Source organism: Stegodyphus dumicola, chromosome 6, assembly GCF_044657685.1.
Source record: "Stegodyphus dumicola isolate Sdum_Otavi_A_Nest chromosome 6, ASM4465768v1".
Taxonomy (NCBI): domain Eukaryota; kingdom Metazoa; phylum Arthropoda; class Arachnida; order Araneae; family Eresidae; genus Stegodyphus; species Stegodyphus dumicola.
This window is the reverse complement of record NC_140773.1, coordinates 69,619,756-70,196,471: the sequence shown is the minus strand read 5'-3', so window position 1 is coordinate 70,196,471 and position 576,716 is coordinate 69,619,756. Positions and strand designations below refer to the sequence as shown.

Genomic DNA, 576,716 nt, shown 5'->3' with positions numbered 1-576,716 from the left:
AAAAATTAACAAAAAGTTTTTTTTTTTTTTTTTTACATTTCAGAATTTTTTTCTGAGCTCTGAGAAATTTTTCCTAGCCGATCTCATTTCGTTTTTCGACTTTCACTTTCAACTCTTCACTTTTCTATAAAAGCATTCCACGTTTCTGTTCAGAACAGTGTCTCTCTCTACCCAAATCTGAAACCCTAGTCACGAGAGAATATGAGACTAGAAAAATAGTTTAGCTTATTGATCTAAAAAATGTCCCATGCTAGAACTCAGAATTATAATCAGAACGGGGCTTTCCAGTATCCACTTCCAAGACTTTAGATTTGTCATGGGTGACATGTTCCCAAATTCATAAATTCTTCAATTATAGTCCCCTTCTTTGACAAATGGCTAAGAAATTCTTAAAGAATATCATGATAAAGATTTAGCTATCTATATATAACATTATGTTTTCTTTTCAAAACCAAAATCCAGTCTTGATCGAAATGGACTTTACGCACAATTTATTGTCTCCCCACCTTTCCAAGATTGGTTTGAAGAAGTGATAAAAAAAAATGGGTCTGGAAGGAAAAGAGTGCATTTCGAGAAAAGAAAAGAGGACCCTCTTTTTCTCGCAATGCACCCGTTTCCTTCCAGACCCATTTCTTTTGCCTCCTCAGAACTCTCTTTCTTTTCTCCTCCCTCTCTCTCTTAAGAGGGATTGAAAGAAAGAGGCTAGATGGAAAAGTTTCTTTTTTTTCCTTTCGAGAAAATAAAAAAAATTTGGAGGAGGAGCAAATTTTTTTGGGTGGTGGTGGTTGTTTTTTTTAGAAGGTGATAACTTTAGTGACATTTAAAGAGACCACCAGAGGATCCGTTTGAGTCTCGACGACCTTTTCTTGACGGGGGTCTGTCTGGCAATAAGCGCTGGCATATTGTTTAGGGTAAGTAGAAGAATCCGTCATGCCTGGATGAGGCGGTATGTAGCGCACTCCCAGATTAAAGAGGGTGATGAAGGGAAATTTCTCCCCCGGATAGAGCAGTCGGTAAACGGGTTGATTGGGTACAACTCGAACCAGCGGCTGAGTTAAAATGCTATACACCCAGGCCAGAAACTGATTATTTTTAGGATTATTTTCGGCCAGATGTAACATTTCTTCGCTGGAGAGGACATATCCCTCTTGAGAACTGCCGAGACTCTCAAGATCTTTTATTTTCCTGAAGACGTGGTGTTCGTCGAAAAACACGGAGAGAATGTCCCAGGTTCTTTTACTAGAAGTATGAATCAGAGGCAAAATGTCCGTAGCGTTCCAAAACAATCTTCCGTCATCCACATAACAGCGAATGCTCACAAACTCATTATATAAGACGCGGATCATCATCTTGAGTAGAAATATGGATACGCACAGCAGACTCTCTCTCTGGGAAATAGAGTCTGTCTTCCACTCGCCTCTCTATATATACGAGAAGACCACGTGATGGGCGACGTGACGGTTGACTTCTAGAAAAAAAAAATCAACTTTGTCTATCTCTCTCTCTCTATGACCTTCTATTTTTTTTTCCTAAAGGACACCCCGTCACCTTCTCAAAGGTCATGGGATTGAGAGGAACGAAAGAAAAAAAACAACCATCCTTTGTATACTACCTATGACCTTCTCCTAGAGACCCCTGTCATTTTCTTCTCGAGAGCTACGTGATGAAAGCTTTTTTTTTTATTCTAAAGTTTATCAACTTTGTAGACACATGACCCCGTCACCTTCTCAAAGGCCATGTCGTATGGAATGGGACCATTTTGTTTTTTCTTTTGAGAAAATAAAAAATAAAACAACTCTATAATCATCTCTCTATGACCTTCACAAACACTCATGTTGTATCATTTTTTTTATTTTAGAATTCATCAACCTTGTTCCTCCTCCCCTCTCCCCCTCTCTCTCTCTCTGAGGAGTCTATATAAACGGATCGCCAGCGAGCTCTTGTTCATATCAGACGAGTGTTTTGCCTTGAGAACGAAAAAAAAATACAAAAGCCATGCTGCTCAAACTGGAATATAACGATGACTATTACGTGCACGCGTATGTGGATCTAGGATTCCTGTACTGGAATGCCAAAGATATCTTGACTCTCTTGCCTACGAACGTCTCGCATACGACGAGTGTTCTCCAAGTCTTTTTTCCTAATCGACACCATTTTCTTCGACTAGGCGATTTGGACAACTACTCCAAAGAATGGGGTCAACCGAACCAGATTGTCCTCACTTCGAATGAAGCGGCTTTCGTCGCTTCGAAATCCCTGCATAACAAGTTGCTCTTCCCTTGGATGTGTAAAATATTCATGAGACCTCTGACGAAAATTGAGGAGGACGGGGAAGCGTATATCACCCTCCGAGAGACTGTGCAAGACGAACAAGAAAGGAAAAAGAGTCCTCTCTTTTTTATCACTCAATTCGGGATCCATCATCTCCCCAAAATCACCCAGAGACATCAAGCCTTCGTTGAAAAGTATCAGAAAGAGGATGATGGTGATGATGATGATGATGATGCGATATGGTCTCCAGTCGCTTAAGGAAGGGGAAACGTTCTCCGCTTTCCCTATTCCATAGACTGGAGAGTTGAATCAGGAGACCAAAAAAATGGGTCTTGGAAGGAATGAGTGCATTTCAAAATGCATTCGATTCCTTCCAAGACCCATTTTTTTGGGCCACTCTCTCCTCCAATATTGGGAGAGAGAGAGAGAAAAGAAATTTATCATCTCCTGTCCACCCAAAAAGAAATTATGTATTTTTGTTTTTCTGGATGCGGCCGAATTTGTAGAGGAATCGTCCAGAAACCGCCCCTCAAGCCCATTTTCAGACTATTTCTATACATATTCGGTCATCAAGATGGTCCGGGGACGACTTTGTTTGGACATCATCTCTATATAGATGGTGAAATTTGTATAGCCATTTCTAAAGAATCTCAGAGAAAACTAAAAGCGAGATTGCAAAAAAAGAAATAGCCTCCAGTGAACACAATTCCAACGACAGTGGATAGGAAAAGTGAAGAGTTGAAAGTGGTGAAAGTCGAAAAACGAAATGGGATCGGCTAGGGAAAATTTTTCAGAGCTCAGAAAAAAAATTCTGAGATGTAAAAAAAAAAAAAAAAAAAAAAAAAAAAAAAAAACTTTTTGTTAATTTTTATCATGTCTTCTAGACATGATAAAAATTAACTCACCCCCCTTTTGTCTGGGAATGTTGTCTCCCACTTTCTAAAAATAGACCATGACTCATCCTTTTAAAGAATAGAATTCCAAGAAAAGACTGGGTTCTGGTCTATTTTTAGAAACGGTGAGACAACATACCCAGACAAAAGGGGGATGAGTTAATTTTTATCATGTCTAGAAGACATGATAAAAATTAACAAAAAGTTTTTTGTCCATCAAAAAGACATTCTTTTTGTTTCTGAATGCAACCGAATGTATATAGGAATATACTAGAAAGCGCCCTCCCCTCCAAGCCCATTTTAAGTATATCTCTATACAAATTCGGTATAAAATTGTCCGGTCACGACTTTGTCCGGAGACGACTCTGTCCGGGGACGACTCTGTTTGGACTCAACCATGACGTCATTTTAATATAGTGGAATGTGTGTAGAAATAGTCGGAAAAAGGACTCGAACGCCCGTTTTCAGTATATTCCAATACAAAATTGATTGTCCCCAACATAAAAAAAGACATCATTTTTTTCTTGGATCCAGCTCCATTTGTATTGTAATATACTGAAAACCGACGTGAACGCCCGTTTTCAGTATATTCCAATACAAAATAGGGCAGTCCACAACATAAAAAAAAGACATCATTTTTTTCTTGGATGGAGCTCCACTTGTATTAGAATATACTGAAAACCAACGTGAACGCCCGTTTTCAGTATATTCTAATACGTAATAGGGCAGTCCACAACATAAAAAAAAGACATCATTTTTTTTCTTGGATGGAGCTCCATTTGTATTGAAATATACTGAAAACCGACGTGAACGCCCGTTTTCAGTATATTCCAATACAAAATTGGCAGCCCACAAAATAAAAAAAAGACATCATTTTTTTCTTGGATCGAGCTACACTTGTATTGTAATATACTGAAAACCGACGTGAACGCCCGTTTTCAGTATATTCCAATACAAAATTGGCTGTCCACAACATAAAAAAAAGACATCATTTTTTTCTTGGATCCAGCTCCATTTGTATTGGAATATACTGAAAACCAACGTGAACGCCCGTTTTCAGTATATTCCAATACAAAATTGGCTGTCCACAACATAAAAAAAAGACATCATTTTTTTCTTTGATCCAGCTCCATTTGTATTGAAATATACTGAAAACCGACGTGAACGCCCGTTTTCAGTATATTCCAAGACAAAATTGGCTGTCCACAAAATAAAAAAAAGATATCATTTTTTTCTTGGATGGAGCTCCACTTGTATTGTAATATACTGAAAACCGACGTGAACGCCCGTTTTCAGTATATTCCAATACAAAATTGGCTGTCCACAAAATAAAAAAAAGACATCATTTTTTTCTTGGATCGAGCTCCACTTGTATTGTAATATAGTGAAAACCGACGTGAACGCCCGTTTTCAGTATATTCCAATACAAAATAGGGCAGTCCACAACATAAAAAAAAGACATCATTTTTTTCTTGGATCCAGCTCCATTTGTATTGGAATATACTGGAAACCAACGTGAACGCCCGTTTTCAGTATATTCCAATACAAAATTGGCTGTCCACAAAATAAAAAAAAGACATCATTTTTTTTCTTGGATCCAGCTCCACTTGTATTGTAATATACTGAAAACCAACGTGAACGCCCGTTTTCAGTATATTCCAATACAAAATTGGCTGTCCACAACATAAAAAAAGACATCATTTTTTTCTTGGATCCAGCTCCATTTGTATTGAAATATACTGAAAACCGACGTGAATGCCCGTTTTCAGTATATTCCAATACAAAATTGGTTGTCCACAAAATAAAAAAAGACATAATTTCATTCTTGGATCGAGCTCCATTTGTATTGAAATATACTGAAAACCGACGTGAATGCCCGTTTTCAGTATATTCCAATACAAATTGGCAGTCCACAAAATAAAAAAAAGACATCATTTCTTTCTTGGATCGAGCTCTATTTGTATTGAAATATACTAAAAACCGACTCAAACACCCGTTTTCAGTATATTCCAATACAAATTGGCAGTCTACAAAATAAAAAAAAAGACATCATTTCTTTCTTGGATCGAGCTCCATTTGTATAGAAATAGCCTAGAAATCAGTTCGAACGCCCGTTTTCAGTATATTGTAATACAAATGAAATGACATGAAAAATGCAAAAAGAGGAAAAGTAGCCTACCTTGACGGAAATTCTATTCCAAAAGGGGAAAACTTGTATCCAGGTTTGCCCACAGCACGGCCGGAACTCAAGCGAAACTCGATAGGTTGAAATCGATCCATTAAATAACATTCTTAAAAAACAGTAAAGTTTTATTCACATCTAAAACTCAAGCGAAACTCGATAGGTTGAAATCGATCCATTAAATAACATTCTTAAAAAACAGTAAAGTTTTATTCTATTCCAAAACGGGAAAACTTGTATCCAGGTGGGCCCACAGCACAGCCGGAACTCAAGCGAAACTCGATAGGTTGAAATCGATCCATTAAATAACATTCTTAACAAACAGTAAAGTTTTATTCACATCGAGTCGGCTGGGAAAAGTTTCTGAAAAATAAATTACCCCCCTTTATAGTCTGAAAATTTGAAAATTGATGTCTTCAATTTTTGAAAAATTGAAGACATCAATTTTCAGACTAAAAGGGGGGTATTTTTTTTTTTTTTTTTTTCCCAGCCAGAGAAATTTTTCTCCGGCTCTCAGAAATTTTTCCGCACTCGACTGGATGAATAAAACATCCCCGTTTCTTTAAGAATGGGCTCACTGTTAACTATTTCAGCATTCGACGTTTCGCGTCCAATAATAACTGCCGGGTGTTCAAGAATGCAGATGCACCTACTAGATTTTCTACAGAGAAGCTTGACTGGATGGAGAGAGTGGATAACTTTTTCCAAGATTCTCGACTTTGGACCGTCAAGAGGTAATGGATCTTTTTGTTTTTTTTCTTTTAAGAAAATTTATGGATAGATTCATTTCTTTTTGAATGGACCTAGAAAAATAGGACAAAGTTCTTTTCCAAGATTGGATGAGAGAGGGACCCAAAAAAATGGGTCTCGGAAGGAATCGAATGCATTTGCACTCATTCCTTCCAAGACCCATTTTTTTGGTCTCCTGATTCGTCTCTCTCTCTCTTCTCAGTCCATTTCCATAAATATAGGGAAAGCGGAGAACCTTTCCCTACTTATTTCTAAAAATCTTTTCTTTATTTTTTTTTCTCCTGAGTTTATGTATATATCAATTCAAATACTTTTGAGAACGGTCATCCCAATTCTCTGTCGTCTTTTCGGTTTCATCGTCCCAACACTCAGTGGACATAGTCTCAGTCGATTTTGAAGCATGGGTCGTCCGTTCATTGTCCCAACATTCAGTGGACATAGTCTCAATAGATTTTGGAGCATGAATCGTCTGTTCATTGTCCCAACACTCAGTGGACATAGTCTTAGTGGATTTTGGATCATGAGTCGTCCGTTCATTGTCCCAACACTCAGTGGATTTTGTCTTTGGATCCTCTGAAGATATTTTGGGGGTCTCATGAGATTCTTTGGAAGGTTTGTCCCAACAGGCTGCTGGATCGTAATGGGGAATATTTTCAGGTATGTCTCCCCAACCCTCCGTCTTCCTCGAGTTATTGGAGGAAGTTGACGAAGTAGAAGAGCCCATCAAGTGGAAAGGCGTATGCTCATCCGGATGTTCCATCACTTGGAAACAGGACAGATTATCCCATTTCTGGATGAGGTTATCGTACGCTTTTGGGGACGGATCCTTCTCTAACTGATCGTAGGCCTTATCAAAAGCTTGCAGAGGATTGTCTGCTTCCTCCTGAATCCTTTCCTCTTTCTCCGTTCCGTCTGGATAGACGTGATTGATATGAAAATCTCCTTCCGTAATATGCCATCGATAGTTGCGCACTTTGTTTTCGGCACAATGGAAATATTTCATCCTTTGATGATGTCGGGCACATTTTTCCCGATACTTCCAAATGATTCCATCTGGCACATAAATTTCCGTCACGGGTTTTTGATAATCCAAGGCTTTAGCAAAGAATTTAGCTTTCTGACATCCCACCACATAAATCGTGGAGAAGCTGTGAGTGAGCGATTGGAGAATGCGTCCTAAATGGTTGTAGGGAATATGACCCTCGTTCCAACGAAGTCCGTGCCGGTTTCTCGTCAGCCAGGCATTCGTCTTTTGGTTTTTTTCACTCAGTTGGTGGAAGGGGTGAGGAGGAGCAAACGTCAACGATCCCACGGTCAAAAACTCTTTTGTCGCATAGCCCAATTCTTTTAAAACGTAGGTAAATTCACCCTTCTTGTGGTTGTAGGACTGGAAACCCTCTAGATCGAGCACGATAAAGTTTTCTGAACACGCCATGGCGATGAATACGGTAATGTCTTCCACAAACAGGAGCAAAAAAGAGAATCGAAAAGGTATATATGTATAACAGGGAAGATCTAGAAAGGGGGGGGGGAAAAACAATAAAACGTTTTAGAGTCGTCGTCTTGAAAGAGACATTTTTCTTTTCAAAGGGTTAAGAAGTTTCAAAGTTTCAAAGGTCTTTTTAAATGAAGTTATGATTATTATGATTATTAAAAAAAACTAAGAATCAAATCGAGTTTATAGATAACCATATTCATAGGACCAAAGGGACTTACCAGCTCAGTTCACGTCTTCTTCTGTTCTCTGAAGAAATCTCGCGGAGGATACACACTTTTATACTCGCACGACATCTGTCGGGATCGCGACCCCATCTAAATGTCAGGGTCATTCCGACCTCTTAAAAGGATCGGAATGAAAGAAACACTTTGATAAAAAATATATTTATGAAAAGATATCTGAGGGTCGTGAGAACATTTTCTCTCCCCACCCCCCGCCTATTTCAAAAAAAAAATAAAAGTCTTTCTTGGATCGCGTCAAGATTACAAAACAACTCACAGGACTTGTTTATCTCTATCTCGTCAGGGTCACCGTTTCACATAAGAAGATGGATGGACCCTGAACATTAGACATGATAAAAATTAACTCTACCCCCCTTTTGTCTGGGAATAGGGTCTCACCGTTTCTAAAAATAGACCAGATCCCATTCTTGGAATTCTATTCTTTAGGAAAGGAGGAGTGATGGTCTATTTTTAGAAAGTGTGAGACAACATTCCCAGACAAAAGGGGGGTAGAGTTAATTTTTATCATGTCTAAGACATGATAAAAATTAACAAAAAGTTTTTTTTTTTTTAAGGCTGAAAAATTTTTTTTCCTGAGAGAGCTGAGAAAGATTTTTCCTCCCAATCTTTTTCGACGATGAAAAGGGAAAAACTACTGATCCGATCTCCCTACGCTTTAGGGAAAAAAACAAAAAAATACTTATGAAATATTCATGTGTTGAAATTGGCTATTCAAATAAGTGACATTTTGTTTCTCATTGGAACTGTTCAACGGCGAGTCCATTCATCTCATTCTTTGGGGTAGAGGATGAAAGTACAGCGGTTTGTTGAAATCGATGATAGTTTCCTCTTTAGTCGGCGGAACTGTAAATCTATCCCGTCTTAACTCTTCTAATCTCTTTGAAAGTCTTTCCACTTGCTCTGCTAAGGTTTCCTCGGTACTCATGGTCTCTCTTAGTTTAGGGAAGTCTTGACGTATTGGCTAGAGAACAGAGGGTCTTTTTCTCTCTATACATATATCATGTGGGAGCGTGTGATTTATAAATCCTTGTGAAATCTTTCTACGTCTTGTGTAAATTGGAAGATTCGTCTTGTGTAACTTGGAAAATTCTTCTTCTTCTCGTCGATTGGGGGTGGAGTTATGGAAAAGAAATGGGATTGGAAAGGAATCAACACATTACAAAAAAAAGGAACTTTTTTTTCTATTTTTTTCTCTAGGGATTTACATACCATTTCATTCATGAATATTCAAGGGTTCTCTCCAAGACCAAATTTTAGAAGAGGACCACAAAGAGTACACTTGAGGATCCTCTTTCAGGTCTAGGTGAGATAAGGGTTGAGACCAATATTCTTGGGTCTCTAAAGCATCCCAACTTAGACATTTATTATTATTATTATTATTAGAAAGTTCATCCTCCTCCTCCTCCTCATCGTCACACGAGTTCTCCTGGGGAGATTCTTCCGCCTCCTCTTCGTCTTCGACAGCTTTGCTTTCGGAGGGGTAACAATGTAATTTCCGGAAAACGTAACTACCCTCCATCAAATGGTATCGAAAATTTCTCACCTTGTTCTCGGCACAATGAATCATCTTTTGGAAATATTGGTGTCGCGAGCATTTCGACTTGTTCCGCCACTCGGTTTTCCCTGGGATGTAAAACTCGTAAACGGATCGCTGGCAGAGCTTGCTGAAAAATTCGGCTTTATCGTATCCATTGACGTAGATCACCTCCAGATTTTCGGTCAGCATTTTCAGGATTGTAGGAAGATGCTCGTAGGAAAGACGACCCTCGGTCCATAGCAGGCCGTGTCGGTTATTTGTAGTCTGGTTGACCACAGCTTGATTGCGGGACGATAAGTCATCGTAATGGACAGGAGGGAGAAAAATCATGGATCCGCATAAGGTTAAATCACAAGTGATGTAGCCCAGTTCTTTCAAGATGAAACATATATCTCCCGTCTTTGGATCATAACAATGAAAGTATTCCGTGTCCAGAACAATGTAGGAATCTTTGAGAGGTTTGGCACTCAAAATGTCCATCTTCTTCAATTGAGGAAAAAAAGAAAACAAAATTCTCTCTCTCTCTCTCGCTGTGTGTCCTGAAGGAAAAAATGGATAGCGTTCTCTCGCCGTCTCCTCTTTTATAGAGAGAGAGATAGAGGGTTGCACGTGACAGGTCGTATGAATTCTGGGAAAGGTCACATTCGTATATATATTTGTTTTTTGAATAATATCGTGCGTATCTCAATACACATCCATCATCATAATAATAAAGGTCACCTTGGAAAGAAAAAGAAATAAAAAACATGGAACTCGTGCTCGACTTTGAAGGTTTCTACGATTCTCAAGGAGCCTTTATTGTGAAAGAATTGGCTTACGTCACATTGGACGGTACTTCTCGAGGGGTATTTGTTTTTAAACCCCCGTTTCCATGGCAAATGCTCACTGAGAAAGAAAAACGAACCGCTGTGTGGGCAAGTGATTATTATCACGGCTTGTCGTGGTACGAAGGAGAAATTCCGTACAGTTATTTTCCATGGGTGTTAACGATGTTGACGGAACCTTTTTCCATGATTTGGGTGCGAGGAGAAATGAAACGGCGGTTTTTAGAGAAATGGTTGCAAAGATCCATTTATTGCATTTCGGGATCGACGCAAGAGATTCTCAAATACAATGGGATCGAACACATGAATTGTCCTAACCATACAAAAGGTTTTTTCCATTGCGCTCTACAAAAAGCAGTTCGGTATCATTATTATTTAAAGACACAGAGAAGAAATTCGCAAGGTCGATCCTGCACAATTCAATCTTGACAGAACTCATTAAAAAAAAATACATATATCATGTTACTTCTTCAACAGCATAGATGGTTCTGAAGCGAAACTTGGAATTTTGAAATAATAGATCAGGGAGAAATCATTCTTAAAAACAAATGGGTAAAGTCTCGAATCGGCTGGGAGAAAAAAAATTTCTCAGAGCTGAAAAAAAAAAAAACTTTTGGTTAATTTTTATCATGTCTTTAGACATGATAAAAATTAATGACCCTCCCTTTTTGTCTGGGAAGGATGTCTCACCCTTTCTAAAAATAGATCATGACTCATCCTTTCTCTAATGGCAATCATTCCATGAATGAATCACGATTTGTTTTTCAAAAGAGTGAGACAACATTCCCAGACGAAAAGGGAAGAGGGTCGTTAATTTTTATCATGTCTAAGACATGATAAAAATTAACAAAAAGTTTTTTTTTTGAGTTGGAGAATTTTTCTCAGCTCTGAAAATTTTTTTCCAGCCGACTCGAAACTTTACCATTTATATAGTCTTTGGATTATTTAATTATTTTCTTTTAAAAGAAAAATTCTGAGCTAGACCTATCTATTGGCTTAACATTCTGGTCATAGAAACAGTCTAGAATCTCATTTTTTTTCGAGGCTAATGCACGGGTTCTCCAATCAAAAGGCTTACTATAAAGCGATTGGTTTAAATGCATTTATCTGCAAATGTTGTAGGATTCTGTTGTTGAGAAGGGGGTATATTATTATTATTATTATGATGATGATGATTGTGGCAGATTCGTTTTCTACATGGAAGTCTAATCTCCTCCGAAGACCTTTTCTGGGGATCGTCGATAGATGGTTTTTCAATAGGAATCGTTTCCCTCGGATCCTCAAGAGATAGAGGGGGGTCCTGTCTTGAGACATGAAGCGGTCTCTCCTCCTCCTCCTCCTCGAGAAGTCTTGAGAAAGGGAGAGGATTTTCGGTTCCCTTATTCTCGAGGGGTCTTGACAAATTGAGAGGTCCCTCCTCTTCGAAAGAGAGAGAAGTTTTGGTTCCCTTATCCTCGAGGGGTTTTGACAAATCGAGAGGTTTCTCCTTTTCGAGGGGTCTTGATAAATGGAGAGGTTTTTCATCTTCGAGGGGTCTTGAGAAAGGGAGAGGTTTTTCATCTTCGAGGAGGTTTGACAATGGGAGAGATCTCTCCTTCTCGAGGGGTCTCTCTTCCTCAAGGGGTTTTGAGGAAGGGAGAGGTTTTTCATCCTCGACGGGTTTTGACAAACTGAGAGGAATCTGAACAGGCTTCTCCTCATCCCCATCATTATCGAGGAGGATGACGATAGGCTTTTGGAAAGGTTTTTTCTTTTTCTTCTGAACAGGCTCCTCTTGATGCTCGGGGAGAGGGATGGGGTAGTTGTTCCACCATTCTATTTTTTCTTGCTCGAGGATTTTTTCAAAAGTCGTGGCCTCTCTATGATGAGACGAAGAAGGAGAGTCCTCGAGAAGAATATAATAGGTATTCTTCCCAGTCTTCTCGATCTAGAGAGGTGCGCGCAAACATTTGTGCAACCATTCACTAAAATGAACGAGAATCCCTTTTGTCTTCTCAAGACGATCCATAATCCTATTCATTTGCGAGACGGTTAGAAAGTGGGACGTGTAAAAATATTTGGCTCGTTTCATTAACAAAATTTGTGCATCCAAAGGTGGAATGTCACGAGCCATCAACACGTTTTCGTCGGACAAAAATTCGTCCCGCATCTTTTGATAACTCCCCACGGTATAATAACCCGCACATTTTGAAAAATCGGAGGCTTTCAGGTAAACGACTCCTTGGATGATATAAAAGGAAAGATCAACATATTTATATTTGAAAGGAATACACGTAGTGAGCTGGGGATGCCTCCTCATGATCCACTTGGACAAAAATACGACTTTGGGGCACTCCCCTTTTATTTATAGAGAGAAAGAGAGTGTGACCTTCCCTTCCCTCCTCCTCCTCTCTCTCTGCTTCCTCTATCTCTGGACGTCCTTGGATTGGAAAGGTTGACTTTGAAAAAAAAAAGAAGGTCATGGTTGGATAATTTTTTGTTTATTAAATTATTACTTTCACTTCCTTATTCCCACACACATTCATCTTTTTAAGCAAAGAAAAAGAGGTCATGGAGATAAGATTTCTTGGAAAGAAGAGAGAGAAACAAAAAAAAACAAATAAAACGGACGTCATAGAGCCTCTATGTGTGTCTGTGTGTGTCTATATAGATATATAAAAAGACGAGAGTACTGGGCGAGATCATTTCTTTTCCATTGGGAGCCATGTCGCTATTAGACGTTTTTCCAACTCAACGGATTTCGAACGGGGAGGATTTGAAGACGCTAAAGCAAATCTCCAACTTGAAAATTTTTTTGGCGTGTCATTGTGCGACATTTATTCCGCATTTACCACCTCATCAAGCGATCGTTTCTTTCAACCAAGATGTCGAATCCTCCAACCTGCTCGTTCAGAATATATACAGAAATTTATTCGAATCGCAACAAACGAAAGAGGAATCTCCCTTCTCTTGGAATCGGATGGATCGAGCTTTGAGACGGCCCATTCAAACAGATCGGCGATATACAGATCCGCGCACGAGTTTTCGGTGGAAGAATATTTTTCTCACGAAACGATATTTTACGTTTGGAGTGAGAACGAGGGCTGAGGACGAAGTTCATATTGTTCAGACCACAGCCGCTCCTCTCGCCTATTACGAATCATCGTCCCCCAATCTGAAGGAAAGAAGTTTTAAAGTCAGCGACAGGATGAAATATAAGAAATATATTCTAAGACCTTTTCAAAACTATATCGTTCCCCCGAAAACGCAATATCTCATCGTCACAACCCAGAAGAGTCTCTTTCTCGTCGATCGGTGCTCGTACTCGCTTTGGAAACAATTGAAAGAGGAGATTTCTTTCCAATCGCCGATAATGTTTCAAGAAAAAGAAGCAGAAAACCCTCCGCCACCTTTACCCATCCCTTCCTTAGATGATAAGAGGAGCTGGACCAAACCGTTATTTCCCGAAACAAAATCGACCCGGCAACGGAATGAAATTGAAGTCATCACAATTGAAGATGAGGAGGAAGAAAAAAATTACCTCTTAAAAAACGGTCGACTTACCGGAACCTACCTGGCGTGCAAGATCCGCTTCAGAATCCAGAAGCTTCTTCTTCTTCTTCTTCTTCCCCGACTTGTTCCAACAGGCAGCCTCTTTCGGACTCCTCACAGACAGAACCTCTTCCAGTATCCTCTTCTTCTTCTTCTTCTCCTCCAACCTGTCCCGACATCGTAGAGGTAGAATGTCAGACGGGTCCACAAGCTTCAAAAAGTCCCGACATCGTAGAGGTAGAATGTCAGCCGGGTCCACAAGTTCCAACAGGTCCAGAAATCATGGAGGCAGAATCACAGCCGGGTTCACAAGTTCCAACGGGTCCAGAAATTATGGAGGTAGAATTTCAGCCGGGTAAACAAGTTCCAACGGGTCCAGAAATCATGGAGGTAGAATCGCAGCCGGGTACAGACATCCTAGATCCCTCCACCCATCCCAAAGAGACTCCAAGTGTTTCAAGACAGCCTTGTGAGGATCCAGCCCTTCCCGTATGGAATGATTATATGGACTTACAAAATTTGGTGCAACAGGAAGGAGAAGAAAATAATCATACGGATGGGTGGGTCAAAGACTGTTTAGATCATTTAACCTCGAATGAAATTGAACTGTTATGGAATTGCATTTCTGAAATCACATCGGAAATGGGATAAAAACCAAAACAAAAAAAAAAACAATTTTTTAATAACAAATGGGAGGAGGGTCATGATGTCAATTAAAAAAAATATTATATAGAGTCCAATCTTGGTGGTTCACTTCAGTTTTCCAGCATGAGGTGATCCACGTTTCCCGAAATATGGAGCCCATTCCAAGAGAGATTGTGTAGAGCCTTCACTTCAGTTCTTTTTCTTTATATACCAAGAGGAGAGGGTCCCCAAAGGGTTACCCATATCCAAAGAGAGAAAATGTAGAGCATGCATTTCAGTTTTTTTTTCAAGTTTAGGGGAGGGAGGTCTCAAAATGACACCCCCCCATTTTCAAAGAGAGATGGTGTAGAGCGTTCATTTCTGTTTTTTTCCAAAGTTAGGGAGTTTTCAAATGGCTACCCATTTCAGAGAAAGAGAGAGAGAGAGAGAGAGAAAGTGTAGAGCATTCATTTCAGTTTTTTTTTTCAAGTTTAGGGGAGGGAGGTCTCAAAATGACACCCCCCATTTTCAAAGAGAGATGGTGTAGAGCGTTCATTTCTGTTTTTTTCCAAAGTTAGGGAGTTTTCAAATGGCTACCCATTTCAGAGAAAGAGAGAGAAAGAGAAGGTGTAGAGCGTTCATTTCAGTTTTCCAACATTAGAACGTCCCAAAATACCTTCTGAATTCAAAGAGAGATCGTGTAGAGCGTTCATTTCCAGTTCTCCAAGATCAGAAGAAGAGGGTCCGCATTTCCCAAAAGGACTTTCCGCATTCAGAGACAGCGAAATGCAGACTTCAGTTTTCTCCCTCCCCAAGAATAGAGGGTCCCAAAATGGCTTCCAATTTCAAAGAGAGAGGGAGAGGCGTTCATTTCCATTCTCCAAGATAGGGTCGTCTGCTTTTTCCCAAAATGGCTTCCCAATTCAAAAAGAGAGAGAGAGAGAGAGTAAAAGGATGTGTAGAGCGGTCATGTTCATTCTCCAAGATAGGGTCGTCAGCTTTTTCTCAAAATGGCATCTCCCCATTCAAAAAGAGATCGTAACCAATTTTTTCCAGTTTTTTCTAAGATGGGGGGGGGGAGAAGAAAACCTAGGATGGAATAACACGACACACAGAGAGAAAGAGAAAAAAAACGCCATCTTGTCATTTTCTAATAGGGTACCGGTGTTCGAATACTTTTGTGACCGACTGTACATACAGGACACTTATAATGGCTACTAAGTAAACCTTCATTTACACACCAGTCAATTAAAGCTCTTTTCCCCTTTCGCTCCAAATCGTACAGAAACTTCAAATTAATCTTACTACATTTGGCCATTCTACCGTCTAAGCACACACCACAAAAACGCTTACAAAACATCCCATGATTAAAAATTTCCCAGAATCATGCATGCACCCGATTACGTCACAATAGGGTTTCCATAACATTCAACTATTCAGGCTACCATAAATGAAGCAACAACTTGGCGATAAATCATACAACAACTTCGCCATAATACAAGGGGTACCTTAAAGTCTACTCTACCCAAAATACGTTTCCCAACTGCTAATAAAGATATTCCACCTAATAAAAATATAATACCCAAAATATTCTCAAAATAAGGGTTTTGAACCTTTATCTCAGGTCCTCGTGATAGGCTGATATATTTTGTGATTAATGAATAAGTCTATTTTTGTTCATCCTCCTTGCATTACTGTTTTCCTCCCCCCCAAGTCCAACAATACCAAATATTGTCCATACAATCAATCATTCATTGACTTTTATACTGTTCAGTCAATAGATTGTTACCAAACATTTTAATGTAGATAAATATATTTTGGTGAAACTGAGTCAATCCTATATTTGAACAGTAAGCAATATTTTCTACTATTCAATACTTGCTATTTAATATTTGTCAAGTTTTTTATTTTCTAATTACAGTCAAAAGTCGTTAATCCGGACTCGTCGGGACTTCGGCGATTCCGGATTATCGATTTTTTCGGATTATAGATCGTCAGTTTAAATCTCGTAAGATCGCATGCAGAAATTCTAAAATTAAAAATATGAAACCGTAATTTTTGAAATAAAGAACAATTATGATCTAAAGGGTATCAAAATTTACAAAAAAAAGGCTTAATATTTATTTGTTTACTTTATTAAACATTTCTTTCAATGTAAGTTGTTTAAGTCGCTTCGTTTTATGTGATAATACTTTCTCTTTAATTCTCTAAACAGACGTAAATTCTTGTTCAGTTACAAAGTTCCGCTGTTCAAGTCCCGTTAATTGCTGTGCCGAGAATACCGACTAACTTGTCAATCGAAATTTTTTCGTTTTCACTAACCTCTCTGTCACATTCTTCATATCTTTATCCATTTTTTGCAGCAATTCCACTTTTTGTTTGTTGGACATCGAAACATACTTTCGTTTTGTAGATCCTTTGGAAGTTCCAGCATCGGAAATTCTATTTGACATAATCGAAAGTTCAAGTTTACTTTTATAAAATTGTTCTTACAGTCTGCAAAAAATAATAAGCGGGATCCAATTCGAAGATTAAGGAACAACGCAATCATTAACATTAACTGAAATAGATAATTAGATAATTTTAGCTTACACCGTCCGTTAACATTAAACGCACAGGCGAAAACGTATTCTGCACTTGCGCACACGCATATGCGCAGTAGTCAAGGTCTTACGCGCACGCGTAAAACGCCTGTGCGCATGTGCCAAAGCGGCGCATGCTCAGAAAGTTTTTAGCTTTGATGTCCGGATTATAGATCATTCCGGATTATGGGTGTCCGAATTAACGACTTTTGACTGTATTCAACATCATGTTCATTCACATGTTGTGCACTGGCCATTTTATTATGTGTAGAATTGTTTAAAACTAATTGAACATGGCAACAAACTCATAACAGTTTTGTGAATTGCCACATGCTGCTACATTTTTATTTTGGGGTTTTAATTATTAATAACATTAAATAATAGAAACCTTAAGTTTTTTTTAATACTAAATAGCTTTACATATCTGGTGTGCACCTTTAATAAGGCTTACTTGTACATTATGTAAACTTGTATTTTATGCCAATCAGTCCCCCTCCCCACACATGTTGATGTCAGCATTTATTTGTATTCCTTAGATTTTACAGCAATAATTCATAAGTGTGTCTTATGGATATCTGAGGTATGAAGGAATATGTGAAGAACACGTCCGCCCCCTTCGGGGCCGAATTTTGAAAACGTTTGAAATTGGTTTTTATGTATTCATATTCCATACATTTTAAAGCAAGAATTTTATGTACATCTGTTTCTTCCTTATATGAAAAACATAAAAACATGTTTTGCACGCCGAATCTTAAAAAATCGCTTCTTAAATGACATCTTCGATACAAAAGTAATAAGCTCCTAAGTTTTGATATCTGTATATCTAATAGCTTCGGGCGATGATCTGTAGGTGAATAAATGAATAAATTAGGAATTCTTCCTTTATGTATAGATTTATAATAAAACATCTGAACAAATAAATATATATACCAATTAAAAAGAAAACTATTTCAGAAAAACTAATAAAATTAATTAATTTACATTCAGTAATGCGCACCAAGTTCGTAACACTTTAAACGCCTGGCGTTTTAAAAAATCGTCTTTGACCACGCCCAGCTCCTTGGAGTAAACACGCTGCGCGTGAATCTGCGCAAACGATCAAGGAGGAATCAGGAGGAAACTAGCATCTGAGGGGCTAGACGCTTGTGTAATCCTGTGGGGTAAATCTAAAACAGAGATTCTTTGTCTAAAACACCCCGCTTTTGACGTCACATGTGACGTGGACCGTTGACCAATCAAATTTTCCTGCCGAGTTGAAATTTAGTCGCTCCCATATCTAGGTGCTTGTGAATATGTTGAATTGGTGTTTTCCAATTTTAGTTACACAATAAATTGTTATATTTACTGAGGTGTTTTAGCAGTAATATTGCAATTAAAATTTATTTCATAGTTAATATTATTAATATAAATATAATAATAACTGTTTATTTCTTTTTATTAAATTTTAATTTGTTCATAATTGATATTAAGAGTACAGAGAAATATATTTGTTGCAGGCATGAAACTTCTCAACTCAGAATTGTGTTTCATTTGACAGACAGCACTATGGATACTAATCGAAACAGAACTTGTAGCGAAAGCAATGCAGATGATACGGATTCTGTGGGTTTAGGATGTGCATTAGAATTTTTCAAAGAGTATGATGAGATTATTAGTTTAATCAATCAGTTAAAAGATGTGTATCATGATCAGTCGTTGTCTGAAAAAGTGTTGGAACGGTTTACATATATTTTGAATCAGTACCAAGAACAACCACACCTTCTCGATCGCTATTTAGATGAATTTTTGAATAATTTATTAAATGCTGCAAGAAATACATATAATGACATCAAACTGCAACATCTCGCTTTTAAGTTTTTATATATAATTACAAAAGTGCGAGGGTACAAAGTTGTTTTAAGACATTTGCCTCATGAAGTAAGTAAATAATTTTTATTTATTAAGTTGATAAATTTAATGTGTTTTACATTATGTAAGTAATTATTCTGATCCAATAAAAGTTTCAGTCTATATGTCAGAACTACAAAAGTGTAATAGTTTTGTGCCCTTATCTGCTGCAGATAGCAGTGCAAGAATCCTTATATTTGAGAATAAAATTCATTTATCAAGTGTGAATTGGTTGAAAATGGTAATTTTAAGAGTTGATATATAGTATATCTTCAAACTATTCTGTTAATTTAATGTTTGAATTTCTTATGTTCTGCAACCATGATCACACTTTGGTGAATTTTTCAACTATTTTTATAAAAAATAACATGAAATTTGTATAGGTGATAATTTTATTTGATAATCATTCGATATTAGTTTACAGCTTCTGATCTATAGATTCTTATACTAGCTATGGATGTCTTTCAACACAGATGGTGAAAGATCACCATAAGCAGAAGAAAAAGATAAGGAAATAATTACTTAGAATTGGTAAAATAGATCATTTTATTAAAAGAGTATTTTATTTAAGAAATATGTAAAATGTAGATTGTTATCTATGTAACTGGTAAAGTTTTGATTAATGTTTAAACTGAGCAGATGCCAAAAGATGCTCACATACTATCTCATAGATCATTTTCAACAAATGAAAACTGTCACCATATAGTTGAATTTGGCACCATTAATAGATGCGTATGATGTCACAGCACACTTGGTAGAAAATAGCCTTTGTGCTTTGTTTTGTCAAATAAACAACCCCAACACACTCATAAGATTTTCGCCTTGGGTTGTATGTATCTGCAATTTATCCTTTATTAACCCCTTTAGTTTTGCAAAGAAGGACAATAATTAGGTAAAATCCTAGTATATGGTGCAGCCTTGGCACGATTTTGAAAATTATCGCCAACACCAAAAATTACCAAAAGAACGTCTATGTATATATAGTGATGGTATACTATACACTATATATCATCACTATATACATAGTGTATACTATGTATAACTATATATATTCTTTGAATACCCGTTTACTACTCATCGAATATGTGCCGTTTTTACTGCTCATCATAAAAGTAGCCAAATCCCGTGTGCACCGGATACTAGGTTTAAACCCAATAATTAACTGCTATTTTCTGTTTTCCCTTGTATTTTGCAAAAACAATTAAAATATGGTATACACCTTTTGCAGAACAGCATATGATGGAGTACGGGATCTTGGCATGGAATAAAAAGTATTCATTAATATCCCCAATATGAGATTTTGTTTGAAAATAGATAAGAAACGGCAAAGCATTAAGACCATATTTTTTTTAACTTTCTACATGCTGTATACATAATTTGTATCTGTTGATTATCTAACTGAATAAAAAGTAATCTATTCCTGCTAACTTCTGTGGGAATGATTGGTTGCAGGGTTTCTGTATTTTTATTTATTTATTTATTGATGGGAAAAAGAGTAAGTGATGGCTAGAAATATAATATTGATCATAGCATTGCTAGAAGGAAATGGTGACACATTTTCTTCTAGCAATGCTATGATCTTCGACAGTATTGGAACTTACAAGTTAGAGCGTACTTTTCTCACAGCATAGTGGTCATTGTATCCATATGCTGAATGTACAAATTAACATTGCACTTTCAGTTGAGAGATATGATATTCAGTTTAAATTTATATTCATACTTTTAAATGTACATTATAAAGGCTTGTACTATATTCCAATTGAGCTTGTAGAAGTGTACAGAATAGATGAAATGCTACATGTTAAAATAAAACTTCATTTACACAAACACAGCGGTGAGGCTCATGAAAGTTGTGGTCTATTGGAAAAGAAATTTTAGCGTGACAATTTTTGGATTCTTCGAGACAGCTGGAATTGATTTGCTTTAAATATTTACTCTTTTCATCATGTGCTCTCATCGGTTAATCTTTGGATTATGTTAACTTAGCGATTTTTTAGCGAAAATTTGGCAACCAACCCTGCTACAGCAACCTGCTAGTTTTTGTTTGGACGCCATTTTGTTTTCACGAAGTAAAGGCATGGTTTTTTTTTTTTTACTCAACATTTTTTTCCAACAATCTGCTAGCCGAATTACGCTTATGCTAGAACTTTTATGAAACAAAAGTGCTTAATCATGACGAAGATTAGGTGCGAAATTGGGAGAAAGTGCAGAATCGCAAACTGCTTACCTCGTTTTTAAGAATTGCAAATACACGGTATCCATGTACACGTCGACCTATTTTCACTTAAAAAAACATCCCAGAATTGCACAAACATGGCATTGCGCACACTCTTGACTTTATCCATGTATACTGCTAAAGTCCTAGCTAGTAACCTTTATCGCCTTACCAAAATGTCGCCAAACTACCTGTTACCATATTCCAAAGATTAACCCTCTCACCCATATGGAGATCGAGCATGAAAGAATAGTCCCAATTAGCTCATGCATCTCATATGCAGCATTTAAAATAGGTACCCAGTATCCGGGGATATAGCCAGCCATCCTGCCCTTAGGAATTATATCAGGGGGCTGATCCTCCAGGTTGAGGTTGGACATTGGGGTAAAAACCTTACTTTAGAAAAAATTGCCTGTTTTGAACTAGAAACTGTCCTTCTCCTTCCCTTCTCATGGACAAGCTCAGAAAAGGATAAAGGACTTGAATTTTGGTTCAAGGAATGTTCATTCCCTCTATCATTCTAGAGCTGTACATGAGCCTATACAGCTACAGGTTTAAGGTAGATATTACACCAGTTTAAAAACTTAGGTGTACTGGGCAGGGTACAGTTAAAAAGAAATCCCATATATTGTTCTACAGCTCTCATGACAGGAAAGCATATGAAGGGAACTGCTTTCTTGGTAAATAAAAAAGCAAAACATCTTATGGATTTTAGACCTATAAAGCTATAAGTTACATATTAGCGGAATATTTTTTTAATTATAGCATTATTAACACACATGCTCCTACTGAGGACAAGGAAGATGAAGAGAAAGATATACTATTTTATGAAGAGCTCTCAGAATGTTTTAAGAGCTATCTCCTTAAAGACATTAAACTTGTACTTGATGATCTAAAGTTGGGTAAGGAGCAGGAGTTAAGACCATGCATAGACTCATGATAAATCTAATGAGAATGGAATCCACCTCGTAGGGTTTACTTTTGTTCATGACCTATTAATTTTTAGTACCTGCTTTGAGCATAAAAATATTTACAAATATACTTTGAAATCATCAGATGCCATAATGTTTAATCAGATTGATCATGTCCTTATTGATACTAGACATTTCATAAACTTGATTAAATGTAAGAACTTTTTAGAGAAGCTAATATGGATTCTGATCATTTTTTTTTAATTCTATGTAGAATGAGAAAATATCTCCAGTACTAATAAAGATTGACTAAAGAAACTGCAAAGGTGTGATTGTAGTAAACTTAAAGAGGAAGAAGTTTCCAGAACTTTGACACCCCTGATCTTGAAGCAGTGTGGTTTAGGTTTAGAACAACAGTATCTGATAATACAGCTGTAGTTTTGGGCCATACAGATTGATGGAAGACTAGAGTTTGGTTTGATGAAGAATGCATGTTTGCAAATAAACAAAAGATTGCTGCATACAAAAGAACATTACAACATTGTACTAGAAATATGGTGAGACATGGAAAAATGAAAAGAAGATTCTTAGGACTAAAGAGAAGAGCTTTTGAGAAAACTAGATTTAAAGATACCTGAAGAAGACCAATGAGTGCCATGCATTCTATCAAATGGTCAGCTACTGTCAAAGAGGCTTTAAACTCAGAATCAATTTTTTAGATATAAAACATGTGATATCCTATGGGAAAATTAACAGATTTTGGAAAGATGGACCAAGCATTTTAAGGACTTGTTGAAGGGTAATGAAAATTCTAATTCTTTTGACATTACCCAGGAAGAAATTTTGGCCAATTCCAGGGAATTGGCCAAAATTTGGCTGTGAAGTTTGCATGAAACAGTATCTGCTGTTAAGGAGCTTAAAATCTATAAGGCACCTGGAATGGATCTCATACAGGCAGCACATCTAAAATATGCAGGATCCAAGTACAGTTGAGTTTCCCCATGGAATCATTCAGAATCTTTAGTCAAATGAGAAGATTCCAGACTGTGAAGGAGGAAGGGATCTTTTGAATGCAAGGTCTTGTGAAGCATTTACAGAGAAATGCAGGAAAATGGTATCTGGTGTAGAAGATGCAATACTGAATATTCGGAGAGCCAGATGGTATTTATAACATTAAAATAAACTGCCTCAGTTGGGCTGGTCATGTTATCTCTATGGATCAACAATAACATACAAAAGGGGATTTTTTTTCACCTACACCAGGCAACGCAAGAGGGAGATTTCAATGGATAGATGCTGTAGAGAACAATTGTTTAGTCCTTAAAAGTAAGAATAGAAGAAATTTGGCTACCAGTAAAGGCGTTGAAAAAGTCTAGTTCAGAAGGTTTTGGACCACCCTGGCCTGCCATGATCCTCTGCTCTAAGCCTTTGCATAATTATGCAAAATAACTTTTGTAGCTTTGTTTAAACTGCTGATTACTGTTTTATTTAATAGTTTTTGTATTACATTCATCTAAATTTATTCAATAGCTTCTTAAAAGTAGATGCTGTATTTAACGTCTTTTTCTATTAGATCAGCAAAAAATGTTAGAAGCAACTAAATAGTTTAACAAACTTTATTTTACTTGATCTAAATAACCAAAGCACTTTGATGGAGTTTTAATTATTCTAATGTCTGATAACTGAAGTTTCGTATTAAACATAATAATATATGGTTGGACTGGTAGTTGGTTTAGAATATACGTAGCATGAGTTACAGTCTATGTGAGCACCATTGTCTATTAGTAACGTTCTTATTTTGGTTTGTGTACCGCCGATTTTTGACACACACACACACACACACAAAAAAAAAAAAAAAGCTACTCAAAGTAATTTTGTATAATTATGCAAGGCTTAGAGCTGAGGATCATGATCATCCATAGACATTTCCAACACCTTTACCGGTAGCCAAACTTCTTCAATTCTTAGTTTTAAGGACGAACAATTCTCCTCTATAGCATCTACCCATTGAAAATCTCCCTCTTCTTGTATTGCCTGGGGTAGCTGAAAAAATCTCTTTTAGTATGTTATTGTCGATCCATACAGATGCATGACCATGGGCTGGTCAGGAAATTCTTCACAGGTTCGAAAATGCTTCACAGGACCTTGCATTCAAAAGTACCCAAGATTCCTTCCTCCTTCACAGTCTGAAATCTTTTCACTTGAGCAAACATTCTGAATGATTCCACGAAAAAAATCGCCGCTACACAAAGCTAAAATAACAAGACAAAGAATTGCACAAATTCAGTATCTATGTACATAACAACCTATTTTCACTTAAAAAAAAAAAAAAAAAAAAAAAAAAATAGAGAATTGCACAAATTAGGCATTGTGCACTCCCTTGACTTTGTCCATGTACGCATCAAACTATACAGTCAAAAGTCTTTAATCCGGACTCGTTAGGACTTCGGCGATTTCGGATTATAGATCATCAATTTAAATCTGGTAAGATGGCATGCAGAAATTATAAATATGAAACCGTAATTTATGAAATAAAGAGCAATTATGATTTAAAAGGTATCAAAATTTACAAAAAAAAAGAGCTTAATATTTATTTGTTTACTTTATTAAACATTTCTTTCAACGCGCACATACGTAAAGCATACATTACGCATAGTCGAAACTGGAAAATCGCAACCAGAAAACTATTTGATGTGTATTCATGATATTTATAATGACGAGGAATTTGATTTAAATCATATCGAAGACCAAGTACATTGAAATGAAATACTGCAATTAGTAAGGAATTATAAGCCAAATAAAATAAAAAGATATTCCCTGAAGATAAGGATAGTGCTGACAGATCAACTTCCAGTTCATTGTGCGCCTTGACGTCCCCCCTCCCCCGCAGAGCAGCGCGGAATTGATGAACAGATTTCAGAATGGTTAGAGAAACAAAGGATATGCCTTTATCCACTTTTTGCAGCAATTCTACTTTTTGTTTGATGGACATCAAAACATGCTTTCACTTTGTAGATCCTTTGGCAGCTCCAGAATCAGAAATTCTTTTTGACATAATCGAAAGTTCAAGCTTACTTTTATAAAATTGCTCTAACAGTCTGCAAAAATTAATAAGCCAGATCCAATTAGAAGATTAAGGAACAACGCAATCTGCAGCATTAACTGAAACAGATAATTAGATCATTTTACCTTAGCTTATACCATCCGTTATACATTAAACACGCATGCGTAAACGTATTATGTGCATTTGTAAATGTATTATGCATTTACGCATGCACATTCACAAACTTTCTGCGCATGCCTAAACTCATTATGTGTTTACACATGCGCAGAAAGTTTGTAGCTGTGAGGTCCAGATAATAGATCATTCCGGATTATGGATGTCCGGATTAAAGACTTTTGACTGTATTCGCTTAAAAAGCCAAATGAGCATCCAACAAAAAAATTATAATCTCAAATGAAATAACATAAAACAGGAAATTCATCTTTGCACTACAAAAAGGAAATATCCACATACCGTATTTATGAAGTAACACGTCTTCAGTCAAACAAAAATTCTTAACAGCATCCAAAAACTTCCTAAAATTATCTGAACTAGAATCTGTATACTGTATCTGTATACCACATAAATTCACAAAATAAAAGTAAAAAATATCCTCTGTAGCAACATTCAACTGTATGCATTTCCAACGTTCGACCATACGCATTTCCTTTCTACAAACAGGACACCTAATAATGGCTACTAAGTAAAACTTCATTTACACACCTGTCAAGTAATGCTCTTTTTTCCTTTCTTTCTAAATTGTATAGAAACTTCAAATTAATCTTACCACAGTCAGCCATTTTACCGTCTACAAAACAAGCAATATACTTCCTATCCAACACACACACAAGCCCTTACAAATTTACTGCAATCATGCAACCGATTACGTCATAATAGGGTTTCCATAACATTCAACTACTCAGCCTATCATAAATGAAACAACAACTTCGCTATAATACGAGGGGTACCCTTCAATCTAACCTAAGTGTGCTATTTGTAGGAAGGAAATGTGTATGGTTGAACGTCAGAAGATATCAGCCCTACGGAGGATATTTTTTATTCTTATTTTTGTGAATTTATGTGTCGACAACAATATACGGATTCTAGTTCAGATAATTTTAGGAAGTTTTTGGATGCTGTTAAGGAATTTTGTGTGCCACACTTTGAAGGACTAAAAAATTTCTAAATAAGCTAAGTGGATATTTGCTTCTTAGATGCATAATATGAATTTCCTTTTTTAAGTTATTTTATTGTTTGATTTAAAATATAGTTTATTGATGTTATATATTTTGTTTGGCTCTACTGTAGAATTGGGTGCTCCTTTGACTTAAGTGAAAAAGTAGGGTGATGTGTACTTGGATAAAGTTAAGAGAGTGCGCAATGCCAAGTATGTGCAATGCTCTAATGTTTTTTCAAGTGAAAATAGGTCAATGTGTATATGGATACCGAGTTTGTGCAATTCTTTGACTTGTTATTTTTTCTTCACGTAGTGGTGATTTTCGGTGCAAAAATCACAAATAAATGTTAACCCAAAACCAAAATAACAAGTCAAAGAACTGCACAAACTCGGTACCGTCAAAAGTCGCCAAATTTTGCCAAGGGGCACCCATAAATATATTTTTACCCAAATATTAATTTAGTGTTAAAATCATAGGTAATACTCTTGATGTTTGTATACTGCTTTTATTAATTTAGAACTATGTTGATTATTGTTTGTATTAACTAGGTTAGTGATGTTGAACCAGTTCTTTCATTATTAAATGAACAAAATCCTCAAGACGTTAGCACATGGGAGACTCGGTATATGTTACTTTTATGGATGTCAATCATTGTCATGATCCCTTTCCATATGCATCGTCTGGATGATACAACTGATGAAAAATGTGAAAAGAAGCCTATAATGGAAAGGTTTGTTTAATTTTTTTCCTTGAATGCACGGACACTCTATTATTATTTCTTTAATATTTAAAATTATGTAAATCTCCCGGAGATGATTAGTTGCGCCAGATGATTTTGGTCTTCTGTGGATTTGTTTTTGAAACTAGCAGGTTTGTTTCTGAAATGGATTTTAGTTTTTAATTTTTAGTTATAGGTTTAGTTAGTTATACCTTAATTTTTTTTAGTTGTTCAAATTGCTTTACAATTCATCCAGAAAATAAGTGAATGTGAAGAATTGTGGTCTGCTCACTGATCAAGATCTACAGTTTTACATGATCCTTCTATATTTGTTTCTGCTCTTAATTAAATAGCTTTTGTTTTTCTTTTTGACCTTTGCCTTCATAGCTTGCCAACATTATTGATAAAAAAAATTTTCTTTCTTTATTATTATATATATATATAAATTCAAAATAAAGTAATTAAAAGTAAATTAAAAAGCCTATGACTTGTGCTAAAGCTGCAAAGTAATAAACCAATAATTCATAATAATTTATAATAAGAAAACTTTCCTTGACTGGTGTGTAAATGAAGGTTTAAATGGCCTTGTTGACCTTTCTCTAAATTACACAGTGAGATTTAAGGATTTGGAAACCGGAGCTCATATCAACACTATGGAAAATATGTGAGGTGTAATAAAAAGGGATTTTCGAAAGAAATGCCATCGAGACTCTGCCAATATAGAGAATATTTTTCATTTTTACTTTTGTGAATTTATGTGTTGATGGTTCTAGTTTAAATAATTTTAAATAGTTTTTGGATGCTGTTTAGGAATTCTGTGTGTCTCACATACCAAAGAAACAGAAATTTTTAAATAAGATATGTCGATATTTCCTTTTTGTATTTCGTAGATTACATAACATGTATTTCCATTATGTTATTTCCTTGTTTGATTTAAAATGCAGTTTATTAAGATTATATATAGATATATATATTTAATTATGTTTTATTGCATTATGTTTTGTACGCCATTTTACTGGGAAGGGCATTAAACGTAAAGAGGAATGACACCATAATATATTTTTACTTAATTCTTTTTTAATAATTAAAAATCTGTATTTTAAATTGCTAAACTATGTTTTCTTTTCATATTTTGATAATATTTGTTGATTTATGATAAATATTGATAGTTTGAGAATCATTTTTTAAAAAGTCTTAAAAACCCCCAACTTGGGACTATTAAGTAACTTTTTCCATTTCATCTCTAAAAGTTTCCGACATTGCACCAAGATCATTGCATTAATACATAAGTACTGAAATACTAACTGTAGGTAAAACTTGGAAAAATACTTCAGAGGAAAACTGCTTTTGGGTAAAGCCCAGAAGATAGCAATAAAAGAATATTACCAGTAAGACACTTTTAAATCTTTCATATTGATTCACGTCATCAAGTCTGTTCAGTTTTTATGTAGCATCCCAGAAAAGGATATTTTAGAATCATTCACATAGTGTACCTTGAGTTTTGATCAATCTTGTTCTTCTTCTGGTATGTCATAAGAAAATTAAAATCAATCACTGTTAAATCAATCAGGTTTCTGTATTTTGCAATTGATAATTCTGCTGTTTGAAAGGCATTGATCTGATTGATTACCATTTTTCTGTAAATTAAATTTTGTTGTTATTGTTATATGCACTATGTGATGGACATTTCTTTATATTGCAGAATAATAGATGTTATTAAATTGTACCTCAGTGTAAGTGACAAAGCAAGAGATGCAGCTGCATTTTTAGCTGCCCATTTTATTACAAGGCCTGATGTTAAAGATGTGTATTTAGGAGAATATTTGGAGTGGTGTTTAAAGGTAATAAAATTTGCTTTCCATAAATAACCAACCTAAAAATACTATATGTAATAATAATTTTATGCTTAACATTCTAAAAATATTAGCAGCACATTGAATACAGAGCTCATTTTATTTGGCTTAACACTTTTCTTCTTGTGTCCCCCCCTTTAATTTCAATCATTTAAAGCTATTATTATATATACATGTATATGTTAGATAAAAATATGTAAATCAAAATTCAAAATTTGCTATAGTCCTTTAATTCTACTATTTAATTTAGTTATTTCTCCATTCTATCTTAAAAATAATATAATTGCTTATAAAACATTTCTTTAAATGATATCATTTCAGAATTAATCACAGTCAATTGATTCTTACATAATACTATTGACACTTCATTTCAGCTAATTAATATTGTTAATTTCTGTAAACTTAAGTAACGAATGAAAATGTAATGAAAATCAGTCTTTGCTAAACTTTCACTTGAACATGTCTCATTATCTCTCTCTTTCATTTTACTGCTGCCAACTTGCTGATGCCTGCTGCACAGTCTTCAAATTTATTTCAGAAATCTAAAATGTGTGAATATAATATAGTTACAGTACAAGTCCAGAAATCCGCAAAGCTTGGGACCAGAGGTTGTGTGGAATTTAGGATTTTGCTGATTTCAGGACAGAAAAGATAAATCATAATATTCAGACTAAAAGTGCAAAATAAATAAGGCGTATTAGATACATTTAATTAAATTATTATGTACATTGCAATAACTTATTATATGCATTAAATTATTATTACATATATAAATTGATTATATTATTCATTGTATTATGTATACACAGCATCAAAGTTTGCCGATTTCGCCTCATGCAAAGATTTCCGGTTTCGGATTCCAGTGTTAGAATCACTGTTGCTATAAAATTTCAACAGCTTTTCTTTTTTTCTCCGTATGTCATACACAATCATATCGCAATTCCATACGATTCTGCTATAAACCGAGGAGTAGCACCTGTCTCCATCTTTTGCAGAATTTGCACTTTTTGCATTACCGTCAATGCAACGTGTTTATGTTTTTCAACGTAGCAAGCAGTAAAATCATGAGTGTGTTTCTTATCTATAAATGTATTAAAAAGGTTAAAATTAAAAATATTCTTAATTTATCTGTAAAATATACGGATAAAAAAAAGGCAGCACGAAATAATCTCGTGAAATAACAAAGCTCAGAAAATACAACAATGGGAATCATGAACTTGAAAGAAGAGTTGAGTGAATCATCTGCTTTTTTACCTCGATGCAGATTAGAGGGGGAAAAAACTTTTATCATGATATCAATACTTTTGTATTTCCGTTATGACTCATTATTATTCGATAATTATGACGTCGTTATTCGGTAAGTATTTTTTCTTCGATATTTCATACTCAATGTTGCGGTTTCTGGAACCTATAAACTGAATGTTTATATTTTGAGACGCAATGCAGATTTCAGGAGTTGGCGAATTTCAGGTCGGCGGATTTTCGATATTTGACTGTATTTAAAAACAGGCAGAGCAGGATGAACCATTAAGCAAATATTTAGGGCATCAAGGAAAGGGGCACCACGAAAAGGGACTTTGGGGCTCGAAAAAAGGGGCACCACAAAAATTTTCATGTCAGTTTTACCATGAAATGTATGATGCAGCTAAATAAGGCCAAGAGAACAAGTGAGAGAGAGAGAGAGAGAAAAGGGGGAAACTTCGTGTAAATGAATGTGGATGCACTAAAACCTTTAAAGTGTTTAGGGCCTCTTAATGTCTTAATCTGGCCCTGATAACAGGTGCACATTTTATACCAGGTTATTTGTGACAGCATATGTCAACAATAAAAGAAGTGTTCAACTGTTTCTATCTTTATGCCTCATCTTCTGAATTATTACATGTGTGTATGTGTGAAAGAGAAAGCGAGAGATGAAAAGTGTGTAAATTAAAATACTAAAACTTTAACTTGCAGTAGTCCCTTAACTCTCCATTTTAATTCCACTATTTCTCCTTTCTGTCTTAAAAATCGTAATTGTTTATAATAAGCTACCATATTGGATAATTATGCATTTTGCTTCTAGCTCTCTTGCCTTTAAGAGGATGTCGTGCTGCTTTTTTCTATTGCAATAATATCAGAAATGTAAATTTTCTGGAAATAGGTATCATAAGAATGCCAAATTATTTGTGGCCACAGATGTCAATCGAAATAAAAGAGAATATTTAATCTGCCTCTTCTGCCAAGTGGCTGTTCATTATGGCTCAGCACCTCATCTACACAATCAGTGTTTCTGCATCATTATGTCTATACCTATGAAATGCATTATTTCAGTACAGTACAAAGTCTTTAATTTGGATGTCCATAATCCGGACCTCAAAGCTACAAACTTTCTGTGTATGCATAATGTTTATGCAAGTGCATATGTATTTACACATGCGCATAATACCTTTACGCAGGCGCATACTATCTTTACACATGCGTGTTTAATGTATATAAACTATAACGGACGGTATAAGCTAGGCTAAAATTATCTAATTATCTATTTCAGTTAATGTTGCAGATTGCGTTGTTCCTTAATCTTCTAATTCAATCTGTCTTATTATTTTTTGCAGACTGTTAGAGCAATTTTATAAAAAATAAGCTTGAACTTTCAATTATGTCAAAAAGAGTTTCCGATTCTGGAGCTGCCAAAGGATCTACAAAGCGAAAGCATGTTTCGATGTCCATCAAACAAAAAGTGGAATTGCTGCAAAAAATGGATAAAGGCATGAAGAAAGTGAAAGAGAGGTTAGTGAAAATGAAAAAATGTTGATTGACAAGTTAGTCGGTATTCTCAGCACAGCAATTACAGGACTTGAACAGCGGAATTTTGTAACTGAGCAAGAAATTATGTCTGTTTGTAGAATTAAAGAGAAAGTATTAGCATATAAAACAAAGCAGCTTAAACAACTTACATTGAAAGAAATGTTTAATAAAGTAAACAAATAAATATTAAGCTTTTATTTCATAAATTACGGTTTCATATTTTTAATTTTATAATTTCTGTATGTCATCTTACCAGATTTAAATTGATGATCTATAATCCGGAAAAACTCCTAATCCGGAATCACTGAAGTCCCAATGAGTCCCAATGAGACTTTGTACTGTATCTGCTTTGCCATCAGTCTTCCTACAACATTACATATATATATGTAATATCTTCATGATTAGGCGGTAGTTGTAATGGATTTGTTTAGTTGGTTTACTATGTAGTTTGAATGATGCATAATGAAGGAGAGACTTGCAGATAGACATGGCTGTAAATTCATCACATAATTTTATTACTAGATAACTAATTGAGACATATATTCTTCTTCACACAGCATCATAGGCATAGTATGCACCCAGTCCGAAAATAAAGATAGCAAACTTTGCTTACCCTTTATTCATGTATCCAGCAGTGCCGGTTAAATCTCCGAAATAAGACTTGTTGTGAAGGGTGTTTCATCTTGTATCGATTAACAATAAAAATGTATATTAATACACAAATCACATTTATTCAGTTTTAAGTAAAATAATAAGGAACAACAGATACCTTAACGATACATACAAGCACACAAGATAGAGTAATAAATAAATAATGAAGAATAGAACAAAAGGATCATGGAATATCATTTTTGGCTGCAGTCATTGCTATAGCCCTTGCCATTGCTAGGGTTACTAGAAGAACTGAGTTACCAAAGATATTTTTTAAAAATGCTTGATTAATTTACAACAATCCCTCCTTTAATCATGCATTTGGGGAAAAGGTGGAAATGAGATTTAGCTCACCTCTTAATTTCAAAAATTTTGGTTTGGGAAATGGCTTGGTGAAAATATCTGCAATCATGGAATTTTTATTGCAGTATGTTATCTCGTTATTTTATTATCTTCCTCTCTCTAATTATTATTTGATTCAAGAATTGAAACTACCAAAAGTGTGGCTACATGCTGATTCAAAATGTTCTCACTGATAGCTTTCAGTCTTTTGACTAAGTCCATCATATGAATGATGTGTGTGATCATATCACCATTTTCAGGCATTTTTATTGAATATAATTTTCTCAGAAGATATAATTTGCTGCTCAAATTGGAGCGCTCATAAACTAACTTTAATTTTTACCATGTACCAGTAGTAGTCATCTCATCTCTAACCTGGATAATCTAAGAGTTGTTAATGCATAGATCTATTATAGCTCGTCCTTGTTCATCCCAGCCCATCGTGCATTAAAAACATTGCCCGTTGTGAATTAAAAGCAATTGAATCATGAATTTCCAAATAGCCTAATTTTCAGAATTCTGTTATGTTATTTGCATTGAATCTTTAAGACCTGACTGTGCCATTCTTAATTCTTGTTTGGCAGTTTCAGAAATTTTATATATTATATGCACAGTTCTTAATTTTACTTCTGGGATTTATGGACTTAAATCAGTCTCATAATCAATGAAGATAAAAATAGCAAATTTTGTTTCCTTTTATTCATGTGTCCAGCAGTACTCTTTAAATATCTGAAATAAAACTTTTGAGGAATGTTTCGTCGTGTATCCATTAAAATAGACATTCATATTCTTACACAAATTGCATTTATTCACTTTTAACTAAAACAATAAGAAGCGATGGATAGATTAATGATACATACAAGCATACAAGATAAAAAAATAATGAAGAACAGAACAAAAGGATCATGGGATATCGTTTTTGATTGTGTTTGGCACGTGCCTTGCCGTTGTTAGCATTAATAGAAGAAATGATATATTTTTTCAAAAACATAAAAATGATATAAAGCTATTTTTAAAAAATGCTTGATTGATTTGCAACACAATATTCATAACATTCTTTGAAATTTACATCTTAGACAATGGATGAAGCAGAATGGAAGAAGATGAATGCATGAAGTGGCACATGTTAGCAAGAACAATGGCAAAGTGAAAAAAGGACAACACATTTAGAATATGCATGAAATATTGAGTCAAAATTCAGTTCTCAAAGAAGTCATTGGCTATAGCATACTTGCCTTGCTGTGCAATAAACAAATAAATAATTGTAAGATGGCAATAAACAAATTAATTTTGAATTTGCAGTCCAGAAAATATTATAAGCAATTACAATTTTTAGAATAGAGAAAGGGAATATCCAAATTAAAATTAAGAATTAAGCCTGTTGCTACACATAATTTTAATTTATGTATTTTTATCTTGCATATATATGTGTGTGTGATAGATTAGATAAAGATATATAATTTTAATTTATGTATTTTTATCTTGCATATATATGTGTGTGTGATAGATTAGATAAAGATATACTGTAATGGATTGGAGAGATTTACTGCATAATGATGAAACTTATAGACAGACCAGCAATAGATTCATATAACTGGACAAATTAATTCTTGAGACATTCAAATTCACACATCATTATGAACATGCATCCCCATTCTTTAGACAATGGATGATAGACAGGTATTATCCACAACATCAATAGCAGTAGCCAAGCAGATGATAAAAATGACTACATATTCGGAAGAAACATGGGAAAGTCAGAAGATTTCAATTCCTTAATATAAATCTTGATTTTTGATTAGATAAAAGATATCTGCATTGTGCATTATGCAAGGTGGCATGATGCAAATTAATTTTGAAATGATGGAGTTTAGATTGAAGTGTTATAAATAGTTACTATTTTTAGGACAAAAAGGAGAATATATCTTGTATATCCTTTATATCTTGCATATCCTCCCTTTCAAAGAAAGAAAGAAAAAAAAAAAAAAAAAAAAGGCTTAATGATAGAGAAGCCTAATACTATATATATATATAGTATTTGAATTAAACAAATATTCTCTATCCGTATAAAGCAAATATAAAATTAAAATTTAAGAAAGAAATTTTAATTGCAAAGAAATAAAAATAATTATTATTGCAAACTAATTTACAATATCATTTAAATTCTAAGAGCATATGTAAATTAATTGCACTTATCTAAAACCATGAAAAAATATTATTCCAAAAAATTAAATTTATTATTCCTAAAAATATCATTAGTGAATAATTGTTGAGCAGGCAGGAGACAGAAATGACACACAGAGCATGGGGAAGTTGCCGCCTTCGCCACCTAACTCTTCAATTACTCATTTCATATTTTGTCATCCATATAGGCAAGGGTAAAAGGAAAATCAAATATTGTGAATTACAAAAAAAAAAAAAAAAAAAAAAATTAAACAGTGAAATTTTGAGAAAATAGCAAGTAAATGACTAAAGTTAATTAAATTCATTAAAAGTCATATAAGAGTAGAAAACCAAAGTAATTTAGAAACTCTTGCCTACAGGAAACTTCCCCTACACAAATTATGCATGTAAAAAAAAAAAAAAAAACTATATACGGGTTTTCATCCGCAGAGAACCTGTTGGCGCTTCGGGAAAGAACCCGTTGGCGCCGTTGCATTTTTACTCACCAAGCTCGCGGTTCAGCGACGATGATCCGACCCGTAAACGTGATATTTTGTAAACGTGATTTTTAGTGCATGTAAATTCAAGTTAGCAGATAAAACAATATATTAAGCATATTGTAGTAAAAATTCACAGATAATAAGCATGTAGATGTAAAACTAACCGGTTAAACGTGATATACGAAAATTGTATTAAATTCAAGTTAGCACAGAAAAGAATATATTAAGCGTAAGAGCATTTATAACGGAAATAAAAATTCATTTAAAAATATAAATTAGTATTAATATACTGAAATTAACCAGTTAAACGCGATACACAAAAAAAAAATTTGTCTTAAATTCCAGTTAACACAGAAAACAATATATTCCTTACTCCAGCAGTGGTTTGCTAATTTTGATGACCATGGTGATGCATCAAACTATTCTGTCATCCTAGATAATCAATAATATTTTTTTATTTCAATTTAATCATCTATTTATGTCACACCTGCCATCCTCTGAAAGGTTATTGTTAGAAAAGCATTAATATATTATCTTGTTCAAATTTTACGCCATAAAAATTGATTTATTCTCAGAATTTTAGATGACAGTAACCAATAATAAAAATAAAAGTATTACTTAATTATTATTATTTAAAATGCACGTTTTTGCGGTCTACGAAAACAAATTACTTTAGACGTTGGAAACCTCATGGTTCTTAGAGCTGTTCATAATTAAGAACACAACGTGAACAGCCGTGTTACAAATTAGCATTCACCTCTCCTTTCATCCCGAACCGAGAACCGGCATCTATCTATGAAAATATTTCTATTTATTCGTTGTTAAAAAATTTAGAAAAAATAATAATAAATAAGAGAAGAAGAATATAAATCTGCAAATGCGAACAAAGACAGTGATAATTCAACAAAATAAATGCAAGAGGAGTGTTTGCATACTTCGAACAAGGGAATAGGATATATCCGATGGGTTACCAGGTTTGAACTATTATCGCCAAAGTTGGCGATGTTTACATTTACCGGGTTCTCTGCGGAAGTGCCTATAGACAACAATTAAAATATAAAAATAATAAAAAGGCAAGTAAATAGCAAGTTTTAATTTAACTTACCTAGTTACATGTTTGAATTTCTGAGCTGTAGCAGCATTTGCTAAACAAGTTGAGTTGAGAAGTTTGTACTGCTAACTGTAAAAATAGAGGTCTTTAATACAATGTAAAGTTGAGTGTAAAGCTGCTACCTGTGAGCGCTATTGTAAAAACTATGTTGTAAATCCCAAATGTAAAAAGTAAAATGCTTATTATTGTGCAAAAATGTTGCCAACTATAAGTCATTGTAAAAAGTGTAAAAGCAAAAAAAAATGTAAAAAAATGCACTACTACTGTTTGTGAAAATAGATGTTGCAAACAACTAAAGAGTAAAATTTTTTAGTAAATAAAAAATTTTAATTGAATTCAAATAAATAATTTAATTTAATTAAATAAATTTAAATTGAATTAGAATGGAAAAGAAAATTACAAATTGGAATAGAGAATTATTGTAAGAAATTTTTTTACACTAGACTGCATTATTTAAAACTGAAGTTGCAAATTCAATCAAAACTTTAACTAAATACTGGCCAAAGGTAAGGAAATTAGAAAATTAGATAAAAATCTTCGCTCAATTCGGGCTATAATTGAGACTTTTGAAAAGAGTTGGCCCTTCATTAGTAAAAGGAAAGAATCCAGTATTAATAAAATATACATTTTTACAAAATCTTTACAAGTAATCCCTTAACTCTTCAAAATCATTCATTACCTCCAGTTAAGGTTTAAGGTAATATTATCATACCATAAAGAGTTAAAAAATTAAAAAGAAAAGTTAATGCCTGCCTTTTTAATATAGAATTTAATAAAAAAATTTTGGGTCCCTGGTTATTAACTTGAACATCAATTAGTTTTATTATTTCTTCTTTTAAATCTTCGAATTCAGTACATATATTTTTAATTCTAATTATTTGGCTATAAAAAGTGTAACCTATTACTTTTTTATAGATATTAGAGTTCCAATTAATTAGATTAATAGTTTCAAACTAAAATATCCTCCTCTTATCATATAATTTAATTTTATTGTGTTTAATTATGAGGAGGTGTAGGTATTCATTATTATCTTGATTCGTATTAGTTCTATTAAGTGTTGAACTATCTGGGTAAATTTTAAATTGTTCAAAAGCAGAATTATTATTCAGTTGTAATATCATCAAAGTATCTGAATGTATTTTTGCAAATAACTTTAATTCGTTCTTATTCAAACTAAGTTGGAATTTATATTCATTAGCAAAAAGAAATAGGTTGCATATTTGTGTAGAACTGTTTGCTCTCATTGGAATTTCTTTCACCTGCTGAAAGATCTTATTATTGAATTTAATGTAATTATTAAATAATGCACATTGCAGGTAAGTTTTCTGTCTTTCTATTCAGAGGATGCTTAGCATGTCAGGAAAAAGTTGTGGGAGTTGCATTAGTAAATTAGTAAAAATTTCGTCCATTGCTAGAGAAGGTTTTCAAAGTCATAGCCTTTAATGTTCTTGATTTCTAAATTTTTAAATTTGTTGAGAACTGGAGTGTTATTATAAATATTCCAACAATAGTTGTGCTGTTTGTTAACTAGTTGATGAATTAAAATACAGATTTTTTAAGTTTAATTGCAAATATGTAATCTATATTCTTTTTATAATTATTTGTACCATTTGCTATAAATCTAAATTTGAGTGGTGATTCATGGAATTTTGGAAGAGCATAAAGATTTGCTAATCTAATTATAGTTGGATGGTTGTTCAATTAGTAATTTTTTATGAATTGCTTTAAGCTTTTTTGCTATGACGTTTTCCTGTGTATTGGTAAGTTTGTAAGTAATGGCATTATTCAGTTCAGTATTAACTAGTGAGGCATAAAAATTTTTTTAAATAATGCTGAAATTATTACTGGCTTTGTCAATTCTGGTGATTGCGAATTTTTGCTTGAGAAAATTCCGTGGTAAATTGCTGTTAAATTCCATCCTTTGAATTCTTTGCCTCATTTCTTCTAACACTTCATGTTTCCAAGCCATAAAGGCAGAATTTAGAATATTTAACTTGCAACTAGTTTTAACTATGCACTTGTCAAGATTTTTTACGAAACTTCTAAAAACATTGATTTTTGCCAATTTTCAGTACAGGTCAAAATTTTGTGCCTTTTTTCACTAAATTTCTTAAAACCTGGTTTTTCACTATTGTTAAATAGCCAGTAACAATATGTTTATGAAAATCGTCTACATAGTCTTTATATTGAAGTTCTTTGCAGCATCAATGGGCTGTAGAAGTTAGATCATGGTGGTTAATTAGCAATTTGCTAAGAGGTTTTTGATACTTGAAAGCTGGTGAGATTTGTACTTTAGTAGCTGGAAACTGTTGTTGACATTTTCTGAAAATTTTGTATAACTGAATATTGTCATAGTTCAGATGTAGGAAGTTGATTGTGCAGTAATATTTATTGTACTTGTTAGTGGTAGCGAATTTAAAATTACAAAAATCTATAACAAGGTCTTTGATAATATTGGGTCCCATAAATTGCTGTTGAACAAAATTTACAAGTTTCTTTAAAATTTGTGTTTACAAATATGCAACCAAGTAATGATATTTTTTGGCGAAATTTTCAGTTAGAAAGTAATTATTAATATTATCATTTAACTTTACTGTATCTATAGTAGAAAAAAAAATTTTTTTTTGTTTATTACCTGCTCTCATAATGTGTTTTTACTCAATAATTTAAAATGGCTGTATGTTGGAATTTCAGAATTTAATTTAATGTGTTGGTTGAATGTAATTCAGCCCATATGGGTAAAGTGTTTTGAATTTAAGCATGTGGAGTGACTCTTGAAATAATCTTTCTTTGTATTCAGGCACGATATCCAAAATTTGAATACTAATTTTGCTGAAATCATGTATTTAAAAATTTTCTAATTCTGCTGTATTAGGCATGTTAAAATTGGTAGTAGCATATTTTTTAATATGTGCTCTGTAGTTGTCAATTCTAATATTAAGACTATTTTTGGTTTGTCCTTATTTAATGTTGCAAGTGTTACATGAGATAAGATATATGCAACTAAATGTTTTTCAAAATGGGGGTTGTTTTGTGGCTGTGATATTAAAAGGCATAGTGCTAACTTTACAAATAAGTCATTTGCTAGAATGACATTAATGGAAATTTATGTGATTGAGGCGAACCATTATAAAAATAAAGAGGGAGCTAACCTACAATACAGTGAATTTTTAAAGTAAAAATTCTTAATTTTTGGACAGGAAAATTTTAAAAAACTGGGAATCTAAATTGTATTGCTAATTTAATTCACTAAAGTTTGAAAATTTAAAATTGTTGTTATTAAAAAATACTGCAAGTTAAAATTTTAAATAAAGTTAAAAAAATTAGTTAAGCGTAAAAATATTTAAAAGGAAACTAAACTATTTGAACTAAGCTACATATGAAAAAAGGGAAATCAATACCGCTAAAAGCTGCTAAACACTAACAAAATTGTTTCACAAGAAAATAGTAAAGTTAAATTAAATTCAAACAATTTTCTTGCGCCATTGCTGCAAGGAATGAAATTTGAATTCAACAAATATTCTCTGTTCGTATAAAGCAAATATAAAGTTTAATTAAGAAATTTTAATTGCAAACAAATAAAAATAATTATTATTGCAGGAAACTAATTTACAATATCATTTAAATTCTAAGAGCATATGTAAATTAATTGCACTTATCTAAAACCATGAAAAAAATATATTATTCCAAAAAATTAAATTTATTATTCCTAAAAATTGCATAAGTGAATAATTGTTGAGCAAGCCGGAGACAGACTTATCAAAGGGAAGTTGCCCCCATACCTAACTCTTCAATTACTCAATTTGTGTTTTGTCATCCATATAGGCAAGTGTAAAAGTAAAATTCAAAACCAAAAGTAAAATCAAATGTGAATTACACACACACACACGCACACACACACACAAAAAAAAATAAATAAATAAATAAATAAAATAAAATAAAATAAAAAAAAAATAAACAGTGGAATCTTCTGCGCCTTATTTAAATTTTATTTAACTATTTTCTTATTAAACATATTTTTGCTGTATACGAATAGAGAATATTTGTTATATATATACACACACATATAATAACTGATTAATATTATATGTTGTGTAACTCCTTAATAGAAGTTTTGTGTTTAAAAAAGGGGATATGTATTCACTTAATTCACAGTACATCACAAAAATATGCTCTCTCTCTCACTAGCATGTTTGCTGATGATTCTTATGATAATATTTTTCTACCAGAGTGTTTTTTCTTTCTTTCACCAGGGCCCAGGTTAAGCCACAACCTGGTTAATCTGCTCCCGGTAAATCAGAAGTTGATTGTACACTCACGTTTGTGAAAATTGCAACACCAAGAAGGAATCGTCATAATTGAATGCAATTTAATACACAGTTGAGTGGTAGTGGTACAAATAAATGATTAAATGTTCAAAGCAAACAAACAAGAACAAGAGATCAGAATCAGTATTTTGTGTGGCCACCACGTGCCGCAATAAGTGCTGCTACACGACGTGGCATGGAGTCAAACAAAGTTTGAATGTCTGACTGAGGAAGAGCATTCCATATCGTTTGTACGCGTACCCAAAGTTCGTCTGCAGATGCAACAGGACGAGGATCACGAGCAAGACGCCGACCAATGACATCTCACACATGTTCAATTGGCGACATATCCGGGGAACATGCAGGCCAAGGAAGAAGCTGTACCTGCTGCGCTGCAAAGAAGGATTTAACAATCCGAGCAGTATGAGGGCGGGCATTGTCCTGTTGAAATACAGCGCCTGGCAAGCTTTGAAGGAAGGGAACAGCTTCGGGCTGTAGAACTTCACGGAAATACCGGTTGCTGTTCAGATTGCCCACAATTTGTAGCAATTGAGATCGTCTATGATATGCTATGGCGCCCCAGACCATAACTCCGGGTGTTCGTCCACTGTGGCGTTCGATAATGCACTCCGGAAGGTGGCGTTCACCGGCATAGCGTCTGACACGAATGCGGCCATCATGGTACCACAAATTAAAGCAGGATTCGTCAGAAAACACGACATGCTGCCAATCAGCACGCTAGTCTCTATGCTGATTGGCCCATCGTAGCCGCAGGCGGCGATGATCGTGCGTTAGGGGGATCCTGTATAAAGGAGTCCATGCGCACAGTCCACACTGCAGCAGACGTCTACGAATTGATGAAGCACACAATGAAACACCTGTAGCTATTGACCACAGTGCTGCCAATTGTCTAGAGGAAGCTGTACGGTCCGTCCGCGCCATGCGGACCAGGTGTCTATCATCGCGAGCTGACGCCACATTTCGGGGTCCACTCCCGGATTTCCGAGTTGTCCGACACTCGTCCGTCCACTGCTTCCAAACACGCATCACTGTGCTGCTGTTACGCTGCACACAAGAGGCTACTGCACAATACGACAATCCAGCTTCACGAAGGCTGGTGATTCTCCCTCGTTCAAACTCTGTAAGTTGTTCAAATCTCGCTCTCTTTCGTCGACAAGGCATAAGTACAGATTGAGTTAACGTTTACCACTAGCAGATAACCACCGATAACCATACACGCCTCGCTACAGCCGTCTATTTATTCGGATCCATCAGCCGTTCAGAGGGCGCTGCTCAGCATACGCATGCGCTACGGATTTGCAATTCTAATCATTTGCATATCATGCGCTACTTTGCATTTCCTGAAAATTTCAGCTCACTCGCGTAAGTCCTTCATGGTGTTGCAATTTTCACAAACGTGAGTGTATATTCTATAAGTTATTTCTCTGTAAATTTGAAGCAATATGTATGCTTTAGAATCTGGTTTGGGTGTCAAACTTCTTCCGAATGTATAATTGATAATTATTTTATAAAATAATATTTGTGCAGATTAAACAATTTTTCCATTTTATTAAAAATACAAATTTTGAATATTTTTTGTATATATTTTATATTTGTAAAATCTATTTTTTTCGCTTCCCTTCTGTATATTAGATGTTAATATCCAGTGAAAATGCAATTAGTTTACAAGCTGGAATACTATCTTCATTATCCTTACTGTTCAAACACGGCAAAAGAGATGATGTGAAAAGTTATGGGGCTCCAGTTCTTAATAAGATACTTGAATGTGGCTTCAAAGATAGTGGAAGCTCTGTTGTTAGAAAAATGGCATTGAAGTTAATTCAAAGGATTGGTAAGTCTTGTTTATTATATTTCTGTATGTTTTTCATAAATATGCATACATTCTTTCTTAAAAAAACATAATTTTAAAACTTAGCTATAACATGTGCTTCTGTATTCACCAAACTCGCAGTCACGCACTTAATAAGCATTATGTTTTGAAAATCCATTTTATAACATTACAGCAATCAACTTTTCCAATGCCATGTAGATATAGACAATATTTTTGGTCAGTCTCATATTATTATGAATCACATAAAATCATTACAGCCAGCAGTGTATCTGGATTTTTAATTTACGGTGGAAATCCTCATAGCAATGTGAGTGGCAACATTCATCTTTGCTGTGCGGTATGCATATATGCTCACCAAAGTGCAAGGATAAAGACGCCGACACTTACTACTTAAATCTCACTTCAACTTACTACTTTGCTTATTCATTGCTGATGTCTAACGTCAGCTCATATGTGTTAATGTTTAAATATTTAGCCTCTTGTGAGATGTGATTTACTTTTTTTAATGTTAAATAAAAATGGTTGTAGCTCTCAGCTGAAGTTTTGTGGTTCTTAGGCCTTTATGATGACTTTCTGATGGATTATAATGGCAATAAAATATTGTCGTAAACTGATAATATCACGCAGTTTTTTACAAACAAGTTAAATGAAGAAACTGGATGGCAAGAGACTGAGGAAAGTTTACCTTTTTGTATGAATTTTGTTTTCATTTATTTTGAGTAGGTGTTTGCCTGTTAAGTTAACTAAAAAAAGGGGGGCAACTTCGTTATAATCTGGGGCAGGGTAGACAGTAGTTAACTTTTAAGTTTAATATTATGTTAAAGATCCCTTTTATATACATAGGTATATGGAGGGTGGGAAGCAACTCAAAGTCAAGCTGGTACACATGCATTATCATGGAGCAGGAGGGCCACCTTAGACAGGAGCCCTTGTCTCTTTTGGAAAACTGCAGGTTTCAATTTGTCTTGTACGACTGCATGTGTGAATTGAAAAGCACCGAGATCAGACCCTTTACATCCTAAATCAGCATTAACATCACTTTCCTACATGGTGGCTGTTTGGATTCCTTGCATGCAGTATAAAATGAAGTTACTATTCCATGCTTCGTCACTCGCTTTCAAGTTCATGGTAGTGCACCCATGTCTTGTCAGCTGTCTAAGGAATTGTGATCAGCTTCATAGCATTGAAAAAACTGGGCAGCCTCTGCAACGCATTGCTGCTGCTCTTCTATTAGTTCTTCGGCACCTACCTCACATATACTTTATGGTACCCTTAATCATCATACTCTGTTTTGTACACTAATCCAAAACTAATGTTAAGAGTTCCACTACTTGTGCTATTATGATTCTTTGATTGTCTCTGATAGTGTTGTTAACCTGTTGGGAGTTTTTTAACCTGTTTGGTGCTTTCTCCTGTGCTGAAGGTTTTTGGGCATCCACTTCGACTTTCGTTCATTGCACGTATGTATCCAACTTTAAAGCAGTCCACCCACTCATACCCATTTGTTGAGTCATGATGCTTGATCCATACTGCACTTAAGAGTTGATGATGAACGTCTGCTCTCTTGACTCCTTCTGAGCACAGAAAGATCACTATACAATGTGCTGTCCACAGCACTGAAATCTAGCAGTGATGTAGGCATATGTAGCCCTTCTTTGCTCCACAACTGAATGGGACAGTCATGGATACTCCTACCTCTACAAAGTTATCTTTACTTTTTGATTTACCTTTGTATCTTTGATGCATTTGTAAAACTTATATGCATTTTAGCCCTTTGTGCTGACCATCTGCATATTTCATTGACATTCTGTAATCATATATAGCAAAATACTTTTCGATTTAGTAAGAAAGGAAACCTTACTGCCTGACTTCCTTATAATCGGTTGAGTTTTCTATAAAACTGATGCCACTCAAGATTGATTTTTGCGAATACTTTTCTGAACATTGCTTTACACAGATTGATAGTGACTAATATAATTTAAAAGATTTTTCTGTAGATTTTAATTGCCATATTAGTCTAAATGTAAAATATCATTTCCTTAAAATACCCTTTTGAAATCAATACTGTTTTGAATGTAAAGCCTAGTATTTAAACAGTACATTCAGTATAAACAGTAGAACCTAGTACATTCAGATTTATCACTTATCTCTCAACCCCTTAGTAGTTGTGCCTGTCTCTTGTATGGGCAGGCAGTTTGAATAAATTTTGTCATGACCGTATCTCACACAGGCTGTGCATTTGTAATAAAAACTCATGGGAGTTCCAATTTTTATCGCACCTGTATAAATTTTATTTACAAGGTATATTCACAGGTGGCAGCACAGTACTTCTACTTTGATATACAGGAGTAATATGCTGATTTAGAAAAAAAATTCTGTTGGAAAATATCTTGAAGGGATTTATTTTCACTACCCGTCACTATTTTCCCCCCTCTTTCTTTCATGTTTAACATTTGCAAAATGAATAGCTCAAGTGAACAAGAGGATTTAAGTCGTGAAGAATCAGGAATAGATTTAGAAGGCAGCTTTTTTTTTTTTTTTTTTTTTTTTTTTTTTTTTTTTTTATCCTCAGATGCTTTTGATTCTGAAGACAGTGATAATAGTGACGATCCTGTGCAACTTTTACCTGGGCACCAATGGAACAAAATTTTGCTGGATGCCCCAGATTTTCGTTCTTTTTTTCAGTTTAAATCATTGCCTAAAGTTAATATTTCCTTTCAAGGCAGTTCAGGCATTTTACAATATTATGAGCATCTTATAAATGATGAAATAGTAAATGTAATTAATTATAAAAGAGACTTATCGTTATGCTGAGCAATCAGGTTATAGTAAAGAAAATACTTTCTTCTAACTTTCAAACTTTGAAAGGCAGAACAGAATGAAAACTTGTATCTCCACATGAAATGCATTTGTTCCTTGCACTTTCAATTTTACTGAGTATAATAAAAAAACCTGAAGAAAGCATGTATTGGTCTAAGAAACATCATTGGAATCACCTTTTTTCTGTAAGATTATGTCATATAATATTAGTCATACTGTGAAATCAAAAAATACTTTCATTTTGTGAACAATGATTCTCATACTCCAGGAAATCATCCTAATCCAAAACGCTACAAAATTTGGCTCATATGTGAGCAACTAATGGATAAAATAAAAAGAAAGTGTTCATTACTACTTAAATTCCAAATTAAGCCAAGGTCACTGTAACATCACAGTATGCTGTGCAAAAATTTCTTTTTGCAGCATTTAGGTAGTGTGTTTTAAACAAGTATGAAAGTGATTTAACAGTGTCTTCAAAAGTGCTTATCTTATTTAGAAAGAGAAATATCAAAAGTGGTATTGAAGTGTGATTAAGTTCTTCGGTTCTAAATTAATTCTTCAAATTTGTTTCGATTGAGGAAATCCAAATGCTGATATTCAAAGCATAAATGTGTTTTTATGTATCATGATAAACAAGTTTTTTGAGTTTCTCTAAGTGCATCATTATACAAAAATTGCTCAATAATTGGTTATATTTTGAAATCTGAAAATGTAATGTGGCACTGTATTATGAAAATATCAAATTAAAATGTATAAGTAATCTAAGATTTTATTCAGGGGAGATTATTAAATTTTATTATTAGTAGTAAATGTAAGCTTGTCAAAAATTTTGAATTTATGTTAAAAGTTTTGGAATAATTTTGTTGACAAGATAAGAATTTTGCAATTATTTTGTAAATAAGATTATTGTTTAAAAATTTGAATTTTAAGAATTTTCTAATTACTTTGAGAATATTTCTATGAAATATAACTGAAATAATTATTAAATGGGAGAATATTAAATATTGTTAAAATTTATACAAATACCAATGATTTAAAACATTGAATAGTCGTAATAAAATTTATATCAGAATTTAATTAAGGGTAAAATGTGTTGAAATTTTTTTGGAATTATGGTAAATGAATGTTACAATTATCAATAATTTATGTTGAGCGAGTACTGGTTCTGAAACGGAGGCCTGTTTTACCTCTGTATAATTGTTCCGTTTACTCTCCTCATATGATATAAACTTTGAAGGCTTCCGCTTAATTAAATGTTTTTTTTTTTAATTTTTTTATGAAGTGTGATATTGTTTAGTATAAATGGAATGTTGTAATGCAGTTCACTAACCACTCATGAAAAGTTAATACATGAGTCAGTTTAAAGCGAATATGTGTGTACTAGGAGAAAACTGTGGGGTCTTCAATTTATGTAAAATAAAGAAAGTTGTAAAATGTAGTAATAAAAGTTAAAACCATAATTTCAACAGTACTATTACAAATGATGAAATATTACTTATAAATGTGAAAATTTGTATGGTGTAAAATTTTAAGATTTATGATTATTCGTAATAATTAATGGGTATATAATATTTTTATAATAGTGATCTTGTGTGTAAAAAGTTTTGGAAATCCTTTCCTGAAGTATCAAAATTGTGATGAGAATATGCCCCCAAAAAGAACTTTTTACATACTGAACTCAAATTTTAATATGACTTTAAAAATCTGTAATTATTTTAAAACAATATAGTGTTTAAAATTATTTTTGAACTCCAAATTTTACATATTATAATATTATGTTTTGTATGTTTCAAAATTATATATCTCATGTTTTGCTACCATAAGTTTTTTTTCCCCCTCTCAAAATGGCTTCTCTATTGCTCTGTCTTTTTCTCTTTGAAAGCTGGAATGTGTAAATTAAAAAATATGAAAGCAAACTTCTAAATTAATTCATTCTAACCTCTTTTATTTTTATTTCATTTGGGAACTTCATCTCCCTGTCTTAGAAATGGCACTGCAAGTCTAAACTGTGTTATTCAAATTTATCATGCGATCTTACGTAAATGCTTAATGCAGATGCCTCTTGACCAATCACCAAATTGTAAACCAAAACTTAAAACTGAAACTTTTGCCTCCCCCCCCCGTCTTCCTTTGTATTAGTACTGTGACTCTCTCTCTCTTCTGGCTTATGCTTTCATCCTGTTAAGACGCTGCAGCAATGCTCTAACGTTCTGGAAAAGGCAGGATTGGAGTGCAAAGTGAATTATGGCCACTAAAATGTGAATTTAAAAAGATAAGGAATCTAATTAGGCTCGACTGTTTGTTCTTCATCAAAATGAATAGGCACTCTAAGCATCAAGTATCTACGCCATCAATGGTTATCTTTTGAATGGGTTCATGAGTTATAATTTGTTTCTATTTCTAATATAAATGATGGGATACTTGAGTTTCTAAGCAAGAAGTGGAATAAACATTTCGAAATTCATTTTTTCTAATAAAGAGCTCTTAAACAACTTTTTGCTTTTGGGGATGTGAATTCTTTTATTAAACGGTTCCAAATTTGGCGTCTTTTCAACATTTTGGTGATTTTAAGCTTAGTTTCTATAGAAACTTTTTAATTCTGCAATCTGAGGATTTTTCGAAGATTTTTTTTTAAAACTTTGTAACATTGATAAATTTCATTAAAATAATGGTAATATATTGAAATTATATTTAAAAAATAACATTAAAATAAAACATTTTTATTTTTCGGTGTCATATTATAAAGTTTCGTTTTCACAACTTATTATACAATATTTTGGGTGTGAAAAATAAACAAGGTATAATGCTATAAAGCACAATTTACGAAACAGCTCTTAGCAAAAGCAAAATTAGCTAAGTAATTAATTAAAATGTCTTGTTTTTAATTTAGTAAGAGTTTTTCCCATGTAATTGTCTCACAATATTCAAAATTCTCAGAATGTGCATCAGTTTTTCTCTATAAAATTAATTTTAAACTTTTCCCTTCCTTTTTTTTATCCAAAATTATTTCTGACTTTTTGCTGTTATAGAAATGGTAGGGATAATTTTTCTTTAGGATTTTAGACTTTGCAGCTTAGAAAGTTTAGAAAGATTTGAAGGCAGGATTTATAGACCCACGATTCTAGAAGATTTGAGAAATATGTGACAAAATGAAAAATGTCTCCATGGTATCAACATGTAATGGATGTATTTTACAGAAAGTGTGCAATAAATTTCTTACTTTTTGGAGAACGTCTGTAGAACAATGAAAACATAATATTTGAATGTTTTACTTCTGATGCTAGAATCTTAATATGTTTATCTTCCCTTTATTTTCTCTACTTTTCGCTAGACACAAGCATGGAAAATTTCAAAAATGCTTCTAATCTTATCACATGGGCAGGCATTATAGAAAGGGATTTTTTTATTAATAAAGAAATTGAAAACTTATAATGACTTTACTTTGAAAGATTAATCTAATATGTCTTAATGTACCATACACATAGCTGGCACTAGGCATTTTCCCACTTGATGCAATCTTGTGGATCCTAAATTCTGTTGCCTAGTGCCTTTCTAAATGCTTCCAATGCCAGCTCTAAATTCTAAAAGTTTTGCCATTTCTAGATTTTGTTGTTGGGTGTGTCATTAAATTCTAAAAATTCTGCCACATCAGCTCTGTAACTGGCCTTTACCATATATATTTCATATTTCTTCTGAATATTCATATTACTAAAGAAATAAAATTAGTGGCTTTTTCTGTACATTCTAAATGCATTTAGTGTTTTTTAGAATAACAGAAATCCTTAATTAAATCCAAAAATTCTAAAATGAAAAGAAAACGTGTTGAAGAAAGAAACTGAATACATAAAGAAAATTATTCTTCAAAGATATGTGCAGTTATTATTATGTAAATTACCCAATTATTTATGATTTCAGACTTTACTGTAATTTTCCATTTCTATTTCTTCATATGGTAGAGTTACTGAGCCATATTAAATTAAAATTAAATTGTATAATCTTTGATCACTAGTTCACATTATTAGTTTGAATTTGATTGTTCTTAATTAAGACACAATAACACGCCGAATAAATACTAATTCAGAAGTCAAAGAACAAAAATCAGCGTTATACCTACAAAATTTTCACAGGACTAGTTTCGATGGTTTTACCGAACCATCACCTTCAGCTGCAAAACCGCAAATGAACAAGATAGGAAATAATGATTAGATAAGATAAGAAAGCCTGGACAAGAATAAGCAAGTGGCGCCATCTGTTGGCGAAACCAGAACTAAAACATAATTTCTCTAAAAGCCAAAGGCAAATTTGGATTGGAATTAGGATCGTTAACTAGAACAAGTATTTTGTAGGTAAAACGCTGATTTTTGTTGTTTGACTTCTGAATTGATTGTTCTTGTTTAATTGTGTCACCGTGAGCTATAATTGATTTTGTTAGCATCAGAACATGCCTTTATGTTTTAAGTTCTTTTTAAATAAGAGGCTGATTTAAACCTTTGTCTAATATTGTAGTTAATTTCAGACATAGCGATAATGAGCTTCACGTCTGTCGAGGGTTTTGGACTATTTAACTTTTACAAGATCAATTAAACCGTCATAGATGCATTGTGGGGAGGTTGACAAGTTAGGAGATAAAGCACACAGAAACTAGCGAGAGCATTGGTTTGCATATTGAGACAAATCTCTAATTGTTAGAAAAGATGCCTAAAGAGAAGGAAATTGATATAAACTAGCCAAAATGTCTGGGAAAGCTTCCAATTAAAATGACGGTTAAATATTTTGTCGAGTGTTGTTGTTACAAAGCATAAATGTTTTGTAGCTTTTAATGTCTAATTATCGTAATATTGCTTAAGAATCTGTGTCATAAATTACATATATTTTAAACTGAAATTTTATTAGATTTTAATTTTTATAAAGCTTTTTTTTTAACAAATATTGTTAAAAAATAAAATTTAATAGTTGTCATGTAAATTCATAATGACTAAGGTTAACAAACTACATAATATAATTATTTATAACTAACTGCTTACCCTTAAAAATTATATCTACATATTAGAGTATTAACACTACATATGAGTATTAATAAAAGGCAATGCCTTTCATTAATACTCATTGTGGTCACAAGATAAAATATAAAAATGTAAAAATTCAAGTTAAACTTATTCTTTGCATCTACTGAGACTTAAAATAATACAAAACAACTTATCACCTCTGTGCTTTAATGGCTTATTGGAACTTTAAAATATATTAACTGGGTTACAACCCCCGGAACTGTACACGAAGCTACGACACTAACTGCATCAAACAGAGCCTAAATAACTTTCAACACTTGCCAACCATGCCTACATCAGGCCTTTCAGGTTTGTTCTAATCAGCAGGTCTCTCTCTAGACAAGCAGTGACAGCATTCAGTCTTTTGTTATTAATGATGCTGATTATGATCTTATTTCTCATTTTAACGTATGCTATTTGACATAAAAATCTACCTGCTATTTACTAAACCAAGTAGACTGAGTAAGAATGTGACAAAATGAGATAAAAAAATTAACATAAAGCTAACTGTTAGTAAAACGTAAATGTCACTTACCTTCTTTCAAATATTACCAACTATTATAAGTGTAAAATATTTAAGGCTACTTGATAAATTGCATAAAGTTTATTTTATTCTCAATCTTATTAAAAAATTATGTTAATTAATTCATGTTTAGTAATAATGCATACTACTTAGGGATCTATTTTATTTTTAGGATGGTATTACAAAAGTGAAATTCAGGCATAGGTAATATTTTCAATTGAATTTATTCAGTTCTCATTTGCTCATAGGTCCTTAATTTTTTTCAGTAATGGTCCTTAAAAGTACTTAATTTCCATGTGCAGAAATGTGTACAAACCATGTATATGTGTGTTAGGTCATCTTATATATGAAGTCAACTGATTTTAGGGCTGGTATGGTATCATATTAAAATGGTTTGCATGTTCATTAGACAGGAACTGTATTTGGATTACTGTGGGAAGCAAGGATTCTACAATTGCAAATGTAGAGAATTATAAACAATAATGCAGCAAACCTAAGAATAAAATCTGTTTGATACTTTCATAGAAAGTGCAATTCAGTATTTCATTTAACTTATCATATCTAAATGAAAGGTGGGTGTTCCCACTATTGGATATCCTAACATTTTTTCCCACTGTATTTACAGCTAAAAAAAAAAAAAAAAAAAAAAAAAAAAAAAATGGCTGTTATAGAAAATAATATGCTTCTTTAATGTATTCCCAAACAAATAATTAAAACCTAATTTGAATAATATATTTTCTTGGTAGAACAGACAAAGTGGAATAAAAGTCTTGGGAATTTATTCATGCCTTTATGATATGAATGTAATTAAAATTATGTGTTATATGGAATACCATAATTTCACATTATTCATCTGTCCTTTGTTATCTTCTGTCTGTCTGAAATGGCCTAAAATGTAGACAGTGGTATCTTCTGCATGCAGAGTGCCTATTGCAGATCAGTTTCTAATGATCATAAAGTTTCTCACAAGAAACACTACAATTCTACAGTTACAAAGTACCTCCACATCTAACTTGTTCACTCAACACAACCATGTGTAATATTTATTTAATAAAACAAGATCTGTAGGCATGTTCATTGTGTCAGCAAATGAAGTAAAAAATGCATGTAAGATACATTGTGGAGGGTTGCAATAGCAGTACTTCCAAAAGCTATGGAAAAACTGGTAAAAGTGTACAGCTGCACAAGGAGATTATTTTGAAAGCACTTTGTCAATATTTTTAACCTATTTGTGATAAATAGCTACAAGCTTTAATGTTTAGATCCTATTTCATATGATGCTTTAAGTTAAAAAAATCTTATTTGATTACAACAAAATTATTGTTAAAAGAAATTTTTAAAATTATTTAATAGTTTTTGACATCACTTAACTATCAGAATAATACAAGGAAGCAAAATGGTAATTTAGTGCTTTGTTGCATCTTTAATTATGTATAACATCAGCTTTTAATTATGAACATAAGCCATTAAGCATAATATTTTACATTCCGTGGTCTTTTGATTAAAATATGCAAACTGAAAAGAAGTTTGTCTGTTATTGGTCACTTCAAGAGCTGGTTGTGGAAAACCAGTAAGTTACCATGAGAGGCTACTCTTAAAATATTTTTTTATTTCTCATGTAATTCTTAAATAAAAGTCATGGCTGCAGATAATTTTCATGGTATTTTAGCATTTATAAAAACCAATGTATGAAGATTATTTTGTGGAGCTAAGAATATTCAACAATATTCTTAACTCAAAATGTAAATCTTGAAACAGGAGTTTGCATTGTTTCACCTTTCATTCAAGACTGTTGCTATTTGGCAAAATGTAAGATACTTATCTTTCAAATTGAATTTGTCTGTGATTGATTAACAAAGAATATTATTTTATTTCTTTTTAATCTGTGTTTTGTGTGTTGTGACTTATCTTAATTGTCTAACAGTAACATCAGAATAAGCCCTCGAACTTCTCAGTTTTGCCCCCGATTTTGATGGAGAGCATTCCGGGGGACAGATGCGAGGGGGGATCTCCCACCCCTCTTCCTCTACCACCAACCTCTTGTGAGGACAGATATAGTGATATAGTCTCACAGATATACTCTTGTGAGGCTTGTACAATATTTAGAGTGCCCTCATGCCAAACAGATACTCTACATTTACAAACATTTATGGCTTCTCCGGGATCAGACCCTGATGGAGAGCTCCCCGGGATCAGACCCTGATTGAGAGCACCCCGGGGGACAGATGCAACAGATTTGGAGACGGATATGCCTTTATCCATTTTTTGCAGCAATTCCACTTTTTTTTTGATGGACATCGAAACATGCTTTTGCTTTGTAGATCCTTTGGCAGCTCTAGAATTGGAAATTTTTTTTGATGTAATCAAAAGTTCAAGCTTAATTTTTATAAAATTGCTCCAACAGTCTGCAAAAAATAATAAGCCAGATCCAATTAGACGATTAAGGAACAGCGCAATCTGCAACATTAAATGAAATGCCTTAATCAGTAAAGAAAATTTTAGCCTAGCTTATACCATCTGTTACACATTAAATGCGCATGCGTAAAGCATAAAAATTTAAAAAAAAAAAAAAGTTTTGGGCTTTGAGGTTTAGATTATAGATCATTCCAGATAATGGACATCCGGATTACGGACTTTATGCTGTATTTATGTATGTGATGATGTGGTTTTGGAGAAAAAGATGAAACCTAATTCATGCTTGAGTCTTGGCCGAGAAACTGTTTCGATGGCTGTCTGGTGCGACTGGCTTGCTGGTTAAAACATCACTTTTATTTTTTACACAATTTTATTTCTGAATAATTTTTAAACAATTATTCAGAAATATACTTCTGGTTAAAACTGATACAACACTAGCAATGCCTAAAATCCTCTTTAATTGATATATGTAGTTTACATTTTAGACAATGAAGGAGAAGGCAAACAAGCGATGTGGTTTATTCAGGCAACAGCAAACGAAAGAAAGCAATGCGTACTCTGTCTTTATGCATACATTATTGATAGCCAGAAAGTCGCTGCTTTAAACCTGAACAGCGATTGGCATGCAGATGTCACAGTACAAAGAAATTGCATAATGTGTGATGTAACATGCCGCCAAGTGATACAGCAAAGTATATTCTTTGAAGCAGAGATGCATTTAATTAAAATTATGAATTTAAATATCCAATTGATTCTAATTAAGTTTAATATTTTTGTTTTATATATATTTTGCATATCCCCCCCCCCTTCAAAGAGAAAGACTTGGTGAAAGGATAGCCTTTAGAGAAGATAACAGCAGTGTTAGCCTAAACAAGAGAAATTTTTTTAGAATATTTACAATATTTACAAATGCAGTGAGAAAGTAAATGAAGTGCTTCAAAGATATAGCATGTAAGGTTTTCACTATGCCCCATCATTTGTTTCATGAACTTTCTCATATTCGAATATATATATATATATATAAGAAAGAAAGAGAAAAATATAATTTAGGAATGTAATAACAAAAGGTTAATTTGCAAATGGAATGCAGAAATGGATTTAAACTAGAATTGGAAAGTTTCTAAGTGATAAGTTTGTAAAGTTCTTGAAATATTCTTGAAACATTATCTCCATATGTCCTGAATTTTGAGTATTGTTCAGTGAGATTTCAGGAGAATGTTTAAAGTGAATTTTATAGTCAGTTGAAAGTCTTGTAAAACCATGTGCTATAATGAATATAAATTCAAAATAAATTCAATATAATGAATATAAATTCAAACAAATTCAATATAATGAATATAAATTCAAAATATTTCTAAGATATAGTGATGAAATTATATGTTATGTAGTATAAAACAAATTCAGATTTTTTTATCATACAGCAATGTGAAAAGTCTTTAACCCTTTGAGGGGCGGTATATAAAATAATTTAAACTGTGGTAAAATTTTGCATGAACTATAACTTATGGACCCTAAGGACACAAAATTGAGACTTAAAAAAATTCTAGAGCGAAATCCTGAATTTTGAGAGCCAGTATATATTTTATACCGGCTCTCAAAATATATACCGGCTCCCCTCTAGGACATTTTTTTCCAGGTAGTTGCCAACTGTTAATCTTTGTTTTTTAAATTAATTTTGGGTACTTTTGATGTGCGCCTGTAGTGATGAGTGCTTGAATATAGTTATGTAAGTCTAAAGACAAAATTTTCTTAAATTTCGGCAGAAATTTAAAATTTTAAAAATAAAATTTATGTTTTTATGCACTTTGATGATGCAACCCAGCTGAACATACTTATGGGTAAAAAGCTCTTCAACTTGATTTAAATTCAATATTATTTTTTAAAAAAAATTTTGCAAATATAACACTGCTTGTGTAAATCGTATCATGCTGTAACTGAACTAGTATAATATTATAAGCAGATGTAACTCAGCCAAAAATTTTAAAAAAATTGAAAAATGAAGCACTACGACGACTCAGCTGAGAAAGTATGTTGCATTTTTGAAGTTGTATTTTATGCTTTAGATAATATGTGAAAAAAACCATGCTTCATACTATGATACGAAGAATTACCCCCCCCCTCCACGCACACACACTTTAGATTACGGAGGTCCGTAAGGGTCCCTTTTTTATTTTTTGTAAATATAGGTTGTAATATATCTTTTTGTTCAGGAAGAAACACCGTTAAACAATTTTATTATTTGATACACCTCAAAGCTCTTATTCTGATTTTCAACCCTTTTGGCTTCATAGGGGATCCTTTTCAACTTTTAGATAAATTTTAGTTTGCATCTAAAACGGGGCTTAGAAATATTTTTCCTCCTTTCACCAACTGTGAAAATTTATTTCCGAAACAACCTATTTGTATCAACCAGAGCGCAAATTTCTCTTGTGTTCTCTAGTCTTTCATCTGAAATTAACAAAGAATTAAAAAGAATTTCCCTAAAGAATAAAAGCAGGCTTTCAAATCAGCAGTTTTTGTGATTACACTATGAGACGGACCTTAAGTACATTTCCATTTTAAGTGAGCTTTCCCTTTGTGTGATCTTATCACACTTCGCAAAGGGAAGAAGGCCTGGCTCCCGAAAGACAAATTGGTTGTCAATCACCTCTTTTCATTTTCTTACATTCTAGGATTTTGAAAAACAGGAAGCATCAGGTGTCTTTTGGGCGCTAGCATGCCACGTTTAACCCCCACAATTGTGTGAAGTTTTGACCCCAGATGGCAATTTTGAAATCGATGAGATAAGTGCTGAAATAAAAATTTTAGCTAAACACAGACGAATGAAACTTGAGCTGAGTACACAAATAATAAATGAAACTAATATACTTGTATTCAGTTCTAGCGCAGGGTCAGAAAACTCCCCGTTTCTCCATGAACATAATATTTAATCCTAAACGATTTATAAGTTAATCATGAAATATTATTACATCATAAACTGTTATAATAATAAAGAAATTCTGTCACGTCACAGAGTAGAAAAGGAGAAGACTGGTGCTGCCATCTATTGGCGTGGTATCCTCAGCGTGGGCGCCGGTATATATTATATACCGGTTTTAAAATCGTATAAATAATCTGCTGTTAATTATCACTTCTGACTGAAATGAAGTAAATATATATGATTCAGCATGTATACGTCATATATTTGCAGATTTTGAATTTTTTCTTTCCCTCCAATAGAATTTATCAATCTTCCAACATGATACCTTGGAACGGCGTATATTAATTTCATAACTGTAAAACATTGAGCATTCATAGGGTGATGTTGCCATTTAGAATCGAAAGAAAATACTAGACACTTACGATTATAGCTTTTGGTGTAGAAAAATTAGCATTTTTTCGGAGGTTAAAAAATTGACAAACAACCGGTATATATTATATACCGGTGCCCTTCAAAGGGTTAATCAGGACTCGTCGAGACTGGCGATTCCAGATTATCGGTTTTTCCGGATTATAGATCATCAGTTTAAATCTGGTAAGATTGCAGAAATCATAAAATTAAAATTATGAAACCGTAATTTATGAAATAAAGAGCAATTATGATGTAAATGGTATCAAAATTTACAAAAAACAAAAAAGCCTAATATTTATTTGTTTACTTTATTAAACATTTCTTTCAACGCATGCATGTGTAAAGCATACATTACGCATAGTCAAAATTAGAAAATTGCAACCAGAAAACTATTTAATGTGTATTCGTGATATTTAGAATGACAAGGAATTTGATGTAAATCATATTGAAGACGGAGTACATTGAGATGAAATACTGCATTTAGTAAGGAATTATAAGCCGAATAAAATAAAAACATCTTCCCTGAAGATAAGGATAGTGCTGACAGATCAACTTCCAGTTGATTGTGCGCCCCCCCCCCCTCCGCAGAGCAGTATGGTGTTTTCCGGTTATGTTTTTACCACCAATCCTCGAATTCCATATCACAGATTAGCTTCTTACTGCATTAATATAATATTAACAAGACATAGTGCACAATAAAAATTAAGCTTTATTTAGGAACTTCGCGCGCACTCCCTGACAGCCTGCCTGTTTCGCTCTGCTCGCTACTCGTAAGAAACTTCTCCTCTAGGGTTGCCACACTTATCGGAGGGTGCAAGGCGCGCTCCTTATCGCCATCACCACAGAGTTTCCCCCCAGTTCCTTTAATGGCTATTCAAAGGAACGACATAGGTTATGAAATTATCTCAGAGTATCCGTGCTGTCGGGTATTTTTTTTATGATTACAAAATTAGAATATAAAATTAGAAAAGATCAAAATGCAATTCAATATATAACAAGGTATTGACACATATAATAAACATGAAATAACAAGAAATATGTTAAGATATGAATTTAAAAAAAATGTTTTAAATTGTTATGTAAGAAGCAAGTTTCTTAGGGAAGTGAACATGTCTTCCCGATCTGGTGACAGTTTGTGTCTTAGAGAGTTCGTTTGCAGATTTATTCTGCTGAACTGTCTTTAAGTCTTTATTTGTTTTCAGTTCAGGCAAATTAGAGTCCGAAAGCAAATAGGCTGGTTTCAGACGGTCTATAGACACAGTAGATTTCAGACCGTTAACATCAATTGTGAAAGTTTTGTCCGTTCTAGAAAGGACTTTATGCGGACCTGTGTATGGTTGGCACAGAGGTGGCTTTACTCGATCGACACGTAAGTATACATGCATACACGACTTTAAGGTAGCACTTACGTAACATTTTTCTTGGCAATGTGCAGATGTTGCTATTGGATTCAATTGTTGCATTCTATGCCTAAGATTCGTGATCAATTGTGTGTCATACGGAGATATCTTAGATGACATTATCATATCACTAGGCAGCTTGAGAGTTGTGCCGTACACCAGTTCAGCACAAGATGACTGTAGATCTTCCTTTACGGCTGTCCGAATACCAAGCATAACAACTGGTAGTGTTTCAGTCCAGGTATTGGTCTCGTGAGCCTTGAGAGAAGATTTTAAATGTCGATGAAATCGTTCAACAATGCCGTTGGACATTGGATGATAGGCTGTTGTTGTGATTCTGTTCGTACCTAAAATGCGCGTAAATTCTGCAAAAAGTGCGGATCTCATTTGAGAACCTTGGTCTGTTGTTATGATCGATGGGCAGCCAAAACGAGATATCCAACAGTTGAAGATGGCTCTGCAAATGGTTTCCGTTTTCATATCCGGGATGGGAATGGCTTCAGGCCATCTGGAGAATCTATCTATTAGAGTCAAAAGGTACACGTTGCCTTCTGATGGAGGTAACGGTCCGACGATATCCATATGGATTTCTGAAAAACGTGCATCAGGAAGAGAGAATGTGCCCAGTGGTGCTTTAGTATGCCTAGTAATTTTCGATTTTTGGCAAGATTCACAGGATTTCACCCAATTTTTGATATGACGTTTCATATCGGGCCATACATAACGAGAACAAATAAGCTTCGTAGTAGCTGCAATTCCTGGATGTGACAGATTATGCAGATGATTAAAGATGAGTCTGCGAAAGGAATTCGGAACAAATGGACGAGGAATGTCTGTTGATATGTCACAAAGAATATTACCATCAGAATATTGGCACGGTTTAAATTCCAGTTTCAAAGATGAAGTGTTGTTTTTGAGAAGGTCTTGTACCTCTGGATCATGCCGTTGAGCTTCCGAAAATTTTTTAAAATCCAAAAATGGAGATTTTGTTATGGAATCAATTTCGATTCTTGAAAGAGCGTCAGCAACGACGTTTTTTGAACCTTGCACATGCTTAATATCAGTAGAGTACTGAGAAATAAAATCTAAATGGCGGAATTGTCGAGGTGAACATTTATGAGGGTTCTGTTTAAAAGCGTATATTAACGGTTTTTAATCCGTATAAATTATAAAATTTCTGCCCTCTAACATGTGTCGGAATTTCTTAATTGCAGAATAAATAGAAAATAATTCCCTATCGTACGCGGACCATTTCTGTTGACTTTTACTGAGTTTCATAGAGAAAAATGCTATAGGTTCCCATGTTTGTTGAGACAACTGCATAAGTGTGCCGCCGATTGCGACGTCTGAGGCATCTACCCAGATGCTTAGCTGGGCTCCGGGAATAGGGTGTCTCAAAAGGGTAGCCTGAGCAATGGCATTTTTGGCAGCATTAAAGGCTTGTTCAGCATTCTCGTTCCAATTTAATTGTGGGGATGAATCCTGAACACGAGAACGAGATTTCTTTTTATTAATATAGCCTTCTAACAATTTTATTAAAGGAGAAAGAATATGTGCTGCTTTAGGTATGAAACATCTATAAAAGTTAAACATGCCTAAAAATCGGCGAAGCTGAGTGAGAGTGGTAGGTTGAGGAAAATCTAAAATACATTTGACTTTGTCAGGAAGAGGTTCAATTCCGTTTTCACTAAGGTGAAAACCTAAGAAATCAATAGATGTTTGACCAAAGGTGCATTTTGAAACATTTATGCAAAGTCCATATTCCTGAAGTTTGGAAAATAAAGCTTTCAAATGCCTGCAATGTTCCTCAGAATCTTTAGAGGCTACGAGCAAGTCATCGACAAAAGCGTAAACGCCTTCTAAATCCCGCGTGACTTCATCTATAAAACGTTGAAAATTCGCAGATGCATTGCATAAGCCGAATTGCATACGGATACTTTCGAATAAACCGAATGGTGTGCATATGGCGGTTTTGTGGATGTCGGCTGGGTTAATTGGTATTTGATGGTATGCCTTAATCAGGTCGACATGACTAAAAATTTTAGTACCGTGCAATGCAGCAGTAAAATCGGCTAAGCATGGAATAGGATATTTGTCTTTTATTGTTTGAGCGTTCAATGCTCGATAATCTCCTACAGGTCTCCATTCCAGACTTCCCTTTTTTGGAACCATGTGAAGTGGGGATGCATAATTGCTGCTCGAAGGTCTCAAATGCCCCAATTGCATCATAGTTTGAAATTCTTGTTTTGCTATTTTTAAGCGATCTGGAGCTAACCGATGAGGTTTTGCAACCACAGGTGGACTTTTAGTTATGATATAATGAACGGTGTTATGTTTAACAGGTTGGTTAGGATCTGGTAATCTAGTAACTGAAGGAAATTCTTTTAAAATTTTGTGATATGGTGTATCACTAAGTACAGTTTTTACTGAATAAATGCTTGCATTTTTCACGCAACCGACGGTTTTAAAATGCGTTTTTAAATCTTTGAGACATTTGTTTCTGAGATCAGGCACCAATTCAAAGAAATGGAGAAAATCTGCTCCAAGAATGGGTGTACTAACATTTGCTATAAGAAAAGTCCATGTAAACTGTCGTCTTAATTTGAAATCCAAAGAAAGTGTTTTTTGACCATAAACATGAATAGTAGAAGAATTAGCAGCGAAAAGTGTTTGTTGGGACGAATTCCGTTTTTGAGAATTATTTGCTGGAAGTAAGGACACGTCAGAGCCGGTATCGACCAAGAATGAAAGGTTTGTTCTACGGTCACGAACGAACAGGCGACGTGAAACTTGAGGCAAAGAATAAGTCGCCTCTATTCTTTGCTGGTTTCGTTTCCCTGCCATGAATAAGGTTTTGTACATTTTTCATCTCTACACTTTTTCCCAAAACGTCTATGATACCAGCAAACAGAATAATCTCTCCTTTTGGAATTGCTTCTTTCCTTATTGCGATCTCCGCAATTTGGCGAGCGACCACGAGAAAGAGAAATGCGATCAATACGTTTGTTTAATTTTTCTATTTGTTTAAATAATTTATCCTCAAGAGACTGATCGACTGTGCGAGAAACGGCACAAGTCCCTGGGGTTGGATTTACTTCTAAAATTCTGTCGGCAATTTCTGCAGCTTTATCTACAGTTAAATTGGAAACCGCTGCCAAAATAGACTGAACAGTCGAAGGCAAACGTTGAAGGAGTAATTCTAACATTAAGTTATCAGGAACATTTAAAGATTCTGCTCGACGTTTCATATTTCTAAGCAAATCAGAAGGTTTTCGAGAACCTAATTCTTCTCCAGATAATAATTGGCGAATTTCTTGCTGAGAAGATTCTCCTGAACGATTTATTAACTCAGTTTTAAGCTTTGCATATGGATCAATAGGGTCTGGTTTCATAAGTAAATCCCGTACTAGTGATGCGATATCTGGAGGAAGATGAGAAACTACATAATTATATTTAGTAATGAATTCTGTGATAGGTTTGGGGGTGGCAAGAGCAAAGGTACTTTCACACATAATAAACCATAAAGTTGGGTCTGATCGGTTATAAACCGGAATTTGGACGGCATGAACATCAGACATTGTGCAAGGTTTTTAAGCCAAAATAAAAGCAAAAATTTTACTAAAGAAAATGAAATTAAATGATAAGTAGAAAACAGAATTATAAAATGATCTATAATTACTACTCATCTGTGATCCGGAGGATGAAAACCGATGTAATCCATTACTTCTGGTTTGGAGATCTTGAGTGATGGCTTGTAGTCAAAACCGAAAGTGCTTGAGAACTGTTCATACGATTTAACACAGTCCAGGTTACCATTATGGAAATTTCCTGTTATGTTTTTACCACCAATCCTCGAATTCCATATCACAGATTAGGTTCTTACTGCATTAATATAATATTAACAATACATAGTGCACAATAAAAATTAAGCTTTATTTAGGAACTTCGCGCACACTCCCCGACAGCCTGCCTGTTTCGCTCTGCTCGCTACTCGTAAGAAACTTCTCCTCTAGGGTTGCCACACTTATCGGAGGGCGCAAGGCGCGCTCCTTATCGCCATCACCACAGCAGCGTGAAATTGATAAACAGATTTTGGAATGGTTAGAGAAACAAAGGATATACCTTTATCCATTTTTTGCAGCAATTCCACTTTTTGTTTGATGGACATTGAAACATGCTTTCGCTTTGTAGATTTGTTGGCTGCTCCAGAATCGGAAATTCTTTTTGACATAATTGAAAATTCAAGCTTACTTTTATAAAATTGCTCTAACAGTCTGCAAAAAATAATAAGCCGGATCCAATTAGAAGATTAAAGAACTACACAATCTGAAACATTAACTGAAATAGATAATTAGATAATTTCAGCTTAGATTATACCGTCCGTTATACATTAAACGCACATGCGTAAACATATTATGCGCATGCATAAACGCATTATACATTTATGCATGCGCAGAAAGTTTGTAGCTTTGAAGTCCGGATTATGGACGTCCGGATTAAAGACTTTTGACTGTACCGCATATGTAAAAACAAACAATGTGTAATAGAAACTATACAGTGTATCACATTTTGAAACAATGGACAAAGTCAACAAGTGATGTTTAATGAAGCAGGAATTAGAAACGAAAAAAGGGACAATGTTATAAGAGCCGGCCTATTTTTAGGGGTGCAAAGTCTTTATCAAGGATACAAGCAGGAATTGGTCAAGAATTTTCAATGTTGCAGATAAAAAATATTAAAAAAAAAAAAAAAAAATATCGTGGTGTTACTTTACAATATAGGATAAGCAAAATTAATTCCTTCCCTTTTTAAAACTAAAATCTTGTATTTGGGAGTTAACTTGCTCAGATTTGAATGTAACTGGAAATGGAATTTTAAGTAATAATGGTAGATTTCAATTCTGAATTTTTGCTTATAAATAAATGCAACTGTAACCTCTAGGTAAATCTTGTTGTGAAAAAAGCTATAATTTTAAGAAGTTTATATGTGTATAAAGAATTGTAAATTATCACTAAACAGAAATGCAATGTGTCTTATAACAGGGTTGAGCTTTTTACGTGTAAAAGTAGCAAGGTGGCGCTACAGTCGGGGAAAACGTTCTCTAGCTGATAACTTAGCGTATGGAGATGTTGCTCATTCTCTTTCTACTAATGAAGAGCCAGTGGAAGATGAAGATTATGACATTCCAGATGAAACAGAAGATATCATTGAACAATTATTGGTAGGCTTGAGAGATAAAGACACTATTATAAGGTATTTCCTTTTTCTTAGCACCCACATTCCGTTGTGATATATATATATATATATATTAATATTATTTTTAATTGAATATATATATATATACTTTTCCCCTTGAATATATAAGAAGTATTCTACTTTCCTCTCTGTGTACAGGTGGTCAGCTGCAAAAGGCATTGGAAGAGTAACTGGTCGACTTCCGAAAGAATTAGCGGATGATGTAGTCACATCAGTCCTTGAACTTTTCAGTTTAAGAGAAAGTGATTCAGCTTGGCATGGTGGTTGTTTGGCATTAGCAGAATTAGGTAATTTTTCTAAATTTTATGTTAATTTAATTAGTACTGTTCTTCATTTATAACTGGTTTCCTATTATTATTTTGCTTTCTCAATGAAAAGAGCATTCTACAAAATGATAACAATTCATGCAAGTAGATTGCTTTCAGGGTATTAAAAATTTATGAAAAACTTAAAAATTCTTGTCCATTTGTTCCCTGAAACTTGAATATATTAGTTTTCCAAATCTGAAATTATTTAAAACTGCATACTTATTTCATCTGTAAGTAATGACTTTTATTTATTTATTTATTTTTATTCTTGGATGTGACAGAAAATGCATTTCATCACTATTTTTGTAATTAAATAATGGATGTTTATTTAATTATATTTTCTCAAACATTTTGTAAAGATTAACATTGACAAGTTTTCTTGAAGAAGTGTAAATTAATATCAGAAACATATTAAAGAAATTCAGTTTAAATAAAAGAATGCCCTGTATTAAATATTATAATTCATTGTTTCTTTTCCATGCACCTTTCTGGATATCCAGTTTATTAGTCACTGGGAGCCAAGAGTAGTTTTGAATGATAATGATATATTTATAAATAAAGTTTGATAGCTTTCAGTTATCTCAACTCATATTTTCTTGATGACAAGACATCCTTATTGCCATGCTTGTTTGTTTCACTAGAAATACCATGAGCAATTCATTATTCTTGTAATAATCTTCCAAATTTTATTCCCTCTGTCTGTTTTGTCAGTTTCTTTCTTAACCACAAGAATGCAGATAGTTTTACAAAGATAATTATGTTACTCAGCTGTTATTTCTAATGGCATAATGAGTTCTCTTTTGCTATATATGATTAATATTTTAAAAGACAAACTAGAAATGAACAAAAGATATTCTACTGTTCTCAGGCTAGTTTTTAAACATGAAGATTAGATTTTCTTTTGGAAGCCCCCTTTCTGAACTGCTGTATGTTTTTCTTACTGAAACTTGATTTTGTTATGTGTCTTGAATTCTTGAATTCATCTACAGCAGTTTTATATATATATATAATTTTAATTACTTCTGGTTGTTACTATTAAATTCTTACTTGAAAAACTGCAGAAAAAATTGCAAATGAAAATGATATGCTAAAAAATTACAAACAAAAACGAATAAAGCCACTGAAAATAGCATAGAAAAGAGAAGTAAATGCAAATAGCAGTGAGAGGATGTTACTCTTTCCTCTAAGAGAATATAGCTAGAAATAACTGTGTAACAAAATATCTGAAATATTGATGTCTAAAATGTAAAGTGTATATTATGTTTATTGTATTTAGATTATACTTTTTTTTTTTTTTTAAATATAGGAAGAAGAGGGCTTATTCTTCCTCAGCACTTGGATAAAGTTGTAGGAGTTGTACTGAAAGCCTTAGTTTATGATGAACAGCGTGGTAACTTTTCAGTTGGCTCTCACATAAGAGATGCTGCATGTTATGTTTGTTGGTCTTTTGCTAGAGCTTATGATCCAAAAGTGCTGCAGCCATATGTAAATAGCATTGCTGGAGCTCTTTTAGTCACTACTGTATTTGATAGGTATCTTTCTGATATATATTATATTTCAAAGAATTTTTTTCTCTGAAAATATTATCAACATTACAGCTTATCTCTTCTAGTATAAACTCTAAGGACATTTTTTTAATAAATTTCATAATCTTTACCATGTGTTTATTTAAATTGGCATTTATTTCTAAATGTACCTCTTTACAGATTATCTTACTTAAATATTCATTTCTAAATGTATCTGTTTTTAAATTATTTTAATTAATTAAATTTAAACATTTAAAGAAGAATGTAATTTCTTTCACTATATTATATTTTCATGTCAAAATAGTAATATTCTTCCGGTACTGTATATTTTCAGGTATAAAATTGTAGTTTCTAAAAAAAAATTAAACAAAATTCTTTAAAAAAAATATTAATTCTTACTGCTCACATATACAAGTATATATGTGTAAGTTACTATTTAATTAATTGGTTTGAAAAGAGATTAAGGTTGTAAAATAGGTTCTGTCTATTAGTCTATCATAATTCTACTTAACCCAATTAATCAATTTGTGACACTCATAATTCTACCTAACCCAATCAATCAATTTGTCACAGTAATTGCTTATTGGCGTAAACTATAAAATAGTTGAAGGAAAACATTTGGGATTCATTTTGAAAATTATTTTGATTATTAAAAATGTATTTATTTGCATATGCTACCATTTGCCATGTATGAAAATGTTGTTTTTACGTTTACATGTATGAAAATGTTGTTTTTACGTTACATTGCCATGTATGAAAATGTTGTTTTTACGTTTAACGTAAATGATTACGTTTTCAGGAAGAAATATACTATCACACAATATTAATACTCTTATCACTCTAACTCTAGATGGAGGTAATGGTGCTATGACTTGTTGCATTGGTCGGGAGTTATAACGCTGACACAGTACACAGTTTCTTATAACACTTTTCACATTTTGTCTGGATCTAATTATCCAGTATTTTTTATGGAGGAACATGAGAGTACTAGCTATACCTGTATGAAGAACTCGTTCATGTGCATTACATACCAAGAAGATCTGTAAAATGAGTTTTTGAAGGAATAATTTTAAGATGCTGTTCATGAAAATTTGTTGATTTTTGTAGTCTTCCTCCTACTAATACAACTTCTTCCTCACTTAGAAAAGGATTCAGTTCATAAATTTTTGAGTTTTTACATTCTTTAAACTATTTCATCAGAAAAATGTTCATATTGAACTTCTTTTATCAAATATAATTCTGCAGCAAAGAGTTCTCCTGCAATCAAGAGTCCTGTTTTCTTGTCAATTTTATTTTTCAGATTGTGAATAAATCTAAATATCCATGCAGTCACTGTAATAACTCTAATTTTACTATAATTTTTAAGATTCAACAGAGGATTAGATTTTTCTGCAATAGACGGTAGTATTGTGGTGTCATTTATACACTTTTTCCGCTCTAATTCAGCATCAGAGAACTCCGTTGTCTCAATAAATTTACTAGGCCAAGCACTCGTTGATTCAAATAACCAGTCTTGTCCAGAGTGCCATAATTTTGAAGACAACAAATATTCAGCTGAACATCCTTGAGATAAAATGTCCGCTGGATTGGACTTCTCATTACGATATCTCCAGTTATTTGGGCAAGTTAATGATTGTATTTAAGATACTCAATTTTTTACAAAAATTGTCCATCGTTCAGGAGCACTATGAATCCACTGAACCACTATCATACTGTCAGTCCACAGATAGATATTTTCTTCATGAACTGAAAACAGCTCTTTTGAATTTTTAGCAAGTCTTGCCGATGTTAATGCTCCTAACAACTCTAGCGTTGGAAGTATGAGTTCTTGTTTTATTTGTACAATTCTAGATTTTGCCATAATGAATGCTACCTGCCCTTCTTCAACCGATCTAAAATATGCAACTGCACCGTATGCTTTAATAGATGCATCACAAAATAAATGCAGTTCAGTATCTGTATTTTGCTTCAATTTGCCAGAGAAATATTCTCGAGAAATTTCAAAGTTCTTTAATTTTTCGATTTCACCACTTCACTTTGACCACAACTGCTTACATTCAGTTGGAACTTCGTCGTCAAATTCTAAACTCAACTGCAAAAGGTCTTGCATTATCAATCTTGCATGTAATACAAATAGCGCTAGGAAACCTACTGGATCGAAAATAATTGCAGTCACCTTTAATATATTTCTTTTTGGGGTGTTTGTACAGCTATTTAATGTTTCATACAAGTTGTCTATGTTCAAGGAAATTACCTCTTTACTCGTACACCAGTTAAGCCCTAATATTTTTAAGGAGCTATTTAGTTCATTTCCTGACTTAATTATTCCACAATCATCCCAAAGTTTATTGAGTTCCTCTGAATTTGTACTAAACTGACGCAAATTCATTTTGGCATCTTAAAGTACGTAATAGGCTCCAGTACTTAACTTAAAAGCCTGTTCCACAGAATCTGCCCCATAGAAAACATCATCTACGTAAATCGAACAATTCAACATCTCAAAAATATCTGGATTTTCTAACTCTATTTTCTTTATATGTTTTTTATATATATATGCCATATATATGCCAAAAATGAAAGGGCTATATGACACACCGAAAGGAATGCGAGTCATTCTATAATTTTTAAATTGTTATTATTATTAAAGTATAAAAACCGTAAAACATCTCTATCAATTTCATAAATTCTAATCTGGAGAAAGGCCTTTTCACTGCTGAGAATGCATGTTTGTATTGTCTGAACCACAATATGAAGTCCCAAACAGAAGGATTCAAATTTGGGCAAGCCATCACACAATTGTTCAGAGATACCCCATTGTTACACTTCAAAGATGCGTCAAACATGATACGGACTTTAGTTTTTGATACATTTTTTCTTACCACAGGAGAATGTGGCATGTAATACATTTTACTACTGTCACAACTTTCAATTTTGCACTCTTTAATTATTTCATTTTTTAGTTGTTAGTTTATTATGCTATCATAATTTTCCCTAAGCCATTCATCATTTTTTAGTTTATTAACCAAAGATATTAGATGTCACTTGGCATTTTCTACATTATTACCCAAGTTTTCATGATGTAATTTCCATAACAAACAAGCTACATATCTACCATTAGTAAAATGCAGTTCTTTTTCAAATTTCTCAATGACTGATTTATCATCAGGATTCTCCTTCTCCTCTAAACCCAAGTGTCCAAAACCTCCACAAACAGTCATTAACTGAATTATTATCTTCCTTCAAGCTGTGAGAAGCACCAGTTGTAAACATACAGCTGCACTTTGCACCCTACAAAGATCCAACCAAGGACCAATCAGATATAAAAAGAAACTGCAAATAATGTGTTGCGTACTCTTTTCTTTTCTTCTGTTTGCACTTCCTAACATGAATCAGGTCCTAACAATATTTTTATTTCAGATGCTTCACCACTGTTGGCTAATTTTAAATTTTCTGATTTTAATATTTCTGAAATGTTTTTCGAGGGAATTTTTATGATCACTCCAGAAATAGTGTCTGTAACTAGAGCTTCAACAGTGATTGAGTCATTAGGGCAATGCATACTTTTCAGGGTAATTTGAATGACATTATATTCCATTAGTCTACCCTGGATGTACCCAAAAGAATAAATATATAACCTTTCTTTCCTTAAAGTCCTTAATTTTAGTTCTTTAGCTAAATCAGATCTAATAAATGACCTCTGTGATCCACCATCAATTAAGATTTTTACTATTTGGCTTCTAGTATTATCTGTATCTGAATCCTAAACAGTGCAAGTTTCTAAATATACACCTTTATCAGCAATTTCAGAAACAAACGTAGAGTTAAACGACAGGGATGCAACTACATTCTGCTTAGAATCTGATACTGTAACTACTTTCTGTTTAACATCTGAACTGGCTTCAGGAACAGTATTTTTACAAAATAACTTATTATGATTTGAACCATTACACAACTCACAAGGCTGAAGTTTCACTTTACATCTGGACGATACATGACTTTTCTTAAAACATCTGTAATAACGTCCATGGTTCTTTAATATTGCTCTTTTTTGCTCATTTTTCTCACATTTTCCTACATCATGTGTATTTTGATTACAATAGAAACAGTATGGCTTAGTCACTGTAGCTAACACCGAAGCAGTAGGAATGCTTACCCCTTATTCTGTAATTATTTTTATTCTGCTTAACACCATAATTTGTCCCTTTTCTTTGAGTTTATTATTAAATTAGAAGCTTCCTGACTCTCAACTTCCAGTCTAATGAATTCGAGAAGTTCTGTTAGGCTATATTTCTGTTTAGAGTTTCTTTTTCTATTAAACTCCAGATTCATATCATCTGGTAAAAGCTTCAAAATAACAGGTCCTAAAAGACTTCCATAAACTTCCGACGCAATACCCAATGAATTTAAACTTCTTATATTGATTTCACAGGAATTGTAAAGTGTTCTTAGTGCTTTCACATTGGACGAACTTCTAATTGGTTCAAGATTCAAGAGTTTGTTCATGTGCGACGATATAACTAAATCTGTTCGTTCAAATCTTTCTTTAATTAAACTTATAGAAGCATCATAATTCTCATTGGATAGTGCAAACCCAGGTACTGCTCTTAAAGCAGGTCCTGAGTAAGGATTTAAGATAGGTAAACTTCCCGACCTTTGTTAACTCATTATTATTACCAATAGCATTTTCAGATAAATGCTATTGGTAATAATAATGTTCTATAAAATTCTAAAAATAAATTAGGATCACAATAATATTTAGGAATTGAAATTTTAGGTAACCGAATGTTAAGTTTTGTTTTCAACCTTTACGGCAGCAGTATGTTTACCAGGCAATTCACTGTTCACTATCGGAGAATTTAATTAAGTTTGTTTTTAGCCCTAAAAATACATAAACTCATTTTTTCATCATACTTAATACAGTATTACGTTCTTTTTCAATTTTTAACTCATTCCCTTTAAAACAATCCAATATTTTTTAATTTCTTTCAATGCAGACTGTTTAGAAGTAAGTAAAAACACATTTTCTTCTACCATATTCTTATCCCAAATGTCTTTTTAATTTCAGGTTCTAAAACATTTATTATTTTAGAAATACCGTAATTTCCGGAAGAAAGGCCGCATCAGCGTAAACGCCGCAATAGATTAAACTGCGCGTTACATCGACGTGGGCCGTATAGATGCAAAAACTCAACCTAAGTCCTGATATATGGCATACCATCTCCCTTCGGAATAGTTTTTCGTTTAAAAATGATCATTGGCTTTAGCTTGTCACCGTTTGCGGCACAAGCTAACACGCATGTAAATGACGTTCTTTCACGCCCCGTCATAAACATAGATACAGTTTTTGCACCAGTTTCATCAACAGTTCTGTTTGCAGGAGAGTCGAAAGCTAACGGCGTTTCATCCATATTTATTATATGCGACCGAAGAAGTTTTTTTTTTGTCAATAATAGCTGTCACATATTTTAGAAAAGATGACTTTTTATACTGCCAGTCCATTGGTAATTGTTGCCCGACTGTTGTTCTAGTATGCACAGAAATATTTTTTCTTTTTATAAATCTGCTACACCTCCTTTCAAATCATTTATGTTCATTCGTTTTGCTATAAATTTTGCTTGTAAGTGAATTTTTACAGTCGAAATTGCCATTCCCTTTCCTCGTTGCTCCTTTATCCAGTTTGCAAGGTCGTCCTCTAGATTTGGCCACCTTACAATACCACTTCTTTTGGCTCGTTTCTGTTGTGGCATATTTTTAAGAAGTTCTTTTTCAGTTCTCCAACGTCGAATACATCTGTCGTCCACTTCAAACTCTCGAGCTGCTGCTCAATTTCCAATTTGTTCAGCATGTGAAATTACATCAAGCTTAAAACCAGCAGTATAGCTTCTGTGCTGTTTAAGGACATTTTCAAAAATCTTCCGCTCCCTTTTTGCTTAAAAACTATCCAACAAGTACTTGTACCCAAACTGATGGGATCTGTATCTGGCAGAATGCCAAGAAAAATCCATTCATGCTGAAGGGGAAATACGTCAGAGTTCGTTATTGTGAGGCAGGTGGAGTCGTGTCCGCCTTTGAAAAAAATTGCAGAAAAGGCAGGGGTGGGGAGAGAATGGATCCTGGAAGATTCATCGAATGGCAGAGGAGAGAGACTATTCGGACTGATGAGAATGTTGATTTGAAAGGGGGAAGAATGTTATTGTTCTGAGATCTCGTTTAGGGTGAAGAAGGCATGTAGGTCCGTTCAAGGGAAAGAATGAAACAAATTAACGTTCGCAAAAAGCAACTGAGTGGTCTTTTGTGTGGGAACAGCACCAGTCTATGCACAATGACAAGGCCATCCAAACTATGTATAATGACCATCATAGGAAATATTTTATTTTTAGTGCACCTAAACGCCGCATGGGTAGAAACGCCGCACCCACTGAAAATTTAAGTTTTAAACACGTAAACGTCGCGGCGTTTCTTCCGGAAATTACGGTAACTTGTTCGAAAGTTTTCCTAGCAGCTTTTAATTTAACAATATCGTCTGCCATAATAACAAAAATTCAATTCTTCTCTTACCTGGTCCAAGGGTTCAAATGGTTTAATTCTAATTTAGTAACTCACTATCCAAGGGAAAACCCATTCATAAACATTCTGAATGTTTATCCTGCCACGTTCAATGCAAAGGAATAATTTTTCAACAACACGAAAAAACACTGCATTCTTAAATCAAAAAACTGTTGGGCGCCATAATTGTAAAATAATATATAATATATAATATAAATATTAGAACCGAAAAGATTTCATGTTATCTTGGCACTCAAGAAACATTATTTAATTCAAATCACCAAGGTAAATGAACATTTGAGTCAGGTTTCAAACCTGAGGTTTTCAAGTTTATTCAAGTCTGACACACATTCAACTGGCACTGCCTGATCCAAGAACAAGAAGTATACATCATGAAAGATTTACGCCTTCTTTGGCAATTAAAATATATTTCCACATAAAATTTCTTACATGTAAGTTTAATTATTTGGAGAAGTTTAAGCAGTCTTGATGAATTTTTGAAAATGTTAAACAGGTGCATGTTTAGCACACTTTGATGTATATTTTAGTAATACAAGTTTTAAAGTCACCCAAGTCAGGTTCAAACATGAGAAAAATCTGTCAATTGCCAATGTTGGAATATCATTCGTTTGTAAATGCTGATAGGTTAATGATAGAAAATCATTATTATTATACCTCTCGAAATGCTTCATGATATTTGGTGAACAGAAATGCTTTCAGTATAAGTAAAGCAATCAAATGTGTGTGATATTAGTAATATATTACTATATGATATAAGCTGAATCTGTTTTTAATTCTGTCCAAGTAAGACAGGAATATTTGAAATGGATATAATTTATAATGTAATATAAAATAATCAGCAATCTAAAAGAAATACATTTTCTTATCTTTTTTTAATTGTCATAACTGAAAATATGAATAATTAATTGTGTGTAATTAATTAGTTGTAGCAAATTAATATATTTCTTCAAAATAAAATAAAATTTATTGCTTGATTAGAGATACTAAAAGCAATTTTTCATATTGTAGTGTAGTATTTCATTTTAAAATACATTACAAATTTGACATAAATCGCATTGCAGTTTTATTTTTATTTGCAATTTTATAATTACAGAGAAATTACATGTCGAAGAGCAGCTTCCGCTGCATTTCAAGAAAATGTAGGCAGGCAAGGAACATTTCCTCATGGCATTGAAATTCTTACTGAAACAGATTATTATGCTGTTGGTTCTCGTCAGAATTCTTTTTTAAATTTAAGGTGACTAAGTTTGTTATTATAATTATTGATATTTGTATGATTTGTATTTTTAATTTTGCATCTAATATGTGTGATGTTTATAATTTTTTAATCAAAAGATCATATATTGAATCACCCCAATCAGTTCAGTATTTGTTTCAGAGAAGTTAATTATAATATGAGTTTTATACTTACCTTAAACAATTATTTCTTAACAGTGAGAAATATTTTTTTAATTTCAATAATTGTTTAACTGAAATGAAACGTAACAAACATACTGGTTCTGGATAATTAGCTACTGATAAAACTAAGAAATAATGTTCATTATGTGTATAATAATGATAATAATAAAGACCAGTAAAGAACTGTTTATTAAGTAAGGTCCCTTGCTTTGAAAGGAAAGAAAATTTTAAAAATATATATATTTTTTTATTTATTTATTTGAATTTATTACATACAGTTCTCTATTTTTCTGCATAATTTCCGTATCGGTTTTATTTTTCATAACTAATAACAAGTTTTGGAATATTTTCCTCACAAAGCTCTTGCTGCTACCTGTTATGATAGCTAGTTATTCATGATTGTTTTCCCTTTTCAATCGGTGGTTTTTATTTCTCCATGTCATTTGCACAAAGTTTTTGTGAATTGAGTCTGAACTGCCTACACCAGATTGTTAGTGATTTCCTAAACTGTCTAAGTTTGTTTCATAATTTGCATTATACAAATTTAAGTGAAGTGGGATTCTCCTGTCATTATTTTTTAAGTAAGATATTAGATAACTTAATTTAAAAACTGATCAAATATGAGAGAGGAAATGTATATCTTTCATTTTTTTCTTCAATTATTTGCAATTAGAAAAAATGGATAATTTTGTATGGATAATTATGTAAGGATAATTATGTACAATGATTTTTAAAATATTGTGAAATGTTTCTCTAACATTATTTTCTCCTTTTTTATTTATAATTTCAAGATGATTGTACTTTTTTACTTTGAATTTTGTTTAGTTATGTTGCAGTGAAGTTTATATTACTGTTTTTACTATGATTGAGATTTTTTTTTTTTTTCATTTACAGTGTCTATATTGCTCAGTTTCCTGAATATACACTTACCCTAATACAGCATTTATTAGATTACAAAGTTAATCATTGGGATCCATCTGTTAGAGAGCTCACTGCTAAGGCTCTTCACAATCTGACTAATAGAGATCCTGAATTCATGTCGAAAGCAGCTGTTCCTAGGTTTCTTATCCAGGCCATAGGCATTGATCTTAATGCTCGACATGGAGCAATATTAGCTATTGGTGAAATTATCCATGCTTTGTCTGTTGAAAAAAGTGGCACACAAACAATTGCTGATATATTAGGTTTGTTTTTGTTTTCTAATTTGTTATATATGAATTTAATTACATTCTCTTTATAGATTTTATCATAAATAAACTACATAACCTTTAAAAAATATTTTACTAATTTATATGTGAACGAAAACTGAATAAGCCAAAGGAAAATATCAAATTTCTTTGATTCTGAATCACACTCTTTTTCCTTTGTGCAATATTAGAAAGTCTTTTTCAGATTTAAAAAAAAAAAAAAAAAAAAAACTTTCAATACAGGGAAGTCACTTTTTTCTTTAAAAAGGAAGTACATGCTACTGTTATTTATATGGGTAATAATTTATTTCATGAAATTTTCTTCCTTTTTCAGTAAAGCCACTGAAACAATTTATAAGAACATGATATAAATGCTGGAAGAAATTCTTTATTAATATATAAAAGCAAAAAATTGTGGATGTGTTTTTTATTGATTCATTGAAGTGCCATTTTATGGGTAGACTAAAAACATTTGGTAATTTTAGCATTTTGATGCCCAAGTTATTTATGTTTAATCATACTGCAATTCTAATGGCTTCTTTATGACAACAAAAGAAGACGCTTATGACGTTAAGGTCAGACTCCCAGATTCTTTATTTCGATTTTTGGTAACAAGGGGTAAATCATCCGTTACTGATACCTTAGTGGGCAGATTTATTGTCCTGCTTCTTTAAAAACCACTCTTGTCTCAAGTTTGTCTCAGTTTTCAAGAATTAAACATTCTTGTGCAAATTTTTTGTTTGATACTTGCAGTATATCTATTTCACTTTGAAATGTTAATGTTTGTCAAATCTTGACATTTTTCTATACTATATTGTTTTCATTTGATTGCTGTTCATGATTTTATTTATGGTTGTTTAGTGATCATTAGATTTAGCATTTAACATGTATTCATTTGATGGCCTTCGATCTGCCCATCTCTTCCCTATTTGCATTTTGTTTTCAACTTTAATTTCATCAAATTTCTTTCTATATGATGTGAAGCAGTCAGATGATGCACTTAATAAAAGGTAAAATTGAAATCCAGAATTGCTTTAAAATGCTTATTTTTAAAATGTTGATTGTAGTTTAAAAAAAAATTAATATTATGTGAATGCATAACATTTAAAAAAAATCTCTTTTACTTAGGCTAAAAATATAAAGCAATGTACCTCGTATATTAAATTCAAGCAGAAGAATTTAAAATTATTCAAATCATATGTGTATATGCTCTGAAAATTATATTACGCTTTGACTATAATTTGAGTAATCTGAATTGCATCATTATCATGTGCTTATTTACTGTGCTTTTGTAGAGAAACATGTATGTGTTTTTATGTTAATATATTTGACTAAAAATATGAATCATTATTTGACTATGATTTGTATAAATAGGTTCAGAGTGTCTTAAAAAAATCAGGCAACTTGCATTTATCTTGGATGAAAGGGGTTTATTCCGTGGCCTTGGGGGTATTCTTATGAGAAATGCAATGTGTCTTCTCATTGAAAAGTCATCTGTGGCTGCTTTGCCATATCACAATGATGAAGAACTAATTAGTGAGTTATAATGCACTTTATAATCTCTCTAAATATTGCTGTTGACTTTTTAATTAATTCTATGTTATTGATTTTTTTAAATTTGTGTATCTGTTAACTGAAATGTACATTACAGTACAAAATCCCAAATCAGACTCATCGGGACTTCGGCGATTCCGGATTTGGGATTATTCCGGATATTAGATCATTAGTTTAAATCTAGTAAAATGGCACATAGAAATTATAAAATTAAAAATATGAAATTGTGATTTATAAAATAATGAAGTATTTATGATCTAAAGGGTATCAAAATTTAGAAAAAAAAGCTTAATATTTATTTGTTTACCTTATTAAACATTTCTTCAATGTAAGATGTTTAAGTTGCTTCCATTTTTTGTGGTAATACTTTCTCTTTAATTCTGTAGACAGACTTAATCTGTTGTTTAATTACGTTGTTGAAGTCCCGTAACTGCTGTTTCGAGAATTCTAACTAACTTGTCAATCGAAATTTTCTCGTTTTCAGTAACTTCTCTGTCACTTTCTTCACTATCGGTAGCGGTATTTTCTGGATCTAGAACCATACTACAGATTTTGCCGCTCATTAGTTGATTGATGATTGAGAAGCACTAGCATCACAATGAAAAACTTCTTTTATATCATCTTTATTTATTGCCGCTTCTCCCCATTTCTTTACAAAATCCGTTAATTGGATTTGTTTTGCGATATCCAAAATCCTTTAAAATTAGCAGCTATCATCATCAAATTTAGCTATCTTCACTATACATATTTGGCTATGCATCATGTGCTTGGCAACTAACAGCAAGTTGTTCCATTAAATTTTATCTTGCTTCTATCGCACGCCGAGACAATTAAGCCTGAATTGTATTAGTTTAGTTATTTATTATACTCATGTCTATTTCTTGCACATGCTTAAGGCTTATCAGAGTTCTGAATAAATAAATTCCCACATATACTTAAGCTGAATTGAGCGCCGGCACTAGATATCTTATCGCCTGATGCATTCTACGACTCTGTGCGGCCATACAAGCCCTGGCACTGGTTCTGGGTTTATGTGAATAACAAATCAGTTATTCTTAATTCAAGTAACCCTAAATGTAATCGCTTTGGATCTATGAGTATCATAAACAAAATCTATTTTTAGCATATGGAGAAAATTTTTTGGTAAATTTTTTCTCGTCAACATTTTTTAGCACATTTAACTTAAATCTGTAATCATCGCCAAGCGTAATGTCAACATAAAAGGTTACCATACTCCTTTATTATTCAATTTCTAGCATAAACAAATTGTTTAGGCATTGCTACATGAGTCATTACTCAAGTTGTCATGTTTTGATAAACATGCGGTGATGAAAGTATAATAAATAATGATTCGCTAGGTTGGCGTCAGATCAACGATGTATCTATGTGGAATGTTTTGGTTTGAGAGGCATGCCAAGCAGATACGCAGCAACGGAGCCAAATTATTGATCATACAAATTTATGCTAAAAGGGTTGTTTCTTCAATAACAAGGTATTTAGTTTTGAAGTGAAATTAAGAATCGGAACTCTACAGATGTTTCATCTGGAGGGGGAAATCAAATGTGCATGCATAAAGCCTACAAAAGAAATGTTGTTGGTGGTTATGAGGTTCAGATTCGAGATAATTCTGGATAATGGACGTCTGGATTTCGGACATTGTACTGTATTAACCCCTTCCTTCTCGTTCCCGTCAAAATGACGGGTTGAGGTTTCGCCCTCTATTTCTTGTGCCCGTGATTTTTCCGGGCTGGAGAATTCAAAAGCAACATGCTAAAAGGATTAAAACCTATTCATTTCTTTTGCCCGGAAAAACAATTATTTCTCAGTTTACATACCAGGTGGCAGTACCAGAATAATATTTTATGCAATTTGTGATAGTTAGTTTATTTAGTTTATTTTAAACTATGTCAGCACTAATCAAATGTGCATTTATGCTATGTGTTTTGTAATTTTATCGTTAGCTCAGTCACTTAGTTATTATCATCGTGAATGCACATGGTTTCTGTTCTGTGATAAAATATACTTATATTTTTATTCTGTACATTATGGAGTCAGATAACGAATTGGATTCTGATTTTAATATAAATGGATCTGAAAGTCATTCTGAAGTAACTGATTTTTATGAAAGTTCAGTTAGTGAATCCGAGAACAGTGCCTGTAATTTGTTTATCTGTAATTTTGCCTGGATGAGCATGGACTAAAATTGTATTACTTCAGCAGATCATGCACCCCCACGTTTTAAATTTTGGGGAACACCAAAGGTAAATATAAATTTTGATCCAAGCTCTGGTGTCTTACAATATTTTAAGTATTTTGTGAATGACAATTTATTGGATCTCATCGTTTCTGAAACAAATAGATATGCCAAACAATGCAAAAATTCTCAAGGATTCCACCTATCTAAAAATAGAAAACCTTGGATACCTGTCACAAAGGAAGAAATTCTTAAATTTCTCAGTATAGGTTTTACAAGCTATTGTATTATAAAAAAAAAAAAAAAATGCGAAACTGTATTGGAGCAAAAAAACATTCAATTTCGACACCTTTTTTCAGAAGCATAATGCCTTGTAATAGATTTTACGAATTACACAAGTTTCTGCATTTTGTAGATAATGAAGCTTTTTATTGTAACACACATCCGAATCCCCAGCTGCATAAAATCTGGCCAGTATTACAACACCTGAATGAATTGCTTCAAAGAGCCATAACTCCTTAACATATTGTAATTGATGAAACCCTCATGCTTTTCAAAGGTCGTTTAGGATGTGACAATATATGCCGAAAAAGAGATCACGTTTTGTAAAATCATATTTGTTATGTGAATCAAGTTCAGGGTATATATGGTCACAAATTATATATACTGGAAAAGGCACAGTTTTTGATGCAAAATATAAAGGTCTGCCCCCAATCAATTCAAGTTGTGATGTCACTTATCAAGCCTGTGCTAAAATAAGGATATTTTCTGATAACAGACAATTTTTATGCCTCACCAGAATTCGCAGATATGCTTTTAAAATTTCAAACACACACTTATGGAACTGTAAAACTAAACTGAAAAGAAATGCCTCAAGAATTAGTAAAAAAGATAATCGCAAAAGATGAAAATATTGCTTTTCGTTGAGATAAAGTTGTTGCCATGAAGTGGAAAGATAAGAAAGATGTTACCATGCTATCTACAGTTCACACAAATGACATGGTAGATGTACAGTGCCATAACAAAGTTGTCAAAAAACCTATATTTGTCACAGATTACAATAAAAATACAGGAGCGGTAGATATTGTAGACCAGTATTTTGGAGATTACTCTATTGCTCGAAAAAAAGGAAAGAAATATTATAAGAAAATATTTTTTCATTTGTTAAACCAAAGTATTTAGAACTCGTATCTTATTTACAAAAAACAGGGCAGGAAAAAAATCCCATTTGATGTTTCGTTTATCTGTAATAGATGAATTTATTGAAATGTATCAATCATCAGACACCATTTCAAAAAGAGGCCGGACAAACTTGGAGAATAATCCAAATCGTTTGATTGAAAGGCATTGTATTAGACAGATACCCCAACTGATAAGAAAGGGCAACCATCAAAAGAATGCAATGTTTGTTGTTCCAGAAGAGATGCAAACAATAAGAGATGTAGGAAAGAAGCTCGGTACTACTGTCCAGATTGTGACATTGGCCTTTGCATCTCATCCTTTGAGATTTATCACGCAAGAAAAAATTACTAAGCTTTGTTTATATTATGCGTAAGTTTTATAAAATTCTCTTTTAATTTTTAAAACACATATTTCTGAATGAAATTTTCCTGCCTTACTGGAAAACCAACATTCAGTCAAAATACACCTGAATGTTGGCTTTTCCTAAAAATTTATATCTTAAAAATTTCAAGCTAAAAAAAATCTAAAAATTGAAAATGAATGCATATATTGTATATACATTTATTTCTATGCAATTTTCTTCAATTAAAAAAATAGGCACTTTTATGACCATTTTCTTGAAAATTATCTGATCGTTAAGGGGTTAAGGATCGTAAGTGAACATTTCGTTGATGCATAAAAGCAAGATTGTATATGTAATTGTTTTTAGATGATTTTGTTTTGCTGCCTAAAAACTGCAACTATATTTTTTAAAGTATAAATTATCGTCTGCTACTTGACAGTTTTGTTTTCATGCATAATGTTGGTTTTAAAGAAACATGGGTCTATGTTTGTGTTCTTCCCAAAGAAAATTATTCGTATCTAGTTATTAAAAAACAACATGGTAAAAGTCATGGTTTTTTTATATCTAAAGCTACGATAACATTGTCAACAACAAAGGGAAAAAAAGCATTAAAGTTTAGCTTCACATGGAAAAATTGTTCCAAATATGTATCCAAAGAAAAACTGGATTGTTGCAAAAGTAAGATGTTTATTGTTAAAAGAAAATCCACCAACTCAAAGGTCAGTTGCAAAATCATTAAAATGCTCTGTGTCAACTGTAAATAAAGTGATTAATGCTGATTTGAATCTTAAAAAGGTAAAAAAACCTAATGTGCATCGTCTTTCTCTACAACATATCACCAAACACAGAAAGCACTGCAGAATTCTGTATGAGAAATATTTATCTAGACAAAAATGGAAAAATGTTATCCCAGTAGATGATCTTGGGTACCTAAATGACTGCAATAAAAAGAGATGCATTTATTATCATCAAAGAGGGGGAAAAGATCTTAAAAAATGGTTTAAGGGGAATCTAAAGAAAGTTTTCCAGTGGGATTTATGATTGTTACTAGTTTTTCATATAATGGTAAATTAAAAATAAAGGGATAGAGAAACATGTTAAGATCAACTCTACATATTATCAAAAACATATTTTATATCCAGTGTTCAAGTATAATGTACCTGTTCTTTACGAACAGTGGAACTACGTCCAGACAAAGCAAGCAGTGATACGTCAAAATCTACTGTTTCCTGGTGTGTGTGTGGGGGGTGGGAATTAAAACAAAAAAAGTGATTCCTATTAAATCTTCTTATCTATCACCAATGTATTTTTGTGCTTGTGGACATTTTAAAAAGTGGATTGTCCAAACGTCAACCTGCAACCACCTTAGACTTTGAAAAGCTGTTCTAGAGCAATTGGATAAAATACCTTATACTATAAAAGGCTTTATTGTGTTGGAAATTATGATATATAAAGATAGTAGAGAATAAGGGTTATCAAATAGAACATTTAAAACATAAAACATTTTGGTAAAACATTTCTGTAATTACAATGAAAATTGTCTAAAAAATGTGCAAACAGCCTCTGTAAAATTTAGTTTTTTACATGTTTCTTAAGTACTACAGAAAGTTTAAAATAACCGAAAGAATCTTGAATCTTGGTAAACTTTTTATAGCATATTTATTACATATTTATTTAAATAACTGTCAAATGGAAATAAAAAAACATAATTATATCTTGAAACAAACTAAAAAGTGTTTATAAGCAAAGCAAAAGATATGTTGAAATGTGAAACCATAAAATTTTAGTAATGCATTTATCTGGTCATTATTACATGATAGGGTAATGAACACAGCTAATGATGTAACATTTAAGTTATATTGAAGGCCTGTTTATTTGTAATGGTTAAAAATCTAATTAACATAACTGCCAACTATGAGATAATTCATAGCGTGCATTCTTGTCCCGGGCATCAAACATGAAATAACTTGTAATCACTATAGGTGGTTAAGTCGAACTAGTTTTATAAACTGGAAACTTGCTGTGGTGGTCAACATGTTAACTTTGCATGTGAAAAGTGATGAGCCAAATCCAGAATGATAATGCTGTGTGTAAAGAAAAATTTTTTGTATCTTCATATAATAACATTTTTGGCATATTATTTGAATTCTAGTCAATTAAATAAAACAGGTTAAAGTTTGCCATGTAGTTTTTAACTAGTCTAAAATAATAGTAATGTTAATAATTAATGACTTAAAATGAGAAGCATTTTTGAAACTGTGTTTAGTTGCAATTGTGTTATCTTTTTTTAGTGATTACAATGCTTTTTCTTGGGGGGGGGGTACGATTCTGCACTACTCTAAATGCTTACTCCTAGAGCTTGTCCTATCATTTTAGCTAAAGCTAAAACTTTCTCTGTTATGCCTTCTGAGTCAGGAGTCCCCCTCCCAACCCTATACCCACTAGAACTATTACACCGGTGTGCCCACTAGCAGCCGAGTAGTAAAGGTCACTGAACACTGGATAGTTCAGTCCAAGGTTCAAATCCTATAACTGTGCTGGCTGCATGGGCATTTTCATGGTTTTCCTCATTTGTAACATGTATACCTTTACCTCCCCTTAGGCAGAAACCACATAAACCCAAAAAAAAAAAAAAAAAAAACTATTACACTAGCAGATGGTTTTTATATGTGCCCACTGCTGTATGAACATAATTAAAAAATTATTTAAATTTTTTATAAAATATGTAATTTTTTATAGTTAGTAATTAATGAGAGAAATATAATGATATTTATTTTTTAAAATTATGTCTTTATAATTATTATACATTTATCATTTAAATGGGCTTTCCACACTCAGTTGACCACCTAAACTGGGTCTGTGTTTGAAGGTATAATGGGAGCCAGTTTGTCATTTTGTCTTGGCTATTTGTTAAAGTGTTTTTTACAAATGTCAAATATACATACACTAAAAATATGGTACTATTCTGTTTTGAGGACCGTAAAAAAATTGTAGCAAAAATGTATGCGCAAAAGCGCCAAATCTAGCAAATGCGCCCATTTAACAGCGCTCCAAATCTAGCGTACGGGCTGATTTCAGATTGCGTAACTTTATATAATTCTATATTTCTTAAGACGCCAATGAAATATTAGTTTCATTTTTAAATCCTTTTTTGATATCCTATGGATTTCAATTTGGGAATTGCCCATGACGAAAAGTCTGCAATAGAATTTTGGGTAAAGTGCAGAATCACCCACTGCTTGATGCGTTTTTAAAAATTGCACATACTCGATACCCATGTACACATCGACCTATTTTCACTTAAAAAAAATCCTAGAATTGCACAGAAAGGGCACTGCGCACACCCTTTACTTTATCTATGTACACATCGACCTATTTTCACTTAAAAAGTAAAAGAAAATTGACAAAAATCCAGTTGTTTTTATTCTTGTAAAAAGCAGCAAACAAATAAGTGGGCGATTCTGCACTTTACCGATAATTTTTTCAAAGAAAAAGCATCATTCGTAGAATCATCATAGAAAATTATGTTTGAACAACCGAGATGAAATTATACTTTAGCGATAACTCGGTAGCGAAATAGCAATGCAGGTATCCATTCCGTTATGTTTAACAATTTTTATATAAATTATAATAATGATCTGTAATAGTTATTTATTCTTATGCTTCCATTCAGTCATGTTTAGCCTTTTTTATATAAATTAGAATAATAAAGAAATATTAAATGCTATTAACCTTTCATCTAAATTAAAACATCGATCTTAGATTGTTATTTATATTTCCTTTCTTGCATTAGGGTTGCCGCAATTATTTTTGGCAGCACTGGCATCAACAATAGTTTGGCGATTTTTTACGGCCCTCCAAACCGAATAGTACCAAAAATATTTTTTAATGTCTTCCTGTACTACTTTATTATATGATTCTGTTCGTTTATAGCTTCATAAACAAAGCATGATTATTTGTTCTGCATTGTAGTGCCATCTACAAAGGGGAATGCCCATTTAATGCATGTTCTATTTGCCATGCTTTATTACTAGTTGTATGCTCTTATATTTACTGAATGAATCTGTAACTTTATTATTGATGTCTTCATTATTTTTGTATACTTTGTTATTTTAATCCCAACATGAGCGACTTGATGACACAAAACCCATAATTTTAGTACTGGCTGGAAAGAATCTTATTATTTTATCAGTTTTAAAAACAAACGTGTTGTGATATGTGGCAGTAGATCTGCGGTTCTCAAAAAACAATGTTGAATATCATTTGCAGACAATTTATGCCACTTTTAATATGACCTTATCACTTATATCTGTAAGAACTAAGAAGAAAAATAAACTAAAATCTAACCTGTTTGCCCAACAGTCAGTTTTTACAAAGTCTGTGGTAAAATGTAACAATACCATTACTGCTTCTTTCAAATTTTCTCGGGTGATTTCAAAGTAAAAACAGCCTTTCCAGGATGGTGAATTGTTGAAACAGGCATTTTTAACTGGTTTCATTTGCTTATTTTAGGGATTTTATTATCAACATGAGTTTATCTGTGAGCAGTACAAGGCTTGCAGTTGTCAGATAGCCACTTCAAAACAAGAATACATGCCTACTGTGTTAAAGTGTGACTTGGAAATATGTTACTGGTTCATACTACAATTTTCCTGGAGATATATCAGACAGTGTATAGTTAGCTATTATGGTGAAAATTATATTTAATATTCTGTAAAAGAAGATCTACCAAAAATATCAACCTTAAAAGGAAAGAAGTGAGGATATCTGCAGCAATATTTATAGCATATGCAAAGTCAATAGATGTGCCTTTGCACAAGCTGTTGTTAGTAACCACTGTGAGACACTAGCAATGCTTAGTAATATTAATGGATTTATTGCCCTCTTTAAGAAAGATAAATTATTTCCAAACTTTATGTCGTATCACAGTATCATCCTTCAGGAAGCTTTGTTTGTTAGAATGCCCTTCGGATATTTCATGAAAATAATTTAAAAAATAATAAACTTTATTTGAGCAGCACTTTGCAACATGCCTTTTCAGTAACCTAGTAGAAAACCTTGAAGATCCTGATTTCATTTTGCATAAGTAAGCTGACTCAGCAAAGGCAAAGTTCTTGCAAAATTCATAAATTTAATTGTAAAAATAAAAAATTATCTGAAGACCAAAGATAAAAATGTCACTGGACTAACAAATGTCCTCTGGTTTGTGGATTTAGGTTTTGTCACAGACATAATTAAGAAATTGAATTATTTAAACTTGGAGCTGCAGGGAAAAGATAGCTTTAAAGATAGGGTCTGTTTCCTTGTTTGAAGCCAAACTGGTTTTGTGAATATTATATCAGCAGATGAAATCATGTGTGCATTTCCCAAATATGAATGAAAATGATACATAAAGCTGAAATTTACTTGTCCTCATTTGTTATAAACCTTCAATTACTTAAAACTAGTTTGAAAATTTTTAAGTTTTTTTTTTTTTTTTTTATTTATTTAAAAGTTTGTTAATATTATTCAGTCAATAATTGCCTTCAATCCTTTTACTTTCTAGGTAAATGTAACTAAAAGACCTGCATACATTGCACAGATTATTCAAACAAGAATGAAAGAGCTAGAGCTAGAAATTTAGGCTAATCAAAATAACATAATCCTAAAATCCAATGTACCAGATGAGAACTTCTAGAATATAGTTTATAGAAACAAATTACCATTTGAGAAAAGAACATCATACGAGACAAAAGCGTTTTTTGGTTCCACATACTTGTGTGAATCATTGTCCTGTCACCTCATCATATATCATCATAAACAAAATATAAGCCGAAGAATTTATGAATTTTTGTCTGTATTATTTTTTAATTATTTATTTTACTTAAGAATACTAGCAATAGTTTATATTTTTGAAATGATTATTAACTATGTCAACCTATAAGTTTTTATTGAAAAATAAATGTAGCCACCACCCTATTGGTTTTCTAGAATGTGCTCTAATTTGCAAAACATTTGGGGATTGCTGTTTTAAGTAAAATACCATAAACTCAAATGAAGGTTCAAAATAAACCTATTTGTTAACTTATAAGGTATTTCTCCCGCCTTCCTAGCATGCCTTCATGGTGTAGTGGTTCTGCACGCTGGGCCAGTATTCCAGAAGTCCGTGGTTCGATTCCCAGCGAAGGCGTTGCTCATTTTTCATCTCTCCGACTTTTTCAATTAACCTAATGTCTCTACAAACTTATCAGCTTGACAGTTATACAAGTTAACAAAAATGCAAAAGTGTCTACTTGCATGACATGAAAACATAGAACAAAACTACTAAAACTAGTCAAATTAAAAATAAATACTAAGTAATATGTGCTTAAATAAGCTTTGACTCATCCTAAATATTTCACGTAGCTAGTGAATGTAAAGTCATAAATTACTTCAGTAGCTGGAAGGTGCAATAGTGATAACTTTCAAACTTTAGTAGCTGGAGATGTAACAGTGATAACTGCAAAGGCTTTCTCTCAAACTCATGAATTCTGCCTTATATACATTGGTTAAATTGCATCCTACTGGAAGTGAGCAAAAGTAAAAATAATAGTGTTGGCTAACAATAAAATAACTAAGTAGTTAACATAAAATCCTCAAGGTATTTAAATTCTATCCACTTGAAAGAGCTTTTCTGCATATTCCAAATTACGTTTGTATGAATTTATTTAATTGTTAGTTAAATATATTTTAATCCTTCTTTTATTACTATTAAAGTGAACAGAATTTGTAGTGAATGGAAATCAGCAAAAATAATTACAAGGAATGATTTTATTTTAGGCAAATGGCAGTCAACTTTAGACAGTTGTCTTCAACATGTAGATGTATCTGTGCGTTCAGCAGCTGTATCTGCATTACCTGATTTTTGTTGTCAATATTATCCGCCTGAGAGTCCCAAGTGTTCAAATCTTCTGAAAAGTTATTTAGAACAACTAAATGCTAATCATATGGAAACAAGATGTGGATATGCTTTAGCAGTAGGTAAATAAATACTTTAATATATTACCTCCAAATCAGTGTAAAATAGTATATTTTAGAATTTATGTAAATTTGCTGCAGAATGTATTTTGAGTTAAGAAAAATGTATTGCAGAACATTTTTCTGTTTTTTAATTTTATTTTATTTAAATCTACTGATAATTTGAGATAAAAAATATTTCTCATTTATATTTTGCAGCATACCTGTAACATAGTACACTGTTATTTTTTTTCCTGTACTTTTCAACAGGTTCAGAAATATGTTAATAAATTTGCATTTATTTATTAAATGTATTATTCCCTTGGGGTTTACACACTGACTTAGTAGCCTAGGGGAACAACAACATAAACCTGGCAGTTCCAGAACTTAACGCTTATATGTTTGAACCGAGGAGGCTTGGCATAAGAACTAGAACCAGGAGCACTGGTAGCTTGGCTGGTCCAAGTATTCTGGGTTATGTCCTCCAATGATGGGCTGCCCATGTGGTACTCACTGGGGCATTATTGACGACCAGTCAGACTTCCAGGTTCATAAAGGTGTCCATAGTTTGCCTTTCCCTGGACTGCTGTCTGAGCCCTGTGGTTTGACAAGTGCCTGGTTGCCCATTTCAGCCCCAGGTGATTAAGAGAGAGTTCTTTAGAAAGTCTACACCATGGGATTGAGGCCCCTGTGGTGTAACAAGTAAGTTGTATAAATCTTTCTTTGAGGGATTTCTGTGGACAATGTGTAGCCCTCCCACCTAATGCAGAGCTTGATCATGGGTTGTCACCCTAGTTGCATTAAGTAGTAAGAAGGGGTAACAAAACTTGATTGATTATTACATGTATTATATTAAGGACATTTAAAAATCAGATGGTGATATATGTATGTTTTTCATTTATGAAATTTTATATCTTAAAAAGTGTTAATTATAAAAACTTTTTCTTCTATAATATGAATCCTATATTTGTTAAATTGAAGTTATTGATAGAATCTATAATTGGTATAAAAATACTAATAATATGCTTCAGAAGGAAATTTTATTCCATCATAAGTCATAAATTTCACATATCTAAGAAATAATTACTTTGCAGCATTCTACTAGTCTAAAGGGATGATTTGCAGTATTTCTAAAAAGATATTTTTGTTTGTCCTAACATATATAAATTATTAGTTGAGTATGCATGTTCAACTAATGATCTAGCATCGTACATGCTGTTTGATTAACTTAATTAAGCATTACTGCATTTCTTTATTTTTTCTACATGCATATATCATTATATCATATAATAATTTACCACTTAAGTCTTCGAGGGAGGCTTACATTCAGTATGCTGCATCTCTTTTAATTTTATGAACTAAGGCCTCTCTGCATCATTTCATGATGCATTTGTAAGATGGAAAAATATTCACGTATATAATGATCTGTTTTAGATTTTTAAGAAGATAGTATTCTTACAATGTATTTATTTAAATCAGGCACTATGTGTTTTATATTAGTGCATTCATCATCAGATTTATACTTGAAGTAACATGGATGTGGAAGTGACACATTTTCTTACATTATATTTACATGGCTTTTTTAAAAACATTTTAAACTGTTTCACTTTTTTAAAAAGCTTCTATTTTCTATGTTTAGAGACTAAAACTTCTTTAAAAGCATTAAGACTTACCTTAATCGTAACATCAAATGAAAAAGAAATGTGGCAGTGTGAAATTTAATACAAGACAAAACAAATAAAGCAATCATAATTCAGTATAGATTTTGATTTAAAATATTATCGATTTCTCTTACAAAACATTTTTTTGTTCCTGATGATTCTTACATCTGACTGCCTGCAAAATATATGCCAATTTAGGATTTCATTTTTTGCCTAATATTAAGTATAATTTTCATCATTAAAAAAATCAAAGAATAGATGGTTTTAACCATAATTTTTTTCATCCACTAATTAAAGTCATTGACACTCTGCTGGCAGTTGTGGTAACATCAGCAATGGGTATGGAGAATCTTCACCAGCAAAGTGTAACGATGAAAAAAAGATATAAAAGGCAATTAAGCATAATGATATTAGCTGATATTTTTGTATTATTAGGAATAGTGGGGCACAAGTTACCTACAAATAATAAGTTAAAAAGCACAGGCATTTTCAAATTGAGAGTATTGTGTTGAGATATTCATTATACTGTTATACATTGCATTTTTCTGTACAAGAGAATTACTTTACCAACAAAATTTTTGATTTTTAAATTTTGTTGTATTTTCTAATTAAGTGCCAAACTTAAAAAATAAAGAGTATAAAATTATTTCATTTCTTCGTTTGAATTATACAGAATTCTCAAAATGAATATTGGATTTGCTTATGTTTAAATCTGAATAATGTATTGCTTATAGATGTTTGAATCTAACATTAATTTTGCTTAACTTTTAAGCAAGAGCCAATTCTAGAAAGTACAGTGTATATTCATATTCAGCAGGTTGAATTTAGTAAGAAAAAGTTTATTTCATCTCTGACAGGGAAAAAATTAAAAATTTATAAAATAGTCTTATTTGTTTATTTTTATCAAAGAGGAAAATTTAATGTAGCATTGCACATTAATCATTTTAAAGCTGAGAACTGATCTATAACACAAGAAATATTTAATAGGATGTGAAATAACTGTCAAGTTTACATAGTGGAATTATAACTTTTTAATGAATGTCAGTAATAAACATTGAAAAATATGTTTCTTCATCTTTTTATTAAAATGAGATTACAGATTTATTTATAGATTTTGTAACTTCCGTTCTGAAACTAGCAGTTTTGATTTTAACAAACAAACAACATCATTGTTTAAAAATATTTTTGCAATTGATGTGCATGTATCATTTTATATAGAACATAAATACAGAGGCTGTTCGCACATTTTTTAGAAAATTTTGGTAAGCGGTAATAAAAAATTGTTCGCAGCGAAAGAAGTAATTGCAATTGTACTATGTTTTTAAAAGTCAAAATTATCGTCTGTGGCCTTAAAAGTTTTGTTTTTATTCAAAATGGCGAATTTAACAAAGCAGTGGTTTGAAGGCTACATTGACGCTCTTTCCGAAGAGAAATATGCATACTCCATTATCCAACAATGATGTGAGAGTCATGGTTTTGTGATATCAAAAGCGTCGATAGGTAATATCATCAACAAGAAAGGAAAAAACGTCAAATTGGAGCCTCAAGTGGGACAAAAATTCCAAACAAGTATCCAAGGAAAAAATGGACATCTTCGACTATTGCAAAGGTACGTTGTTTAATGTTAAAAGGAAATCCCTCTAGTCAAAGGACAGTTGCAAAATCGGTGTCCACTGTGAACAAAACAATAAACGTTGATTTAAATCTTAAGAAAGCGAAAAAACGCAATGTGCGTCATCTTCTTCCAAAGCTCAACGCAGGACACGCTGCAGAATTCTATATGAGAAACACTTATCCAAAGAAAAATGGAACACAATTGTCACAATAGATGAAGCATGGGTGTATTTAAATGATTTTAACAAAAAAAAAAAAAAAAAGCCATTTATTATCATAAAAGGGGAGAAAAAAATTTAAGTACATGGTTCAAAGAATTGAAAGAAAGTTTTTCTAAGGGATTCATGATTGTTGCTGGTTTTTCTTATAATGGCAAATTAAAAATAAAGAGAGTGCAAAAAAATGTCAAGATTAACTCCAAATAACATATTTTATCGCCAATGTTTCTGAATGAAATATCATCGCTTACCCACAGTGAGACCATCTGTGAGACTCCATCAGACAAAGCTAGCAGTCACACATCAAAATCGACAGTAAATTTTCTAAAAGAAATGGAACAAAAAATTGGCATCAAGGTCCTACTAATATCCCTACTAAATCTCCCAATGCGTCACCTATGGATTTTTTGTGCTTTCGGACTTTTAAAAACTGCATTACCCAAACATTGTCCCCAAACCCTAACAGGACTCTGGAAAGCTGTTCGGGAGGAATGGGATAGAATACCTCTTCTGCCACTTCCAAAGGCATTATTATCCTGGAAATTGTGGTGTCGAAAGATAGTTCAGAAAAAGGGATGTCAAATAGAACATTTAAAACACAAGAATTTTATGTAATTTAGTTTTGTGAATACAATATACATCGTCTAAAAAATGTGTGAACAGCCTCTGTATACTTCTATTATGTCTAATAAATATTCAAATACGGGAAACTGTTTTTATTTTAACAGGATCCTTTCCACAATATATTCTCAAGGGCTATGTACATGAGGCTATTCAGTGCCTCTCAAAATGTGCTGAAGTAACTGAAGAATATTCAAGCTGGGCAGAGGCAAGACGAGATGCTGTTAAAGCATTATCACAAGTTGCTGCTACGGTTGGAGTTGACCAAACTAGCGATGAGCAGAATGTTATATGTCAGAATAATTTGGATTTAATTTTCAGTACATTTTTAGCAGCTACCAATGACTACACACTAGACAGCAGAGGTGAAATAGGAGCAATTGTAAGGGAAGCAGCTATGATAGCTATACAGGTAATGAATGACCTCTTTGTATCTTTCTTCTTAAGTTTTCATAAGACTTTTATTATTTTGAAATGAATTTCAATCAGCATGGCATTTTCTTAGATATACTGAAGAATTTTTTTAAAATTATTTATTGGCTTTATTTCTGCCATTATAGTTGTTACATAAGGCGTTACGTTCGAACAATGGCTAGCTCAGAGGGGATTCATAAGTCATCTACCCGATGAATTAACAGCTATCTTGTCATAAATGGAGTACTTCATTTAAACTTAAGCAAAAAGATTTATTTACACATAAAGACAAGTTAAAAGAATAAAAAATATTTATCTAGCTACAATATCTAACAACATCATGCAAACATCATTCTTAGCTAACTAAATCGGAACTATTCGTTTTTCTCTGGCGTCCCATGACGTCAGTCTCTATCTGGCTTTTTATTCACTGGCATAGTGATGCCATTCCGAACATCCTCCCCTCTTTGAGTTGCTGGATAGCTACTCAAAACATTCAAGTCTATCAAGTTCAGTCTAAGTGGCATCTTAACAGTTCTACCAGCTCGTGTCTTTATAGTCTTAGAACTGTCACATACATCGGAAACATCAGTGGGGTCCGGAGATCGGGGTGACCCAGAAATTTCTGAATGATGAGAGGTACTCATGTCGTCTCCACGATGAGAATTGGAAGACTTTACAGCAGATTGATGTTTTTGAGGATCACTTGGATGACATGAACCTGACAAATCATCATCTTGGATTTCTAGGGGAAACAATCGTTGTATCGGACGTACTAAATTGTTAGTTTGCGTTCTTAATCTAACTGTTCTCACTTTACCGTCCTTTCCTGGAATCAGTTCCGTAACCCTGGCTAAAGGCCAATTCAATCTCTTTTTGATATCATCTCCTATCAACACAACGTCATTCACTCGAATATTTGGAAAGTGTGAATTTTGCTGTCGTTTCTGAATAAGTAGTCCTAAATATTCCTTTCGAAAACGTACTCGGAGATCTTCCATTAATTTTGCACAAAATCTGATTCTTTTCCTGAGATGATTGGTGTCTACTGTGTCTATATCAGTTACATCTAAATTGGATCTATCGGTCAAAAACCTGGCAGGTGTAAGTGGAACTAAGTCTTCTGTATCTTCTGATAAATATGTCAAGGGTCGCGAATTTACTACCCTTTCACATTCGCACATAACTGTTTCCAGTTCTTCATAGGTAAGAACAGCTCTGCCCAATGTTCTCCTAAGGAGTTCTTTGACTACTCGAACAAGTCTTTCCCACCATCCGCCCCACCAGGCAGCAGTGGGGGGGATGAATTTCCATTCGATCTTCTGTATTTCTGTTTGTCGAGTTATTTTACTCCAATCAATTTCTAACAAATTATTATAAGTTCCCCTAAAATTTGTACCGTTGTCTGTATAAACCACTCTAGGTCTTCCTCTTCTAGCAACAAAACATCTAAATGATAACAGAAAAGCATCAGAGGAAAGCGATGTTATTAACTCTAAATGAATTGCTCTATAAAGAGCACACGTGTAGAGAACCATCCATACTTTGTCCCCACGTTTTACAAATAGGGGACTTGTCAAGTCAATACCAACTACTTCGAAAGCTGCTGCATTTTCCATTCTATCAGCAGGTAAGGAAACTGGTTCAGTGATGAGAGGTTTAGTTTTGTATCTTCGACATTTAATACGGTACTTCAGAACACTACGTATCGCTCTTCTTCCTCTTGTAATCCAGTACTTTTCACGCAATATACTTAGCAATATCTGGGTTCCAGCATGGCAGTTTTCTCGGTGAAAATATTCAATCAGTCTTTGGGTAAAGATACATTTATCAGGAAGAAGAATAGGTGAAATGAAGAAAGGCTTATCTGTGCATTCAGTAATTCGAGTTTTAACTCTGATAATTCCGTTCACATCTTTGAAAACACACAAGTTCCGAATAGAGGTTTCACTAGGAAAAAATTGAGCTTGCACATTACAAATAAGCAGAATTTCAGCATTTTCAATCTCCTGCATTAGAAGTTCTTCCCCCCTTCTTTTAGTATCATGACTGACGCGATCTTACATTAGTGATAAATCTCAATATCCATGAAACCATTCTAATTATTGAATGGAAATTTGAGAATTTAATGGCATACCATTAGACTCTCTCTTCCGACAAATTAATATTACATAACCTAACCTTTCTCCTTTCAAGTGTTATTTTGGGTGTTTCCGTTATCAATATTTTGGTGTCAGGCCAGTTGTCTCTTGCTTGCAACAACCATGCCGGGCCTTTCCACCAGCAGGATTCTAACAATTTCTTAGGGGAACACCCTCGCGAAATCAGATCAGCGGGATTCATTTTCCCTGGCACATGTCGCCATTCATTATTAGGAAACAAATTATTTATTTCTTTTACTCTGTTCGAGACAAAAACTGTCCAATCACCACGTTCTTTTAACCAGTATAAAGCTACCCTAGAGTTGCTCCAAAATATTGTTTTAATCTCATGGGCATTTAAAGCCTGCTTCACTGAATATGCCAACCTGGCACCACTGCAACAAGCCATTAACTCTAACCTAAGGATCGTTACTTTCTTCAAAGGTGCAACTCTGGTTTTTGCTCTAACAAAGTAAATTTTTACCCCTTGAGAGGTTCTCGTTCTAAAAAAAATACAGGTGGCATATGCCTCTTTGCACGCGTCTATGAAAACATGCATCTCAGTGGAATCATTTATTTCAACATAACGTGAGATTTCGATATCTCTTAATGCATCTATTTCTCTAAACCATCTTTTAAAAGACATTTGAATACTATCTGGTAAGGGAGTATCCCACTTTAGATTTAAATTCCAGTTTCCTGCAGTAAAAGCTTAGGTGGTAAGATTGCAGGACGCAACAGACCTATTGGATCAAATATTTTGTGAACTGTAGCTAAAATGATTCTCTTAGTAAAATTCTGATCTTCACTTACAAGATTAAAGTTTAAATTACACTTAAGAGTGTCCTTATCAAGATCCCACAAAATTCCCAATACTTCCGTGACACCAGTACTATTAGAAACATACTTACATTTTACATTACTCTCCCAGTTTCTTAATTTAAAGCAACCCCGTGACAAAATATCTTTTGCATTTACAATAAAATTTTCCTCCTCCTCAATATTTGCAACGCCAGAAACACAGTTGTCTACGTAAAAGGAATGTTTCAGTTTTTGTGCTATAGCATCAAATTCAGATGGTACATTATCTAATAAATGTGTAATTGAGGCTGCTAATAAAAATGGACTTGACTTTAACTCAAATACTACTCTGCGATGTCGGTAAACAATCTGTTCACTCTTGGACGGATTAAAAAAAACGCAAGAAATCTCTATGTTGAGGGTCTATACTTAGCATCTGAAATGCTTTCTCTATATCTGAAGATAATCCTATTGGATGAATTCGAAACCTATCAAGTATGTCTGAATTATTTCTAGTAAGTTCGGACCCTTATACAAAAGGTCATTCAAAGAGTATTTACCACTTTCTCGGGCTGACGCGTCAAAGACAGGTCTGATTTTTGTAGTGGTACTGTCTTTAATTACTGGCCGATGAGGTAAAAAATGTCCCGTCTCAATATTATCAGTTACCTTTTCAATTATATTCAATTTTTCCCATTCCCGGAAAATCGTAGTATATTCTTCTAAAAATGCTTTATCTTGTGCTCACTGGCACATCCTTTTATGCCGCTTCCAAGTTAAATCTTTATTTGTTGGCAAATCGGCCGCATCAAATTTAAAAGGTAAACAAAGTTCATATCTTTTGCATCTTCTTTCGTCCGAAAGAATTTTCACATTATTTTTAAACTCTTCCAAAACTCTAGAATGTTCTAAATTCTTTCTATTATTCTCAATGGGATCTGAAATACCTATGGATTCTAAAGACCATAAATCTTTTATCGAATAATTACTAACATACAACGAAATTGCATTCAAAACAGTACCATCATTGCTATCTCCTAATGACTCATGCTTCCCAGTTAACACGTGTCCCAAACAAGTGTCAATCAAAAATAACCCTGACTCCAACCAAACAGATTTATTAGTAAATAAACCGCCCCTCCCAAAAGCAGACCGATCTCACGATCAGAAGAACCCAAATCAGACAAACTGACGCCTCTATCTTTCAGTTCATTAAGAACTTCACTAGCATTCACTTTTGGCACTGTGCCACAAATTTTGCTCTCGGAAAGTGCTTCGATTTGAAAGGAGAAAGTTTCATCTAATGCCGAAATCAACAAATTATAAACATCGTGAATCTGCGTTCGCGTTTCTCTTCCACCGAATAACGAATGCTTCAATTTAATTTGCCTTAATGGTTTTAAATTTAAATTCTCTACTAATTTTTTACTGACATACGAATGCTGAGAACCTGTATCCAGTAATGTGCATACTTTATGCTCAACATTCTTAAATTTAGTTTTAACTATTAGCAGACTTGCCAACTTTCCCGATTTAGGCGGGAGACTCCCGATTTTCGACCGCTCTCCCGCCAACCCGATTTACAGTATATTTCTTCCGACTTTTTCTTATTCTTAAAATTTCTCACGATTTTTATGGATCTTGGCTTAATACTTTGTTATATGAACAAAAAAAGTGATTTTGGACGTCCGAAGCAAATGAATTTTCTCTAGATTATATCTAAAACAAAACCTTGCGAATTAGATAACTTCTGCTTGAGTGAGAGCATATACGTATCCAGAAACGTCCTTCTCCAGTTCTCCAATGGGCATCGTGCTCCACTGCGTGTCATCTGGCATATATTAGCCAATGAGGACAAAACAAGCTGTTATTTGGATGTTCTTTATTTATTTCTGTCATTTTGTCCTGAGTTGTGTGAGTACACGTGCCTTCGGGAAATAGTTTTAGAAATTATCATCTTTTGTTATGTCTGCGAGAAAGGTGAAATACTCGTTTACGTTTCAAAAATCGTACACAGTTGACTTTCCTTCCATTATTTCCTCAAGGAAATGTAATAAATTTGCGGTGTGTACCGCCTGTCGTTGCGATTTTTCGATTTCGCATGGTGGAAGGGCGGATGGTCTCAAACATGTGCGTACACAAAAACACAAGGGCAACATGAGCTGTTTTTGGGAGGAAAAAAAAAAAAAAAAATTTTTTTTCTTCGGAAACAAAGAACCAGAAAGTTATTAATGCAGAATGTCTGTTCTCTGCCTTTTTACTGGAGCACAACTTGCCACTGAATGCATCGGATCACGCTGCAGCTTTATTTAGAAAAATGTTTCCTGATAGTGAAATCGCTAAGAAATACTTAAGTGCAAGAACCAAAAGAGGTGCAGTTGTTAAAGAAATGGATTTGAAAAATAAATCTTCAGTTATTGATCGCATTAAAACAGCTCCGTTCTGCCTCTCTACGGACGGAAGCAATAATACCGATTCAAAACTGTATCCAATTGTTGTTTCTTTTTTTTAATCCAGAGTCTTCAGAAATTGAGTGCAGTTTACTTTCTGTCCCCACTTTGGAAGGACATTTGACTGGCTTTAATATAGCACAGCTAATTATTAAAACTTTAAAAGAAAATGCAGTCCCTCTGGATAATTGCTTAGCACTAGGTGCCGATAATGCACCAGTATTCGTAGGCTTGAAGACTGGCGTTGCAGTCATCTTCAGAAAGAAAAATTCAGATTTGCAGATTATGAGGTGCACCTGCCACCTCTTAAATTTAGCAGCTGAAAAAGGAGTAGCTTCTTTACCAATAAATGTGGATGAACACATTGTTGATATTTATTATAATCTTGAAAGGATTCTAAAAAGGAGGAAAAATTGAAACAGGTCCAACAGCTGCATAATAGCAGTTTACAATTAGAAAACTTGGATGAAGTTATAAAATCAGCTAGGATTGTCACCCAGTGGAGTTTAATTGGAAAACTGAAAGATGCTGAAGGAATTTTAAAATATAGAGAACTGTCTAGAATTATGTTGGCCATCTTGACAGTTCCCTATAGCAATGCAGAGTGTGAGAGGATTTTCAGTGTTGTTGCGAAAACAAGGACTAAATTTAGATCTAATATTAGTGATGACACATTAGAAAACTTTTATTAGTGAAAGCAGGCCTACGTGGCAATTGCTATGAACAAAATTATGAAGTTTCTTTCTTAAAGAAAGCAAAATCTGCCACTGTTTATACCATTTGTACAAAAACTGATTAAAGGTTGTTTTTTTTTTTTTTTTTTTTTTTTTTTCCCCTTAAACGATGCAAGTAATAAAAATGTTTTTTATGTGTTAGGTATTTTTGTGTTGCTTGCATTTAAGAATTAGTTACTATTTAAAGTTAATTCATTATTAAAAACTATATTTTCCTCATTAAAAAAGTCTTTTTAACATTGTGAAAAATCTCCCGATTTCTTAAATAAATCTCCTGATTTTTGAGTGTCATAGGTTGGCAAGTATGTATTAGAGTCATTAAATAAACATTTTCTATTTTACAGTTATTAGTTAATGTACTGGTTTCAGTTACGTCCCTTTTAGATCTTTCATTTGCGCCTTTTTCTTGGCGATTGGGACACATTAAAGAATGGTGATTTTTATTACAGTACATGCAAGAATTTTTTACTCGACATGTTTCCAAATCTGAAACATCCAAAACAGGCCCCTTTTTTAATTAATATATTTTTCTTAGCTTCTAATGTCATATTTCTAGCAGAAAAACATTCTTTAGTTGGGTGCCGTTTTTCACAAAAGAGACAGTTAAAATTGCGCTTACCTGGGCTCTCAGAATTTGATGTACTTACTAACGCAGCTGCGGTGGCAGAATCTAAATTTTTATTTAGTGTATCCTTTTTCTTAGAAATATGATTAGAACCAAACCCAGTGCGGGCTAACATGACCATCTCTTCTCCTTTCACTTCTTGTTTCAGAAAATTCATCAAATTTTCAAGGCATCGGTCATCAGGCTGAGGTGTTTCTTTTAAATTTCTGTTTCTCTCCCAAGCAATTAATACTTCTTTGGGCAGGCAGGATTCAACTAAAGGTGTTAAGAAATCACCATACTTCTCTTGCATTCTTCCAAGACTTTCAAAACTCTAATCTTGGTTTCTAAATCATTGTAGAGAGTGGGAAGATCTGTCTTCACACGTCCACTGCTTGCATTACGCATAACCATGCTTAGAAGATCTCTGACGTATATCTGTACAAGTAAGTCTTCTCTTCCAAACCTCTCTCGAAGCTGGGCGATTGCTTTCGGATAATTTGACGCCGTTGCTGGAAAGCTCTCCACTACCCGTGCGGCTTTGGACCGAGGAACAACTGCTTGCAGGAGGTACTGGAATTTATCTTCATCTGGAATCGTCGGATCTTCATGGATCTTGGAAAACTGGCTCCAAAACATCAAAAATTCTTTTGCTTCACCGTTGAATTTCTTTAGTTCTATTTTCGGCAGTTTAAATTTGCACTTCTGGTAATTCAGTAGGTAAAGGATTCTTCAACAGCTTTTCGATTTGAGAACACAGTTCAAAATATTTATCTCTATAAGGCTCAGACGAAATAAAATCTTCTTCATATGGCTTTTCAGCTTCTTTAGATTGTAGAATTAGCGACGTTACTTCCTTTTGGCAAATTTCAAGTCGATTAAACTTGTCTCTAAGCTGTTGTTCCAGAATAGAAAGTAGCTTCAAATCAGGAATATCTGATTTCAGTTCTGCATCAGTTTTGTTTGCACATGTGGTAAAGGAAGTTCTTAGACATTTTCTTTCGGTTTTAAGCTGTGTAAGCTCCATTTTCAATTTATTTTAGCTGTTATCGCGCCTCACGTCTTGGCACCACAATGATATGTTACATAAGGCGTTACGTTCGAACAATGGCTAGCTCAGAAGGGATTCGTAAGTCATCTACCTGATGAATTAATAGCTATCTTGTCATAAATGGAGTACTTCATTTAAACTTAAGCAAAAAGATTTATTTACACATAAAGACAAGTTAAAAGAATAAAAAATATTTATCTAGCTACAATATCTAACAACATCATGCAAACATCGTTCTCAGCTAACTAAACCGGAACTATTCGTTTTTCTCTGGCGTCCCATGACGTCAGTCTCTATCTGGCTTTTTGTTCGCTGGCATAGTGATGCCATTCCCAACAATAGTTCTGGCAGTTATCGAGTAACATATTTTTAAACAAAGGTAAAAGGACAAAAGCTGCTGCCTTAAAACACTTACACTACTTGCACTTGTATTTAAAAATATTTGAACAAATATATTAACTCAGTAGTTTTAAAAATACTATAACATTTAAATGGAAGCTGAAATAGAGATATTTCTTTCTTAGTCTTTAAATATGTTAAAATTATTTAATGTATTTTTTTTTTTTTTTTCATTTTATGCGTAAGTCCTGATTTATACCATGCGTTCATCAACCAATTTATCACGTTCCTCTCAACACTATAGTTAAAATTTCTTATTTTTATGTAGCTTGGCATAATATTTCATGATATGAACCCAAAAACATTATTTCTGGCATTGGAAATTGCTCATTGTATCCATCTAAAATTTACCATCAAGTAAAGTAAGAAGATAAGGCTATTTCATTGTAAGGTACTATGACATGCTATGACTATGCATATCTGAAAATCACATGCTTCTGCCCAACCATCATCAAGTGGCACTGTTGGTTGTTCTGTGTATACACTGATGAGCCAAAACATTATGACTATTGCCACATTTTTCAATGAACTTGTCTGGATGACGTGAAGGTCACGTGATTAAGTAGCAATGGTACTTAGGTGCTGTTGGAGAAGGTAAGGAATCATTCTTTCATTTACTTTTGCAAGTGATGAGTAGATCAGCAGCCTTTCCTTAATGGTCTGGAGACTCGGAACAAGTATCTCTGAAACTGCACAAGTGGTAGGTTGTTCACAATCTGCTGTTAGTATTATGCAAAGTGGATAAATGACGGTGATTAGGTGCTAAGGTGTTGTATGTCAATGCACCATGAAAGAAAAAGGACATCAAAAACTGTCCCACTTTGGACATCAAAATTGGTACCAGACAGTGGCTCAGCTGACAGCTCGTTACAATGCATGTCTAAGTGCATGTGTTTTGGAACACACAGTTCAGCAGACATTATTGGATATGGACTGACATCCCCCTGGTGTTGACCAAGCATCATTTTTAATTACGCCTACAATGGGCCCTGGAACATCGAGGCTGGACCATGGATAAGTGGAAGATAATTGCCTGGTTGGATGAACCATGATTTCTTATTCATCATGTTAACGGTCATGTCCATTTTCTTTTGTGTGCTATTAATATTAAGTTGGAGAAAATTCACTGTCCGCGCAGAAAATTTTTCAACATGGTCCCGGACTACAGAACACAATGCATCGGCTGTCCCGTACGCAGTAGCATTAAGACTAGACTCCAATATTGCACTTTCCATGGAAAAGGAAGTTTACCAGAGCCTTCGAAGAGGTTGGACTTCATTCATGCTAATGGTGAATCTGAATCCCATAAAATACCTGCGATCAATTATTGCTCAAATTATACCTGCGAGCTCGTGGCCATCAAAAAGGCCTGTGATAAATGTTGGAATATCTCGACTTTGTGTGACTGCTGCTTAGACATTTCATACAACGCGTCTTCAGTCATCTATGTTGGAATATCTCGACTTTGTGTGACTGCTGCTTAGACATTTCATACAACGCGTCTTCAGTCATCTACTAAGAATTTGTGGCATCCATGTCAAAGTTAGTTGCAGCTGTTTTGCAGGCAAAAGGTCAAGCAATGCTTTATTGATTAGGTGATCATAATGTTTTGGCTCTTCAGCGTATATTAATCAATGAGCACTAAGTTTATATTTATGTTCTTGCATTGCTAAATGGTGTTATTTTCATGTTCTTTAAGAAATAGTTGAATAGTTTGCGAGATTTTATTTTAATTATATGTGTAAAAAAGTAAAAAGCTTATGTACATTTGAAAAAGATCTGTGGGATACCCTTAGGCCTGTTTTTGGGGGGATTGACATTAACAGTGGGACAAAATTAAACAGAATCATACTGACACCTGTATGATGCCCAAAGCTAGTGCCACAATAAATTTCAAGCCTGTTTTAATGTCCCTGTCAACCAAACAAGTGAGAAAAGTCACAGAACTTACAGGAATAAAAAATATCTTGTAAATAAAATATGCATAAAATTACGTATCCTTAAATCTGTGATTCACTTTTAAATTGAACACCCTGTAAAGGAAATCATTTCTTATTATTCTATGTGTACTTTTTACTTAGTCTCTACCTAACTTCTTCTTTTTCTTTTCTTTTTTTCCCCCTAACTATATGGGAAATCAACAATCATTATTATTTCAGTTGTGATGTCTCTTTATCAAAGTCTGTTTATTTTTCTTTCTTATTCAATCTAAAAAGAAGAAAGTGATTAAGTCAAATAGAGAAATGCATTTTGGTAATGTTTTTTCATTGTATCTTAATAAGATGTATAGTTGTGATTATAAGGGGGGACAACAAAGGTATCATAGCAGTTTATTCTGTCCGGATTATAAGTCTTACTAGTACTTAATTCATAGTACACTTCACTTACTTAATTTACTTTCTTTACTTACTTAATTCATTGTATAAATTTAATTTAGGGTCTTTTTATTTGCAGGATGTTATTTTTCTTGTTTTGAAAGCAAATCCAGAAATATTGTCAGAGGAACTAGTTTTGAAAATATTCTGTGTTATCTTGCAACAGTGTACCGAAAAGATTGATAGAACTCGTGCAGTAGCTGGTAGTGTTTTTGAAATGCTTTTACACAGGTAATTTTTATTATTCTTTAAGCCTAAAAAATATCTAATATTATTGCAATGCACCTTTTTCTATCAGATTTTCTCCCAACTACCTGAGATTCTTGCATACCACTTTCAGACTCCTCCTGGTAAGGAGTCACATAGTGATCAATAATATAGTACTTTGGTGATACACATTTTACGAATGATGCAAACACGAATAAAAAGTTTTTATATGGCTGTGGCAACAGCCTAAAGACTAAAATGTAGCAAATATTGGGATAAAAGTTTCTGTATATGTAACAAGGTGGGTTTAGGGTTGCCTTAAAACGACAAGGAAAGGCATGGTAGCCATATTTGGCAAGAAATCACCCATTTGGCGACAAAATGGGCAATATTCCATAGACAGATGGAGATCCTTCTAGAACGAGTTTGTTTTAGTTTGGATCAGAATGTTCTCGAAGGCAGCCCAAAAGCTATATAAAGCCTGCCTTTATTCTAGTGTAGTCAGTTGATTGCAAGTCTATCAAGTGTCTCATAGTCTAGCGAGTTGATCGTCAATCTAGTGTCGAGTTGGTGTATTGAGAGTTTGCATCATTGAGGCTATCCAGTGCATCACAAGTTGTAACATGGAAAGTCTTGAGAGTACGTTGAGTTCAGAGAACAATTGAACCGAGTCGGGAGCTGTATTCTAGTGCTTTGACATGAAGCTGTCTTCACTGTTATAGCCGGAACGCTTGTGTTGCTGATTGTTTCAGCATGTTTGTCATCGTTTTTCCATGACTGTAAACTTGTTTTTGAAGCTGTCCTGAATAAAACTGGCTTATAAATTGTGTTTTGATACTTTATCAAGTTTTGTCATCAATCACTTTAAATCTACAAACCCATAAGAATGCAACAACATCTATAAGTGTACCTTGACTGCCTGATTTAAAAAGCTGTCAAATCAAAAATATTATTTTCAATCATTATAGTCAAATTTTATTGTAAAACATTAAAATATCAAGCAACAAAAATGTCTGAAAGCTTTCAGATTTTATATTATTTCTAAAGGGGAGTTGTCCCCCCCCCCCATTTACACACACACAAGCATGCTTCAAGAGCATTTGAGCTAATGCCACTTCGGGCTTAAAATATTTAAAAACAGCATATATGTAGAATTTCTTATGGACTCACTTTGAAAACATTGTTTTTTTTTTTAATCAAAACTTTCTTAAAGTGTAACAAATAAAAATAAAAAAAAAACCAGATAATGAAACAAAATCAAAATTCAGGCTTCCAGGTGTTCATTTTTGGGCGGAGGACTATGTTACTCAAAATTTGATGGCTGTAGGTACCGTTGTTTTTGACAGTGTTAGAAACATACATACATTAATGCAGATTCTTCATTATTTAAATTTTTTAAAATATAATACAAAATAATAATATTTTGTGGCAACAGTTTGAAACATGATTCAATGCTTTTAGTGATGATTCGATGCAAAATGCCATTTTGAGACTAATAGCCTTTCTGGTTTAATGCTCATTTGCATTAAAAATTAACAAAAACTTCTTATCAGAATGGAAAAGTAACATTTTGGAGGCATTAATGAGTTTTAATGAAAAATGCTAAATAAAGGTTGGCAGATTAAAAATACTAAATAAAGGTTGGCAGATTAGTGAGATATATCTTTTTTTTTAATTTATCAATTTTAATCGTCGGGACTTCAGCGATTCCGGATTATCGGTGTTTCCAGATTATAGATCATCAGTTTAAATCTGGTAAGATGGCATGCAGAAATTATAAAATTAAAAATATGAAACCGCAATTATTGAAATAAAGAGCAATTTCGAAAGGGTATCAAAGGTTAAAAAAAAAAAAGCTTAATATTTATTTGTTTACTTTATAAAACATTTCTTTCAATGCGCACATGCGTAAAGCATACATTACGCATAGTCAAAATTAGAAAATTGCAACCAGAAAAGTATTTGATGTGTATTCGTGATATTTATAATGACGAGGAATTTGATTTAAATCATATCAAAAACGAATACATCGAGATGAAATACTACATTTAGTAAGGAATTATAAGCCAAATAAAATAAAAACATCTGCCCAGAAGATAAGGATAGTGCTGACAGATCAACTTCTAGTTCATTGTGCACCGCGACGTCCCCCTCCCGCAGAGCAGCGTGAAATTAATAAACAGATTTTGGAATGTTTAGAGAAACAAAGGGTATGCCTTTATCCATTTTTTGCAGCAATTCGACTTTTTGTTTGATGGGCATCGAAACATGCTTTCACTTTGTAGATCCTTTGGCAGCTCCAGAATCGGAAATTCTTTTTGACATAATCGAAAGCTTATATAAAATTGCTCTAACAGTCTGCAAAAAATAATAAGCCGGATCCAGTTAGAAGATTAAGGAACAACGCAATCTGCAACATTAACTGAAATAGATAATTAGATAATTTTAGCTTAGCTTATACCGTCCGTTATACATTAAACGCGCATGCATAAATGCATATGTGCATGCGTAAAGGTATTATGAGCATGGGTAAACGCATTATCTGTTTACGTATGCGCAGAAAGTTTGTAGCTTTGAGGTCTGGATTATGGACGTCTGGATTAAAGACTTTTGACTGTACAAATTTCCAATTTAATTAATTGTTTTTAATTCGAAAATTAAAATACTCTGTTCCCTTAGGTCAAATTTATGTATGTCATGTTCTGCACTTTTTAGATTACTGTACATAATTTGCTTTTGGTTTGTAATGTCAATCTAATAAAAATAAGCTTTGTATTTTGAAATGTGTTTTAAGTAGGACAAAATTTTCTATATTGTAGAAATGCATCTGAGCATGCCTAATGTGTGAGGACTTGTACTAAAATGATATAAATTACAATGAATTCATTCTGTTATATATGTATGTATACAGTGCACATGCAGTATATACATGCATACAAACACACACACATATATATATTAATAAATAAATAATATTGCAGAAAATAAAATTAGAAATAAGCTTTTGGTAATTTCATAAAATAATTAAAATAATATAGACTGACAATAAACAATGAAAAGTTCAAAACTGACAAAATTTAATATAGTGCAATAATAAAAAATATAATAAATTGTAAATATAATTAATATTGTAATACAATAGTAAAAAAATTTTAAAAACTTAAAACTGAAAGATACACAAAATCAATAGAAAGGATAAAATAAGAAAGAAATTATTGTTATAATAAAAAATATATAAGAAGTGTTTTTAAAAAGTAAGCTTTTATTTAAAACTCATGAAATCATTAATAAATTAAAATGAGAAAAATAATTTATCATATAGTTTAAAGGTAACACTAAATTAAATAATTCCCTTTAGTGATTTCATATGCAGTTTTATATTACAAATCATAAAATCTTGGAGCACTTTGGTGAGTTTATAAAGATAATGGCTTATACTTTTAAAAATGCAATTAAACTATTCAGTTTTGTAATTTAGGCAGTCATTGCTTTTAAAATTCATGTTATAAAACTATAGGTGAATTCTCTAAAGAGACTTTTATCTATTATTCCGTTAAATTATATGATCAGTTATTTTTCTTTTTTTAGTGCATTAATTATTGTAATTTTAAATAAAAGCTTATTTTTTAAAAACCCTTTTTTAATGTGTTTTTATTTTTATCTTTTTAATCTTAATGCCATGTTATCAGTCAAATATTCAATTGAAAAATCATTTTTCAGCATTAGCTACTCGCTTATTTACTTCTAACAATTCTGTTATTCAAATGTCTAAATATAACATCAGTTTTAAGAAAATCACAGAAATTATATTAAAAACTTTATTTAAAAGATTTTTCCACTCTGTCCGATGGGATAAATAATAAAATACTAAGAGTTATAGTTTGTTTATTGTTCTGAGGTCGCTGGTTAGACTGTATACTAAAGACAACTTTACAACAACAACAACCAATTTTATTTTGTTGGACTTAATATAGATAAAAATCTAAATCAAAATAATGAAATAATGAGACGTTAGAAGTCTGATTTTTTAACTAACTGAAGTTGCACAGAAATAATGCGCTGTACATAACTTTTATTGCCGCTTAGGAGGCAACATACCGCCCCACGTTACAATATCTATGATATGCAAACTAAATCTAAGCATACAATTCAATATCAAATGCTAACAATTCAGCTATTCATTTTTTTAAGCTTTAACGAAAGACTTAAAGTTAGTAAATCATTTACAGGCTGAAATAAACAATTCAAAAAATTTGATAAAGGTTGAACATTTGCAAATTTTTTCAATAATTATGGTTAGTATATCAATATTTGAAAGAATAAAAATTAAATTTTTTTCATCAAAATTACTAATATATAAGTATAATAAAGAACAATGTATATTTTTTATTAACAATAAAACTAAATCTTAGTAGTTATTCTCAATAGGCAATGAACAAATTTTTGATATTGGCTTTTTAATTGTACCAAATTTTTTGTTATTGACTGCTACTCATATCTTACCATCTTTACCAGGAATTTTCTGATCAATTCTTGCTAGTAACCATTTACATTTACGTAACTGATCATCTTAAATAATAACCATTGTATTTTTCTTTATATTGTCCTTTGAAAAATAATATTTCTTTCGTTGTTGCAAGTGATTAAGATAGTCAGTTATTTATCGTTTCCATATAATCTGTATTATTTTAGTTAATTTTTGCCATCTTGACAATCTGCTTTCTGACAGATCTAAAATTTGAGGTTCTACAATTGAGTTTATGGATCTACTTATTAAAAGTGACCTGGTGTTAAGGGTTCATAATCTAATGGTTCAGACGATAAAGGAGAAAGAGGTGCTGAATTTAGTATTCCTTCAATTTGCCAATTACGGTTAAAAAATTCTTCATAGGTTAGTTTAGCTTCGGAAATAGTTCTTTTAAGATGAAATTAAAAAGATTTGATTCTGGCCTCCCTAATTCCACCGAAATTGGGAGCACGAGGAGTGAATTTTCAAGAGATATTTTCAGATGCCAAATACTTACTCGAAACTTCATCAGGGACACTAACTAAAGAAGCTAGTTTCTTTAACTCCTTATGAGCTCCTACAAAATCAATTGCATTGTTGCTAAATAGACATGAGCTTTTACCTCTATGCAAGAAAAACCACTTTAAACATGCAATAAAAGCTTGATATGTCAAATACTATTTTTAAATGACTCTATTTTTTTGTAACTAAGCAAAGAAAGATTGCTATATAAACTTTATGCAAACTACGTTTTCTTTGATTTCTATATTTGATTAGAAAAGGGCCTGCAAAATCTATCCCTGTGTTATGAAACAGGGATCGTAGCAGTCCTTATAAGTCCTTATATTTGAAAATAAAATATAATAGCCCTTATAGGTGCTTATCTTTTCTCTAAAGCATTGATTTTTTTAAATGCCTTTTTTTTTTTTTACGAACGCACATTTTTTTCCCCATACCAAAGCCAAAACTAAATAAACAACTTTTTTTCCTTATATGGAACGTAAGATGTTGAATCATACTCCCAAAAATAGCTTTTTGCCCTTTTCTCTGCATTAGCATAACCTATAATATATTTGCAGTAGCTGCTGAAGTATTGTGTGTTTTAACGCAGATTAGTTTTCTAAAGAATAATATTCGGAATGGCATAAATAAAGTAATCAAATAGTCAAAATAATTCCCCCCCCCCTTTTTTTTTCTGTCCAATGCTTTGTATACAGTATGGAAGTTGGGGGTTCTCCCCTTTCTCCGCAAAATCTGGAATAGTGAAACAGTTACAGTTCGCAGCAAAACAAGTAACAGAGTTTCCCACCTCCCCCGTCACATTCCAACCTGGATTGAATACGATTAAAAGTTCTGTGGTCTGCCAACCCAAGCGGAGAATGAGTCTATTCCGGAAATTTAACACAGTTTGTTCAAAATTAGAATGAAAAACATCCCAGATTGGTAAATCTCACGCGGAGTGCAACATGACCTGCTCAATGATAAATATGTCACATGGGCCACATTACGGTGAAAACCAGATGAAGCAAAGGGGCATTTTCCTTTATTTAGTTAGTTATTCTCTGAATAATGGCAGCTGTTGATTCTGATTGCATAATATCAGGTGCGGAAGAAATAAGGTGCATGTATTGCACAATAACGTTTGCGATATTTCGTAGAAATAAAAGAGTCTTACTGTGCTTGCTAAGCAGATTATATTTCATTTCCATTGGGCTATTTTTTATATGATGCACATATACAAATGTCAAAAGCATTACTTAGCTGAAATCTAAAAAAATGGCTACAATCTACCCCTCCCTTCGTCTTTTACCAGTTATGCTCGACTACTCGGAATTTTCAGATATTCGGCAATTTCCAAGTTTGTCGGTTAGTTTAGCTTTTAAAGGATGCCTACATGAAGCAATTTCCCATTTTTTGATTTCAGAAAAGTTCCTTTTTTTGCGTACTTTTACTTAAATTACTTTGCTTGCAATATCTGTTAAGGGAAAACTGTTATACAATGAAAATTTAGAAAATGTTCAGAATTTTAATATAAGTTAAATTATTTAAATATTAATATGAGTGGAAAAATAAATTGTATTTATTTTTAGGTGCCAAGCAAATATAATAAATATGGTGTATTATTATTTATTATCTCTATTTTGAATTGAAATTTCATCATTAAATCTTGTAATATAATTTTGTTCTGCATAGTTTTTTTTCCCCTCTCATTGTAAACTAGTTCTGTAAATTGAACTGTTATTTAAATTTAAAAGAAAAAAAGAATGTAATTGTTTTCCATGGTTCAGTAATGTTCATTCTCTGAAAATAAATACTGAATTTTAAATTACAAATCTAATTTTTCTTTTAAGGTTATGCAGTTGTGTATAATGTAATTAGACAGTTGCTTATTTTTTTTAAACTAAAATGTGGCTACAAACCCTGTGAAAGGTTAGGTTTGGATTTACACATTCAGGAGGTAAATTGGCCATTAATTGATCTGAAGTAATAGGTTTATGACGAAAACATAATTAAGCATTCGTTAACTGTTTTTCTAGCTAAGTCCTTGCCACCAATGGGCCAAAACTTTTGTCTAACAAAATGTAACAATGCTTGAGGACCAGCAAGAAAATTTTTCAAATGATAGTGAATAAATATTAGCTTAGTGAAAGTGTAGAATCGCCCACTGCTTGGTGCGTTTTTAACATATTCGGTATCCATGTACACATCGACCTATTTTCACTTAAAAAGTCAAAGAAAATTGACAAAAAACCAATTCTTCTTACTCTTGTAAAAAGCGCCAAACAAATAAGTGGGCGATTCTGCACTTTAGCCATTAGTTTTAAGCTTATGATTTTTTGGCAATAAAATTTGGTGTTTAGAATAAAGTGACACTTTTTCATTGAGACAAAGCGGGACAAATGGAACGAAATGAGAATTATAGTTTAGTTATGAAAGCAGACCAATAATTCAAAAAAATATTTTTTATTATATACATTCATATACTTGTCTATAAAAATACAAAAAAATATTTATTTTTAACTATTTATTTTTAAAAAGCAATAATTTGAATATTATGTTTTTTAATTAATTTAATATTTTATTTTAAAAAATATGATTTTCTTTCATGGTTATATTTTTATCCAAGTGAATACTTTGCAATAGATTCGGATCATTTATTGAAATGTCGGGAAATTTCTCACATGAATTGGTCAAATTATATTTTAGGCTTAATACAGATTTTAAAGTTTTAATGTTCAACTGCGGTTTCCCCCTTCAATTATCCATATTTTATTGATACTAGAAAAAACACGTTCTATTGCTGCATTTGTTCCTGGAAGGGTAGAGTGTATTTTACAATTTTCAGAATATTTTCATAAGGAATATTATTCTGTTTAAAATGAAGGAATAACTCCATCCATTTTTTGTCTGTTTCCACATTTGCAGACAACCAACATTTAATTTTTTCATTAGTAACATAGCTTCTTACTAATGACACCTCATCAAAAAGATCATTTTTGCAAATATTATTTTTTGGAAAATTGTTATTAATATATTAAAAAAGATTTTTCTACATATTTCCGTAAAATCTCCTTTTTTAATGTCCGTTCTTCAAGATATTCCAAGCAGTTATTATAAAAATTTCTAACTTCTTTCAGATCAGGTCATTTAATATGGCACCTTGTTCTTCTAACCTAGTGATGTCTTTCCGAATAACTAAAGGAACGTAATCATTATCAATTCTTTCTCGCAATTTTGTTTTTAAATTATTGATTTCATTTGACACTTCCGTAATTGAAATTTTGTCCCCTTCAATAATTTTCGCAGCATTGTGAAATAATGTAGCTTGGTTGTGGATGAACTGAAAAGAAATTTGTTATGCATCATTTTTAAAAAACAGCTGCAATATACTGCAAATAATAAAAAGTATGATTTTTAATGGTTCGTATATTTTTAAAATATGTTCTACCACTGATAAAAGACCTAGCCATCATGTTTTGCTGTACCCAATAATTCTTTTATATTCGATTTTTGTGCTTTCACAAAAATCCTTCAAACTTTTGACATGCACAGTATTTATATAAAAATACGAATACGTTTTTGAAATAATATTTTCAACATCCACTGGAAGTGAGTCAGATGCTGTTCGAATAGTATTGTGTAGAATGTGTGCTGCACAACCTATTCGAATAAATTTTTGGTTCAAATGTTCGTTAAGTTTCGTAAAAACGCTATTGATGCTTTTTCTAACTTTCCCACCAAAATTTGCGTTAGTGTCTCGTGATAGGCAATAATTTTATAGTTCAAATTATTCTTTACTAGTACTTATTGAATAAAAAATTATTTATGAAGTTTCACCCGGCAGCCGCCCAGATGATGTAGTGGTTAGGGGAGCCTGACTGATACCAAAGAGCCTGGGTTCGAATCCCGGAGAAGGCAGGGTTGTAACCGTCTGTCCCTTCATAGGAGGCAATGGTGGCCCACCTGTTAGATGCCTCCATAATAAAGAGACTACCATGTCTGGCCTTAGTGTAGATTAATGGACTCTGTTACAAAACTGTAACTGTTCACAATCTGCCATTGGGGAAAAAAAAAGTTTCACCCAGCAATAAAACAAAATCTAATAGTCTAATTTTTTAATTCCTGTTTCTGAATCAAAAAATCTAACAATTGTGGGAAATAATTTTAAATCTTTGTGGTTGGAAGCATCATAATATATGGACATAAATGCGCATTTAATCTAATTCTTTCTGCAATTGTGAAAACGAATATGGTGAAAAAACATTACAAATAATTGCTTCGGTTTTTGTCCTTGCACATGCAAATTTTTTGTCGTACAATGTTTTGATCATTTCCGACGTACAATCAATTGATCTGAAGCTTTGATTGTAGTTTATGGTGTGGAAAGCAAATAGCCCTTCAGCTAATGCTAGCTGTTCCTCCGTTAACAATACATATTCCTTGATGAGACTTAACGACAATGATCAAACACCACCGAGTAAATCTAACTTGTTACATCGCCTAATTTATTTTACTCTGCATGCATTTTATGTGTTTTTTATTTCTTTATATTTACTATAATAATTAATAAATAATAGGTAATATATTTTTACAGTACATTTAAAATAAGAAATGCAGATGTTTTCTAAAAAGCGGGACATTTTAAAAATCTGGCAGGACAGTTCTCCAAAAATCAGGACGTGTGGTCATTTTAGTTTAGAATCATAATTAATTATGGCATGAGTTAACCTTCCAGCACGCGTGTATGTTCAAAATTTACGACAAATTCAGTTTTTTCGCATAACGAAGCTGAGACGTCTGAATGTCGTTTCTATTCCTCCTTTCTACCCTTCCTGACATCATGGAATGTGCCAACAGGAAGTCATTTGGTTTTTGTTTTTGTTTTTTTTTTTTTACTGGGCATTTGTGCTAAGTGACAGCTTTTTCATAAAAGTTACGACAAGCAGGTGTTCGTGGATGAAAATTTGGAAATTTTTTTTCTCAAATTTTTTGTAATTTTGTGTTATTAATTGCCGTGTATTATTTTAATTTGAATAAATTTGGATCTGTAAATTTTATATCAGTTTTCATGGCAAAAAAATATGTGCAACCAGCTGCTTTTGCTTGCATTCTTCAAGAATTATCTGATGAAGAAAAGGAAGGCAAAGGAGACCTTTGGATGGGAGAACAATAGTGATTTCCATTCCTTATTTTCTTTTATTTCTATTTTTTAGAAGTTTGTTTAAAGTGCATTTTTGTAACCAGTAAGAAGTAAATTTTCTTGCAGAAGTAAGTAATGCTAAACTTACTTTTTTTCTACCAAGGTTTTTCCTTTTCCTTTTTTTTTTTTTTTTTGTCTATATTTGCCTTTAATGAATATTAAAATGAGCTTCGATTTTAAAATATAATTATTAAATAATAAATTAAAAATGTTCTATAATGAAATACATCATTGCATTTCCATCTCACTAACATAAGAACTTAAAAAAAAAATTTACTTATATTTGAATGTGATATCATTTGTATTTTGCAATAATAAGATTAATATTTTATTTCTTAACAAATTTATTATCAATATTTACTCATTTCTGTCATTTTTTTGTGCCCAAAACGGTAAAATAATGGATGTCGTAAAAAATACGACATGCGCATGCTCATGTAAAATTGTCAAGCGCACATGCTGGAAGGTTAAGTGACTGCCCACACGTAATATACCTTTTCCATCTAAAAATGGATTTAAAGTTTTTACCTGACTTTTGATTACTCTCTGATCTTGAAGTGATTTAATCTCCTCTGAAAGTTCTATTACCTGAATCATATTTATCAAGTGCATATCTGCATCTTGAAACTCATTACTACTAATGGGGCCTGTTTTCTTCACTGGACCTTTCAGATTGGACAGAAACCTGAAAATAAGACTTAAGATTCTAATTAGTTTAACATAATTATTTGCTGACTCAAAAAAGGTATTCCAAAACAAGTTTAAATTTCAGTTCAAATTAATGTCTACAGGTTTTTTATGTTCATTTTGATAGGCAGGAGAATCTATGAGAGTCTTGTCAAGGTCAAATAAAGAAGCATCACTAAGTTCTATCTGCTTAAGACCATTTCACCACAAGGAAGACGTCACAAGTTCATGAGGATAAGCACCACAGGAAATCAGATCTGCTGGATTGTTTGCTGATGATATGTGCTTCCAGTGTCAAGGCTCTACTAGTCTTTGGATTTTGGAGATTTTATTTGCAAAGGTCTTCAAAAGACGAGGAGAAGTTGATGACAGTGCAATTGTTGAATCAGTGCACAGATTGATGAAGCAATAAATGCATCTTCAATGAGTTGCTAACTTTCGAAATCAGATGAGCCAATAACAAATATATGCAAAGTTCCAATCTTGGAATAGATAAGGTTTTTATTGGAGCCACATGAGATTTGCTGGCTAGTAGATGAGATGACGAGCTGTGATCTTCATCGGCACAATTCAAGTAGACAACTGCACCATAAGCAGCTTCCGAAGCATATCCATTGAGTGAAATCTTGCTTGGATGATTGGAGAGGATGCAACGATTCATTTTTATGTTTTCAACAGTCTTTAAATTTGAAACTATTTGTTGTAATTTGTGAGCAATAATTGCAAAAAGTGGTTCATCCCAACTCAGTTTGTGAAACCATAATTTCTGTAGAAATATCTTGGCTTTGGTGATTACCAGAGCCAGTCAGTCCTAAGGGATCATAAAGTCTGTCAATTGTCGATAAAATGTGTCTTTTGGTATAAGATGATATCTCCTTGATTGAGACTTTAAAGCTGAATTCATCCTTCTGAGAATTCCATGTAATACCTAAAGCTTTAATCACATTATCACTTTTGGAGGAGAATGAAAGCTCAGAGCTTGTAGAAGGGCTATCCAACAGTTAAGGAGGATTAGAGTTCCATTTATGCAAAGTCATTCCACAGCTATGAAAAAGCTGATTTTTCGATTTCCATACTAAGTTTGATGAACTAGAGATTACATCATCAACATAAGACAGCTTTGGCAGCTTCAGGATATTTATGCATTTCGTCATATGCAACTTGCTTTATGCATCTAATGGCTAAAAATGGAGCACTTTTAGTACCATAAGTCACTGTTTTGAGTCTATATGTCACAGGTGAGTCACTAAGGCTTCTCTTCCAAAGGATTCCATAAGTCTCATTGGGATTCATCAACCAAAATTTGCCAGTACATTTTTTGTATATCCACAATAACTGCAACTTGATGTTTTCTAAATCTCAGAAGAATATCAAAAGTATGTTCTTGGACTGCTCCCACTGAAAGTAAATCATTCAAACTTAAGCCATTTGACCTTAGGGTGAGTGAGTGAGTGCACTGCTATGATGGCTTCCGACCACGGACATGAACCAAATGGAATTATATACCATCATGGCGGGGAAGATTCCAAAGTAACAAGGTTGAATATTACATATTAATAACAGTTTTTACAGTTTGATAGCTGTAGGCACTAAGCATTATTCTGGTTATCTGCTTTAAGTTCTGAACATTTGAAACATAATATTATTCACGGTTGTTTCTTGGCAGTGTCTTGAGATTTTCTCTATTTTATCAAGTGCTACTCTGTTTTTGAATGTGTTAGACGTCCACATTGCCCAGGCACAGTCCGCTGGTTTCTTCAAGTGCCAGGTTCTTGTATGTACAGAATGGAAGTAATAATGGTCCTTGTCACCTTCCTCTCCGCATTCGCACAAAGGAGTATCCCTAAGTCTGAATCTGTTCAGGTATACTGGGAATGGTCCATGGCCTGTCAAGAACTGTGTTAGGTTAGCACAGTGAGTCTTTATTTCCATGTTAACTTTTGGCAGTAAGTGAAATGTCCTTCGTCCTACCTCTGCCTCTGCCCATCTACTTTGCCAATTTTGTAGCAGACTTGTCAAAGTTGTTCGCTTAATAATATGAGACCAAGGAAGTTTAGTTGGTCTTTCTAATATATCCGTGCAGTTTTCTGCCTGCTTGGCCAGTAGGTCAACGGCTTCATTGCCTTGAATCCCTGTTTGAGCGGGAACCCATTTTAAAGTGGATTTTTGCGAAATAGGCATTGTCAGAAGCTGTTTCTGAATTCGGTATACCAAAGGACTGTTCTGACTTGCGATAGCCGCCAGACTTGATGCTGAATCACTGAGTATGGAGAATTTCTCCTGTTGACACGTGATCGCATATCTAATTGGGGCACTGATAGCTAGAAACTCTGCTTGGTATACCGAGTTGTTCAAGCCCAGTTTCCTTTTCCACTTGAATGTTAAAACTCTGTTTTCCAGTGTACAGAAGGTGCTCCCCATGCTGTTCTCAGTTTTGGAGCCATCTGTGAAAAGGTTATTACTGTTCCTCTGAATTGATTGGTCATTTATGCTGATACCGTCGGAGAGATTAAAAGCTGCTGGATGAAAGTTATTGCAGTTGTTTTGCTCCTCGTATTCTGAGTGGTGATAACTATGAGCCCAGAGTGTGGAAGTTTGACCGAGCCTGGTAACCCTTACGATAGCTGCCTCCCTTTCTACTATCAAATCTAGAGGAGGAATTCCTACCAGTTGTTGTAGGGCTAGTTTTGACGTGCTACAGTACTGCTGTAACTACGCAGCTACTACATACTTGAAGTAGCTGCTGTCTCTGAATAGAGAGCAGGGATCTTCTCACATGAGAGGTAAGTTCACCACCCCAGATTGCTGCTCTGTAAGTTATTACTCTTTCTGTAACGGTTCTATGCCAAATTTTTAGTAGCATAGATGAGATACCCCATTTATGTGAAGTCATGCATCTCATGTTGATACTAGCATTAAACACAACTCTTAATTTTGTGGTTGATTTCTCTGATATATATACTCCATGATAGGGGAGGTAGTATTCAAGTTCTGGTTTTGAATTATCATTGAACTTTTCCATATGGTCCAAATTTTCATATTCTGTTATGAAATCTTGATACAAATGTTGCAATGTAGTGTTTTTGCTAAGATGTTTAACTAACTGATTGAGTGGTGCTTTAAATTTCCTAATTGTTCATCTTTCATAGGCATTTTTACGATAAATCTACCATCTTTATTTCGTCTGTAAGTGTCTCTGAAATTTTGTTCACAAAATTCTTCTTCTTGACTAAGAATTGACTTTTCTTCACCAATGTTTTCCACTGACCAAAAGTTTTCTACCAGTCTATCAATATTATCAAAATTACTGAGAAGTCTGCAATAATTTTTTACAATTTTCAAGGGAATTTTTCAAGGAACTTGTAGCTATATAACCAAACACAGAATTTCTGAAAACGAGTGATTTCGTAGAAGATTTAAATTGCCCATTAATAAAAATTTCATAAAATATTTCTGCTCCTAAAAGCAGATCTATGCTGTATGGAATTACAAATTCTGGATCAGCCAAACTTGATGTATCAGGAATATCTATATTTTCAATATTAAATTTTGTAGAAGGTACTAAATCTGTAATTTTATTTACAACTAAAAAATTTATTGAAGCAGAGAATGAATTATTTCCACTAAAAATAGAAGCAAAAGTACAAGATTTAATGTTTGAAATTTGCCCATCTAAACTGGAAACAGGAATATTTATTTTTTCCCTTTTTAAATTTGCAGGCTCACAGAAATCATTAGTAGCAAAATTTGACTGTGATCCTGAATCAAGAACAGCTCTTGCTTTAACGATTCCTCATAAATATTTCTAACCCAAACAACCACAGTTGAAAGGAGAGCAGTTTTATTTTTCAAAAAAAGACGCGCTGATAAGGCCTTTTTCTGTTGATTCATTGCTATTCAAAACAACTTTGGTTTTGTGGTTTTCTGGGGAGGGCGTGGCTTCACTTTGCTTTCCCCCACTTGTTGCAGACGACACGGAAGCTTCATTTCGATGAAGAAGTGAATTATCTTTCCATTTGCAAACCGAGCAAAAGTGTCTAAACTGACAGGAAGCTACTTTATGATTTGACTGTAAATAATTAATGCACAAAAAAAGCTTTTTAATCATTTTGTATCGTTACATTGAATTTAATGCTAGAAATGTTTCACATTTAAAAATTGGATGATTATCTATGCAAACTGGACACATAAATTTATTATTATTCGTTTTTGTCACTAATGATCAAACTTTATTCTGAGGAATGTTTTATTTTGGTTTTCCAAATAAAGTTTTGTTTTGCATATTTTCTAACATAGACATCGCTTTTGAAGAGAGGTCATGAAAGATTCCCATTCACATAAATCATTACTATTTAATGACATTTCAAATTTCACACGTGATTCTTTATCTATTTTATTAAGAATAATATTAATCAGCAAAGCTTCGCTTAATTTATCCATATTTAATTCCATAACTTTTATTGCTCTTAACCCATCAGCACATGCGCTGGGGTAAAATCACCTCACGTGTAGTGTTTTCTTAGAAAATAAGGAAGATCGTACGTGACCTTTCTAGTACTTCATGTACCTTTCAAGATCAAGGTTAGGAAGAGATCGTCCAGAGGAATTTTTCCCGTGTCTTTGGGATGTTGTGTTTTTGGGGAAGGAATGTGCAATGGGACTGTAGCTACCCCATGCGTGTACTAACATTTCACTTCTAGAGAGACATTCGAGATGAGTGCGTACGAGTGAGAACAGTAATGACTGCGAGTTCTTCTCGCTAGTGTTTGAAACTGATAGCGAAATTGAAGATTCCAATTCTGAGTGCGGTAATATTTCTTAAAGTGATCACGAAACAGATTCTGACCAGTAATATGATGATTCACATGATTTAGGAAGCATATCTTCTTTGACATCAGATGATTTTTATATTTGAAAAGATGGAACAATTTGAAGTAAAAAATTACCTTCGAAAAATGTTTGGACATGGCCACACAATATAGTGACACATTTACCTGGTGTCAAGAAAAGCTTTAGAAATTTGAAAAATCCAATTGAGGGCAACTACAACAATTGCAAATTTTTTATGAAGAAATAATGGAAGATTTAGTGAAATCAACAAACATTTACATTTCATCAATAAGAAACAAATCCTCTAGAGAACGTGATGCACAAGAGACAAACGTAGCTGAATTGAAGGTGTTGTTTTTCCTATTATATTACGCTGGAGTGCTGATAGCAGCACTTCTCAAGGTAAAGATTTGTGGTCAGCTGACGGAAGTGGAATAATTGTTTTAGAAACACCCTAAGAAATTGTTTGTAAAAAATATGTTGTCGCACTATGTGAGGATTGTTCAAAACGAGATTATTTGAATAATTAAACTCAGGTGGGGGGCAAAAAACCTATGTGTTATTTAAAGTTTTTTAATATTTGTATTTAGAATCTATTCTTTGATATGAATAATTGTATGATATTATATTGAGTTTTAAGGAAAAAAGCTAGTAAGAATGCAGCCTTTTCATATTCCTCTAGTGCTTTATCAAACCACTCTTTATAATGAACACTTACGTTTAAAAAATATGTACATATAAAAACTGATTTTTATAATATAAGAAATCATATATGTATCTTACATAGGTTAGTAATTTTGCATAAATTTCGATTTTTATGGCTTATTTTAGATAACCAGTATGGAAATGTTTGTATAACTTAAAGTAAGATTATCTTGAATTAAAACTAAAAAAAAAAGGTTTAGCAGAATTCACAAAGCTATTACTCATTTATACATTCATTTAAAGCAAAGAAAATGAATTTATTTATACTTTGGGGGTGATATCCGAAAAACAAACACTGGGGTAAAATTTGTCCCGCGCGTATACTAACGTAGCACAGTGATGCGCATGTGCTGAAGAGTTAAATGTTTCTGAACTTTATCGGTTAATGAGCGTAAATCTTTAGAATTTTCATAAACTATTTTTTCAATAGAAAGTAATTCATTGATATGTGAATTTACAACCAGTCTCTTATTATCATATCTTTCTTCAAGTGCCTAAATAAGAAAGAAAATGTACCCTCTATTCTTTGTATTTTCTTTAAATTACCAATTAAACAGGATTGTAAATAAAACAACTTCTGAAAATCTGTTAATTGTTTATTAAATGAAATTAAAGCTACAAATTGGTATTTAAATAAATTCCAGTTTTCAAAATTACCAGAAAATTTAGGCAATGGTATTTCAGGCAATTTATAATTCAATGAAGTAATTCTTGTTTTTGGAACACTATTATTTGCATATTCACAATTATTCTTACTACATACAGACATTTGAGGCTTACCTCAACGTTGGTAATATCTGTCTCGATTTCTTCAAAAATACCTTTGATGTCTGATATTTCTTCATCTTTGCACACTTTGTAATAACCCAGTTCATCAATTTGTTTATTTAACTTGTGCACTTTTTCTTGCAAAACTTCTATTTGGTCGAAACCAAAATCATCACTTTTTCCAATGATTGATGACTTTAATTTGGTTATTTGCGATTTAATACCGCCGCGTTTTCTGTGCAACGTGATAATGTCTTCATTAGCCATTTTTTAAAATTCTAATTAGCTGCGGTCGATCGTAACTGGATGTTCTGAGGGGGCTGGTTAGACTGTATACAGCAGAACAAAGTCACTTAAACACTGTCAGACAGACCGGGCCACCAATCTGGCTTGCTAACACTAGGTCATGGTTTTCAGGTGTTGGCTTTAGGCGCCTCCAGGGGGAAGGATATTAATATGCAATTTTGAGGCTCCAGGTGCTCACTGAAAACCTCAAGCAGTTTAAAGGCTTGCTGAATTTGCCAACTCCACTGATGGGGGTGTTTCCTCTGGACAAGCATGAATATCTGACTATATAGATCAACCACAACCAGACGAGAACACCATATAGTCCCAGCCGAGCCTGAAACAGCCATCGCTAGCGATGACTCCAGTCCTGGGGAAACTGATTTTAAACACCCGTGGCTGAGACTTCCTAGGTACAGATCCTAATCAGTAGCTTCCCAGGTTTTACCTGAGTCAACCCCCAGAGGGACGTTCAAATAAGACAAGAATTTTCCTGTTCAGACAGGCAGTAAGAAGAACTGCTTGTTTTAATGATTGCACGGCACCTTTTTAACTCTGTGCCGCACGACCTTGCACCTATTGTTGGCGATGCCCTGGTTGGACTGTAATATAGCTAAAAATTTTTTAACTAACTGAAGTTGCGCAGAAACAATGCACTGTACATAACTTTGATTGCCATCAAGGTGGCAACATTTATTAAAAGAAGCAAAAAATCATTTCAGTGTAAAATTTTGAAAAAATCTAAATCAAATATATCATTGTATCATATTAGTATGTATACAAAATTAGAGATGGATAGCTTATCAGGAAATAATTCAAAAAACAAATGGCAAACTTTTGACCGTAGCGACAAGCACCTGTGAAGAAGTTCAACAAAAGCTTATAAAAACTCAGCTAATTTTTATGAAATTTAAAAAGCCTCCTAATTAATACTTTTTCGTTATTCTCATTTTAAAAGTGGATGAAAAGTTTTTTTTTATAACCTTTGAAAATTTCAAATCTTTATAACATACAACTTTATATGTTAAAAGTTTAAAGTCACATGAAAAAGAATATAATATTCTGTACTCAATTTACCGTGCATATCTTTTGTTTTGAGCAAACTGATATTGGGTACTCAAATTTCAGCAGTCTTTGAAAGGTAGTTGATGCTTATCTAGGTATTGGTTCAGCATGCAGTGTGCAACAGTTGTTTTTGCCATACTAAAATAATGTACACATGTTCAACATTCTCCTCACCACCGACACTACAATCACAGATAGACTCTGGGCTGAATTTAAATCTGCTCTGATAACTTTTGAAATTTTCATGGCCAGTAAGAAATTGGTTAATTTATAGTTTGTGAAGAAGTGACGACATGACAATCTCATTTTGATGGAAGAGAAAAATCTCTTAGTTAAGCTCCCTTTATTTGAGCTAATGAATTCTTGGTTCCATGACTCCACAATACTTTCGTACATCATGACCTTGTTATTATGAAAGGAATTAGGGATATTGACAAAAATGTCTATCTCATGCTTAGTTGCAGTCTTAGCAAGGAAATCGGCTCGTTCGTTCCCAACGACACCTGTATGACCATGAACAAATGCAAATGCAACCGAAATATTTTTATCTTTTATGGTTTTAAGTTGCTTTTGAATCTCGATGATGATATTATTAGAGGAAGAAATACATCTTAGGATCTCCAAAGATGATAGGGAATCAGTACAAATGAGATAGTCTAAACAGCACTGTTTTGTTCAGATATCCATTTGATGGCAAAGTTTAAGAACAAAAATTCAGCTATGAAAACGTTAAATTCATCTCTAATTCTAAATTGAAAGTGCTCAAATTCAAGACCAGAAAACAAATGCGAGACCAACCTTGCCATCAGTATAACAAGTTACAGGTGAATCATCTACAATTTTATTGCTAAATTGAATAATATTAACAGCATTTCTTTCTGAAGGATGAGAGAGATCAGATGCAGGTAAACACAATCATATTGAGAGACAGCAGAAGCAGAAATATTTTCCTTATAGGCAATATAATAAAGAATGGCAATGTTGATTCAAGGAAAGCCAGAAATTGCATAAATATACTCATAGCTAATGGTACAATATCCACATATGACCCACAGAAGTATCCACCTTTGAATGCATCGTAGATATTTATAATTTATCTTCTTGTTAAGCAACATACCCCAGACTCTAGAGTCATACATAATGAAGGATGTAATTCCTTGTTTATGGATGAACGTTGTAATTAATACCGTACGTGTTGCATGCAATACGACTTAATCCATGCTGTAATTTATCACATTTCTCTGATACATAAGTTAAACGTCCTTTCCAAGAAAATTTACAGCCAAGAAAAACCCCAAGATATTTCATTTGCTTTACCACAGTCAAAGGGGTGCTATCGAGAAATAACTGAAATGCATCATAATCAGCTGGATGTGAGATTTAAAGTCTCTTGTGCCTGGAAAAAAATAGCAGGAAAGTCCCTACTCTGGAAGCAAAACAAGATATCATCCGCAAAGGCAATATTATCACAACAAGCAAGATTTTTCAACTTTGATAGTTAATCCAGCTTTGATTGAAACGTAGGTCCTGAAACTGAGCCTTTAGGACAATCCCTTTCAAGGTGATGGATTGCAGAAGCCGAGCCTAATACAGTTTGGCTGTCCGATCATTTAAAAAGTCAGCAGCAAGTGAAAAAATATTTATTGGAAGTTTCACTTTTTTGAGAAGATTGAGAATACAAGGCCACCACGCATTGTCGAAGGCGCCCTTAATATCCAAAAAGACCAAAATAATGTGTAAGTTTTTCTTTTTATTCTCTGAACTATTTCATTCAAGCATGAAAGAGCATCTTCAGAACTTCTTTGAGGTGTAAAACCATACTGATCACCAGAAAGAAGGTCACCATGGTGGAGATACCAGCAAATTATGTTAATAAATAGTTTTTCCAAGGACTTGCCTAAAGCAGGAAGTAAACTTATGCATTTAAGATTATCTAAGTGTGGAAGCCTAGACTCATTTCCTTTAGGGATAAGAATTACTTGAGCATGTTTCCAAACACGTGGGAAAATGCCAACATCTAGGGAGACATTAAAAAGTTTATGGAGAATATGAGGAAACGTTAAATGAAACTGTTTAATAATCTCATTTGAAATAGAATCAGGACCATGTGATTTATTTTGTTCCAGCATAGAAATAACTATATTAACTTCATCACGGGAAAACATACGATCAACAAAAGAAGAATAAGCAGTATGGGCAGATTGATCGTATTCCTTATGCAAATCATCATCATTGGATCTCAAGGTAAAGATTTCTGAAGCATAGCAATGTAAATCTTTTTCCATACATTGTGAACATTATACATTTTTCTATATTCGAGATATTTACCTTTATACGTTTCTCTAAGAGACGGATTTTTAAAATGCTGAAATCTACACCTAGAGGTATTAAACCTCTTTCTCATACAACCAATTTCGTTAGACCACCAAGGAACGTTGTGCTTGCCATGAGTCCTAATAGGTATGGAAATGAGAGATGCTGAAAGAACAGAACTAAGATACTCAGCAAGAGTATTTAGGCAGGAACCTTCAGTACAATCATTAAGAATATCAATGAAATTGGTGGCACGAGAAAAGCAAAAGTCCCGAAAACAATCCCAATTTGCTTTCTTTGTATTGAAAATTTTAAAAGGAACATTTGAGGTGTGTTGTAAGACCATAGAGAGGCAAAATTCGAATTCAATCGTCATGTTGATCAGAAAGGGATTCTTTTTCAGACAGCCGCCAGCTTGAAAAAGAGTGGAGAAGATCTGAGCCAGTAACAGTAACATCAATGTAGCTAGAACCTTGATTTTCCTGAAACATAGGTCCATAATCTTCATTAATAACAAATAGGTTATTGGCAGAAATAAATTCAGTATGTTTATCTCCCCGAGCATCTGAATAGGGACTAAACCATAATTCAGATTTGCCATTAGAGTCCATATACCAAACCAGTCGATTAAGACTTTTGTATATAAAGAATTTTGTGAAGATCTAAATCAATGTTTCTTGAGGTTTCAAAATAGTAAGAAAAAAGAGTGAGCGTAGTTGCGCCAACAGCAATGTTATCCAAGGTGATCATATTGTAATCCATATTTTAATAATCAAGAAAAGCTGAAAGATCACTTGATCAAATGGTGATTGTCACCTTTACATTGTCAGAATTGGGATCATAATAAAGTCTATAATTGCCAGGATAGCCTGGAAGAAAATTCTTGTGATAATGAGGCTCCTGAACCAAAGCACAGTCAATATTATCAGCTTCCATATTTAAACTGAGCTGTTGTATTGCAGATTTAGATTTATGAAGGTTCTGCACACACTTTAGAACATGTCTAGCCAATCTAGCCATAATCAATTTGAGATTGAATGTTCTTTCTCATAAAATCATGACTAGAACAGCACTCTAAGGGCTTATGATTAGCATTTACTTTTGTTATGGATTTTATTTGTTTAATGATTGAAACAGATACAATTTATATAAGCTACAGCATTCCTATTCGAACAGTCCTTTGCTTTGTGTTCACCAGAATGGTTAAAACAGGCTGTTTACTCACAACATTCATCAGCAGAATGGTTTACCCAAGACACTTGAAACATCAATTGATGATTCAATAAAATCATCAGTTTCATACACTCCAATTAATTTTCAACTTGGCTTGATTGAAAATACATTTATGAACCATGGGGTGCATTTCAATCACAATGTGCCTCATGAACTGGAAAACGAACTCTACACATATTCTTGTTTTCATCAGATTCAACAACTTTGAGATTTTGTTCAAAAATCACTTTCAGAAGATCTTCATCAGGTATTTCATTTGGCACATTTTTTACAAGTAAAACAGGATTCCTCTTTTTTGGCAAAGATGTGTTTAATTCCGGACCCTTTTTCTTAATCTCAGCTTGAAGTCGATTCTGATCATTTTCTATCATTTAACCAAGACTTTATTTTTTCCAATATTTTTTTTAATTACAGACACCTAACTCAGCTTCTAGTGGATTTATTTTTAGTTTAATGACTTTCCTAAACGTCGACAGAAGAGCAATTTTCAAAGTCTACAATTAAGCAATAATCCGAAGAAATCGAGACTTTTCATTAACCTTTGTAACATCAGATGGTGCCACACTAGCATTACTAGGTCTTGAAATGGCATCTTTCAAACTTTCCTTATATGCATCCATAAATTTAACAGCTTTGATGCATTCAAAATTCGTATAAATGGAAGATTTCAACTTACCCAGAACGTGTCTGGCCTTCTCATGCACCTTTTGATTCATATTGCATTTAGATTGAAGTGCTGATTTAATAATTTTGCAGTATTTTTCAAGAGCAATAGCTAAATTAAAGAGGTTAAGAATGATTAGTACTTTATTAATGCAACCACCTTGCTGCAGTTTGGTGACTTTTTACAGATGAAAAATTAAAAATTGCATATTAGGTGTAAATTGGCAATTTTTGCATTTTTTTCAACATTCCCAAACTTTATTCATATTTATCATAAGTCAGCCAATATTTAAAGTCAGTCAGTTATCGTTAATTTTATTTGTCTTAAGTCAGCAAACATTATCAACATATCAAATGAAACACACTTTAAAACTTTTAAATACAATCTTTAATCATTAAAGAATGACTATAAGATACATTAAAAAAATAAAATGCCTTCATTTTTCAGGAAATCCTTCTGTAATATTTTAATGCTGCTCTTCTCCCCATGTGCACAGCCATCTGTTTTCACTTAAAAAAATCAGAATTGCACTAACTTGGCATTGCACACTGGCTATTTACCAAACACATCTCATTGTTAATTCCTTTTAGCAATTTTTGACAAAATGCTGTATTCCTGCAGATATTTTAACTCGGTTTCTTTCACTGCTTTTAAATTCCTTAGTCATACAGAGGCTGTTCACACATTTTTTTTTTTTTTAAATGATTTGCATTGTAATTGCAAAAATATTTTTTATAAAATTTTTATGTTTTAAATGTTCTATTTGATAACCCTTATTCATCGTTATCTTTGTACATCATAATTTCCAAGACAATAAAGCCTTTTCTAGTATCAGAAGAGGTATTTTGCTCTTAAACAGCTTTCCAAAGTCCAGGGAGGTTGTAGGTTGACGTTTAGACAACCTGCTTTTTAAAAGTCCTAAAGCTCAAAAATATATTGATACGTCAGGAGATTTAGTAGGGATATGATTGAAGGATATTTCCTTGTTCCAGTTTTTCCAGAAAATTAATAGTAGATTTTGATGTGTGACAGCTTGCCGTATCTTGATACAGTTCTACTGATTGATCACACTGTGTGTAAAGAGAAGGTATTTCATATCTGAAAGTTTGGTGAAAAATTTGTTTTTGATAATGCGTGGAGTTGATCTTTACATTTTCTCCACTCTCTCTATTTTTAATTTGTTGTTAATTGAAAAACCAGCAACAATCATAAAGCTCTTATAAAAACTTTCTTAAGATTCCTTGAACCATGTTTTAAAATTTTTCTCCTCTTTGATAAATGGATCTCTTTTTATTGCAGTCATTTAAGTACATCCACAATTAGTCCATTGTGACAACGTTTTCCCATTTTTATCCAGATAAACATTCTCATAAAGAAGTCTGCATTCCGCAATATGTCGTAGAGAAAGACAATGCACATTATGTTTTTTCACCTTTTTAAGATTCAAATCAGCATTAATGTTTTTTTTTTTTTTACAGTTGACACTGAGCATTTTAATAATTTTGCAACTGTCTTTAGAGTTGGAGGATCTTCTTTTAACATTAAAGATCCTACGAACATTCGATATATTCTGTTTTTTTCCTTTGATATGTATTTGGAACAATTTTTCCACTTGAAGCTAAATCTTGAAGTTTTTTCCCTTTGTTAATAACAATACCTATCATAGCTTTAGCTATCGAAAAATCGTGGCTTTAACAATGTTTTTTAATAACTAGATACGAATGATTTTCTTCGGAAAGAATACAAACATAGCCTTCCATACATTGCTTCTTTAAAAGCAAGATTTTGCTTGAAACAAAACTGTCAAGTAGCAGACGATAATTTATACTTTCAGAAATATAGTTGCAGTTAAAAAAAAAGTTTCAAACAGAAGATTTCGTCCCCAGCAAAGCAAAATTTTCTAAAAAAAAACTTTTGTACTAAATTGACTACTTTGTCACTTCTATAAAAGTGATTGCTATAATATGTAAGAATCGAATAATCTCTGTGAGTGAAAGGTTAAAATTCATACTGTAAATTTTAAAAAATATACAGTGTTTTCAAATGTATTAAATGAAATGATGCTTCTATTTAACTTGTGAAAGTATTATTCATGTATTTTTAATTAATATAAAGAATATTTATCACAAGACAGAAAATAAAATTTTGTCTTGACATATTAGCTCAACAATTTCTGCATTTGAAAAATTAGCTGTTCTAGTGAATTGTGTCTCTTTTTCCCTTTTTATAGTGAACCAAGAGTTCCACATGTGCCATTTCATCAAGAATTATTAGAAGTTTTCAATTCTGAAGTTTGTGATGAAATAAAATGGGCCTCTCCAGGAGATACCTTTCATTACTTTGTTCAAGTCCTTCAGTTTCCGTGTTACACACATAATTTATTACTTGGATTTATTGTGAGTGTTGGAGGACTCACAGAGTCACTTGTAAGTTGAATTTTAAAACATTCTGCATTCTTCAGAAATGAGCTATTTTCATAGGAGAGAAGTAAAACTGGTTTAAAACATAATGACGAAATATTTATCTATAAACTCATAGGAAAATCTGTAATTAGAAAAATAGTTAGCATAGAATGATAATTGGGAATGTTACCTTACTAAATGTTTGCAATATAGATTTTTCTCATGCCTCTTTTCTGTAGTTACTGCTTTAAACTTTTCTCTAAAGCTGTAACTAAGGAAAATATTTTGAAAATTATACTATTTCTGACAATGATTTATAGTAAAGGGTAGCACATAAAAAACTTCACTTGTGTGTACAATTATTGTTAGCTCATATCATATGCTTTATTTTTATTTATCCAGCTGTTGTAGGCTATCCCTTTGCCCCCCCCTCAAAAAAAAAAAAACTTTCAAACATGGGGGCAGAAAAATGTGAAGGAACTGAATAACATGTATTCTCTTCAAAAAAGAATTGCAATAATGAATGGCAGATGGGCTGTTTTTCTGTGCTGCACCAGTAATATTATATTTTCTTTATTTGGTTGCCAGTAAATAATATTGTATATGATTCTGCATATTATCATCTGTTCATCAGTTTATTATGCATTTATATTTCTCTGTTTTTTCTGGAATCAAAAAGTTTTGAATATGATTCTTGACCCTTTGAACTGCTTGATCTGCATTTGTTTGTGAAATATATTGTTACTTGGTATATACTGCTTTATTACTTTAAATTTTTTTTCTCAAATATTCTGTAATGATCTTATATCACCATAATGAATGGAAGCTATGAAGAAAAAGAATAAAATAAATTATTGTATAAAATGTTATTTAAATGTATCTTCATGAGCTGATCCAAAAAGGCCATTCTGCAGAGCAGAAAGCAGCTATTTCCTAAGTGAGGATTTTTCTGTTTTTGCTGCAGCCTAAAATAAATAACAAAATTTTGTTTTAAATTTATCTCTCAGGCTTTCTTAAACTAAGCCTTTCATTGCAAAGCAGTATTAAGAAAAAAGGGTATTCTTTATAGCTATTTTTGTGACCAGTAAAATGTAATGTTATGAATTAACAATTAATTCAAACGAAATCTACGGGAGATTTTAAAAATATCTAATTTTCTGAGAAGGTCTATATTGGCTTAAAAAACTTCTGTTATGTATAGTTGCAATAATTTCAATTTTTCGAATTATATTCTTATTATTTTTATTAAATAGAAAGCTAATCTTAGTTTAACTAAATAATAATTGTTTAAAACACATGTTTATAAATTTCAAGAGAAATGTTCAGCTTACTTAATAATGATACGAACTTTCAAGTGAAATACAAGTCATCATTCAAAGGAGGAAAAAATTTTGAAGCCTTAAATGATGTAACAATTTCAAAGGATCAGTGAAAAGAAATAGTACTTCAGTATACATTAATGTAAATTTTTACATTATTGCAACCTTTATAACAGCAATATAGATCAATAAATTAGGTAAATAATACATCTTTTGAAATGTATATGAAGAATCTGAAGTTTCAGTTTTTTTGCTACACTTGAAAATTATGACATGGAGTGTTTGTTTAAACTTGTGTAATGAAAGTTTCATTATGATAAATGTTTCTTGCTCATGTATTTAATATTCTAATTACATTTGTCATTGCTAGGCAGTGAAAAAAAATTACTACCTTAATTGATACTTTTAATTACTTTAATAATTCATTTTCAATGTTTTTCATTGAATAGATTACATTGTTAAATCTTTTATGGTTACATGCTGATGTAATGCAATTATGTTATTGATATCTACATAGGCATTACGAAAGGAAAGAGCATAGCCTCTTTCATTTATGATTGACCAATAATGAATCTGAATCATAATCTTCAGCTAGTTTCTTTTTCTAAAACAATTTTTCATATTTTTATTTGAAATCAAGATTATTTGAATATGGCATGGCCGTAAGTGCATATCTAAGAGAAGCGATGCTTTCAAGGAGAACTCTCTTGGTGAAACTGGCTTGTATTCACATTACATATAAGGGAAACTATGAAAAGCAACCATGCAGCTTGTCCCTTTTCCTGGAATTAAACCTAAACCAGGAAGAACTATCAGTATTCAGCAGTCTTAACCATTTAGCCACTCGCTGGGCATTTGAAACCAAATCTCAGCATATATGAGTGTATTGGATCGCTTTCAAAATGGATGCTTCAAACATACTTCATCAAGAGATTTTTATCAAATATTTTTTAAGTTGTAATACTTCCTCGCAGCACGTGATTCACAAACAACTCACTGAGCAAGAGGTTTAATGTTTGGTGGCAGAAATAATCAATATCTTCTACATTTTCTAGATGATTGTGGTTAAGATAGTTGTTTTCAACAAAATCAGCTTTTCTTTTCTGTTTTAAAAATTGCATATCTAGTTTACAAATACATTTTTTAGAAATTATTTTCACTATCTATGCATTTCAGTTACCCTGGTAATCAAATGGGAAATATTGCTTCAGTTAGCTTGGTAATCAAATGGGAAATAACTTTTGAGCTTGCTTTTCCCAATTGCTAGTTTCTCAGTTTTATTCGTGTTGACCATACAAATGTATACCATGTGAAATTGTTATTATGTATACCATGTGAAATTGTCAGATGTTGTTTACTACACTTGTCATTAACATATGTTTAATATTTTGCTGCTTTAGAAAACTTTAAAACTTTTAATTTCTTAATTCTTAAGTTTTCAAATTCTAAGTTCTAAAATTAAGGAAAAAGGTTTCACTTACCTTTCTTCCTTCTAAAAATTCGATTCCAGGTGAGCTTACCTAAAGATAATTTTGAAGATCTATTCATGAAATCTACATCTCAAGAAAAAAAAAAAAAAAAAAAAAAAACTTTTCATTTTAAATAATTCAATATTTAAGATTACAGTAACACAGTAAAACGAAATTACATCTGACATCTTGCATCTCTTCTGTTCAAAACTGTGCATTCTCATAGCCAAAAATTAATAACAAAAAATAAAGTCATAACATTTCATCACGTGCCATCTAGTGAAAACATAATTGTCTGTTTATTAATTTATTTTATAGTTTTTCTTTATAGGCCGTTTTTGACACTCTCCCACTTTGAGTTTTAAACAACTTCTTGGTAAAACTCAAACAACTGTTAGGTATTCACTTCCACTGGTTTTATTAGTCTGCCATAACGTGAACACTGAGGCTCCGATGGTCGAGTAGGAGTTGGATCATGAGTTGATATTCTGAAGGCCTCAGTTCTCCTCTCCAACACAGCTCCATCATTGGAACAGGATTGGCATGAAGTGTGTCCCTCCTTTTGGCGTCCTTTTGTACCTGGGTCTAAATTAGTGGGTACAGAGTGTATTCCATAAGAATCTGAAAACGAAGGAAAGTTAGTAAGGCATAAAGATATTTTTTTTCCGTTTCCTGCAATTCCAAAGGTAACAATTTTTGCACAGGATGTAAAAAGCAACCATATGCTGTTTTTACAAGACTATTCAAACCCGATGGTCCTTTCCAGGATAGCGTTTCACTATTTGCCAAGTTCAGTCTTTTGGTATGATCATTTCCTAACAAAACTATTTCTCCTTCATTTAACACGTTGACTGCCGTGCACATTTTACGTGGTTTGCCCTTGCCCACGTGGTTTACGTGGATGCCAACTTAAAATTTTTATTATGCAAAGCATATTATGTTGAAATATTATCTACAGAAGATAATGTGATTTATATAATCATGCTTTATGCATTTTTCATGGTGGGGGCTCACCAGTGACCCCCAAGGCGCTGTAGTCCATTATTGTGATTTATAATTTAAATTTTTAAGATTTATTATTCTTCAAACCATTATAGTAACAATGGTACTATTTAAAAATCTATCGCTATCGATATTTACTCTAATTATGTATTTTACTATTGGTCGTGTCGTCAGTCACCGGTAACTCCCATGGCAATCAACATGTTAAGGTACTTTCTCTTTTTTACCTTTTGTGCTTCTCTCAGTTGCCCTAGATACTCAGTTCTAAAACACTTTCTTAAATCCCTTTTCACTCTAACACGATATGCAAATTTTGTTTTTAACTTATTTGCCTCAATACTCTCAAACTCAAGTACGCCGATTTTTTTAATGTCTTGTAAGAACATTGCAGAAGTCAGAGGTTCCAAATCTTTGGGATCTTCCAAAATATAAGTCAGCGGTCTTGAGTTAATAAAGCTTTCACAATCGCATAGAACAGTATTCATTTCTTCATGATTTAAAGATGTTTTGCCTACAGTTTTCCTTAAAATTCTCTTCATCAGTCCAATCAGCCTCTCCCAGAAGCCTCCCCACCAGGGGTCATTAGGAGGTATGAATTTCTATATGATTGGATTTAGCCCCTCTTTGTTCTTCAATTTCTCTAAATCCACTTTCTCTAAGAGCCTAGAAGTGCCTTTGAAATTAGAACCATTGTCTGAATAAATGACAGCTGGTCTTTTCTGGCATGCTATAAATCTCCTCAAACCAAGAATAAAATTTTCCTTGAGATTGAGGTTAACAGTTCAAGAAGTACTGCATGGTATACTTCACAAGTCAGGATCAAAATCCAAGCTGTTTTTCCTCCTTTGAGAAAAAGAGAATCTGCAAGATCCACTCCTATAATTTCGAAAATTGCGGCATCTCGTACATGATCTTGAAGTAAGTCTTCTTCTAGTTACTGGTTTTGTCTTAAACCTATTGCAGATAATACAAGACCTGATTACTTCTTTAATAGTTTTTCTAGTTTTCAGAATCCAATAATTCTCTCTAAGAGGGCTCATAAGCATTTGGACTCCGGCATGTCCTAAACTTTCATGCTTATAAATAATGAGAGCTTTTATAACTGGATGGAAGTATAATAGGCAAACAGAATACCTCATGATATTCTCTGAAACATATTGTTTTTAGTCTCAAAATGCCATCCATTAATTATTTGTAACTGTCTCATTACTGAACACATTCTTCTGTACGTGCTTCAGCAAAGTGCGTTCAGCCCTTTTGATTTCATCAGTCTTCAAATTCCCTGTTGTTCTGTGATCTTTTATTTTCTTCATGTTCGTTATAAATCTAGTTGTCCACACTGTAATTCTTACAAGGCTAACGTAGGATGAATAACGATAGTAATACTTTTCTTTGCATTGCACCGAAACTACCGTTACAATAATTTTTTTCTTTTCTGAATGAACTACCTCCATATTTGGAATGTGTTCCAATTTTGGCCATTCTTCTTTTTTTTTTATGAGCCAAGAAGGTCCTTTCCATCAACTTTCTTTGATAAGAGTTCTCACAGAATATCCTCATGAAGGGAGATCAGCAGAGTTCAGTATACCTGGTACATATCTCCAACTTTCATTAGAAGATAGTGTTCTTATTTCTTCCACTCTATTGGCTACAAAAACTGCCCATAGGCCTTCCTTTTTTATCCAGTAAGAAACATCCATCGAGTCTGTCCAAAAACCTGATGTTACATCTTCCATGCGCAAATCTTTCTTTATTGACATAGCCAACCTTACATCAATTGTGCAAGCTAGTAACTCTAACCTTGGAATTGAAGTTCCCTTTAACAGTGAGACTTTCAATCTTGCTTGAATCAAATGACACATTACTTCATCATCCTTTTCAGTTCGAAGAAAGACACAAGTAGCATAGGCCAATTTAGAGGCATCACAAAAAATTTGTAATGATAGGTTGGCATTTTTAAGGTCGAGGCTCGAGCTTGAGAGCCTTCGAAAGAATTTTGATGTTTTTTAGATCTACAAGCTGTTTTTTCAGCATTCCTGTAACAGTAATTTGGAAATTAAAGTAATAGGACAAGTGACTCCGATCGGGTCGAAAATTCAATGTGCTGATAGAAGCACTAATGAATTCTTCTTTTGTCTTTGTTTCTCTGTATGTGACAGACAGGGAATCCTCTTCTAAATTCTATGCAAGCCCCAGTACCTGCACTTCAGATAGATCTGATTTTTGATGGTCAATTTGTCTTTCAAAATTTAGCATGATCTAATTAATTCTGTGTTCCATGGTGAAAGCAACTTATGTATTATTTGCTGTATTAAAAAGAATATTTTTTTTAAACTTTTGATGATGCGAATTTTCATTTCTTGGACATTTCTGTGCGTAGATTAATGCTAAAATTTAAAACAATTCTGTAAAATAAAATAATATTTAAAAAGAGTATGATTAAAATGCCATCTTTCTGGCATTTTTTTAATTGCTGTTTCATGTAAGACTAGACAAGACAAGTGTTCAACAGTGATGAAATCAGTCACCTTTGAATATTCATCCATACTTTAATCTTGATAATGAAATCTTCTAAAGTTAAAAAGTTCTAGAGATTATTTGTAACATCTCATTATATAATCTGTTTCAAATTTGGTCATTTTTGAAAATATTTTGTTGCCTTGAATAAACATATCATTCGTTTAATGCTATTTATTTTTCTTGTTAAAATCTTACCATGCATTTTCAGTGCCATATTGGCATATTTTATTTTATTTCTTTTTACTACACCATGTTTTTCTCCAAAATGTTACTTTTTTCCAAGTTTTCTACTGCCTTGACTAAATTTTGTTTGTAATTTTTTTTTTTTTTTTTATTTTACTTAATTTTATCCCTGAAACACTCATAAAAAAATAGGGGAGGAAACAAAACAAAAATAAATAATATAAAAAAACAGTAATTTTGAATTTTTATTTTTTAGATATTTCTTAAGATCAGGCCTAAAAACAATTTAAGGAAATTTTTTAAAATGTGTTTTTAAACTTTCTGTAAGAGGTAATCCTCTTTTTCTGCTCCATAAATAATTAAATAAAATGCACAAAACTAAAAAAAAAAAAATAACATTAATGAAAGAAATCAAACCAAACTGGTGACACTTGGCAATAAAGAAATATGCCAAACAAAAAAAAAAAAAAAAACAGCAATGCTTTAATGTAAGCGAAGTCTTTCATCCATTTTTTATGTTTATTCTAAGTGAAATTTATTTTATCTAGTCCCCTTATGTAATAATTATAGTTTAACTATCATCTTTGAATTCCTCTCTCTTCCAAAACTTCATAATCATACATTTTAGAATTTAAATACAGTGAATTCCAATAATACATACACATTATGAGTTTGTGTTTCCGAGTTTTGCTTACATTCTTCTCACTATGTTTTTACATTAGATCTAGATTGTTTGCACATAAATAACTAATTAAAACATACTCATACCTTAAGAATAATTTAATCAAGATTCATTTAATAGGGTACTTAAAAATCAGCAAAGGAAGTAATATCAGTACACTAGAAAAATGCACAAGACAGAAGGCGTTTTGTTAAAATAAAAACTCTTGTAAAAACATATCAAAGAATTTTATATTAAAAAAATTTATATACACCATTGAAGTTATTTTCAAAGTAACTTTTCTGCTCTTGAACAAGAGAAAAAATGAACATGTACCTACCCTATTTACAAAATTCCCAACAGTCAGAACTTCCATCAGTTTACATCCTGTGCTAATTCAGCCATTATGTTCCCAGATGCACAATTCAATTACTAATACAAAAAATAAGTTAGAATTTGAAGTTGAATCAAAAAATAAGTTGATTTATTAAAAGAAAATGTCTTTGTTATTTAGCCTTCCCCCCCTCTTCCCTTTTAACCATATTTTTTATTTTGACTGTCAGAAAGTCTAAAAGTGTTATTTTCAAGAATTTATTTCTGTTCACAAGCAACGTAAATGTAAACAAATTGGCTACAATGTGTATTTAAATCTGAATGTAACATATGAACGTTGCAGAAAAAATAAATTATTGATACATGCATGCCACATAATTTTGAGATTAACACATAAATTCGAAATTAATATTAAAAGGAAATGGGATATGCACCAAAGAGTAGAGATTTATATAAAGCAAAATATTAGTTGAGATTCGTGATCCTTATTAATTATATGAAGTACTGATGCGGTTGCAAAAAATACCAAATAATTTCAATAATGAAATAAATTTGCTTCTTCAGTCAAAATATGTCATAAATTTAGTATATTTTTATTAAAAAGTTCATTTTATCCAAGAACAAATTGCAATAAAATTTATTATGCTAATTGTTTTTAATTTGAAATTTTGTTTGATTACGATCAAAATTTAACGTGGATTGCAGGTATTCGCATATTAAGCAGGTGCAAATTATTAGAATGCAACTGTATTTGAAAACTTCTATGTATCATGGTTGTTCAAGATTTGTAGGATAGAAATTCAACAGTTTTGTGTGATATAACTATGTAGAACTTTTTTTAATTTGTGATTTGAAAAATATGTTAAACTGGAAACTCTTATATTTTTAGTTAAATATTGTATCATTTTTCTCCTTTCAGGTTAAATATTCAAGTTCAGCTCTTGTCACATACTTGACTTCACATCAGTCTAACAGTGAATTCCTACAGCGCATCTGTGATGAATTAATTTCCATTTTAAAAGACAATATAAAAAATGACCGAATTGTTGTGCCTTTCCTCAAGATGGTGAATCATCTGCTGCTCTCTGGCATAGAATTTCCCACAGAAAGAGGAAAAATTCCTTTCCATGACCAACTGTCAAACTTGGTTTGGGAATGTTCTCATAAGTCTAGAGACTTACAAAAAGTCATTGCTGCTGTAGACTTATTCTGTAATTTACTTCAGTTTTCAGAATCATGCCAAAAGCAGTCTCTTAACAAGTTGGTAATTTTTCTGTGTCATCGCTTCCCAAGAGTTCGAAAAGTAACTGCTAATAAATTGTATGAGGCCTTCATTACTTATGATATTTTAGCAGATGATGTTATGGATGAAGTTTCTGAGATATTGAGTGATACAGACTGGAATAAACCTCTTGATGAGTTGCGCCCAATTCGAAATGAATTATGTGGTAAATTAGGCCTTGAACCTCCAAAAATAAAAGAAAAGTGATTTTTTTATAAAATATTATTTTTTACTTTTTGTAATAATTTATTTTTGCCTATAAACCTGAGAGTGCCTAGTACTAAGCATCTTCTGTTGGTGAAAGTATTACTCAGGAACTTATATATCTTTACGAATTCCATTTGCAAGAACCATCATGAAAAGAAATGTTTGTTTTTATTCTAATTTCCTCATCATCAACAATATCAAGCTTTCCATTTGCTAATATTCTTGTTTTTTTTTTTTTTTTTTTTTTTTTTTTTTTTTTTAAGTTTTAAATACATGAAATAATTCTAAAAGCATGCTTGTTATTAAAGTAATGCTTGCTAGTTTTTAATTAATACTGTGTTTACAAAGTTCAAACAGTTTTCTTGTTTTAAATGTTGCTTCTACCTGTTCTGCTTTTTAATTTATGTTACTTCTTAAAGAAATAAAGTGGAAAAGTGAGATATTTATCAAAAATATTTTATTTACACAGGAATTGTTGATGCAGAAAAACTTCCAATTCTAAAGTCATTAAATTGAAAAAAAAATACATACTCATTCCAAACTTTTTATCAAGAATGACATTATCAAAGAATAATAAAAGTTTAGATTTTAATTTAATTTTTTACATGATTTTTTAATTTAATTTTTTACATGATAGCTTTATGATAATAAGAAATAAATACATGCAAACTATTACTTGCTAAATAAAGTTGTCTGCAGGTTATAAATTAATGTGCATTTTCTTTTGTAATGAAGTTTTTAATAGTATTGTTCTACGCATATTTTGTTGGTTTTAATTTTGGTGTAACAGAAGAAGAGATGTGTGTTTATGTATTACAGTCTGACTATGTAAGGAGATACTGTTTAGCGTCTGGCAATGTAATAGTAACATGGCAATATTTGTGAAAATATGCACATTTGATATAATTAATGAAAGTCATTTTTATCAGGGGACATACGTACAATAATCCTTCCCATGCAAAGGGACAAAGCACAAAAAAAACACCATTAAAATATGAAAAGTTAGCTCACAAAGTGACCCTTTGTAGGGTAGCATACTCCAGTCCATTTACATTAGTGATTTTAATTTAGGTTAAAAATACAAATTCATGGGTCATGCATTTTATAAGTGGAGCTGGACATGGTATAAAAGCTATAATAGTTATGTCAGATTCTCAAAATACAAGCAAAACATTACTATTTTGGGTGTTAAAATGTAAAATAAATGTTGCTGTAATTTCTAAAGAGTCTATTTTAGAAAATAAAATGCATATTGTTCAGGATGTGAAATTTATAAAGAAAAAAAGTTATTACATCTCTATAAGGGGGGGGTTGTGAAATTTGTATAGCATCTGAAAGTGTTTCTTCTAAATACACTTTTATATTTATTAATTACATATATTTAAAAAAAAATAGCTAAATATCTTGTTTTATTATTATTTGATACTTTTCAAATTGTGGGAATTCTTTTATACATTAACCTTTATATACACCGGTATATAAAATATACTGGATGTTTCTCAAATTTTTAACCTCCTAATAAATGCTAATTTTTCTACACCAGAAGCTGTAATCATAAATTTCTGTTTCCTATTAATTCTAAATGGCAGCACTACCCTATGAATGCTCAATATTTTGCAGTTATGAAATTAATATACCTCCTTCCAAGGTATCTATCGTGTTTGAAGATTCATAAATTCTATTGGAGAAGAAAAAATTCAAAATCTGCAAATGTGTGCTGAAACTTATCTATTGCATTTCAGTCAGAACTGATAATTTAAAGATTATTTCTACAATTTTAAGACCGGTATACAAAATATACTGGTGCCCATACTGAGGGTACTATGCCAATAGATAGCAGCACCAGGCTTCTCCTTCTGTACTCTGTGAGATGACAGAATTCCTTTATATTATAATTGTTTATGATGTAATAATTTGTTTATGGTTAATTTACAAGCTGTTTAGAATTCAGTATTATGTTCATGAGGGGGATGGGAATGCTACCAACCCTATGCTAAGAATGAATAAAAGTATTTTAGTTTCTTTCTGTTCTTTGTTTATTCCGGTCCAGTTTCTCAAACATCTCTGTTTAGCTAAAATTTTAATTTCACCCTTTCCCCAGAGAAACATTCATTAATTTCAAAATTGTCATCTGGCATCAATACATTTTACAGTTTTAGGGGTGTTAAATATGGCATGTTAGCCCTAAAAGACACCCATTGCTTCATGTTCTCCAAAAATGATAAGAGGTGATTGACAGTTAATTTGTCATGTATCTCCACAAAGGTGCTGTGATAAGATCACACAAAAGGAAAGGTCACTTACAAACATTGGAAATAGAAATGCATTTTAGGTCCCTCTTTTTGTGGAATGAAAAAAACTGCTTTTATGCTTTAGGGCAGAGTTTCTTAAACTGTGGGTCAGGGGTCATGGGACCTGCAACAGGGGGTCTGGCCAAAATTTTAGCAGTTTGATATTTTTTTAACTTACTATAATAATTTTTCAATAACCAAATATTTTTACACAATGTATCTGAAAATAGATAAAGATAAGACAATACAGACTAAGAAAAAATGAAAATGTTTCTATGCATTCTTTTTATACTATAACTGTTCATTTTACTTTCTTTGCACATGACGCTGTCATTTTGTCTGTTACTTATTTAAAATGTTCACATTGTTCTATGTCTTAAAATTAGAAATTAGAGTTAATGACCTAAAACTGCATTAGTATATTAAAGTACAAGTGAAAAAATTGACGGTTTCACTCCCACGTATGTTGGATTTGCACAATGCTTATGTGGTCCCACAAAATTTTCATAAATATTATGGGTTGCAGGGGTCTTGAAACAAATCTCAGTGATAAAAAGGGGTCGCGACTGAAAAATGTTTAAGAAGCCCTGCTTTAGGGGTATCATCTTTGTTTATTTCAGATAAGAGACTAGGAAACACGAGAAATTTTTTCCGTGCGGTTAAGATGCAAGTAGCTGGTTTTTTAAATAAGTCTTCACAGTTGATGAAAAGGGAAAATATTTCTAATGGCCAGTTTTAGATGCAAAACATTTATCTTTGGAAGGGGCAAATATTTGAGTTTTTTAGAACTGTGAAGTTTTATAAGAAAATGCCTAAAAGAACTTTCTGTGGAAGAAGCACTTACTCTATTTAAAGAGCTTCCTTCTGATGGATCTGATATTGCCATATCTGATACTTCAGATGAACATTCAGCACAAAATAAAGAGGTGAATGTCTTAGTCAGACTCAGATGCGAATCAAAGTCGTTCTGACAATATGCCCTTCTCACGCATTAGAAATAGGTTGGAAAAAACAAACAAACAAACAAAAAAAAAAAAAAAAAAAAAAAAAAATGATAGTAAATCCGGAATTTTCAGAAAGGACAGGATCATCGAATGAAGCTTTTTTGTTCATGGAAGATAAATCCCCTATTACACTCTCTTTTTATTTGACATGGCGTTGATGGAAAATTTAGTTTTCCAGACAAATTTATATGCAACGCAAAAGGGAAAACCTTTAAACGGTTTAAATTCATCTGTACTGTTAAAATTCTTAGGAGTAATTTTATTGACAGGGATAAAGAGGACCCCTAGTTACAGGGATTATCGGTCTTCTGCACTAGGAATATATGATGCTTACCTTTCTAAACAAAAGTCCGTAAAACGAGTTGCGTGATTTTATCCCATCTTCACCGTAATGACAATACTTTTCAACCTAAGAGAGGAGCCCCAGAATTTGATAAACTATATAAAGAGTGTCTAATTTTGTCAAATTTGGCTGAAAAGTTTTTAAATGCATTGCATCCACACCAAAATCAAGCTGTAGATGAGTTTATGATCAAATTTAAAGGTCGTAGTTCGTTGAAACAATACATGCCAAAGAAACCGATCAAACGTGGCTACAAGGTATGGATGTGGTGTGATGAAAGTGGTTTTTTCTGCTAATTTGACTTTTATACTGGTTAATAATATGTAGCATGATTTTCTAAGTCTAAAGATTCCTTTATTGTACTGTAAATTTTCACAAGCATGTGAGTATAGAATATGCAATTATATTTTGCACCTTGATAATCATCTGGAATAGTCAATGCATTCCTCATAAGCAAACAAAAAAATAGTCACTATTTGAGAAAAATCATTCTTGACCATTGTTTCTGAAATAAATAATTATGCCGTTAAAGGATGCATTAAATAATATTCTGCAAGTGTAGTTGTTCTTATATGACCTTCATTATAAATAGTGTGAAAATTACTTTAGATTCTTGTAAAATGTGATTCCTTTCACTTTTAATGATGGATAATGTATATTGATTTTTTTCAGAAGTAATTTGAAATACATCATCACCCAGAAATAATAAAGCAACTTTCTCTGATTCACAAAAATGCTTCATACCAAAATCACCTACAATTAACTTTCAGAATGTCACTTTCTCAATTACCTGGGCTGTAATGCCTTCATCTCAATTACTAGATGGAAGAATTGTATTACATGCAATATCCTTGTGACAGAGATTTATCCCATTCTTAAAAAAGTCGACTTCCCGTGAAACCTTTAAACTTTAAAAAAAATAATAATTAAATTACGTATGAGAAGATTTTTGTATTCTTGGATTGTCAAAAGAAACCTATTTAATCATACAAATGTCGTCTTGTTAGAAACAGCTAACAAGTAATAACAGTATAAGTTTATTATTATACCTATTCCTCGATTTTACACAATTTTTGTTTTACACAGTTTAAAAATTAAGATATCAAAACTTGGTAAAAATGTATATTTGGCTGCATATACATATCTTTGAAGTCATTTTTTAATCTTATTCCTTTGATAACACTGGTAGCAACAGCAAGGATGGGGAATCACTATAGTATGTATATGTATTTCACAACAGTAAAGCTATTTGGTTCACATGAACTAGTGCAGTATCAGTATTTTAGCAGCAAAGCTTACATCATTTTTATCTGCATATTTGAATTGAATGTTTACTGATAAGTTTTCAACATTTATATTTTTGTTGCATTTTTATTTTATTTTTTGGCATATATTCTAGAGAAAATGGAGAATCGTGAATCTCTTACTCTTATGTATGTGTGATTATGCCAAAGCCTCGAGGGCTATCTGCCTAATGGGAGGGATGCCTTCATGGAGGACTTTCTAAGGGAAACTAGTTCGTATACACATTACACACGGGAAAAACCACGAAAACACCCATGCAGCCAGCCCGTTCGCAGGATTTGAACCTCGGACCGAACTAACAGTGTTCAGCGACTTTACCGCTCGGCCGCTCTTACTCTTACGAATGCTTGCAAGAAATTTTACTCTGATTACACAATCAACGCTCAATGCATGCTGGAAAGCAATATGGCCGGATGCTGCTAAAAATGAGAATGATAGATTATCATTAGAGCACGAATATTCTCGGATCACTATATTGGTCCAAACCAGTGGAGAAGGTTTTGAGCTCAGGCAGATATTGAAGAAATAATGGTGGATTAAGAACTAAATGAAGATGAGTTAGTTAACATGATTCATGAAACAAATAATGATGAAGACAATGATTCTGATGAAGAGCAATCTGAACCAGTTGCACTCACAACAAGAGTCATAAGCATAGGACTTGAATTCGGAAGATTAAGTAATCATTTTTCACAAAGCGACATGAATGTTGTATGAGCTTCCTGATTCCAACGGAAGCTTAATAAGTGCTTAAATCAATGTGAGGAGGTTTACAAAGATTTAGGGGAAAAAAAACCTAGGCAATTGTTAATATTGTCTTAACTAAGTCTTGTCGATCTGAGATCTTCCCTAATTCGTCAACCATTGAAGCAGAAGCTTATCAAGAATGCTGAAAGTGACATCATACCAAAGAAAAAAAGATTAATAGTTCATGAAAGTGATTAAACTTATATTTTTTTAATGATCTTATATTTTCCTAATGTAAAATAAATTAAATATGTATGTCTATTACCTACATATATTTGTTATTTTATGTATGACGTATAACTTTATTTTAAGATGTGTTGCTTTTGTTTTATGTAAATAAAAAAACTAAATTATACACATTTAGTGCATTTTTCATTTTACACAGCAAAATGCAAGATTTCAATTTACATGGTTTTGTACGGAACCTATCTTCCGTGTAAATCAAGGGATAGGGGTGTATTTATTAAGCATTAACTTTTCAACATCACTTCAAACAGTTGCTCTCTACTTGGTTTCTCAATAATTTAAAAAAATAACTACTAAGTTAAGCTTGCTTTTGGGGGAAGGGGGAAGGAGTGTACTTCCTGGGAACTGCAGCGTTTGTAATATTTTTCTTTGAGAACAATTGAACATTCAGTATAATGAGCAAGATATCTTGATGTAGACAATGCCTTTTCCCATAAGTATTAGATAAGGAACTGTTACAAAAAAAAAAAGAGCATGATTCATTAAATATGGAGTTTGGTACTGTCCAGTTATGCAATAAATTATCCCTAAAAATTTTACGTGCAATCAAGAGATCCAAAAACTTCATATCTAGTTTTGAGAGTTTGAAGAAATAACATTTTAATCTGTACAGCATCTAAGATATTGCTATTCAAGGAAGTTCTTCATTCTGACATAATTCATTCATATAATTAAATGAACATTTCACAGCAGGTGCAAAAAAGGAAGTTAAAAGAAAAAAAGATTTAATCAGTTTTTCTCAATATTTGGCATCTTCTTTTAGTCTGAAAACTTCAGTCCAAAACATTACAGTATCAACTTTTCCTACTTTTTCAAGACAAACTGCAAAAATAACTTTAGAATTAATATATTATAAATTACTTTATAATAGATAAGATTAATTTAGTTTGCTCAGATAAGAAGTTTGACTTCTTACTGAACTTTATCCAATCTAAAAATTTTAAATTTATGTCATCTCTGAATGATATATTTGTTCTAAAACAGAAGTTTTATTACAGAGTCAACATTTCACAAATCTGGTATTTTCAGATTTCAGAAAGCAACAAAAATCCATAATTCTGGGTATATATGGATTGTTGTCATCCCTGTTAATATATTTAATCACTTCCCCCCTTTTTTAAATAACTTTAATTATTTAATTAAATTATTAATTTTTAATAATGAAAACTTGAAAATTATGTGGTACACATCACTTCCAACACAAAAACAAAATGGAAAGCAAGGTACATATGAATACATGTACTAAGATCACTGCATGAATATGAGAAAGCTTTTATCAAAGTCTGCCACAAAGATATCCCCTTACACAAAGAGCCCCACTGTGCTTCATCATAATCAAACTCTAGTATTACCATTTTCTATACTTAGTTAGTTTAAGCTAATTTCAGTAATATTAAGTTACACAATATACTTTTCTATCTGTGCATGAATTAATGGGCCATAAATCAGAAGTTTCTAAACCATACAGCAAGGATTAGGAGATAGAAAGATTGATCCCATTCATCCTACTTTTCCCTTAAAAGAATTTACAGTAGTCACATTTAAAAGAATATTTTATTTGGAAAACAATTTCCATTACTTAAGCTCTGAATTTTGAAAAATGTAATGCATTCAAACTATTGGCACACTGCCAATATGAAAAAAAAAATTGTTTTGTCTAATTTGAATTCATCAAACTGTAATAGGTGTGTGAATAGATTTGAATAACCTGCATGTTGCATTTTTATTTATAACAGAAATTGCTAACAAAAGCATAATATCAACTTATTGTGAAATCATAAGGAAAATAAAATACAAATACTTCAAATTATTTATTATTATCTAGAAATCTGTAAAATAATTTTATTTCTAGTTAGTCAAAGTGTTATAATAATTTTTTATTGCACTCTGATTTTCAAGTCATTCATTGTATGGAATAAAATTTAAAGTAATTTCATTCTTTAAGTTGTACCCCTACCTTAATAAATCAAATTTCATAGTCTTAATCTAAAAAAAATTAGTAGTCAAACTTAAGTTTAATTGAATTGTGAAATCTATGAATTTTATTAATTCTTTTAATCCTATGAATGGCTACATTCATTAAACAATATCTATGTTCTTTGCCTATGGACATGTACTGGTACAGAAAAAAAAAAAAAAGAAAAAAAAATCTACTGGTTTCTTCTAAAAAATTCCATAGCCTATGATTAGTTAATAAGCACTTTTAAAAACCTGAATTTATTACGAGCACAAGAACTTCAAACAAATACACTTGACTTATAGCTTACTAAATAAGAAAAGTGTGTCCATCAAAGGTGCTTATTAATTCTTCATTGTATTTTTATTTTGGAGGGGGGGGGGTATCAAAAGGGTTAGTAAGAAAATTAATTACTATTTTATGCATTTAAAATATAAATTTATATTAAACACTGCAGCAATGTGCATAACTTCAAACCAGGTTGTTTGTTATTTTTTTATTAAAAACTGTCTATTAAGGAAAATTATATACATAGGAGAAACTCTGTTTTAAATTACATAATACAGAACTGTTACAAGTTTTAATTCTGGTAATAAATACCCAGCTGGCTTAAAATGGATTTTGAAAAAGTTACAGTTCTAATTGGCAAACAATTCTATAAAAACTAAATTACATTGGACTTATTTAACACTTTTTTTAACCACACTTCTAATTCCTGGTAAAATAACCCATTTTCACAGCATTTTAAATATATTCTTACAACTATTAGATAATTGGGATAAAGATAAATGATAAATTTACTGCAGCAAAATACTTATGTTCCAGTTTTACAGTTTAATGTTTATAATGTATATTAATAAAAAGAAATTTAATTTACTATAGCCAACAAATGCAATAAACACAAGATTTCTCATTAATGTGAAATCATAAAAATTAATGAGTCTTGTTTTATCATATACAATTTGTATTCAACCATTTAATTTATTTTGAATTTCCATCTACCTACCTTACTTATAGCAAACATGATTACCCACCAAATTCTTCTGAAACTATACATGAAAATATACGCTGAGGAATTTACACAGTTAAATAATCATATAGGCAGACATTTACTACAAGCTTTTTCATTAATAATTTATCCATCAAAATTAAAAAAATACTTCCACATTAAACAATTATTTGTTATAAAACTTCTCAAAGAAAGGACAACAAAATAATATGAATACCTGTAATTTTATTCAATTTACACCATATCTGTTATGATTGGCTAAGAAACAAATTCATACTTCAACTTGAATCAGCATAACTGCTGATTCAGTTGGCTGTACCTTTTTACATTTGCCACACAATGTGTGACACAGAGCAAAAAGCAAACTAGCTCTGTCCTTTAATGTACATGATAAATATTTAAACAACACTCTTGGAACAGAGAATTTTGACCCATGCATATCCCTATAACATACATTAACACACATAACTACAATGCTAAAATGTTCATAAATCATACCTAAAACATTACTTCCAATTAACTAAATTTAGCGCATATGAACAATTTTGTGTAAAATGCGTGCACTAGAAACACGTAGAAGGCAATAGAAATATTTACATATTATCCGGCAACTGTGGGCCAGCCACACAGCTAAATTAAAAGTGAATATTTTGATTACAATTATTAAATATACAAGCAGAGATTCTGTTGTCAATCAGGAAAAATTCTACTTTGTACTGGTTGCCTTAAAAGAACAATTATAAAAGAGAAATGATTTTCCTCCTTTTTCTCCACAGAAACATTCATCTCCTTTTCAGATTTCACAAATTAATTGTTGAATGACAAGCAATCTTTTTTTTTTAATGCTGAAAAAAATAATTCAAGCACATAAAGTTTAAAATAAACTAGAAAATATCACAAAAATACCCATTCATAAAATTTCTATAGGTATTATATACATTGTCAAACTATGATAAATTAACATCATTTCTACAAGCCAATCACATTTACATATTATTATTTATGAACCATTTTATCTGGTTATTTAAAACTGCTATTCTAATTTAACAGTCTTTAATCAAACAGTGACGAAGCACAAGTTGCCAGTTCAAGATGAGTAGGTGACAATTTGAACAGAGCCTTTTTATACAAGTATTCACAAATATGGAAAAGGAAGAGATTGATAATTGATGACAGTAGCACCTAAGTGTAAAAATGGACATTACTAAATGATGTGCTTTTTCAAAAAAATTGCACCTCACATGCTTCTACAGTTTATGTTTCATTCAAATTCATGAAATGCATACTGAAATATAGTAATTGGCAGCAAATATAAATTAATCAAAAGAGAATTCACATTTTACTAAAACTAAGAATTTCATCAAGATATTTTTGACATAAATATCAACACCCACAATCAGATATTGAGATGCAGAGATATACCAACTGCTGGGAAAATATCATTGCAATTTCCACAAGAAATTAGCAGCGACAAAAAAAAAGAAGAAAGCGTCAAAATATAGTAATTTAACTATTTTATAATAAAAGGGGTACATGGGCCAAGAGTATATAAAACTAACACCAATACATGATTATTAACCCAAAACAAATTAAATAATAATCTGCTTTACACTGAATGAATTATAAAAGTTCACTGCAGGTCATAATTCACAACAATTATGCAAAAACAATACATGAAAATTTTTGTCATTAGTCCAAAATTTGCAGAAATTTATGGAGCATAAGAGTGCAATGCAGGCTTCTAAATAATATAAGTCATATCCTAAACTGCATTTATATTAATTAATAAGATAGAAATATTAATTTAATGAGACAAATTGAGTGTGCAGTAGAAATTCCCAATGAGAACTTCCAGACCCATCCTGTGCTATAACACTGATATAAATAGCAAAAATTATTCTTTTTAAATCCAAATAAGAGCTCTGTTTTTTACCTAAGAAAAACATACTGCATGCATTGTTTGCTTCAAATGTTTTTTCTAAATACATTCCCTAAACAAAATTGCAACTTTAACTGAATTTTGGAAGTCTTTTGCATTCAAAAAATTTTTAATTAAATAATGTTTAGTTTAAATAAAATTAAATTTACTTTGCCACCAAAACAATATATTTGAAAGACTAAAAATGGTTTAAAAAACTGACTTATAGTTTGACTTTTAATAAGATCACACTTTGTGAGTAACAGTTACTTAAACTCGGAAAATAATTTTGGAATTTTCTAAATATTATTAAAAGCATTTAAGTTAGGAAATTTGAAGATTCAGGTAATTATTATTTATCACCGCAATTTAAAATGCACATAAAAGTACTCACATTTGTAAATTCCAACTTGTTTCATAAGAACAACAAAGCATAAAAAATATCAGTATAATGATTAATATTGCTTATAAAAGAGTTATTCAGAATAAAAAATCATGTTATTCACAAATATGAAGTTTCAAATTAAATCATAAATCTGTAAACTTTTATAGCATATTCAAATAAAATCATTTACAATTAAAGGTTTAGCTTATATCTGAAGTTTTTAAATGGACATATATTACATATGAGAGAATATACATCCATGAAAAATTAATTATATCATCATTTTCTGTGTCTAAGTAAATAAAACTGATTTTAATATGTCATACATTTAAATTAAATGGTTTGCAATATGGTTTACAGATGTGCTCACAGAAAATTCTGTTTGTAGCAAACACTTTGTTCAAAACTGTCACAAACAAAAAAAAAAAAAAAAATATATATATATATATATGGACAAGATGGACACACAAAATGTCCTGCATGTTCTAAGGCCTTTTAAAACTTTCCAAATTTTATTAGAAGAGCTCCTTTTCTTTTAATAGTTCAAAACTTTTATTCAGAGTTGCTACCTCGATCAAGATCTTCAACATCATTCAAGTGTGAAAATTTGTTTGCAGAAGTATAAACCTGAAATACAAAATATGACATTAGCAAATGATTAGATAAATTATAAATCTTGAGGAACTAAAGAAATAAGCAAAAATAGTATATAATTGCAATAATAATAATTTATTTCAAAATGTAATAGCATTTGAGCACAGTACTGCTAAACAAAAGCATCTATCACAATAAAATTTAAGTAAAAATGTAAGCTAATTCAAGAATTTAGAAAATTACACGAAATAACATTGATTTATCACATGACTACAATTTATGATACAGAGGATTTAACATGACTGCATTATTTTGATACAGAGGATTTAACAAGATTGTACTCTTTACATAAAAATCACACTATCAACAAGTATGAAGTTTCAAACTAAATCATAAAATCCGTTAACTTTTATAGCATATTTAAATAAAATAATTTACAATTAAAAGTTTAGCTTATATCTAGAGTTTTTAAATGGATATGACAAATTACCATGAATAATCAATTATATCATTATTTAATATAACAACACAATCTAACAAGACTGCAATATCTTGAATGGTTGCTTATCAAGAGTTGATTCCAACACATGAAATTAAAAAAAGCAAGATTTTTGAAACTATGATACTTTTAGTTATGTGTAACAACCCTTAAGTAAAAAAAACTTTTATATTTTAATTTTTTCAGTCCCTCTACAAAGACAGATTAAATCAGTCAAAGATAATTAGTAGAATAAGTCAGTTTTTCTTTACTTGATTATAGTTTAAAGGGGAAAAGTCTGTAATATGGGGGGAAAAAAGCTTTGAAAAAAATACTGTCAAAAATATGTAACACAAATCAGTTTTATCTAATGAAAAGAAACAAGAAATATCAATTTATCAAAAACTGTGAATTCCATTAAATAAAAATTTTGAATTTCAGTATTTTTGCCATCATTTCAAATTAATCTTTTCTTTAAAGCATTGAAAATACGCATATAAAAACTTAACATGTACTACTATTTTTTGTGATTGTGTTTTTTAGTACAGACCCTAAAATTTTATTTAATGATGATTCTGATCTGAAGTGATAAATGCTCTTTTTGTGATTAAACTGACCACAGAAAACATTTTAAATGCCTCCCCCCCATGGTGGACTCATAAAAAATTTATATTTTGTATATTTGTACCATACAATCGAAATGCTTTTATGAATAGATTAGAATAAGTACATTTAACAGAAGAACTCAAATTCAAAATTCTGATACCAAATGGACACAGTATATCACAGATGAAATTCAAATAGAAGGAGCAATCACGAGTGCAAGATAATGATGGGGTCCGCCCCCGGAAGTGATTTACTGCTAAAAAGGCACCAGATCTGGCATAGTTTACAGAAAAACATGTCAGAAAATGTATAATAAAATCCTTAATCATCATGGTGTAACAATAGGGCCCTTTACCTTATCAACTGTTTCACTTTAGCAGTCACTGAAAATTTTACTGCTATCAGTATTGAAGATTTTTATGTTATCAATCAAATATATCTATTGTTTATAGATATGCTTATTTTAATACAAAGCATAGCTATAATTTTGTAAAAACAACAAAAAGCAGTTGTTATGCTTCAGATCCTCATCACAAAGCAGATACTTCCATCACAATAAACACTTGTAGAATTTTTGCAGATCAAGAGCTCAACAAATCCAAAATTATATCAAAAGAACAAGTTCTAAGAAGAGTAGGTGCGATACATCTGGGAAGGGGGTGATTCTAAAAGAATCAGTATAAATAATTTTCTAAATGCAGGTATGTAGAAAACACAGGGTTTGTACACATTTCTGCACACAGAAATTAAGTACTTTTAAGGACCATTAATGAAAAAAAATAAGGACCTACGACCAAATGGGAAATGAATAAATTCAATTAAAAATATTATTCTATGCCTGAATTTCACTTTTGTAATACCATCCTAAAAATAAAATAAATCCCTAAGTAGTATGCATTATTCTAAACATGAATTAATAAACATAATTATTAATAAATTTGAGAATAAAATAAACTCCATGCAGTTTATCAAGTAGCATTAAATATTTTACACTTATAATGGGTTGGACATATTTGAAAGAAGATATGAGACATTTACGTTTTACTAATAGTTTAGCTATATGTTGATTTTTTTTATGTCTCATTTGTCACATACTTGGTCAGTCTAAAGCAGAGGTTCTCAACCGGTGGTATGCAAGAAAAAAATAGGTGGTACACAAACAAGCAAAGTATTTTGAAATATTTATATCGAAAATTAAAACCCCAACATCCTGATCGAGTTTTTTCTCTCACACTCATAAATTTATGCGACCTGATCTTTGTTCAAGAGTGGTGGTGGTAGCAGTACTTTGTAGTGGTGGTACTAAAGGTTTTCAATTTTTGCTTAGATAGTACACGTTAGTCAAAAGGCTGAGAACCACTAGTCTAGAGGTTTAGTATACAGCAGGTAGTTTTTATGCCAAACGGCATAGGTTAAAATGAGAAGCAAGATCATAATCGGCATGATTCATAACAAAAGACAATGTTATTACCACTGCTGCTTGTCTAGAGAGAGATCTACTGATTAGAACAAACCTGAAAGGCCCGATATAGGCATGGTTGGCAAGTGCTGAAAGTTAGCCAGGCTCTGTTTGATGCAGTTAGTGTCATAGCTTTGTGTAGGTTCCAGGGGTTGTAACTCAGTTAATAAATATACTTTCAGGTTCCAATAAGCCACTAAAGCACCAGAGGTGATAAGTTATTTTGTATTACTTTAAGTCTCACTACATGCAAAGAATAAGTTTTACTTGAATTTCTACATTTTTGTGTTTTATCTTGTGCAGTGAGTATTAATGAAAGGCAATAACTCACTTTGATATGTAGAGATGTAAGTGGTTAGTTATAAATAATTAAATTAGGTAAATAGGTAACCTTAGTCATTATGAATTTATATTACCACTATTAAATTTTATTTTTTAACAATATTTGTTAAAAAAGCCCTATTAAAATCAAAATATAATAAAATTTCACAGTTTAAAATATATGTAATTTATGACACTGATTCTTAAAGGATATTAGAATAATTGCACATTAAATGCTACAAAACATTTATGTTTTATAACAACAACACTCAACAAAATATTTATCCGTCATTTTAATTTGAAGCCTTTACGAACATTTTGGCTAGTTTATACCGATTTCCTTTTCTTTAAGCATCTTTTCTAACAACAATTAGAGATTTGTCTCAATATACAAACCAATGCTCTTTCTAGTTTCTGCCTACTTTATCTCCTAACTTGTCAACCTATCCACAATATACCTATGAGGGTTTACTTGATCTGGTAAAAGTTAAATAGTCCAAAACCTCCAACAGATATGAAGCAAATTATCACTATGTCTAAAAGTAACTACAACATCAGACAAAGGTTTAAATAAGCCTCTTATTTAAAAAAAAGAACAAACATAAAGTCATGTTCTGATGCTAACAAAGTCACTTACATCTCACGGTGAGGTAATTAAACAAGAACAGTCAGATTCAAACTAAAAATGTGGACTAGAGGTCAAAGATTATACAATTTAATTTTAATTTAATCTGGCTCAGTAACTCTATCATATGAGGAAACAGAAATGGAAAATTATAGTAAAGGCTGAAATCATAAACAATTGGGTAATTTCCATAATAATAACTGCACATATCTTTGAAGAATAATTTTCTTTATGTATTCAGTTTCTTTCTTCAGCATGTTTCCTTTTCATTTTAGAGTTTTTGGATTTAATTAAGGATTTCTGTTTTTCTAAAAAACACTAAATGCATTTAGAATGTATAGAAAAAGTGATTAATTTAATTTCTTTAGTAATATGGATTTCAGAAGAAATATGAAATATATATTGTAAAGGCCAGTTACAGAGTTGGTGTGGCAGAATTTTTAGAATTTAGTGACACACCAAACAACAAAATCTAGAAATAGCAAAACTTTTAGAATTTAGAGCAGGCATTGGAAGCAGAATTTAGAAAGGCACTATGCAGTCGAATTTAGGATCCGCAGAGATTGCATCAGATGGGAAAATGCCTAGTGCCAGGTCTGTGTATGATGCATTAAGACATATTAGAAGGATCTTTTAAATTGTAAGTTTTCAATTTCTTTATTAATAAAAAAAAAACCTTTTTTAAATGCCAGCCAAAGTGATAAGATTAGAAGCATTTTTGATACTTTCCACGATTTCCAAAGTGAATTCTCTCTTATATGTCTAGTGAAAAGAAGATAAAATACAGGGAAGATAAACATGTTAAGAAAAAGATTCTAGTACCAGGAGTAAAACATTAAAATATTATGTCTTCATTGTTCTTCCAAACGTTCTTCAAAAAGTAAGAAATTCATCGCAAACTTTCTGTAAAATACATCCATTACGCATTGATACCATGGAGACATTTTTTATTTTGTCACATATTTATAGAATCTTCTAGAACCGTGGGTATAAATCTTGCCTTCAAATCTTTTTTAATTTTCCAAGCTGCAATGTCAAAAATACTACAGAAAATTTATCCCAACCAATTCTGTAACACCAAAAGGCCAGAAATATTGGGGGGGGGGGGGAGAGGAAAAGTGTAAAATTAATTTTATAGAGAAAACTGATGCATATTCTGAGAATTTTGAATATTCTGAGACAATTACATGGGAAATACGCTTACTATGAAAAAATTAAAAACAAGATATTTTTAATTAATTACATAATTAATTTTGTTTTTTTTTTGTAAATTACGGTTTAAAGCATTACATCTTGTTTATTTTTCAGATTCAAAATATTGTATAATAAATTGCCAAAATGAAACTTTATAATATGACAGCAAAAAATAAAAATGTTTTATTTTAATGTTATTTTTAAATATAATTACAATATATTATTATTTTAATGAAATTTATGATGTTTTAAAAAAATCGTCAAAAAATTCTCAGATTTCAGAATTAAAAATTTTCTATAGAAATTGATCTTAAAATCAACAAAATGTTGACAAATTGCCAGATTTAGAACCGTTTAATAAAAGAATTCACATTTCCAAAAGTGAAAGTTGTTTAAGAGCTCTTTATTACAAAAAATGAATTTTGAAATGCTTAATGTTTCACTTCTTGCTTAGAAACTCGAGTATTTCATCATTTATATTAGAAATAAACCAAATTAATACCCATGAACCCATTCAAAAGATAACCATATACGTCAGTGAATAGCCAAAAATACTCCTCCAAAATGTTAATTCACACTCAAAATGGCAGTCGTAAAAACAGACAGAAATTTCAGATGATTAAAATTAAGGACCTTCTACTGATTTTGGCCAAAATTAAGGACTTTTAAGGACCAAAAATCGATTCAAAAAAATTTAAGAACTCTTAAGGACTGTACGAACCCTGAATACAACACCTTTCACTTCAGATAATAACAGCTGCTCTATTTTTTTATTATTATTTAGTTACTTCTTCACATCCTTAAAAGGTAACATATTTACAATTAATCTTCTTTCCATTTTAAATTAATGATTCCAGATCACTTAAATATAATGCTGCTGATGCTTAAACTGATGCACATTTTATAATAATATTACAGAAAAAATTATGTTAATATTTTATTCAAAAACATTAAAACTGATAATGTAATTTACTAATAATGCTTTCTGGTTAGAATATGTCATTTAATTTATGATTTCCAAAGTGAATGAAAGTCTCTTATATGAACTATCTTACACTTTAACTCCATTCTAAAGAAGGAATAAGAAACATTTGCTTAGTCTCTGCAGAGTGTACTATAGCTTGAAAAAGAAGATAAGCAAGTCTAAGACAGAAACTCAAAAGAAAAAACTTTCAAAACCCAAAGCATTTCTTGTTGAAGTAAATAATACCACATTTTACATTTTTTGATAAGTTTTACTCAGTAGTTTTGTAATTCATACTCTATATTTTCATGAACAAGTTACAACATAAGTTTTTGATTTGTTAGCATTTTAGAGCATATGAAAAATGTTTTTAATATGTATCTTAATGATATACTTCACAATTTCTCAAATCAATAAACTTTGTTTTTCTTAGTGTTACATTTTTTTAAAAAAAAATTGTTTTTGTATCTTATGGTTTATTCTTCTTGTGCTAGAAGAAAAGTCATCACATAAAAGCACATTTATCAAACCATGTGCAAGGGATTAAAAGGGCCTGAAACTTACTAATTGATCCCTATCATTTACAAAAATTTAATACTTTTTTATCTAATAAAATATGAAGATAAAAAAATTTATACATACAGGTGGCTTAGGCTCTTCATATGTTACTCCATGCAATGCTCTGTCCCTGGAGTTATCACGATGTGAATTATGTTTTGCACTTCTAAAACCGCCTTTTGTAGGTTCAGGGTACGAGCTATCATTATTATGTGGTCGAGGTGCAGCATTTTCTGAATTTTCGCTCCTTGCATAATAATTACTGTTGTAGTTTTCTAGGAAAAAAGACAAACTACAGTTGTCTAGTCATGAAAAAATTTTAATATTAATGTACAGAAATGATCACAAAAATGTTTACATATATTACATTAAACCATTCACTACTGAAAGCATACAGATATATCCAATAAAATGAATTTTTGGATTGCTGAACCCTTACATTTAAGGATTCAACACAATATATAAATGACAGATATTAACTAAAAACTGAACATTACAACAACATATTAATTAGCAATGTATGTTAAAATTATTATGCATTACTGATAACTGCACTTACAAACTGAAGTCATCAATGATGGATTAATAAAGATAACACTTGATAATTTCAGAATTTATTCAGCCAGCAGCATCTTGTCATAGGAATATATTCAACAGAGAAAAGATTAGATAATCTAATGAAAACCACATATTTTACCATGTCTTAAAAAGTTAGCAAATATAACACTATAAGATCAAATCTTTATCTTTTTTCCCCTTTACATTAAGGAAAATGTTACTTAAATGGAGAAGTATTATTTACAACAGGGAAAGAAATATTTTTAAAAAAGGATTTTATTAGCTGATATATTAAAAAAAATAAAAATTAAATAAATCTCTCATAAAATCCACAAAGAGATATTCTGATTTTCATATGTTTATCTTTAAGAATACTGTTTACTGAAACTTTAAAATTTTTTTCTGCAACTTCAAATGCAACAAGCAAAATTCTTTGAAATATTTTAAAATTTATGGAATAATTAGGAAGATATACTATCTTTATATGATTGTACAGCATAGAAAAAATTTTCATCAGACATTACATAGAAATTCACTTTTCCCCTAGGAAGAAGACGACATGATGCAATGTAGGATCTCATTTCTAGACCTTCTGTTTCTAATTATTATGCATTAATTCAAGCTTGCTTTTTGACAGATGACATTACATAATTCTAAAAAGAAATTTCTCAAGTCCTCTTTCGCATTTTAGATTGTGCAAAACAGGATTTCTTTTGGGTGTTGGATATTTCATTCAGAAAAGTTTAACTGAATAATTTATTATTAAATGCAATAACTAGAGATTTGCATTCTGTTTAATAAGTTTAAAAAGTTTTATAAATTCTGACCTTTACGCATGTAAAAAATTACTAAGTAAATAAGAAACTCTTCAGATTTTCATATAATTTCTGATGAAGAAGTTGTATTGGATAATGATAATAGCACAGTCAAATATTTAGTGAAACTGATGTAAAAAACTTGCTGCACCAAGATTTCCATTTCTTGGCACTCTTATTCATTTACAAGAACGTCAATAACATTTAAGTAAATTCTATGATTCTTGACGAATTCTTTTATGATGACATTATGAATTTAAAATGTTAAAAAATAACTGTTATGCACAGCTTTTTATTATTATTATTATTATTATTATTATTATCACACTAAGCATAAGCTGCATCCAGAGATTTTAGAATACATAATGCACATGAAGTGCCAATCTAAGTAAGAGATATTCATACTAGCACATGCATGAAAACAGCAATAATGGTATAATGATAGTTTAAAATTTCTCTATTTTATTTTTGACCTCTTATTGAGTCAAGAAGTGGGTACTCACTGCAATCAAAATATACAAAAATTAATTTACTTGAGATTAACTTTTAATTTCAAATACAGTCAAAAGTCTTTAATCCGGACTCGTCGGGACTTCGGCGATTCCGTATTATAGATCATCAGTTTAAATCTGGTAAGATGGCATGCAGAAATTATAAAATTAAAAATATGAAACCGTAATTTATAAAATAATGATCAATTATGATCTAAAGGGTATCAAAATTTACAAAAAAAGAAGCTTAATATTTATTTGTTTACTTTATTAAACATTTCTTTCAACACGTGCATGTGTAAAGCATACTTTACGCATAGCCGAAATTAGAAAATTGCAACCAGAAAACTATTTGATTTGTATTCGTGATATTTATAATAATGACGAGGAATTTGATTTAAATCATATCAAAGATGGAGTACATCAATATTAAATACTACATTTAGTAAGGAATTATAAGCCGAATAAAATAAAAACATCTGCCCTGAAGATAACGATAGTGCTGACAGATCAACTTCCAGTTCATTGCGCACCACAACGTCTCCCCCCCCCCACAGAGCAGCGTGAAATTGATAAACAGATTTCGGAACGGTTAGATAAACAAAGGATATGGCTTTATCCTTTTTATGTAGCAATTCGTTTTTTGTTTGATGGACATCGAAACATACTTTCGTTTTCTAGATCCTTTGAGAGCTCCAGCATCGGAAATTCTATTTGACATAATCGAAAGTTCAAGCTTACTTTTATAAAATTGCTCTTACAGTCTGCAAAAAATAATAAGCCGGATCCAATTTGAAGATTAAGGAACAATGCAATCATCAACATTAACTGAAATAGATAATTAGAGCTTATACCGTCCGTTATACATTAAACGCGCACGCGAAAACGTATTCTGTGTTGGCTTTAGTTTTCCACATGCAAATTTTGATCGGAGGTCGATCGGCGGTAAGCTAACGTGGTTGCCGCTGATTGGCTGATGACGTCAAGATCGGCGGGTTAGCCGAGTATAATATATATGTACGCCGGTATCGGCAAATGTTCTTGTTCTCTTGTGTGATTATGAGTTAGCATTATGCTAGTTTGCTTTCAATCAAATGATTTTAAATGTAAAGGCTACAGTGTTAGCTCTTTTATTTTTATTTACAGAATAAAGCATGAATTTTATTTAGTTTAGTCTTAGCTTTATTTAAGGAAAGCAAAATATGCTTTGCCTTTATCACCACTGCCAACAGGGTTATGGGCCCAGCGCCAACAGCTAATCAGTCATCCAGTTCAACTCAGCATTGAAGGAATGTAGGTGAGGAGGGCAGTTATCCACGAAAAGAAGCTGACCTGTCTTAGAAGTTTGTTCAAGTCATTGTGCTCACACTTAATTGAAGATGTCATTACTACCTGAAGGTTTTGAGTTGTTAAACCATGACAACTGGGATCGATGGAAAGTCGACATGAAAATGCTGTTACTGGATAGAAATTGTTGGAGCTTCATAGAGGACAAAGAAGAAGAATTAGATAAAAGTGCAACAAGGCAAGAAAAGCAGGAGTTCACACTAAGAGAGAACAGAGCCTTCACTACATTATAGTACGGAATTAAAGCTGAGTTCAGGCCGCTGATACAAGAATGTTCAAGTGGTAAAGAAGCGTGGGAAGTTCTACAGAAGCAACTCGAACTCAAAACAAGAGCAAGGATAATTCAGTTACTGGATGAATTTTTTAGTATTAGATATACGCCAAATGAAGAAATAGGATTATTCATCGCGAGGATAAGAATGACTGCAAAGAAGTTGGCTGAAGCTGGTCACAACTTGGCAGATCTTTTTAAAGGATTCCAGGCAATAAGGAGATTACCCCAGGAATACTCCGGCATTGTACAGTTGATATATAGGTGGAAGGACGAAGATTTTACGTTGGAAAGAATTGCTGAAGAGCTTGTAAGGGAAGAAAGCCGACTTCGCCAGGTAAACGCAGATTTAGAAGACAGCAAGGTAAGCGTGTTTAATACTATTAGTTTAAATGCAGGGAAAGATAAAGTTGAAAATAAAACTAAATGTAAGAAAAAAATGGGGAATATGAGAATAGGACCTTGTTTCAGATGTCATAAATTTGGGCACTTAATTGCTCAATGTAAAGAAAATGTAAGTAAAAATCAGAAGTTTAAAATAGACGATAAAAATGGACAGTTTAAAGATAAAGAATTAATGTTAGTAGAAAATTATGTAACAACTACAGATAAAGGAGGTAACGCAGATAAATTTAATTGGGTCGTATACTGCAGCTACAACTCATTTCTGTAATAATAGAAATTTAATGACAAATTTCGAAGAATTAAACGATATACGTATGTCTTTAGCTGTAGGAAATTGTGAAAGTAAAGTACTAGGAAAGGGTACTGTCAAATTTGCAGTAAAAGTAGGCAATCGAATAAATTGGATTGAGTTAGATAATGTGTTATATAATCCAAATCTAAGAAGAAATTTATTATTGTGTGCAAGGTTAGAAAAGGCTGGTGCTCATTTTCTGATTTCAAAAGGGAAGATGTGGATATACTTTAATAATTGGGATAGATTATGCTACGCTAAACGATATGACGGACTTTATCACGTAAAACCATTTAGATATGCAACAGGTAAAAGGGAAGCTGGTTACGGTACAGAAATTGGAAAGTTAAATAAAGTAGACAATGCAATGCTATGGCATCGAAGATTTAGCCACGTAAATTTTGATTATATTAAGAAAACTAGTCAGAATCAAAGCGTGAAAGGGTTACCAGAAATTGAAAAACCAATAGAGAGGTGTAAATCGTGTATTATTGCTAAATCTAGTAGAATAACTTTTAAATCTGTTCCGAAGAGATCGGATAAACCATTGCAGTTGGTTTATTTAGACGTTTGTGGCCCACTACCAGTTCCATCTAAGGGTGGGAGTAAATATTTTCTTGCTATTGTAGATGACTATAGTAGATTAGTAACAGTGTATTGTATGAAAAATAAAAACGAATCATTCTACAACTTTAAGAATTATCATAGGCAAATGGAAAGACTGACGAATAGCAAATTAATAAGTATACGCACCGATAATGGTGGGGAATTCTGTAACAGGCAATTCGAAGGGTACTTAGCCGAAAATGGAATTAGTGTTGAACACATGAACGCGTACACCCCAGAAGAGAACGGTGTGTGTGAACGTTTTAACCGAACGGCATTAGACGCAGTTAAAGCTATGCTTAATGATGGTAAAATGGGAAAAGAATGGTGGGCAGAAGCTTTTGCCTGTTTCGTACATACGTGGAACAGAGTATGTCATAAAAGCAACCGAACCCCTTATGAAATGTCCCTAAATAGAAAACCCAGTGTTGTTTATTTTAAAGTATTTGGTTGTAAAGCCTATGTTGGCGTGCCAAAACAGATTAGGAATAAATTAGAAATGAGGTGCAAAGAAGGAATAATGGTAGGATATGCGAAGAACACTAGGGGTTATAGGATATGGCTGCCAGAAGAACGCAAATTAATGGAAACCTGTAATGTGAAGTTCGATGAAAAACTGTATGCAGCAAATGGCATCCTGGAACAGAAATCAAAACCTAAATTTAAAAGACTAGAAGAATCTGAGCTATTAGCAGAATCAGATGAAGAACAGGAAATTTCTAGAGAAGAAATAAAGTTGTCAGATGACAAATCTACTCCGAAAGAAGTATCAAACTTAAACTGGCAAAGAAAAGCAGTTAAAAGGCCAGATGGAACACGTACAGACATATATTATTATGTAGAGGGAACAGACACCCATTTTAGATCCTACAATGATATTGAAAAGTATTGAGAGGCAAGAAATATTAAATATGAAAAAGATACGTTCGATTTTAGTGGAAAAAACAAATACTCGGGGAAAGTTAATTTCGTAAAACAGGAGACTAGCTCTGTGTCTGAAGAGGCAAATTCCGTAGAAATAATTATTCCACAAAATTTTAAAGAAGCACGAAAATCAGTAAATGCCGAAGAATGGGATAAGACAATGAAAGAAGAAATCGACACAATAAAGAAAAGAAAGGTTTGGGAATTAGTCGAAAAGCCAGAAAATAAAACTATAATAGGAAACAAATAGGTCTATACGCTAAAAAGAAATGAAAAGAATCAAGTGGTTAGATACAAAGCACGCTTAGTAGCACAGGGATTCAGGCAGAAAAGAGGTGAAGATTTTGATGACGTTTACAGTCCTGTAGTAAATTTTTCAATCATAAGAATATTTTTCACTATCCTGGTATGTTTATATGGATGGACTAATTGTCAGTTAGATGTAAAGAATGCATATTTATATGCAAACCTAAATGAGAATATATATATGACCCAACGAGAGGGATTTATCGAAGAGAAAAATAAAGTGTGTTTATTACACAAGGCCATTTACGGTCTATATCAAAGCGGCCGTAAATGGTTTTGTGAATTTGAAAGTACTTTAGAAAATCTACATTATAAGAAAATACAATGGTGTAATTGTGTTTATAAGGGTTCAAATGTAATTCTCTTGTTATATGTAGATGATATTGTGATTTTTAGTAAAGATCAATATAGTATAGATAAAGTAATTTCACAGCTGAGTAAGTTTTTTGATCTTAAAGTATTAGGCAAAACTAAAACGTTACTTGGAATTGAATTCTTAGAAAATGAGAATGGGGTTTTTATACATTAGCAAAAATATATCGAAGAAATTTTTGAAAAATTTAAACATTTCCAGATACCAATAACTTCACTTCCCATAGCTAAGGGCACTATTCTTACAAAATTAGATTGTCCATCTACAAGCGCAGAAATTGCAGAAATGCATACATTACCCTTTAGAAATCTGTTAGGATGTTTAGTTTTTGTAGCTAACAGGACAAGGCCTGATATTACATATGCAGTGAATATCATATCACAATTTCAGGAGAATCCTGGAATTAGGCATTGGGAAGCATTGTTGAAATTGCTTGGTTATCTCAATAGTACTAAATTATATAAGTTAAACTTATCGAAGATTAAACATCTAAATTTATATTGTTATTCAGATGCTGATTATGCAAGTAATAGAGATGACCGCGTGTCCATGGGAGGATTTATATTATATTTAGATGAAGTACCGGTAATCTGGAAAACTGTTAAACAAAAATGTGTAAGTTTATCAACTATGGAAGCGGAGTATATCGCCTTATCTGAAGCAGCGAAGGAATTAATGTGAACGAAAAATGTCTTACAAGATGAAATTTTAAAGTTTAATTTAAGAGAGTGTAAACTATTTTGTGATAACAAGTCTGCCATTGATTTCTCTAGATCGCCAATAGAAAATCGCCGAACTAAGCACATAGACGTAAAATATCACTTTGTTAGAAGACTAGTAAATGATGGAGTGTTTGACCTTGAATTTATCACCAGTAAATTAAATACTGCCGACTTATTTACAAAAGCAGCGACTGCTGTTAATTTAAGAAAGTTTTGTTTAGATGTTTTCAGTGTTTAAAGACAATAAGTGTTTTCGTATAATAGAATTGAACTATGAACTTCTGTGCAAGTTTTGTTTTTATCTTTGCATGAGGAAAAGAGGGCCGTTTGTTGGCTTTAGTTTTCCACATGCAAATTTTGATCGGAGGTCGATCGGCGGTAAGCTAACGTGGTTGCCGCTGATTGGCTGATGACGTCAAGATCGGCCGGTTGGCCGAGTATAATATATATGTACGCCGGTATCAGCGAATGTTCTTGTTCTCTTGTGTGATTATGAGTTAGCATTATGCTAGTTTGCTTTCAATCAAATGATTTTAAATGTAAAGGCTACAGTGTTAGCTCTTTTATTTTTATTTATGGAATAAAGCATGAATTTTATTTAGTTTAGTCTTAGCTTTATTTAAGGAAAGCAAAATATGCTTTGCCTTTATCACCACTGCCAACATTCTGCCCTTGCGCAAACGCATATGCGCAGTCGTGTCTTGCGCGCGCACGTAAAATGCCTATGCGCGTGCGTCAACGCAGCGCATGCGCAGAAAGATTTTAGCTTTGAGGTCCGGATTATAGATCATTCCGGATTATGGGTGTCCGAATTAACGACTTTTGACTGTATTTCTGTATTAATTTAAAACTTATTTGCATTTATTACATAACTTTAGTGAGATGCTGGCTAATGCTTTGATGCTAAATATCAAAATTTATGCTTATAAAGCAGTACTTTATTAGATATAAGTTCGATAATTTTTATAGCTAAAAGAAATGTATGATTAATTAGTTTATGAAAATTTTGGAAATACTGCAGTAGCAGACCCTTTTCGCACATTTCTTGCTTTAAAATATAGTAAGAATTGTAATATTCAAATAAAAAACTCCAGTGCTTAAAAATCTTCAAATCAATAATGAATAATTTCCTTTTTTGTAATTTAAAAGAAAATTAACAGATTACTAATCTTTATTATTACATTTAATAAAAAAGTACAATATATAAACGTAATTTAAATTATGCTTATTTTAAGAAGGAACTAGAATGATACAAAATAAAAGAGAGGGGCAGATCTATAATTTATATTCATTATACATATGACTATTGGAATTTGTAACAAAAACACTGCCAAGTATTCCGTAACACTTAAAAGCTTCAGACTTACTTCTACTTTTCCTTATTTCCTATTACTTTACTCGCAACTTTTCCTTTTAAATTTTGATTATTTCTGTTTTGCCTCATTTTAAATAAAATAGGCAATACTCTGTCACTTTCGAGCACAATCTGTTATTCCTCATAAATAATTTTCCAAACAGCTTACAAATAAATGAAAAAGAGTATATGCAACTTCGCATGAAAGTTACCTTTCCTATTTGTTGAAGCATTATTGACTTTGGAATTAACTTGATTTTCTCTTTCACTTCCAGTACTACTGTTACTACTGCATCTCTGCCGTGTCCTTGGTAGAGTATTATATTGCTGACTTTCTCGTTCCAGCTATAAAATATATTTTGAAATTAAATTATAATAAATTTTTAATAAACATATGAAACAGAAATTTCTAACTTATTTTTAATATAAAAAGCAAAAAAAAAAAAAAAAAAAAAAAAAAATTAGAGATTACATTATCTGTAAAATATTTGAATAATTTACTTGTCTTGGTATTGGTGGTTTATATTGTGGAACTGAGTCTTCCTCATCTCTCAAGGAACTAGGAGGACCAGAATCTGAGGAACGCCTTGAACGATTACTAATTCCAGACCCAGAGCTAAATTTGCGTGATCTTATGTCATCTCCTCTTCAAAAAAAAAAAAAAAAAAAAAAAAAAAAGTTAACACTACACATATACTGCTATTACCATAATAGCTCATAATGTGGGGGGAAACCACTTTTTTGGGAGGAAAGCATAAATTGCAAGAGTTACAGTTAAACAGAACTAAATAAACATACTGAATATACTTATATTCACCCCTGTGTCTTCCCAGACACATACCTTTACAGGGTATTCTACTATGACTTATTCACAGGGCACTTTAATTTTAAAATAGGCTTTGTACAGCATGTATTGAAGTATAACATAGCCAACAGCCAAAAAAACTTCAGGTTTTCTGTATTAGGTATAAAACAACATGGTTACTACTATGAAGTGATGGGCCTGCAAAATACTTGTTTGCAAAGAGCACTCCACAAAAGCTGTCATGTGCAAAAGCTGCTCTTTGTGAAATGGTGGAGAAACTAATATGGAATAAATAATTTAGTTGTAAATGGGTATGTATTTATTAATATGGAATTAAAGTTATTATTTCAAAAGATGTTTTCATTGCTTTTTGCTTCTTTTATTTCCTTTCCACTGTGTAAAATTTATAAACGATAAAATTAGTAGTTATAAATTTATATTGTTTGAAAATATTGACATGTATAACTATATTAAGAACTTCTTATAACATTATATTACATTGTAGTTGTATTTGATTTAATCTTACAAAACATTAATTTATTTTCTCAAAAATTAAAAAAAATATATGGTGTAAAAATACACTGCATGGGAAGTTTGCTGTGTGAATTTGTGCAAGTAATAAAGAGTTGATTTCTGAAACAATCAAATTTAATCAATCATATCAATTACAATATGTCTACTACTTTTAAGAATTAGTCTCTCAAAACTATTCAAAATTATTAACTATTAAAATGACTGATTCAAAATTATTAAAATTCAGAACTATTCAAAATGGCAATGCCAAACAGTAGACAACAATTGCTATAATATAATTTCATTAAAAATTACTGTCATATGAAGAATTATACGCTTATTTAATAAAGAAAAAAATTACTTAAGAAACGGCAAAGCATTTATTATACAAGATTGCTTGCACAAGAAGCTTGTACCGAATATTTCCCTCAAATGGGAATACTTTCTCTGCTGTCAGGACACAAAATAATCTAAGTCAAAAATAACTTAAAGGGGTTTCTTTCAAAGTGTTTAAAAAACTGATTATCAAGTATGTTATATATGTTATCAAGACACACATATATGAGAAATATTACCTATGAGAAATCATAGCAAAAGCTTAAAAAATAAAACAAACTAAATCCATTCAAATTATTAACATCAAGACCACTGATCCACAAAATTTACAGCGTGGTAATTAGGAATAACATTCTTTCTATCTGTGACAGTACTTTAAGTTATAAATGAGAACTGAAGATAATTAATAAGCAATAATTATGCATAATCAATACCTGTCATTCCTAATATATCTTGAAACTGACAGTAAAATTCAGATTATGGAATATGATGACAGCTGAGCCTTCTATAACACAAAAGCAATTACCAAAATCAAGAAAATTTTCTTCTAAGCATATCTAAACTATACTAAAAAGTTTTCTTCCATATTTTTGGGCAAGCTGTGCAAGTGCAGGAAGATATGCATCATGGCAGCACATACCAGGATGCTACTGGACTGCACTGTATATTAATTTTTAAGAAAACCAAAGCAACTTTTATGCTAACATTTATTTAAATTCCTATTGTCTAATTTAAAAGCTAGCTCAGTCTCCATCAAAAATAGTGCAAAATATGCAGGCCTAGTTACAGTACTTTTTTACTATCCAAAACCCTTAGTTTCAATATTATGGAGAATTATTGCATATTTTGAAGTTTTGATACAATAGCCAACGCATCCATGCGTGTATCACATAAGCATTTAATATACATGGATTTATATGCTTTATATTTAGCACCTATTTCGATGAATAGCTGGCTATAAAAATGTAAATAGTATATAGACCTTAATGTTTTCCCAAAAAACTTTGGTATATTCTTTCCATACACCCCTTTTTCACAACCACCAATAAATCATGAAAACATATTCATGAGGCAAAGCAATATATTCCCAAAATAATTATTAAATTTTGGGGTCACATATGCCCAAAAAGTATTTATATGGCAACTCCAAACATAAAAGTAGCGCATCTGTTTCGACTGGTGCACAATGCAAGTACTGTACGGAGCCGGGCCTAGTATTAAACCCCTTTATTTTTTTAAGCAAAAACAGATTGTCGTGTACATGGGGAGAACGGCACAAAAAGGCATTTTTTATTACTGATACTATTTTTTTTTTTTTTAAATTTACTCGATTGGTCTCGCATGGAATTCCTAGTGCGTTACCATTTTGAAAATGGCTGTTGCCTTTCACATAGTAGAATAACAAAAAAAAACTAATCATAACAAGTTTGCAAGTGCTCTCCAAAGTCTCCAACTAGTTCAAAAATTTTCCAAGAGAAGGGATAGATAATCAGAAAGTACCAAAAAATTTTTATTCCTTATAAAATGCTTCTTTTTATTATTATCAACGAACAAAACTGTATCTATTAATTTAGAAGTCGAACAACAAAAATCAGCATTATATTTGCAAATTTTCACAACAAAAATCAGCATTATATTTGCAAATTTTCACTGTGAAAATTTGCAAATATAATGATGATTTTTGTTGTTTAACTTCTAAATTAATAGTTGTTAGGTGTGTAATTTTATCTTAATTGAAACAGTATCTATGAGCTGTTGTAGCAAGAATCAAATGAACATATTTTGTTAGTTGAACAAAGTCACCAATGAGTTGGTGCAAAAAATCAAAAAGTACCCTGGCTAACTTATAAAGGATTTCCTTTCTTAGCTTCTAATTAAAATGTTACAGTACTTAAAAATTACACAATATGGCTATTCCCATTTAACTGACAATTTTCATATGGTGTCTATATTTAGCACAACAGTTCTGATTTATTAGTTCTGATAGTCTATATTTAGCACTAAGTCATTTACTTTGCAATTATTAAAAAGACCTGCACCCAGATGTCTCAGTAATTGAATAATGATATCAGAAAGATATGAAAATCTGATATTTGCATCAATTCGGTATGAAATTAGGAAAATAAATATCTGAAATATCTAGCTTTCCCCCCCATACAAGAACTTGAAGCTTGTGAACTCTTCAAAAGATGGGGAAAGAACAGTAAAGCACAACAGGATTGGAATATAAGTTAAACAAATTTATACCCTGTTAAAATGCAATATTTTCAATTTTAATCACTAAGAATTGAAACCAACCTCTCCTTGGAATCTCTAAGTATGCTTCCTTTCTCCCTGGCTAATCTTTCTTCTATTTCACGTTCCCTTGCAGCTGTATCAACAGGTTTAGCTCCACCAAATATTGAACTAGATCCAATAGCCTCAGATGGCGGTGGTACAGGTTCAATAGGCTTTGTTCTAGGAGCTAACTGTAACTTCCTTCTTTCCTTTGGTCCACTACCTATTATTCACACACAAACACATATATATATATATATACATATATAAATACACACATATGGAACAGAGAATTGAGACTAAGGTTTTTGACATAGTTTATTTAATTCATTAAAAAATTTTGCGTGCAAAGTTTAAATTGTCTGTTTCGGCGAAACGCGTAATGGAGTTAGCTTGGTTTGAAATTCATGTTAAAAATTTCCCTTGACAAGCCAAAATGAACTTCGAATTGGGCTAATTAACCATTTACCACTTCTTAATTTTAATATTTTTTTATATTTTACCTTGATCAATTGATTAGTATTTTACTGTGTTTTAAAATCTACTTTATTCATTTAGCATATAACTTACTCTTTTTATTTTACCTCATTCAATTGATTTGTTTTTTTACTGTGTTAAAAATTGTTTAATTCGTTTAGCATATAACTTTATTCGCTTTATTCGCTTAAAAAGCGAACTTTTTATTAATTTTACTTGTAAATATACAAATATTGTATTTTTCTCCTCTTTCACACATTTTATAGCAACTAAATATGCTTATGTTGAAGTTTTCACGGAGCCACAGTTTTTGGTAACTTTTTGGCATGCGTACTAAAATTTATCTTCTAATTTCCTTAATTTTGCAGCACAATGCGCAAAATTTTGACCAAAATTGGTCTTTTTTTGTTTGTTCTTACAACTTAACTTTAAATTATATATATATAAGTAAATATATAACTATACATACTTACATATATCTGAGATAATCAAGTATAATATTCAATAAAAATTGACATTAATGATGCATACACCTAAGACAGTAATTTATCAAGCAAAAGAAAGAACATTTTGCAGAATAATTCCAAACAAAATCATGCAATTTAATGGCTGACTTTAATCAACAATTTCCTGAAATCTGGTACGATGGCATGCAGAAATTATTAAATTAAAAATATGAAACCATAATTTATGAAATAAAAAGCAATTATGATCTAAAGGGTATCAAAATTTACAAACAAAAAAAAAAAAAAAAAAAAGCTTAATATTTATTTGTTTACTTTGTTAAACATTTCTTTCAATGCACGCATGCGTAAAGCATACATTACACATAGTCGAAATTAGAAAATTGCAACCAGAAAACTATTTTATGTGTATTCGTGATATTTACAATGACGAGGAATTTGATTTAAATCATATCAAAGACGGAGTACATCGAAATGAAATACTACATTTAGTAAGGAATTATTAGCCGAATAAAATGAAAACATCTGCCCTGAAGATAATGATAGTGCTGTCAAATCCATTTCCAGTTCATTGTGCGCCGCAGCGTCCAACTGGACTAAATAGCATTACCAAATAAAGCGAACTTTAAAGGTGGCACCCGAACAAGTTAAGGATCACATTACAAAAAAAAAGAAAAGAAAAGAAAAGAAAAAAAAAATTAGCATTTAGTCGACCTCCCCTTCGGAAGATTGCAGCCGGCACCAAGATATCTATTGAAAGGATTCCGGTTCATGGCAGATACGATGCGAGGGTCAATGAAACCAGCAAGTATTTTCGATGGCCGAAGTTCTGTAGTGACCTTTCTGGAACATTTAGAGACTCACTTTTTATTTTATCCAGTTGCAGAATTAAAGAAGATCAGCATAGCAACTGCCGCTCTTCGAGGACATATACTGAACTGATACAAAGGTGTCGGTAAATTTTTGTTCAGTGAACCAAACAGTGAGAATTATGTGACTGATTTTATAACGAATTTTTGATTAACAAACTAGATGATTTCAAAGTGAACAATGGCAACACTGTACTGGGGGGGGGAGCATTTTATCTCCAGAGTGCTAGACTGTGTATCCGGATATTCTAAAGATATGCTCATTTTAAAATTATTTTGTGTTACTGCTGTTGAACTGAATTTTATGGTTCAAATGTGAAGAATATGACATTTAATAAATAAAGGTAACATACAAATTGCTAAAAAAAAACGTGACTTTAAACGCAATTTAAAATCTGAAACCTTTCAGATTATTTTTAATAATGATTTTTGATTTCACTAATTAAAATCCTACTTTTAATAAACTCTCTTAATAAATCTTCTTACTTGTTTCTAACCCTTTGGCTTTCAGAACAACTTTTACTGCATTAAATATGCTAGTAGGCAAAACTTAAACAACAAACTTATTTTTCAACATATAACTATGCAATTCTTAAAAACAGCTTTTTAAAATCAGAACAATGGAAAAAAAAAAAACTCAGTAGAAAGATAATATGTATGCAAAATATCAGTAACATGGTACCAGAAGCATGAAAAATGTGAGAAGTCTTTTTAAGTGCAAGGCAACTTAAAAAGGAAGGAAGGAGCATCCAGGCATTCTTCTTCAAGTGAAAGTTAGATTATATGCGCAATATGAAAACATCAGGACATATTTACACATAATAAAATGATTAGCAAGCTCGAGGAGATGCTCGATTGACATCAGTCACCCTAAAGTTTAAAGCTGATAGAAGCGTAGTTTCATAAGCTTGGAAAGCTTTCCGAACTACAGGTGTAGTTGCATGGTGGTTGGCCAGGGAAACAATGACTGATGACTGATATATGACCCTGCAGGTGAAAAGAGTTCAAAATCAGATAGAGAGAAGCATTGCACAGCAGCCGCACATGGCAACCAGACTGGAGGTGTCCCAGTTTACTAGCGCTGAATGACTTCATTAAGGTGGCTGGCCTATTTACCTACTGTTCTGAATGCATACAACTGACAACAGCCCCATCAGCAGCACTGTTTACAGTGGTGTAAAGAACACAAAGATTGGATATCTCATCAATGGATTCATATTTTCTATAACAACAAGAGTCATTTCAGTCTGGCACATAATTCTCGGCACTAAATGATATGCAGACAGGTAAAGACATGCTTTCATCCCACATTAGTGGGATCATGGGAAAAGACAGATGAGGCGGTCCTTGCATGCTGGTATGGGGAGGTATTATGATGAACAGACGGATGGTGCTCTACAATTTTTGACAGAGGTTCACTCAGCAGAGATTGTGACAATGATGAAATTATCCTCACTACATCTTTTCCGGGGTGTCAATAAACCCTACTTTGTTTCCATGGATGACAATGCATAGCCACACAGAACTTAAACTATTTAAGAGGTCTTGGAAAGTAAAGATATCCACAGAATAGATTGGTCAGCATGTTCCCCTGATTTAAATCCCACTGAACATGTGTGGGATACTTTAGGAAGGTACCTGGTGGCATGATCTTGCAAATGAAACACATACTTCTTGAAGAACAGAAACTCTTATCCGAGGATCCTATTAGTATCAACTGATTAGTATCAACAGACAGTGAAATGCAACCACTGCAGTTAGGAGAAGGTCATATCTCTTAACTAAGGTTCTTTGGTTTGTTGCTTCCTCTTGGTCGCAGGGTTTTTTGTACCAAAGCCATTCTGCCAGTAAAGAATTTCTCTCCCCCTCTCCATAATATATGTATCCTATTCATCTTTTCTGCTACTATACTTTCCTCATCCTTTGCTCTACATTGTGCCTCAGTAGTATGAATTTCATAATTCCTATTTTAATTTTTTGCAGAATTACAGGTAAAATCATAAAAGTTGCTTAAGTTTTGCACACTAGTGTATAACATATCTCTTTCTTAGGTTAAATAATTTACTACAAATTTCTGAATCACTTTTAACTGACCATGGTTTAACAATGATTTAAAAAATATCAGTAAGACTTGACAGGAACAATTTTTTTTCAAAACTATGTACGTAAAGCTATCAAAATTTCTTAAAAATCTAATTCTTTGTGGAAGTCACAAATTTTATGATGGATTACTGCTTCCTAAGAACTCGAGAGAAGCTCAGTTTCTTTTAATAAAGATCTCTACTCCAAACTTTGCATTAGAAAACCACTGCTTTATTTTAAAACATCAGAACCAATATTTTAACCCAGAAAAAATATTTTTATATAAATATGGAACTATTTTAAATTATTTCTATTATTATAATATACAAATATGCTACATTTTATAATGCATCAAAATTTCATCTTTAATCTTGATTGAACTTTAATTTTAATGCATGGATAAAAGTTATAAAACTTTAATTTGAAATAAAATATATCCACTAAAATCTCCTAAGGCAATTAAGATTACTGGGCACATCATGAATACAATGCACAAAAAAGTATTATTTGCATAAACACACTTATATAACAAATTGGTCTCTTAAAATTCTATATAATGCTTTAATACTTGAATCGTATGATGGTCTGTCAGGTGGCCTCCTGTCATAACCATCACGGGGAGGAAGGTCTCGATCAGAAGAATCCCTGTACCTCATATCACGACCAGAATCTTCTCTTCTACCATAATTATCACGGGAATCTCTGCCATCCCTACGATCATTTCTACCAATTCCTCGATTTGAACCTTAAAAATTAAATTAAATGATTGCAGACAATACTTCAAGCATATCTCAATGCACAACAATTTAGACAATAACATGAAGCTGGACAAAAAAAAAAAAAAAAAAAAAAATCAAATGCAAATTCATTTAAGAAATATTCCATTCATGCCCAAGTTTTCCAAAATTCATGGAATGGTTCTACAAATTAGCATAAATAAAATGATCACAATAACATCTCTTGCAATTAATATAACTACCTACATAAAATAAACATGCCTACTTTTTGCTGCATAAACAGAAATTTGTTTAGCATGTTAAGTAAAAAGCTTAATATTTATTTGTTTACTTTACTAAACATTTCTTTCAATGTAAGTTGTTTGAGTTGCTTTGTTTTTTGTGGTAATACTTTCTCTTTAATTCCATAAACAGATATAATTTCTTGTTCAGTTACAAAGTTCCACTGTTCCAAGTCCTGTAATTGCTGTGTCAAGAATACCGACTAACTTGCCAATCGAAATTTTTTCAGTTTCAATAATCTAATTTTTTTAAGAATGAAATTTGTTCAACTATGAAAATACATTAGCTTGTCTGAAATGCATCAGAATCTTGCATAATCTTAAGCTTTTGATTACATATAAGATGATTATTTTTACAGTTTTAGACCAGACTTTTTATTATTTTTTACCATGAACTGCATTTATTATGATATAAATCCTCTTAAATTTTCTGATAATTCTTTTATGTATAGTACAAAGTCCGAAATCCACACTTGTTGGGACTTCGGCGATTCTGGATTTGGGAATTTTCTGGATTTTAGATCATCATTTTAAATCTGGTAAGATGGCATGCAGAAATTATACAATTAAAAATATGAAATCATAATTTATGAAATAAAGAGCAATTATGATCTAAAGCAGTGTTTCTTAACCTTTCTAGCGAGTCGCACTCCATTGAATCTGAAAATATATCTCCCGCACCCCATTGAAAAATGTTTTTAAATTTTTTTAGTCTAGAAAAATACATTTTTTGTAAAACTTATTGTTTATTGAAAAACATTGCACATTTTATATAAATATACAAAACAATATTATTTTTATTAACGACTAGTCTGTTGTTGTTTGTGCATTATTATACTGGCGAAGCGAGGTTCCTTTTTTGAAAGACATACGCGTAAATCATCACTTGCATTTAAGCGATTTCTCACTTTAGATTTTATATGCAAAAGCGATGAAAATCCCATTTCGCACAAGTATGTGGTCGCAAAGGGTAAGAGTAACTGCAGTACTCCGTTCGCCAACTCTGGATAACGTTGTAACTGTGAACACCAGAATTGTTGCAAATCTAATTGTTCGAATTCCATTTGAACATGTCCACTTGCTTGCATTTCAATAAGATGATCTTTTTTCAGATCACTATCATCCATCAAATTTAAGTCAAATAGAAATGGATCCAGCATCCATCTCTGAGTTTTGGTAATATTTCCGGTAGAAAAGTATCCATTGAATGCTTTGCTCAATCGTCTCAAATGTATTACAATGTCGGGTATAATTGTATTCTTTTCATTTTTCGCAATAACAGAATCAAGCAAGGGAAAGTTCGCAAAATTCCCCTTTTTCTACTCGACGTATCCAAATTTCTAATTTTGCGATAAATGAAGATAATTTTTCACTAGATATTATTATATTTATACCAAATTCTTGCATTGATAGATTCAGTTCATTTAAATGGCTAAATATGTCTGCTAAGTAGGCCAGCCTCAGCATTGCATCATTACTCTCAAAATCTTTTACTAAATAACAGTTTTGACTAGTTAGTAATTGAATAATTTCCTCATGCAATTCAAAAACTCTGTTAAGCATGCGACCCTTAGATAACCATCGTATTTCGGTGTGATATAGGAGCACGGTATGATCAGCACCGATTTCTTCACAAAATGCACGAAAAATGCGATGATTAAGCGCTCGCCCTCGGATGTATTTTACTACATTTACTGCTGTAGTTAGATGTTGTTTTAAACTTTCTAGCAATGCTTTCGACGCAAGTGCATGACGATGCAATATGCAATGCGTTATTATAACTTCCGGTAATTCTCTTTTCATGTGTGAAAAAAATCCTGAATTTTTGCCTAACATTGCTGGGACTCCATCAGTGCATATTGAGTTAATCACATTCATTGGTAATTGATATTTAGTAAAAACATCTTTGATGCGATTGAAAATATCAATTCCTCTCGTATTCACCTCCAGTGGCTCACAAAATAGAAATTCTTCTATCACCTCATTTTCCTTCACATACCTGACAAATACCAAAGGTTGGCTACAATTATCAACATCAGTTGACTTATCCAGTTGCATGCTTATTTTTAGTGGACTGATTTTTATGTCTTCAATTATGTCTGCATTAGAATATCTTCACTGAGATCTTGTATTCGTGATCGCATAATATCATTCGATAATGGAATCCATTGGATTTTTTTATGTGCTTCCGAATCTAAAACTGTTTTAGCAATAATTAAAGCAGAAGGTTTAATCAACTCTTCAGCAATCGTGTGAGGTTTCTTTTTTTTTTTTTTTTTTTTTTTTTTTTTTTTTTGCACATAAATATGCCATTTGATATGACGCTTCTAATAAAGGTTTTTGAATTGCTGGTCGGCACAATTTTAGGATAGTTCCACTGGTATCAAACCGAGCCTTCTTTGACTTCAAGCTGTTCATGCTATGTGCTTTTTCGCCACCATGCACATTGTTGAAATATTCTAATAACTTTGATGGTTTGAGATTGCTGTTTGAAAATATAACACACAATGCATTGCGGTCGTTGCATGCCATCTTTTTCGGTTGTGCAAGTAAATCCATAACCGGCATACTTATCGTTTCATTGTCGTTTTTTTTTTTTTACATAGTGGGGTTCACTATAATCGATTTAATTATTTAGAAATAATGTAATATAATATATATAATGTTCTTACATTTGTAATATCACTGAATTCTATTCGGCTTGAACGGGCAATTAAGAATGTATTAGTCCCAAGAAGTTTCTGGACAAGTCAGAATACACAATACACATGTCGCAGACACAATAGTTGACTCAACCTAACACAGGCGCAGTAGATGCAGATACAAATCTGTGAATCCGTAGATTTCATTGGAGTAGCACGTGTTGAACTCAGCGCATGCGCAAGCTCGGATAACGTTCTCTGCTTGTATCGTGGCTTCGTGGCTATCGAGGTTTCTTGAAGGTCACGCTTGTATTCTCTCAAAGTTTTTTTTCTTTTCTCCGTCACGTAGCTGCCTGTTCTCGTTCGTTTGTAGCGTTTCATGCCTTTTCGTAGAGTAGTGTATACGCCCATCGGCACTGGCTCTTTCCTGTGTCTTTCGCCCATAAGTGAGCTAGGTGCTACCAATTTTTATGAGCTTCAGTATTGGGGACACTAGTGCAGATTTCAAATATTTCATTATAAGAAATTTAATAAATGATATTTAATAATTTTTATCATTAGGTAGGGGCTTCTCCCGCACCCCCAAAAATACATTCCCGTACCCACAGGAGTGCGGGCACTCCTGGTTAAGAACCACTGATCTAAAGGGTATCAAAATTTACAAAAAAAGCTTAATATGTTTACTTTATTAAACATTAGAAGGGAACAGTGCCACAAAAATGCAAAGAAGAATTAGTGGAATATAGGGTGAAAACCATATCAATAATGGTGTTGTACATAAATAATGAAACATATTTGATTACACAGCAGATAGCCCATGTGATTTTCATCTCTTCATGAACTGAAAAACTGGATAGAAGTCTAAATATTCCAGACCAATGTCCAGGCCTATCTTTTGCCATTGGTAGCAATTTTGTCAAAGAGTAACCCATGTTTGCACATAACTCATTTTGTTCTTCACTCCTATTTTTTTCCCATGGTCCATCAAAAGCTGGAAAAAAATGGCATTCGTACATTCAACAAATATAACGAGTACTTTTAAAATTCATACATTTATGTAGTTTTCCATCGCATTTTCTATGAAATACTTTTGCTGCTTTCAGTGATTTAATGAATTTAGAGAGTAATTTAATGAATTTCCATTTGCATACAGACTGCTACCTTAATTCATTTATCCTACACCCCTATTTTTTACTAAAAAAACAATAGGTAAAAATGAAAAACTCCCTGAAATTACTGAAAAGCAAGAACAGGTGTTCTGAAATGTCAAATAAAAGCTTGCATACACTCTCTAAAGCTATAAAGTATAAGGTTCCCACCTGCAACAGGTGTTCCGCCATTCCCAGGTTAATATTTTAATTTTTTTATTTTATTTTGTTCCATTATTTTTTTAAGGTAATGTAACCTACTTCTGTTGCCAGCTGTGCATTTATATTAGAAAATAAAAATTCACTAAATCTGAAATATGATACAAAAATGTAAATATTGGGTGTGTGATATCTGAATCGCCATTTAATTCACTCTATGGCTGGGTGTACCTTATTAGACTTTTTAGATAGAATATTTAATTAGTATTTTTTATTGCCGCTAGATTTAGCTGTATGTCTGTTATGGTGAACTGTGTCATTTGATATTAACAAATGCGAGTGTTCTCCCTGCATTGAGGTACTTTTTACTTTTATGATATAGTGGGACAGATGTTCTATCATTAGAGATTTTTTTTAATTACTCTTAGATTTTTCCTTTTTTTTTTCCATTACTCTTAGATTTTTCCGGCATTGGGATGAATATTTTGTATGGTCAGTGAAACCTATTTTTTTTTTTTTAATGGCAAAAAAAAAAAAAGCAGTATCTGAACTCTGAACGTAGAATATACACAAATGCTAATTCGTTAGTGTTGAGTAATGCAATGGCTCTTACTGTGTCATTTTATATAAACTATTGAACATGTTCTTGATGCTCTGGAATACTTTTGAATTTAATTTATTAATTTTCCTTATTTTTAATTTAATTTTTTATCCCATTATAGTGGAGTAGATGTTCTATCATTAGAGAATTTTTTTATTTCTCTTTGAGTTTTCCGGCATTGAAAGAAATATTTTGTATCGCTTAAGGAAAGCACTAACTAACCCTAGAACAACATACACAAATGCTAAATGAGTCAAATTTGCTGAGTAAAATAGCAGCAAGTATTCTATTCTGTGACATATGCAAGGTTGGACTTTGCTTACGCCCATGTTTCAAAGAATATTATACACTCTTTTTTGAAAAATTGCTTCCTTTTCGTTGCTTGCACGTTGAATTTTTATGAAAGACAGTTTTAATATTTTTTTAATTTTAATTATGTGTTGTATTAAATAAAATCTGAGATTGTTGGATATTTTTCCATATATATTTATTTGTGGGATAAGGGGAAAATTATATTATTCTAGAATGAGTATTTTAAAAATTTTTTAAAGAAAATATAATAATAAAGCTTTAAAATTAATTCTAACAACTACCTGAATGTTCTTCTCATAATGTATAAAAAATTGGAACAATCGTATGAAAAATTTAAGTTATACGAATTATTTTCCAAAGTTAGGCTTAGCAGCACGAATTGCCCGTCCCCACAAGATGACGCATCCGGTTAACGCGCTGTCCCACGACAACGCTTGGGTAACAGAGAAGCTCGTCGTGAATGGGTTAGTCACAAAATTCTACCTTCTTTTAGAGTAAATTTATTTGCTACAGTTTTCATACATCAGTGAAATTTCTCTCCCACTCAAAAGAGGTAAACTGATAGTCATAAAAAGTAAAGCTTTAATCTAAATACATACCTCTATCTGAGAAACCATATCCTCGGTCATTACTTCGCCTGTCAAAACGATCTTGATCCTTGCCGAATTCTCTATCATTTTTGTAGCCATAATCATTGCGATCATATCTGTCGCCATTCCTCTCATAACGATCTTTAGAAAAACCGTTATCTTTATCATAGTTAGATCTTGGTCTGTAAAGTTCTCGATCCTGAAAACCACCTCTGCCGGACATATAGCCATCTATACAAAATACAAATTATTATAATAAGTACAAACAAACAACATAAATATTTAAATAAACAAAAAGCTCCCCCCCCAAAAAAAACCAGCATTAATGAAATCAGAATTTATAATATAAAATATATCATAAGCTTTTTTAAAGTTTTCGCAAGCACATTTAAAATTCAAATAATATTGTTAATATTTGTAGGTTCTTCACAAAAAGAAAACAAAGTTCAGAATTTTCGAAGATAAAATAATTTTTATACACAGTTTATAATTTAATTCCTTCTGACTCACTAATGTATTTTTCAAAAGCAATACAGTCAAAAGTCATTAATCCGGACTCGTCGGGACTTCGGAAATTCTGGATTATAGATCATCAGTTTAAATCTGGTAAGATGGCATGCAGAAATTATAAAATTAAAAATATGAAACCGTGATTTATGAAATAAAGAACAATTATCATCTAAAGGGTATCAAAATTTACAAAAAAAAAAAAAAAAGCTTAATATTTATTTGTTTACTTTATTAAACATTTCTTTTCAATGTAAGTTGTTTAAGTTGCTTCGTTTTTTATGTGATAATAAATTCTCTTTAATTTTATAAACAGACATAATTTCTTGTTCAGTTACAAAGTTCCGCTGTTCAAGTCCTATAATTGCTGTGTCAAGAATACCGACTAATTTGTCAATCGAAATTTTTTCGTTTTCAATAACCTCTGTTACTTTCTTCGCTGTCGGAAGCAAATTATAATGACGAAGAATTTGATTTAAATCATATCAAAAACAGAGTACATCGAGATAAAATACTACATTTAGTAAGGAATTATAAGCAAAATAAAATAAAAACATCTGCCCTGAAGATAAGGATAGTGCTTACAGATCAACTTCTAATTCATTGCGCGCCGCGGCGTTACAGATAAACAAAGTTTAGATAAAGAAACATTAAAGTTTAGATAAACAAAGGATATGCCTTTATCCATTTTTTGCAGCAATTCCACTTTTTGTTTAATGGACTTCGAAACGTACTTTCGCTTTGTAGATCCTTTACATATTAGTAAATATATATCAGAAATTCTATTTGACATAATCAAAAGTTCAAGCTTACTTTTATAAAATTGCTCTAACAGTCTGCAAAAAATAATAAGCCGAATCCAATTCGAAGATTAAGGAACAACGCAATCTGCAACATTAACTGAATTGGATAATTTTAGCTTAGCTTATACCATCTGTTATACATTAAACGCGCATTCGTAAACGTATTTTGCGCACACGCATATTCGCAGCCGTAAAGGTCTTACGTGCATGCGTCAACGTGACACATGCAGAAAGTTTGTAGCTTTGTGTTCCAGATTATAAATCATTCCGGATTATGGGTGTCCAAATTAACGACTTTTGACTGTATAATATTTTTAACCAATTACGTAAATAGCAAGTCCCAAGTTTCATAGCCAAAATTAGCATCTCTGAATAAATAAGATATATTTTCTACGTTTCTTTGATTTTATTTTCTAGTACTTTCAAATGGATTAACAACAAACATATGCCTCAGGAAACAAAACTCAAAAAGAGTGTTTAGTGATTTATACATGGCCAATGACATACCTCTAAACATATTATGCACATTGATGCATTCAAAGACTGCAACTTCATAGCGAAAACCATAACATCATATTGCAAACCTATACATTAACTATTTTTGTTTGTTGCTGCAATGTATCTCACCTGTCTGATAGTAATATCAGATTAATTCATGAATGTTATTCCAGCTAAGAGGTAGAGGTTTTGTCAGCCATTCATTTAAGCCATGGATTCTTATACATAACAGCATACATTTGTTTACCTAACTCCATCCTAATTTTGAGGAAAAATATTCGTTTAAGCTTCCTCTACCATAGTTTTCCTTTTATCAACCTCTTGAAAATCTTTTGGTTTAATAGTAGTTTAAGTGCCCCCATGCCCCAAAGGCATTAAGCCTTCTACAAACTTAGAATGTGAGCAGAAGGCTATAGCAGCTGGTTCCTCCCCCCTCTCTCTGCCAACATAGCAGCAGACTATTTTTTAAATTTAATTTGTAATAATGGAAAGAAAATTGAAAACTACCTCTGGATGAGTCATCTCTAGAAAACTGATCTCTCCGGTCTAACCGCCAGTCTCCCATAGTTCTATCACTTCCACCATCTCGTCGGTCCCGATCACCATCTATGAAATTAGAACATTTTATCAATCATAAGTAAAAATAAACAGCCACATATTTAACTTTTAATATATAATTACATTTAACACTTTAGCATTAACATTTTATATAAACATTTGGTTGACTATAAGCATGATTGATAAATATGCACACCTCTGTCAAACATTTGCTTAATGAGAACGTCCTGTTTTGTCCAGAGACTAGGTATTTCCGACAAGACATTTAACAAAACGAAAGAGAGAGCCTTTTGTATGAGCTTTTTGTGCAGTGAAAGACTTGGAAGAAGACGCAAACAGCGTCATGGCTGCACCCAGCGGCCATTGTTTGTATTATGGCTGTAATGGTTGATTATTTTATTTATTAGCAATCAAGAAATTCTTATTAAGTTTCTAAAATAAGTATTTAAAAGACAACTGTTCTTTCTTTTCACCCGACACAGGTGTTCAGACGTTACATATCAGATAAAAATTTAGGATACTTTGGTATTATCGCAAATACCTTGGTAGATATTGCCAAAGTATGACAGCCATACGCATAAAAATTCTTCAGGTAATGATATCAGTAACGTTAAGTTTGAATAAACCGCATCCCCATTTTCGTACATGCTGTTTCATTGCATTAAAAGCTCTAAAGACAAATTGTGATACTTAGTTTTCAGCTAAATTTTTAAATGTGCTTGGGGGAATCGCCTGCAAATGAAGAAAGTTCTTGTAAACTTTTAAAGGAATAAATATTTTTAACATTAAATTTCAAATAAAATTTTAAGGACAATTAATTATATGGAAATTTTTCCCTAAATGATGCATAATAAATATTTATTAATACTATATGAAAAGCTTTTTTTTTAAACTATAGATGATATTGTTCAAATTTTTAACATTTTTAAAAAAAATTCTTTCTTCCTTTTCTTTTAAATATTTGTATGAGTGAATTTTTACCTTCACCGTGTTATTGTCTGTTACATTAAACTTCATTTAAATCGAATTGTCTATCATATTCGTTTGATGTTTATTTTCACAATGTCTTTAAGCAAGCAGCGTGTTTGAAAAGTTCTGGGACATTTCGAATCTGGAAAATCTTTCAGGCAAATAGCCGAAATCACTGGCCATCCTAAAAGCAGAATTCATCGTTTGTTCAGCAACTAAGTATTTCTCATACTAATATATTACACATTCTTCTTCTTCTTTTTTTTTTTTTTTTTTTTTTTTTTTTTTTTTTTTCTGTTGTTTTGTGCTGCTTTACTTAACAACTATTAACAAATATAATAGCTGATTACTTCACTTAAAATATGCATTTTAACACATGCACAAGTTTGTTTGCCTAGTAAGCAAAAAAAAAAAAAAAAAAAGTTTAATAGTTATGCTTTCCTTCATCCATTGCAAGCGTAGCAATTACTAAAATTTGTGCATGCTCTAGAAATTAATAAACAGATGAAAACATAAATAATACTAATAACAATAATATCTGAAAGGATTCAAATGTTAACGATCGCCCAAAAGAACTCAAAGTTTAATATGGCTTAGTGGAATTGCAAAGCATTTTATAGGAAGTAAGATTTTACATAGAATGAATTAAAATTTTCAAAAAATTTTTTCTGCCTTCTTTCCAAAATATCGTTGCATTATCTTAAATTTAATATTCTGTTCGAATTTTTTTAGGAAAGCAGCAAAACTTTCTTGTTATACTTAAAAATAATTTTAAAACTTTAAAAAACTTAAGGTTTCTTCTGCAAAATAAAATATAGTATTTCTTTTTAACCATCTCATTGCGCATCCCATGATTTCCACGGGCAACGTAAATGTTGCAAAATTCGTGCAACCCGCTATTCCGCGAGGATGAATTTTTGATGTCTATTTAACTGTGAAGTTTAACTGTTTATTTAGATGTAGGCTAATAGATGGTGTTAGTTGTACGCATTTCTGCCAAATATACAAGAATACATAATGTAGCATTTTGCGCGCTCTTTTCAGAGCTCAAAGATGTCAGGCAGGAAGCATTTCACGAGTGATATAACCTATATTCCTGACGATACTTCCGACACTGATAGTAGTTCTGAGTCTGATTTCAAGTAGATTGCATATAGTTATAGCGAAACTGATGAAAATTTCTCGGATTCCTCTGCAGATAGTGATGAATCTGAAAATTCAGTTTCTATTGAAAATGTTCGACAGTGGTGCAAAACTGATATGCAAAACATTACATTATGCAAATATTTTCATTAGTACATATGTTTTACCTTTATATTTCATAAAATAAATCATAATTTAACATATTAATTTAATTAATTTTCAAAATTTTAATTTTATATCATTATTCTTCAATTTCAGTATTCTGATAACTTTTCTATGATCTAATTCTTTATTGAAAAAAAAACTCTTTTACAAAAATTTTTTGTATATTTTAACTCTAAAATATACGTAAATTTAAATTATGTAATAAAAAATAAGCAATTTTTGAACCTATTTTGATAAAAAAAAAGTATGCAGTGAGAGGGTTAAACCACACTTTAAAACTACATGTGACTCTTTTTAAATATTAAAATATGTGTAGTTATTCACAAACCTTAATATTATTTAAAAAGTGCATAATTTGCACTTTTTTTTAAACTTTATGTATTTGGTTAAATAAACCTTAAATGTAAAATGATTATTCGAATCAATTAAAAGGCCATTTCTAAGTATTTTTAAAAAGTTTAAAATTAACTTTGAGGAGTTTAAACTCCCCAAAAGTGTTTTTTTTTTTTTAAATTTATTATCACTCACACACACATATATATACATGTTTGACTGACTGCAATAAGAAAGAGAGGTGCACAACTAGATGTTATAGCAGTTATATATATATATATTTTCAACTTCTAGGAAATTTTTTGGAATGGTGAATCTACGAATCAATGACATAAAAATGAATAAAAATATCATTAAAATAAAAACAGTTTTGTTGAAATAAAGTGTGTTCCTGAAATTTTTTACGATTACAATATTTATTTTATACTTCGTACATGGAAGTAAAAAGGAAGTTATTATTATTATTATAACTGTGTAGAATTTATGAAATATTTCTACATAATTTGAGAATTTAACAAATGTATTTGCCTCTTTGCAGGTTTCCACTCAAGCAGTGCAAAACAGACTGCATGACAAAAATTTCCACTGCAAGCTTGCAGTTCATAAGCCTGCTTTGACTGGTCTTCATATTCAGGAGAGACTGAACTTTTGTAATCAGTTTTCTAGCTGGGTAGATTCTGAATGGGGTAATGTTTTGTTCAACAATGAAAGCTACATCCAGTCTGATTATTCTGGGCGAATACGGGTTTGGAGACCTCTGTGTCAACGTTCCAATTTTCATAATGTCAGAAAAAGTGGCTGATTTTTTATTTCTGCATGGGGCTGCATCTCTGCTAACAGACTTGAAACTTTACACAGAAATCTCAATGCAACTATCTATCATGACATTCCTGAGCATATCATGATGCCAGAAGTGTTAGACAACCATTTCTTTGACAGGCTATTTGATTTTCAACATGATAAAGCCCCAATTCATCGTGCAAGCCTCGTCAAAGAGTGGCTTGATTGGCAAACTTTTTTTGCCTCATGCCAAAGGAGCAGATCTGAACCCCTTTGAGACCGTATGGTCTCGTCTTAAAATGACTATCAGTTATAGAGGCATACGAAATGCAAACGAGCTGTGGGATGCCACAATGTCATCTTGGCAACTCATGCAATCCGATTCAAGATTATCTCACTCTTTAGTGTTGAATGAAATTCCATGACTTCTCCAGGTTTTCCAGGCGTGTTTTAAAAAAACTCCAGTCTATCCGCGTAGTGCGCTTAGGCTGTGCTGTGAGGTAACATACATATAACTTATATATATATATAATCCCCATAGCATTATTATTATTATTATTATAGTTGTTTTCTCCACTGAAGACTGAGATTACAATCTGCCCAATCTTGGATTTAAAAAAAAATGTCTTTTTTCGCAGACATTTTGCAGCTAAATAAAGGAAGGAATTTCATTTAACGATATTTTAAAATAAATTCAGGTATTTTTATATTTATTTAGCAGTATACATAAGCAAAAAATATTTGCATTAAATTTCATGATGGTCATCATACTGCTAGAATTAGTTTCAGGAGTATGCAGAGAAAACTGCCTGAAAATTGAAAGTATTGTTAAATAATAATAAATAAACTTAGATGAAAGAAGCAACATTAAATGATACAAATAATATTAAAATAAATTACTTTAAGATTAAAAACTGAATTACAATAATCAATGACATTTGGCAAATATAATTATATTAAATGGTTAGCTTAGATGACTGTTTATTATTTTTTTTTATTTTACTGCAAAATGACAAATAAGACATTTAATAAAAATTTAAAACAAAGGTTGAAGATTTTCTGGTAAAATCCTAGTATATGATGCGGCCTTGGCACGATTTTGAAAATTGTTGCCAACACCAAAATGACCCTTTACTGCTCATCATAATGTCGTTAAATCCTGTGTGTACTGTATACTAGGATTAAACCGATTTTGTTTTATACCAGAATGGGAAGGTATTTTCTTTAGTTCAACATGTGAATCTCTTGATTCTCAAGGTTACTGGAAACTTGATTTGCCTTTCTAAAAGACAATCTGATTGGAAGCTGTGAAAATTGGCTCTATGCCAGTTGTCGAATGAAGCTCATGAGATACATAATTTGCCAAGAAAGTGATTGCTTCCAACATTGGCGTAAAAATCACTTTTTATTTGGGGAGAGATCACCATATGAAATTAAATTTTCCAGATTTTGACTAAAGTACTTAAATTCCCTGATTTTTTTATTCAGCTTTTGAATTCCCTGATGGTTTTTCAGGTAGCCTGGCAACCCTGAGTCATGATGTCATAAATCGAAGAGGAAGAATGGCAATGTATTGAAGTTCGTTCAGGAAATTTAATTTATTGGACTGTTCTTCATTTCCCTTCTGGGCTTTATTGCAAGTAAAAAGAATCAGCAAATAACATAATGTCTATAAATAACAATTTCAAATTTCTGTAAATACTGCTTTTGATAGTAAAAAATAATTTAAATATAATAGTTATTATTCATGTCTTGTATTTTGTTTTGCATGTGTGTAAAAGCTCTTGAAATTTTCCAACCCTAAAGAAAGATTTCAGCCGATTACAGTGCAGAGTATTACGAAATATCATTACAATATTATTATGATGTTTAAAATAATGATAATAATGTAATATAATTGATACAAAAATTAATTCTACGAATACCAAAAAAACAAATACTTTTCCTAGAGAAAGCAGATTTGCCTGTTAGTAATATTAGATTGTTTTATTTGAAAAGATGAAAGAATAAAATCAATCAACTTTTATATTTAAAAGCTCTTAACTCATATAATTATATTATTTTCCACATGTTGAACGAAAGAACAAATATCATTATTATCTCACCTGAATTAGTAGTTTTTTTTATTGTGATAAGATGAACTCAGTTTTGAAATGTAGAATTTGAAATTAATGTTAGATTTTTGATTCATAGCTTTTTATAATCTCTTCACTTTCAGCTTATCAGAACTCTACTATTATATCTATTTTATAAAGTTTCCATTTCTTTACACGATTCAAACACTTTATAATATTTTTTATTTGCTTTGTGCACTTGTTTGTTCGTGATATACTCTTCAAAAGTTACCAAAAACTCCAAAGTGTGTGATAACTCCATTCAATTTGCAGTGCTTCTTTATGATATAATGTCGTTTATGTACGATATATATCCAAAGATTTATCTTCTGAATTGAAAATGATTTTTACTTCTGAATAACGTACAAATAACATGCCAAAATATTGCATTTTCATTTACTACAGAAATGTTTAACAAATGCAGAATTTATTAGAATGTAAGGTTTTACTTTTCTTTTATGTTTGTAGCAAATACAGCAATCAAAAATAATTCTGAAGATGTTTCATTTTCAAAAACGTTTTTGGCATTAACTGCATAATGTATTTCTAAACAAGCTGTTGCTTATATTTGAAAGAGCAGCTGATACTATCAACCATATTTTTAAAGCACAGTATATTTTTATAGAAACATAAGATTTATAATCATTTTTATAAAAGTCAAATTTTGATATAAACATACAACTCTCTAGAGACTGAATTAAAGGAAGTTCAATGGTTATGTAGAAATGATCCACACTACTTAATGGGCAGATAGGTCAGCAGGTTCTGTGAACAAGTAAGAACAATTACATCACCAACACCCAACATTTTGGATTCAATCACCAACCAGGGCATAATGTTTATTAAATACATTTAAGAGGGTTTTTTTTTTAATAAAAAGTCAAGTCAAGTCATTTTTTATACTGAAATGCATTTTTCTGTGTAGCGTTATTTCCATTATATCCTTAAAATTCTAATTTAGAATGTAATTGTCAAGAACTGAAGATTATTACGGTTATTAATAAATCCTTCAGAGTAAAGTAATTGCAAACATTTCAAAAGTTGTCCTTTTTATATATAAATGAAATTTTTGAATGAAATTTGGGCAAATGAATTGCACAATGTATCATTCATTTGCCCTTCAATTTTTTTATCAGCTCTAGTGGATGTTAAAAATCTATTATGTTTAATTAAGGAATGAACATCTAAGTTTAGAAACAGCATATTGGCACTGTAAAAGCAATTCAATTATTCACGCTGTATCTTTCATGTTCCTCCCGAGTGGCTAACTACATTACTTTTAATGAGTGTTTGGCAATTTGGGCAAATGAATTGCACAATGTATCATTCATTTGCCCTTCAATTTTTTTATCAGCTCTAGTGGATGTTAAAAATCTATTATGTTTAATTAAGGAATGAACATCTAAGTTTAGAAACAGCATATTGGCACTGTAAAAGCAATTCAATTATTCACGCTGTATCTTTCATGTTCCTCCCGAGTGGCTAACTACATTACTTTTAATGAGTGTTTGGCATTTGCTAGTAACTTCACTTGGAAATCGTACTTAGATTAGATGGCTATTTGAACGCAGAAAGAACATGGGAGTTATTTGCCTACTATGACTTCATAGAGGACCTTTGTAAAGAATTCACACCCTAGAAAACTATGAAAACCAACTACACAGCCTGGTTTGGACTTCACAACAAACGATTAGTATTTAACAATCCTCCGAAACTAGGCCACTGGTGAAGCTCGCTTAAATTAAGTAATCTCTAATTTAATATTTTATTTGTAAATATTTCAAATTTTGTTATATTCTTAGACATAAAAAGCAGATTTCAAATTTTGTTATATTCTTAGACATAAAAAGCAGAATTTAAGTTTTGTTAGCACATTAGTAAATTACCAAGCCTTAGTGCAAATGAATATTCAATTTCACTTATTCTATTCACTTGATATTCTTGAAATATAAGCTAAAGACGAAATGTTCTCGAAAGATTCATGAAGTGTTTAAATAAAGTGATATTAGGTTTGTCTTACAAGCTCAGGTATCAAAAGGATTCTGCAATTTTAAACATTTGCCCGTGTAGTTGACTTGTAAGTGGCTGCGAATTAATCAGATGACTTTTAATACTACGTTATTCAATCAGACACATTATTCCAAATGTTTATGTATTGCATGATAATGCATCTTTTCACTAGTCAATAACCACTTGGAAAACCGCTTCTGTTCCGAAAATAAGTATGTGAGCTCAGTTATCCCTTATGTTTACCTTGTCTCTTTGTAATTGTTTTTCTTTCCCCAAAACTAAAGTTGCCTCTTAAAGGGAAGTTTTTTTGACATGGGAGAAACAAAAGGAGTATGACATCTACTTTTAGAGGTATGCCAAAAACAGATCTCTACAAGCCTTCTCTTCCATTACATGTTGTGCATTCGGACAGGAAGTTGCATCAGTGTAAATTCTATAATCTATTTTTAATACACTCTGATTACTTTATTAACATACAGTGAATATATTCTCAGCATTTCATTATTTGAGCTTCAGCACTTTGGAATTTTAGAGGAAATTGTTGTCAGAAAACTAGGAATTGGAAGATAAGTCAAACTGAATATCGAAGCATGCAATTTGATAATTGAATAAATTTAAGGTCGAATTTTCAATATTTTATTTTCGGAGAGAGGGAAAATTTTTCCAGTTTTGGCCCATTAAAACTTAAATATATCTGGATTGGTTCTTTATGTTTCCCATAGAAGCAAAAATCTTACGCATGATACACCAGGTAATCGAAAAAGTTCTTGCCATTTCTGATATGACATTGGAAGAGTGAACCCCAACATAAAAATTGTCACCAAACCTGGTGATGAAGTGGTTAGGATGGGAGCCCGGAACTGACCAAGAGTATAAAAGCGTGTTGCATCAGTACTTCAAACATAACATGTTAAAGGTGCTTGTTCAGAGTTATTTGCTGTATGATTTTAAAGTGGGCCTGTCAGCAGCAGAATCAAGTCGCTGAATTTGCTAAGCCTTTGCAGGGTTCGTAGCCAAATTTTAGTTAAAAAAATAAGCACCTAGAAGCACTTTTCAAGCACATTTTAAGGAAAAAAAATAAGCACCTGTCTAATAACATATACACAATTGTAATTTAAAATATGAGAAATTCAATATTTATTATGAGAGAATGAGAATTACTCAACCATGAAAAACAATTACATTATTATTTTTTTAAATTTTAAAAAGCAGTTCAATTTACAGAACTAGTTTACAATGAGATGGGAAAAAAACTATCCAGAACTAAATTATATTATAAGATTTAGAGATGGAATTTAAGTTCAAAATAGAGAAAATAAATAATAATAAGCCATATTTATTATAGTAGCTTAAATACACCTAAAAATAAATACAATTTATTTTTCCAATCCTATTAATATTTAAATAATTTAACTTAGACCAAAATTCTGAACATTTTCTAAATTTTCATTGTATAACAGTTTTCCCTTAACAGATATTGCAAGCAAAGTAATTTAATTAAAAATAAGTAAAAAAAGAAACTTTTCTGAAATCAGAAGGCGGGAAATTGCTTCATGCAGTCATTCTTTAAAAGTAAAAGCTTAACTAACCGGCATACTCGGAAATTGACGAATATCTGAAAATTCTGGATAGTCGAGTGTAACTGGTAAAAGAGGAAAGGGAGACTGTAGCCGTTTTTTAGATTTTTCAGCTAAATAATGCTTTTGACATTTTGATATGTGAATTACATAAAAAAAATAGTCCAATGAAACTGGAAAATAATGCGCTTAGCAAGCACAGTAAAACTGTTTTATCACTGTGAAATATGGCAAACATTATTGTGCAATACGTGAGCCTTAACTCTTCTGCACGTGTTGTTATGCAATCAGAATCAACAGCTGCCAGTATTCGGACCATCATGTGCCCATGTGGCATATTTATCATTCAGCAGGACATGTCACCGCTCCGCGCAATATCCATACTACACTCATATTGATTAATAAAGAGATTTACCAATATGAGGTGTTTTTCGTTCTAATTTTGAACAGGGTGCATTAAATTTCCGGAATAGATTCATTCTTGCTTGGATTGGTAGACCGCAGAACTTTTAGTCCTATTCAATCCAGGTTGGAAAGTGAACCCCCCCCCAAAAAAAATCTGTTGCTTGCTTTGCTGCGAACTGTAATGGTTTCAATATTCGAGATTTTGTGGAGAAAAGGGAGAACACTCAGCTTGCGTACTGTTTAATGCATTGTCCAAAAAAGAAAAAAGAAAAAAAAGAAAAGAAAAAAAAAACCTATTTTGACTATTTGATTACTTTTGCTTTATTTATTCCATTCTGAATATTATATATACATGGTGGTTATAATTAAAGTTCCACCTTGAAATGGTTATAAAAGGAAAACTACTGGACCAAATGTTATCAAACTTGGTAATCATGTTAAGGAGTTTCTGGAAAATTATTCTCCACATTAAAAAAAAAAAAAAAAAAAAAAAAAAAAAGTTAAAAAAATAACTACCTGGGGCGGAAATGGTGCTGTATGCAATATTGTTATACAAAATAAGGGCTGGAATCTAACTTAATTTCTGTTACATGGGTTTAACATGTTGAAACCCTTAAAAAACTTTGACCTAAACAAATTACCATTTAAAGGTGTTAAAGGCGATAAAAGTCGAGCGCACCGTCTGTGTAAGAAAGAAATCTGTCCATGAAAACTAAAAATTAGTGATGAGAAAATGTAAGATCATAAACCACTTGCAAAAGTGCACGCAATCCGGAAATTGTTTTCTTACAGATCGCTAATTTGTGATTTTTGAAGCGTTAATTCAGTCCTAAAACATAAAGATACTGATTTAAAACACTTTTAATCATATGAAATGTTTTCAACCGTTTAAAACTGTCCCTAAAGGGCAGTTCTACCCATACAAATCAACCTGCTGCAACAGAATCTTTCACTTTGGAAATCCTTGTACGGATGGTAGTGGACGAACATTGGCCATGGAACATTTTATGGATAGATCAGAGCTAGTTTTATTTAAATGGTGATGTCAACACCCATAACTGCAGGATTTGGGCCAAACAAATCCCTCATGTTAGTTACCCAGTTCCACTGCATTCTCCTAAAGTTGCCTTTCGATGTGAAATGACAGCTAGTTCATGTTACATGTCCGTAACATTCCTCCTGATATGCTAAGAGCTGCTGCTGATAATGCAGTAATATGACTTAACTTGCTTTTGGAAAATGCTGGATGCTACATTGAACATGTTTTGTAACATGTTTCAAAAACAATTAAACACATTTTAAACTGATGTCTTCATGACTTATTTACCAATACTGCATACTGTACATCCCCCCCCAGGCAGTAAGTCCTTTAACTCCTCTTTTTTTTTTTTTTTTTTTTTTTTTCTTTCCTACGGAAAATACATTCCCATGATCTCCTTTACACAATTACCAAGTTTGATAACATTTGGTCCAGTCGTTTTAATTTTATGACCGTTTCAAAGCGGAACTTTAATTATAACCACCTTGTAAATTAAGCTTTAAAAGTTTGACAGTTTGGGTCATGTCTCAACTTTAAAAAATATATATATAAATATATATATCATATCTGCCAACCTCTAAAGATAAAAATTCAGAAGAACACGAAGAATTAATATCATGCTTTGATATTAAAAAAATAACAATTTATACAAATAGAAACAAGAAAATTGCACTTGCATTAGTAAATCTCAATTAAGTAGTAACTAAAAAATTTATTAGGAAACATAAAACAAGAACTTGATGTTACACAAAAAAAAATTATTGCAATGAATTTAGAGTGCATTTTTTGGCTTTAGTCCCTGTTAATTTCCTGTCATAACAATTAGTTTCCTCATAATATTTAGCAATTAAAATGTTTTCTAGAGTTTTTGGTGAAATTGAAGAACGAAACATAGTTTTGTTATCCTTCACAACTCTGAAGACTCTCTCGCACTCAGCATTACTGTGTGGAATTACAGTTGCAGCTTTTTCTGCTGCCAAATTAATTAAGTGGCTTGGGCATGCAATAACAATTAATTCATTTTGTTCTTTTTTGAGGAAAGAGGCTACACCCTTTTTGTCACCCACCATGACATGAGCATTATCTGCACCAAATGAAATGCAGTTTGATATTGGGATGCTAAGTTGTTTCAACTTATTAATTACCAAGGAGGCAATATTTTCCCCGATTAAAGATGAGTTTTCATTTCATTAGAAACATCACAGAAATATGTGACAACGATGGGGTAAAGCTTCCAATCGCAGTCGTTGCTCCCATCGATTGACACCGAAAATGCTGAATTCTGGAGTGCAGCTATCGTTTTACTTTGTGCATCTCAAGCAGTTTCTTTCACAATAGAAGATGTTTTCGTGCGAGCACAAGCATATTTCTGAGCAATCTTGGAGTCAGGGAAACATCCGTCTGAAAAATTGACCTGCGTGATCGGCAGCGCTTAGCGGCACGATGTGTTCGATGAGGAATGCAATAAACAAACACTCTGCCAAAATGACATCGGCATCCGAATTCGAAGCCGAATTTGAAAAAAAATCATCCACTTTCTTTGACGTCAAAGCCGAAGCATTAACTTCATGCTTTTTAAGACTTAATATGCTTCACAATGTCGCTTCTTCCACCGTGACTTATTATGAAGTCACACACGCACACGTTGCAAAATGCATAGTTATTTCCTTTGAAGGATTCTTTAATTGTTGGAAATTCGGCTTTGTAGGCAGGCCAAAAATATTGAGAATACGGTTTTTTTGAACTCATTTCGTAACAACAACGTATTAAGAAAATTCGTAGCACGTGCAAACAAACAACAACAAAAAAAAAAAAAAAAAAAAAAAAACGACAATTCACGCTCGCTGAGTCTGAGCTGAGTAATTCCCTTGCTGCTGAAGCGAACGCGAAAAAAATAATCTGGCACCCACAAAGAAAAGAGTCGGAGAAACAAGTTCAGCACATTGGATTGGCTGGTTAAGCGGCGAGAAACCGCAGGTTATTGGATTCAAAGTAGTCGGTAGTTGGCAGTAAAACACGATGCTATTGGCAAAAATTGCTGAATTGGCGAAAAATTCTAAAATTTCGACAAAAATCACTAAAAAAACTTGAAAAAGGAAAAAAATCGTTAAAAATGGATTACGATCGTAAAATCGTAAAAACAAAGGCATTTTTGTAAAAATTACGAAAATTCATAAAAGTTGGCAGGTATGTATATATATATATATATGTATAAATTTTACATTAATCCTCTTAGAAAGAATGCTTTAAGTAGCTAATTTTCTCTCGTGTTATAGAATACATAAAAGGGGGACTGGAAAGTAATGTCACTTTCTTACATTAAATTCAAACGAATAAATTTGTAACAAGTTTTTATTTTTAATCAATAATATAATCACCCTTGTTATCCGCAACCTTTTGCCATCTAGTATGCCAATTTTAATCCCAGACCGATAAAAACCAATTGGTTTTTGAGTAAAATATCTCGAGATGGCATTTTTGGCATCATCCAAATTTTCAAATTTTTTGTCACTAAGAAAATGTTGTAGGGATCGGAATAAATGGAAATCCAAGGGTGAGATATTGGACGAATATGGTGGGTGTGGCAGTACCTCCCACCCCAATTCATTATATTTTTCCAGTGTTCATCTTGCACAGTGCGGTCTTGCATTGTCGTGTTCCAGAATGATGCCTTTTCCGTTGACAATCGCCAGATATTTTTCAATTAAAGACTGGTTCACTCGATCCAACTGTTTACAATAAAGGTCTACATTAACAGTTTTTCCAGGTTTCAGCAATTGAAAATGAACAATTCCGCGAATACTCCAACAAACACGCAGAAGGGCCTTTTCGGGATGTAAACCCTTTAAACCCCTATTAAAACTGCCTTTTGAGTTTTGGATTATCATATTGAACTTATTTTTTTGTCTCCAGTAACCAAACGATCAATAAACGGTTCTGTATGGTGCCATTGAAGCAATACATTGCATGTGATGGATAGGTTGGCTTTGTTCTTTCGGACAGATTATGGGGGACTCAAAACACCTGCTTTGCTTATTTTTTTATTCTGCTTTAGATGTTCTTGGATGGTCGACCAAGGTTGGTTAAGAGTGTTTGACATGGATTTGCTTCCACTTCTGCAATTAGCATGTTGTTGTCGAAATGCGCAGAACTTTCCAGTCATTACTTTCCAGTCCCCCTATTAGAAACATGATCTTTAATATGGAAATTATTAGTCTTAAAAACGTTAAATAATATGATTTAGATTGTTTGCACCCAATATAAGAACTGGGTCACTCGGTGGAACAGAATAAGCACTGCTTGAATGGTTTCTTTGTCATTTAGCAAAAATCTTTTTAAACATATTTATCCTTTGGACTTTGCTTATTTTATAGTTAAATTGTCTAGAAAATGAAAAACTGTCTTCAGATGAAACACATTTGATGCAACTGATATTTTTTAAAATTTGACAAGAATGCAAAATTTATCGAAGTGTAACAATCAAAAAATCTTATTTCTTGTGTCAAAACTGATAACAAATGTAGAAGGAAATTAGGGAGAAAAAAAAGCAAAAATTTGAAGGGGAATTTGGTTGTCAGAAATAACAAGATGTTTCGAAAAGTTGGATGCTTTTGAATATACTTGTAGAATACTTCAAAGGAATTTGGGTGATCAAAGAGTGTGAATGTGTACACCAGCAAATACCATCAATTGAGTGTGTACTAATGGAAAAGGCAAAAACATTGCATTAAATTTCATTGAAGTGGTTTTTACTTATATGGTTGTATAAATTAAAATCACATCATAGAAAATCATATCGTATCATAAACGGAGAACCCCATGATTTCTCAGTGAAATTATTTGAAGATTCAGGAATTTATCCAGTGATGTATATGGATGTCATTTAAAGACGTTTGCCTTCAAAATGCCTAGCCTCTAAAGGCTGATAAAGGCTCTGACCAAATAGTGATGAAATGGATTGAATTGGATTATTAGGTTACAGCAAAGCAGGGCTATCTGCCTAAAAGAGGGATGTCTTTGTGAAGAACTTTCTAAGGGGAACTAGCTTCTTTTCACACTACACATGAGAAAAACCACGAAAACGCCCAAGCAACCAGCCCGCTTTCCAGGATTTGAACCCTGGGGCAAACTACCAATGCTCAGCAGCTTTACCATTCGACCGTTTGTGGTCTATGTAATGTAAGGCAATAACTTACTTAAAATTAATGTCAGAAATACGAAGATGTTTCGGAAAGTTAGATGCTTTTTAATATACTTGCAGATTGCCTGAGAAAAATGAGCAAGCCATTAAAAAAAAGGAATTTTTGCATAAAATTTTAAACTTTTTTAATCTTATGATATTTGATTCTTGCGATTTTAAAAATAAAATATTTGACTAAAATATGAACATTTTAACCCTTTGTGACATGGCGTACCCGCTCTGGGCACAACTAAAAATTTCCTTCTGCACACACAAAAAAATTGAATGAAAAAGGATTTATAGGTTACTCTGAACTTTCTTTATTTATACTAGACAGCAGCACAACACAAACCAGGCCATATATTTTAGCCATGTTTAGTTTTTAACATGGCTAAAATATATGGCCTGGTTTGTTTTTCAAAGAAATTTTTCAAAGAAAGCCCTCATTTTTCAAAGAAATCTACCAGATTTTTTAGAATATAAAAGGAATTGCTTGAAAAGAAATTTCTATGTTATTTTCTCGACTGTATGCTAATGTCCTTATTCTATATTAGTTTCAAATTTTTACTTGAAATCTTGCCTATAATTGAAAGGCAAACATCAGGTGTGCTAAGAGTGGGATCTCTGAAACACTAGGACCAGACCAACAACTGTATCTTTGTTTCTCTGCAGCTCTCATGTGAGCTCATTCACAACAGAAAGGTGGGTGGGCCCACATCTGTGTTTCATTTCCTGTTCTTCTTTTTTATCTTTTTTGGTGGGGAAGGGAAGGTTTGGTTATCAACCAAGAAATTGTTGGGAAATATTTTCTGAAGGTCAGAGTAATTTTATCAGTTAGCTGTTTGATTTTCACTCGAGCAGTTCTCTTTGCTTTCGTTCAAAGAAGTTTTGTTGGTGCTATGTTCTGATAGTTTTGAGTTGGACATTTAATTTTATTTTATAGTTTATAATTTCTAATTGTAGATATAAGCTTATTTTTTTGGATTTTAAAATTATTTTCTGAATGGATTGGAGAGGGCTGTCCATTTCTGAAGCACTGACAGTGCAACACAAATTGCCTTCAGACAGTGAAATCTGATATGGATCCCAGTACATGTGAAAAACATGCAATGTTGGGTTGTGCTTTTTCAAAGGTGAAGTCACTTTCTTCGAAAAATACCACCATGAAAAATGTAGATGAAAGTGTAAATATGATACGTAAATAATACAAATATCATATACCCAAGTTATTTTTTTTCATTTATATGCATGTAATCATCATACAACCAAGAAGAGCTTTTTTGGGGGGGTGTAGAGTAGCAGGTCTCGTGGCACACCCTGGGTAATGCTAAATCTGCTACAGTATTCAGAATCTAGTGTTTTTTAATTGTAGGTAAAACCTTTTACTCTTTTGCATGCTTCCCAGCAATGCTCATTTCAACACTCTTTTCAAAGATCTATTCATTCAGTGTGCCCGCCCACAGAATTAAAACAATAAGTGCTGCTATCTTCACAACATTTTACCTGTGTATTCCTGTATGCCTGCCTACCTTTTCTTTTTTGACAAAATTCCAACTTTAAAAGGTAGCGTTCCACAAAGCATTAACAAACTAGATGTAGAAAGATAAAATTGTGTAAAGCAATGGGCACTATGATAAAACTGCTTAAAGCAATGTATGCAAGTCATCCTAAGTAAAAATGTCAATCTCTCTTATTTATATATGTTTTCTGAACAGCCTATTGAAAGGTATGTTAACTGTGCTTTACTGTATTTTCTCTTTTAATATATGCAATTTTCAAATGTGCTATAGTCTGAATCACAAAGTATTCTTTCAAAAGAAATGCAATTCAAATACATATAAAACCAAATTCTGGAAAATTTATATTACTAAATATATTTAAAATGCACAATTCAAATGAATAAATAGAAAATTTTAAAACAATTATCGGAAGAGACAATGAACACAAGCAATTAAAATAAAAGTCTAAAAATTTAAATAATAACAACCATGACTAAAAAATATAGTATAAAAAAAATTATTTGAAAAAATAAACACTGCAACTTTTATTTAAACTATGAAGTTTGAATGAGTAAATAGAAATTTTCAAAACCGTTATTTGAAAGAAACCATTCAACTTATAGAATTTATATGAAATTCAAAAAAGAAAAAAATTATTTAAAACAATAACAATTAAAAAATATAATATTAAGCACATTTTTTTAAAGTAGGAACGATGTAACTTTTTTTCCACTCATGCACAATGTAAAAAGGAAAAGGAAAACAGATTGCCATATATTAAAAGAAATTCGGCAAGTGAACTATTCTTGGTGCAAACTGAAAAAAATGTGGCAAGATAAAATTTTGAATTTCTCTGTAAATTTCGCACCAAATTTTACAAAATTTAACATTTAGGGATAATTTGAGTTGTATAATCAAAATATGGAAAAAAAATTGCCATGTTATTTTAGAAAAAGTCTAATTTTGTGTAAAATACCTGTGTTAGAACAGTGCTATATAAAAATCTAGTATATATCTTAAACTGTGCTTTTGAAATATAAGAAACGCAATTTGAATTTCATAAATTGGCCCAGTAGAACGGGAGATATCGAACTGTACTCCGCTTTTTTTTCCATTGTATGCCGACCACAAGAAAGATATTACGAAATAGCAAATATGAGCAATTGATCTTCGCCGTTTCAAAAGAAATGCAGAATCAAAATAATTTTTATAAATTAGCTAAATTTTCCTTCTCACACAATGTAAGAGGTGTGATTTTTGGACAATAAATGAAAGCACAGATCCCGTTAACTTTATGCACAAACTGTGTCAAAAAAGTTATCAATGATTGGGATCATCAGAGACTGTCAAATAAAGTGTCCAAATTCCAAGTCATACTGATAAAAATACATCACAGTTAGACCATACATTCCATTTTCAGAATGAATACTGCACAAGGAATTTTATTTCATGGGCATATGAAGCATAGCATGGAAAACATCAAAATTAACAGAAGCATACAAATAAAAAACGTAGATGACTAGATAGCACAAGACTGAAATTCATCTTGCATGATAAGTCATATTTCATATTCATATATGATAAGTCATTTTTACAGCGATGGTTAATGCATGGAGAGTACAACATAGGCCATGTGAAACTTTCAACGAAGACCATGTACAACATGTGGTACAAATTGAAGATCACATTGAAGTTATTTCAAAAACCCTTAATTGGGACTCTTTCTAGCATTTGATATGCACTTAACCCTTTCCGTCATGCTATCTTTTAAATTCGGAGTCTTGATGGGGGAAAAAAAAAAAAAAAAAAGGTAGGCACTCTAATTAGGCCTAAGGAGTACAGAAGTAAAATTTTGTGAAGATAGCACTTATCATTTAATTCTGTGGGTGTGCCCACTTTGGGCACACTCACAGAATTCAATCAGTGTGCCCCAAAGTGGGCACACTGATTGAATAGAGCTTCAAAAAGAGTAGTGAAACGAGCATTGTTGTCAATGAACTGACCGATGAGATGCGGAGAAACAAAAAATACAGACTCTCAGTTGTCCTAGATTATCGGTGAGCCCGGTCTGGGCACACCTAGGGTTCGCCGTTTGATTTTAGACAAGATTTCAAGGTAAAAATTTAAAACTAATATAGAATAAGGAGATTAGCATACAGCCAAAAAATAACATAGAAATTTATTTTCAAACAATTCCTTTTATACTCTAAAAAAACTAGAAGATTTTGAAAAATTAGGGTCTTAAAAACTAAACATGACTAAAATATCTGGACTGGTTTGTGTTGAGCTGCCATCTACTATAAATAAAGAAGATTCAGAGTAACCTATAAACCCTTTTAAACTCAATTTTTCTGTGTGTACAGAAGGAAATTTTTAGGTGTGTCCAGACCAGACACACTGTGCTGCAAAGGGTTAAACCAAGAAAAGAACATTCTGATTTAAGATGAAAAGTTTCAGCAATTTATTCAGTATGTGGCTAATTCAATACAGTTGTGGGCAAATCAATTTTCCAAAACAAAAACCACAAACTGCATTGGGCCCAAATTGTCATTAGCTAGTTCAATGTGTATTCCAACTAGCTCGGTCAAATTTCCATTCCAACAAAGCCTTCAGACTTCACAAATACTGATACCTATGAAAGTCCCTAAAATAGCAAGTCAAAAGAAGCACAAACATCTCAATTAATATGAATAAGATTACATTAGAATTTCATCAAACTTTGGAAAAATTAACACCACAGTGAACTATTACTGTAACAGTGGTTAATTAAATAATTTAATACAGTTTCTGTTCAGAATAAATTTTCTGTCTGGTGTAAATATAAAGATTATTGCAAAATATATTTCAAATTTAAACATCTGTTCATTAATGCTTGCAATGATTATTTTTCTGAAATATAAAAAGGAAAGCATCAATTATACATTTTAGTCCAACTAGTTTTCTAATAAAACATAAGCACTTATAAAATATAACCTATAAAATACATTTCTAACCTATAAAATTTTTAATGAATTTATAACCTATAAAATACATTTTAATGACTGATGAGAAGATACATTCAAACCACTCGCAATGAAAAATAAGAAATTCTGAAGCCATCAGTTTCATCACCGTATTCAAATTTCTTATAAAAATTCAATGAACTTTTAAAATTTTAATGGAAAAATAAAATTTGCATTCCCATTTTAAAAACAGAGGATGCCAAGGCAAAGTACTTTGCATTAAAATTATACTTATTTACAGTACTTTCAAAAATTCTAATGTATTACTTTAATATAACTCTTGGATTCTATTTAACAATTTAAAATTTTGTAACTCTATTTTTGCTGAAAGTATCCAGAAATAAATATTCACAGTATAAAATAACTACTAGTTTTGCAACAACATGAAAAAAAAAAAAAAAAAAAAATTTATAATTGTCAATAAATTAAGAATGTTACTATTTGTAATCAACTGCCAGAATTACCTACCAAGAATATGCATAAAATTAAAGGATATTTTAGCTAAGAAAGAGGAAATTTAAAGAATATGCATATGGCAGCTCTAACAGTAAGATGAGAGAAGAGGTGTTTCACACAAACATCAATTGTAATGAATTACAAAGCACCATTAATTCTACATCCTAGCTCTTAATATTTTACAACGTGGTATGATCATGAACATATCAGTTTTAACAGGATTTGAGAAAACACATCTATCTTCCTCTACACCAATTTTTATTTTTACTAGGTTGTTTAAGTACAACTAGCATTTTTCAAATTATTGCAGCCTTCATTTCTACACTGAAACTTAAAAATAAATCAAATATTTTTTATCTTTGTTAGTAACAATCTATTGGTGATAGTTGATTGATAAATTATATAAAAGCATCCAAATTGTCTGGGATGAAAAAAACCTTTACACAGAAGATTCTAAAGGAAACTAGCTTATTTTCTCACAGTGTGCACTAGAGATGGGCAATCCATTCATGAATTCTAAGAACTAAATCATTTTATCGAAGCAGCGAATGTCAAATTCAGCAAAATAGAGCAATAGATCTTTAACAGTTCACCAACCAAGAGCTCTTGTTCTAAGCATGTCAATAAAGTGTGATTCTCATTTTATGGGAGAAAGGATGTTTTAACAAAAGGTGAAATTGATTTTTATCATCTGCGAACTTTTTAAACTTTTCTATTCCAGAAATTTATTCTAGTTCTACATACAAAAATTTGAAAAAAATTCAAAGAAATCAATCCAGGAGAATGCTACCAAAATCTGCTGATCCTACTTCACTGGATTCTTTCTGCCTTTTGCGACATTCTTGCACATCACTCTTGATTCAGTCCCCATTCCTGGTTTTATTCATGAAAGTTGCTGTTACTGAGGAATGAGTAGTAATACAGAACTGAACCAATTCAGTGAGCAAATGATTCTAATCTAATCCCGAAAAAGGGCGATTTGCTCATCTCTAATTCAGACTAAGAAAAATCAGAAAATATCAGTAACTAGTTAGATCTGCAACTGGGAGTGAACCTGGAGGATAGCATTACAAATGCTCCACTCAGCCTTTGCATGCTTCAAATTTATTAATATAGTATCAAAATATATATAAAACATACAAAATTAAAAGAGCGAAAAATATGAAAAAAATGAAAAAAATTCAGTAACTACTTTAATAATTAAGCACATTGCAATAAATTAAATTTATACTAAAGACATAAACATAAATAATTAATTACCGTGTTCTCCAGCTAAACTAACTTTGATAGCTCTGTTTTTCAAGGACTGGAAAAAAAAAATAAATATAAAAAACAAATCTTAATAAAAAAAATACATAACAAAGCCTTAATATGCACTACCTTCTTAACTTGCACTTCCGTACATTATACAAGAAAATATACTGATTATTACTTGGCTTCAGTCATTATATTTCAGTTGCATTACTTAACATGCTTGCATTTACTTAGTCAAATTACTTAATCAATTTTACAATGCCAGATACACGATGTCAGCCTAATCCCCTTTATGGCATTTAGAGTTGAATAAATATTTTAAAGTATCCATCAAGTTGAAAAATCATTTGTTTTCCTAAATGTATACAAATAACTTATTTTTTTTTAAATGAAAGATTCTTTAAAAACAGGCTTTATAAGTTCAAATAATTTATTAAGCAACCAAAATTATTAAAGTAAAGAATTATTAGTAAAAGCCAAATTATCTTCATTAAATACCTTTTCACACTGTGGTAAAATTTCATTAACATGAAATTAATATAATTCTTAGAATATGAATAAATTTTACAGAAAAAATAACACTATAATGATTTGCACATTTCATATGTAACATACAGAATTTAGGAAATTACATGTGCAAATTTTGATGCAACTGCATCTATAATACGCTACCATTAAGTACCTTCCTGCACAAGAAATCATGTGCTGTCATATAATGTATTTAAGAATTAAAAACATGAAAATAGCCTGGATTACTGACTGAGGTTCATGGATTTCATTTAGTTGACAATGAATGTATTAATTGAATTCAGGGGAAAAAAAAGTAACTTCCAATATTAATGTTATAAGGTATTTCTCCCACCTTCCTAGCGTGCATTCTCTTTTGTTGTATGCAAAGTCCCAATGGTTTTTGTAAACAAATCCTGATATTTTTTGCCTCAAACTTAGTTTAAGATATGAGTTTATGGAATTTTCCTGCAGTGGAAGAAACAGCCCTAAAATTTCTGCACGAATCCAGAATTTTGCCAAAAATTTCTAAAAGGAACAACAAGGAAATGCATTTCTTACCTCTTGTTGCTGGCAACGAAACCACAATACTTTTTTTTTTAAAGCAAAAACAGATTGCTGTGTATTTTGAAAGAAAAACAACGCACAAAAATTACTGGAAAATTTGAAGATTAATTTTTTTATTGAATCATGTAATCCTTATTTAATAATTCAAATTTGTATTTAAAATTACTAAAGTATGTTTTCTTTTCATATGTTTATAAAGCTTATCAACTTTGATAAACATTGATAGTTTGGGAATCTTTAAAAAAAAAAAAAAAATCTGATGTGTACACCACATGACTTCCTTGTACGGAATATTAAATTATATGCATTTTTTCTTGCATTTCATTTAAACTTACTGGATTTAATTAAATCTACTTTTGTCAATAGCACATAAACCACAGTAGAATACATGCACTCTTTAAAATTCACTATACTTGTTTACCATAGCGACACTCTGGCGCTAGATTCACTTAACACCATTATATTTCGTTCATATTATAACTCAGAATGCACAAAATTTATATCATTTGAAGAATTATTTAATCTTTGAAACATGTTCTATTCAAACACTATAATCAAGCTAGAACTATGCATAAAAGAAATTAAGCAAACAAAACAAAAAAGAAAGTTTTTCACAGACTATTCAGTATTTCTCATTCAATTGATTCAGTTCTCACTTTGCGACAAGGCAAAAATACATAAAAACTCAAAATATCTATATTAAAAATTTTGAAGTAAACACTTATTTCCTCAAAAAATTCAAGAAGGATTGAGCATGATTTAATTCGCAATAATAAATGAAGGCATTATCTTTGTTGTTGCGAAGCTTAGTCCCTCTAGATTGGCAACAAATCTATTCCGCTGTTTCAAATGTAAACAAATATGTCTGGCATGTTATTTAAAAATTAGGCTGAACCGCACTTAAACATCTTTTAAATTGTTGATAATTCTATAATAATTGCTTGCAGATTTCCTAAAGGCATAAAAATCTTAACCGGAAAATAAGAACAACATAATTCAATCATTTTTAAAGCAAAAAATGCACAATTTACAAAGATATAAGAGTAAAGAAACTGAGATCCCTGAGTCGGGTAACAGAGTGGATATATATAAATACTAGAAAGCCCGGCTGTGATACGAAATGACTTCTGTTCTAGATATCTTTATAAATTGTAATTAAAATGATTTGTGCAAAGGTGTCTGCTAATTCAAACTGAATAACCCAAGGCAGGCAGCAAAGACGCCCCTTTGCTTACTGCCACACGGGGTTTTCCCCTTCTATTTGCTTAATTGCTTAATGTGCAATAAAGGAAACCACTGGCGATACATTTCTTAAGAGCTCAATAAATAAAGGTGATTTAAATAAAAAAATGTTAATTCACATGTCAAAGATCTCTTTGTACACAACATTTCTTGTGTAGATCTTTCCATCATTTTTAGGCCCACCAGCGGCCGAGCAGTAAAGTCGCTGAACACTGGTAGTTCGGTCCGAGGTTCGAATCCCGCGAACGGGCTGGCTGCATGGGCGTTTTCGTGGTTTTCCCCATGTGTAACGTGTATACGAGCCAGTTTCCCTTAGAAAGTCCTCCACGAAGGCATCCCTCCTCTTAGGCAAATAGCCCTCGAGGCTTTGCCATACTCTCTCTCACACACACACACACACACACCATCATTTTTAAGCTCGCCTTGCAGAGGACCATCAATTATTTTTAAATTTATGTCCGTTCTTTCACGAACTCTTGAACACGCAACATAAAGTTGACCGTGTCCAAATGCAGGCTAAGGTAAAAAAATGCCAACATGCTTAAGAGTTTTGCAGTGAGACTTATTGATGGTCATAGCAAAGGCAAGTTTCACAGGAAATTGTCTATGTCTCAATTGAAATGGCAACCCTATTTGTGCCATGGCATATTCCTGTGCCATGCCAACTTCCCCCTAGGCAAGCAACCAATAAACTATCGGCGACAAACAGACACTTAAACCTCATATAATAAAAATATTTATTTAATTTTATTTGTTTTTTCATCATTGCCGGCTGCATATTTCAGAATTCTATTATATATAGATGTTAAATTTATTTATTAAATGTTAAATGCGCATGCTCTTGTATTTTAAATTTTTCCGTCTAAGCTTTCTCATAATATTCGTCACGCGCTGCACTGCAAGGGGAATAAAACAATTTACAGTTACGTAAGCAACCAATAAACTATCGGTGACAAACAGATGTTAAATTTATTTATTAAATGTTACATGAACGTGCTCTTGTATTTTTTATTTTTCCGGCTTAGCTTTCTCATAATATTCGTCATGCACTGCACTGCACGGGGAATAAAACAATTTACAGTTACGCAAGCAACCAACAAAGTATCGGCAACAAACACTTAAGCCACATAGATATAAGATATTTATATATACGTTTGGTGCGACCGATTGCAACCAAAGTACGAGGTGCACATCTACATGTCATAGCAGTCCTATACACAAAATTTCAACGTTCTGACTCGTTTTTGAGTTATGCGAGATACATGCGTACGTACGTGAAAGCCAGCAACTTGCACCTGATTAACATTTACCTTTTTACTTGTAAAAGATCACCAAATCACCATGGAGGTTGCATTAATACATAAGTACCACAAAAAAAATCACTCGATTCATCTTATTTAAAGGAAACATTAAATTTGAAAAAGGTATAAATCATACAGATTCTCTGCGAATTCATAAATTTTTACCATAATTTTGCAACCTAAAAGAATGTTCATTACTTTACCCATTCTTCAAGTAGCCATGGGTTTGGCTACATAACACTACAGTTTCAAAAAAGCTCACTAGTAAATGGCATTTTCTTGATTACAATTATAAAATGATCCTCTTAATTTGTACCTTGAACCCTTTTCCTTCAATACATATAGATACATGATTGAATTAAATTAAATACATTAATAAATCAAAATAAATTTCCTAATACTTGCACAATAGCTGCAAATTAATAAAATAATAATTTATTTATTAACAGATTATTTTAATAATTATAAAAATTTTTTTAAAAGAAACTTCAATTTTAATCATGAAAAATTTAAATGGAAATCAACAAACCAAGTAATTATTCTCAATGATCGGAAATTAGTTGACTTTTCAAGTGGAACAAACCAAGCCATTTATTTTCGAAATAAGCTTTCACAGTTGGTGAAAGGAGGAAAATAAGGTCAGTTTTAGAAGCAAACCAACATTTATCCAAAATTTGAAAATGGGGCTCCTAGGAGGGCAAAAGGGCTGAAAATCAAAATAAGAGCTTTGAGGTGTATTATATAATAAAATCGTTTAATGGTATTTCTTCCTGAACAAAAACATTTATTACAACCTATATTTCCAAAAAATAAAAAAGGGGGCCTTATGAGCCTCTATAATAGAAGGCATTTGTAGGGGGGAGCGATACTTGGTATGATAGTATGAAGCATGATCTTTTTTACATATTTATCTAAAAGCGTAAAATATATTAGCTTCAAAAATGCAACATACTTTTTCAGCTGAGTCATTGTGTTTCACTTTTCACTTTTTTATTTTTCGGTTAATAAAAAATGGCTTATAACATTATACTAGTTCATTTACAGCATGATACTGTTTACACATGCAGTGTTATATTTGCTAATTTTTTTCATAAAATAACAATATTAAATTTTAATCAGTTTCAAAAGCTTTTTACATGTATTTTACATAAGTATGTTCAGCTGGGTTGCATCATCAAAGTGCATAGACATAGATTTTATTTTTAAACTTTTAAATGTCTAGTGAAAGTTTATAAGTTCATGAGTTCAGACTTGCATAACTACATTTAAGCCCCCATCTCTATAGACGCACGTCAAAAGTATGCAAAATTAATTTTTAAAACGAAAATTAACAATTGACAGCTCCCTGGGGGAAAAATATCTTAGAGGAGCACCAGTATAAAATATACACAGGCTCTTAAATTCAGGCTATCGCTCTAGAATTTTTTCAAGTCTCAATTTTGTGTTCATATGGTCCATAAGTTAAATTCATGCAAAATTTTACCACAATTTAAATTATTTTATATACTGCCCCTCAAAGAGTTAAGAACTTATATTGTTTTAATAAATTAATTACAGAATGTGTACTATGCTATTCTTTTTGTCCCATTCAATATGAAATTCCCTGTATACAGGACCTTGGCCCTTAGAAAATTAAGTATGGAAAAGAATATAGTACCTTGTATAAAAAGCTCCCTTAGTTAAAGTTGTTCAATGCACAGTTCCAGCCACCCAATGCCGCATGAAAGCGCATTATCTAAGAATAACTGTAGACTACAAAGAGGAATACCGCTCCGTTGAACCAAGTCTTGAGGAATCAAGGCACGGAGTTCAAGTCTTTTCACCTACGTCAGGATCATCCTCTGAAAGTGATTATAAGAGGCTTTCCGACTAAAACCAATTCAGAAGACATAAAATCTGAATTAATCCTCATGGGCTACAGCATAATCAGTGTAACACAATTACGCCGTTACAAATCCCAGCACCCTATGCCTGTTTCTTGTACAACTCTATCCTACCATCAGTGCGTACGATATCTTCGAAGAAACCAAGATGTTTGGCATCGATATAGAAGTGGAAAAACACAAAGGAAGGAAAGGCAAGGAAGGTATCTCAATGTTGGAGGTGCCAAGGTTTTTTTCCATTCCAGTGCCGTATGTACTCTTCCCATCCGATGTCTGCGGTGTGCCGGACCCCACTTCGCCCAGGACTGCCCGAAGCCGGTCGAAGAACCGAACATCTGCACAAACTGCTCTGGAAGGCATGCTGCCAACTGGAATTTCTGCCCAAGACATCCTGCAAACAAAAACAAGAAACAGAGGAGACCCTCAAACCCTATTTCAAACTCCCAAGGTGCCGGGAAACAAAATTTTGTACCCGCTCCCGCTCCATTTAGCAGCACGGCCCCCTTATTCTCTTCCAAAGTAGCGAAAGAGCGTACAAATCCCGGAAGACTGCCACTCCATCTGCTCCAGTTTTGGCACCAGTTCCTGCACCAGAGAAACCACTTGCCCAGGTTCTAGCCCAACCTGCTGTGCCTGACAACAACTCTTGTACCGACACTCTCAGGAGTGTCTTCCAGATCTCTCGAGAGTTCAGTATAGATCAGAGACTCTCCTGGCTGCATTCTGGAAGGCCCTGTCTCAACTACGCACTGCCTCTACCGGTCCTGAAAGAGCATTCTTCATATTTGAGAGCTACTGTGCTTTTACTTCTTAAGGCTTCACATTCAACGCCTCAAATAGAGAAGAACTCCTTATCGGATACTGAAATGCTAACGGCGTTCTTCCAAAAATTCACGAATTACGGGATTTTATCAGTGAGCATGCTGTGGACCTCTTCCTCGTTCAAGAAACTCATCTGGTTGAGGTACGTGCCAATATTTCCAATTATTTCTGCTACCGCAATGACAGAGCGGCTAGCAACAGTGACGCTATTCGCACTAGTGATGGCACTGCAATTCATGTAAAACGCACTGTGAAACACAGTAGAATTCCAACTCCGCACATGGAGGCTCTCGAGGCAACTATCGTCCAAATTATGTTAAAAATTTACCCCCCATAGTAGTAGCGTCCTGCTATATGCCTCCGAGAAAGGGTCCTAATTTTATCCCTGATCTCAAAAAACTTAGTGGAGTCTTAAATAATATGATTATTGCAGGAGATTTTAATGCCTGTCATAGAAGTTGGGATTGCGTCACTGCCAACAACTATGGCGATAAGCTTAAAAATTGGGCTCAGGGCGCCCACATCCAAATTGTAGCACTAGGAGTACCTACACATTATCAGTTCCCTGGTGGCATAGGTACTCCATCCATTATTGATTTGGCATTGTTCAAACACATACGATTAGCTCATTTGGTACAAGTGATTCTGGAATTGTCAAGCGACCACTACCTGGTTCACCTCCCCCTAAACTGTATCAAAATTTACCAGCACAAGTCTCCACTATTTGGGACAATTTTCGGCATACTCTGAATTCTAATAAACTACCCATCCTCAAAATGAGCAATAATCATGAAGTTGATAACTCTTATCGAGCAACTCACCAGCACAATCAAAGGTGCATTTGATGCGGCCTCATTTCCTAAATTTAGAACCAACTATTCTAAACTCCCGGCTAACATTGAAGAAAAAATCAAAATTAAAAATTGTCTTCGTAGATATTGGCAAAGAACCTGAGTTGAAACTACCAGAACCCAACTACGAAGACTCCAGAAAGAGATTAAATCTGATATCAAAAGATAAATACAATAACTGATGATAAATACAATAACTATCTTGAGTCCTTACAGACCACTAATAATAGCCTTTGGGAAGCTAGCGCTCGGCTACACAAACCAAAAACAGACATTCCCCCCCCTAATGGGCACCACTGACAAGGCTGAACGCCTTGCAGACAGCTTACAAGAAAAATTTTCAATTTTCAATAATGGACCTCTGTTCGATACCTGCACTCCGCACGGGCGAGAAGTCCAAATACAGGTTGACAATTTTCTCTCCTCAGCACCAGACTCAGGAGAACTCATAAAAACAACAATGACAGAAATTGCATATACCACATGTGATTTAACCCCCAAAAAGGCATCAAGTCTGGATAACATTAATAACCACATGATTAAAAACCTCCCTGTTAAATTTATACTTTACCTAGCATTTTTGTTTAACACTATGCTAAGGCTAAAATATTATCCTAATAGCTGGAAGAATGCTTGTGTCATTCCCATTCTAAAACCTGTTTCGGACCCAAAGTCCCTCAAAATTACAGGCCGATCGGCCTCCCGTCTTCACTTAGTAAACTCTACGAAACTATATTGCTTAGACACCTGAAAGATTTCTGCCGAAACCGAAATATCATTATTCCTCAACAATTCCATTTTCGTGCTAAACACTCCACTCAAGCCCAGCTATTGAGAGTAGTGGAAATCATTCATACAGGTGCTCGCAATAGAATGCCCAGAGCAATCGTCTATTTAGACGTAGCTAAAGCATTCGACAGGTGTTGACACATCGGCATTATATACAAGCTCATGTGATTTGGATTTTCAGCTGACTTTGTGCGACTAATGCACTCCTATCTCAGTAATAGACAATTCTGTGTAAAAATTAAAAATTCTCTTCCCCCCCCCCCGTCCTATTCCGGCCGGTGTCCCTCAGGGCGGAATCATAAGAGCATATTTATTGAACCTGTATGTAAATGACATCCCACAATCACCTGCTGTCAATCTGGCACTTTATGCAGACGACACTGCCATTATTTCACAACACTCGAACTCCATCACACACTTCATCATCTCTAGCAATACCTGTCAGATTTAGAGTCCTGGCTCATTGACTGGAAAATAGAAATTAACGTTGCCAAAAGTGCTGCCACAGTTTTCTTTTCCAGAAAAAGAAATGTCCACAGCCAACTCCAACCACTCAAGCTCTACAACGAAAATGTACCTTGGGTGGATTACTATAAATATTTAGGAGTTTACTTGGATGCGAAGCTTAGCTGAGGCATTCACATCACCTATATAATAGCTAAAGCCAGGACTACAATATCTCAACTCATGCAACTAATCTCAAGAACCAGCCACCTCTCTCTTAGAAACAAGGTACTCCTCTACTCAAGCCCCATCATGCCAATACTCACAAATGCAGCTCCTATCTGGGCCACTGCAGCTAATTCTCATCTAAAGAAGATACAAGTTTTTCAAAACGTCACGCTTCGCATCCTAACTAATGCTCACTGGTACGTTCGTAATGAAGTACTTCATTCTGACCTCAAAATACCTCTCCTTGATGCTATTTTCAAGCATGTTTCGGCAAAATTCTTTAATTGTATTGAAGAGATTAGTAACCCAGTCCAGCACACTATACCTGCCTATATTCCGGCAGAACCCAGCTCTACCAAGCGACCTAAGGCTGTAATGAACAGATCTTATAACATCTTCCCTTGGAAGCCTAAAAAGGTTTGCCTGCTTGACTAGGGAAACTAATCTGATTAAAATTAAAAGTACTTCACGGGCCTAACCCGGCTACTCTTAACTGTTCTAACTTCCCCCAGACCTAATCTGGCATTGTTTCCCACGAATCCATCCCCGTGCTACAGTAAGAAAATTTAACCTGCCTTTGCAAAGATCTTATTTGCCAGACTTAATTTACTTAATTAAAACTTAATATATTTAATTAAATTTATTAATTCCTTTTAAAAAATGACCACTTCATTCAGCTACTGCCTCCGGCTGAATACAGACACATTAAACTCCACTGTAAGAATTACCTTTAAATTAATTTCGTGCACTACACTTAACTTCTCTTACACTCATTCACCTTACGGTTCTTCACCGCCCAAATCTGCTCCAGTTAAGTCAATAGTTAATGTTAGACTTGGACTCCTCTGCAACCGCTAGTTTTGCCTCTTTCTTCCTCCTTTGTCCTGCAATCCGACCATCACCAAGGCTCTTAGCTATACGCTTGGATACAATAATTTACCTTACCTGAGGACCGGTTCTCCTTCAACTGCGCCTCACTTCATCAGCTGATCTGTCTCCATAGCAACCATTCACGCTTTTCGCGCATTTGCTCTCTCTTTGTACCTGAGCTACCTGCAGTTAATTCACTATGGGGGGGGGGCTAAATGCCTTTCAATTGTGATAAACTCTTGTACTCTCCTCCTGCGTCCTAACAATTAAGGACCCTAAGCAACTTTTGACTTTGGCATAACTGCTCTTTCCTTTACTTTAGCAACTGCTTCTCTCTTATTTATTTCAATTTTATGAACGATGATGTGGAGGTAATTGCAATTCATTGCAAAAGTACTCCGTGATCCAAATGCCTTGGTCCCTTGATCCCTTACCCATTCTTTTTAATTTAAGAACTTATATCATCATAATTTTAAAAAGTAGTAGAGCTAAATTCTAGCATTATTTGTTCATCGAAAGTAACAAAATTTAAACAAAATAAATAAATACATGGCTAACATGTTTTAGGATACACATTTCCCCATGATAAAAATGTAATGTAAATTTTTCAATGCATGAATTTAGTCAATATAATTTAAACAAAGCATAAAAAAAGACACCGACTTTAAAAAAAATTATTTTTAGTTAATACGAAATATCTCCCCCAAAAATAACAAAAAGTATTTGGTTTATTAATTAGCACAATAGGGAACAGAGTGAAACAGTGATATCAAAAGATGATTATATACGGTGACTGAAAACTTCTAAGGCTTCTTTTTTTCTCTCTCATGTTGTCAGACAAAGCAAACATATGCAAGTTTTTTTTTTTTAAAAACTTGCATATGTTTGCTTTGAGCCATACAGAAATTTGCCTGAACCTGCAGCTGGAAAATCATACCTTTTTTAATGTTTAGTGGTAGCAGATCAAAAAGATGTCTCATGGCAGAGGTATGTTTGTATAAGGCTATGCTTCAATATTTCAATGGCAAAACTATTTTGAAGACTTACACAGAAGTGATTCACAGAACACCCTGTGGCATTACTGAAAGTATGGAGTCAACAAATGGGCAAACAGTGAATAGTGATTATTACAAAAGCATCCTGAAAATCAATTTGTGTATGGCTACAAGGGGGAAAAAGGACAGACTGCAATTACAAAACAATACATGACTGCATGTTGCTGCTATGCCACATCAGCAGTATTGTCTAAAATTGAAATGACAACATGCAAATACTCTTTATTATAATGTAGATTTCACACTATATGATTTCTGGATGTTCTCCATACAGAAGACATCTACGTGAAAAAAGATTTTTTTGGATAAGGATATGAAAAATGTTATGCCCAGAGTGTTTGCCACAAAACAGCCTCTTTCATACTTTTTAATCATTTAAAAAAAATGTAAAAAATGTCTTTCAACATGGAGGATAATATTTTTTTAAATAAAATAATACTAGGTGCATACGGTCATTCAATTCAATGTAAATATATATATATATATATATATATATATCAGTCTTCAGTCAACCCTCATTTATTTTAAATATTAAACAATTATAATCCAAATTTTGCCTTTTTTGGAATAAGGAGTCATTTTAATACATAAAAAGTGATATTTTAAAAAACTTAAAGCATTACAGGAAAAAAAAAGCATTCAAGCATTTTACAGCAAATTAAAATTCTTAAAAGGTCTTTATATAAAATCTCAATGAAATATAAGCGTACCTCATTATTTAAAGCTAAAGCTTGAATTAGATCTTGCCTGTTATTGAACTCAGCATACCCAAATCCCCTGATGCGCCCTCTATCTCCTTCTCTTGGAAGACGAACATTCTTAACCTAAAGAAACATACAAAAATTTATTTAAAGTACAACAAAATTAGAAAATCAGTTTAATGCTAATGATTGATGTGAAATTTTAAAAGAGTAAACAGATATAGATCTATATATCAGGGTTCATAGCCACATTTTAGTTAAAATAATAAGCACCTATAAGCACTTTTCAAGCACATTTTAAGAAAAAAAAATAAGCACCTGTCTAATTACATTATACACAACTGCATAACCTTAAAAGAAAAATTAGACTTGCAATTTAAAATATGAGCAATGCAATATTTATTAAGAGAATGAGCATTACCTCAACCATGGAAAACAACTTTTTTTTTTTTTAAATTTTAAATGACAGTTCAATTTACAGAATTAGTTTACAATGAGAGAAAAAAAAACTATGCAGAACTAAACTATATTACAAGATTTAATGATGAAATTTCAGTTCAAAATATAGAAAATAAATAATAATAAGCCATATAAATTGTACTCGCTTGGCACCTAATAAAAAATACAATTTATTTTTCCACTCATATTAATATTTCAATAATTTAAATCAAAATTCTGAACATTTTCTAAATTTTCATTGCATTACAGTTTTCCCTTAACATATATTCCAAGCAAAGTAATTTAAGTAAAAAAGAGGAACATTTCTGAAATCAGGAGAAGGGAAATTGCTTCATGCAGTCATCCTTAAACAGTAAAAGCTTAACTAACCCGCATACTCGGAAATTGCTGAATATTCCGTATAGTCGAGCGTAACTGGAAAAAGAGGAGGGGGGAGATTGTAGCCATTCTTTAGATTTCTCGGCTAAATAAATGATTTTGACATTTCGATATGTGCATCATATAAATATAGACCAACGGAACTGAGAAATATTCTGCTTAGAAAGCACAGTAAAACTCTTTTAAGTGTTCATAAATAAATCTCAGACTGAACATCAAATTAATTATCTCTGCAAAATATCGCATACATTATATTGCACAATACGTGCAGCGTAATTCTTCTATATGTGATATTACGCAATCGGAATCAACAGCTGTCGGTATTCGGAGAATAAAGAACTAAATAAAGGAAAAGAAAGAGACTTACTAATCTGGGGTGTTTTTGATTCTAATTTTGAACAGACTGCGTTAAATTTCTGGAATAGAATCATTCTTCGCTTGGGTTGGGTAGACCGCAAAACTTTTAGTCCTATTCAATCCAGATTGGACAGTGACAAAAAAAAAAAAAAAAAAAAAAAAGACCGCTGCTTCAATATTAAGAGATTTTGCGGAGAAAGGAGAGAACCTCCCAACCTCCGAAATGTATAATGTATTGGGGGAAAAAAATTATTCTGACTGTTCAATTACTTTCCTTAACCCTTTGAGGGGCGGTATATAAAATAATTTAAACTGTGGTAAAATTTTGCATGAACTATAACTTATGGACCCTAAGGACACAAAATTGAGACTTAAAAAGAATCTAAAGCGAAATCCTGAATTTTGAGAGCCGGTATATATTTTATACCGGCGCCCCTCTAGGACATTTTTTTTCTAGGTAGTCGCCAACTGTAAATCTGTTTTTTAAATTAATTTTGGGTACTTTTGATGTGCATCTGTAGTGATGAGCGCTTGAATATAGTTATGTAAGTCTAAAGACAAATTTTTTTAAAATTTCAGCAGAAATTTAAAATTTTAAAAATAAAATTTATCTTTTTATGCACTTTGATGATGCAACCCAGCTGAACATACTTATGTAAAATATCGGTAAAAAGCTTTTCAACTTGATTTAAATTCAATATTATTTTATAAAAAAATTTAGCAAATATAACACTGCATGTGTAAACCGTATCACGCTGTAACTGAACTAGTATAATATTACAAGCAGATGTAACTCAGCCGAAAATTTAAAAAAATTGAAAAATGAAGCACTACGACCGACTCAGCTCAGAAACTATGTTGCATTTTTGAAGTTATATTTTATGCTTCAGATAATATGTGAAAAAAACCATGCTTCATACTATGATACGAAGAATCGCCCGCCCCCTCCACGCACACACACTTTAGATCATCGAGGACCGTAAGGGTCACTTTTTTATTTTTTGTAAATATAGGTTGTAATATATCTTTTTGTTCAGGAAGAAACGCCATTAAACAGTTTTATTATTTGATACACCTCAAAGCTCTTATTCTGATTTTCAATCCCTTTGGCTTCATAGGGGCTCCTTTTCAACTTTTGGATAAATTTTAGTTTGCATCTAAAACGGGGCTTAGAAATATTTTTCCTCCTTTCACCAACTGTGAAAATTTATTTCCGAAACAACCTATTTGTATCAACCAGAGTGCAAATTTCTCTTGTGTTATCTAGTCTTTCATCTGAAATTAACAAAGAATTAAAAAGAATTTCCCTAAAGAATAAAGGCATGCTTTCAAACCAGCAGTTTTTGTGATTACACTATGAGATGGACCTTAAGTACATTTCCATTTTAAGTGAGTTTTCCCTTTGTATGATCTTATCACATTTCACAAAGGGAAGAAGGCGTGACTCCCAAATGACAAATGGGTTGTCAATCACCTCTTTTCTTACATTCTAGGATTTTGGAAAACAGGAAGCAACAGGTGTCTTTTGGGGGCTACCATGCCACGTTTAACCCCCACAATTGTGTAAAGTTTTGACCCCAGACGGCAATTTTGAAATCGATGAGTCTTTCTCTTGGGAAAGAGATAAGTGCTGAAATAAAAATTTTAGCTAAACACAGACGAATGAAACTTGAGCTGAGTACACAAATAATAAATGAAACTAATACACTTGTATTCAGTCCTAGCGCAGGGTCAGTAAACTCCCCAGTCCTCCATGAACATAATATTTAGTCATAAATGACATATAAGTTAATCATGAAAAATTATTACGTCATAAACTGTTATAATAATAAATAAATTCTGTTATGTCACAGAGTAGAAAAGGAGAAGACTGGTGCTGCCATCTATTGGCGTGGTACCCTTAGTGTGGGCGCCAGTATATATTATATACCGGTTTTAAAATCGTATAAATAATCTTCTGTTAATTATCACTTCTGACTGAAATGAAGTAAATATATATGATTCAGCATGTATACGTCATATATTTGCAGATTTTGAATTTTTTCTTTCCCTCCAATAGAATTTATCAATCTTCCAACATGATACCTTGGAACGAGGTATATTAGTTTTATAATTGTAAAATATTGAGCATTCATAGGGTGATGTTGCTATTTAGAATCGAAAGAAAGTACTAGACACTTACGATTATAGCTTTTGGTGTAGTAAAATTAGCATTTTTTCGGAGGTTAAAAAATTAACAAACAACCGGTATATATTATATACCGGTGCCCTTCAAAGGGTTAAGCCATTCCGAATATTATTCCTTAGAAAGCTAATCCGTGTAAAAATATACCCATTTTTGGAAGTTTATTTACACTTCAGCAGCTACTGCAACTATATTATTATAAATATTCATACATATGCTCATAATATAAGCATAACGATCATAATAAACACGAATATGAACTGACCACGCGGAACTAGAATGCAAATTATTAAGATCTTGATAGAAATTCAAATGTGTGTAGTATTTGGGTGGACGGAAAAGAATACCGAATGTACCGGAATTTTCTACGGTTCTCGCAATTCTTTGACCAAAAGAACGACGTGCAACTGTCTGTACTCTCGTGCGCACCATAGGTTATGTTAATGCAGAGAAAGGGGGAAAAGCTATTTCCGGGAGTATAATTCACCATCTGACGTTCCATATAAGGAAGAAAAGTTTTTTATTTAGTTTCAGCTTTGGTATGGGAGGAAAAATGTGCGTTAATTAAAAAAAAGCACTAAAAGCAAAAAATAAGCACTAAAAACAAAAAAATAAGGGCTTTAAAGAAAAAGTAAGCACCTATAAGGGCCTTTATATTTTGTTTTCAAATATAAGGACTTATAAGCACTTGTAAGGACGGCTACGAACCCTGTATATGCATGAAATCAAGTGCTAATACTATTAAAAAAATCCATACAGCTTTACCAGAAAATATTTATCTTTTACAAACTGCTACTGAAGAATCAAATCAATAACAGAAATAATAATGTTATATTACTCTTTAATATTTAAAATGGTATTCCTTAAAGTTATGTGAAAGATGAAAAAGCTGGAGTAATAATAATAATAATAATAATAATAATAATAAGAGCCCTAAGAACGTTAGCTGAATTACAAAAATGCCTTCAGAAAGAGGTAAAATTCTGTAAAACTTTTAAAAGCATTACAATCACCGAAAGTGAAGTAGCATTTTCTAATGCTATGATATCAAAAAACTCAGTGTAATCAGTACAATTAAAAGACAGTCAAAGTTTAATTCTAACTATTCTTGCCCTTTTGTATGCAGGTTGCCTAGCATTTGTAAACTTTCATTTTACAATTTAGGAAATGTAAGCTTGCATTTTAAAATTAGCTGAAAGCTTTGATCTTGAAATCTGCAAAAAAATTAAGTTACTTTATTCTACTGAAATAAAGCTTTCTTCAAATTTACAAGTAAAAATCTGACACAACATGTTTTCCTTATACAGCCTATTAAATTATATACATTTTCTGCTGCATTTCATTTAAACTTACTTCCTAGAATTTCAATACAGATATAATTCTTTCTCATTCAGTGAATTTTCTCACTTTGCAGCAAGGCAAAAATAAATAAAAACTCAAAACATAAAATCTTCATAAAAATTGAAAAATACGGAAAAACATCAAATACAGTTAAAAACAGTTCAAAATTTCTTTTGCAAGTAAAATTAGTTTCTATACAAAAACAAGCAATTCAGTTAACGGGCACGAAGACAGAATCTTCAGTGCATTAAACTGAAAGTTTACTTTTGATCCCATTCAGCAAAAAGACACTGAAGTTAGTGCAGAAATTGACATAATTCACTATTCTACTACTAGTTTCAAATGTAACTAAATGGCAGGTTTGTTAGGCTTAAACAACTTTTAAATTGTAGATAGTTTCTTAACTGCTGCATGTAGATTAACTAGAAGGCATAAAAACCTTAACTGGAACATACGAACAACATAATTCAATCACTTTTAAAGCAAAAAATGCACAATTTACCAACACATAATAATTAACATTAATAATAACTGAGCTCACCAAGCCAGTAACAGTGTGTGTGTGTGTATTTGATGTGGCTGATTGCAAACAAAAAGGGAGGTGCACAACTACATGTTATAGCAGTTCCCTACACAAAATTTCAACGCTCTGAAGCTATTCGCTTTTGAGCTATGCAAGATACATAAGTATAAAGGTCATGAAAACAATCTCTTCTGAATCCCTTTTAAATCCATTTTGGGAAAAAAAGTCCTTTATTCTGTCCGTATAAGCACATTTCATGCAAAAACATTGCTCAAAAGATTTTAAAGTAGTCAAAATTGATACTTTTTCTGAAATATGATACCTAAAAAGTTTTTGCGATTACCATACTTCCTTTACTTCATACAATTAAAAAAAGGTTTATTTTTTCAATAATATATTAATATGGGAAAATACAGATGAAGTTCCTAAACACAGTGCCAAATATTTACAACAAAACACCTTCATGGTTTAAATGACAAACCTGAAGTTGTCGGAAAAACATAATAATATCATCTTCTGATATATCATAAGGCAGATTTCCTAGGAATGCTGTATATGGAGGACTAGTAGGAACTTTACTAAGATCTACATCTGGACCACGAGCAGCTTTTGGTGCAGTGGGCAGTACAACCTTTTCTTCTTTTTTGAAGTCCAAAGTGTATCTATCTGAAAAATTATTGATAGTATGTTAACAGCATACTAAGATAGTTATTACAGTGTTAAAGTCAAATGACAAATATTAATAAATGGATAACACTCATACATAAGGTTATCATAAAACTTTAACTCAGATAGTACTAAAGGCAATGAGTTACAAAGGATGACAAAAATAAAACATTAAAATAATACATGTATACCATTTATACCACTTTCAGTTTCATGAAATAGAGATAAATAAGAATTTCTTGTGCATTAATGAAGTCTGCTAATACAGAATTTTGTCAAAAATGATTCAACAACAACAATAAATCAAAACAGACTTAAATTAACAGTATTTATAACTGAAAATGATACTGACAAGATTAAATTTTAAATAGTTTAATATGTGAATTTATGAATGAATATATTAAGTAATGTATATGCATAAAACTTTTATTGCTTAATAAAAGGGTGGCCAATTATTAATAGATTTTATTTAATACAAGTATAACACCATTTAAGTACAATGCTATGTATTTATATGAACTGTCATTTACTACTTCAGTATTTTGAAACTATGAAAAAACATTCAACAGTAACATTATTACATTGAAATGATATATGTTTTAAAATACAGATGAGATTTTTAAAACACTATATTCTCATATCAGAGTACTGCTTTCAATTTGGGGCTTCTCATGCTAGTTATATTAACTTGTCTACTGTTTGACGATTAATTCCTTTGAGCATCAAAGTTTTATACAAGCTTAGAAGTGGGAGCATTGAAGGATTGGCTACCACTCATTCTAAAGCAAACCCAATGAAGTCATCCATGCACTCCTTTTAAGGTTCTCCTCTTGGAGAAAGTACATGGCTTTTACGAATGGCAATGCAGCTGCTGTTTCCTAACAGCAATACATCTGCAGGCAGGCATGGTCTAGGCTGTCCTTATAACAAATATTCTAACTACTTGATAAAAATGATTCACTAGACCAGTTTGATATGGAATTGAGAGACCTGATTTTTAAAACTACCCATTTCAAAGAAACAAACAACTTATCAAAGGTTCTTGGAAGAGACAGTTATGATGATAAGATGCATTAAATGATACCAAAACTAGACTCAGAAGAGTGATTTTAAAATTAGGCAAAAAATCAATACTAAACTGGCATAGATTCTTAAATAAAACCGTCTTTGGTACTTACGTATTACCCCATTGACCAAGGACACATGTCGCTAAGTAGCCTGATTTACCACCAATTATAGATAAGCATGATGTAACGATACACTCAAAACATCTGTGCTTTCATTTAACGTAACACTGATTGATTCTTAAAAGTCGCATTTTGCTTTTATTAACATATAAGGACATAAATTAACTGTTACTGATGAAAATTTTGCTCTCATACTTTGAAAAAATTTATAATTTGGGATCTACCTTTTATAGAACAGCAAACAGTAGATTATTTCCAAAATTATAAGACCATCAAAAAAGCATACATTAATGGACATAATATGATCAGCTAAATAAAGCCAACTAAACAGTAATAGATTGGAACAAGTACCTGTGGAAAATATATACTCATAGTGTTCCAAACAGAGCTTCGGGTAAAACCACTTGGTCTAAAAAAAAAATCAAGCCTTTTTATGGAGGACAAAAAATGAAGCAGGTTGAATACTAATTGTTTATTAGAAGAGGCATCAGTTCCTTCAGAATTTTGCAGGAACGATTGCCACATCTTTGGCGAAATCTTCGTCAACATTCATGGTTTGACGGCACCCAACTCTCATGATCAACGGAATGATCTGTAAGTAGCCTCTCTTTACTTTAAAGCTGATCAAACACTGATCCCTCTTCTCCAGGAGAAGAAAAAATGTATTACAAAAAAAAAAAAAAAAAAAAAAAAGTAAAATACTTTTTGCACCTGAAAAAGAGAGACCTACATCTAATCCTTTCAAAATCAATAAAGTTTTATTTAAAAACCAGCATAAAAAACAACCGAGGTTGCTTTTTGCCCAGTTTTGAATTCTAACTGGCTTATTTCTGCTTCAATTAGAATTCAAGGGATGATAATAGGACACACAAAAAAATTTCAACCCCCCCTAAAAAATGGCATAATATTAGTCAATGAATGTAAATTTTGTTTTCGAAATACAGATCCCTTCAGTAAAATAATTACAAAAGCACAAAAATCAAAAAGAAAAATCTATAAACATTTTTCGCCCTGTTATAAAACTAAAGATATACTAAGAAAGGAAAATAAATAAAAATTAGGTTTCTGACAGTAGAAACATCTATACTTGTTTAGAATCATGTAACATTCCATTACTGTATCATCCATGTAGCCTAGCAAGCACTAGCACTTTTTCAGAATTATAAAAAAATTGTCCCCTAGCTAACTGCCAGATGCTGGAGATAACGCCATATAATATGGCATAAGGTGCTAATTTATCTTTCCTATTAAAACTACAAATTGCTTAATTAACTGAATGTTTTAAGAGATTCATGAATTCTTAATGATTTATATTTTTTAACAGCATATCTGATTTATGTAATTTATTCCATTTATTTCATATGATTTACAGCATCCTAACTACTAATCAGAATAATCATCTGATTATTGTCTAATATTGTTTTGCTTGTTTACATTTTTTAAATACATAGCAACAAAATCTAGATGCTATAAAGGAAACTTCAGAAATTTTACAAAGTAAATATTTCTATTTTTTTCCACTTTGAATTACTGTTCAGAAGAAAACAATTAGAATGATAATTGAACAATAATGTTTGATTAATTTCTGATATTTCGATAAATGTATTTCTACTAATTCTGAAAGCAAAACAGGATTTTGATTAGTTTTTAACACAGTTTTAAGCACCATTTTTTTTTTACTTGTCCAACACAATATCGGAAAACTGCATTTCAGAGGGACTAAACTATTTGTTTAAAAGACACTCTGTACATAAAAAAAGCTGGAAAATTGGTTTAAATTTAGAAAAAGAAGGTAAATATTGATTTAAAATTATAAAAAAAAATGCAATGGCAGAAATTTAAATAGATTTAATAATAATACTTTTACAATGACTAAATGCAAAAAAAAAAAAAAAAAAAAAAAAAAAAAACGAACATTAATATGTAAATATTTTGGTTATGCATAAAATGAATCATCAATTAATTATAATCACCAAAAAAATCATAAAATTAACAAACATAATATTTTCATACAAATAGGAAAAGATATTGTGATCACTGCATTTAATTTATAAACACTACTATAATTAAACACACCTTTTGATAAAAATCAGTACATATTTTAATTTCTTTAAAGGATGAGTAAAAAATGATAGCAAATGCCTTTTTTACTACTTACAAAGAACACACAAAACAAAAGAAAAAAAAATACCATCAAGGTCCTCATTATCCATTGTATCTCCCCAATCAAGAATTCGAGAAGTTTGGACAACAGCAAAACCAGAAGGCGCATCTTGATCTGCGCCTAAAAATGTGTTCAAATTTAGGGTTTTCCCCTTGCATTTTCGTTTACTTTTAGCTATAAGTGGGGAAAAAAAAAAAATTTCAGTTATTTTATAAAAGAAAAAAAAAAAAAAATACAATAAATATTTGAAGCATATGGGATTAAAATGTAAGAAGTGTAATTTTTGGAGCAACAAACGTTACTTTATTCATTTTAGAAATTAGAAACAAAACAATTTCTAAAAATCAAACTAATTTAATGACAGGAAAAAAATCTCATTAAATTTGAAAAATTTACCAGTAATTATTTTTTTTAATGTTTAGAAAGATAATTACATTTTAAGACTTGTGAATGCAAATATTATTAATTCATGCAACTGAAGAAAATTAGTCAAGAAAAAATATTAAGGCATATAAAACAAGCATTCCTGACATTTCTGGATATGGCAGCACTTAAAGCATTTACAACATAAATATTAGATGCAATACAAAATGGAAATAGTAACATTTTAAGACTTGTTCCTAAATGTAAATATTAAAAATTCTTCCTGCAATTGAAGAAAATTAGCCCAAGAAAACAGTAAGATATAATAAAACAAGCATTTCAGGGATTTCCAGATATAGTAGTATTTAAAATATGAATATTGGATGCAATACAAAATAGAAATGGTAACATTTTAAGACTTGCTCCTAAATGTAAATATTAACAATTCTTCCTGCAATTGAAGAAAATTAGCCCAAAACAGTAAGATATAATAAAACAAGCATTCCAGGGATTTCCAGATATGGCAGCATTTAAAATATGAATATTGGATACAATACAAAATAGAAACAATTTTGATAGCATATGTCATAATAGGATAATTTCTGACTATCCACACTAACAAAAAGCTCCCAATTTTATAAATTGGCAAAAAATATGCTGGCCATTTCTACAGGTCAAGTGTATCATTCTATTTCATTAATAATAAAATTAAGTGTTTTGTACAAAATAAGATATTTTATGGGGGGGACAGATATAGTGTTAGATGATAATTCCAAATTTCTTCACAGAATTTCATTGATAATATTTCTCTGTTAAAAATAAAGTTGAACCATTCTTGTTAAAGATATACGGCTATCTATAATCTGGTTTTTAGCTTGCCTCCCACTAAGACAGTAGTTTTTTTTTTTTTTTTTTTTTTTTTTTAAGCCCAAAGGGGCAATTTGTCCAGAAGGGTTATTAATTTCATTTTTGCATTGACTGATTGCATTGATTTTTGCATTGAATACTGAGGCTGTAGTTCCCCCCCCTAAAGAGGCAATTTGCCCAGAAGGACTATTAATTTCTTTTTGACATTTTGCGTCGGTTCACTTTTCAAATTGTTGCCAACACATACTAGAGCTCTGTATTATATTAAAAGAATTAAATAATGTAGAATTTGCATAAATGTATGTATAAATGTTTCTCACATTGTGATAAAACAACAGTACGTAGGGCCATCAAATTTTGAATAGCATACCTTTCCACTCGAATATGGGCATTTGGAAGCAGGGCTGTGGAGTTGGAGTCATGAAGTCGGAATCAGGAAGATTTTGTGGTAAAAGGAATCGGAGCTGGAGTCGCTAAAAACAGGTTGACTCAGACTCCAGTTTTTGTTGGACAGTTTGAATTTGAAATGAAATTAAAATGAATTGAAAAAATTAATGACAAGCTGAGTTATTATTTTTATTTATGAACTGTATACATAGACTCCAACCTTCAGCAAACCTTGTCAGTAGTCAACGCGTGAACGACATTTTTACAACTTTGAAAATGTGCGCGTAGCGTATGTTGTAATTAACCATTCATTAATTTTAAATTAATAATTAATTGTAATCAATTTTATTACATTTAAAATCCATATACATATAAAACTGAATAATTAAAAATATACCTTGTAAATTATATGCACATTTAATTAGAAATTTTCTTTTAACTCCTTAAGCATTCACTAATAAAAAGTACTTCAAATCACTACTAATCATAGAAAAAATCAGAAGCTATAAATCATATCTTTATTCTGGATATGATTTCTACAGGGAAATAAAATTTAAATAACCAAGAATGATACATATAAGTATTAAACAAAATACGCATAATTTATGAATGCAAAGATTTATATGTAGCATGCTTAGCAAGCTTAAGTTCTGATTTTGAGAATGTTTTTTTATAACACAGTTCTTCATTTGCCTGCATATTTATTTTTTCAATCAAAACTGCTTCAAGAGTTTTAAGACCTAAATTTGGTCGAAATTCCGTCTGATTTTTTTTAACAATAGAAAAAATTCTTTCGCAAGCTGCATTTGAATGAGGTATTATTAAGACAGCAAGCATTACAGAAGGCAATACTTTGTATTTAATACACCCATTCATATTTTTTAATTTGGCAATTTCTCCCCATGCTATATCAATACGCAAATCTACAATTTCTTTCAAATCAGCTACTTGATACATGGAAAATTCAATTTCTACTTGATTAAGACATTTTTCATCAATAATGGATGGAAAAGTATTCATCAAGTAAAGAACAGATGAAAATGAGACTTCAGTTCTCAAGTTGATGTCAGCAACTTCAGCATGTTTTAGAAATGGATCACTCAGTGGAAATTTATCAATTATATATGAACATGCAGTTACAAAAAAAGCTCGCACAGAATTGAAAAATGATTTCACTTCACTTTCATTCACTTTGCATTTTTTAAATATAGTCTTGTTTCCGCACCAATCACTAAATTTTCATTTTCTTTTTGTTTACTATACTTCTGAAATGGAATAGACGTTAGAGTAACATCTTCATTTTCTTTAGAAATTACTGATGGTTTTACGAATCTAACAAATAAATTCATTAAAAGTTCAAAAAGTTCTCTTCTCAATTTATGTATATAAGGAGCTTGTTGTTGCAAATTAATATTTACTGTTATAAACAAAGGCAAAGTATTTTTCAAAAATAACAAGTACAATTTGGTGGTCGGTGACTGTAAAATTTTTTTAATGTTTTGCAATCTCTTTCCTTCATTCTCACTGTTATCTGGTTTATCTCCAAAAAAATTTATCACAGCATCCCACTGTTCCAAAATCCTTGTTATAGATTCTAAAAGAGACAACCATCTCGTACTGCAATATTTCAAAATTTTATGAGATTTTGCATTCTGTCCCAAAATTTGTTGAGCAACTTTGAAGCTATGCTTCCGTTTCGAACTTTTCTCCAAGTAAAAATATATATCTATTATCAACATTTCAATTTCTGAGCCAATTAATTTTTCAGTAGCTTTATTTTGCAGCTATATGCAAGAGGTGGCACGGACAACCTCGGGTGATTATACTTGGTTGATGCATTTTGATAAATGATGCTACACCTTTAAACTTTCCAATCATATTACTAGCATTATCTGAAGAAAATGATAAGCAATTTTTCCATTCTAAACCTTTGTTTTTAAAATTTTCATTTATACAATTAAAAATACCTTCTCCTGTATTATTCGTGCATTCTAAAATAGAAATCAATGAAGTAATTATCACTCCCTTTTCTTTACTGTAGTATGTTATAACCAATGGGTACAGTTTGTTATCATTGTTATCATTACTTCCATCAGTACTTAGAGAAAATGATGTACTGCACACTGATTTTATAATATCAGTAACAGTATTTTCTGCAAGCGTTTTCACAATAGCAGCAGTTTTGGTATGACCGTTTTTTTGCTATGGCAGAATCCGGAAACATTGCTTTGAAAAGCTCTTTGGAATGATCCGAAACAGAAAGCGGTAGATTATGTTCAATTAAAAAAAGAACAAAATAGCATTCGGCTTTTATAGAATCTGTTTCATCATCTTTTATTAAGAAATTTGTTATTTCTTTAGATTTTACGGTGCCAAGTTCTATATGCTTTTGAGAAAACGCATGCCGTTTACAGTCATCTTTTCCGCCATGAGCAACTGAGAAGTCTTTGTTGCATACACTGCAGTGTGCGTGATTCACAGAAATTTCGGACGCTTTAATGCATGGAAATTCTGAAGAATATGAATCTTTAAACTTCTGCTTTGATAATTTTGGCTTCTTCGTTCGAGGCAGCATTATGATTAAAAATCTTTCACCTGATTCACAGTTCACAAGACACACGCTAAGCTCTCGCCGTAAACTACACAATGCAGCCGAATGCAGCCTAAACACGCATCAGCGAGGAACCTGGGAGACAGACAATTGGGTGGAACTATTGATAAGTCGTTAACGGTTGGAGTTACTAATCTACGATTGGCTAATTCTTCAAAACTAGGAACGCACTCAACACGTGATATATGATAACACGAGTATTCAGCCAATCATCGGATGAATTAGTTGGTTCCGTTTTGCGTACTGGTTCTCCTGCTCTTGTTTCTGTAAAATCCGTAGTTTTTTCCATACTTTTCGTAGCTCGTAGTTTTTCATGAATTTCCGTAGAAACTACGGAGAATCCGTAGTAGTTGGAGTGTATGCACAAACAATGCCAATACTGCATTTTTATTTTAATTTGAATTTTGGTATTACTGATAAACAGTCATCAGTAATACAATTAAATAAGCATAACTAACTAAACAGTATGGGGAGTTAATTGTTATAATGTTCAGAAAATCAGGAATGAAAAACAATAAATTATAGTAAAAACATTAAAAATTGCAAAAAAAAAATGTTTAAAAATTGATGCTAATTTTAAGCATAACAGTGTGGATTTATAAAAGATCTATACAGTACAAGTCCGAAATCCGGACTGGTCAGGACTTCGGCGATTCCAGATTTGGGATTTTTCTGGATAACAGATCATCAATTTAAATCTGGTAAGATGGCATACAAATTATACAATTAAAAATATGAAATCGTAATTTATGAAATAAAGAACAATTATGATCTAAAGGGTATCAAATTTACAAAAAAAAAAAAAAAAAAAAAAAAAAAAACAGCTTCATATTTATTTGTTTACTTTATTAAACATCTCTTTCGAAGTAAGTTGTTTAAGATGCTTCCACAAAAAATTTAAAAAGTTCCTTTTTTTTTTCCTTGTGTCATATACAGTGGACTTTCTAATGCCATACTCCTCGCATAATTTTGAGACGGATATGCCTTTATCCATTTTTTGGTGCAATTCCACTTTTTGTTTAATGGACATTGAAGCATGGTTTTGCTTTGTAGATCCTTCGGCAACTCCAGAATTGGAAACTCTTTTTGACATAATCGAAAGTTCAAACTTAGTTTTTATAAAATAGCTGTAATAATAACAGTCTGCGTCTGCAAAAAATGGTAAGCTGGATAAAATTAGAAGATCAGGGAGCAGAGCAGTCTGCTACATTAATTGAAATGCCTTAGAATCAGTAAAGATAATTTTAGCCTAGCTTAATAGCGTCCGTTATACATTATTGGCTGTGTATCACAAGATTGGCGGGGAAAGCCAAGTTGTTTCATTCATGTCTTGCTCCTACTGCATACTGAATTAAGCTTGAATTGTACTAGTTATTTACTATACCTACTTTTATTTGCACATGCTTCACACTAATCCGAGTCCTGAATAAATAAACTCCCACATATACTTAACTTTTTGAAGACGGGATGGCCATTATAGTGGCCATAGAGTCCTCTGTTTGAAATGACGGGGTTGTCCACTTTAATGGCCATGTCTTTTTCCTCCATTTTCCAGGCTGAAAGAGTGGGGTGAAATGTCAAATTTGACGTCCCTGGGGTTTTAACCACTTATCTCTTTCAAAGGTCTTTGTGTTAAGAATCTGGTTTTGGCTGATCTTTGGAATATGGTAACTGGTAGTTTGGCGACATTTTGGAGGCGATAAAGGTTACTACCTAGGACTTTGGTAATAATGCGAGAAGTACTTAGTTCCAATTACGCATTATTTTGTGTGAAGGAAATGAGAGATCATAAGATATGTCATGTGACATTAATGGACAAATTATAGTTCTTTAATTAGAAAAGAGGGGGTGGAATTTGGAAAACTGTAGTACTATATTATTTTGTATTAAGCTTCATTGTGTGTTGTATGAAATAGTGGAAGTGTGCGTGCCACGTAATGAAGATTCTGAAGATTAGGTAAGTTAGTATTTTTAATCATTTGAGGATATTATTTTTATGCATTGTTCTAAATGTAAGGAGTAAATAAATTAATATGATATTACTGGAAAATTGTAATTAGCAATGATTTAGTTTAAAGTAATTCGGATTGTAATCTAATTTTTATTAATTTAATGTATGTGCTTATTTATATTTTAATTAGTGTTTTTTAATTTAATTATATTTTAATTTAATTATCGTGATTTTGTGAGTTATATGTTTGAAGTATTTTGGAATACGTTTGAGTAGAATACGTTGAGCATTTTCATGCATTTTTGTGAAATTTTTCTAATTTATGAGAAAAAAGCAGTGTACATGGATATAGTGAAGAGTGTGCACAATGGTATTTTTGTGCAATTCTGGGATTTTTTTAAAGTAAAAATAAGTCGACGTATACATGGTTTAGGGATATTTTAATTAAATGATAGTTATTTTGTGAATTTTATGTTTGTAGGAATTTGGTATACGTTTCAATTGAAGTAAACGTGTATGGAAATAATTTAAATATTTGATACTAACTATTTGTAACCATTTGTAATGTTTGCGGTATGAATTCGTTGGTGACATTTATAATATAATAGATGAGAGGTAAAAGTTTTCGGATATTTTATTTATTTTATACATGGAAATGTTCATTCTTGCAAAGGGTATATACTTTTTCGCGATCAGGTAATTTCATATATGTGCTTTTTACCGAGTTTAAAGATTCAGAAAATTTTCTTGCATTTTCGTGCAAATTTTTGTAATTTATGAGAAAATAGCAGTGTAGATGGATAAAGTTAAGAGTGTGTGCAATGCCATTTTTGTGCAATTCTGGGATGTTTTTTTAAGTAAAAAAAAGTTGACGTGTACATGGTTACTGTGTATGTGCGATTCTGAAAAATGCGGCAAGGAGTTTGCGATTCTGCACTTTTTCCCAATTTTGCAGTTGATATTTGTCATGATTAAGCAGTTTTGTTACATAAAATTTCTAGCATAAGTGTAATTCGGCTAGTAGATTGTTAGAAAAAGTGTTGAGTAAATAAAAAGAAAAGAAACATGTCTTTACTTCGTGAAGACAAAATGGTGGCGAAAAAAAAAAAATAGAGGGTTGCTGTAGCAGAGCTGGTCGCCAAATTTTCGCCAAAAAAAACCCAAATTTACCATAATCCAAAGATCAACCCTGGTTTTTCCCAATTTTTCCCTTTTAGTTCTTGTAGCTACATAGCTACAGAATTCACGATAACATTGTAAACAGAGCCTTGCATTGCTTTAGAATATTGCCTATTGTCGTAAGTTTTTTTAGGTATTATTCAACATTTTTTTAGCAATATGCCGAAAAGTAAAAGAGGCCTGACTGAAGAAGAAATATGGAAACTTCTTCAAGAGCTTGATGATGAAATATATATACATACATATATCTATATGTTTATACAAGTATGCATAAATCCACACACAAACACATATACATAAATGCATATGTGTGCCTGTGTGTGTACATGTCTGTATATATGTTATTTCTATTTAAGGTTATGCATGCTTTCCGCTTTATGTGCATACTTGCATTTATACCATATTATATCAATGCAGAGTACAAAGTCTTTAATCCAGACGTCCATAATCCGGAATGATCTATAATCTGAACCTCAAAGCTACAAACTTTCTGCGCATGCGCATATGCATTTACGCATGTGCGTTTAATGTATAACGGACGGTATAAGCTAGGCTAAAATTATCTAATTATCTATTTCAGTTAATGTTGCAGATTGCATTTTACTTAATATTCTAATTGAATCCGGCTTATTATTTTTTGCAAACTGTTAGAGCAATTTTATAAAAAGTAAGCTTGAACTTTCGATTATGTCAAAAGGTTTTCGATTCTGGAGCTGCCAAAGGATCTACAAAGCTAAAGCATATTTCGATGTCCATCAAACAAAAAGTGGAATTGCCGCAAAAAATGGATAAAGGCATGAAGAAAAAGACAGGTTAGCGAAAACAAAAAAATTTCGATTGACAAGTTAGTCGGTATTCTCGGCACAGCAATTACAGGACTTGAACAGCGGAACTTTGTAACTGAAGAAGAAATTATGTCTGTTTATAGAAATAAAAAGAAAGTATTAGCACATAAAACGAAGCAACTTAAACAACTTACATTGAAAGAAATGTTTAATAAAGTAAAAAAATAAATATTAAGCTTTTTTTTTATAAATTTTGATACCCTTTAGATCATAATTGCTGTTTATTTCATAAATTATGGTTTCATATTTTTAATTTTATAATTTCTGCATGCCATCTTACCAGATTTAAATTGATGATCTATAATCCAGGAAAACCCCTATTACAAATTGCCAAAGTCCCAACAAGTCCGGATTAAAGACTTTGTACTATATACGTTATTTCTATTTAAGGGTACGCATGCTTTCCGCTTTATGTGCATATCTGCATTTATACCATATTATACCAATGCAGACATACATTTCCATAAACAAATATAAATTCCAACATACTTGTATATATGTACAAGCACTTTTTCTTCCATCTTATCAGTTCATTCTTAACAGTCCTGTCTTTATAAGCAAAATATAATAAATAATGACTTGCCAGGTCGGAGTCAAGGATATACAATAGGTGAATGTTTCTGTTTGAGACGTATGCCAAGTAGATTCTCAGATATAGAGCCAAATTATTAATCTCACAAATTTATGCTTACATGATTATTTTTCCATAACGAGGTATTTTATTTAGTTAACGAGGTTATTAAGTGAAATTAAGAATTGGAATTTTTAAGTGAAAATCTCCATAGGTTTTATTATGGAAGGAAAAATCAAATGCGCATTCGTAAAGCATTAATAAAAAAAAAAAATGTTTGTAGCTTGAGGTCCGGATTTTAGACTATGAGGGTTTACTTGATCTTGTAAAAGTTAAATAGTCCAAAACCCTCAACAGACATGAAGCTCATTATCATTATGTCTGAAAGTAACTACAATATCAGACAAAGGTTTAAATAAGCCTCTTATTTAAAAAGAACTTAAAACATAAATGCATGCATAAATGATGTGCTAACAAAATCAATTACAGCTCACAGTGATGTAATTAAACACAAATTCAAACTAAAAATGTGGACTAGTGGTCAGATTATACAATTTAATTTTAATTTAATCTGGCTCAATAACTCTATCCTATGAGGAAATAGAAATGGGAAATTATAGTAAAGGTTGAAATCATAAACAATTGAGTAATTTACATAATAATAACTGCACATATCTTTGAAGAATAATTTTCTTTATGTATTCAGTTTCTTTCTTCAATACATTTCCTTCTCATTTTAGAGTTTTTGGATTTAATTAAGGATTTTTGTTATTCTAAAAAACACTAAATGCATTTTGAATGTACAGAAAAAGAGACTAATTTTATTTCTTTAGTAATATGAACATTCAGAAGAAATATGAAATATATATGGTAAAGGTCAGTTACAGAGCTGATGTAGCAGAATTTTTAGAATTTAATGACACATCAAACAACAAAATCTAGAAATGGCAAAACTTTTAGAATTTAGACAGGCACTGGAAGCAGAATTTAGGATCCACAGAGACTACATCAGGTGGGAAAATGCCTAGTGCCAGCTATGTGTATGATGCATTAAGACATATTAGATGAATCTTTTAAATTGTAAGTTTTCAATTTCTTTATTAATAAAAAAATCCATTTCTATAATGCCTGCCCATGTGATAAGATAAGAAGCATTTTTGATATTTTCCATGCTTGTGTCTAGTGAAAAGTAGAGAAAATAAAGGGAAGATAATCATGTTAAGATTTTAGTATCAGAAATGAAACACTCAAATATTATGTTTTCAATGTTCTTCCAGACATTCTCCAAAAGTAAGAAATCCATTGCTGACTTTCTATAAAATGCATCCATTATGAATTAATACCATGGAGACATTTTTCGTTTTGTCACACAGTTCTCGAATCTTCTAGAATCGTGGTTCTATAAATCTTGCCTTCAAATCCTTCTAAACTTTCCAAGCAGCAATATCTAAATTCCTAAAGAAAAATTATCTCTACCAATTCTGTAACAGGAAAAAGCCAGAAATATTTTGGAAAAAAAAGGGGGGAGGAAAAAAGAGCAAAATTAATTTTATAAAGAAAACATGCATATTCTGAGACAATTACACGGGAAAAACTCTTACTATGAAAAAATTAAAAAAGAAGACATTTTTAATTAATTACATAGCTAATTTTGCTTTTGCTAAGAGCTGTTTCGTAACTGTGCCTTATAGCATTATACCTTGTTTATTTTTCAGATTCAAAATATTGTATAAGTTGCCAAAATGAAACTTTATAATATGACAGCAAAAAATAACAAGTCTTTATTTTTAAGTTATTTTTTAAATATAATTTCAACATATTACCATTATTTTAATGAAATTTATCAATGTTATGATGTTTTAAAAAAAATCATCGAAAAATTCTCAGATCTCGGAATTAATAATTTTCTATAGAAACCGATCTTAAAATTGCCAAAATGTTGATAAGTCGCGAAATTTAGAACCGTTTAATAAAAGAATTTACTTCCTCAAAAGCGAAAAGTTGTTTAAGAGCTCTTTATTAGAAAAAATTAACTTTGAAATAATTCTTGCTTAGAAACAAGTATCCCATCATTTATACTAGAAATAGAAACAAATTATAATCCATGAACCCATTCAAAAGATAACCATATATGACAGTGAATCGCCCAAAAATATTCCTCCAAAATGATAATTCACACTCAAAATGGCAGTTGTAAAAACAGACAGAAATTTCAGATGATTAAAATTAAGGACCATCTTCTGATTTTAGGCAAAATTAAGGACTTTTAAGGACCAAAAATCGATTCCAAAAAATCTAAGGACTTTTAAGGACTCTTAAGGACTATACGAACCCTGCTTATATATTACTTGATATTCCCAGCAAATTTTTTAGTTAGAAGCGCTACTGCAGAAAACATGGTAAAATACTACATGGAAGCACTACTGCCAAAAATGGCAGTAACAATTCAAAGTTGGTAATCTCAAAAATGCATTTTTTTTTGGGAGGAGGTAGCAATCACTGCCCGTCTTGCTTATTTCATTGCTGTTCCTAATTTGCATGTAGTAGTATCAAACTGTCTCTTTGTCTTTGCACTATTTACATGTGTAATTTATTGTTCTCATTTATTATTGTTATTTTGTCTAATTTCCATAATGTCTTAGAAGAGTGACTTATTCGGTGGAACCAAAATCATCCCCAAACCCTGGTATATATAGCCCTAAAGTTAAAAAGGCATTTAAAACCGCCATCAACTGTATTGCAAGAGAAACCTTCCCTTCAATCTTCATACATCTGGAAGTCATTTCTGAGTTCAGCAATATAAAACAATCATCTGGAAGTCATTTCTGAGTTCAGCAATATAAACCAATATAAAACAGCAAATGTTACGAAACCACCATTTCAACTCTAGCTGATGAAGTAAATGCTGTCTGTCTACGAAGGCTTCTGCTTTTACATATGATGTGTAAAGCTTTATAAAAAAATTAACTTGTAAAAATAATGTATTATATAATATATGTAATTTTAATGTCTGAAGTGCTAAATTTGTGCAATTCTGATTTTTTTAAAAGCAAAAACAGAGCAAACTAGGAAAAGAAGCCTCAAGTAAGCTTAAATAAGTGCTGTTACCAAATAATGTTATTCAAAGAATAATTAATGATTTGAGTTTGGACATTCTGGACAAATTTGTTGCTTAAAAATATCTTTTCAGATTGACAAAACCACTAATGTTGCAAAGTGCAGATGACACTGTTTTGGTGAGGTATGTCCATGATGTTTAAATAATAGGTTTCCTGTTATGTGAAAACATGAAAACAAACACAAAAGGAAAAGATGTCTTCCAGTATGTGAAAGACTTATCTGCAAAGTAAGACTTTGGATATCCAATTATTGGTCTTGAGTGTACTAATGGGACCCATGCTATTTCAAGAAGAAAATCTGATGTAGACAACACACCACTTCCTTATATATCCTATTAAATCATACACATTTTCTCCTGCACTTCATTTAAACATATTTCCTGAAATTATTCTAACTTAATTAACCAATTCCTCAATGCAAGTTGAAATGACAAAAAAAATCAAATATTTTGCAAAATCACAAAATAAATTGTGATGACTTCGTGGTTTAATAAGGCACCATTTAGCAAGACGAAACAAACATTTATTAAATATATAATTCAAAGCATAATATAATAGTTACTCAGAGCAGTATGTCGCTCCTACCGCATAGTACAATCTACTACCTTCCTCTTCCGAGGCTAACATGCAACTCCTAATAAATACATTAACCCTTTTCGGAGAAGGGCTACCTGCGCCAAGTATGCTCTGTTGATCGCCAAACAGTCGCCAGATATCACACCCCCGTCGTAAGATTGTTGTTGATATTATTTACAAATCAATCAGCAATCTGGAAACTAAAATCTAGCAACTGTTTGCGATCAACGTGAAAAAGAAAAAAAAACTACATATACTTTTATACATTCTATCCTAATTTTCAAATCTCAATTACTATAGACATACCTCAATTTACTACATAAACACAGATAACACATTTTTATATATAAACATAGATAAATCATTTTTAACTTCACTTGTTCCGAACCTTATTATTATTGTAACAATTTATCAATTCTTAATTCAAAGAAACCAAGTTGATATTTTCTTTTATAAACATGTTAAAATATACCCTAGTATTATTCCAATGATGACAGTAAAATTATTAAGTTTCTTATATATATATAAAATTATATTCTTAACATTCCTTTTAATTAATGATGCTGCAGCATGATTTAAATCCTTGGGAGACAAATATCTAAATTTACCACTTACCTCGAATATTTGTTATCCAATAATTTCTCTATCTATTTCAAATTACATAAACATCTTATTTGCACAAAATTGTAAAATGATTATGAAAAGCAAAGAAACTATCTAATTATTAACTATACAAAATGTTCGTGAAGATGAACAGTAAATTAATGTTCAAAGTTCACAAGTGGGAAGTCTGAATAATGCATCCGCGTTTGACAGTTTTTTTCCAGGGCAATGTTCTATTTCGAGATTATATTTCTGCAAAGCTATGGCCCATCGTTGTAATTTGGATGATTGCGGAGCATTTCTCACTATAAAGGCTAGATGATTATGATCAGTCACAATTTTCACCGATGAACCGAATATCCAAGGTTCAAACTTCTTCAATGCCCATACTATAGCATAAGCTTCACGCTCTATAGTCGGCCAGCTCTGTTGGGGTTTCGATAATTTCTTGCTCGCGTAGCAGATGAGAAATTGCTTCTCTCCCCTTTGCTGTGACAAACATGCACCTATTCCGATTTGGGATGCATCAGAATGAATGACAAATGGATCCTGCAGTGTTGGGGTGATCAGCTCCGTTGACATCGCTAATCGTTCCTTCAGTTGTTGAAATGTTGACTCATGAATTTCTTTCCATTCGAGTATTTCCGGTTGTTTATTTTTCGTGAGTTCTGTGAGTGGGTAGGCGATCTCTGCATACCCTGGGATATAATCGCGATAATAATTACATAGTCCTAACAGACTTTTAAGATCTCTTTTCGTTTTCGGCGTTTCCAGCTTCTTGATTGCCTCTATTTTCTCGGGATCTGGTTGATGTTTTCCTGATCCAATGATGTGTCCTAAATATTTAATTTGAGGTTTTGCAAACGAACATTTCTTCGAATTGATAGTAAATCCAAGTGATTCTAATTTGGTAAAAACTTTATCCAGATGTCGGAGATGAGTGTCGAAATCCGTGGAAAATATAGCTATGTCATCAATATAGGCTCTTGAAAATTGTTGAAATTTTTTCAGCGCGTTATTCATTACTCTCTGAAAAGTTGCTGCTGCGTTCCTTAATCCAAAGGGTAGCACTTTAAACTGATATTGACCTCGATGAGTTTTGAACGATGTGTACTCTTTACTTTGTTCCTCCATGGGAATTGCCCAATATCCTTTCAGCAAATCTAAAGTTGTTATGACGTTGGCTCTTCCTATACTGTACATTAAATCAATGGCATTTTGCATAGGAAAGTCATCTGGCTTCGTCACTGCATTCAAAGCTCGATAATCTAAGCACAATCTGATATCTCCATTTTTTTTTGCTTACACAAACTACTGGATGAGCTATTTCTGCATTACTTTCTTCTATTAGTCCCGATTTCAATAATTCTTCTACTTCTTCATCGACCTTGGGTTTCAATGCTTCAGGAATCCTATAAATGTAAGGTTTCTTCCTCTCCATATTGGGTATTAATCTAATTTTATGAGCTTCAACTTTAGCTATTTTTAGCTTTCTGGTGAATAGTGCTCGGTGTTTGTTGATAAGAGCTATCAATTTTCTTCTCTGCTGCGGATTCAAATTTTCTAAATTCAGATTTGCAGCTATTTTAAAATCTTCCAGGGGGGTCGAGAGATCTTTTCCTGGTAAAGTTATAATTTCTCCAAATTCTTCTTCATTTCCAAATATCACTCCAACTGCATTGACACTAGCTTGGAATTTTCTAATTTTATTTGCATGAACATGTTTGATCTTTCCATCAGGTAGTTTTACTTTATAGGAATGAGGTGGGCAATGATTCACGATTTCTCCTGGACCAGTCCATCGTGCATAGAGTTTGTTATTTGAATCTGGTATGAGTAAATAAACTTGTTCTCCGATTTTGAAATTTTTTGGTATTGATCTCCGATTAAAGTACTCAGCATATTTTTGTTGTTTCTCACTTGCAATTAAATTGGCTTGTTTGGCTGCTTGTTCTAACCTTATTTTTAAAAGTTGTAAGTAATCCACTGCCGATTCACTTAGATTAGGTGGTATAGGTATTTCTCCTGACCATGAAGACTTCAGTACTGCTAAAGGACCTCTTGGTTGTCTTCCATACATCAGCTGAAATGGTGAGACACCCGTGGTGCAGTTTGGTACTTCTCTGTATGCAAAGAGCAGGTATGGGATGTGCTTATCCCAATTCGAAGGATCAGTCCTGATGACATGATGTAACATTTGCTTGAAGGACTTGTTCCATCTTTCTACTAATCCATTTGAAGCACTGTAAGCAGGTGTAGAGAACCTAGGGTGAGAACCTAGTCTGTTCTGGAATTCTTTAGTTAATTTTGAAACGAAGTTACTTCCGTTGTCACTAGCTATTGTATTAGGGATTCCTGTTCTCATGAAAATCTCCAAAAGCGCGTCGCAAGTGGCTTTTGCTGTCAAGCTTCTCAGTGGAATGGCTTCTGGCCATCGGGAATGTTGATCTACCAGACATAACACATATTTGTTTCCTAGCAGAGGGAGGTTCAATAGGTCCAATAATGTCGATGTTAACTGTTTCGAAAGGTAATCCTGGCCTTCTGACCGGTGTGATGGGAATCTTGTCAGATCGCTTTTCTGGACTTTTCAACTGACAATCTTTGCACGTTTTACAAAAGGTTTCAACATCTTGTGCTAATCCAGGCCAATAAAATGAATATCGTATTCGCTCCTTTGTTTTTCTTATCCCAAGATGTGCACCGAAAATGGAACTATGTGCTAATTCCAACACTTGTGCTCTTCTACTAAGTGGAAGCACTAACTGAAAAACATTCTGTCCTAATATTTTTTCTTGGTGATGTAAAAGATGATCAATAAATAAATAATTTCCTTTTTTTTTCTATTGCTAGCTTCCATGCTTCTCTCAGCGAGGGACAGTTATAACTTGCTCTTCGCGTAGGCGTTCAGCAGACAATAAGTCTGTGTTTACATAAACACTCGCCTTCTTCCCTTCCTCCTCTTCGTTTTTCTCCTCCATAAGCATTAGCGGGGGGGGAATCGACGCTGTCCTTTGACTGTGCATTGGCGAATAAAGTTTGTAAGTTTTCGCTTCCGTAATTATTTCTTTCTGCGTTTGGTTCTAATCAACAGTTCGTATATTTCTGGAGTTATTAGGCAAGGCACATTTAGCTTATTAGTCACTGCAATTAATGTATCCACAAAATTAAATATATTGCTTCCATGATCTTTATGGTAAATAGGTACACGGCAAACTTTTGCTTCAATTGGTTGTCCGAAAGCAGGTGTTAGCAATATTTTACCTCCTTCTCTCTCCTCTAAATTTGGAATGAGCGATGAACGTACGATCGTTATCTGCATTCCAGAGTCTACGATAGCTTCGATTTTCTCAGAGTTAATAAAAATATCTACTTTTTGCAGTGGTTGAACGATGCGTTCTGCGAATTCAGATCGTAGATGGGATGAGTCTACTTTAGCTACGATGGCTTCTTCTTTTGATGTTCTGTTTGAATTTTTTTGAGTTTTGGAATCATCCTTTCCCTTCTTATTTACTGCAGTTTCGTTCTTTCTTCTTTTGTCTGGACAATCTCTCGCGATGTGTTGATAATTTCCACAAATATAACATTCTTTTCTTCTAGCGTGAAATCTTTCGTGTTTTGGATATTCTTTTCTCATGGGTGGTGGAATATATTTGTCGTGTGCACATGTTGTATCCAGGAATCTCGGTGATCGCTTAATTCCATTTCAAACTTCGTCGAAAGATTTTCCTTTGGCCGTGAAATAAATATCACATTCTGTAGCTAATTCTTGAGGCTTCAGCCATTTATTTCCTTGGCGTATTGCGACGTGTGCAGCTGTTTCTTTATCTAATGCTTGGAATAATTTATCGGAAATAATTAACTCCTTGAGTGTTTCGAAATCCTTTACTTCTCTTGACTTGCAGTAATAGTCCCATGTAGCTGTTAGTCTTGAAGCGAACTGGATATGCGTTTCGCCGGAATAACGTTTAGTTTTTCTGAAGTTTTTTAAACAGGTTTGAGGAGTAGGTTGATATTCCTTCAGAACAAGAGTTTTCACTTTTTCGTAATTTTGCAGATCTTGCTCCTTTATATAAACAAGAACATTTGAAGCTTTTTCTCCAATTAATTTCAATAATATTTCTGATTTGTATTCTTCAGGAACCTTCTTGTGCTTAAATGCTCTTTCGATAGAATCGAAAAATATATTCCATTCTTCTGCTCTCTTCGGTACTGGTATTGTCAGTGTTTCTACTCCTTTGATCAGCTTGTCCAGGGAAATTTCGGTTTCTCGTTCTGTGTTTTGGATTAAAGGTGTTGGACTTCTACTTCCTTCATTTTGAGTTGCTCGAATCTTCGCTAGTTCTATTTCGTGTTCTCTTTCTGTTCTTATTCTTTCTTCTTCCATTTGCATTCTTTCCATTTCTTCTTTTCTTTTTCTATTCTCCACTGTAGTAATCAGAATTTCTTTCACGAAATCAGCATCTTCGATGTATTCCTTGCTATTCTGGAGTTTGTGTTTCAGTTCTACCAGCTTCAAATCTGGGGATGCTTCTTCGCCAATTTCCAATAGAACTGTTACTAAATCCTCTTTCTTTGCGTTTTTGAACATTTTCTTCTATTTTCCTTTAGAATCAAGCCTTTCAAACTCTCGATTAAATAATTCTCACGTTTTTACTCTCTTTTGCAAATGAACACTTCTTTCGTTAGTTAGGCTTAACTTTACGCCTCTTCCGTTTTCAACGCTCTAAGCTTCTAACCTCTCTGGTTTTCTCGTAAGAGAGCGTGTTGTGATGACTTCGTGGTTTAATAAGGCACCATTTAGCAAGACGAAACAAACATTTATTAAATATATAATTCAAAGCATAATATAATAGTTACTCAGAGCAGTACGTCGCTCCTACTGCATAGTACAATCTACTACCTTCCTCTTCCGAGGCTAACATGCAACTCCTAATAAATACATTAACCCTTTTCGGAGAAGGGCTACCTGCGCCAAGTATGCTCTGTTGATCGCCAAACAGTCGCCAGATATCACATAAATATCCCGGTCAATTTTTATCATACGAAAGGGAAACTTCTTATAATTTTATTTTTTCTTAACCTGCGAGCACGCGCGCCGAGTATCTCTTACCCGGGGCCACATTCTTTATCCCTTATCTCTAAGCCCCTTTCTTGGAAATGGATGAAACCTTTTGTAACTGAATTCAAGTTGACATTCTTGAAGCTGGGAAATCCGTGGAGTGATTCTTTGAACACTTTTTTAGAAATTATACTGTTTGGGTAAGTGACACCCGCGCGCCTTCTCGCGTCTCTCAGATTTTCATGCTCACTTTCTTAGTTAGTCAGCATGGCGCGGCACCTAATTTATGATACAGAAATGGAAAGGTTGAAAAATATGCTAGAAACCATTTCAGCAGTTGATGAATCATTTAGTGAGGTGGAGGAAGAATTAATAGATGAAGATCGTACTTCATCAACAGACATCATAATTCACCAACAGACAGTGTTACAGACACTGAATTAGAAAATCAATCAAATTATGAAAGTGTTGTCCTACTATCAATTATGCACAACGATAGTAAAATTGATGAAACCACTGGAATACTAAAAAAGCCGGAGATTACTTCATTTTATAATCTAACCAAAGGAGCAGCAGATGTTGTAGATGAAATGGAAGCAGCATATTCTACAGCTAGAGTATTGAAACCGTGACCTATGGTAATTTTTTTCTCGATTTTAAATGTTGCAGCAATTAATGCATGAATAATCTTACTTTCTACAAAAGAACCACCAACTCAGTTTAGAAACAGGCGTTCTTTTCTCAAATCATTAGGACTGAAGTTAGTAGATTACTCAAATCAACAGCAGCAATAAATCATGCTCCCTTTGAAACTAAAAGAAAAAATAATTTCACCAGATTGCAGCATAAAACCACCATCTAAAAAGATGAAAAATATTTAAAGATGCACTGAAAGCCTTAAAAACAAGGACAGAAAGACATGGTTTCTGTGCGAGAAATGTAATATCAGTATTTGTATGGAGCATATGTGTTAAAGCTGTCAGAGATGTGAAAAATAATTGTAAGTTAAGTACTTCATTTATTACATTCTCTAAAAATATTCTAAAGTTTACTGTTTTTTATGTTGTTCTACATTTATACTCATATTTACATCATTAAAGCAATGTAAAATGCGTTAATTGCTTTCAGGTACGACATACCCAGCACGCTTTCTTGTGTTCGTAATTTTAGCGCGCGTGCTCACTGGTTAACGAGTATAAAACTTTTCCAAATATAAACACAGGACCAGGAAATTGTTGAATTTTTTTTTTTTTTTTTTTTAACTAAACACTGCAGCTAATTTTAAATATGGAAGCTGATGATATTGACTGTGCTTTGGTTCAGGAACCTCATTATTACAAGAATTTTCTTCCAGGATATCCTGGCACTTATAGACTTTATTGTGATCCTAATTCTGACAATGTAAAGGCGGCAATCATTATTCGATCACGTGATCTATCAACATTTCTTGATTATAAAAATACGGATTATAATATGGTCACCTTGGATATTACTGTTGGCTCAACTGTGCTCACTCTTTTTTCATACTATTTTGAACCCTCAAGAAACATTGACTTAAACCTTCATAAAATTAGCCAAGTCTTTTTATGTCCAAAAATCTTAATCGACTGGTTTGGTGTATGGACTATAATGGCAAATCTGAATTATGGTTTAGTCCCTACTCAGAATCTCGTGGAGATAAACTGAGTGAATTTATTTCTGCCAACAACCTATTTGTTATTAATGAAGATTATGGACCTACGTTTCAGGCAACTCAGGGTTCTAGTTATATTGATGTTACTGTTATTGGTTCAGATCTTCTCCAGGATGTTTCGAGTTGGCGGCTGTCTGAAAAAGAATCCCTTTCTGATCACATGATGATTGAATTTGAATTTTGTCTCTCTACGTTCTTACGAGACACCTCAAATGTTCCTTTTAAAATCTTCAATACAGGGAAAGCAAATTGGGATCGTTTTCGAAAATTTTGTTCTCACATCACCCGTTTCATTGATATTCTTAACGACTGTACTGACGGTTCTCGCCTAAATACTCTTGTTGAGAATTTTAGTTCTGTTCTTCTCCAGGCATCTCAAATTTCCATACCTGTTAGGAATCATGGTAAGCACAATGTTCCTTGGTGGTCTGCCGAAATTTTTTGTATGAGAAAGAGGCTTAATGCCTTTAGGCGTAGATTTCAGCATTGTAAAAATCCGCCTCTTAGAGAACTTTATAAAAGTAAATATCTTGAATATAGAAAGGTTTACAATCTAAAGCTTGCCGATGCTAAATCTCAGTCTTGGAAAACATTTCTTTCGACCATTGATGTTCACAATGTATGGAAAAAGATTTACACGTATGGAGTTAAAAGAGATTTCATGAAAAAAATTGAAATAACTGGTATTTGTCTTTCCACTGGAGAGACAACCAACTCTTTAGAAGAGACAATTACTGCTGTGCTTCAGAAATCTTTCCCCTCGGATCTAGAGGAAACTGATGATGATTTGCATAAGGAATACCGTCAAGCTGCGCATACTGCTTATTCTTCTTTTGTAGATTCTATGTTTACTTGTGATGAAGTTAATACAGTTATTTCTATGCTGGAACCAAATAAATCACCTGGTCCTGACTATTTCGAATGAGATTATTAAACAGTTTCATTTAATGTTTCCTCTATTTCTCCATAAACTTTTTGACGTTTGCCTAAATGTTGGCATTTTCCCACGTGTTTGGAAACATGCTCAAGTAATTCTTATTCCTAAAGGAAATGAGTCTAGGATTCCTCACCTAGATAACCTTAGATGTATAAGCTTACTTCCTGTTTTGGGTAAGTGCTTGGAAAAACTTTTTATTAACAGAATTTGCTGGTATCTCTGTCATGGAGACCTTCTTTCTGGTAATCAGTATGGTTTCACACCTCAAAAAAGTAGACACTCTTTTACGCTTGAATGAAATTGTTCAGAGAGGAAAAAAGAAAATCTTGCATACCATTTTGGTCTTTTTGGATATTAAGGGCGCCTTCGACTATGCGTGGTGGCCTCGTATTCTCAATCTGCTAAAAAAAGTAGAACTTCCAATGAATATTTTTTCACTTGCTGCTGATTTTTTAAATGATCGGGAGGCCAAATTGCAATTGGGCTCGGCTTCTGCAATCCGTCACCTTGAAAGGGGTTGCCCTCAAGGTTCTGTTTCAGGACCTACGTTTTGGAATATTATTATTAATGATCTCCTATTAAAACTGGAAAATCTTGCTTGTTGTGATACTATAGCCTTTGCAGATGATGTTTTGTTTTGCTTCCAGAGTAGGGACCTTTCTTCTACTTTTTTACAGGCACAAGAGACTTTAAATTTCGCCTCCAACTGGTCAAAAGGTTTTAAATTAGATTTTAATCCTGATAAAACCAGGGTTATGATTATTGAAAAGCGAAACATCTGTTATGATGCATTTCAGTTATCTCTCGATGGCACCCCTTTGACTGTGGTAAAGCAAATGAAATATCTTGGGGTTTTTCTTGACTGTAAATTTTCTTGGAAACAACACTTAACTTATGTATCAGAGAAATGTGATAGATTACAGTGTGGATTAAGTCGTATTGCACGTAACACATACGGTACTAATTACAACGTTCATTCGCTCATCTATAAACAAGGAATTGCACCCTTCATTATGTATGGCTCTAGAGCCTGGGGTATATCGCTCAAGAAGATAAATTATAAATATTTACGACGTGTTCAAAGACGGATACTTCTGCGGGTCATATGTGGATATCGTACCGTAAGCTATGAGTCTGTTTATGCAATTTCTGGCTTTCCTCCAATAGACATTGCCATTCTTCATTCTATTGCTTATAAGGAAAATATTTCTGCTTCTACTGTCTCTCAGCATGATTGTATTTTACCTCTCTCTATCTGATCTCCCTCATCCTTCAGAAAGAAATGCTATTAATTTTATTCAGTTTAGCAATAAAATTGTGGGTGATTCGCCTGTAACTTGCTATACTGATGGCAGCAAAATTGATGGCAAGGTTGGTCTCGCATTTGTTGTCTTCAAAAATGGTCTTGAATTTGAGCACTTTCAATTTAGAATCAGAGATGAATGTACCGTTTTCATAGCTGAACTTTTGTGCATAAACTTCGCCGTCAAATGGGTCTCTAAACAAAATAGTGCTGTTTCAGACTATCTCATTTGTACTGATTCCCTTTCATCCTTGGAGATCTTAAAATGTATTTCTTCTTCTAATAACATCATTATCGAGATTCAAAAAGAACTGAAGAATCTAAAGGATAAAAATATTTCGGTTTCATTTTCATTTGTTCGTGGTCATACAGGTGTTGTTGGGAACGAACGAGCCGATTTCCTTGCTAAGACTGCGACTAAGCGGGAAATTGACACTTTTGTCAATATCCCTAATTCCTTCTATAAGAAGGTCATGTATGAAAGCATTGTGGAGTCGTGGAATCACGAATTCATTAATTCAAATAAAGGGAGTTTAACTAGGAGATATTTCCCTTCTATTAAAATGAGATTGTCGTGTCATCATTTCTTTACAAATTACAAATTAACCCAGTTTCTTACTGGACATGGGAATTTTAAAAGTTATTTGAACAGATTTAAGTTGAGTCCTGAGTCTGTCTGTGACTGTGGCCTCGGTGGCGAGGAGAATGTAGAACATGTACTTCTTCTATGTCCTAAATATGAGAGCGAAAGAAAAGTCTTGTAACTGGGACTGAAAAATTTTAATATTAACTGGCCTCCAGAGTTTTACCAATTTATTTCCGAGAGATGTGCTTTTAACATTTTTTGTCAATTCATTGTAAAACTTTGTAATCATCCTTGATTTTATTTCAATTTCCTCTTGTTTATTTTGTATTGTGTTTCATACTTACTTCTGTAAGCCCCATGTGATACTATTGATACTATGTGGTACATGGGGAACTTGTTGAGTTTCTTTTAATAATAAAAAAAAAAAAAAAAAAAAAAAAAAAAAAACTGCAAAACCACGAATATTTTCATAACTCAAAACACTTCTGTGATTAGATGTCTATGACCAACAACTGCGAAAATAAAAGTAGGGTAAAGGCTTTTAAGTCAGGTAAAGGGGTGAAAATACATACAGATATATACGCTTGGTACTGCCGACTGCAATAAAAAAGGGAAGGTGCACAGTGTTGGATGTTACAGAAGTCCCACATACAAAATTTCAACATTCTACAGTTAACCATTTTTGAGTTATGCGAGATACATACATACGTACAGAGGTAAAAAAAATCCCTTTTGAATCCATTTTACAATCTGTTGGAAAAAAGTGTCCTAAGGCTGCCTTCAGAGATAATTAAAATGCATATCTCTGTTGAAATATCATATTTGAATTTTGCAATTGCAATTCTTTTACTTCATATAAGGAAGTACAATATTAAGATATTTTGCTTTCATGAAACAAGATTCCACACATAGAAGGTACTAACTGATTTCATCATCAACATGCTCCGGCATCAAAAACATTTAATTCCTCTTGAAGAATTTTGAAGTGGATATTTGGTTTTGCTTTCCCATATGAAAACCTGCTAGCTGTCAAGTGGGAATGCTTTAATCCTTTCGTGGGCCTTGGGAAGATAACTTCCCACCTAGATTATTATAGGAAATATACCTGTGGGAAGCGCAAAACCCACTATAATACATTGGGCTGGCTTATTATAATGTTCGGAACCCTAATTCTCACTTAAGTTTTGTGCTGCCATCTATAATCGATCGACTGAAACAGAATTAGCACATTTGTTTTGAAAGTTTGAATGCGTTGTGCGAGATCTGTTCTACTGTGACACCTGTCTGGACGTGACATTTGTATTGCTATACGATTCTACTGCAAATGTGAGTAAAGCACAATGAATGAAGATTTGAGTAAAGCAGATTTATTCGACAATATTGCCTTTTCTTTCATTGATAAGCCACATCTGAAAATATTATTCATTTCAACTGAGAAGCAAATGGAATTTGGAATGATTTTGACTGCAGAAATTTTACAGAATATTGTTGACGAAACAAACTCATATGCAAAGCAGCCTAAGAAAAGGAAGAGTTTGGGTTATACCACAAAAAAACATCTTGAACTGGAGAGACATCACATCAGAAGAACTGACAGCATGGATAGGTATGCATATGCTCATGGGTGTACATCAATTGCCTGAACTAAAACAATTACTGGAGCACAGACCCTATTCTCAATGTTCAATCAGTAGCAAGAGTGATGACCGCAAAGAGGTTCAACAAAATAACTGAGACTTTACATATAAATGATAACGACACAAATCCACCATGTGGACAACTTGGACATGATAAACTTCATAAAGTCAGACCAATCTTCTTGCAATTCAATGATTCCATATCCATACTTGCCAACCTATGACACTCAAAAATCAGGAGATTTTTTTAAAAAATCGGGAGATTTTTCACAATGTTAAAAAGACTTTTTAAATGAGGAAACTATAGTTTTTAATGATGAATTAACTTTAAATAGTAACTAATTCTTAAATGCAAGCAACACAAAAATACCTTACACATAAAAAACATTTTTATTACTTGCATCGTTTAAGAAAACAAAACAAAAAAAAACTTTAATCAGTTTTCGTACAAATGGTATAAACAGTGGCAGATTTTGCTTTCTTTAAGAAAGAAACTTCATAATTTTGTTCATAGCAATTGCCACGTAGGCCTGCTTTCCCTAATAAAAGTTTTCTAATGTGTCATCACTAATATTAGATCTAAATTTAGTCCTTGTTTTTGCAACAACACTGAAAATCCTCTCACACTCTGCATTACTATGGGGAACTGTCAAGATGGCCAACATAATTCTAGACAGTTCACTATATTTTAAAATTCCATCAGCATCTTTCAGTTTTCCAATTAAACTCCACTGGGTGTCAATACTAGCTGATTTTATAACCTCATCCAAGTTTTCTAATTGTAAACTGCTGTTATGCAGCTGTTGGACCTGTTTCAATTTTTCCTCCTTTTTAGAACTTTTTTCAAGATAATAATAAATATCAACAATGTGTTCATCCACATTTATTGGTAAAGAAGCTACTCCTTTTTCAGCTGCTAAATTTAAGAGGTGACAGGTGCACCTCATAATCTTCAAATTTGAATTTTCCTTTCTGAAAATGCCTGCAACACCAGTCTTCAAGCCTACCAATACTGGTGCATTATCGGCACCTAGTGCTAAGCAATTATCCAGAGGGACTGCATTTTCTTTTAAAGTTTTAATAATTAGCTGTGCTATATTAAAGCCAGTCAAATGTCCTTCCAAAGTGGGGACAGAAAGTAAACTGCACTCAATTTCTGAAGACTCTGGATTAAAAAAAAGAAACAACAATTGGATACAGTTTTGAATCGGTATTATTGCTTCCGTCCGTAGAGAGGCAGAACGGAGCTGTTTTAATGCGATCAATAACTGAAGATTTATTTTTCAAATCCATTTCTTTAACAATTGCACCTCTTTTGGTTCTTGCACTTAAGTATTTCTTAGCGATTTCACTATCGGGAAACGTTTTTCTAAATAAAGCTGCAGCGTGATCCGATGCATTCAGTGGCAGGTTGTACTCCAGTAAAAAGGCAGAGAACAGACATTCTGCATTAATAACTTTTTGGTCCTTTGTTTCCGAAGAAAAATTTAATTTTTCGTTTTTTTTCAAAACAACTCATATTGCCCTTGTGTTTTTGTGTACGCACATGTTTGAGAACATCTGCCCTTCCACCGTGCGAAATCGAAAATTGCAACGACAGGCGGTACACAGCGCAAATTTATTACATTTCCTTGAGGAAATAATGGAAGGAAAGTCAACTGTGTACGATTTTTGAAACGTACACGAGTATTTCACCTTTCTCGCAGACATAACAAAAGATGATAATTTCTAAAACTATTTCTCGAAGGCACGTGTACTCACACAACTCAGGACAAAATGACCTAAATAACATCCAAGTAACAGCTTGTTTTTCCTCATTGGCTAATATATGCCAGATGACATGCAGTGAAGCACGATGCCCATTGGAGAACTGGAGAAGGACGTTTCTGGATACGTATATGCTCTCACTCACAAAGCAGAAGTTGTCTAATTCACAAGGTTTTGTTTTAGATATAATCTAGAGAAAATTCATTTGCTTCGGACGTCCAAAATCACTTTTTTTGTTCATATAAAAAAGTATTAAGCCAAGTTCCATAAAAATCGTGAGAAATTTTAAGAATAAGAAAAAGTCGGGAGAAATATATTGTAAATCGGGTTGGCGGGAGAGCGGTCGAAAATCGGGAGAGTTGGCAAGTCTGCATATCTAAAGCCTACACACCTTTATAACCCTTATAAATAGATGAAAATATGATAGCTTTCAAAGGGAGAACTTCATTGAAGCAATATATGCCAATGAAGCGCATAAAAAGAGGTTACAAGGTGTGGTGTTCAGCACACTCTAAGACTGGATATATTCAAAAATTTGAAATTAATTGTGGAAAAGAAGCTTCTAAAAATAGCCTAAAATATTCAGTTTAAGGGAAACAGTAGTAACTAAACTAACGGAAGATGTAAAACACACAGGTCATCTTATAACTATTTCACATCCTTTAGGCTTGCAAAAAATCTACTTGTAAGTGGTCTATTTTCTATGGGGACTGTGAGGTCACAAAAGAAGGATCTTCAACCAATGCTGAAAGCGAATGCCAAATTCCAAATCAGTACTCCTAAGAAAGGTATTGCTGCAATAAAGTGGATGGACAAAATGGCAGTTACTTTGTTGACTACTGCACATAAACCAGTGATTATTACATCTGTAAATCAGTCAAAAAAGGATGGTACTAAAATAGAAGTACCTTGCCCAAAAGCTGTTGCTGTATATAACGATATCATGGGAGGGGTTGATCGATTTGATCAAAGAAAAGAAAGATACTGCATAGGAAGAAGATCTGTAAAATGACTGGCAACATATTTTTTATTTTCTTATTGACCTTAGTATCATAGTTTTAATACTGTGGCAGCAAACAAAAGAAACAGAAATTTAGACTACCTAACAGTATAAACATTAGTTCGTCAGCTAATTAGACAGATATTCCCCAAGAGAAAGGAAAGGCCGTCCAATACGGTTACAGCTAGTGTATGGTTCCAGATGATGTACACTTAGTTACTGTGGGAAATCATATACCAAAGATGGTTTCCAACTATAGACCATGTCGGAAATGTAAGAGTCAAGAAAAGAGGACCGCTATATGTGTGCAGAATGGGATGTATCCTTGTACATTGCACTATGTTTCTCTTCTTTCCATGGCAAATAATCGCCATCAAACTGAATTTTCTCTATGACCGTAAAGGGTTTCCATGGGAAGTATACTTCCCACCCCTAGAATTTAATCATAAACATAAAATTCTACAAAATAAAATATATTTCTTTAAATGAAATCGTTTGATTGAGAATAAAACACAAAAAAGGGGGAAAATTCAAAAGAGAAATAAATGGCCCATGAAATGGTTAACATACTTTTTTGAACTGCAAAAAGTCAAATCTTTTCTAAAGCAAGGAGACTATAACCTGGTCAGAAAAATGGAATCAAAAGAATTCAATCAAATTTTACTTATTTAAGTGATATTTTTACTTGTAAGAAAAACTTGAATATAATTGTAATCTAAGGGGGGTGTAAGCACAATGGCATGCTGAGAGAAGATAAATGGTTTCAAAGAAAAGTTACAACTTTGGTGTTGATGAGTTAAAATTGAGAATCTTTTTAATTTTCCATCACCCAAAGCCATGATGGATATCAATAAGTATCTATGCCCAAGTGTGTACGACAAGATCATGGATTATTTGGAAATATTAACTTATCATTTGATGGGTATTTTAAAAGAAAAGGTCTGAAAACTGGAAACATGGATTATAAACCTATACTCTTTCAGTCTGGATAATATGTTTGATTGGATGATGAAGCTGGAGGAAGCTCTTTTAGGACTGCACACAAATCATATCCTTGAAATGCAATTTGAAAAATACAGCTTTTTGTCAATGAATATGTCCCCAAAACTTAGTGAAAAACATTAATTGTATTTATTCCATCTTTGACAATATACTTGTGAGCTTGGATTTAGAGACCTTTTGTTAATTGAAATAAAATTCATAAATTACTTGAATACACAATAAGATATACAAATTGGTATAGCAACAAAAGTATCATGGTATGAAAAATTCTTATTCAATCGACAAGAACAAGAAAAGTCATTAATTTTTTTACGACTTATGCAAATGTTAAATTTTGTAATATTTTCTTATTTCCATGTTTCATTATTTGTTGATCAAAAAAATTTAATTACACAATTTTGTTTTTGCACTTTTTATTTTTAAATTGTTTTAGGTGATGTGAGAATACATTCAAAATTTTGCACAGGACATGAACAGAATTAAGAATCTGTTATTTAATATATAACTTTGAATGTATGCCTTATTTTCTCACAGCCTCTTTACACTTCCAAAAATCTAAGCAAAAGACATCCAGCCTGCATTTGAAAATGAAATATTTATATTTATTGTTCTTTATTTTAGTTATCCTTAATTAACCAATTATTAAATCTGATGGCACATTATTTATTCTTTTTCTAAGATTGTAAGTTTATGACACTTGATTTTAGAAACAAGGCTGCATATAATATAATAAGTGCTTTCAAATAACATATAAAAAGACCCACAGACAAGATTTTCAGAACATCATTATCTCAATAAACATAGTGGGTATCTGAGAGGCAATTTATTAAGTTTTACCCAGTGACAGCCTCTACTAAGCTTACAGGAAAGCTATTCTCTTCAGTACTGTTATCAAAACACATGATGCAACAGGTGCTATGTTCACTTTTATGAAGTACAGCTGCCTTAGCATCTGTTGCAGCTTTTATCTTTTCTAGATGTTCCGGATAAAAATGGCAGTTAAAAAAATCACAAAAAATCTATCTGCCTTTATAAATAAGTGAAAACTTCATATCAGTTGTCCCCTGTGATAAATTACATTGTAAAAACAGTTGCACACCTAATATGCAACAAATAGTACAGAATATCAAAATTGCATATTACTACAGTCAGTACAATAATTGTAGTATCCTCCACAAACATAACACACATAAATATCCAAACAATCTCAGTGAATAAATCCAATGGTCATGTACAAATATTTCTTATGCCATATCTGTCGATCTCATACAGACAGACCGCACTGTCTGAAAAATATAACAACATGCATTAAAATAAAAAAGCAAAATTTTAAGTCATGCAAAATCTATTGCAGTTTATACAACCTATTTACACCTCTTGCCAGCTATCTAATCATTCAGAAGTGATAAAATTTGAGAAACACACAGCATGAAAATACTGGTACTGTACTGCTAGTTTTTATAGAAATCCAATCCTTGAAACAATACAAATTAAGACAATGTAACTGAACTAAACTTGATTTCTTACTGAAGTTTCAACATCTTATTTATGATATCTTTTTTAAATTTCTTTTTATATTTTTATATATTCAGATATATTTCAGCTTTATTTTACTTCAAATCATTAGAAATGAATTCTTAATGCCCCTCCCAATATTTAACAATACGTTCAATATCACTTAAGAAATTAATTATCCTTCAGACTAAACCAAGAAATCTACAGGCAAACATCGTCCATAGATAACAAAAATGTGACTTGGGATGAGTTATCTGATTTTCATGGCTTTAGTCTTTTGACTACTTATTAACAAATGGAATTAGAGAAAAAAAATAGGTACTTTTCTGTTTCACCGGCGCAAATTTCACCAAGCAGACGGTTAATCTATGGATTTTGGTAACTTGACAATTTTTTGGCGAAAATTTGGCGACCAACCCTGCTACAGCAACCTGCTAGTTTTTGTTTGGACAGCATTTTGTTTTCACGAAGTAAAGGCTTTTTTTTTTTTTTTTTACTCAACATTTTTTTTGGTACTATTCGTTTTTGAGGGCCGTAAAAATCGCCAAACTATTGTTGATGCCAGTGCTGCCAAAAATAATTGCGGCAACCCTAACGCAAGAAAGGAAGTACTGTTGCGTGCGTACGGGTTCGTTTGAATTGAGTGCACAAGTCCGATGAAAAATGAACAAATTTATTATTATCACAACAAAAATGCTTAAATTTCCTCAAATATTCGTGCAGTATTACAATATATCACTGCAGTTATCTTTTAACTACTCAAACTGAATTGAATGCACAAGTCCGATGAAAAATGAACAAATTTATTATTATCACAACAAAAATGCTTAAATTTCCTCAAATACTCATGCAGTATTACAATATATCTCAGCAGTTATCTTTTAACTACTCAAACGTTCAAGAGAGCTTAATTCAAAACAGCTAGAAAAAGCTAATCCGTGAATTCGCTACAGTCAACAAGAGCAGTTTTCTAAACAAACTCTTAAAACAACAAAAAACTAACTAAAATCACACGAACTGAGAGGTTTTTCTCCTTTTATAAGATTTTAAACCACGCACGAGAATTTTCTGGAACTTTCTCGAAATCACAAAGAGATATTTATTTATTAAATGTTAAATGCATGTGCTCTTGTATTTTTAATTTTCCGGCTTAGCTTTCCTTTAATATTCATCACGCGCTACACTGCATGGGGAATAAAACAATTTAATTTATAATTCAACTAACATTAGCTATTTAAATACCAAATCCAAAACAGTATGATAGTAAATAACTATTTAAGATTGATGTTTTAATTTAGATGAAAAGTTAATTTCGTATAATACTTTTTTACTATTATAATTTATATAAAAATTGCTAAACATAACTGAATGGATGCCTGTATCGCTGTTTCTCTACTGAGTTATTGTCAAAGCATAATTTCATCTTGTTGGTTGTTCAAACATAATTTTCTATAATGAACGATGCCTTTTCTACGAAAAAATTCTGAGTAAAGTGCAGAATCGCCCACTTATTTGTTTGCGCTTTTTACAAGGGTAAAAACAATTGGATTTCTGACAATTTTCTTTTACTTTTTAAGTGAAAATAGGTCGATGTGTACATAGATAAAGTCAGGGGTGTGCGCAGTGCCATTTTTGTGCAATTCTGAGATTTTTTTTTAAAGTGAAAATAGGTCGATGTGTACATGGATAACGAGTATGTGCAATTCTTAAAAACGCGTCAAGCAGTGAGTGATTCTGCACTTTACTCAAAATTCTATTAGACTTTTCATCACGGGAAATACCCAAATTCTTAAATCCATAGGATATCAAAAAAGGATTTAAAAATTAAATTAGTATTTCAATGGCGTCTTACGAAATATAGAACTATATAAACTTATATAAACTTACGCAATCTGAAATCAGAGCGTACGCTAGATTTGGCATGCTGTTAAACGGCGCGTTAACTAGATTTGGCGCTTTTGCGCATACATTGTCGCTGCAATATTTTTACGGTCCTCAAAACGGAATACAGTCAAAAGTTGTTAATTCGGACACCCATAATCCGGACCTCAAAGCTACAAACTTTCTGCGCATGCATCGCGTTGAAGCATATTCGCAGCCGTAAAAGCCGTAAGACTTTTACGGCTGCGAATATGCTTGTGCACATGTGCGTAATACGTTTACGCTTGCGCGTTTAATGTATAACGGATGGTGTAAGCTAAGCTAAAATTATCTAATTCAGTTAATGTTGCAGATTGCATTGTTCCTGAATCTTCGAATTGGATCCGGCTTATTATTTTTTACACTGTTAGAGCAATTTTATAAAAGTAAGCTTGAACTTTCAATTATGTCAAATAGAATTTCCGAAGGATCTACAAAGCGAAAGTATGTTTAGAAGTCCATTAAACAAAAAGTGGAATTGCTGCAAAATAATGAATAAAGGCATATCCTTCGTTTCTCAAACCATTCCGAAATCTGTTTATCAATTTCACGCTGCTCTCCGGCCCGGGGGTGAAAACGCCGAAACGCCACGGCGCGCAATGAATTGGAAGTTAATCTGTCAGCACTATCCTTACCTTCAGGCCAGATGTTTTTATTTTATTTCGCTTATAATTCTTTACTAAATGTAGTATTTCATCTCGATGTACTCCGTCTTTGATATGATTTAAATCAAATTCCTCGTCATTATAATTTGCTTCTGATAAAGAAGAAAGTGATACAGAGGTTATTGAAAACGAAAAAATTTTGATTGACAAATTAGTCGGTATTCTCGACACAGCAATTATAGGATTTTAACAGCGGAACTTTGTAACTGACGAAGAAATTATGTCTGTTTATAGAATTAAAGAGAAAGTATTATCACATAAAACAAAGCAACTTAAACAACTTGCATTGAAAGAAATGTTTAATAAAGTAAACAAATAAATATTAAGGTTTTTTTTTTTTTTGTAAATTTTGATACCCTTTAGGTCATAATTGTTCTTTATTTCATAAATTACGGTTTCATATTTTGAATTTTATAATTTCTGCATGCCATCTTACCAGATTTAAACTGATGATCTATAATCCGGAAAAATAGATAATCCGGAATTGCCGAAGTCCCGACGAGTCTGGATTAACAACTTTTGACTGTAGTACCTTTTTTTTCAACAATCTGCTAGCCGAATTACGCTTATGCTAGAACTTTTATGGAACAAAAGTGCTTAATCATGATGAAGATTAGGTGCAAAATTCGGAGAAAGTGCAGAATCGCAAACACTGCTTGCCGCGTTTTTAAGAATTGCACATACACGGTATCCATGTACACGTCGACGTATTTTCACTTAAAAAACATCCCAGAATTGCACAAAAATGGCATTGTGCATACTCTTCACTTTATCCATGTACACTGCTAAAGTCCTAGCTAGTAACCTTTATCGCCTTACCAAAATGTCGCCAAACTACCTGTTACCATATTTCAAAGATTAGCCACCAGACTTTGTTGGTGACAGCATATAGTAGATACACATAAAAAATGTTATAGTTCCAAGAATTTTTTATTTTGATATGGTTTGATTTTAATATGGTTTAAAATTTTGTAAAGCCAATAAATAAAGACAGTAAATTTGTAAAAATACATTAATTTAAGAATTTACTATGCTTTCATGGTTCAACATCCTGATTCGCCGCTTCTTATCACGTGACCCCAAGTGATCTCATCTCACTTAAACTACGCTACGAAAATCTAATTCTTTCAGTAATTATCTACATTAATTTCAAGTTAAATCTTAATTTGGAATAATAGTTTAAATGCAAGAGTTATTTCAATTCGTACGAATAGCTTACTCAAATTATGTAAAACCGCAGTGTTTTACTTCGTTAGTGCATTCTCATTAGAATTGATGAATTTAACCCTTGATTTTGCCATTCTATATTTTCGACTTCCGGTGAGCAGTGTGATTGCATCCTTATTGATCGCGAATGGTCTTAGGACATAAAAATTAACTATCATGTAAAAATTCTATGTAATTGCATGTCAGTATTGAAAGAAACAATGAATCTGATAAGAAATGACTGCGGCTTGTTTTGAAAATGAAGCGTAAAAGGTTACCAGCGAAGATATTCCGTTTGGCATCAGTTGTACCATTATTGGTGACTTTATCATTTGCGCGGGCAAAACAGAAAAGTACCGAAAAATACTTTTAAATAACCGTGTTGGAAACTAGAAAAACTCCCTCTTTTTATACTGAATTTCACACATACTATTTACCTATTACACTTAAATATTTTTTAAAGGTAAGTCCTACAAAAAATTTGATGCTGTAAGCAATGAAGGCTTGTAAAACCATTGACAAAACAATGAACTATATAAATGATACAAAAAGACACTACTGAATATATCAAATTAACCACATGAAATTTGCTGGTGACATTTGGCAAATATTTTTTTTTTTTTTTTTTTTTTCTTCAACATTTAAAACTTTAAATTGTAAGCCAATGGAAAAATAAATAAGAAGAAGGCTTGGGCTGCAATGGTTGGACAGTACCAACAGCTAATTTAACACTAAAATTACTAACTAGAAAAGTCTGGCCAAACATGGAATTCTAAGGAAAACTACGATCTACCTTGGACTATCATGCCAATAGAAGCAGAACTACCTCTGCTATATTGCATAAAATACCTTATAATACAACTGCAGGAATAAAAAATGGTAAAAGTTTACAATTGGGTGCCCGTTGTTTCTTAGCGATTCCTTTTTGACGCCAAGATTGGCACTTAGAAGTCACAATATCAAGATGGCTCATACACAAAACCAAAATAAGAAGTCGAAGAATTGCACAAACTCTGTGTCCATGTACACATCGATCTGTTTTCACTTAAAAAAAGTCCTAGAATTGCACAAACTAGGCATTGCGCACTGCCTTAAATTTGCCAATGTACACATCAATCTATTTTCATTTAAATAAAATCAGAAAGCTAAAACAAAGTTAAAACTATCATGGTAAACAGATGTGAGGTTTCATCGCCAAAATTTTTAAAAAATTGTCGCTAATCGAAGGGGCACTCAATTCTACACTACAGCCTAAAAAATAGTTAGAAAGGATAAAATTAGCTATGCCAGTGTGATCAAAAGAAATAGTATAAATTTATTTAAAATATATGCACTAAGTTATTATCAAAGATTAATATGGGAAAGAAAGAAAACTTCTTTATATTCACTAATGAAAACTGTAAACAACATAAAAGATATCCAAATTACCTGGTTTATTCAGCAGCTGATAACCACAAGCAGGACCAAATTACATATACTAAATCGGCATATTAATATTAAACAAAAATGCTATATATAATTTATAATGCTGGCCTTTGAACAATAAAATGTTAGTTTCACTTACACTTAGATGATATTTCTTTAGGGTGGATATATTTAAAAACTTTTTGTAAACTTGTGTAGCTTAAATAATTTGCAGATAAATTTCATATTTTTAGAATTAAAAATTTAAATCGATTGTAAATTTCTAATTTAAATTAACAATGGTTTTACACGAAACAGTGCTCGTTTTAAATGCATAATTAATCTAATCTACTAGTACTTCAGTATAAAGCACCGGTAGTATAGTTTAGTATACTACCGGTACTAATATTAGTGATATGCTTCTACTGCAACTGCTAATCCAACATACAGCTTTTAGCTAAGAATTGTTAATTCTTTCATAAACATTATGCTGAATAACTCATAATACCATTACACCAAAGCCATAACAAAATTGAAAAAATGTGTCAGTACATATGGTATATTAACATATATCATAAATTTATCAGTACAAACAGAATTTATGTCTTTACAAATGCATAACAGATGAGAAACTTCACTATATAAATTTGGTATTATACAAACATAACAGACCTTGTCTTGAAAGTAAACAAAAGACAGCACATCTGTACATTACAATATTTAAAAATTAATTATTAACTTTAACTTGTACATATCAATCCTACACTACACCTGCAAAGTATTTTCTTACAAAATGTTTACAGTGAAATTATGCTCTCTTTAAAGCTGAGCTGCAAATTAATGCTAAAAATGGCATCATAAAGATGCTTATAAATCATGTATCGGATCATCACATTTTAAGACGATTTACATTCCCTTCAATAGTGCAAACACGTTTTTCTAAGCAATATTAAAATATGAATAAAGTACATAATAAAATATTGCCCTTTCAATCATGGTTACTTAATTTATGTGAATAACCAGCGACCCTAAATAATTAATCAGAATTGCTTTTTATTTATTTTTTAAGAATGCACATAATATAAACACACTTTGATCAAATGCACATAACTGCGTTTTACGAAGCTAATGCATAAACTATAACAACTTTCAGTTACTTTGCTTTCGATGTTTACCAGACAGAAAATAAAGTTAAAAGAAAGCCTAATATGTTTCTCGAAATACGAAAACATGACGATTTCATAAAACAAAGCCAGCAACATCAGAAAAATCGTCTAACACAAGTAGATTACGGCTCATGTGATACACCTTCTCATCGGAAATGAGATAACGTATACAACGAAATATTTTCACAGACCTGGCATAATACAATAATAACAGATACGTGATCAATCAAATTTAAAAAGTTTTTTAAGCTAATAAATAAAATAATTAGAACATACCATTGGCCGCCATGGTAAAAAGGCTGAATTACAGAAAAACTTTACGTTGCCACGAAAGGCACAAATCAAAGAGACGTGAAAAAGATAATGATGCCAACTCATATTTTTTAATGTAGATAAATCAGTTTCATGACATAGGTGTTAGGAACACAAATGCGATCATGACTTAACTGCAGACACAGAAACAAAAGTAGCCATGGGAAATTCTTATTTTAATATACAATCCAAAACCTATCATATTTTCTGACCAAAAGATCTGACTCCTTTTCCGCTAAGAGAAAATTCTTCAGTCAAAATCAAGAGTGTTCGGAACAAGGAGATTAGAACAGAAACTTCACGTTTAATACCTCCCTGAAGACAATAATTTCTGCGTTTAAGGGTCCAGATGGGATATCTGCGTTTAAGGATCCAGAGCAAGCTGAAACAAGCTCGTTTCGCTTATAGATACGCTAAAATCTCAATCGTATACTTTGGGGTAAAATTTTGTACTTTAAAAAAATACAGTTATTTACAAAATAACATGAGTCACAAAATACAGAAAAAGTCATTTGCACTAAAGTTTCGTGACAGATAAGTTGCTAATAATTAAACTAAAGTTATTATAAAAAGGTATGTTCAGAATGAAAAACTATACATCAACTAAAATAATTTTATACTTCATGAGAATGAAGAAATTAAATTAATGAAAAGTTTATTTCTCTGTTCGTGTGAAAGCAAACTCATGGAAAATATACATTCTTAATTACCATAAGTGTTACCCTTAATACTATTGTTCATAAGTATAAGTATTACTGATATCTAATGGATATCCGAATTTCATTTAACTGTCAATAATCTTGATCTAGATCTTATACACTCAACGCAAAACTCTATATAAAATATTTCATAATGTAATGCTATAAAGATCCTTAAAGTATCAAATCATTTATTTGAAAATTAATGACATTATAACTTTTAACAATGGAATAAATCTTTCACTATTTTTGACAAATCAGGTTTATAATTGCTACAAGCTATTCTTAATATATCATCCAACTGAGGGATGTAGGGCCGTATCCTTCTACCGTGCGACGAGATCTCGATAAGTAAGCAAGCGACTCCTTCTCGTTCGACTGCTTATAACGATTGAGCGAGAACTGGTATCCTCAAGCGCCTGTGCCGTGCGAAACGTTAAGGCTTTCGCCGATCGAAAGAGGTATTAGCTCCTCCTTCGCACCGTCCACATTTTGACATCAAACGATAGTACAACAACCAATGAGAAGACTTGTTGAAAAATAATCGTATCTTTAATTTTTTTTTTTTTTTTTTTTTTTTTTTTTTTTTGTAAACAGATTTGTAAGCAACGTATCTTTTTCCATCTCTGTTTAGAATAAGCTGTCATCCCGGATAACTTCTCGTCAGTTAGAGGGCCGTATCCTCCTACCGTGCGATGAGATCTCGATACGAGAGTGACGCAGCAAGCGACTCCTTCTCGTTCGATTGCTATTAACGATTGAGCAAGAACTGGTATCCTCAAGCGCCTCTAACGTACGAAACGTTAAGGCTTTCGGCGATCGAAAGCGCAGTGGCTAATCGCACAGACGGTGCGAATAGCTAACAGGCTATTCACACCACCTACGCTCGCACAATCAGCCTAGATACCAGCGTTTTACGCCGATTTCCGTAAGGTAGGCCGTAGCGAGAGCGAAGATTGTTAACCCTAACTCAGCAATAGAAAGGGTTGTCAATTGTTCACCAGCAAGAGAATAATTTGCAAGTAATAATTATCGGTTACAAAGACGAAGTCAATCCATATACATGATAATGTTCAGGAAATGATTAGATAAAATAGGGATTCAATGATGGTTCTATTTGCAAGAAAGGATGTGTAATTAGCTAAAAAATCTTTAATGTATTGACAAAAAGCTACAGAAATTACTTAAATTCTTTTATTTAACAGAGAAATTTTTATGCAAACTTAGACTTTAGTCGTATAGCATTGGACTGTCAGAATTATTATTCAAAAAGAAAACTTAGTGAAAATTATAATATTCTTATATATTCATCACTTTTTCAGTATCCACTCATGTTTATAGGTTAAAATGCCATATTTAAAAGTTATTTATGAAATAAAACCTTACAAAATATGATAAATCATTTGTGTGTGCAAATTTTTAAATCTAAAACTCTTACATTAAATTATTTCTGTCTTTTAAATTACATCTCATTATTTATTTCAATTTAATTTATTACTGTGTTTGTACTAATATTTCAAAGTTCTTTGAAGTACTTTTTGTGTCCTGAAAATGCCAAGTACTTCCATATAAAAAAAAAAAAAAATAAGCAGGTATACAGAATTGTCAATAACCAGTATTATATGATTCATTTAATAGTTGATTTAATAGCTTTTAAATCATTTCATGTCTAAATTTTCTACACAGAAATCCTCTGTCTAATTTTTATTATCTTTTCTCGGACGAAAATTTTCAAAGAGTCTGAATCTAGAGACTCTGAGGTCTTGAATGTGCAAAACACATCTTTGAAGCTAAATGTATTCTAAAAAGTACAAAAAATGTAAATAACATCCCCCCCCCACTAATCAGTCATTTAAACTATTCCAACCGTTCAGGAAAACGATAAACATTGCGAACATAAAAATCTACTCTTTTTTATATATACTTTAATAAAAAGAAATGTTTCTTCCTTTTATAAGAAAAGGAACCCATTTTCCTTTCTAAACTTTTGAAAGTCGCCAACGCTTAAAAAATGATAGACTACACCAAGGTAGTAACCGCCTTTAAAAAAAAAAGATTCGAGCAGTTCGCGTACGTGGAATCCGTTACGGATCTGACAATTCACTGCGCATGCGTGGTTAATGGTAGTGCGAATAGCTTAACCTTTTGAAGACGGGATGGCCATTATAGTGGCCATAAAGTCCTCTCTTTGAAAAGACGGGGTTGTCCACTTTAGTGGCCATGTCTTTTCACCCCATTTTCCAGGCTGAAAAGTGGAGTGGTAAAATGTCAAATTTGACGTCCCTGGGGTTTCAACCACTTATCTCTTTCAAAGGTCTTCCTTTTGCGACATAGATGCACCCTTCTGAGAATCCATTAAACTACACACAAGAATCTTTGTTGCAAATAGGAGGTGATTTCTTAAAGGGGAAAAGCTTTCGGTTCCAGATTCCCCGTCCTTTCGTAGCTTTTACTGCTACCAAAGCCGATGTGGTGCGAATAGCATCGGCCGATCGAAAGAGGTATTAGCTTCTCCTTCGCACCGCCCACATTTTGACGTCAAACGATAGTACAACAACCAATGAGAAGACTTGTTAAAAAATAATCGTATCTTTAATTTTTTTTTTTTGGTTGTAAACAGATTTGTAAACAACGTATCCTTTTTCCATCTCTGTTTAGAATAAGTTGTCATCCCGGATAACTTCTCGTCAGTTAGAGATATTTGTGTCTTTCATGGAAAAGCACCATGAAAGATACTATTTTATACATATCACACACATGCATATTTATATGTATTATTATTTAGATTTCTGTTATTCATTTCCACCATGACCTTTCTTTCAAGAAATTTAGGATCATTAAATAACTAAATTTTGTGTAACCTTGTTCATTTGAAGTTCTTTAGGCAGTTTTAAGTTTTTTTAATCTAAGATGTAAAAAATTTGTTTATTTTATTTTATTATTTTTTTACAGTTTATCATTCAAGGGAAAAATCTGCCTGATTCATACACAAATTTTTAGTTTAGGTCAGTGAATTTAGATCAGATTTATACACTTTTTGGTTACTCAAAAATATCTACAGATTTTTAAACAGATCTCAGAATAGAAATTCGATTATTTATAGTTTTCATTAGCAGCAATATCTTGCAGCACAATCTGAAGATATTCCAATAATTTATGTATAATTTGAATGACTAAAAAATTGAGGCTAAAAATATATCATTTAATTATGAATTCCTAAATTGAAATGCAAGTTTTACATGTAAGGCAACTTTAATAACTCTGTTGTGGGTTGTTTGCTTGATTGCTAGAGACTCTGAATCTAATTGTTTTCAACAGAATGATTCAGGTGTTTGGACAAAACAGAAGCAGATGTTCAAGTAATATGTTATTGGAATTTGCAAATGTGAAAAAGACAATGTTAAATGAAAATGTACTGCGGAAACAAGAAAATATTAAATATACTGAAGAAATAAAAAATTAGAGTAAGTGTTAGAAGATAAAGTATGTTTTTTAAATACTTAAATAACTCAAAAAGTTTTCAAGGTATATCATTTTAGTTTAGTTCTTTTTCTAGTAAAATAGCTAATATAAGAGACTTATTTCATTTACATATATCTCATTAATATGTTAAAAATATAGCTTAAGTAAGTTTTATGTGCATATGGAAAGAAGGGGAAAAAAGGCCTCAAATTAAAGCTTGTTTTAAAGCAATAAGTAAATAAATAAAACACACTGGTTCTATTAACACCTCAAAAAAGTTCTGTTATGTACTCTAAAAACAAATCCCAAATATTGCATCATAATACATAAAACTCCTATCAAAAATAAAACAAAAAAGGGGGGAGAGAGAGAATAAATATGTAAATAAATTCTTCTTTAAAAGAATATAATTCTTTAAAAGAAGAAATATGTGATTAGGAATACGCTCTTTTTATTTATTTGATAACAAAGAAGAGTAAAATATATGAAACATCACATTATGAAAAATCTTGCAAGTCATTGCAATACTATAAGACATTGATTAGCAAGGTAAACATCAGGTGTACATTCTTTTACAGTAGCAATAAATTTTTATTCAAAATTCTTAATACGCTAAAACAAATTTACGATCGGTGCCTCAGATGTAAGGTCACACAAAAGTAAATTTCATTTAGCAGACCATGAGAAATTTATGAACAATGTCATTTATGAACAAATTGGCTCTCTTCAAAATGTACCAGCAAATTTAACAAAAGCATGCATGAAATTTAACATTAACATTTAAAGCACTAGTATTTAATTACAGTTACAGGTATTAAATGAATTGGTACAACTCTGATAAACGCCCTAATTTCACCAAATGTGACGATATGTGTTTTGCGCTGGTTTTTGGCGCGATTGCGTGTTGTGTGGCAACCATGTCGACGTTGAAAAGTCTTTTGGTGGAGTAGTTTAAATTGCTAGTTGGTTCGTGTCGCGTGTGTTTTTGAAATGGCCTATGTTGGGATGAAAGACGTGGTGGGAAGGTTTCAGCCGCGTATTTTAGATTGTGTGCAGAGTAAATTTAGTATGAAAAGGTACGATGTTGGAGTTGTTAACGAGTCTTTTGTTCACGGATGTATTTATGGGGATCGTAGTGTATTTTTGGAATTTCTGTGGGAGTCGGGACTTTTAAAACGGAGCTTGACGTGTTCGAAATGCGGAGCTAATATGAGAACTCGGACGAAAAAAGGTGTTTCTGATAGACTTGTGTGGGTTTGCAGTAAAATTGTTGCTAATAAAGTATGTGGGTGTCAGCGGTTTGGATCTTGGTTTTCGTGTAGCAAGTTAACGTTGGAGGAAGTTTTTATTGTTACTTTCGAAATTTTGAATCGTAGGAAGGCATGTGATATAGCAAAATCGTGGAAGTTTTCGGTAAAATCCTAGTATACGGTGCAGACTTGGCGCGATTTTGATAATTATCACCAACACCAAAAATGATCCAAAGGACGTTTATATATATACTATACACTATATACTATGTTGTGTGTATATACACTATATACATAGTAATACTATGTATAACTATATATATTCTTTGAATGATCCGTTTACTACTCATCGTATATGTCCCGTTTTTACTGCTCATCATAAAGTCACCAAAAGTAGCCAAATCCCGTGTGCACCGGATACTAGGATTAAACCAAGTTTTCTTCACAGACGTTGTGTGACTGGCGAAATTTTATTAACGAATGTATTTTGGACTTTGTATGCTCTGTATCTGAGAAGATAGGGGGGGAAAGATATTTCTGCTTTTAAAAGAAGCTTTCATTATGGTAAGTGCATTTTATTTTATTGTTTTTATTTTGTAGAATGTTATATTCATTGTTTTTGGTATGAATTTCCGTTTTTATTGTTGTTTTTTGAATTGTCTGAAATTTATTTTAGTTTATATTCTTGATTTGTTTTTAGTGTAGATTGTGAAATTCGTAGATGTTTTTTAAAGTTGAAACAGAACTCTGTGTACATGGTATTCTTTGAAATTTATTGTTGTTATGTTAATTTATTAAAGCGAGGTGTGCGTAGTTCGTAGATTCGTTCGTTGCCTACAGTGTGCCATTCGTAGATGTTTTTTTTTTTAAGTTAAAACATGTCGCTGTGTACATGGATTATTGTCAAATATTTTTGGTTAGAAACTTTACGTTTTTGCTATCTAAATTTTTTGTTTTTGTTTCGGATTTTTAGCTTAAATCGTGTGTTCAAAACGTAGTTTTTGCATGTGCGAAAACCGTGTTTTTGGAGACATTTTAGGCTTAAAGTTCGAAATGTAGACAAAAAATTTAGATAATAATATGGCAGCGTAAATTTTCTCGCCAAAAATATTTGGCGAGAAATTTGGCGACTTGAGGGCTCATATCAGAGTAATTCCAATGAATTTCATCGTGCTTTTAAGAATGCATTTTTCTGGTAAATTTTAATTTTTATATGAAAATCGAACAAAATTGAAAAAGTAAGTTTGTAAAGCTACTTAAAACATATTTCCACACGATGAAAACACATTGAAAATAAATTTAAAGTAACTATAGTTAAAAATACAACATGTGGTGTGGTGGTGTATTTAATTATGGCAAAGCACACTAGGGCTATCTGCCTAAGGGAAGGGATGCCTTCGTGGAGGACTTTCTAAGGTAAACTGGCTCGTATACACGTTACACATGGGGAAAACCACGAAAACATCCATACAGCCAGCCCGTTCGCGGGATTCGAACCTCGGACCGAACTACCAGTGTTCAGCGACTTTACTGCTCGGCCGCTAAAAATACAACATGAAGATTTACTACTAGATCAACATAATAATGGGATTAAAATAATTTGTCAAATATTTAAATTAATATTTAACTCCTTCAAAATACCTTTAAAATACAGAATATATTTATCTTACTATAAAGAAAAAGCAAAATCATTTATAATTTAGATCATACTATCCAGTTTTTAAACATTTGGCACCAACTAACAGATTTGGCGACAATACATCATAATCAAAACATAGAGTGTTACTTTAAATCACCAATCGTACAGTAGAATTAAATAAATAAAAAAAAAGAACATCACTTTCCTACGTGCTGTTTACAAAAATAACACTTTTACGAACAGTATAAACTATTCGTGATAATAAAAGGAACAATAACATCACAAACAGTATTAGCAATATTATACTGCACAAACACACACATTCCATAATTGATTTTGTATTTATAAAAATCAGATGATCGTCAATAAGTGGCAGTTAAATGAAAACATACACTTTGAAGAATTACGAAGAGTAATTTTTCTAACATTCTATGGAAAAATACGAAGCTGAACTCCCCTCACAAATACACACTCCTGGGCCGGGAATCTATTGAGCTCGACAAGAATTAATTATCCATTTTCTTCGTCTTTCTTCATTTCTCGGAAAATGAAATATCCTTATGTTATTTTTAGAATGACTGGAACAATTTGGTGCAGCAAATTCACCCATGTTTCTCAAAATTAGGACGGAATCAATCAACAAACATGTCAACATAACAATGCTGATCCAATGGTGGATAGCAACAAGTGTGCTTTGTTGGCTACAATATGGACTGTGCGTCAGCTTCCCTTTATAGAAGCCTAGTACTTTATAGTGTTGGACTGTACATCAACACTCTGTGATGATGTAGGCAACGAAACCTTTTTTGAAACCTTGATTTATGTACACCACTGTATCTTTCCACACAGTTCCTTGCTACTGCATGCTTTTGGTTATAATTTTCTTCTATATATGAAGAGGGATTTATATGTTGGTGTCAAAAGCCAAAGTTCCAACGTATAACCTTTATCACTTGAAATACTAAAAAATAAATATATGGAAATAAAAATTCCTTGTACAGGTGGGGAAATCTAATAGTATCAGATTTCAAGAAGAAAAAAAATCGTCACCCATTACATTGCAAAATCATTTTAAACTCATTAATCCGAAAGAAAAAATGCATAATTTTAAGTACAACAATTTGATACATGGAAGATAGAAGTCTATAATAGAATTGTCTTTTATCTGCATTTATTGAGAACTTGCATGTGTTTCTTAACTTGGATGTGTATCTAAATGCATATAAATTAGGTACATTTCATGTTTAATAAAATTTAGTAATCTATTTCTTTCACATTCCATCAATATTTTAATTACTACTTACTGAAAAAAAAGGGTTTGGGTAAATACTACTATAGAACTAAAAATGAAATCATACTTTTATTAGCATATATCCACTCGCATGTTGACACTGATAATATAGTACTTAATGTAATATACTGTATAAAAATTCTAGCACATAAAAATTATATTTATTCATTATTTCTATAACAAGATAAATAATCCATCTATAATCTTAAAGAATAACATTATAACAATAATATCAAATACATTCTAAATGCAGACAAAATTAATCAAAACTTGCTATGTAGACTGAAAAATTGGTACTCTGTTGTCGTGACTGGATTAAGGAATGTATATATGTATGCATGTGTGTATGTGCATATATGTGTATACATATACATACGTATATATAATATACATATACACTTATTTCTGAATGCAGTTCCGATAACAGAAGAGTACCGAAAAATCTTATTTCAGGATTACAAGAATTGAGGAAGTGTTGATAACTGACATCCAGTTTCTTCCCCTGTCCCTGAAAAATGCTTATTTGTGCATATGACCATGTCATGAACACAAGAACATTTTGAATTTATTGCAAAGATCTTTATTATAATCAGAAACCTGCAAAATATTATTGTTGTACATAAAGATCTTATCTAAAGGCTTAAACAAGAATAAAGGAAATATATGCTATCAATAACAGGAAATATAATGTTTATCAGGATTTTAGAAATACACATGTTTGATAACTTTTAAATGTTTTGAAACTTATTAGCTAAATGATAATAATCTACTTAATATGAAATAATATTCTACAATACAAAATTATCGAGGAGTGTTAATTAAAATCATTGGGTTTACTAAGAAAATAAATTACATAAGCATTATACAAATCCCATTTCAAATTTATGGAAAGATACATGTTTATAACAATATGAAAGCTGAGTTATTATTCAAAAATAATCCTACTTTACACAGTTTTATAGTTTTACAGATATGTAACAATTATGAGCACAATCTCATAAAAATATATTAACATAACCTTCTCATTTGTGGTGTCAAAAATCAAGATTCGAAAGAGATTAAAATGTAACACGTACTGATTGTTTTTATAAACTCTATTAATCTATCACATGAGAAACTTGTAATATTTTTACATTATGCTTCTAAAATACCATAATAATATACTGGTAAAGTAAAATGGAGAAAAGAATACTCTATTTTCAAACAATTTCATAACAACACATCCTTCATAAGAAGAAACAGGGTATTTTACATCAATAGGTAAAAAATTACAATCCCTTTTCACATGAATTTTTAAGCACTATAATTAGATAAAATATTAACAGATGACTTCAAGAATAATATCAAAATCTAAAATCCCAACAAACACTGTAATTCGTTTCTAAATAATACCGCAAATGAATTCAACTAGTTATCTTTTTCAGATCCTGATTTTTGACAACCAAACACAAATGAGAATGTTATGTTCCAAAGATGTAATTTATTATGAAAACCAGAGAGAAATGTAACTAATATATTCTTTTCTGTTTACTATTATACAATTCGGAACTTAATTCAAATTAAATTTTTCGAATGTTTCAGGTGATACATAAAAAATATTAAGCAGAAAATTATTCGAAAAGTATAGACGAATTCATAAAAATCGTTTCAACAATTGAAATTGATCAAAAAAAAAAACAAAAATCACGACACATGTAGAATATATAAACATAAATTATAGAATAATTGATTAAGTTATTTACAATTTTAGACTGAAATTTCAACAATTCAAATAAGTAACTTACTCTTAGCTCAGGCGGCAATCCAGTAAAAGGTAAGAGTCTTCGAACAAAAGCTGTTAGTTCAGAACAGAATACAGCTGTTTATCTCTCCTAAATAACTTTATAAACTGCTTAACAGATAATGCAAACGCATCCAGTCTGCTTCGGGACATTCTTCTTTGAATTGAATTACGATGATGTAATTCGACATCGTTAATGTAGTTTAAACGATACATCTCTAAACATTCATCCGACGCCATTACTTTTCGATCCCAAGATTTTTAAACGGTTGCACATAAGCAGCCGAAAACCAGACGATCGCTACGCCGCACGAAATGGTTTCGATCGGTGCTCGAGGATTGCAATTGTCGCTCCGCACGAAAAACCCGTCATATGTGACGTCACTCTCGTATCGAGATCTCGTCGCACGCAAGAAGGATACGGCCCTTAGTGTGGATACAGGCCAAGATCGATGTCGAAAAAGCAGTTCAGATTCTCTTTCTACTCAGCAACAGACGGGAGAGCGAGTCTGACCCCTACAAATTCCGTCGGCGGAAAATGCGGAACTGATGTTTATTGCATAGCAACCAGTCTGTCTCACCCCTACTAAGGCTCCTATAAAGGATTACGGAAACAAATCAAAACTGTGGCTTGAGAACCGCGGAGTATGTTGAGAACTATGCATCATCTCAGCAAAGAAGATCTCTTCCCCTCACATATTTTGATAAAATGAATGTTGCTTCTGCTGTGTGGGGTTTTTTTTTTCAATTAAAACAGCTGTAGTATTGAAGAAGTCAGTAGCTTTAAAAGAGATAAGCACTAATGCTCTTACAACAGCATGGTGGATAGAGCTCAATTTCTGTGACAAATAAAAGCAAAAAAATTAAATTACTTTTTGAGTTTATTAATGTTGCACAGCTTGTAAGGATTGGAAAAGGATGGAAACCATTACATGCTGGTTTGATTCGCTCAACTTTGTCAGCCATACAGATAGCAGAGACGTGCTTTCTGAATGATTTTCAATTTATTTTGACAAGCAGATTGATACAATATGCTCTAGAAAATGTATTTTCTTAGATACGCAGAAAAGCTGATTTTAGGCCAAGTGCTTTGCAAGCTCTAAAAGCATTAAAACTAGGATACACTGAAAGCATTAAAACTAGGATCTGTTTATCTGTATCCAAAGAAAAATTGTATTTCCTTAGAAAGTCCAATCTGAGTGTAAAATAATGATCTGTAATATCTGTCATATATGCCTTGTGATAGTAGGCGGCACTTCCAAACGTGATGTTTACGTGTACCTTCCCATCTATGTCGATTTTATCACCAGACGCAGTCTGGAGGATAGCACAAGATGGAATCCAAATGAATTCATCTTTAAAATATTTAGCTAAATCTTTCCGAATTATGGTAACGTTCGCTCCTGTATCGATCACCGTATTGCTAAGAACTCCATTGATATAGCCCAGAATGAAGAGACCATTATTGCAGTCACTCACTGCAGAAATCTGAAGCACTTTGAAATGGGGCTTCTCATTATCCTTCAATTCCTCTCTGCGATATGCCCATTAATTTTTGTCCTGCATCGTTGTTCGAAAATGGTCTTATTTCCTGTGCCCTGGGGTATTCTGCAGCTCCTCCATAAGTTGCCTTCACCACTGCAGTTCCAGCACTTTAGGGTTTGTATCTTGTCACTTCTATTCCATCTCAAGACACTGAATTGTCTGGTTAAATCATCTGTTTTATTTTCTGTGCCCTGGAGTGTTCTTCAAGTCCGTCGTATGTGACCTTCAGTGCCACATTTCGAACACTTTACAGCCAGTTTGTTCTTACTCCTATACCGTATCAAAGCATTGACTTGTCTGGATAAATCATCTAAAAGAGCTATCAGTTGATCCACTGGCTCGCGAACTTAAGCAGCTCTGATTGGTTGGCGGTCTTTACGAGTTGCTTGCTGTGCTCCCTCGAATTTCATGGCGTACACTAGAGCGCCTTTTAAATTCTTGACATCCGCCATTTGTAGGGCTTGCTGTATTTCGGGATCCCGGATGCCAATGATAAAGTACTACAAGGACAGAATTTCCCTTTTGTCTGTCGGGTTTTCCGAAAAGGCCAGATAAGATAGCCTTTCAACATCCGTGGAGAGCTTCTGTAGTGTTTCAGCAGGCTTCTGTTGACGGGATTTTAATTGAAGCCTGCTGTAGTGTTTTAAACATTTCTTTCCGAAGCGCAGCTCTAATGCGCTGGATAGAGCTTCGAAATCTAGTCTTTGGTTGTCTGAGAGAGTTTGAAGGATATCCGTCACGTCTGCTCTTAGAGAAGCGGCGAGATGACAGGCCTTAGCTTTTGAATCCGATTTCGTTCGCTTTCGCCACTATTGAAACTTGTGTCTTATACACTTGCCAGGAGTCTTATACACTTATATACATTCCCATCATATGTGGATAGCTTCAGAAAGGAACGAGCAGGCACTGGTAGAAATTTAAAACCCTCAAAATTGTTTTCTGCTGTCGCTATGCATTTCTTTAATGTGTCAACTTCTTTGGCGACGGCAGCAGAAACCCTATCATCAATTTGTTGTTGGACGCCAGAAACTCTTCTTTCTGTTCGTTGCTCCACAGCAGAAAATCTTTTTTTTATTTGTTCTTTTACAGAAGAAACTCTTTCTTCTGTCCTTTCTTTTACAGAAGGAACTCTTTCTTCAGTGTGTTCAACTTTATTTTCAACAGCGTCTGTTCTGCCTTTTTGTTGTTTTCTATTATACAGTTGTTTTCTATCTTTTTTACTATCATCTGTTTACTATCATACAGTTTATCTACCGTAATTTCCGGAAGAAACGCCGCGGCGTTTACGTGTTTAAAACTTAAATTTTCAGCGGGTGCGGCGTTTCTACCCATGCGGCGTTTAGGTGCACTAAAAATAAAATATTTCCTATGATGGTCATTGTACATAGTTTGGATGGCCTTGTCATTGTGCATAGACTGGTGCTGTTCCCACACAAAAGACCACTCAGTTGCTTTTTGCGAACGTTATTTTGTTTACATTCTTTCCCTTGAACGGACCTACATGCCTTATTCACCCTAAACGAGATCTCAGAACAATAACATTCTTCCCCCTTTCAAATCAACATTCTCATCAGTTTGAATAGTCTCTCTCCTCTGCCATTCGATGAATCTTCCAGGACCCATCCTCTCCCCACCCCTGCCTTTTCTGCAATTTTTTCAAAAGCGGACACGACTCCACTTGCCTCGCAATAACGAACTCTGACGTATTTTCCCTTCAGCATGAATGGATTTTTCTTGGCATTCTGCCAAATACAGATCCCATCAGTTTCGGTACAAGTACTTGTTGAATAGTTTTTAAGTAAGAAGGGAGCGGAAAATTTTTGAAAATGTCTCTAAACGGCAGAGAAGCTATACATTTCTTACCTTTAATTTCTTTTTGAGTTATGGTTTCATTTCATGCATTTTTCTTAACTGGTATGTCACATATCAGGACTTAGATTGAGTTTTTGCATCTATACGGCCCACGACGTTGTCACGCGCAATTTAATCTATTGCGGCATTTACGCTGATGCGGCGTTTCTGTGTAATTTTAATTTTTTCCTGCCATTTTTCTCGAGTGCGGCGTTTACGCTGATGCGGCCTTTCTTCCGGAAATTACGGTATATTTCCCAAAGTTGTTTTCTATTATACAGGTAATCTCTTTTTCTATTTTCTCTTGACCTGCGTTCATCTCTCCTTTAATAGCTTTCATAACTTCTTAACGAAATTTTTGCCAACTATCATCTCTTCGTTAACGGATTCTTGACCTGCTTTTATCTCTTCACTAAAGGATGCTGGGCCAGCGGGCCAGCTTCCATCTTTTCTTGGAATGCAGCAAAGGCAGTCACGAGCTCTCTTGATTGTTCGTCTATCCTTCTTGTTTCTGGCATTCAGTCCCACTTCAGACACCAAAACGTATTGCGTGCATACTGGTTCGTAACAGATTGAATGCACAAGTCCGATAAAAGTTTAATAATAAAATTTATTCTTATCAAAAATATAACAGACTGCTGGAATATTCCTCAGAGATATTCGTACAAGCGTTCCATATGTCACTCAATATAATCAGTAGTTGTACTTTAAACTATTAAAAACGTTAGAATGCAAAGAGAAAGTTAATCAGATTTCACGCTGAACTCACAAAAAATAACAACGTCGCCTAACCAAACAGCTGAGCTGAGATGCCTCTCTCCGACTTTTTATAGCTTTTACTGTCTCGATCAATTTCTGGTAATTACTATATGATTCTCGAAATTTCTGGAAACAAACAAGATGATAGAACTACGGTTACAGCTAACACAGTGGTCAATTAATTTTATTCTATTTCAATTCTTTTCTTAGATTCAGCGAAAACTTAAGAAGCGTATTATTTTTTAAATCTTCAGTTAGATTTCGATCATAGAAAATTTCTAATAATTGTTCTTTTTCTTCACGAGATAAGATTTCATGTACACATTTGAACAAAATGGATTTCTAATTCAATTTTCTTTTTCAAATCCTCGGGAAAATACATGATGAAACTACTTATCAATGAAAAACAATAATTTTTAATGTCAAATGCTAATTCTTCCTTTTTTTTTTTTTTTCCAAAATTATTCTAGGTTAGAAAACTTTCCAAAAGTTTTAAAGAGCTTAAAATATTATTATCCAATTATTTGATTATTTTCTAGAGTTTTTTATCATTGCATTTATTTTATAATGCAATGATAATGGCAGGTAGGTGACGGAAGACGGGGACTCCTAACAAATTTTAATACTTCGTCCTCGTAATCCTAAATTTAATTCTTTTAACTTTGCAAAAATATCAGCTAAATTTGCTAAATGCGCCAATCATAATTCACTAAACAAATAAATTTGCAATTAAAATTTCGAATCACAGAGGAAAAATTTGAATTTCTAATCGAAGTTTAAAAAGATGATTTAAAATTTTGTCTCTGAATAGCCACAGTACTTGGAAATGTAACAAAAGCGTTTCATGTCCACTGCTGTTGGCATAAAATTTCAAATATTCTTGAATTTAAAGTTCGGCTTTTAATAAAATTAAAAAATTTCCCAGCTTGATTAAAAACGATTTCTAAAAGCTACTAAAGCTTCACGATGAATGGAGCAGTGAGTAAATTTAGTTTCAGGTGCTACTTTCTTTATTTCAGAAATAGCACGAGAATGTTTTCCTATTACAGCCCGAGCTTCATCACTGCGTACGGCAATGCACTTATTCCAAGGAATAACATTCTCAGACATAAAATTGTCAATTAGTTTGAAAATTCCGTGTGCAGTTGCTCTATCATGAAGAAATTCACAAAATAAATACTCTTGGACAATTCGTTTATTAAACTAATAATTGCACGAAGTTCGTTATATCAGTACTTTCATCCAACTGCATTGCGAAATTTTATGGAATTAGCAATTTCATGAATTCATTGACTTACCGTATCATTTGATAACGGAATATTATTAAGTCTTAGCTGTTTTTCGTTGAATAATGTTAAAGATATCTTTAGCTGCTGGTAATATAAGGTTTTCTCCAATAGTGTGAGCCTGCCCAGTCTTGGCAATTCATAGGCTCACTAGCTCCCATAGCTTTTTCATTTGAAGTAACATAACTTTTCATTACTTGTTTACTATTTTTGAACTACGATAATTTCCTCTTAAAATATTCTTCAGATTTATCCTTTAAATTTGCATACTTAGATTCAAGATGTTTTTTAAGAAACGATGGTTTCATATTTTGATTGAATACTAGTTCATCGCAAACAACACAATGAAGTTGATCACCATTCCAAGGAAACCCAAATGATAAATAACTTTCATTATATTTTTTATAAACAACCTTTGAATATCACTTTTCCGCTTAGTCAATCCTAGCCTTTTTTTCATTTTGAAAATCTAAGTTTTTTTTTTTTTTTTTTTTTTTTTTTTCTTATTTTTTCACAAATATTGGATTTTAACGAAAGTTTCCCGCCACCTCAAATATCGTCTGCGCAAACGGTTCGCGCTGCCATGTTTAATCATATTTTATCAAATAATTTTTGGCATCTGAAGGAAAGAAACATGCTTTAGAACATTGTATTGTGAAATTTGCAAAAAAATATTGTTATCATTAAGTACAAGGTGTCTGAAATGGAACTATCACGCTACCAGATTAGAACCATCATTTACTTCCAGTTCCGTTGCAAAAAGTTAGCTACAAAACGTCACTAAATCATACGCAAGCTTTAGGTACTACTGCTGTATCATATGACACTGTGAAGATTTGCTACTGAAAGTTCAAAAACAAGAACATGGCGTAGCCAGCTCAAAATACGGCGGAGGAGAGTGCCCGCTTCGACTCCTGTCACTGTTCTTCAACATATTACAGCATCTTCAAGTATATGGGTAATTATTACATGACGAATATATTATGTTAATGACAGTTATCTTAATATAAATAATAATTATATTATAAATTTTATTAATAATAAAATTATGTGACATAATTATGGATATACTGCATTTCAGGAGAAAGTGCAGAATCGCCCACTGCTTGGCGCGTTTTTAAGAATTGTACATACTCGGTATCCATGTACACATCGACCTATTTTCGCTTAAAAAAAACATCCCAGAATTGCACAAAAATGGCATTGCGCATACTCTTCACTTTATCCATGTACACTGCTAAAGTCCTAGCTAGTAACCTTTATCGCCTTACCAAAATGTCGCCAAACTACCTGTTACCATATTTCAAAGATTAGCCACCAGACTTTGTTGGTGACAGCATATAGTAGATACACATAAAAAATGTTATAGTTCCAAGAATTTTTTATTTTGATATGGTTTGATTTTAATATGGTTTAAAATTTTGTAAAGCCAATAAATAAAGACAGTAAATTTGTAAAAATACATTAATTTAAGAATTTACTATGCTTTCATGGTTCAACATCCTGATTCGCCGCTTCTTATCACGTGACCCCAAGTGATCTCATCTCACTTAAACTACGCTACGAAAATCTAATTCTTTCAGTAATTATCTACATTAATTTCAAGTTAAATCTTAATTTGGAATAATAGTTTAAATGCAAGAGTTATTTCAATTCGTACGAATAGCTTACTCAAATTATGTAAAACCGCAGTGTTTTACTTCGCTAGTGCATTCTCATTAGAAATGATGAATTTAACCCTTGATTTTGCCATTCTATACTTTCGACTTCCGGTGAGCGGTGTGATTGCATCCTTATTGACCGCGAATGGCCTTAGGATATAAAATTTAACTATCTTGTAAAATTCTATGTAATTGTAAAAATTCTATGTAATAATCAAATTATGTGACATTATTATGGATATACCGCATTTCAGGAGAAAGTGCAGAATCGCCCACTGCTTGGCGCGTTTTTAAGAATTGCACATACTCGGTATCCATGTACACATTGGCCTATTTTCATTTAAAAAACATCTCAGAATTGCACAAAATGGCATTTTGTACTCCCTTGACATTATCCATGTACACATCGATCTATTTTCACTTAAAAAGTCAAAGAAAATTGACAAAAGTCCAATTCTTTTTACTCTTATAAAAAACGCCAAACAAACAAGTGGGCGATTCTGCACTTTAGCCCATTTCATTATCGTATTTTTAATTATTACCTTACAAACATATTAAATGCATAACTCAATATTTTTGTTTTTCACCTTAAACGCTTTAACATTCATTAAAACAATTTTAAAAAGCATATTGAAAGAAATAACGGTACTTTTCCGTTTCGCCGGCACAAATCTCGCCAAGCAAACTTTGTTGGCGACAAGATACAGCATACGCATAAAAAATGTTAACGAATGTTAGTTCTAAGAATTTTTTATTCTGAAGGTATAAACATTTTAATATGGTTTAAAATTTTATAAAATGCCAATAAATAAAGACAATAAATTTGTGAAAAGACATTAATTTAAAAATTTACTATGCTTTCATGGTTCAACATCCTGATTCGCCGGTTCGTACCATGTGACCCCTAGTGATCTCATCTCACGTAAACTACGCTACAAAAATCTAATTCTCTCAGAAATTATTTACACTGATTTCAAGTTAAATTTTAATTTGGAATGCAAGTTTAAATGCAAGAATTATTTCGTACAAATAGCTTACTCAGAAATTATATAAAACCCCAGTGCTTTACTTCGCTACTGCATTCTCATTAGAATGGATGAATGTAACTCTTGGTTTTGCCTTTTCTATATTTTCGCTTTTGGGTAAGCGGTGTGATTGCATTCTAATTGACTTAATTACCGAGAATCGTCTTAGGGCATAAAATTTAACTATCTTGTAAAAATTCTATGTAATTGTATGCAGTATTGAAGGAAACAATCAATCTGATAAGAAATAGTTGCGACTTGTTTTGAAAATGAGGCGTAAAAGGTTACCAGCGAAGATATTCCGGCATCAGTTGTACCATTATTGGCGACTTTGTCGTTTGCGCCGGCAAAACGGAAAAGTACCGAAATAACAAATAACAGAAATAGAATAATGTTAGCAAAAGTATTTCTAGCATATTTTACGTTCCTTTCTGACAAAATCTATATTTCTATTCTATATAATTACATAATAAAGATATTGAAATAAATACATAAACATTGTAAGCGCATCACTTATTTTGGACATAAAATTAAATTACAAATCGCCGGGAATCGAACCACGGAAAGGCGAATAAGCGCTACTCAAAACCTCTGGCTCTATAACGAAGTCAGTGGAACTTCGACATAAATACCACTCTTACACATTTGCATTAAACGCGATTCTAAAACCACATTCTGGTAAGAAACTGTAAGCTGAAATTAGGAAGGATAGGAAAGTAGCTTTAACTAAAGATAACTGTTAAAAACTTACACTCTAAATCCTTCAGAGTGGAATTTGAAGAGTGACAGCAGTTTTCGCTCTTTTGCGTTAAACAACGCAGATTTATTGTCTTGGTAAGAGAATATGTTTCGCCACTGCAATTATGACCTTGGAAGAGGGAGTGAGGGACAGGAAGATCCCCTGTCTTTGCTCTGTCCACACCATGGAGGTAGGAAGTAAGAAGGAGTCGCCCTAAACAAGTTTCTCCGTACCCTGCTCTGAAGCACCGGCGATCCCTACGTGGTGACCAAAACATTGGGTCATTTACCATTGAGTTCTATGGGATTTGACGCGTTCGGGTGTAAATATTTTGTAATTACGTCGCAAATATACATATAAATGTATATATTTTCTTTTTCTACAACACTTCAGAGTCCTAAGTATGTGAAAACAACATATTTTTAAACAGCATTTCATTCTGAACGGAATTAAATGCTATACTTTTCACAGGACAGTTTTCTCAGAATGGTTTAATTTGAATGAAATATTTTCACAAGTTTTCGTTAATTACATTAGAAAAAAAATTAAGGTAATTCGATTTTATTCGGGTAAGGTACAAAAATTAAGATCAAAGTTTATTGTATTATTAATATTAAAGTTATGCATTATTTCTTTTCTATTTATAGAGCTTCTTCCTAAAATACTTTCTTAAATATGACATGATTTTTTGGCTTCTTTTAAATCGAAAAATGTAAGTCAATTTATAATTAATGCTCTATTCGGTTCATTTTAAATTAGAGAATTATTAGGAAAATAGTATTTGACTTTCTCTGAACATTTCTGAAAGGGAATAAAATAAGTTATAATACTTGTAACTTAGTTATTATAAAATGTAGACGGAATAATCCTTTTAATTATACTTATCAGATTTTTTTTTTTTTTTACCCTTCATTTCAACAATACATATTCCAAAACTCTTTATTACATTCTTAAGTGCGCATCTCATAGCATTTGCTTTACAATACCTTTTAACAGATTGCTCTCCAATACGAACACTTCTTGCTTAAATAGTTTTATAACGTATTTGTCAACAGGATTTCAATTTATGTTTACAATTCAATATTAAGGTTATTATATATTTAGATAACATTTATAATCATTATAAATTAGATACATTTAATCATTAGATTTCTTCATAGTACTATCACAGTTGTTTATAAGTGAATAAATTCTTCATTTCAAATACATTTATAAATAATTTAATGAATATTTAAGTATTTTGTCAAAGGCAGATACATGCTTTTTGCAAGCACATGCATAAATACCCATACATATTTCCTATTTATCATTTCCGGCATGTGCAAATCTTTAATTTCTGTGCATTCACTATATTTTTCGTGTAAAGTAATTTACACTAATTTAGCATACACCCGAAAGTTTTACATAAAAAATATATATGAATATAATTTGAATGAAAATTATAAGTATTATTTTTAATACCCACTCAAAGGTCAGTTTTTCTTCAAAATTCCCCCACGATGGCATCTCTCTCTTTAGGCAGATAGCCCTTGCATGCGTTACTCTATTTAATAAAAACTTAATCTGACCTATGTGCCTAATTACAAATATTTTAACATACATAATTTTATATTTACATTTAGCCATCAAGTTTCAAACTTTTCAAATCTTCTAAAAAATAAATTTTGGCAGATCTCTTTTAGCAATTTTCTTAAAATCTATATTTTTGTAGTGCAACAGCTTAGAATTTTATAAAACAAATTCATAATCAAAATCGCTGTTGTTAGTTATCGAAGAATAACCAAGATGTGATTTTTGCGTAAATGTCAGTAAACTATACAAATTGCTATTATCCATCACACTATGAATGTTTCTTTCATGCGAGAGTGTCCCTTTTTCGATTTCTATGGAACTGTCATGTGTCGAAATACTATCAGAATTTTGTCAAGCGAGCTTCTGAATGTAAACAAAAAAAAACACCCCGTCTGGTGACCCAAGCTTCAAAGCAGTGCTTCACTTCTAGCGCGGAATGGCCCCTCCTCCCTTTCCTACCTCCATGGTCCACACAGAGTGATCGAACATGTTTGCTGCAGCTCGCCGTTTCAAGCGAGGACAGTCATAACAATGGATGCAGCTCCTTTGCCAAAAGTAAGTTCGCTTTTAAAATAAATATACAATTATTTCTTAATAGAAATATCTTAATTATTATAAATTATAGTTAGATTTATGTGTAACATTTGAAAAATGTAATAAAAAGTAGTTTTAGTTTACTCTTTTTTAGGAAGAGCCAGAGATTTTTATGCAGAGCTCTTCTTGCCTCGCTCAGTGCACAATAAAAAGGTATATAAAATGTCAAAATAATATGTATAGAAACAAAATATCTGTGTTTATTTTTGAAATAAAACATTAATTCTAATACCGTAAACTACTATTTTGCTTGTTTTTCTATAAATAAAATCATTAATAGCATTCTAAAAATTTAATTCACTACTTCATCAGCTGATTTGTAAACAATATGGTACAATTTCTCAGTCTTAGGTATTTTTCAATCCATTTGTACTTTGAAAAAGTCTTTTCACAATAGACATGAAAAAAGTTTACAGGTATATTTCAGTATATGGAACTGCATTCTGGAAAATTTTTGAACTACAGAAATTCAAAGTTACCATCCATCCACCTCTCTTTTTCATCTTCCAAAATATTACCACACAGAATCCAGTAAATGTAAACGCTGCCAAAGTACAAAGCTGGTAATCCTCCAAAAGGAATTCTCTTGCGGTCTCCTCGCTTCTTTTCACTGCTGTTCAAAATTTATTTGCATGTATAATATTTTCTCAGTTTATTATTATTTTACCTGATTTCCATGCTATGTTTCCTAAAAGTGATTTTAAAGTGTTTGTAAAGAAAATGTAGAAAACATCATACCCGAGTACTTGTTTCAGCATGAAATTAAACGTAACGGTTAAGATATATTCAAGGAAATTTTAAATTGTGATTAAAGAATGTTTTCTTCTAAGGTAAATTGCCGAAAAATTTCTTAACAGTACAGTTTTTGGAACAATTTTGAGAGAATGGGGGAAGGCTAAATTGATTTCAGTAACTAACATTTACTTTATGTAATTTACTCTTATGTAATTTTTACTTACATATGCTTAATATAGCATTTTTTCTTGCTGTTCCTTTTAATTTATATGCAGTAAATATCATGTTTAACAGACAGCATGATATTAAGCATTTACAAATGCTCGGAGAAAAAGTTCGGTTAATATCATGCTTTTTCTCCGAATTTTAATGCACATCCCATAAATATCGCCCACCAGCAGCCGAGTGGTAAAATCGCTGAACACTGGCATTTCGGTCCGAGGTTCAAATCCCGCAAACAGGCTGGCTGCATGGGCGTTTTCGTGATTTTCCCCCTGTGTAAAGTGTATATGAACCAGTTTCCTTTATTAAGTCTTCCTTGACGGCATTCCTTCCCTTGGGCAGATAGCCCTCGAGGCTTTGTCGTAATCACATAAACCAAACCAACTTGATTAGCCATCGAGGAATTTCGCGAGTAAAAAATGGGCTGTCACTAATGAGTTCTCTGCGGTAGCAAATTCTCATCTTCCTATAAGCAGTGATGGAAATAAAACTCAAGTAATTCACTATCGGCGAGAAAATTTTATTTACATCAATGTGACCATAATTCGTCTAGTGTTCAGAATTTTCATTCTTAAGTTTTAGTGGAAAATATACCATAAACATAATGTTAAAATCTGTATATCTTTGAATATTTGTTTAGGATTTTCGATAATTTAAAATCAGTTTGCTTAGTTTTAATAATTCATAAATCATATTTAGGTATCATATTTAGAGAGATATCCCAGACTACAAGATTATAAAGGAGATATGTGAGAAATTTAGCTAACTATTAGTAAATTTCAGTTAATAATTGCACTTTACATTTACATACACGCATAGTGTATATTGGTGATCTTTAAAATGTGTCGAGCCAGGAAACTAAAATCAAAGTTTCAGCAAAATCAGTTCAAAAAGTTTAGTTCAAAATCATTTTTCAGCATTATGTTAATACACACACGTTCTTGTAATAATTTTGATTCAGGATGTACTTGGTTTAAGAAACTGAACTATTAACAGACACATGCCTTTAGGTTTTTAAATCAACATTTTTATGACTATATATACTAGATAACCTATTTTTGATTTTTGTATAAAGTTACTTGAAATTATGTTGTGTTTTCAGATTGATGCAGAGTTTCTACGTATGCATCCAAATTCAGATACTTTCTTCAGAAAGTTTTCATCTTTTTATGTCCCAAGAATTCTGAGAAATGTGGAAACAAAACGGCCTGATCTTCTGGTACCAAGTATTGATGATTTCAGTGGTAAAGATCTTTAAAAATTTTACTATGATTATAAATGATATCATACTTTAAAACTTTCCTTTGTTTACTGTTTCAATTACCTAGAGTAAAGTAATTTTGCATCTATAACTTATATTGGTTTCTATTATTATATTATTCTTAATTGTAAGTCTCGAAAACATTGTAAATAATTATTTTATTTACATGAAAATGATGCATAATGAAATAAGCGCATAACAATGTATGCAATGTTTTTTTTTTTTTTTTTTTTTTTTTTTTTTACAGTTTTCCTTTAGAAATAACTAAAAGTTATATAATTATATAAGAAACAGAATGCCTTGCCTTGGAGGGAGACATGGTTTAATGTAACCAAAAATGCAAATTTATTAGCCTCCAAAACGTATAAGACACTATAAGGTACAAATAGACTCATATTTAAACTTAGTCGTTTAATAATATTACACAGAAGAGCGAATTCATAATAGTATAAGAAGAATAGTGAAAACAGTATTTGAAAATTATCGTATGCTAGATCCATTTCACAGTTTTTATCTCAATATAAGTAAGATTTTTAATTAAAAAAATAATTTCAATGTAAATAAGAATGGATTTCAGTCAATGCTTTATCTGTAAGAAGAGTTAACGACTACTAAGCTACATAATGCGATTTTCCGTTTTTTATGTTCTAGTCAATACCCTGAGGGATTTACAGTTTTGTCTTCATTTAAACGATTTATTGGAATTCATTAATTTCAATATAATATTGAATTATTTTATGTATATAATTCAACTATTTTATCTTTGTGAAATTTAAATGCATTAAATACTATAAGTCTTTTTTAAAACGACAGTCTTTTTATTGCAGACAATTTTGATCTTTTAAGCAAATAGTCACCTTTCTCAGAAATATCGTTCACTTGTAGATGGTCTGTTAAGGAAGATGGTCACCATAAGAGGATTCCTTGTATTTAATTTGTTTTCAAAATAGAGAATGGAACATCTATTTTCCCCTTGATAAATACTATTCGAATATGTGGATATACACTGGTTATCATAAATTAAGGAAAAATCACAAAAATAGCGATAACTCGCTCAAAAATAAGCCAAACCGTGTAAAATTTGAATATGTTGCCAAGTGAGAGTATCTGAGTAAAACTCCGATATGCAAATTAGTGTCGCTGCACTCGGAATACGTCATCTGCGAGGAGCATAAAAGTTCATGTTTGAGAGCAAGCCCACATAATTCACTGTGATAGTGACATAAGAAATCTGAGATAGCCAATTCGTAACAATGACCTCCAGGCATCATTTGCCTGCAGAATTACGATAGAGAGCCATTGGGAGACTAGAGGCAGGACAAAGTCAAACAGAAGTGGCCAGATGGCTAAATGTGAGTCCTTCTGTGGTTCACAGACTTTGGAGGCAATTTCGAATCATACATTCGGCACCTAGGAGGTTGATCCAAGGACGGCCAACTGCTACGACGAGCGCCGATGACCGATATTTGACATTATGTGCACTCAGGAATAGAACCGCTACTCCAACTCTTCTTAGATCCTCCCTTGCTGCAATCACCGGATGGTTGGTGTCAAAGTCAACTGTGCGTAGTAGGCTTCACGAAGGTGGTCTGTATGCGAGGCGAGTAACCATTTGTATGCCGCTCAAGTCACGCCATAGGAGGGACCGTTTGCAGTGGGCACGACAACATGTCCACTGGACGCCTGAGCAGTGGAGGGCTATTCTCTTTACGGATAAGTCCAGGTTTAGTCTAGAAAGCGATAGTAGGCGTTATTTGATATGGAGAGAACCTGGAACCCGTTATCATCCGTCAAACATGCGTGAAAGAGATGCATACGGAAAAGGCAGTGTCTGTGTTTGGGGTGGCATCTCTTTGGGTGGACGCACAGATCTCCATGTTTTTCCAAGGGGAACCGTGAATGCTCATATTTATAGACATCCTTGATGCTTATGTGCGCCCATATGCCGGGGCAATAGGTGATGCTTTCCTGTTACAGGACGACAATGCTGTTACAGGACCACACAGTTACACAATGTTACAGGACCACACAGGGCTCTCATCGTATATGATTATCTTCAACAGGAAACAATTATGCGCATGGAATGGCCAGCTCGACCTCCGGACTTGAATCCTATCGAGCACGTTTGGGATGCTTAAAGTAGACGTCTAGCTGCTCTCAATCCTCCCTCTCAAACCCTTGTCGTGCTTGCAACTGCTTTGCAAGAGCAATGGCTCTCGCTTCCTGTGAAACTGATAGACCGCATAATTGAAAGCATCACACATCGCTGAATGTGCTGTATTGCTTCTAGAGGCGATTATATTCTATATTGAAGGTACTTTTACTATGGAAAACTGACATCTTCGATTTGTTCATTTTATACAGGGGCTAATTTCTATACTACCATAATTGTCTGGTAATTTCTTTTTATATTATTTGATACCTTACTACGTGTTGTATATTGTGGGTAAGTTTCATAAAATTCTACATGTAACTTTTTCAGTAATCGTGATTTTTGTGATTTTTCCTTAATTTATGATAACCAGTGTATATCTGGAAACAATAATAATATCTTACAAAGAAAATGATTGCCTTCTATTATTTTTATTAATGTACTTTTAAGCCATTGAGATTATCATTTAAGCATAGAATTACTTTTTAACTTTTATTTTAATTATGAGTTTATTAGTTTATGGATTAAAATTTTGTGAAAGTTTCTATAACACTTTAGATACACATTTAAACTTTTTCATAAGGAATAAGTCAAATTACCTATAGACTCGGTCTTTTTAGTTGACAGAAGGGGTACAGATTAACTTGTTTACCGTTGATTCTTCGATGCAAAAGAGTTAGAAGGTTTTGCACTTTTTCTCTCGTCACTAACTCAATGATTCTCACATTTCTTAGAATTTTAACAGAGCATAAGAGATCAAACAATTCAGTTCTTGGATATAGCAGCAATGAATATGTCACAGCATACGGATATGTATAAGACATTTTCCTTTTACATTTCTATAAAATCGCTGAAGTTGAGACATTATTAGCAAATTTAGTCATTCCTTTGTGATTACTATTGCTCTTCAAAGAAAAACTTCAAATAAGACTTAAAATAACTGTTTTCCTTATTAATATCATACATTGAAGAAATAGTTTTGTTAAGAAAATTATTTCTTCTAACTGCACAACTTAGAAGTATTAACTATCTGTATGATAATATCTTTGAATAGTATGGTTAAACAAAATTAAGATTATTGCAAATTAAGCTAATGTTTCAAGTACAATTCATAAACGGTAAGTAATTAATAATTAAACAAATTTACCACTTACAAAAATTTTCAATTTAGATAAATACATTTAAATACACAATTGCACATACTGCATGAACTTTGAATGGCATAAAAATTATTTCATTTATTATAAATATATCTATTGTTAAAATAGCTATATAATACCAGGATTTTCACATTCTTTTTTTTTTTTTTTTTCCAATGGCGGGCACTTTGCTCACGTCGGCATCTTCCACTCCTAAGGCCAGATGTGGTGGGCTCTTTATTATGGAGGCACCTAACAGGAGGGCCACCCGTACCTCCTTTGAAGGGACAGACAATTATATACATGCCTTCTTCAGGATTCTACCCGGGGCCCTTCGGTATCGCAGTCAGGGTACCCTAACCACTATACCGTCTGGGCGGCTCAAGCATTATTTCTAGTAACACAAATACACAGAAAAATCCGTAGAGAAACAGTAACTTTCGAAGACGTTAGATCTAATCTGTTACTTTTCACTTTCTATTGATCAAATTGGCCATTGGCCGGACCCCTCATGGTTTATCCCTAAAGCCTGAATGGACCTCCTATAGTGATTCCGGCGATTTAGTAAAAAGTCTCGTTTCTATTCGTTGACACGCCTTTGTTCTTAAACAGAAGACCGCATAGAGTACGTGCCTACGTTTAGTGTTATTTTTAGATGTTTACTTTTTCTTTTAAAAAAGAATAGAAGCTTTAAAACTGAAAAAAAAAAAAAAAAAGAGTTTTAAGAATTTTTCAGAAATTGATGCTCTACACCAGTGATCGCCAAACCGTCGTCAATCGCAGGGACATTTTCGGTAGATCGCGTTAACGCTGCAGTTGGCTAACCTTGATTCCTCCACTGAGCTTCTAGAGACATTAGGTATTTTTTGTAAGCAGGCAAGATGAAAAATGAGCAAACGCCTTCGCCGGGAATCGAACCACGGACCTCTGAAATACCAGCCCAGCGTGCAAAACCACTACACCATGAAGGCACGCTAGGAAGGAGTGAGAAATACCTTATATACTCCTTTTTTTAAAGGGCGACTGGGGTCTTTTAGGGGATCCAAACGACAAATTCTGAGTGAAGAGAATCATCATCCAACACCCTTTTAGTTCGGGCGCCACTGTAGAGACATTAGGAATTTTTTGGAAGCAAGGAGTGAGACTATTATAATTCCTTGTATTGCAACTTGCAAGACTATTATAATTCCTTGGAATGTGTGTGGGTTCACCCGAAAACCGGGCGATATCTCGCTATCGAGAAGAGGGAACGAGAAAAGGGTCACTTCTTTTTTTGTGTGAGAAGGGACCGCTTCTACTAGAGCGAAAAAACGCTCCTTCGAGGTTGGTTCCATTTTGGCATTAGAGGGAAGTGGGAGTCGGATACGACTCTTTCAAATTTAGAGTAGTAGTAGTAATAGTACTAACGGAGGACGTGGGCAACATCCCTCTACCATTACGGTTAATCGGTTCTGCCCACGTCCGCTCTTGTGTAGTATTTATTAATAATTCTAAAATTTTTACATTGCCATCTATTGTGGCTGATTTACAAATAAAGTTTATACAATAATTGTATTCACATTATTAACATAACTTATTATATAAATTTTTTATATAAATTTTGATTGGAGAATTTTCTCTAATGAATTTCTTTCTTTTGTAATTTCTCTTTATTTTAAACAGTCTATATATTATTTCGTTATCGTGAACTTTCTCTTTTGTTATTTGTACCATTTCAACTAGAATGTTGTCTAAGTCCTCTTGCAAAATTCTTTTCATTTTGCTGCAGTTCTTTCATGAGTTTCTCAGTTTCAAGCTTTCTCTTGTATTCCTCATATTATACCTTATATATTGTGAATAGTACGTTTCCTTCCAGAATAGTACGTTTTATTTCAAAAGTGTTTCATCTCTTCCGCTTGTATGTCACTGAATACTATCTGTCTTTGATCACACCGAATCAACATGGGTATGCTTTCTTGTAACTTGATTTTCAAGTTTAAAATATCTTTATGACAATTTAATTACCAATGCGTCATGCCTTCATAATCGCGAAAAGTCAGTATTTATTTATCGTAATTTGAATGCATGTACATATTAAATGCATGTACATTTTAAATATAATATATATAATAGATACGTTTTGCTAGAAATTAATCACTTTTTCAAATTATGAGCACTGATGAAATTATAAGCACTAATTGCTTTACTCTATTATAGATTGCACTTATTACTTTACTTCTTTATTTATTATACGGTTACATCTTTTTTATAACTTGTTATATGAAATTATATTACTTGACATAAATCTGTACCCAATTTTGTCAGGATGTCCATTATTTCTGTGATTTTTTGCATTGTGTATTTTTGTTTACTAAGAATTTACCAAAAGCTTGAATATTTGTTGTTGGCATTCTAATATGAAAATTTTTAGTGAGTGGGCAGTTAGTAATGTAATGTTCAGGCGTTCCCAGCTGGCCACAAATACAGGTACTCGTGTTTGAAATACCAAACCTTTCGAAATATTCGGGGGAAGGTCCGTGGCCTGAAACAAAGCGCACTTATTGTGGGTTTGCAATTAGCCGTTGTGGGTTTCGAATTTAGAATGTAGGATAAACCTGTAGAGGCATTAACTCCAAGTCGGGCAACATTACCTGGCAGCTTCTAGAGTGCCTTAACATGATACGGAGGCCTTCCTCAGTTGGCTGTGCGGGTGGGGCGCCAACCCACCGAACAGCCCGCAGGGACTTCTCATGTTCATCGCCATAATCCATCACACTGAGGGCTGCGCGAGGAGCCGTAGCCCCCGGCACACGCTTAATATCTACATGAGAGCGTCCTCACAGCAAAGGCAACGGACACGGCAGTACCAGTACGGTCCCTGCCAAGCCCGCGCCTACCATAGGATGGAACTATGGTTCTAGACCTGTGAAGTCTGATTATATACCCAACAAATCGAAGCTGGCAGGACACAAGTCCAGCCAGTGGTCTCGGAGAACCCCGGGTCTCCTCCCATAAATGGTCGGTTCCGGAAATTCCCACCAGTCGATCCCCTGGGACTGGTTGCTCAGCGTCATTAGCCTATACGAGCCAAGGCCTGGACCAAGGCACCGTATAGTTTCCAGCGGGGACACGAGGAGGCTGACGCTGAGCTGTGGGAGGCGCAAGCAAGCGAACCTGAAGCCATTCCCACAGTCCCTGCCCATCGATCAAACGCTGGGTCTCCTGCCTTTCGCCACTGCCTACGACGATCTCCCGGTTCACGCTGCCTACAGTTGTTTCCAGTCGGTTCCGGACATCCGATCCCCGGGTCAAGGACCGGCAGTTCGGTCCTCGGATCAAACGCCAGGTCTCCTCCCTCTACGCGGTCGGTTCTGGACATTTGTCCTCGGGAGGCTGAACGCCACCCGCCACCTGTAGAGACATTTGGTTTATTTCGGAAGCAGGAGATATGAAAATTAGCAACGCCTTCGCTGGGAATCGAACCGCGGACCTCTCAATTTTACGCGCTGAGCGTGCAGACCACTACACCAAGAAGGCTCGCTAAGAAGACGGGAGAAATACCTTATAAGCTGGCGCTGACAACTACTTGTTTCTACCACGCAACTGCCATTGTCAGCCTTATCTCATAGTTGAACATATGCGCGTGAGGTTGTGCACGTCATGTATTTCGTGTGTATATTAGACATTTACTAACTTGAATAGTTTGATTTATGCATTGGTACTAAGCTATGTCTGTTCTAATGATAGTTTGTGCACACAAAATGCAAAAAAATTTATCACTTTCTTTAGGAATGGGAAACCGATTACTTCTTTACCAAGGTAAAGGACAAATATGTGGGTTTACTGTGCTGTGCCAGTGTATCAGTTGGGAAGGAATGGAACGTCTATCGTCACTTCAAAACCGTTCACGCAGGGAATAAAATAGGATTTTCCATTGAAATTTTCTATAAGCAAATAAAAGGTAAGGCTGCTAAAATATAAACTTATAAGGTATTTCTCCCACTTTCCTAGCGTGCCTTCGTGGTGTAGTGGTTCTGCACCCTGGGCCGGTATTCCAGAGGTCCGTGTTTCGATTCCCGGCGAAGGCGGTTGCTAATTTTTCATCTTGTCTGCTTCCAAAAGATCCTAATGTCTCTACAAACTTATGCTCAACAATCAACTTTAAAAAAAAATCATTAAACAAGAAAAAAGTGTCAGGTAACTGAGGCGTCATTCTGAGTTTCAGATATTATTGCGCACGGAATAAGAAACAATACGAAGACAGTGAAATAATCAAAACTGCATTTTTAGAAGATGCAGATACACTATTCGATAGTTTCAAAAATAAAACAAATAATGTCTGCTATTAAATCCGTACAACTTTCTGCATGTACAGTAATGAGAAGGGTTGAGGTTATGAGTTCTGACATTACTTTGCAAATTAAAATTGACTTTGATCGCTGTAGATATTTCTCCCTGCAGCTCGACGAATCGACTGATATAGTTGATACAGTTCAGTGTGCCGTTTTTGAAAGAATGATTTTTGAAAATTTCAGAGTAAGAGAGGAGTTGATAAAGATTATACCATTAACAGGATGCACTACAGAACAGGACATATTTTAAGCAGTTAAAAATCTTATCAACTTGAAAATATTCCTATAAATAAGTTGGTGGGCTTAGCAAATGATGGAGCTTCTGCGATGGTAGGCAGAGAGAAGGGATTCATAAACTTGATGACGCAGCTTTCCGAAATTTCTGTCTTACCGTTGTGTAATACACTAGGAGTCACTGTGCGGAAAATTTTTAAGTATGAACAATTTAATGAAAATAGTCATAAGATGATGAACAAAGTTAGAGTACATGCTATTCAGAAATGTTTGTTCAGAGCACTGACCACTCAACTAGATTGCCAGTATGGTAATCTAGTGCTTCATACAGAAGTTCTTGGTTCAGTAGAGTCAGAGTTTTACAACGTTTTCAAGGTTTACTTCCTGCCTTAGTAAAATTTTTGAAGAGGCGCATCCTTCTGGTAACTAGAAGTCGGGTTTGACTGCAGCTCGACGTGAGGTTTGACTGCAGGATTTTGCTTTTCTCTCAGACATCATCCAAAAATTAAATATCCTTAACTTGAAGCTTTAATGTAAGGATAAAGATATTGGCGGAAAAATTTCAGATGTTGTTTCATTCTCAAAAGAGCTGGAGCTGTGGGAAAAAATATCTAAGGGTGAATGAAAACACTTAGTCTGTTTAAAACAAACCCTTGACAAGCAAGAGTCTTCAACACCTCTTTAGAACAGCAAATAATGCATTGAAGTTATTTCAGATTTGAGAAGTGAATTCAAAAAATGCTTCCGAGAGTTTAAAAGGATTTCAGTTGTTGCACAGTTTGTCAAATCACCTTTCACAGAGATTGATGCTGAAGAGTTCTCTACATGTGTCGTGGAGCATTTTGGTTTTCAGAAGAGAGTGCTGCAGTGGAGCTGGAACTGATTGATTTTCAAAATGATTTATCTGTAAAATCTTCAAGCTCTAAAAATATTTGGCCTCTTATTCCTAAAGAAAAATACTCAATTTGGTACAGTTTGTCTCAAAGGGAGAGCAATGTTCAGCACTACAAATCTGTGTGAGATTTCTTTTTACAGTATGAAATTTATTAAAAATAAGTACAGAAACAGACTCATTGATGAACACTTAAAAAAAATGTGTTCGAATGGCAGCCACTATATACTCTCCTAATAGTTAAAGATTTGGTGATGACAAAAAAAAAAAAAAAAAAAAAAAAAAAGTTCCATCCTTCTCATTAAAGTTAATAAATCTGATAAAAAAAAAACTCTCATTATATATGTTATTTATTACTAACTACACTTGATATTCTTTCTTATGTGCAATTCAATTTCAGTTTCTTTTTATTAGATGCAGTTTAATTAAAACTGACGGAAATTGCGTATTTACTAGAAATGCAAGTTTATAGGAAATAAACAAAAATAAGATTTTTTTAAATAAGTTAGTAGTTCTATTGGTTGGCAGGTCGCAGTAGAATTTTCAAACAGTATGGTAGCTCAGAAGCTTTATAAGTTTGGCGACCACTGCTCTACACTATAGAATTAAAAAATGAATAACTATCATTTTAAAATTTTAAGCCATGAATCTAAACTATTATATGATATAATTGAACCGGAAAAAATGAACAATATTTTCGCATTTGCGTCCGAGGACAACGATGATACAAATTAATTATATATATTGAATTCCTAAAACCCCTCAATATTGGATTTTTTGTTTGTTTGTTGTTGTTGTTGTTATTTTCTATTTTACATTACGATCAAAAAGTAAAATTGATAGAAGTTTTTGGTAAGCATATTAGAAATAGAGTGTAAAACATCGATTTTTGCAAAATAAAGTATAGGCCAATAAAATTATTTCCATCGGAAAGGGTTGGTTGTTGTTGGTTTGTGGTTTCGGCTTGACGTCGACGATGTATATGACCTTACAATTGCAATAAATTTTTATTATTGTAATTAGTATTTCATATATACTTCCTACTGTTTGTTTATTCAGTACGGCAAAGCATACGAAAGTTATCTCTCTTCCCATAGACATGCCTAGGAAAAGCTCGTTCAGCGAGTTCGCTGATATTCTAGCCTATGTCGAATTAGCACTGTACAGTATCTTATACCTTTTGCCCACTAAATGGACAATGCACTTTTTTTTATTCTATTAAATTATCTTGTTTTATACTTCCTTTTAATCGGTAATTATCTGATTATTTGGGCTCTAAACACAGATTCACACAAAATAAATAAAATAAAATAAAATAAAATAAAATAAAATACTTCGCAGTGAATGAACTATCTGCGTATTTAACAACTGCCGTATTAAATCATTTTAAATAACAAGAATTTAAATTGCTAGATGACTAAGAAAATAAAATTCATTGCATTGAAAGCATCGAAATTAACATGCTCTCTATATTATTCAAAATAATAATAATAATAATAATAATATTTTTGCTATATTTATGGATTTAACTGAAATTCAAAATTAATGTAAAAAACAATGACTCGAAATTATTTTACTGTGCTTCCTTCCCTCTTTTGTTCAATATTTAGAAAATAACTAGCAAATCTTAAAATTAAATACTCCAACTTAGTTTTTTTCTTTTCTTTTCTTTCTTTCTTTCTTTTTTTTTTAATAATAATTTTCTTTTAATCATTATGCTTTTAGATGCTTGGTCCGAAATGAAAGGACTTTTTCTTCTTTAGTAACATTAAACTTGATAGCTAGAGGGCCAATGGGACCGGATACGGAGGACTATTCAAAGCTGTCAAAGTACAAAAGCTTTACGACTTCAAAGTGTCACATAACCATCAAGTATTTTCCCGCCGCTTCTTTACTGGGGAAGGATTTTCTTTCGTCATCTTTCCTATAAATGGAAAATTGTAGACTTTCCGTTCAATCTTTGTAAAACACATTAATTTTATGGGAATCTGGAAAGCAATATTTAAAACAATTCAAGGCTTATATGTTGAAAATTAAGCACAGGTAGTGGTGTGGCAAGAGGCGTCACCATCGAGATAGATAAGGCCTGCGCGCTGAGTTACTACGTCACTGCTAGGGGACCGGTCTTCGCGCAGTTTAGCTTCCTTGCTAAACACCCGTTTTTCTAAACCTATTCTACGAAATTGGTATCTCATACTATAAAATCAGTCTAAAACAAAATTACAAGCGGCAATATAATGTTTTACAAAGCTTATACGAATATGAAATATTTTCGTTTTCTTTTGTTAGTATTTATTTTCAAAACAAAATTATTTGAGAATGGTGTGGTGCTTTTAAAAGCAAATCATTTCTTTGAAGAAAAATTGGTTCTAAAATTCAAGTAGCTAAAATTTTTACTTTGATTTTTCTGCACTGTCTTTGTGTTTCTCGTTGATTCTCATCACCGCATCAAATTTTGTTTCACCCACTACTTTAACAAAATGTTTGCCAGTGGGAACACTTGTTATCTCTCATTCTATAATTATTGCATATTTTTTATATCTATCATATTAATGTAGCAGGATTATAAAACATCAAACGAATGCAAGAGACTACTTTATTTAGACTAACATTTAAATGCCTTATATCAGTCAGAAAATTTTTCTGAATGTAATAAATTACTAAATAGTTTAGTCTTAAAATTATTTCTTACTTACATATTGTATGTTAATCTGTATTACAGTTAATGTTTTCCTCTTAATGCTACATAATTTTTCGACAAGAATCTGTAGTTAAATTGAGATAATGTTTATTACATAGCTCTGAAGACTATCAATATTAAAATTCCAAATAAGACAGGAAAAAAGTTTTTTAAATACAGTTATACACAATTTTTTTGAAAATATTTTAAAAATATACGAAATACTTAAAAAACTTTTAGAAACTGAAATTTCTTGCAAATATTTACATCATACCTATTTAACTATAAGCATTACCTCTGTTCTGAAAATATTTTTTTTTTACTACTGCTTCTTCAATAACTGTACATTTTTAAAATTTCATTTTGCAGTTTCGCAATTTAATTACCTTAATATGAATCTTACATACATTACTTTAGAAACTTTTCTATCATTCTCAGAAAGATTTATATTGCATAACAAATTTTAAACAAACTGATTGCATGATAATAACATACATAAAAGTGAACAGAAGCTATATTAGCTAAACATGTGCATTTAAGTTTCATCATGATAAAATGATATTTTATGATTTTCAAAAAACATTGATATTTAAATTTAAGAACACAGTACTCTGTCAAGAATCAAATTTACTCTGCATTTGATATTCTACATATTATGTAATGAAATAAGTGTTATGCTTTTAAACCCTTAGGACAGTTATTTCATATAAAATTAGTTTCCAATTAAAATAAATAATCATAAATTTTGCTGACAATTTTTATATTACTAGTGTTAGTAATTATTACAAGGGATGATGCTTCAGATGTCAAAAGTAAACATAAATTCAATTCTTAAAACATAATGAATAAAAAATTACAACTTATAAAAGCCAACAAAAAGTCCTTTAACCGTGACGTCACAAGCCAGTTTCGTTTCAGAGCGCAGGCCTTATCTATCTCGATGGTGACGCAAGAGGGTGCCCAGGTTACGCTCCTGGCTACGCACCAAATGTGACAATCAAAAAGCACAGCACTCTAGCCGGCCTACTGATGTTGATGAGAACAGGACCGCACCAAGCCTAATCGGCACCATCGTGCAAATGGCTAGCGAGCGCCTTTATGAAGTTGATGATATTAAAGGGACATTGCTTATGGTGGTTAACATTTAAAATGAAGCATTATTAATATAAAAATATGAAAAAAAAAATCACATTTTATATTTTGTCTAAATATGCAAACAATTTGTGCTTTGTTAAAACCCACACTCAAACATATTTATTGAAGAATTATACATACATTTATGTTATAAAAAGCCGCCTTACCTGTATAGTGGTTAGCGCTGCTGACTGACGTGCCGAAGGGCACAGGTTCGAATCCCGGAGAACACATGGATGTTCGTAATTGTATGATGCCCGTGCGGCATGGAGCACTCTAAATATGCGAGGCGAAAGTCCTCTCGAAAGGTTGATGGTAGAGGAAGAGGAGTGCGAAGCGCACGGACCCGTTTCCCCAGAGTGCTCTCCATCAAAATTGGGGGCGAAATAGCTAAATCGCCCTCTCAGTTGTAAACTGCTCAAGGTTGCTGCCAACGACAGGCGCATCCTTGCCACGAGGAATTACGTGGTCTTGGGCTGACTATAGGTCAGACAAGTGAGCATTAGTCAACATCAACAACATATTATAAAAAAGTAACACTGCAAGCGAAGCGAAATAATATACTAAACGCAGTGTATACCAAATATATTTGCACTGAATAAATTCTTGTTCATGGCGTAGTTTACAGCAAGGTTAAAACTGTGATTACAACAGGGTACAAAAAGTGCTCTCGGGTTGATATGTTTTATGCAATAGTTCTTATAATAGTTATTTTCTACTTTTACTTCCACTTTTTCTGTTTTCATTTTTCCCCAGATGCCGGAAGAAAAGCAGAAAAAACTGTCTGAGAATCAGAATGTAATGAAGAAAAAGAAAGTGAGAGGAAGATTAATAAACCTGTGTTTTAAATTTACTCAGTTTTTCCAAAACCCAAAGAATACCCTAGTTGACTCTACTAATACTTATTGTCCGTCAAACGTCTCAGGTATCATTGAAATTACCAAAAGAACCTAATAATCAGAATGAGTTAGAAAGTGTTTTCACCCGGGAAATACCTTGAACTTCAATGGCAGCCGGTCGAAAAAAACAGAAGAAATACTATTGAAATGTACAATTTCTGCAGTAGATACGCATTTGCCTGTGCCTGGTGATTCCGGATTATGCCCAAGTCCATTATTGTCATCCCAAATTCAAGCCTTATGTGCCTGAATATTACCTAAACCTGGTTTCGAGTTTCAGTTTCCCAAAAGACAGAAATGGAACGTTATAACTTTCAGTAAAAGAAGAGAGTGTGCTAAGAGGAAGAGGCACTCAGACCTGGTAAGCTCAAGGCTGCCTTAACATAGTTAAACGCTCCAAGCCCCAGAGGCTATCCAAGACGCCGCTAACCTATCGGTCGTGCCGAAGAGCTAAGACTAACCTGAGTCGACAGGAATACTCAGCAACTCACATCCCACCTGTCCTTCTGGAGGCATGGTAAAAACATTTACAACCATGAATATCTGACTATATAGCTTCACCACAACCAACGGAACGGACACGACCCTGCTATACGGTCCCTGCTGAGCTGAAACAGCCATCGCCAGCGATGACTCCAGTCCTGTGGAGACGGATTTTATTCACCCGTGGCCGAGACTGCCTAGGTACTGATCCTAATCAGTAGCTTCTCAAGTTTTACCTGAGTCGAGTCCCGGAAGGGCGTTCAAATAAGATAAGAATTTCTCCGTTCAGACAGGCACGGAGAGCAACTGCTTGTTTTAATGATTGCCCGGCGCCTTTTATACGAGGGCTATCCAGAAAGTAGATTACGTTTTGGAATAAAAAAATAAACGAAGTATAGGAAACAAATTTTATTATATACAGATGAAAGCCACACTCAAATACTACTTTTCTACATAGTCACCATACAAATTAAGGCATTTATCGTAGCGATGTACGAGCTTGGAAATTCCTTCGTCGAAAAATTCGGCCGCCTGCGCCTTCAACCACTTCGTTACCTCTTCTTGCAGTTGTGCGTCGTCATCAAAACGCATTGATTGCAATTTCGTTTCACAGTTCACATGTTTCACCCATGTTTCGTCACCAGTAACGATGCGATCGAGTAAAGAGTCACCATCCTTATGGTAAGCGTCCAAAAAGTTCAACGCTGCAGCCATTCGCTGATTTTTGTGGTCCTCTGTCAAGATTTTTGGAATCCATCTTGCACAAAACTTGTGGTAACCAAGCTTTTCGCTGATGATTTCGTGCAACAAACTTCGCGAAATTTGTGGAAAACTCAAAGAAAGTTCCATTATTGTGAAATTTCGATTTTCACGGACTTTAAGCATCGACTTTTTCGAGAAGTTCGGCGGTCACTATGCTGGGTCTCCCACTTCGATCTTCGTCGTGAACATTGGTTCGGCCATTTTGAAATCTTATGACCCACTGACGCACTCCACCTTCAGTGATAATGTTGTCCCCATACACTTCACGAAGCTGCCGATAGATTTCTATCGGTTTACAGTTTTTTGCAGTCAGAAACCTTATTACTGAGCGCACCTCGCAGCTCGCGGGATTTTCAATTAACGCAGACATTTCAAACCGTCACAGTATCTGAACGGAGCACAGCACGAACCTCTCACTAGCACGGCTAGATGCAGACTGAGCTGCGCAACGCTCTGACCCCAAGATGGCCGCGCTAGCCCCGCCCCTAGCAGACACAGACGGAAACGTAATCTACTTCCTGGATGGCCCTCGTACTTGGCGCCGTTATGCGCCAAGTATAAAAGTACTTAAATAGGCATTAAATCATTTTTATTTAGAAAAAACTTCTCACAACTAGCAACATAAAGCAATTGGAAGAAAAATTCCCATCAGTGTTACCTTGTTTGAAACTTTGTTACGGAGACTGTATTTTAGAGAAACTGCAAAAATTCAGAAGGACGGCCTCTGCAGATTCCTTTCTTTTCCCTCAGCAATAACGAAAATAAAATTCTGAAATACTTCTCGCTTAACGAGGAACGTTTCCTCATTAATGTCACCATGGTCATTAACTGATATATATAATTTTAATTTCAAATGCTCGATGGAATACAATATGAGAAAAGGATGTAACTGTTGAAATCTCGTGGTCATTACTATAAATACTTTATCTAAGAAAAACATTCTTTTTTCCCTCGATTTAATCCCGTATAGCAATTCAGAGCTGAAAACCTTTCTTCAGTACTCATGTCTGTATTTTCTAAATTAAAACACCGCATACAAATTGATATCTGGCATCAGGGGTACAATTCAGTAAAATAGAAAAATGCTTTCCCTGTTTGACCTTATTTAAAATAATTTGCTTTATATTATCCCCTAATAAGCTAATTTTATTTCCAAGGAAACGAAGCATATCTTTTAGTTAGAGTTTTATTAGCATTTACAGACATGATAGGGTCAAAAAAATTATTATTTCTTTCGAATAATTTGTTACTGGAACCCGGAAAGCTAAGTTTCGTTTGGCTAAAAACTGAATAGCATAGATAATTCTTTCAATAACATCGCGCCAATGCTTAGTCTCTTTTTTTTAATAAAATTTGAAATTCCGAATTAACAGGTTTATTAATTCGTAATAGTTCTAAGAAATCGGATTAACTTTTTCGTTGTTTGCCAAGATTCTACAAGAGCACATTTAAAACAATTTACGTTCCATTTCTGTCTTTTGGGAAACTGAAACTCGAAACCAGGTTTAGGTAATATCCACGCACATAAGGCTTGAACTTGGGATGACAATAATGGACTTGGGCATAATCCGGAATCACCAGGCACAGGCAAATGCGTATCTACTGCAGAAATTGTACATTTCAATAGTATTTCTTCTGTTTTTTACGACCGGCTGCCATTGAAGTTCAAGGTAATTCCCGAGTGAAAACACTTTCTAACTCATTCTGATTATTAGGTTCTTTTGGTAATTTCAATGATACCCGAGACGTTTGACGGACAATTAGTATTAGTAGCGTCAACTAGGGTATTCTTTGGGTTTTGGAAAAACTGAGTAAATTTAAAACACAGGTTTATTAATCTACCTCTCACTTTCTTTTTCTTCATTACATTCTGATTTTCAGACAGTTTTTCTGCTTTTTTTCCGGCATCTGGGGAAAAATGAAAACAGAAAAAGTGGAAGTAAAAGTAGAAAATAACTATTATAAGAACTATTGCATAAAACATTCGAAAAGTTACTGTTTGAAATATTTTACCTTACTTCTGAAAAAGTGAGTATACCTTAAACCATTGCTTGGAAAATACATGAACTATTAGATCAATACTGAATAATTCAATGAGGTGGTGGTACTCTTTTGTTTATTAAAGGTAATAAATCAAATTTAAAGTATGTATTTAAGACGTAATGAAATAACGAAAAATTTTTCTTCGGTTTTCCGTATATAGATAAAAATCGGAAAATGCGCAATTTTTGATTTCAGAACACCTTTTATATTTGTACTCCACTTCAAATTTCATATAGGTATATTTTAAATTCAGTGGTACTCCGCAAATATGTCAATCCTTTCTTATTGAAAGATAATAATTTTTAGTTTATTAAACAAATGGGTCATGTTAAAAAAAATCAAGTATTTGTACTCTAATCGTCGCTTCTCTGAATTAAAACGTTAACCTAAGTTTAACATAATATGTAACTGTACTTACTTTTTTTTATGTAGAATAGAATAACAATAACAACAAGAAATCATCCAAAAGAAATCACAAAAAAGGTAATTGGTGCACAAATTAACTACGATTGCGGCAGTAGACATAAAACAAGGACAAAGCAATTTGTGGAACGCGGTCTACGTAGTACCCTGTACCCTTACATATGCATCGGCATCACGTATTTTCGTTCAAATATATTTACGAGAACAGCTCAACAACTGTCAAAAACTGCAAAAACTTTAAAACCCTCTCAGCGTTACGGCCGCAAAATTCCGCATAGAAGGCTGGCTTCTTTATTCATTACACATGAAAATTTCTGGTATCTTTTAATGTATCCGATTTCGGTTCGGATATATCTTGGAAAAAAAAAAGGAATAAAGGCACAAAGTGAGAAAGTAGTCTTTAAATTAAAACGAAGAAAATACCACTTATTCATGACATTATGAGGATCTTTGAAATTTCAGGGCTAAACCTGTAACTCTCCGAGGGAAAAATCAAAGTGATATAAATAGTTTAGATCTTATGCATGAACTGCAGTTTTTGCAAACGTTTGGAGGAAATGTAGCATCGCCGGTTGAAACTCTAAGCTATATCGTTGTCAACATTATAGCGGTGTGCAGACAAGAATTTTGGATATATCTCTAGATATCAGCCCTAGAGCCTTTTTTGTGACCTGTTGTAATCACAGTTTGAACCTTGCCGTAAACTGCGCCACGAACAAGAATTTATTCAGTGCAAATATATTTGGTACACACTCCGTTTAGTATATTATTTCGCTTCGCTTGCAGTGTTACTTTTTGATAATATGTTGTTATTTTTGACTAATGCTCACTTGTCTGACCTAATAGTCAGCCCAAGACCACGCAATTCCTCGTGGCAAGGATGCGCCTGTCGTTGGCAACAGCCATGAGCACATTACAGGTGAGAGTGCGATTTAGTTCAGTTTCGCCCCCAGTTTTGATGGAGGAACGGGTCCGAGCGTCTGCCACTCCTCTTCATCTACCATTAACCTTTCAAGAGGACTTTCGCCTCGCATATTTAGAGTGCCCCATACCGCACAGACATTATACATTTACGAACATCCATGTCTTCTCTGGGATTCGAACACGGGCCCTTCGCACGTCATTCAGCAGCGCTAACCACTATACAGGTAAGGCGGCTTTTTATAACATAAATGTATGTATAATTTTTCAATAAATATGTTTGAGTGTGGGTTTTAACAAAGCACAAAGTGTTTGCATATTTAGACAAAATATAAAATGTAATTTTTTTTTTTTGTTTTTCATATTATTACGTTAATAATGCTTCATTTTAAATGTTAACCATAAGCAATGTCCCTTTAATATCATCACTACCCTTGCATACCCTTAAAGGCGCTCGCCAGACATTTGCACTACGGCGCTGATTAGGCTTCGCGCGGGCCTGTGTACTGTATACAAAGCAACAAATGAAGCAATGAAGCAAACCTATATATAATATTATCAATGGTTTTTTGAATAATAATAATATAATTTTAAAATGTTGGAATTCAAATTTTCCCTCAAATATAAACCTGAGTTTAAATTTATTTCCCTATATGTCACTTTGACAATTTTTAATTATTTGTTTGCATATCAAGTAGAGAAGCCAATTCAAAACCGCCAAAGCTGCAAAATCAGGGTCCGCCCAGGGCGGCAAAAGCTCTTGCTACGTAACAGAGTCTTCCTTACCGAAGAAAATTTTAAACTTTTAACGGAAGACAGTAGTTATTAATGCAGGTCATTTATTAAAAAATATGTTTTATTTACGGAAAATATTGTTTATAATGAAATATTCATTTATCTTCGCTAAAATGCTATATTAGTATAAATTTTAAAGTAAGATTTAATTTTCTATTTTTTTTGAGAATTTTATTAATGCTCGTTCTGATTTTTATGTTCGATGCAAAATTTTTCACATCCTCATTCACTTTCACTACTCACCTTATATGCAACAGAATAATCACAGAGCTGCCGATCCTTAGTTCTCATCTTATCTTATTCGCCATGCTGATTTCGAAATGTTTTCCTGTTTCGCGGAAGGGTAAAGGTTATTATTTTTCAGGAACTGAAGGCTCGCTTCTGTCAAACATACACTCCAGTGAAATAATATATTTGTATAGTAATTTCTACATTACTACCTAGTAAGTAGTTATTGTAACGTTTATTTTGTACCCTATAACTAAATTAATGGGACACTAATAATTGTTTGGTAATGATGAATTGATTTTTACTAAGAAACAGAGCATTTGAGATGCAATGTATATAGCGAACCAGCATTTCTGATAATACTAATTTTGGTATTAAGCATCACTTCTTCAATGTGATCACTTCTGAAAGTGACCAATATTCCTTATTATATATATATTGAACCTTAGAGCATTACTTCTCTAAGACGACCATCTGTGTAGGAAACTAAGAAGTTCATAACCGTGGGTAGTCGTTAAAGAAGTTCTTTTTATTGAAAATTATCGCGCGACTTTAATAAGTGTACGAGATTGAAAGTAATAAGTACCTGATTGACTAAGATTTTGAAAGTACGTCAATGAGCGGTAAAAAACACTGAATCAGGGATTCATTTCTTTGAATTCTACAAACAAGTTGTATCTGCATTATATAATGAGAAATTATTTACTGCTTCACTCCTGCATTATCACAGGCGTGATAAATATGGCTTGATACATCAACCTTTCATACGGATAAGAGTAATCAGTAAAGAGTTCAACATGCATTTAAAACTTAATGTTCTATATCAGCTTTCTGCACGTCACGAGGAGCAACGTGGGCTTCTTTTCCTTTATTTCTTTTTCATTCTTTGTTTAATTGAGCTTTTTTTTTAATACTTGATTCTAGAAGAAAAGTTCGAGGTGTCCTAGTTATTAAGCCTTTTATAATACTTTGTTCATTTCATTGATGTAAACATTCAAGTAATTCTGGATTAATATGCTGCAGTTATGGAACTAGGCCAAGTTGTTCTCGCGCTTAACTTTCCTTTCCGCGTTGTCAGACATTCAAGCATGTTTCCATTTGAGTTTTAAATATTGTTAAAGAAAATAATTTCGAATGTTACAGCAGATTTAAAAAGTTAGACGTATTATTTTTAAAAAGAATAAGAAAATACTTTCTTTCTGTTTTGAAATAGAACATACCAAAACCTAACATTTTGAAACAGAAACGTGTACTATTCTATTAAATATAACATAAGTAAAACATGCCAAAAATGCGAAACTTAGACAATTTTTTTTTTACATTAAATCTTGTGATACACAGGTTAGATTAACAATAGAGTGCTTAACAAAATTTCTTAAGTAATAAAAACTATGGATGTGAAGAAGTATGAAGAAGGACAGCATTATTAGTTTTAAAACTTATCTTTTGATTTCAGGTTAAACCATATTTTTATAGATATTACTTCATATGGAACAAAATTCATATTAATACGTGCAATAGAAGTTATTAGGTATTTCTCTCTCCTTCTTGGCAGGCCATCGTGGTGGGGTGGTCTGCACGCTAGGCGCGTATTCCAGAGGTACGTGGTTCGATTCCCTGCGAAGGCGTTGCACATTTTTCATCTTTCCTGCTTCTAAATTATCTAATTTCTCTACAAAGTATGCACTTAGCATCTAAAATTAGTCAATCAGACTTAAGACTCTGTTTCTTGTTAGGTAATGTTTTTTAATTCTTTGTATTTTAATAGAACCTGCTGCATGTCCCTCTTTTTCTAGAAACCCAATTTTCCTAAAAAAATTCTTCGCATTCTGCTAGTAGAACATAATCTAAATATCTCCATGCTAGGATGCATCTGAGAATATTCAAAAATAAATTTAAAAAAAAAAAAAAAAAAAAAAAAAAATTAAATACAACAGCCTACACTGTAAAACGAAATGAACTATGATTGTGATAATGTTGCATATAACCTCGCAAAAGCTGATTGAAAGCAAGTTAATTCGTTTTTATGTATCACGCAAAAATATAAAGAAATTTGTTTTCTTCTGTGATATTTCTTTATCTCTTCCCGATAAATAATTTCCAATTTTTATCAATTTGAGCAAATTTTTCAATCATTTGGCATTCACTTTTAGAAATTTTTTCTAGTTAAACTGCTTTAAAGGCATACACTTAAAATGCTTATCAGACCTATTATAATAGTTAATAAATTCGGATTATTACTTATATATCTTTGTGTCTATAACTCAATAAAATGCCTAAACATTTACTAATTAATTTGGTTACTTTAGGCTATAAAAATGAAAAATGTATATTTTTAGTGAATATGTAAGCAATCTTACGTTAATTAAACAGTTATTTTCATTTTGGCCTTTACAATAGCTTCTCCTTTCCGTATTTCTCATCAGAATGCAAATTAGTAGTGAGTATTTAAACTAAATTTGAGATAGAGAGTATTTCTTGTATGGCATGCGCATTACGTGGTTAGTTTCTTGCTGCTCTATTAGTTGTAATTGTTCGGCTTTGCGTTCTCTAGCTGCCGACACTTTAATTCTAAGGCTCCGGTAGAGTTAGTGAGCTAGCTTTCTAGTATAGAAACTAATTGTGTACTCATCGGCTACAGTTCAACATTTGATTAAAATCAGACTGTTCTATTTATTTTCGTTACCAAGAATTATAGTTATTTGTAGTACAAAAGAGTGCCCTTATATTCTAAATTCTTTTTAAATAAAAAGGTGATTTTAGCCTTCTGAAAACTGTTATTGTTCTCAGACATAGCAATAATTCGCTTCACGTCTGTTCACGTCAGGACTAAAATAGCATTAACAGATCAAGGTTAGCCTATAAATAGTTACCGATACTCTATGAAAATTACACTTTTGAAAAAAGTCATAAAGATTCTGTAGTAGCAATCTGAGTAAAATTATTGCAATTTTCCTTTAATCATCAACGATTATGATGCCCAGGTACTAGAAAAGTAAAAAATATTTCCAATTTCCTTTAGAAAACTACGATGAAAATACTTTAAAAATCTGATGTGGCCATTATATGACCTCTCACGATTGCCAAGTTTTAAATAACAAACTATAAGTAAGGTGTTACTTTTAGGTGATCTTGTAAACAAAATCAAATTTTTTGTTTTACTAAATATGAAGGTCTGTAATATCAAATTTTAGACTATATTTTGTTAAGTATAATTAGAAATGTGTTAAAAACCGATTTTTTAAAATTTATATCAGCATAATCAAACGCTTGCCTCTTTCTTTTCTTTTTATTAAAAACTGTATTTTATTGGGTAGTTGAATAATATATAATTTGATTGGCTGTTAATTAAAGAAATATTAAGTGTTTATAATATATTTAAAATAAATACTTTGAAATGCATACCATAATTTAACATTTTCTCATTTATTTCTATAGTATGAACAAATATAAATTCGTTTTGACCTGCATTTTAGTATATCTCCGCGATAATTAGGTATCAATAGACAATGCTAGTTAGTTTCTGGAATTACCGCTGAACAGTGACTAACTACCATGCATTCCGGAATCAGTCAGAAGTAAAGCAATTGGTATTTTTTAATTCATTATTTGCTCTTATGCTTCGCCATTATCAACAGTGCAAGATTAGTTTTTGGTATCATGCATGCATTACAAAATCCTAATAACATCCCATATGCGGTCGATGGGACCTAGATAGGCTGTTCTGAGGATATAATGTGATGTGTTTAGAAAGTTAGTGGAATATTCCGGGATGTCCTGAGGATTTAAGATTCTGATAACATTCCAGTACGCCGTCGATGGGACTTAGTTCGGATGTCCTGAGGATATACTGGGATGTGACATTAAGCACTCGAAAGGATGTATTTAGGAGATTAGGAAAATATTCCGGGATGTCCTGAGGATGTAGGCTTATCCCGACAGCAACATACTCAGGATATCTCGAGGATGTTTTTGTGCTATGTGCAAAGAGTTTTCAAGTTCTGCAAATGAAATGCATTTACAAAAATCCTTCTCCTGTACGGCTTAATATAAGTAAATTTTATAGATATAATAGAAATAGCCTTCATATATGCTGTATTATTTTAGATAAAATTCTTATTATAGTGATTTGGTATTTTCCCACGAAAATCTGCTAAGAGTTACCTCCGGTGAATGAATTTTAGCCAGAATTAAATACATTGTTAAGAACTGTTAGGGGCTTCAAGTAAAGTATCACTTCTTGTTGCTCACTTTTACCCAAAATCTAAAAATGTCTTTGTGTGACTGCAGAAAACATAAATACGGAAAACAGGAATTTTCGGAACTCTGGTAAAAGACTAATCAAAGGCAAAAATATCTTCACATCTCATACAGAGGGTCATCATTGTAAAAACAGTAAACCCATGTTGTGAGAACCCTAATTCATGCTTGTTCACCGAAATTTCCCAATCGAATTTTTAGACAGAAATTATGATCTTCCTTACCTGTGTATACAGGTTGGCAGGCGATAAAAATATCAGGGAAAGGAAATTTTACAGTAATTTTAAGAAAGAAAGGGAATAAGATGACTATAAAAATAATTATGCTATTTCTGCGTTTCTTAGATACATCTCTTGATTTCAGTTCTGCCAACACAGAAAAAGGCCTTGATTCTAGGCATTAAATAAAAAAAAATTTTAATTTAAAAAAAAAAATTGAATGCTTTCAGATTTTATATTACTCCCAAATAAGAGACGTTTTTCTCACTTACTCACACATACACGTTTTGAGAACCATTTCGATAGCATTTGGGCTAATTCCCCTTTGTGGTAAAAATATTTAAAAACAGCAGACTTTCCGATAGAGAGTCTCTAGGGCTGGACATTAAAAATGTTTAATTCTCACCAATGGTGCCACTGCTTGCTTTGATATCTGTGAGTTTTTTAATAAAAAAATTCATTAAAATTTTGCAAAATATGAAATAAGAAATTCGAAATTAAAAATTCGGGCTTCCAGCTGCCATATTCGGGTGGAAGACTACGTTATTTAGAATTTGATGGCTCTAGGCTCTTTTGATGGCGGGTCTTTTAACAGTGTGACAAACATTGCATTCATGCAGATTCTTCATTATGTAATCTCTTTAAATGTAATACAGAGTTATCATATTTGGTGGCAACAATCTGCAAAGTGATTCCGCGTAGTGATTCAATGCAAAATGCCGTTTCGAGACGAGCAGCCGTTGAGATAACACCCCTATCTGCTAAAGGTAGAATTCAAGAAATTAAAAGATAAAGTGGATGAAATAATTTTTTATTAATCAGCTTTCATTTATTAACAACAACAATACACCTATTTTTTAAGTTAGTAATTTCGATTTTTTTATATAGGAGCATGAGAATTTCTGTGAGTTTAAATAATGATGATATAAAATCAATATGCGAAACAGACACTTCAAAAACGGTGATAAGATTATTTCGATAAGAACAGCGGGGACTTTGCAGGCATCGTTTAAGCTATTACTTTTCAAAATCAGGTGATATAAACTGCGCTACAAAAATACCACAGATAATTTTATTTTTACTACAAACGAAACGGTAGTCATTCTATCTGCTAAAAATAATATTGCCGACGGCAGTATTCCAGGCGGAATCAAAACGATAGTAGTTTGATTTTAATTTAAATAATTGCCAGTGGTTAATTTACAAGCAAAGAAATCAGGTTAAAGACCGTATAGTGATGTATCCCGTAATGTAATCCTGTAATTTCAATAAACCCTCTACAAGCAATGAAATCAAATTAAAGACCGTATAGTGATGTGTCCCGTAATGTAATCCCGTAATTTCAATAAACGCTGTCTCTACAAGCAATGAAATCAGATTAAAGACTGTATAGTGATGCATCCCCGTAATCCCGTAATGAGAGAACAAAAATACAGACAGATGTTGCATTTCATAAAGGTGGGGATATTAGAAGCGGATGGGCATTATAATTAAGAAACAATATAAGTCGTTTAGGATTTTTATTTATTTTCATTACATAATGAATTTGTATACGTTGCATATGAAAGTGCCTCCCCCCCCACGATCGACATAGAGGTAGAGCTGGCTACTACGCTGGGTTTAGATTCAGTCATAGATGTCTGTAAATGTGTAGTGTCTTTGCAGAATGGCAGCTTTTAAAATACTGTCTTTCTGAAAGTCCTTTCGACAGGCTGTGGTAATGTGGGGTAAACTCACACTGCCATCCATAAGGTGGTGCTAACCCTTCTCTTTTGAGCCATGAGGAATTCACGAATCGAGAGCAACGTCACAACAATAACAACAGATCTTCAACTAAGCATATTATTTAAGTTTTAAAATTATGTAGCTTTCCTTTTAACCGTTTACTTAGCTGATAGACTTTCTACATGTATATTAAATTTATTTCATATTTTCTCAACAATGAACTTTTAAAAATTCATGGAATGTCACTGCATTTCAGAACTGAGTTTTGTAATTGTATTGTTTAAAAATAATTTTGGGTATAAATAAGATTACCATATCTAAATTATCAAATAAAAGATATTCTTTCAAATAATGCCTGACTTTCCTTAAAAAAATTAGACTCTTTTTATTTCAGAGTTTTTAAAATGGCTTTTGTCATAGTTGTGTTAAGAATGAATGTGTGTTGGTTACTAATCTGGGACAGAGTGATACTTGTCCACAGTACTCACTTCTGATAGAAAAATAGCATTATTTTCTTGCAACAAATATTTGTAAAATTCTTTATACATTATATGTTTGAAATTATAGTTTACCATAATGATCCCTTTAACTGAAGATATAGTGAAATTTATTTCTGTTGTGCACTGATTGTTGATTAGAAAAAATCTGAATTTGCTGAATTGCTACTTAGTGTTGGGAAAAATAGATAAAATTCATTATATGTTTTGATGCTATTGTTGCTTTGAAAATATTAGATCGCTGCCTATTAAGAATTAAATTTGGTTATTTAATTCTTAAATTTGGCCAGATGTTATGACATATTTTTTAAAACTGGAAAATTGATCAAAATCTTTAGTGTCATCTATAATCACACCTTTACTATGCAGATGCTCCAGACAAGGATTAAGTTAACCAAACTCTCTTTGATTACTTCGTTGGAAACACTCAAAAGGTTCTCCATTTTTGCAGGCAGGTTCAAAAGGTTCTCCATTTCAATACATGCTTAATAAAAATTTAGTATTTTTTTCTGAAAATACATTACATTTTGTTTTTAAATCAATTTCAAAGGCTTTTAATTTTAGGGTTATAAATTTATTCTCTAACCTGAATATCAAAGAGTTCGTTGCTGAAACTAATGGACTGTTTGCTTCGACAACAGAATTTTTCCAGCTGGAGTAGAAATTTTGTCTTCTGCTTGTTAGAATGAAAATATTATAGGTTGTTGTTATAACTTAATATCAAAGAAAGATCTAAACAAAGTAGGAATGTATTTTGTAGGCTGAGAAAGAAACATCCTTTAGAATAGGAAGTAACTTTGATTGCTGAAAATAAAGTCAGACTGCCCAGATCTGATCCTGCTGTGAGATGAAAGTTGGTGATAATTTATTTCAATAAATTCACAGAAGTTTTAGAGTTCTGTGCTAATTGTACTATATATATGAAAAGAATTGAAAATATGATAAACTATACTCTCCTCATCTCCCTAGAAATGTATCAACACCATCTTGCAAACAATAATGCATAATAATAAGCTAACACCTATTAAATCTTTATTTATATAGTTTTTACAATCAAAAACTATATTCATTCCATTTTTCCGAGTAAGGCCACCAAAACTGAGTTCTGCATTGTCATCACTGAAAGTAATATAAATAGAAGATATGTTTTTATAATTTAGGAAATGGTTTCAAAGTGTCATCAGGATACATATTTCCCTTTCATAGTACCTGAAATGCAAGTGTATAAATATGTATAATTTAGAGATAACACTGTTTATGTAATATACTTGTAATTTGACTAAATTCTTCACACAGCATTTTCTTCATCCTCTTTCCTCCTGTTTTTTCCTCGAAGTGGTTTCAAATTTATATCTTGTTTCTTCTGAATAGGCAGTGCAGAGTAGCTGCACCAATATATCCTATTTACCAACTGATGCATGTGCTAGTGCCACTTATCTGTATGTATCCATATATGTGAAAGAGTACAGGAGAGCAATGGTCAGTATTATCACCTATGTGTACATCAATGCAACACAATTTATGACCAGTGAGTGGAGTCATTAAGAGTTTATATGTTTAGTAACATGCATGATGCTAATTGGGAAGGGGGATTAAGCTACTCATATGCATAGACTTCTGATATAGGGTATTAGATTATGAACAACATTTTATGACTAACTGGAAAACAATTATATTTAGAGCTATTATTTAAAATGTGACACATTTGACAGTTTATCAAAATGACTAGATAAACAGAAAATGCCCCCCCCCCAAAAAAGGGTACTGTCGCATTCAAAATGGTAGCTATAATCGACTTTGCTAAATTAGATATTTTTATAGTCTTAATTTATGACTTTCATATTTTTCGTTTCAGTTTGTTTATACAACAAAGAACAAAAATAGACTTCATATGCAAGGGAAGTATACCAACTTAAAATTATACAAAATTCAACCATTAAATTATTTACATTTCTTTTCTACATAGCAAGATTTTATCCAAAAATTTCAAAGTATATTTGAATGAATACATGGGTCATTCACTTCCTTAATTCAACAACTTACACTCATTCTCATTTGTAAAGCCCAGGATAACTCCTGAATCACAAAACATTTACTATAAAAGAAGATAATGAACAGGGTTCGTACGGTCCTTAAGATTTTCGGAATTGATTTTTGGTCCTTAAAAGTCCTTAATTTTGGCCAAAATTGACGTAAGATCCTTAATTTTAATCATCTGAAATTTCTGTTTGTTTTTACGACTGCCATTTTGGGTGTGAATTAGCATTTTGCAGGAATATTTTTGGCCATTCACTGACAAATATGGCTAATTTTTGAATGGGTTCATGAGTTATAATTTGTTCCTATTTGTAATATAAATAATGGTGGGATACTCGAGTTTCTGAGCAAGAAGTGAAACATAAGCATTTTAAAATTATTTCATTTTTTGTAATGAAGAGCTCTCAAACAACTTGCCGCTTTTGGGGATATGAATTCTTTTATTAAACGGTTCTAAATTTTGCGATTATGAACATTTTGGCGATTTTAAAATTGGTTTCTATAGAAAATTTTTAATTCCAAAATCTGGGAATTTTTCGATAATTTTTTAGAACATTCTAACGTTGATAAATTTCATTAAAATAATGGTAAATATTGGAATTATATTTAAGAAATAACATTAAAATAAAGCATTTTTATTTTTCACTGTCATAGTATAAAGTTTCATTTTGGCCACATATTATACAATTTTTTGAATATGAAAAATAAGCAAGGAATAATGCTATCCAGCACAGTTTACAAAACATTTTTTAGCAAAAGCAAAATAGCTATGTAATTAATAAAAAATGTCTCTTTAATTTTTTTCATGTTAAGAATTTTTCCCATTTCTCAGAATGATCAGAATTCTCAGAAAATGCATCAGTTTTCTCTATAAAATTAATTTCACACTTTTTTCCTCCGATTTTTTTAAAAAACATTTCTGTGGCTTTTTGCTGTTACAGAATTGGCAAGGGTAATTTTTCTGTAGGATTTTAGACATTGAAGCTTGGAAAGTTTAAAAAGATTTTAAGGCAAATTTATAGACCAACGATTCTAAAAGATTCCAGAAAATGTGATAAAATGAAAAATGTCTCCATGGTAGTAACACGCAGTTTCTTACATTTTGAAAAACATCTGGAAGAACAATGAAAACATAATAAATAGTTGAATGTTTTACTTCTGATTCTAGAATCGCTTTCTTAACATTTTTATCTTCCCTTTATTTTCTCTACTTTTCACTAGATACAAGCATTATAAAAATAATTTTTTTATTAATAAAGAAATTGAAAGCTGACAATTCAAAAGATTCATCTAATATGTCTTAATGCATCATACGCAGAGCTGGCGCTAGGCATTTTGTCACCTGACGCAATCTCTGTGGATCCTAAATTCTGCTGCCTGCTGCCTTTCTAAATTCTGCTTCCAATGCCTGCTCTAAATTCTAAAAGTTTTGCCATTTCTAGATTTTGTTGCTCAGTGTGTCCCTAAATTCTAAAAATTATGCCACACCAGCTCTGTGACCAGACTTTACCATATGTATTTCATATTTCTTCTGAATGTTCGTATTACTAAAAGTTATAGGAAAGGGAAACGTATTGAAAAAAGAAACTCAATATGTAAAGAGAAAGAAAATTGTTCTTCAAAGATATGTACAGTTATTATTATGTAAATTACGTGTTAAACCTTTACCGTGGTCACAAGGTAAAACACAAAAATATAAAAATTCATGTGAAACTTATTCTTTGCATCTCGTGAGACTTAATGCAAAACAACTTATCACCGCTAATGCTTTAGTGGCTTAATAGAACCTTAAAGTATATTAACTGAGTTAACCTCTGGTGTGTATTTGGTGTATTTAATTATGGCAAAGCACACGAGGGCTATCTGCCTAAGGGGAGGGATGCCTTCGTGGAGGACTTTCTAAGGGAAACTGGATCGTATACACGTTACACATGGAGAAAACCACGAAAACGCCCATGCAGCTAGCCCGTTCGCGGGATTCGAACCTCGGACCGAACTACCAGTGTTCAGCGACTTTACCGCTCGGCCGCTGGTGGGCCATACAACCTCTGGAACTCTACACAAAGCTACAACACTAACAGCGTCAGACAGAGGTCAGCTAACTTTCAAAACTTGCTAACTGTGCCTACATCAGGCCTTTCAGGTTTGTTCTAATCAGCAGGTCTCTCTATAGGCGAGCAGGAGCGGTGACAACAGCCAGTCTTTTGTTATGAATCATGCTGATTCTGATTTTAATGCTCATTTTAACCTATGCTGCTTGACATTAAAATCTACTTACTATTTACTAAACCTCTAGACTGAGCAAGTATGTCACAAAATAAGACATTAAAAAAAAAAAAAGCTAACTGTTAGTAAAACGTAACTAAAATGTCACTTACCTTCTTTCAGATATGTCCAGTTATTATGAGTGTAAAATATTTAATGCTACTTGATAAATTTCATAAAATTAATTTTATTCTCAAAATATTAATGATTATGTTAATTAAGTTATGTTTAATAATAATGCATCCTACTCACGTTCAGGCATAGATATAATATTTTGAGTTGAATTTATTCAGTTCCCATTTCCTCATAGGTCCTTAATTTTTTTCATTAATGGTCCTTAAAAGTCCTTAATTTCCTTGTGCAGAAATGTGTACGAACCCTGAATGAAGTACCAGTAACTAAGTGCTGTATATAATAAACTCAAAATTCCTACATATATATTTATGACAATATTAACAAGAAGCATATGTATTTTGTCATATATGCTTAGAAATTACAATAAAAGCCCAACTACCCGCATTCCACTAACCGAAATATATTTTTAAAAAATTTTAAAAAAACTAAGCAAATGAAACTTCTACAGACATCATAAAGCGCAAATAGGACTGTGAAACAGATAAAAAAGTATCGCCTTTCATATTTGCAGAAAATGATCAAAATCTGAGACCTTCCCTAAACGGAACAGCATATAGTGAGGCATTTTCGAAATTACAGATTCCAACCATCAAGAAAAGGGCGTTCATGTGTTCCCGATATGCGACTTTATTTGAAAATAAATAAACAATGGCAATATAACTTGAAAAAATCTAATGTGTAGACCACATGACTTCCTTGTACGGAATATTAAATTGTACGCAGTTTTCCTGCATTTAATTTAAACATATTGAATTAACTGTTAACGAATTTTGAATTAAATCTACTTCGTGGATAGCGTATAAACCACAGTAGAATAAATGCACTCTTTAAAGCTCACTATATTTATTTACTATAGCGACACTTCGGCCCTAGGTTCACTTAACTTTACAGCTCATTCATTTTATAACTCAGACTGCACAAAAATTATATCATCTGAAGAATTACCACAAGTTCCATTCAAATAGTATAATGGTTAGAGTAGATTAAAGGGTGCCCCTTGTATTATCGCGAAGTTGTTGTTTCATTTATAGCCCAGTTGTTGTTTCATTTATAGCCCAGTTGTTGTTTCATTTATAGCCCAGTTGTTGTTTCATTTATAGCCCAGTTCTTGTTTCATTTATGGCAACCTGGGTAGCTGGATGTTATGGAAACCCTATTATGACGTAATAGGTTGCGTGATTGTGGTAAATTTTGAATTACAGGATAAGATTTGTAAGGGCTTGTGGTGTGTGTTGGTTAGGAAGTACATTGTTTGTTTTATGGGTTAGACGGTAGAATGGCTGAATGTGGTAAGATTAATTTGAAGTTTCTGCACGATTTGGAAAGAAAAGAGAAAAGGGCATTAATTGACTGGTGTGTAAATGAAGGTTAAGCTAGTAGCCATTATTAAGTGTCCTGTTTGTAGGAAGGAAATGGCGTATGGTCGAACGTCGGACGATACCGGGGCTACGGAGGATATTTTTTACTCTCATTTTTGTGAATTTATGTGGCAACGCCAGTATACAGATTCTAGTTCAGATAATTTTAGAAAGTTTTTGTATGCTGTTAAGGAATTTTGCTTGACTAAAGACACGTTAATTCGTAAATAAGGTAAGTGGATATTTCCTTTGTGTAGTGCAAAGAGTGTGTAGTGTTATCTCATTGTTTGATTTAAAATGTAGTTTTCTGAGATTATATATTTTTTGTTGGCTGCTCCTTTGACTTTTTAAGTGAATATAGATTGATGTGTACATGGACAAAGTCAAGGGAGTGCGCAATGCCTAGTTTGTGCAATTCTCTGATTTTTTTTTTAAAGTGAAAATAGGTCAATGTGTGTCAAAATATCTATATTAGAACAATGTTATTTATAAATCTAATAAATATCCTAAGTCGCGCTTTCTAGACATGAAAAACGAAATTTGTATTACGTCAATCGACCCAGTAGAACGGGAGACATAAAACTGCTCTCACCCCAATTTTTTTTGGGGGGGGGGCAATGTACCTTTTAGTTTTGCTTCAGTTATTAAGCGGCATATTGACAGCAGTGAAGATTTTGAAGCTGCCTTTAAAAAATGACTGTTGCAAAGTTTCTATGTCGAAAATGTAGTCGTTAGAGTTGACACTAAAAAACAGTTAGAAAAGTTTATTTTCAATTAAGATATTAATGTCCAAAGGCGGCCTTTGACTTAAGGGGGTGAGGATATTCTGGTGATTTCGATGACTATATTCACTGCACTCTTATTTTCCATGTTGAATTTTCTAGTCCGATTAAATACGGAGCTCTGCGCACGATCTTGCTCACCACATACAGCTACTAGTCGCCCATGAATTTGTGCTGTTTTCTCAAACCGTGCAGTCCGCTTTTAAAACTGTGTGTATCTTCCTTCCTTGTCCTTACTTGTCTATGGTCTTCTGCACTGCACTTCATGTTATTACTCCCTACGGCTTTCGTTCTAAAATTAAGCGATTCGTTTTACTGCAAAATGTTGAACTCACACTTCCCTGAAACATTACTACGACGGACAGCCATTTATTATACTGGAACAGTAGAACGAGTGCAGAGCGTTATCGAACGTACTAAACATTAGCTCTAAAAAACTGCAAGACCACCTTGGCAGTAATACGAGGACACCAAAGCAGAATTTGTTTTTAAAAGGAAGGAGGAAGAGAGCACAAATGTCCCAAGACTACCGCAACTATCGAGGGTCTTCTGTGGCGTAGAAATTAGGTTGAGTGCACATTTTTTAAAGGGAAAATTTGTTTAATTAGGAATAAGAAGAAACCGAGTGGCATTTTCATAAATTGAGAATACCAAAGTGACTAGTAATATCTTTCACACTTCAGAGCTATGCTGAAGAAGATGATCGTTTTAAAATGGTGCAAAATAGCGTCAGTTTAGAGATCTTTTATACTACGGCTGTAGACAACTTCTCGAACATCCCCCCCCCCGGAAAAAAAAAAGCAAAAGCCGATATGCAAAGAAGTCAAGAAGAGCTGAGATTTTTTCTAGCCGTGATGGACGTCTGGGACGATTTAGTCTAAACTGAGTTAAGGAAACTCTGAGACTTGTACATAGATAGTGTATGTAAATATTTTTACAGCTAATAATTAGTAAATTCTTAATATTTCGAACATTAACGGTGTTTTTAACAATCTGAAAATTTTTATGAGGCTATACGATTTGGACAGTACTCAGGAATGGATTAAAATTATTCCCATGTACAAATATAAAGATATCCACTTAGGCTGAAAGTCAGAGCTTTTGCGTATTGCAGAAGCAGTACACTTATTTTGAATTTGTGATGCAAATAAGTGGGCCTTTAGTTTATCTTTTAAATTGAAAGATAAGTATTGAGATTAATAAATTTACAGCTACTCGGTGTTTAATTTGTTCGTAATTTCTCATTTCTGCTTTAAACATAGCTCGTTGTGGCACTTTATGTATATAATAATAGTCACCGAGTCCAAATCACTGCACCAGAGAAGAAACAATATTTCAAACAATAGTACAAATATCGTATGGTTTTATTACTTTGCCCAGTCTGCTATACTGATTAGTTCGATTAGGTATTTTTACTTGTTGCTTACTCCGTACATTTCATATGTAAACTGAAAATCAGTATAAACTTCTATAAATTATGGAAAAATAGCTAAAAATAGCGGAAGACAGCTGGTATAATATGCAGCTATTATTAATGCATAGTATATATCTCATTGGTTCGGTCTACCGAACTATTATAAAATTCTGCTTTGAGTTTAAAATATTGGCTTGAGAATATGTATATTAAAGCCATAAGATTTGAAGCTGTTTTTTATTGAATTAAAATTTAGAAGTTTATTTTTTAAAGTTCTGAGATCATAGTCTTTTTATGTTAATTAGTATAATTGTCTTATTATTTTTGGATGTATTTTCGCATTTGCTTTTGTCAACTTTCACCAAAATGCAAACCATTAAAAGGTGTAAATAAGCGCTGAGTTCTTGAATTTGAAGAGAGAGATGTCGTGGAAGCATAGGTTGATCGTCGTAGTGGAGTTTTGCTTTTGCTATGCTTTTCAATCTGCATAATCATCAGATTGACGTGTAATGAATTAATTTTATTTTAGACCGTTACTTTTTATCTATGATATCTTTAGGTAGAAAGCAGACGGGACTATACATTATGTGACAGTCTTAATGGTTCTATTTGAGTTATTCTGGAACTTTGAAATACTTAAGAATTGTGTACTGTGGTCTTCATATGAGAGAAACCAATAGCAATTGTTGCGTGCGTGCGGGTTTCTAATAGATAGGTTCCTAATCCGATAATAGGGTAATAAAATTCATTCTTATCAAAAGAAATATATCAGAACTCTGGAATTTTCCTTAGAGATATTCGTACAAGTGTTTACAATAAACTATTAAAAACGTTAAATAGAGCGCAATGCAAAGCGCATCTAAAGAGAAATCTAATCCGATCTCCCGCTGAATTGCAACAATAACAATAGCAGCTAACTAAACAACCTGAGAGCAAATGTTCTCTCTTTAGCCTTAAATAGTTTTCGACAAGCCGCGAGATGTTTCTAGTACTTTCTGCTTCTCGAAATTACTGGAAAGTAATACTAGGATGAAATTACGGTTACAGCTAGCATAGTGGATTTAGCATAGCATTTATTCAATTTCAATACAAATTACGGAGATACCCATTTACTCAATATTAAATGCGCGTGCCCCTGTATTCCTAATTTTGCGGCTCAGCTTTCTCTTAAAATTTGTCTCGAGGTACATTACACAGAAAAATACAGCAATTTTAATCATAATTCTACTAAAATTACCTATTTAAATACAAAATTCGTAACATTATCACGCTGGTTGTGTGTATGCAGTATTCAATTTATGCTGGTATTGTGTACGATGCTCTTCATATGAGAGAAAACAATAAATAATAATTAACATAAATTTTTACACAAATAACGTTTATTTACAAAATTATTTATTTTTCAGTCCACTTCCTTGATGCACGTGGTTGTGGCACTGATAATCCACATTCTGCACTTCTTATTTCTTCCTAAAAATAGATATAATTATTAGCAATTAGCAAATGAATTAATAACTTTAAAGATATATGATGTTTTACAGCTAATGGGAAATTAAGCGTGAAAATAATTTGATATTTTATATTTAGAATCTTCCTCAGTTTCTCAAATAAAAAGAGGTTAAGTAAAATCCAAGAGGCGGGTACGCTTCTGATGAGCCTTGACAACAGTTTTTGTTTCCAAACTGATAATATTTTGGGTTTCTTGCCAATTTTGCGAGTTTTGTTTATTTGGGAACAAACATTTTTGTGTCTCTACGACCGATTATTTTCGAAACTTTCACAAGTCCATACTATATTATATAAAGAGGTGTCCCAGAATTAGACAACAGTTCTTATTCAGCCGTTTGAAATTTAGCGGTTGAAAGAAAATTAGCAGAATTTCGATTTAGAGTCTACTTTGAGAGTGATTTTTGAGAGCTTACGATATTTTGTCTTGCTCTAAGAAGAAACTATTTAATATCCGCGTTCTGATTGAGCTATTTATAGCTATTTATTGGGCTGCAAATCAGAAATGTTTATAATTAATTACCACTTTGTTACTAGTATTTTGCTGCAGGAGTTGTTTAAAAAGACATGAACGAACCGGTAGGGAGCAACAGTAGAGTGTAAAACCTTCATTCGATAGCCTTTTTCTGATTCAAGATTACTTTGGAGACAATGCACACCCGTGTAAAAGTTTCAGTCTTAGTCTTACGTGCCTATGTATTCGCCGGTGAGGTTTCATAACGGGCCAGCTCATTAGTTATTTTCGTGCAGCTTCAGTTAGAAACCCAAGTGGAGGCTTTCCTGTAAGCCCGAGGGGCGGTCTGTAGTATTTCTTTGAGTGAATAAGATGGTATTTTAATCCTTCTTTGGACTCATATTTTATAGTTTCAATAAGACCAGCGATTAGTCGCTAGACACTTTCAAAAATTCTAGTAACCAAAGACACGTAAATTAACTAGAACTTTATAAACGAATGAATTAGATAAATTTATTATTATTATTATTTTAAAAATTTGTTTTATTTTTCCTTCTGACTTACCATTTCGAGAAAGGATGCTTCATTTTCAACAATTAGTGTTGTTGCTAATCTTTCGGATCGTAGAGCATATTCCAGATCAGTAGCATGGACTTAATCGCAGACAAGAGGAAAAGTTAGAGCTTATCATTGACCAAGACCTTGATCACATAAGAGATAGTATGAGTTTTCTCAACTCCTTTCCAATTTTGATGGAGGACACTAAGAGGATAAGTGTCTTTTACACATCTTTTCCTAACAGCAACCACTCCAGGAAGCCCTCGACTCGACAGTATTTGAAGTGCTCCTATAGTGCAAAGACACTATACATTTAGAAACACCTATGCCCTCTACGGTATTCGAACTGAGCCTCAATGGTATGAGAGCTGACATAGCTAATTTCCAATCTTTTATTGCATCGACCCTTTTTAAAGGAAAAGATTTTCTTCGTCGACCCCCTTTATTTTTTCAATAATGTACAGTATATAACATAGTCATAATAAAAGTAATAGCCGAGAAGTATCTTAAAGGATTAGACTAACAATATTAACCGAAGTCTTGAAAAAAAAAAATGATTTATTAGGTTAATGTTTTATTATCTTTTGGATAATTACTATTTTTTAATTTTACAAATATAAATACGTTTTCAGAAACAGAATCACAAATCCTAATTGCACAGAAGTTGGATTGTAATTAATGTGATGACTGTACTTGATGTATTGATGCAGTTCCTTTAATATTTGGCATAATATTACTTCTGAAATAATTTAATTTTTAAATACCCTCATTCAAAAATATTTAACCTGTTTCTTATTTTCCATTCTAGTTTTGTGTTCTTCGTATATTTTTTAATTGTTTTCTTATTTTCTTGCGTTTTACTTTTTTATATTGTATTTGATGTATAAAAAATTATTTATTTAGAAAAATATATTATTAGTTTTTAGAATGTATTAAATAATTTAGTGATTTTTCCCAAATGTTTATTTTATATAATTTATTTCTTGCCATACGATACAGCTTTATATCAGTAGAAAATTAATAATCAATTTCTTTTTACATTTTTTGACGTTTCAAATTTTTTTGGTGATCAGTAGGACCTTTATTATACTCGTGCATATTCGTTATAGACCCACTGATTAACAATGACCCCCATTAAAGTTACTTTGACCACCAGGTGATCAATACGAACCCCAATGGGGAACCGATCAAAACAGCTCAGTGGTTGGCTCATTGATTAAATGATTAAAGCAGATAAAGGTTATCTGCCATCACAGGGATGAATTCGTAGAGGATTTCCAAGGGAAATCTGCTCATATTCACGTTAAGCACTTGAAAACTATGAAAACTCTTACGCAGCCAGATCGTTCATCGGGGGGGGGGAACTATCTATTTATAGAAGTTCCAGCCCCGCCGTTTGGCTATAGGCGCTTTTGGCCTTCTTCATTTTAATTGATCTTGGATATTATTATTTGTATTTCCCAAGTAGCGAATAAATACTTCGTTTTTATAAGATACTTGCATGTTTGATTTTTGAATTAAGCAATTTTCAGATTATTATACATTTCTGATCTCGTAATATCATACTGTTTATACATACATGTATGGCTAGATATCCCAGGGGAGATTATTATATAGTTCTTCGTTTTATCTTTTTCTGATCCCGTAATATCATATTCGTTTTTCTAGACTTTTGATTTAAGCATATCTTTGCTATAAATTACTACTATTCGTTTATATTATCCGTCTAATAATATATATTATTATTTGAGGGACATAATTTAACGCAAGTTCATTAATTTCGAATTTGTTAAATTAAAGAAAGGTTGATTAGTCAGAGAAAAAATGAAAATTATACCAGGGAAAAAAAAAAGAATAGACGCTACTCGAAGTAATGAGATCATTTTCACTGAAACTTTGTTTCATGTTCGAACAGAGTATTAATAAGAGTAAATCCTAATAAAATAATAATATTATTGTATTTTCATAGGACAGAAAATGAATATATCAAACAATTTTTACACAGTCTTGGACGCTTGGCAAATAGTAACGCCTCCTTCATCGCAACGTATAGTTTTCCATTTCCCAGTTGAAGGAGAGAAGGCAGCACAGTCAGTGTCTGGCAGCCATGTGCCAGGTTCACGGACATCCCAATTGGTATAATCGACAGGTGTACCATCTAACCATATGAAGGATTCTATAAAAAGATATTTATTTATGTAAGACTGTTGCAGAAATAGGAAAGTGAATTATTGAAATAGTAAATTGAAAATATTCTTCAAGTTCATTAATGAGGTACGAGCAGTATATCCGTTCTTCTCCAGAGAGAGGAAGGAGAGAAAGGAAACTTTTTCCTTATAAAACCCAAACTATCGAAAATTTATACAAGTATACAGCTATTTGGTATTTCTTTGCAGCCAGAAAACACAATGCCTTCACAAGGATTTTAACTCCGAACATTCGTACTGCTAGCCGGCCGTACTGCTAATTACAATACGAAGGCACACAGTAAAGGAGAGAAAAAATTCTTTGCAATCTTCTCCATTTAATAGGGCGACTGGGAAGGAAGAAGACCAGTTGCCAAATCCTTATGGTGGCGAACTATCATTCACCATATTTTAGTGGGTCGCTATTTAAAGCTATTACAGCTGTTTAGAATTTTTTTTTTGAAGCCTAAAAACAGGAAGAATTAGCGATGCCTTCACCGGAATTGCAACTTCGGATATTCCGATTGATACTCGTGCGTGCCGCCAATTACACCAAGAAAGTGCGCAATAAGAAGAGTATTTTTTTTAATTTAAAAATTTTTAATTTTTAATTTAAAAAAAAGCGATGTTATGGCACACATCGAATGCATTCTTTTTTAAATGAATTTGATAGATGGTGAATCTTGTTGATTAAAAAATTAAAGTACCAATGGAAATTCTTATTTGTCATCAGTATAAAAAGAAATTAAAATTTTAGAACTGAGATTTTAATATAAATAAAAATTTTATATTGCTCCTATAGTAATTTTTGCAACCCCGTTTTCGTTCATAACTTAATGAGATACATGTATTAAAACGACAAAAGAGTAATAAGCCAAATTTTACAGTCATTAATTCTAAGTACAAATTTATGTTACTTCTGTTAAGATTGATGTACACATTAAATCGGGAGTAAAGAATACAAAAAAATATTATATTAGCAAAAATAAACGAACACCTAAAGCAAAAGAAATAAAGTGAGCAATAAAGAGAAAACAGTACTCAAGTAAAATGTCTTCAATGGTTCAGATTTTAACTATGACCCAAAAGGATTTGTTAAAGTTTCTTAAACTCTCGCTGAGCTTGCAGTCTACCAGTCTGCTCTTGTGCTCATTCTTGCTAACCCATTTCTTTTCGTCTTTTTAGCTTTACTATTAAGCATAATTTTATTCGATTTTACGCCATATACAGTTCAACGGAAAAAATTACAAAAATTTTGAAAGCAGCGTAGTTTTAAAATTTCCAATGCAGTGATAAGTGTTGGCATACATGTTTCTAATTTTTTTCAATCTTTTCTCAGTTTATCATATCAGGGACAGTTTTCTTGGTAAGATGGCTTAAAAAACTTTTTTTTTTTTTTTTTTTTTTTTTGTCTTTTATTATTAACTTTTTTGTATTAACTTTATTCATTAAATATCATTTTCTTCACACTTACGCTATACAGAATTCAGTTCAACAGCAAAATCACAAATTATTTAAAATCAGCATATGTTTAGAATTTCCGATATAGAGTTCTCGTGCGCTGGGGATAGAAATGTTTTATTCCGTGCATTGTTGCTACTGCTTACTTTCATATCGTTGAGTTTCTTAACCAAAAATTCATTAAGGTTTTACAAAACATGAAATTTATGCAAAATTCGAAATTCAAAATTTGGGCTTCCAGGTGCATATGTTCGGTTGGAGCACTACGTTATTCAAAATTTGATGGCTTTTAGATGCCGTCATTTTTCAGTGCGAAAAAGATACATAAATACATGCATATTCTTTATTATTTAATTATTATTATTGATTAAAAATATTATTAAGTAGATATTTAGATAACTAAGATATTATTAACTAGATATTTAGATAGGGCTATAGTACTTGGTGGCAACAATTTGAAAAGTGGAATTTGAAATTTGGAATTTGTTTTATTATCGATTTTATATTTTGTAAAACTTTAACGAATCTTTGATTAACAAGCTCAACGATTTAAAAGAGATCAATAGCAACACTTTACGGGGGGGAAAAAAAACCTTTTTATCTCCAGCGCGCGGAACTGTGTATCGGAAATTCTAAAGATATGCTCATTTTAAAATTATTTTGCGATATTGCTGTTGAACTGAAATTTATGTTTTAAGTGCGAAGAACATGAGATTTAATAAACAAAGGTAACACACAAAACGTTGAAAAAACGCCGCTTTAGACGTAATTTAAAATCTGAAACCTTTCAATTTTTTTTATTTTTTATAATGACCGGGCGCTTTATTTAATAGCCATTAACTTTGCACCACTGAAAAGATCGGAAGTGGTGGCTATTCCAGTATGGAAGCACATAACAGGTGGCCGCCGCTGCCTTCTATGAAGGGAAGGATTGTTACAACCATGCCTTCTCCGGGATTCGAACCCGGGCCCATCGTTACGGAAGCTAGGGTTAGTAACCACTAACCAGGCGAGGCGGTATGCATGTTATTGTAAAAGTCTGTTCTTTACTGCACCTTTCAGCTACAATATCTCTTAACAATTCGATTTTCATGAAGTTTGAAAGCTTGGAAGGAAATTACTAGAACGAATCATCATCTTTCCGGATAATTTTATTTCATAACTAGATTTTTGGCAAAGTTTGCAACAAAGCAAGTTGGTCCATTGCAGAAGAATTTTTCATTAATTTTGTTCAGGTATTCACTTACGGTTTCAACTTTGAGATCACAATGAATGGAATTGTTCCGAATGCAGGCAGGTGTCCCGGTGATGGTTCTCAGGAATTTATTTTGGATAGCTTGTAGTCTAATATCTTTCCTGTTGGCATGTGTGTATACAAGCGAGGCGTACCTGGAGATTGGCCTAATGATGGAACCGTAGATTTTCCTTTTCCTCGTCAGGTTTATGCCAGAAGTACTTGAGAAGATCTGGCCAACCTTGAACATTGAGGATCGTGTCTTTCATTTGCTTAATATGATTTTCCAAGTTGAAGGAGCTATTTAGGGTAACTGAAGTATTTCGCTATGGAGACAATAGGAACTTGAAAGCCGAACATTTTGACATGATTTGTGATTTTTTCAAGTTTCTTATAAGTAAAATTTTCAGATTTATAGAGACTGATTTTGGTGTTTCACTTGCAGCAACAATTTTGCATTACCGATATCTTGTTTTGCAGTCTCTTGATAGCATGATTTTATTTTCTGGATTTTAGAAGAACTGCCGTGTCGTCGGCATAGGATGTTGTTGTCTTCAATCACCAAAGTGAATCGAGAATCGGAGAATCACCAAAGTGATGGGCAAACTACGGCCCGCCGGAAGGTTCTACCCGGCCCGCAGATAGAATTTTAATTTGTCGGTCCGAGGCAAATTAAAAGAAATATATATTATATATCCATCTTCTTTTCTACTTTGTTTAAATATAATTTTTTTTCCTTCCTTTTTTTTCGAAGGACTGATGATCTTTTTACTTTCTCTATTTTTGTTCTACAAAACATAAATCGACGGAAATAGCAAACACAGACAGCTTTCAATCGGTAAAGTGTTAAAAGCGGAAGTTCCTTCTTAGTTATAGCTGTAGATTGGCGCCAACAAACGTTATCTCTTTCTCGGGGAGCATACATATGGGAATCCAATATAAGTGAATTAGACCTCGCATGTGGCGAACTGCGCATTTTTTTTTTTTTTTTTAAGTTCCAGCCAGCGGCCTTTTCTTTTGGTGCGAGTTCTAATATTATTGATTGTGTATGGAAAAATTGCGACATATAGCATCATTGTGAATAGATGTAAAATGATTAAAAGTATAGTGTAGGTAGTGCTTGTTTAGGTTATTCATAAAATATTTCAACCGCAAAATGGCTACTAAAATGTAAAATTGATTCAGAGTGCTTTACTTTTAATGATGAATGGACCCAGAAATATTTTTTACAGTTGCAAAAAATAAACCAGTGTGTCTCATCTGCAATGAAGCTGTAGAGTCTTTAAAGAATATAACATTTCTTGTCATTTCATATCTAAGCATAAGAATTCCAATTAAGAAGCAACGTCCATGAAAGAAAACAAAATGTAGAAAGTCTTTGTAAAAAATTATCAGGCCGACAGAATTTTTTCAAGAAAGTAAACAGTATCCAAGAAGCAGCTGCATATGCAAGTTACATTGTAGCATACAATATTGCTAAAAATAAATAAAGCTCTCAGTAATGGGCAGTTCGTTTAACAATGCATGCTCCAAATTTGTGATGTTTTATGTCCAGACAAGAAAAACAATTTTGAGAGCTTATCTCGAAAAAACAGTGACCTTCTAGAATCGAAGACAACGATAAAAATTTGACATCACAATTAGCGTCAAAGATTGGTCAGTTTAAATTTTGTTCCATAGCTATGGGTGAAAGCACTGATATAAATGATACTGCTCAATTAGTATTATTTACAAGAGCTGTTGATGATAATTTTGAAATTACCGAGGAACTGGCGTGCATGTATTCTTTAAAGGAAACTACAATGAGATGTGATATTTTTCGTGAATTTCAGGAAAGGCTTTTAACTTTGAAAGTGCCTATAACAAATATATGAAATAATACGACCGATGGAGCACCAAATATGACAAGAAAAAAAATCTGGATTTCTTGGACTCTTTAATCAAAACTTTTAATCTCGTGAACAATGTTATTTTTCTACATTGTGTTATACATCAAGATACTCTGTGTAAATCTGCATTGAATATGAAACCAGTGCTTGATGCAGTCATGAAGCATTTAAATACTATTCGATCTCGTGGGCTTACTCACAGACAATTTCGAGATTTTCTTCAGTCCGTGCAATCTGAATACTCTGATGTACTGTATTACACGAAAGTAAGGTGGCATTATGCAGGATGTGTTTTCGACCGAGTTTGACAGCCGAAAGAGGACATTGTGTCGTTCTTCCATGAGACATAGTGTTCTACGGAGCGCGAAATGTTAGAAGATACAGAATGGCTTTCGGACTTCGCATTTTTCACAGATCTTCTTTGTCATATAAGCAACCTGAATGTCAAGATGCAAGGGAAAATTCAATTTATCGACGATATCTGGGTTCATTTCGAATCTTTTAAACTAAAACACAATCTGTTTGCTGGGCATCTAGCTATGAAAGACTTGTCTCATTTCCCGAGGTTAAATTCAATACCCTCAGTAAATGAAGAGAAGAATTAGGAAGATGGCTTTAAAAAACTGCATTTTGTGTTCGTATGCAGATTTCAAGATTTCAGTGCCATTCAAACAGAATTGAATATTTTTACCATGCCTTGCAACGCAAACTGTGAAGCAATGAGGTCAGATCTGTAGGTTTAACTAATTGAGTTGCAGTCTAACAATCATCTCAAGCAGGTATTTCTAAATATGCCAAAGTTAGAGTTTTACAAATGATTATCGAAAGTAAGTTTCCCAAATTTAATATCTCATTCCCAGAAAATCAGTGCTATGCTTGCTTCAACTTATATATGTGAACAAGTGTTTTCAACTATGAAACTTAGGAAGAATTATTTCAGAAGTAGACTGACAGATGAGCATTTAGCCTCGTATTTTAGAATCAGTACATCTCACTTCGAACCCTAATATAAGGAACTTTTAAAATTAATATCGTAATTTCATTCATCTCATTAACATATTTAAACTGGAATACTTGTATATAGTTTTTAAAATTTTAGAAAAATTTATCTTGGCCCGCCAAACTTTTTTTTTTTTTTTTTTTTTTCGATTTTAGCCCCGCGACCGGAAACGTTTGCCCATCCCTGACCTATGCTGAATTGAGATTCATGTATGAACAGAACTGCCCCATAGCTGTATTTGGTTGAAAGCTGATGATCCGTGCTAACGAGCTCTCTTTTACATAGAAGGGACCAGGACATAAACAGTGGGTCTTCTTGGAAACAAATGGAGATCTCAAATCCGTATATTTGCCTTTTCAGAGATGTAGTCAGTAGATTTCAGTGTATTCTTCCTTCTATTGATGGACTTAACAGAATGATTTGGAAATATTCCGCAGTGTTCAAAAAACGTACGAGTTTCTTTAATTTCATGCCTAGTGTTCTAATTAAACTGAAAATCAAAGAGAATTTAAACAAATGAGCATGCAAATATGACATACAGGGTGGAAAGAGAATGCTACATATGTATATGCGTGTTAAGATTAAATAAATTTTAAATCCTCACGTTTGTTTAGAATTGATTATTTGTTATTCTTACAGAACATCAAGACAAAATTAAAATGAAACAAAAAGAGAAGCCTTACTCTTATCAAAAGATTTAAAAAGCCCTAAGAGTATTCTACGAAATTCTTTCCACAGATACGCAATTAAAGATTTTGTTTGGTGATCAGAAGACACTTGTAACATTTTCATGCCTGAAAGATAAATAAATATTTCAGAAAATCTTATATAGGGTACTTACTTACAAATTAAACTTGAATGAAAATAAATTTATGTTACATTAAGTTAAATATAATTGCAAGATCTGAGTCTAACCCTTCGAAGAACTTACCACTAACATTTTAGAAACTGAAAGAGAATATTTAAAAAGTTGATAAAAGTAAAAAAAATCACATGATTATAAAGAAGCTGCAATCATCATAATATTTTGATTTCACCATGCTACTAAAACAATTTTTAGCTAGACTCTCACAAAAAGCCTACTAGTTTAAGATTAGTTAGGCAGAAAAGAAAAAGATACAGAATATGAGATTTTGTATTTGATAAGAACTGTTCTAAACAGATGCGAGATAATAGGAAAATACTTAAGAGCATTTTATTTGATATTGTTATGAATGAGCCAGAAGTTAGAAAAAAAATCATTTAACATAATATTTCATCATCAATTAATGCCACTTGAAATTTGTGCATTTTCACTTCCTTGTACGAAGTAAAGGAAGTAATGTAATCACAAAAAATTCCGGATATTTCAACGAAAATATACATTTTGACCGCTATCTAATGCAATTTAACAATGTTTTTGTGTGATTATCTGCACGTAAGGAGAGAATAAAGGGCTCTTTTTCCCCAAACAGATTATAAAACTGATTTAAAATGGATTCAGGAGAGATTTTTTCGCGGCATCTGTACTTACATACGTACGTATGTATGTATCTCGCATAACTCAAAAAGGAATAGCCTCAGGACGTTCAAATTTTGTATGTGGAAGTGCTATAAGATGTAGATGTCCATCTAACCCTTTTGGTTGCAATCGACCGCACATAAAGTATATATATATGTAAGATAAAAATATATGAATCAGAATTATAATATAACTATAAACATTAATTCTTCCTCTTTATTCTAAAATCGTAATAACTTCTCTGCATTGCGTCATTTCTAGATCACTCTATGGCCCGCGCAACTCTGATGACGTAATAATTAAGAACTGAAACTGACCTTGTAAACCAAAACTTTTCTCTTCGCGTGCTTCCATCTTTCATAACTACACACTTCAGCTTTTGCCCTCTACTCTGCTAAGATGTAATTTCGCTGGCTTGCTTTCTATCTCAGCAATATCAAAAATGTAAATCTTCTGTGGAAAGGCACGACTAGAGTGCCAAGTGATTGTGGCCACAAATATCAATTGGAAATAAAAATGGAATTGAAACTGCCTCGACTGCCAAGTTCTTTAGATGTTACCAAGTTAGCATTACTAGCATACTACGCAATCAAAATCTTCTTCAATATGGGTCTAATCACGCATCGACTCTGCTCCGGCTTTTCCTTTCTTTGTCCTTTTATTATGACAATTAAGCCGGTAGGATAGTTTCCTGCAGCCTGAAACCTCAATGGAAAATTTAATTCAGCTCTTCAAATCATCGTTTTGTGATAAATCCAAGATAATGTGAAAGAAGTGAATCATCAAATTTTTTTTTTCAGTGTTTAAAAAATAACAAATCATTCTTCTGCTGTGGTGTTTTGCAAGTGCTTCAAAAAATAATCACGCGTAGTGTTTACAGATTGAAAGTAATATCTCGATAAATTAAGAAGTTCGAATGCCTAGTGAAAAGGAAATCATCAGTGAATTACCGTTTAGGAATTAAGCATTACAGCGGATTCAAGGTCCATCCGAGTTAGTGTTTGCAAGTATGTGCGACAGAAAATTATTTGCACTTCCGCTTTTTCAACAGCTCAAAAATTATTACATTCGTGTGAACCTAGCTCAGGAACTAAATTATTTAATGTGCTGCGAATTCTATAGTTTTCATTTCAACATTGGTTAAAATTTCTGCAATTTGTTTTGAGAAAATCTGAAATTCTTGTTCATTAATTTTTCTAATTTTTCATAATTATGTGTGAGCAAATTAAGTAACGAATTTTAAGCTATTTAAATTATTCATAGGGAAGGATATTAAGATAAGTTTTTATGTGTTTGAAATTTTGTTGAGAATTTTGAATACGAATTTTATAATTATTCTAAAAATAAAGGTGTAAAAAATAAGTGAAATTATTACAGATATGTAATATGAAATTATGGTAAATGCATCTTAAAATTTATGGGTTATTGTGTGTTAAGTATAGTATGATGAGGATGTACTGGTTCCTTCAACAGAGGCCTGTAATTACCTCTGTACAGTTGTTCCCTTCACCCTCTTCAAGTAAGATAATGTTGGAGGCTCTTATTTTATGAGTGTTTGTAATTTTTTGTATTATTATTATTATATTTTTTTATTATGGAATGTATTAGTGCAGTTCTCAAAGGCCAGTTACCTTAATGCAAGGAACGGAGGCCTTTTCAAGTAACTGCCAAGGCACCCTAGGCCACCAGTGCATAGAACACACTGGTTAGTTCAAGAGGACAGCCCTATTGATGGATATGTTTGTTTAGAAGTATTGCGAGACTTCCAGTTTTGTAAAATCAGGATTTGTAAATGAAAGATAATAACGGTGAAACCATATTTTCTGAAGCTTACTCCTATTATTATATGCTGTTAAAATATAATTTATCAGTATAGAAATAAGTATCATAAATATTTATGTGCATTACATTTAATTATAAGTAATGATTGTGTAAAAGTTTATTTTGTGATATTCTGTAATAACAAGAACCTTTCCTGAAGAATTATGATTATGTGGATTCTCAAACAAAAAGACTTTTGGACTGAAATGCTGAAAAATTCAATAGGACTCTAAAAATTAAAAATTTATTTAAAAAAAATGATATTTATAAATTATACTTTACAGGACTAAAATTTTATGATTTATGTTTTTTTTTTTTTTTTTTTCCAACATTTGCTAGTACTTGAACTCTTTCTCTTTAAAAAGGCTTCTCTGTCGCTACGCCTTTTTCTTTTTGAAGGGAGGAATATGTAAGATAAAAATATATGAATCAGAATTATGATATAACTATAAACATTAATTCTTCCTCTTTATTCTAAAATCGTAATAACTTCTCTGCATTGCGTCATTTCTAGATCACTCTATGGCCCGCGCAACTCTGATGACGTAATAATTAAGAACTGAAACTGACCTTGTAAACCAAAACTTTTCTCTTCGCGTGCTTCCATCTTTCATAACGACGCACTTCAGCTTTTGCCCTCTACTCTGCTAAGATGTAATTTCGCTGGCTTGCTTTCTATCTCAGCAATATCAAAAATGTAAATCTTCTGTGGAAAGGCACGACTAGAGTGCCAAGTGATTGTGGCCACAAATATCAATTGGAAATAAAAATGGAATTGAAACTGCCTCGACTGCCAAGTTCTTTAGATGTTACCAAGTTAGCATTACTAGCATACTACGCAATCAAAATCTTCTTCAATATGGGTCTAATCACGCATCGACTCTGCTCCGGCTTTTCCTTTCTTTGTCCTTTTATTATGACATATATATATAATCCACTCTGTTATTCGACTCAGTGAGCTCATTTTTTTTCTTTATATGTTGTTAAATTGTGCATTTTTTGCTTTAAAAATGATTGAATTATGTTATCCTTTTCTTCCGGTTCAGGTTTTTATGGCTTTAGATAATCTGCATGCAATAGTTATAGAATTATCAACAATGTAAAAATTGTTTAAGTGCGGCTAAGCCTAATTTTTTTACCATAGCAGCCATTAGTTTGTTTACATTTGAAAGTTATCAGACTAGTGAATTAAGTCTTTTTGCACCTTCAGTCTTTTTGCCGATTGGGATTAAAAGGAAACTTTTAGTTTTGTGCAACGAAATAGCTGCCTTCTTGCCTGCTGGCCGAATAGCTTGTTTTTGCGTAGAAACTGTAATTTTAATGTAAACAATTTTTTAAAAGTGTTTTAATTGTATTTGCAGTTTTAAGTTTTTCTATATCTTTCAACTTTTAATGCAGATATTTTGAATTTTTATATATTTTTGCCTTGCCGTGAAGTGAGAAGTGAATTAATTGAATGAGAAATACACTCATGTCCATAAATTAAGGATAATGCAAAACCAGGCAAAGGAAGAGTTAGAAGCAAAACAAATCTGACTTATTTGTAAAGCTTATTTATTAAACAAAAGGTAAAGAGCAAAAAAGATGCTATATGTTTGATATTATTAAAAAAAATTAGCGATTTTTTCTCCCTGGAGCAAATTACAAAAAAAAAAAAAAAAAAAAAAAAAAAAAAATTTACAAAAAACCAATATTACATGATTGGTATGATTGTTAATACATTGTATGTCTCCCAGACGATGCAATACAGTCCGTACAACGCCTAGGCATGCTGAGTATCAAATTATCGATCTGATCTTAGGGGATATTACAGCACTCAAAAAGCAATGCTCTCCGAAGTTCCGGTAGACATGTAGGAGGAGGTTGACGCGCTCCAACTCGTCGGCCAAGCATGTCCCACACGTGCTCTACTGGATTCAAGTCCGGTGAGAATGCTTACCAGTCCATACGGGTGATATCCTTCGATTGAAGGCATTCGCTTAGGATGTTTCCACGGTGAGGACGGACGTTGTCATCCATAAACACAAATTGTGCGCCCATGGCGCCCCGAAACAAACGTACATGTTGTTCCAGAATGACGTCCCAATAGATTTGGCTTGTCATGGTTCCAATTTGAACATGCACGTCAGTTCTGGAAACCAGAATAATTCCACCCCAAACGAGCACTCCTGCACCACCGTAACGGTGTCGTTCAGTGATGTTTTCTTGGTGGTAACGGGTACCTGGAGCTCTCCATATGAAAGTCCGGCGAGAATCAGACTGCTAGCTAAACCTGGACTCCTCGGAAAACATCACACAAGCCCACTGTTGCGATGTCCACAATGCATGCTCTTTACTCCAGGCTAACCGCAGGCGACAATGAGTTGCAGTAAGTGGAACGCATCTGACGGGTCTACGAGCATATAGACCAATCTGCCCTAAGCGTCTGTACACGGTCTGCCTTGAAATTGTCGTACCAGTGGCTGAAGAGAGCTGACGAGACAGGTCTGAGGCTGTGCTCCGCCTGTTTCTTTTGGCAGTAACTGCCAAATAACGGTCCTCATTCGGCGTTGTAACTCTGGGGCGACCTGTGTTGTAACGTCTACGCACATTACCATCATCTTGGAATCGTTGCCAAAGCCTGGAGATGACACTCTGGGCAATTCCAAGTTCGTCTGATCCTTCCAGTTGGGTACGCCCACATTTTAGACGGCCGATAATTCTACCACGTAAAAAATCATCCAAATGCGTCCTTTGCGTCATAACTATTCGGTTATTGCACTGAAATGCTTATAAAGCGCATGCGAACAATTTTACTTCTTTGCCTGTATTCCTTATATATCACTCTCTTACACTCTCGTCATTGTGACGTAGCATCGGTGTCATCTGGTTACTTCCTGAAATTTGCATATGATTCTTGAAGATGTGTGTAGTGATTTTACAGGTGATATATTTATTTTAGAGTCCGATTTCCACGTGACTCCGAATTATCCTTAATTTATCGACATGAGTGTATATCTCAATGAAATTTGAGGAAATAAGGTTAATTGAAATGCAAGAAAAAATACGTGTAATTTAATATTCCATACAAGGAAGTCATGTGGTTCACACATCAGATTTTAAGAACGTATTTGGGCGGAAAACTTTCATTACAACTAGATATATTTGTTTTAGAATAACATTCTATAAAATAACAAATGCTATTTCAATAATTCTTGTCGAAACAAAGGATTTTATTACGCCCTTTTTATAAAAATAACATTCTGAATGTTGTATAATTTAATTAGGCGTTCTTCCTAGGATTTGGGGCGGAATTGCACAGCTAGTGCCGTGGATTACACCTGTACGACCAATGGTGACGAAATTTCTTGGCTGCCTAAACGGCAAGTTCATTAAAATATTGCCAATATTGAAGATCACAGAAAACTTACGAACCTGTTCTACGCAAAGGAAGCTGAACATTCTTTTATCAACCCTAAATTCAATCGCCCCATTAAAATGCCCTTAAGAGGCTTCCCTATCCCCATCAGTCGTAACAAAATTAAGTTAACTATTCAAATAGAGGATTCTCCTTTACACAAGGTGATTCAGCTAACAAAAAGACGGATCCGGGCAGGAATGCCGTTATTTCTTCTCTTCCTTCTCGGACAATGCAAAGAATATTTACGACTTGAAAGATCCAGTATTCTTCATCGAAGATGAGTAATTTGTCTAAAAAAATCAAGTATCTCACGAAATGAATATCAATACTTTTGTTCTTAATAAGCGTATGCCCTCGCTCGAAAGTTTTTCTACCACAAATGAAAAATTTCATATATTATTGCAAATGACGGCAGGAATAAGTGACAACATTATTGCTAAATTATGTCTTAGTTCCTCAGAAATCTTAAGCTAAAGTTTGTTCCTTGTGTTAACTTCAAATTCTCCCTGCCACTGTTTCGGTTTCCTTATATAAAAATTGTGTATGATAATGAAAATACCCTTCCCATTTGTTGTCCATGATGAAATACTGGATCTTTCAAGTCGTAAATATTCTTTGCATTGTTCGAGAAGGAAGAGAAGAAATAACGGCATTCCTGCCCGGATCTGTCTTTTTGTTAGCTGAATCACCTTGTGTAAAGGAGAATCCTCTATTTGAATAGTTAACTTAATTTTGTTACGACTGATGGGGATAGGGAAGCCTCTTAAGGGCATTTTAATGGGGCGTTTGAATTTAGGGTTGATAATAGAATGTTCAGCTTCCTTTGCGTAGAACAGGTTCGTAAGTTTTCTGTGATCTTCAATATTGGCAATATTTTAATGAACTTGCCGTTTAGGCAGCCAAGAAATTTCGTCACCATTGGTCGTACAGGTGTAATCCACGGCACTAGCTGTGCAATTCCGCCCCAACTCGTAGGAAGAACGCCTAATTAAATTTTTTACTAAATATTTTATTTTCTATTAATTAGCTTCTTGTTCTATGTATTTTATTTTTAAGTTTTAATTCTGTTGTTGCAAATGTGGTGTCATCTAATGATCGTTGATCTAATTTTTACCCCTATACTAAAAACAAAAGTCTGCTTTATTCTAGTGCCCTACTTCTATCATCATCCAGTCACCAAGATTTGCAGATGCAGCCAATCTGCTAAACTGTTGTAATCATATGGCTACGCCTCTACCTTCTATAGCTCTACGCTCACAAAGTGAAGAATAGCACAAATAATGAAGTACACCTGTTTGAAGCGATGAAGTACACAATATGAAGTACGCCTGTTTTCAACACTTCAGCGATATACATACACATTATTTCTAATTATTATTTATCGTTCTACACTATAGCTTATCGCCTCTATGAACTGTATGCTCATATTCATTCTTAAAGTTATGCACTTTTCTACGATGTTCTACTGGATAGGGCGTGGGCCCAGGAACCCGAGCCTCGTGGCCTCTACTTGTTCATTTTATCCTTTACCTGCTTCTCTGCTCGAAGTTACACTATAGACACTTGCTATTGAAGTGAACTTAATAAAGTGCGGAATTATTAATTTATTAAACATTTTAATAGATTTAATGAGTCATGTCATGAAATAATTTAATTATATACTTTAATGTTAACATAAAAATATATACAGAGGATGTTCAAACATTTTTGTAATGATTTTGAAGATTTATATATAAACAAACCTTAGAATTTTATTTTATAATATGTTCATTCTGATATCCCTTTTGTTGAACTATCGTATTACATCTTGATTTCCAAGATAAAAGTCCTTTTCTTAAAACATCAAGGTTGATGTTATTCCACTCCTCTTTCACAATCTTCCAGATTCCATCCAATGTTTTGGGATGCCGCTTATAAAGAGCTTATTTTAAAAGTCCAAATGCACAGTAATCCATATGAGACACATCAGGGGACTTGAATGGGATGCATTTAAACGGAATAGCTTAAATTCCGGTTTCATTTCTCATTTTTTCAAAAAGTAGAGTAGTAGATTTAGAGGTATGGCTTGGAGCCTTATCCTGATGGAACTTAACACAGTGAAGATTGCTTAGATAAAGAGATGGCATTTCTTTTTTAAAAATAGGTGTTAAAGCATATTTCTGATAGTAATCCGAATTATTTTTGACATTTTTTCTACTTTCCTTATTTTAAGTTTTCCGTTATAAGAGAATCCAGTAATAACCATCAAACCTTTAGAAAAAAATTCCTTGTTTTCTCTGAACAAACATATTACGTCTTTCTCTTCTCTTTTTCGGTAGTAAATAAAGCCTCATCAATAATATCCAAGGCCTCATCAATTGTAACTATATATTTCCCTTCTCACCTGCCAAATAATTTTCATGCAGCAATCTGCACAGTCTTACGCTAAGAAGCATGTTTCAACGTCAAGCGATGAATATCATAGTTTTTTGTTTTGATTAGCTTTAAATCAAATTTTATAATTTCGCTCACAGTTCCCACAGAAATATTTAAATATTTTGCAATAGCTCCTTTGGGGGGGGGCTGCATTTTCCTTTAAAATATGAGATGCAGCTTTAGATTTTTAATAAGAGTTGTACATACCTTTGTCGGGTGTGCATTTTGTGCCTTTTCTCCAGTCAGATGTAAACTTTGACGTTTCTCTCCTTTCATATTAATTATGTCAATTATTTTACGTGTAGAAACATTAAAACCATGCTTTTCACATCTTTTTAAACAATTGAATAAGAGTATTCTCTTCGGACAGCGCAAAAATATAGCCTTCGATCCATTGTTTATCTTTCAGTAACAAAAAAAAAAAAAAAAAAAAAAAAAAAGAGAGAGAGAGAGAATATTTTTAATGCTGCAGACGATAATTTAACTTTATTCCAATTTGATGCAAGTCACGTTTGTATTTTTAAATTAATACTTAAATTCACGGAGAAAATCGAAATCGTTACAAAAATGTGTAAACACTCTCTGTATATACTTATTCATATAAAATATCTGGTTCGGATACTTTTGTAAATTTAACAGTTTTGTTCTGATCATTATTATCGTCTTGAATAAACACCAAGAAAGCGATTCCTTTCTACTTTCTTAGAAGTATCATTTTCTTAGATGATAGGCATTCTTACTAGCAATACCGCAAAAATTATAAAACGCAGTTTTTCGTATAAAAACTGCACGGCTTCCCTTGAACATAAAATATTGAAGTATTACCCTAAAAGAATTTAGATATTGAAACTAGCAGAAGAATTTCATTCGATATTGATACTGATAAACTAAAAAAAGTTATTGATTATGTTATTAATTTGAATTCTCGGTAGTCCACCTATTGTGTGCCTCCATAATAAAGTGACCACCGCTTCTGGCGTTAGTAGTAGGCAACGCCTACAGTGGTTAGTGGCCGCCCATTGAGGAAAAAAAATAATTTTACCTTTTGCTGTGCAGTATCGCGAGGCACGATCCCAACTGAGGATGTGATTAGGGGTTTCAGCAATGTGGTAACAAAACTTGTCTCCAATGTCAATCCACGAGGATTCGCTTCCTGGGCACGTACCAATTACTTCAGGAAATTTCGGAGGTGCCTCTAGAGATGAAACAAAAATAAATTTATGAGAGGATTTATAAATGGGAGTAATACAAAACTATGACTATAATGAATATAAAAACTAAAAAAAAAAAAAAAAGCTCATAATTATTTTACATAGATTACATGCAAAAGGAATTTATAAGCTGACTAATCAATAGACTGACTAACATAACATCATGAAAATAAGAGAAATTTAGTCATGATCAACATAAAAGTAAAGGAAATTAATTATTTTGTATTAACTTATCCACAGTTGATTCTAACTAGTGTCATATATCTAACTAGTGTTAGAGAAAGCCACCTAGGTTAACAGTTTGCGAATAATTTCCAACAAATAAATAAATCAACAGTATAAGATTTGAATTGTTCTTCCCTTTTTAATTATAATCAGAGTTATCAGATTTTATGGCATAAGATGGCAAGCTGAGGGAAAAATTGTTATCGCAAAAGAAAATTGAAGGTGCAAAACCATGTCGTGCGGACTATGGACCATATAAGAGATGGAGGACACGGAGGTCGTTGAGAAAGCTGAGCAGTAAAAAACTTTCATAATTAATGAAAATTTGATCAAACCATGTGGTAAAATCAATGCTAAAAATCAATACTCAGTAACAGAAATTGGCGTAACTTAAAGGTCCACAGCAAATACAGAAACTTTGATAGAGGAACTTTGAGTTCAATAGAGGTATTTTGAGCTCAAGAAAAGAGCACGAAGATGACGACTGCGCTAAAGAGAAAAAAAATCTGATGTGTACACCACATGACTTCCTTATATTGGAATATTAAATTGGAATATTAAATTATACGCATTTTTTCTTGCATTTCATTTAAACTTATTGGATTGAATTAAATATACTTCGCCGACAGTGCATAAACCACAATAGAATAAATGCATTCTTTAAAATTCATTCTAGTATTTGTTTACCATAGCGACACTCTGGCGCTAGATTCACTTAACAGTATTAATAATTATATAACAGTTAACTTATATAATAATTATATAACGGAAAATAACTTAACTATTATATAATCCAATAATTATATAACAGTTAACTTATATATTTCGTTCATATTATAACTCATAATGCACAAAATTTATATCATTTAAAGAATAGAATTATCTAATCGTTGCCATATGTTCTATTCAAATACTATAATAAAGCTAGAATGATGTATAAAAGAAATTAAGCAAACAAAACAAAAAAGAAAGAGTTTTTCACAGACGATTGAGTATTTCTCATTTAATTAATTCAGTTCTCACTTCGTGAGAAGGCAAAAATACATAAAAACTCAAAATATCTATATTAAAAATTACGAAGTAAATCTCAAATGCTTATTTCCTCAAAAAAATTCCAGAAAGGATTAAGCGTGATTTAAATAATAAATGAAGGCGTTATCTTTGTTGTTGCGAAGCTAATTTTCTCTAGATTGGCAACAAATCCACTAGTCTCCTGTTTCAAATGTAAACATCAATGGCCGCCATTAAAAAAGGCTTAGCGGCAATTAAACAACTTTAAAATTGCTGATAATTCTAAAAATATTGCACACAGATTTACTGAAGGCATAAAATCCTTAACCGGAAGATAAAAACAACATAATACAATCATTTTTAAAGCAAAAAATGTACAATTTACAAACATATAAGAGTAAAGAAACTGAGATCACTGAGCCGGGTAACAGAGTGGATATATATATAAATATATTTATATACGTTTGGTGCTGCCGATTGCAACCAAAATACGAGGTGCACATCTACATGTTATAGCAGTCCTATATTCAAAATTTCAACGTTCTGAGGCTACTCGTTTTTGAGTTATGCGAGATACGTACGTACATGCGTTCGTACAGACGCCAAGGAAAATTCTCTTCAGAATTAATTTTAAAGCAGTTTTATAGTTTTTTTGAAGGAAAAGAGTCTTTTATTCTGTCCTTACGTACAGATATCACGCAAAAACATCGTTAAATTGCATTCGAAAGCGGTCAAAGTGGATATTTTCGTTGAAATATGCTGCCTGAAGCTTTTCGCGATTACAATACTTCCTTTTTACTTAGTACAAGGAAGTAAAAAAAGAAGTTCTATTCATAAGTGTTACGTATTTTAAATGTAAAATAAATCAAATTTCTTAAAATTAAGTAACTTACTATTAATGGTTTTACAAATATAAGGTAAAGTTCTAGAACAATCAGTCACATTCCATTTCAGATCATCAGCTATATCCATGAGCACACAGTCATTCCTCGAACTCAAAACAGGTTTTGATTTCCATTTGGAGTAATACAAAGGTTGTCCGTCAGACCACTGCAAATATCTAGTTCCCTGCAAGTTGATATTATTTGTATCACAACATTGAAAAAAATAATTTTATACATCTACACATACTTCTATAAGACACAGAAAATGATCTATGAAGCAGCAGGTTTTTAATTTGCAGACAATATACAGGTATTAATTTGTGAGCAGAGTTTCTTCACGCAGTTCATAACAGTTTAAAGAAAAACGCAACTAATTATAAACTTTTAAATAACATTACATTATAAATAAAACGTGTTTATTTTTAATTGTTAATAAGGCATGCATATTAAATTGGATTCTTTAATTTTATTTCACCTTAGATGCCATTTGGTATTATTCATGTGATGTGTTTCTATTCACATATAACAAGATTCATTTGTTATTTTAGTCTTAACATCGAAGTTTATCATGCATTGAAATACTTAATTGAATACCATATATATCATTTTGTACCTGTGATGCTCGCATCAACTTAGCTCGCTGCCCTACCTTTTCTAACCCCATTACTGTGCTATAGAGTGACATGTACGTAATGACATATGTTCCTTTATAATAATCTCAGAATGTCTCAACCATCAGTAATACATTACATAACCAATCCATGGTTGCAATTGTTCCGGATGCTCCCACCACTTTATAGACTATGTTCTAGGCATCGTGGACGATTTCGAAAAGCTACGCTTTGTGTTGCTGAGTATGTGAAATATTTGGTCACTCTTGAAAATTTCGTGGCGACTGTCATCCGGAATTCCATATGCTTTCCTTAATCATGAAAGATTACTCTATCGTAAGAGGGAAAATTCTTATAGAAAAATTTCTTTAAGGACTGACCACTCTTAAGAAGATGTTTTAGATCTCATTGCTCATGATTCGGGTCGGAACGTTTTCATGGTGACAGTTGCAAGGAGCTTTTAATTCGTCACCTTTGTTATAAGGAGTATATTTTCTTTAAAAATTAATTGTAATGGCATTTTTTACTGGGAGGACACTTTCTAAAAATTTAAGAGAGTGTGTAAGGTCTGTTAGTGGTGCTGGAAGAAAATGTTAAAGCATGAGAAAAATTTTCGATAGAATCCAGACTGTTAAGTAATGCAAATTTATGGACAGAAACTGTCATATTTCATAATTTTTCAGTTAAATTCCTGATGTGAAAATTTATTGGTCGCTATTCAGTGTAAAAGACCGCGATGGGACTGGCCTCTGTGAAACTGATTGGTTCACCTAACTTAGCTGATAATAAGTCTTTTTCTTTGCAGTTACGCTCAGGCTTATAAGAACAGAAGTCTTTTCTTCTTGTGACCCTTTAGTTTTTTTGAATGGTAAAGCACCTAAAATTGCGTCAGGACTGAAGCTGATAAATGAAGCATATAAATTCGTCATTAGAGCTTACTTTTTTACAAAGCAGTCGTAAAATCCTAAAGATTTTCGAGGTATTTTGCTACTGAGAGCTAAGAAATCCTTAAAGAAAGCTTCATGTGCAACTGTTACAATGTTAGACGAAACAGAACACATTTAATATCGAAATAGAACTCGTAATATAAATCACTCGTAATATAAATACAAACCAGTCTTTCTTAGAAAATTCTCTACAAATATATCCTCTTACATAAGAAGCATTAAATAATCCATACACTTTTTCAGTGACATTTATATTCTTAAAAACTAGACTCATTTTACTATAAATTATGTGTCATACATGTGCATTATATTTACCCTCGACTCAGAGGGAATCCTTTTTAAGCACATATGGGAATATTGAAGCTCCCTTTTACATGAAATATTTTACAGGCTTCCTTCAGTCTTCTATAAATGAAGCAAAAAGAAAAGAAAGACAAGTATAGAAAAGCCGTACGCAGAAAATCTGTTTCACGCTTTTCTGTCGGCTAGCAATTAGCCTCCACTAACTATTATGCTGTCTAGTGTGGGACACTGAAGTACATCTTGCAAAATAAATTTCAGGAATATTTCCATAAATTACTATAATCGTGACTAGAAGTATTTTCTTGCGAAAGGTCCTGACTTTGAATTTGAATAAGCTTCGATGTAATAACCTCTTGGATACTACATGCACCATTTATTTTTAAGTAACATATAGCATTTTACTATAATATTGTGTAATATTTCAAAGCTATATTTATATACTGGTATACAATAACGAAATAGAGAAATCATTCCTATCGTAGACATTGTGAAAATTACCGATAACTACCTGCACGCCTTTTAAACCATTCCAAAGGAACCTAAACTGATCCCGAGAATTTGAATGAGAACTCAACAAGTTGAATAAGAAAGCTTGTTCAAAACTGTCAACAACAGATACCAAATGTCCTCCAAAATTCTGACAACTCTTTTCCGCTTCTCCGTGAGTACTAGGTTTTAATATAAAGCGATAACACGAATTTCTGTACGAGAATGAGCCAGCGTCACATTTTGAAGATTCAGGCTTGGGAGGTGGTACATTAGGATCTGAAAAAGGGGACAAATTATGGTTTCAAGAGGCACAAAATTAGTATAGTAAATTAGTTTAATAGTTAGGGTGAAGAAAACTTCAGATGAGTTTACGAAACATGTTTTTAGGTATTAAATATGAAATTTACCTGATGGCTGCTGACAAATATATCCGTATTTATCAATTTCGCAATAATCTGCTATCCATTCTCCTTTAGCGACGCCTTCATAACTCAGCCTACCGCAGTATTTCTGAAACAAAAGAAAATTTTTGTTACCTGAGACATAGATGCTAATAATATTTTCAATGTAAATTGTCACTTATATCTTCAGGAATGACAAGTAGTCTTTGAAATGCGAGATTCTATTTCTGCTCAGGTTTTTGGTGATCTGTAAAATTTGAAAAATACTGCACCCAAATCATGTAGCCTAGAGGCGAAAAAATAATTAAGAAAACTTTATGAGCGCCTGAATATATAAAATATTTGAAATCACTATTTATCGTACAATTTCATAAAATATGCACAAATACAGACGATGTCAGCATTTTTTAAACATTTTTAATGCATTTGAAATAGTAAATTATTTTGTAGGTTCCATCTTATACTCTTAAGTATCAATCTATACTCTAATGTCTACATCAAATGGGCATTTATTAAATTTACCATAGGAATTTTTCTTATACAATTTTCCATAGTTCTTCAGTTGTCTTTGTCGATGTGCAGAAAATGATCTTTACTATAGCAATCCGAAAGAACGGTATAGTTCACTAATGCCACATTTGGAGATTTTGCTGAAATATGTTGTAAAATTATTAGGTTTTTCGAAACAGGAAGCATAAAGAATCAGCAATGTCTTTATCGCACTTTGTCTATGTGGACTTCAATCCCTGAACCTTCCAAATGTTGGCCCAACATTCTTTCTAATTACACCATGAAGGCAGATGATGAGAAAAGAAAAAAAAAAAAATACTTTACACTCTTTCCCACTTAAAGGCCGACTGAGGAGGGAGGGATCTAATCGCCAAATCCTGGTGGTGACTAGTTATCATTCATCATATTTCAATTCGGGCGCTACTTGTAGAGTCACTAGATTGTTTGAAGCAGGAAACGTTAAAAATCAGCACTGGCCTCGCTGGGACTCAAATATTTGACCATACTAGCCGGACGTGCTTTCCAATTATATCACGAAGGCATGCGGTAAGAAGAGAGAAAATACTAAAATCTGCTAATCACGACAAAATTCCAGAGCTGTTAAATGGTCTGTAACTACAAGATAATTAAAGGTGATGATCTTCGAAAGGAAGCTAAACAGCAGATTTTTGAAAGGGCAGGCTGAAAATCGTAAAATATGCAATTTATGACGTAAACCTTCCCGTAAGTTCGAGCTTCATGATGTGGTGGCAATCAAACGTACATAATATTATTTGAAGATCATCTCTTGTCATCTGAGGACAAATGATGATGCAGTATGGCTGAATTATGTGGGAAGTGGAATTGCAACTGTAATTGTAACTGAATTAGATAATCATTAAGTGCCATCTAGAATAGCACAGGACAATGACGAATGCAGACGTATGATGCTGTAACGATTCTTTTTATTTCCTTTCCTTAACACTTTTAATTAATGTAAATAAATCACAGATCAGTAATAACTTGATGAGTATTAGTCATGTTTTTTCTATATGTATTCATAACAAAAATAATCTGAAAGGCCACCAAAGCTTATTTTCACTTATAAATAAATACTAAATGTGTATCTCTCTTCAAAACGAATAAGTTGAAGAATATATTCAGTCAACTCTACATTTGAATATTAATTAAATTTCACAATTCGATCATACTCGCCTGCTCATTATTCTGTTAAAATCCAGAATTTCGCTAATTTTCAACTCGGTGAATTATTTGGAGGAAAAATAAAACTATCTAGGCTAAGATTTAAAACCCTACGTACATTATTTACTTAATTTATTATTCATCGATTCTCTTATAGGAATCAGTCACATTATTATGAGCAGTTAATGTACAAAATACACGCTTTTAGTAATAATCAGTCACGTGAAGGAATTACTAACTCAGCAGAGTAAAATAGGTTTGCGTCCGCGAATAAGCAAATTGAAGTGCACACACTATTTTTTGAGTTTCCATCTAATGGTTTCTTTGAGACAGTGCCAAAAGTGTGAAATTTAAGATATAGGGAGTTTATTGGCTAAAAGAAGAGTTTAAAGCTCGGATTTACCATGACCAGGAAATAATTATTTTCACTTAAAAAGCTTTCTGAAGCTATCAGCAAAATCAAAAGCATGGCATAAAACGGTCTGTCTATTTTCTAGAATCGTGTCTGAGTCTTTTTTCCTTAAAAGTTTCATCCCTGAAACTTCATCGTTCATCTTCTTCTTAGAGCAGAAACATGACTCGTCGAAAAAAACGCTCTTTGCCACATGGTTAGTGTCCTGTTTCGATTTTACTGTTGTGAAAATTAACTCCTTTGTTCGCGATGCTCTTCGTAAGCATGGAGGCTGTCACCGGGCATCCGTTAGGATTTTAATGCGCCGCGAAATCTTTTCCTGAGCTAGTGACCCTTGGATTCATGTGAAAAAGCTAGGTGAACCGCAACAAATTGCTGGATAATTCTAATCAAACTTCTCAGCTGTAGTTATCAAATGAGGGCACAGAGGAGATCTAATACAGCTGGGGTATTGTAAGAGGACATTGAGTAGCTAGTGGGTAGCAAGAACATGCATGGAAAATTTGATTGCCTAATTATTTGCAAAGAAAAAATTAAAACATTCATTTCTTTATAATATAATATTTTTATTCTTTATATAAATAGTATAGTCTTTATAGTGATCTCATCAAATTAAGTCATTCGACACATAAGCACGTGTTGATCGAAGTCGCACGTAAGCTAATTTTTTGTTTTAACTCCATGGAAACAGAAATTACAAACTATCAGCCTAATATTCGGAAAACCTGACCACAAGACCGTACGTGACATCCAGTCACTACAAGTACGGACCAGTAGTAGCATTCTCTTTCATATATGCATCAATCCTTTCGCCGTCCTTCTCCTTTCCGCGAAAATTTCTCCCCAGCGGCCGTCTGTTTTTCGTAGCGTATAATGTTGTTTTCTCTGTACATCATAACTTTCCATACTTAACTTTCGTAGTGGATGAATGTCAATGAATATTAAGTAAAATTATAAGGAAATAAAGCATAATGCAAAAATAATAATATATCTGCTTATTTCTAACAGCAGGATAATTTGATAACATCTGATCCAGGCGGTCCACTCCTCCCATTTTTTGTTGAAATCTTTTATAATTATTGGGTTTTTTACAGTTCTTTTCCGTGTTCCAACATCAATCATCAAGTTATTATGGGCTGTATTCATCAATCGTATATCCTTCTTATCTTTCCAATTCACAACCTTATTTTTTTTCTTTTTCTGCTGAGTAGACTTTGAAGCCATCTCTCACTGTCTTATATCTTATGTAAAATGGCGCGAATATTCATAAAACCCTGGGCAAATTCAATTAGAAAGACAATGCCTGATTAGTTTAGAAAGCGTTTTAAAAGCTTAAAAGTTTTTAAATGTAGAAGAACGCTTGAAACGCGTTACGGACGCCCTGTGGAAGTTTCGCTTGAACGCGCTAGACGCGTTACGGACGACGAAAAGGTTTTAATGAATGTTTTTCAGTCATTACAAGTGCGGACCAGTAGTAGCATTTTCTATCATATATGCGTTAATGAATGTTTTTTCAGGTTCTTTACTCGTATAAATACTTTGAGAAGACGTTCTACTCCCGTATTATACGATGTTTCTTTAAACCATTTGAGGCAGTGCAAGTGCAATACATACCTAAAATGTTTTATGAGTTTACAGTAAATGATTTCAATTTACATTCAAAGGATAATTCAAAATTCGAAAAGAGCGCTGAGCGAAAATTTCCTCGAAAAAAAAGGGGAACGCAAGAGGTTCGAAAAGTATATTCTCAGCATTGGTTCGTGATGGTGGCATCTGTTGTCGTAAAGTAATTCCGGTTCTTTCAAGTTTGCTGTACTTTCATCGCTGCAACTCACGAAGTGTGCCCATTCGTTATTTCTGCAATGCTAACACTCCATGCCTAATAATTGATGAATATTAAGTCTAATAAATCCAGTTTTTACTGTTGTGTTGTGCATTAGCAACGTAAGGCGTATTGAGAACGTTTCCTCTATTTAGCTCAGTTATCAAAGAATCATAAGTCAAAATAACTACGAAATCTTTATTTAACAAGTACGAGAATTCTGCTTAAGTAGAACACCAATTAAAGTAACAATCTTCACAAGCATTAAAAATTGAAGTATTGAAAAGAATAACTTACATAGAATCATCATCAGTCCTAAAAATAATCAGGCAACAAAAAGGCATCAGGCTATTTAGGAAACAAAAAAAGGAATAGGAACATATGCTTTGACACAGTACCTGAAAGGGAAATTAGACCTTTGGCCCAGGTACAAGTAGCTAAGGTGAGAATCGAATGTCCCTGACCTTTACTTTCTCTCGCCAATATATATCTTGGCGCACGTTCGTTTCTTATGCTTTTGAGTTTCATTATGCAAAAACAGTTACATTGTAAATTTACAAATATGGTAAATCCACAGCTTTGTAAATAGAAAGAGCTGTTATTACGTACATGGACGAAAAATATTTCATTTTGTATGCGGCGTTTGCCTTTGATACTTAGTGCACTGTAGGATTCGCTGAACATTGATGATGTTGACAACGGGTAGCCGTCAAAATAATGTACACTGCCCCCCCCAAAAAAGACAGTTCTATATACCCTGTTCTACTGGGCCGATTGACGAAATTCAATTTGCGTTTTTCATGTCTCGAAAGCGCGACTTAAAATATGTATTAGTTTATATATAGCATTGTTCTAATATAGGTATTTTGACACAAAATCGCACGTTTTCTGAATTGAAATACCAATCTTTTTCCATATTTCGATTCTAAGACTCAACTTATGTCAAACTTCCAAGTTTCGTAAAAATCGCACGAGTAGTTTTTAAAAAATTCGCTCTCAAAATTTTAGCTCCTCAATGTTAACTGAATTTGATATATATTTATTAATATCTCTTTTTTTATTTGATTCTTCCTTTCACATTTCGAAATTTAGTTTCATTCCAAATAAAATTCGCCCATTCTTTATGATTTATTTTTAAATAATTTTTAAAATTTTTCGGAAAAAATTTTGAATTATAATCTATAAAATTTTTACCACCATCTTAAAGTAGATGTATTTCTAAGCCTATTTGCAAAAAATTAAAATTTTTTATTTAAAATTTCCGAAGATATACGTGAATTTATATACTGGCGTGTTTTGAAATTTGGCGTATTTGTTGAGAGCGATAATAAGATCAAAAATATGGTTTAGGAACTTTGTTAAAATTATTTGAAAGGAGAACGATGCAACTCTCTTTCTGCTCACGCACTATGTAAAAAGATAGGAATAAAGTGCTTTTTTTTCCGGTCCTTCACAATGGAAGGGAAAGGAAAATAGGTTGTCATATAATAAGAAGTTCGCCAAGTGAATTACTCTTGGCGCAAACTGAAAAAAAGATGCCAAGATAAATTTGTGAATTTCTTCGTAAATTTCGCGCCAAATTTTACAAAATTTAATATTTAGGCATAATTTGAATATTAGAATCAAAATAAGGAAAAACATTGGTATGTTATTTTAGAAAAAGTCCCATTCTGTGTCAAAATACCTATGTTAGAACAATGCTATATATAAATCTAAATCTAATATATATCCTAAGTCGCGATTTCGAGACATGAAAAAACGCAGTTTGAATTTCGTCAATCGGCCCAGTAGAACAAGAGATATAGAACTGTCCTCTTCCCATCCCCCCGCAGTGTACCTTAACGATATATGTTCAGTCGATGGTTAAAATCGTTAAGATCTTTGATAAAATGTGAAATTTCTGCGAATGACTCAAGATTTGAAAATGACAGGTCTTTCTTAAAATAAAGTAAATATTTAATTATTCCTTACAACCTTTATGCAAACAAATCACCTGCATTCATGAATTAAGCTACAGATAAACGAAATTTGAAATTAGGTTTTTTTCAATATATGTTCCGTTAAGTATCAAAATTTCTTAATATGGGTAACAGCTTTGAGTTTTCATCTCAATTCAATTTTAATTCAACGCCTTGGAGAATTATAACTCTCAGAGTACATGTGATGGAACCTCAAAAATTCCTGAGAGCTAAATTAAAGAATGACATTTAATTTCATCAATAAACGAATTTTTTTTTTCAAATTTTAATAAATTAGATTTTCATTGATATCTGTTTACCCATGTGCCAGGGGGAGGATGACCAACAGCCCAGTATGTAAAATCTGTTCTGGAATTGTCAATCCAACCAAATACTAAGTCGTGTCCGATCTCATCCGATGTCACTTGCCGCATGCCAATCCAAGCCGAAGTTCCCAAGTTATACAAATTCTGAGTCAAGAATGCTGAGGGGAAAAAAAAAAAAAAAAAAAAAAAAAAACACGTTATTTCATAATACAAATAGCATATTGAGGTGTAAATCAGCTACACTACTGTATAATTTAAACAAAGAACAGTCGATGATTTCATAATATTTGTCCGTTTTTGTTTTTGAATATTACCGTTTTTACTCGAAGATGTCTCTTTTGCTGTATTTTTTGTTCTAAAATTCATTAAGGTCTTATAATCGAGTGTTTCGATAAATGACATTGCAGTATCAGTGGAAAAGAGTTTAATTACCAAATTGTGCCATATAATTTGAATGCTTAAATACACATAATTATCATATGTATAAACTGCGTCTCCCAACTAGAATAGTGGTTAGTAGTTCTGAATGCCGCACCTAAAGGCCCGAGTTAGAATCCCGGAGAAGACATGGATGTTTTTAAATGTATAGTGTCTGTGAGGCATGGGGGCACCCTAAATATGTGGAAAGTCCTGTCGAGAGGTTAGTGGTAAGGGAAGAGAGGGGGAGACCCTCTTTCTCAAAACAGAAGGCTGAACTGAGCTAAAGTCGGGCTGTCACCTATATGGTGCTAAAGGCCTGTGCTGATTTTCCTTACGTAAGCATGGCTTCCTGTCCAGGGATTGTACTGCCTGGAACGTGCGGTCTTTGGAAAGGGAGAAATATTACGAATTTTGTGCTGTGTAAATAATTTTTGTGACAATTACGTGGGCAATTGCAGCAGTTGGTAGTTCAGAGCGACTTCAGAGTATTCAGATATCCGTGAGAGCTTCGCCTTTCAGATGAGCTTTGCATTACTTGTGCTTAACGTTCTTTGTAGTTTGAATGTAGCATCCCCTGTGTACCTGTAATATATATGCAACTGCAACCATATCAGACCCTCATATTTCTTCCCGTAATTTTGAGAAGTACTAGAGATTTCTAGTCGGCTGGGTGAAAACTATGTAAGACCGGAGACAGCATCTGCTCTCAGTTGTTAGTTCGGTTAGAAGTCGGAGTACTGAGACATCCAAGAAAGCTTCGCCTTATTTAGATGCGCTTTGCCTTGCCTTGCGTTAACGTTGTTAGCAGTGTGAAGTGTAAGTACCGATTGTACTCTGCGATACTGTGAAGAGCTGTACGAGTATTTTTGTGGAAAGTTCCAGAACTTTGAAGTGTTTCTTTTGGTAAAATAAATGTTATCATATCAATCTATGGTCTGTTCTGTCTTCTGCATTCAATCTGTTACGAACCCTGAAGCACGCAACAATTCACTTGAAATTTCTGATAAACAGCGCTAATGTACGGAATTTATGCGAGATTTATTTCTCAAACTATAACTAAATTTTTGCGTTGCAGACAATGGAAGAACTATTATTAATTTCAAAAGCAGATTTAATTAAACACTGGAAAATATTTTACCTTGTTCTTCTATGCTGTGAATGGAAACGAGATCATTGTTTTTTCCTAGTGCCCAACAAGCATCTCTGGCTTGTTTGTATTGCACTCTGTCTTCTTCTTTAGCACCGAAATATTTGTAACACTTCTGACCTGAAAGACACGCCAGATAAACATTCAAAATATGATATATAATATAAAATAGTTCATGAGCAGATCATAATGCAACTTAATGATATTAAAAATGGGTGTTTATATTTTGTTCTGTCGAATAATTTCGGGGGGGGGAAGAGAAAGAAAAGAAAAAGAAAGGGAAAAAAAAAAAAGAAACTGTCGCCAAACAGTGCGATTTAGTGCCAGTATAATGGATAAGCAGATCATTCCAACGCACTCATTATATCTCCACTTTGGTTTTATGTAGCCCCAATTAATTCTCGATAAATTATAAAGTTTCTGTAAAGAAAAATATATGTTAACAGCTATTTTTCTGTTTTTCCTTTGCATTGAAAAAAAAATGGTAAAGTTTGAGACGTGCCCTCTACATAGAAGAAAGCAGTGAAGTATATTCAAAATTATAATATCTTACTAAATATATAAATAAATAAAAGGTATACTATACGATTTTTAGTATATCTACTGCCGAGGCAAGTACTTAATATACACGATATGAGACTTTGAAAACGGATATAGAATGGTGTTGCAACGGGCACACCAGCGCCCGAGCGGTAAAAGTCGCTGAACACTGGTAGGTTGGTGGTGGTTCGAGTCTTGGCGAAAGGGCTAGCTGCAGGGGCGTTTTCGTGGTTTTCCCTCATGTGTAATGTGGATACGAGCCACCTCCACGGGGCATCCCTCCCTTTCTGTGTAGTGCCTGAGGGCAGAATGCGTGATGAGTAACAACAATGGTGTTGCAACATGAAAAATTATGACTAGTATCTATTTAAAATGAAGCATAGCTCCAAGGCTCTAAAATCACAATCATACTGAACTGAACCCAAGTCGAATTACTAAGTTATATAACTGTATAACTAATTACTTTTACAGCTTCATTTACAGCTGTTCTAGCGCGTTAGAACTTATTGAATGTGGAAACTAGTAGTTGCCTTTGGCAGACAAAGCAGTGATTGATTGATTGGAACAATTAGTTAAGACAATTGTGCTTACATATTCGTCTTAATAGATCTTCGAGAAAAATCGGAAGGCCAAACAAAATCGTGAAAGTTGACGGAAACCTTTTTACCGAAGTGTTGTCGTGTGACTTATCTCGACAGTGACATCAGAACAAGCCCACGAAACTTATCGTGGGAAGGAGTGCAAGATCGTTGGCACCATACAGGTGACAATACAACTTTTCTCACTTTTGGAGGAAAGCAACCCACGGGGACGGGTCCAAGGGTCTCCCATTTCTCTTCCCCTACCATCATGCTCTCAAGAGGATTTTCGGCTCGCCGCAAATTTAGAGTGCCCCCATGTTTTTACCGTATACAAGAACGAATCGGATCGAATACTTAAAGCGGCAAATGGATATTTGATGCATTGTGCAGAGACTGACAAATGTTTGAATTTAAAAGTGCCAGATATACGTGGAGCTTCTCTAATGGAAGAAATAAAAGAAATATAGAAGATGAATCTGTAATTATTTAGGATTCTTTAAAGTCCTATAAAGGTAATAAAATATGAGTTTCAAGGATTCAAAAATTTCACAGTTAATCCGCGATATATATTCATGTTTTCCATAACTGGTGAACATCTCGAAACATTGTAAAACTGTACGATTCGGCAAAAAAATTATGTGGAGCAGGGTTCACACACACACACACACACACACACACACACACAAACAAACAAAAAAAAAACTTTTGTTGCTATTTTAAGTATACTAGGAATTTTTGGCCACCAGAATGATAGGCTCTATTTTTAATAAATTTGTTTAACACGCAATTTCAAAGCTTGAGCTTATATTTATTTACATATTTTACATTATCTGGAATTTGAATCTATCAGTTTGTAAAGCAATTAGGTTATTTCGAAGCAGGAGAAATGAAAAATGAGCAATGCCCTCGCCGGTACTCGAATACGCGCCGAGTGTGTTGACCACTACACCGCAAAGGCATGCTAAGAAGGCGGGAGAAATACCTTATAAACTCCCTCTTTTAAAGGGTGACTGGGGATTAGAGGACCCAATCGCCAAATCGTGGTGGCGGAGAATCATCATCCACCGCCTTTTTTATTTCGGGCGCCACTGTAGAGACATTAGGTTTATTTCGGAAGCAGGAGAGATGAAAAATGAGCAATGCCCTAGCCGGGACTTGAACCACGGAACTTTCGAATACTCACCGAGTGTGCTGACAACTACGCCACGAAGTCATGCTAAGAAAGCGGGAGAAATACCTTATAAGTTATCTAACTAAATAAAGAACTATCTGTTCCTTCAAACTGCCATATAGGAATTCAGAAACATGGAAAAATACGTTAAGTGCATAGAAATATAGTACAGAATATACAAAACAATCAAATTCACATAATATTGAGGGAAAAGATTAAATGTAAATTACTGATATTTTAATGTAAATCACTTAATACCTCTTTAATAATATGAAAATATTAGCAGTATTATTAAAATAAGAATTAAATGGTGACAGTATGAAGTTTTCTTACTCATATTACAACTGCAAATAGGTTATATAACCTGAATAGGACTGGGTTATTTAACTACGGCTAAGAACTGTATTACTCATCACTTTTCTCGGTTTCGTAATGCTTACAAACTGTCAGTTGTATTTCTGATAAAAGGTTAAACAATTATCTTTGCCCTTCCAACTTGTATTCCTTGTTAAAATGGAAGTCACAACTTCTGCAACGCAACTTAATTCTACAGGTCTGAACTTTGTGTTCAAAAGAAAATAGCAAAATACATTTGTCGGAAGCTCCTCTTGGATTCTATTATAGTTGTTAGAACCCAGCTTCAGTTGTCTTTCTTTTCATATTTTGTCACTGTAAGAGTGGTTACCATGTGATGTTTGTTGTAGTTCCAAGGATTTTGAAAATAAATATGACGCTTTAGAATTTTATATATAAAGTCATTTTATTTTAACTTTATTAGGAGAAAGGAGAACGGTTAGTTCTTGCAAATCTCAAACAATTTGGGTGACGACGGAAGTGATCGGTAAAACAAGTTAAGGTAATTTTATTGGTTTTATGGAATTTAATTCTATTTGACTTTATAAGGATCTTAAGTTTTACTAACGTTTATTTTATTTTAAATCTTTACTATCACTTCTTATTTTCCACTTCCGGCCAGAATTAAAAGCGTTAACTTATTTATGCAAAATTTGTCTGGCGAACGCCAAGTACTTAAGTTGTGGCTTTTTGCCAAGCGAGAGAGAGGAAGGAGTTAGTCGAAACAGGCCGCTTGCCTTAGAAGTTTTATTCAGTTGCTGTTTGCCTTCCAGGCCAGAGGTTTAATCCTCGTGATAATTTTAAACGTATTGTAGTGTTAACAGTTCTCTGTACTACATACGGCTTCCTGTTAATATCCGGCCAATCTCCCACGTTTATTATTCCAAAATTTAAGTTAGAGTTTAGTTATATTTTTATATTCTTACGTTCAGACCACAAGTAGTTGGTCTCTGTATTCCGAAGTACGGAAATTATTGTAAAGAGTGAAAAATAAAGGGTTTTGTATACCCTTCCTGTGTATCCTGTCTACTTCCCACATTTATTGAACATAGCTTTAGTAAGCTCCCTGTTCCGAGTCAGGTCCTTGCATGTTCCCAAAGGAAGTAAGACGGAACATAGAACCTGATAGTGGCGCCCAACAAAGAAGAATAACCATGGCCGAGTTTCAAGAAGAACCTGTGCTGCCCGCAGAAGCGGCTCACAATCCAGAAATGCCAGCTGCCGCCCTGGAAGGATTTGGTTACATCGTCCAGACCATGCGCGCTTCGATGAAACCAGAAGCAACATTTAATGGAAACTCACCGGTAACCAGTTTTTTGGAAAAATTGGATGACCACTTCATGCTCTACCCCGTGCACGAGTTTCAAAAAGTTACCTTAGCTACCAGCGCTTTGAGGGGCCAAGCGCTTAACTGGTTCAAATGTATAGGCAGAAGTCTCTTGGGTCAAGCAGGAAGTCCCACCTATACTTACGAAAATTTCAAGACTGCCCTAGTAAAAGCCTTCCCTGTCGTAAGGGATCGTGCGAAATTAGAAACGGAACTTTTCAGCATATATCAGCAAAGAATCGAAAATCTCTCAAACTTTATTTTAAGAAAAATTCACGTCTTCAAACTCTTGTATGGAAACCTTCCGGATCCTGAGATAATTCAAGTGATTTTGCCGAGGTTACTTCCCAAAGTGCAAGACTTTATTGAATTAAGGAATTCGACTACACTGGAAAAATTATTTGAGCTAGCAATCCAGTTTGAAAGTAGAAGAACGGCGGACATTGAAAGAAGACGCCAATATCAACAACGAAACCAATTTGGTGCGCCAAGACCACAGCAAAGTCAAGCACACGGCTACGGAAGCAAAGCGAATCAGTGGGCAAGGAAACCCGAGCATTCAAAAACAGCCGGCGAACGTCGACAGTTCAATAGCAATCCAGGAAAAAAGTCTCAAGGCCAATGGAAAAACAAGGAAAGCATGGAAACGAAAAAGGATTTAAACTAAAACGGATTTCTGCTGACGGGAGGGTGCGGAAATCCGAAGGCCAAGAAAACCCCTCTTCCTTCAAGTTAAATACAGTAATGGTGAAAAATTTGACTCTTCCGAAGATTGAAGTGTTGGTGAATAATATCCCAGCCACCGCACTCCTGGATACAAGCGCGGAGTGTTCCTGTGTGGCAGAAGATTTTTTTAGGAAGTATTTTCGGAAATACCGCATATATAATTCGGATAATACGACAGTGTTAGCGGCGCAAGGAGAAAGATGTAAGTGCATAGGTAAATTACCACTATACATCCGTATCAAGGACGAACAAGTAAAGGTTATGTTTCTCATAGTAAAGAATCTGCAAGCACATATTATCTTAGGAATAGATTTTCTTTCAGAGGCACAAGCAACGCTGGATTTTAATGAAGCGTTCCTTAAGCTGACGATGAAACCAGTTCGAGAAGAAAAGGCTGAACCGCCGATGTTAAACCTTGACCACCTGCCTAATGAAGAGCAACGAAGAATCCGACAAGTGGTAAGTGAATTTGCTTCGTTATTTAGTGATATTCCAGGATTTACTCAAGTTACTAACCATAGTATTGACACCGGCGATTCAATGCCAGTTCGCCACAAAGCATACCGGTATGATAAGAATAAGGAAAAAATTATAGAATGGCATATCACCGATATGCTACGTAAAAAGATCATAACACCCATCTCAAGTAGTTATGCTAGCACCGGTGGTTTTATGTAAGAAAAATAATGACTATCCATTGACACATCCAAAAAGGTGGCGAATCGCTATTGACTACCGTAAATTAAACTCCATAACTAAATATCCGGTATATCCGTTACCTATTATTGAAGAAATTCTAAGGAACATAACATCGACCAAATATATGACGACTTTAGACTTAACGACTGGTTATTTTCAAATAGGGGTTAGGCCTGAGGACGTACCTAAGACTGCTTTTATAACAAAGTCTGGCACTTATGCATTTCTGCGTATGCCGTTTGGCCTTTCAGGGGCACCGGCAACATTTCAGCGATGTATGGACATTGTGTTAAGGCCTGTTCTTGGGAAGTCCACATTTATCTATCTAGACGATATCATTATTACTAGTGATAATCTCGACCAACATGTACAGGATTTAAGACAGGTGTTTTCTTTATTAAATGAGGCCAGTCTAAAATTTAATGTCGAAAAGTGCAAATTTGCAGCCCCTGAATTAAAATATTTAGGTTACAAAATATCTCAGAAAGGAATCGAGACAGACGAATCAAAAATAATTGCTGTACAAAAGTATCCGACTCCAAACACGGCGAAGAAGCTCTCTTCTTTTCTAGGACTTTGTTCATATTATAGGTCCTTTATAAAAGACTTTGCAGCTATTGCTGAACCATTGTTAAAATTAAAAAGGAAAAAGGCAAGATTCTCGTGGACGGCCGAAGCCAACAGTGCTTTCGAAAAATTAAAACAAGCATTAACGCAAGCCCCTGGGTTGAAATTTCCTGAAAAGGATAAGAATTTAGAAATTTCAGCGGATGCTTCGGATTATGCGGTAGGAGCGGTACTTTCGCAAAATCAGCAGCCCGTGGCATTTTTTAGCCGAACTTTAAATCAAACACAAAGAAACTATTCCGCGACCGAGAGAGAGGCACTTGCAGTTCTGTTAGCAGTGCAAAAGTTCCGAGTCTATTTTGGAAAGGCGCCAATAACAGTGTACTCTGATCATGCGGCGGTAACCAGATTGTACTCAGGGAAAAACTTATCCCCAAGGTTAGTAAGATGGGCACTCAAGCTACAAGAATATAATCTGGTAATCAAGCATACCCTCGGAAAGGAAAATATCGTAGCAGATGCCCTATCCAGAATTAAAATAGATGAAGAAGGTAATACTGTAAAGGTGGCAATGCTCACAGCATGTACAATAAATTCCCGAGAAACTGTAATAACCGAACTGGGTAAGGATCCTGAGTTTGGAAGCATTTATGAGTATTTAAAGGATCCTGAAAATTTTAGCCACCAAGATATTGGGGCGATAAGAAATAGGGCGGCCCATTACGAACTAATAGATGGTCTATTATTTTATACAAAAACTACGAATTCCAGCAACGAATTTCGACCTTTTATCCCAGCTAGTCTTAGATTAAATATCCTGCAGGAGTTGCATGACAGCCCTTTAGCTTCTCATGCTGGTATTCGAAAAACTATCCAACGCGTACGCGAGGCAGTCTACTTTCCTGAACTGCAAAAGTTAACAAGGGCGTATGTCCAGTCCTGCCCAACATGTCAAGCAGTTAATTATATTAATTTCCGCCCGGCCGGGTTTCTAAATAGTATTAAATCCGAATTTCCAAATGAAATAATTGGCATCGATTTATTGGGCCCTTTCCCAAAAAGTCAGTTAAATAAAAGTCGCTATCTCCTTGTTATGGTTGATCATTTTAGTAAGTGGACCGAAACCGTTCCCTTAAAACGAGCCTCCGCGAAAATAGTTACTGATTCTATTTTAAATAAATATATTTTAAAATACGGGGCGCCCCTAAAAGTTATATCGGATAATGGTCCTCAATTTGTAAGTAATGTATTTGAAGACATGTGCCAAAAACTGGGCATACGTCATTTAAAAATGGTCCCGTATCGGCCGCAATCAAATATAGCGGAACGGGTCAATAGAAATATAGTGAAAATTATCCGTAGTTATGTTAAAAATTTTCATAAAAGCTGGGATAACTATGTCAATGAATTTGCTTTCGCCCTTAGGACCGCAAAACATGATACAACGGGCAAAATTCCTGCTGAGTTATTTTTAGGCAGAAAGATTATAACGCCGTTAGATAAATTATTTTATGTGCAACAAAGAGCCCCAGAATTTAAAATGGGTGATATAGAAAAATTTATTAAAGAAGCAAAAAAGAATACTGAAGTAGCACAGAGAAAACAGAAGCTTTATTATGATTTGAAACAACGGGGAGTAACTTATAAAGTAGGGGATGAAGTGTTAAAAATTAAGCATTCACTTTCTTCAGCACCAGAAGATAAAACTGCCAAATGTTTTCCACGATTTGAAGGACCATATGTCATAGAAAAAATAACTCACGCTGTAGTGGTGTTAAAAGCCAGAAATGGTGAAACGTGCTCCGCAAACATTGATCAAATAAAACCCTACTATGATCGTAATAAAATGCAAATTTTCAAAGATCTTTTGCAGGATCCGGCACGGCAGACACGGCAGGCACAAGCTCCAGAGGTGGAACAACGTCAAGCTCAAGGACAAGCCATTAGGAGGCAGGAGCAATTGAAAAGAAAGTTTCCCCGTTGGAAAATTGAAGGTAACAAGAAAAAGAAGCCGTTCCACCGTCCAGAAAAGAGAGCTCACGAACACCCCCAGAATGAAGAAGGGAGAAGTAAGACGAATGCAAAGAAAGCCCGGAGAAATAACGGCAACTATAACCCGGCTTCCAAACGGAAGATCGACTCATCGGACAGGACTCTCCGCAGCAAATGTCGCCGAACTGCGGAAGGGCCACCAGAGGCGGAGGAAAAGATACAAGGAAAATTTGAACGGCCAGCAACGAGATCCAAGCAGGAACGCGAAAGAAGTGTCCCGGTTCCGCCAAGACCAGCTGCCATCAAACGGCCAAGACCACAGGCAGAGGCTAAAAAGAAGGTATTCAAGGGTGACCGAACTGGAGGAAAAAGAAAGCTTCTAGAGGAAGGACCTGAAGGGCGAGCCCGCACAAGAAGGAGGATAAATCAAACCAGAATCTGCGCTACCTTCCAGGACTGGGCTCAGAAAAGAATGTCCGAATATCACAAAGATAAGTAAAATTTTTGTTACTTTGCAAACTTAAGTTAATCTTTCATTCTTACTGCAAGTGGCAGATTTCAAGAAGTTTTACCTCATGTGAGGTCTACCTTTATCGCCAAAAAGGCGAGAAATGAGTAGTTACCGATTTTGGTATTATGTTTTTCAATTACTCGCGCGTAAAACTAAAGTCTATGTATAATAGGAATGTGTAAATACTTAAATATTGTAAAAGTTATTGTATAAATTTTATTTAAAACATTCTGGCAAGAAAGAAGTTTTAGTCTGAAAGACTTTTTGAAATGTAGTATTTCAATGTAGAAGAATTGGCACTTGCTTTGAAAAGAATAGAAGTTAACAATGTACTACTAATGTATGTTTTAAAATGCGTAAAATTAACGGCATGTTAATATGTTCTTATATACAATGTGAACCTGTTATTTTAAATGTTAAGAAATACTATGATATGGTAAAAGGTGAAAGTAATGCAAAAAAAAAAAAAAAAAAAAAAAAATTTAAACTTATTCGTGTGACTGAAAAAAGACCAAATTATGGTGAATATGTGTTAAATGTTGAATGAATGTAGTTAGGCTCTCTGACGCTACACTTCAGAGTTAGCCACTTTCAGAATAGTACCTCAGGGTTTAGAGTTGAAGATAGGGTGTGTTACGAGGTCTTGTCATGTTGAATTTTAACACGTTAGTGTTTTGATTGTAGGAGGCAGTGTTGAACACGTATACATAAACACATTCGTGTTTGGTGTTCTTTTACAACACATGTCAGAGAGCACGGGGAGAGATAATTAAAATAGTCATGAATTAAATAAGAATGTTAAGAGAAATATAAATATGCATGTTACTTGCCATTTCATTGTGTAACATTTCATTAAACTAGTTTTCCTTCCAGATCTCTGGAAGGAACCAGATTTGAATAAAAGCTCCTGTTTAGATGCAGTACAGATGAAAAATTGGGTGTCCATGGAGCTGCTATTGTAAAAACAATTTTTTTTTAAATTTCTAGTTTCTAGCGAGAAATGTTTGTAAAAGATTGGCCTCGCGTTAGATTCTAGAGCTAAAAGTTTTCAACAAGGTCGTTTTAGACCTCAGTTTCAAACTAATTAACTCTGGCGGGAAGTATGTAAGGATCTTAAGTTTTACTAACGTTTATTTTATTTTAAATCTTTACTATCACTTCTTATTTTCTACTTCCGGCCAGAATTAAAAGCGTTAACTTATTTATGCAAAATTTGTCTGGCGAACGCCAAGTACTTAAGTTGTGGCTTTTTGCCAAGCGAGAGAGAGGAAGGAGTTAGTCGAAACAGGCCGCTTGCCTTAGAAGTTTTATTCAGTTGCTGTTTGCCTTCCAGGCCAGAGGTTTAATCCTCGTGATAATTTTAAACGTATTGTAGTGTTAACAGTTCTCTGTACTACATACGGCTTCCTGTTAATATCCGGCCAATCTCCCACGTTTATTATTCCAAAATTTAAGTTAGAGTTTAGTTATATTTTTATATTCTTACGTTCAGACCACAAGTAGTTGGTCTCTGTATTCCGAAGTACGGAAATTATTGTAAAGAGTGAAAAATAAAGGGTTTTGTATACCCTTCCTGTGTATCCTGTCTACTTCCCACATTTATTGAACATAGCTTTAGTAAGCTCCCTGTTCCGAGTCAGGTCCTTGCATGTTCCCAAAGGAAGTAAGACGGAACATAGAACCTGATAACTTTATTGAATTTAATTTTATTGAAATGGAATCGTTAACTGAGAAACGAAAACCGTTCAGAGCGTCTTTTACGAGAACAATTAATGCAATTTTACAGGAATTAGAAAATGAAATTCCTGATGAAAAATCTGTAAAAACGAAACTTGTTACTTTAAGAACTTTTATCTGTTGAACTTAATGCATTTGATACTCAAATATTAAATTCGAAATTTTCTTGAAATGATCAGTTTGAAAGTGAATGGGCGAAAGTTGAAGAATACAAAGAAAAATTAGATTTAATACGAGTAAAAACGGAATTATTCTTCAATCGCCAGATGATACAGTCTACTAGCAGTGTACCGAATTCGGACAAACGGAAACTGAAATTATCTAAAGGAGAGTTAAAGGAATTCGGTGACGAAATTTAAGATTAGTTACCGTTCTTGGGACAATTTCGGCGAATACATGAAGATAAAGAAATTCAAAACGAGGATAAGATGCATTATCTCGTTCAAGCGACCGAACCGGTACGAGACCACGTGATATTGTAAATAGCTTCCCTGCAACTGCCGAAAATTATGAAAAAGTTATAGAAAGCTTAAAAAATAGGTTCGGCAAGAAAGAATTGTTGTTAGAATTCAATATTCGGGAATTATTAGGTTTGATTATTAAAAATGTTACTGATCAAAAGGGAAAATGCATTGAATCAGAATTGTATGACAAGTTAGAGTCGTACTTACGTTCGCTGGAGACAATAGGAATGACAAGCGATAAATACGCTGCAATGCTGTTTCCACTCGTGGGAATTTTGCATTCCCGAGGAAATTTTAAGAGTTTGGATTAGAAATCATGCATCAATAATTACAACAGAATGAAGTGGAAGGAGAGCAGAGAATTTCCTTGGGAAAAGCTGGATTTAAATTAATTGATTCGGGTGCCAAGAAAGAAAGTAGAAAAGATAAAAAAATACCAGAGTGAACAATTCGTGCGTACAGCAAATGATTTATTCTCAGGACATAATAAAACAACCAATTATAGTGAGAAGAATTTTTGCATATTTTGTGAAAAAAATCATGAAAGTTGAGATTGCTTTGTTGCTCAGAAGATGCCTCTGAGTCAAAAGAATGATGAAATTAAGACAAAGAAGGGTTGCTTCTTCTGTCTCAAAATTGGACACAGAGGCCAAGCAATGCAAGACAAATGTAGGATGTTTGATATGCTCAAAAGACATTGGGGTGTCATGTGTCCGGATTTGCCCACCAATCCGAAGAGCAATGATATTGAAAATAAGAGGAAACACAAAACGTATCACTTGCGAGCGCCAATTTCCTAGAGAAAGTGTTTCTTCAAACACTATTAATTAATATCGATGCAAACAAAAGGCAGAAGACAGTAAGAGCACTTATCGACGCAGGATCGCAACGTTGATACATATTAAAGAAGACTGCTGTAGACATAGGTTGCCACGCAATTGGATCTGAATCTTTAATTCATGTACTTTTTGGAGGAGTGACAACAAAGAGAAAAATTCACAAACGCTATGACGTGAACGTTAGAAGCCTGAAAGGTGATTTTTCTAGACGACTAATCTTGTTGGAAAAGTTGAATATTTGTAGACCAAAAGTCAGTTTACAGCCTGGACCATGGATAGAAGAGCAAAGAAAAATATCCATGCAATCTGATGTAGGAAAAAAGGATTTGAAAACAGAAATTCTTATTGAAGCTGACCTCGCAGGTGCTCTGTTAATCGGAAGAATTCAGAAATTAGAAAATGGGCTGATTGCTGTGGAATCACTACTTGGATGGACATCATGGGAAAGACAAAAGATAACGTTTCAGAAAGAAACTCCTTGTCCATGTCATCAAAAATAACGTCGATGTTGACTCACAACAGTGACATAGAAAACTTGTGGAAGCTAGAAGCACTGGGAATTACAGATTCTAAAGAAAATAAAACTCATTCAGAGTTAGAAGAAGCAGTGTAGGATCACTTTCACAAGACTCTGAAGAGGGTGGATGATCGATATGAAGTCAGTTTACCTTGGATGAACGATAAAGAAGCTTTACCACGTAACAGAGAAGTTGCTGAAAAACGATTGATTTTCAAGACAAAGAAGCTCATGTTGAAAGATGAATTTGAATTATACAATCCAGTGTTCGAAGAGTGGCTCGAATCTGGAGTAATAGAAGTAAGAGAAGAAGAGGAACGAGTTAACAATCATCATCTTTCCCACAGACCGGTCTTCAAATATAACTGTACAACAGCAGTAAGGCCTGTATTTGATGCTTCGTGCAAGCAAAAGGATTTCCTGTCAATTAATGACTGTTTAGCAAAAGGTCAAAATTTAATTGATTTAATACCTAGATTGCTTAAGTGCAGTATATTTGAGAAGTGAAAATAAAGAAGTCAAAAGTGACTCTAGTGCGAGCCAAAGCACGAGTGGTTCCCTTGAAAAAAATAAGTATACCACGACTTGAATTGCTTGCTTGTCTCATTGGGGTGCGATTAGCCTCATTTCTCAAGAAGAACCTTAAGGTATACATTTCAAAGGAATATTACTGGACCTGTTCTTCAATAGTACTATTCTGGATAAAGAACGTAGAAATTTGAAGCACTTTTGTGTATAACAGATTTTCAGAAATTAGAATCCTATCGGATCGTGAAAATTGGCATATGTACCAGGTGCGGAAAACCCAGTCGATATGCCATCAAGAGGATGTTCTGTGAAGAAACTCATTGAATCAAGATGGTGGGAGGGCTCACCTTGGCTGGCACTGCCGAAAGAAGAATGGCCTCCTTCTATTCCAATCGATAATAAAGAAGAGGTTAATACTGAAAAACGTAAAGCAGGTTATAGTTTCGTTAAGCAATGTTAGCGATATGTATTCACAATTATTTGGCTATTTTTCAAAGTATAAGAAAATACTTAGAATGATTGGGTGGATACACAGATTCATAGGAAATACCCGAAAGAGGAAAGAAGAAAGGGAAGCAGGAGAGTTAAAAGTTTATGAATTGACAAGGGCTGAGAAATCTCTCGTGAAGATTATTCAACATGATTTTTTTCATCTGATGATATTAAGAAGCTGAAGTCAATAAGTGTGTTCAAAGATGACGAAGGCATTTTACGTGTCAGGTATAGGTTGACTGAAAGCAAAGACTTTGAAAATTTTATTTATCCGATGTTACTTCCGAAGAACCATAAGATTGTGGAGAAACTGATAATTGATAAACATCTATCTATGTCTCATTCACGTACTGAATTCACGTACTGATGTCAACACTTAGAGAGACGTTTCAATCCTGAAAAGCAGAGCTACGATTCGAAATGCTTTATATGCATGTGTCAGGTGCTGGAGACGTGGAGGTAAACGAATGCAGACTGTGCCTGCTACTCTACCAGACAACAGAGTTAGATATGCTCGTGTTTTCGAGATTGTCGGGATTTAGCTGGCCCATTAATTTTGAAGGATAAAAGAAAAGCTTGGATTTTACTTTTCACATGTGCTGTTTTCAGGGCGGTCCATTTGGAACTGATTTTGTCCCTTTCAACTCCTTTACTTGGCCTTAGAGGATTTATTGCTCGTAGAGGGAGGCCATCGATAATTTATAGCGACAAGGGAAGCAATTTTGTCGGATCCAATAATTTCTTGAGATCGATTAATTGGAATACCATTGAGATAGAAGTCACCACAAACAAGATCGATTGGAAGTTCAGCCCACCCGCCGCACCATGAGGGGTGGCTTTTGGGAATATGTTGTTCAAATGATTAAAAAGCTTTTGCGTCAAGTCCTAGGCCAGTCGTGTCTGAATTATGAAGAATTGATGAGTGTGCTGTGCGACTGCGAAGCAACTGTGAATGCCAGACCACTCACATATGTGTCAGAGGACTCTGATGAACCGTCCTTGTTTTTAGGTGAAATTCCAGTCTTTGGATCCTGACTTGGATCACCTTGCTAAAGCTGATTTCAACAAGAGACTGAGACATCCACATAATCCACGAGAGCTCTTGATAAAGTGATTTAGAAATGAATATCTCGGCCTGCTAGTGCAACGTCCATCTACAGGGCCAATTTCTCAACAGATAAAAGTCGGGGATATAGTTCTTATGAAATGTGATGACAAACGCAAGATGTGGCCTCTATCAAAAGTGATTGAACTATACCCGGAAACGACGGCAACATTCGAGTAGTTCGTGTCAAAACCATGTCTGGATAATTAGTTCGACCAATCCAGAGAATATTCCCTCTCGAAATACCTTCATCTTTAGAGTCAGATGAGGCAAATGAAACTGAGACGCTGGGTAAAAACAGTTTAGTCCCAAAATTACCAAAGAATAATTCATCTGCAGGTTTATCAAAGAACATTAAGACTGTCGTGACTAGAAGTGCACGAGAAATTAAAATTTCATCTAGATTTCTAACCTGAACACTACTTGAGTTATTTTAGAGTAGAAATTTAAGAACTTAATTTGTTTCTTTTGTTTGCTATTTAACCTTAATATTTGTGTCGACAGTATTTTTTTATGTTTTGTTTTGATTGATTAAGTATATGTTATCAATCAAAAGGTGGGTTATCAAAAGGTGTTGTTAGAACCCAGCCTCAGTTGTTATCTTTCTTTTCATAGTTTGTCACTGTAAGAGTGGCAACCATGTGATCTTTGTTGTAGTTCTACGGATTTTGAAAATAAATATGACGCTGTGGAATTTTATATATAAAGTTATTTTATTTTAAATTTATTAAGAGAAGGGAGAACGGTTAGTTCTTGCAAATCTCGAACAATAGTATTATCAGTAAATATCAGATTGCTCAAAATATCAGTTAGGCTACAGTAACAATAGTAATAATAATAAAAAGTCGTGAACTGAGAAAATCCTTTAATTAGTATGCTACCTAATTATTAATGAATAGACATGAATAAATTCGTATATATGTTTAAATTATAAGAAAATATTCTAGTGGTTGAGATAAAACAGCTCAAAGTTGCTGATTTTCACTTTATTCCACTGAGTGAAATGATTGAAACTTAACTGGCAAGACGCCAGAAGTACAAATTTAACACAAGCTTGGAACCTGAATTAATTAAAAAAAATGGGAAATAAAATCCTTACCAAACTGGATCCAGTTCTCCGGACAATTTCCTGAAGGTGGGGAAACAGTTGTAGGAGGTGGAACTGGGGTAGGTGTTACGTCAGCAGGTCGTTTACAGATTGGAGCATAATGCAAGGCGCAATGCTCTGGCCTCCAACCTCCTGAAAGAAGTCAATAATAATTAAACAAAGCGCAGTTTTACTTAGCATTCCCTCCTCAACGTGTTCATAAATTTCCTTTTGCGACCTTTATTTTCTCCAACATATAATAATAATAATAATAATATAGCATAATAACAACATAATAAATAAGCGTAAACAATAGATATATATTGGGTTGGTAACAAAGTAATTTCTGTTTTTTTGATGTGAAATCAAACTCAGTTTTTTTTAAACAAAAAGTGAACTTCGAAATAAATGATATTCCAAGGTGAAAGGTCAGATTATATAGGGGATGCCACATCTCTTCCCACCCAAGCTCCAATAATTTCGTTATGTGTTGCTAAGGGTGTGTAATGCCTCACATTGTCGTGGTGGAACACGATTCCTTTGCGATCTGCCAATTCTGTCATTTTTTCTTTGATTGTTTCCTCTAATTTCATAAGTCTTTTAAACATCTGAGTTCATCGTTTGGTTGCTTGGAAGCAGCTCAAAACCTTTGCAATCCCACCAAACTGACCGAATGATCATTTTCAGATGAAACTTAGATTGATTTCGATATTGTGATGATTCATCACGGTTGAACAACCGATCTTTTTCAATTAATGGTATTTTTTGGGCATAACTGCGTAACAGAAAGTTGCACGCGCAACTCTCTGCTCAGAGGTTTTTATGAAATGAGAGTGTGCCATGAAAAACGAGCGAGAGTGAGTGCTAAGTAAAATCAAGGGTACTCGAGCGTGATCCGTCGTAGTTGTGGATAATATATAATGTTAGTGGTATATTATCCATAACTGTTAGTGGTATATCTATAATTTAAATAAAATATACCTCATTTGAATAACTGAATATAAATAAAAGGAATGGCTACAGTCAACTTGAGGATTTGTTAATTTAGACGTATGAATGAGCTAACAATGACAACGTTGGTCTTTAGTGCCAAAGGACAGGATAAAATTTCTGAAGTAAGTGAAACTTTTATGAATTCCAATTGTTTTGTTTGAGTAAACTAAGGAAAAGAGGCTATTAGGCTTATAGCCACAGAGTTAGGAGAAAGTGTATCTGAAAATGAAACAATTGTTGAATTAACTGAGTTGATCAAAAATAACAAATATTATCAAACGAATATTGAATTTGTGAAAGAATTAACAAATACAACGATTGAAGATATTAAAAAAATATGATGTGTTCACCACATGACTTCCTTTCACGGGATATTAAATTACACGCATTTTTTTTTCATTTCATTTAAACGTATTGGATTGAATTAAATCTACTTTGTCGATAGCGCATAAACCACAATAGAATAAATGCACTCTTTAAAATTCACTATATTTGTTTACCACAAAACAAACAGCCACACTCTGGCGCTAGCTTCACTTAATAGCGTTACATTTCGTTCATATTATAAATCAGAATGCATATAAATTTATATTATTTGAAGAATTATCTAATCGTTGCCACGTGTTCTATTCAAATACTACAATAAATCTACAACGATGTATAAAAGAAATTAAGCAAACAAAACAAAAACTTTTTTTTTTTTTTTTTTTTTTTTACAAACAATACAGTATTTCTCATTCAATTAATTCAGTTTCCACTTCCCGACAAGGCAAAAATACATAAAAACTCAAAATATCTATATTAAAAATTACGAAGTAAATCTTAAACACTTATTTCCCTGAATAAATTCCAGAATGGATTAAACATGATTTAACTCGCAATAATAAAAGAAGGCGTTACCTTTGTTGTATAAATAATAAAAGAAGGCGTTACCTTAGTTTCACTATATTGGCAACAAATCCGCTATTATGCCAAGTTTGAAATGTAAACAAACATGTCTGCCATCGCAAAATTCATTAGGCTTAGCTGCACTCAAACAACTTTTAAATTGTTGACTACTCCATAAATATTGCATGCAGATTTACTAAAGGCATAAAAACCTTAATCGGAAGATAAGAACAACATAATTCAATCATTTTTAAAGCAAAAAATGCACAACTTACAAACATATAAGAGTAAAGAAACTGAAATTACTGAGCCGGTTAACAGAGTAGATATATATATATATATATGTTTTTGTCGAAATGTGGACTGTATGAGGCGATAATGTCTTTTAGTAGATTTTTTAAAACTGAACAATAATGTATGTAATACATTACTTAGAACCGAAGTTCTCGACAGTTGACACCGATGCGACTTGGTGTCTGCCGACGAACGAACTAACAATTTTCGAGCCTAGTTGGCGGCATTCAGTTTGAATTGTAAGATCACCAAGTTTGGCGCAATTACAGTTAAAGACAGCAACACTCTGCTCCCCGTTGAGTGATTTCATTCAACAAATAATATACAAGAAAATATAAATTCAGTTTATAACAACAAATACTTACTTTAAAAAATACATAATATTCTGTATTGGTTGTAAAACACAGCAATAAACATGTATGATAATGACATTACAATCAACTTAATATACTAAATACATGCTAAATAATACAAAAATATCAAGGTTTCTAAGTTCACACTATTTCTAAGTTCACAAGAATTCAGCTGTTTACATCAATATAGATAATTTTGTTACTGGTCATTTCAACAGACCATTTGAAGTTCGAACTTTGATTACACTTATATTGCCATCAGTTCCAGAGAAAACCTCTACAATACAACCAAGGGACCATTTATTATTGGGTAAATGATCCTCTGGTTCTGGAATCGCTGTAATAGATCTAAAAATTAAAAAATGACCTGGAGTTAGAGCTTCAATACAATCGTCATCTGCCGGTAATGGAGTGATGGGCCTAGAATTTAATATACCTTCTATTTGAAGAGCCACTGTCAGAAATTCTTCATACGTAATTTTTGTTTCCCCTACGACACGTTTAAGGTGATATATAAATGATCTGACTCCTGCCTGAAGTCCTCCAAAAGTGGGAGATCTAGGAGGCATTTTACTTCTTCAAAAGTCAAGTAATTTCCTAAAGATTCATCTGGGTTCTTAACAGATTTCACAGATTATACAATTTAGTCAATTCTCTGCTAGCACCAACAAATTTTGTTGCATTGTCAGAAACTATAATCGAGTTTCTGCCCATACGAGAGAAGAATCTTTTTAATGCAGCAATGAAGGCATCAGATGACAAATCTGATACTAATTCAAAATGTGCTGCCTTAGTTACAAAACAAACAAAAATAGCAACATATATCTTTTGAAATTGTCCTTTTCGTTGATGTTTATATAAAATGGGCCGCAAAAATCGATCCCTGCGCAATTAAAGGGTGCACTTATTCTCAATCAGTTGCTGCTTTCCTTTAAGGTCAGAGGTTTAGTCTTCTTGACATTTGAAAACGTATTGTAGTTTCAGCAGTTTGCGTTTTAAAAAGGCCAGTCTCAGTGTTAGGCATTTGTATACTAATTCAAAGTTAGCTTTTAGTTAGTAGTTTTATATTTTTACGTTCAGATCACAAATGGTTGGTCTCTGTATCCCGAAGTACGGGAGCATCTGTAAAGTAATAGAGAATAAAGGGTTCAGTATAACCTTCCTGCTTGTGTCGTCCATTTCACACATACTGGAACATAGCTTTAGTAAGCTCTCTGTCCTATTCAGGATACGTTATGTTTCTCAAGGAAGTCAAAAGACATACAAGTCCTGACAGTGGCGCCCGAAGAAGAATAACCATGGCCGAGTTTCAAGAAGAATCTGAGGTGCCTGCAGCAACGGTTCAGAATCCAGAAATGCCAGCTGCCACCCTAGAAGGATTTGGATACATCGTCCAGATCATTCGCGCATCGATGAAACCAGCAGCAAGCTTTGACGGAAACTCACCGGTGACCAATTTTTTCGGAAGAATTGGATGATCAATTCATGCTATATCCAGTACAAGAGTTCCAGAAAGTCACCTTAGCTACCAGCGCTTTGAGAGGCCAAGCGCTTAGTTGGTTCAAATGCATCATAAAAAAAATCTTTGGTAAAGTGAGAAGTCCCACCTACACTTAGGAAAATTTCAAGATCGCCTTAGTAAAGGCCTTCCCTGTCGTAAGAAATCGTGCCAAATTGGAGGCGGAACTCTTCAACACATACCAGCAACGAATTGAAAATCTCTCAAGCTTTATTTTAAGAAAAATACACGTCATAAAACTTTTGTATGGAAGCCGGCCGGATCCTGAAATAATCCAAGTAATTTTGCCTAGGTTACTTTCCCAAGTACAAGACTTCATTGAATTAAGGAATCTAACGACATTGGAAAAGTTATTTGAGCTCGCAATCCAGTTTGAAAGTAGAAGAACGGCGGACATTGAAAGAAGACGCCAGCACGAGCAACGAAGCCAATTTGGTGAGCCAAGACCACAGCAGAGGCAAGATCACGCGTACGGAAGCAAGTCGAATCAGTGATCAAAGAAACTCGAATATCCAAAGACAACCAGCGGACGTCGACAGTTCAATAAAAAGCCAGAAAAAAAGTTTGAAGGAGAGCGGAAAAAGAAGGAAGGCCTGGGAAAGAAGAAAGAAGATTTAAACTGAAACGGATTTCTGCTGATGGAAGGGTGCGGAAGTTCTAAGGCCAAGAAAATCCCTTTTCCTTCAAGCTCAATACAGTGATTGTGAAAAATTTGGTTCTTCCGAAGATTGAAGTATTGGTGAACAATATTCCAGCCACCACACTCCTGGATACAAGCGCGCAGTGTTCCTGTGTGGCAGAAGATTTTTTTAGAAAATACTTTCGTAAATATAGAATATATAATTCTGATAATACGACAATGTTAGCTACTACGCCAACATGGCGGATTGTGATGGTGACGAGTTCTATGCAGCTCTGGACAATGAGCTTCAAAAGGTGGAATCAGCCATCGTATCGAAATGCAATATGAATCGCAGATTCGTGATGATGCGAAGAAGGCTTTGGGTGAGATTAAAAGTTTGATTACTAGGTATGTTGAGCATGTTAAATCTGTAAATTTTCGTGAAGCTTGTAAAGAAAGCTTATTGAATTCAGTCATGCAAACGAAATAGTATGCTAATGCTGTGGCGCCATCTGTTGGGACAAATCAGACTGATTTAGATTGCTGTGTTTTTGTGAGTGCCCAAAACTGTACATCTGATGAAGTTAAAAAGCTCCTTAAAGCTGAAATCAACCCTCGGAAACATAAAATTGGAATTAGCAATATTCGAACAGTTCATAACAATAAAGTAATGGTGAAATGTGCTTCGGGATATGATAAAGAAAAACTGTTTACTACTTTGCAGGAAGACTCATCTATTTTGAATCCCTCTATTCCAAGACGAAAATATCCTACAGTTTTACTTAAAAATGTGCCAAACAGCATTAGTAATGATGAACTGTTAAAAATTATTAAAGAACAAAATCCTGAAATTACCATGAGTGAAGAGACTTGGAAAGACGTTAAAGTTCGCTTTACTTTAAAAAAGTTTCAACGTGAGAGAAGCGTGGTTATTGAGGTGCATCCTTCTGTGCGCAAGCGTATTTTAAATTTTGGGCGTATTAAAGTGATGTGGAATATGTGTAAAGCTGAAGATTTTGTTGTTTTAAATGTTTAGGCTACCACAGAAGTCTTGATTGCAGAAATCCCTTGGCTTGTTATTGCTGCTCTGGTGAGCATAAGAGTTCAGAATGTGATAAAAAAGAAGTGCAAGTGTGTATTAATGTTGGTTGTGCATTAGCACTGAAGGCGTAATGAGTACGTTTCCTCAAGCACAGAATTAAAGAATCATAAATCAAAAGATTTTAACTACGAAATCTTTAATAAAATAGGATAATTCTGCTTAACTTAAGCATAACAAAAAGTAATAATGTTCAAGGACATTAAAATTGAAGCATTCAAAAGAATAACTTACATAGTATCATCATCAGTACTAAATATCATCAGGATTACCTATATTAGGCAATAAGAAAAATAAACAGGAATATACTTTGCCATCGTACCTGAAAGAGAAGAAAGTACTACTGGATTAGACCTTTGGCCAGGTACAAGTAGCTAGGGTGAAAATCAAAAATACTGCATTGCACACGAACTTTACTTTCTTTCGCCAATATATACCTTGGCGCACGTTCGTTTCGTATGCCTTTCGAGTTTCATTATGCAAAATACCTAAATTTATGCTAACATTGCCCCTGTTTTGCTAATGAAACTCATACCAATTGTAATTCATTCCTGCAAAACTGAAATTTAGCTTTAAGAATTGGTTTAGTCATAATATCAGCAACTATTTCCTCTGTTGAAAGATAAGCAAGTTTTACTATTCCTTTGTTATTCAAGTCGCGTATATGATGAACTTTTGTATCAATATGTTTTGTGCGTGAACTGAATTTTTCAGATTCTACAAGTCTTATAGTAGACTGATTATCTTCAAATACCTTTATCGGTAGAGTTTGGGTTAGATTGAAATCTTCTGTTAATTTTAATAGCCATAATAGTTCTTGCGTAGCTTGCAATAGTGCAACATATTCAGCTTCTGCTGAGGATAAAGAAACACAAGTTTGTTTTCTTGAAAACCATGAAATACAGTTCCTTCCTAATAAAATAACACTTCCTGATGTAGATTTTCTATCTTCAATATCTTGTCCCCAATCAGCATCTGAATAAACTGTAATATTAGGTTCTTCACTCGACGAAATTTGTAAGGATAGGTTCTTTGTCGTGTTTAAGTATCTAATGATTCTTTTAACAGCATTACAGTCCTTTTGACGTGGATTATTACACCTTCTGCTGAGTATGTGAGTTGAAACTGTGATATCTGGTCTTGTGATAGACGATATATACAAAAGACTTCCAATAGCTTGGCGAAATTTATGATTTGAAGTTAGGAGATTTTCTTCCTTGTTTAGGTTATAATAGTTCGTTTCCATTGGTGTGCTAGCGTGTTTCGCTTCTTCAAGTTGAAATTGCTTGACAAGTTGATTTATTTTTCTGTGATAAGAGATAACTTCCATCTTCCTTGCGATTTATTTCCATGCCTAAGAAACATTTAGCTTCACCAAGATTTGTTATTTGGTAACGTTTCTTTAAATCATTAATTGTTTGAAGAATTAGTCCTTCTGTAGAACTTATTAGGATGTCATCAACATACACTATTAAATTAATTCTTTTATCACGAACCACTTTTGTGAAAAAGATACGGTTCTGCTTTGCTTTGACTGAACCCCAGATTCTTCAGTGTATTTTCAATTTCTGCATTCCAGCACCTAGCTGCTTGTTTGAGACCATATATCTGTAATTTACAAACTTTATGTCTTTCTTCCGGAACCACGAATCCTTCTGGTTGTTCCATATATATTTCTTCATTTAAGTTGCCGTACAAAAAAGCTGTTTTAACATCTAGTTGATGTACCTTGGCATTATTATACGCTGCCCATGCTAAGAAAACTCTTATCGTAGTGTGTTTCACTACTGGTGAAAATGTTTCATTATAATCACTGCCGTATTTTTGAGTAAATCCTTTGGCTACTAAGCGTGCTTTGTATTTTATATTTTTACCGGTTTCATCATATTTTGTCTTAAACACCCATTTGTTGCCTACTGCATGTTTTCCTGGTGGTAATTCTGTAAAATTATAGGTTTCATTTTCTTTTAGAGAATGTATTTCTTCTTGCATAGCCTTGATCCAAGCTTCTTGTTCACGTTTTCGTAAGTTTAGAATTTCTTCAAAGCTTTCTGGATCTTTAATTTTAAGTAAGATTGATTCTTCGTCTTCTGCTTTATTAGAGAATCTTTCCGGTGGGACCCCTTTGGTTGATCTGCTATAAACCCTTCTTTCTACATTTTCTTCACATTTAATTAACTCTTCGGAACTTTTTGAATCTTCTGTAAAATCATCGCCAAGAGATGTTTCTTCATTATTTTCTTCATCTTCTTGCGAGTTATTGAAGTGAATTAATTCTAAATCTTCAGAATTTTTTTCTGAAAGTTTGTCAGGTAAAGACGCGTTTTCTGAAAATTTAACAGTTCTACTTACTATTATATTCCTTCCACCTACATAAATCCTGTATCTCTTACTTCGTAAATTGTATCCTACGAATATTCCTTCTTCAGCTCTGTTGTCGAATTTACGCCGTTTTTCTTTGTTCACATAATAAAATGCTGTACAGCTAATACTCCTAAGTGACTTAAGTTTGGTTTTCTACCATTTCACAATTCATATGGTGTTCTATCTGTGGCTTTAGTTGGTAACCTATTTTGAAGATATGCAGCAGTAGCTGCTGCTTCAGCCCAGAATCCTTTCGGTAATTTAGAGTTTACTAGCATAGCTTTTGTCATTTCTATTAAAGAGCGATTTTTCCTTTCTGCGACGCCGTTCTGTGCCGGACAATACGGAATCGAAGTTTGGTGAAAAATGCCGAGTTTCTTTAAATAATTTTCAGTACTTTTGTTACAGTATTCTGTACCGTTGTCGGATCTGAGAACCTTTATTTTCTTTCTAAATTTATTTGTTGTCGATGCAACATACTGTTTAAGTTTGTCGAATACTTCATCTTTTGAAGTAATAAAATAAATTTGAGTATAACGCGAATAGTCATCAATGAAAGTTACGAAATATCTTTTCCCTCCTAAGCTGTTGACTTCAATTGGCCCACACACATCTGTGTGCACTAAATCCAGTGGATTTTTAGATCTAAAACTAGTTTTGGGATAAGGTGTTTCAGTTAGTTTCGCTTTTACACAAGTAGAACATTCCACACTATGAGTGCATTTGCTAAGTTTAATGCCGTCTGCCAAATCATTTTTCTCAAGTGTTTTTATGGCATCTATATTTCTGTGGCCTAATCTTTGATGCCATTTTAGTATACAGTTCGTATTTGAACATGAAACATTATTAGCTAAGTATGCTTTCTCATCAATTGGGTTTACGATCAATTTATATAAACCTTGCTGAGCGTTGCCGTCGGCTACGAGTATATTGTTACGCTTTATGTAACACTTATTACTATCAAATGTAACAATGCAACCTTTATTGGTAACAGATTGAACAGAAAGTAAATTACTATCTAAACCTGGTACATACAATACATTTTCCAATTTTATTTGTGTAACCTGACCCTTTAAGTTTCGAACTTTAAAATAACCTTCACCAATACCATAAGAATTTAATTTAGCACCATTGGCTACAGTTACTATTTCTTTACTAGAGTCATTTAACTGAGAGAAAAAATTCTTATCACTAGTCATATGAGTAGAGGCTCCTGAGTCGATAACCCATTCTTGCGTTTACGTGTTTTCATGTTTATTTTCCACTTTTAGAACTTGATTAAACTGAATCTGCGAATTTTCAGTTTCAATACTTTTAAGATACTTATTTTCTTTAAGTTTTGTTATGTTTTCTACACTTTGCGTATTTTCTATTTGGCATGCATTACTTTTATAATTTGGAGAATAATTTCTTACTTTACTATTATTTACATCTGTTTTCGGGGAAGTTCTAGCGTTGCGTTTTAAATGAAAACAGTCATTTATCGTATGGTTATTTCTCTTACAATAAGTACAAAATTGTGTAACATACTTTGGTTTATTTTCGCTTTTACTTTTTAAAGCAACTGAATCGTACTTTTGAACTTTCTTAGTTTCCACACGTCTACAATACTCATCTATTAGTTTGTTTTTAACATAGTCTAGCGACAATTCAGCTTCCGATTTACTTTCTATTGCAGTTATTAAGGAGTTGTATGAATTTGGTAAAGAACATAGTAGTATTGCTATTAAGTTATTTTCTTTAATTTCTTCACCTATACTACGCAGCTTTTCAGCCAACTCTAGTACTCCTTTGATATGTTCCTGCATTTTAGAACTTTCATTATATCTAATGGAATATAGTTTTCTAAGAAAAAATAACTTATTTGTTAAATTTACACGTTCATGGACACATTTTAACTTCTGCCAAACTTCTTTTGCAGATTTACTATGTAAAACATGGATAATTTGCGAATCCGAAATGTTTAGACATATTAAAGCTTTAGCTTTACGATCATTCTTTAACCAAATATCAGTATCAGTTTCCGGTTTTTCTTCGAATACAACATCATCTAAACCTTCTTTTATTAGAAATTGTTTTATTTTAAATTTCCACACTGAATAATTTTCATCTGTTAATTTTTCTATACAAAGTGATTCTTTTAGAATAGACATTATTACTTGTTACAATTATTCTTATAAACTTTGTAACTAGTTTTTTTTTTCAACAAAGAGTTTTAACACTTTATGCCCTTGGAATCTTACAACATTAAAAAATTTCAATTTCTCAGTCTCATAATCTTTTGTTGGTTGTGCATTAGCACTGAAGGCGTAATGAGTACGTTTCCTCAAGCACAGAATTAAAGAATCATAAGTCAAAAGATTTTAACTACGAAATCTTTATTTAATAAAATACGATAATTCTGCTTAACTTAAGCATAACAAAAAGTAATAATGTTCAAGGACATTAAAATTGAAGCATTCAAAAGAATAACTTACATAGTATCATCATCAGTACTAAATATCATCAGGCTTACCTATATTAGGCAATACGAAAAATAAACAGGAATATACTTTGCCATCGTACCTGAAAGAGAAGAAAGTACTACTGGATTAGACCTTTGGCCAGGTACAAGTAGCTAGGGTGAAAATCAAAAATACTGCATTGCACACGAACTTTACTTTTTCTCGCCAATATATACCTTGGCGCACGTTCGTTTCGTATGCATTTCGAGTTTCATTATGCAAAATACCTAAATTTATGCTAACAATTAATTGCATAAGATTTAATAAAAAGACGAAAAATGCAACTAAGAAAGTTGATATAAATCATAAGCCATTTTCTGGAACTTGCCCCAGCCATACATTTATGATGAATCTTGCAGCTTCAAAAATTTATTATGGGTAAGTCCAACAATTTGTCTGTTTCTTTTGTACAAATAAATTTGCACAAATCAAAACTTGCTACTCAGCAACTTATTTTATATATGGAGGCAAATGACACTGATGTCGCACTAATTCAGAAGCCGCACTTTTATAAAGGTGTTCTTCCTGGCTTTCCAATAAAATATAAAGTTTACTATGATTCCGAAGCAGAAGTTGTCAAGTCTGCTGTTATTGTTCGCAACCAGAATCTTTCTCCTTTTTTGGACTTAAATCATACAGTTTATAATACTGTTGTTTTAGATATAAAAATCAATGGATCTGACTTGACTATTTGTTCCACTTATTTCGAGCCCCAAACTAATATTGACATAGAACTATTGAAAATTTCACAAATTTTAACGATGAAGAAACCATACAATTTTTTATGTGGTATGGATTTGAATAGCAAATCAGCAATTTGGCATAGTCCTATTACTGATGCTAGAGGAACGAAACTTAGTGATTTTATTAGTGCGAATCATTTGTTTCTACTTAATGAAAATCGCGGACCTACTTTCTGTTCCACTCAAGGCTCAAGTTATATTGACCTTACGCTTTGTAGCTTAGAACTGCTGCCATACGTTCAAGGTTGGGATATATCTGAGGAAGAGTCTCTTTCTGACCATAAAATGATTATCTTTGAACTTGTTTTATGCCGTCCGATTATATCTTCTAATTTGTGTACTTTTAATTTAAAAAGAGCGAACTGGTTTTTATTTACTGAACTTTGTAAGAGATAATTGTGTAACTTGAATATCCTTCTTAGCAGTTGCTCTGATTGTATTGCATTAGAAAATGTTGTAAACAGACTTTCTACAGTTGTTTTTAATTGTGCTTTACTTTCAATTCCGATGAAGAAAAGTAAGAAGAATGGGGTACCTTGGTGGTCTAAGGAAATTGATTGTTATAGAAAGCATGTAAATGCTGCTAGGCGTAGATTCCAGAGAGAAAGAAACTGTCTTCTTAAAAATATTTATAAAATTAAATATTTCGAATTGCGGCATAAGTACAAGGCTAAATTAGCTAATGCTAAGTTTGAGTCGTGGAGAAATTTTCTCTCAACTATTACTGTTCACAATGTCTGGAAATCTATATATAAGTATGGGGTTAAGACCAATTTTGCGAAAAGGATTGAGATTTCGGGAATTAAACTCCCGAATGGCAGTGTTACTTCGAGTTTGAGTAATACAATTGTTGCTATAATGACAAAGAATTTCCCAAGAGATAATGCGCGTGATGATAGAAATTCTCATAGAACTATGCGCACTGAGTCTGATGGACCTTATATTTCTTTTATGGACTGTCCGTTCTCTACTTCAGAAGTTAACAGTGTTATTAAAAATCTCAAGAAGAACAAATCACCTGGGCTTGACTCTCTTTCTAATGAAATGGTACAGCACTTTCATGCGGTAGATTCTACACAGACTTTTCAACCTTTGTTTACAATTAGCAGTTTTTCCAGCACAATGGAAGAGAGCTCGGGTTGTTTTGATTCCTAAAACGTTAGATACAAGAACCCTAGATGCATTAGTCTTTTGCCTACTTTGGGAAAATGTCTTGAAACTCTCTTCATTAACAGAATAAATTGGTATTTGAGACAAAAATGCTTTTATAATGATTCTCAGTTCGGATTTACTCCTCGGAAGTCCGCTGAAGACGCCATTATTCGCCTTTGTAATATCTTGCAGTGTGCGAAGAAAATGAAGTATACTACACTTCTTATTTTCCTGGATTTCAAAGGAGCTTTTGATAATGCTTGGTGGCCATCCATCTTAAAAATTTTAAAAGATGCTGGTATACCACATAATATCTATAACCTTCTTAAAAGCTTCTTGAACGAGAGGACTGCTGAGCTTCAGCTTGGGAACGAAGCTAAGGTTTATTCTCTAGAAAAAGGCTGTCCTCAAGGCTCTGTATCCGGACCTACTGTTTGGAACATAATCATAAACGATCTTTTAAGTCATCTCGACGGTTGTTTAAAAATTGCGTTTGCAGACGACTTACTATTAATTTTCCAAGGAAGGATTTTGAATAACATTCTTTTGAGAGCACAAGAAGTTCTAGATTTTGTCTCCAGTTGGGCGATTTCTCATAAACTCACTTTCAATCCTTCAAAAAGTAAAGCTATGCTTGTTCCCAGTACGTTTGATGAACAAAATATTGCTTCTTTGATGCTCGATAATTCTCCGTTGGAATTTGTAGGAAATGTTAAATATCTTGGTGTCATTCTTGACCAAAAATTAACATGGAAAAAGCACATTGAATTCGTTTCTGCTAAATGTGAAAAAATTATTAATGGCTTTCACCGAATTGCCAAAAATACTTTTGGAGTAAGCTACGATGTTAAGAAACTCATGTATAAGCAGTGTATTGTACCTTTCATTTCGTACGGCTGTCGTGCTTGGGGACATGTTCTTGCCAAGAAGGTTAACAAAAGAAATTTAAGAAAGATTCAACGGAGAATTCTTCTTCGTATTATTAGTGGTTATAGAACCTTAAGCTATGAGGCTACTTTTGTTCTTGCAGGAGTTCCGCCTATTGATTTTGAAATTGCATATAAGAATAATATTTTTGAGTCATTGGCAACTGTATTAATGGAATTTTCCCCTTCACTGATCTTCCTCATCCCGCTTTTTTAGAACCCATAAATTTCTGCGATTATAAAGAGACTGCTGAAATAAGTTTTCATATGGTTTTCTTTACAGATGGCAGCAAGATGAACAACAAGATGAACTTGCATTTGTTCTTTTTGAAGGCCATTCGAGATTTGTTTTCTTAGACACCGTATACGGAATGAATGTACAGTTTTTCAAGCAGAACTTCTGTGCATTTATCTTGCCGTCAAATGGATTCAGGATCATGGGACAACATCCTCAAAGTACCTTATTTGTTCTGATTCTCTTTCTTCTCTTCAACTTTTGAACAGTATTACCAGCTGCGATAAATTAGTTATCGAAACCCTAGTAACTGTTAGTTCACTTAGAATTAGAGGTATTGATATCTGCTTTGCTTATGTGCGTGCTCATCATGGTTTCTACGGAAATGAAAGAGCTGATTTCTTAGCTAAAGATGCCTTAAATTTACCCATTGATATCAACATTAGCATTCTAAAGAGTTATTGGAAGTCCTTTCATTATAAAAAGCTTTTAGCTATGTGGAATGAGGAATACATTTCATCTTGTAATGCTGAAGTCACCAAAACGTTCCTTCCTTCTATTTACCATAGACTGAATTCCGAGTCTTTCCACTCGTTAAATTTTAAAGTGTCTCAGTTTTTATCTGGTCACGGTAAATTTGCAAGTTATCTGTTTCGTTTTAATCTACGATCAAACAATTTATGTGAATGTTCAAAAAGAGTTCCTCAGGATGTGGAACATTTTATTTTCTCGTGCCCTACATTTGATGGCCCTAGATTATGCTTACAGAACGATTTTAAAATGTTCGGAGTGACTTGGCCAGTGAATTTATCTGTTTTCGTGAAGTCCAAACTGCTGTTCTCTGCTTTTGTTCGCTTTATTTATGCATGTAATTTTTAATGTTTATTTATACATGTAACCTTTAATGTTCTAGTTAACTTACTTCTGTAAGCCCCGTGTTGTACATATGTGGTGCACGGGGAGTCTGTATGTTCTCAAAGGAAAAAATGTTAGCTGCAAAGGGGGAACGATATAAATGCATAGGTAAAGTACCACTCTACGTCCGTATTACGGACGAGCAGGTAAACCTTATGTTCTTTATCATAAGAAATCTGCAAGCACAGATAATTTTAGAGATAGATTTTCTTTAAAACGCCGAAGCAACGCTTGATTTTAACCAAGCGTCCCTTAAGCTGACCATGAAACTAGAGCTGAAAGTAAAAACGGAACCCCGCGCCCCAATTAAATCTCCACCACCTGTCTACGGGAGAGAGAGAAAAAAATTCGCCAAGTGGTAAGTGCATTTTAGTGGCCAAGTGGCATTTATTCGCCAAGTGGCAGTGCAGAAGTTCCGAGTCTATTTTGGAAGTGCGCCACTAACAGTGTATTCTGATCATGAGGCGGTAACTAGATTATATTCAGGGAAGAACTTATCCCCAAGGTTAACAAGATGGGCACTCAAATTACAGGAATATCATTTGATAATTAAACACACGCCCGGAAAGAAAAACATCTAGGAAAAAAGGAAAGGAGAGAGAGAGGAAGAGAGCCGCTTGCTACTGCATTCTTACGAGTTTTCAATCAGTTGCTGCATGCCTTTAAGGTCAGAGGTTTAAGGTCCTCTTGATATTTGAAAACGTATTGTAGTTTTAGCAGTTTGCGTACTACCTACGTAACCTTTTAAAAACGCCAGCCTTAGTGTTGTATAGTTATTGTATAGTTAATTCAAAGTTAACTTTTAGAGCTTTAGTTAGTAGTTTTATATTTTTACGTTCAGACCACAAGTGGTTGGTCTCTGTATCCCGAAGTACGGGAGCATCTGTAAAGTAATAGAGAATAAAAGGTTCAGTATAACCTTCCTGCTTGTGTCGCCCATTCCATACATACTGGAACATAGCTTTAGTAAGCTATCTGTTCCTATTCAGGATATGTTATATTTCCCAAGCACGTCAAAAGACATACAGGTCCTAACACTCTTAGCAGCTGATTTTCATCAAAAAATGAATTCAATGATTTCAAACAGCTTTTGCCTGTAACCTGAGATGTCCTTTTCAGGTTTTTAATATCCTCCATAAATATTTCACTTTGAGTTACCTGAATCAGATACAACTCTGCCCCATCGACTTCCTCTCCTGATAAAATTCCCCTTCTTTTTTCTCGGTTCCGACAGTTATAAATGAACCTGAAAATATAACTTGCAGTATGCAGTAATTTAGTATAGTTATTTGTAATATTTAGAACATTATAAAATAGATCATTAGTTAATGGTTCGACTAGAAAGTTCTGCAAATGAGTTGAATTAAAGTCAAGCTGAGAGTCATTATTCACTGAAGTAGTTTGATTGGATAGCTGCTTTAGTTCCTTACGGTAAATCTCATCTAAATCTGACTAAGACACAGTTAGGAACAAATCAACTACTTCTGTTCTTAAGAATGAAGCTCCATTCCACCAAAAGTTTAAGATGTTCAATTTGATTTGGGCTAACACCTCTGGAAATCAAGTCAGCAGGGTTTTCTTCTGACTTCACGTATTGCCATTGAAACTCGTGGTAAGTTGCTGAATTTTGGTAACTTGGTTAACTACAAATGTCTTTAACACATGTGGAGAATTCCGACACCACATATATATCTTATCTAAATTCAATTTAAGTGCCTTTCGCACCTTATTCATTAACTGCGATAGTAACACTGCATCACAGAGTTCCAGTCTTGGGATATAAACTGATTTTAACGGCGGGACTCTTGATTTACTGCACAAAAGAACTACTGAACTGGAACCCGATTGCAATATACGTTTGACATAAATGCATGCTTCATAAGCTAATTCTGAAGCATCCGAAAATCCACGCAGTTCAATTTTAACAGCGTTTCTGGACAAAATTTTTCGATTAATAATTACACCATTAATTTTAAGCATCGACGTGATGAAATTCTTCCACTCACGAGATTCCGTTTCGGGAAGCACATCATTCCAGCCACTTTTTAGAAGCCAAAGCTTCTGCAAAAAAATTTTGGCTTTCGTAATAACTGGTCCAATTAAACCGAGTGGATCAAATATTCGAGCAATAGCTGATAAGTGTCTCTTAGTATAGCAATCATGCAATTTTGTAGTTACTTTGAATGTGAAAGCATCTGAATCTGGATACCATAAAATACCTAACACCTTCGTTTCATTTTTCATTTCATTTGAAAACGAATAATCTTCAGCCTTAGTATTAACATTATCCAGTGATTAGCGAACCATTTATAAAGCTTCATTCCTCCTCGACTTAAGAGGTTCACTAACTGAATGTGCAGTTCTTTAGCTTTTTCTAAATCTTCTGCTCCTGATAGAACATCATCCATATAAAAATCTTGAAATGCGTTTGAAAACGCTAATGGGAATTCCTTTCCTTCATCTTCAGCTAATTGACATAGGACTCTAGTAGCAAGGAAAGGGGCACTAGTAGTGCCATATGTAACGGTATTCAGCTGATGTCTTGATTTCTTCTTGGGAATTTTTTTCTGGTCTGGATCAATTAAAATTTTAAAATTTGATGATACATTTTCTTTATATCAGCAATGAATGCGAAATGCGAAAGTATGTTTCCTGAATCTTATCATCATGGAAAACAAATATTTCTGTACTATGCCTCCATTCAGTAACTGCTGATTTAAAGATGTACCAGTTGATGTCTTCGCAGAAGCATCAAATACGACTCTTAGTTTTGTCGAACTTTTGTCTGGATGATATATTCCATGATGCGGAATATAATATGATGGTTCCTGATTTACATCATCGTGTACTTCTTTCATGTGGCCTAAAGCTCCATATTCCTTGAGAAATTCTTGATACAAGGATAGTAATTTTGGTTCCTTTAGCAGTTTGCTCCATAACGAATTTAATCTCTTTAACGCGGTATCTTTAGAATTTCCTAGACATAAATGTCCTTCGCTTTTCATAGGCATCTGGACCACATACCTTCCATTTTCATCTCTAGAATGTGTGCTTAAGAAATGACTTTCGCATAACAATTCTTCCGGACTCTTCACATGTTTATCTTCGTCTATCCTTTCAATTTCCCAAAAATTCTTTATATGCTTAATTTTCTTGTTTCGTAACGTTATCAATTTTTCCGCTGATAATATAGCCAAATATTGAATTTTGAAGTATAAGACCAGAGTTTTTCAGCGCAATCTTTTCGAATTTTAATAAATCAAAAAAGATTTCAGCACCTATTAGCAGATCAACCTTTCGAGGTCTGTAAAATTCACGATCAGCAAGTTGAACAGAATCCAAATTTCCTAAGGATGTAATATCCAATTTCTGGGTAGGCGTAATATTAGTTATTTTAGGCACTATTAAAAATTCTAAGTTTCTGTAATATTCTTCTTCTTTATTAAGGATAGTGGAATTAAGTTTTTGTTTTATATTGAAAGTTCTATCATTTAAGCTGTAATGTTGCGCGCTTCCAACCTGCACGCAACAATAGTGGTGACTGCTGAGAACTGGAAAGTAGACAAAGTCTTGAGAAGGGTTTAAAGTCTCTTTTTATTCAACTTTAGAAATTACAGATGTGTGCTCTTGACGCTCACAAAGTACGCCGACCCGGCGGTAAAATAAAAATAAGAAACTCAAAAAAGTATAATAACAAGTGACTAACTACGAGGCTGTCTAAACGTAACTAACCTCACCGCGATTTAAAATACCGCTGATAATTCAGCAAACTTGTGAATATTACGTTGAAAGATTAACAATCTGCCGAGGCAAGCACACAGGCCGAAACGCATGGTTCTTCAATTTCTAACTAGCCACCTCCACGCTCGTGAAGGAAGAAAGCACACTTTCGAACTCGTTTCCTTTCTATTTAACTCAGATTACTTCCGCTGACAATTTGAATCCTTGCGCGTTCTACTAAAATTTACATACTTTGGCATTAGCAATTCCAGGGGAAAGTAAGGCTTGACAGGAAAGATAGTTTAAACTTAAAATAAATGTTAGCAAAATAAATATAAACCCTACAAAGCAAGAAACCGAAACGTTAATTTTCTCGTGATCTAAACAAAGTCTGGTTGAACATTTAACAATCATGAAGTCATACATCGAACCGCTATCAATGATAGCTCTGCAAGGACACAGTTCATCGTCTCTGTTCCTGATGTAAATTACACCAGCAAAACAGTTCCGAAATTCTTTCGGGCGTAGGAGGCGGTGCGCGAAGACATCTGAGAAGCTACTTCCTGTGGGGGGGATCTGGAGCGCGGGAATCCTTCTGAATTTCCTTTTGCGCTTCGACGACAAATGTTTTCCGCTGAGGAAAATGCAGCATATTAAAATGCACGATTTTGTAACATAAAATTAGCTGGTGAGAATTTTAATTTACCAGAAAGTATAGAGATGCTTTTCGGAGCTGAGGGTTTCTTTGAAATGTTAAAACTGGAATGTATAACGAAGCGCTACACGAGAAGAATAAAACCGTGTACATTATGGGTTAATGAAAGCAACAGATGACTTAAAACAAACAACGAGAAAGTTTTGGGAGGTAGAAGTTGCTTAAAGGGAGGCTATCAAAGTAATAAAAATAATAAAAGTGAAGAGCATTTTCTGACTTTTTGAGACTTTATTCCCCATTTAGATGTGTAGAGAAATTCTAAGCTTAGGATGGTATTCAACGTTTCATGTCCTATAGTTAAAGGAGACTCGTTAAACTCACTCCAATATAACGGAGAAAATATAATATTTTAAAAACTGAAAAGACCAAAACATTAGAAGTCTTTGGCATCCGAAGGAAGACCATTTTTAATTTAAGGTGAAGCATGAGGATGTAATTGAGCACATTAAGAGAACTGTATTGTCAACGATAGCGCATTTATTTGACCCATTGAAACTGCTAGGTCCTATAATATCAAAGGCAGAGAGAGATATTTATGCAAACGTTGTGGCTTCTGAAGATAGATTGGAATGATGTTTTACCAGAAGAAACTCAAAAAGAGTGGCAAAGGTTTATGAAGTCCTTACGTACAATAAATAACATGATGACTGAGACATGCGTCATAATAGAAGCAGTAATTGAGTTGCATGGATCCACGGGCAGCTCTGAATTGGCTTATGGGACAGTAATATATGCCATATCAGTCAGTGCGAATAGAGAAATGAAGACAAGGTTGATTGCGAGCAAATTCAGAGTCGCACCTATAAAGTCTGCTGCGTCTTGAATTTTGTACAACGATTGTCCTAGTAAAACTGATTAAAAGGTGCAAGTAGCATTAAAACTGAACATAATGTCTCCCTATTATTGGAGTGATTCAATGATTATGCTGTGAAGATTAAAAGCAAGGATGCCAACCAGTTAAAAACTTTTGTGGCCAACAGAGTGACAACCATTCAAGTGATGTCAGGTGTGCAGAATCGAGATATGTTTCTCTGTAAAGTAATCCTGCAGATTTGATCTCACGTGGAGTAGAACCTGACAGACTTGTTCATTGTAATCTGTGGTTTTGTGGACCCGAATTCCTTGTTATGGAAGAATATCCTAACATAGATATTCCGGATGCTGTGATCCATCTTCTGGTAAACTTGAAAAACTCAGTAAAGCTGACTCTTACTTAAAAACATTTTGTCTTATTAGTAATATATTTGTTTCTCATTTTCTTGCTATATGTAATAGTTACTCTAAACTTGTTCGAGTTTTAAGCTTTATTTTGAGGTTTATGAGAAATTATCGAAAAAAAGGAAAGGCTAGGATGAACCTTCTCAACAAAAGAAATTGGTAAAGGTGAGAAAATATGAATCAGATTAATACAGAAAAAATCATTTCTTAGCGAAATCTGTATTTGGAAAAACGGGGTAGTAAGTTCAAAGAGTTAATAATTTGCATCCATTAATTGATGAAGATGGAATTTTAAGATTAGGTGGACTTGAACAGAGTGATGTAAATTATGGTAAAAAAATTCTCAATTATTCTACCATCCACTCACGAGTTAACTGAAATTATAGTTGAATTATAAGATCTAACCTTTTTTTGCTATCATACAAGGTGTTTAGATCTCAAAGTATAGCCTGGCGATTTCTCGCACAGTCGTGAAAATGAATACAGCAGGGAAAGGGTGTAAATAACCCTTTTATTTATCACAACTCTTTAATAAAAAGGCACGGACTTCATGCTCACAAAAACACCTAACTACGCTGAGACTTAAGGTAAATTTAAAATAAATTCGAAAGATAAGAAATAGTGCTAGACTTCAGAATTTAATTTAACCTAACAGGCTGACTCAGCAACCTACACCAGCGATAAACTAAGTAAACAGCCAGAATGCGTACCGCTACTAAGTTAACAACTACAGGACAAAAATAGCAAATGTGCGCTATACTAGCGAAATGCGAAATCACGCTCTGTCTAAACTTATTCGTTTAACCCGTTTAAATACTTTCTTTCGTCCGCTGAATTTGCATCCTGGCGAGGAAATGTGAGGGAAATATGGAATTCAGAAAAGGTACCAAAATTAAAATGACTGGTTAGTGAACTAAGGGAAACGCTACAGAATATTATCATGTATAATATTTACGTAGAGGACCTAATTTATAATACTTACATAAGGGAAACTGTTTTGGGTAATGAAAAGGAGAAAGAAAGAAGAAACTGTGTAGAAAAACTGTGCATAAGTGTGCAATTGACTTTATAAATAAGTTCAACACAACAATTAATGGGTAACTTGCCAAGTGATCAAATTGTTCAAAACTATCCATTCAATATTATTCTGTGGTGCTTTCTGTACTAGATATAAAAGTCTGGTGGAGACTGTGGTCCTCTCTATATTAAATGCAAGAAAGAGAGAAAGTGGATATATAACAAAATTTATGTACGTATTTTTATCTATTTTGTAACCAAAGCCATACATTTGTAATTCGTCACAGATTTCACTTCAACTGCCTTCGTAGCTGCACTTAAGCGATTTGAATCCAGAAGAGGGAAATGCATTGATCTGTACACAGACAATGTGAAAAACTTTATAGGAGCAAATGCAGAGCTAAAAAAGATGTTCAAAATGGGAAATCAGTCACATAATCTTTTGTCAAAATATATAAATTCAAAGAATATTGACTGACATTAATCTCCTCCTTGAGCTCCAAATTTCAGAGGCCTGCCGGCAGGTGTTAAATCCTTTAAATATTATTGTAAAGGAGTCCTAGGGAGTCAAAAATTAACGTATGAAGGGTTTTTACTCTTAACTGAACGAATAGAAGGACTGTTAAATTGTAGACTTTTGGTTCCAATGACTGCTGACATCGAGCATCTAAATGGACTGACCTCTCCCCGCTTTCTCATTGGGAGGTCAATTACTCGTATAATTGAGTAATTGAGCCAGATTTAACGACCATTAACGAGAACAGGCTTAGCAAATGGGAAAAAATAAGTAAATTATTTCAGAGCATTTGGCGAAAACGGCATTTGGATTACTTAAGTCATGTGCAACAAAGATCGCGTTGGAAATTCGAAAAAGTAAACGTTGAAATATGAGATATAGTTGCTTTAATGATCAATATAGTTATTTTATTATGCGTGTGCTCATAATTGTGCATGACATTCATTATCATTGTGACGTTTATTGTATAACCATTTTTTTTAATTTAAAATTTAGAATTTGTTAATATTTAACTTAAATTAAGTGTAATTCATAAAATATACATAAATATAATATTTATAATATAAATATATACAAAAATATAAATAATGGTGCAAACCGAAATTACTTTCTTGCCAACCAAATACTTATAGTTGCAAAAATGTGTTAAATAACACAAGTATTCATGTTTTGGCTTTTTTAACTTTAAAAAATTAATTTTTAAAATAATGCGAAATCTAACCTTTTATACTATCTCCCGGTCTCTGTAGTTATATTGAGTAAAAATTTATAACTATTATAAGAAATAAACCACAAAACGCTTGTCTATCATATTACAAAAACCGACCGAAATATACTTAATTTTAAAATTTCGAATTTTTGCCATATTTCACAACTTCTTTAGAAGGGTCGGTTTAAATATAAATTAGAATAATTCGAAATTGATCTTTAACGTAATTCAGTGTTTGCATTCACTAGGACGTCACATTCTTTGTTTCACAATTTTGCTACGTTACGAATGCATTTTCACGCGAGAAATATTAAGGTTTTTAAATGGTAGAAATGTATTAATAATATTCACTCGTAGACTTATCACTTTTTACGACTATAATCTAATAATCACAGAAAAAATATTCTAAAATAGTTTTCTACTTTAATTAATGCAGATAATGTTAAGATTAGATTCTTATAATTGGCGATATGTCAATACTAAAGTCTGCCCCTACTTTTTAGAACTCGGAAATCTGTAAGGCTGTGGAAAAAAGACCTCTTTATTGGAAAAATTTGTATTTATAAAAAATGTTTCACCCCCAATTTGCACAGCAATGCTTGTCACTTAATCTATTAATATCAGAAACTTAAATTTCCTTTCTAGTTTTTTCCTTCTTCTATTTAAATATTTCACTCTTCAATTTGGATAAACACTAGAAGACGATGGAAACTTTAAAATTAAATAGCTAGGTTAATTTTTATCGTTAGGGGGTTAACATTTTGTGTTTTTATTTAGAATGAATATAAACCTTTACTAAATGTCACTATACAGATTGAAGGACCGTATAATTCTTTAAGGAATTTTTTTGAATTGGGATATTAATTGTTTAAAAGTTTTGGTTTCTACATTTATTAAATTCGTTGTTGCACTCATTAGATTAGCTGAAATTTAACAATTATGAATTTCAGAATTTCGTCTTTGTAAAACATTAGTTCTAAATTTCTTTATGTCTTTAATGAAAATTTTCTGCAGCTTAAAAGGCGAAAATACTAGGCATATTTATATTTCGTTTTTAAAGAAATTGTTTTGTAATTATATATATATATAATATATATATATATATATATTTCACTGAGAAAATATTTAGCTGTATCAGTTATTATTGAACATTTATTTTCAAAAAATTCTGAATTTTAAGTTTTTAAAATTAATTTATTTATTTATTTGTAAAAAAAAATTTAGAAAGAAAGGCCTAAGATTTGCAGTGAAAAAACTCAGCATGCTTTTATATGGTTGACTGATGTTTTAAGTCACTAGATGAAATGATTTCCACCATACAGCGTTAAATTCATTTAACACGTTCAAGAACAAATTGATTTTTCTCGTTATTCTGTTTATGCCGTATTCTGCCACCAAATCAAATTTTGGTCCAATAGAAACCAATAATACATTGAACACGTTATAAAATTTTACGTCACTTGTAAAGTAAAATCGCGCCTTTGTTTAAATTGTTATAATAAACTGTGTTAATTTTTGTTGAACTATTATGATTCTTTTCTGAAAGCTTTAATTTAACAAATCCTTTATGAGATGGGATAATAGAAATCTATATGAGACTTCGCCTGAGATTTTACATACCAGTCATATAGCCAGTATGCAAGAGCGGCGAGCGCGGCTGTGTAGCATAAACCTAAATGCTAAGGATTGCTATTTTCCCCCTGTCAATTAGACAGGACAGGAAATCGGGGATATGAGAGCAAAGAGTATTACGATTTTAAGGAATTCGAGAAAGAAAATATATCGCAGAAAACGAAATCGGATTCATCAGGAGTTGAGAGGATTTTTTTTTTTTTATGTAATTAATTGGAAATCATCTTTTCTACGTCGAATTTTACCGCCCTTGGAAGGTTAAAGTAAATACTCGAAAATAAGAGAAATTTCATTAGAAATGATAATTACTTTTCTCAAGGAATACTATGAAACATTTTTCATTCACGAAGAAATCTTTTGGTACTCGTTTCTGAAAATCCACCGGAGAGTCATCAGACCATTGAGGCTTGTCATCTCCAGCGAGTATATTGAGTCCAATCCAGTGTCTACCACCAAACCTTCCTTTATCCATCTATATAAAAATATTAGGACGGATTCATTTGGAGAAAAAGAAAGCAATACAAAATCATCGCAGATACAGAGAGGTCAGAAAATCGCGCACATCAAGTAATTGTCTTATTAAAAATTGAACGAAGTTATAATAGTGGCTAAATGTCACTCTAGGAGCAATGATTGAACGTCTGTATTAGAGCTGTGTTGGTATAATTAAGCAGTAGCACCGTTTTTTCCAAAGCAACGAATTTTCATTGCTGCACAGTATTTCGCCAGTTGTTTCTACGTACATATTGTAGACGTTTAATCAGAAATATATGGATGCGGTAGTGTCTAACAGTTCGACGATAACAAGATTAATGGACAATTTTCAGGAATGTGGTTCAGTTGCAGACAAAAAAAGTTTAGGAATTATACTTGAGTTAAATTGGCGGAAGTTTCGAAGTCGACAGAATGAAGCTACGTTATCAATGACTGCATACGGAAGATTTCAGGAAAACGATGAAAAGTATACTTTCGTCTATATCATATTCCCTGGTACAGGAGCTGAAGAAACCGGGTTAAGAAACACATAGCGTACATACACGCAAGATTTATTAAAACAACCCACATACAATGGAGGACCTAAGCAGGAACATTCAGATGGCGATTAAAAACATCTGCATATAGTTGCTTCCATAAAGTGGCGTCAAATATGGCAAACAGTATGTACGTGCATTACTGAATAACATTACATTACTATCACGTCTGTGTGCTAATAACTCCACGAACGCCCTCTGGCGAAAGAGACAAAAAAGTAGTTAGTTGAACGGGTGACGCGTCTAACAGAAGTCGAAATGATAGACCGTCTCTGTATATAATAGAAAAATAATGTTTGTATAGATTGTAACTTGTAAATATCTTACATGTTAATTAAAATTTCTTTAAAAAAATTTATAGTAGTGTTCCGCTGTGAATAGAATTTCAGTATAGACGCGGATATCGAAAAGAAAGCAAGGCAGTTCAGGTCAGCCCTTTAGAAGGTAAGTGAATTTTTACTTTAGTGATCTAAAAATTTTAAGAGTATAAAGTTGATAAAATTTTTAACAGTTACCATTTTGAACATATGTTTTAAAGGCACGGTTTCATGCTGAGCTTGTATAACATAAGGTAATAAATATTGGTAATTAGGCTGTCTGCGCAATAAATCAGCAGATTTTACTTTCTTACCGTGATATTCCCGATTTTTCTATCACCCTTTATATTCTGTATTAAAAACTGCCTTAAAAAAATAGGAAATGAAAGCTTATGATATAACTTGAACTTTGATGTCGATACTTCAGTTAGATTTTTAGGTGCTTTAAATACATACCGCTATATTTTTTATTTATTATTTGTGGCTAATAGATTCAATATACCCAAAGAAATAAAAGCCTTATCTAAAATTCTGGTATCCTAAGTCATAAAATTTGCAGATAAAGAGTCGGCAGATCTTGTCAAATGAACTAATTTACATTTGACAAGATCTGCCGTTGTAGTCCTCCTAGATTTTCGAAAAAGACAAAAAGTAAAATTCATGTTAACTGCGTATTCCATATTAGTTGAAAAACCTGAGAGATAAATTATTGTGGATCTTCTAATATTTTTCTCCCAAGACTGACTAAAGACTGACTCCCAAGACTGAAAAAATTAGTAAGAGAAAGATTATACAAATTCTAATAACATCAAATTATTAAAAAGGAATATAAGTTTTCTTTTATTAAATAATTACTTAATACAAATACGAAATTAAATCAACTTTAATTAGTTACATTTTAAAAGTTTAAGCAGGGAGTAGTAAAATAGGCTATAAAATTTCTTTCATACGAGATAAGAGTAAGGTGGTTCGCAGAACATTCTAATTTATACAAGTGGCTCCCACTTAAAGAAAATTTGAGAAACGCTGGTCAGTGCTATTAATTAACAAAATTTGATTTTACTTTTAACAAAATTTAATTTCTTTAATTTATGTTCCTTGAATAGCTTAATAATTTATCAAAAAGTGAACTTTTTTCCCAAAAGATATTCACACTTTTTTAATAAAACTTTTTTTATATTACAAGCGGCTATAGATTTGAATTTTTTTATTATTGTTTTGTTACGCTATGACATCTACATGACATGACTTGGCTAGTTGCAAGTTCTCAGAGATGATGTCATTCGATGGGCTATAAGATTTTGATCCCTAAATTTATTTTAATCAAGTTTTATTTTTGTAATAACAGCTTTTAACAGCATTTTCTATTTTTTCGTAAATTCACTTTTACACATAATGGCTTGGTAGCCACCTAGACGGCATAGTGGATAGGGTCGCCGAAAGCGATAAGGAAGGACCTGGGTTCGAATCCCGGAGAAGGCATGGTTGTAACTGTCCGTCCCTTCATAGGAGGCAACGGTGGCCGCCTATACGGTGCCTATACGGCCGCCTATAAAATGACTATATCTTCTGGCCTTAGGAGAGGTCAGTGTCAAATAGGCAAGAGCTTGATATTAAATTTAAAAAAATAAGTGGTAATTTTCTGATTTTGATAGCTTTTTCACTTCACTGTAATTCAATGGGCTGTAAGACTTTTAATTTGTCTTTCAATTAAAACAACTGATTATTAAGCTAAGTCATTGAAAAGCAAAATTACATATTTCTTAATTATCTAGATACAGGTATGTATGTTTACATACAGGTATGTGTTAATAATTTCTTATTGGTGAAATTTATAGTACATCTGCTTCAGGGAAACTAAAGTATATATTTAACAAATATTTTTTATAAACATTAATATAATTATTGTAATTAATAAACTGTAATTATAATTCTATGTATTATGCATTTGATTTGAATTACTGATTTTGCCTTGCCTAATAATGAATTTCTTTATTTTTCTTTTTTATTATCTTATATCCTTTAAGTTTTTCATTGTCGAAAATTGATACAATGTTTCTTTACTTGTGTTTTGGTTTTCATGCATTTTTTGTGCTGTATATTGTTTTTATCTTTTTATTTATTTATCTATTTAACATATTTTCTACGATAATTTATCGGTCACTTTATTTAATGACGAACCTGTAGCCAAGTATTCTGTTTCCATGTGCTTATTTCACATATTTTTTCCTAGGCTTTTTAATTCTGTGTCGACTAGCATTGGATTTAAAAGACAGCTTCAAAAGAATCATAATTATGGACAGAAGCTTTTGTAGCATTTGCTGGTATCTGGCCAAGTTGTCAATATTTTAGAAGGTTCCAGCAAAATTATTTTTGAAGCTCTAGGACCAACTTCTCTCTAAGATTTCAGTAATGCTTTCAACAAGATAAAAATATTCTGCTGCAATAGAACCTGAGTCCCCGTGAAGTTCTAGGTTACGTCAAGTAGTTTAGACTAGATTATACTACATTAATTTGGTTACATCTGATGTTATTTTAGAGCTTTTTGTATGATTATTTAATGCGTATCAGTTGTGCGTTATGAATGGTTTGCACCCCAAAACAATATTTTCGTCCTAGCAGTAAATTATGCTATCAGAATTTCATAATATTCTACTGTTTTGGACTTAAATGAATAATGTAGTAGTTTGTTCTAGGTCCAGTGTTAATGAAACGCACTAAATTGCTACAATTATTAACAGAACTACAAATTAGTTTCTGATAAATCTTCAGAAAACTTCCTCTAGGATGGTCAACCTTGAATACTTTATTAGTAATCTAACCTAACATGCTGCTAGAACTATTACAGACTGTAATACAGTCGATTCCGCTTAATTGGAACACACTAGGACAGGGCATTTTGTCCCAATTAAGCGAATTTCACGGTTTTTTAAATAAATTTATTTGGTTTTGGAAACTAAGACCAATAACCGGTAATAAATTAAACAATACATATTTTTTCAATAATTTTAATAAATGTAAATTACAAATGGGAAAATTATGTATTAATATTTATCTAAAATTAATATGAATCTAAAATTCTAAATTAAAATTACAAAAATGAGTCAAGTGTAGTCTATTTTTTTGTTTTTGTAGCATTTCTTTTCTACAAAATCAGCGCAGATATTCAGTGCGTTTGCAGGGCTCCCTTCATTTCCTTCCTGCATAAAATAACGCTGTAACGTGGCAATACATTTTTTTGCTTCCTGGTTAGTCACAGGCACAGGTGACTCATCATCATCATCGCCACCTTCGTCTAATTTTCCATGTTTTGATTTAATACCTTCTACGATTGAATCCTCACAGTTTTCATTATCATCGTAACATGGTAAATTGTTATCTGTTGTTGGAAATTCTTCATAGTTAATATAAATAGGAACTTGCAACCTATCCTCATTTTCTTCGTTGCTTAAATTTTCGGAAATTTCTAGGGGTTTAAAGCCACAATTAGTAAAACAGTTCTGTATTGTAGTGGCTTTTATAGCTCGCCCACTATCAGCGACAAACTGTATTGCTTGCAAAAGGGAAATTTTTGAACTTATCTCTCCGGCTGTTGTGGGAGTTGTTAGTAAATTTTCATCAATGGATTCTAATATGTAATTAACCAATTTCCCACTATACAAAGTCTTAAAATTTTTTATTACTCCCATGTCCATTGGTTGCATTAAAGATGTGGTATTAGGAGGAAGAATTTCCAGCTGTATATTTTGTAGATTGTCTAAATGAAGGTGTGCCACACAATTGTCAACAATCAGCAAAATTTTTCTTTTTTTATGTTGTAAATTTCGGTCCCAACTGATAAGCCAATTTCGAAAAATTTCAGAAGTCATCCACGAATTATTGCTTGCATGGTACTCCACTGGTAAGTCCTCCATGCTCAACCCCTTAAAGTATCGAGGTCTAGCACTTTTTCCTATGATCAGTAGTTTTCGTTTGTCAGTACTTGACATATTTGTACAGCATAACAAAGTAATGCGGTCCATCGCCTTTTTATAATCAGTCAGTGCAATGTGTTTATAGCATAAGGAACCGTCTGGCGTAGCACGATAATAGAGGCCGGTTTCATCAGCACAAAAATTCTCTAAAAAAGTAGGAATTTTCGTAGTTTTCCACTGTTCGGAACTTTCCTTGTCGGCACTGCCCTTTTCACCGAGCGCTTTTTTAAATTTAATGTTGTGTCTTGTTTTCCATCGCGATAACCACCCGTCAGTCGCTTTGAAATCATTGCGGCCCAGTTTTTTAGCTAACTCCTCTGACTTCGCCTTCAATATGGGGCCGTTGATATTTACGTCTCTGCCACTAACAATAGAAAATTGTCGTAGAAACCATTGATCCAATAGAAAACCATTGATCTAGTGCTTCTTCGACGTCTGGATCCTTCCCCTCGCGTTTCCTTTTGGATGTTCCTGCTTGTCCTTCTTCTAAAACCAATTCCTAACGCAGTTGACTTTCTTGTCGTAAGACACGCGATATGGTAGATGTTGGTATTCCAGTTATCTCAGCGAGCCGGTGATAACTTGTATTAGGTGGCTGGCTTTTTATTTTATCTAGCAAAGCAATTTTGCTAGAAAGTGTCAAATCATTTCTTGGCATTTTGGCAAGGGTTAAATTTTTGAACAATAAGTTTATGCACTGTTCACGCACGATGTGTATTGTGAGTGAATAAATATGCAACAATCGAAACAGTCGTCATGTACGAGGTGTAATGGTAACTGAATAAGAACGCCCTTGCGCTCGCCTGTGATGCAACGCATACACAATCAGCTGTAAGGCAACGCATGCGCAATGAGCTGTAAGACAACGCTCCGTAACAAACTTGTAATATGTACTGCGATCTTAAATTTACTGTCCCAATTAAGCGGAATGTTGTCCCAATTAAACATATAAATTTTCTATTGGCTTCTTAGTTTGGTATCTGTTCTTTGAGATTAGTCCCAAATAAGCGGCTGTCCCGATTAAGCGGTGTCCCAATTAAGCGGTACTTTTAAGCTTATTGCTTTGCTATGTGAGCAATTTTATGATTTGCGATATTCTCGCGTGTTAAAGAAAATTTCGCTTATCTCTGTTTCCTCGAGGTGTTTTAAACTCCTTATATTTATGTGTAAAGAATGTTATTCACCTCAGGTTCATGTTTTCCAGTTTACCAGGCTTGGTTATTTAAGAGCTATGAACCTTGTAGCGTGTAACAATGTTATTCTAGACAATCATTTGATTTGATCATACGATGGTACTATGCCTGCATGAAAACAGGGATGCCGAGGTCACAAATTATTGCATGTTGCTGAAAATATAATAGATCTCAAAATTTTAATAGTTCTTTTATCTATATTCTAAGAGATCGAGTAATTTGAAAATTATAATACTGACATAACACTATCCTTCTTCATATATTTATTCACTTTCCCCCCTTCTTTTCAAACTTAAGAAACTTTGAAAATAAGATTTTAACAACAGGAAATTTGATTTTTCTCATTCTCAGTCGATTCTTTAAATTTGCAAATCAAAATATCATTCAGTTTCCTGTGATGGTTATTTGTCCAGTTTTGTAGAAAAACGGATCTGTCAAGCTTCATTAAAATTGATCTCATCATCATCAAACACATTATTGAAATAATATAATAGACTGCATTTGTATATTGTAAAAAAAGGATTCGTTTTACACATTTTATGCAAAATCTCGATGATGCTGGATTTATTTGCAATGCCGTGCAATAAATTGTCCGTACTCCATGAGTTTTAAATGTCTGCTGTGTTTGTTTTCGTAAAAGACTAATACGCAATTTATTATTTTAAAAAACAGAAGAAACTTGAACGAATAAATACTTACAGGGCATTCTGAGTGAAGCGAGCTACAACAATTATGCATTAAGAAAGTACTGATGTTTTTGGAAGAAATAACTGGTTTTTAGAAATACAGTTGGTTGGTTGGTTGATTTAATTACGGCAAAGCAACTAGGACTATCTGCCTAAGGGAAGGGATGCCTTTGTGGAGGACTTTCTAAGGGAAACTGGCTCGTATACATATTACACATGGGGAAAACCACGAAAACGCCCATACAGCCAGCACGTTCGCGGGATTCGAAACTCGGACCGAACTACCAGTGTTCAGCGACTTTACCGCTCGACCGCTGGTAGGCCCTGGGATATATACAAACGGGTATGAATTCTTGAAGAAAATTTTATTCACTCTTGTGTCAAACGTAGATCTTTCTCTATCAGATTTTAAAAATATGAGTTACTGAGAGTCATTTCACAACTGGAATGCTTCGAAAAGAGATGAATTTAAAAGAATTTATAGCTTCTGTACTTACGGTATTGAGAATGAAATCATTTTCTTCTTCAGAATGAATAGACAAAAGATGGGCTCCTTGAGAGCGGCAGTAATCTTCTGCATCGTAGAAGGAAATACGTTTATGGGATTTCGTTTCAAACAAGTAGCAATTTTCTTTGAATTTAATCCATGATGTACCTTCGCAATATTCGAAATTTCTCCAGGCAACTAAAGTAAGACACAGAAGATTAAAACAATATCTATTAGAGTATGTTTCAATAAGAGAAACATATCAAGCAATTAGGAGTGTGAGAGATTGTATAATTTGATTGGACCCTAGCAGAGTCTACACCCTTGGCGCGAATGATTTTGGTTATGGCGCGTATCGATGTGTACATGAACAAAGTCAAGGGAGCATACAATGCCAAGTTTGTGCAATTCTCTAATTTTTCTTTTTTTTTTTTTTCTTTTTTTTTTTTTTTTTAAAGGTGAATGTGTACATGGATACCGAGTTTGTGCAATTCTTTAACTTGTTATTTTTAAGTTGACAATTTTGAGAAACGCGAAAAGCTGTGCTCACTTTTCCAGTTTGCCGCCAAGGGTGTGGGCTCTCCTAGGATTTTACCTATAATTTAATAGATTACTGTGGACTAGTTTCTTGTTAGTACACAGAGCAAGCATGTCAGACGATTACGTGTGCAATTAAAACTTCAAAACGTTGCAAAGCAAATAGACAAAGAAAATTATAACTAAAAAAAGTTTAAATTTTAATGCGATTAGTTGTTACAAGACCCAATGACAATTACTGGGGCAATATAGAAAACTTTTTAGGATATTTGCTTTTATCATAAAAGAAGCTTCGGTAGCAGTAAAATAGAGCTATTTTGTAGGACTATAGACCAGGTGGATGCATACTTGTGTCAAGAACAACAGTCACTCTTCTTTCTTAGCTATCAGTATTCAGCCACCTATCTGTTACAAATCCGTTCTTCCTAACATAAAAGGCAGAAGAGCCTTAACGTTCAAATAACTGAAATTAAGTTACATTAAAATTATTTGTTCCATTAGATAAACTTTGTAAGCAGATTCAATTTTATATATGTGAATGTCAAACTAATAATAGTATTACGTAAACTAATAATATAGTATTTGTATATATATATATATAAATAATTTTAGTAAAATTGTATGTAAAACTGTATCTTTTGTATAATTTAACACGAAATGTCTCGAGAAAACAAAGTTCTGCCGGAAAAATAAGATTACAGGAGCAGGTCCATTTAACATTGATGTAATCTGGTCAATTTGGCAAGATTGTGACAAGCTGGCGATGATTTAGGTAACTAATGTTTGTTGCAAAATTTGGAGAAAAATCGCCAAAAGTCACCTCCAAAACATTTGGCGACATTTTGATTCGATCCCTGTATAACCCAAAAGGGCCATTTCCACTGGGGTTTATCTGAGCTAATGGAGTCAGTTCCACGTGTCGACTAGCTCCTATGCCTGCAGTTCAGATTTTTCAACTTGCTGCCCTATGGGAAAAAACTGGTTTCGGAGATGGTTTGTCCCCGTTAGCTCAGATAAACCCAGTAGGAACGGCCTTTTATTGGTCTGATCCCTATATGTAACTGTAATTGTATTTGGCCCTATATATAACTTTAGTTGTATATGCCTTTCGAGAAATCGAATGTACTGAAAATTTCTCGGCGGTCTAAGGAAAACTTTGAAATCGGAGAGATCATCAGTTTTCAGTTTTTAGTTCTGAGCTGAGTTCGGAGTTCTGAGAGATCTCTATGCGAGCTTCGCTGCTTAGATATGCTTTGCATTGTGTTTAACGCTTTTAGTAGTTTGAAGAGGTAACTACTGACTGTGCCCCTATCATACTGAGAGGATCTCTCGAGTACATTTGTGAAAAGTTCCAAAATTGAAAAGCGTTTTTTTTTTTAGACGGAAATAAATTTGATCATCGGTTCTGCGTGCATTCAGTCCATTACGAACCCGTACGCACGTAACAATAATTTAAATTTAAATTTAAGCAGATCTTTTAATTAAATGTATGTGTGCTGAAATGGCGCACTGAAGTGGTACATGACGCTGTTGAGATTGCTCGTGAGTAAAAGTGATCTAATTGCGTAAATCGTCCTTCTGGGTGTGGATTTCGATTGTTATGCAGTGTTTTAAAAATGCGGAACTCATCGATATGCATTTTATCTAGAAACCTGCTGATAAAACAAATTAAGTACTCAAATTAGGTATACCCATGGAGGTAGGAATTAAGTTTCTTACGGGTTGAAGACCTCTACCTTAATCCATAAGTCACTGCTAGCAATGAATGATGTCACAGACGCGAATCAGATTGGCGAATTTCTAACGTTTACATACATCTTTTTTGACATTGTTTACTATTGCTATAGAACGCCATCGAAGTTTAATTCTTTAATTAATTAAAATACACCTAGATTAATTTAAAATGCAATTTATATAAGAGACCAAATGATTAAAAAAAGAAAAGAAACCACATATGCTGCTGAGCGGTTTTAAATAAAATGTTTTGTGGCTGCTAAAATGTCTTTGCTTTTTGAAAAAATGAATAAAGGACAAATTAATAGCATTAATGTTAATTATAAATGTTTTAATATTTGAATATTTTATATTTGTTTTTGAAAATATATTATAATTAATTCATCTGTAAAAATTGTTTTGAAAGTGTTTTACGAAGATTTTAATTAAAAGCTTGTATTTTATGTTTATACTTGTATTAACCAATGGAACAGCACTAGTTTTCATTATATATATATGTAATGAAATTCAGTAATAAAATTTTTAAGAAATTTGAAATGATTTAATGACCATATAGACAGCTTATATTCTTTAAACTGCGTTTCCTCAGTTTGCATTTTTTCGTAAATCCTTTTATTTAAAGTCCTAAAACTTATATAGATATGGCCTAAATTATTTAATATTTTTACCCCTTAATTAAAATTATATACTTTATAGGAACAGGAATGGGTTTTGCAAAATACTGAAAAAAAATTATTTGAAATGGAAATGCAATTGAGATCATATTTGTTTCAAAGTTTTTGCATAAAAATGTGTTTTTATTTTTTCTCAGGAACTAATTCATTAAATGCAAAATCGATCCTTATAGTTATTGAGAACTTTCTAATAAATACAATAAGAAAATATGGGGGAAAATCATTGATAATTGTGAGAGAAAAATGACATTTTAATTGCTAAACTCTTCTTTCAAAAATTTTAATTAAAAAAAAATACTGGAATTTTTTTTTTTTCTCAGCTTAACGTTATTTTGTTTTACAAAACCATTTAATAACATTCATTAAAGTAGATAAAAGGTCTTAAATAAAAAAAAATCATTAAATTATTCAAAAGGTACCGAGTTCCTTTGTCGAGTTGAAGCCGATATGCGCGTTTTTAGTTTTAATTTGAACGATATATCTGGAATACCCAGCATCAGATAACATTGTCCGTACTTGTTTACAAAATTCCGTATTTCTTACGATTTTATGTAATTTTTTTGGATGATATCGCAGCCTCAGATATCTACCAACGCGATTGTTTTGCTGACAGTCCAGTGAGCAGTCAGTTTCAAGTCAGCCATGTTGTTTGTTGTAATTAAGTGAACTGCGCAATCGCGCAGTGCAGTATGGGAAATCTCCCCATTTGCCCTGCTCCCGAGAGGTAGGGAACGTTCTACCTCCAATTCGGAGAAGCAGTTAATGCTTGTCACCGTGTGAATAAGACACGTTCGAAAAACCAATTTTCGCCGCCGGTCGAATCTGCTCTTGTGAACGTTAAGAGTTACTTTTTGCGAAAGTATAAACTAAAAGCCTTTCCTTCTTTAAGGCTTGCACATTTAAAGCCCTTAATAAATCTTTTCGAATAAATAACTTCTGCGAGCCCGAATCAAATAACATCAATGCACTTACTTCACCGTTTAGAATTATTTTTCACTTGTACACAAGCAGTCAAGTAAAGTAGTGTAATTTTGTACATAGTTTTGTGACTTAAATATAGAAGACATCACAGCTTGTTCATCAGAACTTTGAATAAATTCGGAATATTCTGACGGCTTAATTTCCGATGTATTTTTATTCCTTGTTGCGAGCCAGAATAATGAATTATGCTGTAAACTCTGACAAATTTCACAAGGTTCCATTCTTACTTACATTGCGAAATTAAATGTTTGTTAACCAAGCATTTATAACAATGTCCCTCTGTTTTTAGTTTATATCGCTTTTGTTCATTGGTGAATGTTTTACACTTTAATCCGGAATAAGAATTAGAATTAAAAAAGTTGCTCGTCTTCACTACCTCTTTAATCCAGCTGATGTTGGAATATTGGTTTTAAATCTAGCCTGTGGTTGAGAGTGATCCTTTCCTTTTAAAGGTTCCTGTGTCTTTAAAGAAAGACCAGAAACAGTCCTTGCAGCTTCCCTACGTTCAGTTTCAAGTTTGATAAAATTCATCAGCTGATTTATATCACTAGAAATTTTTGGATCTTTCTTGCGATAAAATTTTATTACTAAATTCTGAGGTTATTATTTTAATAAAATTGGCATTAGCAGATGAGCGTAATTTCCGGATGCAACTCCCATAGAATTTAAATTTCTTATACTAATTTCACTTTCTTCATTCAATTTTCGAAGTGCGAGGAGATCGAAGAAGACTTAACTGGTTCAATTTCTAGTAGTTTATTCATGAAATAACTAATCAAATGTTCTTGGTTACCGTATCGCTCCTTTAACAAATTCAAACATGGATTTACAATTTTCTTCCATAAGCGCGAATCCCAAAACAATTTTCTAAGCATCGCTCGAAAGGAAAGATTTTAAATAAATGAATTTGCCAACATTACTTAATGATTCATTACAGTCAGCTGCACTTGAGAAACTGTTAAAGAATTCTTGAAATGTACTAGAATCGCCATTAAAAGTGGGAATGCGTAATTTAGGCAAATTGATAGAAGATGATGTATCGCGAATATTTGAATTACAAACGTTAACATTTTGAGAAGATTTAAAATGTTCAGTTTCATACCTTTTTAAGTTTGTTTTGATTTTGAATTTAACATTACTTATAGATTCATTATATTCGAGTGAACTTTGAACTTCTGTTTCGAACATTGTAGTATCATGAATTAGGTCTTCGATTTTCAAGTTTAAAGTTCATTCTGTTTTTCTTCTAAACTTCACAAAAATTCCCACAAATTCTCATGAACCCTTTCTTTTTTATTAATATCCAGACTATTAAAATAAGAGTCAATTCTATTAATTAATTTCGTGCAAGCACTTCTAATGACTTTCAACTTGTTAAGCTTTTCATTTTATACACGAAAGGAAATTGGAAGTGATAATAATTCAAGTAAGAAACAAACTATTAAATTACAACGTTACAGTACCTGCAATCCAAGTATTCAAAAATTAGTCTAGTGTAATCCGAAAGAAATAATTCAAACAGTTGTCGCGAGTTTCTGGCACCATGAAAAAAATAATAATATCTCTATAAAATTAAACAAGATTCTTGAATGAAGAACATGTTGTCCAGTTTTTTTCTTATTTTTAATCACATCACATACAAAGCATATTAAACTGAAAAAATCCAAACATAATTAATCTGAAAAAAAAAATAATAATAAGCTAGCCTAGTAAGCAAAAATATCCGTTATGTAGAATTCTAAAGATTTGTTTACATAAACATTTACGGCAAGGCCTGCCGGGAAAGAATTCAGGCGAGAGCTAATCACGTCATCTGATCACATGATCATTTTATTTTTAACATCTTTTATGCGGGGGAACCACATTAAAAACCTTAAAAGGAAAGCATACAGCATTATTAACTGCCTCAGGCCTTTACTTGGCAAATATTCAAGCCTTGACCTACGTAGGAAAAGACTTCTGTACATTACTATGATCAGGCCCATTTTAACCTACGCGTCGCCTGCATGGGCCACTGCGAAAGAAAATGAAATCAAGCAGTTGCAAATCATTCAGAATAAAGTGCTTAGGCAAATGACTAACGCACACATGTACGTTAGTAACATCACATTACATCATGATTTTCAACTTCATTCAATAAAAGAGCACCTGCATAAGCTGAACTCACGATTTTTCAATAAAGCACTGAACTGTGACCATCTTGCAATTTTCGATACGCTCAATTATATTATTCTTCCTGATGATGAAGAATTGAGACCTCTCGCGGCTCACCTCACCCACGACTCTAATTTTCCGACATAATTATGAATTGTATATAATTGTAAAGCACCTTGTACATTGTAATTTTACATTCTGATTGTATCTTTTAGTAATAAATTTTTGTACTTTGTTTATGTGTTTGTTTATTTCACACTGATGATTTACACACTTCCCGTCTGTCCATGATCGTCTCCTTGCTTGGCTTTGCGATGTTGGCCCCCTTTTTTACCACCTCCTATCTTTCTTATTTGAAGATAGTACTACTGTGACGTGCCTTCATGGCAAATTTATGGAGCCGGACAAGCGGCCATGAGCTGCATTCTGGCAATAATCAAACAGCCAGTCAGTGTCCCGTTTATCGATTTGTATGGAACTGTCGTGTGTCGAAATACTATCAAAGCGCTGTAAACGGAGCTTCTGAATGTAAACAAAATCCACCCCATCTACAGACCGAAGCCTCAGAGCAGTGCTTCACTCGTTGTGCGGGTTTGGCCTCTCCAAATACAAACTGTATTTTCTTACCTCTATGGGTATATCAAACGATTCCTGATCATCATCTTCAAGCATTCGTACATAGATAAAAAGCCCCATAGATAAAATTCATGTCGGCGAGTTCTGAATTCATTCTGCGATTCATACATCTCAAAATCTCAGGGGGGAATGATGTTTTACCCCAAGACACTGCTTTCACATACCGTTTGAAACAGTCCCTTATCACCGCGTCATTTCGGCATACAGATATCAATACAAAATTTAGTTATTTCGCTCTCCTCTATATTTTTGCCAGCTAATACTTTTAATTACCCTGTACATCTCCGAATCTTAAAATCTATATATGTCAGAAATTTTGTGATTTTGTTGTTGAACTGCATGTAGCTTTAGTGCAAAGTAAACGATGTTTAAAAGGCTAACCCCCCCCCCCCCCTCCTGAAAAAAAGGTTAGTAGGAGCGAGCTCAAGAGCAGACTGGTACACTGCGAGTTCAGGGAGATCCGTAAGAAATCTTTCTGGCGACCGTTAAAATTTGAAATCTTTCAGATTTAAAAAAAAAAAAAAAAAAAATTACCTTGTGATGCATTTTTTAATATGCTAATCTAATGATTTAAATATCTACTAAAACGCGTTTAAATGTAATATTTATCAAACTTGAACAGTTACAGAAGATAAATCCAAAAATTGTGTAAATACTTAATTTTTTAAATCAAGCTTGATTTTAAAACAAATACTTTAACCAAATTTGTTAAATTTATAACTAAAAGAATAAAACACAATTATTAAATTTATACAAACTGTATTTTTTACAAGTAATATATTTTCGGCTTGTTACAAGGCTGATAACAATTTTTTTTTTTTTTTTTTAAAACAAATATTGGTCTGTTTTAGAAGTAAAACGTAACGGATGTTCTCCTTTTTTGTAAAATATTATTTGAAATTCTTTACTATTAAGCAACCTATTTTCACAGCATTTCCTAATAGTTTTCTGCATACGATACGCCATATTTTTTCATTGGTAGCACATGTCTTGCACTTTATTAAAAACATCGTGGGTAGTACTGAGCCCAAATGGATCATGTACTGAGTCCAAATGGAGCTTCCAATGTTGTGTTTACCACAGCAGGCGCGGTAATAGATGCATAAACGGCCGATAAGGTACTCACGCCAATAGGCAGGCCGTTTCACCGTCATTTGCGAGCAAGAAGGCTACGATGCAGTATAAGTTTTTTGCGTTCTCAAATTTGCAAGAAGTGAGTCGGCAGTTACAGTGCAGCGGGTATTTCGTCTTCGATTCGGCATTAACCTACCAACTAGGAAATGCATCAAACGTTAGTTTATGCAATTTCAAGAAACTGGATGTTCCTGCAAAGGAAAATGCCTGGGCTGACCTCGTGTGTCAAAGGATAACGTTAGGCAAATAGAAGATAGTTTTGTGCGTAGTCCAAGAAAAGTCAACTATCAGAGTTAGTACAGAACTAGAAATACCCTCAACCAAGTATATGGTGTGTTTTAAGACGGCGTTTGCTGTGCAAGCCCTACCGTTTACAACTTGTGCAGGCTGTCAGTGAAAATAACAAAGAAATGAGTACTGAATTTTGTGTTGATAATGCTAAAAATAATGGAGGATGACGCGTTTCAACAGCGTTTAATTTTTAGCGATGAAGCTGCGTTGCATCTAAGTGGCAAAGTGAATGGATACAGGATTCGCATATATGGACCATTCTTCTTTGCGGAAAGCTCTGTACGTAGAATAATGCACCTGAACATGTTAGAATAATGACATGTTCCTCAACTTACCGAAGATTTACATGGTATTCCAATAGGATTGCGTCATTTTCCAATAGGATGGAATTCCGCCCTGTTGGCACCCTGATATCCGAAGATTTTTAAATCAATCCCTTTCTTAGCGATGGGCAGGTCCATGGAGGTAGGAAAGGGAGGAGGGGCCAATTCGCGCTGAAAGTGAAGCACTGCTTTGAAGCTTGGGTCGCCAGATGGGGTGTTCTTTGTTTACATTCAGAAGCTCGCTTGACAAGATTCTGATAGTATTTCAACACACGACAGTTCCATAGAAATCGAAAAAGGGACACTTTCGCATGAAAGAAACATTCATAGTGTGATGGATAATAGCAATTTGTATAGTTTAGTGACATTTACGCAAAAATCACATCTTGGTTATTTTTCGATAACTAACAACAGCGATTTTGATTATGAATTTGTTTTATAAAATTATAAGCTGTTGCACTACAAAAATATAGATTTTAAGAAAAATGTTATGCTTAAAGAATGAAAAATACCTTACGGTACATTTAAAATTGTATACGTCTTTCGATACCCTTGATAGAGTATTCGCTACTTTTATTTTATTTTCCAAACGTCAAAATGTTTTAAATAAAACAAATTTTTTTCACATCCATATATTATTGTAACATGTACCTTTTAAAATTTTTTAGAGGCGAGGCTTTACTGCTGCTCATTTTAAACCCATCGTTTTAATTTTATATCTGAAAAATAATCACTTTGGGCTTACACGTTTTATAAATATAAAATTATGTATGTTAAAATATTTGTAATTAGGCACATAGGTCAGATTAAGTTTTTATTAAATAGAGTAACGCATGCAAGGGCTATCTGCCTAAAGAGAAAGATGCCATCGTGGAGGAATTTTGAAGAAAAACTGACCTTTGAGTGGGTATTAAAAATAATACTTATAATTTTCATTCAAATTATATTCATATATATTTTTTATGTAAAACTTTCGGGTGTATGCTAAATTAGTGTAAATTACTTTACACGAAAAATATAGTGAATGCACAAAAATTAAAGATTTCCACATGCCGGAAATGAAAAATAGCAAATATGTATGGGTATTTATGCATGTGCTTGCAAAAAGCATGTATCTGCCTTTGACAAAATACTTAAATATTCATTAAATTATTTATAAATGTATTTGAAATGAAGAATTTATTCACTTATAAACAACTGTGAAAGTACTGTGAAGAAATCTATTAAATGTATCTAATTTATAATGATTATAAATGTTATCTAAATATATAATAACCTTAATATTGAATTGTAAACATAAATTGAAATCCTGTTGACAAATACGTTATAAAACTATTTAAGCAAGAATTGTTCTTATTGGAAAGCAATCTGTTAAAAGGTATTGTAAAGCAAATGCTATGAGATGCGCACTTAAGAACGTAATAAAGAGTTTTGAAATATGTATTGTTGAAATGAAGGGTAAAAAAAAAAAAAAAAAATCTGATAAGTATAATTAAAAGGATTATTCCCTCTACATTTTATAATAACTAAGTTACAAGTATTATAACTTATTTTATTCCCTTTCAGAAATGTCCAGAGAAAGTCAAATACTATTTTCCTAATAATTCTCTAATTTAAAATGAACCGAATAGAGCATTAATTATAAATTGACTTACATTTTTCGATTTAAAAGAAGCCAAAAAATCATGTCATATTTAAGAAAGTATTTTAGGAAGAAGCTCTATAAATAGAAAAGAAATAATGCATAACTTTAATATTAATAATACAATAAACTTTGATCTTAATTTTTGTACCTTAACCGAATAAAATCGAATTACCTTAATTTTTTTTTCTAATGTAATTAACGAAAACTTGTGAAAATATTTCATTCAAATTAAACCATTCTGAGAAAACTGTCCTGTGAAAAGTATAGCATTTAATTCCGTTCAGAATGAAATGTTGTTTAAAAATATGTTGTTTTCACATACTTAGGACTCTGAAGTGTTGTAGGAAAAGAAAATATATACATTTATATGTATATTTACGACGTAATTACAAAATATTTACATCCGAACGCGTCAAATCCCATAGAACTCAAAGGTAAATGACCCAATGTTTTGGTCACCACGTAGGGATCGCCGGTGCTTCAGAGCAGGGTACGGGAGAAACTTGTTTAGGGCGACTCCATCTTACCTCCTACCTCCATGGGCAGGTCGCATGGAAAATCAAGACCTACGTCTGGCTATCGAGATATTTACAGAATTTATTTCATATATATATATATATATACATATATATATCAGTGTTATAACTTAAATTAGCAATATCCCCCGTAGTTCTTCATTTTAATTTGTATATCTCCCCTTTTGTGCTCTTAGAAAGAAGTAGAAATTGTTTATAACACTGGACAGCGTCTTTTCAAAATTAATCCATTTCATGCTTCCCTATGCAATATTGAAATGCGGATCGCTCTTTTCCAATCTGACTGAAGAACCTTTTGACTATTTTTTCCGAAAGCGTAATTACTCGTATGTTATCCCTTTTTTTCGCTTTGTCACCGTTCTTGTTGAAACGCGTGGCTAGAATCTGCTGTTTATTGTCCATTGTCAGAAAATATTAGCTATACAAAATTGGGGATTGCAAATTGCATCCATAATATGTAGCGAGAATTAAGTGTCCAGCAATAAATTATAATTAACAGCAATAATTAACTTTCCGCAATTTCAGGATCTTTCCCCTAGACCAGTACTTTCGAGAACATTCTGGCATGTTATGTAACTGCTAGTATAAATACCGAGTACACGCCATTTTTTAGTCAGACTGCTTCCTACTATCGCTGCTACAAGACTTTGTGCTGCTCTGTCCTCCTGTTTGTGCTGTTTTACTCTTGCCTTTGTTAGAATAGTTATGACATCAAAAGCCTAAATTTAACCTTATTTAAATTTAAATCATTACTGGATATGTAATTTGAAGAACTTCATCTAAAGTAAAAATGATCTGTCGTTTGAATTGAATAAAGATGCGGGATCAAAACAGCTAACTTCTTCTTCGTCGTCATTGGATTGGTCGTCACTCAGCGAAACGCCCGCACTCTAATGCCAAGCTTCGTCATTTTTGTGCCTACCCGCAAAATCATCACATATAAATTTAAGAATTTGGAAATTACGAAATTAAGATTATTAATTAATCAAGTCGTCCACTATGCTGCAGCGATAATAATAAAATTAATACTGCTGCCTAATTAACTAACAGGAAGAACGCAAATTAAGACTGATTCAAAAGCAAAACAATATAATAAAAAATACAAAATAAAATAATAAATATAAAATAAAGAATAGTTGAAAATTTTTTCGTCTTTTCAACGAAAGAACCAAACGAAAATTTTTCAATAGAGCCAAGTTTCTGAGCTATATCTGCATAATTAACAAAATAAATTCATGAAAAAATCAAAAGTGAGTGTTTAAGAAATAATTTTAATGTAATTTTAAATAATAATACATAAAATTAAACATCAATCAAAATAAAATCTGCTTCAGTATGACACTAAACAAATCATATTGTATAAAAATTAAAGAGTAAAAAACTAGAATTTACCAAATTAGAAATCAAGAAAACCGTTTGATAAGCCCATAAGTTTTCAAAAAATGCTTAATCAAAGAGATTGTAAAATGCTAAATATATGTTGCAAAGCAAAAGTAATTAAATTTTTAAAATCAAAATTTCAGGAACTGAAACCAAATTAATTTAGAATGTAACTAACCTAAAAGTAAAGCAATTAAGAACTTTTTAAGATCATTTTTCCATTAAAAAAATTTCCAAAATGAGAAAATACGGGAAAGGTAAAATAAATAAAGGAAAGCAATAAGCCTAAATTTGATTATGGTATGAAAATGTATTCGAGAAACAATACAGAGGGTGTTTATACATTTTTAGAACGATTTCGGGACCATTTGATTAACATTTAAAAGGTAAAGAGTATTGTTTAAATGTATGATCTGATACCCTTTTTTCTGGACTATAAGTCTGCGAAGCTTGGCATTAGAGTGCGTAGTGAGCTTTTTCTAATATTTCCAGGGGTATTGATTTCCATCCTTTTTGCCCTACTTTTCAGAGTGTATCATTAAAGCTCTTTTCCAGATACCAAAAGTACAATAGTCCACATACAAAATATCAGGGGACTTCGCAGGAATATGTTGAAAAGGCATGCATGCATTACTTGCATTTTACTTACTTGTTTTTTTTCCCCCCCAAGGGGTTCAGGGGTACTTTTCGAAATATGACTTGTTGCTTTGCCTTGATGAATTTTCACAGTTTAAAATTCATTGGGATTACAATTTCTTCTGTAAACATCGGACGTAAACTTTCTCTCGATAGTTCTTTGAGTTGATTTTAACAGTTTCTTCCTACTCCTCTTATTTTTTATTTCCTGTTACAACAGAAACCTGTGACCATAGTAATCCATTATTGAAACTTTCTTCGCTTTCACGGAATCAGGCTTGCACTTTTTCTTTTTTCTTCTTTTTCAATACTAAACCTGTTTCTATTGTAATCGTTTAGATAAACACATGCTTCATCAAGGATCACAACGTATTTCTATTTATTTCCTGGTAAATGTTTTTTCATACAGGGTTCTACGAACTGATCTGCGTTGGGCCACATGCCTCGGCAAAAACTGGTGATCGTTATGTTGTTCAGATTTTTGAAATTGTAAATCTTAATTTATCATTTTATGTATTGCTGCTACAGATTTATCTGAAGACTTTGCAATTTATTTCTGCATCGGCGGATTTTCTCTTGTTACCAAAGATTTTACTTTAGAAAAAGTACGCATCTTTTCGGATATTCGTTTGAGTCTTCTTTTCATGTTGAGTTCTTCCAATTACTAGCAGTTTTTCTCTTTTCGACTAATAGTGTTGCTCGTTTTTCACCTAGACATTTTAATATCATGTATTTCAGAGCGTTTCTGAATTATGGAATAGCAATATTTCTCTTCGGAAAACTCAAAAACATATCCTTCAATCCACAGCTTGTTAACATACGACATATTGAAAGAAGAAATTTAAAAGTAAATGACGATATTTCTTATTTCAAATAATAAGCTTTTGGCAAAAATTTTTATTCCAAAATATTTGTATTTTTTTTAAATTCTTTATCGCAATCGTTTTAAAATGTATAAACACCCCCTGCGCAAAAGGCAATAAGCCCAAATTTCGAATAAAAGAATTAATTAAATAATAAACCGAATTAATTAAATAGTAAAACGAACGAGAAAAAGAAAATGAAAAATATGTAGAATTAGTAGTTGCTTCTTACATCTACTAGTATCTTGCTGCGTGAGACGACTGTAAAGAAATGAGACGGGATGGAATGAATTGAGTCTGGTTGTTGGAACGTAGTTGGATAAAACAGATATTAAAAATATAAGAACTGAGTTGAGTTGGGTAAATGTTGATGCAAAAGTGAAGTTGCTATAGTATACAAACTACACTATAGCATATAAGTTGCTACAGTGTAGTTATTATATACAAAATTTTTAATAAAAATTATTTTTTTTTAAATGTTAAAAAATGAATAAAATGTAAGTTATATTTTAAATTACAATATTTTAATAATTAAATTACAACAATTAAACTTCAATACTTCGAAAGTTGTAAATTTCGAAAAAATTTTTTAGATTATTTTTGTTGAAAAAAAATAATGGTCTGCCTCTAGGTAATGAGTAGAATGGAGAAGAGAAGGAATCATTTTTGCTTGTACCTTTTTGCGTAGCGTTAAGTTTTAATAAATTTGAAATTGTTACGAATCCAGAAAATACCTCCAAATTTGATTTAATATTTCCTATCATAAGTAACAAGAAAAATTAGAACGATCTAATATGTAATTTTTGTAGTCGTAAATTAATGAAATTAAGAGGAATTTTATTATTAGTAAGTGTAAATTAAATTGAACCACCGAAATTTTTTTTAATTCAAGAAGGTACCAGGGGAATGTATCAAAATTTATATTTTGTGATTTTTATAAAATTGATAGCTTTAAATTTAAAAATTTGAAGTCATGAATCTTTGCATCATTTAAACCACTTTTATAATTGGAAATATATGTTTACGACCAACGATTGCTAAAATTATTAACTTGGTTTTATTCGTTATTTTTCTCTCATTATTTTCTGCCCATTCATTTGGAATAAAGTAGGGTTGGCTGGGACTGTATGTAACAAACACTCTAGGGCCATCAGCCAAAGTAGATGGATATTTCATGGAGGCTATTTTAAGGTTTAGATTAGGTTAAATGATGAAGGTAAAGTAACTCGAGGCCTATAGAGTGGGATGCCTTCGTTCGTAGTCATGTTACACGTGAGGAAAATCACGAAAAATAGCCATACAGCGAGCCTGTTCGCCAGGATTCGATCCCAGGCCAAACTATCAGTTTTGAGCTACTTTAAAGTTCAGCCGCTAGTGGGCCTTATTTTAAGAGAAACTAGCTTTTACACATACGGAAAACAACGAAAATTATTATGTAACTATCTCCTTTGCCAGAATTTACGCCTGGATTAAACTATCAGTGCTCAACGATTTGGCCGCTCGATCGCTGCTTGGACACTCGAATAAAGTAGGTTTCAAGCAATTTCCCATACACGTATTCTAGTTTCCGTACACGCACTAAATAAACCATTTTCACTGCATTTTCTTTATTTGTAAAATTTGTGTTTCTAAATCCACTCCTACTAGCAATTAAAATACGATTTCACGAATAAAAGAAAGAATTTCGGCTGATTTCTTAGAATGAAGTAAATAAAACTTTCTATTTAATTAGAAAAATTTAGAGCACAAATTGTGTATTTCCAACAAATCCTTAAGTCTAAGAAAATTTTCTTGGTGTAGGAACATATTTCAAGCATTAAATTCAAATGCAAACTTTTAAAACGGCAACGTCTGAAAATCCCTATCTTAGATAAAATAAATCATGCAAAAGAGACCTGGGTTATTCTTCTAAATATTATTCAATCAAAATCATGCTTAAAAAATTGCAAGCTGAAAATTCCATATTATCGTGTTTAATTCTTCGAAGAGTCTACCAATAAAGTTTCAAAAAGCTATTAAAATTTTAAATTAAATATGAACTATGATAAAAAAACTGCAATCGGATTTTTGCACATATATTTCAGTTTAAAGTCTTAAATAATCAAAAGCTAAATAGTTATGATAACAAGACCTACTAATTCAAGAATTAGTCCCACAGAAACTAAAGATGTAGGGCATAAAATCTCACATTTAAAATGAGCATAATTTCAAAATAGCAAAGCCGAATCGTAGGAAAATATTTTGCTATGTTATTATTTCATCCTAAACTAACGCCGCATGGAGACTTGTGTACCCATTTAATAAATAAAAAGCTTAATCATTCAAGATGTAGCTGGGCATTTAATTTCACTGGATCACTAGCACACAAAGCTTGCAATAAATTTTCCCTTCAACGGCAATCCTTTGTATTTTGTCAAAACGGGAAACGAAATGAAAACAATAAATACTTCTTCTCAGACGTTTCTTCGATGTGTTGCAAAAAATGCCATGTTATACAATGTCAGAATTCAACATATTTTAACAGCCAAATTTATCTTTTATAAAGAAAATCATTTAGTGCAATGCAGCTGAATAAAAAATATTTTGATATAGTAAGTTTCATAAACCAAAGCATTTCAGTAAATTGTAAAACTAAATACAACTTATTTATATATTTCTTATATATTTAAAAAACGCGTGAAAGAAATACAGGAAAAAATAAAACCTTACCACTATAGGAAAAACCGATTAGACTGATAAATAGGTAAGGGTACAACGCCATTATTATTCTGAATAAGAGAGAGAAATAATTGATAAAGTAAAGCTGCATTTATATTGAACATAACGAACAGGTGAATCCTTTCGAAATAATGGAGATAATATTTGAATATTCTCATGGTTTTTATCTGCCAGATAACCAAAAAAGACTTGATGTTACGCGAGTTCTATGTCTAATCATTTAGAATGCCTTAAACGCTGATCATTTTCCTTCGTAAATATTTTATGTATGATACAGGGTTCGTATACATTTCTTTAAATGAAAATTAAGGACTTTTAAAGATTTTTCAGGTCCATCAACGAAAAGAATTAAGAACAGAACTAAATAAAAGCAGTTACACATGCAACACCTTTTATTCTTGCAATACCGATATAAGAAAATAATAGAAGTATGTAGAATTGCATTATAATTAAATCACTACAATATTTAACACAACTGTGTGAGTAAATCTGAGAATAAAATTGATTCCCTTGTAAGATTTTCACTAGTGTAATTCTCAGTTACCGTAGAAAGTGACGAATCTTAAGAACTAGTTAGCGAATAATCGCTTAAGTTCGTGTGACAAGAAACAACAATATGGAAGGGTAACTAAACCTTTATTATTCCAATAAGATTTAACAAAACTCCGTCTTGGAGTGTACAATCAAAGCCGACACTTGGGCTTGAACTTAAAAGACTAAAATTGAACAAAACTAAGATTAATTAAAGAAATATAGCCGAAGCTATCAAAATTCAAATCGAGTTGGCCCCTTAACTTTATTTGACTACAAAGCTTATCAAGGGCCTGAGTACGGCCGAGCGTAATACGTGAGAGAGAGTGGCCAAAAGGCAGACGCGCGTAAATCAGGAACTCTGATTCTTCCTGACTCTGTAAGTAACTTCGCGGTTTAAATACCGCTTCTCCTCATTAAATATTCAGAAAAATTCCAAAACTACGTTCTGGCCGGAAGTAGTAAGTTGAAGTTAAGAATTTGACATGAAAGAAACTTAAAATTAAACTGTTAATAAAATTAACATAATCCTTACACCCTTAAAGTTTTCAAATAGTTAAGACTACATCACGAAAATAATATCTTTAATCACTTATATTTTACACCTATAATATCCCCCCCCCTTTTTTTTTTTTTTTTTTTTTTTTTTTTTTTTGAAGATTTATACTCGTTTGGGGTGAAGAAAAAGAAAACGAAGCACCATGAAGAAAGTGATTGTTTATACTGAAATTAAATATGCATAAAGCTCATACGCAGGTAATGAAATGATTAAAAATTTAAGGCCATAAGCCCCCATCAGTGGCTACCAATTACACACTGACTGTTTAAATCAGTTAATTGAGGAACATCCCTGGCGGCGATGCATGCTTGTAAACGGTGGCGAGCTTGAGATGAAGAGTGATAAAGATTCATAATTACATCCTGTGAAGCATTCTGCCAGGCATTCCTCAATTGTTGCTCCAGATCTGCGGCATTTTGAGGTAGCTGAATCTAGTAGCCTATCAAGCCTACAAATTCGACTGGCGAAAGGTCTGGTAACATTACAGGCCAAGGAAGAGTAAACAGCTCGGAGACAGTCCAGATAAAAATAATCTCAGAGAACAATAAGCAATTCGTAAATCAAATTTTTGAGGAAACATGTACGCGTTCTGACGTAAAACGTTTTAAAATAGTCCCTTTTCAACCACAGTCGAATATCGCACAGGGGGTAAATAGGAATGTTGGACTAAAATCCGCCAAACAACATACCATTGGTAAAACACTGACTGAATTATTCCTGAGTAGGGACCGGATTAACATATTCTAGGACCCTAGACATTTTTTCCTGCCGAGTCCCAACACCTATGTAATTTTTACGAGCACTTTCTAATAAAATAATAAGTGATAGGTATGTAATAATAATTAACAAAAATAGTCAGTTTTTCAAAAATCCTTAACACACTTTCCATCGTTAGTATAAACATGCGTTTGATTACCCATCAATATAATCGATAGAATTGGAACCTTTGTACGTCAAAAATTAAGAAAACGAGATATGTTGTTAAATGTCAAAACCATAGGTTTGACATTTAACAACATATCTCGTTTTCTTCTCGTTCAAAATCTTTATCTCGTTCTCGTTTCTCGTTCAAAATCGCGCCAAGGCTGCACCGTATACTAGGATTTTACCATGCTTACTTGTTTTTAGGTTTAAAATGTGTATGTTTGTATATCTAGTCGTATGTATTTCAAAATACACAATTGATATAGTACATTGAAAATATGTTTTTTTACCTTGCAACATCCATGATGTCTTGTTTATAACTGTGCTTGTAAAGGATACATTAAAATTTATTTCTGACAAATGTTCAAGAATGAGACAAAATTAATATATAGAATTTAAAATATTTATTTAGTTACTTACATTTGAGAGAAAATTGCACATATTTTGACAAATTACCCAATATTCAGTCATTTCATTTTTTATTTATTTTTCTACATTATTATTATTAAATCAAACATTATCTATCAGGAAACAAAATTTAAAATAGTAAATGTTAGAACAAAAGGCATCATAAAATCATTTCAATTTAAATTTAGCTTTGAAGAAGGTGATAGAAAAAGTTTCATATATCATACTGATGGAGCATGTATAATCTGGTATACATTACTCTAATGTAGATATAGCTTACCTAATTCAATCGCGCAATATCACATTTTAATCAAATGTAGACTTTTGAATTTTTAAAAACAACTTCTGGTACTCTTCCGTTATTGGTACTGGATTCAGAAATGTATGTATGCCTATGTATATGTACATCCACACATAAGTGCATGCATATCTACATTTCTGAATCCAGTCCTGATAAGAGAAGAACACCCAACTACTGAGCAATAACATTGAGTTTGCAAGTACATTGCAAACCTACACAGCAGGAATAAAATAAAACATTACAAACCTACAAGTTTACTTTTTATAAGATATAAAAGTTGAGAAACAAAACAATGCCAAAAAAAAAAAAAAAAAAAAAGCATGATACCTCCAATTGACAAAGTCAAATAAACGATGTCATAAGTGATTTAAAAATATCATCTAACTTTACCTAATTTTTAACCATAAATGAAGAGAAATTAATACGTAGAATTAGAAAGTAAAAAATTAATCTGACTACGAACAATTATGATTCCAAACAATCTCTATATAACAAACAATTAATAATGAAAGGAAGGTTAATTAGTTAACAAACCGTTCATTTTTATGAAGAAATAACTAGTTTTTAAATTCATATCGTTTTTAAAAATACTTTTTGTAAAATACTGTGGCAGAAAAGATTATTCTACACAGTAAGAGTTAAGTGCTATCTGTTCACATTGCTGAAGAAGCAAATCCTGCTATTTGAAGTTATTTAATATATTTCTTAAATATTATTACAGTGCTACGAATTGCACTGAATACTGATGCTAAACCAAACGCATCATAAAGTTTTATCGATTCCAATTAACATGATTTAACAATTCAGATAAAAAGTGGCCACATAGTTTCTTATACTGTTATGTTTGTTTTCCACGTTGTAACTCAAATGAAACACATAATGGAATGTTTATAGCCTGACGTCATAAACGGCAACCACTAAGGACAGGGGTGGTGGCTGGGGCCAGGCGCTTGTAAGCAGGGTCCTCTTTTCGTGAAACACCATATGGTATATCCATCCAGCACTTCGCCGCCCACATATGGTGTTTCGCTTGGGAAAAGGAATTTTGGGGTGCAGTAAAATTGCTGATAAGAGTTTCCAAGAAAGAAATCCAAGCCTAGGACAAGGGGTGAAAAACTTTCTGAACCAAGTTAATACAAAAATGACTTTGGGAAATTAAAAAATGAAGCTACTAATTACACAACATTATAATTCATAATAAAAATGTCAGCACTGTAATAATTGTTTCTTCAGCCACATTTAAAGTATACACACATATTATCCAAACGGAAATACAAATACAATAATTTATCCTACCGCCAGTCAGAAAATATGTATTCGTTTAACTTTAAAAGAAAGAGAGATACAAATTAAGTTACTTAAGGTTAAGAAAAAAAATTTAACGCATCAAAAGTGCAACAGCAAGGCTTTAAATAATTAAAGTTAAAAGTTAAACAACCTTAAAGGTCAAAACAACAAGATACAAAAACCAAAAATCTTAAGTCCCTAACTCAAATTAAAAATTAAACAGCATCCACTCAAGAAAACTTTTAAAGCAACCTAACCAAAATCAAAGTTTACAAAAGTTACAGTTTAAACTTACAACCAACTTTAAACAACAACAACAAAAAAAAAAAAAAAAAAAAAAACTTTCAATTGCAGATCAAAACTTAAATAATAAGCAAAACAACTTAAGCTTGAAAATAAAAACGATTAATACTTAACAAATCCTCCCCCGTTCCGATTTCGAAAGAATCAATAGTTTTTTGTTGTGTATAATTATTTCGTTTTATTTTACTGTGCATAATGTATTCTTAGTTATTATATTATTTTTCTGTGTTTAATGAATTTGTATTGAGCTTATTTTAAATTAATGTATAATATTTAATATTGTTAAACTTTACGGACAGACAGGCAGACAAAGTAGACAGATGTCTTTTGTGCACCCGCTAAGTCTTTCTGCACCGATGGGCGAAAAATCAAGCATAGGTGCAAAGGAAAGGTATATAGAAAGGGGGGCAATTTCGTATTTCAGTGGAGAGTAAAAAGGAACTTCGTATATTTTATACGAGTTCGAAAGGCCAGGAAGAAAAGATAGGACAAATTAAAGTAAAAAATAAATGGCCCAAAAATAATGGAGAGGGAAAAAAAATTATGTTTATAATTAAAAAAAGGGGGGGGCTATAGAAAGAAAAGGAAAGGAAGTAAGAGAATTTTGTTAAAAAAAAAAAAAAAAAAAAAAAAAAAAAAAACAGGATTGTGTCCACGAGTGTAGTGAAAGGAAGTTGTTATCATTTACATTAAATAGAGTCTTCCAGGTGTGTGTAATGAGTGTGTTTTGTAAAGCTGAATAGATGTGAAGATGGGGAAAATTAATAATAAAATATAAATATTGAGGGTCCAGTCACATAACAGTCTAGTTTAGAAGCTAACTTGTGCTAAAACAGAAAAACTAAAATTTAAAAATTTTAAATTAAACTTTTATTTTTTACAATATGTTAGCCTCTACCTTGAGACACAGTAACAGAAGACACATAAGATCAAGATGCATATAATATCATGCAATATTATACATTAACTTAAGTAACATCATCAATTGCGGTTTCCAACGTATTCATATACTCAGAAAACACCATCAGATAAAATCATAAATCTAAAACAAGGCGAGAACACATCAGCAGAAATAAATAAGTAAATAAATTAGAGTTTTTTTATTTTAATATTAATTAATTTTAAAAAAATAAGCATTTTATTTATTTATTAAGTTAATGGTCATGATTTATTATATGGGTACTATTTTATCAATTTGAGGCACACTGTATTAATAAATCCTTTTAATTTAAATAGATAGGAAATATAGATTAAAGGAGCAAAACCTACAAATCTATACATTCATTGAAGCCCAAAATCCTGTTTTTTGGCTTTCGAGAAATTCCTCTAGGGGGCCGCAATGGGTAGCGCTAAAAGACTACACTACTGATAAGGATAGCGTCCCTACCAGATGGTAACCAAAAACCAGAAACAAAAAAAGGAGCCGCATGATTTAAAGCAATTATTAAGTATTTAATGCCAGAACATAATAAAATGAGCATAATAATAATGATCATAATAAATAAATGAATTTAAAGGTACTTTAGTGACAGATATTTGATTTAGCTTAAAGAAAAGAAGTTCTACTTATCTGAATGTTCCGTCTTGGTGTTGTAAAAGATTGCAAGGAAGATAAGGCTTTTAAATACCGGAGAACTGTCGGTTTTGAGAACGAGACAATGTAGAGGATATTCGCGAAAATTTTTCTTAAATAAATTACCTTTTTCTGAAAAAAAAAAACTTAGAAAATTTAGGAGCTCTTCTAAGATCCTGCCTCCCTCGTACGTACAGACAGACAGATAGACAAAGTAGCATTAAACTTTACGGCAAAGCTCCCTTCAGTTTGGCAGAATATGTGTTACAGTTACAAGGGCGCGGGTGTATTTCCGTTTCTCACGAGTCAGCTTCTTTGGAGGTTAGAGGTCACTGTCCAGCTGCATTTTCCTCTTTTCGCGGGGGTTGAAAACACGTGTTTTGCTCGTTCAGAGGCGAATAGTTCTAAGGGGCGGCGATTTTTTGACAGAGTTATAGGTTGGAAACATTCTTCTGTTGCGTGGGAAAGAAAGGGTCTGTCATCTTGTAGAAAGTTCTGTATTTCTGAGAATATTAGAGGCTATTTATTACCTTTTTTTTTTCTAGTTGGCGAGAAGGAGTCCAAGTTTCCTTAAGATTGGTTAAATTTTTAATTTTAGTGTTGTTTGAGCCAATAGTGATTTTGAGGCGTTTTCTTGGTGATTGTCAACCGAGTTTTCTTAAGCCGTTGCAAGGGGGAAGAAGGGGAGATTTTTGCGAGCTTTGGTCCAGTTTGATAGTCTTTGAGAGGAGCGTTACCCGGCGATTCCTTGGGGGATGATCGCGGTTACGGTTAATATTGCTGATCTCCGTGGCACTGACAGCGGTGACCGGTCCCAGCTCGTCGCGGGCTCCTTGCGGTTAAATTTCGGCGTAATTGGCAAAGGATTTGGAGTTAGGTCCAATGTCTCTGACGTTTCCATGGGTGGAAAGAGACTGCTCGCGCTGAAGTTCCAGTTTGCTTTGAGAAAATATGAAAAAAAGAGTCGTCATCTACTGTTGTCAATCTTCTTTCCGTTATCTTCTGATGGTCTTCGAAATAAAAGGGAAGGCTGATAATTATTATTTTTTGTTGAGTTAAAATGCTGCTTGACGGAGATTAGTGCTGGAAGCATGAAAAAGGTCCGGTTCCTGAAAACAACGATGAGGATTTGGCTGTTATGTTTTCGACGTTTCGTGACTGGATCCGGGCAGCTCCTTGAGTCTCTCAGGTGTACGCGGATTTCGTGAGTGACTTTATATTTTCATTGGTGCTATTCTTTTTTATAATTAATCTTTATAAATTTGGAAATGTTTAATACTAAGGCAAGAGCTGTCATGTTTAAGTAGAAGAAAATTGAATATTTTTACTAAATTTCTAGCTGAGAAAGTAATTTTTTTTATTTTAATGTTTAATAGTCAGAAGTTAATTGAACTAATTGGAGGAAGTGAATCTTTGTTTTAATGTTTAAGTGCTATGTTCAATATGATTTATTCTAAATTAGCCTTTTTATATGAGTTTAATCTTCTTGAGTTCCTGTTTAAAATGATTAAGAACTGTGACGTGTTTCACTATGATGTTTGTGTTAATGGAATAATGTTTAATTGAGATTGTTATGAAAAGAAAAAAAAAAAAAACTATGAGTAACATTTAAAAGATTTTGTAGTTGTAGTCTGGCCAGCTATCTTAAATTATAATGTGTGGGAATTTTCAATAAATGTGTTTATTATTTTTATTTATTGTATGTTTCTTTTGCGTAGTAATTGTGGTTTACTGTAGGTCACCCATGTGATCCTTACGGAAACATGGTTATTTAACCGAACCTGGGTAATTATATTGCGGTAGTAAAAAAAAAAAAAAAAAAAAAAAAAATATCAGTTTTAGTGTTGGTGACTATGCGATCTGTTTACTGAACTTAATTTGATTTGTTGAGTAGACTTCTTAATTGTGAGATTGTATGTTTCCCTGGTGTTTTGAAGAGATCTGTGTGGTATTTAAAATGTTAAGAGTTTAAGGCTATCTCTAGATTTTGTACTGAAATTTATGTGTTTTTAGGTTGGTGTTGGTGTATTTAATTATGGCAAAGCACACTAGGGCTATCTACCTAAGGGGAGGGATGCCTTCGTGGAGGTCTTTCTAAGGGAAACTGGCTCGTATACACGTTACACATGGGGAAAACGACGAAAACACCAATGCAGCCGAGCCCGTTCGCGGGATTCGAACCTCGGACCGAACTACCAGTGTTCAGCGACTTTACCGCTCGGCCGCTGGTGAGCTTGTTTTTAGGTTGGAGATCTAAATTAGTCTTAATTTAGTGAGCGATAGCGTGTTAAGGATTTTGTTGTGGAAGTGCATTTTCGAATTTTGTTTTTGTCAAATAATCGTGTTTCTACCAAAACACCAGGGAGGATATCTTTCTTTGATGTCTCTTTGATTTTAAAGTTTTTGATTATGTAAGTACTTTAGTTTTAGTTTAGATTAGTGTTTTTTTTTTTTTTTTTTTTAGTTTTTTTTAGTTTAGGCACCAGTTTAGTCAGTTTTATAGAGTTAAAAAATAGTTAAATGAGAAAAGTAATTTTATTTTTCTGCGCAACAGAGTGCTGTTCCTCCTGCTCGAGTACTTTGAGTGGTAGCTGGTCTATTTGATCTGTACACACAATAATTTGCCACGTAAATTGGAGTGGAGGGGCCCAGGCGGTGTTCTTGTAGGAACAAAAATTCAGGGGCGTACTCATTTACGAAATTCCGTAGCTCGTTGAGTCTACGGGCAAGTCCATTCGCGTTCCATGTAATGATATTTATACAGGTATTTACAACAGACATAATTACACATTGCTAGTTGAACTAAAAATTTCTTCGAACATTGAGAACAGTACAAATAACTTATCAATAGCATGCTCTGAATTTTGCAGTTCCGGCATTTTTTCAGAAATCTTTTTTAAAATATTCATAACAGAGAATCCTTTATATATATCACAAACCTCCTTAATCATTTTATAAATGTCAGTTAATGCATTAAAAGAGAATTCAGAACTTTTACCATTATTTAGTGAATTACCCTGGCCAACGGGTTTAACCGGTTAGCCTTTAACTACGTTTGCATAATTTATACCAGGTGTTACATTAGTTGTATTCATAAAATTTTTACAGTTGATTTAAACTGGCTATTAGCATCATTAGAAGGTTTAGCACTATTGACATCATTAACATTTTTTTGGTTAGAATTTTTGTACACTTTAGGAAATTTCGGACATCCACGATAATTCGTGGTATGTCCCGACTGGAGGCAGTTGCAACACATAACATTTTCTAGTCGCTTTGCAGAGCAATTTTGAGTTTTGTGCGACCCCGCACATTTAACACAGCAGGGCTTAAATTTGCACTGGTCAGATGAGTGGTGGCAGTTATGACACTGCACACTTCCACTTGACTTATACACAGAAATTTCACCATGAAAACACATAAGATAATTTAAGTCATAAATTGCATCAACACCTGGAATATTTTCAATCTGCAATTGGAACAGTGGCATGGGTGCCTTTGAACGCATCCTATGCATTTGCATGACCTTACGTATACTATAACCCAATGCTTCTAACTCCTCTTTTATTTCATCGACAGGGCAATCTATTGGGTATTACTGCTTTTATAGGCCGCTCTAATTTAGTGGTAATTATATAGTGATCAATTTCTTTTTCTTCTAAATATCTAGTAATTATCCTATAACCCTCCTCTGAACGGGGGAACACCTTTAAAAATTCACCATTAATTTTAACTGAGAATTCAGTCTTAGTATCATCTTTTAATGTTTTAGCAAAATCTGAAAACTTAACATTTGGTTTAACCATTACTGGCTTAATTTACTGCAATCAACTCAGATTCCCCTGGCATTTCAACATCATTAACATTCTTTTCATTGTCATTACTCAAACTTTCAAACTTATTTTTAACTTCTATGCTAATATTACATTTAACAAGTTTCGCTGGCTTGGCCACGTTACGCAGCTGAATAAAGCCATCAGAGTCCTGCAACTCAGTAACTGTACGTTTCCCTTTTTTTGAACCCCTTTAGGGTTTAGATTTTTTCAGAACATACACCAGGATTAGTTTTATATACGTCAATTATAGAAATATCATAGAAATTTTTCTCGTTATTCTTACACATTGAACCATTAGGATTACTAAGCAAAGATTTGGCATTATTTGACATATTTTCATTAACACTACTAGACAAGGATTTTACATTATTTGATACATTTTCCTCAACAACATTAACATCATTTGCATTAAAATACATAGGATTTTGCACACGGAAAGCCTCGCCCTTACCTTGGAACAGCTCGTTGAGTCTTTCAGCACGGGCTATGTAACCCACAAACTTCGCGATGATAGCATCCTTCTCCGGTTCCGAACTAGCTCGATCCGTTTCTGCATTTTAGCTGCATTACAAACGCCCTCCGAGAACATTGTACAAGCTTAATTTGATCCAATAACATGCGATAGTCTTGTATCGTAACACAGTCCATATCCAGTAGACTTGAACAATTTTCAGTCAGAACAGCGTCACCAAAAGCACGAACATCATCTGGCGAAAGTGCCACATTTGGGAAAACTAACTCAGCAACGGTGACCAGGGGGACTTCATTTCCCTCCATGGCACGTGGAAAACAGAGTCACTATATCACGATAAATTCAAACACTAAGCTTTAACTTTAGGATGAACAAGCAGTCCACAAAAATAATCACATCACAGTCCACCGAATAATAAATCCGGATACGAAATGCAGAGTCGAAACGGTAGCACAGTAATAAAAGCACGTGGCGCTTAATCGGAGCTCAACACTAACGCGTCCACACTCCAAGGCAGGAGAACCGCAAGGGGACCAGAAGCAAGAAACCGGTTGTTGCAATCTTTTTTGTGTTGTCCTTGAGCGGTTGCGGTTAGCACACCTGACGCTGAATAATGTGGAGGCTTGTCTGCACACAAAGTAATAGAAATTGTAACAGTTCCTCATCCAATTCTTTTGTATCAATGTCTTCACTGTACCATTTTTTTAGTAATGGGGTATCTTCAGATTTAATTGATACATTGTCATTTGACTTTAGTCATTTATAGTATGAAATATTTTAAAGATCTCAATTATGTCTTCGTAACTTTTGCTACATAGTTTTAGTTCAAAAAATATTTTGTCACATGTTACGTAAAAGCAATTTCGTTTATAGGCTTTTTTGACCCTGATTATCTGAACTTTTGTCATCATCATCGAGATGAGCTGTATCAAAAAATTCTTTCTGTTTTCGCGATCTTTCATTAGTATCGGAATATGTTTTTATTTCTGACGCGTTTAATGCTTCTATTTCAGGAAATAAGTTTCTTAAATTATTCAAAAATACACTTGCCGCGAACGAGATTGGTATTATAGCGTGTTCAAAGAATATAGTGCTTGCATTTATTCTGGCAAGAATTTTATCCCAAATAACTGTTAAAATGAATTCTAAATTATTAATTTTGTTCGTTATTTCTCGGGATTCCAGTTTTACAGAACATTCTGAGATTCATCTAGAGCTATATCGAGTAGAGCATTTTTTATTTCGATGAACCCAGAGCAAATTGCTTTAACTGCATTAGCTCTACAAGACCACCCAGTAGTACATAATTGTTTTACCGTAAAATGTTTATTATTTGCTTCAAAACTTTTTTCTAAAGTGTTCCACCTATCAGCAGACACTGAAAAAAAATTATAAACGTTCTCTAATAAATTCAAATATGATTCACTAGCACTATTTACTATCAGATTTAACGAATGTGAAACACAAGGAACGTAATGGGCTGTTTGACTATGCTTTTTAATGCGGTTTTGGAACCCATTGTATTTCCTAAACATATTTGCTGTTTTGTCGTAGTTTTGTTCTCTACAGCTGCAAATATCCAGACTTGATAGTTTAAGGTTCTTTAAAACTTCATTACTAATTATTCTTCCGTGCGCGAATAAATTGGTAAAAATCCAAAAAATATATTTATTGGGATTCCATCTTCTGATATATAACGCAATATAAAAAGTTAACTGGTCTACCTGTGTTATATCAAAGATAGAGTCAATTATAATTGAAAAATATTTGGCGGCTTTAACTTCTGACACGAACGTTTCTAACATTTTATGTTCAATATTTCAATAAATTCATCGCAAATAGTTGACGAAAGATAACTCACGTTACCTCTTCCAGTAGCTGACCCGAAAGTAGTAAGCGCGGGTAACCGGGAGCCCAAAGGATGCCGCCATAACGTAATAGAACAATGGATGACGCAACGGGGGCGTGGCCTCCGCCATTTTGAATTTCTCCGGAAATGACGACACCAGCGCCATCTTGTATCACGTGATGGAATGACATCATGTATCGTTTTGTTTTTGATTCTGTGACAACGATCTTTCCAAAGTTTTTATTTTTTGTGGCAACGACACTATTTTTTATGTTTATGGTAACGATCGCTTAACACGTGTTTTTGAATGACATCATCCGTTTCTTGTTTGAGCACGTTTTTACAAAATGGCGTCGGGAGAGTGACATCACCCGTAACCTGTTGGAGCTTGTTATTTTACAAAATGGCGTCTGCCGTATCACACTTTTGTGTGCCTCCGCTTTAGGTGTAGGGATACTTTTCTGTGGACCAATCAGATTCTTTGAAATATGACCTCACCGTCTCTTAACCAATCATCGTTCAGATGAAATAAAGAGTTCCTACCTAATATAAGGTTATCTCGAGCAACGTTCCGCATTTCTTTCCTGCTGTGGACCTGAGTGTACGTACCTGCTTTTGCTTCGACAATCTTTCTTCACTGCTTCGAATGGATCAGCCACAAAACAACAAAGAAGTAAGTAACTTATTGAAAATTTACTGTTTTTAGAAGTTTAATCTTTAAAAATTGTGGAACAATGTGTATTTAATTTAGCTTTACTTTTTTCAGATGGAAAACCTATTGGAGAAAGAATCTATGCTTTTGAATGATAAAGTGTTGAACTATGAAGACCGCACCCTAGTTGTTCGCAGAGAATCAACTAGCTCTTGTGCCAAAAGAAAAGCAGAAGAAAAAACCCATTTCGAGAAAAAAGTACGTATTTGCGAAACGTAGTTTATATGTCAAAGTTGATATTGTATGTGACCCCATTTTTAATGTATTCTATACTAACTGAGTTTTTTTTTTTTTTTTTTTTCAGCGCAAAGGACTTTTCACCGAAGACGATATTCCAGAGGAGCTCACTCACATGGGAAACAATGTCTTTGTGGGACACAGCATTTACAAGGAAAAAGTGACTGTGCACATCCGAGAGTAGGCCAAATATGGTAAAGCTTACTATCCGACAAGACGAGGAGTAAATTTTGAGCCATGGTGTTTGAATGTTCTCGCAACCAACATGACAGTGGAGGAACCAGACCTGCTGACACTGAATCTGCAGTTGCCCAAGAACTTTGTAGTCACATATAAAGATTCCCACTTCACTCTGAAACAACTTTCTGCTCAAGGAGAGGAAAAAAGTAGCCTCAGCATTACAACGACGCAGTGTGAAAAACTGATGACCAACTTTAGCCGTATCAGTGACATTGTCACCAACCTCGTTTATCAAAACATGAACTTTTGTGAAGCCTACGAAAGCGTATCCGACGAACCTATTAACGAGGAAAATCTACCCCAATCCTTTGACGTTTCTATGGGAAGAGCGTGACTTCAAACCATTCTAAAGACGTCACTTGAAGAACTTCTTAATCAACAAGACGAACTGAAATATCCCCAGCTGAAAGACTGTGAAGAACTCGTTCATAAAACAGAAACTGTGAATGCCATTGCTCTGAGATTCAATGCTGTTGACATCGCCAGGCAATTTTATGGAAACATTCGGGGTGAAGAACCCTATTTAATGTTACTGAAACCTGCTCACTACATTACCAAGGACTTTTTAAAATCTGTGTGTTTAAACCATGTACTCGACGAAGTAAAAAACACATTTTGTACTACGAATGGTGTCTTAGGTATTGAATACTATGAATATATGTAAATTAATTAGGATGTTCAATAAAAAAATTTTATTTTTATTTTACAATGGCCTCATTCTTTCAGACATTATTTAAAAGAATTAATCTGTTATGATTACTCACATAAATTATTTTCAAAATACCTGTTGACTTTTATAGAGTATAAATAGTGTTGTTATTCTTAAACATGTATCATTCATTATTCAGCCTTTGAGATGTTAAGTAACATTCATTTTTCTCTCTTGTTTTTTAGACCTATTTCTAGAATCTTAATATACGTGAAACTAGGGGTTTTTTTTCTGTTCTAGTTAAACATATATAAATGAATATCAGTGTACGTTTAGATCATAACAACTGTTGCAATGAACGCAGCTCTGCCTCAGACCTATCGGGATCCTCAGGTCCCCGCAAGCTTCGGGGGTGTTGCTGCTTTGCATCGTGCTTTAAAAGGTCGCGTAAAAACAAGACATCCAGAAATGGTTGCAAACCAAGGATTCTTATACTTTGCACAAGCCTTTGAGGCACACGTTTCCCAGAAACAGAGTCATCGTAGGAGGCTTAAACGAGCAATTTCAATCTGATTTAGTGGATATGCAATCCCTGGCCTCTTTTAATGACGAATACAAATATTTGCTGACCTGTATAGATATCCTTTCCAAATACGCTTGGGCTATACCTGTAAGGATCTTAAGTTTTACTAACGTTTATTTTATTTTAAATCTTTACTATCACTTCTTATTTTCTACTTCCGGCCAGAATTATAAGCGTGAAGGTTTTTATGCAAAGTTTGTCTGGCGAACGCCAAGTATTTAAGTGTGGCCTTTTTGCCAAGCGAAAGAGAGGAAGCAGTGAGTTCGAAGCAGGCCGCTTACCTTAGAAGTTACGCAGTTGCTGTTTGCCTTCCAGGCCAGAGGTTTTAATCCTCTTGATAAATTAAACGTATTGTAGTGTTCACAGACTCTGTGCTACATACGCTTCCTGTTATTATAAGGCCAATCTTCCACGTGTATTATTCTAAAGTTAAATTAGAGTTTAGTTTTATTTTTATACTTTTACGTTAGACCCCGAGTGGCGGGTCAGTGTATTCCGAAGTACGGAAGTTATTGTATATAGAGAAAAATAAAGGGTTTTGTATACCCTTCGTCTGTATCCTGTCTACTTACCACAATTAGTGAACATAGCTTTAGTAAGCTCTCTGTTCCGAATCAGGTCCTTGCATGTTCCCGAAGAAGGAATAGAAGGAACATAGAACCTGATAGTGGCGCCCAACGAAGAAGAATAACCATGGCCGAGTTTCAAGAAGAACCTGTGCTGCCTGCAGAAACGGCTCAGAATCCAGAAATGCCAGCTGCCGCCCTGGAAGGATTCGGTTACATCGTCCAGACCATGCGCGCTTCGATGAAACCAGAAGCAACGTTTAACGGAAACTCACCGGTAACCAGTTTTTTGGAAAAATTGGATGACCACTTCATGCTCTACCCCGTGTACGAGTTTCAAAAAGTTACCTTAGCTACCAGCGCTTTGAGGGGCCAAGCGCTTAACTGGTTCAAATGTATAGGCAGAAGTCTCTTGGGTCAAGCAGGAAGTCCCACCTATACTTACGAAAATTTCAAGACTGCCCTACTAAAAGCCTTCCCTGTTGTAAGGGATCGTGCGAAATTAGAAACGGAACTTTTCAGTATATATCAACAAAGAATCGAAAACCTCTCGAGCTTTATTTTAAGAAAAATTCACGTTTTCAAGCTCTTGTATGGAAACCGTCCGGATCCTGAAATAATTCAAGTGATTTTGCCGAGGTTACTGCCCCAAGTGCAAGACTTTATTGAATTAAGAAATCCGACTACACTGGAAAAGTTATTTGAGCTAGCAATCCAGTTTGAAAGTAGAAGAACGGCGGACGTCGAAAGAAGACGCCAATATCAACAGCGAAACCAATTTGGTACGCCAAGACTACAGCAAACTCAAGCACATGACTACGGAGAAAAAGCGAATCAGTGGGCAAGGAAACCCGAGCATTCAAAAACAGCCGGCGAACGTCGACAGTTCAATAGCAACCCAGGAAAAAAGTCTCAAGGCCAGTGGAAAAAGAAGGAAAGCACGGAAAGGAAAAATAATTTAAACTAAAACGGATTTCTGCTGACGAGAGGGTGCGGAAATCCGAAGGCCACGAAAATCCCTCTTCCTACAAGTTAAATACAGTAATGGTGAAAAATTTGACTCTTCCGAAGAATGAAGTCTTGGTGAATAATATCGCAGCCACCGCACTCCTGGATACCGGCGCGCAGTGTTCCTGTGTGGCAGAAGAGTTTTTTTAGAAAGTATTTTCGCAAATACCGCATATATAATGCGGATAAACTACAGTGTTAGCGGCGCAAGGAGAAAAATGTAAGTGCGTAGGTAAAGTACCTTTGTATATCCGTATCAAGGACGAACAAATAAAGGTGATGTTTTTTATAGTAAAGAATCTGCAAGCACATTTAATCTTAGGAATAGATTTTCTTTCAGACGGACAAGCAACACTGGATTTTAATGAAGCGTTACTTAAGCTGACAATGAGACCAGTTCGTACTGAAAAGGCTGAACCGCCGATGGTAAATCTTGACCACCTGCCTAATGACGAGCAAGATAGAATCCGACAAGTGGTAAGTGAATTTGCTTCGTTATTTAGTGATATTCCAGGATTTACTCAGGTTACTAACCATAGTATTGACACCGGAGATGCATTGCCAGTTCGTCAAAAACCATACCGGTATGATAAGAATAAGGAAAAAATTATAGAATGGCATATTACCGATATGCTACGTAAAAAGATCATAACGCCCATCTCAAGTAGTTATGCTAGCCCGGTGGTTTTATGTAAGAAAAATAATGACTATCCTTTGGAGCATCCAAAAAGGTGGAGATTCGCTATTGATTACCGCAAATTAAATTCCATAATGAAATATCCGTTATATCCGTTACCGATCATAGAAGAAATTTTAAGGAACATAAAATCAACCAAATTTATGACGACTTTAGACTTAACGACTGGTTATTTTCAAATAGGGGTGAGGCCTGAGGACGTGCCTAAGACTGCTTTTATAACCAAGTCTGGCACTTATGCATTTTTGCGTATGCCGTTTGGCCTTTCAGGGGCCCCAGCAACATTTCAGCGATGCATGGACATTGTGTTAAGACCTGTTCTTGGAAAGTCCACATTTATCTATTTAGACGATATCATTATTACTAGTGATAATCTCGACCAACATGTACAGGATTTAAGACAGGTGTTTTCTTTATTAAATGAGGCCGTCTAAAAGTTAATGTCGAAAAGTGCAAATTTGCAGCCCCTGAATTAAAATATTTAGGTTACAAAATATCTCAAAAAGGGATCGAGACAGATGAATAAAAAATAATCGCTGTACAAAAGTATCCGACTCCAAACACGGCGAAGAAGCTCTCTTCTTTTCTAGGACTTTGTTCATATTATAGGTCCTTTATAAAAGACTTTGCAGCTATTGCTGAACCATTGTTAAAATTAAAAAGGAAAAAGGCAAGATTCTCGTGGACGGCCGAAGCCAATAGTGCTTTCGAAAAATTAAAACAAGCATTAACGCAAGCCCCTGTGTTGAAATTTCCTGAAAAGGATGAAAATTTAGAAATTTCAGCGGATGCTTCGGATTATGCGGTAGGAGCGGTACTTTCGCTAAATCAGCAGCCCGTGGCATTTTTTAGCCGAACTTTAAATCAAACACAAAGAAACTATTCCGCGACCGAGAGAGAGGCACTTGCAGTTCTGTTAGCAGTGCAAAAGTTCCGAGTCTATTTTGGAAAGGCGCCGATAACAGTGTACTCTGATCATGCGGCGGTAACTAGATTGTACTCAGGAAAAAATTTATCCCCAAGGTTAATAAGATGGGCACTCAAGCTGCAAGAATATAATCTGGTAATCAAGCATACACCTGGAAAGGAAAATATCGTAGCAGATGCCCTATCAAGGATTAAAATAGACGAACAAGGCAATATCGTAAAGATGGCAATGCTTACAGCGTGTACAATAAATTCCCGAGAAACTGTAATAACCGAACTGGGCAAGGATCCTGAGTTTGGAAGCATTTATGAGTATTTGAATGATCCTGAAAATTTTAGCCACCAAGATATTGTGGCGATAAGAAATAGGGCGGCCCATTACGAACTAATAGATGGTCTATTATTCTATACAAAAACTACGAATTCCAACAACGAATTTCGACCTGTTATCCCAGCTAGTCTTAGATTAAATATCCTGCAGGAGCTCCATGACAGCCCTTTAGCTTCTCATGCTGGTATTCGAAAAACTATCCAACGCGTACGCGAGGCAGTCTACTTTCCTGAACTGCAAAAGTTAACAAGGGCGTATGTCCAGTCCTGCCCAACATGTCAAGCAGTTAATTATATTAATTTCCGCCCGGCCGGGTTTCTAAATAGTATTAAATCCGAATTTCCAAATGAAATAATTGGCATCGATTTATTGGGCACTTTCCCAAAAAGTCAGTTAAATAAAAGTCGCTATCTCCTTGTTATGGTTGATCATTTTAGTAAATGGACCGAAATTGTTCCCTTAAAACGAGCCTCCGCGAAATTAGTTACTGATTCTATTTTAAATAAATATATTTTAAAATACGGGGCGCCCCTAAAAGTTATATCGGATAATGGTCCTCAATTTGTAAGTAATATATTTGAAGACATGTGCCAAAAACTGGGCATACGTCATTTAAAAATGGTCCCGTATCGGCCGCAATCAAATATAGCGGAACGGGTCAATAGAAATATAGTGAAAATTATCCGTAGTTATGTTAATAATTTTCATAAAAGCTGGGATAACTATGTCAATGAATTTGCTTTCGCCCTTAGGACCGCAAAACATGATACAACGGGCAAAACTCCTGCTGAGTTATTTCTAGGCAGAAAGATCATAACACCGTTAGATAAATTATTTTATGTGCAACAAAGAGCCCCAGAATTTAAAATGGGTGATATAGGAAAACTAATAAAAGAAGCAAAAAAGAATACGGAAGTAGCACAAAGAAAACAGAAGCTATATTATGATTTGAAACGACGGGGAGTAACTTATAAAGTAGGGGATGAAGTTTTAAAAATTAAGCATTCACTTTCTTCAGCACCAGAAGATAAAACTGCCAAATTTTTTCCACGATTTGAAGGACCATATGTTATAGAAAAAATAACTCACGCTGTTGTGTTAAAAGCCAGAAATGGTGAAACCTGTTCCGCAAACATTGATCAAATCAAGCCCTACTTCGATCGTAATAAAATGCAAAACTTTTCAGATCTTTCGCAGGATCCGGCACGGCAGACACCGCAGGTACAAGTTCCAGAGGTGGAAAAACGACAAGTACAAGGGCAAGCCAATGAGAGACAGAAGCAAGTGAAAAGAAAATTGCCCCGCGGAAAAATTGAAGGTAACAAGAAAAAGAAGCCGTTCCACCGTCCAGAAAACAGAGTTCACGAACACCCCCAGAATGAAGAAGGGAGAAGGACGACGTATGTGAAGAGAACCAGGAGAAATGACGGCAACTACAACCCGGCTTTAGAACGGAAGATCTACTCATCCGACAGAACTCTCCGCAGCAAAAGTCGCCGAACTGCGAAAGGGCCATCAGCGGCGGAGGAAAAAGTACAAGGAAAATTTGAACGGCCAACAACGAGGTCCAAGCAGGATCACGACAGAAGTTTCCCGGTTCCGCCAAGACCAGCTGCCTTCAAACGGCCAAGACCACAAGCAGAGGAGAAAAGGAAGGTGTTCAAGGGTGGCCGAACTGGTGAAAAACGGAAGCTTCCAGAGGAAAGCACTGAAGGGCGAGCCCGTACAAGAAGGAGGATAAATCAAACTACTATCTGCAGTACCTTTAAAGACTGGGCCCAGAAAAGGATGTCCGAATATTACAAAGATAAGTAAAATTTTATGTTACTTTGCAAACTTAAGTTAATCTTTCATTCTTACTGCAAGTGGCAGATTTCAAGAAGTTTTACCTCATGCGAGGTCTACCTTTATCGCCAAAAGGGCGAGAAATGAGTTGTGACCGATTTTCTTATTATGTTTTCAATTACTCGCGCGTAAAACTAAAGTTGATGTATAATAGCGTTGTGTAAAGACTTAAATATTGTAAAAAGTTATTGTATAAATTTTATTTAAAACATTCTAGCAAGAGAGAAGTTTTAGTCTGAAAGACTTTTTGAAATGTATTATTTCAATGTAGAAAGAATTGGCACTGGCTTTGAAAAGAATAGAAGTTAACAATGTACTACTAATGTATGTTTTCAAATCTGTAAAATTAACGGCATGTTGATATGTTCTGTTATTTTAAATGTTAAGAAATACCGTGATATGGTAAAAGTGAAAGTAATGTTAAAAATTTGTTATTCGTGTGACTGTAAAGACTAAATCATGGCGAATATGTGTTAAAGGTTGAATGATGTAGTTAGGCTCTCTGACGCTACACTTTAGAGTTAGCCACTTTTAGAATAGTACCTCAGGGTTTAGAGTTGAAATTAGGGTGTTTTAAGAGGTCTCGTTATGTTGAATTTTAACACGTTAGTGTTTTGATTGTAGGAGGAAGTGTGGCACACGTAAACAGAAACACATTCGTGTTTGGTGTTCTTTTACAACACATGTCAGAGAGCACGGGGAGAGATAATTAAAATAGTCATGAATGAAATAAGAATGTTAAGAGCAGTATAATTGTATATGTTACTTGCCATTTCATTGTGTAACATTTCATTAAACTAGTTTTCCTTCCAGATCTCTGGAAGGAACCAGAATTGAATAAAAGCTCCTGTTTAGATGCAGTACAGATGAAAAAAAAAAATTTTGTATCCTGGGAGCTGCTATTGTAACAAATTTCTTTCTTTTAAATTTCTAGTTTCTAGCGAAGTTATGTTTGTAAAAGATTGGCCTCGCGTTAGATTCTAGAGCTAAAAGTTTTCAACAAGGTCGTTTTAGACCTCAGTTTTAAACTAATTAACTCTGGCGGGAAGTATGTAAGGATCTTAAGTTTTACTAACGTTTATTTTATTTTAAATCTTTACTATCACTTCTTATTTTCTACTTCCGGCCAGAATTATAAGCGTGAAGGTTTTTATGCAAAGTTTGTCTGGCGAACGCCAAGTATTTAAGTGTGGCCTTTTTGCCAAGCGAAAGAGAGGAAGCAGTGAGTTCGAAGCAGGCCGCTTACCTTAGAAGTTACGCAGTTGCTGTTTGCCTTCCAGGCCAGAGGTTTTAATCCTCTTGATAAATTAAACGTATTGTAGTGTTCACAGTCTCTGTGCTACATACGCTTCCTGTTATTATAAGGCCAATCTTCCACGTGTATTATTCTAAAGTTAAATTAGAGTTTAGTTTTATTTTTATACTTTTAGTTAGACCCCGAGTGGCGGGTCAGTGTATTCCGAAGTACGGAAGTTATTGTATATAGAGAAAAATAAAGGGTTTTGTATACCCTTCGTCTGTATCCTGTCTACTTACCACAATTAGTGAACATAGCTTTAGTAAGCTCTCTGTTCCGACTCAGGTCCTTGCATGTTCCCGAAGAAGGAATAGAAGGAACATAGAACCTGATATACCTCTCAAAGATAAAACATCTACGTCTATCCAATCTGCTTTCGAAAAGATATTTTCGGAACGTACACCCGAATCATTACAAACAGATGCAGGGAAAGAGTTTACCAATAAACAATTTCAAAATTTTTTGAAAAAGAGAAACGTTCAGTTTTTTACGACACATAATACAACCAAAGCTTCTGTTGTAGAACGATTTAATCGAACTCTGAAAACAAAAATGTGGAAATACTTTACCGAAATGAATACACGAAGGTATATTGATGTGATTGATAAATTGATATCCAGTTATAACCATACATGGCATCGTAGTATTAAGACAGAACCTGTATCCGTTACATTACAAAATCAAGAAAAAATTTGGAAAACGCTGTATGGTCAGCAACCAGTACAAAACCCTATTTCTTCAGATTTAAAGATTGGAGATACGGTACGCATCAGCCGAGAAAAAATGCTTTTTGAGAAGGGCTACGAACAAAACTGGACACGAGAAATTTTTACAATCTATAAAATTATTCGACGGATTCCTGTTGTCTATAAACTGAAAGATCTAGCAGGAGAAGTTATACAAGGAACTTTTTACAAACAAGAACTTCAAAAGGTTTCGGACTCTGGTTATTATCCCGTAGAAAAAGTTTTAAAAAAGAGGAAACGTCGCTGGAAAAGTGGAATATTTTGTAAAATTTCAGGGGTACCCCGAAAGCTTCAATGCTTGGGTGGATGATGTGAGAAGGGTATAAAAGGCCCGTACATTCTGCTTACCTCTCATTTGAAGAAACATGTCTTTCTTTATCACACTGATCAGCGACAGCTCCATGCGCTTTTTCCCAGACAACAAAATATCGCAATTTACCACTCAGCTTCCTACTCCGATGGATTTAAATAATCAGTGGGAATTATCTCTTGTGGACTTTATTTACCCTTACACGTGGTATAACGTCCGAAAAGACAGTAATTTATTTGGATTTGATTTGGGTGATGGAAAATTGAAAGGTCGAAGAGTGCCTCCAGGATGTTATGAAACGATACCAGATTTATTAAAAGCCATGAAAATACCTTCCCACAAAAATAAGATTGAATTCAGTTATCATCCTGTCACGAAAAAAGTGACCATTAAGACCGACGAAAACTGCAAAGTCATTCTTCATGAAGTTGAGCTTCTAGGGTTCGAGCCGGGTGTTTACAAAGGATTGGAGCAAAGTCCTTTTGTAGCCGATCCAAAAGCCTCTTTTCCTGTCATGTATGTATATTGTGATCTCGTAGAGCCTCAAATCATTGGAGATGTACAAGCTCCGTTGCTAAAAATTGTCACGGTGGAAGGAAATGATGGGGATATCATAAACGCTCATTATCCCAGACCCTTTTACCTGCCAGTTATCCGTCAGCAGTTTCAGACTATACGTATTGACATAAGACTTCACTCTGGAGATTTAGTGCCGTTCGAAAGAGGCAAAGTATTTCTTGTATTGCATTTTCGCCTCAGACAAATTCTATAAAAGAAGCGTTCACCTGCAAATTGATTTCATTTGAATTGTGTATGCAAGAATAGAAGCATCAAAATGAGAGTGTCTTATACGTGTTGTACGAAAAAATTTGAAGATTATTATTTAGCTCAAACTGGAAATGGATTACCTTACTATCAAGGAACCATTTTACAGAAAGGTTATGGGATTGGTGGATTTTTTGCAAAACTGTTTCGCAGTGCCATGCCTTTTTTGATGAGGGGGGCAAAGACAGTGGGAAAAGAAGTTTTACGGACTGGAACACAGATTGCGAACGACGTATTGTCGGGCGAAAATTTTAATGTGTCCCTCAAAACCAGATCTAAAGAAGCTGGAAAAAAATTAGCGAGGAAAGCAGTTCAGAAAGCAGACGAGATGATCGGTCATGGAAGGTTTAAAAGGAAGCGCAAAACCCCCAAACGCTTCATTTCGTCTAAAGCCAGGAAGGTGCAACGACGTGATATTTTTGACTCGTAATGGCTTTTCTGTTAAAAGATTCTCCAGAATGCGCAAAATCCGAATTGGATTTATTTTCGTTACCTCCCACTCAAACAGTGATAGAAAAAGGTCAGTGGGTTGAATTTCATCCATTAGCCAATGTGTCGGAAGGAAGTCCTGTTGAATTCAATGTTTCTGGAAGCGGAGACGAATACTTTGACTTATCACAGACACAACTCTATGTGAAGGTGAAAATTTTAAAAAATGATGGCAAGCCAATCACGGCTGAAAGTAAAGTGGGACCTGTCAATCTCTTTTTACATTCTATGTTTTCTCAAGTGGATATTAGCTTAAATGACAGACTCGTTTCCACCAGTAATAACACGTATCCTTACAGAGCCATGATAGAAAAATTATTGAATCATGGTTTTGATACGAAAACGTCTCAACTGTCATCAGAATTGTTTTTCAAAGATACAGCAGGACGTATGAACGTTTTTGATATTCAAGACACTCAGCCGAATGAAGGATTCAACCAACGAGCAGAATTGTTTAAACTGAGTGCTTCGGTCGATATGATTGGCCGATTGCACTTGGATATGTTTCATCAGGAAAGACTTTTGCTGAATATGGTGGATATGAAAATTAAACTCATACGCAGCAAACCTGAATTTTGTTTATTGGGCGAAGGTGAATTTAAATTTTTACTCGAACAAGCTTCATTGTTTGTACGCAAAGTGAGAGTCAGTCCAGGTGTTGTGCTAGGACATGCCAAAAGCCTAGAAAAATCAACAGCAAAATATCCCATTAATAGAGTGCTCTGCAAAGCCTATTCCATCCCAATGGGAAATATGAGTTTTATTCAAGACAATATTTTCATAGGTCAAATGCCTAATCGTATTGTGGTGGCATGTGTCGATAATGATGCCTTTAACGGAAACTATAAAAAGTCTCCTTTTGAATTCAAGCATTATAATATGAACTTTATCGGCGTTTATGTGGACGGACAACCGGTACCTCATAATCCTCTTCAGACTAATTTTGACAAAAATCATTTCATACGAGCTTATCAGAATTTATTTATGAATGCAGACGACAGAGGACTTTACCTTTCAAGATCAGAATTTTCAAAAGGATATTCCTTATTTCGCTTCGACCTGTCACCTGACCTTTGTGATGGCTCTCATTTAAATCTGGTTCGACACAGCAACTTAAGATTAGAAATAAAATTTGGGACTCCCTTACAACAAACTGTTTCGTTATTAGTGTACGCTGAATTTGAAAATTTGATAGAAATCAATAAAGCTCGAAATATTCTGTACGATTTTTAAAACTGATGAATTCATCACAGATTCATCAAATCTTATCTCGAGATCCTATTTCTTTGAGATATTATGCGGGTGTTTTTCCTTGTGATAAAATACCTGCGATTCAAAGTTTTCCCTGTGCACTGGTGCTCAATACTGATAAACATGATGAAAAAGGAACTCATTGGCTAGCTGTCTACATTGCAGACAAACAGACTCTGAAATTTTTTGACTCTTATGGACTCCCGCCTGAAGTATATGGAAAAGATATCACATCCTTTGTCAAGAAATATCGTCATGTTTGCTGGAACAAGATTTCGCTTCAGAGTTTAACTTCTAATGTATGTGGACATTATTGTATTTATTTTATTATTAAACGCTGTCAAGGACTCTGTATGGAACTCATTGTATCACCCTTAGATGGGAAGAATCATGATTTTCAAATATTTCAATTTGTCAAAAAAAGATATGGTGTAAACATGATTTTAAAAAAATAAAGTTGCTTTAATTTGTAAAAATGTCTCTTGTGTTTGTTGTTTCTACACTTATTTAAACAAAATGAATAAATGTCTTATGCAAAAGGATTTTCGGTAAAGTATAAAAGTGAGTGTTTTCTTAACATGCTGTCATTTCCAAAAATGGAACTGCCCAAGTTCGTACATCCTTCTACTTGTCTCCTGAGTGGACCTACCGGTTCGGGTAAAACGGTTTTTGTGAAGAAATTGATAGATCATAAAATGTTCCATCCCATGCCGACCAATATTACTTATTGCTACGGAAGTTATCAACCTCTTTTTAATTCCATGAAAAATGTAAATTTTGAAGAAGGATTACCATCTAACCTGCAGACTCTCCAAAATGCTTTACTTATCATAGACGATTTAATGTCTGAATTAGCAAGTGATACTCGCTTAAGCAAACTTTTTACAAAAGGAAGTCATCACCGAAACCTTTCAGTCGTTTTTATAACACAAAATCTTTTTCACCAAGGCAAGGAGATGAGAAATATTCATTTAAATTCTCATTATCTTGTCTTATACAAAAATCCTAGAGATAAAAGTCAAATCATGCATTTAGCTAGACAAATGTTCCCCGGAAAAGTAAAGGCCTTTCAAGAAATTTTTCAGGATGCTACTTCAACTTCATTTAGCTACTTGTTGATTGATTTACGACCTGAAACAAGTGAAACGCTTCGCCTTCGTACAGGCATCTTTCCTGGAGATAAATACTATGTCTACCAGCCCCGATAGTTCATTTCAGTTTGAGACGTCGAATGGCTAACATGTCTTCTCCCATCGTGATCGATTTCGAAGGTTTCGAAGGTCGGGTTGAATGTGGCCACTCCGATACGTTGCCATACAGGCTGACGCAATGGTCATGTATCTGAAAAGACAAAAATAAGAACGATTTAATGAACTGTAAATATGATTATTATTGTATAAGAAAATGAGAAAATGACTTACTGGAATGGATCCACATTCGCCACATCAAAAAACTGGGCTCGAAACTCCAGGCAGCAACGGCGAAGAATGTCCACGTCCGATCTATTAAGAGAAAAAATGTTAAAAATACGAAATATAAAAAAAAATAAAATAAAAATAAAAAAATAAAAAAAAAAATCTGAAATGTTTCAGATTTTAAATTACGTCCAAAGGGGCGTTTTTTAACATTTTGTGTGTTACCTTTCTTTATTAAATATCATGTTCCTCGCACTTAAACCATAAGATGCAACAGCAATATCGCAAAATAGTTTTAAAACGAGCATATCTTTAGAATTTCCGATACAGAGACTCACGCGCTGGAGATAAAAATGTTTTTTCTGCACAACGTTGCCATTGCTCGCTTTGAAATCCTTGAGTTTGTGAATCAAAAATTCGTCAAAGTTTTAAAAAATAGGAAATCGATCATAAAACAAATTTCAAATTTGGTCTTCCACATGCTCATATTCGTTGGAGGATTACGTTATTCAAAATTCGATGACTCTATGTACCGTTGTTTTATCACAATACGAGAAATATACATACATTTATGCAGATTTTTCATTATTTAATTTCTTCAAATATAATGCAGGACTCTAACATTTTGTGGCAACAGTTTGAAAAGTGAACCGACATTTATGAGTCCGACGCAAAATGCCAAAACGAAACTAATAGTCCTTCGGGATTCAAATCCCTTTGGACTAACAAGAAGAAAAAAAATATACCTGCAATAGGCCAGCATCTCATCTTGAAAGTTAAACACGTCCCCCTTGTGTGCTTCATGCCAGGACAGAAATGCTTGTCGTGCTGAAGTGCTCATGGTATCTGGGCTGTAGTACCGGGGCTCAGGCAGCGGTCCGACATAATTTTGGTTTTCTCGCGAGTTGAAAAGATGGGGAAAGTATCCCTTTTTCAACTCGCTGAGACCGAAGCATCCTGGCAATTTGGCCAACGCCATCGGTAGAAAATTTAACGAGTCTATGACTCGAATGTTCAGACTAGGGTGTCTTACACTCATGATCATAGACCCGTTAGGGATCACCTCCGGCGCTGTGCCTTGCTCCAGGAGCCAGGCCATCACGAACTGACCGTCGAACCTGTAAGTAAAAAAAAATTATGAATAATATTGAAAAAAAAAACAGCCATGAAAACTAAAGCATGCAAACTATGGTATTTTTAACTTACCCTTTCATGTTATGAGCCACGGCGGTGAAGCCCTTGTGCTGTGTGGTAAACAGCCAGGCGCAGAAGTTTTGGCAAGCCGCATAGCCCGAAAACACTCTCTCTGTGCCTTCGGCAAACTGAGCCACCGCGAAATTCACAAGATGCTCCCCCGAAGACTGGTCCGTTTTAAAGTCAAAAAAGATGAGCTTATCCTCGGACTTCTTCGGGGCAACACGTCGCAAATAGCAACGGTGCTCAGCAGCCACGACAAACTGGTTGCAAGAAGGGCATTTCGTGGTGCCACACCTATGCAGGTCCTTAGGGCAATCGCGTCTCCGAATCACTTGGCAGCATTCCCTGCACTGGTATACCTGTAACGACAATAATTTTTTTAAACATAACCATTTCGAGAAAATTACATGATAATTAACTTTGTTCATTAAGATACATTTTCAAAAAACACTTACCCTGTCGCAGAGTGAAAACTCTTGTTTTCCAGTCAGGGCTTTGTGTGCTTCAAAGTAGGCATCGGAGCGGCAGAGACGGTCGCAATCCTGACATCGTTGGGGCACGCCTGCAATACAGTCGGTCCTCAAACATATGGGGCAGGCGTTGGCACATCGGTGGTTTTCCGGATGTTCATAGGCCTTTTCACAGGATGTGCAGTAATGGTCGCTACCGAAAAATCCTTTCAGAGATTTGATGACGTCATAATGCACATCGTGAAGCCACAAATTTATCCGTTGTGCTCTCTCTTTCCCTTTATAGACCACCTAAAACATAGACAAAAAAATTTTCTCTTAAATTCCAAAATAAAACCCTTTAGAAATCAGTTTTTAAATTTAATTACATACGTAAAGCGATCTAAAAATTCCCTATGTATTTATAATATCGAAACGAATTACATAAAATTAATCTAAAAATTTCACCATGCGTTTTTACAAGTCATATTTTTAACATCTAAATAAATTGTGTGCATTCTATGCGAACATGCATAAACATAAAGTTAATCTAAAAATCTAAAGTAATTTTAAAAATAAAGATTCACGTTATATTTTAAACTTCTAAATGAAAAACTTTTCTCTAAAAATAAATTCCAGAATCGAACAATTTAGAAAAAGAATACATTCAGTTTTGAACATTATATTTTTTAATGCAGAACCGAATTTAAAGTATTCTAAAATGCTAAAGTTCTCTAAAAATAAAAATTCACCATGCGTTCGGTTTTTAGAAATTACATTTTTTAAAATATGGAAACGAACTGCATATACGCATAAAGTTAATTTAAACATTCACTGTGTATTTTCTCAAGATATATTTTTTAACATGAAAACGACATAATCATAAACCATAATGTTAGTCACTTAATTTTTCAGTCCGTTAGAAACTGTTTAATGTTAACACTACTTTTTCAAAATTACTCACGTATCCAAATAAATTTTTATCATAAATATAGTATGGAACAACAAAATAGAAAAATCAAGTTACGATTTTAAAAACGCCCTAAAAATGTAAAATCTCCTTTATAAACATAAAAACAAATTTTGAAAACAGAAATATTTTAATTGAGACAAAAATAATAACTTACCGGGTTCAAATTTTCCGATGAAAAGACTACAATTTGGACATCCAGGTGATCTTCAAACATGGCGATCTCCGCAAATGTGCAAGGACCTAGGGGCACATTTGCATCTAAATGAAGTTCCCTTGCACGGTTCATCAGTGTTGGCCGACGATGATTTTTCAAGGCATTGATGGCGCTCGAATCCTTGTTCAAATGTGCTAAGGCATAAACAATCGCTTTAGCACAACACAGTCCTTCGTCATCGTAGGGTATGGACAAAATTGACTGTTTCTTCAGTCTATCTACGGAGATATTGATGACTTTCCGATTACCACCGGCGCCCACAGGTCGCCTGATGGTGATCACGTCCACCGAAAATCCCGTATCCATTTCGATCTTGTCTTTGGACTGCAGCACTTTCATAACGGCAGCCAAAATCTTTTCGACCGTCAGAGTCGAAACTGACATCAGAGAAGTGCTGATAGGCTTGTCCAATCCTTCTGCTTGGATACAAAATCGGATAAGATCCGAGGGACTCAAATCGGCTGTCGTCCGACGAATAAGTTGCTGAAATAATTCCCGGACGGTGTCCGGAATTCGAACCATGGGCACGCCTTGAACATCCTGAGGCAACCGTTCCATATCTATACTGGCTCGGAAGGTAATTTCCTGGGCTTGATATTTATGGTTTCGGCGACGAGACTTCTCCGTGAGTACAATCGCCTCATCAAGCTGTAAAGTAAAAAGAAAAATAAGTTTCAGTAATAATCAAACACTTTCAAAAAACATTATTTAAAAAAGAAAAATACACACCGAACGTTCATCGGAACCAGCCATAAAAACAGACCCACGAGCTGATGACGGAGAAGTCTAAAAATAAATAAATACATTGATTTTAGTACTAAGAAAAAAGTATTCTAGCAGAATCTAAAAATGCTGAAATACTTAAATAAAGATATACTTAAATATTTACCTCAAATCCGGAACCCACTTGATAATACAAGGGTAGATCCATAGGATTTTCCAGAAAAATCTGATCCACTTCATCGATTAACTATCAAAATAAAATAAAATACGTTTAAAATACATTTAAATAGTAATAAAATACGTTAAATAAAAAGTGCGTTAAAAATACGTGTAAAAACTTACATCGTCATCTGAGTCCCGAAAAGGAAAGTCAGGATCTTCAAACAGGACCTGGCAATTAAAAATTTAAATAAATAAAACATTCAAAAAGAAATAAAATTCGTGTTTAAAATAGTAATCTAGAAATTAGGTACAAGCAATAAAATACTTACATTGGATGCAGATGCAGATCGTTTGGCAGACATCGTATTCAAGAAAAACGAAATGGCTAAAATCAAGATAACAAAATAACAGAGTCGACGTTCACTGAGCAACACCTAAAGTAGAAATGATGAAATCTTAGACTTAGACTTAGACTCTATAATTGACCGAGCTATTGCGAAGAGCAATGTTGCCGGTTCCAAAATTAAAGCCCAAGGGCACTTGACATAAATAAATCCGGACGTGGAGAAAATCTCAGATGAGAAAACGGAGATAAGGGGAAGAAGAGAAGTACCAAAAGGAGCAAGACAATCCAATCGGACAAGTTCGCAAAAGGTGACGAGCGATCATAGCTTTCAAGGAGGACCCAAGACAATGGAAATCAATGACAACAATACGAGAAGATACACTACAGCAATAGTTCCAATGACAAATTCAAATATAATTAAACAACATCAATCAGTAGTGCTAAATACAACACAATACAAAACAACTATGCAACACAATTTAAATACAATTATTCAACGAAGCAACAGAACTTCAATCAAAATCAGATGCATTGGAAGTGTAAATAGCTAACAATTGAGGATCTAAGTGAAAAAGTTGTCGTCTCCTCCCATGAAGGTGTGAGCTGCAAGTGGTCTGACGCTTCTATCTTCGAAGAGAATTTCATAATTAAAAATATGGGAGTAATTAACAAAGTCACATTGCACAGCTTTGTTGAAGAATTTTTCATTAGATCTTCTGATGTAATCTGGAATCGTCTAAAGTTTTAAAGTCTCTGTGTAAAAGTTTATTGCGGATAAGATAGTGAGAATCAGTAATAATGCGCAGAAATTTGTTTTGCACTACTTGTAATTGATGCAGTTGAGTTTGAGTGACTGTGTTCCAAGCAGGAGCAGCATAACAAAGTATCGGTCGAATGCAAGTGGCATATATATGTTTTTTGGTACGCAAGCTAAGATTTGAATATTTTCCAATGACCGGGAGAAATCTGCATATTATGCCCATGGCTTTGCTCTTGACACTATTAATGTGATTAGACCATGTGAGCCTTTGGTTCAAAATAATTCCTAAGTATTTGGCCTTTGTGACCAGAGGAACAGCTTCCTGAAAAAGGTAGAGGTCTTTAAAAGCAATTTTTTTCTTAGTTTTGCTAAGAATTAAAAGTTGTGACTTGCTAGCATTGATTTTTACTCGCCAATTTGTGCACCAGTCTTCTACGGCATAGAGGTAATTTTGCATTTTGTCTATTGCATGATTAGCTTGAATGGATTTAATTGCAATCGCCGTATCGTCGGCATAACATGCTAACAGAGAGTAATTGTCCAAACCAGGGTGAGGAAAATCTGATATGTAGAAAAGATATAGTACTGGACCGAGAATACTTCCTTGTGGGACGCTGGATCTTATAGGTCTTGAATTGGATTTTTCATTTCCTTGAGCGACGAAGAAAGTGCGGTATATGATGAAATCGTGAAAGCGAGCGAATTTATAGGCGATGTATAAGAAAGCAATACGCTGATTGGCTGAAATAAGATAGATATTGTCAGCGAGAATCTGATTGGTCGTTTAAGATTGTATACGTTCGCCACGGCGGATGTAGAAAGCGTGAAGCGGTTTCGACAGGCAGAAGCTTGAATCGAGATAACGTTCCCCAACTTAGTGACGTCATGGTGATTTTCGCTCCAAACGGAATAACAACAGGTTTGATAACATGAAGGAGCTTAGCCGAGCGATAAAGCACTAGACTCCCGTCCCAGAGATAGCGAGTTCAAATCTCAGCCGTGGAGTTATTTTTAAAATTCAGGGGAAAATGATATTAAATTCATTAAAAATGGATTAAAATATAATGGAATCAATTAAAACTAATTAAAAATAATGAGGGATTAAAATAATTAAAAAGGATAATTCATAATTAAAAATAATGGATAAAAATGATTAAATAACTAAAATAATAAAGGAAAATAATTGGTAAATAAGGAAAATTAAAGTTGACGTCACGTTGTTTAAGCGATTGTTGCCACAAACATAATAAATATTGCCGTTGCCACAAAAAATAAAAACTTTGAAAAGATCGTTGCCACAGAATCAAAACGAAACATTGATGATGTCATTCCATCACGTGATACAAGATGGCGCTGGTGTCGTCATTTCCGGAGAAATTCAAAATGGCGGAGGCCACGCCCCCGTTGCGTCATCCATTGTTATATTACGTCATGGCGGCATCCTTTGGGCTCCCGGTTACCCGCGCTTACTACTCCCGAATTTCTTTATATGCGAAGCTAAAAACTCATCAAATTTTGCCAAATATTCTAGAGCTCCTAATTTCGACTATAGGAAGCAGAAAAGAGTTCATCACTGCCACAGAATGCAAGAGAATTTTTAACCTTATTGTTGCTACTGCTCGTAGCAGTACTTTTCTCCAATATTTTTCACCTTCTAAATACTGTGTTTCAACGATAGTATCTATCTACACGTTCCTCAACCTAATTTCTTGCTATTAAAATTTTAATAAAATGTCTATGATCAGTACAATTTACGTATTCTTGCACTATTACATTTGCATTTTTCCAGTCCAAGTATCCTTCTGTAAAATTTGTTCGTTTGATCGAAACTATCTTGCAAACGTAGCTGTAAACTGCTTTACTTTTTGGATTGTGCACTAACCATTTTCGTACAACTTTCTCACCATTTGCTTTATTGAGAATGAACATATTTTTTTTTTCTTTAATTTAATGACCGAGTTGCAGTTTTTCCACCTTATGTTACTACATTTTCAGCGGTATGTATTGTAGAGACATTAGGTATTTTTGGCAGAAGGCAAGATGAACAATGAGCAAACGCCTTCGCCGGGAATGGAGCCACGGACCTCTGGAATACCGGCCCAGCATGCAGAACCACGAAGGCACGCTAGGAAAGCGGGAGAAATCCTTATAGTATAAACGAAATATTTGATAGTGGTTTATTTTTAAGCAAATAATGTTCCATGTCTACTCGGGGAGGGAGGTTCGCCTTCTTTCCCTGTGCTGCGCGCCACTCAGCGGCGTGGAAGCACAAAAAAAAATTTTGAATTGAATGTTGCATGTCTGTTTTTGAAATTAAATGCCACAAATCTTCCAAAACTAAAATATCGTTAATGGTGTTAGGCATATATTCTATATTTTGAATTTTTTTCTTTATCACTTACATTTTGGTTTTTCTCCACACTATCTGGTATGCCTTCTATGTTTTAGTTTCTATTACTTCAATTTTGGTTTCATTGCTTTCTGTCATTTCTGCGTGTACTTCCTGGCTTCCAAAATATTCACAAACTTGTTTTTCTATAATCTTTGCTACAGATTGAGCTTGCACTCTTTATATGTTTTTGTATTAATCACTCTTATATATTTTTGTATTAACAACATATTTAAACAGAACATTTTTTTGTTTCTTCCTGCATTTTCTTCTTACACTTTCTTTTTTTCGGCGAGAAAGTGTTACGATAATTTATTTTATATAAAATATTTATACAGTTTATTATATAAAAACTTACTTTAACTAACTAATCTCTTCCAAAAATTTAATATTTAGAACCAAATATCGTTTCTCTACCGAAGAACATCTATAAATACAATACATATTCTTTGTCTCTACTCTTGTTATATTTAATGTTTTTACTAGACTTCTGCGCAACCTACAATATATACCCCATATCACGTCCACCTATAGACCAGCTAGTTAGCGAAATTTGTTCATGTACAGTGGACCGTTTATATCACTACATCTTTAATAAAAAAGGAAACCTCTAGGTTTAGATTAAATTTAAATTGAGTATGGATTTATTTTGTTAAATAAAATGAAACTTTTATTTTATTTTTACATTTTTTCAAAGTGGTCGGTTTGACCGGGCCATAGACATCTGTCTTACATGTCTATGCTATGGTCCGGCCCTGACTGCCAGACACTGAAGAAGTTACGGCGCGCGATACGAAACAAAAAGAGTAGGCTACTGACTTTTGTTGTCACTGCTTAGTTTATTTCGTTGGAAATGATTTCGCTTGATTTATTTCGTTGGAAATGATTTCGCTTGATTTATTTCGTTCGTTTTATTAGTTCTGTCACCTTCCTTATAGTCCAGACCTAACTCTATCTGACTTCCATTTCTTTTCTCATCTAAAGAATTTTCTTTTGCCGGCCAGCACTTTGCGAGTGATGATGAGAGCAAAGTAGACGTCCAGAACTGGTTTACGTCGTAGGCGGCCGAATTCTACGAAACGGGTATATTGCAGTTAGTACAGTCAAAAGTCTTCAATCCGGATTCGTCGGGACATCGGCGATTCCGGATTATAGATCATCAGTTTAAATCTGGTAAGATGGCATGCAGAAATTGTAGAATTAAAAATATGAAACAGTAATTTATGAAATAAAGAACAGTTATGATCAAAAAAAGCTTAATATTTATTTGTTTACTTTATTAAACATTTCTTTCAACGCGCGCATGCGTAAAGTATACATTACGCATAGTCGAAATTAGAAAATTGCAACGAGAAAACTATTTGATGGGTATTCGTGATATTTATAATGACGAGAAATTTGATTTAAATCATATCAAAAACAGAGTACATCGAGATGAAATACTACACTTAGTAAGGAATTATAAGCAGAGTAAAATAAAAGCATCTACCCTGAAGATAAGGATAGTGCTGACAGATGAACTTCCAGTTCATTGCGCGCCGCGAAGTCCCTCCCCCCCGCAGAACAGCGTGAAATTGATAAACAGATTTCGGAATGGTTAGAGAAACAAAGGATATGCCTTTATCCATTTTTTGCAGCAATTCCACTTTTTGTTTGATGGACATCGAATATGCTTTCGCTTTGTAGATCCTTTGGCAGCTTCAGAATCGGGAATTCTTTTTGACATAATCGAAAGTTCAAGCTTACTTTTATAAAATTGCTCTAACAGTTTGCAAAAAATTACAAGCCGAATCCAATTAGAAGATTAAGGAACAACGCAATCTGCAACATTAACTGAAATAGATAATTAGATAATTTTAGCTTAGATTATACCGTCCGTTATACACATTAAACGCGTATGCGTAAACATATTATGCGCATTCGTAAACGCATATGCGCATGCGTAAAAATATTATGCGCACACACAAAAGGAATTATGCGTTTACGCATGCGCAGAATGTAGCTTTGAGGGCCGGTTTATAGATCATTCCCGATTATGGACGTCCGGATTAATGACTTTTGACTGTATTAAGATATGATACATGCCTTAATTTGCATGGTGAATGTGTCAAAAAGTAGTTTAAGGTGTGTAGATTTTTCTGTAATAAAGTACAAATGAAAAATTACTAATCTTTTTTTTAAAATTTTTTTACTAATTTATTTTTACAGACTTACCATTGGTAAAGTCTATGAAGTGACTTTGCCAATAGTTAGGTTTCCTGCGGAACTGCACGCCACTCTTCTAAAAATAGTTCCTAGAGGGTCCGGAGAGGAATTTAGAGTGCAGGAAATTCGGCGTCCTAAGGCTTCCCACACATGCTGAATTGGGTTCAAGTCAGGTGAGTAAGGTGTCCAATCCATTCGAGTGATATCATCTGTTTCCAAGTATTCTGAAACAACGACATATGCTCAGCGGTTACGAGCTTCCTTGAACGATATGCCATCTAGAACCACTCTTCAGCCTATAATCTGGACTATTTAGTAAACAATACTCGAGTCCAGTTGTTTTGGCTGCACTGAACATGATGATGGCACCAGTTTAAACGGGCGAATCTGGAAGCTGGAGTGAGTGAGACACAAACCATTGGTTTTCTCGCGCACAGTGCAAACTCGTTAAGCCTTCATGCAGCAGAAAGAGGCTAATTCGTATTCCTGTGGCAGCTTGAAGGTTTAAAATCAAATCTCTTGCAATAGAAACCGCGAGGCTCGAAGAAACCCGACAGCGACAGAAAATGGTCTTCTGATGCACTTGGTCACCCTTGTTCAGGCTGCTTATCAACTAATCTAGTGATTAAAAAGCGGTTTCAGACTCTTGATATGACTCTTTGAGGCATATTCAAATCTCGGGCAACCTCCATGTGTGTGAACTCCCTTGATTCTACAAATTATTCGCCATTTTTGATCTTCACTTAAATGATGTCTTTGAGCCATAATTAGTGAATACTGATTACTCTGAGAAACCACATTCACTTTAAACAACACTACAGACAGAATTCCAACGAATACTGATTACTCTGAGAAACCACATTCACTTTAAACAACACTACAGACAGAATTCCAACATGCGTCCACTGCGCACCACATTGTCAATCACCGAATTGGCATATTTTCGGCGCTAACGTATGCACGAAAGCGTAAGTTTGTATTCAATTATATTTAATTAACATAAATAATTACAGCATTTAGCATTGGTTACAACATTAACTTAGAGAGCATATTTTTATATATATCTGTAATTTATTCAATTTAAATCTTTTATTACTAAGTTCAGTAATTTCTTGATAAAAGTTGCTGGTATTCCTAATTAAAATTCTTTCTAAGTTTAATATATGATATAATTTCCAAATTACTTCGAAAAGTTATAATAGCTAACATATTTTTTTTAAAGTAAACATGCTTTAAGTGAACGTATAAAAACAGAGTGAGAGATACAATATTTAAAATTTTTACAGTTTCATCTCTTTAAAATATTTCACAGTTATTTAAATTCATAAATAGTATCTACGAACTTGGATTACTTTTCAATAATTCTTTTGTAAAAGATAGAAAATGGTTATATCAAAATATTAAATTTAGAGAATCAAATTCTGTTTTGATTACATCTTGAAAATTAAATTAAATAGCAGATTTATAATCATTAAGCTTTTTTTGAACATTTAATACAGCAAAGTTTAAAACTAAAAAAGAAGCAAATGAAAATACAAATTTATTGTTTAGTACAATTTAATAACAAGAGATAAGATTTTCAGGCAGAAAAGACAAAAATATTTATAGTACAAAACAACAATAGAAATTTTAACTTTCTCAAATAAATCTATCCAATGCTGGTAAAAATGTTGCATTTACTTGATCAAGATTATTCTGAGAAGTTACTTTCAAATAAATATTAACATATCAAGATTCTAATTCTTAAACTGAAAACACTTTTTTAAAGTAAAAATTTCTAACAAAAATCCGAATCCACAAGAAATATTTAAAACATTCTATTCAAGATAATAAGCGAACACAGCACTCAGTTCCAGGGTAAGTGGGAAGATTAAGTTCATATTTGGCTGCTAAACTATAAGGCACAAAGCGTCCTCCAAGCCAATGATACTTTCCTTTAAAAAATTTGCTGCACATCTTAGGTGCAGTAAGCGATATAAGGAACTCTGGTTGTATACCATCCTCACCGCCTCTTTCAACATCCCAACCTAGATTAAAAAAAAAAAAAAAAATTCAATGAAAGAGAAATATAAATTAGAAATATCTGATCATATAAAAACAAAATAATAAATTCAAAGCAGCATTAATATTGATATCTTCTTGAAGTTAGAAGAGTAAACATTTCATTTCTGGACAAAACAATTCTTTAGAAGCACATTCCTTCTTGAATGGTAAAACACTAGGGGTAATATATGCGCCCCCACAATTCTGTAAGCGCAAATCACATTATTACAACAAACAAAAACTGTAGAGTGGTGAATTGCATGTTTGAGTGGCGAGAGCAGCGAAAGAAGTGAAGGTATTATGCAGCAGGGCTTGCGAATGAGCTCGAAATGCTTTGTTGAAATCCTAAACACCGATTGGGCAGGAGTTTACAGCACTGCTGATTACTGCAGAAGAAATGACGCATTACAAAGTCTTTCAAAGAGGTTGTGTTTAAATTAAAATTAAGAATTAAAAGATTTATTTTCTATTAAATTAATGATTTTGTTAGTAATTTGTCTTTCATATTTTATATCTTACCTATTCTCTCCTTTTTAAGGAGAAAAAAGATTGGCGATAGATAAGCCTTTTGAGAAAAATCCTTAAGAGTGTTATAGCAAAGGAAGATTAATTTTGTACTATACGTAAATGAAAGCAAATGAATGGGTTCAAGGACATAGGTTTAGGTTTTTCACTATGCCCCATCATTTGATCTATGAACTTTCTAATTTCTGAATACATTAAAATCACACATATATGTAATTTAGAAATATTAGAACAAACTATGATATATCTGTAAATTAAATTTAGAATTTCATTTGAAAATTTCTAAAATATAAGTTTGTTCTTGAAACGTTTTCTCTCAACACTATAAGAATTATCCTGAATTTGGAATATTAATTTTTCCACGAAACAAATGAAAACATTTACTATGCTCTAAAGAAACCCACTGCTAAATGAAAACTGCAAAGCACTTAATTACATTATTGGAGAAGACAAATAACAAGAATCAACGTTATATTTGTAAATTTTGCAGGACTAGTCTCGATGGTTTAACTACAGAACCTACAGAATTCCGCTACGTAGACGATAATTTTGCTCTGTTTGACGGTAATAAAGATGATTTAAATAAAGTTCTTTCAATAACGAATTCCACTGTTCCTGCTATTCATACTTGAGACTGCTACTTGAAACATCCAATTCTCTTCCGTTCCTCGACATTTTGGTCACATGTAACACATCCAACTTCAGTACTACGGTTTACCGTAAACCTTCAGTTTGCCCTCCACCACACTTCAAATTATGTCATTCGACTAAACAAAAGTTAGCTTTATTTTACTCCTATGTTTTCCATTCATTTCAAGTTTGCTCCACCAAACTAGCTCTTGATCAAGAACTAAGTTATTTAAAAGCAGTAGCTATTGACAAAGGCTTTTCACCCAACATTATTAATCAAGCAGTTAAAAAATTCTCACTTCAACACACCAAAAGGCACACTCTTGTTTTAGGAGAATATAAGAATTCTGTTGTCATTCCTTTCTTTCCATCAATTACCTATAAAATTACACTTTTTTTACAGAAATTTAACTTTCGGTTTGTTTATTCTGCTATTATTAAAATTCCCAGTTCCATACTTAAGGACCCCATTCCGGATATGAATTCCTGGGGTAATTACAGAGTTCCTTGCCAATGTGGTTTAATTTACATTAGCCAAACTAAGACAGCCTTCAGATTTTTCGCTAAAGAACATGAGGCACATGTTAGGAAAAAGAAAACGCAGAGGTCCTCGGTTGTCGAGCATCCTTGGTCCGAAAATCACATTTTCCTTTTTTCCGCAGCCAAAATAATTTTAAAAAAAACCTCCCATTGTTGAATTAGATTTTCTAGAAGAGTGTCACATTTAAGGAAATCTTTCTGTTCTAGTTAACAACCCTAATTCCAATTCATCTTTACCTTCAGCCTTTAAGGAAATTATGTATTAGTTTTCTTGTTTCATCAGTAGATGGCGCCAGTAGCTTAACTGTCCAGCCATTCTTATCTTATCATCAAATCTTATCTTGTTTATTTGCACTTAGGTAGCTGAGGAAGTTGGTTCTGTAGTTAAACTATCCAAACTAGTTCCGAAAAATTTACAAATATAACGCTTATTCTTGTAGTTTGACTTCTCCAATAATCCTTATTCGGCGTGTTACTTTAAACCACTTAATTACATGTTGCATGCAGAGAGCAGGAGAAGGAAGAGAAAGTATTTAGCAGCAGGGCCTAAAAATGAGTTGGGAATGCTTGGGAATGCTTTATTTGAATCCTGAATAGCGACAGGGCAATAACTTACAGCAGTGGGGATCACTGCAGAAGTGACGCATTAGAGTCTTTCACAAGGGTTGTATTTAAACTAAAATTAGGAATTAAAAGTTTTATTGCCAATGAAGTTACTAATTGTCTTTTACATTTCATATTTTACATACATGTTTGTATATATAGTCAAAAGTCTTTAATCCGGACGTCCGTAATCTGGAATGATCTATAATCCGGACTTTCAGCGCATTGAACATAATACCTTTACGCATGCGCATAATACTTTTACGCATGCGCATAATACTTTTACGCATGCGCATAATACTTTTACGCATGCGCGTTTAATGTAAACGCACGGTATAAGCTAAGCTAAAATTATCTATTTCAGTTGATGTTGCAGATTGTGCTGTTCCTTAAACTTCTAATTGGACCGCCTTATTATTTTTTAAAGACTGTTAGAGCAATTTTATAAAAGTAAACTTTAACTTTCGGTCATGTCAAAAAGAATTTCCGATTCTGGAGCTGCCAAAGGATTTACAAAGCGAAGCATGTTTCGATGTCGATCAAACAAAAAGTGGAATTGCTGCAAAAAATGGATAAATGCATATCCTTTGTTTCTCTAACCATTCCGAAATCTGTTTATCAATTTCACGCTGCTTTGCGGGGGGGGACGTCGCGGCGTACAATGAACTGGAGGTTCATCTGTCAGCACTATCCTTATCTTCAGGGCAGATGTTTTTATTTTATTCTGCTTATAATTCTTTACTAAATGTAATATTTCATCTCGATGTATTCCGTCTTTGATATGATTTAAATCAAATTCCTCGTCATTATAAATATCACGAATACACATCGAATAGTTTTCTCGTTGCAATTTTCTAATTTCGACTATGCGTAATGTATGCTTTACGCATGCGCGCGTTGAAAGAAATGTTTAATAAAGTAAACAAATAAATATTAAGCTTTTTTTTTTGTAAATTTTGATACCCTTTAGATCATAATTGCTCTTTATTTCATAAATGACGATTTCATATTTTTAATTTTATAATTTCTGCATGCCATCTTAGGAGATTTAAATCGATGATCTATAATCCGGAAAAACCGATAATCCGGAATCGCCGAAGTCCCGAAGCGTCCGGATTAAAGACTTTTGACTGAAATTTAAATAATAATGTTTTTTAAACTTATATATATATATGTAAGATAAAAAATATGTAAAGCAAACTTCTAAATTTAATTCACTATAACCTCTATTATTTCCTATTTCATTTGGAAACTTCATCTATCTGTCCTAAAAATAGCGCTTAAGTCTAAACTGCGTCATTCAAATTAATCATGCGATCTTACGTAACCCTTAATGCAGAAGCCTCTTAACCAATAACCAAATTGCAAACCAAAACTTTTCTCTTCGCATGCTTCCATCTTGCATAACTATGCATTTCAGCTTTGCTCTCTACTGTGCTAAGATATAATTTCGCTGGCTTGCTTTCTGTCTCAACAATATCAAAAATGTGAATCCTCTGAGGAAAGGCACGACGAGAGTGCCAAGTGATTGTGGCCACAAATATCAACTGCAAATAAAAATGGAATTAAACTGCCTCAACTGCCAAGTTCCTTAGACATGACCAAGTTAACGTTATTCATCAAACGTAATCAAAATTCATCTTCAATATGGATCTAAGCACGCATCGACACTGTTCCGGCTTTTCCTTGTGCTTTTATTATCTCTATTGGTCGTAGAGGAATGGATTATGTGCTACTAACCTCAATGGAACATTTATGTCAACTAATCTCAATCGTTTAATGAATGGATAAAATGAAAGAGCTCTTCATTTAAACTCCCAAAGCAGTGCTTCCAAAATTTGTGCTTTCATTACATACTATACATATCGGGTGTCCTAAAATAGACTGTCGGTTTTCAAACCTGTATAACAGGAAAATGATTAAGGTAAAAAATAATTTTTGCGGCAGATTCAAGTGACATAACATTTCCTCCCACAGATGGCGCTGTAGATAGTACATCCGTAAATCAACGAAAAATAATTGGAAATTACATTACAGTATTTTCGAAATACCCGCCATTAGCAGCAAACACATGCCGTAATCAGAGGACAAAGTTAGTACACATTTTCTGTAGAGTGGCCAATGGAGTGGCTGCATGTTCGTCACTGATTATTTCATCAAATTTCTCGAGTGTTCACGAATTTTTACCGTACACATCCTTCAAGTGACTCCAAAGGGAGAAATAGCACGGATTCAAGTTTGGTGAATATTGTGGTCACTCTTTCCTGTAAAGCATGAGGCCAGTTTACATCTGTCAAAGGAGCTCGTAGCGAGCCGCTCGTCAGGGCGTTTCGAACCGAGTGAACGGACCTGTACTCTGATAGATTGTTTACACCAATCAGAGTGGACTGACAACTCGCCTCCGTTTGTTTACGAAATGGATACCGACGTCGCAGCTGCAGGAAAGAATATGCATTGAACATACATAGATGTTCTTAGGCTGGAGTGCTTGAAGTCTGCGAAGCAGTTTCAAACGAATTAATTTCTGCTCTTGGGAAGGGAAAAAAAAAGAAGAAAAAAAAATGGGTACGTCATTGGGTAGCTTGCCGCAATGAATTAGGAGTATCAAATGAACTATTAAATGAATTTTGGACGAGAATGTCCAAAGTTACAAAAACGTTATTGCATATCAGATACAAGAATTTAAAAGAAACTCAGTTTGAGAGAAGTTTAGTCAACTGTGGTTACTGAAATTCAAATTAACAAAGTTTTTCTACTGTATACAGCTGTTTATTTACACCTAATTAATCATTTACAAAACAATGTAAGTAATAATGTAATGTATATAATGTAAGCCAAGTAATAATGTGTTTTATTATTTATTAATAGAAAGAATATATTTATTCATCCAGAATCCACAGAATCAGTAGCTCTCTGTACATGAATTAATTATGCAGAGTTCTGACTGGAACTGTGTTATTTCTAGAGAAGAATGCAAAATTAACACATGGAATATTTATTCAAAGCTACCATTAACACGACAGAAGTAAACTGTATAATATCTACCTAATTATTCAGAAAATCTGAAATAAATAAGAAGCAGCAAAAAACTTGGGAGCATTACATATATTACCACAGGTAAAAGAATATATATTATGACATAGTTCCAACAGGAAGATATTTATAGCAAATTGTTACTTTTGGATCCTACTGAAATTGTGTTTCTGGACAACACACAAAGTGATATCAACAAAATTAATAATGGTTAAATATACTGATTATACTTTACTTTTAAAATGCTAAAACGGATAGTTTAAGAAGATTAGAATTCATCTAGCATAATTTGTATAAACCTTAATACACCTTCAGTACTTGCACTCATACATCCAAGCTGAATATGTTTCACATCCAAGCTGAATATGTTTCACATCCAAGCTGAATTGTAACGAATTATAGCCCAGAATGTTTTTATACAAAGCAAGAAATTTAAATATCCCCAATAAAACAGATCTACATATCTTTTTCATAATTCCATTTTTATTTTTGTAGTTTATAATATATATTTATTGCATCCTCATGTAGGGATGCTTGTAGAAAAATGAATATAAGCTCACATAATTATAGAAATAAAACACTTCATAAGATGCGTATGCATTAAAAAATGCCATGGTTTGGCTATCGCTTAATCTTGGCATTATAGAACTCACTGTCACGACGTCCCTGCGAACGCTGCTCGGAGTAACTGCCCGGAGAGATTTTTCAACAGGTTCAAAGTAGAAACGGAAGCGCTTACTCATCTCCCCTACGTTTCTACTCCGTCGAAGTAAGCGTTTACATTGTCAAAGTAATCGTAAGGAGCGACTCGCTCCGAGCCGCTCTGACAGGTGTAAACTGACCTTAATTTAAAGCATACACACGATTATCAAATTATTTCTCTAGGAAATTGAAAACTGCAGCAATCTGGTGAGGCCTCGCATTATTTGCCCATGAACCAGGATGTCGCGGATGATTCGACCAAAACATTATCAATGGCCGCAAAATTTGAACATTTCGTTCTGAAGTGAATCAGGTAGGAAAAAAGGATTCAATTATACCTCTTCTGGAAACGTCTGCCATATAGTCACTTTTTGAGAATAAAGCGATTGTGGAACACACACACGAGGGTTCTCAGTTCCCTAAATTCACCAGTTTTGCTGATTGATGAATCCATCGAGATGGAAATGAGCTTCATCTGAAAACCATACACATTTCAAGTCAATTTCGCCACAGTCAATCATTTCCAGCATTTGATTTGCAGATATCCTTTACTTTAAGGATACGGTCTGAAGCGATTGTTGTGTTTGAATTTTGTACGGGAACAAGGCCAGACACACATTGCCCTATGCACCGCCGTTTTGCTCAAATGACATGCGGCTGCAATTTTTCGGCCTGAATTTCTAAGGTTGCGTGCAACTGTTTCCTCATGGACCTGCACAACCGCTTCTGCAATAGCCGACTGGTGTCTCCCACAGTCAAACACTACAACGCAACTTCCTTCGCAATAAACTTAAAAATATCATAAACTATTTATCTATCAACTGTGAAAATTTAAAAGCTCCATAAAAATGATTTAGCAAGGAAATTCTGATCTAATTAACAATATTGTTAAACTATGGACTTCTTCATATATAGACTACAAGATATGGACTTCTACATATGGATATTCTTTCACTCTCTTCATAACATGGACTTCTATATAGACTTTATATTTTTTATTTTATTACTTTATTAATTTTACTACATATAGGCATTATACGTATGGATATTCTACATATGAACATTCTACATATGGTCTTTTACATATATTTATATGTTGACTTCTACATAGACTTTATATTTTATTTTAAAGTTTATAAGGTATTTCTCCCACCTTCTTGGCGTGCTTCGTGGTGTGGTGGTCTGCCCACTGGGCCGGTATTCCATAGGTCGTGGTTCGATTCCCGGCGAAGGCGTTGCTCATTTTAAATCTTGCCTGCTTCGAAAAATCCTAATGTCTGTACAGTGGCGCTAGAACTAAAAGGGTGGTGGATGATGATTACTCCCCATCCAGGATTTGGCGATTGGGTCCCCTAAGGCTGTTATCACACGTCGGTTTTCTTCGGAAGAACAACTGTTTGGAACAATTTTTCTGCTTAGTCACAACAGCCAATCAACACAGATCGCTTTGGGTTAACGCAGGGAAAACTGGTTCCCCATTACAAACAAGCTGATAGCATTCGAAGCTGATAGCTGATTGGTTGAAAACGAACAAATTGCAATTTTTTTGGAAAGGAAGAAAAAAGTCGCGCGTCTTTCAATAGTAAACCAGGCAGAAAAATTGTCCGAAACAGTTGTTCGTGTGAAACAAACGCCGTGTGATATGGGCCTAAAAATCCCAGTTGCCCTTTAAAAGGGGGAGTATATAAGCTATTTCTCACACCTTCTTGGTGTGCCTTCGTGGTGTGGTGGTCTGCACACTGGGCCAGTATTCCAGAGGTCCGTGATTCGATTTCCGGTAAGGCGATTGCTTATTTTTCATCTCTTCGGCTTTTCCAATTAATCTAGTCTCTATAACCTGTTCGATTAAATTTCTTGTACAATGTTTTTATTGCATTCGGCTGTGGACCATCAGCGACTTGGAATTTGCTCTGAAACCTTCTTCTTGTTGCTATAATACTTTCCCCAGTCAGTGGGAATAGTTTGGTAAAAAAAATTTAAAGCAGTATTTGTTGATTTTATTTTAGATCGGCAATCACAGATGGCGATATCTTGCAGTTTGGCATTAAAGCCTCTGTGAACTGTTGTTATTATTAAGCATCATAAATTTAAAAAAAAAAAAGTTTAAAGATTTCTCGAAGTTATTCACCCCAATGCAGAAATTATCATCTGATAGAATATTGATACCATGGCAATACTACACTTGTGCTCGAAAAATAATCAACAAACGCCATAAGAAACGGTCCGAATGTAAAAAGAGGAATTAAAACATACAGTTGAGGTATGAGGTAGATGTTGCATCGCTAAATGCAAACAAGTAACCAAAATTAGCAAAAAACGCAATCCCGCAATCACAACACAAAGCCTTAAAAGGGGCATGACAGACCTATGCGTCAGTTCGCAAGCAGTGATAATTCCGGGTAGGCCAAAGCGGAGAGCATTTGCACAATGAAATGAGTTGAAGAGCTGTCGGGATGTTGCAAGCTGGTGGAAGACAATCTGCTGTTGCGAGAGAGCTGAATGTGCATCGTAGTGTCATCAATAAGTTGTGGAATCGTTAACAGAGGAATCAAATCCCCTGTAGAAGACGTGTGTCTGAACGCCGAAGGACTGTCATAACGGCAGACAATCGCTTCCTGTTGCTATGTGCAAGACGCCTTAGATCACTAACAGCACAACAGCCGGCGTTGCAGCTCAATGAAGCTGCAGAATGGCCCATATTCCCTCACACTGTGTCTCGTCGACTGCATGAAGGCCAACTGTAAGCCCGACGACCTGCTTTTTTTTTTTTTTTTTTTTTTTTTTGTCCCCATCGCATGCCTGAGTGCGTTTGATTTGGGCCCGTGAACACAGTTGACCAGCAGAGCAGTGGGACCACGTACCCTTTACGGATGAGTCTCAATTTAAATTCAGAACGATTCCTGAAGGGCAATGATATCGCGAGAGCCAGGGACACGCAATTGGGCGCCAAACGTTGTCTAAAGAGACTATTACAGAGGAGGAGGCTGGGATAGCAACAAACGACCGCACCGACCTCTACGTGATTCCGTCACAGCCGTTCGATATCGCGAGGTAATTCTATAACCTCTTGTGCGTCCTCTTATCGCTGCAAAGGGTACCGATGCGGAATTTGTGGACGATAACCCCCCCCCCCCTCTCCCGGGTAAGAGCTCAAGTGGTGTGGAATTATCTGGAGAGTGAAACCATTCCATATCTGCCGTGGTCCACTAGATCACAGGACCTGAATCCCACACAGCATGTATGAGACATGTTGGGACGACGGACAGCAGGTCGCGATGTGCCGCCAGGCACCCTCCATGAGCTCCGGCATGCATTACTAAAGGAACGGGCGCTGCTGCCACAACAAGCGATAAATAACAGTATTGGCAGCTTGCCTCGAAGTTGTCATGCATTTTAGCTAGAGGATATCATACCTGTTATTAGCGCGATGTTTCCATTGCACACGTGATGTTTCCATCGCACATTCTTCCGACCCATTTGGTTTTTCGCGATGTGATGGTCGTAATACATGTGCTTTTGTATGTCTTCCGCTTTATTGTGTGCTATGTGGTATAGTAATGCCACACCAACTTCTTAGGTCAATTAAAGGCATATACATTAAATAGTTTTTGTTTTATCCCATGTTTTGCCTTCGTTGCTTATGTTTTGACCAGGAGTGTATACTGGAGGAGAAATTCAAATTGTTTATGATATTTTACTTTCCGCTTCACGAATTATCCTTATATACGAATTAGTTCATAAAGCCAAGAATCAGAGTGTAAATGTGATTAGGTTATTTGAATATGCCAAAGCAACTAGGTTCTACCTGCTTAAGAGGAAGAATACCTCCGTGGAGGGCTGTCTTAGGAAAACTGGCTCGTAATCAAGTTACACATGGGTAAAATCATGAAAACCAAACATGTCTTGCTTCGAACTACCAATATTTAACAATCTCTAACCACTCAGTTCCTAGCCGGGAAATATAAGTGTGAAAAACCCCGAATAAATTCAACACTACAAGGAAAAGAACTGACAGTGTCCAATATATTGAACTACTTACCTTTTACTTTGAAATGAGTATATACGAATTACCAAGAATTTCGCGTTATGATGTAATGGAGCATTTTAAAGGGGAAAAATTACAGATGAGAATCTGTAATTTCGTAATTAAAGGCAAGATAATTTTCTGTGTACCTTTTGTTTCACTACAAAAATAAAATACTCAAGATTTGGAAAATTCATACGCAGTTTACTTTTTCTACTAATATTGCTATTGAGTCGGCGCAGAAGACCATGCCGTTCACCATTGGGTTGCGGTTTTTAGCATGCTATGATTTTATTAGTATAAAATACACTACAATACACAACAAAACAATACAATGAACTAATAAAAAGACTTTGATACGCTATGTCATAAATCAATAATTATTCTCTCCTTTATTCAGTGATAATTATTCAGCCATCTACAATGACCGCCTGCTAGTGTTCAGGTAGGAATTCAGTGTCTCTCCTATAGAACTGTTGTAGTTCAGAGTTGAAAAAATCTGTTAACCATTTGCTAGGAGAATCTTCATCATGAAACTTTTGTCCCTGAATGTTGTCAGAGAGACAGACCGTAAAAGATAGTCATCAGAAGGCGTGACAGATGTGTCGGAAGTGTTCATTTTTCTCTACTTGACACTCCACACTGATTAAAATTAAAAATGGACAAAACGAGTTGTTAACAACATAGAAGTTGTTCGCAACAATCAATCTCCGACCTCAACAGAAGCAATTTAACAAAGAAGAACGAAAACTTCGCAATACAATGTTTCCAACCCAATGAAGAACGGCACAGACCGATGGACTGCTTCAATAAAAAGAGATTAAGAGTTTAATATAATTTTTGTCCAAAATGCCTTCTAATTTTTGCCTAATTTTGAACATGTCAAAAATTATTTACAGATGGCAAACATTAAAATAAAAAGAAATAAGGATACCTACCTGATGGAACATCAACACTACAGATAGGAATAGTAACGTTTTTTATTTTGTTCATGCACTCCTCAAATTCTGGACGAACTGGAGGTTTGAAACTAAAGCCAAAAAGAGCATCCACAACCAGATTATAAGAATCATCAATGAGTTTTGCATCAGGTAAGAAAGACAGGAATGGAATATCCATTTCTTGGCACTGCACAGTTAAATTTTCATACAATGGCTTATTTGTCCTTTTTGGATAATAGATAGTCGGATCGTAACCCTGAAAAGTAATTGCAAGTACGTGAATGTTCTAAATTAAATTTCATATTTTGTAATGGGATGAAATGTGAATGTTGCAAAATAACTATCAGGAAAGAAAATCCGTAAACTAATATCATTCGAATTTTACTAGGAAGTCATATTTCCTGTAATTCAGTATGATGAGAATGAACTGCATGTAAATAAAATACCTTCGTATTAAACCAAATTATTTATTTCTAGTCAGTATGTAAAACGTAAAAAGTATTGATAAACAAATAGCATTAAAATTAAAAATACATCTGGAGAAAATTTAAGCCCCATTCTAGTCACAGTCTATATAACTTTGACAAAGATTTCAATTATTTTGCCCAATTTTATGGATTAGCCCAAAATGGCATTAGCCCGAAAGGACTATTAGTCTCGAAACGGGATTTGGCGGCGTATCACCTTAAATGTCTGAATCACTTTTCAAATTGTTGCCACGAAATATTACCACCTCGTATTACTTTTAAAGAGATTAAATAATAAAGAATCTGTATAAATGAATATATATTCCTCGCACTGTGAAAAAAAAACCACGGTACTTAGGGTCATCAAATTTTCAAAAACTTAGTCTTCCACCGGAACATGGGCACGGGAAAAAGGTATGGACTGCTCTCCCCTAGGATGCTGAGGAAGCTTAGCAGTTAGCAAAAGTCTCCCTCTGACCACTCTCCCCCAGGATATTCAGGAAGTTTAGCAGTTAGCAAAACCCAGCGATATCTAATATGCCTAGATGGATGCACAGGTGCCGATCTTGCTTCAACCAGTACCTATACCTGTCGTTCTTGTCGGCACACAAGCCAGGTTCCTGACTGAGTACGTAACGTAGTTGTACGCTCCGACAAGATTGAAAAGCCAACATGTCTCTCCTCTCGGGCGTTAGTGGCACGGGACCGGCCGCTGAGTTCCTGCATGGAGTTCAGTATGGCCCACCTGGGGCCATCGATTTCACGTTTGTTTGATAGTCATGGGATACAGACTGACATGAGGAGAGATGTCGAGGAACGACAAACAGCAGTCTCAATAGACCACGAAACTGCTAACGTCTAATTCCGACACCTATGCCTGTAGGAGTTGCTCCTTCTTACACGAGGCGTAACACAACCTTTACACAAACAACCAAAGCCCAAATAAGAAACCAGCTTTGAAATCTTTCCGTTTATACATAGTGTAAATGGCGTTATTTATAGCTGCTTTGTGCTATATGCTGGAATGCTAATCATTCACATACCCCAGTATATATCTTCCCTTTCGTGAAAATTTGACGTTTGTTGCATTCCGCTTTCATGGTGTAGCAATTTTAATGGCCAGAAGTGTATTTATTACTCCACAATATTATACTCGTCAGTAGTCTAAGGTGCGCGTGCTCTGTTTCCTGTTACTCATGCACTGCCATACGACTCGCATGGTACCTTATAAAAATCGCCTCATCATACAGCGATCTTGTTATGCATCATATTTCCCAGTTTGTGTTTACAAATTCTGCGGAAACGTGCGACACTCTATACATTCTGTTCGAGGATTGAGGGTAACTTCAAAACGGCATAGTTTGCACCTGCTGTTTTGTTCACATACTTGATCCCCCCTGAAAGTTTCGTAGCGATTGTCGTCAGGCAGTTTGAAAGAAATTCTCGGCGTACTGTATTTGAAAGCAACCAGGTACTTGAACGTTTTCGCAAAAAATGTGGTCATTGTGCTCAGTGAGGTATCACACCATGGACAACACCAAATTGAATCAAACTACGCGTCTGAATGTTTTCCGTTTAAGACAAAATCAATGCTAAACAACGTCGAGATGAAGTCTTAGAGCCCTCCAAAAGGATCTTTGATAATGGTCGTCTATGCACAGACGATTACCAGATAGATAGAGTAGGCTTTATGGCTTTTAGAAACGCGGTGACAATGAGTCAAAAGATTTTGTTAAAACTTACAATTAAGTTGCATAAAATTTTCTCCAAAAGGTACAGGAAAAAGCGAAAATAAGGTTTCGAAGGTATCCTGAAATATTTTGCCACCCTCCTCCTTAAACAGAAGGGAGTGAATATTTAAATTTCCTCTGATTTATAAAAATTAAACTTCTTAAAATTTTCATTTCGTTATACATCTTTTTAACTCAAATGACATAACATCTTATTCTGCATAGCAGCATTAATAACTGTTAATGTTTGCTTTCGATAATAAAACTAATGCATTAAAACTGATAGTTGGAAAAATAAAAAAAATATTAGGAAATAACTTGCCGAGATTTTGATTGTCAAAGCGCCCCACGTAGTTTAATCTATCACAGTGTCCGGTCAAAGATAGAGCAGTGAGTGAATGTTTCCACAGAATAAAATGGCCTCAGACTTAATCTGAATAAAATTGAACTGTTCTAGGAACAGTTGTTTAAGACTTCATTTGACCATTTCCCAAAAATCTTAAAAAACACTCAGTAGTATAGTGAAATTCACTGCCTCAATTTTCGTCATTACTGAAGTCCCATTCTTAAGATGATCCCACAATCTGCCAAATTTAGAAAAGTTAATAAAATTTAAGGTTAATTAAATATTTATTAAACCTCCTTTTCATCCATTTTTTTCTAGTATTTAACTATGAATTTTACTTAAATTTTTTTATGCATTTATTACTTATTCCTGATTATGCAATCACACAATAACATTTTAATTACGAAATATCATTAAATTTCACTAACTAATTTATAACTATAGGTTTTGGGCTTCCCTGTTCCGAGAACTTTGCTCAATTGAAAGATGATTATTTACCTAATTACTTACTTCTATCAACCACTCACCCTAAATCATTACATTTACTGTATGTTCGAGTAATCGCCTTTTACTTATCTGACTATGGGAACGAGTGAACACCAAAATTTAAAATATTACCTTTATATTTTCATATTTGGTAAGTTACTCAAAATAATACAACACAAAATTTAAGTTTCCTTGAACGTACAAAAAGAACTGGTTACAACACTTGTCATGCTACTCGAAGTTATTATATCAACTAGACTAGGCAAGCTAAACACTACTGAAAACATTTACCGAAAGACAGGAGCATTCATGACTAATTTAATCAGCGACCTCCTTTCTAACAGGCAAACAAAGACATCAGTAGCAACTAGTGAAAGTTATGAGGTTACGATTCTTTCTCACAATTTACACTATGCTGTTTGCCGTAAAATTTATATGAACTTCTGGAATGAGCAAGTATGTAATAAAAACAAGGCAAAAAGGAAAGAATCAAATTAAATCTTAACTGATAATTAGATGAAATGTCACACGTTTTGAATGCTAAGACTGGCTGAAAGAAAACAATGTCTGAATTTTGTTTACTTTTTCCTTTCTTTACGTGAAAATACATACAGATAAAATTCACATAAAGAATTATAAGGAAAAATTTTATATATTTTACCAGCATTTTATAAGAACTACTTGGGAGAGAAAAGAAATATCACGAACAGTCAAACAGTAGTTTATAGAGGTGATCCAAATTAAAATTATAAATATGCAATAAAATTCTGAAAGGTTGTACGACTGATTTGAAAGTTCGCAGGAATTATTCTTGTGATTCAAAGAATATTAACAGTCGCAATATGGTGCTACAACAGCGAAGAAAGAAGCAGCATCAGTACAAATATGGTCGTCTCACCAGTCAACATGTAACGAGTTAAGATAACGCGTTTTTTCAATAGTGAATGCGTCAAACTAATTGAAATTCATCCCAAAATGAAAGCGCAACTCACTGTTTCGTACATATTTTCCTGCAGGAACTGTGTAAGACTCAGGTGTTAGAAACACTTGTGTGCAGGCACCCGGGTATGAAAAACTCATCCTGTGTTGAATTCGTGCGAAAATGGCATATCTTTTTCTACCCTAACGTTAAACAGTTCGTAGTTGAGATGAATAAATCTCGTGAAGCTGCAAGTTATGAGTCTTCAGACACGTCCGTTGAGCTAGTTCGAATGTTCGGTGGTGTAAATGCAAAATGCTGCGTGCTAGCGTCTTAATGGCGAGAGCTAATCTGAGTTGAAGATGTTTTCTCTGGGGGTCACCCTCCCAAGTACTGACCGCTTCCTGATGCTGCTTGACTTCGGTGGTCGGTCGTACTTTGGTGCGATGGGTGGAGCTACTGGCCGTCTTGACCAATGGTGGATCTGAAAAGGAAGTGCATCTACTTGCAAGACAGGCATTGGCCGGGGGGGGGGGAAGGAGTTTAAAGTAAAACCAAAATATACATTATTATTAGGTGATGTGAATTATTTTTAAGTAAAGCAAAAGGATCATGGAATGTAATAATAGTTATTTCTAATGGGATTAGGATGATATAAATATTATGTTGGCTATGTTGCAGCATAAATTAGTTAAAAACCTTATGTGGCTGGCTGAGTATCCAAACAGATGGCAATTTGTATTTTCCTGAGTTTGGTCGTAGTTCTAAGATTTCTTCCTAGATGGCGACACTTATGTCGTGTAATAAAAACAGAGTATAATTATTTATAGATAAGTCATATTTCAGTGCTTAAATTAGATTTGAAGATACATTATCAAGGGGAAAAGAAATATAATCACAGTTTATGTGTTAAGATGTATTAGGACCGCTTTCGGTCTTTTTCTGTTGCCTCTATCCTGATAGTTTTAGTCGAGCTGCGGGATGGAGCTGTTATTTACTTTATGGATGTTTCTGAAGAATTTTCTTGCGATTTTAGCAAAGCAGACGTTGATTTTGTCAATATTTAATTCCCGATGAATTGCATCGTTCCTGATGTACCAGTGACAATTTGCCATCTGCCTCAAAGTTATATTTTGTACTTGTTGGCTTCTTTTCATTGTTGTGTCACATAAGAAACCCCAGACAGGACAGGCGTAGGTGATGATGGGACGCAAAATGGATTGAAATACAAGAACTTTATTTTCAATAGACAAACCTGAGTTTCGGGCAATTAGGGGGTTGAGTAATGCTTTACACCCCGAAACTTGTTTAAAGTATATGTAACGTGTGGGGCCCATGTAAGTCTTTGGTCTAAAATGACAGAAAGGTATTTAACTTGCTTGGCCCAGGGAATGCTGATACCATACATTTGGAGGGTGATATCCAAGTCCAGGTTGGTTTTGTAGGTGAAGTAGACAGCTTCTGATTTCTGCACATTGATCTTGATTTTCCATTTTGTCATCCAGGACTCTAGTGCGTGGATGTGTTCCTGTAATGTTTGTACAACTGCGGCCATAGACGCGTTTTGATGGAGGATCGCTGTATCGTCTGCGTAAAGTGCAAGTGTCGTGAGGGGGTTGTCTAGTCTAGTCTAGTCTGTGCAACTATAGCCGAAATGTTGCGCGGCTGCACAACTTGTCCGGCTCTTGAAAATAAGCCCTAAGGGCACATGACGTTGCAGTTTCTTGACAAGTTTAGGTGAGGGGGTTGTGTGGGATGTCGTTTGTATAAATGTGGGGAAGAGCAAGCTTCCCTGTGGCAAACCCGCCAGGGTTGCTTTACGTGTAGAGTGGGTATTGTTATGACGAACGACAAAGTATCTATCGTAAAGATAGGAATTAATGATGTTTATGATGTAATCTGGGAAACCCAGGGTGATTAGTTTGTAAATGAGGCCCTGTAACCATACACAATGAAAAGCTTTCGATATATCGAGGAAGAGAGCTCCAGTGATTAATTTTTTCTTGAATCCATCCGCAATCAGCTCCGTCACTCTGTAAAGTTGATGCGTGGTAGAATTTTTTCGTCTGAATCCATACTGCTCTTGAACCAAGATGTTTTTTTCCTGCAGAAAATCATGGATTCTTGCCAGGATAACAGCTTCCGCGATCTTGCTTAGGGTTGATAAGAGACTTATAGGTTTGTAGGGGGCTGCGTAGGTTGGATCTTTACCCGGCTTCAAAATCGGTGCTATAATTGCTGTCTTCCAATTGGTCGGGAAGTGCTGAATTTTAAACATGATGTTGATGATTTTCGTAAATTTACAGAGCATCTCGGGTCCCATTTCTTTTATCATCTTGTTGCTAATTTTATCCAGTTCTGGACTTTTACGATTTTTCCTCTTCTCGATATAACTACTAACTTCGGAAGGCATGATTAAGGGTGTGTTGTTTGTGTGTGTTCTTGACTGAAATTGTGTATTGAGGGAGGAGACTAAGTGTTCTGTTTGTGGGTGAGAGATGTTGTGTGTACGAAATTGAGAAGCATAGTTTTCTGCAATAGACTCAGCTTTCTCAAAATCAGTGTAAGCGATCCCGTTGGGGCCGTTAATGGGCGGAATATTGGTGTTGCGTCTCTTATATTTAGAAAGCGCATTCCAGATCGAATTAACATCCGCTGGAAGCGGTTCTAAATGTCTAGCCCAGTCATGTTGTGCATGTTTTTTTATTAGAGTCCTGACTTGCTGATTTAGCTGGTTTAATAAAACTTTATCAGAGGGACATCTGAATTTTTGCCATTGTTTACGTGTGTGGTTCCGTCTTCTGATCAGTTCTCTGATGTCACTGTTTTCATATCTCTTGTCTGCTCTTGCAGTTTTGCTGTTTTTGAGGAGTGCGTCATGCAGCTCTTCTGTGAATTCTTCAGTAAGGGCGTCTAACTCATCTCTCGTTTGTATTGAATGTGTTGGGTACTGGGTGTTGTTTAGAGCTTTGGCATATCCTGCCCAGTTTGTAATAAGGGCTCTTTTGTGTGGTGTACTGTAGGTATTGGTATTGACTTCCCTTATCACAGGACTGTGATCAGATGACATTTCAGTTAAACTTTCAATATAACTCGGTGAGTTAATATTTTTCAGGATGAAAAAGCCAATGACCGATGGTCTACCAATCCCACAGTGTGTTGGTTTATCAGGAAAAGTTAGGTTAATATTGGCCTCTTGGCCAAATTGACTAATAATGCGTCCATGTTGATTAATATCCTAGCAATTCCACTCGCGGTGGTGTGCGTTGAAATCTCCACCTATAATGACTCGATTGTTGATATTAAGTAGTGTTTGCAAATCTGTTTTCACAGTATTTGTAGGTGTGTGTATAGGATAATAGGTGGAGATAATAGTGATTGGTCGTGATGTGTTTGGGGTGAGTGTAATAGCTAGGGCTTTAATTGCTAAACGCTGTGGTAGTGGTGTGACATAATGAGAAATGGAGCGCTTGATCAAAATGAGTAATCCACCTCTTGCATTTCCTCTAGGTGCGTATCTGCCAACAGTTGATCTGTCCCATCTGTGTGTGACATAATTGCAGGCTCTAAAATAATTTTGAGGGCCAAGCATGTGTTCTTGTAGGAGTAGAATATCAGGGGCAAATTCGTGTAAAAACTCCTTGAGCTCGTAAGCTTTCGGGAGCAATCCATTTGCGTCCCACGTAATAATAGTTAAAGACATATTTTGATTACCCTGATACATTATGGATTTCGTTAACTATTTCAAAAAATAAGAACATTTTATCTACAGGATCCGTTAATTCTCTCAGCTTAGGCATGAAAGTTTTAAATACATTATCATTATCTTTATGTTATGAATTCCAAAAATATTATTAAATTCTGCTATATTCTTAACAAAGCTTACAAATTCTGAGCATTGATTTTTCTCCTGGGGAGAACTAGAGTCATTGTTTTCAGAAGAGATTTGCTTAACATTGTTTACATTAGAAACATTTAAATTTTTCAGTGCCATTACTAATATCAGCAACATTGAATTGTACATTATTCTTAATTGACTGGTTTGGTGCAGCAATAGTCGAACTGGGGATTTGCATATTAGCTTTATCTTTAACATTTGGAATTTGATTCCTTGTCATAGCTGCATATAATATTCCATTTTTTATAGTGCTATCTTTTTTCTGTTGGTTACCCTTATTTTTAGGGAACCTTTCGCATCCACGGTACGACGCGACGTGATTTTTTTGACAATTGCTGCATTTTGGTTCTTCAATGCGTCCCTTAGTTGGACAGTCCATAGTCTTGTGTTCTAATGAGCATTTCACACATCTAGGTGTGAAGAAGCAGTTCTCCGAAGAATGGTGCCACTTTTGGTAATTATAGCACTGTGGCATCTGGTTCTTGGATACGTACTTCTCCACCGTCACAGCAAACAGTAGCAATTCAGTCACACGAAAAATTTTATCAGACTTGTCATTTTTCATCACTTGCACCAGAAATAATGCATGGGGGCCCGCGTTCTCCGTCTCGTCAGTTAAGTCACCTTGCTTATGGCGAATCCTTTGGCTGCCAGTTCATTTGCTATGTCATCAGTTTTCGTAGTGTTTCACAATCCTCTAAAAACTACTTTAATGGGTCGAGCGTAGTTAGCATTAGTCACATAATGTTCGATCTTTTTTTCTTGAAATAGAGCACTAAGAATTCTGTGATCCTCGGCTGTTCGTGGTAGAATTTTAAGCAGCTCAACCATTAACTTTTCCGAGAAATTTTGATTCAGTCATTAAAGCCAAATTTTTGAGAAATTCCTCGTGTTTATATTTACCCGGTTTAACCATTATGGGTGGGACAGTCTGAGACTGGGTATTTGTCAGCTGCTGCTGCATTACCTGTTGACTGGGGGTATCATTACTAGCGATTTCAGTATTATCAACATTTAACACATTAAATTTATTATTACTTTCTACATTCAAAGGTACTTTTTCTAATTTTTGCAGTTTTGCAGTTTTAGTTGGTAGTTTAAAACCGTCATCATCAATTTTCTTATGACTACTATTAATTTTACGTTTTACCAAAACATCACTATTTTTTCTCTTAAGAGTAAAAACACTTTGGGTGCCAATGCCTGAATTACAAGGAAGATTACATTTACCTTTTATATCTGCAGCCTGGGCCTGGAGCATTTGTAGAGCTTTCTGGAGTGGTTCCGTGGTCATATCCGGATCCGTGACCGGGCGTAACTTCTGACATTCAGTAATCGTAGTCTTGATCGCAGCGATCTTGACTTCCAAATCGTTGTGAAGATTAATCCAGTAATCATGATCGTTAGTATCCAAAATATCCGCTTGTGGTAATCCAACACAGCTTTCCCTGATAGAAAGCGACTCCGCAGGGCGCTAATATCCATCGAGGAATTGGCATCGTCGTTCGTTTCACTCATCGCAGTCGGAGCGCTTATGATGAGCAACCTACACTCCCGAGGATGAAGGGGTCCAGGGTTCAAGTCCCGGCAATGGCAGGAACTGTGTAAATAGTTTAGGGAGTTTAAAAGTGAAGGAGATCATCTCCTCAGCTGTAAAAGTCATGTTCATTCTCATCTGAGAGGAAAGAGGCTAATTTTGAAACATTGTATGGAAAAGATAATAACAATTATCAGTATTTCTTATACAGATCTGCTTCAAAATCAGTTTTGTGTCTCAATCGCAAGAGTTAACAATAGATTTCTGACTTCAGCTTTATTGTTACCGCATAGCAGTACTCGACAGCGTACTGCTCGTTTAAGGGTGGTAACAATGAAATCTGAATGATGTCTCACACATCCAGTATTTATCAGATATAGAACTACAGTGAGTTTCATCTGTTTTGACATTGGAAAAGCCGGTTGGTGTATTTCGATGGATTTCCTGAAGAGATAAAAACTGCGATACACGTGTGGCTATAGTCGTAACCAAAAGAATTCTTACCAAGATTCCATGCACGTCTGAAGTGTTGGCATACGTGCTTTGCACGTCATTCAGACTGCGTCAAAAATAATAAATGTATAGTTTTTCCTACATTTTTATCATTTTCTTCAAAAGGTTTTCATATGTATCACCCTCGCATATTGTTTTATACTTTCATATAGTAATAGATCTAGTTTTTTATTAGCAAGAAAGGTTTTTCGTATTAAAAAATAAATAAATGCATAAAATAAATAGGAAACTTACAAACATTTTTAAGTGCCTAGCACATACCAAACCATCACCGCCATTATTACCGGGTCCACAGCAGACTAGAAGAGTTCCTTTCCTTGACATTTCTTGCAAGGGATACGTTTTTGCTATAGCAGTAGCTACACTCAAGCCTGCTAATTCCATGAGCTGATCCACACTGAACTTATATTCGTTAAACAATTCTTGGTCAATTTTTATAGCTTCATCTTGGCTGAAATTTGAAAAGGAACATTGTAGAATTTTTGTATCACAATAAACTAAATCTTTCAGCATTAAAAAAAATGATAACCGAACATTAAATATATATATATTTGAAAATATTTGGAATTTATAAACTGAATATTACAACTCATATCATTCATGTGATTCATATAAATTCATAATTAATAAAGAAATGAAGCGAAATATAATGTTACTAACAGAGCTGTGGAGTAGGAATCGGAGTTACGCAGATTTTGGGTTAAAAGGAATCGGAGCTGGAGTCGCTATCTAGTTTTTGTTGGACAGTTTGAATTTGAAATGAAATTAAAGTGAATTGAAAAAGAATTAATGACAAACTGAGTTATTATTTTTATTTATGGACTATATTAATAATATTTTGTTACTTCCATTTGATTAATATATTGAATATTAATAAATAAAAAAAAACGGGTGGATGATGGATGTGATATTTGCCATTATTCATTAAACTGATTTATTTAGTTATTTCTTCAGCTAATAGATGGTATTATTGTAGCATAATTAACAAGAAAAAGGTGTTCACGGCTGCAAAATGCATCAAATGCTACAAATCTCATTGTACCCACGCTACAAATCTAGCATGTTAGGCAAAGTACATATTTGATTATAAAGAGGTTGCTAGAATTAAGAACTTTTTTAGAAGATGTAGATAACCCTATGTTTACTAACAGAAATGTTTTACTAACAAAATTAAAAATTACTAACAAAATTAATAAATTAATGTTTTACTAACAGAAAGACTGTGGAATGATCTTGCAGAATTAGAATCTCTTCTTTCTGCACCCTTATATAACCACAAAAATGCTACAGTCTTAATCTTAATGGAGGGCTTATTGCAGAAGGGTTCATTCCTTCAACGAATAAATGAGAAACTAGTTTGTTAGACAATGAGATCTTGCTAGATTAAATATAAGTAGATCATAAACACCGAATTTTGTTGGATGACGAACAAATTAAAAAGGCAAAGAAAGCCATCTATGAACTTTCGCTAAGAATGAAATTATTCTCAGAACAACTGGATTATTCAAATCAAGACAGTCAAACTTCAGAGATTACAACTGAGTCTCTATCAACCTCTTCCATTGATGAATTAGATTCTGAGAAATATTTGGATAATATTGAAAAGGATAAGGCAAAGCGAATGAAAGTAAAGAACCAAGAGACTTTAGATATAAAAATGAAAAAGTAGAAACAAGATTTAAGATTTCTACACAGCCCTTGAAGAAATAGAGAAATATGATCGCTCTTGCAAGGCACCTCTTTTAGAACCTACACAAATCTATCCTGAAAAGTTAAAAGTAGTAGCCTTAACAGTAACAACTCTTCCTCCTCCTGAAGTTAGAGTGAAAAGACTATTTTCAGCTCTGAAGTTTATCAGATCGGATCTACGGTCTTTATCAAAGAAGATCTTGCCGAAGCTATGCTGTTTCTTAGAAATTACTAATGCCAGTTTTTCCATTTCATAATAAATGCTAATTAATATAAATAATCTGCTATGCCATCATATTTTGTATCATCTATAACTTCTTTTATATTAAACAAATAAGCTGTAACACATGTGTACATGTTTAAATGTATATGAGGGCGTTGGAATCGGAGTCACAGTCGGAGTCTTTAAATTTCCATTTAGTCACAGCCGGAGTTTTAAAATTTCCAGTAGTCAGAGTCGGAGTAAGTCATTTTCCCTATCGACTCCACAGCCCTAGTTACTAATGGATGTCAGTTACACTACTAACTACCATAAATGCTAATTAATATAAATAATCTGCTATGCCATCATTTTTTGTATCATCTATAACTTCTTTTATATTAAACAAATAAGCTATAACACATGTGTATATGTTTAAATATATATGAGGGCGTTGGAATCGGAGTCACAGTCGGAGTCTTTAAATTTCCATTTAGTCACAGCCGGAGTTTTAAAATTTCCAGTAGTCAGAGTCGGAGTAAGTCATTTTCCCTATCGACTCCACAGCCCTAGATACTAATGGATGTAAGTTCCAGTACTAACTAATCGATCAGACAATGAAGTTACTTTACACAAAATTAAAAGAGAAAAAAAAACGAAGCAGAGGTATAAACTTTTTCTACAGTTCCTTCGGTGAAAGCTGATATGGAAACAACCTGATCGAACTTTTTGATGAATACAAAGTATCTATCTGGCATTCGTCTATCGATTATTATTTTGTACATCAATGTTTCCGCTGATTTGGGAATGGCTCACTGAAGTTTATTTTTATAGCTTGATCCAGATCTTCATCAGGGACAACTGACAGACGTCCACTAAATGACTGACCTATGTACATCTGTCTCCAATCCAGAAATTCTGAAACTTAATGACGATAGACACAACCGTCAACTGCATTCTCTCTGTACACTTGACAAAGGCAAAAGCAAATTACGATTGCAGTACAGCCTTTATCAAACCTTTCAGTGCACAGTGTCTGATATATTCCTCATGGCTAGCGATTTTAAGCCGTTAAATGCACGAATTACACTGATGGTACCTTCGAAAGCTCCAATGCCCCATTCTTTAAGATCTCAGTAACTCAACATAATCTGTGACGTAAGTTCCTCTAGTCACAATTTGCACCTACCAAATTGTGGTGAAACCTATGGTGGTATTAAATGTTAAATAGTATCTGTCGGTGAATACTTGACCTAAAATGTGCTTTAAGCTAAAATCATCTGCCTCTAAGGTAAATCTTTAGGTGCACTGATATGCCTTATTGCTCATTTGCATGTGGTTAGGTTGTTGTAATACAGCAAAACATAAGAGGGCTACCTACCTAAGGAAAAAGTAGCCTTCGCAGAGGATTATTAAGGAATATCTAAAAACACACATTACGCCATCTCGAATTGTCACTATTCAGCGGTGTTAGCTATTCGGCCACTGATGGGGTTAATGATTTTATATGATGTTTTACGTATGTTCAGATTTATAGGGCAGTCAGTATTGTGTGGCTTGAAACAAGGAAATTTATTAGGAATCGAAACATAAAGAAAATACAAAGAATGTAGATTTTAATTGCGCAATTTTTGGAGAGAAAGTCAATATCACAAATTGTAAAGAAGTACTAAGTCATTTTCTACTAATATTAAAATTAGTTCAGCCGAAATTTTAACACTTTACAAAAATTAGTAAGGGAATTTCAAGAGCTGTTTCATTTACAAATAACAACGATGCGAAGGCAATAGCATTTATAAACGGGTACTAATAGTAAATTCATCGGAAACAGCAAAACCGCGATTTAAAAATGATTAACCTAAGCATGCCTTTCTTAAGCACCTATTTTAATATTCAAAATGTAAGAGAAAATTATAAACATGAATAAAGCATAATATTCATTAAAAGCAATTAGCATAACACACTGCACACATAGATATAATGAAAAGATAAGGAATAAAATTCGATAATAAAGGAAACGAAGGAACATAATGCCCTGCTGAAAGAAAATCACTAAGCAATAGCAAAGGAAATGAATTTATTAAAAGACCGAGCAAAATTTATTAGGATAAAACACAAAAAATTTTTCTTGAACATGAAAACTGTTGGAGATACCATTTTATGGTAATTACATCGTAATAGCATTTTATATGCTGAAAAAAACGAGCTGTGCCATATGGTTCGCACAGAAATTGAACTCGCAACATACACCTAATATTCAGTCGTTTTCCTGCGCCATAGGAAAAAAGTAACTTCAGAAGAAAATTAAAAAAATTTTTTTTTTTTTTATTTTGCCAGGAATGTAACTACTTTGTAATCAAAATACGGAGTGTGCATAATTTAATTACAGGATAACAAAATTATATTGAAACGCAATTTTATGAAGTAACCAGAAGTAATTTATATCAATATAATCCTTAGTTCAAGAAATTTCATTTATTCTAATTTATAGGAATGGCAACGGAGAACTTGTTTGTTTACAGACAAACTGGCGTAATATAATAAAAACGCAATATGCCATTTTTTGGTTATGGGAAACGAAATCTCCGAAAAGAGTTCAGAGGCGATTTCGACATGAATTTAATAAACCTGCACCAAAGGAATAATGAATTAAAAGACGATTTTAAAAACAGTTTCGAGAGACCGGACATATTTTGCACAAAGGAGATGCGGGCAGGACATCAAGAGTTAGTTGATGAAAATGTTTCCGCCATTCAAGATGCGTTTAAGCGGAGTCTCAGTAAATCCATTTGTCGTGCCAGCCTGCACACAGGAATTCCAGGTAGACTGTTTATAAAATTGTTTCTGAACGGTCGAAACTGACTGCGTATAGAATACAAATTTGTCAACAAATGAAACCTAATGGTCAAGTCATTCCTAAGGAATTTTTTGTAGACATTCTTAACCGTATTACTAATGTTGATCAGTTTCTTCAGAAAATCGTATTGAATGACGAAGCAGCATTTCACGTTTCAGCAGAGGTTATAATCGATTTAACTGTAGGATTTCGGTATAAGAAAACATGCATCTTGCAAGGGAAACTGAACGAGGTAGCCCGAAAATTGAAATTTGGTGTGGACTAACTCACAACAAAGTGACTGGTATCTTCTTTTCCCACAAGTCATCAATCAATTCGAATGTTTACATGCTGAGATCGTTTGCTGTACTGCAATCAAAAGAAAGACAGCCAAACGTTTTTCCCAACAAAATGGGACCCCAGTCACTGCGCTACACATATATGTGATTTCCTTGATGAAACAGTCCCAGATCGTTGGATTGGTAGAGGTGAGCCAATTCGATGGTCACCCCGTTTTTCGGGCATTACAACACTTTTTTTCTCGATATACCTAAGGAATTGAGTTTATTTTGCAGAGATTCGCAGCATCGAAGAATTAAAAATCGAATCACAGGAACAACTACCCTGACACCGCAAATGCTTAATAACGTCGAGAGGGAAATCCAGAACAGACTTCATATTCTCTGAGCAACTAATGGCATTTAGCAACATTTTTAAGTGTATTAATATAAATTCTTTGAAGTGATAAATAAAACTCAGTAAGTCTTTTTCTCTATCTGTTATTCTGTATTATATTATTTAAAACCTATCTTTTTCCGGTGAATAAATTATGGCTATCATGTATGATCTAATACAAAATGCTTAGAAGCACCGAAAGCACATTGGACTCCAAGTTCTGGAATGTATATTATGCCGTGAAACAGTCCACAGTTTGCAACAGCATGCATTTGTCAAACAAGAAATCAAGCTGATATAGTAAATTTCACTGCAAAGGTAGTTCTGTTTCTTTTTCAGGAAAACTTCAAATTGCAGTCTATCACCTCGAAGAGTTTATGATTAAAGTTTCAAAAGGTTAAAATAAATAATAAAAACTTCAAAATTCTAAACACTGTAATTTAATTGTCATATGCTGGTTTTAGTTTAATGTCCAAAATAATTTGAATATTCATTAAACAATATTGAATATTCATTAAATAAATAAATAAGATTATTCCTCTAGTTTTAAAAATTAAAAGCTCTGTAATTTAAGATATAGAACATAAATCAAACATTTAAAAAAAGCTGCTAAAATAACAGTGCCAGATTGTATGAAACAAAACTTTGAATGATAGTTAAAAACTTCATAATAAATTACCGTCATTGTGGGAAACCTATTCACTTACTCATAGAGGACAAGATTTATTCATACCGCAACTGTGTATTTATTGCATTGGTTCGCTTGCACATGAGGTTTGCGATGAATATTTCCCTAAAGAAGTGGTAATTTTTACGTTGCCATGCCGCAAAACCCACTTATTGAAAACAATCAACATTTCGAAAAGTCTCCCTTCGGTTTTTTAAAAATATTTTTGAAAATCGCTGCTTATATTCATATACAGTCAAACCTCACAACAACAAACCCTTAGAAATGAAGAATGAACTTTTTGGTTCCATCCAATTTCCTGTATATTCGAATGTTATTAGGGTATAGCGAACCCCCAAATGCATAAAAATCGGATATAAGGTATAGGGTATTTCTCCCTTCTTTCTAGCGTGCCTTCGTGGTGTAGTGGTTCTGCACACTGGGCAGGTATTCCGGAGGTCCGTGGTTCGATTCCCGGAAAAGGCGATTGCTCATTTTTCATCTTTCCTGCTTCCAAAATAAATAAATAAATAAATACTTAATGTCTCTATAGTGGCGCCCGAACTAAAAGGGTGTTGGATGATGTTCTCCTCACCCAGGATTTGGCGATGGGTCCCCTAAAAACCTAAGTCACCCTTTAAAAGAGGGAGTATAATTTCTCCCGCCTTCTTAGCCTGCCTTCGTGGTGTAGTGGTTCTGCACACTGGGCCGGTATTCCAGATGTCCGTGGTTCGATTCCCGGCGAAAGCGATTGCTCATTTTTCATCTTGCCTGCTTCCAAAGAAATCCTAATGTCTCTACAAAGGAACTTTGTGAATATCTTGGACTGAACATTTTTTGTATTTTTCAAACTTTTTTCCAAACTTCTGCAATTTTCAAATGAAAAATAACTAACCAAAAATTCGCCCTGTTTAAAGAGTTATAATATTGAAATACACTTTTTAGGTTACTGTTCTTTTATCGTTACACCTACCTTTCTCTGAATTCTAAAAAAACGGCTATGCGAAGCAGGTGTAGCACTCAATTTTTAGAAAACGCGAACATACAATAAAAATATCTTATGAGAACAAACATACCGTGTCATGCATTGAGCCAAAGTAACATTGGTTCTTTGAGATAAAAGTGTTTGAATCACTACTTTTCCATTCGATTGAAAATGCGTATTCCAAAGAGATATCGGTATTGTAGGATGAGCTTTAAATTACGACTTTTATGCTAAGTAATTTTTTATGCAAAATTATCAATGTATGGTGAAACGAAAAAAAAATCCAGTAACCGCAGGAAGTAATAATTGTAATTATTAATTATGTTTTTTTCAAAAATCAAAGTTACTACAAACATGTTTTAAGAAATGAGACAACGCTAATCACTCTTTCTGTGTGATTCATCAATCAATTTTTACACTATTTTGTGAAATACTCCACTCTTTTTCTTATCAGATCGATTATAGGGAACCAAATTTTTTTGATCGCTCTTGAAGTATGTTAAAAACAGGATTCGACAACGTAATAAAAATGTTTGATGCGAGATGATGTAGGTACATGAAGATAAAGCTTGTGCATAAATACGTAGCACTTTTTTTTTTTTTTTTTTTTTTCTTGCTAACAAAATATTCTTGAAGTACGGAAACTCTTAGCTGGAAATTTTTGCCTACACGTCCATATAATCTACATAAGTCAAGAATTTCGTTCAGAAACAGTTGTTACATTTAATGCGTTCAAAACACGCTTTCAAATAAAATCAATATTTCTTAATGTTTTTACCATGAGTGTAAAAGAAGAAGAAAATTGACAAACCAATTACATCAACAAAAAACCTGCATATCTTCTGGGATGGAGGAGAAAACCAGTTAATTAAAGTTTTAAAGATGCATAGGGTACAGCGACGTTGCAGTCAATTTATCATTTACTCTACAGAAATTTGCTTCCTTTCAATCGGCCACGATGGCAACTATACCTTTATGCGTTATCTTCCCCGTCAAAATTTTTATTACATACAGCATAATAGGGATAGTTAGACTTCATGAAAGTAGGAGACGCATATTAAAATTCGGGAATGTTCAAGCGCCATAACTCTGTATTTATATCATTTTAAAAGCAGTGAATCAAATTTTGAACGGAAAGGAGCGTTTGCTACAATGAATTCACATTTTAATGTAGTTTCATAAAAATATAAATACATAATTTTTATTTCACCTGACGTGTATTGTGAAGCGTTAATCACAAAAAAATTATTTGAATAAAAATCGTCTCGGATGACGAAAGATATCTCCGATTACGAACGCTCAAGTCGGCAACAAATGATTTTCAAAGGTATTTTGAGGTAATCTGTAACAGAATTAACATTCAAAGACTTCGAGAAACATCTTTTTAATATTTACTGTTACCTAACACCAGCGAAGGCGTATAAAAGCTACTGAAGGTCCAGAAAAAATTGAAACTCCTTCAGAACAGGAAACAAAAGGCAATTGTGGAGGAAGTGTCTTCAGCAGGAAAAAAACTGAGAAAAGTAATTTAGTTCTCAGATACACAAAATTTGAGCAAAATGGGATAGGTGCAATATTTCATGCAAATGATATTTGAATTCTGATAAAACAGCATCAACCTACAGTAAAGCAGCTTCAGTGACAATGCTACGTTTTAGGAATATTTTAAGATGTAGACAATAGCAAATAACTATGGGCAAATTTTAAGCAAAAGAGTCCAAATGGGTCTCAAGCAGACTCCAGTGGCGCTAATATTCAGAGAAAGGATAAAAGAAGATGCCCCAAGAAGACAGATGCCTAATGTTTTGTGAAAAGGGATTTCTGATTCAAATAGTAAACATGTCTTCCCTTTCTTTTCATCACTTTCATTTATGCCGTTCACTACCATACTGTTATGTAGAGAAATTATCTGATAGCGTTATAAAAATTAGGTGAATGATTTTATGATTTATGGGAATCTTAATTTTTATTTGATTATGAATTATTTATTTTAAGGCTTTAATTTTGGGGAAAAACAGATGCTTCTGGGAATATTATTTAGTTTAAAAGAGTATTATTTATTTTCCTCTATTTGCAAATCTTGTACAAACTTTTATTCATTGTGAAAGAAGCAGGGAAAGGGAGGCAATTTTTGCCAAGTCATGATTTCGCGCGCTTTGTCCTTTAGAATGTTCGAGAAAGAATTTTCATTGTTAGTTGACCTTAAGAGAGGAAAGTACGTGACAGAAAGGTCAAAGGTTGCTACTTGTCTTTCAATGTAATTCATTCAGGTTTTTGGCGATTGAGGGTCCGGTTGTTGGCTAAGTGAAGAAGGGCGCGCATGCGCGATCACCCTTATTTCCGCATTCTGGAGTTGAAAGCGCAAATTTTGCCAAAATTAAGGGGGCGATAAGTAAAGCCATAGTGGGAGCCCGCGTTTGTGAAGGAGACGAAGGAAATTCGAGTTGGATTCACTTTTTGACACACTGACTTTTTGGGCTCACTCTCTGACTGACTCGCTGATTTTCGGGCTTGCTGGACAAAATGTAATTACGAAGCGAGATGTTTTCCGGCGGGGAGCGGCAAATATGCTCCCCGGCCGCGTTTGGTTAAGAGGCGAGACTCACTTACTCTTGGACTCGCTGACTTTCGGGCTTGCTGGACTTGTGGACGTTGCTCTTGAAAACTGGCTTGAAGGAAAATTCGAGTTGGATTCTCTCTCTTACTGACTGGCGGGTGGAACTTACTTGGGACGTTACTCGTGAAGCTTGCTCTTGGGATGAGTAAGAACAGGCGAGCCGTAATTGCCTAGAAAAAAACGTTTCTGACCTGAAGCTGAAAACCCTCTTCCTTGCGGCGTGCTGGTAAAGAGGCGAAATTTGAACGAGTTACCTGCGTGTTGACATAGGACTTTCAGGACCAAGCGGATAGCCGTCCTGGGCAGCAGTGCTCCTGTTTCTGTTCTACAGTGGGAATTGGCGCCTACATTTTTAGAACCAGTGTCAAGATGAGCCCGGCCGACATTAACGCTTGATAAGATACGAGTCCTCCACTTCGAAATGTCCCCTCAAGATAAGATTTATTTTCTTTGGTGTGTTTGAACTTTAGGCAAGTTTTTCAAAAACGTCCTTAGCAGTAAAAACAACGTCGAATCTAAAATTTAACTCTCAGGCCTTAAATTGTTTCCCTTTCCTTTCTTTTAACTTACCAGACAAACCTTAAGTTTTTTTTTATGAATTTAAATGAAAAGACTCTCAGATGAGGTTAAGATTTTTCTTATTGTGATGTAATTGAATAAACTGATATTTAATCTGGAACCTCTTACAGTATGTTTTCTTTATATATTTAATATGTTTTTTCCTATATTTCTTGTATATGTTTTTCTTATGTTTTCGATCCTCTCACGGCGCGGTCCCGGGATGCATTTTTTTCACAACGCAAAAATGCTGTACACGTTTCACTATACGATCACTAAAATTTTGTTAGTTGGCAAATTCTTAAGAGTTTAGTTTTCCTCCCTAAGAGGAAGTAGAAACCTTTTCACGGCAAGTAGTTTCATATTTAACATTTAATATATATGAATTTAAGATATAACATTGGTCAAGATGTCCCAAGAGCAGATAAGTTTTATTTATTTTATTTTTTTGTTTGAACTTTAAATCCTCTCACGGCAAGCAATATAACAATTTGATGCCGTGACGTCTGCTTAGTGAAGGATCGAACCAGTAACTTATTTTTTGAATTTATTTACTTTGTATAACTTACTGTTTTATGAAAGTGTTAAATTTTATGTGTGAGGACTAATTAAGGTTTTGATTTGAATTATGTTTGCTTACTGGTTACTGCAGGATATTAATTCTCTAATTTAATTTAAGACTTGAATTTAAGATTAGTTAAACTGTTTTGGTATAATATTAACCAAAAAGATAGTGTTTTAGTACGTGTGATTCAATGATTTCATACTGTGCATGTTAGGTTGTTTACTAGTACAAAAGTATTAGGTTTTAAGAAGGCTTGCGAATTTCAAATTTTGAGGCTTTCGAAATACTCAGTATGTTTTAGATGTAATGATCGATACTTATGTTTTCTGTAAAAGTACCGGAGTTGTCAATGAGTGGAGGTTCTTTTAAGTTTTGCGCGTAACTGGCAGCTGATTAAATTAGCTTGACAATTTGGAAACTTTTTGAATGATTCAAAACTATTAGAGGGCGATATGTCGAAGAAAACGCGCCGTTCTACTAGACAGCTTGACCCATCAGTAGAGATGTTGGAAGAGACAGCCCCGGGCGTAAAGGGTACTTCAGTTTTTGGCTTGGACCCACTGGAGTCAGTTCCTATTTTTACGGGAGGAGAAAATAGCATTAGCCTAGCTGATTTTTTAGATAGACTCGAACTGATAGCATCACATGTAGGATGGACGGAGTCAGATAAAGTTACGGTAATTCGGGTTAAACTTGGGGGGGGGGGGGGAAGCCGCGGAATTTGTTAGGAATAATCCGCGTTTGAGGAGCGAAGCTGGTTTTTCCTACCTGGTAGGTGCCTTGAAGGACAGGTTTACAACAGTTCAAAGTCTACATTCCCATATTCGCTCCCTTATACAGGCATTTCAAAAGCCGCGGGAGTCAGTCAGACAATTCGCTGCGCGTATCGAGGCTTTATCTTATAAAACAGTGCCAGTAGAAAGGATGGGCGATCCGGCAGCAGAGACTCAGAGACAGGAATTGCTATTATCTGTTTTTCTAGAAGGATTGCATTTGCACCTTAGACGTCTGCTTTTGCCCCATAATCATAAATCATATGTAGCAGCGAAAAACCACGCAGTTTTGGAGGAAGAGATGTGGATAAAAAACCATGCTGAGGCAGATTTTCAGTCAGCGGAAGTTAAGGCGGTCCATACTACGGGTACGGTAAATTCCAAGGACACTCTTTGTGTTTCTGGTGATAATGTAGAGCTTGTAGAGGCTATTCGATTGCAACAACAGAACTTAACCCAGTTGACACAGATGATGAATACTTTGCAGAGCCAAATGCAATCTTTGATGGTGCATAATCCTCGGTCGAGATCCTTACAGCCTAGATGTTTCCGTTGTAACCGGGTAGGACACATAAGCAGAAATTGTTATGTAAATGGCAGGTCTAATAACGAGCAGGGTAGATCAGATCACAGATTTCGACAAAGAGAGGCAGGAACGGCGAATACACTTAATTCTCATATGGCACCCGAACATTTGACGGTAGCATCTCAGGATCGAGGTGCAACTGGTAGCAAATTGAATCACCAAGCTCAGACATTTAATTTAAACTAGAAAAGGGTGGGGAGAAACACGCTTCCATTTCTTCCTCGAATGCCCTTTTGGAGGTGCCATCCGTCTTTGTAGTCACTACAGGAGAATCTTCATTACCAATAGTAGAGGGTTCTATATTACAGACAGAAATTAAATTTTTGATAGATTCGGGGGCAACGGTTAATATTATAGAGGAAAAAATTATTGCAGGGTTAGGGGATAAAGTTTCATTTTCTCCTTGTAAACTTTATTTAAAAGGAATTTCTAATCAGAATGTTCTAATCACACGAAAAGTTTCACTTCCCGTAGTATTTGCAAGGCAGGATTTTTCCTGTTGATTTTCTCGACAAGGATTTTTCTTTGCACTATGGTGCCATTTTAGGAACACAGTTTTTACTTGATAATGCACTCATGCTGGATTTTAGCACTAAACAATTACTTGGGCAAAATTTTGCTTTACGTTGGTGTGACAGTTCAAACTGTCTCTTTCCGAGACTGATAGATTCCTTGGATTATTGCTATGCAGTTCGTAAACATAAACTTTTGCCGTTTTCTGAGAATATAGTAAAGGTAATTGCTCCTACGTTTAATGATTCGCATGACACAGTCCTATTAGAGCCGATTGATAAAAACTCTCATAGTAAATTCTCTGTGGCAAGATCAGTTAATTTAAATAATGATTCTAAGACTTTTAACGTTAAGATAGCAAATTTTACTCCACAGACTATTCATATTAACAAAAGAACTAAGTTAGCATCTATTCTTCCTGTTACTGTGTCTTCAATAGAAACTGCTTGCGTGAATAACACGACGACCATGGAGAAAGGAGAGGATTTTGAGTCGTGGGGGGGGGGAGAATTTGACCTTTCTCACTTGTCACCGGATCAGCAGCAGCACCTGACTAAGCTTTTAAGCCATTACAATGACATTTTCGCTTCTTCTTTAACTCAGCTAACGGGGTGCGATACAATTCTACACAATATTAACCTTAAGGATAGTATTCCGGTTCGACAAAAGCCATACAAAGTGCCTTTTCATCTTCGCGAGGAATTAGATAGGCAAATAACAGAATTATTGGATTCCAATATTATTCAAGAAAGCGATAGTCCATATAGTGCGCCGGTTCTTTTTGTAAAGAAAGCTGATAATACGTATAGATTAGTGACGGATTTTCGGAAACTTAATGAAAAAACTGTTGAAGATTCATTTCCTCTTCCTAATATGCTCGAGCTTGTGGAACAATTGGGTGATGCGAATTTGTTTTCAACGTTGGACTTAACTTCGGGATTTTTCCAAATGAAGATCCACCCGGATGACACATTTAAAAGTGGTTTTTCGACCCCTTCCGGGCATTACGAATGGCTTCGGACACCTTTCGGAATGCGCAATGCACCCAGTTCCTTTCAAAGGCTCATGTCTGTTGTCTTAGCCAATCTGTCCCCGTTAAAAATAGGCATATACATAGATGACATTGTGATAGCTTCGAGTACTTTTGACGAACACCTTGAAAAGCTTAAAATAGTTTTTGACAGACTCAGAAATCATAATCTTAAGTTGAAACCGTCCAAGTGTCATTTTCTCAAAAGCCAAATAACTTATCTAGGATTTAAGGTATCTTACAACCAGATGACAGAAATTTAAAAGTTGTACAAGCATTTGTTCCTCCTCGGAATAGAAAAGAAGTTAGAAGGTTTCTCGGGCTTGTAGGGTTTTATAGAAGATTTATACCTAATTTCGCACAGAAGGCTCTTCCTCTTACACAGCTAACAAAAGACAAAGTTGTATTTAAATGGACCAATGAAGCTCAAAATTCCTTTGACACTCTTAAAAATGAACTTTTAAAGGAACCTATTTTAACTCTACCCAATTTTTCCAAACCGTTTTCGCTTTGTACGGACGCTTCCAATTTAGCCTTAGGAGCTGTTCTTTGTCAGGAGGATGATACTGCGTTCTTGCATCCAATTTGTTACGCAAGCCGGAAGTTAAAAGATCCGGAGACCAGATACAGTACAGTTGAAAGGGAAGTTTTAGCAGTAGTTTGGGCTACTGCCTTTTTTCGCCAGTACCTTTTAGGGAAAAGGTTCACAATTTATTCAGATCAGGCGTCGCTGTCCCACGTACTAAAATTGAAGGATCCCACTTCTCGGATAACTAGGTGGATTATGGGCTTGTCCCAATTTGACTATACAATAAATCATAAACCAGGGAAATTGAACGTAACAGCTGATTTCTTGTCTAGAGCAGTAAATGTAAAGCACCTTGTTCAAAATTCTGTCAGTCCAGACTTATTACAGACGTTCAAAGAAGAGCAGGGTTCAGATATGCATTGTAAGCAGATTATTTCAGATATAAAAAAAAAATTCACTCCTAGTCCTCGTTTTTTGAAATTTTTTATGCGTAATGGCATTTTATATTGTGAATATGCTAAGCAACGTACCCGTTGGCAAAAACTGCACAGGTTGGTTGTTCCACGATCTTTAGTTTCACGTATTCTGCAAGAGCACCACGATTCGCCGGTGGCGGCGCATTCCGGGTTCCATCGCACACTGCAACGTATTCAAAAATCCTTTTATTGGAAAGGCATGTATAGGGACATTCATAATTATGTAAAATCTTGTCATTCCTGTATCGGAAGGAGGGGTCACCGGCCTTTTCACAAGGCTCCTCTTCTGAGAATGCCTGTGGCTTCCCGTCCGATAGAAAGAATAGCCATGGACATTGTTGGTCCCTTACCCATTACTTTACAGGGAAATAAATACATCTTAGTTATCACTGATTATTTTACGAGGTGGCCCGAGGCTTATCCCTTGAAAGACTTTACTTCTGAATCTATCATAGAAAAACTGGAACTTTTTATTTCGGCTCACGGTGTGCCTTTACACGTAGTTACTGACAGGGGCTCGAATTTTATTTCACATGCAATAAAAGAAGTATATCAGAAATTAGGCATCACTAAGCACACCACCACCAGTTACCACCCGCAGTCTGACGGAGTCGTTGAACGCTTAAATGCTACTCTAATAAATTCTCTCAGCCACCTTGTGAGTGAGACGCAGGAAGATTGGGACAGACATTTGCCTTTCGCACTTTTAGCGCACAGAACTGGACGGCATAGCGCATTACTGGACTGCCCAGCATTTTTTCTTTATGGAAGAGATTTAAATTTACCTATTGATTTGTTGACACAAACAGACTTTAAGACTTATCGTGACACAGACACTTATTCAAGGGATTTAATTTTAAGACTCCGCAGGGTTTTCTCTTTAGTAAATAAAAACTTAACGGAAGCGGCTGAAAGACAGGAAAAGATTAGAGACAAGGTTGTTTTTTCAAAAAATATTAAAATAGGGGATATGGTGTATCTTTATACTCCTGTGTTGCGGCCTGGATTGACTAAGAAATTTGCGAAGTTTAATAAGGGTCCATTTAGAGTGGTCGAACAGGTAACCAAAGTGAATTTTAAAATTGAGTCAGTTACGAGCCCACAGCAGTCGCAGGTAGTACATGTGGATAGATTGACAAAGGTACCTGAACGTATAAACTTTCCTTCATTGCAGGCGTGCAACTCTGATGCTCCAGAGAGAATTCATAATCAATGTGCTGATATTCCTTATAACCTGAGACGTAGGGATTCGCAGGGTTTTGTTGCTTACTAATGTAGGGCTTTGCAAACATTTATTTTTGGACTCAGTAAATCAGACTTTAGCGAAATATATACATATAGATATTTTTTTTTTTTTTTTTTTTTTGTTGTTGTATATAGTTTGACTTTTTCAGTTTGGCCAAACGTTATTTTGTATATGCATTGGGTTGTATTAGTTTTATTTTCGTGTGTTTTGGATAAAATTCTAATTGGTATTTGCACAGCGTATTCGTTATGTTAATTTTCGGAATTGATTTTGGTTGGATTGAATTTTTGGACAATCACGTTTTCTTTCTTTCTGATTTTTTTTTGTGTGGGGTATTTTCGGCTGGTTCCGAGGTTCCTTGTGTTGTAACGTTCTTTTCTTTTCTAATGCTTGGCCCTCATCAGGCCGCTTCTGTTCTTAGACGTGATTGTTTGGGATTCATTCCTGGAAGTTATTCCATTTCGTAGTACTTAGGGGTCTTTACTCCTTATTTGAATACGTTCATGTGACATATTTTATCTGGAATTGTTTTAATTATTAGTGTGTTTATTTTCTCAGGAAGGCATTTTATGTATCTGCGGCGCGTTAATTATCTTATTTTTATTTATTTCATTTTTTTTGGTGTGAACACTTGGATTAGATTATTTCTTGCTTCGGGTGTGTGTATCCGAACACATTCAGTGGCTTATCTATCGTAAGGAAAAATTGAAAGATAAAGTCTTCTTCAACTTTGAAAGAGTGATTGTTCTTCCTTGGTCGAAGGTGAGACGTAGGAGGGTGAAATCTGGTTTCTTTTAGGGTCAAGTTCCTCTACTAAGGAGTATTGTGGTGCTGAGTTCACATTCCGGGGTTGGTTGCTTTCATTTTCTCGCGTTGAAGGCTGCAGGGGGGAGTTGTTAACACAATGATTTCTAACTACAGGGTTTTCCCTCGCTTGCATTGACAACTCCGTACTCATTTAATGTACTCCATGATTGTGCTCAGCAGAAATTGTCACAATAGTAGAATGTGCTCGACCTCAGGTGAAATTGTTTACATTAATGGACTGAAAAAGAATGCATAGATAAATAAACGTTCAGGAATGTGGCCACACAGAGACTGCAACACTAGTGTGATGTAATGAACTGGAAAAAAAAAAAAAAAAAAAGGGAGAAATTCTTTTTGTCATAAAATTATTGACTGATCTTAGACTTATTTTGTTTGTGATTAACGCCTTATTTTTATTTTTGTATGTGTTCTGAGTATTTCTAGGTTTAATTAATTAAGTGATTTAATTGATGTTTTTGATTAATTATTTTGATGATCTTCCTTGAGTATTTTAATTAGTAATTGCTTTGATTAATCTTGTTGTTTTACTTGCACATTTTGGACTTTAAATTTAATGTGTCAGTAACGTCACTGTACCAAGGAGTCGGGTGAAATATTGTTACATTATGTTATCCTTTAGCCTTATTGCACAGTATGAGTCATGGTATTTCAAGAAGTGTCTGTCTGCTAAATTTTGGTAAACCAAAATTTAATTCCTTAGGGGAAAGGAATGTTATGTAGAGAAATTATCTGATAGCGTTATAAAAATTAGGTGAATGATTTTATGATTTATGGGAATCTTAATTTTTATTTGATTATGAATTATTTATTTTAAGGCTTTAATTTTGGGGAAAAACAGATGCTTCTGGGAATATTATTTAGTTTAAAAGAGTATTATTTATTTTCCTCTATTTGCAAATCTTGTACAAACTTTTATTCATTGTGAAAGAAGCAGGGAAAGGGAGGCAATTTTTGCCAAGTCATGATTTCGCGCGCTTTGTCCTTTAGAATGTTCGAGAAAGAATTTTCATTGTTAGTTGACCTTAAGAGAGGAAAGTACGTGACAGAAAGGTCAAAGGTTGCTACTTGTCTTTCAATGTAATTCATTCAGGTTTTTGGCGATTGAGGGTCCGGTTGTTGGCTAAGTGAAGAAGGGCGCGCATGCGCGATCACCCTTATTTCCGCATTCTGGAGTTGAAAGCGCAAATTTTGCCAAAATTAAGGGGGCGATAAGTGAAGCCATAGTGGGAGCCCGCGTTTGTGAAGGAGACGAAGGAAATTCGAGTTGGATTCACTTTTTGACACACTGACTTTTTGGGCTCACTCTCTGACTGACTCGCTGATTTTCGGGCTTGCTGGACAAAATGTAATTACGAAGCGAGATGTTTTCCGGCGGGGAGCGGCAAATATGCTCCCCGGCCGCGTTTGGTTAAGAGGCGAGACTCACTTACTCTTGGACTCGCTGACTTTCGGGCTTGCTGGACTTGTGGACGTTGCTCTTGAAAACTGGCTTGAAGGAAAATTCGAGTTGGATTCTCTCTCTTACTGACTGGCGGGTGGAACTTACTTGGGACGTTACTCGTGAAGCTTGCTCTTGGGATGAGTAAGAACAGGCGAGCCGTAATTGCCTAGAAAAAAACGTTTCTGACCTAAAGCTGAAAACCCTCTTCCTTGCGGCGTGCTGGTAAAGAGGCGAAATTTGAACGAGTTACCTGCGTGTTGACATAGGACTTTCAGGACCAAGCGGATAGCCGTCCTGGGCAGCAGTGCTCCTGTTTCTGTTCTACAGTGGGAATTGGCGCCTACATTTTTAGAACCAGTGTCAAGATGAGCCCGGCCGACATCAACGCTTGATAAGATACGAGTCCTCCACTTCGAAATGTCCCCTCAAGATAAGATTTATTTTCTTTGGTGTGTTTGAACTTTAGGCAAGTTTTTCAAAAACGTCCTTAGCAGTAAAAACAACGTCGAATCTAAAATTTAACTCTCAGGACTTAAATTGTTTCCCTTTCCTTTCTTTTAACTTACCAGACAAACCTTAAGTTTTTTTTTATGAATTTAAATGAAAAGACTCTCAGATGAGGTTAAGATTTTTCTTATTGTGATGTAATTGAATAAACTGATATTTAATCTGGAACCTCTTACAGTATGTTTTCTTTATATATTTAATATGTTTTTTCCTATATTTCTTGTATATGTTTTTCTTATGTTTTCGATCCTCTCACGGCGCGGTCCCGGGATGCATTTTTTTCACAACGCAAAAATGCTGTACACGTTTCACTATACGATCACTAAAATTTTGTTAGTTGGCAAATTCTTAAGAGTTTAGTTTTCCTCCCTAAGAGGAAGTAGAAACCTTTTCACGGCAAGTAGTTTCATATTTAACATTTAATATATATGAATTTAAGATATAACATTGGTCAAGATGTCCCAAGAGCAGATAAGTTTTAATTTTTTTTTTTTTTTTTTTTTTTTTTTTTTTTTTTTTGTTTGAACTTTAAATCCTCTCACGGCAAGCAATATAACAATACCGCGTAGGGTCTAGAACCTTTCGCCGTCAAGACAAATTTTTCTTTGCATGACTTTATTTTATCTTGTCATATTATACTCGTATCAAAGTTGTTTAGTTTAATAATTTTCTTTACCTTTTCTATATTTAATAAGGGTTTATGGTAATTCCTGCGGTTACTGGATTTAATATATATAGTTATTTACAAGTGTAAGATACTTGTAGTTAGTTGGAAAATTATGTCAGTATCAAAGAGAACTGGGGCTAAACTTCTGATATAACAGAAGTTATATTATCGATTTTAAAATATTGCGCATTGTGGTGCAGTGTCCGAAACCGTACACAAACCCCGGTTTATAATACAGGGTTGAAATGAACTTGCCGACAGCGTCCCCTCTTGACACTGACCAATATCACTTCTGGTGTCAACTACTTAGAGTTCTAACCAATTCATTCATACACTGTAAAAAAAATCTGTAAGGTTACTAAAAAACTCATGGAAACTGGGATGCCATGGGTTATTTGAGTAACAGTAAGAGGTGTATTCTTTGTAACTTTACACGAATTTTGCCTGTAATGGTTACAGATCTTTTTCTTATAATATCACAGCATATAGTTATGTAAGTAGAACATATGTTTCTCATTTAAAATCCCAAACGATATATCTGTAATGGTTACAGATTATTTGCGTGTAATATTACAGCAAATAATTATGTAAAAAGAACATGTTTTTCTCATGTAAAATCTCAACAGATATATCTGTAACCGTTACAGTTTATTTGCTTGTATTATTATGTGAGTAGAAGATACTTCTCTTACGTAAAATTCCAATAGTTGTATCTGTTATATCTATAGGTTTCAGATTATTTCCTTTTAATATTAGAATTATATTTTTCATATATTTTCATAGATGAATTTATTTTTCATAGATGAAACACTAAAGGATATATCTATAAAAGTAATAGATTTTTTGTCTAAAATGATGCTTATTATAATAAAACATATTGAAATCAATATGTTTTGAGTAAAACAATGATATCTGTATGTGTGTATATATATACATACAGATATCATTATACAGATATATGCAAGTGAAGCATAATAGTTTGGCTTTTTAAGTTAGCCAATTTGACCTGCAGTAATTTAAAAGATGTGCTATCAACAGCATGTAGTGTTCAAAATGTGTGTGTGATTATGGCAAAGCCTCGAGGGCTATCTGCCTAAGAGGAGGGATGCCTTCGTGGAGGACTTTCTAAGGGAAACTGGCTCGTATACACGTTACACATGGGGAAAACCACGAAAACGCCCATGCAGCCAGCCCGTTCGCGGGATTCGAACCTCGGACCGAACTACCAGTGTTCAGCGACTTTACCGCTCGGCCGCTGGTGGGCTCATTCTTTTTCAAAAAGTAACATTATTCGGTTGCAGAGTATTTTTGTTTTATGAAGAGAAACTTATGTCTGATTATTGAAAGGCCTTTCATATTATCATTTTGATTAATTTAAAAGTTCAAATTGATATGCTACTCATTACATTAAATCACATGTATATCCTTTACATAAAATAATGGAAGGCATCTGGAATTTATATTTGCCCTGTAAAATAGCAGAAAAAAAAACAGTATGTTTTATTTGCATGTTTTAGTGTCAATTAATAAGATATGTTCTAGAACTTTCTTTTTAATAATTTTAGCTAAAATAGACACATGTTGCTTTAGATTTAACTTATATGAGTAAACGTGTTGCATGTTTATATGATCATATTATTAAAGTAAAAGATGGTTTGTGAAATATTTCTATGAAGAACTCAGAACAGCTGTTCTTCATGTTTCAAATACAGTCAAAAGTCGTTAATTCGGACACCCATAATCCGAAATGATCTATAATCCGGACCTCAAAGCTACAAACTTTCTGCACATGCGTCGCTTTGACGCACGCGCATAGGCGTGCGCGTAAGACCTTTACGGCTGCAAATATGTGTGTGCGCATGCGCGTTTGATGTATAACGGACGGTATAAGCTAAGCTAAAATTATCTAATTCAGTTAATGTTGCAGATTGCGTTGTTCCTTAATCTTCGAATTGGATCCGGCTTATTATTTTTTGCAGACTGTTAGAGCAATTTTATAAAAGTTAGCTTGAACTTTCGATTATGTCAAATAGAATTTCTGATACAAATATTTACTAATATGTAAAGGATTTACAAAGCGAAAGTATGTTTCGAAATCCGAAATCTGTTTATCAATTTCACGCTGCTCTGCAGCGGGGGGAGGGAGGGAAACGCCGTGGCGCGTAATGAATTGGAAGTTGATCTGTCAGCACTATCCTTATCTTCACGGCAGATGTTTTTATTTTATTTGGCTTATAATTCCTTACTAAATGTCGTATTTCATCTCGATGTACTCCGTCTTTGATATGATTTAAAGCAATTATAGGACTTGAACAGCGGAACTTTGTAACTAAACAAGAAATTATGTCTGTTTAATAGAATTAAAGAGAAAGTATTATCACATGAAACGAAGCAACTTAGCAACTTACATTGAAAGAAATGTTTAATAAAGTAAACAAATAAATATTAAGCTTTTTTTTTTTTTTTTTTTTTGTTTTTTTGTGTGTGTGTGTGTGTAAATTTTGATACCCTTTAGATCATAATTGTTCTTTATTTCATAAATTACGGTTTCATATTTTTAATTTTGTAATTTCTGCATGCCATCTTACCAGATTTAAACTGATGATCTATAATCCGGAAAAATCGATAATCCGGAATCGCCGAAGTCCCGACGAGTCCGGATTAACGACTTTTGACTGTATACTATATTCTCTCCTTCTAAAAAATGACATTTTCAGTAAATTAAAGAATTCAACTTCATTTTGTTACTACAAGGATTTCAAAATTGTGTTCATACGCTTGAATTACAACGTCCAACTAATCTTTTTATTCTTATCTGCACTCAGTGTTTGTCAACAGTCTGCTATTGTTTGAAATAATAGATGGTAACTGCATAACGTTTTTACCTTACCTTCAAATAATTTCCTTTGAATTAACAGATAGAAGTCTCATTAAAACCCTAATATCATGCTTTTTGAATAAGCATAAAACTTCACCAACTCACCTTAATTTTTAAAGCCTTGCTTCCATTAAAATTCTTGATGCTTAATACAATTATGCCTTTAACAAATTTGTTTCAAAAATTAATACTTCAGTTTAGCTTAAAATTTAATGCATTTCAATTTTACCTATAATTTTTTACAAACATGATATGTAATAAACCTAAGCTTAATATTTACCATTTAGAAAGTGATACTAAAAAGTATTTCTAGTTATTATAAATTTCTAGATTTGCATACAAAATTGTGAAATATACATGAAACAACAGAAAGCAAACTTTATGCTCTCTCTCTATATATATTACAGCATGTTAATTAAGACGTTTATTGAATTTATAATTTTATTGTGAAACATTATGAAGCAAATAATATGCTAATTAAAATATAGAAGTAAAAATAATTTATTACTTAATTCATAAACTTTATATAAAACATGAAAAAAGAATTAATTAAAAAATAACACAATATAACATTTCATAAAAATTCGTTTTGACTGCTTGGAAAAAATGAATGGTTTTTTCCCTCTTTGTAAACCATGTCTCCCAAATAAAGAAAAATAATTTCTTTTAAAATCATAATCATGCTCTTAAAAAGCTTATAAAAATTATTTTAATAGTTGTTTTAAACATTTGCTTATATAACACTTTTAATCATATTTCTTTATAATATCTTAAGTAATTAGGAACAGCTTAAATACTTTAAAAAATTGGATTACAGTGAACCGTCTCATTACGACAAGCTAAGCTACCTCAGTCAATCACTTTTTAAGTTTAACCAGCATTCCTCATAAAATAACTAATTAGTAAACATAACTTCTCTAAGATGCCCACTATCATTGAAGATCAAAATCTTCAGGAATCACGCATAGCTAGCTTAGAGAAAGTTCATTGTACAAAAACAGCCAATATGCAAATCTTTTCATAAATGAAGCCACCATAGTTATTAAATATAATATAAAGTATACTTATATTCAGAACTTGAATAAATTTCTCGAACTGTTTTAGCATTCGAAAAATATTGTTTTTATTACCTTAAATTTCTAAAACAATAGTATTACATATTGGTCCAAATGAATCACTGGGTCTCGGACAACAATTTCCCCCTAGCTTTCTTTTAGCAACAAATTTTAGGCTTCCCTGCCTCGTGAACTCAATCACATTACAGGTCCACTCCCCCCTTTGGGCACTTCGTGGAGGTTCAACCACCACTATTACCCTTCCAAGGGAGCAGCGCACCACCTGGATAAGACACCAGGCAGCACCGGTCGTCAAGTTGCTCCTACCAGTCGCATGGGCGAGCCCGTCACAGTCAGCCGTTACCCAGCAAACCGAGGGGGAACTAGCCTTCGGCTACGGTTCCACACCGCTCAGGACATGCCAGTCCCCGACGCCGGCCAATAAGTGACCTTTCCCAGGGACTTCAGAACCACCAAGTTCATAAATTTTATCCCCCGTGGCCGAGACTGCCTAGGTACAGATCCTAGCCAGTAGCTTCGCAGAATTCTCTACGTCGACCCCCGGGGTGTCTTTTAGCAACAGGATTCTGAAATTGTTTTAATGATTTAGGTAATGTTTGTCTTCCTTAAGGCGCTTACAAAATAAGTTACCCTAAATTTTTCGTCCGCGTAGTGGTCGTTTTCATCTTGCTAACTGATTTGCTAGTGGATTTTGGGTGCATGGCCTATTATTGATGAAACAATAATAGTGAACAGCTTCAAGAAAATGGGGATATCTAATGCTCTTGATGCCATATTCCCACTTATTTTTACTAATTTTATCTTCCGAAAATTAAGAGGGAAAAATTAAACGAATAATTTAATTTCCAAAGGACACAGTCACAGTACGAATATAACAAATGAAAAGTAATCATGGATAAACTACTACTATCACAATATTATTTCTTTAAAAGAAACCTCTATTTCAATAAGAATACACATAATTGCAACATCTAATAAGTTATCTCATTTCTTTATAATTTGAATTTCTCTCATTCTCAATGTTGTTCTTGCAACTCCTGAGGCCTCAGATCATACATAAATAATTAGAGAAGTGAATATGCAGCTGATATGGCAAAATTGCACAGTGAATGGCAGTTGGTATTTGCTTTCACTATCATAGATAATTTTTTGTATTAGTCTGGCATAATATTCAACAGTTAGAAGAGAAAGATTCAACGAGGCCTTTAGTGTACAAAAGTTTGCCTTTGTTAGTATGACGAAAACAATCATTATGTCGATAACTCCATTTTAAAATCTTGGGATATTAATTTTCTAAATGCATTAAAAGGGGAAAATAATGCAAATTATTTTTTTAATTTTCAGAATCTGGTTCTAAAGCTGGGTGGGGTGGAATATGCAACGCAATAAGGTAATTCTGAAGTTCATTGCTTGTGGTAGTACAAACTGAGTGGTGATAACTTGCATGCTGTAGAAGACGACACAAATTGCAGTTCCAGATGCATTAAATGCTTTGAGGTCTAGGGAATAGCAGTGGACAATAATAAGAATGAAATTCAAGGTATAGGGAAGTAGGAATGAAAATTATTATTATCAGATACTGAAATGTTAATGTTACTAAGCATTCTTATTGGAATGTAGGTTTCTTTTATATAATAATACTATGATAGTTACCAGTAGTTCAGTCATATATATTTTTGATTGGTTATGGTCTTACTGTAATCACATCCTTCAAAATTAAATTGATTGCTTAATTTTCCCCTTGATTTTCGTACTATAATATTAGTAAAAAGGAGGAAAAAAGTCTGCAAGTAAACATAACTCCTCTTTCTCTCTATATATAGAGGCATGTATCTTCGTGAGCAACTATGCAAAACAAATGTGACTTTTTCTTCTTTAAAAATTTGTGTTAATAAATAGGATGAGAATTAAGTACATTTTAAAGACTTACGACACATGAAATATACGTGATCAAAATAAATTAGAAAATTAAGTTCAAATAAATTTTAAGCTAAATTACGTGTATAAGTTGCAATACTTCAGTTGTAATAATTAATACTAACAAAACCAAACATCATATTCCCATTCTGCACAGTATAAAAATTTTTCTGCAAACACTTTGGCTTATTTGATAACTTTCAAATTCACTCCTTTGTTTGCATTTAGAATTTATAACTTTAATTTTCCACAGAAATTTGTTTTTGATTTAAAAAAATTTCACTGGCATTATTTCATTCACTTCAGCATACATTAATAAATGCAGAAGGTTTTTGTACCTTACATAATTTTAAATCTTATGTAACCTAACATAATTAATAACAAAATCAAAACATAGATCAGAAACTGCATAAAATTTAATAAATAATTTCTACTAGTGTGACATGAAATGCTATGAAATTAATCGATAAAATGAGATAAAATATATAGAATTAATATTCCACATGTGTGAAGTTGCAAGTTTTACGTTAAATACTTTTTTTTAATTAAGTATTTTTAAAAATGACTCCTTAGAGCATGGGACCTTTCGTAATTAGAACTTGCAAATCCACTTCGCTAATCTTTCATAACATTGCTTTTCTTCTATTAACAAGAAATATTGCATTCAATTATTTAATTTAAGATTTCCAAAAATAATGCTACTGAAAGGCATGAATACTTACTTAAATTTTAAATTAATTTAGTTGACTAAAAATAATAAATCTTCATATATACGTCTAAAAATCAGACCTTATTAATTTTCTTTTATTTGAACGATATCTGAATTCTGCATTAGTTTGGACTAGTAAATCATTGGACAATTAAATGCCAAGCTATAAGAGAATTAATGTAGTTTACAAATGCACTGAATTTTATTTCCTGCATTAACTTTCAAAGAAAGTAAAATTTTCTGCATATTTGCTTCATTTGGATTGATAGAATATGGCAAAGCATGCAAAGGCTATCAGCCTAAAGGGAAGTATATATTCATGGACAACTTTGTAAGGAAAAGTAGCTTGCATTTCCATTTATTCATGTGTATGTGTATATATATATATATATATAATGTTGTATGATATATATATATATATTTACAATTGTTAATGCTAAAATCAATGCTTCATTAAAAATTTATTATTATTTTATTTTTAATACTAACATACAGATACAGAATTGTTTTAAATTCCAATAAACAATCATAATTTATTTTAAGGAAACCTATTTTATGATTTATATATTATATTACATGAATAAGAGAAACATTTGTCAAGAAATGTATTAAATTTGTATTAGCAGATTCATGCTATCCTAGTAACAAGACCATCATACTTGAAAACTGTATTAAAACTGGGCAAAATAAAATCAACATAAATTCTACATTAAATGTTTAAAAACTTATAAGTATGCAATGGTAGTTATATAAACAATATAATAAATATTGTAATTTATAAAATATTAATGAAATGATATTTTTGGAAATAATGTACAAAATTTTAGTTTTCTTTTATAACTAGTTTAAGGAATTTTTAGAAAAATATTTTAGGTCATTTCCATCTTTCCTCTGTTGATATTGGTATATTAAAATATATGGAATAATTAAGTTGCATCTAGTTAGTAAAACAAAGACACTCGTACATAAACATATTAGACTGAATTATAAACCAAGTATAATTAATTAGGTATTCCTAGAAAAAGAATAAACTAAACCTAGTAAGCAAAAAATATATACATTACATTCAGAATTCTAAATGTTTACATAAACTTTTCTCGCAAGGCCTGCCGGGAAAAAGATGTCAAACGTTCTTTGGTCAGATGATTGCAAACGAACGCTAACATGATTAATTTTGTTTTCAACCACCACATTACCGTTTCAATTAAATACCAAAACAGTGATTAAATTTTGGAATAATTAGTTATAAATAATAATACGGGCAGTTTAAGGCGTAATTTATCGGATGCACAATGACAAAATACTACTATTAGATCTGCATTTGGAATAAATATTTTGCACTCTTTCAACATTAGACATTACGAACACTGATATTAATTAATCGCTAAGCTTAAACGTTTAAATACTTATTCACTACATGTTACAGTGCAAAGTGCATGAGAATAATCTGCATAAAATGAACAAAAAAAAAATATTTCAAACAGTAATTATAAACATTTTCTTACTTACCTGCGCTATACAACCAACATGCATTCAGCCATGTTTTTTTCTGCAACTAGCTTTCAAACACTTTTCTCCTGATTGGCTAATTTTCAGTTAGTCACGTGATTCTTCCGCGCTGAAACATTATCTGTAATGCTACAGGCAAATCTGCTGTACCCGCCACAGTTTGCTTTCAACCTGTTACCATTACAGGAAATTCTTGTGTAACTTTTTGATTTCTGTAACCTTACAAAACTTTTTTTTTTTTACCGCGTACGAGCTTCCACAACGTTCAAGAGAACGGGTCGTTCTCTAATTTCCTCTATCAAACTGTGTAGTTTTATTTCCTAACAAATAGTACTCTTTATCTGAATCCACCGGAGTAACCGCTGCCTTTATGGTGACCACACCAAAATTACCTTAAATGGTGACTTTCGCCAAAGGTAAACATTTACATTCTGTGTCCAAAGGCTGTTTCACTTATACAGTTTCATCTAATAAGTCACTAATAATAATCCAAGTACTATTGCACAGATCTATTCCAACTCCAGAATCTTTCGTATTCTCTCTCTAATTACTTTCATGAAATACAGCTCAAAACACTTCCCTAAACTCTCCGTTCCTAAATTATTCACCAAATTAGCCTTATTTTTATCCAGCGATGGACAGTTAGGTCAGGTATGCCCGTCCTTTTCACATTGGTAACACGTTTTCCGCTATTTCTCGAAACATGCTTCATTGAAAGCCTTTTTTAGAATCCTCCACCTTTTTTTTCTTTTTTAGAAGCCTCCACTTTTCTATGCTCGTCTGATTTAATTCTTTGATGACCACTACTTTTCTGATTATAACTTCTGATTATAACTGAACTACTTTTCTGACATTAGTCTCAACTACATTCATCAGTTTTAACCTCTCCAATTCAAAAAACCCCTCCCGTTCTCGTTCAGCTCTCTCTTGTTTACGTTCCCGTTCTGCTCTCTCCTGTTCACGTTCACGTTCTGCTCTCTCCCGTTCGGCTATTTCTTCTGCTCAGCTGCAGCCCAAATTCTCGACGCGTCCTCTTCATAGTCCTCGGCATTAAGCCTAATTTCCTAATAGCCTGCCTAATTTCTCTTTATTTGCCTTAGACACATTTGTATCAAACTCCTCCGCTAACTCTAATAGAGAGCTTTAGTAAATTTCCTCATAAACTCACCCATTATGGAAAAATAAAGATAAGAAAAATATGAAACAGATAATAAAAGAAATTCCAAATTTTGGCTTCCAGATGCCCATATTCGGGTGGAAACATACATTAATCAAAATTTGATGGTTCTAGGTACCATTAGTTTATCACAATTCGAGAAACATACATACATTTATGCAGATTTTTCATTATTTAATTTCTTTAAATACAATACAGGGCGATAATATTTGGTGGCAACAATTTAAAAAGTGATTTGTCGTTTAAAGTGAATCGACACAAAATGCCAAAACGAAATTAATAGCCCTTCTGGGCAAAATGCCCCTTTGAGCTTAAAAACTATCCGCTTTATAAAATCTAAATAATTACACAATAAATAGATCCAGTTAAAATAAGTAAGTCCAGGAACGAATTAATCTAATTTACACTAAAAGCAAGGTAGGAAATATTTTCAGTTTACGAACGGTCTTCAGAAACGAATTAAATTCGTGAAGCGAGGTTTCAACGTATTTAGGAAAATAATTTTCCAAGAAATTCAGATTTGAAATCATTATATGATGTAACTGAACATACTATGTTTTAGACAGGAAAGCCAAGCAATTTCTTCTGATTTTTTTTCTCTGTTTTTAATTGCTGACTGGTTTGGTAGAAGTAAACAGATATCGAAGCAACATGTAATGATCTTCACGAGTTCAATAATGTAAAAAATACTTCATTAGTAGAATGACTAATGCACTGATTCTAATTTATTTTTTATTCATTCGCATTTCTCTGAAAATAAAAGTTATACAAGACAGCTCACGATAAGGAGAAATCGAGAAAGGAAAGTTTTTAAAAATAAATTGTCAACTTTTTCAGAATTTGACTTAAAATAATTAGTTTTCCCCAATCAGTTAACTCGAGGAACAACTTTCCGAGATGAAACTTAGCTTTCAACAAATGACTTAATCAATTACACTCATATCCATAAATTAAGGATTATTCGGAGTCACGCGGAAATCGAACTCTAAAATAAATATATCACCTGTAAAATCACTACACACATCTTCAAGAATCATATGCAAATTTCAGGAAGTAACCAGATGACACCGATGGTGCGTCACAATGACGAGAGTGTAAGAGAGTGATATATAAGGAATACAGGCAAAGAAGTAAAATTATTCGCAGACGCTTTATAAGCATTTCAGTGCAATAACCGACTGGTTATGACAAAAGGACGCATTTGGATGATTTTTTACGTGGTAGAATTATCGGCCGTTTGGAATGTGGGCGTACCCAACTGGAAGTATCAGACGAACTTGGAATTGCCCACAGTGTCGTCTCCAGGCTTTGGCAACGATTCCAAGATGATGGTAATGTGAGTAGACGTTACAGCACAGGTCGCCCCAGAGTTACAACGCCGAATGAGGACCGTTATTTGGCAGTTACTGCCAAAAGAAACAGGCGGAGCACAGCCTCAGACCTGTCTCGTCAGCTCTCTTCAGCCACTGGTACGACAATTTCAAGGCAGACCGTGTACAGACGCTTAGGGCAGATTGGTCTATATGCTCATACACCTGTCAGATGCGTTCCACTTACTGCAACTCACTGTCGCCTGCGGTTAGCCTGGAGTAGAGAGCATGCATTGTGGACACCGCAACAGTGGGCTTGTGTGATGTTTTCCGACGAGTCCAGGTTTAGCTTGCAGTCTGATTCTCGCCGGACTTTCATATGGAGAGCTCCAGGTACCCGTTACCACCAAGAAAACATCATTGAACGACACCGTTACGGTGGTGCAGGAGTGCTCGTTTGGAGTGGAATTATTCTGGGTTACAGAACTGACCTGCATGTTCAAATTGGAACCATGACAAGACAAATCTATCGGGACGTCATTCTGGAACAACATGTACGTTTGTTTCGGGGCCCCATGGGCGCACAATTTATGTTTATGGATGACAACGCCCGTCCTCGCCGTGGAAACATCGTAAGCGAATGCCTTCAATCGGAGGATATCACCCGTATGGACTAGCCAGCATTCTCACCGGACTTGAATCCAGTAGAGCACGTGTGGGACATACTTGGCCGACGAGTTGCAGCCCGTCAACCTCCTCCTACATGGCTACCGGAACTTCCGAGAGCACTGTGTTTTGAGTGGTGTAATATCCCCCAAGATCAGATTGATCATTTGATACTCAGCATGCCTAGGCGTTGTACGGACTGTATTGCATTATCTGGGAGACATACAATGTATTAACAATCATACCAACCATGTAATATTTGTTTTTCCGGTAATTTGCTCCAGGGAGAAAAAATCGCTAATTTTTTTAATAATATCAAACATATAGCCTCTTTTTTTGCTCTTTACCTTTTGTTTAATAACAAATAAGTCACAAATAAGTCAAATTTGTTTTGCTTCTAATTCTTCCCTTGCCTGATTTTGCATTATCCTTAATTTATGGACATGAGTGTAGATGCCAAATCGATTGAGCCACATGCCTCGGCTAAAGCTGGTGAACATTATACTTTTTAAATAGTAAATCTTGGTTTATTATTTTACTTTAGAAACAGTACATACCCTTTTCAGGTATTCGTTTTGGTCATGTAGAATTCTTTCAATGATTGGCAATTTTTCACTTTCTGAGTAATAAATATGCTTGTTTTGTACTTAGGAATGTGTTAATAATGCGCATTTTGAAAGAATAAACGCAGAAATTTGTATTTTTAAACATTTGCTTTTTTAAAAATTCTTTATCGAAATCATTCTAAAAATATGTAAACACCTTCTGAAGTATATGTATGAATTTTAAGCACATAATGAAATAAGACATAATAATATTCATGTGGTTTTGATACAGCTATGTAATAGTAGAAGCCGCAAGGGCGCCTGCAAGTCGAGGCCATTTCAGGAATTAAATAGCAATAATAGGAATAGGAAAGCAATCTGAATTTAAACACTCCTTATTACCTGCTCTGCTAAAAGAAAATACCATATTTACGCGAATGTAATGCGCATCGTTTTTGGCCAAATGTAATATTCAAAATTGGGGTGCGCATTAGATTCGATGGCGCATTAGATTCGAGTGCAAAGTTCGCCGATGACGTCAACCAAATTTAAATCGTAACAATGGATTACTGTATTTCTCGACTATATTTACCGTTACATTTATCGTTGACACATTATTGCATAGAGGATACAAACTGCAGAGTACGTAGTCACGAAAGGGAGGGCAAACAGAGGAGAATGTCATATGACGCTACTTTCAAACGTAAAGTAATTCTTTATGCTGAAAAAAATGGCAATAGAAAGGCAGGGGAGAGTTCAACGTAGCTGAGAGCAGTGTTCGCTTGTTGCGGCAACAGAAATTGGCACTGTTTGCAACTAAAGCTAGTAGAAAGAAATTCACTGGCCCTCGCAAAGGAAGACAACCTAAAATTGAAGAAAAAGTTTTGGAATTTGTACGTGAAAGGAAGAAAAATGAACAACCTGTGACTAGTGACACCATAAGAAATAAAGCAAAAGAGGAGGCTGAAGTTCTTGGAATACCGAAACAAGAGTTTAAGGCTAGCCGTGGATAGGTGGATCGGTTTATGAAGCGGATGAGCTTATCTCTAAGACGCCGCACAACAATATGCCAAAAGCTTCCTGCAGATTTTGAGGGAAAACTAACATTTTAGCGGTATGTCATCACACTTCGGAAGGAAAAGAATTTTTCAATGGGGAAAATTGGCAACGCTGACGAGACGCCAATTTGGTTTGATATGCCTCATAACTACACCATTACGGAGAAGGGGACTAAGGAAGTTATCATTAAAACTTGGGGATGTGTAAAACAACGCGTAACAGTGATGCTGGCAATAACAGCAGACGAGTGCAAACTTCCCCCTTTCTTAATCTTCAAACGGAAAACAAGCCTTATAACCCTTAAGTATGAAAAGCTGTTCCCAGATGATGTCCTGATTCGAAATCAAGAGAAGGGGTGGATGAGGGGAAGAGAGGGGTGGATATATATATATAATGCTTGATTGGCTCCGAAATGTATGGGAACGCCGTCCCGGTGGGCTCTTCAATCCACCATCAATGCTTTGTCTGGACGCATTTCGTGGTTATCTCACCGACGACGTAAAAAAGAAGACGCACAGCCTAGGCAGTGATCTTGTAATCATTCCTGGAGGGATGACGTCTGTGTTACAATGACTGGACGTTAGTATAAATAAACCTTTTAAGGGGTACGTTCAGGCGGAGTACGAAAAATGGTTTTGTGAGCCAAACCGTGAATTGACCCCCGATAGAAAAAATTAAGCGTGCTGCACCGCACATTGTTGCACACTGGGTTTCTGCTGCCTGGAAAAGCATCGAAGATCCAATGATTGCGAAATCTTTCAAGAAATGCTGCATTTCAAATTCATTGAATGGCAGTGAAGATGACGTGCTCTGGAACGCCGAGGATGACGATGATGACAATGAGGAAAGAAGAAATGAATCTGCTTCCGACGAAGAGAGCTGCGAGGATTCCAGTGATGAACACATTAGTGAATAGAGACGATTACTATTAATCACGGTTTGTAGAAACTGTTAGCTATAGAAATGTTACGATTTATTTCATGTTCATATTTTACGATAGGTACCGTATATACGGTAGTGGTATTTAACAATGATTGTTTCACATAACAATAGCCCACTAATAGGTTAATTCTATGTTGTGCTACTTTATGTATAAATCGATTGTTGTATAAAATATGGTATCTAAATTTAAATAAAATTATCATACCATTGATTGCTAGTTTATATACAAATCCATATTTGTATAAAATAAGATTCAATAAATTCCTCATACCATTGATGCGCATTACATTCGCCTACAAACAATTTTTTTATTATTTAAAGTTTTAAAATGGGGATGCGCATTAGATTCGATGGCGCATTAGATTCGCATAAATACGGTATTATTAACACTCTTATCAGAAGAAGGGCTATGATTTTATCGATCTCCCTTCCCCAATCACCTAGCATTTCATAACATAGTACTAGGCACCTGCTAATACTTTTGAATGAAGTATTCATTGAAATATTCAACGAACATTCTGAAATGAACTTCTAAAGAAGAAAAAAAAGAACTAGGGATCACTTTAAACTAACTTTTAAAGAACTAGAGATTTAAAATTAATATCCCTTCAGTGATAATGAGACATTAATTTTAAAACGATTTACTCATTCATAAAAGTACAGAAATACAGTATTTCATATATAATATTTTCCATACTGTTTAATAACTGAATGTAATCTTTATATTATTATATTGCTAATACTTAACAGTGCAGTGAAAGGCTGTTTTCAATTTAGGTTAGCAATTTAATCTTACAAATTCCAGGTTAATACCTGAAAATTTTGTAACAGCCTGGTACTTTTTAATGCACAAAATACACAAAATCCGTTAAAAATTATAAATGATAATTTAATTTTTATCTTATCACTTTTTTTGGGGGGGTGGGAATAGGAGAAAATGCTAAATATTTCATTCATATGTACGGAATAATATGTAATTTTAATAGAAAATGTACAGATTTCTGAATTCTATTAGGTAAATTTTGATGAAATACAAACTGACAGGAAATTACAGGAATATTTCAATCGTTTTAAGCAAATTATGCACTTTTGCCATGAATAAGACTAAATCTCTAGTATTTACAAATCCTTATTTCCAAAAAATAAACTTTCTCACAACTGCAATCTTTGCCATAACCATATAGATGATCACAAGCAAGTAGATGAAATGGCGCAGAGTTTAATTTTATACTTTATTTTCGATGCAGATGACAATAAAACTGAATTTGACTTGCATGACAAGAAAAGTAGAAATATTCGTTCTGCAGCACAGCTGCATAATTTGATGTTGGGGAAATCTTAGAGATAGAATCATCTTTCCGAAATTATAGTTAATGGTGTAAATGTCAAAAATGTTACTAAAATGTTTAAAATTATTATTAAAAATTACTTGTTGTTTTTAAATGATTCAGCTCATTTCATTACAACAATACATACAATTATAATTCGGATTATAAATGAAAGATCTTATGCCTTGAAGGGTGGCAACACTTTCCTGTTTTTCTCAGAACAGGATTTTCATCTCAAAATAAAACCAACTCTTTCAAATTTTGATAAAAAAATAAATACACAGCATGGCAATTTTTTAAAATAAAAATTTTAAAATAAATTTAATTTGTTTTCCTTCTAACTGTGACTTTTAATTATAATTATATCTTAGCGATATACACACTTAAAATAACATGATTGCAATAAGCTGTGCAGACAGGACAAGATTAATTGCATAGGAATGTTAAGAAAGTTTATTTCGCGTGAAAGCACGAAGCGAATGTTCAGGATACATAAAGACTGAAGCCTGGTGAAAAAATTTAGTCATCTTTGAATTTATACGAAATATGAAGACAAAAATGAAGTGCAGTACCTGATGAACTTGAGATCTGGTACAAAACTATCTTTCGCACCTACATCGTGGTCTCTCCTTCGCCGAAAGGAAAATCTTGAGCTTTTCTTAGGCGAAGGTGTGGACGTCATGGTTAGAAAGTATTTTCACGTTGTTAATCGTCGGCAGGACAGCCCTGAAATGGGATCTGGCGGGCCTGTCTCCCCACGTTGCTTAGCGACTTAAAAAATCGGATACAAACAAAAGGACAGCAGAAAGCACGCACGCGGAGTTTGCACTGTCCTTTCAAAGAAGGATTTCGATTCATGAGATCGCTTCGAACCAAATCATTAATTACTGAAAATCTTGGTTAGGAAATTTTACTTCGAGATATTACTATTAAATGCTTTCGAAGAATGCAAGCTGTATCGCATGTAGTTATTCTGCATTAATCAGATTTTGTAAGGGTGCGTGAATGTGAAAATTAGATTAAAGTGACATTACGAAATTTCTGAATTTAACTACAGTGTATCAGTAGGAAAATATTTATTCTCCCCTGTCAGGTTTTGGAACTATTCTGAAAATTACTTTTTAAAAAAGAGATATATCTATAAAATTCAAATATGCAACCTTCAAAGCAATATAAATTGACAAAAATTTGCTTAATTACCAAAAACTGCGTTTTTCATGTCTCGAAAGCGTGACTTAGGATATATATTAGATTTATATATAGCACTATTCTAACATAGGTATTTCGACACAAAATCGGACTTTTTCTGAAATAACATACCATTTTTTTTCCATATTTCGATTCTAGGACTCAAATTATGCCAGAATACCAAGTTTTGTAAAAATCGTATGAGTAGTGGTGTGGTGTATTCAATTATGGCAAAGCACACTAGGGCTATCTGCCTAAGGGAAGGGATGCCTTTCGCGGAGGACTTTCTAAGGGAAACTGGCTCGTATACACGTTACACATGGGGAAAACCACGAAAACGCCCATGCAGCCAGCCCGTTCGCGGGATTCGAACCTCGGACCGAACTACCAGTGTTCAGCGACTTTACCGCTCGGCCGCTGGTGGGCACCGTATGAGTAGTTTTTAAAATATTAGCTCTCAAAATTTTAGCTCCTCAATGTAAATTGAATTTTGTAAGTATTTATTAATATCTCTTTTTTTATTAAAATTTTATTATTTTTCTCTTCACATTTCGAAATTTAGTTTCCTTCCAAATAAAATTTATCCATTTTTTGTGTTTTATTTTTTAAATTTCTATTTTTAAGCAATTTTTATAAATTTTTCGAAAAAACTTTTGAATTATAACCTATAAAAATTTACCATCATCTTAAAGTAGGTGTATTTGTAAGCATATCTGCAAAAAATTACACTTTTTTATTCAAAATTTTCTAAGACATACACGAATTTACATATTTTCGCGTTTTCAAATTTGACATCTTTTTTTTAGGCGATAATATCGCCAAATGTGGTGTATGGATTTTTGTTACAATGAATTGCTACAGCTATTTTTTACCTTAAATTTCAAGTAACATTTTACGGAGAATTAATTATATGAAATTTTTTCCCTCAATGATGCGTAATAAATATTTATTAATACTATATGAAAAGCTATTTTTTTAAATTATAGATGATATTATTCAAATTTTTAACTATTTTCTTAAATTTCTCTCTTTCTTACTTTTTTTAAAAAAAATAAGAGTAAATTTTTACCTTCGGCGTTTTATCGTCTGCTACTTTACTTCGTTTAAATCGAATTGTCTAAAACTGAGAATTTTCGTTTGATGTTTATTTAAATTTTATGAAAATATTTTATGACATTAACTGCATAATTTATTTCTAAACAAACTATTGCTTATGAAGTGGCTGAAAGAGCGGCTGATACTATCAGCCATATTTTTAAAGCACAGTATATTTTTATAGAAACATAAGATTTAGAATAATCATTTTAATAAAAGTCAAATTATGATATAAACGTACAACCCTCTAGAGACTGAATTAATGGAAGTTCAATGGTTATGTAGAAATGATCTGCAGCTACTTAATGGCTGGATAAGACAGCAGATTCTGTGGACAAGTAAGAATAATTATATAAACGATACCCAACATTCTGGATTCAATTAACAACGAGGATACGATGTTTATTAAATGAATTTAAGAAGTTTTAAAACCAAAAAATCAGCTAATTTTTTTATCCTAAAACCGATTTTTGTGCATAGCGTATTTTCTTTATATCCTTAAAATTCTAATTTAGAATGTAATTGTCAAGAACTGAATCCTAATCATCAGTAATATAATAAGTAATTATTACGGTTATTAATAAATCCTTCTTATAAAGTAATTCCAAATATTTCAAAAAACTTTCTGTCTGAATGCAAATATTTTTCTATGCAAATATTTTTAATTTTATATTAATCAAGATTGCACACGATTTTATTTATTTACATTTCAATTCTTACCGTCAACTCTAGTAGAAGTTACAAATCAATTATATTTTAATTAAGGAATGCCCATCTAACTTTAGAAACAGCGTACCGTAACAGCAATTCAATTATTGGCGCCGTATCTTTCATGTTACTCCCGATTGGCCAGCTACGCGGTTTTTAATGAGTATTCGGGTTTTGCTAGTAACTTCTTGGAAATCGCGCTTAAACTAGGTTAGTTGGTTATTTGAACATAGAAAGAACATGGGAGCTATTTGATTAAGATGCTTTCATAGAGAACCTTTGTAAAGAGAACCTAGAAAACTACGAAAACCAACCATTCAGCCTGGGTTATACTTCGCAACAAACAATTAGCATTTAACAATCTTCAAATGCTAGGCAAGTGGTGAGGCTCCAATTAAATCTCCAATTTAATATTTTATTTGTAAGTATTTAAAATATTGTTGTATTCTTAGACGCAAAAAGCAGAATTTAAGTTTTGTTAACTCGTTAGTAAACTACCAAGCCGTAGTGCAAATTAAAATTCAATTTCTTTTGCAATAATTGTATTCACTTAATATTCTTTTGGGTTATGAGCTAAAGAAGGAACATTCTCGGAAGATTAAAGAAGTGTTTAAATCCAGTGATATTAGGTTTGTCTTACAAGCTCAGGATCAAAACGATTCTGCAATTGCCCGAGTAGTTGACTTGTAAATGGCTTTGAATTAAGCAGATGCCTTTTAATCTTATGTTTTCAGTCAGAAAACGTATTCCAAATGTTTTGTATTGCATGACAATGCATGTTTTCATTACTCAATAACCAGTCAGAGAACCGCTTGTGTTCCGAAAATAAGTATGTGTACTCAATCGTCTTGCACGTTCTTCAAATTTGTCTTCTTGTGATTTTTTTTCTTTCCCAAAAACTAAAGTCGCCTCCCAAAGAAACGTTTTTTGACATTGAAGAAACAAAAGGAGTAATGACATCTACTTTTAGAGGAATATCAAAAACAGATCTCTACAAGCCTTCTCTTCTATTACATGCTGTGCAGACAGACAAAAAGTTGCATCAGCGTAAATTCTATAATCTATTTTTATTACACTCTGATTACTTTATTAACATACAGTGAATATTTACTAAATCTTTTACTTCAGCTTAAGTAATTCGGAATTTTTGACGGAATTGTTGTCGGAACTGTAGGATTTGAACTGTAGGAATTGTAGGACTTACAAGAGAAGTCAAATTAAATATTTCGATAACCCAATAAATTCAAGGTCGAAGTTTCAATATTTTATTTTCGGAGGGAGGGGAAATTTTTTCAGTTTTAGTAAATTATCCTAAGTATATTTGCTTCGATTGTTTATTTTTCCATAAAAGCGAAAATTTTACGCATGGTATACATCGTATAACGCATAGCTTCAAATTAAAATTTAACAATATACAGAATTGTTAAAATTAAATTTCCACATTGAAACGGTCATAAAAAGAAAACTGCTGGATCAAATGTTATCAAACTTGGTAATCGTGTAAAGGAGGTAATGAGAATTTATTTTCCGCAAAAAAAAAGGAAGTTCGAAACCTCACCACAAGGAGCAAATGGCGCTGTATGCAAAATTGTTAAACGAAATATGGGTCGGAATCTAACTTAACCTTTTGTTACACTGGTTTAATATGTTGTATACCATTAAGAAACTTTGAAGTAAGCAAATTACCATTTAAAGGCGTTAAATTCGATAAAAGTCGAGTGCGCCATCCGCGTAAGGGAGAAATTCGTCCGTGAAAATCACGAATTAGCGATTAGAAAATGTGAGATCGTAAATCACTCGCACGAGTGCGTACAGTCTGGAAATCGTTTTCTTACAGATCGCAAATTTGTAATTTTGAAGCTTGAATTCGGGCCTAAAACATGAAGATACTGATTCAAAACGCTTTTAATCGATTTGGGCCAAAGAAATCCCTCATGTTATCTATCTAGTTCCATTGCAATCTCCTACTGCATTCGATTGCATAGCAGTCATTCCATACTGTTTGATGTTGAATGACAGCTAGTTTTATAACTGAACCATTTTTCTCTGAAGAGCAGTCGACAGCCTGACCACTGTGATTGCAGCTCACTTAGAGTCAATGTTAAAATGTTTCGTGGTACATGAACTGCAGTAACGTGGCATTTTAGATACTACGATTTTTATGCAGGGCTGCGCTTCACCTCACGTGTGTCGCACAGTTACTTAGGCAACAATTTCACGAATGAACGTCTTATAAGCCGACACTTCCCCTCTTCCCACCAGACCTCAACCTCTGTGACGTTTGGCTATGGGATTATCTCAAAAGCACTGTTTATGGTGATAATCTAAACAATTTGGCAGAAAAGAAAAATGTGATACACTGACATGTCCGTAACATTCCTCCTGATATGCTAAGAGCTGCTGTTCAGAATTTAGTAACAGTATTTCACTTGCTTTCGGAAAATGCTGGACGCTACATTGAACATGTTTTGTAACACGTTTCGGAAACTATTAAACACATTTTAAACAGATGTTTTCGTGTCTTATTTCATTTGACAATATTGTATACAGCGCCATTTTTCCCCTGGTGATGAGTTTTTTAACTTTTTTTTTTTTTTTTTTTTTTTTTTTGCGGAAAATAAATTCTTATAACCTCCTTTACAAGATTTCCAAGTTTGATAACATTTGGTCCGGTAGTTTTCCTTTTATGACCATATCAAATTGAAACTTTAATTATAACCACCATGTAAATTAAACTTTAAAAGTTTGACAGATTGGTTCAAGTCCGAGCTTTAAAAATATATATGTAAATATTATCTTTTATATTAATCCTCTTAGAAAGAATGTTTTAAGAAGCTAATTTTTCTCTCGCGTTATAGATTGTATAAAAAACTATCTTTTATATGATTTAAATTATTTCAGCCGATGTAAGAATCGGCTTACTCGGTGGTACAGAATAAACCCTGCTGGACTGTTTTATTTCTTTGTTATTTAGCAAAAATGTTTTAATTAAAATATTTATCCTTTGGACTTTGCTTTAAACTTTATTTATAGTTAAAATGACTAGCAAATGAAAAGCTGTCTTCAGATGAAACGCAATTCATATAATTGATATTTTAAAAAATTGACAAGAATGCAAAATTTATTTAAGTCTAGCAATCGAAAAATCTTAATTTTCTTGTGTGAGCACTGAAAATAACTGTAGAAGGAAAGAAGAAAATTAGGGAGAAAAGTAAGCAAACATTTGCAGGGAAATTTGGCTGTCAGACATACCAAGATGTTTCAATACGTTGGTTGCTTTTGAATATACTTTTAGGATACTTCAAAGAATTTAGGCGTTCAAAGAGAAAACACTTCGACGTGTACACCAGTAAATACCATCAATTGAGCTTGTGCAGATTAAAGTGAAGAGTGACTGGTTTTAAAGTATATGGTTGTATAAATTTAAATTGCGTTATAGAACATCATATTGTATCATAAATGGAGAACCCCGTGATTTTCTCAGTCGAATTATTTGAAGATTCAGGAGTTTATCCAGTATTGTATGTGGATGTCACCCAAAGGCGTTTTTTTTCCCCTCCTGATGAAACAGCGGCCGAGCGGTAAAGTCGCTGCACACTGGTAGCTCGGTCCAAGGTTTGATTCCGGAGAACGGTCTGGCTGCATGGACGTTTTCGTGGTTTTCCCCATGTGTAACGTGTATGCGAGCCAGTTTCCCTTAGAAAGTCCTCCACGAAGGCATCCCTTCCCTTAGGCAGATAGCCCTAGTGTGCTTTGTCATAATTAAATAAACCAAAACCTCTTGATGAAACCAGTCTTTCCTTTCATCTCATACCTTCAAAATGTTTAGCCTCTAAAGACTGATAAAGGCTCTGACGAAATACTTCGTGAAGAATTTTCTAAGGGAAACCAGCTGGCATACACGGTACACATGAGTAAATCCACAAAAACCGCCCATGCAACCATCCCGTTTATCGGGATTCGAACCCCGAAGTGAGCTACCAGTGTTCAGCGACTTTACCGCTCGGCCGTTTGTGGGCCTTTATGAAGTGGAAGGCGATAACTTTATTTAAAATGATTGTCAAAAATACCAAGATGTTTCGAAAAGTTGGATGTTTTCAATATACTTGTAGAATGCCCAAAGAAAAAGAGCAAGAATGAAGCAGAATGCCTGAAGAAAAAAGAAATTTTTGCATAAAATTTAGTATTAGTATTTTTTTAATTTAAAACCTTTTAATCTTGTGATATTTCATTCTTGCGATTTCAAAAATAAAATATTTGACTAAAATATGAATAACATTTTAAGAAACCAAATGTAGGATAAAATTGTGTAAAGCAATGGGCACAATGATAAAACTGTTTAAAGCAGTGTATGCAAGTTATCCTAAGTTAAAATGTCGGTTATACATCTCTCTCATTTATATATGTCTTTTCTGAACGGAACATTGAAAGGCGTGTTAACTGTGCTTTACTGTATTTCTTCTTTTAATATAGGCAGTTTTCAAACGCATCGTAGTCTGTGTTACAAAGTATTCTTCCGAAAGCAACGCAATTCAAATAAATAAAATCAAATTCTGAAAAATTTATATTAATAAATATATTTTAAATGCTCAGTTCGAAGAAATAAATAGAAAATTTTAAAACAATTATCTGAAGAGACAATGCAACGCAAACAATTAAAATAAAAGTATAAAAATTTAAAAATTACCTAAAATAATAACTATGACCAAAAATATATATAAAGAAAACTATTTGAAAAAAATAAATAAATAAAATAAAATAAACGCTGCATTTTTATTTACGCAGTTCGGATAGGTAAATGGAAATTTTTTAAACAGTTATTCGAAAAAAAACCATGCAACTTGAACAATTAAAATGAAATTCGAAAAAAAAAAATTACTTAAAATAATAACAGTTATAATTAAAAATATAATATAAAGAATATTATTTGGAAAAAAGGAACGATTGTGACTTTTTTTCCTCTCACGGGAAACTAGGTTGCTATATATTAAGAAGTTCGCCAAGTGAACTATTCTTGGCGCAAACTGAAAAAAAAAAGTGCCAACATAAATTGTTGAATTTCTCCGTAAATTTCGCTCAAAATTTTACAAAATTTCATATTTAGGCGTAAGAGTTGTAGAATCGAAATATGTAAAAAAATTGTTATGTTATTTCAGAAAAAATCCGATTTTGTGTCAAAATACCTATGTTAGAATAGTGCTATATATAAATCTAATTTATATCTTAAGTCGCGGTTTTGAGACATGAATAACGCAGTTTGAATTTTGTCGATCGGCCCAGTAGAGCAGGAGATATAGCACTGTCCCTTTTTTTTTTTTTTTTGTTTGTTTTGTTTTGAGCAGTGTACCACATTTACCCTAATAAAAGATGGTTTTCACCATAAAATATGTTTTTGAAAACCATGTTATGTTCACATGCGTGGTCAGATCTTTAAATTATTACTTTTCTTTTTAAGTTTAAACGTATGACGAGATTAAAATATGAAAATCCTGTATTAAATTGATAGCTGCGAAATAAATAGCTGCACATTACATGAGCTATGATGCACCACATTATCAACCATTTGCGATATTATTTTAGTCTATACTTTCCTCCCGACCGAAGAACAAAATATTCTAAAACAGAAGAAAAAGCTACGAATTTAATTTTTTACACAGTTTTTACAACGTCAAACGATTCTATAGTTGAAAGCAAAATTCCTAGATACTTATGTATCATCCTTTCGAATTTCTGCGTGATGTCTAAACAAAAAAATCTGATGTATGCACGACGACTTCCTTGTACAGAATATTAAATTATACCCATTTTTTCTTGAATTTCATTTAAACTTATTGGATTGAATTAAATCTACTTCGTCGATAGCGCATAAACCACAATAGAATAAATGTAGTCTTTAAAATTCACTATATTTATTTACCATAGCGACACTCTGGCCCTAGGTTCATTTAACAGCGTTACATTTCATTCATTTTTTTTAACTCAGAATGCAAAAAATTTATATCATCTGAAGAATTATCTAATCGTTGCCATATGTTCTATTCAAATACTATAATAAATCTAAAACGACGTATAAAAGAAATTAAGCAAAGAACACCCACAACAAAAAAAGAAACAGTTTTTCATAGACGATTCAGTATTTCTCATTCAATTAATTCAGTTCTCACTTCGCGACAAGGCAAAAATACATTAAAACTCAAGATGTCTGTATTGAAAATTATGAAGTAAATCTTAAACACTTATTTCCTCGAATAAATTCCAGAATAGATTAAACATGATTTAATTCGCAATAATAAAAGAAAGCTTTATTGGGAAGCTTTTAATTTCTCTAGATTGGCAACAAATCTATTCTGCTGTTTCAAAAGCAAACAAGCAATGGCCGCCATGGAAAAAATTATTAGGCTTAGCAGCACTTAAACAACTAAATTGTTGAAGTTAGAATACAGCGCCACCTTTTGGAACGGGAGAGAAACTCTCGCTTGGCCATCTGGATTCGGCTAAGCAACATGCCAGAGCATGTATTAGAAATGAATTTAGTTAATTACTGTAAATAAATTAGTTAGTTCTTTTGCTATACATTCCACTCATTAGTTTAGAACAGGGGTCGCCAAAGTGGTCTATATAGACCCCTAGGGGTCTATTTAACAACAGTAGGGGTCAGGGTCGAATGTGGGTCTATTGGGACTCGAAGGAAAAACAGTTCTTAATACGCAAATCACACATATCTAACTGCGTACGTAAAAATTTAAAATATTTTTATAATTGACTTAATATTATATTCTTTATAGAAAATAAAATAATAAATCAGAAAACAATCTGCCCCTTTTTTCCTTATGGGTTTTCGTATGTATACCGTGACGTCACAACTTGACCTTGTGACCAGTTTGTAATTTGCACGACTCATAGTATGTAGCCAGAAGAGCGATTGAGGCTTATCCGTGTCTCTTGCTGGCGAACCCATAAACCAATTAGGAGCCTTTGGCGCAGACTTGGCGAGCGACGACAAGTCATTGATGAATTTTTATTTGCTAAATATCTTGAAACCGATGGGAAGGGAGTGACAAGTTTCAGATGTTTACAAGAATATTTAAATAAATATGACATTCCGCTTGAAAATATAATAGCAGTAGCCACAGATGGCGCACCTTCTATGGTAGGGCGTTACCGAGGTTTTGCTACATGCCTCAAAGAAAAAGTGCCCGGTATTCGTACTATTCATTGTGTGTTGCATAGACACAACTTAGTAGCAAAATATCTGAGTTCAGAGTTACATGAAGCTTTACAGTTTTGTATTAAATCTATTAATCAAATTAAAGCTCAACCTCTTAAATCAAGATTATTTGCCAAACTTTGTGAGGAAAACAATGAGTTATTTAACCAATTACTTCTGCACACCGAGGTTAGATGGTTGTCTAGAGGTGTATGCTTGCAACGGCTCGTCAATTTATTTGACTCCACACGTAACACATCCAACTTCAGTACTACGGTTTACCGTAAACCTTCATCAGTTTGCCTTCCACCACACTTTAAATCATGTCATCCGACTAAACAAAAGTTAGCTTCATTTTATTCCCATGTTTTCTGTGCTCTTCATGTTTGCTCCTCCAAACTAGCCCTTGATGAAGAACTAAATTATTTAAAAACAATGGCTATTGACAGGGGCTTTTCACCCAACATTATTAATCAAGCAGTTAAAAAATTCTCATCTCAACACACTAAAAGGCACACTCTTGTTTTAGGAGATTATAAAAATTCTGTTGTCATTCCCTTCTTTCCATCAATTAGCTATAAAGTTGCACATATTTTGCAGAAATTTAACTTTCGGGTTGTTTATTCTCGCATCAATAAAATTCCAAGTTCCATTTTCAAGGACCCCATTCCGGATATGAATTCTTGTGGTATTTATAGGATTCCTTGCCAGTGTGGTTTAATTTACATTGGCCAAACTAAGAGAGCCTTAAAATTTCGCGTTAAGGAACATGAGGCATATATCAGAAAAAAGGAAACACAGAAGTCTTCTGTTGCTTAACATTGTTGGTCCGAAAATCACACTTTCAATTTTTCTGCTGCCAAAATTATTCAAAAATTAGAAATTATGTTTTAGTTCCTTTAAAGCAATTATGTTTTAGTTCCTTTAAAGCAATTATATTTTAGTTCCGGTTTCACCAACAGATGGCGCCCCTTGCTTATTCTTGTCCAGGCTTTCTTATCTTATCTAATCATTATTTCCTATCTTGTTCATTTGCGGTTTTGCAGATGAGGATGGCGGTTTGGTAAAACCATCGAAACTAGTCCTGTGAAAATTTTGAAAATTAACGCTGATTTTTGTTGTTTGACTTCTGAATTAGAGTATCTGTTATTTGCAGCATGACTGCTGTTCATGAGTGGTACCATGTTAGCACTCACAATAATCCAGCTGATTTGATATCCCATGGAGAACCTAAAGATCTTCTTCATAATGATTTATGGTGGTATGGACCAATTTTCTTGACTAAGGAGAGGTTTTTGACTAATCCATGTGAAGTAATTTCATCTGACATGGATGATGTGGAATACGTCAAAGAACTCAAGGATAATGACTTAGTTAATTTAAATGTGAACTCTAATTCCCTTATTTTAGATCATATTCTTAACATCAGTAATAACTATATTCGTATTATTCGTGTGTTAAGTTTTGTTTGTAGATTTATAGCCAATTGTAAGGGGAAAAAATTAATAGATTCTCTAACTGTTAAGGAATTGGATGACGCTAAGAAAATCATGATCAGGTATGTACAGTTACAACATTTTAGCAAGGATATTCTATCCTTAAAAAATAAGAATTGTGTTTCTTCCAAAAGTAAGTTAAAATTTTTATGTCCATTTTTAGATAATGATTCTCTTCTGAGAGTAGGAGGCAGACTTGCCAATAGTAATCTTAATTACAACCAAAAATTTCCTTATGTAATGCCAAAAGATCATGTATTTACTAGATTAATTTTTCAGTATTACCATGTTAAATATTTACATCTTGGTGCTCAAGCAATATTGCATCAGGTTTGTAGTAAATTTTGGGTTATTAATGGTTGAGATATAGCTCGAAAGATTGTACATGAATGTGTAACATGTTTTAAGGTTAAACCAATTGTATGTGAGCAACTTATGGGAAATTTACCTGGTGAGAGAGTTAACCAGGGTTTGTATTTAATACGTGTGGACTCTATTTTTCTAGTCTATTCCTCATTAAGTATAAAAATCAGAGAAAGGGTAATTATGAAAAAGTGTACGTTGCTATATTCGTATGTTTAGCTACTAAAGCGGTACATTTAGACGTAGTAACTGATTTAACCACAGATTCATTATTTGCTACTATTAAAAGCTTTATTGCTAGACGTGGAAAATGTAATACTATAATGTCAGATAATGGTACTAATATGGTTGGTGCTAAATCAGAACTGAAAAAATTGCATAGTTTAGTCCTTAAATCTAATTCTGACATAACAGATTTCTTAACATCTGAAGGTATAAAATGGAAATTAATTCCACCTAGAGCACTAAATTTTGGTGGTTTATGGGAAGCAGGTATCAAGTCATTTAAATATCATCTTCAGCGTACAATCAGCAGTTATAAATTAAATTAAGAATTTTGGACTGTTGTCACACAGATTGACGGTATTCTCAATTCTCGTCCAATTTTACCTTTATCGACAGATGCGAATGACTTAGAAGCCTTAATGCCGGGTCATTTTTTAATTGGATGTTCCATTACTTCATATCCTGAACCAGATTTGTCTCATCTTACAGATAATAGACTTTCTAAATGGCAAGTTATTACCAAGTTCATTCAAGTTATTTGGAAACGTTGGCAAACTGATTATTTAAATCATCTACAACAACGCACCAAATGTTTATTAATAAAGAAAATTTAAAGGCAGGTATGTTAGTTGTGTTAAAGGAAGATAATCTTCTCCCATTTAAATGGTCTTTAGCTAGAATTCTAGAAGTTTTACCTGGTAAAGATAATAAGGCCAGAGTTGTTAAAGTGAAAACATCAAATGGTGTGTATATTCGATGTATTAGTAAAATTTGTTTATTACCTATCCAGGATAATAATGCTTAGTTTACATTATGTTCTTATTGAAAATTGTGATTTACATAAAAATGGAACTGTTTAAAGAATAAGTTCGATTGTAACATAGTGAATGTTTATGTTCTTAAAATGTTACATTATTTTATATTATATTCACGATGAAAGATTATCTATTAGCTTTCATATTGTATTGTAGAATTAGTTGTTCTTGTATTGTTAAAATGTATGTTTGTTTGTAATTTACATGTTGAAATTTGTAATTTCAACGGGCGGCGGCATGTTAAGTTAGAATACAGCGCCACCTATTGGAACGGGAGGGAAACTCTCACTTGGCATCTGGATTCAGCTAAGCAACATGCCAGAGCATGTATTAGAATTGAATTTAGTTAATTACTGTAAATAAATTAATTAGTTCTTTTGCTATACAGTCCACTCATTAGTTTAGAATCATAGTACAATTGATAATTCTAAAAATATTGCATACAGATTTACTAAAGGCATAAAAACCTTAATTGGAAGATAAGAACAACATAAATCAATAATTTTTAAAAGCAAAAAATGCACAATTCACAAACATGTAAGAATAAAGAAACTGAGATCACTGAGCCGAGTAACAGAGTGGATATACACTGAAGTGACAAATGTCATGGAATACCTCCTAATATTTTGTCGGTCCTCCTTTTGCCCGGCGAAGTGCAGCAACTCGACGTGGCATGGACTCGACAAGTCGTTGGAAGTCCCCTGCAGGAATATTGAGCCATGCTGCCTCTATAGACGTCCATAATTGTGAAAGTGTTGACAGTGCAGGGTTTTGGGCACGAACTGACCTCTCGATGATGTCCCATAAATGTTCGATGGGATTCATGTCGGGCGATCTAGGTGGCCAGAACATTCGCTGGAATTGTCTAGAATGTTCTTCTAACCAATCACGAACAATTGTGGCCCGGTGACATGGCGCATTGTCATCCATAAAAATCCCATCGTTGAGAGATTACGTGAAGTCCATGAATGGCTGTAAGTGATCTCCAAGTAGCTGAAGGTATCGTATCTATTTCCAGTCAATGATCGGTTCAGTTGCACCAGAGGACCGAGTCCATGCCATGTAAAAACAGCTCAGACCATTATGGAACCACCACCAGCTTGAACAGTGCCTTGTTGACAACTTGGGTCCATGGCTTCGTAGGGTCTGCGCTACACTCGAACCCTACCATCAACTCTTACCAACTGAAATCGTGACTCATCTGACCAAGCCACGGTTTTCCATTTGTTTAGGGACTAACCAATATGCTCACGAGCCCACGAAAGTCGCTGCAGGCGATGTCGTGCTGTCAGTAAAGGCACTCGAGTCGGTCTTCTGCTTGCATAGCCCAAGGAAGACAAATTTCGCCGCACTGTCCTACTGGACATGTCCCTCGTACGTCCCACATTGATTTCTGCGGTTATTTGACACAGTATTGCTTGTCTGCGAACATTGACAACTCTACGCAGACGTCGCTGGTCTCGGTTGTTAAGCGCAGGTGGTCGGCCACTGCACCGTCCATAGTGGGATGTTATGCCTGAAATTAGATACTTTCGGCACACTCTTGACACTGTGGATCTCGGAACGTTGAATTCCCTAACGATATCTGAAATGGAATGACCCATGCGTCTAGCTCCAACTACCATTCCGCGTTCAAAGTCTGTTAATTCTCGTCGTGCGGCCATAATCACGTCAAAGCCTCTTCACATGAATAATTTGAACACAAATGAAAGCCCTGCCAAAGCACTTCGCATTTATACATTTTCTACGCGATACCACTGCCATCTGTATATTTGCATATTGCTATCCCATGACTTTTGTCACGTCAGTGTATATCTTATATAACGGGTGGCTATAATTAAACTGACAGTGCTCACAGTGTTCTGTAGCGCGATCTATTTGCAAGAATGACACCACATTTTGTAGGAAGATTAAACAAGACGGGGGACAAAGGATTCTGCGGGAACAAAAATAGTTCCAAAAGTCACCGTTAGGGGAATATTTGGCGCTGTGTAATAGAAAATAGAGTGTTAACAAATGCAAATCAATATGGAAATTACCTTTTATTTTGCATTCAAATGAGGTTCAATGTGGCTGCCATTGTTGTGGACCACATATTCCATTCTGTGCACAGTATGCGCAACAGCAGAAAGTAACATGTCTGCAGGAATCTTCTGTACAGTCCATGATATGTTATTCTTGAACGTAGCCAGGTCCTGGACCACTCCTTGATAGACCTTGGACTTAAGGTAACCCCATAGCCAGAAGTCGCATGGGGTAAGATCAGGCGACCGAGGTGGCCATGCAGTTTCCAAAGTAGCGGCTAATGACTCTGTTGTGAATTTCTGTCGTAGCATCTGTTGCACCCATACAGCAACGTGTGGAGGGGCTCCATCTTGGATGAAAATGATTTCTCCCAGGCATTGTCTTGTCTGAAGTGCTGGAATGACAAAGCTGTTCAACATGTGGCGATATTTCTCTCCGGTAAGAGAACAGGTTTCCGGTCCTGTCGGGGTAATATTCTCATAGAAGAATGGACCTACGATAAATTCAGCTGTGTGTGTGTGTGTGTGTGATTATGGCAAAGCCTCGAGGGCTATCTGCCTAAGGGGAGGGATACCTTCGTGGAGGACTTTCTAAGGGAAACTGGCTCGTATACACGTTACACATGGGGAAAACCACGAAAACGCCCATGCAGCCAGCCCGTTCGCGGGATTCGAACCTCGGACCGAACTACCAGTGTTCAGCGACTTTACCGCTCGGCCGCTGGTGGCAATTCAGCTGTGAAGCCGCACCAAACAGTTACCTTTGGTAAATGTAAGGGAATTGCTGTGACTGCATGTGGTGATTTGTCATCCCAAATTTGGCAGCTCTGGGTATTCACAGTTCCATTCAGGTAAAAGTGGGCCTCGTCTCCCCATAAGATCATCCATCACGGCCAAGCATCATCCACCTCCATTCTGGCAAGAAAGGTGAGAGCAAAAGTCAATCGCTTATCATGGTCGGGGTACAGTAAATCTTGTACACGGCTGATCTTGTACGGATAGAAGTTGATAATCTTTCGTAAGATTTTCCATACCGTACTGTAAGGCATATCCATATTCCATAAGGCATATCCATAATAAAACGTAATTTTATTCCGTATTGATTTGCATTTGTTAACACTCTATTTTCTATTACACAGCGCCAAATATTCTCCTAGCGGTGACTTTTGGAACTAATTTTTTTTTCACGGAATCTTTTGTCCCCTGTCTTGTTTAATCTTCCTACAATATGTGGCGTCATTCTCACAAATAGATCGCGCTACAGAACACTGTGAGCACTGTCAGTTTAATTATGGCCACCCGGTATATGCGGCTTAAGTGTTTGTCGCCGATAGTTTATTGGTGGCATGGGTAACTGTAAATTGTTTTATTCCCCGCGCAGTGCAGCGTGTGACGAATATTATGAGAGAGCTAAGCCGAAAAAATTAAAAATACAAGAGCACGTGCATTTAACATTTAATAAATAAATTTAACATCTATATATAATAGAATTCGGAAATATGAAGAAAAAAAACAGCAATGATGAAAAAACAAATAAAATTAAATAAATAAATATCTTTATTATATGCGGCTTAAGTGTCTGTTTGTCGCCGATAGTTTATTGGTAGCTTGCGTAACTGTACTAGCCAATGGGGTGAAGTTGCCACGGCACAGGATTGCTGTTTCAATTGAGACATAGACAATTTCCTGTGAAACTTGCCTTTGCTATGACCATCAATAAGTCTCAGGGCCAAACGCTTAAACGTGTTGGCAATTTTTTTTAACTGAACCTGCATTTGGACACGGTCAACTTTATGTTTCCTATTCAAGAGTTCGTGAAAGAACCAACGTAAAATTAAAAATAATTGATGGTCCTCTGCAAGGCATGCTTAAAAATGATAGAAAGATCTACACAAGAAATGTTGTCTACAAAGTGATCTTTGACATGTGAACTAACATTTTATTAATTAAATCATTTTTATTTATTGAGCTAGCTGTGGCTCTTAAGAAATGTACCGCTAGTGGTTTCCTTCATTACACTCTATTTTAAGCAATTAAGCAAGTAGAAGGGTGAAACCCCGTGGGGCAGTAAGCAAAGGGGCACCTTCTCAGCCTGCCAGTTTTAATTAGCAGACACCTTTACAAAAATCATTTTAATTACAATTTATAATATCTAGAACAGAGGTCATTTCGTATGATCGCCGGGCTTTTTAGTATACATATATTTATATACTTTTGGTGCGGCCGACTGCAACCAAAATACAAGGTGCCCATCTACATGTTATAGCAGTCCTATATACATAATTTCAACGTTCTGAGGCTACTCATTTTTGAGTTATGTGAGATACATACGTACGTACGCATAGACGCCACGAAAAATTCTCTTCAGAATTCATTTAAAATTAGTCTTACGATTTTTTTGGGGGGGGGAGGAAAGAGTTTTTTATCTTGTCCTTAAGTACAAATGTCACGCAAAAACATTATTAAATTGCATTCGATAGCGGTGAAAATGGGTATTTGAATTGAAATATGATGCCTGAAACTTTTCGCGATTACAATACTTCCTTTTCGTACAAGGAAGTAAAAATCTGATGTAGACACCATATGACTTCCTTGCATGGCTTACTAAATTATACACATCTTTTGCTGCATAGTGTTTCAACATATTTTATCAAATTTCATTAGATATATTTCTCATTCAATTAATTCAGTTCTCACTTTGCAGCAAAGCAAAAACACATAAAAACTCAAAATATCTCTATTAAAAATTGTAAAATATAGAAAAACATAAAACACCAAATACTGTTAAAACATTTAAAAAAAAAAAATTACAATTAAAATTAGAGTTTCTATGCAAAAACAAGCAATTCGGCCAGCAGTGAATGTAGTTTTCGGTGCACAAAACCGAAAGTTTACTTTTGGCTCCACTTGGCTAAAAGACATTGAAGGAGCAGAAACTGACTTAATTCACTATTCTACTGAGTTACAAATGGCAGATCGTTAGGTTTAACTCGCCACTTAAAATTTTAAATTGTTGATAATTCTACAAAAATTACGTGAAGATTAAATAAAGGCATAAAAACCTTAACCGGAACGTACACACAACATAATTCAATCACTTTTAAAGCAAAAAATGCCCAATTCACCAACATATAAGAATTCAGATCTCGACAAGAATGGCGCTGGCATCTATTTCATTCATGCTAATGGTGAATTTGAATTCCATAAAATATCTCTAGGTAAAATTGTCTCAAATTATACCTGCGAGCTCGTGGCCATCACAAAGGCTTTAGATATCTACCATTCCAAGGCAATCCAGAACTCCAGTGACCTCTTATTATTCTCCGATTCAAATTTGCGCTCCAAGCCATCCTAAGGGGCACCACTCAACTTACCCAAGACATTACCATGCTCATGAACAAAGCTATTGCAGCCCGAAGGAATTGCACACTACAGTGGATACCAGCGCATGTCGATATTTACGGAAATGAGCAGGCTGATGGCCTCGCCAAAGAAGCCCGAAATAGTTCTCAACTTTCCAACAGCTTAACCCTTACCGATGCTGATGCAATAGCTAGCCGAAGACTTACCACCGAATCAATTAAGAAGAATTCCATTCCTGCACTAAATTGTAACCGTGTCATTCCCACTACCATAGTCCGACTGAGGACAAAACACTTGAAAGGAATTAAGATACCCGCTGATTTTCAACGAAATTACCATAGCTGTCCTCACTGTATTGATATCGAACCTTCTCCAAACCATCTCTTCGATTGTTCTGCTATTTTGGCCAAGCTTTTCAGTATTGATATAGCTCCCTCGCACCAACTCCTCTATTCTTCGAAAATTATTGATGTTGCTGCGGCTGTTCTGGATACTTTTGGCTCTATTTGACTCCACTGCACTGACGCCTTGGACAAGACAACCACAACAATAAGAATTAAAAACGGAGCTCACAAAGCCGGATAACAGAGTGGTAATATATCTTTTATATATATAAGCGGCTTAAGTGTTTGTCGCCGATAGTTTATTGTTGCCACTCGGAAAAATGAGCGTGGAAATTAACGTTTCTGCAGTTTTTAATTAATATCTCGGCCGATTAAAGTCGTATGAAGATGAGAACGGTAACGATGGATTCAGAGAATTTTTGGAATCTGAGGATACGCGTTTCGAATTTCAACTCGGCGCCGTTCCGTAGATATTCGAGAAAAAAGAATTTGGCACGTAGCCAAATCACTCTCGTAGGTAAAACCCAAGAAAGAAAGTGGAAAATGTATGGAAAACGTAGGGGAAAATTAGTTTTTAATTAATATCTCGGCAAATTAAAGTCCCAAGAAGACGAGAATGGTCAAAATGGCGTGCCTGCAGAATGCCACGGTGCCACGGGCCTGCAGAATCCGACGTTGTGCTTCGCAAAATCCGGGAGCCAGCCTTTTCAGAGGACATGACTTAGACACATCTATATTACCGAGCTATTGCAGGCGCAACGTTGCCGGTTCCTTAAATTAAACCAAAGGCTACATGACATACTGAATTCTGGAAATGGAAGACATCTCGGAAGAGAAAACGGAGAAAATAAAAGTAAGAGTGTGAGAGAGGAACAAGGCCAAAGATTAAATAAAGAGTCTTTGGATAAACAGCCCTTTCACGTCAGTGAGAGGAGAAATTTCCCCAAATTTCACTTTCAGTAAAGCAATTACATGATAACCTCAACAACGTTAAGTTGGCTACAGAAGATAATATGCAAATTACAGTACCAAAGAATTGCAAATTACAGAAGTAATGACTTTAACTTACTAAAGAATTTCCATATAAGAATAAGACAATCATATTGATTAAGTATGAACCAATAATGATAAAGATGCACACTTTTCAAGTTGCCATGGTAATAAGAGATTCATTTCCTTCAAAACAATAGCACTTTCAGTTACTTATTCACAGCCGATTATGAAATTAGCACCTCATTTAACGAAACCTATTAAGTAAAATAGTGCGCGAAGCGATAGTAGCGAGAAGCAAAAGTCCTGTTTAACATTACAAATGGGGAGGGGGGGAGTAAATAAATAAATAAAATCTAAAAGCTTTCAGATTTTATATCACACACAAATTTGACGTTTATTTCGTTTACGTTTCGTTCGTTCGTTTCGTTCGGGGCGTTTATTTCATTTACACGCATATACACGTTTCGAGAGCGTTTGGGCTAATGTCCCTTTGAGTTAAAATATTTAAAAACAGCACATCTTGAGAATTTCCGATCGACAGTTTCGCGCGCTGGAGATAAAAATATTTTTTTCCGCACAGTGTTGCCAATGCTCGCTTTGAAATCGTTGAGTTTCTTAATCAAAAATTCGTTAAAGTTTTACAAAATATGAAATACACAATAAAACAAGTTTCAAATTCAGGCTTCCAGGTGCCCATATTCGGGTGGAGGACTATGTTATTCAGAATTTGATGGCTCTAGTTACAGTAGTTTTTCCACAATGCGAGAAACATACATACATTCCTTCACATTCTTCATTATTTAATTTCTTTAAATATAATGCAGGGCGATAATATTTGGTGGCCACAATTTGAAAAGTGAAACGGACATTTATAATGATTCAACGTAAAATGCCCTTTTGAAAAAACGCGTCTTTGGACTAATAATATAATAAAAATAGTCAAAATCAAAAACAAACTTAAGTTTTAAAACAGTAGGAAGAGTATGGAGATGTTGATATCAGTCAAAAGTTTAAAAAAGGGTCCGAGGGCAGAAAACTCATGAAAATGGTTGTTTTTTTCGTTTGATTTTAGCATAGCACGCCAATTCAATCTGCACAAGATATTTTTGATTTTGTTTATTTAATTACGGCAAAGCACCCGTGGGCTCTCTACCTAAGGGGAGGGATGCCTAGAGGGCTTTCTACGAGAAACTGGCTCTCATACATGTTACGCATGGGGAAAACCACAAAAACGCCCATGCAGCCAGCCCGTTGGCTGGAATTCGAACCCCGGACCAACTTACTAGTGTTTACCGACTTAAGTGCTCAGCCGCTGGTCGGCCCCCGAAAATGACTAAACAGAAATTCATCGAGAAACTGGACATTTCAATCCGTCAAGCTATTCAAAAACTGAGGATCTAAAGTTGAACTTACGATTACGGGAAATTAAGAAAGATTATGAATTAAAATTATTATTTGATATGAAAAAGTCAAATTTCGAACAAAAAGCGGGGAGATTGCCTTAAAATCTGCATGTTGTCGATTATATAGGGTAGTGAGCGAAAACTCATGTGAGATGATGAATCGTATTTCATGTTTGATAATAACTTTAGAAAGAGCATTAAATATTATCATTCAGTACTCCATAATTCAATTTCCGCGAACTTAAAGTCAAAGGAAAAATTCGCAAGTAATGTGTGGCAGCCCATATACAAAAAGGGCGATATTTCTAAATCAATCTTTTTTTTTATTCCATGAATGAATCACATAAATGATTTCGTAAATCAATGTATCCAAAAGATCTGAATCCTTTCATCATAAGATTTTCAAAATGAAGATATTTTGTTTTATCTGCACTTAATAACCAATCATTATACACAAAAGGCATTGCCAACTATCTTTACACAACAACACGGATTTTTTGTCTAAATCGAATACTTCTCCCATCAAACTTGAGTTATCGGAAGGTTTTGGGGTTTTGACTCCAAAGCAAACACAAAGCAAACACTCCAGTAGGAGGAGTAAAAAAATATAAAATTTTGATTGAAGTCAAGAGAATACACAATTGTTAAAAATAAATTTCTAAAGAAACCGTGCAAGAGAGTGTGGATAAGGAAAACCAAAGCAAATCTTTGTAAGATATGTAAAAAAAGAAATTGACTGAAAAATATTGTATTTTGATGTCAGTCTAAATTTTATATAAATTATAACGTTACTAATATATATATATATATATATCATTTTCATCTGAACTTCCCTTTCTTCCCTTCCCATCTGAACGATTTCATTAAATTCAGGTTCTTGCTTTTTGCATGTATTTCTTGAACTTGTAATTAACATTTCTTGAGACTTGAATTCCTGAAAATGACATATGCCTGTACCCATATGGTTCAGAAATTTCTGATTTATGTAAGGTAAAGAGCATGCACGACAAGAACACTTAGGTTAGGATACGTTAGATTGAACAAGGCAAAAGAACATGACGCCTGTCTGCCTAAGAAAGAAAGCCTTCGTGAAGGACTTTATGAGGAAAACTGGCTCGTATTCACGTTACAAATGGGGAAATCGCGAAAACTAATCCATACAACAAATATCTACTTCGGTTCGAAAAGGGTCGAACTACCAGTATTCAACGGTGTTTAACCACTCGGCCACTGGTATTGGCAGGGCCTGAAAAGAAAAGTATCATGCATTAACAAAAATAATATTACTGAAATGGATAAATAACTCATTTCTTCGAAATGCACAACAATACTATTAGAATGTCGCAATATCATCTACTGACTGCTACATTGTTTGTTGGATGTTTTAATGCTGATCATTTAAGGATTTTTAAATGCGGAAATACCGACAGCATCTTTATGAAAAATATGTCATTCAATAGCCCTTAACGCAAGTAACAGTTTGATATAACTCTCATAGAGGTACTCCTTACCACCTGCGGACGGCTGGATTAAAACAACTTCGGATAAAATATCTCAAATTTCAACAATATTTATCTAGTTTCACGGTGGAGTAACCATTTTGCGCTAAATATTTTCAAGATTTCATTTGAAAAATCTGTTTAAAATTACATTTTCCTAAAAGAGATATTTTTCCTCTTTATCATTAACATAAGTACTATTTCTATACCTATTTACAGTTAAAAGTTATTATAATTTCAAATTTTGAAACTTACCTTGTTCTATCTTAAGCAAAATAGTATATTGAGTTACACTGTTAAATCAGCTCTAACTGATCTAAAAAAAATCTATCTTTTATATTGTCATCCTAAGATTTTATTGAAATATAATAATTTTATAATAGAAATAACAAAAAAATTTTCTCTTTATATAGGTTTCATTTCTGAACATTCAATATTTAAAAAGTTATTAAACATTTTTCAATATTTTACTATTTATTTTCATAGTTAAATTACTGAAAAAGTACTAACAATGCACATTTCAAAATCTATTTAAGCGCATGCAATAATACATTCATCTACTAAATAAAATTGTAAATATCCTTTATAATAAAGAGTGTGTGTATTTAATTATGGCAAAGCACACTAGGGCTATCTGCCTAAGGGAAGGGATGCCTTTCGTGGAGGACTTTCTAAGGAAACTGGCTCGTATACACGTTACACATGGGGAAAGCCACGAAAACGCCCATGCAGCCAGCCCGTTCGCGGGATTCGAACCTCGGACCGAACTACCAGTGTTCAGCGACTTTTACCGCTCGGCCGCTGGTGGGCTCCTTTATAATAAAATAAATAATTCTCATTATAAAAATACTTTAAGAAATTATATAGTTTTCTGAACTTGGCAGCACTAAATATATAAATATTATAACAAAATAAGAATTACCTCATTATTTACATTTTAATAGTAGAGAGCTCAGACTCTTTTTTTTTTTTTTTTTTTTTTTTTTTTTTTTTCAATTTTACAAGACTCCAACTTATTATTTCTATTTTGCTTCTCTAAATTTCTATTATTTTTTAATAACGATGAGTACCATTGATACTTTTTCGGACACAAATTCAGGATTGGATATGGAGTATTCAACTGACGTACTCGAAAGTTCTGAAAATCTCGTCAGCCAAAAGGAGGTCATCGAATTCTACAACAAAGGTCTGAAACTGTTAAAATCCAAAAAAAGGTGACAAGAACACCATTCTATAGATGTCCACGAGGCATCCCGCCCTTTCAGTGTAGTGCCTAATGGCGGAGCACGTAATAAGAATAAAAAAAAAAAAAAAAAAAAAAAAAAAAAAAAAAATTGGAAAATCAAACTAACACAAATTTTGGACAATCTAAGAAAAATTGCCATGAAATCAACTATTCTGATAAATCAGGCCAAATCACACCTACTATCCTGTCTCCAGAAATTTATGATAAGAAGATTACTACGCAAGACAAAGCAGGACAAGTTAATCCGTCTATTAAACCTCCTCAATCTCAAAAAGAAAAAAAAATCAATTCTCAAAATAAATCAGCTCATAATATTCCTAATTTTCATTTAAATGAAACTCAAACTGATAATTTTCATCAAGATCACCTGCATATGAGATCAAACTGCCATACACATTCAACCATACAATTATCCATCTGTGAACGATTACAACTCAAATAAAAAATCACCAGCACTTATCATCCTTCCAAAAGAAAATAATACGACTGAAAAACTTTTAGATGACTTGGATCACTACGTACCATTAAACAACATGAAACAGAAAATAATAATAATTATAATAATAATAATAATAATAAACTTAAAAGAGAAGGTCTGGTTGTCAACTGCGAATCTTACAACAATGTCAAACTCCTTAAAACAACAATAGATAGTCCAATAGATAATATTTCCCTACGAATCTTTTTACCAAAACTCCCATGATGTAACCTTTACAATGCTCCAGCCCATAGAAACAGAATTAATGCACTTATGGAAGCAAACCTGGACTCAAGCAGCAACTGGCAGAAGAACTTTTACATTCATATCAGATCTTTCTAGATCATTAATATCTACCAACCGTTCAATTACATTTTTCCTAACAGCTCATGGTCCATTTACAGAATACCTTAATAGATACACCATACAAATCTCTATACCTGTGGAAATGAAGGCACAATAGATCATTATCTCTTTCACTGCAACCTTAAAAAAGAATATCTTCTTAAAGCATATAATTTAACTTCTGCTCAGTTATGGTTTCAACGGTTATTAAAAAGTAATATTCTAAGAAATAAACTTCAAAATATAATAAATTATATTTCCGCAAACATCTATAATCTTAAAGAAACTTGAAATCATCTTAAAGAATCTATGTTCATTTACCTTACTTAATAAACCATTCTTTTTACTAACTCATTTTAATTACTTACTCCTTAAAAATACATTTCCATGCTTTCACTCAAGACCATTCTTATTTAAGTACATCTTCAAGATCTCCCAAGTTCAATCAAGAATTTAAGAACATTTTATAACTCTATCACCTTAATATATTAATGTTAAATATATTAATCAAGTCTTAACTCATGATTATTAGTCAAGACTTTACTCAATAATTACTCTCTATCAAGAACTTTTCATTCAAATCATCCTAATTCATTCAAAAACTATTTCTCATCAACTTTTATTTGTACTACACTTCAATCTCCATTCGAGAACTCTCTAATTAAAAACTATACTCTTAAACTCTTTACTAAACTTATATTCTTAGCCCCCTACTATTCTCATACATTATGTATATCATTTTCAAAATTTGTAATAATCTTAAGTATTTACTTACGTATTTATGTTTCATTTACTTAATATTTATTTAGGTATTATGTATTTATATATTTATTTTTTTTAAAACTTTTATTATATAATTCTCAAAATTCTAATACTATATTGATTTCATATATAACAACATTGTATTTAGGTATTTATCTAATTCTAAATTTTTAATTTTTATTTATTGTATCTATTTATATATTTATTTCTTGATATTTAATTTTTATTACGCAATTATCAAGATTCTAAAACTTTATTGAATTTTATATATAACAACACAGTTGGTAGATGATTCCATCAGTTGAGGATAGAAGCTGAATGTCTTAAAGGTGGTGCATCTGCTCATGTGATGGTCAATAAATAAATGAATATTAGAATGTCTACTCACACATGCTTTTTAATGTGCTACATTCTCTATTGAAGCCTTTCTCGTGCAGAAAAACATGTAATTTTTTCTCTTCGATTTTGAAGACATAAAATTAGACAAAGAAAAAAAGAGGATGGATACATAAATACATGCGGTTTATTACGATGCAATTTTTTGGGTTTACTTCGCTTAAAAATTGGAAAAAAAAAATTTTTTTTATATACTGTACATTCAAAGGAGAGCTTCACTCTCTTACATATTAAAGGAAGATATGCACTTCAAATTATGCGGCTTCTCTCTAAACAAAGTTGAATATTTTCTAATTTCAGTAACACTATGAATACAAACACTGAAACTGTTCATAACTTACACGCAAAGTTCCATTCCCTTTTTAAGAGCAAAATTTACGAAATTCAAGAATGAAATTTATTGCTATAGATCATTTTTTAATGTCTGTTGTTAAGCGATTTGGATTGAAACAGACTTTTTGCTATACTTAGCAAGGAGCTATTATTAGGAAGCAACTGTAAGTTAATCTTATCACAGATGAATGGTTTCATATTGGTAAAACAACATTTAATTCAGTGTGCTTTAATAAGCTAAATACAACAAATTCCATATTTTTACAGGCCTTACCGAAGAACCCAGGTTCAAATCCTGGAGAAGGCATTCATGTTTGTAAATGTAGAGTGTCTGTGCGGCATAGGGTCACTCTAAATACGCAACGAGCCAAAAGATCTCTCGAGAAGAGAGAAGGGAAGGGAAGAGAGGTGACAGACATTCGGACCTGACATCCAAAGGTGCTTTCCTTTGAAACTGGGGGCGTAAATGAGCAAACCCATATTGTCACCTGTATGGTGCCCAAGGCTCTTGCCAACGACAGGTGAAATTTTGCCTTGATGCCAAATGAATTTTGTAGGCTTGCTCTGGTATCAGACAAGCGAGATTAATCACAATACCACCATCATTACAGGCTAAATTCATGAATTAAACAAATGTGCTGATTTACACTACTTTTTCAACGTATATTTTCAACCAAAATTAATACCCTCTACACAGCTTTAGCATTAGTAAAAATATAGTACAAACATTTTTCGTCTACTCATTACAATACGATTCTTAACCTTCAAAACTAAATAAGTAAACTAGTGCGTTTCTCTAATTTTATTCGCATTTTGATTTCTAACTTGCTTTTAGCCAAAATGGTCATAATTGTTACATTTGAAAAAGAAGATATTAATCAGTCTTTTAGCATTTTTTGGCATTTGTATAATTCATTGTCAAATTTGACGTGATTTTTGTATCTAGAATTTTTAATTTTTATTTTTATTTCTATTTTTAATTTAATGCAGTAATGTGTTTTTATTTTTTGTTTCTTTGGAAGTCTGAAATCCCACTGGAGCGCATTCTTGACTCTGAGAATGGGGAGTAAAAAATTTTATCGAATTTTAATTTTTAGTTTTTTGTTCATTCAAACAGTCAAGAAGGACGAAACGCGTTTTCAGAACATCTTATTTGTTCTGGTTTAATGTTTTAAATAATTACCCCTGATGAGTCTGAAGCATTAAACTATGAATAATTAATTGCAGTCTGTCAAAAAATATTTAAATCTTTTGATTTTAATAAAAAATTATAGAAAATTCCTTTTATATAAAATTGTTTAATCTTTATTACTTTTTAATTTATTCAATATATATTTTCCAGTTAAAACAGTTCTTTAAATTTTTCAGAATAGTATAATCTTTTCATGTAAAAAGGTATATAAATTTAAAATTAGATATAAATTGAATATTTGACGGCATAATGATGATTTACTACATGACATTTCTGTCAAATTTACGGTCTATATTCATTCAGATCTAAAAAAAGAAAGGTTAGATATACACTCTGTCACAAATATATATATATATATATTGCAGCTCAATGCACAAAGTTCTTGACCACAAAGGTATTTTTTTTTAGTTTGTTCTCTTCTCTTTAATTATATACATATATATATGCACACAGAAGGAAACGAACTACTAATGAAACTTAATATATACCTGGTGTATGAGGAGATAAATAAATGATTACAAATTCAGAACAATAGATTGTTTCATTAAGAAATTATGGCATGAAAAAGGTTACAAATCATAAGTAGTATTGCCACCTCTGGCAGGTATACAAGCCGAAACACGGCATGGCATTGAATCAAGTAGGTCACCTATGAACCCTGCGGAAGATCATGCCATAATCCTGGGCAGTTAATTCACCAATATTTCGGGACAGCTGCAATCCCAAACGTGCTCTATTGGCGAGTGGTCTGGTGACCTGGAAGGTCATGGAATACGTCATATCCTTGAAGACACTGACGGGAGAGTCGTGCAGTATTTAGAGAGTGCTGTCCTACTGATAAAATGGCAACTGGGCAATTTGATAGCATAGGCTGTACAACCGGCATTAAAATGTCATCCACGTAACTGTGAGCAGTTCTTGAAGGATGACTAGAGGTGATCGTGTGTCCCAACAAATCTCTCCTCACACTGTCACACCTTGCGCAATCGCCATATACCGCTCGACAACAAATGCCGGATCCGACTGCTGTCCTAGCCGCCTCCATACGAGTATCAGTTGGTCATTAGCACTAAGACTGAATCAGGATTTATCGCTGAACATCACATGCCTCCAATTGGTCACACTCCAGCTTGCCCGAGTTCAGAAAAAATTCAGTCAATATTACCAATGATGTGAGGTCAGTCACGGCCAACTGGAAGTGAACTTCGTGAATTTAGTTGGTCACAGCCAACTGAAAGTGAACTTCGTGAATTTAGTTGGTCACGGCCAACTGAAAGTGAACTTCGTGAATTTAGTTGGTCACGGCCAACTAAATTCACAAAGGTCACGAGTCAGTGGTAGGCGTCTGAATGGAGGTCGGCAGCATATACCAGCGTTGGCCAGTCGTCTCAGAGTGGTTTCCCTTGATATCACCAGATGTCTGGAAGGTGGTACGTGGAATCGAATTGATGCCAGCGACGTTGTTGGTGCAGGAGTGATTGCTGTTATAATCGTTTGTGTTCCTAGGACGCCCTGACCCTCCGTGACGGTATAATATTCCCAAAATTGTATATTGCGTCAAATTTCAAACTCACCTTGGTACATTCGTAATAACCATACCCGTTTTGAGCTCAAAATGGACCAGCTTAAAACTATATATTATATATTAGCAGGGAATTTTCTTAAAGGGAAAAAAAAAAAAAAATCAAAACCCTGCCATTAAAATATGCAATTACGACATTAATGATCCTCCTAACTGCAAACGCCCTGTGGCCATACTTAATGTAAATACTGATTGATGATTTCTTACTGTTACCTGCATTATTACTCAGCATTTGTATTACGAATTGTAACCATGCTTATTATATTATGTATATATCTTCCCTCATATATGCACATATTTTGTATCTTGTTATGCCTTTTGACAGGACCAGTGTCAATTTAATATTGTTAATTTCATATTTTAAATGGTTCAAACTTATCCATTATTTACCCGCCTTTTTTATTCTTTCCCCCTTTTAAATTTTTACCAAAGGAGTTACACCTACTTCTTGTTTATTCTTCCAAATTGTTGTATGTCTCCCTTTCAGGATATTTGTCACCGGCTTGAAAGGCTTTCACCAGGTGCTTCCCTCATTAGTCGACACTGTTTCACTACACCTTTAAATTCTTATCTCATGTTAACTTGTTATTAATAATTTAATGTTTATATCTTGCGTAACTTTATTACCTTTTTATTATAATTTAACGATTTACCTTAAGGTTATTTGTGACAAAATTTATTATATAACTTGTTGCTTAAATTTCTTCATATAGCTCAATTGTTTTTACAATATTTAGAAATTTTCTTTGTGTTAATGCACACATAATTAGTAATTTTTAATTTTGTTCGACAAGGGTAGGGCCTTCGACCCAGGTGTATACACCGTCCCCTCGTAAAACAGAGGTATATTATTCCTTCCGTGATCCACTGTCGCTAACACCAGGCAACTACCATATGGCTGCAATCCAATCGAGGTGGCAGACGACAAGCCTGTTCGACTAACTTGCTTCTCTGAGGTCTACTATACGCCTCTTCTCAAAGTCCGACAACTGTTTGAACCGCCGCTGGTTATGTCTCAAAGGCATCTCTAGTCACAACTGTCCACTCAACCCAAGTCGACAGATTCGTTTGAATAGCCAGTTCTACAGCACGAGCAATCATACTTTAAAATTCTACCGGCTATGTATCTCATATGGGCATAGCACGCTTATCTCATTACTGTTGAAATTTACATTATTTGCATATCTCTTACCAAGCTACATTCCTGCCGAGTTTCGTAATTGTAGCTCGATTTCTTCTAGGTGCATGTAATTTTTTTTTTTTTTTTTTTTTTTTTTTTTTTTTTTTTGTGACAAGAGTGTATTAGATAGGGCTGCAAAAATTTTTTTGTTAATTTTTTTATCGCTATACCCCGGGAAAGTTGCCTATCACCTAGTTAAGCAAAATGGGAGAAAATATTTTAAAGACATAGGTGAAAACACGAAGAACACTAATTTCGACGAAACAACATCTTTATGCATATCGAATTATCTTTTTGCAGACAAGATATTTTTAAATCATATTTGAATACAATAACTTGCATGTACACTGCTCAAAAAAGAAAGGGGGGGACAGTTCTATATCTCCCGTTCTACTGGGCCGATTGACAAAATTTAAATTGCGTTCTTCATGTCTCGAAAGCGCGACTTAGGATATATATTAGATTTATATATAGCACTATTCTAACATAGGTATTTTGACACAAAATCGGACTTTTTCTGAAATAACATAACAATTTTTTCACATATTTCGATTCTACAACTCAAATTAAATGTACATACATATTTTCTACAACATATTTTCGCCTAAATATGAAATTTTGTAAAATTTGGAGTGAAATTTACGGAGAAATTCACAAATTTATGTTGGCATCTTTTTTTCACTTTGCGCCAAGAGTAGTTCACTTGGCGAACTTCTTAATATATGGCAACCTAGTTTTCTTTCCAGTAAGAGGGAAAAAAGTCATCATCTTTCCTTTTTTCCAAATAATATTCTTTATATTATATTTTTAATTATAACTGTTATTATTTTAAGTAATTTTTTCTTTTTCGAATTTCATTTTAATTGTTCAAGTTGCATGGTTTTTTTTCGAATAACTGTTTAAAAAATTTCCATTTACCTATCCGAACTGCGTAAATAAAAATGCAGCGTTTATTTTATTTTATTTATTTATTTTTTTCAAATAGTTTTCTTTATATATATTTTTGGTCATAGTTATTATTTTAGGTAATTTTTAAATTTTTATACTTTTATTTTAATTGTTTGCGTTGCATTGTCTCTTCAGATAATTGTTTTAAAATTTTCTATTTATTTCTTCGAACTGAGCATTTAAAATATATTTATTAATATAAATTTTTCAGAATTTGATTTTATTTATTTGAATTGCGTTGCTTTCGGAAGAATACTTTGTAACACAGACTACGATGCGTTTGAAAACTGCCTATATTAAAAGAAGAAATACAGTAAAGCACAGTTAACATGCCTTTCAATGTTCCGTTCAGAAAAGACATATATAAATGAGAGAGATGTATAACCGACATTTTAACTTAGGATAACTTGCATACACTGCTTTAAACAGTTTTATCATTGTGCCCATTGCTTTACACAATTTTATCCTACATTTGGTTTCTTAAAATGTTATTCATATTTTAGTCAAATATTTTATTTTTGAAATCGCAAGAATGAAATATCACAAGATTAAAAGGTTTTAAATTAAAAAAATACTAATACTAAATTTTATGCAAAAATTTCTTTTTTCTTCAGGCATTCTGCTTCATTCTTGCTCTTTTTCTTTGGGCATTCTACAAGTATATTGAAAACATCCAACTTTTCGAAACATCTTGGTATTTTTGACAATCATTTTAAATAAAGTTATCGCCTTCCACTTCATAAAGGCCCACAAACGGCCGAGCGGTAAAGTCGCTGAACACTGGTAGCTCACTTCGGGGTTCGAATCCCGATAAACGGGATGGTTGCATGGGCGGTTTTTGTGGATTTACTCATGTGTACCGTGTATGCCAGCTGGTTTCCCTTAGAAAATTCTTCACGAAGTATTTCGTCAGAGCCTTTATCAGTCTTTAGAGGCTAAACATTTTGAAGGTATGAGATGAAAGGAAAGACTGGTTTCATCAAGAGGTTTTGGTTTATTTAATTATGACAAAGCACACTAGGGCTATCTGCCTAAGGGAAGGGATGCCTTCGTGGAGGACTTTCTAAGGGAAACTGGCTCGCATACACGTTACACATGGGGAAAACCACGAAAACGTCCATGCAGCCAGACCGTTCTCCGGAATCAAACCTTGGACCGAGCTACCAGTGTGCAGCGACTTTACCGCTCGGCCGCTGTTTCATCAGGAGGGAAAAAAAAACGCCTTTGGGTGACATCCACATACAATACTGGATAAACTCCTGAATCTTCAAATAATTCGACTGAGAAAATCACGGGGTTCTCCATTTATGATACAATATGATGTTCTATAACGCAATTTAAATTTATACAACCATATACTTTAAAACCAGTCACTCTTCACTTTAATCTGCACAAGCTCAATTGATGGTATTTACTGGTGTACACGTCGAAGTGTTTTCTCTTTGAACGCCTAAATTCTTTGAAGTATCCTAAAAGTATATTCAAAAGCAACCAACGTATTGAAACATCTTGGTATGTCTGACAGCCAAATTTCCCTGCAAATGTTTGCTTACTTTTCTCCCTAATTTTCTTCTTTCCTTCTACAGTTATTTTCAGTGCTCACACAAGAAAATTAAGATTTTTCGATTGCTAGACTTAAATAAATTTTGCATTCTTGTCAATTTTTTAAAATATCAATTATATGAATTGCGTTTCATCTGAAGACAGCTTTTCATTTGCTAGTCATTTTAACTATAAATAAAGTTTAAAGCAAAGTCCAAAGGATAAATATTTTAATTAAAACATTTTTGCTAAATAACAAAGAAATAAAACAGTCCAGCAGGGTTTATTCTGTACCACCGAGTAAGCCGATTCTTACATCGGCTGAAACAATTTAAATCATATAAAAGATAGTTTTTTATACAATCTATAACGCGAGAGAAAAATTAGCTTCTTAAAACATTCTTTCTAAGAGGATTAATATAAAAGATAATATTTACATATATATTTTTAAAGCTCGGACTTGAACCAATCTGTCAAACTTTTAAAGTTTAATTTACATGGTGGTTATAATTAAAGTTTCAATTTGATATGGTCATAAAAGGAAAACTACCGGACCAAATGTTATCAAACTTGGAAATCTTGTAAAGGAGGTTATAAGAATTTATTTTCCGCAAAAAAAAAAAAAAAAAAAAAAAAGTTAAAAAACTCATCACCAGGGGAAAAATGGCGCTGTATACAATATTGTCAAATGAAATAAGACACGAAAACATCTGTTTAAAATGTGTTTAATAGTTTCCGAAACGTGTTACAAAACATGTTCAATGTAGCGTCCAGCATTTTCCGAAAGCAAGTGAAATACTGTTACTAAATTCTGAACAGCAGCTCTTAGCATATCAGGAGGAATGTTACGGACATGTCAGTGTATCACATTTTTCTTTTCTGCCAAATTGTTTAGATTATCACCATAAACAGTGCTTTTGAGATAATCCCATAGCCAAACGTCACAGAGGTTGAGGTCTGGTGGGAAGAGGGGAAGTGTCGGCTTATAAGACGTTCATTCGTGAAATTGTTGCCTAAGTAACTGTGCGACACACGTGAGGTGAAGCGCAGCCCTGCATAAAAATCGTAGTATCTAAAATGCCACGTTACTGCAGTTCATGTACCACGAAACATTTTAACATTGACTCTAAGTGAGCTGCAATCACAGTGGTCAGGCTGTCGACTGCTCTTCAGAGAAAAATGGTTCAGTTATAAAACTAGCTGTCATTCAACATCAAACAGTATGGAATGACTGCTATGCAATCGAATGCAGTAGGAGATTGCAATGGAACTAGATAGATAACATGAGGGATTTCTTTGGCCCAAATCGATTAAAAGCGTTTTGAATCAGTATCTTCATGTTTTAGGCCCGAATTCAAGCTTCAAAATTACAAATTTGCGATCTGTAAGAAAACGATTTCCAGACTGTACGCACTCGTGCGAGTGATTTACGATCTCACATTTTCTAATCACTAATTCGTGATTTTCACGGACGAATTTCTCCCTTACGCGGATGGCGCACTCGACTTTTATCGAATTTAACGCCTTTAAAAGGTAATTTGCTTACTTCAAAGTTTCTTAATGGTATACAACATATTAAACCAGTGTAACAAAAGGTTAAGTTAGATTCCGACCCATATTTCGTTTAACAATTTTGCATACAGCGCCATTTGCTCCTTGTGGTGAGGTTTCGAAATTCCTTTTTTTCGCGGAAAATAAATTCCCATGACCTCCTTTACACGATTACCAAGTTTGATAACATTTGATTCACTAGTTTTCCTTTTATGACCGCTTCAATGTGGAACTTTAATTATAACCATTTTGTATATTATTAAATTTTAATTTGAAGCTATGCGTTATATGTATACCATGCGTAAATTTTTCGCTTTTATGGAAAAATAAAAAATCGAAGCAAATATACTTAGGATAATGGACCAAAACTGAAAAAATTTCCCCTCGTTCCGAAAATAAAATATTGAAACTTCGACCTTGAATTTATTGGGTTATCGAAATATTTAATTTGATTTATCTTCTAAGTCCTAGTTCCGACAACAAAGCCGTCAAAAATTTCGAATTACTTACTCTGGAGTAAAAGATTTAATATATATTCACTGTATGTTAATAAAGTAATCAGAGTGTAATAAAAATAGATTATAGAATTTACGCTGATGCAACTTTTTGTCTGACTGCACATCATGTAATTGGAAGAGAAGGCTTGTAGAGATCTGTTTTTGACATGCCTCTAAAAGTAGATGTCATACTCGTCTCTTCAATGTCAAAAAACTTTCTTTTGAAAGGCAACTTTAGTTTTTGGAAAAGAAAAAAAATTGCAATAAGACAAATTTGAAGAACATGCAGGACGATTGAGTACACATACTTATTTTCGGGACACAAGCGGTTCTCTGACTGGTTATTGAAGAATGAAAAGATGCTTGTGATGCAATACAAAACATTTGGAATACGTTTTCTGACTGAAAACGTAAGATTAAAAGTCATCTGCTTAATTCACAGCCATTTACAAGTCAACTACTCGGGCAATTGCAGAATCGTTTTGATCCTGAGCTTGTAAGACAAACCTAATATCACTGGATTTAAACACTTCTTTAATCTTCCGAGAACGTTCCTTCTTTACCTCATATTCCAAGAATATTAAGTGAATACAATTATTGCAAAAGAAATTGAATATTCATTTGCACTACGGCTTGGTAGTTTACTAACGAGTTAACAAAACTTAAATTCTGCTTTTTGTGTCTAAGAATACAACAATATTTTAAATATTTACAAATAAAATATTAAATTGGAGATTTAATTGGAGCCTCACCAGTTGCCTAGCATTTGATTGTTAAATACTAATTGTTTGTTGCGAAGTATAACCCAGGCTGAATGGTTGGTTTTCGTAGTTTTCTAGGTTCTCTTTACAAAGGTTCTCTATGAAAGCATCTTAATCAAATAGCTCCCATGTTCTTTCTATGTTCAAATAACCAATTAACCTAGTTTAAGCGCGATTTCCAAATGAAGTTACTAGCAAAACCCGAATACTCATTAAAAATCATGTAGCTGGCCAATCGGGAGTAACATGAAAGATACGGCGCCAATAATTGAATTGCTGTTACGGTACGCTGTTTCTAAACTTAGATGGTCATTCCTTAATTAAATAGCCCGCCATCGGCGGAGCGTTAAAGATGCTGAACACTGGTAGTTCGGTCTGAGGTTCGAATCCCGCAAAAGGGCTGGCCGCATGGGTGTTTTCGTGGTTTTCCCCATGCGTAACGTGTATACGAGCCAGTTTCCCTTAGAAAATCCTCCACGAAGGCATCTCTCCCTTTAGGCAGATAGCCCTCGTGTGCTTTGCCTTAATTAAATAATCCAATCCAATCCTTAATTAAATATAATTGATTTGTAACTTCTACTAGAACTGACAGTAAGAATTGAAGTGCAAATAAATAATATCATGTGCAGTCTTGATTAATATAAAATTAAAAATATTTGCATTCAGACAGAAAGTTTTTTTGAAATATTTGCAATTACTTTATATGAAGGATTTATTTATAACTGTAATAATTACTTATTATATTACTGATGATTAGTTCTTGACAATTACATTCTAAATTAGAATTTTAAGGATATAATGAAAATACGCTATGCACAAAAATACATTTTAGGATAAAAAATGAGTTGATTTTTTATGTTTTAAAACTTCTTAAATTCATTTAATAAACATCGTATCCTTGTTGTTAATTGAATCCAGAATGTTGGGTGTCGTTTATATAATTATTGTTATTTGTCCACAGAATCTGCTGACTTATCCAGCCATTAAGTAGCTGCAGATCATTTCTACATAACCATTGAACTTCCATTAATTCAGTCTCTGGAGGTTTGTATGTTTATATCATAATTTGACTTTTATAAAAATGATTATTCTAAATCTTATGTTTCTATAAAAATATAGTGTGTTTTAAAAATATGGATGATAGTATCAGCCGCTCTTTCAGCCACTTCAAAAGCAACACTTTGTTTAGAAATAAATTATGCAGTTAATGTCATAAAATTCAAATAAACATCAAACGAAAATTCTCAGTTTTAGACAATTTGATTTAAACGAAGTAAAGTAGCATACGATAAAATGCTGAAGGTAAAAATTTACTCTTACAAAAATTTACTCTCATTTTTTTTTTTTTTTTTTAAGAGAGAAATTTAAAAATATAGTTAAAAATTTGAATAATATCATCTATAATTTAAAAAAATAGCTTTTCATACAGTATTAATAAATATTTATTACACATCATTGAAGGAAAAAATGTCATATAATTAATTCTCCGTGAAATTTTACTTGAAGTTTAAGGTAGCTGTGGCAATTCACTGTAACAAAAATCCATAGACCACATTTGGCGTTATTATCGCTCAAAAAAAAAGATGCTACATTTCAAAACGCGAAAGTATGTAAATTCGTGTATATCTTAGAAAATTTTGAATAAAAAAGTCTAATTTTTTGCAGATATGCTTAAAAATACACCTACTTTAAGATGATGGTAAAAATTTTATAGATTATAATTCAAAAGTTTTTTTCGAAAAATTTATAAAAATTATTAAAAAATAGAAATTTAAAAAATAAAACACAAAAAATGGGTAAATTTTATTTGGAATGAACCTAAATTTCGAAATGTGAGAGAAAAAATCAAAAAGGTTTAATAAAAAAAGAGATATTAATAAATATTTGCCAAATTCAATTAACATTGAGGAGCTAAAATTTTGAGAGCTAATATTTTAAAAACTACTCGTACGATTTTTACAAAACTTGACATTCTGGCATAATTTGAGTCGTAGAATCGAAATATGTAAAAAAATTGGTATGTTATTTCAGAAAAAGTCCGATTTTGTGTCAAAATACCTATGTTAGAATAGTGCTATATATAAATCTAATATATATCCTAAGTCACGCTTTCGAGACATGAAAAACGCAGTTTGAATTTTATCAATCGGCCCAGTAGAACGGGAGATATAGCACTGTCCCATTTTCTTTTTTTTTTTTAGCAGTGTACATGCAAGTTATTGTATTCAAATATGATTTAAAAATATGGGTTTTAAAGTATGTCGTCATAGTTCAAAAATTTTAATTTAGAACTATTTGATTGGACAATAGGTATCTGCATTAAGCATTACGTAGGATCGCATGATTAATCTGAATGACGTACTTTAGACTTACAGCACTATTTTTAAGATAGAGAGAAGTCCTTAAATTAAATAAAAAATTAAAGAGGTTATAGCCAATTAAAATTGGAAGTTTGCTTTCATATATTCTATCTTACACATTGTCCGCTTCCAACAAAAAAAAAAAAAAAAAAAAGGGGGGGGAGCGATACAGAAGCTTTTTTGAGAGAAAAAGCATTAGAGCAGCAAAATATGAGAGAAATAATTTTGAAAATACAAAACATAAAATTAACTTTTGAACAATTCAAAAATTATACGTCATAAAATTTTGAATCCAATAATAATTTTAAGCACTATATTCTTTTAAAACAATTGCATATTTTTAAAGTCCTATTAAGATTTGAGTCCAATCTGTAAAAAGTTCTTTTTCCTCGAAAATTCACATCACTGTTTTGATAACAAAATACAATGGCTACTTTAAAATAATTGGCAACCTCAAAATTAACTATTCTAGATTTGGTGCTCTCCCCCTAAGTTCACCCTTCCTCCCAAATTACATAACACTGCTTAAAAAGGTAACTAAAATTAACCAATCATGGCTTAGTTTTACATATGCACCTACGAAGTTTAAATACCGAGTCACAAGCAATTATGCTTCCCCTTTTTCCTAGCTTCCACCATGCCAACTTCTCCACGCTGCTTGAAAATGACGCCATATCTTTCTACCTCTGTATGTAAAAATTATTTGTATTCAATGATAAAAGTAATTTTTCTGCCAAGGAGATGATTTGAAATGTGTAAAAATAAAGATGGCAATTCTTCAATTCAGTTTTGTTATCTGCTTCATCAAACCTTCACCCTCAGCCATTACTGTCTTCTCAGCCATGTTTACAGACAGAGGTTAAAAGTATCGGAATCCTTCTATTTAGATTGAATATATGCAATTGTGTGTTAGCTGTAACTGTAATTCTACTCTTTTGTTTTCTAGAAACCTCGAGAAATTACGAGAAACTTCTTGTGACTGATTAAAAAGCTTATAAAAGCTGGAGAAAAAATCTCACTTCAGTTGTTTATTAGTTGTTATTTACTTAGCTGCGGTAAATTTTGTTGAACGGATTAGCTTTCTCTGCATTTTGAATTGTTTTCTATTTAACGTTTTAGTAGTTTAAAATAGAGGGTGCGGCAAAGAAACTACCTTATTTTAAAAACTGAATAAAACAAATAGTATAAGCGATATCAAATAATTTTTTTTCCAAGTTATAAAGAGACACTTAATTTTTTTTTTATTATTATTATTACGGTTTAAAAATAATATCATTAAGGTGGCCTCTGTTCTGGTCAATGCATTCAGATAGTCGAGTTTGAAGTTTCTTTCCACTTTTACCAGCATATCAACGGGTATGTTGTCGATAGCAACTTGAATATTCTTCAGATGAGCCAGGGTCTTCGGATGTTAGAGATTTCAGATAGCCCCACAAAAAGAAATCACATGGGGCTAAATCACGCAAGTGTGCTGGCCACTGACAATCGCCTCGTAAGTAGATAAGGCATCCAAGGAAACGTTCTCCAAACAATCATGGTCCAATTATGCCTATTCTGGACAATACACACCAAACACTCACACGTTCTGTATGAAGGGGCTGCTCATGGAATTCTCGGGGATTCATGACACTCCATTATCGCATGTTTTGTTTAATGCATGCTGCAACCGGAAAGATAAAAATGAGCCTCATTACTAAAGCACACAAGGGCATCCTGAGTAGTACTGTCAAGAACGGCTTTGCATGCATTTTTTCGTGAAAGAAAATCGCGTGAATTAAGATTTTGCGTTACTGCCAATTTATATGGATGAAAATGCAGTACGTCAAAAAGTAAGATTCCACGGAGAACGCACACTCCTCTCTCGTCCACTGCATGATTGGTACTAAACCTACATGACATAAAACTTTAGATACCACTCTTTTCAATGAACGTCGCTTGCCCTTCTCGGAATAAATGCCACTAGATGACGCGCGTTTCAAACAAGGATATTTCCCTGCTACATCTTGTATAACTACTGCGTGATATTGTACGAATATATGTGAGGAAAAATTTCAGCATTTTGCTGACCTTTTATCAGACTTGTGCATTCAATCTATTACGAACACATACGCATGCAACAATATCTTTCATTCAGTGGCGTAAATAAGGGTGTACAAGGAATGCTGTCGCATAGGGGCCCTTAAATGTCCTGCTGAACTACATTTTATATGCATATATATATATGATGCAGATAGGGGCTTCTTGCAAGTAGATATAACAACTGAATTCAATGTTGAACTGAATACTCCCCCCCCAAAAAAAAAGGCTGTATGCTTTGCTTTTGATTCCCCCCTGGAAATAGTTTAAAAGTATAGAGACATTAGGTATTTTTTGGAAGCAGAAGACTTGAAAAATAAGCAATGCCCCTGCCGTGAATCGAACCATGGACCTCTCAAGTTCGCCTTGAGCGTGCTGACCACTACACTACGAAGGCATGCTAAAAAGGCAAAAGAAATACCTTATATACTCCCCCTTTTAAAGGACAACTGGGGTTCTTAGGGGACCCAATCACCAAATCCTGGATGTGGAAAATCATCATTCACCACCATTTTAGTTTGGGTGCCACTGTAGAGTCATTAGGTATCTTTTGGAAGCAGGAGACTATAAAAGTGAGCTATGCCCCAGCTGGGAATCGCACCACGGGCCTCTCGAATCCGCATCGAGTGTGCTGACGACTACATTTTGAATGCATGAGAAATACCTTATAAAGTCATTAGCAATAATCGGACTGTTGTTCAGGTTTATTGCGAGAACAAGTTCTGAATTTGTTGAGGTGAGCATGTGACAATGGCTGCAAAAATTAAGTCACATGGAAGTCAGGCCCCCGAAGTCCACTAGAATTCGCAGAAATTCCAGTTTCAGGAAGTGATTTTATACTGCAGCCACATGTCAAATTTTGTCGTATAAAAAGAGTCAGTTGGTTGAGGGAAAAATTACTACTTCCTTTGAGCATTGCAGACTTCACACCAGTTAGTTCGTTAAAACTTGGTTATACAATTAATTTATTTACTATATCTCATGATAATGGGTTATTCCGGGAAAAAATTTAAAAAAAGATCAAAATCTCTCGATAGTTTTTGTTTATATAAATTGAGGAAAAAATATCAAAGCCTCTCTTTGCTTAATTACTTTTTAAACTCATAATGAAATCTTATTCGATATGATTCATAAGCTATTCATATGTAAATATATTTGAACTTTTTACATCGCACAGAAGAAAAGATATGTTATTATGAATGATAGTTATTGCGAAATTTACCGAAACTATACTGTCATCAATTGTATTCCTTTCATATTGGTTATTGTAATAGACTGGACATTATAACAAGCCTCGACTGTATTGACATTTTTTGCATGTTTTTCTTAAAATCGACTGGGTTAACATTTTTAGCATGTTTTTCTTAAAATCTAAGTATTTAGATAATCGCTTTCCAAATCAGCGAAAATATAAAAGGAACAGAAAACAATCAGCTATTTTACATAAACAATTAACGTTTTCTTGAGAGATGAAGAAACCCAATGGAAGCTTTTCATACAATAATATAGGCCAAATAAGAATATTACCTAAAAGTTTCCTAAAAAGCTTTTCTCTGAAATTTTTCATACATGTTTCATCTTAAGAAGACATTTTTTTTTTTTTTTTTTTTTTTTTTTTTTTTTTTTTACCATTTGTATTATTTATGTTTTAAATATGCATACTTTTAATCAGTGACAAGCCGAGGTTTAGCTGAATAACTTGCCTTCAGAAACAAGAAGAGCGAAGTTAAATTAATTACAACAAATTAACAGTGGCCTAAATGAATACTGATCAAATGCGGTCAAGTCATAAATTACAAACAACCCTAAGCACGTGGGATGCTGAAAAAGGGAAGACTGAACTCTTCGGAGTCGTGGGAAAATGTGGGGGTCATTTAATCTAACTTTCCTACATTCCAATTTATAGTGAGGAAAATCAGAAAACAAATTGAATTCTTTGAATGAACGCAGTTTGTTTACTATAAAAATGTATTATTAATGATAAAACTGTAAGGCAAGTAACATCTTTTCTTAAAACATAGGAGTAGAAAGACACGTGTTTGTTACTTCAATGGAATTGTAGTGCAGATACTGAGTTTTGCATTTCAAATGCTATGTTAAAAGTATACGAAATATCTGAGTATCTGAGAAAATAGTCGTAACTGAAATGTCTTTCAATCTTTTCACATTTAAGGACTGTTTACCAAATTACAAACACATTGGGGGTGGCTAATGTTTGGTTAATTTTTTAACGCCATGTAAACATTAATTGTTTTTGATTCGGGACTTATAAAATAACACAAACTAGACTGCAAAAAATTCTTAATGAAGTTAATCATATACTGAATACATTAGTGATGTGATGCAGTTTTTGGTTATATATGTATTAGTTAATATGGAATCCTTAAATTATATATATCTATATGTATACAGGCATATATGAATGGAACAAAATATGATACAAGGTATAAAATTACAAGAATTAAATTACTAGATGCCTGAAAACAGGTATAATAATTTTTATTAAACTGGTATTATTTTATATATATGTAATTATTTTGTGTATTATTTTGTTATTATAATCAAATAATCAATAGATATATTTTTGAAGTATAAATCAAAGAAGTAACTAGGCATGATTCTGGTACTTAATTTGGAATGGACTTTGCAAAAATAAAAGAGAAATTATGGTATATTATTTGCAGTTCTCAATTTTCAGAACATATAATTTCGAGCGTTTAATTTTGTTCATATATTTAATCTGATACTGGCATTTCCATTAACCAACTCCAAAAATCATTCCTAGCATTAAAACTTAAAATTAAATTCATAAATGAGTGATTCTTACAGTTTAATATAATACGCATTGCTTTGGTCACTATAAACGGCATATCCCTTATCAAATTATTGCTGTCAAATATTATCGCTCTGTATTATTTTTAAAGAAATTAAATAATGGGGATTCTGCATGTATGAATGTACAGTGGATGGACAAAAATATGGAAACACCTTGTGAAATGCATGTTTGAAAAGATTGATTGATTTTAATGAAATATGTAGGTGGCGATGGCGTTTTTGACTATTGACGCCACCTATACAACTTCGTAAATGTGCTAAACAGTTCAGTTGTTGTCGGAGTACTGTTATGTGAGGTTAAATTACAAACAACCCTAAGCACGTCATTGCATTATGTCAGAGTTAACAGACTTCGAACGTGAGCAAATTGTTGGAGCACGTATGGTAGGTGCTTTAAGCAAGGTAGCCGAGGTGTTTAGTGTTTCAAGAGGTACTGTATCGAAGATTTATTCCGCATATTTGAAAAGTGGAAAAACATCGTCTGCTAAATCACAGCACGGACAAAAGTGTGTCCCGAGTGATCGTGACAGACGATCCTTAAGGGCAATTGTGACGAAAAATAAGAAGACCACAGCTGCAAAAGTTACTGCTGAAATGAATGTTGTGTTACCGAACCCTGTGAGTACCAAAATAATTAGAAGGAAGCTTCATAAACAGGGAATTGCTGGCCGTGCTGCAATTGAGAAGCCACTCATCAGTGATGCTAATGCCCGTAACAGGAAAAGGTGGTGTTTAAGTCATAAAGCCTGGACTATAGAGCAGTGGAAGCGAGTAATATGGTCTGACGAGTCTTCTTTCACATTGTTTCCCACTTCTGGCCGAGTTTACGTTTGGAGAACGCCATCTCAAGCCTATAATACAGACTGCTTGTTGCCAAGAGTGAAACATGGCGGGGGTTCTGTTATGGTTTGGTCAGCCATATCGTGGTTCTCTGCTAGCCCCATGATAACTGTGTCAGGGCACATGACTGCCAAGACTTATGTGAACATTTTGGCCGATCAAGTTCATCCCATGGTACAAACTTTGTTCCCCGATGGTGATGGTGTCTTCCAAGATGACAAAGCCCCTGTTCACACAGCTCACATTGTCCAGGACTGGTTTTCTGAGCACGAGGATGAGTTATCCCATCTCCCCTGGCCACCACAGTCACCAGACCTGAATATTATCGAACCTTTGTGGTCTACATTGGAAAGTGCGTTCTCGTTATCCACCGTCAACATCGCTATCTGAACTTGCCACCGTTTTGCAGTAAGAATGGTATAATATTCCCTTGGAAAACATACAGGAACTGTATTTATCCATTCCGAGAAGACTGCAAGCTGTTTTGGATGCCAACGGGTTTCCTACACCATATTAAGCAAAGAAACATGTTTTTTTAAAGGTGTTTCCATATTTTTGTCCAACCTCTGTATGTTTCTCGCATTTTAAAAACACAATGGTACCTAGAGCCATTACATTTTGAATAACGTAGTCCTCTGCCCAAACATATGCACCTGGAAGCCCGAATTTTTAATTTCCAATTTGTTTTATTATTTATATCGTATTTTATAATGCTGTAATGAATTTCAAAGAAAGCTGTGGCAATACTTTTGAAACAGAACACTTTTATCTCAGCACATGAGAAAGCTGCCAATCGAAAAAAATGTAAGATATTTATTTTTCTTTCAGTTTTAATTAACACAGTCGTTTCTATGAAAGCAATGTGTTGCCGCTGCTAGAAGTAAAATTATTTTATCTTCCACGCGTCAGCATGTTGCTATTCAGAAAAGCCTAAGATACTTTTATATTTGATCTGGAAGGATAATAATAAACTGTTTTAAAAGCAACAAGCACAGTTCTTGAGAACATTTTTTACTACTTTCTGATGTGATTGATTCAAGTAAACATGTTTAAAATCATGACATGTTTAATTAGAAGTATTCAATATTTTTATGAAATTATATTAGCTGATTCATTAAAATCATTATGTACATTTTCTTTTTTATGATAACTATATTATGTGGCTATGAGCGGCTAGTTTTTAAAAAAATAATATAGCAAATATAAGTATGCTGTTTTAAATATAAAGTGATTGTGCTGTTGAACTGAGTTTTATATGGCGTAAGTTAGTACGTAAGTTAGATGAACATGATACTAAATAAACAAATTTAACATATTAAAAACTTAATTAAAAATAAAATAAATTGTGAGCAATCTTGCTAAGAAAACTGGATACTGATATAAAAACTGGGAAAAAAACTGAAAAAAAAAAAAAAAAAAAACTGTAAAAATGTATGCTAACACTTAACACTGCATCTAGAGATCTAAACATATGCTGCTATTCAGCTTTTTAAAAATTTTGTGATTTTGGTGTTGAACTGTATGTGGCATAACTGCGAAGAAAATGGTACTTAATAATAAAGTTGAGACACACACACAAAGGGAAAAAAAAAAAAAGCACTGGTTAGCAGGAATAAGTACAACAGCAGACTGATAGGCTGCGTACCCAGGGTAAAAAACCTTAACAAACCCTTTTCGTTGACTGTTAAAATATACAACCTTTCAGATATGTTTCTTGTTTTTCCTTTTTCTCTCTTTTTTTTAAAAAAAAAATACTTAATTTTTTGGGGAAGGGGCTTTGCATAGGGGCCCAAGAGTTCTAGTTACGCCACTGCTTTCATTCGCACATCACACTCGGAGTTTCGACAAATGATAAAATTTTGACGTTTGATAATTTATGAGAAAAAAGCAGTGTAGATGGATAAAGTTAAGAGTGTGTGCAATGCCATTTTTGTGCAATTCTGGGATATTTTTAAGTAAAAATAAGTCGACGTGTAAATGGTTTATGTGTATGTGCTATTCTGAAAAACGCGCAAGGAGTTTGCGATTGTGTGCTTTTTCCCAATTTTGCAGTTAATATTTGTCATGATTCAGCAGTTTTGTTACATAAAATTTCTAGCATAAGTGTAATTCGGCTAGTAGATTGTTGGAAAAAGTGTTCAGTAAATAAAAAGAAAAGAAACATGTCTTTACTTCGTGAAGACAAAATGGCGGCGAAAAAAAAATAGAGGGTTGCTGTAGCAGAGTTGGTCGCCAAATTTTCACCAAAAAATCATCAAGTTACCATAATCCAAAGATCAACCAGCATTTGTAATCTAAAAGAAGTAAAACTTTTTCATAAATAAAAGGAATTCAATTTTTCAACAATTAAACTTACGAATTGGAATACAAGTTATTGAAATACAATTTTTAATTAAATTGACAGAATTAAAAGAGTATGCACTGGAACTGAACAATAGCACGAGATTCTTTTTTTTATTAAAATTTTATGAGAAAACGAAATTCCAATTAACTTTATTAACAGTCAAGTTAAAAAAGCTGGAGTGACCTACACCTTATAATCATGACTAAGGTAATGAATATTTTAACTGAAAATTAAATATGAGAAGGATAAAGAAGGATGAATTAAAAGGGTTTATAGTGCAATTTGTAATTATGTAACTAGTGTACAATTTTTCTTGACTATACTTTTATTAACTGACAGCCTGCACTATTCTAAGACATTATAATAAGCCCATGGCTTAAAAATTTTATTCTTTTCTAACATTTGTCATTCATTTCCTTTTCTCACTTGCATTACTTTAATGCTTTCCAAATTTGAGTTTTTAAAAAATCTTATTTTAAATTCACCTCACACCAATTTCTATTGCAATAGTGCCAAACAGGCAACCCTAAGCATGTCTTTTCCCATTCTGAATTACTTCCTTCACTCTTCCAATAGATAAGTTCCACTTTTCTTACTTTTATTAAAAAAAAAAGTTCTCAGTTAATTCATTTTATAAATATGACTTGATTTCTTTCTCTAGATTTTGCAAATTATTACATTTTAATCTGAATTTAATATTAGTTGTCTTCATTAGACATATTTATTTTATTTTATTTAAATTTAAGTATTATTATTTCATATGAAAGGAAAGCAGCTGTATAGAGGCTTAAAGTGTAAATTTGATAAAAAGAGAATGATACATGGGGCAAAATAAGCTGTTTAAAATCAGAAAATTAAGGGAAGAGTGCAGTGTGTTATGTTAACTGAATTATGTTCTTTGGAATCTAATTCTTTCCTCATTTCTCACTGTTATGCCAAAAGAAGAAAACCAGTTTGAGCATTCCATTTCAAATATATATCTCTCAGAGGTTTAGTTATTGTTTAGGTTAGATAGATAAATACTCAGCAGCCTAACAATTCAAGGGCTGAGAGTGTAGTGCTAGCTAATGTTAATAAAATATCAAGTAATATACATTCAGTGGCCAAGATGTGATTCCCTAGCCGCTAGGTGGTTGAAAGTGACATATAGGAATCTCAGTTAGTTGGAAGAAAAAGTCACTTTTAAAGTGCATCTGCTTTTTCTCAAGTCCTAGACTTTGTATGGAAAAACAAATTCTCCTCTTCCAATTTTTTTTTTCCCAAGTGGTCTGGAGGTCTGAGTATTCAGATTTTGGACTTTGTGCTAATAAGATTATTCTTTATATAAAAAATTTCTTTTTAAATCACTCATGTTGTTTCACATTAGCTTCAGAAAAATCTTGTCAATTTCAGTTTCATGGTTTGAACACAAAACTTATGACAATGATGATGAAATTAATGAATTTTATTAAAGTATTCTGAATTATTACATATTGAGATTATGTAGAATAACAGTCTCAATATGCAATAATTCAGAAAAATTTACTAAACATCAACTTTATTAAATTAAATTTTAATAAAGATCTTGCCAAAACTCATCTAGGTGCCACCTGTTGAAAATTAGTAAATAGAAAAGTTTTACTACTAATTATAAAACTATGTGCTTCTCAGTTAACAAGACATCAGTTGCAATTATGCGTAAAGTGCCAAATGTGATAACTTCTTTATTTTTTCTGAGTAGTAATACAATCACTGTTATTAACAATGATATCACTGTGAATAGGTGGGAAGAATGAACATTAATCTAGTCATTTCCAGATGTTTCTCTAATTAAAGTTTGAATTTTCTTTTTTAAAAGAAAGGATCAGTATGGATTACATGAATTGGTAGTCATCAAATGATGAGCCAACATTCAAATCTTCAAAGGCAAATTCACCATTTATACTGAAAGACTTCAGAGATTCAAAAAATGAAATTGTATTATATAGTACTTTCTGATTACCCACATTCCCATCATAAAGCCATAAACTTGTTACAACTCTGGAAAGCATTCATGAACATATTGGAGACCATGGAGAGAAATGTTTGTTCAGGTATCTTTGCATATATTTCAAAGATACACCCACTCTATTTTTTTTTTTTTTTTTTTTTTTTTTTTTTTTTGTGCATATAAAACACACAAATTTCTTAATTTTTTATGCTGTTGTTCTTATCATGCACACAGTGATCTGTTTTCGTAAAAAACTACATCACAGATCAGTACAAACTCTGCATCTCACATGACCTCAGAACCAAATCCTAACATGAGAAGGAAAAAAAAAAGAGGTGCTGAAGTATTCAGGCACAATAACAGCAGTATGGAGGTAACCACTATACTAAATTGCTGAAATTCCTAGAAGGGATCATAATCTATATACACACTTGTGAAAATGTCTGAAGATATCGAAAAGCCTCTGGGTGCAAACTATGCACATACCTGAGCTGCCTTTGTTGACATAGAGCACTGCCTTATCAATGCATTTTTACAGCTTTCATTGGAAGGGGGGATCATCAGAAAATACCTGTTTTATTATTACTGAAGCACCAAAAAGATGCAATAAAGGAAGATTATGCTATGAGAAGAAAAGTTTATAAAGAAGATGTTGCTTCAAATATTACACTTTCTTCAGTTTGATGCAAAGAGCTCATGAAGGTAAAATTCTGTCAACTCCAACTACAAATGAATGACTGTACAGTTGTCGACTGCATTTACCCGCATCCTTATATATGAATTCTTACATTGTTTTATTAAATAAGATAACCGTTGCTTTTATGAAGTTCTCTATATATATCATTAGTGTTGACATTTTATCTCTGGCCAATATTTATGTTTCACGCCAAATATGGACCCATTAACTAAAAAGTACCGAAAACGGTATTATCAGCCAATTTATTTATTTTTTATACAGTAAATTAAACTGACGCTATGTACTGAATACTTAAAATCAGGATTAAAAAATTTCATATCAATGTTCACACCACAAATATTTCTCTCTTAGTTATAATGATTAGCATAGCATTTTAAAGCAATCATTTATTAAGTGCAGGGTGTCATCCAATAGCATATTATTTTAGACAAGAAATTACAACTTCTTGATCTGTATGATTTGTTATAAAATTATTCTATGCAATGTTTCCATATATGTCTTAAAACAAATTTAAAATATTAACTTTACCTTAAAAACTTTGCATTGGACATGCTAGGAAAATGTGAATAATTCGCAGCAGTATTAAAAATAATACGAAAATTATCAACAGAAAAGAAAACTTTTTTAACTTGTCTGATGAATAACAGCGCTAACATAGGGGGAATATTAATATCTAAAACTAGGAATTCGTTGTTGACAGGTTATCTTCACGAGAAAAAAGGGGGAAAAAATGGGAGGAGTTACAAGATTCTCTGGGTTGCATGAAAATCTACTAATAACTTTCTCGCCAAGTAATTGGCGTCATCGGCGCATTCTTATTTCTGGAACTGTGGTTGAAGAGTGGTCTGTTTCTAATCCGTAAGTATTCTACAATAAGTTTTTAATACCTTGTTTTCCAAATTTACACATTTTGCTTGATTAATTTGAATTTGTTTGTTTTTAGATGTGCGCAATGGCAAATTTCAAGTTATTCGTCAAATAACCAAGGTTTCTATTTCTCTGGTAAGTGTTTGCTTTATATCTTATATTTATTATTAAATATGAAAAGTAATTTTTGCATGCGTATATTTTTTCAAGCTCATTTTCTGTTTTATGTGCTGGTAGATTTCTGGCCGATTTCCGTGTTTTTAGATAAATGCGCCATTTTCATTTAAGTCGCGTAGAGATTACTGTTTCCATTTCTTTTTTAAGTAACCACGAGAATTCTAACACATGTAAAAGCTTTACTAGTAAACTTTTAATTGAGGATATTTCAAGTAAATGTGCCATTTTTGCTGAGTTTGTGTAGAAGTTGCTCTTCGTTATGCCTTTTTTGAGGCAATATGTTAATTAGTTGTATTAATTTAATGTGTTGTTTTGCAGATTAATGCAGTTTATTTGACAGATGTGTAATGCTGTTTGTTGAAAAATGCATTAGAACCAATGATGGTAAGATCTTGGCCTAGCAAATTGGTAAAATATTACCTGCTCTTAATTACTGAATCATATTGTAGGATAAAATCTGCTGTTTATGTATGAAAATTTGTACTTTTATCTCTGATTATGTAGTATATGCCCAGAATTTCATTATTAATGATCGATTCATTAAAATTACTATTTTTAATTGTCTACTTTGTTTTGTGTTGCTGCTGCTCATTCTGCATTTTTTTTTTTTTTTTTTTGGAGTAGATATAAAAATTCTTTTTTTTTCCCTCCATGTCTCTTTTTATTGTGCTGGTAAATTTCTGACTGAACTCATTTCAAGTTGAATGTGATATTTTCTTTAGCTCATGTAGAGATTCATCAAGTTTTTGCTGGTAAATTTTTGAGAAAATTTCAAGTAAATGTGCCGTTTTTACTTAGTTTGCGTAAAAATTGTTCTTTATGCCTCTTTTGAATAAATATGTCAATTCTTGTTTGTATTATTTAATATCTTGTTTTGCATATTAACACAGTTTATTTGACAGGTTGAGATGCGATTTGTTGAGAATATTCATTAAAACTAATGCGGGTAAGTTCTTGGCCTAACAGATTGGTAAAAGATTTTCTGATCTCAATTACTGAATTTTTTTTATATTGTAGGATAAAAGTCTGCTTTTTATGTGTGAAAATATTTATTTTATCTGATTATGTGCCAACTTTAATGATTCAAGAAAAATGCCATTTCTGTGTGTAGCTAGTTCGTTGTTGCTGTTCGTCATGCAGTTCTTTTGAATATGTATCAGTTTGAAAATTTATTCTTACATGTGTATTTTTCTCATCCATTTTTGCTGTGCACTTTTCCTGTGAATATTATTTTTATTTAGTCTATATAGAATTTGCTCTTTGTACCTTTTCTGAATAAGTATGATACTTAGTTCTTGTTTGTGTTATTTTAATGCCCAACAATTCACTTTAAGAACTACTCTTATATGCGCCCTCAGGTCGCCAAATTTCTCGCCAATAATATTTGGCGAGAAACTCCACGGTGCCATATTACTTTCTAAGTTTTTTGGTCTACATTTTGAACTTTAAGCCTAAAATGTTTCTAAAAACGAGGTTTGCGCACATGCAAAAACCACGTTTTGAACACACAATTTAAGCTAAAACTCCAACCAAAAAAAACAAAAAATTTAGATAGCAAAAACGTAGTTTCTAACCAAAAATATTTTACAAGAATCCTTGCACATAGTGATATGTTTTAACTTTGAAAAGAATCTCCAAATTGTACAATCTAGGCAGCGAAAGAATCTACGAACTACGCACACCTCGCTTTAATAAATTAACACAACAACAATAAATTTCAAAGAATACCATGTACACAGCATTCTGTTTCAAATTTAAGAAACATCTACGAATTGTGCAATCTAGGCACTATGCACTAATCAACGAAATAAACTAAAATAATTTTCAAACAATTAAAAAAAAACAACAATAATGACAGAAGTTCATACTAAAAAAACAATGAACATAAGATTAAAAATAAAATAAAATGCACTTACCATGAATGAATGCTTTTTTGAACAGCAGAAATACCATTTTCATGCCGCCACGTAATCATTATCGTATTTATATGACAACCAGACACACTATCCAGAAGATTCATACAAATAAAGGTTCAAAAACCTTTTCCTAAATCCTTGTAAGATTAAAAAAAGTTGCACAAGGCTCAATCCACTCTTTAATACATCAGCGTTTCCTTACTTCTATCATGCACAGCCACTAAAAATAATCTCCCAGACCCTCTTGCAACCACGTCTCGCATTGCAACATAGGCCGTTTTAAAACACGCACGACACGAACCAACGAGCAATTAAAACACTCCAGCAAAAGAGTATTCAACGTCAAAAGAGTTGCCATACAACACGCAATCGCTGTTCGCGCCTTATGTAAATTTTGATTTTGTTCCCTGCAAGAGGGCGCCTGCGAGCGCCGAACTACTTGTATATCTATTGTACGAACCTGTTCTTCACACAGTCTAATAAACGCAGTAACGAACGTTTGAGTCTACTTTCCATCCGCTAACATGGTCCGTCGTGAGCCAGCGCATTTCTTTGGATGATGTGTCAAGACAATTTTTAACGTTCTGGTATAGAAGGACATTTCATGCAGGAAAACGGATTTATATTTTGTCTGGATTGTGAAAACAGCGGCAGGAATATGGAGTCAATTTTAAAGCAAAAGTGTATCATTAAGGGTAAGTTGACTCGTTTAATTTCACAAATAAATAGTTTACAAAATCAAGAAAATTCTTTTTCTGCCATTGAAGTGTACGAAAATGATGTTAGTGCATTAAGTGTTGAAGTGAACTGTTTAAACGATAACATTCTTGGTACTTGTTCTGACGCAGAGTTTAGTAAATATGAAATAGAAATGAATGAATTATTTTCCAAATTAGATGTATTAAAAATTACTTTAAAGGAAGAATCAAGAAAACTTAGAAATTCAAGCAAAGATATAATAAATCCTAATGCAAACGGCTTGAAACTTCCTCGCGTGGAATTGCCAGTGTTTACTTCTAATTATGTTGACTGGATATCATTTAGGGATTTATTTCTTGCCAGTGTTGGAAATAATAGTACATTAAGTGACAGTCAAAAATTGCAATATCTTAAGCTTTCTGTGAAAGGTGAAGCTGCTGTTTTACTACAGTCAGTTCAAATTTCAAATGCGAATTATGAAAAGGCATGGGAAGCGCTTACTGAACGTTATGAAAACGAAATAGAAATAATAAACGCAGCATTAAATGAATTAACTTCACAGCCTGTTCTAAAACATGAATCAGCTTCAGGTTTGCGGAGATTAATTGATACAATAAAAATCCTTAAACAGCCGGTAGAGCATTGGGATACTATGATTATTTTTCTGTTAAAAGGGAAACTTGATCATGAAACACTAAAAGAGTGGACGATGGAGCATTCGAACAAGAAAATTTCTGCTTTTGCTGAATTCAAGCGTTTTGTTTTAAACAGAGCGAATGCTATTGCCTCTTTGGCGAGGTGCCAGAGGGAGAAGTCAATTTTGCCTTCTGAAATTAAAACTCGCGGTTCAGGTAGCAGATACGCTTTTTCGTCCCAACTTGTGGCTAATGTGTGCGTTCATTGTAAGAGTAATTCTCATTCTCAGTTATTTAAATGTGATAGTTTTTAGAACTCCCTATCAAAGAAAAATGGGATATTATTAAAAGGAATAAGTTGTGTGCTAATTGTTTGAAAGATAGTAAAACACATCCCATTTTTAAATGTCGTGCAGGAATGTGTAAATATTGTTCAAAGCCACATAATACAGTGTTATGTTCGAAAAATTTAAATGATGAAAAATGTCATATACCCATGGAACCCGGAACTTCTGCTATTAGTAGCAATAACGCCACGGTGCCTGTTGCGCAAGCAGTTTTATTGCCTACTGCGGTTGTTTATGTTAAAGATATTAATGGCGATTTACAAAAATGCAGGATGCTAATTGATTCAGGTAGCCAGGGCTCATTTATTCGAGAGCACTGTAAATTTACTGCAGCTAAAGCGCACTAGTGCAAACGTAAGTGTAAATGGCCTGAGCTCGCAAAAAATTGGAAAGGTTTCAGGTTCAGTTCAATTACAAGTAACATCTCCATTTTATAAAAACGCAAGCATTTCAGTTAATGCATTAATTATACCCAAGATCACGTGTGACCTTCCTCAATATCAAGTTGATAGATCTGTTTTCACATCTTTCAAACATTTGTGGTTGGCAGATACAAATTGTTTTCAGCCTGGCCCAATAGATATTCTTTTAGGCGCAGATGTATTTGGCGAGATAATGCTTCATGGACGTTTAACTGTTCCGGGTCATTCGTTAACAGCCTTGGAATCAATATTCGGCTGGGTCATTATCGGAAAGACTAAAAGTGTATCACAAACAATTGTATCTAATCATGCTAGTTGTACCGATGTTCAGCTCCAGCTTGAAAAATTTTGGAAATTGGAAGAAATTTCGGACATAAAGCATTACACAGAAGAGGAAATTGAATGTAAAAATCATTTCAAGCGGAATTTTTCTCGTGATTCAACAGGTAGATTTGTTGTTAAGTTTCCATTTCGTAGATCGGGAAATGAACTTGGGTCATCAAGGGATGTTGCTGTACATCGTTTACAAAGCATTGAACGTCAATTTATTAAGAATAAATCTCTTTCCAGTCAATATCACAAATTTATGGAGGACTATCAACAACTTGGTCATATGGAATTGATTCCAGAAAATGAAATTGATGTTCCAGCTAATTCTAGTTTTTACCTTCCGCACCATTCAGTTCCGGATAAAAATGGTGATAAATTTCGAGTCGTATTTGATGGTTCTGCAAAATCTTCTAGCGGTATTTCTCTTAATGAGAAATTGATGGTTGGTCCACAGTTGCAGACTGATCTGACAACATTAATTATTCGTTTCAGAATTCACAGAATAGCTATAACTGCAGATATAGAGAAAATGTACAGACAAATTATACTAAAAGATGCAGACTTTCAGAGAATAGTCTGGCACGATTCACTTTATAAACCAATTCAGGATTTTCGATTAACTAGGATTGCTTACGGTACTGCATCAGCTTCGTACCTTGCGGTAAGATGTTTACAGCAGTTAGCCATAGATGAAGCAACTAATTTTCCTTTGGCTTCCAAGACATGTCTTAGGGACTTCTACGTTGATGATTTGATGTCCGGAGCCAATTCAGTTACTGAAGCTATAGAATTACAAATGCAATTGAATCAGATGTTGTCACGTGCAGGATTTATTCTAAGAAAATGGGCTTCTAACAGCAAAGAAGTCTTGAATTCAATTAATCCAGATTTGTGCTTATCAAATGTTTCTTTGAACATAGACAATGATGATACTGTAAAAACGTTAGGTATCCTGTGGCATCCAGCTTCAGATATGTTTTTATTCAAAATCAATTCATCATATCCTGAAGTCTTAACCAAACGAACATTACTTTCAGTAATCGCAAAGACCTTTGACCCTCTTGGATGGTTGGCACCGATCACGGTTCGGTATAAATTGATTATGCAAAGATTGTGGAAACATCAGTTTCAGTGGGATGAAAAGGTTCCTCCAGATATTGAATGTGAGTGGAAACAACTTACAGAAGATTTGTTATTCATTAAAAGTATCAAAATTTCACGATTCTTGTTGGTTGAATCAGATAACCAGTTTCAACTGCACGGGTTTTGTGACGCCTCAGAGAAGGCCTACGCCGCTGCAATTTATTATCGTTCTGTGCTAGATGCTGGACAAATTAATGTTCAGTTAGTGATAGCCAAAACAAGAGTTGCACCACTAAAAACCATATCACTTCCCCGATTGGAACTTTGTGGAGCATTACTGTTGACTAAATTAATGGATTTCACCTGTAGGGCTTTAAATACTCCTATATCGCAAGTTTATTTTCATACTGATTCCACTATTGTATTAGCCTGGATAAGATCTCATACAAGCCGATGGAAGACCTTCGTCGCCAACAGAGTAGCAAAAATCCAGACTTTATCCTCTCCTGTCCAGTGGCATCATGTGAGTGGAAATGCTAATCCTGCTGATCTTGCAACGCGTGGTGTGTCATCATCTGCACTGGTTTCTTCATTGTGGTTACGTGGTCCAGATTTATTGTATAATTTATTTCCTTTTCAGCAAGCATTATCTGCACCACTACTGAATGATTCTGTGCCAGAGCAAAGATGTGCTTTTCAGTCAACAACTGCTGCCAGTCACTTGACAGACGCTCATGATTTATTTTATAAATATTCCTCTCTCACTAAACTTAAACGTGTTGTAGCATTATGTCTGAGGTTTGTAAATAACTGTAAAAATTCAGAAGATCAGGTAAGTGGATTTCTAAAAACAAGTGAATTAACTAAAGCTATGCATGTGTTAATTAAATTAATGCAATATGTTGAATTTAAGAGTGAAATTAACACTTTAGGCAGAAATCAATCATTATCTGGTACAAGCAAAATTTTATCTTTGAATCCATTTTTAGATAATTTAGGTATTCTCAGGGTGGGCGGTCGCTTGCGACATGCAAACCTTGCATATGGTTTTAGGCATCCAATTTTGCTTCCAAAGAAGCACATTTTAACTCATCTCATTGTTAGACATTACCATGAAAGACTTTTGCATGCAGGTCCACAACTTATGCAGTCTTGCATTCAAGAACAATATTGGATCATAAATGGTAGAGCTGTTATCAGAGATTTAGTTAGGAAATGTATAAAGTGTTGCAAAATTAGAGCATCTGTCACTAATCAATTGATGAGCGATTTGCCGTCTAGTCGCGTTTCGCCTGCTCCTGCGTTTTTGCGCTGTGGAGTGGATTACGCAGGTCCTTTTCAAATTAAAGCAAATAAGGGTCGAGGCTCTAGGTCATTCAAGGCACATATAGCTCTATTTGTTTGTTTTACGAAAAGAGCTATTCACCTAGAGTTAGTGACTGATCTTTCAGCAGATGCTTTTATTGCAGCTCTTACGAGGTTCATTTCCCGCAGAGGCAAAAGCAGTGATATATATAGTGATTGTGGTTCCAATTTTGTTGGAGCAAAACGCAAACTGATGAAATTTGAAAGGCTTCCTAGGTCTGCAACTTATAACCAAAATGTTAGCAGATATTTGGTTGATAATGGCATTAAATGGCATCTAAACGTTCCAGGTGCGCCACATATGGGTGGACTCTGGGAAGCTGGCATAAAATCAACAAAATACCATTTAAAACGAGTAGTTGGTGAGGCGAGATTGACATATGAAGAATTTGAAACATTTCTCACACAAATAGAAGCTTGTCTTAATTCGCGACCTTTAACAAGTTTGTCTAATGATCCAAATGACTTGTCAGCATTAACGCCTAGTCATTTTCTTATTGGTAGATCATTAACAAGCATTCCTGAACCAAATTACATTGAAGTTTCCCATCTCACTAGATGGCAACATATTCAAAAAAATGGTTCAACAATTTTGGAAACGTTGGCACAAAGAATATCTGTGTCGATTACAACAAAGACCAAAATGGCTTTTGCCAACTAAAAATCTTCAAGTTAATGATCTGTGTCTCATAAAGGAGGATAACTTACCTCCAACTAAATGGAAAATGGGTGGAATTACTCAGTTACATCCTGGTCTTGATAGTGTTGTTAGGGTTGTGACTATTAAGACTTCAGATGGCATGGTTAAAAGAAATATTACAAAATTGTGTCCATTACCAATTTGAGTTTTAATTCATGTATTATAAATTAAGTATTATATCATAATTTTAATATTGTATTGTGTTTTAAATTTACTGAATTTTAACCACTAAATGTTGAAATAGTATTTCAAGGTGGGCGGCATGTTCGCGCCTTATGTAAATTTTGATTTTGTTCCCTGCAAGAGGGCGCCTGCGAGCGCCGAACTACTTGTATATCTATTGTACGAACCTGTTCTTCACACAGTCTAATAAACGCAGTAACGAACGTTTGAGTCTACTTTCCATCCGCTAACAATCGCGCCAAAACCCAGCGCAGAACACATATCGCCACATTTGGTGATCTGAAGGCGCATACAAGAGTAGAGCCCTGTGCACTTTTCCTGTGAATATTATTTTTATTTAGTCTATATAGTGCTCTTTGTACCTTTTTTGAATAAGTATGATACTTAGTTCTTGTTTGTGTTATTTTAATGCCCAACAATTCACTTTCGAATGTTTGTTAATTATAGAAGCTAATTTTACTTTTTGATTGCAGTTTTTAACTCTGTACCTTTTATCCAGACATAAATAACATCTGCCTTTTCATTTCTAAACTTAAAATATCGCAGTCGGGAAAAGGTTTCAATTTGAAAGGTAGTGGCTTTTCTAATTGCAAGAATTTCTCTTCAGAATTATAGTTAGCATAAGCTGTGCATTCTCTACTGAGTATTTCATTTCTCGAAAAGTCTAGTAGACCTTTTAAATCTCAATTTTAATCTTTAATTTTTTGGCTATAATTAAGAACGAATTCATTTGGAAGCAATTTAAAAAATAAAGGCATTAAAATATATCTGTATAAATCAGTATATTTTTAATGTTGCCACGCAGCGTAAAAGCATCTCTACTTTCTCCCAGAAGTCTTGCTATTTTTCAGATTTCAAGGTTGACTTCTGTGCCTTGTTTTGCAGGTTAACATGCTTTATTTGATTGCATAGAAGTTAACTTTTCGTAAAAAGTCCTTAATTATAGTATCATTATTGGTAAATTCAAGGCTTAAACAGATTGGTAAAATGTTTGGCTTTAACTACTGAATTCTGCTAATTATATGTGATATGTCCATAATTTAAATTTTCTCCTAGTAAATCGATCAATTGGAACAAAATGTGAAATGAATTTATTTATGTCATTTGCTGTATTCATAAATTTCCAGCCCTGCATATCATTTAATAATTATTTGTTTTTAGGATAAAACAAAGTAGTAGCAGATGGTCCTACCAATTTGAATAAATATGGAATTTAGTTTTAATAGTTTTATTTATTTCATGTAATTTATGATATTAAAGTATAAAGGCTATGCTCGTGGATTTTCTAGTAAAGGCAAGTTTCCAATCAATAGCAGTTTTTATTTGAGTATGGTGGTTGAGCTATTTATCCAGCATTTTTTTAGTATGAAGACTAATCATACTAAAAAAATTTGAGCATTTCTTTCAAGTAAAAATCAGTGTGTTATAGCTGTGCCAGTATCATTCTGCATAATGACAAAAGTTCATTAAATATGTTAGTGACATTTAAGTGTTGGTGTTGATTATCATGCAATACTGAAACTAAATTCAGAATTTCATTATTGATATTTTTTTTTTTTTTTTAATTCTGGGTATGAATGTCTGAGCATGTGTGTAAATTTTAAATCATTCTGGATTTTCTTTCATTTCATTAATTCGTTAAACTTGCTGTTATCTGTGAAAATTTTTCCTATTGAACTTTACCTTTCGTTTTAGTGGCACAGGTGAAAATAGATTTTTAACCCCCCAAAAATGAAAATTTCCAAGTGTGGCTATAGAGAGTATGCTCAAGTTCATAAAATAACTTAGTTTTTCTTTATCATCACCTTTCTGTTGGAGAAGCTTTTCTGCAGCATACAGTGACCACCCCTTTTCTATTATAAGAATACAGTCAAAAGTCTTTAATCTGGACGTCCATAATCCGGAATGATCTATAATCTGGACCTCAAAGCTACAAACTTTCTGCGCATGCGCATATGCGTTTACGCATACGCATTTAATGTATAACGGACGGTATAAGCTAAGCTAAAGTTATCTAATTATCTATTTCAGTTAATGTTGCAGATTGCGTTGTTCCTTAATCTTCTAATTGGATCCGGCTTATTATTTTTTTTTTTTTTTGGACTGTTAGAGCAATTTTATAAAAGTAAGCTTGAACTTTAGATTATGTCAAAAAGAATTTCCGATTCTGGAGCTGCCAAAGGATCTACAAAGCGAAAGCATGTTTTGATGACTATCAAACAAAAAATGGAATTGCTGCAAAAAATGTATAAAGGCATATCCTTTGTTTCTCTAACCATTCCGAAATCTGTTTATCAATTTTACACCTCTCTGTGGGGGGGGGAGGAACATCTGTAATCCAAAATCGCCGAAGTCCCGACGAGTCCGGATTACGGACTTTGTACTGTATAACAGACTTACAAAGGGCCCCATATCTCAAATAGCTTAGGACCTTATTAAGTCTAAATATGGTTCTGCATACTGTTAAGCACGAAGTTGGAAGCAAAATGGTTTGTATATTTCTTGCTGCTTCTGGAATGGGAAATTTACCTTTGTAGGTTTTTTTTTTTTTTTTTTTTATAATTTTAAACAGCTTTCCTGTATTTTCTTGTTTCCCACCTACAACTCCCTACCAAAATGAATTTTTAAAATCCCGTTTTATATAAACGAGGTGGAAGTCTCAGGGAAAAATAATGACCACGTCAATTTTTTTTCTTCAAGTGTAGTAATTTTAGAAATTTATCTGAATGTCTCCTGTGGACTTTCATTTAATAGATAACTAAAGCCAGTATGGAAATTAGGACATTTTGATATTGAAGAATAATTCATTGCTGCCTACTCTCCTTTTTTTAATTTTTAGTCTTAACAAAGGAAAATGTTTCTCAGAAATAAATGGAATGTATTTAATTAATTTTTTTGAATTGTACTTTTTTTCTTGTTACATTTTATTGATGTTATTAAATTTCATTTATTCAGAGTTGTCTTAATCTGTAGTCATTTCTAAATTTTTATATGAAGATTTAAAAAATGGAATTAGCCAAAGAATATAAGAATTAAATGTTAATATATTTTACAACAGAATTGAATTTCAAATAGTTCAATAATCTAGTCCATATAAATTTGAACTGAATTTTAGTTTGATTTTTCTATTAATTCATTGCATTTATTTAGGCGCCTAGAATGTAAACATGGTAAATAAAATGGCAAGTATCCATTCCTCAGTATATTTTGGTGGGAAAAAACGTTTGAAATTTATGTTCAGTGTGTAGTAATATTATTCAGTTAACTTCATATTCGTTTAGGAATTTCACACGGTGGGTGATCTTTTGTGCAAGATACTGAGAAAATTTTGATATTCTTTATGCTAAGAATAGTTTCAAGAATTAATAAATTTCAGTTTTTTATATGATAGACTGATTTTTCAAAGTAATATACACCAAGGTCACCTTGGATGATCAAGAGCTTGTATCATACGTGCATATTAACTGTTATGGGATAGCTATGGACTTCAGTCCTTCAAATTGTTTTAATAATATTCACACTATTCAAAGAACTACAAAAGGATGGATTGTAGTGAATAAAACATTTTTGCTTCTGATAGAAGTGTACAACTGACTGAAAAATGTAACAGCCATCGTTAAAATTCAACATCATTTGAGAGATCTGTCTTAAGTATAGTACATACTTTTAAAATATGAATTTTTGGAATAATGTAACATATTAAAAGAAGATAAATTATGTATTGAAGTAAATTATGCATTCAGTATTCCAATAAATTTTCCATTTTATACATTCTTAATATAAGAATTATCAGTAATTTTAAAATCATTAGTGTAGGTGTTTTAGGAAAACTGGTTTTAAATTCAGGCTTAGATACTAAGAGTTCTGTTTTATGAAGCATAAGTATCTAACATTTGTTTTGCAATTAAGTTGAGCTCAAATCATTAAATGTGAATGACAATATAGAAAAGAGAATCAGTTATTTTAATGACTGTGATGATGATAGGTTATCTCTTATCACAATAAAATACTTGGTATTTTATTTCAAGGAAAAAAAACCAGCTGGGATGTTCTGTGGAGCAAGGTTTTTAAATTTTTAAATCCTGTTCCTAGAGCAGACTTGCTAGTTCTTGGTTGTAGGTAAAGTTCAAATGGTATTTTAAGAACCTGAGGCTTAAAAAAGGGGGGGAATAAATAAAGGTTTATTTTTTATAGAAAAATTCATTTATATTTCAGTAGTAGTTGTTATATTTTGTGGCTATTCAATTTCTTCACTAAAACATTCTGCAGTACTTACATATTATCTCATCGACTGTGAAAGTTAGGGAGATGCTACCAAATTTCTGTTAGTTGTTCCTGTGGAACTCTGAAAACCTGACACATCTTTAACAAAAAATCAGTGTTCAACCTGCTTTGTAAAAAAGCTTTCATCAATTTCTATTAGTTTGTTTTGCCTTTCTGATTTTACTTGAAGCTCTGTTTAGAATGCTATGAGTGCAGACTTTCTGCAGGTAGTTTACTGTTTTGTTGAACATATTGTATAGATTAATCTACACTTTTTTATGTCAGATTTCATAACTTTGAAAGCAATCTGCTGCTTGCTGTTCTGTAGAAGTGTTTCCTAATTTAAATTTTATTAGCTTAAAATCTTACTGCATACTGTCAGGGTCGGATTTATGTATAAGCTACATGAGCTATAGCTGAGGGCCCCCACTTTCTTGGGAGGGGCAAAAATTAAGATACAGTATAAATAATATTAAAATATATTACAGTACAAAGTCCGTAATCCGGACCTCAAAGCCACAAACTTACGCATGCGCTTAAAGCCAGTAAAGCGTTTACCCATGCGCAACTTCCGATAGCGAAGAAAGTAACAGAGAACATTATTGAAAATGAAAAAATTTCGATTGACAAGTTAGTCGGTATTCTCGACACAGCAATTACAGGACTTGAACAGTGGAACTTTGTAACTGAACAAGAAATTATGTCTGTTTATAGAATTAAAGATAAAGTATTAGCACAAAAAACGAAGCAACTTGAACAACTTACATTTAAAGAAATGTTTACTAAAGTAAACAAATAAATATTACGTTTTTTTTTTTTTTTTTTTTTTTTTTTTTTGTAAATTTTGATACGGATTAGATCATAATTGCTCTTTATTCCATAAATTACGGTTTCATATTTTTGATTGTATAATTTCTGCATGCCATCATACCGGATTTAAATTGATGATCTATAATCCGGAATCGCCAAAGTCCCGACGAGTCCGGATTACGGACTTTGTACTGTATAACAGACTTATAAAGGGCCCCATATCTCAAATAGCTTAGGGCCTTATTAAGTCTAAATATGGTTCTGCATACTGTTAAGCACGAAGTTGGAAGCAAAATGGTTTGTATATTTCTTGCTGCTCCTGGAATGGGACATTTACCTTTGTATGTTTTTTTTTTTTTTTTTTTTTTTTTTTTTTTTTTTTTTTTTTTTTTTTAAATTTTAAACAGCTTTCCTGTATTTTCTTGTTTCCCACCTACAACTCCCTACCAAAATGAATTTTCAAAATCCCGTTTTATATAAATGAGGTGGAACCAGTATTTAATAAGAAGTCTCAGGGAAAAATAATGACCACGTCAATTTTAGTCAACAAGTTACTTCCGTGGAAGAGCTTAGTAATGCATATCTTCCTTTCTGGCCATGTCATTGCTTTAAGCTAAATCTTACTACGTTCAGCCGTATTGTTACATGCCTGTTAGTATTCGCCAGTGAGGTTTAATTAAGGGCCAACTCTGTTAGTTATTTCTGTACAGCTTTTTCTAGTTTTTAGTTAGTTAGCATTAGTTTCCTATTTTCTATCTTAAGTTAAAGCCCTAGTGGAGACTTCATGTAAGCCCAGGATTGGCCAACTGTAAATGGTCTCAAGTTAAATAAAAGGATATTTAAACCCTACTTTGGACTTGTCGTTCTAGACTTTTAGAAGTCAATGAATAGTCGCCACACAATTCTCAAGTATTCTAGATACCAAAGGCAGCCAATTTTACTAGAATCTTGTATCATTTATAGTGGAAAATTATATAGATCAGTATATAACTAATATGAAAATTTGAAAGCATCTGCAAGAAAATTGGAATGCAAAATACATTCATGTTTCATCAGGATAATGATTCTAAACATGCAGCCCTAAATGTTCACATGTGGTTTTCATACAACTGTCTGGAAGTTATCACAACTTCTTCCTTCATTTAGTCTTCAGACGTAAATCAAATTGAACATGTATTGAGTGAGTTAGAGAAAAGAATAAGTAAATGTAACATTTCTTCAAAAGTTCTATTTAAAGCTATTCTTGTGAAGGAATGGAACGACAGTTACTCAAAAAATATAGATAAATGCTTGTGAAAAGTGTAACTTTAGCTAAAAGATATTTAACCATTATGAGTATTGAATGTCCCGTTATTTTATTTATTTATTTTTTACTGACTTCGAATACTTATATGAGTTCATTTTCAAAACATTTTGAATATCTTTTTTTAACAAAAAACGCTTAGACTTTTTTTTTTTTTTTTTTTTTTTTCAAAATAATGAACAAATAGTACATGTGAAAGAAAAGTCATTTTACTGATTATTATTAACTGATATTTGGAAATAAAATCAAAGAATGCAAGTGTTACAATATTAATTTCATAGGTTTTATAATTTCATGAGTTAAAACTGATATTTTAAATTTAAAAATACAAAAACATGAATATTTGTCTTATCCAAAACATGTTTGTAAGTGCAAGTATATATGTCTAAATGGCTGGCAGTTACATAAGGCATAAGAACTTTTAAAGACATACGATATGTTAGACTTCATATCTTAAAATAATTTACATTAATGTCATAGTAGAAAGACAATTTGACTGCACTATATGTGATTTCTTTAGGGTAATTAAAGAAAATTACACCACATGTGCTCTTTCTCACCTTTCCATCTTATTTTGCAAATAAATTGAGCAGAACGTAATTTTTTTGGCCATATGATACCTTCGGTATGACATACCAGGCTCTATCTAGTAATGCTGAAGTGCACTTGTAGTAGTTCATTCAGGAGAAGGAAAATCTCGTAGAAGATTGAAGGGGAAAACGTGATCGCAATCAGGCATACTGGTGGTCCTGGTACATACGACGAGACAACAAGTTGATTTTTATGTTATAATGTAACCTGCTTGTAAACAAGATTTTTCTGGAGCACAAAATAAATATAACAGCACAGAAGGGCTATTAAGTCCCAGAAATATGTTGATAAGTATGTTTTTCATTCAATCTTAGCCATTTGGTTAGGTGAACGGATCAACAGATTATCATGGAGAGAAAGGAGGCTTTCAGAAGAACCGAGCAATGGTGTTTAAATCATACTACAGAATTACATCCATCTAATCTTATGCTTATTATGCAAAAACTAGAGGAAGAATATTACTCACTTAGAGATGTTCCCAATCAGTCCGAGGAATAATTAGCTTATCTTAATGATCTCAAAAATCAAATCGCAGCACTAAGCCAGTACGTTATTGAACTCAAACTGAGGATGAACCCACTAATTACTCCCAGCTACTATGGGAACTAATAAATCTACCGAATCTACTAACGCTAAAATTAAGCGTAAGAAAAACAACGGATAAAGAAGGTTTTACTACACCTCGCATAACACATAAACGCGCTCTTTCAAACGCAGAGGGTAATGAGCCAGCACAGGAATTAAATCTCGAAGACAATATGGATTCTACTAACGAGCAGGGTGATTTTATAGCCCCAACAAAAACGGCAGGGCATATCCCCCTCCCACTGTCCTAGCCGACATTGCAGGCGACTGGGACAAATTAAAAGATGCTATTGAAGAAAGTTACAAATCAAAAAATTCCGCGGAAATTTATCCGGTGGAACTCTTACCATCAGAGTTTACGACTCTGAACATTACAGAATGCTCACTGATTTTTTAGATAAACTTGAACTCCCCTACCATACTTTTAAAATGAACATCGAGAAACCCGTTAAAGCTATAATCGAGAAACTGCCAAAGACTGCTAATATTGAACGTATCAAATCTGAAATAAAAGAAATGGAAATACCCATCCAAAAAAAACCGTCAAATCACTCATGTTATTGAGGGGAAAATTATCCATTTACCTGTATACTTAGCTGAATGCACCAGCAATAAAGAAGGTAAAGCTATATATGACATAAAGAAATTAAGAGGACTCGACGTGTTCGTGGAAACCTTACAAATCTCTCCCTGGCCCCATACAATGCCATAAATGCCAGCGGTACGGGCATACACAGGATCGCCGCAAATACAAAGCATGCTGTTTAAAATGTGCAAAACCTCACGAGACCTATACTTGCTTCCAAACAAAATATGATAAAGATAAACCTCCAGTCTGTGCCCTCTGCGGAGCAGATCACATTTCTTCTTTTAAAGGTCGCCCATTTAATATACAGAAACAGATTGAAGAAATTAAAGCCAAAATAGAAGCGACAAAGAATCAATTCCATTACTACAAAAATGAATTCCCGGCACTCAATCCGAAGGAGATTCCTAAACGTAGTCCTGCCTGGCAACAGCCATCCAGAGATGAAAACCAACCGAAAGGATAAAAAACTAGCCAATTAGGATTTTATGAGAGGTTAAAGTTACAAATTAAAGATTTCTTCTAAAAATTTAAAAATGCTAAAGGAATATTTGAAAAATTAGAGGTCGGCATGGCTGTTTTTGATTATCTGTCAAATATTGATTATGAATTTTAAGCCGATTCATAATATTCCTAATCTTATTTCAGCTACCAAAAGCTTTATAAAAATTAATTTCTTCAATGCTAACGGTATCCGTAAGTAACAACCTCAGCTCATCTCTTACCCAAAAATAACTTTTACCGGTCCTTAGGGAATGGATAAACATGTAGTGGTAAAGGCCTTCGGGTTGAATACCACCTAACGAATGATGATCTCCGATCTCCGACCTCCAAAAACATGACATTGATGTCATGTTAGTCAATGAAACACATCTTCGAGCTTGTGACAGATTCAGAATTCATGGCTATCAGAGAGGATAAACCCCCAAACGGAGGAGGCGAAAATGCTATCATAATTAAAAGCCATAATAAAGCCACTAAATTATCATAAAACGTAAAGCCAAGGCTTTGATAATATCTCAAATGAAGGGCTACAAGCACTGCCTCACAGATGTAGTACTTATCACCAATATTTTCAACGCATGCATTCGTCACTGCTATTTTCCCTCTCAGAGGAAGCATTCAATAATTATTAACATCTTAAAACCTGGAAAAGACCTTAAATATGCCAAAAATTATAGACCCATCAGCCTGTTACCGGCTTTCTGCAAAGTTTTTGAACGTGTCATCAGTACAAAACTTACCAAATTGGCATTGATAGGAACCAATTTGGTTTCCGAAAGGGACACTACTACTCATCAGATACTCCACCTAGTAGGATTTATCGCCCACGAATTTAGACAAAATTAATGGAGTAGCAGCATGCATTCTCGATTTTGAGAAGACATTTGACCGAGTCTGGCATGCTTGGCTTACTCCACAAATTGTCAAATTTCCTTCTGCCTAATAGCTTCATTAAACTTACCTACTCTTACCTCTACTGTCGCATGTTTAAAGTAAAGATGTGAAGAAATTCTCTCATCAAGAAAGAGATTTTCCAAGGCGTCCCTCAAGGGTCTGTTTTAGGACCGAAATATTTTAATATTTTTATAAATGACATGCCTGTCCCATTACACTCAAGTATTTATAAATATGCAGACAATACAGTTATCTTAACCAGCTCTAGAAATCCACAAAATGGTCTTGACAAACTCCAAATGCAAGCTAATCTAATCAACAAATACTGTGAAATTTGGAAAATTAAAATTAACGCAGATAAATGTTGTTTTATATCGCAGATACAGAAAAAATTTTCCAGTTAATTCCAATATTAAAATAGATAATTCACCTGTTCCAGTAGCAAGCTCATATAAATACCTAGGAGTGTACGTCGACAAAGCTATAAATTTCAAGGACCATATCCAGTATACCATCAATAAAGCTAATGCAGCATTTATGTCTCTTTACTCCCTGCTAATCTAAATTAAATCTGAATACTAAGAGAAATCTTTATATTACCCTCATCAGACCAATTCTACTCTATCCGGCAGTTCCTGTATGGGTTCAGTTTATCCGGCAGTTCCTGCAACTGAACGCTAGAAAAGAAACGTCTTACCTAATAAGATTCTCCATAGCATAACAAATGCACCTTGGTTTGTGCGGAACGCGCAAATCCATATAAGGATTTAAAGATTCTCCCGATTCATGATCAAATACTAACTACAGCACATAACTTCTTTGAAAAACTGAAAAACTCATACTTCTTTGAAACTGAAAACTTCACTGAAAACTTCTTTGAAAATACCTAGCCATTAAAGAAACCACAGATAAAAGACCGCGAACTATACATCATAATGCATTATGGTGGTAGTGTACAGTGTATATCTTTTATTTCTACTTATTTTACGTATCTTATTACTCTTCATTACTCAAGATCAGTTTACGTTATGGACTATGCTCTGACAAAGCTTATGGACTTTGATTGCAACTTGCATTTCTTACTTATTATTTTCATTTAACCAAGAATTTATTTAGTGTAGTGTTTTAAAGCAAAGACTTTGCTTTCAGTGAAAATTTTAGTTCACGGTCTTATGACTCCTTCACTCGCTATTGGCCACCTCGCATCACGTGGTGTTTACTGTGCAACTTTAAAGAAATTAATTTTCTAGCATGATGATTTAATTTTAGTGTACCCAAATTGTGTTTCTGAAGAATAAGGACATTATTAAATCTTCAAATTCACCTTTTTTTTAACTCTACAGACTTATTTGGGCTACAATGAACCTCTGGTTGAGGCGATACCCCCATTTTAATGGATAATAAAGAGCGAAATAATGAAATATATCATTATTTAGCTCTTGGGGATTCGCATGCCATGGCTGTATTATAAATATAACAAACTTGCTAATACTTCACGGACATAATTGATGTTTTCTAAAATCAAAGTTTTTTAGGTTACTTAAGAATCTTTATTTAACATGTTAAGAATCTTTATTTAACACGTGGGTGTGTAATCTTTATTTAACACAGTGCCACATTAAAATCTGGTAAAATAGTCTGTCGGATCATTTTTTTAATTCTAGTGGTTTCCTGTCTCTTTTATCCTAAAAATCAGTTCCGTACCTAATCTGAATATATTTTTATGAATATTTAATAAATAGGTAAACAAATAACAGGTTTAAAACAATAAATTTATTACACTTCAGTTCATTGTAAATTAACACAAAAGTTCTGTGGCTCAATAGGAAAAATTGGTAAAATTAGACAAATACTATATTACAATACAAATAATAAAACATAATACATAACCAAAACTAAATAACTTAGTGAATGTGTAAACATCTTAAAAAATATCGCTAGTCTTATATTCTTTCAATAAACAACACCATCCCATTTAATTATAACTTTGTTGTTTTACTTCATAAATACTGATTACTTATTGCAGCAAAATCTATATTAAAATCAGATAATAATCTATGAAAAAAAGCTTCCAAAAGCCGAAACCAAGAATATTGCTAGTCTTGTATTCTTTCAATAAACAACACAATCCCATTTAATTATAATTTCGTTGTTTTACTTCATAAATACTGATTACTTATTGCAGCAAAATCTATATTAAAATCAGATAATAATCTATAAAAAAAAGCTTCCAGAAGCCGAAACCAAGAATACGAACAACTTTCTGAATGTAGAAATAATTTTAACCATATAAATTGATCCATTTGTGAAGCACCGATGACTCACACAGCTTCAAACAATACAAAATTTGAGTCACATTCAATGAGCATGGCTCCGAAAAGTAAGGCCGCTATGAATCATCGATGATGTACATGGCAGTCAATGTGTTAAAGTGCATGTACAAACTCAATTACTAAAATAAAATAACTTTTTAGCTAATCATGCATAGTTTAATATCTGTACAGCTTAGAAAGAACTGTGTAAACTGTTTCATTTGACTTATGAATAATTTAATGGGCAGTTTTTTTATTACACACATCGGTGCTACATAAACTGCCATAAAAAATCAGCAAGAATAAGTTAATGTTTGGTCTTCATGACAGCTGGACGTGCTAGTCATGAGAACAGGCAAAGGCCAAATGCGATAATTCTTTATATCATGACCTGCATTCTCAAATATAATTTTTTAAAACTGTTTCCGATAATTCGAATAATGTTATATACCAAGTTCGCAATGCCAAAAATGAAAAAAGTGGCAAGCATATTAAAAAAATGTATTTAAATTATAGCGATTTAAAAATCTTGTTAACTGATAAATGTACGAATTATTTAAAATTTATTAAAAGTATTGTCAGTCTGTTATTGAACAGTTACATTATTTATTATATTTGTGAGACGAAAATGCATAGTTTCTAGAGATTCTTAGATTCAATAACGGTAACTGTTAAAAGTTAGCTTTAAAAAAAATGTGGATATTGTCTTTAAATATGATTAAAAAAATGGCATAACATTTGCATCATATTCAAATATCACACGAAATAATTTTTAAAAAGTTTCCCTTTATTTAATAAACAGGGCATAACATGAAATCATTCACAAATATTTAAACGTGATGAAATCGTTCATCACCTTATTTGTGACGGAATAAAACAAAATGCAGTAAACTCTCTAGTTGCGTACATCTCTGAAAAGAACAAAATATTTCTAAGATTAATATCGGTACTGAAAATCACTTTTGCACAAGATCGAAATCATATGGAACCTTGAGAAGTAGAGAGGATCACCTCAAAAACAGGTAAGATCCTGAATACTGTTAATTTTTAAAAAAGTTGAAATAATTTAATTTTTTAGAACTATCCAGAAACTGAAAGCGAAACTAACGATATATTATTTCAGTTAGGTGTTGCGTTGTTTAGAATAAAGACATAAATACTGGAGAATTTCATTAATGTTTCTTAAACTTTCTATTTACACAGGAGTTCATCTGTCAAATTTATTGTAAATCACTTAAAATCGCTGAATATGAATTATTTTAAAATTGCACTATGAATATACATTTATAACAGAGAAAGGAATGTGACATTCCAAGTCATTTTATGTCTCATGATTATCAATAAAGCTCTAAACAAACATCGGTAAAATAAATTAACATCTCTCTAAGATCTAATATGAGGTATGGTCTTTTCCACAGCCAGACAGGTTGTGTAGCGTGACGGCATACTAGACAGGATGCAGATGAAGAGCCCCTATGGCAGTCGGTCTCATTCCTGCAACAAGACAGTTTGCAACTCCAGGATGGTTCTTGGAGGGGGGGAAATTGCCCTCTTAAGAGCGTCCCAGACATGCTTTATAGGGATATATTATTTCAATTAGATGTTGCGTTGTTTAGCCAGGTGGCGAATATCCTCACTTTCCAGGTTACTGTTGACCAGCTGAACCCTATGTGGACGAGCCTTGTCATCCATTAACAGGAACACAGGACCAACTGCGCTCCTGAAACATACGATCTAAGATTGCCTCTCTATACCTCATAGAAATCAGAAAGCCTTTGTCAAACACATGAAGGGGGTGCGGGGTCGTTCAGCATAATACCTACCCAACTATTACACCTCCACCACCGTAATGATCCTTTCCTATGATGAGGGAGGGATGGTATCGTGTTCCAGGCTCTTTCCAGATGCAGACACAATAAGAATCAATAACCAGGCATATCTCGGCTCGTGTAAAAAGCATGCACTGAAGTCTGTGTATTGAAGTGAGCGGAACGCAAATAGCAGGTCTTTTGGCATACAGCCCTATCTCATGAAGCCTTCAGACAACTGTAAACCGTGAAACTCGGATTTCAGCGGCAGCATACAGCTCAGGTGAGAGTTGTGAATCTGTAGCAGTTCTGTGTCGCAGCGCTGAAAGAGGCAAATAGTGAGCTTCAATCGTCGTTGTGGATTTTGGTCGGCTTTGGACCTTGGTTGTGGATTTGGTCGGCTTTGGACCTTGGTTGTGGATTTGGTCGGCTTTGGACTTTGGTTGTGTGTACTTGATCGAACTTTTCAAAGTCCTGAAACTGTTTCCATAAATTACTGACGACACTGGGTGTCACATTGAGCTCTTTAACTACCTGCGCTTCTTTAAACTTTGAAACAGGCATGTAACTAACTGGTTTTTACACGAATCTGGGAGACCTCTTCTAGGCCATTGGCTTTATACATGCACACCGTAATCGGCGAAACTCTATAGCAAATTACTGTGGCTACCATTGCATTTAACTCTTTGATTCCATCGCAGAAGTGGACGCTAGTCCGAACTGGTGATAAAAAATTTTCCAACATGCAGATAGGTGATTTACTGTAATGTGGTGCCAACTAGTGGTTATAGAACACATGAAATGGAGGGATGAAAAAATCCTCGAAGTCTCTGATATACACAGCAAAGGGGCAATGCAATAAGAATACAAATGAAGTGTAATACAATTTAGATATTAAAAAAGGAGGTATCAAACATACACAAATATATACAGGTGCAATCACAATGCAGATTAATATCCAGTATTGTAATGAATTGTTGAAAACCCCTCGTGCGCTGACATTCTTTTCACGATCATAGCTCCGCAGATACGCACATGTACGATTACGTATTCGACTCTGAATATTTGCATAATTCTTTGGCGGCATAATTAGTACCTTAGATTCACAACTTTTCTTAAAAATAAACATAATTTGCAAATTCTCTTAATTTTGCCCCCGAGTGACTTAATGAAAAGTTCACTGAATTAAATTCAGTAATTTTTTTAATTCCCTGTGCTCTAGTCATTAAGTTTGTCAATTAAGGATGCAAAAATATCATTTCAAACAATTAATAGTAATCAAAGTGTGACATAATTCATGAAATTGTTCATTAAATCAGGATATTGTCAAGTCGAGGTTATTTTTACTTAATCATATTTTAGGAAAATGCTAAAACTTTAGTGTATGTTTCCAAACTGCCCAGGTCTTTTATGCATGCAAATAAAAATATTGTTTTTCTTTTTTTATTTTAATATAAGATAAATTTTCCAATTTCATACACTTCAGATCAAATTAATAAAATAAAATGAAATTAAAGTTGAAAACAGCATTCAAAGTCTGGAGCTTAATAAAATGACAATTCTCTTTCAGTATTGTCAGTGTATGGTGTCTAAAACTCAGGACTAGTCACCTGGTGAAGTACAGGTGACATAATTTTTAGAATTCAGGAAGTTACTTGATGGCAAAATCTTGAAGATATATAGATTACATTGGGAAGCCAGTCAGAACGTTCTCTTCCTTTTTCAAACCTCTTGCTACTGAACAAGGACCAAAATTCTTATGCATATATGACATGTTCTTGTATTGCCTTCTTTTTAAAAAATTTTAAAAAATTTAAAATTAAATTAAAAAAAAAATTGCAGTTATATTCCTTTGAAGACTTCTATCTCTTAATTATTATAAAAATCAAAATGAAATACAGATATAAAAAAGGATACTCATTATTTTTGAAGTTTTAATGTGAAAGATAAATTAAATATTACACTACACTGAATTGTAACTTCTGAAAACTGGCAATTACAGTCAAAAGTTGTTAATTCGGACACCCATAATCTGGACCTCAAAACTAAAAACTTTCTGCGCATGCGTCGCGTTCACGCATGCGCATAGGCATTTACGCGTGCGCATAAGACCTTTAGGGCTGCGAATATACATGTGCGCATGCGCATAATACGTTTACGCATGCGCG

At 33.4% G+C, this 576,716-nt stretch overlaps 5 protein-coding genes, 1 long non-coding RNA gene and 1 pseudogene across 7 annotated transcripts; 3 read left to right on the top strand and 4 right to left on the bottom strand.

The window, feature by feature from the left end:
- The first annotated feature begins 18,464 nt into the window (after positions 1–18,464).
- Positions 18,465–137,921, top strand: Tbcd (tubulin folding cofactor D). The gene is made up of 15 exons (XM_085818493.1): positions 18,465–18,851; positions 26,717–26,898; positions 28,589–28,727; positions 42,251–42,449; positions 63,026–63,236; positions 63,378–63,526; positions 64,854–65,079; positions 72,734–72,877; positions 73,933–74,222; positions 75,600–75,761; positions 86,297–86,497; positions 90,695–90,999; positions 101,636–101,787; positions 126,752–126,947; positions 135,330–137,921. Exons 1-15 carry the CDS (start codon positions 18,480–18,482, stop codon positions 135,897–135,899), a joined length of 3,498 nt encoding a protein of 1,165 aa, XP_085674619.1. The 5' UTR covers positions 18,465–18,479; the 3' UTR covers positions 135,900–137,921.
- Positions 137,922–145,006: 7,085 nt separating this feature from the next.
- eIF4B (eukaryotic translation initiation factor 4B) lies at positions 145,007–256,809 on the bottom strand. The gene is made up of 13 exons (XM_035350242.2): positions 256,684–256,809; positions 220,500–220,646; positions 216,937–217,121; positions 211,222–211,335; positions 199,959–200,004; positions 178,976–179,074; positions 176,670–176,891; positions 170,759–170,935; positions 166,320–166,521; positions 162,869–163,013; positions 162,580–162,712; positions 153,988–154,178; positions 145,007–147,731 (listed from the first exon to the last, which is right to left on the bottom strand). Exons 1-13 carry the CDS (start codon positions 256,694–256,696, stop codon positions 147,657–147,659), a joined length of 1,749 nt encoding a protein of 582 aa, XP_035206133.2. The 5' UTR covers positions 256,697–256,809; the 3' UTR covers positions 145,007–147,656.
- Positions 256,810–315,257: 58,448 nt separating this feature from the next.
- Positions 315,258–410,622, bottom strand: LOC118191298 (macrophage mannose receptor 1-like). The gene is made up of 13 exons (XM_035362106.2): positions 410,474–410,622; positions 394,251–394,438; positions 386,862–387,024; positions 362,430–362,570; positions 347,172–347,300; positions 345,608–345,771; positions 339,410–339,512; positions 339,022–339,278; positions 336,662–336,836; positions 334,364–334,516; positions 324,868–324,978; positions 318,416–318,590; positions 315,258–315,366 (listed from the first exon to the last, which is right to left on the bottom strand). Exons 1-13 carry the CDS (start codon positions 410,571–410,573, stop codon positions 315,357–315,359), a joined length of 1,869 nt encoding a protein of 622 aa, XP_035217997.1. The 5' UTR covers positions 410,574–410,622; the 3' UTR covers positions 315,258–315,356.
- Positions 410,623–422,993: 12,371 nt separating this feature from the next.
- Positions 422,994–424,404, top strand: LOC146996775 (uncharacterized). Its single transcript, XR_015041466.1, has 2 exons — positions 422,994–423,435; positions 423,542–424,404. It is a non-coding gene; the product is annotated as an uncharacterized LOC146996775 (long non-coding RNA).
- Positions 424,405–437,179: 12,775 nt separating this feature from the next.
- Positions 437,180–440,057, bottom strand: LOC146996774 (uncharacterized; annotated as a pseudogene).
- Positions 440,058–447,590: 7,533 nt separating this feature from the next.
- On the bottom strand, positions 447,591–552,880 carry Naxe (NAD(P)HX epimerase). 2 transcript variants are annotated; one of them, XM_085818491.1, is made up of 4 exons: positions 552,697–552,880; positions 469,243–469,459; positions 459,110–459,368; positions 447,591–448,098 (listed from the first exon to the last, which is right to left on the bottom strand). In XM_085818491.1, exons 1-4 carry the CDS (start codon positions 552,822–552,824, stop codon positions 447,893–447,895), a joined length of 810 nt encoding a protein of 269 aa, XP_085674617.1. In that variant the 5' UTR covers positions 552,825–552,880; the 3' UTR covers positions 447,591–447,892. The 2 variants fall into 2 exon arrangements, with proteins under 2 accessions (XP_085674617.1, XP_085674618.1); XM_085818492.1 differs by lacking the exon at positions 552,697–552,880 and adding an exon at positions 504,084–504,235.
- A 231-nt stretch (positions 552,881–553,111) lies between these two features.
- On the top strand, positions 553,112–564,994 carry LOC118195032 (uncharacterized). Its single transcript, XM_085818490.1, has 2 exons — positions 553,112–553,170; positions 553,531–564,994. Exon 2 carries the CDS (start codon positions 557,425–557,427, stop codon positions 560,668–560,670), a length of 3,246 nt encoding a protein of 1,081 aa, XP_085674616.1. The 5' UTR covers positions 553,112–553,170; positions 553,531–557,424; the 3' UTR covers positions 560,671–564,994.
- Positions 564,995–576,716: the final 11,722 nt, after the last annotated feature.

Coding starts and splice junctions, on each gene's coding strand:
- Tbcd (XM_085818493.1), top strand. CDS start 18,480: ATGGATACTAATCGAAACAGAACTTGTAGCGAAAGCAATGCAGATGAT. Junction 26,899..28,588: donor AAGAAGCCTATAATGGAAAG/GTTTGTTTAATT, acceptor TTTATATTGCAG/AATAATAGATGTTATTAAAT. Junction 86,498..90,694: donor TGGATATGCTTTAGCAGTAG/GTAAATAAATAC, acceptor TTATTTTAACAG/GATCCTTTCCACAATATATT.
- eIF4B (XM_035350242.2), bottom strand. Junction 211,336..216,936: donor TGTTTTTCCGACAACTTCAG/GTTTGTCATTTA, acceptor ATGTTTCTTTAG/GTTAAGAATGTTCGTCTTCC. Junction 170,936..176,669: donor ATATGGTTTCTCAGATAGAG/GTATGTATTTAG, acceptor TTAATTTTTAAG/GTTCAAATCGAGGAATTGGT.
- LOC118191298 (XM_035362106.2), bottom strand. CDS start 410,573: ATGCAGCTTTACTTTATCAATTATTTCTCTCTCTTATTCAGAATAATA. Junction 339,279..339,409: donor TATTTGTCAGCAGCCATCAG/GTAAATTTCATA, acceptor CCCCTTTTTCAG/ATCCTAATGTACCACCTCCC. Junction 336,837..339,021: donor ATGGTTTAAAAGGCGTGCAG/GTAGTTATCGGT, acceptor ATCAACTTGCAG/GGAACTAGATATTTGCAGTG.
- Naxe (XM_085818491.1), bottom strand. CDS start 552,824: ATGTTAGCGCTGTTATTCATCAGACAAGTTAAAAAAGTTTTCTTTTCT. Junction 469,460..552,696: donor TCCAATGCAAAGTTTTTAAG/GTAAAGTTAATA, acceptor TTCAAATTTCAG/CCAAGATGAAGCTATAAAAA. Junction 448,099..459,109: donor TAGTGTTGATGTTCCATCAG/GTAGGTATCCTT, acceptor TTTTTAATCTAG/GTTGGGATGTTGAAAGAGGC.
- LOC118195032 (XM_085818490.1), top strand. CDS start 557,425: ATGCTTCATGGACGTTTAACTGTTCCGGGTCATTCGTTAACAGCCTTG.